The 462,192-nt window shown below is 42.4% G+C and overlaps 7 protein-coding genes and 3 long non-coding RNA genes across 21 annotated transcripts in view; 6 read left to right on the forward strand and 4 right to left on the reverse strand.

Moving 5' to 3' along the window:
- Positions 1-23,452, forward strand: part of PREPL (prolyl endopeptidase like) — a 26,139-nt gene extending 2,687 nt beyond the window's left edge. For 2 of the 4 annotated variants that reach the window (XM_082217527.1, XM_082217528.1), the window contains exons 4-15: positions 386-514; positions 1,900-1,969; positions 3,838-4,041; positions 4,939-5,059; positions 7,555-7,771; positions 10,140-10,325; positions 13,114-13,317; positions 14,189-14,364; positions 16,662-16,878; positions 18,138-18,287; positions 19,830-19,965; positions 21,051-22,144. In XM_082217527.1, the coding sequence (XP_082073653.1) occupies positions 386-514; positions 1,900-1,969; positions 3,838-4,041; positions 4,939-5,059; positions 7,555-7,771; positions 10,140-10,325; positions 13,114-13,317; positions 14,189-14,364; positions 16,662-16,878; positions 18,138-18,287; positions 19,830-19,965; positions 21,051-21,229 (1,989 nt within the window). In that variant the 3' untranslated portion in view covers positions 21,230-22,144. Of the gene's footprint in view, positions 1-385; positions 515-1,899; positions 1,970-3,837; positions 4,042-4,938; positions 5,060-7,554; positions 7,772-10,139; positions 10,326-13,113; positions 13,318-14,188; positions 14,365-16,661; positions 16,879-18,137; positions 18,288-19,829; positions 19,966-21,050; positions 22,145-23,114 lie in introns of those variants that run through there. The other 2 variants (XM_082217529.1, XR_014218169.1) reach the window with 2 other exon arrangements.
- Positions 23,408-44,818, reverse strand: SLC3A1 (solute carrier family 3 member 1). Its single transcript, XM_082217574.1, has 10 exons — positions 44,216-44,818; positions 39,460-39,639; positions 38,727-38,881; positions 34,900-35,025; positions 33,785-33,904; positions 32,488-32,612; positions 29,563-29,761; positions 27,382-27,528; positions 26,395-26,511; positions 23,408-25,219 (listed from the first exon to the last, which is right to left on the reverse strand). Exons 1-10 carry the CDS (start codon positions 44,640-44,642, stop codon positions 24,779-24,781), a joined length of 2,037 nt encoding a protein of 678 aa, XP_082073700.1. The 5' UTR covers positions 44,643-44,818; the 3' UTR covers positions 23,408-24,778.
- Positions 44,819-55,386: 10,568 nt separating this feature from the next.
- On the reverse strand, positions 55,387-98,872 carry PPM1B (protein phosphatase, Mg2+/Mn2+ dependent 1B). Of its 5 annotated transcripts, none has more exons than XM_082217753.1 (7): positions 98,528-98,867; positions 82,729-82,865; positions 78,522-79,390; positions 77,742-77,859; positions 65,695-65,806; positions 64,967-65,024; positions 55,387-57,252 (listed from the first exon to the last, which is right to left on the reverse strand). In XM_082217753.1, the coding sequence occupies exons 3-7, from the start codon at positions 79,365-79,367 to the stop codon at positions 57,223-57,225; spliced, it is 1,164 nt and encodes a 387-aa protein (XP_082073879.1). In that variant the 5' UTR covers positions 79,368-79,390; positions 82,729-82,865; positions 98,528-98,867; the 3' UTR covers positions 55,387-57,222. The 5 variants fall into 5 exon arrangements, with proteins under 5 accessions (XP_082073879.1, XP_082073876.1, XP_082073877.1 ...); XM_082217750.1 differs by lacking the exon at positions 55,387-57,252 and adding an exon at positions 57,895-58,922 and having other exon boundaries at positions 98,528-98,871; XM_082217751.1 differs by lacking the exons at positions 55,387-57,252; positions 98,528-98,867 and adding exons at positions 57,895-58,922; positions 98,225-98,357.
- A 439-nt stretch (positions 98,873-99,311) lies between these two features.
- Positions 99,312-105,587, forward strand: LOC309529758. 2 transcript variants are annotated; one of them, XR_014218421.1, is made up of 4 exons: positions 99,312-99,989; positions 100,491-100,629; positions 102,169-102,389; positions 103,456-105,587. It is a non-coding gene; the product is annotated as an uncharacterized lncRNA (long non-coding RNA). The 2 variants fall into 2 exon arrangements; XR_014218422.1 differs by having other exon boundaries at positions 99,312-99,687.
- A 79,635-nt stretch (positions 105,588-185,222) lies between these two features.
- Positions 185,223-302,588, forward strand: LRPPRC (leucine rich pentatricopeptide repeat containing). Its single transcript, XM_082217295.1, has 38 exons — positions 185,223-185,395; positions 197,109-197,311; positions 201,480-201,602; positions 202,809-202,930; positions 203,029-203,087; positions 204,237-204,323; positions 205,270-205,396; positions 207,444-207,588; positions 209,421-209,578; positions 210,807-210,912; positions 211,005-211,112; positions 220,555-220,673; positions 221,782-221,875; positions 225,223-225,292; positions 229,613-229,640; positions 232,139-232,196; positions 233,361-233,467; positions 233,680-233,757; positions 234,079-234,132; positions 234,843-234,956; positions 237,299-237,429; positions 239,958-240,043; positions 241,570-241,777; positions 253,313-253,437; positions 254,290-254,396; positions 263,904-263,972; positions 266,949-267,039; positions 273,893-274,035; positions 274,169-274,295; positions 277,153-277,279; positions 281,268-281,356; positions 285,650-285,854; positions 288,252-288,391; positions 288,943-289,058; positions 293,049-293,123; positions 295,737-295,821; positions 300,194-300,336; positions 301,459-302,588. The coding sequence occupies exons 1-38, from the start codon at positions 185,259-185,261 to the stop codon at positions 301,528-301,530; spliced, it is 4,236 nt and encodes a 1,411-aa protein (XP_082073421.1). The 5' UTR covers positions 185,223-185,258; the 3' UTR covers positions 301,531-302,588.
- Positions 302,589-317,240: 14,652 nt separating this feature from the next.
- PLEKHH2 (pleckstrin homology, MyTH4 and FERM domain containing H2) lies at positions 317,241-458,114 on the reverse strand. Of its 3 annotated transcripts, XM_082217292.1 has the most exons (30): positions 457,980-458,114; positions 453,375-453,504; positions 431,995-432,057; positions 428,186-428,335; positions 427,358-427,441; positions 426,301-426,382; positions 423,438-423,620; positions 420,329-421,302; positions 418,359-418,434; positions 417,766-417,860; positions 416,962-417,106; positions 416,438-416,574; positions 415,252-415,362; positions 412,625-412,711; positions 406,478-406,636; positions 405,581-405,661; positions 405,042-405,221; positions 404,016-404,124; positions 402,031-402,143; positions 400,793-400,972; positions 400,359-400,456; positions 399,615-399,792; positions 399,138-399,293; positions 398,262-398,359; positions 396,878-397,019; positions 395,429-395,574; positions 394,710-394,839; positions 393,677-393,763; positions 390,954-391,091; positions 386,836-390,051 (listed from the first exon to the last, which is right to left on the reverse strand). In XM_082217292.1, the coding sequence occupies exons 2-30, from the start codon at positions 453,495-453,497 to the stop codon at positions 389,866-389,868; spliced, it is 4,491 nt and encodes a 1,496-aa protein (XP_082073418.1). In that variant the 5' UTR covers positions 453,498-453,504; positions 457,980-458,114; the 3' UTR covers positions 386,836-389,865. The 3 variants fall into 3 exon arrangements, 2 of the variants coding, with proteins under 2 accessions (XP_082073418.1, XP_082073419.1); XR_014218166.1 differs by lacking the exons at positions 386,836-390,051; positions 390,954-391,091 and adding an exon at positions 317,241-317,258 and having other exon boundaries at positions 393,468-393,763; XM_082217293.1 differs by lacking the exons at positions 431,995-432,057; positions 453,375-453,504; positions 457,980-458,114 and having other exon boundaries at positions 426,301-426,378; positions 428,186-428,203.
- Positions 325,930-386,122, reverse strand: DYNC2LI1 (dynein cytoplasmic 2 light intermediate chain 1). The gene is made up of 24 exons (XM_082218064.1): positions 385,918-386,122; positions 383,753-383,870; positions 382,305-382,339; positions 380,158-380,227; positions 377,996-378,084; positions 375,766-375,952; positions 374,109-374,177; positions 371,903-371,980; positions 371,056-371,132; positions 369,776-369,846; positions 369,192-369,289; positions 368,208-368,300; positions 341,394-341,504; positions 338,506-338,662; positions 337,873-338,111; positions 335,846-335,978; positions 334,384-334,653; positions 332,497-332,659; positions 332,295-332,390; positions 331,380-331,576; positions 331,102-331,178; positions 329,806-330,073; positions 329,227-329,354; positions 325,930-326,229 (listed from the first exon to the last, which is right to left on the reverse strand). Exons 1-24 carry the CDS (start codon positions 385,929-385,931, stop codon positions 326,089-326,091), a joined length of 2,979 nt encoding a protein of 992 aa, XP_082074190.1. The 5' UTR covers positions 385,932-386,122; the 3' UTR covers positions 325,930-326,088.
- On the forward strand, positions 341,515-344,545 carry LOC309529738. The gene is made up of 2 exons (XR_014218395.1): positions 341,515-343,318; positions 343,730-344,545. It is a non-coding gene; the product is annotated as an uncharacterized lncRNA (long non-coding RNA).
- Positions 345,359-363,439, forward strand: ABCG5 (ATP binding cassette subfamily G member 5). Its single transcript, XM_082217590.1, has 13 exons — positions 345,359-346,202; positions 346,664-346,785; positions 349,632-349,768; positions 349,908-350,006; positions 351,477-351,609; positions 354,689-354,828; positions 355,352-355,481; positions 356,368-356,584; positions 356,695-356,900; positions 358,046-358,184; positions 359,472-359,657; positions 360,802-360,914; positions 362,935-363,439. The coding sequence occupies exons 1-13, from the start codon at positions 346,096-346,098 to the stop codon at positions 363,129-363,131; spliced, it is 1,926 nt and encodes a 641-aa protein (XP_082073716.1). The 5' UTR covers positions 345,359-346,095; the 3' UTR covers positions 363,132-363,439.
- Positions 458,115-458,700: 586 nt separating the features above from the next.
- Positions 458,701-460,824, forward strand: LOC309527835. Of its 2 annotated transcripts, none has more exons than XR_014217391.1 (2): positions 458,701-458,955; positions 460,726-460,824. It is a non-coding gene; the product is annotated as an uncharacterized lncRNA (long non-coding RNA). The 2 variants fall into 2 exon arrangements; XR_014217392.1 differs by having other exon boundaries at positions 458,701-458,894.
- Positions 460,825-462,192: the final 1,368 nt, after the last annotated feature.

Here is a 462,192-nt window from a genome sequence, read left to right on the forward strand (position 1 = left end):
CATGATCCTGACAAAGATCACATCTCCAAAGCTGCTACTTGCAGCTTGCAAGGGAAACCATCAATAGCAGCAATGAAGACTTTGGAGAGTCAGTGCTTTGGGGAGTGTGACAGAAAGAGAAATAACCCCCACTCCCAGCCCGTATGATCTCAAGGCTTATTGAGTATCCCCAAGATTGAAAAAAATTAATTATGTTCACATGGTTAACATGCTTAGTGTGCTCCTGACTTAACCCCCCCCCCCCCCGCCGGTCATTTGGTATATGAAATAGTATTGGCCAATTTGCTGCAAGGCCAAGTTTGTTGAGCATAGTTCTACAATGCATGACAGAGAATGCAGTTCCTACTTAATAGAACTTGGCTTTTTGTGGCTTGTTTTGTACCAGGATCTTCTAGAATCAGAGCAGGAGAACTGGAGAGCTTGTTCAGCAAAATATATGGCTATGACAAAGAGGATCAAACGAAGATTAGAAGCTCATTATGACAAGTATTCATCCAGTCTGAGTAGCCCAGTGGTAAGAAAATACATGGGGGGAGCACTCCACAAGCAGGGAGCTGCTGCAGAAAAGGCACATTCTCATGTTCCCACCTTCCGGACCTCTAACGGAGAAGCCACACGAAGAAGAGACTTAAATGATGATTGCAGGGTCTGGGCGGTTTATATGGGTGGAGGCAGTCCATGAGGTACTGGGGTCCTAAGCCATTTAAGCATTCTTAACTGGGCCTGGAAATTAACTGGCAACCAGTGCAGTTGGACCAGATTGGCAATATAGGCTCAAACCGTCTAGCTCCAGTGAGCAATCTGGCTTCTGCACCAGCTGAAGTTTATGAACTTTCTTCAGAGGCAGCCCCACATACAACACACTGCCTTATTACCAGAGCATAAATGACAGAATCTATCCTTGTCCTGATAGAGGCACAGCTGGGACAGCCCCATGACATGTTGAGACAGCCCCATGGTCCTGAGCTCCTGAGCCAGTCACTTCAGCATGGATGTTGAAGTCCCCCAATGCCAGCACTCAGGGAGATTGCTAGGCAGTGAGGTGGGCACTAAACCAGCAGAATCTATCTCCATTGCTCAATACCAGGAACACAACACCCCCCACAACAGGATAAAGAGAGAAAATGTCTATAGATCACAGCGACTCCCCCTCCCTGACCATCAAATCTGCCCTGATGCTGCCCTGAGTACTCAGGTGGGCACAGCTGAGATCAATTCCATCCTGCTCACCCCACCCCCACCCCAGGTCGCAGTGATACAGACCAGATTGACCTCCTCATCCATAATCAGATCACGGAGAGGGAGGTCTTATTCAGAGCTGACCTGGCATTCAGCAACAGCAGCCGCAGACCCAAGGGCTGGCTGATATGACAACCGGAATTCTCCAGGCTGAAGGAGGGGCTGGCACATGGCTCAGTCACTAACAGCCTGTGCTTTGTGCCCCTTATCCAACCTACTCCACCTCCCACACCATACTTTCCCATACCCTGAACCATTGTGATTTGCCCCAGCTCCTCTCATCCCTGACACATCTCCCCCCCCCCCGCAATAAAAAGAAACAACAATAACAACCACCACCACCCCACACAAATTTTAAAAAATTAAAACCTTCCAGCAGTCTGGGTTGGAGGAGAGAATGACCCTGCCCATGGCCAAATATCTGGGGATGCACCAGTATCCCAATTGTTTCTGTGAGTAATTAGAAATTAGGATAATTACATTAATAAACCTTATTTGCTGATGCTGATTGTTTCATATTCTTTTTGTGTTCCATAAACTTCAGAAGAGTTCAGTTTGTTATGCAGAAGCTTCAGAAAAATATTTGGACTCCTAATGTGAGATGGTGACCTAATTCTGCAGATTTTGTCTTAGATTCATGTCTGTCTTGATTTTAAACAGATTAGGTTTGGAGAGTATGTTTACTTTGAAGAAAATGGCTGTATATTTCGTTCAAAGCTGGGAGAAATAGGTATGAGTCCCTCTTGTTGTTGCCCAGGGTGGTTTCTTTTTACTGTTTTCAGTGTTTGAGAGCCAGTGTGATGTAGTGGTTAAGAGCGGTAGTCACATAATCTGGTGAACCGGGTTCGCGTCTCCGCTCCTCCACATGCAGCTGCTGGGTGACCTTGGGCCAGTCACACTTCTTTGAAGTCTCTCAGCCCCACTCACCTCACAGAGTGTTTGTTGTGGGGGAGGAAGGGAAAGGAGAATGTTAGCCTCTTTGCGACTCCTGAAGGGGAGTGAAAGGCAGGATATCTAATCCAAACTCCTCCTCCTCCTCCTCCTCCTCCTCCTCCTCTTCTTCTTCTTCTTCTTCTTCTTCTGTTTCCATGCACAGTTTTAGCAACAACAAAAATGGCAGTCAAACCACATTACAACAAAGGGTGATTTAGCAAGAGGACATGTTTTGTGTCCCTACCAGAGGTGCTGGTGGTGAAGTCTCTTAAGGCTATTGGACCTGGGGAATTTCAGCATCCATTCTATGACTTTCTGGTCTGAAGTAGTTTGTGAGTGCATGGTCTCCCTAACTACCACTGGCTCTCCACCCTTGGTGGCTGGTGGATCCGGAAGATTTTCTGAGGGAGTTTCCTATTGCTTTGCCAAGGCTTCTGCTAAGGCTCTAATCAAAGCCTGAGATAGGGGAATGACTCCAAGCTATCAATATAATTGTTCCCAAATATCCTTGATTCAATTGTAGAGTCAAATTAGCGCCCTGATACAGTTTTGTATTGGCTTCAGTCCTTCCTGATAGGATAGACCCAGTAGGTGCTGGGAGACTTCTGTTCTACCTCATGACCATTGGCATATGAAGTGCCCAGAGCATCTATTCTGTCTTCTGTGCTCTTCAATATCTACTTGAAATCAGTAGGCTGGCAGTTGTTCATATCTAAGAGCCATATGTTGGGCTTTGCTTCATAATCTGTGACACAGTACATTTGAAACAACCTAATTTTAGGGGCAAAAATATGACGATAAGGCCAGATGTAAAGTAATAAAGCTTTACATTTTGTCAAGCTTTTCTTTTGTCAAAATTATTGGGTGGAATCCAGAGAGCCCCTCCTACAAGGTATTTCTCCTTATGTAAGAGGGATCGCCTATTTCTAACAATTTTCCCCAGTCTGACTGCAACCATTCAGATTGCATCCCACACCATTCCAGAGAGTCCTCTGTGCTTAAAAAGCCAGCCCACCCCATTCCAAAGGAATTTCCGCTGCAGAAGATCATCCAGAGTGGAAAGCTTTTGGGGTGGGCGGGCTTCTTGCTAGTTATGGAATCTTTATCACCTGGACAGTACAAATATTGCCATTAGAATTACCGTATTTTTTGCACCATAACACTCACTTTTTTCCTCCTAGAAAGTAAGGGGAAATGTCTGTGCGTGTTATGGAGGGAATGCCTATGGGTGGCATGCCTACGGATTTTCCTCCTCTAAAAACTACGTGCGTGTTATGGTCGGGTGCGTGCTATAGAGCGAAAAATACGGTAGTTAAGACAGCATTATCAAGCAAAAAACAAAAGAAGTAGCACAGTCTTATTCATTCAGCTGTGACAGTCCGTGTAATCCTATACATGTCTGCTCTGAAGTAAATCTCTTTTAATTCAGTGGCACTCAGGTAAGTGGGATTTAGAGCTGCATTCTAATTCCGTTTGAAGAACTGGGACATAGATTTGTCATACCTAATTTGTTCCATGACTATCTTGAGCTGGATCAACGTGCATGTATACATTGCTACTTAATAGGAAAACACTGCATTTATAAAAATCACAAAAAGTACACAGAAACAATAGCTGTTCTTTGTACTAGGTTTACAGTATTGCTTTTTCTTTCTTACATTGTAGATGAAGGAAACAATGAAATATTGCTTGGTACAGAAGCACTACCATTTCATAATTCCCTTATCCAGCGCATCCGAATTTGCCCAGATCACAGATATATGGCTGCTGCAATTAAAAGTGCACATTCTGAAGAATCTGCGTGTATTGTTGTGAAATTAGACACATTACCAAAAGTGGAATGTATCATCCCAAATGTCTTTAGCTTTGGTAAGCTGTTAGCATAAACCTTTTTCTTTCGTAATGTGATATATCTCAGATGGAAGACCAGGCTTCTATTATTGAATCTTCGCAACATTCAGGTTTATCAGATGTTGCCCATGCATTTGTAATTTGTCTAAATAGATCCCTGTTTCAGCCTCCAAATAAAATAAAAGTTAATGGTGGCGTTTGTGTTGCTGGGAAAGAAATTTGTGTCACTTATAATGAGTGATGTCACAGGCACTGCCCAATAGGTACTTGCAAACAGGAGTAAGTTGGCTTGACAGGACAGGGTGGCAGTGAGGTGGGAGCTGCATAGATGCACTGGCAGGAGGGCCAGATTAGGGCTGTGTGGGTGTATCGCAGAGCCAATTTCACTGCTGCTCTATCCCACCTTCAGACCATTCCAATAAGTGGCATTGACGTTGCTGTCAGGAGGGAGGAGTTGCAGCACTTCACCAACTGCTTTTGCTCACAGCTGCATCCTCAAAGCTGTTGTGTTTATGCTAGCTGTGAGGAAACTTTAATATTCACCACGATAAAATATTTTGCATCAGGTGCAGGGGGGAAAGGAGCAGGAAAATTAAATTGAAGAAAGATGACTAAATCTAACTCAACAATGAAAAACTGTTACATGCTTCTTGTGTAAGAGAAGGAAAGGTTCAAGCCTGCACTGGTTATCTGTCGTTCTTCACATTAAATTCAAGCTTCTGGTCAGTGACTGAGATCCAAAGGGTCACACACAGACTACTGTGCGTGCTTGGAAGGTTTTTTATTTTCACATTTTCAACTTAGCATAAATAAACACAATGGATTTCTCAAATTCCAAAACTAAAATCCTGGTTCCTTCCATAATTGCAAAAACACTAATTTGACTTTCCTTCTCTCCCCCCCTCCATCCCCCAGAATGGGCTACACATGAGATTCTCTTCTATACCACCCAGAAGAACCTACAGTGTCATCATGTGTATTTATGTGATTTTAATAAAAAACATTCTGAGCTTGTTTATACAGAACATGATGCAAGGTAACTGAATATATTGAACAGTTTTCTCTCGTGTGTGATCCATTTTGTATGTAATGGGAAACTGTGGTTTGCTTTAGCCAGGATCAAAACACTACTGTCTTTTTTTAATAATGTTTTTATTCATTTTCCACAAAAGAGAAAAACAAACAAACAAACAATTTTTTATACAATCAATTCACATTTTATCACACATTCCTCTCTTTTTTTGACTTCCCTCAGCTCCTCTGCCGATCTTCCGTTTACGTCAATATTATTAACGCATTTCTTAACTTAGTATTGCCTTTAGATATCTCCTTCCCTCCTCTGATTTTCTTTTTAACAATATTCCTCTGTTTTTCACAGAGTCTCTTGAAAACCGACAAACGTTATCTGTTCATCACATATGCCTTTCAGATAATCTGTAAATCTTCCCCAGTCCTCGATGAACTTTTGGTCTCGTTGATACCGAATCTTCCCTGTTAGTTTGTCCAGTTCTGCATAATCAGTCTCCATTCTTCCACCGTCGGTAACTCTTCCTGTTTCCATTTTTGGGCCAGAAGTATTCTCGCTGCTGTAACTGCGTATTGAAAAAGTTTACAGTCTTTCTTACTTATCTCATTTCCCACCAATCCCAGTAAGAAGGCCTCAAAACACTACTGTCAGTATGCAGTGGGAGGTCTGAAGGAGGAGCACATGGACCCAAAAATCATTTCTAGCTTAATATTAGGGGTGTGCACTGACCACAGGATTTAGTTTGGACCCTGATTCCGCTCTTTTGGAAAACGGCCTGCCTTGGTCAAAAGAGCTTTGAATGCTGTCTGATGTGGCTCAACATCTGAGTTCAGGGCGGGGAGAGATTTCATTCCCTCCCCCTTGCTCTTGGGAAATCAAAATGTATATAAGTGGGGCAGCAGATCTTTGCCCTTTCTGTGTAATTGGTTATAAAGTATTTGAAGAGTCTTATCATATGTCCTCTCATTCTTCTCCAGACAAAACATAGCCAGTTCCTTCTTATTTGCTCACAGGGCAAATAAATATAGGCTTGGATCCAGCCAGGTTACAGCTCAAGCAAAAGGCCTTTTTGCTTATACAATGGAGGTCTGATGTTGGTTGCTTCCCTACCTTCAGCTGCAGCTCTCCCACTCCCCATACTGTATTAGGTACAATTCCCAAGCATCCCTCAATCCTCAGAAGCAGCTCTTCATGAGGCAGCTGCAAGGGAATTGGGGAAGTCCTGTTTCATTCATAGAATTCTTCTCATTTCTTAGAATGCAAACCATATTGATTTGGCGCACTTATCTGTGTGCTGAAAGTATACACCAAGAGCAGGTTTTGATCAAATACTTGTGGTTTTTTTAAAAAAAGCAGAAATATTTCTTTTTCCTAACAAAAAGGAAGTAAAGATCAGCTTGTAACTTTCTTGGAAGAGTTACAGTTCCGTTGACAAAGAGGCTAATTTGCTGGGTTTTATGCATAAAGGGTCCACAACTTTCTAAGTCCTGTCCTGCATTAGTTTGGCTGTGCCCTGATTTTTAGTCCTTTGGAAAGAAAGCAGAATTTTTTTTTGAATAACCTCTTGTTCTAATATTTCTGTCTTGAATCTTTTCTTTACCTTTCCTTCCATGAAGCTGACAATCTCTGCCTTTTCAGAAAGTGGTAAAATAGATTGTGGAGCCTAAATTCTACAAATTACTGTACATGAGGTAATGGTTTAAAAGGAAACACAGACCTGTAAAAATGGAACATAAAAATGTGAGAATTGCAGACTAAAAGAGAACATTAAACTCCAGAGTTACGTAAGGAATAAAACGAATGCACTCAGAGATAAATAGGTATTGGGTTGGATCCATTCTTATTTGGATTTAGTTCCCACTAAAATCAGTGGGCTTAATTCATGACGATTTGTCCCATTGATTTCCTTGCCACCTAAGTCTTTATCCAACCCAGTATACTTTTCATGTATTGTTAGATATGGATGTGGCTTGCAAAGTTCCTCAGTGAAGGTAATATACAGTGATTCAATATTTTGAAAGATTTCGTATTTTGGAGTAGATGCCAAGCTATGGTACTCGCTATACACATCCAAAAATGTGATGATGTTGTAGTCACGACAGGGAAAGGACCGGAGCCAAAGGTCCCAGGTTCAGTCCAAAGCATCTCCAGTCAAAAGCTGCATTACCCAGGGGGTAATCAGTCAACGGCTGCATGCCAAAAGTGTGCAGCCCTTAAGCCAATGAGATGGAGCCAGAGCAAAAAGTGGGCGAGGCAGACTGCTGGGGGAGGGACAGAGGACTCCTGCCAGAGATCTGAACTGATTGTTTGCCAAGAGGCAAATATAGCCCCACTGTGGCCTAGATCAGCAAATAGGAATCTGCTTTACTGAGTCAGACTTTATCCCTAGTCTCATGTTATTGTAAATGGCAATGGATAGCATCCCCCCCCTTTTTTTTGGAAACTCCTGTTATCCAAATATCTCTACTGGTGATGTTTGCTAATAGTTTGTTGTTTTCTTGCAGATATTTTGTGGATCTCTACCGCACAAAAGACAAACGCTTTCTGACTATAAACAGTAACAGCAAGAATGCCTCTGAAGTGTGGTTGGTTGATTGCCACCACCCTTTTAAGTCTCCTGTTCTTGTGCAACAACGAACAGAAGGAGTCATTTACCACGTTGAACACAGAAACAATGAGTTGTACATTCTTACTACATATGGAGACCCAGTGGGATACAAGGTATATAGGCAGCAGCGGAGCTAGCTTCTCCAGCACCCGGAGAAGCACACATGCTGTGCACTTGGGGGCGGGGGCTAGCTGCCTGCGGGGGCGGGGCGAGCATCCCAGGGGGGCAGCGGGGCGATGTCACCCCCCCTCAGGGATGACACCTGGGGTGGACCGCACCCACCGCATCGCGCTTCCTCCGCCAATGGGTATAAGATGCTGATATGCAAGTAAGCGTTTAGGTTGCTTCAAACATCTAGTAGCAAGAGATCCAAACTATTCAATATCTCCCCCCCAAAAAAAAAAAAATAATTAAGTACTTTTTAAAAGTCCATACAGTGGTACCTCGGGTTAAGTACTTAATTCATTCTGGAGGTCTGTTCTTAACCTGAAACTGTTCTTAACCTGAAGCACCACTTTAGCTAATGGGGCCTCCCGCTGCCGGGGTGCCGCCGCCGCACAATTTCTGTTCTCATCCTGAAGCAAAGTTCTTAACCCGAGGTACTATTTCTGGGTTAGCGGAGTCTGTAACCTGAAGCGTCTGTAACCCGAGGTACCACTGTATATGGCTTTCAGGTGCATGGGCCTGGTCCCTAACATGTATCCTCCTTTCCCCCACCCAGCTTACATGCACTAAAAAAGGGGGACCAAAAAAAAAAAAAATCATTCAGAGGAGACTTCCAGCCACTGGAATGAAATATACACTTTAAACTGAATGAGCCCAACTGGACTTCTGGATTTTGTAGTGTTGAGTTCCAGACACCTTCATTATTATAAAGATAGGGTGAAGTAAGGATAATGAGATGGTAGATTCCCTTACCGTGTTGGATGGCTTTAAAAGAGGATTGGGCAAATTCATGTAGGATAAGACTGTCAGTGGCTACTAGCTGTGATAACTGCATATGAATGCCAGCTGCCGGGAAGCACAAGTGGGGAGAGTACTCCTGCGCTCATGTCCTGCTTCTCAATTTCTCGACGCGACGGCATCTGGTTGGCACTGTGAGGACAGGATGCTGGACTAGATAGTGCTTTTGTCTGCTCCAACAGCCCTCCCCTTATCTCCTTCATTACTTGGAAATGTAATAGAGAAAGCAAGCAAGCAAGGGGTGCAATGTTTGATCAGTTACATTAATCAATCTTTGGATTGACTTAAAAATGCTTTCTATACATTTTGAAGAACAGTGTAAATTAGATGCTTTCAGTACAATGTGCACTTAGGATGTGCGTGTTTCAAAAACACAAGCTCTGAAAAAAATGTAATCATAATGCATTTTCCCACCAGTGCCTGCACCAGTTTTCAATTTATTTTGAAGTTTTATTGTGGTTTTAATTGTTTTTAGTTATTTAGAAACTGATCGTTCTGCCCCCACCCCATAACTCTTGACAGCAGAGCAGTCACTTAGCACACTGAGGCAAATATGAACAAGGTTATATCCTTCATGTCAAGCAATGCTTCATCATTCAGTAGACCTTCCACTTTACTTATTTTATTTAGTCCTTTAAAAACTGGTTGGTTGAATTTTAAATGCAGCAAATGGATATCCCTTCTCCAGCAAAACTACACAATCCCATTCATTCCTTGAATAGCACCCTCACGGTAGGTTGGTGCTAGTTTAAGACCTATGAAATAATTCTATATTTTTGTTATTATGTATTTGAGAAAGATGGCTCTGAAATTCCATTGAAGGAGCTTCTGCTACTATTTCCTATTCTGTTTCATAAAAAGCAGAAGAGTTTTCGACCTCCAGGGTTAGTATAGATCTATCACAGTTTCCATTATTAAATTCACTTTCATAGTATACATTGTTCTAGAAATGCAATTCTGCCCATTTCCACTCCTTAGCTCTGGTGCCCTCGTGGACTCCATTTCATCTTTTTATTGTCCTTCCTGCTGAGATATGTGGAAGCTTATAGGAAACACTGTAAAATAGTTGAAAAGAAATATAAAGTATTGCTCAGCTGGGCGCTTTCGTGATTTATGGCTGGTATTTGAGGAGAAACTGAAAATGTGTTACTTGGTTGGTTATTCCTTCTTTTGTTGCATTACCCTCAAATGATCAAAATTTAACATCCATATGCAGTATACTGTATATACATGACCTCCTGCTACAGAGGACAGTGGGAAAGAGATTATAGGTTTACCATTTCATCTGAAGACGAGAAGGAACATACTTGTTCAGATGCCATGAAGCAACTAAGCACTACCTCTCAGGAATATCCAGACCTGTCAGGGGTAACATTACACTAAGCTGCTAACGTGTCACCTATTGCTACTGTAAGGATATTAGAAGCTGGGGAAAAGATCAGCTCTCTGAAAATGTTTGAATATTGCATAATTTCCATTTTTTACATGTAGGTGTTTGGACTCTTCTTTGTTTTGTAGCTAATGAAAGCTCCAGTTGACTCATGTGGTTTGGAGAACTGGCTGTCCATTTACACAGTGAAAGAAAATACCAGATTAATTGACTTAGAGGTGTTCAAAGACTACTGTGTTGCATTTCTGAAGTTCTGCGGTCATCTGTATTTAGATATTTTTTCCTTTGTGTCAAACTCAGTTCGCAACGTTAAGGTAAATGTTTTGATTTATATACCCACCCACACATTTTTAAGCTTAGTATTTTATTGCTCAAGATTAATTTATAAATTAAGGGCAAGTTGTAGTTTGAACTTGGTTTATCCAGATGCCTCCAAGGATACACAAAAACCTATGATATAATCAAGGTAACATAAATAGTGGTACACAAGGTTGTTGTTTTAAGCCGGAACTCTCTGGAACTGAATTCTGGCACCTCTCAAGTGGGCGCCATTGCCATTATAAGAGAACATGGGAGGTGTTCATGGTGAGTTCTGGCACCTCTTTTTCTTGAAAAATAGCACTGGTTGTGCGTTTCATATAGCCTTATAGTGCTGACTGCAAGGGTGATGGATTATAGTGTGGAAAACTGAGTATTTTGGAAAGTATCATTTTAGATAATAGTAGATCTAGAAACAACAACAAAACATTGTGACTGCAGTTGTATAACCACTTACCTGGAACTAAACCTCATTGAACTCAATGGAACTTACTTCTGACTTTCTAAGGATTCTGAGGGAATGGTTATCAGCATTATGGAATTACCTTTTGTTCCTGTAGCTCTTGCATTGCAGATTTTTATGCTGTGAGCATATAGGATAACAACTACATTGTGCTGCCATTAGCCTTGGTTAAGTGGTTGCTTATAGTATCAGCTTGTTAGGCGGTGGCCCAAAAGTCCTGAGCCCCTGCCCCCACTTTTAAAGTGTTTTTTACTTTGTTTGTAGGGCTGCTACCCAGTTCTGGTTCAATGATGGAATAAAGTCCAATTGACTAATGAACAAGATGATCATTTTAAAAGCTTTATTTTAGAAGTTGTTTTTATGATGAAATGGAGGAAGTTGTGCTGTTGATTGTAAAAACCATCATTTGCTCCCCCAGATTTGTCTCTGTGGGACAGTTTTGGAGCTAGCAAAATGTAATACTGAGATCCAGCGCCAAGGGCCTTCTGGCGGTTCCCCCACTGCAAGAAGCGAAATTACAGGGAACCAGGCAGAGGGCCTTCTTGGTAGTGGCGCCCGCCCTGTGGAACGCCCTCCCATTAGATGTCAAATAAATAAACAACTATATGACATTTAGAAGACATCTGAAGGCAGCCCTGTTTAGGGAAGTTTTTAATGACTAATGTTTTAAGTTACAGATAGGTAGCCGTGTTGGTCTGCCATAGTCAAAATAAAAAAATTCCTTCCAGTAGCACCTTAAAGACCAACTAAGTTAGTTCTTGGTATGAGCTTTCGTGTGCATGCACACTTCTTCAGATACACACTGTTTTAATATATTGCTAATCTTTTGCTGGAAGCCGCCCATAGTGGCTGGGGAAACCTACCCAGATGAGCGGGTTAGAAATAAATTATTAGTAGTATTAGTATTAGTATTAATAGCACAGCTATTTCCTAAATGCTTATTTTCAAAGCAAAACAATATTACAAAATATTGGGTGGTTTTGTAGCATAAATGAAAAATCATTAGTGGTTTATCTTACATACATAAAACACAAAGTGAATCCTTATACCTGAACCTTTATTTATTTCCATAGTAAATTGCTGCATACAGTCTTGACGTAACCTATATAAATAACCCTTTTAATTAACCAAAAAGCCTCATTTGTCTAAGATTATTAGATAAAATTGACCATATTTCCTTCCTTAAAGCATAACTTTGTCAATCCAGGCTTTCTTTTGAACTTTATAAATCAAAGGACAAAAGCTATGTCTCTTAAAAACCTTAGACTAACTCCTGCCTTAAAACTGAGTTATCTGAAAATATTTCAAAATTTCACTTAGCATACTTGCAATAAAAGGGTAAACTTACACACTCCCCAACCATTCTCCTAATTGTAGCATTCAAGTTAAATATAGTACCCATTTTGTAGGATTTTCTAGACTTTTTAGAATGATCCTCTTCAGGTTTTAATCAATTACACGGAGTGCGGTTTTTCTGTGTAAAGCTTTTTGACTCTGACTGCCACAATTCCCAAAGCCTTTATCAACCTACTAACCAGAACTCCTTAAAAGAAAGTAAGCAGTGGGTAAGAGACCCTGCTGCTCTCAGAGAATGAATCCTGATTCTTTTCATTTCTAGGAGTGTTAAGTCTTAAAACATAATAGCCCTGAGTTTCTGAGTGTAGCTGTGCCAAAAAAAATGATTTTGTTCTTCACAGTGGCTAGCGCTGGGAATAGAGTCAGAGGCAAGGATTCTAAGTGGCTGAGCTCTGCAAAGCCGATGCATGGCCTCAGTGCAATAACTGACGTTGACTTGGCTGCATTTCAAGTTGGATAGAGTGAGAGAGCAGACAGAGGGGGGGAGAAGAAAGATTTTCAAAACTTCCTAATAATACAGGGGTGTCAGGGGTCGGTAAGACAAACATCCCTAAAACAGATACATAAGCATCACAATGGCTGTGTTTTCTTAATGCCAATATTATCGTTTTTAAAGGTGACTTGATTGCTTTGCTTGCTCCCTTTGTTTCAAAACAACGTAATATTCTGTTTTCCTCTTGCATTATTGTTGAACCTCATTAAGCAGCTTTTAAGGAAGGGGGAAAGTTAGCTAAATTGTTGCCTTCATTGTCATACTGTTTCTTTTGACTTTTTTCCCTCTTAATTTACGGAGAGGAAGAGAGAGGGGGGAAAGCAACTCCTGGCAAACACATATGCCAAAGTTAATTAAGCTTGAAGTTTGAATCCTTTCATCAGAGGGGAAGCCTGGGATTCAGTTATGTAGAGAAAATCTCAAAGACTGGGGAGGGGGATATTACTAACTGACTGTGGTTTTTTACTCCCAGCTACCTGCCTGGGCCTGTTCATTTGAATTGGATCCTCATCCTGAGTACACCGCCAGCACTTTCTATTTTTGGCTCCTCTCCCCTGTTCAACCTCCAGTACGTTTTGCATATTCATTGATGAAAAACAGCCTTATTGAGCACACTGAGCAAGAGGTGCCAGTTACAGTGAATTGTCACACTGTACGATTAGAAGCTAAAAGCAAGGTAAGACTTTCTGTTCTCTTCCTGCCCTTTTTAAAGCAGCAACTGGAAGGAAAATAGAAATTGACACCATATAATGGCCTCTAGATGTGCATATTCACTAGACCTATGTTTATTTTCAGCCCTGCAGAAAGAGATTCGGGAAGTTTAAATTTGCTTTTTTCTGTTTTTACTTTTTGAGAATATTGAAGGTGATGGTGTTATTTCTTTAGGCAAGAGAGAATGTCATGGCACACAAGACTTACTGAGTTGTCTCTTATCACATTAATACTTGGTTTATCCTGCTGGAAGAGAAGGACAGCTTGACATCACCTGCTCCTACTACAAATAAAAACAACCAGAAACAAGTAACATGTGCAACAGGGAAAAAAATGTTCACGAAAAAATCCCCTCCCACAAATTTTTTTCCTTTATGAAATGCAAAGGAGAGTAAAATAACCTGACTTTGCGTTATGTGTGTTTCAGTCACACAGGGGGAAATTCATCTCAAACTTACAAGCTTTAAGATAAATATATATGTATATAGAAATGTTAAGTTCATAACAAAAGCTTTGCTGCTGCACTAAGTGCTAAGCTGCTCAGGTCATAATGCAGATGGGTATCATTAGAGGGTGCAGGAGGAGCCAGTTGCTTTCATGGTTTATAGATTTCTCAGGTGTTGCATTTAAATGAGTTTTTATGCTCCACATTGGTAAACGAACCCAGGGGCAGGCTAATCTCCGTTTCATTTGTCAAGAGTGCTTTTGCGCAAAGTGCCAAGGAATTACTGTAATAAGAAAAACATGTTTAAAATATGTAATTGAAGCTTTTGTACCTGTGTATTCCTTGTGAACTTTGAAACATCCTTTAATGCAAAATACTCCCTCATTTTCAGGATGAAACTTGCGTGCCAATTACAGTTTTTCATAAAGCCAATTCTAAAGAGCTGCGCAGGATGCCACTTCTGGTTCATGTATATGGAGCTTATGGCATAGATTTGAACATGAGCTTTAAAGCAGAAAATTTAATGCTAATCAAGGATGGGTGGATATTAGCATACTGTCATGTTAGGTAAGATCTATACACTAAAAGCCACTGTCTTGTGGCTTCTGTTGCTTGTGAAAATGTGATTGATATATTCTCAGTGCTTGAAATTTTCCTTTTGACTGTAAAGTTTCCCATTCCCATTCCTTTTGACTGTAAAGTTTCCCATTCCATTTGCAAACAATTTCCTCCTAAATTTATGTTACCTACTGTTTGCTGATAATTTCTTAAAATTTCTGTTGCTTAGATGAATTCAGTTAAATTCAAGGGATGGAAATGCAACTGTTTCAGTTCTTTGGCTTAGTGCAAACTGACTGGATTTTTGAAAGCCTTTTAGAGATCTTTCATACTATTCCTGTGGTAGCTTCCACTATATAAGGCTTTTCTTTCACCATGTCATATAAAATTATATTCTGATATTGCGTTAGCCTTGTGGTGATTTACATTCACCTAAAAACAAATAATGAAGGATTTATTTGCCGACAAAAGAAGTCACCTTAATTTTAAAAAAACCTATCCCATTAACTATTTTTTCTGTCTTTTTTGTGGCAGCATATAAAGGACTTTCAGCTGTTCCACATAGTTCTAAATAACCGATAACAGCAGCTGAAAATACCCAAAAGAAAATAGTTTCTCTCTCTCCCTCTCTCTCTCTCTGTGATTTTGTAAAACAACAAAATAAACAATAAAATGTAGTTAGGCAAATCATTACTGGGGTTTTTTGTGACATCACAGTAAATACATAGCATATCTCAAGATGCCAGGTCCTTAATTCAGTTTTGATGGAATTGACAAATATAACACATAAATATATAAAAAGTAAGATTTCTCCCCCTTGTTGTAACACAACATAGAAGTAAGCCCAGTTTGTTTCAGTGGAATTTAATTCCCTATATATGTTCTTGGGATTGTGGCCTTGGACTGCCCTTGGTTTCAATAGGTCAAAAAAAGATAAATCATTTGGAAATTTATTCTGTGGCAGCCTTTTTAAAAGCAGTAGAATTTGTGCAGTAGCAAAAGAAAAAGAAAAGACCCCAATGTTACTCAGAAGTGGGCACTAGTCATGCTTCTTCTTTTTGTACTTCTGCTATGATATGGGACTAGTGGGTCTCAGTCTGTGTGCTCTGTGAGTCCAAACAACCCCTGGAGATCACCGATCTGAAATTACAGCAGAAGTGCAAATGACTCCCATATCTGCTTCCCCTCCTTCCACATAATGTTTAAGCAGGCTTTAACCTTATTTCCATATCCGAAAGCTGCTCTGGGTGGTAGGTCTTACCTGTAAATTTATAAATGCTGTTTGTTTGTATTGTTTCAAGAATGTGAGCAACTTTATACCTCTTTCCTAATTAGCGAACCTGACTAAGGTATTGAAAAATATGTGCTGAGTTTTAAAATACAGTAGCTTAGGCAAAAAATAATAATACAATCACTGTAAAATGATACTTTGCTTTCAGAACAGTTTTAAGAATTTCACATTGCCTTGAAGTGAATGAATGAATAAATAACTTTTCTTCAGAATACTAAATGTAATGGGTTGGGTCCAGCTGAGCTCTCCCTTGAATGGAAGTCCTTGCATTTCCAAAGAAGCTTTAAGCAAAGGCTTGTAGGGACAAAAGAGGGAGGGACAGCGCTTGCCAATTTAGGTTGACCAGGTGTCTTACTTTACAGAGGACAGACTTCTGTTTGAAAATCTGCCCATTCCAAGTTCAGTTTAATGTTTAAAAAATAGGAAGGGAGAACGGTTAGCTCCTAGACAACAGACTGAGGAGACACATAGGTCACAGACTCCCCAACACTGCTGAGATTATTTGTATTTCTGCTTAAATTGTTGTAATCATTTCTGAGTTTGCATACATAAATATTAGCATATGCACATTTTGTGCAAATCAGTGCCCTCTTTCACCCTCTCTTTCGCTAGGCACTTCCCATTTTTAAGTGATGCGTAAATAAGCACCCTATGCTGGTTTCCACCTGCAGCCCTCTGCCCCACCTCCCATTTTCTTCCAGGGGTTCCCCGGTCCTCTGAAGCAGGTTTTCAGGGCATGGAAGAGGAAGAAAGGACCTGCAAAAATTGCCTTGTCCCCTTTCATATGCAAAAGTTGACCGCACTCACGCCCGGATCTGTGAATCTAGCTGTTTTATCACTTCTTTAGCTGTAAATATTTGACAAAAACATGTGAAAGCTTTAAAAAGACATCAAAGTACATGTATTGGCCCATTTATGACACAGGAAGGCTTCCATATATATTAGAAAATGATGGTTGTCTTTTAAGAGATGTGTAACATTTCTCAGTAGTTTCCATTGTTGTTTTATTTGTCAGAGGTGGAGGAGAGTTAGGCCTGAGATGGCATAAAGATGGCAGTACGACAAAGAAGCACAATGGTATTCAAGACCTCCAGGCCTGTATAAAGTTCTTACATGAACTGGGATATTCTCAGCCAGCGCTTACAGCACTGATGAGTGTGAGTGCTGGAGGAGTTCTTGCAGGAGCTCTCTACAATAATGATCCTCACCTTATCAGAGCTATGGTTTTACAGGTGAGATTGCTCCTACTACATTTCATTCCACTCAAGCGCAAAGGTTTTTGCAGGCCTCCTACCCCTGCTTAAAGATCAGAGTGAAGGGGACTTAAAAGGGAAGTGAGAAAAGATTTGCAATAGCTTTTACAAGTCTCCCTCTGTTCCCTTTTAAGTCTCCAGCCTCACTCTGATCTAAAAGTGGAGGTGGGGGTCCTCTCAGAGGCTTTTGCAAGCCTTCCCATCCCCCGTTTAAGATGGCAGCAAAAAGGAATTTCCCCATCTCTGGCTTAGAGGGTCTGCACCGGGTGTTGGACCAGAGAGACAGACTTATTATTACGTATTTTTTAAATTTATATACTGCCTTATACCTGCAGGTCTCAGGGCGGTTCACAGGAGAAAATCATGATATAAAAACACAAAATACATAATCAAAATAAAAAGAAGAACAACCCAATAACACACACACACACACACACCAATAACCACCTTGTTGTCCAGTGGCATCCCTAGCCCAGGGAGCCTCTGGCGTGGTGTTGGAGAACTTCAGTTGCCACTGAGCCGCCTTGGACTTCATGGCGTTGCCTCAAAGGGTCATCAGCCCAACATGTTTGGCAGGACACACTGTTGGTGTAGTTTTCACTCCCAAGTGGTATGAGAAATGGACCACAGATTGGGGCGGGGTTGGGGGTGCAATGCACACCCTTGACATGGTCAAATCATTACATGGTGAAGTTTGAACTAGTTGTAGCAATTTCCCCCTGTAACGTTGGTGGGTCCGTTCCAGATGTTTTCCCTTCCGAGACTGATGGCACCTGTGGGGTTGCTGAATACTCTGGGGATCTTGCAGCAAAGGTAGTTGATGATCTCATGGAATGAAGGCCTGGTTTTGCTATGGATAACAACATCAACATCAACAACAATATATTTATATGCCACCCATCTGACTGGGTTGCCCCAGCCACGTTGGGTGGTTTCCAACAATTATATCAAGATGGAACAGGCATTGTCGTTATTTAAACGGGCTTACAAGGATCTCTCCAAAGTGGGTGAATGGGCAGATGAAATTCAGTAAGCAAATGAAAAATATTTCTCCTCAGATGTGTTAACCATTAATATGCATGAAGAGTCTACTACTAATTTCTTACAACCACCTAATTAGAGGACCTGGTTAGGTACACTGGGAAATATCATCAGGCTTACATATTATATCTGATTTTTTAATTTTATATTGTTAGTTTTCTGAAGTTGTGTGGGGAAAACATTCATTTTATTCACAGGCCCCATTCCTGGATGTTTTAAATACAATGTTGGACCCTCATCTTCCCCTAACTATTGAAGAACAAGAAGAATGGGGTAATCCTTTGGTTGATGAGACTTGCAAGGAGTATATCCAAAGCTACTGTCCCTATCAGAATATTAGGCCACAGGTACCAGTTCATCTATTCTTAATACCTGTACTACAAAGTGCATTTCAAGCAGCTGGGGGGGAAATGAATTTCAAAAGCAGTTTTTACAGTTCAGATAGGTTTTTTTTTAGGAATGGTTGTGATCCAAGCCAAGTTAAGCACTTTCAATAGGACCGTACCAAGAAAGTGCTTTAGGCTGCAGATCTGTGCACGCTTACCAAGGAGCCCTATCAAAAGCAATTACCGTATTTTTCGCCCTATAGGATGCACTTTTTCCCCTCCAAAAATGAAGGGGAAATGTGTGTGCGCCCTATGGGGCGAATGCAGGCTTTCGCTGAAGCCTGGAGAGCGAGAGCGAGAGCGGTAGGTGCGCACCGACCCCTCTCGCTCTCCAGGCTTTGCGGACCTCTCGGCAAGCAGCAGGAACGCTCCCGCTGCTTGGGGAGAGTTGCCTGCATCCCGAAGCCTGTGCGCGCTGATCTCAGCGCATCCAGGCTTCGCGGATCTCTCCTCAAGCAGCGGGAACGCTCCCGCTGCTTGGGGAGAGTTGCCGGCATCCCGAAGCCTGTGCACGCTGATCTCAGCGCGTCCAGGCTTCGCGGATCTCTCAAGCAGCGGGAACGCTCCCGCTGCTTGGGGAGAGTTGCCGGCATCCCGAAGCCTGCGCGCGCTGATCTCAGCGCGTCCAGGCTTCGCGGATCTCTCCTCAAGCAGCGGGAGCCACCGCTGGGCTCCCACGGCTTGCAGAGAGCTGCCTGTTTGGGGGCTGGGGTCGGGGGAAGCTCGGGCTGCCCCAGCCCCGCGCCTGGGGGGGAAATAATTTTTTTCCCTTTATTTCCCCCCAAAAAAACTAGGTGCGTCTTATGGGACTGTGCGTCCTATAGGGCGAAAAATACGGTAAACTAACTGCTTAGTAACATAGCTAGAATTGCCCTGTAACTCTTCATACTTACAAACATACATAATTTTATCCGTATGACACCTTTCCACAGTTCAAACCATGCTCAAGGCAGCATACAACATGAAAAAATGCACAAGTCATGTGCAACCCCTAGCAGAAAGTCAGTTCACAGGCAAGCCCAAATTATCCAGGCTCCTTTGCAACGTAACGAGGCATGGAAATGTTATTGCCAAGATCAGATATAAGCCTAAGCAGAGTGAAAGCAAGATTAGGAGAGAAAAATGCACCACGTTGCATCCTTAACATAACACATCTCTCAGTTGTGTTGAAAGAGAGGAGGATGAATTGCAGCAGCGATGGGCTGGCAAGATTTTCCTCTGAGTTTCTTTCCAGTCTCAGTCATACAAGATGTTTACAGGGGAGTTTTAACAGAAAGCAAGTGCAGTGCTTTACTAAGTCACAGATAAAATCTTTTCATAATTGTCAAATATGACTGGCATGAGTGGTTTCTTCAACTATATAATCAAATCTGTGAAATGCTTCTCTCCTGCTGACATTGCAGAGCGACTTCCACCCAGTTAAAAATTAATTGCTGCACAGTAACTCCATCCTGCTAACTCAGACATTTCCTCTCCTCCCCAACCCCCCTCCCTTTGCTCTAGAATTATCCTTCTGCTTTCATCACAGCCTCTGAAAATGATCAACGCATACCTCTGGCTGGGTTATTAAGATACATCTGTAAACTGAGAAAAGCTGTACAAGCTTTCCATGCCCAAGACAACTGCGCAAAAGTGAAAGGTAAAATTAGAAATCTGTGGTTAGCTGAATCATTACATGAGAAATTGTTGCAATGGAAGGACTGTTGCCCCGATCCAACAGTAACATGCATATGTACAAATATTTTTGTCCAAGCTGAATTCTTGCAATCTCTGAGCAAGAGCTATGCAAACACAACCTTAAATAAGAGCTCTGCGGTTGCATCAACCTTTTCTTCAAGGGACGGGGATGTGGGTCTAGATTCGGTGTTCAGCTTCCTTCCCTACCCCTCCATTCCAAACAGATTATTGGTACCACTGAAAGATCCAATTCGGGTCAGATCAGATTCTTTTCCTGATCCTTTTTTGCGCTTGCTGTTGCTTGCACATACATTGCAAAGCAACTGAAGCAAGAACTACTTTAGGACTCTTGTGTGACCCAGCTCAAGGCTTCAGTAAACAGAGAAGGGTGATGGCCGGATCTTAAGTCACAGTCATGGTGGTTGAGGGGCTGGGTCATGAGGGCTGAAATGCTTAGTAGAGATTACATGGACAAACGGGAGTTTCTGCTATGTGGACGTCTACCATCATCAGATGGGCAAGATGATGAGGACACACTTTTTACAGAGAAGCAGATTAAATCAGACCAGCACACCTTTTGACCAGAAGCGTGATAAATCTCCCAAGTCCTTGTTGAATGTACATATGGGGAGTGGTAATGTTGGTGAGAGGACAGAAGTGCCTGGCGTGCTCTGGTCCATGGGGTCACGAAGAGTCTGACACGCCTAAACAACAACAACAATGTTGGTGTAAATGCATTATTTGCATTAAAGTGCATCACATGGAATGGCTATTATGTTAATTGTCCTGGCAAAACCAGCATCTGGGTCACTTTTTTATGGGATGAATGACCAAAATGTGTTTATATTATGAAAATGCTTTGGAGCGACCAGGTACAGGATACCTTCAAAATATCCCATCCCCATCAGCCATTAAACATAACGGGTTGTGACAAAATACTGAATTTACTTTCATCACCAGCAGAGTATATACTTGTTTCTACAAGAAAAACACAGCTTCTCCCCGACTCTTGTCTCATCCTTTGTTGGCCTTTTCTGCTTGTTTCAGGACTTCAGATGCCTAATATTCTCTTAGATGTTCAGCCAGGAGGCAGTCATTGTGCTCCATCTTGGGATGATTCTTTAAATCAGGTATCCTCACTGTGCTCTTTTTTGCAATCAACAAGAGAAACAGCACAGATCAGTGTTATACACTGTGGAGATAATTGCTCTCATGTTGTGAGATAAAAACCGAACCTTCAAGGGTCATGAACGTTTGAGGAATAATATGTATGCATGTACAGTGTTTATGATTCCCAAATAACCATCTCCAATCTGCACACCACCACTTATCTACCTAGTACCATCTCTCCTGTGATATCTACACACAGGGCCAGCCTTACCATTAGACAGAATGAAGCAACTGCTTCAGGTGGCATATGTTGTGGGGACAGCAAAAGCACCCCCAGCAGTTCCTCCTGAGCCTGCCAGCTATTCCCCTTTGTTGCCATATGGCCTCTCCTGCAGTCCCTAAACTGGCCAGCTACCTTGGGTGCATGGGGGATGCTATCCTATCATCAATGTGGAAGTGAAATTCAGTTGTCGGTCCAGGTGGTAAGGGGACGTCCTGTTGCAATTCATCTCAGGCAGCAAAATATATTCGACTGGCCATGTCTACATGCATCACCTCTCATTCCTCTCCCTGGTGACTTACTCGGGGAAAAACACCCTGGAGGGGGTTTAGCATGTATCCTGGAAGGTTAAAGGGAAGACTGAGCAAAACAGTTGAAGTGGGTGAAAGTGTTTGGTGGCTGTCCATTTTAAGATGAATGCCCCAAAGTCACCTTGAATGGGCAGGAGGAGCTGTTATGTGAATTGGTCAGTACAAACTGATCTTGAGCCCAGTACCTACCTAGACCAGATGTTAACAGAGCATTTGCTTGTGTATGACATGAACGCTTCTCGTGCTTTATTTAGTGTAGACATATTTTAATTGTTCTGCTTTCTGCTTGAGTGTTTCATAAATAATACTTTTCTCCATAATAAATAAGAGGTCCCTTGTTGGGAAAAAGAGACTCTGCACCTCTTTTTCCACAAATGGGGACGCCTTCTATTCACGATGCACCAACTTTGGATATCACCCAGCAAGAAAAAAATGCTATATCTATTAAAAAAAAGTAATTGGTCATCATCCAACCAGAGGACTCCTACAGATGGCATTCTTCTTGAGAAGCTCAATTCACGAGCCAGATTGTCTTCACTAGCATCTAGTATCTGTTTTGGGGGACTGGGGTGGGCAGAGGCCTGGATTCAACCATTACCCTTCCACCCCAAAAGCTGATGGGTACTGTTGAAAACAGGCTAACTGCACTGTGCAAGGATTGAGCTTCTTAAATCATATACTGCAAATTCAGCAAGGAAGGTCTTCCACTTTCATTCCCCCAACACTGGTAGCCGTACTCATATGGGCTTCTTGCTATGTATATCAGGAACATGCTATACATACCCATGTATATGTATGTTTTTGCTAATTTTTTATTAATTTAGCTCTTTTGTACCTCTGCAAGCAATTCTTGGGAGCCTTTTTTTGCTGAAAACAATTAGTTAGAGCAAAACACGAAGGAATTTCAGCGTACAAAAAAGCAACGTGCACAAAAATAATTCTTTGTTGCTTTCCCCCTGCACAGCTGAATTCAGCTTGTCTACTTAGCATAGAGTGCGTACACATGAGCAAGACACTTTCTTCATCCACTGGCTACAGTGGGAAGAAGCAAAGCAATTTCGAAAGCATTTTTGTGACACCGGCTTCAGACTTGCCGCTGCTGTTCTAGTCACAAGCTGTGCTATACCTGACAGTAATGCTCAATTCACAGGAAGCTTTTCTGATCTCAGTGAAAAGCCCATTACAACAGCTGCCATTTTATAAAGAGAATTGAGCAGGAAGAACTCTGATTACTGTACAGACTGCAGGAGAATCCACATTATTATACCCAATGTTACAGGAGCACGAATTGCACTGGGAGGGAAGCAGCAATAGAGTGGGGAAAGAGGGAGTTATACTTCTCTGAAATGTGCAAAGTGCTATGAAGTGTCTGCTGGTTTTTTCACAGTGAAATGTTTTTCATTGTTTTAGGCTTCGACACAACTAGCATTTTTGTACAAGGAGCTTGGACTTGACAAACGGCAGTAACTCTGCAAAGCTGGAATTTTTCTCCCAAATCCTAAGGCCAACGGAAATAGTTTTGATGGAATAAGAAACTATTTAAACTAATTTTCTATTTAAAACGGGAATGGGAAATTATTTAAAATAATCTATAGGGTTATTTTAGAATTGGCTAAAGTATTCCAGAGTAATTTTTCATGAATTTGTAATTACTGTACATATTTTTTCTTAAAAACTGAAAACCCTGTATACCTCCAAATGTCTTTTTTTTTTTACAAAATAAAAAGTATGTTTACTTGAATTAATTTTATCACACCTTCCACAAGGTCGTTCACAATAATTTCTCTCTCTCTTACATCATAGTTGTTGGCTTATGTTACAGATGTATGGTGTATTACTATTGCTACAAGTTTGTTGTGACCTCTGGCTAGAAGAAATAAACATATGAGCTGAACAATAAAAAAAAGAAAAATTGCAAATCATGGAAAACAAAATCATGGAAACCAAAAACAAAACAGTAAAAATAATAACTAAAATATTGTACAGGCCAAAAATCAGTAAAGAGGGCAAGCTTACCTCCCTAGGCAAGGTATTCTACAATCTGGGAGTTTCCAGGCTGGTTCAAACAGAACGAAGCTATTCTTAATGACATGTAGACTGTAAGCTCATACACCCTTGTGTGGGAATAAGCCTCAGCGGGACTTAACTTGTAAATAGACTAGGATTGCACTGTGCAGTTGGTGAAGGACTAGAGTGATATGTTCTGTTCTCCTGTCTCCTGTCAGAAGTTTGGCGAAGTTTCCAGATTGTTTTCAAGGGCCGACCTATGTAGTGCTTGTAACAGAATGGTTCAACCATTACAGATGCATTCCTTTTCATTATACTAGAAGATAATCCCAAATTCTGCATTTATCTCTGCTGCCATGAAGGTAGGAGATGAAGTTTAGCCTATGCATGTGGCAGGCACTTAGTTGGAAGAGACCTGGGAACTAATTCTAGTCCAGCCGCTGCTCAGTGCATGAAATTATTTCTGATAAGAGATATTGCAAGTAAGTGGAGACAGTGATGCCCCAAAATGACCTGCTACTGTTTTGTTGTTGTTTTTTGTTTCTACTTTTGCTTTAGTCATTTTTATTGGCTTTTTAAAGTCTAAGTATAGAACCTAGGATAGAAAAATAAAAAACCAAGAAACACTATACAACTGTCAAGAAAACAGAGCATGGATAGTACAATACAATCCAATACAAATAAAAAGGTCATTTTGAGAGTTCCAAATATCAAGGGAGGCCTCCGAGTGTCGCTGGAAGTGGTATGTATTAATGTATATAATGTAATTTCACCAAAAAGCATGAAAAGCATCATGTTTAGCTGTACCCTGTGGCGCTCGAAATTGACAAGTGATCTTTTCAGATATAGCAGCGTTCCAAACATTTTTGTGCCAAAGTGCAAGGTTCCAAATTCTGTAAAGTTTTCCATTTTTGGACAGCTGGCAAACAAGTAACAAGTAATTGAAAACACACGCACATACACACCCAAAAGCTATCTAAACACAGCATTCAAATTTGGTCCTTCAAAGCTGCTGCCCCTTTTGTAAAGAAATTACAACTCATAGATTTGGAACAAACCATTGCCACTTAGCAATACGCATAGAGTAAATTGAAGGCGCTTGAATAGCATGCCTTTTCTGCAACAAAACACTTCTCTTTGAAAGCTTCCATCTGGTGGACGGGTTGGCTTGTCCAGTATTCCAAAATGAGTCCTTCTCCCTTTTCAGTTGCGACTGCTTTGGTATTTACTACTCTGCCACTGTTGACAACATTCGTGCTTAGCTTTACAGTAGCTTCGGAGGGAATACCAGGAACCGAACCCTGCAGATCTGTTACGGTCTGCTGTCCAAAATTTAGGACCGCCATAAACACTTGATCTAACCCATCCAGTTCCCTCACATATGCAAAGATGTCGCGATCATTCCAAACATAACACATCCATCCTCTAAAAATGGGAAGCTCGTTGGCACGAATGGAACTGAGCTCTCGGTACAAGCTGAGTGTAGAATTCTGTTGACTCTCTTGCTCCTGTAATGCAATGGTTGCATCCTTTAGTCAATTCTCAGATGCTGAAAGTAAAATAATTTCTCATTGCATCCCTGCCTGTGACCTCGGCTGCTCCTACTCTACCACCCTCAGTCAGCCAAAGGTCTACTGCCCCCTTCAATGACTTTTCTCCTTGCCACCCCTATGCATGGAACTGCCTCTCTGCCCATGGTGCCATCTCAACTGCTGCCTTCTCTCTCGGCTTTTGTCAACCTCTCCCTACTCTGTTGTTTCCCCATTATCTGGTTTAGACTGAAACCTCCTTGAGAGCATATGTTACCTCTATAAGACGCCATGTGCATTCTGGGCCTATGCGCAGCGTTATGCACAAGCCTCAGCTGATTGATCCGGGGGGGGGGCAATTTTAAGTGCTGTGCATAATTTTAATAGTTAAAGTAGCCATTTACTTTTTAGCCCTTTTTTGTCGTCTCAAATGGGCTCTCGAGTTAAACATACCATCATTCATTTTTTTCAGGCTGTTGAGTGTGTTACTGTAATATGGAAGGGAGGATAAAATATTTCCTTACCGCAATGAGTGGCTGCTTTATTAAATTGTAAGATACTTTACTCTTTCTGATAGGGCAATAAAGCATCTATATTGAGGTATCAGCAATAGGCAAATGTTAGAATAAATCAACTTACAGTGCAATCCTATACATGTCCACCTGGAAGCAAGCCCTAGTTAGTTCAATGGAGCTTACTCCTAGGTAAATAGGTATAGAATTGCTATACACCAATGCCATCTTAACCTCAGAAGTAATTCCCACTGAATTCAGTGATGCTTGCTTCTAGGTAAGTGGAAATCTGGATTGCAGCCTTACTTCCAGACAAGTGTATTTCAGATTGCAGCCTAAAATGATTTAATTGTCTGCCAGTCCTAGGTAAGTGTAATGCATAAGCACACACTGATTTCCCATACAATTTGTTTCAGGCTTAATAGCTACTCCTTCCCATCAACTCTGAAGGTGGAAAGATGGTCACTGCTCTGGGAATCATCCCGAGTTTTACTTCTGTGCATGTGAGGGGGCCTCATTCAAACTGGGGCTGGGTTGTCACACTTACATTTTTAGGTATCTTGATAATACTGGCCCTGCTAAAGAAAATAATTTGTAATTTATTTGAACAAGAGAGAAGAGTGCTTCAGTCATCATACTTACCTTCACGTTTATATTTGGATAGTCGGGATTTACAGGTATCCAGGTTGAGTTGCCTTCACTAAAACCAGCATTAAGAGTATCATCCCACTGCATGGGTGATTTTTCTGGAAAGGTTGCCTTGAAAAAACCAAGGAGACATTATTCACTGCTAATACGGGGTCACACGCAAGTCAATTTCACATAAGGGGGGGGGGATGCCTGTACTTCAGGTGTGGTCTGACCGAGGCAGAATAGAATGGTACTATGACTTCCCTTGATCTGGACACTATACTTCTGTTGATGCAGCCTAGAATAGCATTAGCCTTTTCTTTTGCTGCTGCATCACACTGCTGGTTCATGTTAAGCTGTTGTCTACTAACACTCCTAGATCCTTTTCACATGTACTGCTGGCAAGCCAGGTGTCCCCCAACTTATACTGGTGCAGCTGGTTATTTCTGCCTAAGTACAGAACCTGACATTTGTCCCTCTTTAAAAAAAAAAATTTTCCCCTAGTTCTCCAATCTGTTAAGGACATCCTGAATCCCGATTCTGTCTTCGGAGGAATTAACTACCCCTCCCAGTTTGGTGTCATCTGCAAATTTGATGAGCATCTCCTCAATTCATAACATCCAAGTCATTTCTAAAGACTCTGAACAACAACGGGCCCAGGACAGAACCCTGGGGACCCCAGTTGTCATTTTTTTCAAGGATGATGAGGAACGATTAATGAGCACTCTTGGGCTTGATGTTCTTGGACTTCAACTTGCATCAGCCCCAAACAGCATCGCCAGTGGTTAGGGATGGTGGCAGTCATAGTTCGACAACATCTGGAAGGCCACCCGCCCTGTTTTAGGAGAAACAAGAACAACACAAGCATTGGGGAAGGGGGAATTAACAGCACTGGGAAAGTCAAGACGGCTTGATCATCAACGAAGGGTGAAACAGCATCAGCATCCTCAGTAACATGGTTATTGCATGGGGGTGGAATTCAAGAATTTCCAAACTCACGTTTTCTGATGTGGTATCTTCCATTCCAATTTCTTCACCGTAATAGGTTGTAGGTGTTCCAGGAAGAGTTAAAAGAAGCATGTTGATGACATTTATGTATTCCTTCCCAATCCGAGAGGAAATTCGAGCACTGTTGGGGTTTCCAGCCTAACAGGAAAGTATATTGTTTTATCAGACTCCAAAGGCACCATTTCTATAAAAGCCATGTAGATAAAGGATGGGATATCTTTCTCCACCCACAAGCCACAGTCCCTGATGGGAAACCTGGGAGCTGTAGGCCATTGGTGGGTGACTTTAAAAGAGGAACAGACAAATTCACAGAGGGCAAGGTTATCAATGGCTACTACCCACAATGAAAATATTCCTTTGAATACCAGTTGCTAGGAATCAAAAGTTGAGGAGAATGCTGTTGCACACAAGTTATGCTTGTGGGCTACCCATGGACATCTGACCAGTGTGAGAATAGAACGCTGGACTAGATAGCGTATCCTGTGAGTGTCCAGGAAAAACCAGGACATCCCATTTTTTTCTCACGAGAGAATGGCAGACAATTCTAGTTTGCGCGGTTTCCCGCAGGAAACAAAGAGCTTTTCAGGGCTGCAATCTCATGCGGCACCCCAAAATGTATGTTTTTGGGCACTGTACCCCCAATACACTTTTTCAGGGGGGAATTATGGTGTAAGATCATGGTGCCCAGAATGGTCGCCGTTCTCTCACAAGAGAAAATGGGAATATGATGTCCCAGTTTTCGCCTTCAAGGTGTGTGTGGGGGGGTACATATGAGCTAGGCCTTTGGCTTGATCCCACAGGACTCTTCTAGTGTTACTGTGTCTGGAGACAAAAAATGAGTGGTACATTGAATGTGTCTTAGCTTTGTATAGTAGGACACATGGCAGCCAGGCAAGAGGAGCAGGAACAGCAAGGGGAGTGGCCTGGGAAGGGGGTGTGGCCTAGAGAGAATTCTGCAACCTGGAAGTCTGCATTTGACCCAGGTCCTGAGGTTTCCCAACCCTGGTTTGAACCATATCTTGTTATAGCAGTATGAAATTAATGACTTTGAACTAGTGAAGTCTGCCTTTCCCATGAGCATTGCCTTTCTTTTTTAATGTCCTGTACTATGGAGTACTTGGTTAAACTATAGCCCTCCATGGAAATATATTTTATTGTATATATTGACTGAGTGCTTACATGTTTTTTAATCACAGCACAATATTCACAATAAAGCTGGTTTAATATTGCTTTCCACATCTGCTTTCCAGCAGAGCAGAGGGAATAAATTGTTCCAAGGCCCCTAAATACAAAGCAATGGTGAAGTCTAATTATCAAAGCCAAATAAACCGTGTGTGACAAAATATTAAATTTAGACAGCAGGGTACCTGATTTTTTCTCCAAAGGTACAAAATGGAGCACAAACATACAAGCGCAATGTCATCATTTTGATCATTTGAAAAGTTTTCAGTATCCTGCTGTACTAGGGGAAATTGTCATGTTGATTTAATTTATTGGACCCCAGTCCAGGAAGCCATGGGACTGACGCCTTATTCTCAGAAGGGTTTTTGAGGGGTTTTTTTTTTGCTAAACCTCACACTCTCACCGTTGTATAACCAAAGCCAATCCAAGACACTTTTCATCCTGAGACAAAGGACAAGATGGCAGCCCCACCCTTTGATATACAGAAGCCAACTGGACTGGCAGCTGACAGCAAAGCATTCTTTACCACACCTGAGGGCTGCAGGGTACCTTGGAGGATGCAGAACAAGCAACATGGGACAGACAGAAATGCCCTCCAACTTATTGCCACTGCTCCCTGCCCCCTCCACACCACTATCTGCCAGCTCAGACAGCTGCCTCACTCTGCCAAATGGTAGGGCCAGCCCAGTGGACATGGCATACCACCTATGACATGCGGCGAAGGGGTTAAAAGCAGCCATCTTTAGGAAGCCTGCAGCTCACTGGATGTTCTTAACTATTTCTGGGCCTTACTCTGCCTCACAAAATATTTGTGGACATATAAAGGGATAACCACCCTATCTATAGTGCTGCGATAAATTTAAAGGCAAGAGAGGATGCAAATATGATTAAATAAGTAAAATGAGCAATTATTTGGCCACCTGCAAATGTCATAAAATGTTGTGTGCCAAGCTGGGAGACGATCATAAGTCTTTGTCACCAGAAGCTTACCGCCCAGTTCGGCCATTTGCCTTCCGGCATATTCTTCATCCACAAAGACACAATTTCAAAAATGCCATTTCCTGATATTTCTTGCATGTTCATGAGGTAGAAGTTGAAAGGGAAATCTGCTTCTTGAATGAAAGGTGTCCCATAATACATCATGGTTCTCTCAACGTCATCATGGTCATTTGCCTCCGTGCCCATAAATCTTGAAAAGAAGACAACATCTGTTTCGTTTTCTTGCTCGTGGTTTTCAGAAGTGGCATTCATTTGATATAACAAAACGGAAAATGGAAAACCTGCCACAGGACTTGATAATAGAACAATGAGCTCTGATTCTCTTTGAATCCCAATAATGATTTACATTTTACATTGCAAAGTTCTTACAAGGCACTGTAAAAATTACTGGACTGAATCCAGACTCAGCATGAAGAGAGTTATGCTTGTGGTATGTTCCCACAGGTAGAAGGAGAGGGGGGGTTCCCTTGAAAAGCAGTTTTAGGGAGTTGGTGGACCATCCATAACAGTTTAAAAACTGTTTACCTTTTTGTTTTTACCATAACGGTACAGGAGATGGCCCAAGGGACTGCAGGGGGGAGGGGTGATCAGGAAAAATTGCCTTCCCACTGCCCTTCCTCCAGCAGGAACCTCTGCTGGACTGGAGTCCCTCTAGTGGTATAGCTAGATCATTTAAGATTCTGGACTTGTTGGTCTTATGGGAGCTCCTTTCCTCAGATAGCAGTGTGTGTTATTTCACTTACTTCTAAACATGGTAAGCCAACTGCATTTGAGGGGGCGCTGTTGTGGGGCCATAGATGTCTGCCCCAAGTCCTGACCTGATGGTAACATTGTTGGGATCTAGTGAATCACATCCAGCGCTTTCCCCCAGGGGTCACTCAAGGGTACGCAGTACCTGTACACCTCCTTTTTTGGGTTAAAAAGTGTGACACTGTAACAACTTCATGATGAGTTCCGGTACCCATTTTCCTAGGGGGGAAAGCACTGACATCTATCTCAAAATGACTCTTAAGGCATCTCCTCTGTCTGTGGTGAAATTCAGTTCTCCCATATCTGAATTTTTCTGTGCTGAAAAATGTTCAGCCCCCATCCAGAGTAATTTATAGTGCTAGGTTCCATTTAGAAGAGCAAATAATTGGAAGGGGATTCTGGTCAATAAATGGATGGAACTCTGTAATTTCACTTGGGCCGCTGAAATCTTGGCCAAAATAATAGGCCTCTCAACAGCTGGAAGGGTTAAGTACACTGAACATAAAAATGTTCTAGTTCCACAGGAGTCAGACACCAAGTACAGCTGGTGCCAAAACACAACATTCCCATTCTAGGGACATCTTTTAGGCTTTTAGGATGTCCAACAGGTCAACCACAATCAACAGGTCGACCCCCTGTTGCCCCTGTTGTTAGAAGTCGATTGCAGTCGATAGTGGGCTCATTTTTGTCTGTGGGGGGGAATGAGCATTCGGCCCCACCCCCTCCCTTTTCCCTTTATCTGCACACGATTTCAAGAACGGAAGATGGAGTTTCCAATGTTGCAGGCCCCCTAAAAAAAAGCCTCCCCCCAAAAAGCTCAGCAACTTTGAGCTGCACCCCTAAAAAAGGTTGACAATTTAGATTTTCCTCCCTAAAAAAAACTCAAGAACTCTGACCTGCCCCCCACCATGGGTAAATCACTTTCAGTTTTTTATTCTGTGAGTAGATCACAGTCTCTTGGGAGTTGGACGTCCCTGTTTTAGGCTAATGCGATACTTATGATTATCAAGTCCAATGATGAAGGACCAGTTGCAACTGGACACTGAACTGTAATGATAAATCATTAAAACATGTGATTGCACACTTACTTGAATATACATTGACAGTACAACTGGCTGATCTTTCACCTATATCAGGTTTTGGCTAACCTTTGGCCCACCAGATGTTGTCACACTCTCCCTTGGGCTCCATCCTCCTCCCTGTTGAGTTCCGCAAAGGCAGCACTGAGACCAGGACCCCATCCGAACTGCACATTTAAAGCAGTATCATATCTCTTTCAACTGTCATGGCTTCTCCCAAAGAATCCTGGGGGCTGTAGTTTGTTAAGGGTGCAAGGTTTTGTTAGAAGACTCCTATTCCCCTCACAGACCTAAAGTTCCCCATGGTTTAACAGTCAACCCCTCTTTCCAGGGAACTCTGGGAACTGTAACTCACCGAGGGAAATACAGGACTCCTAACGACACTCAGCACCCTAAACAGAATTCACATCCCAGGATTCTTTGGGGGGAAGCCATGGCTGTTTAAAGTGGTGAGTGCGGAGGGGGCCCAAAGAGGAGGAAGCTGGGCAGCCAGCGCCACCCGCTGGACTGGATGTAAGAACGCAGGTAGGTGGGGGCTGGCTGAGAGCAGACTGGGTTTGGAGGGACAGTGCCCCATTTGCCCTAAAAGGCCAGACTTGACTGGCAGGCCATGACGTAACTAATAGGGCCTCCCCTGAAAATTGTAGTCATGGGTAGGCAAACTAAGGCCCAGGGGCCAGATCCGGCCCAATCGCCTTCTAAATCCAGCCCGTGGACAGTATAGGTATCAGTGTGTTTTTACATGAGTAGAATCTGTACTTTTATTTAAAATGCATCTCTGGATTATTTGTGGGGCATAGGAATTTGTTCATTATTTTTTTTTCAAAATACAGTCCGGCCCCCCACAAGGTCTGAGGGACAGTGGACCGGCCTCCTGCTGAAAAAGTTTGCTGACCCCTGATCTTAGTGGATTGTCAGGTCTATTTGAGAGAAGGCATTCTTGCAGATAGTTCCAGTGAGTTCCTGGGATGGGATGGGGACATTCACTCTTACCTGCTAACGTTTTCAGACTGCTTCCTAGGAAAAAGGGGCGACTTTTACCATCACATGAAAAGGATAAGAAATGAAGACGTTGTGTTATTGTTACCTGTATCTTCCAGGCTCACTGCTGAACTTATCCATGGTGTGCCGAAAACTGCGGACAATATCGTGCATGCCAACCTGGGTGGTGGTGTAGTCGTGATACAGCTCAGAATAGGCTGTGATAGTGTCCTTGAAGAGCAATAGGATATTTGTCATTACTCCTTTTCCTAACTTTCTAGGCCCTTCCAGAGAGAGACATCTGAGACCATGGCTGCAATCCAGAATGTTCCTCTCAGAAGATGTCCTTTATAATACCACCACACTTCTTCCCCCTCCCTCCCTCAAGTTATAAAAGAACTTCAGTGTGGGTGCTTCTTACTTTTTAAAAAAAGAAGAAAAAACCTAGAATGTTGAAATGGATAGATCAGCCTATTTCTGGCCTGCACCATTTTCACCACCACTCGCTCCTAAATCCATTCCGTTTAATTTCTGTATTAATTTGCAAATTTGTAATAAAAAAAAATCCTTGTGGAAACGAATCTTTCCTTTTAAATACACATTTAGATTTTGTATTCTGTTTAAAAATGCATTTCTAAATGTATTATCTCCCAATACATTTTAACATTTAATATAAGAGCTGCATCAGAACATTCAGGAAGTCCAAAGACCAATGGATGACCAAGTTCTGATCCACACGTTGGCCCAGGAAGTGCTGACCAGGTCAGTTCCTACTGCAATTCACAATATTTAAAACTACCTTTTATTTTGGTACATTTATATCCCACCTTTCTTCTATCATGGAACCACAGGTGCCATATATATATATGGTTTATAGGAGGTCATGAATGTCTAGCTAGAATTGAGTCCTATAACTTTCCAAAAGTCTTGGAGGCAATGCCCAAGAACATCTGAAGCTAAATAATACCACTGGTCCAGCTCTTCCAGTCCCAGCTGCAGCCTTCCAAGGTCTCTGGCAGAGGCCATATGGACATAGGAAGAGCCTTGCTGGATCTGAGAAAAGGTCCATCTAGTTCAGTGGCAAACAGGTGCCTCTAGGAAGCCATAAGAAGGATGTGAACCCAACAGCTGACACCCCCCCCCCCGTTTGTCCACAACACATGGTGTTCAGAGCATAGCTGTCAACTTTTCCCTTTTCTTGCGAGGAATCCTATTCGGAATAAGGGAATTTCCCCTTTAAAAAGGGAAAAGTTGACAGCTATGGTTCAGAGGTACATTGCCTCTGAGAATATAAACTGCCTCTGAGCTTATTCAGCTAGGACAGCTCACTAACAAAATGTAAGGAACCCTTATTGGTCCGAAGTGTGTACTCCTGTAAGAGGACAAAGGAGAAAAATTGCTACCGGATTTTGGGATTTATTGACTTGAGGCTCATCTCTCAGATGCGTTGCTTCCAGCAGAAATTTGACCGTACTAATGCTAAATCCATCGACGCCTTTGCCGAGCCAAAATCTGATAACCTCCTAAATGGATAGAAGAGGCAGAATTGTTTTGTGTTATGTCAGGAATCACAGCAAATACATTTCATGTATTTTGAGTTTCGTAAAAGAAATGTAGATTGGCTTAAAGTTCTGTCAACAAGAGGTGTGGAGAACCTTTGGCCCTGCAGATGTTACAGAGCTACAGCTTCCATCTTCCCTGGCCTTTAGCCACACTTCCTGGAGCTTGTGGGATCTACAACAGGGGCTCCCAAAGTGTGGTCTGCAGACCATTCGTGGTTCACAAGGTTCACTCAGGTGGTCCATGGAGTGTCTGTACAAGTACAGGGAGGGAGGGGCCGCTTGGAGAGAGTTGCAGTGGAAAGTATTGACCTTTCTGCTTCTTCTCCATGCTAATTCTTCACTACAAATCTCCCACTCCTGGAGCTGTTTTTTCATAGAAGCAGCTTCTTAGCTTTTAAGACATGGCTGCACGCCACATGTACTTTAGCCCTTATTATGGGCGCTCAATAGAGGAAGTTTACTACCTTATGATAATCATGTGTGATTATAGAAGTTGCAGTCTTATGATGAGATTTTCTGCATGGAACAGGGGAGTGGACTGACCTAAAACAGACATAGATCTGGACAGAAGGAGTTTGATTCAGAGAAGTTGAAATCAGGACAGGAAGTTAGTCATGACTAACCGTGATTCCAATGGGAGCTAAGTGCAACTAGCACCCTCTGGATTGTACTCAAGGTCAGTTTGGAAACAACAGAGTGATTTTGAAATAAAGGACTTGAGAGCACTTCCATAGTGTTTCAGTATAATTATTCAACCTAGAGCCCTTCAAAAATTGTTAGAAAAGCTGGCTATTAAAAAATAATAATAAAGCAATGATAGCAACAGGATTTTTAAACATGCTTATTATTCCCCATTATATTATATATTAGCAAAACAGGTAGCATCAACAAATCATATTGTGTGATTCAAAGACCATGTACATGCCATCATGATCAGAATGCAATTGATTACTTACATGAATTTCTTCTTCAACATCTGGGTTACGGAAATTTAAATCCGGCTGCTCTTTTCCAAACTGGTGGAAGTAACACTGGTTTCTCACTTCGTCGTACTGCCAACTGGAGTTCCCCAACACACTCACCTGATTGCATAAGAACACAATATCTTTTTAAAAATCAGACTATTTAGAATCATTGTTGTTATAATTAAGGATGCGCATTGAAGTCAGCCGAGGCCCAAATCTCAAATCAGGCCTAACTGGTGGGATCTGGGCGTCGTTCAAGGAAAGTAAAGATAGCCCTGGATAGCTACTGCCATCCAGGGTTGCCAGAGATTCAGCACCCCTGCCTCTCTCGCTCCATTCTACAGTGTTATTGTGGTACTAGCTGCAGCTCGGCACTCCCTGTGACCCTCAAACCGCCTCTGCTCTCCTCTCTTCTTCTTCTGTATGTTAAAAATATGTGCCGGAAGTGTGTGAGCCACTGTGAGTGCCATTCATGGAAGAAAGGTGGCATACAGGCATTTCAATAAATAATGCATGCAAATAATCAAATTAATAATAATAATAAAATAATAAAATTTTATTTCTATCCAGCCCACCCCAGCTGAAGCCGGGCTCAGAGTGGCCAACAACAATAAAGGCAGCACAGTTCACATAAAATAACAATCTATCAATTGAAATGCATTCTAAAATCAATTTAAAAACAAATCATTGGGAAATAGTGTTTTTTTTTGGGGGGGGGAGTCAAGAACTCAGAATGGGGCTGCCACCTTGTCTTATGCGCGACATTTTCTGGTTTGCACCTTTATCATAAAAGTTGACAATTACCGTATTTTTCGCCCTATAGGACACACCGGCCCATAGGACGCACCTAGATTTTGAGGGGGGAAATAAAGGGGAAAAAATTATTTCCCCCTCCCCCAGGCACGGGGCCCCAGAACAGGACCCAGAGCGATGCAGAAGCCCTCCGCCAGCCTTCTAACCAAGTCGGGGGACAGCGGGAAAGGCGCGCTGCACCTTCCCGCTGTCCCCTGAGTTTGTGGGTCTGGCGGTGGGGCTCTCCTGAAGCCTGGAGAGCGAGAGGGGTCGGTGCGCACCAACCCCTCTCGCTCTCCAGGCTTCAGCGAAAGCCTGCATTCGGCCCATAGGACGCACCCAGATTTCCCCTTCATTTTTGGAGGGGGAAAAGTGTGTCCTATAGGGCGAAAAATACGGTAAATAGTTGCCTAAAGGGGCAGCGTCCAAAATGGGCAACAGGAAAACACAGTGGTCTGGTCTAATTTCATTTATATATAAGCCAATGAAATAAAAAAACCAAATGTGCAAAACAGTTGGGTCATAGCTCAGTTGAAGAGCACCTGCTCTTCATGTCGAAGGCTCCAGCTTCAATCCCTAGCATCTCCTGAGGGGGCTGGGAGAGATCCTTGTTTGAAGTGCTAGAGCCCCACTGCCAGTCAGTGTAGACCAGTGTAGACCAATACAGATGGGGGTTGCAGTCCAGCAATGTCTGGAAGCAGGCATGTTGCCTATACTCCGACTCAGACAAAGCAGCTTCCTAGGTTGGTTGGTTGGTTGAATTTAATTTTTGTTTTCTAATTTCTAAATTTATTTTGACAAAGTAATCATCATAAATAAATAAGGGTAAAAATGTGCACCGCACCACCGAGACCATGCCATTGCAACTATCCAACCTCCTAAAATTTCAACACTTTGTACGATGGTTTGACCCTTTTCCATTTTAACAGTACAAATTCTACAAACACCCTTCATATCTCCTCAAAATAATTTCTCCTGCATATTCCCCATCTTACCCTAATGGCACATGTTAATTTATCATTAATAGCTATATCCCACACCTCTTTATACCATTCTTCCATTTTATATTCTGCTTGCCCCTTCCACTTCCTAGGTATAATAATGTGTGCAGCTGTCAATAAATTTGTGAGCAAGTCCTTCATCGCCTGCGAACCTTCTACCCCACCATAAATTGATAATAATGCTACCTCTGGACTTTTGGTCAGCTTTAAACCGGAGATTTCTGTTATCTCCTTAAACACCCTTCCCCGCCCCTCAAATGTAAGTATTTACACCTCCTGGCATCCCCTCCAACATAACACCAAATATTCCTTGTTAGCTTCCTATGTTTGTAAAGCTCATTTTACAAAGTGCAAACACACTACAGGGCAAAATGTTTAAAATAAAATTACTTCTCAATACAGATTTGTTTGCCGAAATTGCAATTTGTGCTCTGGCCTGAAACACATAGAAGGGCATGTTACAGCAAAACAGGGCAGTGCTTTCTGAAACTGTCCTCTGCAGCCGTTTCCCAAACTGCTCCAGCCTCAGATTAAAATGTGGGAAATGAGAGCAGAGTTTTCATCCTAGTGAAACCAGTGTCTGACATCTTTGCATTACAGAAACAGAAAAGAGTGATCTAACAATGAGCTGGTTTGTTTGATTCTGATGTCATGTTTGGCAGGGGGAAGAGACAGCTGTGATGAGGAGGCTCCAAGGCTGGCGTGCCCACTGGAACAAGGGGTATGTCACAACGAACTAGCCATGCGAAATGTGCCGCTTCCTGCCAACAGGTTTCTACAGAGAGCAGCCGAAAGTAAGCCAGAAAAGCAGACTTGAAAATGAATTAAGATCAAACGAAGCAGAAAACAAGCAACAGCAGCTAATGGTTCAACAACCAAATCACTTACGTGACACATGTGTGCTTGGGAGGGCAAAATATCTCATAAGAAGCTGAATTTCACATCTCTTGTTTGTTTGGAAATGCTTGCAGTTTAATAACATCACAACGCTTACAATGCTATTACTGATTAACAGGTTGATCCTAAATGTCTTTAGTCAGAATTCACTCCCTTTGACTTATTCCCGAGTAAGTGCACACAGGACTAAACTCTTAATTGATAGAGCATTCTATTGGAGTCAGTGGACTTTTGTTCCCAGCCAATGTTTTCGGGAACAAAGTATTCTGTAATCATGTGATTTCACAATTCAAGTTTTTTTTTTTTGTGTGTGTGTGTGTTCTCATTTTGAACTGAAGTTGCTATTACAGTAACAGTGCTTAGCAAATTATAGCAGTCCTAATAATAGCAGTCCTAATGAAATCAGGCTACATAAGAGGAGATGACCTGCTACAGCCAGACATACAGTGGTACCTCTGGTTACATACGCTTCAGGTTACATACGCTTCAGGTTACAGACTCTGCTAACCCAGAAATAGTGCTTCAGGTTAAGAACTTTGCTTCAGGATGAGAACAGAAATCGTGCTCCGGCAGCATGGCAGCAGCAGGAGGCCCCATTAGCTAAAGTGGTGCTTCAGGTTAAGAACAGTTTCAGGTTAAGTACGGACCTCCGGAATGAATTAAGTACTTAACCCGAGGTACCACTGTACCTTAAATGTGAATGGCATTTACTGGGAAAGCTGAGCTGCCGTGATCAAAGCAGAGGTTGTTTGCAAGAGCAAGGAGGCTGTCTATCATTGAGAGAGAAAGGGAGACCAATACTATTTCATAAGGGGAGCCCGCTAGATCAGGCAAGGGCCCATCCAATCTAGCATCCTCTTTCCCCAGGGGCCACCCAGATGCTGCAATCAGGCCCTGAGCGCGAGAGCACCCTCTCCTCTTGCGGTTTCTAACAACTGGTATTCAGAAGCATATCGCCTCTCATCGTTATACCTTATAACGGGTGGAGAACCTCGGGCTCAGGAACCAAATACAGCTCACCAGGCCTCTCTGTTTGGTCACTGTTTGAACCACATGGTGTGAGGCTTATGCCTACATTGCTGCATGCTTTGTTTGTTTATTTTTGTGCTACCGGAGTTCTGTACTCACCCAGTTATTTGGTGGTTTGGTGGTCCCATTGGTATACGTGCAGTTATGCCAGATGTAATAATCTGCGTATTTCTCAGTCCGATTGCGACTAAGCTGAAACCAGTTGTGCTTGTCACTTGTGTGGTTAGGTATTAGATCCATTATCACTTTCAAACCTTGCGCAAGAGGATGCAAAAAACAGCCTGTCAAACGGCACACACCTGCATTGTTCCTAGAAGAGAACTAAGTATTTGGCTTTGATTGAACAGGTGCACAATAGCAGATGGGGGATAATCTTGCTTGTTTACTGTAAAGGCTTATTGCAAAGATTACTGAGCTGAACCATGTGAAGCGCTGGGACCAAGTTGGGGGAAATTGTTACCAAAAATTGCTAAAAGGGCTTGTGAAGATCCTGTCCCGAAGACCAATGGAGTTAATTAGCATCTAATAAAAACTACTAAGCATTTCACAAAACCAAGTAAAATATAGCTTGGATCCAGTAAACTACAGAATGGATCTTCCTCGCTCCCTGTTGGATGAGCAGCAACAGAGATCATTCCAGATGCAACTTAATGGCTAATTCTGTTATCAATAAGTTAGCTAACCAAGTGGGATGTATCATCATTCATTCATTCATTCATTCATTCATTCCATTTCATTTCTATACGGTTTTATAATTTTAAGGGGGGGGGAATCAAAGCACATAAAAACAGCAAATGAAACAATCCAGAATAAAACACAGAGCAAAGCCAACCTTTATCATGTATCGCTGCCACCAGGTTTTCAAAATCCTTCATGGTTCCAAACATTGGATCTATGTCTCGAAAGTCTTCTATGCCATATCCCAAATCTTGTAAGCCAGACTTGTAAACAGATGTGATCCAGATTGTTTTTACATTTAGATACTGGATGTGATCCAGCTTTTCTTGGATACCTAGGTAGGGAAAATAAAGGGGAAGGAACAAACTGCTGTAACAACCAGTGGGGTTAGCTGGTTCAAATTATTGATGGTTTGCAAAGTTCACTCCTTCTGCATCTTACAGGATAGTTATGAGGACCAAATGAGTTGTGGAGGGACGGGGACACTTACACTGCCTCAAGCTCCTTGAATAAAAGGTGGGTTAATAACTAACAACAACCAATGCTGTACTGCAGAACATTGCTCCTGCCTTGTGTTTGAACCAGCCAACCTGTTAGGACCTCTTCCAGGATATTCCATTCCATCCATCTGATTTTGGCCAGTTCCCCCACTCCTTTAGCAAGCAGCTCCCTATGTTCAGTACCATCCCATTCTGGAAGATCTCCCAGACCTCTGAAGCAGCTTTGGGAGACCACAGAGAGCAGTGATGGAAAGGAGGAGGCAGGAAAGTCTGCTTAAGTAAACTTCCTTCTATTCTTGGTTCGCATGATCCAGAATCCAATATCAATAACATAGGGTAAGGTTTGGAACTGCTGTTGTTCCTAACTTGTTCAAGTGTTATAACACATGAGAGATACTTCTAGGAAGCCTCTCCTTAGTCTTGGAGTGGGCCATCTTAGGGTATGGTCTGAAGGCAAGTGAGGTCACCACTTTGTTGAAGCTAAGCAGGTCTGGCTCTGGATAGTGTCTGGATGGGTGACCACCAGGGAACCCCTTGTAGACCACTGGGGTTCCATGGTGGAAGGAAGGCAGGATGTTGCAAGCAAATAAATAAAATCCAGTGTTTGGATTGCCAGTCCCAGAGACAGAAGGAGCAAGATGGATTAGCATCACCAGTAGCCTTGGCAGCAGGCTTTTTGGGGAAGATGAGGCGGTGTGGAATGTCCTCCCATTCAGAATTAACTAAACACTGACCAAGGGGGTCCAAGTCTCCATGGCAGAATAATTAATTCCTAAGAAGCTTTGGTGTTGTCTGAGAATAGCTACAGTATCCCTTTTTTTTTCTTCATTAGGAATGTAGGGTATTTAAAAGCAACAACCCCCAAACCACCCTTCTAGATCTTTTAATTTCATGAAACATTAACTGGAAAGATTTCTAAGACACAAGACTACAATAGTACCTCTAGTTACGAACTTGAACTCGTTTTGGAGGTCTGTTCTTAACCTGAAACTGTTCTTAACCTGAGGTACCACTTTAGCTAATGGGGCCTCTTGCTGCCGCTGCACCGCCGGCACACGATTTCCGTTCTCATCCTGAGGCAAAGTTCTCAACTTGAGGTAACTCTTCCAGGTTAGTGGTGTTTGTAACCTGAAGCGTTTGTAACCTGAGGCGTTTGTAAGTCGAGGTACCACTGTATAAGAATAATTTCAGGGCCAAAGTACAACTTTCTGTTTTCCGTTAGCCTTCACTATGACTGTTATTCTTCTTCCAGTTCCCAAACCTCTCTTTATCTTCACCTTAATCAGGGCTGCTACACATTCTTCAGATACAAACAGTTGCCTAGTAGCTTTGGGGTCATCTGACATTGCATTCCAGAAAAGGACAAGCAGTGAGCTGTAGCTCTTACATTATATTTCTTACTAAATATTTTTGAGTGTTTATTCAAAATATGCATCTCCCACTTTTGCAAAATGCAGCCAACAGTAGCAAGGCTAATGCCGCTAGCCAGAAACAGAACGTCCCATAATGATCTATTTATCTTTCAAATACAGTAGTACCTCAGGTTACAGATGCTTCAGGTTACAGACTCCTCTAACCCATAAATAGTACCTTAGGTTAAGAACTTTGTTTCAGGATGAGAACAGAAAACGTGCTTCAGTGGCGCGGCAGCAGCAGGAGGCCCCATTAGCTAAAGTGGTGCTTCAGGTTAAGAACAGTTTCAGGTTAAGAACGGACCTCCGGAATGAGTACTTAACCCGAGGTACCACTGTAAACCAGTTTTGATTTAACACCAAAATGAACAGAAGGGAGGTGTCAAGAAAAGGCACAACCCTCATTAGCTACTTGGGCTTCTTACACACCAAAGCACATTTAAAGCACCTTCCCCACACAAATAATCCTGGGAACTGTAGTTTACCTATGGCAGAACTACAATTCCCAAAACCAGTTCCCAGGATTCTTGGGAGCGGGGAGATGTGCTTTAATGTATGGTATGAACACCACACAGCCCTTGCCTCTGAAAGTGGAGGACCCTGGAAGTCTACTTGCAATTCATGCCCTCAGTAAAAAGGCAGGGCTATACAGGGCTGGAGGAGACTCTTGAGAGTCCCATGGACTGCAAGAAGGTCAAACCTATCCATTCTTAAGGAAATCAGCCCTGAGGGCTCACTGGAAGGACAGATCCTGAAGCTGAGGCTCCAATACTTTGGCCACCACATGAGAAGAGAAGACTCCCTGGAAAAGACCCTGATGTTGGGAAAGATGGAGGGCACAAGGAGAAGGGGACGACAGAGGACAAGATGGTTGGACAGTTTTCTCAACGCTACCAGCATGAATTGACCAAACTGCGGGAGGCAGTGGAAGACAGGAGTGTCTGGCGTGCTCTGGTCCATGGGGTCATGAAGAGTCAGACACGACTAAACAACAACATACAGAGGAAGCCTTAAGGCAGCCCTTCGTACCTTGGTCTTTGGGGTTTGGAGGATTAATATTATGTATCTTGGGGGAAATGAATAAGCATTACCAGCCCCCAAACATCATCACAAGCTGGGCTTTCCCCAGGAGGCTTATCTAGCCATAGCTCAGTGGCAGAAAACATTGCTTTTTGGGCAAAAGGTCCCAGTTTCAATCCAGGATATCTTCCCAATTGGAGGACTTGCACTGCAGAGCCACTGCCTGTCTGATATGGAGCTAGATGGACTAACTGACCAGTTAGTCCATCTAGCTTCATATCAGACAGGCGGGCAGGCAGTGGCTATACAGTGGTACCTCAGGTTACATACGCTTCAGGTTACAGACTCCACTAACCCAGAAATAGTGCTTCAGGTTAAGAACTTTGCTTCAGGATGAGAACAGAAATCGTGCTCCGACGATGTGGCAGCAGCAGGAGGCCCCATTAGCTAAAGTGGTGCTTCAGGTTAAGAACAGTTTCAGGTTAAGTATGGACCTCCGGAACGAATTAAGTACTTAACCCGAGGTACCACTGTATTTTTAAGAGGTGCACTGATGGTCTCTAGCAGCATTGTGAGGAGAGAGGTGAGAGAGAAAAAGTTGCCTTCAAAATTACAAACGCTTTCATCCCTTATTCCCTAAATATTATTTTTTACACCTGTGCACCTATGCTTTTTAAACTCACCTGTCCTCCCTTTACTCAGGGGCATTTCCCAGCCAGCACTGGCTATATGAAGAACCTCAAGGGCTTGCGTTGGGGTTGGGGGTTGGGTATGTGTTTGTGTGGATAAATAAATCCTGCAACACGAATGCAGGAAAATCCACAGTGAAGGATGCTCGCTGCAGTGGACCAAACCCATTTCTGCCAGGCTTCCCCGATTTAGAGGACAAATCTATTTTGCACACTCAGCTTTTCCTCTCCTCCTGTCATGGCACCCCAGGTAACGTGGTCTGTCTGTATGTCTTACCTACTTGCTTTCCCAGCAGAAACCGTGCTAGCACACCTAGCGCTCTGCTCACAAGGTGCGTGTTAATTTTCCTGCAAACCTTCCCCCTCCCCAAGCTAGACTGCCCCCTTCAGGTGTGGTGGGGGATGCAGCCCCACTGCCAACAGTCTCATCTCTTGCCACTTCACAATTAAAGCACTCACAACCATTTCAACAGCCACGGTTTCCCTCAAAGAATACTGGGAACTGTGGTTTTTTTGAGGGTGCTGGGAATGGTAGCACAGCCAGGAATCCTGTAACAACTCTCAGCACCCTTAACGACAGTTCTCAGGGTACTTTGCAAGAAACCATGACTGTTAAAGTGGCGTAAGAATGCTTTTAAAAGGTCTGGTGTGAAAGTGACTTAATGTTGAAGTTATGATTGAACATTCCACCTGATTTCCTTTCCTGCAAGGTCCCTTATTTTATAACTTCCTTGTCTCATAGATTGGGACATATGTCCACAATTTTAGGCAATAAAGCTTCAAGATACATTTTATTTTTTTAAAAAAAATATTCTGGGTCAGGAAAACTCATTCTCCATTACTTCGACTAGAACAGAAAAGGCTAAGATATAGAACACTGTAAACAACTAAAAACTTTGGCAGGATTTGAGTAATGCCTGTAATGTACTAAAAACTAAGGTAAAAACAGATTACTGGGGGGGGGGAAACAGAGAAATGATGTGATGCAGTAGGAAATGTTTGATCATGGAAACCATGGGGGGGGGGGAGTCTGAGAATTCAGAGAATCCTAAATGAGGATGATTAGGATTAATGTTTTAATTCAAATGTAGAATGTAAAACTGAATAAAAAAGATTTGTTTAAAAAAAAAAGGAAGGAAAAGGCTAAGATATATTCTTACAGCCTGTGAGACCACCATCTTGCCGACTCAGCTGTGAGTCCAGGTAGTGACTGTCTGGGAACCATGGTGGAAGAAAGGCAGGATAGAAATGCAAGGAAACAAAAGATAAAATAAGTCCGACACACCTACCTTTGAGATCGCCATTCCCATCGCTGTCAGTGTCCTTAAACGACCGAGGGTAAATTTGGTAGATGGGGCTGGCTTGCCACCAGCCAAGGCATTTTGGGGACAGGGCAATAATGGCAATTGTAGCTGCCACAAGCACAAGCGAGGATGCAATGATCAACCAGAAGAGTATTTCTCTGGTAATTTTATAGCGTGCTTGAGATGAGAACTGGAGGAGCACTTCTTTGGGCATCCCCGCGTAAGGCCTCACTGGTAACTTTTCCGCCGTTTCAGACTCTGTGAAAAGAGTACATGTTTTTGGCAACCCATCTTGGCTTGTGGCATCGGCCTCTTTTTCCTCCAGCTCCTCGCTTTGAACAAACCCGTTGTTCTCGATGCCTTCATTCTGGCCCAGCTCGAGAGAGATGGTCCGGTCTTCTTTGCCAACCATTTCTCCTCAGTCCGTTCTCACCCCTCTGAGAAGACTCGGTGCAGTTGGAAGAAGGTGGGGCAGGTGGCGGGGGGGGGTAGAAGAGAGGAAAAACCTTTGGTCGGTGAAACGAGGAAGCGTCATTAATCCCTGGTTTAAAAATAAACCTGAGAGACCAGTCCAAAGTCTGACCCAGATTAAGAGAGCATTAAAGGCTTCCACTCCTCGGCATGAAGACTTTTCTTCGCGACGGGGCAAAATGTTGCAAGAGAACATTTGTTCTCCAGCTCGTGCCAACCAGACTTCAAAAGAAAATAGCTTAGCGTTTCAGGAATGGAGGTACTTGAAGGCGGCCACTTCTGGGCAAGGCTGGTGTGCATTTAACACTTGCATGCCAGGCAGCCGTTCCACAACAAGCAAGGCCTCTGCCCGTTGAGTCACCATGCTGGAAAACGCTGCATCTGTTGAATGCCTGCTGTTGTTCGCTGGGTGGGAGAAGAAATTCATTGCCCAGAACTCAGGAATGTGGGCAAACCATAATTTCTCTCTCTCGTTCACTCAAAACTAACCACTCTCGCCAGAGTGGTGCATGCTCTGGTTATCTCCTGCTTGGACTACTGCAATGCGCTTTGTGTGGGGCTACCTTTGAAGGTGACCCGGAAACTACAACTAATGCGGCAGCTAGACTGGTGACTGGGAGCAGCTGCTGGGACCATGTAACACCGGTCCTGAAATAACTGAATTGGCTCCCAGTACGTTTCTGAGCACAATTCAGAGTGTTGGTGCTGACCTTTAAAGCCCTAAACGTTCTCGGCCCAGTATACCTGAAAGAGCGTTTCCACCCCTATCTTTCAGCCCGGACACTGAGGTCCAGCGCCGAGGGCCTTCTGGCAGTTCCCTCACTGCAAGAAGTGAGGTTGCAGGGAGCCAGGCAGAGTGCCTTCTTGGTTAGTGGCGCCTGCCTTGTGGAATGCCCTCCCAGCAGATGTCAAGGACATAAAGAACTATCTGACTTTTAGAAGACATCTGAAAGCAGCCCTGTTTAAGAAAGTTTTTAATGTTTGATGTTACATCACATTTTTAATATTCTGTTGGGAGCCGCCCAGAGTGGCTGTGGAAACCCAGACAGATGGGCGGAGTATAAATGAATAATCATCATCATCATCATCATCATCATCATCATCATCATCTTCCTTACATTGCTTTCTACATCGTATTTATTCTTGTCAGGGTCACAGCCACATTCCAGTTCCCTAAGTTTGTAACTTTAAAAAATTAAGTTTTTAGCCCTTTTTGTTTGGGGGGTTATAAGGAAAGTAATGCAGGCAGTATTTGGCTCAAACCAAGCAGGAGGGAAGAATGCTCTTGTGCTTTTGAGTTTTCCACAGGCATTGGGTTGTCCACTCTGTGAACAGGGTGCTGGACCAGTTAGGCCACAAGACGATCCAGCAGGTTCTCTTTTTTTTGGAATATTTTTTATTAGAAATTTCAACATAGCAATTTATCAACAATACATCATCCTCAATTTTTCCCTCCCCCCAAAAGAAAAACCCACCCTTCCACCCCACTTCCAGACTTCCCTCAGCTCCTCTCTCTGGTTTTTCAGCACATGTTATTCTCTGCATATCATAAAATTGTAAAGCTCCTTAATTTATCTATATATATATTACCAATAAGGGACGCGGGTGGCGCTGTGGGTTAAACCACTGAGCCTAGGACTTGCCGATCAGAAGGTCGGCAGTTCGAATCCCCGTGACAAGGTGAGCTCCCGTTGCTCGATCCCTGCTCCTGCCAACTAGCAGTTCGAAAGCACCTCAAAGTGCAAGTAGATAAATAGGTACCGCTCCGGCGGGAAGGTAAACGGCATTTCCGTGTGCTGCTCTGGTTCGCCAGAAGCAGCTTAGTCATGCTGGCCACATGACCCAGAAGCTGTACGCCGGCTCCCTTGGCCAATAAAGCGAGATGAGCGCCGCAACCCCAGAGTTGGTCACGACTGGACCTAATGGTCAGGGGCCTTTACCTATATTACCAATAAGAAGTTTGTGTATGTTTATTCAAAACCTGCCAAGGAGTCCAGTTCATTTTGTTGTTTCTTTAAGTACTTTGTAAAAGGCTCCCATTCTTCTTTAAAGTCACAGTTGTCCTTATCACGTAGTTTGTGTGTCAATTTTGCCAATTCCGCATAGTCCATCAGTTTCTCTTGCCACAGTTCTTTGGTCGGGATTTCCTCATTCTTCCATCCTTGGTTCAGCGGGTTCTTCTTGTAGCCTTATGTTCTTAGACATGTGAGTTTGGCAGCAGGGTGAGGAGGCCAGGGCACCCAAACTCTGCCTCTCCCTTCCTTGTTCTACAGAAAACTCAAGCCCTCAATAAATTAAGCCAGCAAACCGCAAAAACAATTGTGCAGATAGAATGCCAGCAGCAGTGGGGAGGGGGTGGCTTTCCACTTGAGTTTTGCACTGTCTGTCACATGTACAAAATGCGACCTACCAGTTGGGTAGAAGTTGTGGTTGTGCCCAAGGCGCAAAGAGTTCCTGGCTCTCCAGGAACAAGTTCGTTCCCACAAGCAGGACCCAGGCACAAGAGCACTCTCCCCTCCTGCTTCATCTGGGCAAAATTCTGCATGCATAACGTTCCTTATACAAAGCTAAAAATCAAAATAAAATCTCCCCGCAAGGAGTAAAGTAGCACATCAAGGAGATGGCTACAGTGAAAGCAAGCTCTCTGCTATACTAATTTATCACATGTAAGGGGTTTTTTATATGCAGAAGTGTGTTCTTTTTTTCCTTTTTCTCAAGTGCAGAATTGTTCCGAGGTTCTATTGTGCTTATTACTCAGACCGTGCAAAGGTTGTTTATGCCCTGAATGTTTTGATGGATCAGATCTTTTTCTGAATAGCAAACACGTTCCCCTGCCAATAAATGGCTGCTCACATTTGCCTGCTGCCTCCCTTTCCCCGATAACTATTCAGTGCAACTGCTACTAGAGGGGTGGCTGAATCTTGCCCTGAGGGGAGGGGAGAAGCAGCAGTAACGGCTCTTTTCTAAACAAACAGGATGTATTTTCCATTATTTCATAACAGAGTTGTTTAACAAACACAGGGAACTCTGGGAATTGCGGCTGTGAATAGAATAGGGGTCTCCTAACAACATTCAAGGGACACGGGTGGAGCTGTGGTCTAAACCACAGAGCATAGTGCTTGCCAATCAGAAGGTTGGCGGTTCGAATCCCCACCACGGGGTGAGCTCCTGTTGCTTGGTCCCTGCTCCTGCCAACCTAGCAGTTCAAAAGCATGTCAAAGTGCAAGTAGATAAATAGGTACCACTCCAGCAGGAAGGTAAACGGTGTTTCTGTGGGCTGCTGTTTCACCACAAGCGGCTTAGTCATGCAGGCCACATGACCCGGAAGCTGTCTGCAGACAAACGTCAGCTCCCTCTGCCTCTAGAGCGAGATGAGCGCACAACCCCAGAGTCGTCTGCAACTGGACCTAACGGTCAGGGGTACCTTTACCTTTAATAACGTTCAGCACCCTGGGGGCGGGGGAACTACAGTTCCCAGAATCCGGGGGGAGGTGTCACAGCTGTTTAAAGCGGTATGGTGTGAATGTGGCCCAAATAATGTCACGCTTCAGTGGTAGAGAATATGCTTTCTAGGCAGTTCAACCCTTGTTATTGCCAGCTAACAGGATTGCCAGCAGGCGAGGGGAAAGATGCACCTGACAGACTGTCCATCACAGTGGACCACGTTCGGGTAGATAAGCAAAAACAGCCTGACCTAGACTAAGACAGCTCCCTGCTTAGTTTGGTGAGAAAGTTAAGTAAATCTCTCCCTGTGAAATGAACGGAATTCAAGATACTGAACTTTGGCTGGATTATGATGCCAAAAGAATACCCCTAAGTGCTTTGTAAATGATTAAACTTTTCATCCAAAATGGGCTGGTTAATCAGAACCACTAATCTCCCTTCTGCATCCCTAGTGGTGAGCACCTCTATCTTCTCCAACATCCCTGCCATTATTCTTTCCTCTGACATGGTTAAATTACATCAGAGACTTTTCACTCTGCCTCACAAACCTCCTGCTATCAGAGACCGGCCTTTCAGCTGCAGCTGCATCAGCATTAATTGAATCAACTGATAGCATAACAATTCAGTCAGTAGTTAGTGAAACACGCAGGTGAGAGACAGGCATTCCTTAGCCCCATGCCTGTCTACACAACACCAAAGGCTTACAGTCAAATATTTGGCAGGTTTCAGGGTTCCTCATCTCAGAATGGTCAAATCTTTTGAGTTCAGTTTCTCAATCTTTTTTCAGTCTTGTGTGCAGTTCTCCACATTTCCACATCAGTTTGTAGCAATTGTGAACACAGGGTACTGTAAGGTGCTGAGTGATTTTTAATCCTCTCTTTACTGATTCTTCTATACAGCTTTATTTTTATTTATTCACTTCCTCTCTCTGTTTTGCTCTCTTAATGCTCTCCACTTCTTTCTAGTCATTTCTGCCCATCCCCTCCTGTCACTTCCAATCTGCCCCATTCGCCTTGTACCATCCAGAGCAACAGGTTCTCAAAACATCCAAAGCAGTTGGATGTTGGGACGATTCGGGACAGGCAAAAGCTTGCGTCTCTTCTTGCAGCACATAGTTAACCTGCGGAACTCGCTGCCACAGGAAGCAGTGATGGCCACCAACTTGGATGAATTTAAAAGACAAGTTCATGAAGATTAAGGCAACCAGCAGCTACCAGCTATGCTCTACCTCCACTGGCAGAGACATTACACCTCTGAACACCAGTTTTCTGGGGATCACAAGTGGGCAGAGTTCAGCTGCACTCATGTCCTGCTTGCAGGCTGACCACAGGTGTCTGGTTGGCTGCTGTGAGAACAAGATACTGGATTAAATGAACCATTGACCTGATCCAGAAGGGTTCTTATGTTCTTCAAATTCAGGAGCAGCTCCTGCTGCTGCTCTTCTTCACAGACATGCCATTGACCACCTGAGCGAAGCTCCTGGACCACAATTTGGGAAATTCTGGCATAGAGAGCACACTGGGAGACAGGAACTTTATTGCCTTAGACAAGAACTGACCCAGGAAAAGCTTCTGATATAACTAAGCTCAGTGCCTATTTAGCAGATGTTGCTTGTCCGTCAGGGCAAGGTGACGCAATTTGCTTCAGGCGACAGATCTGTCCCCTTCCCTGCCGTTGTGCTGTTGCTGGAGCCACGGGGCGAAAGCAGCATTGGAGCACTTTGCCTACAAGGGCAAAACATCTCAGGATGGCCCTGCTCTCTAGTGATTAAACCATGTCTAGGTTTGTGTGTTTAAAGAAGCAACAATTTAAATATATATAGCAATGTTGTAAAGGTAAAGGGACCCCTGACTGTCAGGTCCAGTCGTGACCAACTCTGGGGTTGCGGCGCTCATCTCGCTTTATTGGCCGAGGGAGCCGGCGTACAGCTTCCGGGTCATGTGGCCAGCATGACTAAGCCGCTTCTGGTGAACCAGAGCAGCGCATGGGAACACCGTTTACCTTCCCGTCAGAGCAGTACCTATTTATCTACTTGCACTTTGATGTGCTTTTGAACTGCTAGGTTGGCAGGAGCAGGGACTGAGCAACAGGAGCTCACCCCGTCACGGGGATTCGAACCGCTGACCTTCTGATCGGCAAGTCCTAGGCTCTGTGCTTTAACCCACAGCACCACCCACATCCCTCTTGTAACCAGTGTTAATTCAGATTGTCACTCATTTATCTCTAAATCTCACAGGCATCCGAACAGCTCAAGCAAGTGATGCCTTGAATAGTAACAGTCACCTGTGTTTACAAGACGGTCTAGCATAGGCTCAGCAGATGCACTTGGGTTTCCAGGTACTACTTATGCATTTGGTTATTATACCTTCTCAGGAAAGGGAAGTTGTCATTAGTTCCTGTTCTGCAGACCATGCTGGGTTGTCACAGAACATAGCTCAGTTGGTAGAGCAGGAGACTCTCAATCTCAGGGCCATGGGTTCAAGCCCCACATTGGGCAAAATGTTCCTGCATTGCAGGGGGTTGGATTAGATCACCCTGGTGGTCCTGTCCAACTCTACAAATTCTGATTCTATGAACTCTGTGTTCTACGTTTTCCTTGCAAAGTAATTGGGAATCTACCCTGCCTTCTTCAAGTTGGGTAGGAAGTCTCTATGCTGACACTAATTATGATAGCTCTTGCAGAGATTTGTACCAGTTATAGAAACTTTCATAATTTGGACAGGTATCTCCTATTCCCCATTACCCTGGCCAAAAGTCAAATATTTGTTAATTTCTTTGACATCTGATGGGATGGCGTTCCACCAGACAGGCACAACTACTGAGAAGGCACATCTGACATAAGGCGGAAAATGTACTCTGCTGAGCACTCTGGTACGTCCGAGGTTATCTGTGAGAAACTGTTCGAGACATCCAATCTGGAATGTTAGGTGAAAGTCCTCTGATCCAGCTCTTAAATATCTATGCAGATGCATGCGTCTCTCAGCTGCATATCCCTGCATTGCAGGGGGTTGGACTAGATGATCCTCAGGAACCCTTCCAACTCAACAATTTTTATTTGTGCACAGGTAGGCTCATGTGATTCCCTTATGCCATGATGCTTCATCTTTTCCAAATCCATCTTGTGATGTCAAGGTGTTGGGGATTCCAGAGGGTGATGCCAAACCACACAATGTCAACATTACCACCTGTTTGCAGACCAGTGTCTCCAAACACCCCTCCTACTGTTTTCAGTAGTCCCGGTCTGGTAGCTGCTCCATGACCGAGGGGATTACCCAACTGGTGACTTCCCATCCCGTATGCAGTGAACACAAATTGCCCCTTCCTTGTATCCAAGGCACTGCAGGAAACCATCTGAGCTGTGCAAAACTGCTCTGGAGAACCAAGTGGTCTGCAATGTTGTGTGCGTCTTCCTCAGAAACTATGAATCTATTTTGAAATTAATGATTGGGAGTACAGACTTAAGACACAGGAGAACTTGCTTCTCTCCAGTAAGAGAACAGAGACAGGAAACTCCAGGCTCTATCGAGATACCACATACTGTGGATTGGACCAGAGGGTGCACATGCAGGGCTCACCCGCAAACATCCCTGGGTGTGTGGTCACCTCTTCAGAGCTCCTGAAGGTGGTGTCAAAGCTCCTTCTGTTCTGGTGATTAGAAACCTCTCTGCAATCAAGAAGCCTGGTGAAGCAAGGCTCCCTTCTGCCGGGTTTCTAAGCACATCCAACAGAGCACACATAGAAAGCCCTTTCAGACAGCAACCCATGCACCTGGGGGTGTTGGGAGGTGAGCTTGCAAAGGCACAAGCATACTCCAGTGCCACCTGCTCTCTATGGCAGAATGACATTATCCAGAGTCTTCTTGCTCTCTATTCAGATTAATTCAGAAAAAATAATAATTTATTTTCTAGTGTTTGGAAGGCAACTAGCAATTGCAGGACAGATTCCATGACAGAAAATTGGTTCAACAACTACAAGATGTTTTGTGAAAGGCTCTTAAAATCTGAGCATAGAGCATCAACAGATCATAATGAAGTTGACTGTCAACTTCCAATGAACACTTCAAGACTTCCCTTGCCAAAGTCATGCCAATTTTCATCATTCTTCTGTGCAATAATTCTCTGCTTAAGTGAGACTATAGTTACATTACGGTCTGGAATTTTAAAGGGATGCCCCTAGATTTCTTTTTAACTAAAACACAATATTGATTCCTCAGTATGTTTGACTTGAATAGGACTTTGCTGCAGCCACCCAACTTCAAAACTGCTTTATGTGATTGATCGATGACATTTGTTATTTGGTAGCTTTGGAGATAACATTTCACCGTATAAGGAATATGACTGGATCATCATCCATGGCAGAACAAAATAAAGAATCTTGTTTAAGTGGACTGTGTCATGTTACTTTTCAGAAGAACTGTGAACCTTCAGTGAGTTTGAATGGCATCAATGATTTTTATAGGCTACCATGCTGTTTGATGTAGTGCCACATTTGCCAAGGTGAAAACAATGTGAGAAACCCAAGTAGCCAGAAGGTCTGTTCCTTATTTCAGCAATGTGTACCTTGCATAAAACTCATATTGTTGGGAAATACAAGGACCTTGGGTTACACTGTTGTGCTGAACAAATGATGGGCAACTATTCCTTTCTGCTGGAACTCATTTGATAAAATTCAAATCATTTAAAAATCAACACCATTGAATAAAAACCAAATAGGAACAATTACAAGTAACGTTTATGCTTCTGAACAGACATGCACCAGTTCCACAAATTTACAGACACCCCAGGCATCAAAGAGAAACATTACAGCTTCATTAAATGGGGGAGGCTACAGGATTTGGTAAATGAATAGAATTTTAAATCAACTAAATAGATTAAATGTTCTGGTGGTGCTTACAGACCATAAAAAGCAGAAGATAGGCAAGCATTTGCAAAAAAACACAAGTAAAACAGTGCTAGCACCAGAGGAGACCACGTTAATGAGGATGGAGGAGTTTTCTAATAGGCCAAAATGAAACACATGTTCAGACAAAGCAACAAGACACAACCTTTTTCTTAACTGGGCCATTTCTCATCCCTTTGTATAAATGCAACTTCCATATATTGTAGAGCGAGTTCGGATGAAATGTAAAGCTGTCCAATCTTTAACCTTTCTTTTTATATGTTAGATACATACCACCATTTCTTCTTAAGATTTCAAGATGAAATTTATGACGGCTGTGTGGATTTAAAATAATAATAATAATAATAATAATAATAATAATAATAATCCAAAGCAAAAGCTAATCAAGAGATTTAGAGCAACTCTACCGATCCAGATTTTTTTCCTAATAGTACTCTCTTTTGACATCCTAAGCAAACGAAGCCACCTGAACAGAGATGGAGCAGCTCAAGTCAGCAAGTGCTTCACAGTGGAGGCTTCACTTCAGCCAGCAGTGCAATGGCTGCCTAAGATCCAAGCCGCTTGGCTAACTGTTTCATTGGGCAATTCAAACCACAGACAGCAGCTCATTGCATGAATCTTAAAACATTTTCAACAAGCTAATGCAAATGAAATGGAATGGTGTGCACTGGTGCTATTTAAAAAGAGAGAAAGAGAGAGCCCACCTGATTCAGTGTGAGCTGCTGTACACAAACGCAAAGCACCATCCACAAAATTTGAATTGCAAGGTGTCATCACACAGTTTCAAGCTTGTGATAGTTACACCTTTGATTACAACAGAAACAAGTTCTAGCATTCCAAGGCTGTTTCCTCTTTGCAAAGCGGTAGACCTTACTTCCGAGTAAAATGTGCAGGATTAGGCTGCATACCAAACTACTTTTCACTTTTATTCTTGATCAATGGAGCTCGTTACGCTCCAAGTCTCTGCACCGTTACTGGCAATTTAAAACCAAACACAGCAAGCAGAGGTGATAGCAGGCAGGAAGAGAAAAGGATTGATTTGGACATAAGCCAAGACTTAGCTTAAGATCATGTTTCAGCGGAACTGATGGTCTGCCAATGAAGCAAACATATCCGTAGTGTGGTTGGCAGAAAGCTGCTCTCTGGATGCATATTAGTTGTGTGAAAAAACCCAGCTTTACTCTTCAATATGGAACAATGACTAAGAAATATTCAGGTGTTTTGATGCAACCCCCTTTACATCATCTTATTGGAAAAAGAAAAGAGAGTGGCGGAGCAACTAAGCTATAACTTAACTGGGGCTATGATATGGTGCTTCAAGGAAACAATTATCCATTATAAAATGCATTAGGATTTATCCTCATGTTTTAAGCTGACAGCCCACCAAACAATTTGTACAGGTAAAACAATTTAGGCTGCAATGCGTGTCTCTTGACTTTTCCCCAAACTTGGCCTACAAGATTTTGACAGTGAATTTTAGTTTATATTTGGCATGGTTATCTTGGTGAACAGACCAATCCTAGCAACATCCTTTTAAGTCTATTAGATATAAATATCAGCAATACACAAGTGAACATTTTCCAGGTTCAGAAGAATGTGATTATATTAAACCTTTAGTGTTTACTGTGGAGTGAACAAAAAGGCGTATTCTCAGGTAAGGACATATAACAGTAAAAGCTATGAAAAAGAGTGAGGATCAACGGTCTGTGTAGCATCCTTCCGCTAAGGTTTAAGAACAGGCTGGCTTTAGCATCCATCAAAATAGCTTAGACCACACAAATAGGCACTTGCCTTCTGATGTTGATGTAAATGGATCCAGCTCAGTTAGCAGAACACCTGTCAATAGCATTTCCTATGCAAAGGATCACACGCTGCACATAATGGCAATAATTCAGATTTCTTTTCCCTTCCTGTACCTTAGGAAATCATTCTTCCTAAAGTTACGACCGTCTGAAAGTAAAACTTACACTTTGCTTGAGTAACACCAAACATTTTGCATAATGTTCAGTAATATTTTTGCAAATACCACAGGCTCACTTCCACCAACATGTTATCAAGCACTATCACCTCAGCTTGTTTCACTTGCAGTTCAATTCATTTCTAACCTCCTGGACCAAATTTCAAGCAGTGATGATTCTCAAGAACTAGGTCCTTATACAGAGTTGTGCATTATTGATACGCAATTGTTCTTTGGAACCAAATATCACAGTAAAAGCCAGAGTTCTTATGCTCTTATAGGTCATACACCAGCATGCTGATCATACACCCCAAAAAAGACAGTATTTACAATCACAGAAGCAAGTAATTCTTTCGTCACTAATTCCTTTCCCACAAAACTGCGCTTCTCACTGTTTTAGCAATCCTTTATTGAAGATAACAAGTTGGTTATGTTCACTGTATTGTATGAAACATCACAATATCATACTGGGAAGGTACTATCAGTACAGGATTGGACCAGAGCAGACAGTCTGAACAGTAAACCATTTTGCATTCTTCATTCCCTAGCTTTTAAACAACCCAAAAAAAAAACCCCAGTAGGGACAAATACCTGTTAACATCATCATTTAGAACACTTTAACTTACAAGGCTAAAATCTAATGAATAAATAAAATATATTGTGGCAATAATCCTCTAGCCCCTCCCAACCGCCCCCCTCCCCCCCAAAATCAGATACACGAAGAACCAAATGATCGGGAAAACTGGCTATAGGCACCAGGTTACAAGAGTGTACATGGATCTACACTCGAGTGTGTGTATGAGGGGGAAGCTACAGAAAAATACCATGAATTTCACACAAAACCAGTTGATGACTGTCGTTAGCTTAAACTACACACAAGGGCAACTACATCCTCGTTGAAACACAGTTTTAAACAAATAGGAAAATGTTTACAAGGCATCCACAGCATGTAAATCATGTACAAATGGATACATTCAATGTTTCCCCTCCCCAATAGCTTTTATTTATTTATTTTTTAGATAAATACTTTACTCTTCTCCACTTTCAGCATTAACTGGACTCAATACATGCACAACTCAAAAAGAATTAAGAAAAAAAAATAAGGTTATTGCAAAAATAGAATTAAACTAAGAATCTTCAAGTACCTTACATGACGGCCACTCTGTACCATGCCCATTGCTTATAAAATGAAAGGTCACTGAACCCATGAAAATATCTCTAATATTTTCTTAGATTTAAAATAGATAATTTTAGCTGTATTTATAGTAATCTCAAAGTGATAATTTGAACTTTGTAAATAATGCAAACAATTAAAAATTATACCCATATTACTCGACCTCTTTTAACAGCTGATAAGAAATCAAAGGGGGGGACTATAGAAAACCACATTTAGAACAAAATCACAATTTACATTATAATAAAGGCAAATATTCAGCATTAAAAAAAAAAACCTGCAGCAATGAGTGAGATGTCAAAGCAAATTACAACTAACCATAAATTAAGTTGTTTGGTTTAAAAATATTTATTCTAGCAAGAGTTTATGGATGTGTTATACACATGCGCAAAATTCTTATTGGTTTTAGATGCCTAAAATCTTCTTATATTATTGCCAAATACACTTTATCTTAAGCAAGCAGTAGGCAACATATCACAATTTGGACACTGTAGGGAAAAACCTAACAGTCTGGTAATACAGGTAAAACTGGAAAATTTAAAATAAAAAAAAAATACACATCCTATAGCATATTGCCCAACTGAAATGACTTTCCAAGCCCAGAGCTGCAAAAGCCTTCCATCTTGGTAAGGTGAAGTAAGTAAGTGTCTCATTACAATTATTTGCACTCAATTGTGCATTTATTGTAAGTTTTGTTAAAACATAGTGTGTCTTCAGAGTACAACTACAATCCCATGGTACTTTATGTACATTTAGTGATGTGCTCCCAGCATTATTCCTTCCTTGGTTTTTAGGGCTCAGGCTCCATAAAGATGTAACCAATGCGCCCAAGGCTGGTAAAAATACTGTAGTACAGGCAATGCTAAGAGTGGCAATATCAGAAAACACAAATATGAACAAATGATGGAAAATCCTAATAATTTCTTTCTGCCCATTTCACAAAATGTTGGAAATCCACCAGAATTTTTCCTTTGTATTGAAGAAAACTGATTAAAAGTTTTTCCCCCATTTTTCAGATTCAAAAGCATTTTTAGCAGATCTGTAAGGCTACCACGGATCTTCTAGATCGCCAGCACCCTACAGGAAAAGAAGAAGGAAACTGTTAGTGTTCTACTGGCCTAAAAATCCGCACTGTCCTGAATTGCAACAAGGAATAAACATACAAGGAGGAGCTGGGACTTCTGGTTCCACAGTCTTACCAGACCATCATGCCCTCAGGCGGTTCAATCACTCTCCCTCCTCCGCTAGCCCAGGAACATAATGGCAATAAAAGAAGAAACTGCCAGGAATACGAACCATTTGAAATTGTGACCAAGCAAATTAGCCTACGCATTTGCTAGACAGTCAGTATAATTTTTTGGAAGTATGATAGCAACACCTCAAAGCAAGCCTTTCCATACACGTGAGCGAGCACAGCAATGGTCCTAACCCAAAGAACCCATAACCCAATATACATTTTTGTAGGTGTCAACACTATCATTTTTACATTCCAATGTGTAAACAAGTCAGTTATCCAATGGCAGAAAACTTAATAAAAGTAGCAGATATTATTTGCCCAGGAGTATCACTTCTGAAATAAAATTTGTTCAGCGAGTTAAAACTTAATACAAATAAAGATCACTCTCATATGTTAACAAATTAGATATTATACATTCTGCTCTGTTTGGTGACAACTTGAACTACCCCAAACTGCTTAAATAAAGTCAATATGCATTCAGATTATTCCACACATATTTTATTTGGTCGTAGACAATAATAACTCATGTACTAAACACTAATGGTCAATACATTTTATCCATTGGATACATAGGTGCTATAAGTGCATCCTGAATACAATTTCAGAAAATCAGGTACAGATGATATAGTCCAAATTACAGCCTGACATAACACCGTATATTTTAATATAATGACTAACTTAACATGCCTTAAAACTTAAAGGGCTAATATTCCTTTGACATAAGAAGATCTATTCACAATACAAACATGCAATATCTACATCACCGTAATAAGTAAAAGAAAGTGAGTTATAATTAACACACTGTAAATGCTGGATTAAGGTGACAATTTTAGGCTCTACCAATTTAATGAAAACCACAGAAGTTATAGCTTTCACTTGAATGCATTTACAATATGACATTCTTCTTAGACTATCAAATTCCAGCCCAATGCCATGAGACTAAAATCCGCAGAAACCTCTTGACCAATGTACAAGAATTTTGCTGCTCTGCTTCCTGCCATGCATGCAGAAGACAAGCAGTAACAATGCCTATGCAAGCAGCAGTTCTCGGGAAGAACTCTCCAACACACAAAACACACAGAGAGAAGAATACCTTTTATGCATTTAGCATGTACAAATAAATTTAAGAGGAAAGCTAACTGTCTAAGATGTAACAAATAGCAAGAGACCAAGACATTATAATCGCTAAACCATCAACTGTGTGAAAAAAATGAAGGTATTACAACTTTTTAGCACCCTGTTCATCGCCCATCTCAGAATCTTCTTGAGCACTCTGCTCACTTTCTGCTTTGGTGTCTGTCTCTTGGTCACTGGATCCATCAGAGGAATCTGAAGTAGAGGCTGTAGCCGATTCATCAAAGCCTTCTTCTCCCTGCATTCTAGCTAGCCTGTAACTAATCAGCACGTCCTCCAGAAGGTGGCGGTAGTTCCCCCTATGAGTAATTCTCACTTGTCTGAGAGCTTCCACCAACTTTCCCTGTGTTCCACCTTCTGCGGCTTCGCCAGGGTCCTTATTTAAGATTCAAGACCCCAGAATCAGTGGTTAAACTAGGATATTTCTAAATTTATTAATACATTAGACAAGCTATGAAGAATCTCTAGAGTTCTATGGTCTAGAAGTAAACTTTCAGCCAGTCTTAATGAGCCTTGGAGAGAACACTTATAGAAGTTAAGTGTCCTAAATGCTTATGGTTAAAGGAAGTTTATTAATTGTGAAAAAGCAATGTGGAACCAGATCTTCCTATTCTGCCATTTCATGGGCATTTTGTTCACTCAAGACAGTTGCAGATGGCTGGATAGCATATATGAATTTCGACCTTTAAATGTAAATTATATACCACTGGTGCTTTGAAACACAGCAAAAACAAAATAAAAAACTGTGAACAGCTTAAGTAAAATGAGTTCCTACTTATCTTGTTTAGGAAAGAGATACTTTAGGTGTAATTGAGTAAGTCACATGAAGTTGCCAATGGAAAACCTCTTGCCAATTGGGTGCACTCATGGGAAGACTGTAACACTTCTTTCAGAGTGAAGTACAAGCTAACTCTCCACAAAAGTACAAATCTATCGAGATATGTAGATGGCATTGTGAAAAGAACTTCGTTTTAATTTACAAATTCTTCAAAATATATCCCCAGAGTTCAAGAACCAAAAGGCACTTTAATTATAAGTCTTCTGAATGTTATGACTTTAAGATTTAGTATTCTTAGAACACTAAAACTAGATTCAGGGCTGGCAAAAAGTGGTACTTTACACAGATTTTTCAATTCACTGCCACTGGATTTGTTGGCAACCTTAAACTTAGGTCCTTTTAAGATGGAGTTGAGAACCATCAGTGGCTACTAATCGTGATGGCTATATGATGCCTCCAGTATCCGGGGAGGCATGTATTTAAATATTAGTTGCTAGGCAACAACTGCAAGAAAGGGCTACTACCATCCTTTGGCCTGGATCCAGCATGGCTCTTAATGCTCATTATGTTTGATTACCTGTGCCTAGTAATATAAAGGATCTTTGATGAGACATACAGCTCTGGGATTGTCAACATAGCACCCGCGGGCACAGATGTGCTCACCAAGACCCTCACTGGCACCTGCTGGCATCCCCACACTGATTACAGTGCTTATAGGGCTTAAAGGCTGCTTTCAATTGTAGACAACAGAATACTTCTTTCAAGCAAAGCTTTTGCATGGGGGACCTTTGGAGGGTGGCACAGCTAGGGAAGGAAGGCTTAACTCTCTCTGCCTAGCTGTGACACCCCTTCACAAACACAATTAAGCTTTAAACAAGCCTCCTACAGGAACAAATGAAATGTTTTTTCCAAGCCTAACTGCAATGGGGGAGGAGTAACTGGGAGGGAGACAGCTAGCCCTTCTCTCCACAGTTGTGACCTAAAAAATTGCCCCAAGGGGGGAATCCTTCTACTTAAAGCCTGAGGGGGGGGGGAGTGGGGAGGGGGTTGCGATGAGTGTGTGGTACCCACAATAGTTTCTATAGTTTCCAAATGTGCCCATTGGCTCAAGAAGGTTGGAGGTCCCTGTTATAGCTGAAAGTAGCAAAATATGCCTCTCAAAGCAGGCAAAGTGTCCTTCCCCAGACACGTACGTCACAAGGGCTTAGCAGTAAACCCTCTGGCTTTATCAACAAGGAATCATGCCCAATTCAAAATCACTGCTATTGCAAATTGGCCCATTCCAAAGAAATGGTACCTAATTCAGAGGCTTTTTCTTAGGCCTTTTCATTGGGCCTAAGTATTGATCCTCATACTTAGCTAAGGTATCCTCATACCTTAGCTAAGCCAAACACACTATACAAACTGATTAAGAACAAATGAGAGGCAATAGCAGCAGTGCTGTGTGTTTAAGCACAGAACTACCATTATTGTGCAGACACAGTGGCAACCCATTCTGAAAACAAAAAAGGGGTGTGTGACACTACCAAGTAGAGAACCTTCCTCTACCAACAGCTAACCTCCCAGATGTCCATCTACAGAAGCTCTTTTCTGCCAGCCAAGCACTTTTACCATCCCTCTTGCTGTGCCCCATCTCCCATTTGCACCTCAAACTCACATTCTCATTATGACCACAAGCAACTCAAAACGTGTAGGATCATCACAGGAAGGTGACTGCATCTTGGAATACAAGAAGCTGAATATACTGTTCTGTTTCAGGAAACTTCAGTGTACTACATTCATTCTTTTTGATGAGGTTTCTGCTGGTTGTGCACAGAACAAACCAAAATTAAAGGGGAGGGACCTTAGCTGAGTCGTAAAGCACATGCTCAGCATGCAATGGTCCCGTCTCCAGGGAGGGCTCGGAAATACCAGTCTGAACATTCTAACAACTATTCCTTTGATGGTTCTTTCAGAAACTGGAGCTACCCAATTAGGTAAAGGTAAAGGGACCCCTGACCATTAGGTCCAGTCGTGGCCGGCATACAGCTTCCGGGTCATATGGCCAGCATGACTAAGCCGCTTCTGGCAAACCAGAGCAGCGCACGGAAATGCCGTTTGCCTTCCCGCCGGAGCGATGCTTATTTATCTACTTGCACTGGCGTGCTTTCGAACTGCTAGGTTGGCAGGAGCAGGGACCGAGCAATGGGAGCTCACCCCGTCGCGGGGATTCGAACCGCCGACCTTCTGATCGGCAAGTCCTAGGCTCTGTGGTTTAACCCACAGTGCCACCTGCGTCCCTTGCTACCCAATTAGGAAAATATAAAATGTCAGCCATTGATACCACCTCCTCACATGAATCATGAGTCCCAAATACCTCGAGACTGAGGGTTGTAGCCAACTAAGTTTTACTCAGACATCCTTTAATTCCAATGACTCTACCAAGTTCATCACATTCCATTAATTGAAATGGGCCTACTCTGAGTTTGACTAACACTAGATACAACCCTAAGCTGCTCCGGACTTGGATGACATGAAGAACTATTATGCATTAATTTTGCATCCAAAGTGCTCCCAGTTTTCTAATGGTAAATTCTAATACAAAACTAAATTCAGCAAGTTACCCAATATTCATATGAAATTAGGAGAAAAAAATAGAACGCAAAAAAAGCAAACCTATGAAAAATATGTTTCCAGGAAGGAAAACAGATTTTCTCAGATCTGGATATACACCATTAGGACAGATAACCAGATATGTCAAATGTATTGTAAGTAGTTTGAGAACTGGCCTTGATAGATTTCTTTTTTTTTTTTTTACAGTGAAGTAGTATTCACAGAGTGCACATATATTAATGTGAATTGATACTATTTCTCATTCTGCAGTCAGACTATGATCTTGTCATGTTTTCTTTATTATGGCTATAAATGCCAGATATTTCTGAGTGTTGTGGGCCAATTCAGCCACATAAATAAACTTTCAATTCTGAAGTAAGTGGGGCATCTGTTAACATTGCATTAATTGCAACACAAGGAAGCCTCCACACATTATGTCACAGAATTAAGCAAAGAAAATAAATACTAGGCCTGTAAAAACCCACAGAGCAGGTGAGATTTCTAAGCCTTTATCAGAAATTGGAAACCTTGGATTTTAAATCTACTGCTTCTTGTATTTTTACTGTTGCTACGATAATTGCTTTTGTTTCTGATGTTTTTGATCTGTTTTATATTTGTTTTATGGTTCTCTTTTGTAGGCTATCTTGAAAATATGGATTAATAAAATTATGTTGTTGTTGTTTTTTTAAAAAGTGAAACCTTGCACTCTTTCCCAGTTTCTATCTCACTTGTTCTACATTCACCATGACCCTATTCCAAACCACCAAATCTGAGAATTCAGCATAACACTGAAAAGCTCAATTAAGGTTCCTAAAATCAGAGCAAGAAGCAGCTGGATGGGCCCATAACTCTGTGCAGAACAGTCTACATTAGTGGGAGAAACTACTGTACTTGCTTCATAACTCTGAAAAAGCACATTCTTTGACTGCAAAAGGAACTAAGTTCAATTAGCACCATCTCCAGATTCGGCTGAGACTTTCCCGCAACTGCAACCCTGGTAGACAATGGTGAGCTAGATGGAACAATGGTGTGACTCAGTATAAATCAGTTTCATTTGCTTTGGGAAACACAGAAAACACACCTCCTATGCTATTATGAGAGTACAAAAAAAAGAAGTTCTGATCTACTCTATCCCTGAAGGCGAAATGTCAATGAATACATTATTAGTGCACAATAATGTATTCATGTGGATCAATGTGATAACACACTGTTTAATAACTGAAGGAAATAAAAATGGGAAAACCTCACCAACAGCATTTCAAGACCAAGGCTGAGAACAGAAAATCTACCATATTTTTCGCTCTATAAGACGCACCAGACCACAAGACGCACCTTGTTTTTGGAGGAGGAAAACAAGAAAAAAATAATATTCTGAATCTCAGAAGCCAGAACAGCAAGAGGGATCGCTGCGCAGTGAAAGCAGCAATCCCTCTTGCTGTTCTGGCTTCTGGGATAGCTGTGCAGCCTGCATTCACTCCATAAGACGCACACACATTTCCCCTTACTTTTTAGGAGGGAAAAAGTGAGTCTTATAGAGCAAAAAATACGGTAATTCAATTGCAATTTATGGGACTTTCTTCCAAGTGAATTTATTAAAAAATTACGTTAAAAATGCCTATTTCAACAAACTAGAGATTGTGTACTTTTAGCACATTTTAATTAAGCTGTTCACGTTAGCACACATTTCTACAAGCCAATTTTTGAGAAACACACCTTTTACTATGCATTGTCTAGGTTATTCTGTATTCTTCTCTGTAGTTCTTACAGGCATTTACAATTCACATTTCCATATGAAAGTTTAGCTAACTAAGCACAACACCTATGCCAAAACTAAAACAGAACACAGCATACCAAATTCACTCTTTGGGGCCTAGATTACTTTGTTGGGAGCTCTGAATACTCATGGCTCAAAGCTTAAGCTATTTTACATTACATAGTAAAGTTAGCTTACTGAAATAGCACAGCGTTATTAAATGTAGGTGGAGTCAGGAAATAAGAAACTTGTGATTCCTTGCAAGCCTATACACCTTGCCAAGCATGTCTCTGACAGGGAAATCTAGATATGCTAAGAAAGCCTGGGAAAGTATTTTGAAACCTGTATACTAGTAGTGAAATTAAGATTCCTAGTTTGCCAATTCTAAGTAGAAAACAAAAGAGTCCAATTGGCTTTCATAGAAAACAGTTGGATCACTGGGAGAAAACTAATTAAGTATTCAAACCATAGCATCAGGTCTTACCTAAATTATCTCACTGTACTATTCCCACAGAAACCAGTGTTTCATATGACTTAATCATAAATAGCCCCTCTCTTACTGTGTGCATAAAGGCAGAGGGCCTTTATTGTGGTGGCACCTCAATTTTGGAACACCTTCCCCCAAGGAGGTTTGATTGGTGCTGACACTACAATCTCTCAGTACCAGGGTGATATATAATAATAATTTTATTATTTACACCCTGCCCATCTGGCTGGGTTTCCCCAGCCACATATTTGTATATACATTTTACATTTATTTTATGACCTCTACTTAATAGTTCCTATTTGTGTGTTTTTTCATGGCTTGAACAAATGAGTTATTATTATTAATAATATTATTATACACTATCTTGGAATCTACTAGTTGAAGGGTGGTTTAGGAATTTAAAATAAATAAATGTATCCACTTGATCACCCTATTGCCTTTCTACTAGGCAAGATGGCACAACCAATTAAATTGTACCTAACAGGAAGACCAGTTGCATATTTGGTAAAGGCCTAACAAATGAAGAAGTCTCAACATTAGGTGTCACACATTTATGTCTGTCTCTCACCTATTTACTGTAAGCATATAGTATTAAAGAAATGCTTATATTGGTGACCCTACATTCTGGTATAGAGCAATAGCAGCAGTTTGCTTCTTCAGAACAAGACATCCCAGGAGGATCCATTAACCCTTTAAATTCAATGGTGGCATGGAACAATGCACTTGCAAACACACAGTTATAACATCCCCCACTGAAATATTATAATTTACTTGCATCAATAAATGCTATCAATCAAATGTAGAACTTACCCCATCATTCTCTCTGTGTGGGTTCAGCCTGTTATAAACAGCTTCAATAATATTTCGCCTAGACAAAGGTAAAATTCTAAGTTATGTTTTGAGCAGGTTTTCACATACAAAAGTAAACAATCTGCTCTATTAGTTAAGATGGCTAAACAGCGGGAATCTATTGTCCTCCTGCTCTGCTTATAGACTTCCCAATTGGTGGCCAGAAATTCTGCCAACGGCACTGTTTCATGAGCTGTTGTGTCAATGTGCAAAACACTGGCTACATGGAAGACATTCAACAATTTGCCTTCCCCACATGCCATTCTGAAAGACAGCTCCAAAGCACTTTTGCTGAAGTGGCTCTTAGGTTTACAGTGTGGTCTTGGGCACACTCTTCCTCCTCAAGCCTACCTACCACACACAGCGTTAAGCTAAAATGCATCTCTGCCATGTCTTAAAGAAAGGGTGGGATAAAAATACAACTGAAACTGTTGGCTTCTGCAAGTAGTTAAAAAAAGATGCAGCAATAACTAAATTAGTCACAAAGAAAGATTAAAATACATGCATGTGTCAACAAGCCCAGCCCAGCTTTCCTCCATTCAGATGTGTGGGAGTGATGATTGAATTACACTTTTATGAAATGAATAGCATGTAGAAGACAGGCTGAACAATTTAGCAATATAGGATGTGAGCCTGTATACACCGTTTCAAAGCCATAATTAAGAGTTTCAATGACATTCTGCACTTACTTGCCAGCTAGACCACCTCCTGGTGGTAAGTTTGGAATATTCTCTGCAGACAAAATGCGCATTACATGAGCAAGATCCGGCATTCCTTCTTCGCCCGACTTCTCCATAATTTCTAGTTAAAAGAAAATGCTCAAATTATTACAACCAAGAGGAGACACAGAAAACCCTACACGTGATACTCAATGCAAATATCTCAGACCTGGTACAAATACACGTGCACATCAAGAACTTGAGCTATTTTTGTATATAAAAATGTTACCTGCATGAAGGTGTAGCAAAATAATACACTCAATAAAGTGTTTCGCAACATGTAGCAATTGTTTTCCATATATTTAAAAAAAGGGATGGACAACTTGTTATTTTAGTATCAGTCTGAAAGGTTGGCTGTGTTCCAAACCAAAGAGATTACAGCAAAACCTCAATGCATTAGCCTATACTGTGGGATTATATGTGTACATTCCTTACTTTTGGGCATCAGTCACACATGCCCTTCGAAAGCAAGCATTACAAAATGACCACTAACAAAGGGTATGTGTGTGGAGAGGAGATGCTGAGCACCTAGTATATGGAAGGCAATAGTTCTGTGTTCATGCCCACTTAGAAAATTGAGGGAGTAGTGCACAATCCAACACTGATTAGGTTGGAGAACAGAATCCATAGGAATATTCCTGTTTTACTGCTCATATTAGAGGGAGAAAAAAATTACCAAGGTCAGCATAATTCTCCAACTTAGAAATGCCTGACTACACAGCTAAAGTGATCTCAAGTAGACATTTTCGGGCTTCTCAAATCTCATTCCCGATCTGGAGAATTCAACTTTATAGTATTTTGTACATGGCTGCAATGCAGTCATGGTCTCTCCCAAATAATGGCAGATGTACGCACAGGCACATACAAACACTTCTGCAAGGTGTTCTATTTGCTATGGAAACTCTTGTGTGTAAAATCTCATTTGCACAGTTATTATGATCCTGACATATTTTTAAATTATACAGTTATCTCAATAGGAAACTGCATATTGGACTAGCAGTGCAACTTCTAAGAAGCATGTAGAACAAGACGCTCTGAAGCTTCACAGCTAGATCTTCTCTCACACCGATTCCATGTCTGGAGTTTTAAAATTTCATCTGTCCCGAGCAAGATTGCCTATCTAGTTTATCTAGTAATATTTTTCCGGTTTTCATTACCATTTAGAGAACTGCATTTTCCTTTCATTCTTCTACCTTTTTCCTTCAACCTTCTTTCAGAATTGCTTATTTATTTTGACATCCAGCTCTCTGGCTCCATTCTTCCACTCTAACTTCCTTTTATCATCACTGTCACTATGATGCTTCCCTACATTCCAACAATACCTTTCTATCCTCAATGAAAAATATCAGCTAATATATTAAAGGATTCTATTCTTCAATGAAAACTGACAGAAGGTTCAATCAACAGCCTGGTGGCTTTAGGTGGGAAATATATTCAACAGAAGACAATGTTGTATAAGCAGTTTTCAACTGGCTTTTTCCGGCTCCACCTTCACCCCCCCCCCCGTTGCTTCATCATATTAAAGTCCCCCAATAAAATATAGCCATTACCCTTGTAGTTACTCTAGAGCTTACTTGGACTCCCATGATCAAGCTATGCTCAACTATAGAAGTATTAGTGCAAGAATTCTTATTATTTGCCTTCACATTTCAACCACATCCAGTTCAAAATCCAGAAAGATCAAATAATAGCAGTTAATGTGCTGATTTATAGAATAAGGAAATAAAACAAAAGAAAGAAAGCTGCAAATCAAGAGTGGGTCAGTTAGACATTCTTCCACAACAAAAGGAAGTACACATGATTGCTGACTATTATTTATAAAAGTGCATTTAAGCTGAAGGTATTTTCTCTTCACTGTATCTTTACACTATAGATACTCTTTTCATCTCTTTTCAACTGGTTGACTATATTCACCTAAATGTACACAAAACTATGGAAAGAATAATTTTGTTGTTTTCAAAGGTGATGTGTAAGTTCCAAAAACACCCCTCAAACATTCCCCCCCAACTTGGTAACATGTGACTTCTTGATTAAACCTGAAAGGTTAATTTAAACACCCAATGCAAATAAAAAAATCTAAGTTACTCTATGAAGCTTTCTAACACATTCCCTTGTTACATGAAGTCAAGAAATCATATTGCCCCAAAGGATTTTCTGCAATCCTGTTCTGTGAAAATTTATGCAAAACTACAATCTCTACATCTCTTGGACCACAGTTCCAATTCAAGCTACTTAATCAAGGAAACAATAGACATTTGTCAATGGCCAGAGTATTTATTGGAATTAGGCAAAATCTGAAGTGAAAGAAAAAAGTAAGGGAAAAATAAGTCTGCTCTTCTGCATTCTCTTCTGTTTTCTTTATATTCTTCTATCTTGAAATAAAAGTCCTTCAATACTCTAACTCTCATTTCTTGTCAAGTATGTGTCACTTAAAGTTGTTACAGTTCATCCAACGTACAGGACATTGAATGACTTGGGCAATTCCTGTAGAGAAAAAATCAAAAGCAGCACACATAGGGTTGAAAAAATATGGGTAACTTATTATGTTGAATATTTTGGCTTAACACTATACATGAGCTATCCTGTATATGAAACTGCCTGTGGTAATAAAGATCCCCCCCCCTTTTAATCGGTTTGATGCATCATGATCTATGGTACATTTTGAACATATTACATCTTAGAAGTGCTCAGCCTAGTGGCCAGACAAAGGTAATTATTCCACTGAAGGAAATAATGCATTTTATTGCAATTACCAAACAGAAGTTCTTCCTGAAAAACGTAACAAGCTAGGCTTTTAAACTTCCGAAGTTTTGCGGCACATGGGCCCGGTTATGGAGCAGAGTACAGAAATGATACTAAAAATCTCCTTACTTTGTGCACCAATGGAATGGATCCCACTAGACTGGGGACAAGAATTTAATTCTTTAGCAAGCTTCCCAATAGTACGAGCACTTCATGAAAGGGCCCTTCACAAAGTCCCACTTGCAACAAGTTTTGTAGTATAAAATGTAATGCTACAAATCCCCACAATGTGGGACCAAGCAAGCACTGATTGTAGCAAATGTATTTAGACATGTAAATGCCACAAACATTTGAGCCCATTAAGTTTCTTGGTTGTTAGGAAAAGCACCTATAAAGCTCAGAAGCATGGCCTAACAACCACTACCTTTGGAAAAGAGTTAAGTAGGGGAATGTGCTGTCAGGTGGATTCTTGCACAAGTTTACAGAACTACTTGCTCACTTCAGGCCATTCAACCAACTTTACCACAAATGAAGTAAGGTTAACTTAAATATGAATACTTTTAATCAATAGAGAAGTGCTCAGCCATCCTCTTATAAGTATACTAGAGAAGCCAAGCTTCCACCACCACTCTTTAAGGAAACTAGTGTCCTGTAAGCAGGAGTAGAAAAACTAGCACAATAGCTTCCATGAGTTGCCTTTACTGTTTTGCAAATTTAGTAGCAATTATTTTTCCCTCTAACTACACTTTCATATTTTGAGTTCTGTCCTCTGAGGATGCAACTTTCAAGAAGAATGTAAGTTACCAAACAAATACAGTGGTGCCTCGCAAGACGAAATTAATTCGTTCCGCAAGTTTTTTCTTCTTGCGAGTTTTTTGTCTTGCGATGCACGGTTTCCCATAGGAATGCATTGAAAATCAATTAATGCGTTCCTAGGGAAACCGCCTTCAGACCAGGTCCGGGGACAGTCTGTCCCCCGACCTCTTCTGAAGGCTGGGGGGGGGGACAAGGGCTTTTCTTCCCACCCCCAGCCTTCAGAAGGCTGTTCTGAAGGCTGGGGGTGGGAAGAAAAGCCCTTGTCCCCACCTCCCGCCCCGCAAGCTCCGGGGACAGGAGGGCTTTGCTGCCGCCCGCCAGCATTTTAAAAGCCCCCGCTGTCCCGGGGCGATTTTAAAATGCTGGTGGGTGGCAGCGAAAGCTTCGCTGCCGCCCGCCAGCATTTTAAGATCGCCCGGGACAGCAGAGAAGTCTCCGCTGCCCCGGGAAGGCAGGCAGGGGGGAGCAAAGACTTTTGCCCCCCGCCGGCCTTCAGAAGAGGTCCAGGAAAGTCTCCCCCCCCGCCTGCCTTCAAAAGCCGTCGGGAACAGCGGAGAAAGGCGCTGCCTTTCTCCGCTCTCCCGGGAAGGCAGGCAGGGGGGAGCAAAGACTTTCGCCCCCCGCCTTCAAAAGCCGTCTGGGACAGCGGAGAAAGACGCTGCCTTTCTCCGCTCTCCCGGGAAGGCAGGCAGGGGGGAGCAAAGACTTTCGCCCCCCGCCGGCCTTCAGAAGAGGTCCAGGACCTCTTCTGAAGGCCGGCGGGGGGCGAAAGTCTTTGCTCCCCCTGCCTACGTTCAAAAGCAGTCCGCGATAGCGGGAAGCGCTTCCCTGCTATGCCGGACTGCTTTTAAAATGCTGGCGGTGGGGAGCAAAGCCTTTCGGCCCCCGCCGGCCTTCCTGGACCTCTTCTGAAGGCCGGAGGGGGGGAAAGGCTTTGCTCCCCACCACCAGCATTTAAAAGAAGTCCCCAGAGATTTCCCTATGGGCTTTCGTCTTGCGAAGCAAGCCCATAGGGAAATTCGTCTTGCGAAGCGCCTCCAAAACAGAAAACCCTTTCGTCTTGCGGGTTTTCCGTCTTGTGAGGCATTCGTCTTGCGGGGTACCACTGTATTTAAAGATAAAGAACTTCCAAATTTAGTATTAATTGGAAACTGCTGGTCTATGACGGTAATAAACTGATGATTTTATTAACTGAATTTTGTACAATTTAGTTATAAACAATTTAATGCCAGTTCTATATGCATGCCTTTCAGGTTCAAAATACTTATTTTACAAAAGGTGGAAACTCACCCAATTCAGAAAGTGATAGATACATTGAAATGTAAGATTCCCCCTGAATTCCTGATTATGATTTACATTACTTTCTTTGTCCAATAAGACAAAATGCATGAAACTCAACTTACCTTTATACTTAGCTCTCAGATTTTCCCCTTACACACAAACCATTCTGGCTAAGCCTCTCAAATAAACTTCTCTATACCACAATAATCTTAACTTCAGTGTACCTGCTAATAACAGAGTTTATATTGGGAATAAATAGATGATATGTTTGGCAGGTTGTTGTGAAAGTTTTCATTCTTCTCAAGATTAAAGAACCACACTGAAACATCAAGGAGGTTTTTGTGGAAATCTAGTCACTATATAGCCACTGTGCAACTAATTTTCATTTCGCATGCCATTTGTAAACATATTCCATTGCAGAGGTTGTTCTTGGGAACTTAAAGGTAAAGGGACCCCTGACCATTAGGTCCAGTCGTGGCCGACTCTGGGGTTGCAGCGCTCATCTCGCTTTATTGACCGAGGCAGCTGGCATACAGCTTCCAGGTCATGTGGCCAGCATGACTAAGCTGCTTCTGGTGAACCAGAGCAGCGCACTGCAAGTCTTGGGAACTTACAGGCCTGAACTTATTTAGTTGCCCTACCCCTAACTCCCCTGCGGCCAACCAGATCTCCATGAGATACCCACAAGCAGAATATGAGCAGTGACAGCCTCTCCACTTGTAATTCCCAGCAAATGGGGCTGTGAGGCATGATCCCTCCAACAGTGAAGATAGAACATAGCATTATACCCCATGAGTCCTATCTCACTCCAGCAACTACTATGAAGAACTGGAGAATGGCCTCTGTCTGAGTGGAACAATCTAGGGGTAAGCCTAGGAACAACCACATACAGTAGCACTTGCAAGAGGGGGGACATAGGATGCAGCATGGGATGGGATCCTCTCCATGATGCTATCTTTTTCCCCCAAATGGAAAATCATCTAGCCTGAATGCACAATTTCCCAATCTGCCAGACTTCCTCCTTCCTTGCTTTCATATATGCAATAACAAAATAACTTAACTTTCTTCCCCATTTTACTGCCCATTCACTCAGTCTGGAGAATCCCTTGGAATCCTGTCATAATCTTTCTGTATTAGTGTCTCTGAACAATTTTTACTATCATCGGCAAACCTGGTTGCCTCTCTGCTCACACCTAATTCTAGATCATTTCTGAACAAGTTAAAAAGCACAAGTCCCAGTACTGACCCTTAGGGGACTCCACTTTCTTCATTTGGGAAGCTGTCCAAGTAGGTCTAAGGTAGCTTCCTGCTACCTAACCAAATCCTGATCCACAAGAGGACCACTCCTCTTATTCAATAACTGCTAAATTTACTTAGAGTACCTTGCTGGAAGCTTTTTGAAAGTCCAAGTACACTATGTGAAGTGCTTGTAGACACTCATATGATTCTGAAAGATTACTGAGGCAGGGCTTGCCCTTGCAATAGCCATGCTGGCTCTGCTTCAACAAGACTTGTTCTTCTATATGCTTTCCTTTATATTTAACAATACTTTCCACCAATTTCCCCAGAAGAGCCATTAAGCTGTCACACATTGTTTACATGCAAGTTCTGTTGGTGGCCCTACCCTTGACATCTATGCACTGATAATATGTAACTATACAGAAGAAACCAATGACTAGAGACTTTCAGATTCCCCTGTGTAGACATCCACACTCAGTGAATGGATCTGGGGTGTGGTCAGACTTGGGAACCTTCTGGACATGGGGGTAGGACACTTCTACAAATCTAACATATCAAACAATTAACATGTATTATTTGTGCTTCCCCTGCCGACCAGGATTGTAAGGAAGGGATTGCTGGGCAGGTGCAAACCATAGTTCTCCAGGCTGAATGCAACAGTACAAGCCTCATTCCTATAGTACCAAACATGTCACGGTTCTGCATGTGAACTGACCTAGATGAGACACACAATCTTATTTTCTCAACAACATGCAAAGGTGCAAAACCAGGTAAGCTTATATAGGACTTTGTGACACAGTGGTCGATAAACAATATAAATTATGCTAGACAATCAGGTACATTTGGGTAGCCATGGGGCCCTCCAAGTGATGTTGGACTCAATTCCCTTCAGTTCCAGCCTGCAAGTCTCACCCCGAGAAGGACAAACCAGCCAACCCACTTTAAAAAAAAAATGAAGATAGCACCCAGATTAACATTCTCCAAGAACCAAAACCAAGTAGACAGATGAAGTAGGTGGCTGACTATGCTGAACATTTAATAAACTTGGTATATTCAGCAAAAAGTGCTTAACATTGAGACAAAATACTGCAAGGCGTGTGCACATGGTGGAACCTTTGTGTGGGCAAAACTGATCCCATCATGAGTCACACTGAGCCACATGAGTGAGAAACCTGAACCAAATGTCAGTGGTTTGTAAAGATGACTTGTTAATTTGAGCAAGCTAAAACTAAGGGTAACCCCAGGAAGTTATGTCTATTATTCTGACTCTATTTTAAACGGAGAATATATTTATCCATGTTTTATGTCTGTGCTAATAGGATTCTACTGTATTTGCAATGACCTATGTCTACAAGCAACAGATATTTATTGGAATTGGATTGGGAGGGACCACAGATTGTGTACCCACATCTGCTGCTGACAAGCCTATCCACCACCATCAAGACAACTCCACCATGCTTCTGGCTAGCCCACTCTCCTATTCACTAGCCATGCTTCCTTTTCTGATGTCAAAGTGGCAGCAACTCAAGTACACTCTGGCATGCCCACCCCAAATATGTTTGAGGAGGGGTGGGACTGTAGCTCAGTGCTACATCATCTGCTCTGCCTGTAGAAGATCCAGTTTCAATCCCTGGCATTTCTGGATGTAGCCAAGAAAGAGTCTTGTCTGAAACTCTGGGAGAGTCAGTCTGTGTAGGCAATACTGAGCTAAAACAGTGGCCTCACCTAGTATAAGGCAGCTCTCTATGTCTTGAAGGGGCCTTTCACCTGCACTGCTGCTGCTTTCCATAACGGTGGCAAATACTGTTTAAAGTAACTTTAAACATTTATAGTTACTTTTAAACAGTATTTGGCACTACTGCAGCAAAGCAGCAGTGTAGGACCCCTTCTTCTGAGCACTGAGATCAGAGGTGGTTTCAGGGCAACACAATCAGTTCCCCAGAGCAGAAAGTGCAGCCAGTAAGCACTTGCCCAGCTACGGGAAGGTGGTGTGGGAGTCCTGAGGGGGTCCTATAGTTTCCTTCCCAAAGCCTAGTTAACACTTACCCAGCTTTGGAGAAATGGGAAGGCCCTAGGACCCCACTGGAGCCCTCATGCCCCCTTTCCAAAGCCCAGGATGGCAAGAGAGTTGAGAGGGGGCACCTAATTTTGGTCTAGCTCAAGGCACCATAGTACCAAAGTCTGTCCCTGCTGAGATTCCCAGGACTGTAAGCTGGAGAGAAGGAGACCACAGTGGGAAGTGGGCAGCTAAATTTCACGTTGACCTAATCTTAGGCTGTGAATTTTCCAGCTGAATTAGTCTATATATTTTTCCAATGCCATTTCCATTTCTGATTCAGACAAGACTCAAGGTACCCTGGTAATGGTATAAACACATACTTCTACAGTTCAAGAACTGCACAAAGTTAAGCAACTTGGGCATATTAAGTAACACCCATCCAGATAATAATTTTCCATTCCATTCCACCCAAACGCTATGCCGTATTTTCTACAGCATTATGACCAGACTGTATAATAAATCAACTAACTGCTCGATTACCTGCAAGTGTCCCTAAAAACTAATGTTTTTAAACAATAACTTATCTGAATGTAGTACTTTTTAGTACTTGAAAAAGCTCATCCATGCACTGTTCTAAGAACTATCATAGACAATATTAATACTAAATAAAAGATTTCATTTAACCCTTGGAATAGGTACTGTCATGAAGACATATTTCATCATCCAGTTGATCATTATTCACCCCATTCCAACTCACAAAACTCTTTCACCACACTGTTAAGGACAACAAACACATTTAATTTTGTACCCAGTCAGGATCTGCAAGGAAGCTTGAGAAGCTAATAAAAAACAGTTTACAGCCAACCATTAGCTCAGACAATGCCAAGTATTGTATCCAGGGGAACTTCTAGGAGTTAAATGAAGAGATTCCAAGAAAATGTTTGATAAGCAGGTCAATTCTGCAAGCTTACTGGATGATGCTTTCAAGATACATCCTTTAACAGTACATTGCAATAGTTAAATCAAGGAAGCAAACAGAAAAAAACTGAAAGCCCCATACACAGATGACCCAAACAATTTTGTTGATTGTTCAAATAAGACAGTGGCCCTTTGAATTCAATGTTGCATCTGCCTCTTCAGTAGGTGCTTTATAACATGAAGTGTGGAGCGTAGCCAAGTACCCTAAACCAGTTCCCCCCATTATCAATACAGACAGGAACCAAGCCATCTAACTAGGGATCCCTTCAGCCTATCCTGGTCAATGAAACCTTCATGGTCAATAAGGGTGAAGATATCTAATGGCTAGGGGGAGGGAACATTAATGCCCGCTCATAATACAAGATTGAAGGTTTATGTAAAAAGAAATCATACATATTTACAATACTCTATACGAGGTGCAGACTTTAGCTTCACATGGTGCATTTTTCACTGTTTGGTCACAGAGTTTTAACCTTTCTGCTACTGAGTACAAGCAAGGTGTGCAGACCTGAGTTATCAAACATGGTTACGTGAGCAGAAACATATACTTGGTTGAAGATGCTGTCAACACATCTCCACATCTTACTCCATTATCAGAGGTGATGCGGACAACTTTTCTGATCATTATTTCCATGGAAATTTTTTTGTTTCATAAGTTCATTACTGCAAATACAGTATTAGGCAAGATTGGCAATTTCAAAACTGTAACTATCATTTTTTAGGTCCTCATGCTTTGCAAGTATGCCTAATTCTTTGGTTTTCAGTTTAAACGGTTTTCAGTAGCTTTTGGCCATATCCAATGCTGCTGTTTCACTAGAACAGCACTTTCACTTGTGCAGAAGAACTTTTGACTCTTTCCTGTCCCCTACAACTCCCCACACCGCCTCAAAATCTGCTCCAGAGGATTGGATGACCCTCCGGAGCAGATTTAGAGAGTGTTCCACTGCACAAGTGCAACTCCACAAGCAGAGCACTGGATAACACCCTTCCCCCACCTTAAATTACTACAACACGAGGGAAGTATATCTTATTGTACTTTAAATTTTTACAATTACAGTATTCCAATAAGGAATTATATGTAATATAATGTTTAAACTACATTAAGTGTGTTTTAATTTCTTGAATATTTCAGGTAAAATACTTCTGCTGTTTTGAGGCAAAATATAGTATGGGGTATTGTAAAGCTTTGTTTATTTAATACAAGTAAAATAAATATGCTAAATTATATCCTATTCTAGGGCATCAGAATAGTTTTCCAAAGCAAACTGGCAATTCTCTGATGCAAATGGCCATATCCAAATTAGCCTAATTTGCCTAGGAATATCTTCCAATTCAAACCTTTCCAGAAAGCTTAGTTATGAGTCACATTTATCAGCCACTCTGGTTTAAATGGAGAGCCTACAAAACTTCACAAAACAGAACTGAGGGGGAAAAGTTGGTTATTGATTTTGTGGGTCAGGAAGCAAAAGTAGAGCAGCATCAAATTAATATGAGTAGGTGGAACTAGAATGGTTAAATTTACACCGCTATTCCTTTCAAAGTTTCCAAAAAATGTATAAATGCAATATTCAAAAGTCCATTATGCAAAATAGTAGTTTCTATTCTCAAGGTCTGAATGTTATCCTTCCATTTCTCCCAAAATATATGAAAGTAAAAGATACTGAGGTCTTTGAAAAGCAATACCAGCTTCCCTCAGAACATTTAATACTGGCAGTTATATGAGAGGTGGGAAGCCTGTGACCTTCCAGATGTTCCTGGACTAAAATTCTCTAGATCCATGACATCACCTGGGGCTGATAGGAGTTCCAGTACAGCATCACCTGAAAGGGCACAGGTGGTGCACCCCTGACTTATACCCAAGCCCCTAACCTCCTTTTCCCTTGAAGATACTTCATTCCTTGCACCCTCTTCTATGAACAGGATGTCACCTTCATAAGGAACACTTCAAAAGGAGGTGGGGTAGGGGGAAGTGGCTTACATCTGAAGTAATTTATACTGAAAATAGCCTGTACTCAAGTAAAATTGGTACCATATACTATCACAAAAATATACCATCAAACTAAGGTTTCTGGCTATTTCTCATCTCCCAATTAAACTTCAGGTTGATTTAAAAACATTTAGGCACACAGATATTTCATAATTCAATTCACTATGTTCCTGAGTAAAATCTCAAGTTTGTAAACACACACCAAATATGCACCAGGACTTTGAGTATATTTTAACCTTCCAGGCAGCTATTCTTATGTAGAGAGAGCTTACAAAATATGAATGGTGGTGTTGCCAGTTCAGCATATCAAGCCACATACACCAATCCAAATTATCCCGTAGCTGAAAAATATAAGCCACTTTGTCTGCTCTGTAAAACAATTTGCTATGCTTAGTAAGAGATTATGTTTTAATCAAAGATGAGCTAACATTCCTAACTTTACAATGTGAGTGGCACCCAATGGGTTGGTCCAAGAGCAACGGGACTTTCCCTCCCTCTTTCTGGCAGCCTCCTCCCCCTGTTCACCCTAAAAATCTGCTTGAGGATTGGAGGACTCTCTGAAGAAGATGGGGGGGGGGGAGGTGCAGAAGTGGGAAGAGAAGAAGTCCCAATGCATCTGCTGGCACGATCGGAGAAATTGTACCATGCTTTAAAACATTAACACCTTGCACTACTAATAATTGGCCAGCGGGCAGATTTGCAAGAGAATGCATATTCTTCAAATAAGAGACTGAATTTTGGAGCTGAACTATCTGTACAAGCCCAGACAAAAATACCAGCAATTACACTGGGCTACTCTCCGGATTCCTGGGGTTCAGATGTACATTTATGACCAAAAATTCTCTTTAGCTGTACTAGTGCTATACTCCAGCGAAATTTTGACGAAAGCTCTTTAGTTGCTCCTGTGAGCTTGGGTGTGTGTTTGTGTGCGTCACCAACTAAAGGAAGCTTCTAATTCAGAATGCAATTTCTTACCTTCCACCCGTGATTCCAAGTGCTTATCCAATTCTGCATCTCTTTTCACTGCATCATCTGAGACCTTAGGAGCATTTGAAAAGCAAACTAGAACAATACTCATGTTATCACGACTTCCCTATATTTTGGGAGGAAAAAAATAGTACAAATTTGAGATTTAGCTTCTCTTTCACAACTTCAGACCACCTGATTATTCAGTGTAAATTTTAAAAAATCTTAAATACTACTGGTTTGACATACATTTCTTAACTCAGATTTTGTTTAAGTAACTATATGTTCCTAAACATATGTTTCTCATGTGACCTATTGTGGTTAAGAATGTATTTTACTTTATTCCTTGATATCTATTTCCACCTTAATTTGCACAACCATTAGTAGAAAAGAAATGCTGCACCATTCATTGACATTCCTTTTAATATATTGATAATCAAAGTTCATTTAAAAACATTTCAGGATACTCAAGGAAAAAACTGCTCAATTCTGGCAATCCAAGCCTTCTGCATTCACCTCCTGAATACTGAGAAACACTGTCAAAAATAATCATTTTCAAATGTACTAAGCTGCACTACTGAAGTTGGATTTTATCAATCCTCCTTCAAAATCATAAATCCAATACCTGGGTGATCTCTTAACAAGCTTGCAATTGCATGAATTTGCACTGACTCATTCTTTACTGGGAAACTATCCTTTCAATGCTATTTTACTAGAGTAAGTTTTCTGATTTTGCAAAGAAAGAAGAACTTTATTCAATTATTCGGAGAGAAAGAGTAAGTTGCATACCTTGTGTAAACAAGTATCCACTACCCAATTGCACACTTTTTCCAGATCATCCGATACTTCAAGCCTAGACTTAACAAATTCACAGAGCTCCTCATTGCTCATTACATCCCAGATTCCATCACAAGCCAAGACAATAAACTCATCTTCTTCTGCTCTTACAATTTCATAAACCTCAGGTTCCGGAGAAACAAGTTGTTCTGTAGGACCTTTGCCATCCACACATTTGTAGTCATAGTCCCCCAGAGCACGAGAAACTGCTAACGAGCCATTAACACGCTGGATCATGACACTCCCTCCTGCATTCTGGATTCGCTCTTTCTCCCTTGGATTGCAAGGCTTGTGATCCTGTGTCGAGAAGCAGACTTGTCCATTCCTATAGAGAACAGCACGAGAGTCTCCACAGTTGATAAAGTAAATGTGCTCAGGTGAAATCATAACTCCCACTGCTGTTGAGCCACTCCTGTCCATGCCATTTCTGAGGTCTGAAAAATTGCGCATGTACTCATCAATTTTCAAAAAGCCAGTTCTGATTCCACTCTTTACATTTTCCACTGAAGGTTCAAGAGCAGAGCCGGGCTGTTCTGTTCCCCTGAAGTCTTCATTGTTAGTGATGTGTTCTAATAAGTGGTTTGAGCAGTAATTTGCCACACGAGATCCTGCATGACCATCATAAACAGCAAAAAAGGACCAGTCCTCTAAACCATGAGGAATTCCTACAACAGCTGTGTGAGCATCTTCCATTTCCACTCTCCATCCTTGCATACTGCTGAGGCCATAGCGCAGCCCATTTCCTGCCCCATGAGCATTATGCTTCTCAGTTTTTGGTTTATCCAAAAATGCACCCATGTTTACCTAATTTGCAAAGAAATCTGCAAAACAAAATGTGACCATCAATACAAGTAGTATCAACTAGAAATCATGCAAAGAATTGTTTGAATCATTCAACACAACCTGACCATGGCTGCCAAAACTATGGTGAACAATAGATTGGCATGGCAGACAGAAAGACGACTAATATCTGGTGTTTATTGTCCCTATCCTTTCCTTTTAAGTATTATGAAAGCAATCTACTCATGCAGACCTCTAGGAACTGTAGCATCAGACTATAGGTGGGAAAGTAACGAACATAAAAGCTCCTCCATATAAAAAAAAACATCTTGCACACAGAGAACTAATGTCTGCAACCCTGTACCACAACATACTGGTTTCCATGTGTAAGGGGAGGGTGCTTTATTTGCTTCTTTAAACAGAAATTAGCAAACATGCTTACTTCTCAGTTACAGCCAGTATAAAGTTGTACAGTTAAGTGTTACTCCACTGGACTCTTATGAATGCACAGATTGTCTCATGGCTTCCTTCCCTGAATCAAAATTGTATGTCGTTTGCCAATTAAATGCACCCATTATATAGCTGGATTACAGAAATTTATTGATTACGATGGTGCTATGCCATTCTAAACCAGAGCTTCCATGACCTATACTAGCATACAGGTGTTTGATTAATTCCTTTGTATTGAAATGTTAACACAAAGAAAAAAAGAAATAAAATAAAATAAAAGGTCTTCCAACATAAACACAGAATCTTATGTTCCCCGCAACCAGGCCAAGCTACAATTTAAAAAGCAGCTTTTGCTTCATGTACATCTACAGGTATACAATGAATGTTGACACATCTATATATATATATTTTAATATTTCTTTTTTGCTTTTCTGTTATATCTCACCAAGAACACATACTATGTTACAGTCATGCACAAAATGTTAAGAAAGACAATTGAAAAAATATAAAACATGAACAAGTAGTAGTGATACTAATAATAATAACAACTACATTCTTTCAAGTTATTTAAATCCTATATATCTTTACTTTTAATTCCCTTCCACTCTTTCCATGGTTTCCTATCTGATCTTTTAACTGCATTTTCTTACTCTTCTAAATTATTTCCAAAATTTTACATAATCTCATGTTGTAACATATACTGCTGTTTTTTCAACCTGTTATGATAATTTTCTTGTTATAAAACTTTTCCATATAATCTGTATGTAATATCCAATCCTCTTTCAGTCTCTTATCTTTATTTATTAATCTGTTTGTCATACTGGCTAATTTTATATATTCTAGTATTTTGAGATGTCATTCTTCTCTTGATGGGACAATATCTGTTCTACATTTTTGTTCAATTAGAATTTGGGCAGCTGTTGTTACATCCATCCATAAGTTAATTGTTTTTTTGGGGATTTCTGTCATTATTATTCCCCAAAGAAAAGCTGGGTTCTTGGGAAACATTCTTTTAAACATTTGCTTGAGTACACTATCTCCCTACACAACCACCATAAGTGATAAAATGGTATGTTGAAACATCTATTTTACCTTAACACAACATAAAGTAGGTAGCATTTGCTACATTCTATGAACCAGTGATGCAGAGGAATAATAGCACAATTTCAAAAGGGTCCTCATAACAACACACCACACGACTAATATATTAAAAATCAAGCAGCTTTAGAACAAAATCTTCTGAAAAGGATCACTACCGTTCAGCATTAAAATACACTTCAGAAAGCTTCACAAATATTTTAGTTGTGCTTCATTTATATACGTAGGATTGCTTATGTGCAAAATGTAAGCATTTCAGTTCAGAACACATATATGAGATAAACTATTACTTTCATTTATGAACAGGTAACTGTGAGCTAGTACCAACAGGTCATTTCACATGTAATCTGGTTTGTTGTTTGGGGAATGAGCCTTATGCCAACAAGCTACCCTTACTACATGGTCTTCTTTCCTTTTGTTTTTTAGGCAAACCAATTTACCATTCTACCTGAACCAGCAAAAATTTCCCTTGCCCTCCAAACTAAGGACTGCCACCCTGCTTTGGAGGTCAAAGGCAAATCACAACTTTTCAGTTCAGATACAATGGCAAACAATGCTTTAAGAGGGGCAAGTCTGAGGTTTCATTAATTATTCTGAATAATGGAGAGAGAACTTTGCCAACTATCTTATTCAGCAAGTTGAGTATCAATAAAACTTTAGGGAAGTAATCGCAATTCGAAAGGCTACCACAATCAAGTTGTATTTTGCAACTTGTTATCTCAATTCTACTGGGCTACAGTGTATGTGGAATGAGTCTTCCCAACAGTTCTGGCCACATACCATGAAGCATATGACCAATAGTGGCACCCACACTGGAGGTCACTGGATTATGAGAGCACAAACAATTTAACAATGTAGCATGGATCTAGATACAGTGGTGCCTCACAAGTTTTGGAAAAGCTTCAAAAATCACCAAAGTCTTTAAAAACCTCAAAAAAGGCTACCACACCGCGTTCTATGAGTTGCTCCTCGAAGTCAAGTCACAACTGTATTAACAGTGCTAAGAAAAAAGGAAACAAACTTGCAAGACGTTTCCATCTTGCGAAGCAAGCCCATAGGGAAAATCGTCTTGCGAAGCAGCTCAAAAAACAAAAATCCCTTTAGTCTAGCGAGTTTTTTGTCTTGCGAGGCATTCGTCTTGCGAGGGACCACTGTAATCGTTTGAGAAGAGACTCCTGGATCAGGCTACTGGCCCAACTAGCCTAGAATCCTGTTATCACAGAGGCAAACGAAATGCCTCTGCAATCAGGACTTTTAGTGCAACAGCACTCTACACACCTGAGAATCCCAGTAACTGGTATCTAGAGGCATACTGCCTCTGACAGTGTAGGCAGAGCATAGCTATAGACATTTGGATATACAGATGTCTGCAAGTACACTTTTATTTTATTTCTTTCCAACATTTCTGATAATCTAAAATCCAGGAATTGCTTGTTGCCTGGAACTGCCAACTTTAGCTCTAGGAAACAGGATTTGTAGTGCACAGGAATAAGGCATGAAAAACTCTCTAAAGCAGTGCTGGGCAACTTCATAATGAATATATGCATGTAAGAGAATATACTTAAATGTGTCACAAGCCAGCTAACGGTGCCCTATATTTGATTGCAGAAATTGTAAGCTGCTACTACTAAAGGCATACCACTAGCTGACCTCCATTTAACAGCCTGAAAATGAAGGATCACAGATATAATGGATATTTAAAGGGAAATGGATTTTTTTATCAGGTATCTATTCTAAACAAATAAATGCTATTAATTAATATGGTTCCAACATGTAGAGAGACCAATTATGTGTTTCATTGCACTGCGTCTACAGTAAAAACAGTATTTACCTGTCAACTGCAGCTCTGCCAATTTTTGCACAGATCTAAAACCTTAGGGTTTACATTCCTTCAGCCAACAGGAACTGATTAAGCTTGAAAGGCTTCAGATAATGCAGGATGCAACATTTATTTTAACTCGGAATTTCCTAAGAGAAAAAGTAGTAGTAATTAGTACCTCTAGATTATACAACGAAACTAGGAAACTAAGAATGTAGTAAAATACCCTTATGTCACTCTTCTTATAGTACATGCTTCAGAAACACATACGAAACCAGGAATTGTTTATCCATTTATACTGTGCTTAACATAACGCCAGTGGCGTAGCGTGGGTTCTCAGCACCCGGGGCAAGGCAAGTAATTTGCACCCCCTAACCCGTGGATTTTAGCACTCGAGTCTCTTCCGCCCCCCCAGATGTTGCGCCAGGTGCAGCAGGCCCCCCTGCACCCCCCACGCTACGCCACTGCTCCCACCACAAGTCTTCAGGACAGCCTTCCGAAGGCTGGTGCGGGGAGAAGGTATTTCCGCCCCACCGCCATGCTTCGGAGGATGTCCGAGGACAGTGGGGTTCCTGCTTCCTCGAGGAGGGCCGGCCAAACGCGCCCCCCCAAATGTTGCGCCCGGTGCGGCCGGCACCCCTGGCACCCCCCACGCTACGCCACTGCATAACGCTGAGATTTAGAAAAGTCTGTCAAACAGTCAGAACTCTATTTGCTCTATAAAGTGATATTTACAGGGTTGCTTTACTCTACAATAAAGCCTGAAAATTTACTTCATTGACTAGTTCAAGCATTTTGGCACCAGACTTATGGAAACAAAGCATTTAGCCTGTTGAGAAGACCCCATTCCTAATAATCTGAACCCTGTTTAGACAAGACTGCTAGATTGGAACTAGTTTTGAGGGTTGAGGATAGCCTTTTCTTTTAATCCTGTTAATAAATAAGTACAAAACAAACTTGACAAGACAAACTTGAAAAACAGTTCAGAGTAGCCGGCTATGGATTCCCAGAGGCTGTAGAGTCGCCAGCCATGGAAGTTCAGAAATCAAGTCTCTGGCCCATAAAACATGAGAATTACTAAGACAGTTTATCTAGTCCAACACTATGGGCTCCTGGCAACACATATTCAGGCTTCTGCCACTATACAATTATAGTGAGGAGAAATATGTTACTCCTGTCTTTGCTGAACCACTGGAACTACTACTATTTCTACAACTGTTTTATGAACAGTTAGACCAGTGATTGTAAAGGCTAACATGGTATTTTTTTGCAACATTATGCAACTACCTCTGGGGTTCTAAAAGATATTTCTATATAATCTGAGCACTTTCCATAAATGTGCACTTGCTGGTTTTTAATAGAAAACACATGAAGTTAATGGTTATTTGTGCTTAAATTTATGTGGGTACAAGAAATTACGTTTTATAATCCTGCATCTTTACCAGTGTATGAAGCCCATATCAAACTAAAATATTCACCTCTTATTAATAACAGAGAAAGTGAAGGAACACCAACTAAATGGTTTCAACACTTATATTATGTAGCACTGATTTTAAAATATGGATATATTCAGGAATTGTCAGAAGCTGTAGATTTAGACAATATGAATCATTGTATCATCAATAACAATTCGACACAGTGGTCCCTGGCCATGAACATACACAGGAGAGACTTAAAAGAACCAATTTTAAAGAGTTAATTATTGCAACTTCAGCAAAATATTAGAAGCTGACTTTTGTTGAAGGAAAGCCCCTATAAGCAGTTTAAATGCTATCTTGTTCTTCACTGCCTATCGCCTATTTATAATCCTTAAGATCTTAGCTGATCTGGATTTGGCATCAACAGGGATTCTATATTTGTTTTGAACCCATCCAATGAATTGGAGATACTAGTAAAATATACTGCACAATGTCAAGTATGACTGGATACATTATGTGAGGGAAAGTCTTGGAGTTAATAATGTGTAGCTTTCCCATGCACTGTCATTCATAAAAAATGAAGACTTGCCCAACATAGCGTTCTAATAATATTTTGGACTGTAGCTTTCATTTACAAAAAATGTTGGGGGAGTATCTGCTTCTGTATCCATTTCCTCACATGACTCTCCACCCCCTATCACAACTGCCACAATGTAACACAGTTTTCCTCATATGGGAAAACACAATGCTGCACTTGGGCAGGCTTTTTGCATGCTCTTTTCCTGACCTTAATGTTAAAAGAGAAGACAATGACTATAGCAGCTGCAGGATTCTTTCTTCTGGTAGGATCAGGAATCTGCTCCCTCTTGAGTTTACCTTGTACCCACACAGGGACAAGATACAACAATGAAGTACCCCAATGGCCAAGGGGTGGAACAGAAGTATATCAGCACCACCATCTGATTTTGGAAGGATCAGAACAGCCACAAGACCATGTGTTCAGTTCTAATCCTGAGAAGTAGTCCAAAAGGATACTGTGGTTAATGGTACTGAAAACAAACAGGTGTCCAAAAAACTAATAGTGTCATACTCCCCTACCCACACATACCCCTTCCCTTGGCAACCAAGGTGGACCTTGTCCCAAAACTAGGTCTGAATCTTACTGCAAAGGGTCCAAATAATCAGTATAATCCAAGCACTGGTTTGAGTTGTCCAACTACTACTTTACTGAACAACGGGATGCTTAAGTGTCCATGATTAACACTCCTAGATTAAGGAATCATAGAATCAGAGTTGGAAGGGTCCCAATGGTCATCTAGTCCAACTCCTTACAATGCAGGAATGCAGTGAATCTCAGCTACAGGAATCGCAGATAAAGCATACATAACAGATGGCCATCCAACTGCTGTTTAAAAACCTCCAAGGAAGGGGAGTCCACCATCTCTCGTGGGAGTCTGTTCCATCACTGAACAGCTCTTACTGTGGCTTCACCACTGCCTTCTTTAGAACTCCATCCCTCAAGAAGACATTAGTTATCTCCAATGATGTTCTTGAAGTCCTTCCCTGGTACCTACCAAAGCTACTGAGAGAACATCCCCTTCCAACTGCCCCTTTGGTGGTAAGGTTACTTACTCTTTTCTCCCTTGCAAAGTACATACAGCTGAAGGAGGAAGCTGGAAGAGTAACCCTATTTCAGGTTTATGTTCTTCAAGGTTCAGATTATTTCTACAGGATCAGAGATCCCTTGGAAAAGTGAAGTTTGAGGTGGCACTAATTGGGAGAAACAACTGGCCAGAAGGAGTCACTCACCTAAATGTGCTCAACTAAATGTGCTCACAGCACTCACCTAAATGTACTCACAGATAAACAGGTTGATGGCCCCTGCTCTGAATGCTGGTGGATTATATTCTTGCCCATCAGCCATACTGGCTGGGGATGATGGAAGTTGAAGTAAAACATCTAGAAGACCAGGGGTTCTCCAAATAATCTTTCCTCATAACTATTAAACTTAATAGCTATGCCCATCAATTGGCATACTGGAACAATCAGCACTCAAAAGGACTTAATTTATAAGTGCAGGTGTTTCTTCCCTCCTCAGGATAGGTCCTGATTCTACAAGCCCCAGACCCCCAACCCATATTCTATGTGTATCCTAACCTCACCTGAAGTTTAAGGATTTATCTACTGAGAAACTGCCAGAGACAACTATCTTTCACACAGATTGGTAGCTAGGATCTGATGGCATGCGTATTTGTGGTATGACAAGAAACGTGTACATAAAGGATTTGAAAACCACATCATAAGGTCTCTGATTGAAGTGTGGGAAAGATATAAAAACTTGTTGGAACAAAAAACTCCATATTGGTTATCGCTGTTGGAGGCGATGAGTGTGAAGAAAGTTAATATGACTGGGGGATGGATGACATATGAGAAGCTAATAAGTAAAAGAGAAGATAAATGGAAAATGAGACCATTTGAAGAAGTTACGGAATATGTTAATGATTGGTTGCATTTTTTTCAAATTAATGAAATGTTTAAAAAAGATTTGAATCAAAGGGGTTTTGCCGACAAAGAATCAAAATTCCAGACAGAAATATTGAATAATGATTTTAAAATTCTAGCAAAAATGTATAAGATACTGTTAGAATGGTGTACAAAGGATGAAGAGGTAAAATCAGTTATGATTGATTGGGCCAAAGACTTAGGACATAATATACAAATGGAAGATTGGGAAAAATTATGGAAAGAAGGTTTAAGATTCACTGCATGTACAACTATAAAAGAAAATGTGATGAAAATGATGTATCAATGGTATGTAACTCCAGTAAAATTAGCAAAAATCTATAAGACAAGTAATAAATGTTGGAAATGTAAAGAAAAAGAAGGTACATTTTATCATATGTGGTGGGAATATAAGAAAGTAAAAAGCTTTTGGGAAATGATTTATAATGAATTGAAGAAAATGTTGAAATATACATTTGTTAAGAAACCAGAAGCATTTTTATTAGGCATTACAGGTAACGAGATAAAGAAGAAAGAAAAGAAGTTATTTTTATATATAGTGACAGCAGCAAGAATACTGATGGCCCAGAAATGGAAACAGGAGGAGCCACCTACGTTAGAAGAATGGAGAACAAAAATGATAGACTATGCAGAACTGGACAGAATGACAGGAAGGATCCGAAACCGACAAGATCAAAGATTCACAGAAGATTGGAAAAAAATTATTGAATATTTGCAAAAATTAAGTGATAATCAGATTACGTTTGTAAGTTTAATGAAGCATTGTGATGGGAAATAAGTATTAAAATGGGATGAAGTTCACAGTAATAATATAAATAATAAAATAGAAATATGTTTAAAGTTAAAAAATGAAGGATTCGCAGACAAGTTGAGGGAAGTCGAAAAAAGAGAAATAAGATGCAACTAAGATGTATGGAGTGTATAATTTTATTCTGTATTTGAAAACTTATATATTAAGGAGATAAGAGTTATTCATCCTCTACCCCTACAAACTCTACCTTTGGTTCTTTGTTCTGTCATCTTCAACTCTAGCTACAGTGTAGCTCCTGGTATATGCACCCAGATTTTGGGAGGGAGGGGGATCTGTGAAGAATCTGAGACAAGAAGTTTAACGCTAGCTGCGCTCTTCCTCTTGCAACTATCATCCTCAACTATTTGTTGCCTGAGCAGGTCCTTTATGATTAGCATCTTTTCATCAAAGATGTCCATTCTCCACATTCCGTTTCCCTCCTCTTGCACCTTGCACAATTGCAGCTCTAGGCCTGCAGAGTGATTTAGCCATATGTCATGGCATCTTGAAAGGAGAGCTCTGACAACGAGAACCATGTCAGGTTTTAAACAAACTGAATAGCAGCACTGTCAAGGTTATCTCATTAAAATTTTACTTCAAGCATTGTTTCTCTTTAGGAATAGTGATTACAGGTGTAATCACACCTAAAGTAAGGTGCTGCTGAAATGGTTTCAGTTTTATCTTCTCTGCTGAAGAAACATGTGAAATAGTAAGACTTCAATCTATTCATAACTCAGAATTTTTCCACTAAAATTTGTTGTTGTACGTGCATATCACCTCTGCTAACACTAGGCCAAGTAACAGTGACAGGCCAAAAGACATGCAGTAAAGCTTCATGACTGACTGAGGGCTTGAACCCATCATCCAGATACCACTGATACCACTATGCTTCCATAATACTGTGATTTGCTATTTAGAGCCAAATGTGCGCTTTTTCATTTAAAAAAACAACTACAATTCTTTAGGAATCCCCCTCATATGCAAATGGTGCCATTTTGGCTATATAAGGTCCAGCACAAGGAGAACTGAGTTGGCTATTAGAAAGGCAAAATATTTTATAATGGAAATTCAACTAGTGATTAATATAACACCACCAAAACAGTTCCTTTTAAATTTCATGAAATTATTTAATATGACGTTCCACAACAGCTTATAATTTAGGCCTAGTGCTCAATAATATAGCCCAGAGAAGGGATACAGTGGTCTAAGGCAAGAAGTTTTCAATAGACAGATAAGGAAAAGTAAGTCAGAAAATTTGGAGAAATTGTAAGTGTTCAGTGAACTCCTCTTTACCCCCCACTTTTTATTTTTTACTGCTGCTGTTCAATCCTTGTTCGCTACTGTTTAGTACAGAAGGTCCAACTTCAAACCGACAGTGCTAGAAAACTGTCCATGTGTTGAAATGACCGTTCACCTAACAAGCAATCTTTGTAAAGTTCTTATCTGGGGTGGGGGTGGAATTTGAACCAAGTACTCTACTTATGCACTGAAGTTAGCCAAAAGCACCCCTCCTAGATTCAACTGCTAAGAAAACAGTTCAACCTAGGACTAGCACCTAGTTACAGTACTATGCAAATCCTCCCAGTATTTTGTTAGAGAGAAGTGGCTGAGCCACATATGCATTCAGAACAGTTTTAGTTGCAAAGTCTACTGGAATATGATGGGAAATTAGTCTGATGTTAAATGAAAATAATATGGTAGGGAGAGATCTGCAAAGTTATCTTTTTATCAGAGAATCTGAGTTCTGTTGGTGGGAAGAAGAGCAAGTGATACAGTGGGAACACCACATGGACCCAATCAAAAGACTCAAAACATACAAGGTTACTGACTACCCACTTCTGTGATTATGTTAAATACAAAGTCAGAGCCAGGAGGATGCATGTGTTCTGTATTTTATTTTTGTTCTTCATTCAGATACTGTAAATATAAATCTATTACTTAATTATTCCTTTTAGTGATGGTGTTTCAATATGCAATAAGGGTTTATCCTTTGAGTTTTTGTTGTTGTTTGGCGCCAAGCAGAGAGATTTGATTTCTAAGAGACTTTAGATCCCCTCATTCTAGCACAAACTCAAGTAGTGGGTTTTGATTTAAGTTTTTAAGAAAAAAGGGTGGGATGAAAAAAATTCACTTCACAGGTCTAGTAACATGTGACCTCAACATATCTAACATTTTACTTACAGGTTGACCTGGTAGCGTGCAAATCCTTTCCTACCATACCCTTCACTTAGAAATACAGCATCTTTCAAAAGATCACCAGTCTATCTGCTTCCCCTCCCCCAGCCAGTCAGTCTTCTGTGGCTCAGTCCTCACTGGGCCCTTTTGAGGTTTTTCTTCTTTCAATTTTTTTTCTAGAGTTCTGGTGCAGGAGGTTATATTTCTTTTAATTCCCCCAAGCCTGCTGATCTCTCCTGTTGTGCATGGATGGTGTTATTTTGGCTAAATAAGACCTACCTGCAATTATGCAGGTCTGAAGTGTTGACGTTAAAAAATAAGTTATAATTGTCATTTCAATATTAAAATAGTGATTTTGACTTAATAGTATATACAATAAAATGAGCTCTATTGTACTCAGAAGCAACCACAAGCCTACTTTTTTCAAGTGCCTCCAAAGCCCCTGCACATGTTCTTCGGATGCTTCGGAGCACGTTTATAAACCTGACTGTTTCCAGCATAAGCTGTCCCAGATCCATGCATTAAATATACACTGACTTTTTTTTATTTAAGTACACCCAAGTGTTTATTAATACACATTTATTAACACACTACTGCCGTAAGCTACATATTTAATTTGTATTTTTTAACCTGCATTATGAACTTTCATAAAACCTCTTTAAATAGACAGCAGCATTATCAGAAACAGGATCACAATAAAATGATGCATTGTCATCTACATTGGGTAAATGATAAAGTAGCCCAAAGACTGTATACAGTGGTGCCTCGCAAGACGAAAAGAATCCGTTCTGTGATTCTCTTCGTCTAGCGGTTTTTTCGTCTTGCGAAGCAAGCCCATTGACGGATTAGCGGATTAGCGCTATTAGCGGCTTATCTGCTGATCGGATCAGCTGATAAGTGGCTTAGCGGCTTAGAAAAAGGGGGGAAGGAAAAAAAAACAGCAGGAACTCGCAAGACATTGTCGTCTTGCGAAGCAAGCCCATAGGAAATTCATCTTGCGAAGCACCTCCAAAACGGAAAACTCTTTCATCTAGCGAGTTTTCCGTCTTGCGAGGCATTCGTCTTGCGGGGCACCACTGTACAGGATGATGCCTATAGCAGGCAAAGGGCCAGTCAGGAAACATGCAGTATTTTATGTAAATGTCACTACATGACAGTATGCAGTATAATTGGAAGTAGTCAACTTCTCAATTTCCAAACATATTAGGAACCTAACAGCTGTTCTAGTTCTCACCTAGTCTCTGTGTGCCAAAAAATTCCCTTCTCTTCAACTGACAGTACAGACCTGACGTCAGGACATACGTTTTGGGGAAGTTCATTGACTGTGGACAAACGTTTTTGACAGATAGTTAAAAGAAGAGAAACATATTGACTCCATTGTTCCCTTTCGCATTTAAAAGGAACAAAATATCCGAAAAAGGAAAACTTTGTTGCTAGATCTGCTTTTAATAATAATAAAAAAGATGGATACAAATAGAAATTGTTTCCCCTAGAGGGAGCTTGTGAAACTGTTATTAAAGTCGAACTGGGGAGCTTTGCAGCTGTAAAGATTAAAGATCGTGGGACCAGACTTCGACCTTGAACAAGAATGTGCTCAGAGGCTCTGGTGCTTGCCTTTTGCAAGACAATTGCTTTATTGGAACAGTTACATGAGAAGATGGATTTGATGACTGTTGCGATCGGAAATTTTGGACAGGCAATGGGTACCTATATAGAACCCACTCAGGAATTAATCCAGGAATGTGCTTTGACAGATGAGATGAGGGAGGAGGTTGTTGGTGGACCTTGGGTGGCAGAGATGGAGGGAGCTGTGGCCCAGCAGGAACATGAGTTGGTGGTTTTGACGAATGAACCTGGAAAAAGCCAGATTTGGAGAGATGGAGTTCTGTTTGGCTTGGAGATGGGGGGCTGGATGGACCCCCCTATGCAGGGATGTTTTGACCTTTCAGGTCTGGCTTTGGGCCGGGGGGAGTTCGGAGTTGTGGGGGCCCTTAACTTTGGAGGGACCTTGAAACATGCCTTTAAATACCACATGGATTTCAGTGTTGACTATGGAAAGGGGGCTGACTTGTCGAGAAGGGACAAAAATATTGTCAAGCTGGAGTCTCCCCGAGTGAAAGGAGCAGAAGACAAAGTAAAGTACGGGTATAAACATGAAGACCACCTGCGGAAGGGACATGGAAAAGACTTAAGAGCCTGGGATATAAGGTTACCAGGTTGATGGACTAGATGGATAGGATAGAAAGGACTGACAAAACCCGAGACCAGGAAGAAGAGACGATGGATGAAGATTGGAAGAAAGTTTTAAAAAATTATTTAGAAAAGTATTGTAAAATTAATGAGTATTAGAAAAATGTTGGAATGAAAATATTTGGCTTTAGCAGGAATGTTAAAAAGAATTACGTATGTAAGAATATGTTATGGTTAAAAGAATTTGGTATAAATAAGATTTAAGTTTTAAGTTTTAGGGTTTTTTATGGTAAGATAAGGTTAAAATAGATTAAGGTAATTTAATGACAGAATATTGTGAAAGATGCAAAGGATTTGCTGAGATAATTAATAACTAGAATACAAAAAAGGGAGGTGTGAGGAGGTTGATGAAATAAGTTAATGAAAGTTAAGGATTTGGGAATATTGGATTTGTTTTTAAATTTTTTGTTTATTTTTGGCGTTTTGATTTTGATGCATTGTGCGTTTTGTTTTTTGTTTTTGACTTTGGTTTTTATTGATTTGTAATTGTTACTTTTATCTACTTTTTCTTTCTTTTTCTCTTTCTCTTATTTTTTCCTTCTTCTTTCTTTGTAACTTTAAAATTCTCAATAAATATCGTTTTTTTTAAAAGAGTATATCTTGTATGTTTTCAGTTGTGCCAAATTCTTCACAAAATCCTTTGTTTTGCTCTTTATTAATATTATTCTCCTTCTTTAGACTCAATCATTTTAACCTCTTAGGTCACATATAAATCCTAGCTGCTATAGATTTTTATGTTCAGACTCCACATTCTATCATAGGTTAGAAGGCTGAGAAGAGTGCTAAAATAGTAGTACTTCTGCCATATTAGAAAATACCACAACTGACTCTTTATCGCGCAATCTAGAATGAAGCGGAACCACTGGTGAGAGGTAAAAGACAAAGAGCCTGCAGAAGATTTCAACAAGAGGCAATCTTTAAAGAGAAGATTGGATTCCTTCCCCCGCTGCCGCCTTTAACTAGCTAGCTGTGAATTAAATGTCACCCTGTTACCAGACATTGGAAAACAACCTACCAGCATGGTAGGGCCAGTTAGACTAAGGTGTAGAAGATCCAGGTTCAAATTTCCAATCAGCCATAAAGCTCAATGGGGGACCAGCCACCTTTTCTTAGCTTAGCTTAGGCTACCTCACTGGGTTGCTGCAAGGATAAAATGGAGATGGGAAGAGCCATGTATATCAGCTTGAGCTCCTTGCTGGAAAGGTGGGGTATAAATATATTACACAAAGATCAGCAGAAAAATCATTCCACCACAAACACACATTTAGAGAACTAAAGTGTATAAATTTCCAAAAGATTTGGAAAGGCAGACTACGTATCAGCCCACTATTCCATGCAACTCAATTAATTTAACCGTTCTTCCACGCCAAGTTTCATATACAGTTCTCCGAAATATTGTTCAAATACAGAATATGGCCTGGTTAACACACACTGCTAAATCATAGCTTGTTACGAGATCTGCAGCCACAGTCTGTTGCTGGCTTATGGCTTGCTTTAACTATAGCCTATTATGTTATGCATGAACCTAACATCCTTCTTTAACCATGGCCACCCCAACCTACAAAGGCATGAGGCAATAGCAGGCAGAAAACAAATCAGACTTTGGAGAATTAGGTTTGTTTGACAATTTGTGGTTAACTAGTGGTTTGTTAAACAAATCATGGCTAAGTATTATGTGCAAGCTAGGTCTATGGCTATAAATACATAGAATTTTATTATTGCTGCCATCTCATATTTCAAGTCAAATCCTGTGCATACCATGTTGCTCCCTAATATGTGGCCAAATTTCAATGTGTGGCCAAGTGTCTCAGTATCTGAAAATGCTTCTTAATATTCAGGCTAAAACTTTATGAATATGAGAAGAACAGGCTTTTACTTTTTACCTACCTTCCCAACTGTCCAATTCCTATTAATATATTTAGCATACATTTTATTCAAAGTTCACCTCTACTCTCCAACTACTACACATAGTGTTCTCATTTACCATTTATTGTATCATGGTTGCAACTACATGGTAAACTGAATTTGTTTAGCATCTGGCCAAGCTGCAATGCAAGCATTATTAACACATGGAAAGCAGGATAACAGAACCACAAAGCACTTTCCTCGCCATGAGGATAGATATCACGCTGCAAGTGGTCAACTGAAATCACCAAAGGACCACAGAATCTGTCATATTTCTGGCCTACTTTATATATAAGCTACTTATGCAAATATACCGGTATTTACTAGTCCACTAAAAATTTCAACTGGTACATTTACTAGGTATTGTATGTCATGCATTCTTACACAACTTATGAAACACTGGAAGGTATTTCTATTATTTATAATCCAAAGCATATTGTGCTTTATAGAATATTGTAAGCAAGGCACACCAAGGAGCTTGCAATCTCAATTTCAACCATAAAAAACCAGGCAAAGTCTGCATAGATTAAAAAAGGATGACTGAACAATGGGCCATCTACTTTCAGTAGCTTTCAATGAATAATATTAATCAACACTGAATTAAAACTGATACTTAGCCTTTAGGCTCTGAGAAATTGGCAGTGCTTTTAAAGGATACAGATGAAGTATAAAATTTATTAAACGTGGAGCTAAAAATAACTTCACCCTTAACATTGGTCACTAAGTAAAGAAGGTTTGAAGTGGTTGGGAGGAGAGAAAATGTATGTTAGGGTTCAAAGCCGAGGGATGGAAGGGGTTGGAAGGAACCAAGCTTCTGAGCCATTTCAATTTTCCCTCTGCTTAAAAGATAAAACATTCATAAGCGCTAAAATGGACAAGATGGTACTTAGGCTTTGGCAAAACTCCACAGCAATTGACTTCCACTGCCACATTCTTCTTGTCCACATCCATGCATCCATATAATATTCACACATATTATCAAGATGGTTCATGGATTCAAAAGAGTTGGAAGGGACCCTGAGGATCATCTAGTCCAACCCAAATATGCAGCAACCATGGCATTATCAGCACTCCAGTGGAACCTCGGGTTATGTACCGTCCTCCTTACGAATGCTTCTGGTAACGAGCTCCATTAATAAAAGTGTGCCTCATGTTAAGAACAGTTTCGGCTTAAGAACGGACCTCCAGAACGAATTAAGTTTGTAACCGGAGGTACCACCGTACACTCTAACCCACTGAGCTATCCAGGCTGAGGTGTAAAAAGCACAAGCTCAGCTGAACACAGACATGTATCCTAGGCCCTCAGTTTTAAAGTCTGTGTAAGACCTAAGTTTTCAGGATTTCCTAGGTAAGAACCAGCACTAGGATAACTCAGGCCTAAACATAAAGCTACAGATCCCCAGTTACCTGCTTGCTTAGGGCACATCAACTTCACCACAAAAATGGACAATTGTTAGAATTTTCTTCTCACTTCCATTGCAATGATCTCTCCCCCCCCCCCCCGGCCAGGTGGAAAAAGCTATGCAGCTTAGTCTGCCTATATTTCTCAACTTTCCATTATGGAAGGAGTACACAGAATAGAAAAGAATAGAACAAAAAACAACAGTGCTACCATGATTGTGTAGAACAGCCTCTCCTATCCATTTACGGCTAGAAATCTATAGTAGTAGTAACAGGCAACTGAGGGAAGGGGGCGTACACAGCTGGCAGCAAGGGGAAGGATTAGGCAGGCTTGGTAAATAACTTTGCCTAAGCCTGTTACCCTTACCCAATTTCAGCTGAAGGTGAATACTGGAATAGCAGCAGATACCCCAGCAGTGTTAACCCATGGGCCTGTTTCCTGCAGCCCATGACCACAGAGACAAACCACAAAGGAGGGAGCCATACAATCTACAAAGTGGGAGATGTTGGCAAGTGACTGTTTTTAAAACCCTGGGGAGGTAGCTGATAAACCATAATTTAGCAAAAGCCACCAGACATGAGCAGCGATTTGAGCCTGGCTTTCCATGGCTAAGCTGAACACTCTTAATCAAAATGTCTGAAAACATTAAAGCCAAGTTGTTTAATTAAAAACTAGTCTTCACCTATTTAGCAACCTTTCCCAAATATTCCTGTTCCACGGAAAATTGCACTTCCTGTCTTTCCAAATGCATATTTCCATATAGTGACCTGTTAACTGCTAACACATATTTCCCATACCGTTATCTGATCAATAAAAGAGCAGTCTATTACTACTACTACTACTACTACTACTACTACTGCAGTTTATTATCCACTTTAAGACTAGGTTGATCAGGTGTGTCAAGCAAAAATTGCCTCCACGCAACCAGGCGCATCCTCTACTGATGATATATTCGGCCCTGCACAGTCTTAAAAAACATAAGCAGTGGAACATAAAGCTCAACATGGCAAAGTGGATCATGGCTATTCTCTTAAAACAAACTTGTCTGGTCAGCTGTGGTGAGTTACACAGCCATTCCTTCATGTACCAAATAGTGCATGATGTTAGAACCTAGTCCTAACCCTTAGGGAGCCAGTAGAGTAGGAAATTAGCAACTAAAGGATCACTGAGGTCAAATCCGAGTGGTACAAGAGGGCCCCCTCCACTGTTCACTCAAGAAGGAAAACTGATGTGTTGAATGACAGTCAATGTGTTAATGGGTTGAGCTAGCAGTATGCCAGTGGAAGGGGAAGCTGGTCCTCTACCTTGCTCAAAGTAGGCATCCAGTAAAGAGCAAAAGAGTGCTTAACAGCTGTGCATGCACCCAAGTTCTGAGTAGAAGCCACGGCACATGTGACTGTCTAAAAGTGTTTGCTACCTGTCATAATCTAATTGTAGGTCAAGCCACAAAGAAGTGAGAAGAATAGCCATTGATGGTTTTACATATGGCCAGATACCCAAAACAACCCTACACCAAGAGTTTAAAAAGGTCCAACAGGCAAATGCACTCAGTTCATCAATTTCTTACCCACTCTTCACCCAGGTTATGTTATCCTGTGGGGGCAGGATTCTAGTCATCCAGCACTGGACCTACATTCACAATGATATGAAGGATGTTTGCACAAAAACCTAAGTGTTTTGGCTTACTCCCTAGTTTGTTCTACAAGAGCTTCCATTAAGATGGCTCCATGTACGAAATGCACCTCTCTATACAGAGCAAATAAACAGAGTCACAGGGCATATTCCTGACCTAATATCTTAACATTCATACAACTAATGTAGGCCTGCAATACTTGATGCCTCCATCCTCTACTGCTAAAAAAAGGCATACAAGTGAGATGATAATTCCCCAGCCCCCAAAGAGCCCACAGTCTCAGGGCATTTTAAATTTACTCCAGTCCTTTACTAATCTTGTAGGTTTGGTTTACATTCTTTAAACTAAGCAATTCTCATAGCCGAGCATAATTTAAATCCAATTCCTAATTTTCAATCCACCACACTAGTTTTTCAACCCTGACCCAAATCCAAAATCCTGCACCTTTCACTTGACCTAGCTTCAAATAAGCGGAACATGATGTAAGCCTACAGACTGCCTTCCTTAAAACATATTTATACTATGTTTTCACTTTTAACACATAAGTAACTATTATTTATATGAAAATAGTGAAGACTAAATCAGCCAGCAAATTTCATAAGCCGAGTCAGAACTTTAACCCCAGGTCAGTCACCTACAGGCACAAGTATCCCCCACTGATACGTCCCATTGCTACATCTGACATGGTCAGGATCGAAACTATAACCAGCGTATGTCACTGGTAACCCAAAAAGCCAGGTCCTTTCCACAAAAGAAAAGGTTAGCCTCATACTGTGCAGAAAGCACATTAACACGAAAAACTGCCCACTTCAGCTAATCTTAACGGTCTGCAGCAAGTCCAAAACTTTCAGGCGTTCGGACATGGGTGCTTACAACCTTTTAAAAAAAAAAAAATTAAAGCAGGCTGAAGGAGGAGTGAATTCTAAAAAAAACCCACAGCAGTGTGTTTTGTGATCGTGGCCGGGAACTAAATAACGGGGCCTTAAACAGACAGTGATTTTTGGGAGGGTAGGATGGGGAGATCGCCGTCAATGCAGGCCTCTCTGCTTCCCGGGGTTAACTCAGACAATGGCGAGAAGACCGTCGTCGTCGTCGTCCCACCTCTCCCTCCCCAGTCGGCATCCCAACCTCTCCCCTATCAAGCTCAGGCCTCTCTCCTTTTTCAACAGCCCGACTCCACGCCCAATCCCAAATTGAACATCCTACACCGAGGCCCGAAGCAGAAGCGGCAGCAGCTCCTCCCTCCCCTCCCACTCAGCCCGATCTGCCATGAGACGCGAGACGAATAGGTTTCTCTCCCCCCCCCCGCGCTGCCGCCCGCCCAGCCACCCGTTTCCATCCCGCCACCCCGACCAACGACCGCCGGATCTCCTCCTCGCTCCCCTTCTCTTCGCCCCGCTCCCTCCTCTTACCCGGAGTATTACAACGCAGCCACAAATCCAGCCATTGCTCCTCGGCCGCCTCGCCTCGCCCCTCCCGCTCCGAACTACGCAGTACGCAGAAGCCCCCGCCGATGCCGCCCGTAACGCCAGCGCAGGCCTAACCCCCGAGTGAAGGCCCGAACCCAAGCCGCCCTCTTCCCGCCCTCCTCCCGCAGCCAACCCGCGCTCGAGGCCTGCTGCCTGACGAGGCCCCGTCCTCCTCCTCGCCGCCAGCCTCTCCCCTCCCTTCCCCTCCCCCGCTTTCCCTCAGGCGGAACCGGCCTGGGCCTGTACCTGGCGCCGCAAGCTCGCCGCTCGGTTAGAAGCCCCCCAGTTGCCCGCGCGCGCAGGCGGCCTCCGTCTCTCCCGACTAGGGTTGAGGTTAGGCCACAGCTCGAGGAGCAGCAGCAGAAGCCGTCTCTCCCGCCTCCGCCTCCTCTTCACGCAACGGCCTCTCCCTTCGCGGTCGTCCGCTGTGGCAGTCCGAGCGAAGCCAGCAGCACGGACATGTTGGGAGCCCCCGTCCCAGCGGCCGCTAATGGGCCGTCCCTCCCCGCCGCGCAACGTCAGAATGCACCGGGCGGGGGGAGGGGAAGAGCGCCCCCTCCCTTCACACAAGAGCCTCAAAGTGGATTCGGTCCTGCCGGCACGCACACGCAAAAGAGAAGGGTGAGAAGCCCTCTGCCATTGGCCGCAGAGGCCGTCATTCAATGCGCAGCCCTCGGCTCGCATCCCCATTGGGTATCCTGCCTGTCAGGTTCTCGCTTCTTGGTTGTCCATTGGTTCGCTCGCTTGCCACTTACTCGCCAGCTTATTTCCACAAATGCCCGTTGGGTGTACGCCTCTGTCTCAGCTTTGTACCAATTGGCTGCTGTCGTTGCCAATCAAGTCTGCCAAGCTCGCCGTCCTCACCTATGCGCAATATTTTTTTTAAAAAAACATAGGCTATGCAGTATGGAATGTCACTGGTCGAAGTAAGTGCCAATTAACTTCTTCTCCCGCCCCTCCCCACTCCTTTCTCTTACCAAACGCTAACTTCCTCCTATTTCCCCCCCACCTCCATTGTTCCCCTCTTACTATTGGCTGCGAATGTTGCCTATCTTCGGCAGCTTCCGCGTCCTTCATAATAAGCTTCTCAAATAGCCAAGGACGCAGGCGTGAATCCCTGCACATCGATTGGGGGGAGGAGGGCGGGGTATGAGAACGAAGGCGGTGTTTGAAAAGCAACCGAGCAAGTAGCCCTTCCCTATTCCACCCCCCCAAGGCCACAATAGACCCTCTACGCTGTGATTGGCTGAGCGCTGGAGCGGCCTTCTCTCCAGTACTTACCAGGAACGGGAAGGACGGCGGAGGATGGGGGGGGGGGGAGAGAAAGAACAGAGAGAAAAATGCCCGTATGTTCTGTCGTATTACATCATCGCTAACCAATAGGAAAGGTTTAAAAAGGCCTTTAGGTAAGAACGCGCTAAGGCCGTACAAAGGCTGAGGAGAAGCCGAGCTGGTCTGTACTTGAGGCGCCTTCGAAGGCACGCAGATTCACAGTGCAACTTTACACATACATAACCCCTGGGAGGTTGTAACTGCAGCCCCTTCACAAGGAGGCTTACTGCTCCCTAGGAAGTGACAGGACTTCAGCCTTCAACTGGGCCAGATGCTTTAGCATCTCTACAAGAGCCGTTCGTCCCAAGGCATTTTGGCACCTGAGGCAAAGCAAACTGCAAATGGCGCCCCCCTCCTCTCCTCTGGGGAAGAAGGGGTGAGTGCAGATCTACATCAGGAACAAGAGAGGAAGAAAGCTATATGTTGGGGTCCACTGGGCCCATTGATCCTGCCGTCCAAGGCCACCGCCTGACCTTGCCTCATAGGCGGGTCGGCCCTGATCTAGGATTGTCATAGGATTCCTCTTTTTTGGAAGATGAGCTTTTTTTAAAAAAGGAAATTACAAAAATTGTTGAGCTGGAAAACACGATTTTTTAATTGGCTTGCCTTAGATCCAGGAGAAAGCACCACATTTTGGAAATTCCCCACGGACGGAAAATCCAGATGTATGGCAGCCCTACCTGATCTCCATTCAGAAGTGACTCCTGGTATATGCAGCCAATCCCTTAAGAATGGCCATGTAGGTTGGCAGCCTTGCCAAACCTTTATTAGGCATTACAAATATAGGCCATCATAAAATGTCCATATATAACATTTTAGAATATATACAAATAAACAGCCATGTAAAAATATGTAATAACGAGGATTTTCATTTCAGTTTCTTCCCGCCATTCACCATTCTGAAGAGATGCTATTGATAAAAACTCAGCCACCCTTGCAGTTACTTCCAGGTTCATGTCAGACAGATACAAATCTGATATTTTCATTGTGCCTTGGTGTTAGACTACCCAGAAAAGGTGATAGCACATGTTTTGTATAGCTGGTTGTATAATGGACAGTAAAAAAGAATATGTTCTACTGTGTCCAGTACATTCAGAAAACATCCACAATGCCTATCGTTTCTGGGGATGTTTAAATATCTGCCCTTGACCAAAGCTGAGGGGGAAACATTCAGTTGGGCTAACGTAAAGGCCCTGCATTAGACTGGAATTATTAATTTTGAAATATAAGTGACCCTGTTGGATTTAAACCATAAAACTTGGGGGAGCAAATTTTATTTATAGCTGACTGGATGTTTTGTTTTTCAGTGTCCCTTAATATGATTTGAGGGACACTGAAAAACAAAACATCGAGTTTTGTATGATTTGAATATTATGATAAATATATTTCTCACTTGAATTATGCAAGAATTCCAAGTCAATGCCAATAGATCTGATTTTGCTATGTAAGAGTTGCAACCATCGGGATTTATAAGAGTCCAGATTTGAAGGTTGGCAACGGAAGTGGCAATGCAATCGGTATTTTTTAGTGCTTGCCCACACCCAGTATTCTATCATGTGTATACCTAGTTCTACACACATCATCTCATACTTGATTGAACTTGGGAGCCCCAGGATATGTCTCAAGAAACTTGAGTATCTTATCTAAATCACTATTACCGTATATGCTTGTATCCATATTGGGATCCTAAAAGGTAACTGGGACGACACTTTAGCTTTAAAAATTTGAATAGCAGCTGCTATAAATTGGTTACCTTCCTGAAAATAAAAACGAGCTACTGCTGAGGAGGTACACTTTGCCTGTTTTATAGCACTTGTGCGATGGTTTGACCAACTCGAGTTGCTCTGGAATAAAATTTGTCGAGTGCCAGCTCGACATCTGAAGAAATCAGTCTCACACCATGATGGGTTGAAGAAATATGGCTGCTCTGGCTCCGGCTCTCCTAGAGCTACTGCAGCACAGCCTTTATTGTGTGAAGTCAGAAAGATACAAAATACAAGCAAAGCAATTTGTTCTCAGCCAGCAGATAAGGACCATCGCACTAGACCATGCGAGCATCAGGCCATGCTAGTTGACCAATCATTTGGGACGGCACGAGCTATTCACGCGCTGTTCATGCTCCAAGGATACTTCTAGCTATAAAATCACCCTGCAGTAATAAGAACTTTGCTCATGCTCTCATGTACAAGCAATCATTTTCCCACAAAAATTCCAAGATATCTGGATCTTTACTTGTTGGATTTCTTGTCCTCTTGTTTTCCATTTCTCTAATTTCCAGGAATTAGAGAAGACCAGATTTTTTATCTTCTCATAATTCATTGAGAGTTTATTGGTTTCACAATAGGAAACCAGGGAGAGTAAAAGACATTTCAGTCCTATCCTCGTCAGTGATAATAATACCACATCATCCACATACAGTAACAGTGGGGCAGGGTTTTGATTGATTTGGGGGGCATGTGATTCTATTTTTTGAATGTGCTCTGGAAGATCTGATAAAAATAAATTAAAAATAAAAAGGGCAATAATACACCCTTGTTTTACACCTTTCATATTAGGTATGTCGGAAGAGAAGTGAACTTTGGCACTGGGTTTGATTGGGCAAATGTTAAAGGAATATAATTTCTGTATTAAGATTAACAAGCGTGGATTGATTCCTAACTCTACAAGCTTCTTCCACAATATCACAAAATCAACTGAATCAAAGGCACCACGAAAATCAACGAAAGCTTCAAAAATATTGGATTGGTTTTGAACTCTATATTTTTCAACCAAATGTGTAAGTATGAGACAATGGTCTAAGATGGTCTAAGAGACAATGGTCTAAGAGACAATGGCAGCCTTTGGAAAAACCAATTTGTTCTCTTCCTGGTAAGTTTAGATTTTTCATCCAGGTAAGTAATTTAAGTAAAAGGTGCTTAGCATAGAATTCCCCTATCACTGACAGTAGACTTATTGGTCTGTTGTTCTTTGGTTCACTCAGATCACCTTTTTTGAAGATTGGAATACTTCCTGATCTAAGTCATATTTCAGGGATGATTCCATATTTACCAGTAAGAGTAAATAGTTGAGCTAGGGGTTTCTGCCCACGAATCTATAAATGTCTTAAATAATTATATTGGTAAACCATCCGGCCCTGGCAACTTGCCCAGTTTTAGTTTTAAACTATTAATTATCTCTCTAATTTCCTCCTCTTTCACCCTTGGCCACTCCTTTAGTTTATCTAGCTTGTTATTTTTGGTCTCATTTTCATTCAATTTACTATGTAGATCATTAAATATAGAAATGAAATACTGAGACCATTTAGATTCTGCAATTGATGGGACATTTGATTGGTCGCCAGCTTTCAGACCTCCATACACTAGCGACCAAAACACTTTGTTATCAGTGTGCTGGAGCACACTTTTGTCAGATTCATGACATGAATTTGGCCTTAGTTGGCAAATAACACATCTGGTACAAAGGAAGAAGGGTGGAAGGAGAAAGGTACCAATAGTAGAGGAGGTATAATCTGTGACATTATTATGCCAAGCCCCAAACCCTATGCATGGAGCTCCCCCTCCACTGAAGTATGTAAATCCTACTGAGTTAAAAAAAGGAATAAAAGTAAGTGTGCAGAACTATCCCCAGCATCACAACACGGTGTCTTTAGGCTACTGTCAGGGACTTAGAACCCTGCCAGGTCCCATCAACGATGCCTTTTTTTAAAAAAAAATGTTGCTATTCTTTTTTACTAAATTTGTTGTGATTATTAAAAATTATGGGCAGTGTTAAGTTGTGGGTGAACATATCAGATGACACAGCGATTCTTCAGACAGCTCTTGTTTATTCACAGGCCAGAACAGAACAGAACAGAACTGAACTGAAGGGTTCAGCCAACCTGCTTATATAGAGCTCAACTACAAAGCAACAGTAACAACTTTCTGTAACTATCCAATCACTGAACGTCACTTTCAATTCCTTATTTGCATATGTGGACCTGAGTGAAAACTATCTATTCTCCCTGCTGGCCCAGGATGAGAACTTCAGTACATAACAGGCAGGATTCACCTAACCAGCGCCATCAGTGGAAGTCATTGCTCAGGGTTTTCTCCCTTCTTCCCCACATGCCCCTGCACCCCCTGAAACTGGCTCGGGGTGGTAGGTCAGGAGAACCCACGAAACAGCACTGAGGGAAGGAGATGTATGTTGCTCCTATCTGGCAAGGTGCATGCTTGCACAGACAGAATAATTGGAAGAGTGTGGTGTTGATTCCCACTCTAAAATTCTAGACTCACAGCAGGTCTGGGGATGCCACCCTTTTTATTTCACATATTACCGTAGGGCAACTCCCATCATTCCTGACCTTTAGTCAGTGGTTGATGGGAGACTAACAACATATGGACAGCTGCACGTTCCCCACTGCTGCTGTAGTGACATAACATCAGGGGCATTGTGGGAAATATCTATAGTTGCTCCCCCAGCCCAGTTGCCATGCGTTTGCTGTCCTTCTGCCCACCACAACTAGATAATCTCACCAGCAATGGGGGCCTTCTTATGTCAGTGGGGCATCAACAAAAGGGATCCCCACTAGATGGCAATTTGTAGAGGCTCTCCTCAAACCTGGAGCCAGCCCTGGTCTTAAACTTTGTCTTGCTGCATTCCCAAATTGTATTTATGTAGCTTTCCTTTACCAAGTTGTCTAGGGAAAGACGGGATGAAATAAATAGCCCTGTGGCATAGCCTGATGGTACACGATTGCAGACTCCTCGTGAAAGAAAGCAGATTTGGGTCTAGCCAGTGCCTAAACTGGAGACACCTGGGAATCCAATATGGCTTTGGTAATGGAAGGCAGGATATAAATATACCAAATAAATAAATAACCTTTTTCAAAAAACAACCATAGAGCCTTGAAGCTGATGCTGAGCACTGATAGAGGAGAAGAACCATTTACGCCACCTTGGAGAAAAATTGGGATGTAAATGCAACAAAATGGTACAAGACTAAAGTTTTGGCACCGCTTTATACATTGGTTTCATAGTGGTGATTATTAAACGATTGAAAAAATACAGAGTCAACACATTTTACTATCAGAGGACAAAAAAATCCCTGGAAAATAGTCTTTCGGTGGGCAAAAACAAGAGGAAGAGCCCAGCCGAGAACATTGTGCTGTAAAACTACTGCATTTACTGCTTCTATTAGTGAAGCGAGCATGGAATCCACTTGACACATGCAAGAAAGACACGTGTGCATCAGCTGAACATTTCCAGAGCTCAAAAACCAAAGGTAAAAGGTGAGATAATAATGTGAAAGTGTTGTCAGCTCCAGTATCTTTCTGCAGTTACTGATGTTATTTTGTCAAGATGTATTTCACAGATCATTGACTTGAGCACAAAGCAGACGCAATCTGTAATCCAGGAGGAGATCTATCAGCTACTATCACTGCAAAGATAAATCTCCCCCCCCCCCAGTAACAAAAGAACAACAAGAAAACAGAAAGAATGGGGACTGAGGAAAAGCTGGTTGGAAAACATCTAATAATGTTTGTAAGCAAATCATTGAACATATTGTTCTTTTTTACTGAAATTCAAATGCATGATGTTACTAAGCTTTATATGTATGTAGCAATTTTAAGAGGTAGTCTAACTGCATTAATTGGCCAGCTTGAACATTGTACGAATTGCAGATGAATGTGCATATAATTTGAAACACACAGATTCTCTTAATCCAAATTCCAGAAAAGCATCTTTCCGAGTAGAGGCAAAAGAGCCTCCTATCCAAACTTTCCTCTGTGTTCAGTAGCCAGAGTTCAATATATACCATCCATTGTCAAATACGACTGTGTTAATTAGCCACATGGAATGGTTTATGTATGCATGCTGCGCCATCTGTGTATATACTGCCTTTCAGAGTATAAAATGCAGTATGTGTAAATGGTTGGAGGTGGCTGGGGTTTCTGTTGCTTTTAGAACTAGACAGCAGTACTTTAAATGTATGATGTGTATGAAGGACCACACTTGTTCTCCTGATGGACCTCGACATGTGTTCACATGTAAAAAATGTGATTTGCACTAATAGCAATAAGATGGGGCTTTGTTTCTTGTGCCCCCTGTCTGGGGTACAATAATCTATTCAGCTTTGCTCTTATCTTTTTACCCGCCTAAGCCAGTCATTCTGAGAGAGGTTAAAATGGCTCAAACAGTTTTTGGGATCATATAGAGAACAATATTCTAATGGACCCTTCATGTACACAGCCTTAGTATAAAATTATTTCAATGTGTGCTATCATTTTTGCTTGTATTCACCAGTACACATGGGGCCCAATGTTGTGGAACTCCCTTCTGGTTGAGATCATGCAAGTCTGCCGGCAAACATTTGGCACCTACTGAATACTTTTTTAAAAATTCCAATAGACATTTAAACTGAATTCTGATTTTATAGTTTTAACCGGTTTTGGTTTTTATTGGACTGTGTTTCGGTTTTTATTGGACTGTGTTCCTTGGAAGAAAGCTGAAATATCTATATGTAACAGATTCAACTATGTTGCATTTATTTTATTTCCTTTGTTGTTTAACTGCTTGTTGTATTTCTCTTTATGCCCGCTGTCCTGGAAATTCAGTTGAAAGGTGATTCAAAAATATTTATAATAAATATACAAATAAATACCAGTGCAGTGAGTGTAGCCTGGAGAAGGACCAGCCAAATGAACAGAGAAGGTCAGGGAGTGCTGCTTTGTCAAGGGAAAAGGCTATTGCTATAATGAGTAGTGCTCATAGTAACACTGGATATTAACTTAATAGCTGCACTGCTATTCAGAGTGCCTCTTAAAGTCAGCATCAGGGTCTGCTCCCCTCCCCTACTGCCATAGAACACACACAGAGAGAGGGGAATATTTTAAAACTGTAAACCGCCTTGGGCACCTTGTCAGAAAGGTGGCATATAAATGCAATAAGCAAGCACACTAATGCAATAGAACTATTTGTAGGAGATTTTCAAAATGGACTGGGCATTTCATTAATCCATAGAGAGTTGCAATGCTATTGTACGAACATAGGAAGCAGCATTAGCCAAAGTTGGACCACTGGTCCATCTGGTTTGATATTGTCTACAATGCCTAGCTGTTGGTTTACAACAGGGGTCAGCAACCTAAGGCCCATGGGCCATAAGCAGCCCACAAGGGTCGTTTAACTGGCTCACGAGCCGCCCCCAAACCAAGCCGCCTGCTCAATGAGTCCCCGCGCACTGCGCTAAAGTGGCCCAGCGCAGCACGGGGACTTGCTTCTGCAGCACCGGAAATTGCATTTGTGCATGTGCAGATGCCGAAAATTGCGTCTGCGCAGATGCCGGAAATTGCGGGCACTCACACACACACACAGTCCGGCCCACAGAGGAATCTCTGCTAGAGTGAACCAGCCCAGGCGAGGTAAACCTTGCCAACCCCTGGTTTACAAAATTTCAAACATGTGTCTTCCCCAGCCAGGGATTGAACCTGGTTCTTTCTGTACTCTCTACAATGGCGGCTACAGCTCTTTCTTCATTGGATTCAGTGGGCAACCAAGCCATCATAATTTTATGAGTTTGGGATGCAGTAGGCTATGTGCTTGAGTCCCTTTCAAATTCCTGGATCCAGCACTGATTCAATTCCTGGAATAGCCAGGCTACCTTCCTGACCCATATTTAGAGGGCCATTACTTCACCAGGAAGGTGGCTCTTGTGCCAGACAGCAAATGGGTGGGGCCCCCTTCCTCTACTCGCTGGTAGTTAAAAAGACAAAGATCAGAGTGGAGAGTTGAATTATATGAGCTAGCCTTTCTCAACCTGTGGGTCCCCAGATGTTGAACTACAACTCCCATCACACCTAGCTAGCAAGGCCAGAGCTCAGGGGTGATGGGAGTTGTAGTCCAACAACATCTGGGGACCCACAGCTTGAGAACCACTGGACACTAGGAGCAAGGCTACAGGCTGGGCAGCTGGAAGACAGAAGCATGTTTGATTTCTGCTGGAATCCAAGGCTGTGCCTATGGGAGAAGCAAGACCCCATTGGGATGTTAATGCTGTGAAGCCCTCCATCATAGTCTCAGGTTGTAAAAAGGTAAAGGGACCCCTGACCATTAGGTCCAGTTGTGACCGACTCTGGGGTTGCGGCGCTCATCACGCTTTATTGGCCGAAGGAGCCGGCATACATCTTCCGGGTCATGTGACCAGCATGACTAAGCCGCTTCTGGTGAACCAGAGCAGCGCATGGAAACGCTGTTTATCTTCCCGCCGGAGCGCTACCTATTTATCTACTTGCATTGGCGTGCTTTCGAACTGCAAAGTTGGCAGGAGCTGGGACCGAGCAACGGGAGCTCACTCCATCGTGGGATCCGAACCGCCAACCTTCTGATCGGCAAGCCCTAGGCTCTGTGGTTTAACCCACAGCGCCACCCGCGTCCCAGTCTCAGGTTGTATATATGTGTAAATAAACCATCATATATCACAAAGGCACCACAGTCTCCACCATCCCTCATTCCAAAGGAAGTGAACCCTGGGTCAGTGCCTATTGGAATACTGGAGATTGGGGTGGCTTGCAACAATACATATGGAAAGGTTGCAGAGTTCTTGGTTCTGAGAGAAGAGTATTCTCAAGTGTGCGATTCAGCAGTAATTATTTAAATTGCTTTCCTGCCTCTCTTTAAAATGAACAACAACAACCCAGCAGCTCTTCTTTGAAAACTCACCCTGTGCTATCTAGTTATTTTGTTGAGCCTTGTTTTTAAAAAACATTTTTTTGGGGGGGTAGATTCCTTTCCCCACATCACTGGTGTTTTTTTTTAAATCTGTTCCTTCTCCCCACTCCCAAGATGTACCAGTACATCAGGATCTGATGGAAGGAGTTCTGTGTCAACCTTCCAGCTAATCAATGACCTACTTTATTATTACATCCCAAGCTCAGGCTGACAGAGAGGCTTTTTGCATTGAATGAACTTCTGATCAATAACTGGCATGAAGGACACAACAGGGCACAGTGCAATGGAACAGAGAATAGCTTTTACTATGTCATTTCATAACACCTCCCCTTGGTGGTCCAGTCTATTTTGGGTCCAACAGGAAGTCATAATTCAAATTACTTTTTGAAGTACAGCGTGCAGATTGTGGAAATATACTGAGCGGTGAACCAAAAAATAAAACCCATTTCAGATAAATATTAGCACATGACAAAAGATGGGAGGGTAGCCTTTTCTTAGTTTTCTCCTCAATTAGTTCTTACCATTTGGAATATAACAGAGGTATGACTGACAACCGTTGGCCACGAGATGGTAACCTCCTGGTTGGATTACCCCAATGCAATCTACATGGTGCTGCCCTTGAGGTTAATCATAGAATCATAGAGTTGGAAGAGATCACAAGGGCCATCGAGTCCAACCCCCTGCTAAGCAGGAAACACCATCAGAGCACTCCTGACGTATGGTTGTCAAGCCTCTGCTTAAAGACCTCCAAAGCAGGAGACTCCACCACACTCCTTGGCAGCAAATTCCACTGTCGAACAGCTCTTACTGTCAGGAAGTTCTTCCTAATGTTTAGGTGGAATCTTCTTTCTTGTAGTTTGGATCCATTGCTCCGTGTCCGCTTCTCTGGAGCAGCAGAAAACAACCTTTCTCCCTCCTCTATATGACATCCTTTTATATATTTGAACATGGCTATCATATCACCCCTTAACCTCCTCTTCTCCAGGCTAAACATGCCCAGCTCCCTTAGCCGTTCCTCATAAGGCATCATTTCCAGGCCTTTGACCATTTTGGTTGCCCTCCTCTGGACACGTTCCAGTTTGTCAGTGTCCTTCTTGAACTGTGGTGCCCAGAACTGGACACAGTACTCCAGGTGAGGTCTGACCAGAGCAGAATACAGTGGCACTATTACTTCCCTTGATCTAGATGCTATACTCCTATGGATGCAGCCCAGAATTGCATTGGCTTTTTTAGCTGCCGCGTCACACTGTTGGCTCATGTCAAGTTTGTGGTCAACCAAGACTCCTAGATCCTTTTCACATGTACTGCTCTCAAGCCAGGTGTCCCCCATCTTGTATTTGTGCCTCTCATTTTTTTTGCCCAAGTGCAATACTTTACATTTCTCCCTGTTAAAATTCATCTTGTTTGTTGTCTGGAAGCTGAAGCTGGTGCAAAATGTGGCAGCTTGACTGCTCACTAGAGCTCATAGACTCATAGAATGGTAGCGTTTGGAAGGGACCCTGAGGGTCATCTAGTCCAACCCCCAGCAACGCAGGAATTCTGCCCTCAGCCAGATATTAGTAACCAAGCAAACCCCTGTGTTGCAAAGAGTAACGTCAGCAATGTCTAGGCAACATGATGACCATATACATACGCAATAGAGACAATCTTTGTAGAATTCCTTCAAACCATAACAAGTACAAAATGAAATCTTTAGTCTCAAAGTCTCTGAAAACCTTTAAATGAAGCAAGGTACCAGACTTTGTATGATGAAAGACAAGCTGTGAAGCTTTGTGTATTCAGCAAATATGATGTCCAACACTGAACAGTGATTCCGGATATTGACTACTGTTTCGTAGAATTCTTTGACAGCGTGGTGGGAGGATATAGAATAGCCTCATAAACCCATCTTATTTTGAATGAATGTATGTAAATGAAAATATCAAATGCTGTGGAACAGTGCTCATCTAATAATGTAGTCACTGCTCAGATATTGCCATCGCATTACACGACTGCTGGAAGAGTTGCATGGGCTGCCAGTTAGCCTCTGGGCTAGGTCCAAGGTGCTTGTTCTGTTGAAATAAAGCCCCATACAGCTTGGGACCAGGATACATAAAAGATCATCTCACCCCTTATCAGGGTGGATTTGATTTAAATCAAATCAATTTAAATCACTAGTCAGTAAGACTTGATTTAAATTTATTTATTTACAGAAAGACATTCCTGCTGGTATAATCTTAATATTTACAACCAGATGAAGGTTTCATTTTTGGAATAATAAATTTTCAGAGCAGTTTTTACAGTTATATCAAACATTACTGATTTGGTTATACTATTTAGAAATACATAGACAGATATTTATGAAATTATTGTGAGGTTTAACAAGTTAACTTTATATTTGGGCAACTTTTCTGCTGTACTTTATTGGAAAGAGAAAAATCATCATTTCCTTAATATCAATTTAAACAATTTATTTAACTAAAACAATAACATTATAGCTTATGTATCCATGTTTGTTAACTGATGTGGTTAAACTTTTTTTTTTTAACTTAGACTGAGTTTCAGCACATGAAAAACTTTATTTCCTGATGAACAGCCTTTGGACTATAATGTAACTTAAATAGAAAACTATATTTAGAAAGATTTTTCCTCCAAAAGCATTTTATTTTAACAATCCAATTTAAATAAAAAAAAATCAATTTAAATTAAAAAACCGATTTTTTTTTATCATTGATTTTTATCCTTGCCCCTTATATACCCAGTCAATCACTTCTCCTGCATGAGAGGACCGCCTGCAAATACCATCTTATGATAAGTAATCCATTCCTCACAATGTAGGAATTGGGACTTTTAGTGTTGTGGCATCTATTCTTAGGAGTTCTTTCCTGTTAAATATTAGCCCGCATCTCTGCCATCATTTTGGTGCCTACTGAAGACTTTCCTTTTTCCTCTCTTTTAAGCAGAGATCTTCTCCAGTTCGTACCTGCTTTGAATTGCCATTAGATATTTTAATTGTTTTCTGTCTTGTGTGCTTGTCACCCGGGGCTCCCTTTGGGACGAGAGGTGGGATAATAATAAGAATAACAATAAGAACAACAACAATAATAATAATGCCTGCCATAATAGTACTAGTGTTGAGGCTTGCTCTCCTGCCCTTGTTCTACTACTGTCATTTCTTAAGAATTCATTGAAGGAATAGAAATTCACATAGCATAATCTGACCCATGTCTAACTTGAAAGAAAGTCTCACTAAGGTCAGCCCCAGCATCTTAAAAAGTAGAGACATCACCTTGCCAACAAAGGTCTGTATAATAAAAGCTATGGTTTTCCCAGTAGTGATGTATGGAAGTGAGAGCTGGACCATCAAGAAGGCTGATCGCCGAATAATTGATGCTTTTGAATTATGGTGCTGGAGGAGACTCTTGAGAGTCCCATGGACTGCAAGAAGATCAAACCCATCCATTCTTAAGGAAATCAGCCCTGAGTGCTCACTGGAAGGACAGATCGTGAAGCTGAGGCTCCAATACTTTGGCCACCTCATGAGAAGCGAAGACTCCCTGGAAAAGACCCTGATGTTGGGAAAGATGGAGGGCACAAGGAGAAGGGGATGACAGAGGACGAGATGGTTGGACAGTGTTCTCAAAGCTACCAGCATGAGTTTGATCAAACTGCAGGAGGCAGTGGAAGACAGGAGTGCCTGGTGTGCTCTGGTCCATGGGGTCACGAAGAGTCGGACATGACTAAATGACTAAACAACAACAAGGTCAGCCCCACTGAATGCAGTAGTACCTATTTCTCAGTAAATGCTAATAGGGTTGGGTTGTTAACAGTTGGTTGAAGCTCAGAGTACTTCCATGCTAACTTTCTGACTCTTTGAATAAAGAGCCTGACCACGCCATAAGGGATTGCGTAAAGAATACTGTCAGATTGTACTGGACCATTGTCTGGAGAAGAGAGTGTCTTACAAATGCACTAGATTCTAAAGATTCTAAAATAGCAAGTGAGCTGGTCTCTCCTGCCCGAGTCCCCAGGCTGTTGATATTGAGAGATGAGGAGGAATGTTTCAGGAATTTGATTATTAATACTCAGATTAATGTGGAAATCAGATGGAAGGGACCGATGAGGGGGGAAGCCTGAGAAAGTGAGCTGTTAAAAGTCTTCACAGTTATAGAGCTCAGGGTCTTGGGCAGTACAAGAGAATTGATTGGGAGATTGATTGATTGATTGACTGAATTTGTATCCCCCCCTTCCTCCCAAAGAGACCCAAGGCAGTGAACATACCCACAGCAAAATAACTTTTTGCAAAAGCATTTTTAAAACAGTTTAAAACATCTAAAACAGTTTGAAACATCTAAATTCAGGTAGCCAACCGTGTTGGTCTGATGCAGTTGAAATAAAAATAAAAAATTGTCCAGTAGCACCTTATGGACCAACTAAGTTTGTTCTAGTATAAGTTTTCATGGTATCTGAAGAAGTGTGCATCCACACGAAAGCTTATACCAGAACAAACTTGGTCTATAAGGTGCTACTGGACCATTTATTTATTTATTTATTTATTTATTTATTTATTTATTTATTAAAATACCTAAAACAGTTTAAAACATTCTCCCATCTGGTAATATAGGTTGGAGCCTATAATCTTCTGAATCGCAGTTGCTCTTCATTCCTTTAGTCTTCCTTTAGATTCTGCATATTTGGTGTTTTTTCCCTCCTGGACCGAGGGGCCGTTCTTGTGATGTCCTGGCAGAATCTCTCTCTTCAGTGTAACTGGAGAATAGGATTGCTCTCATAGGATTGCAGGTGATGCATTCGCTGATATCGACATGCTACAACACAGCCCAGAGAATGTATCGAAAGAACTACCGGCATTCGCTCTGAGCTCATGCAAGCAAGTACAATAACAGTTTAAATATGGGGTGGAGAGGAGAGAACAGCCCTGTCACATCCTACATTTTAAATTTCCAAACATTGCAACAACTCCACCTTTTATTGCTGCTTTTTGGCCTTGAAGGCCCTCAAAGTTGCTTATGAGAACACCATCATAATAGTAATTTATGAAATATCATAGAAGGCTTTCTTATTTTTTGGTATTTATTTATTAAAATTATATCCAGACCTTCTTCCCAGATGTGCCCAGGACATCTAAAAGCAATTCCTTGCCTCGAGAGGGGTACCATTAAGTGTGTGTACAGTGGTACCTCGGGTTACAGATGCTTCAGGTTACAGGCGCTTCAGGTTACAGACTCCGCTAACCCAGAAATAGTACCTCGGGTTAAGAACTTTGCTTCAGGATGAGAACAGAAATTGCGTGGCGGCAGCAGCAGGAGGCCCCATTAGCTAAAGTGGTACCTCAGGTTAAGGACAGTTTCAGGTTAAGAACGCACCTTCAGAACGAATTAAGTTCTTAACCCGAGGTACCACTGTATATGCAAATGGGCTGGGGAGGGGGCAAACTGGGTCTTTGACCCGGGTAAAATAAAGCCTACTTTCGCCCCTGGAGGAAGGTAGGTGCTAAAAAGACAACAGAGATAATGGCTGTCTAATGTTCAATGGGGGTGGGGGAGTGGAATTCAAAAGATCAAGTGACATATTAGACATTATATGATAAGCACAGAACAAGATTCCTGTTTACACTGTTAGAGCTGTTTCTAAGTTTAAGAACATAATAAGAGCTTACTGGATCAGGCCAGTGGTCCATCTAGTTCAGAATCCTGTCCTCACAGTGGCCGACCAGAGGCTTGTGGGAAATCCACAATCTGAACCCAGTTACAAGACCACTCTCCACTGCTGTGCTTTCCAGCAACTAGCGTACTGAGGCAGTTGGGGGGGGGAGGGGAATAGCAGTATTGTCTAGTATTGATAGCCACTGATATAAGGTTTTGTTAAGATATACATCCTGCTATCACACTGAGATGAATATGTTGCCTATAGAACTTAATAGCTTGCTATTGCATCTTACAACATTCAACATAAATGTGTCCGGTCAGCTGCCACTGACTGTACTGGCGAACCATCTACTACTATAAGTGCTTTGCTTTAAGCTTAATGGTAGATGCTTTCTGGTCACTCCATTCATTATACCAGCGTAGCACAATGGTTCGTGTTATGTATTCAGTCGTCTGCGTTTGCCTGAGCTAGAGTCTGGACTAAGGATTCTGATTCGATACATGATCTCCGGTCACAGAACATTTCAGGATTTGGGCCTCTGCCATTGGCCCTTAAACTCTGAGTTATGATTCGCAGCTTGGGAGTTTAGACAGCCAATCACGTTGAGAGTGAGAGTGGTTCAGGCCTTCAGAAATGTAAATAAGGAGTTGCTTTGCCCCTGTTGTCGAGTTCTGTTAGTTCAATAAAGGTTATTGTGGTTATCCTTTTTCTTGCTTCGTGGGAACCCACCTACACTTCAGTCAGAGTGCTGGACCTGGGAGAGCAGGGTTCGAATCCCCACTCAGCCACGAAGTACACTAGGTGACCTTGGGCCAGTCACCATCTCTTAGCCTGATCTACCTTACAGGGCGTGTTGTGAGGATGAAATGGGGAAGAGGAGAACCATGTAAACTACCTTGAGATCCTTCGAAGATAAAGGTGGTGTATAAATGCAGTAAATAAACAAACAAATTCATATGTTCAGATGATTCTGCATTTTATTTGAATATTTTACTTGCACTCGGTAAAATGCTGGGCTTCCATTCCCTCTGTTCTCCAGTGCAATTTTATAATGTGATGATTTATAAATAATAAACATGAACTTCACTTGATTAAAAAAAGGCCATTTAAAATATTCTTTTCAAAAGAAAACACAGAAACAACATCCTTAGTTCCATATGAGGAGTCTGTGTCCTCAACTCCAAAGTAAGCTGTTTGTTTTTCAAAGCAATCTGGAGACAACAAAGTTTACTCCTCACAAAGTTACAGTTGCCAGCACCATCAACAAGCTACAGCTCCCATGATTCTTTGAGGGAAGCCATGGACTATAAGCGTATGGGATGGAGATGAGCTTGGTTTTTGTTTTATTTAAATAGTACCAGAACGTAACCAAGTTCACACTCCTTCCATGCAATAATAATAATAATAATAATAATAATAATAAATTTTTATTTATATCCCGCCCTCCCCAGCCAAAGCCGGGCTCAGGGCGGCTAACAACACTAAAAAAGTGCAACAATATAAAAACATCATAAGAATTAATTAAAATCAAAATTAATGGCAACCATAAACTAAAATATTGTAAAGATTGCTGAAGGAGGGAGTCAGGCTGTGCCCTAACCAAAGGCCTGGTGGAACAGCTCTGTCTTGCAGGCCCTGCGGAAAGATGTCAAGTCCTGCAGGGCCCTTGTCTCTTGTGACAGAGCGTTCCACCAGGTTGGAGCCGCAGCCGAAAAAGCCCTGGCTCTAGTTGAGGCCAGCCTAACCTCTCTGTGGCCTGGGACCTTCAAGATGTTTTTATTAGAGGACCGTAAGTTCCTCTGTGGGGCATACCAGGAGAGGCGGTCCCGTAGATACGAGGGTCCTAGGCCGTATAGGGCTTTAAAGGTTAAAACCAGCACCTTAAACCTGATCCTGTACTCCACTGGGAGCCAGTGCAGCTGGTATAGCACCGGATGAATGTGATCCCGTAGCGAAGACCCCGTAAGGAGTCTCGCTGCGGCATTCTGCACCCGCTGGAGTTTCTGGGTCAGTCTCAAGGGCAGCCCCACGTAGAGCGAGTTACAATAATCCAGTCTGGAGGTGACCGTCGCGTGGATCACAGTGGCTAGGTCAGGGCGAGAGAGGTAAGGGGCCAACTGCTTAGCTTGGCGGAGATGAAAAAATGCCGCCTTTGTTATAGCTGCAATCTGCGCCTCCATAGAGAGGGAGGTATCGAAGATTACACCCAAACTCTTAACGGACGGTGCTGGCACTAATTGCACCCCCGCAAGAGATGGGAGTTGCCCCCTCAATCCCATATCGTCCCGTCCCAGCCAGAGGACCTCTGTCTTCGAAGGATTTAACTTCAACCGGCTCCCACGTAACCATCCAGCCACAGCTTCCAAGCATCTGATCAGTGTGTCTGGGGCCGAGTCAGGATGGCCATCCATCAACAGATAGAGTTGGGTGTCATCGGCATACTGATGGCAGCCCAGCCCAAAACTCCGGACAAGCTGGGCGAGGGGGCGCATAAAGATGTTAAAAAGCATCGGGGAGAGAATCGCACCCTGAGGCACTCCACACACCAAGGAGTGGCGGGATGACAGTTCCCCCCCAAGCGCCACCCTCTGTCCCCGACCAGAGAGAAACGAGCGCAGCCATTGAAGGACTGCGCCCTGGATCCCCACGTCGGCGAGGCGGTGGTCCAAAAGTTCGTGATCGACCATGTCGAAAGCTGCTGACAGATCTAGAAGAATCAGCAGCCCCGACCCGCCTCGATCCAGCTGTCTACGGAGATCATCTGTTAGGGCGACCAGAGCCGTCTCGGTCCCATGACCAGCGCGGAAGCCGGACTGGAATGGATCCAGAGCCGATGTTTCATCCAGAAACCTACCAAGCTGTTCAGCAACCGCTCTCTCAATCACCTTGCCCAGGAATGGAAGATTCGAAACTGGGCGGTAATTGGATAGATCTAAGGGATCTAATGATGTTTTCTTTAAGAGTGGACGCACCACTGCCTCCTTCAGTTCCCCTGGGAATGTCCCGGTGCCAAGGGACAAATTGATGATATCCCCCAGGGGGGCCCGCACCTCGTCTGGACATGCTCTAATCAGCCAAGACGGGCACGGGTCGAGAGGACAAGTGGTGGGCTTTCCAGCTCGGAGGAGTCTGTCCACATCGGCTGGGGATATCCGGTCAAAGTGGTCCAATACTGGACCCGAGGACAGTCGAGGGGCCTCCAGTTCTTTTATTGTATCCAAATTGGCAGGGAGGTCATGGCGGAGCGACAGGACCTTCTCCGCAAAAAAGCTCGCAAATGCCTCACAGCTATGTGTCGAATTGTTATTTAAATTTGGCTGTCCTTCGAGGGACGTTAAAGACCGAATTATACTAAATAATTGTGCCGGGCGAGAGCTAGCGGATGCAATGGAGGCCGAGAAGTAGGACTTCTTGGCGGCCTTCACTGCCATCTCGTAGGTTTTCATAAAAACCCTATAAGATGTTCTTGAGGCTCCGTCACGAGCACCCCGCCATACTCGCTCTAGCCGTCTGAGGTCCCGCTTCATTTTCCGGAGCTCCTCAGTAAACCAGGGAGCCCGGTTTCTGCGGGGTCGCAGAGGGCGCTTAGGTGCGATCTCATTGATGGCTGCCAGGAGCTGGGTATTCCAGCCCTCAACAAGCTCAGTCAATGAGTCGCCAGGGGGAGAAAGGTCCCGCAAGGCTTGACGGAATCTATCAGGGTCCATCAGCCTCCGCGGGCGAGCCCAAATCGGCTCACCACCCAAGCAGGGTGGGGGTGGAACATCAATCCTGGCTTTCAGAGCATAGTGATCCGACCATGGCACCTTCATCGAAGGAGACAGGATCACATCTATACCGACGCCAAAGATCAGATCCAGCGTGTGGCCTGCTTGATGTGTGGGGCCCGAAACAAACTGGGAGAGCCCTAGTGTCGCCATGGAAGACACCAGGTCCAGAGCCTGTGAGGAGGGAGTGGCATCGGCATGGATGTTGAAGTCCCCCAATACCAATAGGTTAGGGAACTCCAAGGCCCAGCCGGCCACCGCCTCCAGCAGGCCTGACAGGGTGGCTGCTGGTGCGCTAGGTGGCCGGTACACCAGCCAGACAGCCAAGCTCGCCTCGGAGCCCCACACTAGGCCAACACATTCAATGCCGGGGATCGATGGCGGTGGTAGAGCCCTGAAAGAACAGTCTTCCCGGATTAATAATGCCACCCCTCCCCCCCGGCCCACAGTCCGTGACTGGTGGAGGACGGAGAAACCCGGGGGCGCCATCTCTCGTAAGGTAACAGTTACCCCTTCGCGCACCCAGGTCTCCGTCACACAAGCCAGGTCGACCCCCTGCGAGATGATGAAATCTCGCAGGGTGGCGGTTTTGTTGCCTATAGACCTGGCATTGCACAACACCAGTGACGGAGGTGAGTAATCCTTTCTCACCCTACCCTCGTCTCTCGGGATGGGGCGCAGATTGGAAGGGGTACAAGCATATCCGTATCTCGATCCCCTTCGCCACTCCTGGTTCCTCCCTCAAACTTTCTGCATCGCAGTTGCATAAGGTGGGGAAGGGAATGTTCTTGTTAGACCATTGAGAGTCCAAAACCCATCACCATAAAGTCCTATTTATCACAGAGGTTCAACTTACCTTTAATGGCCGTAGCAGCTGAACTGATCTTTGCGGATCTTAACTTGCTCGATGAGGCACCTGCATTCCCAGCTCCAAAATAAGCTGTTTGTTTCTTTCCAAACAATCTGGAGCCAACAGAGTTGATAGCACATGTCCAAAATAAGAAGGCCTTTTAACTGCATTGTCCTGCTGAGATTAGACAATCTGTATAATTCTGTCATGTTGGGTAACATTCTCCCCTCTTTGTTCACATATATTGGCTTGTCTAGTGAGCATTTTCATTTAGTTTTACGCCACTGATTTCAAGAGAAGCAGAACAGTCTACGTGTTTAGAAGAAAGGAAAACAAACACCCAACTGGAAAGCCCCAGGTAAATGACACACGTGACTTTTAACCCTGGCAGATTATTTTGCAAATTCCGATTTCAAAGGAATAATCAAGGATGGATCGACTACGAAACTGCTGAAGCTTAAGGGGGCCCCAAAGCGAATTTAGCCCACATTGCTTCAAAATTTTGGGTCTAGTGGCCCCAATTTGAGTTGCACAACTGAAATTGATTCATTCTTTTGTTGCACACATTTCAAGAATACCAAAGCTTGAGAGTCAACAGCACAGAGTGTTGTGCTATTAAAGCGCAATTTTAGAACCATTTTAAAAATCAATGAAACCGTAACAGAACAGACCGAGCAGCAGTAGGACACACCTAAAATCACACTTCCAACTAAAGGACCTGTCAGAACAAGAATGTGCCCAGAAGGGGACATACACTACAGTTCCCAAAATTCTTTTGGAGAAGATTTAAGCTCCAAATATCTTAATAATAATAATAATAATAATAATAATAATAATAATAATAATTTATTATTTATACCCCGCCCATCTGGCTGAGTTTCCCCAGCCACTCTGGGTGGCTCCCAATCAAGTGTTAAAAACAGTACAGCGTTAAATATTTAAAACTTCCCTGAACAGGGCTGCCTTCAGATGTCTTTTAAATATAGGAAAGCTGCTTATTTAATTCACATCTGAAGGGAGGGTGTTCCACAGGGTGGGCGCCACTACTGAGAAGGCCCTCAGTCTGGTTCCCTGTAACCTCACTTCTCACAATGAGGGAACCGCCAGAAGGCCCTTGGTGCTGGACCTCAGTGTCCGGGCTGAACGATGGGGGTGGAGACGCTCCTTCAGGTATACAGGACTGAGGCCGTTTAGGGCTTTAAAGGTCAGCACCAACACTTTGAATTGTGCTTGGAAACGTACTGGGAGCCAATGCAGATCTCTCAGGACCGGTGTTATGTGGTCCCGGCAGCCACTCCCAGTCATCAGTCTAGCTGCCGCATTCTGGATTAATTGCAGTTTCTGGATCACCTTTAAAGGTAGCCCCATGTAGAGCGCGTTGCAGTAGTCCAAGCAGGAGATAACTAGAGCATGCACCACTCTGGCGAGACAGTCCGCGGGCAGGTAGGGTCTTAGCCTGTGTACCAGGTGGAGCTGGTAGACAGCTGCCCTGGACACAGAATTAACCTGTCTTTCCCTACAGACCCTCTTAGAATCATAGAGTTGGAATAGACCACAAGGGCCATCGAGTCCAACCCCCTGCCAAGCAGGAAACACCATCAGAGCACTCCTGACATATGGTTGTCAAGCTTCTGCTTAAAGCCCTCCAAAGGAGGAGACTCCACCACACTTCTTGGCAGCAAATTCCACTGTTGAACAGCTCTTACTGTCAGGAAGTTCTTCCTAGTGTTTAGGTGGAATCTTCTTTCTTGTAGTTTGGATCCATTGCTCCGTGTCCGCTTCTCTGGAGCAGCAAAAAACAACCTTTCTCCCTCCTCTATATGATATCCTTTTATATATTTGAACATGGCTATCATATCACCCCTTAACCTCCTCTTCTCCAGGCTAAACATGCCCAGCTCCCTTAGCCATTCCTCATAAGGCATTGTTTCCAGGCCTTTGACCATTTTGGTTGCCCTCCTCTGGACACGTTCTAGTTTGTCAGTGTCCTTCTTGTACTGTGGTGCCCAGAACTGGACACAGTACTCCAGGTGAGGTCTGACCAGAGCAGTGGCACTATTACTTCCCTTGATCTAGATGCTATACTCCTATTGATGCAGCCCAGAATTGCATTGGCTTTTTTAGCTGCCGCGTCACACTGTTGGCTCATGTCAAGTTTGTGGTCAACCAAGACTCCTAGATCCTTTTCACATGTACTGCTCTCAAGCCAGGTGTCACCCATCTTGTATTTGTGCCTCTCATTTTTTTTGCCCAAGTGCAATACTTTACATTTCTCCCTGTTAAAATTCATCTTGTTTGTTTTGGCCCAGTTCTCTAATCTGTCAAGGTCGTTTTGAAGTGTGATCATGTCCTCTGGGGTGTTAACCACCCCTCCCAGTTTGGTGTCATCTGCAAATTTGATCAGGATGCCCTTGAGTCCATCATCCAAGTCGTTGATAAAGATGTTGAATAAGACTGGGCCCAAGACAGAACCCTGTGGTACCCCACTAGTCACTCTTCTCCAGGATGAAGAGGAACCATTGATGAGCACCCTTTGGGTTCGGTCAGTCAGCCAGTTACAAATCCACTGAGTGGTAGCATAGTCAAGACCGCATTTTACCAGCTTCTTTACAAGAATATCTTGGGGCACCTTGTCGAATGCCTTGCTGAAATCAAGGTAGGCTACATCCACTGTGTTCCCTTCATCTACCAGGCTTGTAATTCTGTCAAAAAACGAGATCAGGTTAGTCTGACATGACTTATTTTTCAGAAATCCATGCTGACTATTGGTGATCACAGCATTCCTTTCTAGGTGCTCACAGCCTTTTTGCTTAATGATCTGCTCCAGAATCTTCCCTGGTATTGATGTCAGACTGACTGGGCGGTAATTATTTGGGTCCTCTCTTTTCCCCTTTTTGAAAATAGGGACAACATTTGCCCTCCTCCAGTCTGCCGGGACTTCGCCTGTTCTCCAGGAATTCTCAAACATGACTGCCAGTGGTTCTGAGATCACATCTGCCAGTTCTTTTAATACTCTTGGATGCAGTTCATCAGGCCCTGGAGACTTGAATACATCTAAACTAGCCAAGTATTCTTGTACTATCTCCTTAGTTATTCTGGGCTGTGCTTCCTCTGCTGAATCATTTGCTCCAAATTCTTCAGGTCGGGCATTGTTTTCTTTATCGGAGAAGACTGAGGCAAAGAAGGCATTGAGGAGTTCAGCCCTTTCTGTGTCCCCTGTTTGCATTTCACCATCTTCTCCTCTGAGTGACCCCACTGTTTCTTTGTTCTTCCTTTTGCTACGGACATACCCATAAAAGCCTTTTTTGTTGCCTTTAACCTCTCTAGCAAGCCTGAGTTCATTCTGTGCTTTAGCTTTTCTGACTTTGTGTCTACATGTGCTGGCTATTTGTTTGAATTCCTCTTTGGTAGTTTCCCCCCTTTTCCATTTTTTGTACACATCCTTTTTTAATCTTAACTCAGTTAAAAGTTCTTTAGATAGCCACCCTGGCTTCTTTAGGCACCTTCCATGTTTCCGTCTCATTGGTATTGCCTGAAGTTGTGCTTTTACTATCTCCCTCTTAACAAACTCCCAGCCATCATGAACTCCCTTTCCTTTTAGTATTACTGTCCATGGGATTTCACCCAGCACTTCCCTAAGTTTTATGAAGTCGGCTTTCTTAAAGTCAAGAAATTGAGTCCTAGTATGCTTGGCTGCTCCTTTCCGCTGTATAGTAAACTTCAGAAGAGCATGATCTAATGATCCTTCCACTTCTACCCCACTAACCAGGTCATCAACATTGGTTAGGCCAGATCTAAAATGGCTGTTCCTCTTGTTGCTTCTCCCACTTTCTGGACAATGAAGTTGTCTGCAAGGCCAGTGAGGAATCTGTTTGACCTTATGCTCTTGGCTGAGTTTGACATCCAACAAATATCCGGGTAATTGAAGTCCCCCATTACTACTATCTCCCTTCCTTTTGCATGCTTGGCCATCTGTTCCAGGAAGGCATCATCTATGTCCTCCGTTTAGCTTGGGGATCTATAGTAAACTCCCACAATGAGGTCTCTGTTATTCTTCTCTCCCTTAATTTTGACCCAAATGCTCTCACTTTGGCTTTGAGGTTCTAAATCTTGGATCTCTTCACAGGTATACCCATAAAAGGTATACCATAACACCTCTTGGGTGTTAAGATCAGCATAGGGACCCCTCTTTGTAGTTCCACTACCCTCAAAAGTCTGAGAAGTGGGCAAGGGAGGGCATTCTTTGTGGCAGCCCCTAGGTTGTGGAATTCCCTCCCCAGAGCAGTGCGTCTGACACCTTCATTATACAGCTTTCGTCATATGCTGAAGATGCACCTCTTTGTCCTGGTCTTTGATACCTGAGATATGTTCTCAGGACTTACTCTCTTTCTGTGGTTTGTTCTTACTGCTTCTAATGTTAAATTTTAGGTGGTTGTATAACCTGTCAAGGGACCTGCTGGTGAAGGACAGGTCGTCATCGTCATCTTTAAATGTAAGTTAGCACTGATTCGTCCAATATAGGGACGAATATTTGTGAATGGCGCGTGTAGGTGTGGATTGATCAGAGTTTGTGGGTGAGGGATGGCTGTGCAGATAAATATGTTTGCATGAATGGCTCTCTTCCCACCCACATATGACTTTGGCTCAACCCACCTATTGGCATGCAGCCAGTACAGTGGTACCTCTGGTTACAGACGCTTCAGGTTACAGAGTCTGCTAACACAGAAATAGTACCTCGGGTTAAGAACTTTGCTTCAGGATGAGAACAGAAATCGTGCGGTGGCAGCAGGAGGCCCCATTAGCTAAAGTGGTGCTTCAGGTTAAGAACAGTTTCAGGTTAAGAACAGATCTCCAGAACAAATTATGTTCTTAACCAGAGGTACCACTGTAGTTACCCATGAAGGAATGTTACTTTTGGACCGAGAAAGGTTCCCCACTACTGATTTAGGGCTTTAGAGCTGCTGGTGAACTGTAATGTTTCTACCTCTCAGCTGGGGAATAAATGTTTGAATTCTTCCTGCATGAAGGGCTTCCTGCGCATACGGAGATAGAGCATGCCAGGGTGAAGGTTCTTGCTTTGTGTTTCTAATACGAAAGTTTTGAACATATTGAATTGTAGAGTAGGAAGGAATCCCAGAGGTCATCTCCCTCAATGGAGGAATCTCAGCTAAAGCATCCATGACAGATGGCCATCCAACCTCTGCTTAGAAACCTCCAAGGAAGGAGAGTCCACAACCTCCTGAGGGAGACCCTTCCACTGCCGAACAGCTCTTACTGTCAGAAAGTTCTTCCTGATGTTTAAGCAGAATCTCCTTTCTTGTAACTTGAAGCCATTGGTTTGAGTCCTACCCTCCGGAGCAGGAGAAAACAAGCTTTCTCAAACTACCAAGTGACAACTCTTTAGAGGACTATCATATCTCCTCACAGTCCCCTCTTTTCCAGGTTAAACATACTCAACTCCCTCAATTGTTCCTCATAAAGCTTGGTTTCCAGACGCTTGATCATCTTGGTTACCCTCCTCTGCACACGTTCCAGCTTGCCAACATCCTTCTTATACTGTGGTGCCCAGAATTGGACACAGTACTCCAGGTATGGTCTGAGAGAGAACCCTGTCTGAAATCCTGAAGGGTCTCGGCCAGTTAGTGCAACCAATACTGAGTTTGATGGACCAATGGTCTTGCTTGGCGTGAGGCAGATTCCTATGTTCTTATGACCTTATCCTTAGACTGGGGGTGGGAATAATACCAGGAGACAGGTCCAGCATAGTTTCCAGGAGAAACATTTTCCATCCTCCCAACTTTTGACGTCTACCAGAGAACATTGCTTGGTTAATCAACCTTTGTTTACATCTTCTGATCTAGCCATCTGCTACACTTCAGCTGTTGTGAGCTGCTGCCAAGCCTTCTTCTGAGTAGACTTGCATCAATCAGATTCCTTCTAATGCTGCAGCTGAATGCATTCTGCAGAAGGTTAAAGCATTGCTCCCACTCTTCATTCTCTCCCATGAACTCAGAAAGAGAAAGGCTGTCATTTCGATTCAGAATGGCATTCCTGCATTATATCCCTGTATATCGGTCCCAAGTTCACACATTTGTGCCACAGTGCATTCCTCCTCCTTGCCATGCTGAATTCTTTATAATCACATTGCACATGTGAACACGAGAGAATGCTTCTGTGCCATCATGTATCTTCTGGCACCCATTACAAAGCAGTGCAAACTAGGCATATTCTGTTTAGGTCTCTGACACTGCACACCCTGTTGGGTTGTTTCTCCTCATCTTCTTTCAATATCAAATGGAGATTATTAAAACAAAGGAAAGGAAAGCATTCTGCCAGTAAACAGAGGGAGAGGGGGAAACAGGTGTGCAACAAGGGTGCCTTAAAGGTAAAGGGACCCCTGGCCATTAGGTCCAGTCGTGACCGACTCTGGGGTTGCGGTGCTCATCTCGCTTTATTGGCCAAGGGAGCCGGGGTTTGTCCGCAGACAGCTTCCAGGTCATGTGGCCAGCATGATTTTGCCGCTTCTGGCGAACCAGAGCAGCACACAGAAACGCCGTTTACCTTCCCACCGGAGCGGTACCTATTTATCTACTTCCACTTTGATGTGCTTTCGAACTGCTAGGTTGGCAGGAGCAGGGACTGAGCAACGGGAGCTCACCCCGTCGCAGGGATTTGAACCGCCGACCTTCTGATTGGCAAGTCCTAGGCTCTGTGGTTTAACCCACAGCGCCACCCACGTCCCCAAGGGTGCCTTGGAAGTGAGCAAAAATGTTTTTAAAATATGCCATTCATTTAAAAGGAAAGATTATATAGCAAATGAGAGGTATACAAAAGGAGAGTTGGAAAGGCACATACTTTATCTGATAACACAAAGGAAATACAGTACCCTGCTACATGTGCTGTATGTGCAGAGCACCAGCGAGACTGAATATAGCAGCCAGCCCAGAGATCTTAATATCTGCACCACCAAGAGAGCAGCACTAGGTGGAGAAAGTGGCTGGGAAGGGCAGACTTTGTGCTTGCAGGATCTTCATTGGTTACCCCTGCCTCTGGAACCCCCAGATCCACCAATCACAGTCAAGTGCAAAAGATGTACACTTTGAATCAATAAGGCCTGGAATTTAGGTCAGTCCCACACCACACGCTTAAAGCACATGGCTCCCCCCAAAGATTTTTGGAAACTGAAGTTTACTCTCCACAGTTGCCAGTACCCTTAACAAATGACAGATCCTTTAGGGGAAGCCACATGTGTATCTATTAAATGTATGGTGTGGAGGTGACCATGTTGTCATTTTGGAGTACCAGAACTGAATGGAGCTCATACTCCTTCCAAATGAAAATATGCTCCTGATTCCTCCTCCAAACTTTCTTCATTTCATTATCATAACTGGGGGGTGATGAGGGGAATTTGCTGTTGCTCTTGTTAGATGGTTGAGAGTCAGAAATCCCAAGTCACCAACAGATCCCAGTCAACCTTTTGCCTGCCTGCCATACGGCACCACCTAGGTCAGGGGTCAGCAACCTTTTCCAGCAGGGGGCCGGTCCACCGTCCCTCAGACCATGTGGTGGGCCAGACTATATTTTTTGGGGGGAAGTGAACGAATTCCTATGCCCCACAAATAACCCAGAGATGCATATTAAATAAAAACACACATTCTACTCATGTGAAAAAATACTGATTCCCGCACCGTCCATGGGCCAGATTGAGAAGGCGATTGGGCCACATCCGGCCCCCGGGCCTTAGTTTGCCTACCCCTGACCTAGATAGTGGAAGGGAAATGAACTAGCTCAGAGGAATCAGGTGATCTGGGGAGCCCTGTTGGTCTTATTTAAGAACTGCCTTAGTTTTGGCTCCCAGTCTGAGCTAATGGTTAACTGAGCCGCTTGCATATCTTGTGCCATGTTGCCTGCTTTTGGACCTGGCCTGGAATCTGAATGTCAGCCTGTCTTGAATCGCATTGCTTACCTCTGGCCCTCCAGACTCTTTGCTGCTTTTAGATTTGATCTGTCGCTGTCCTGGATTATACTCTTTGCCTCTGAAACCCCCACCAGGCCCCAATAATATCCCGAAGAAGCACATTTCTGTACAATGCCCATGTATCCATTATTGAACTGACCAGTGTTCCTCTCCTAGAAATAAACTTTACAAACATTTGGAGCTTATAAATAGAACAGGGCTGATAATGTGGCAAATCCTTTGCCACCCGTAACTTTTGCACATGTTGTGCTGTTGTGCCGCACACCAGAGCACTTGGGTGTGATCCTCGCTCCCTTGCAACTTCTTCCCAGCAGAGAGGAGTGTGCTCCAAATTTGCACTCCCATGAGATGAATGCGGTGGTGCAGGGAGAGAGGTTTCAGAATGGAAAAATCCACGGGGTAGTTCTGGGCCAAGAATCCCCGACTGACAAAACACCATAGCCGAGGCCAACTGTTCCTGTATCATTGTCTTCTAGAACAGGAAAGTAAAAACAACAAATTCCAAGAGAGGCATAATTTGAGACCGGTCCAAACTTTTAATCCCAGCTATTTTTCAGCGAGCGCTCCCTGACTGTAAGGCTTCCCTGGCAGCACATCCACACGCAAACATTTCCTTTAGAAGTCTCCATCTAGACATAAAAGAGGCATTTTGCCAAAAAGGGAGGTGTGGGGGAGGAAGAAGAAGAAGTTGAAAGTCACTGGCCAAATTAACATTGTGTGATCTTAGCTTTCAAATGACCCCTTCGCTGTATAAACAAGATTATGTAACTGTTCTGATGGAATGTGCAGCAGTTCGGCAGCAGTGCCATCTTGAGGTCGGTAATAAGAGCTTTGCAGAAGAATTCACAACAGAGCACATTCTCATGCTCTTTAGAAATCAGCCATCTAAGCAGAATTTTTAAGAGATGCAGCCCAGTCCTGTGCATGTTTCCTCTGAAGTCATTACACGCTCCCATGTAAACCCTGATCAGATTTTCAGAGCCTTTCCAGGCATCTGTTTTATAGTGCAATCAATGGTCAGCTCTGGCTCATACGCTGCAAAGGGGTTCAGATGCTTCCCTTTGATGTATTACATTTCCTTGAGATTCGAAATTCTGTGCTTTGTCACAGGGCAAACATTTTTTCTCTTCTCCCAGCAAGCAAAGCTATTCACGACAGAGTCTTCTATGGAATTTGGTTGTGTGAACACTGTAGGTCCCTATTGGACAGTGCCTGTGTTGTCACAACTTCGGATGATCACAGACTCTCCCCTGTGCCAAATTATAATGTTCTGTGAGCTTATGTCGTTTCTGTCAGGAAACTAGTTTTTTTATAAAAAAATTCCAACAATAGAAATATTAAGCTCTAGCCTGCTATGCCCCTCCCTCCATTCTAATAACATGGGATGGGTTGTAATACCACCAACAGTCCTGCAGAATGGTCTCACCACCAGCATCAGAAACGTGTTTGCTACTGACTACAACAATCACAAGCTTACTCAAGCAATTTATCCCCGAGCTGCAGAACTGCCCATCCCATAGCAATCTCAGAATACTGTATCTATTTGGGATGCTTCTTCTTCTTCTGTTTTGTAGTGAGGCAGAACTCAGTCTGGGTTCAGGCCAGACACAGGGTCGTCTGAGGCAAAATAAGGGGTCATGCTGTACGCTGTGACTACAGAGCACCAATGTTGCTTCAGCAGGGACCAGAGTCTTAGCCCTAGATAGTAGCAGCAACAGCAGACGCAAAGATCACTAGTGTCGAAGCAATTATTCTTCAACATCAACTTCGTTGGATTGGTCATGTTATGTGGATGCCTAATTATCGTCTTCCAAAGCAACTACTCTATTCCAAACTTTAAAATGGTAAGCGTAATGTTGGCGGTCAACAAAAGAGGTTCAAAGACTTTCTCAAGGCAAATCTTTAAAAATGTAGAATAAACACCGACAACTGGGAAACACTGGCCTGCGAGCGCTCCAACTAGAGAACAGCCTTTGCCAAAGGCGTCATGGGCTTTGAAAATGCTTGAACTCAGGACGAAAGGGAGAAACGCGCTAAGAGGAAGGCACGCTTGGCAAACCCTCACCATGATCAACTCCCACCTGGAAATCTATGTCACTGTGGAAGGACGTGTGGATTCAGAATTGGCCTCCACAGTCACTTACGGACTCACTGTTAAAACCATGTTTATGGAAGACAATCTTACTTCACTATGAGTGATTGCCAAAGAAGAAGAAGAAGAAGCAATGACTACATTCTAATTGCCACATTGGAATGTGCTGCTTTGATTAAAGGGGCCCATCTCTCTTCCAGTAGTCTCATGCTGCGGTGGAACAGGAGAGCATCTCGTATCACTGGGTCTTCAGTGGAGTCTGCTGAGCCCAAGGACAGAAGTGCCACATTGTATGATTGGAGGATGACTGGCCCACTATCCTTCTTTTCACCATCTAGGTTTCAAAGTACCTTACAATTATAAAAAAATAAAAATACATTGTGCAAAGTTTAAACTAGACATTTGAAACCTCAGAAATTTAAGCAAAGAACACCAGAGAAGCATTTATGACGCAAAGGCCTGCTGAAATAACATGGCTTTAACCAGGCACCTAGAACTCAGCAGGGATGGTGCCTACCTGATTTCTAGTGGGAGAAAGTTCCACAGAATTGGGCCCACAACACTGAAGACATGAGTCATGCTTCTGGTCCATGGGGGACCACTGATAGCACTCTCCCAATTGATCTCGGTGATTGACTTGGAACATACAGGGTACGGTTAAGTTATGCTGGGCCTCAGTTATTCAGGGCTTTGACACTGGGCCTTGAACCTGGGTCCAGCAGCAGATGGGAAGCCAGTGCAGTTCTTCTAACACTGGTGCCATGTGTTGGTGGTAATCAGTTCCTTACACAAGTCCAGCTGCAGCATTCTGCAATAGCTGCAGCTTCCAAGGGCAGCCCCACATGCAGCAGTAATCTAGCCTTGAAGTTACCAACATGTGTGCCACTTTGGTCGGGTTATCCCTATCCAGAAAAAAGCCACAGCCAAAGGCCCTCCTAATCAGATGCTACCTGTAGCTCAAGTGACAATGGTAGTTCAAGGAGTACCTCCAAACCAGTGTTTGGACTACGGGTCCTGCTAGCTATGGATGATGGGAGTTGTAGCCCAAAAACAGCTGAACACCCAAGTTTGGGAAACACTGCTCCAAACTATGTGCCTGCTCCTTCAAAGAGAGTACAACTCCACCCAGGGCAGGCAATGGTCTATCACCTAAATTCAAGAACCACTCAAAGCAGCGCTCCTGGAGCTCCCCTTGCGTGCCTTCTACTTTGGGTTTGAAGTTCTTGTCTCCAGCTGCTGAAGAGGAATCTGACTGCTGGTCCCTGACCCTCCTCACCTGTTGGGAGGAAAGGAGAAAGAGAAGGTTGTCTGTCAAATGCTCCATCCTTCAGCCTGGCGATTGTTCAAGACAATCCAGGCTCTCAGTTTTGTCTGGCCTTAAATATGACCATGGTCCAGCCTGCCAAGATAGGTTGAAGAACCTGTGGCCCTCCAGATGTTGTTGGACTACAGTTCCCATCATCCATGACCACTGGCTAGGTCTGAGGAGATCCGGAGTCCAACAGTATATGGAGGACTACATGTCTTCCAGCTCTGGCTTGGACCTAGTCCAAAGGCCTCAAAGCCTTTCAACCTAGCCAAGAACAGGGCAGCATATGGCTACCAATGTCACTCAATCCTTTTGAGAGGATTTCCTTCCGTTCTTTGAAGTGGTATAGAGCAAGAGCGTCCCAACGTGGGCCTGGGCGATAAAAACCAATTGAGAAAGTGTGTCATCCTTTGGTCTCGGACATCTTCGCTGCCAATTGGATTAAGCCCAGGGAGATAAAGGATGTGATACTTTTGATAACTGGCAGCTCTGTGTTTGGAACCAAGTTGCTCACCTAGCAACTAATCATTCACCTGTATCAAGACCCTTCAGGCTAAGAAAAACCTCCTTCACTTTGCCTTCAAACACCAGACAGATAAGTGGTTACATCACAGTAGGTGATGTAGAGGAGAGGGAAAGGTGACAGAGGACAGTTCAATTACGGTGATAAAGCGATGAGCTGCAATTATGGGAGAGTCAGATTCAAAGTGAGGTTTAAAGAGAGGGTCAAACAGAAACATAGGATTTATCCAGAAATGTGTCCCAGTATATAATAAATCTGACCGCAGGTGCAATTTGATGGCTGCTACTTGTCAGATCAGCCTCTCTTCCTATACAGAAGATGCTAAGAAGTGCTTCTGGCTTCTGGCACTCACGCTCTGAGGAATGAAATCTATAGAGGCATTTGGGTTGCCGCCTCTTTTTTTCATTTTACGGAAGCTACATTGCAAGCTACAATCAACATGAGCATCCTTTCTATGAATATGCAGTGCTACAAAAGGATTTAAAGCCAAGGGTGGGGATCCCTGTGGCCCTCCAGATGTTGTTGGACTCCCCAACTCCCATCGTTCCTGGCCATTAGGCATGCTGGCTAGGGCTGATGGAAGCTGGAGTGCCACAGCTTTTTTGCATTCCTGCCTTAGGATCTGAAATTGTAAGCATGTTCCTTTTCTTTGTAAAACTAAGTGTCTTCACTGCAGATGGAACAGTATGAGCTTTGAATGGGACCTTGTGGTTGCAGGTTGCTGGAGCGGCCTTGGAGCCTGTTGCTGGAAAGCAAAAGAAACGTTTTCTGCTTAAAATATTTCTCTCCCTGAAAGGCTTCCAACCCGAGGCCCCATATGCGCCATACCATTAAAGCGCTGCTCTCCTCAAGGGATTAGGGTTCCCAGAGTTACTTGGGAAGAGTGACCGGTTGTTAAATCTCGCTGGGAACTGCAGCTCTGGAAGGGGAATAAGGGTCTCCCCACAACTCTCTGCACCCTTAACTAACTATGGTTTCCCAGGGTTCTTTGGGGGATGACGACACAAGGACTGTTCCACAATAGTGGAAATTACAAGAAACTCCTACTATTGCGGAATGGCAGGCAAAGATGATGGATTTCTCTGAGTTGGCCAGACTGACCTGCAGGATCCGAGACGATCAGAAATTTCAGAAAAATTGGAGTAAATTTATTGTATATTTAAATGATAGTCGTAAAAATTTAAAGACACTAGCAGGATTGAAGTAAATCCTACAATGTAGATAAATTGTAAAGAGTCAGAATGCGCGAGTGGATTTGATAGGGGATACCAGCTGGAGGGAAGGTGGGAAGTCGTTAAGCTCAGCGGAGCAAAAAAGGTTTATATGTTGATCAATGTGTTGTTTGAAAAAGTGTGTAAGGAAAAACAATAAAAATTTATTGGCAAAACAGTACGATAGCACTTTGAATGTATATTGCAGATGGGACCTGAGTCGGTATAATCCATCAGTATGATCCATTAGGGTGAATGGGCGCCTCGTTCTGCCCTCAGCCAGCCCCCACATGATTTCCTTCTTGCTTATCACCAATCAGAGGATTGGGTCCACCTCCACCTTCTGTTGGTCTCCTGCTTTCCACCCTACCCCAAATGGGTACTAGCCACCACTGGTGAATATTGGACAATATCGGTTAGCTCAGCTGGTTAGAGCATGGTGCTGATAACGCCAAGATTGCAGGTTTGATCCACCTATGGGACAGCTGCATATTCCTGTATTGCAGGGGTTTGGGCTCGATGACCTTCAGGGTCCCTTCCAACGCTACAGTTCTATGATTCTGTTATCATATTAATCTTCAGGTAATTTGCAAGCCTTGGTAGACAGCAATAGTATGAGTGAGGCTAACAGTTTTCAAGCAGTGTGGATAAAAAAAAAAGTCAAATGAAAGCTTAAACTCTGAACTAGAAAAATAACCACAATACACCTGAGTCTTATTAATGTCCATCACATCTGGATTAAAATTTCACAAGAACTCTGTTGTGAAAATAAAACAAGAGTGTTGTTAATTCCCCACCCTGTTTCTTTGTTTTGTTTGCTTGCTTGCTTAAAGTGGGTTGTAGCCATGGAATTTGTCCTATTAGTGCAAGGATTTCTGCAGCAGAACGTTACCCCTCTGCTTTTCCTGTAAGAGGCAAGCTAAATAGCAGCTATGTCATCTTTCCAACATGAACTATCAACCATGTCTTAGGATTTGTCAACCGTTTCTAGATAAACAACATTTTGACGTTGAAATAGGATGTACAACTAAGAGCAGTCATTGACCACAACAAGAAAGACATCATTTTTTTCATCTTTGAACATCTCCCCGTCATAACATGGAAGACGGAAACACTTTAGAGCAGGATCCGCTTGAAGATTGGGGCTGACCAGGTAATAGAATGGCAAAACATATCGCTACAGAACAGATCACAATCCTGGCAGACAGAAGTGGGGTGGGAAGTGGAATGCCTGCTGGAACTGAAGACCCTGCAGTGGTCCGTCTCCATGCTTGGCCAAGGACTGCAGTCCTGGGAAAGGTGGACAAAACTTCACACTGATGGCTGGTTTTGACTCCTCAAAAATGTTTACTTCCCTGGCACTTCCAACCCAGAGGTAGCTGTGTTGTACCCCCTTGATTTTCTTCTTTCTCCCTCAAAAGGTGTGTTGTCAGTTCCCAATGTACTTGAGACTTCACCTGCCTGATTGAAAATATGTTTCTGGCAGCTTGATAGTACTTCCAATACTACATTGGCAGGGGGTTGGACTAGATAAGCCTTTGGGTTCCTTCCATGCCTACGATTCTATGATTTCTCCATTTGCATTTTTATACTTTACTGAAGAACCAGAAAGTGGCAAACAATGTTCTTAGAACTCATTCTGATGTGTCTTTGCTGGCGTAGGTGTTCTTGCAGTTGCTCAAATGCTGGTCAGAGTGAACAACAAATGTTTTCTACTGCTGGGTCAGGGGGGATGTCAGGAGGTCAGCAATAACTCACAGGGTGTCAGGGAAGTTCACACTCTTTATTCAAAGAAACAAACAGCTCAGGAGGTCAGGCCTAGTGAGCACAGCAACTCTTCCCAGTAGATCTTACCTCAATGAGGCAGTTGTGAGAACTGAAAGTCCCCATTTTCCCATGGCTCTCTAAGTCTCCTCTTCCTCTGGGCCCTTCCCAAGCAATCTGAGATTGCTCTGACTTGTCTGTTTTTGCTTCCCCCTCTTCACACCTCTTCTGGTTGTGGGAGAGAAGTGGGGAGGGGAGCTGGTTGCAGCAAGAGGGGGAGACACCCTAGCTTCTTCAGCAGCTGGATTCATCCCAGTTTCTTCCCCCCCTCCTTTCCAGCCTCCGCTTCTGCCTCTGCTTCTGGACTGCTTTCTGCCACAGACTCTTCCTGCTCACTAAACCCTGTTGCCTCTTCAGCTTATGACACCACCTCATCCCAGCCTGCTCCCTCTTCTCCCTCTGACCACTCACTGTCGTCCCACCACCAACCCCCTGGCTCTGAGCCTTCTTCCCTTTGGGGTTCCCTTGGGAATTCCCAGCTGGTGTCTCCCACCACTCCTCTGGTTCCAGCTAGCCCGTGACATGATGTAGGTTTCTCTGATGACAGCGGTGGGGAACCTCTCGTCCATGGGGCAAATGCAGATCTTCAGGTAGCTCTATCCAGCGCTTGGGATCCTCCCCAGCTCTGCATCTTCCACAGTTGCTTTTGCCAGGCTGGAATGTATCATTGAATAAAGTCTCTGGCTTACTTGGGACTCAGCTACATTAGTAAAGAAAAAGCATTTGATATGCATTATGGTACTGTATACCAGATGGCACTACGGAGTCCCATCATTCACCAACTTGATTTCCCACTTTGAGGTTTACAATGTGTTTTCCTGAAATGCTTTTTTGATGTGTCTAGATCCAGTCTTGGATGGAAAGTTCCATGCAATGGCATGTAGAAACCTTTCCCATGGCTAGAATAAAAGAAGAGGAGGAGGAGGAGGAGTTTGGATTTGATATCTCGCTTTATCACTACCCTAAGGAGTTTCAAAGCGGCTAACATTCTCCTTTCCCTTCCTCCCCCACAACAAACACTCTGAGAGGTGAGTGGGGCTGAGAGACTTCAGAGAAGTGTGACTAGCCCAAGGTCACCCAGCAGCTGCATGTGGAGGAGCAGGGACTCAAACCCGGTTCCCCAGATTATGAGTCTACCGCTCTTAACCACTACACCACATTGGCTAGCCGACTGTGAAAAGAGTAAGAGTGGCATTTGTCTCTCTGTCCACTTTGGGTTCTGACGCTACCCATCACTGCTGTGTGTTCCCTAGAATGATGCTTACCAGGGAATGTGGTCCTCAGCTTGGAAAAGATTCCCCACTTCTCATGTTGTGGTTAGTGATTGCATAGGAGGAAAAGCCAGCAACATTGGAGCAGCCACACAAGAAACACTAAACACACAGATCAACACATCTCTAAAGGGGTCTCAGTAATGTCAGATGGATCGGACGTAATTCAAAGACTACTGGCTAGCAAAACTTGTGTGCTTTCTCCTAAGTTTACATCTTTCACTTAGCCCTTATAGCTATTTCTGAAATGAGTATTACCTTTTTTGGGGGGGGGTTGGCCCTTTCCCAGATGCTTTCCCCTCCTGGGGCCATTTGGAGGGCTCTGCTGGGCACTCACTTGCTACGGGACACCCTAAACCTCTTCCCTCAATGTTCTGGTCTCAGTTTTCTTTAACTTACGGAGGTATATAAAGGGGAAAACTTTGGAGCAATTTCTCAGAAAGCAGTAAATCTGCTCCCACCTTCCAGCCTTCTGGCCAATTAGTGCGAAGTTACAAGGAACGGCTGACAAGCTATGAAACGACTAGGGTGATTGACAACTGCCTGGGATGATTGACATGAATTTGGCACTTTTTAAATTAAATTAAAATTGAATTTTAGACATATTATTAGATAACTCGTATTTCATTTTGTCCGTAGCCACCCACCCACCCCCAGGCTTCACATTGACTAGGCACCTCCAGCTGTACCAATCAGCCCCAACTCCTAACTTTTACAATTGATGGTTTATAGATCATACATGGTTGAAGTACCAATAAATAGAGAGAAGGGGATTCTGCACCTGGCAAGCTGAAATGCATCCGCTGATGGAACAACTGCATAGCGCGACATTGAATTCCTCCCTCAGGGTGGGAACCTGCGGCTTTCCAGGTATTGCTAGACTATTAGATGCAGGTAGGTAGCAGTGTTGGTCTGACACAGTTGAAATAAATATATTTTTTTAAACAAATTGTGCAGTAGCACCTTAGGTGCTGCTAGACTAATGTTATCATTATCATTAAGATGCCCCTTTAATTTCAAGGAGGTGGGAACCAAGGCTGCTCAGAAACAAATGAAAGCCAACAGCAAAATGACAAGTTTAAGACCAATTATAAAAATACAGAGACCTGTAATTAAAATACATGGGGAAACAACTACATTGAAACATCAGTAATTGAACTATGTAATAAACAAGCCCATGAAAACAGTGCAACATGTGCAATGCAGTTAAAACATCAGTCAGAGCAGGGGGTTCCAGTAAGGCAATCAGAGAAATCAGTGTGTCTTCAGCAGCCAACAGAATGCCAATACTGATGGGACTCTTGTATTTTAGCAGGGAGAGCATTTCACAACACTGGTGCCACTAGTAAAAAAAGCCAATTCGCTTGTCACCACAAGATGATAATCATCAGATCATGGCAAAAGTAAGCAGGATTCCACTCCCATCATTGTTGATCATTGACCACGCTGAGTGGACCGGCGGGAGATGGAGTCCACTGGCAGACCACCATAGGCTTTGCACCACAGTTCTAGACTTAGCTCGAGTAACCTATACATTCTCTACATACCCCGTGTGTGTGTGTGTGTGTATCTCCCTTTTACCTGTTCTTCATTCCCACCCCCACCACTGCATTGGCTTCTCCCCAAAGGCATGATTGTCCCCATCGCATTCCCAGCTAGCTCCATCCATAAACGTGTCCCACCAGCCCAGCAGGCTCCGGTATAGAGACATCTGCTGTTGAAAGTACTTCCACGTCCTGCCCTGCTCGACTTTGCCTTGCAAATTCCTCATCCAAACACTTGACCTGGCCTAACCCTCTTCAGCAAGTGAGAGACCGATGAGATCTCAGCCGCAGGTGATGAAGCTAAGCAAATGAAAAAACGATAACAAAACCCAACCGGCATGATTGACGTATCAGTGAGGCGAGTACAATAAACTTGTGGAGAGCTCTGTGTATGCATTCTATTTCCTATTATCCTATCTGAAGATAAGAAAAATAAGCTTAGTCCCGAGGCCAAGGCAGGAATAGGATGAGGGCTGTGTGTACGCACTACTTGATGACCATAATCAAAAAGTATATTATACAAAGGCAGGTTACTGCAATAGAAAGGATTTGGATGCTTGTAAGATCTTCCCTCCAGGCAAGGCTGAAGCACAAACCTTCCTGGATCTCGCTGCTGCTGCTGCTGCTGGCAGTTATCTTTCTTTTCCTTCAGAGGCTTGGTGCTTCTTGCTAAGCTCTCTTCTGACCCCATACAGCCCTGTTTTCTGGTCCTCACTGTCGGGTTCAACTGAGACTCTATAAGTATTTTGCTTGGCAAAAAAGAGAGAAAGAAATGAGCAAGTCATTGAGTGCATCTTCAGATAAAAGAAGTAGTCAGCTGTGAGCACACTCTGGGATATTTGCTTTAGGAAGTAGTCAGTGGAAAGGGGAGATTTCACGGAAATTGGAAGGGGGTGTGTGAGCTCAGGATTATATAAGAGGGGGCTGAGAACAGGTTAAGAACAGTTTCAGGTTAGGTACAGACCTCCGGAACGAATTAAGTACTCGACCTGAGGTACCACTGTATTCATATGATGGATTACCTAGGAGCAAGGGACATACCTTTTAGAAAGCAACACTACAATTAAAGCTGCGGTCTCCAAATGATGATCCAGGATCCTTCCATCCCCAAGGCATGACCTCAAGGCATTTGGTACAGTAAGCTTGCTGAAGCGAAGCAGTTCTGGATCCCATGAACACCTAAACAGGGAGGCCACCTTGCAACCCTGTGCAAATTGCCTTGAGTTGCATTATGGGAGAGCAACAGAATATAAAGGAAATAACTGTCCCCAGGCTGACTTCAAGATTTGATGGTGCTAGCTCCCTGGCCTGGCCTTCTCCTCTTCTGCCTACGCTCTGGAAACACAGGTCTTAAGTAGCCCCAGGGAAGATGTGGATGAGGCTGCCCAATAGTTATTTCAGGCCACTGATGGTCCCTATGGGAAATTATGGTTATAGGGTCCCTGGCCTGGGCATCCCATATTACTGCAATGTGCTTTGTGTGGGGCTGCCATGAAAGTTCTGCAGCTTGCGTAGAATGCAGAGGTTACGTTGTTAAGTGGAGCTTCCTACTGTGAGCATGTGAACACCAAGGCTGAAAGAAATGCACTGGCTGCCAATTTGCTGGTAAGTCAAGTTTCAGGTTTGGTTGCTGACTTGTTGTTGTTTAGTCGTTTAGTCATGTCCGACTCCTCGTGACCCCATGGACTAGAGCACGCCAGGCACTTCTGTCTTCCACTGCCTCCTGCAGTTTGGTCAAACTCATGCTGGTAGCTTCGAGAACACTGTCCAACCATCTCGTCCTCTGTCATCCCCTTCTCCTTGTGCCCTCCATCTTTCCCAACATCAGGGTCTTTTCCAGGGAGTCTTCGCTTCTCATGAGGTGGCCAAAGTATTGGAGCCTCAGCTTCACAATTTGTCCTTCCAGTGAGCACTCAGGGCTGATTTCCTTCAGAATGGATAGGTTTGATCTTCTTGCAGTCCATGGGACTCTCCAGTCTCTCCTCCAGCACCATAATTCAAAAGCATCAATTCTTTGGCGATCAGCTTTCTTTATGGTCCAGCTCTCACTTCCATACATTGCTGACTTATAAAACCCTAAACAACTAAAGGGAACAGACTGTACTCATTGGAGGGCATCTGCCAGAGCTAGGTGGACCAATGGTCTGACTAGTTATAAAGAAGCTTCCTATTTGTTTGCTTGTTTAGGTCTTTTTTTTTTTTTAACACCCACCCACCCAAAATGGCTCCCAGTGGCATATATACAATCAGTTAAAGCGATACAGTTCTTGACCACAGGCTTACAACCTAAAAAACATGACACACAAGGGGAAAGGGAGAGCCTGCCGGATCAAGCCAACAGCCCATCCAGACCAGCATCCTGTTCTCACAGTGGCTAACCTGGTGCATTGTGGGAAACCCACAAGCAGGACATACTCCTGTTTTTCCCCCAGCAACTGGTATTCAGAAGTGTTACTGCTTTCCATTGCGGAGGCAAAGCCTAGCCATCGTGGCAAGTAAACACCTATAGCCTCCATGAATTTGTCCAGTCATCTGTAAAAGCCATTCTCAACTGTCCTGGTTTTCTGTCCCTGCTGCCCCAAAACCACCAGTCAGCATTCTATAGCCACTGAGCATGTTCAGCCCTCCTTAACAACTGGGGTTTTTCTAAGAGTGTGTGTGTGTGTGTGTGTGTGTGTGTGTGTGTGTGTGTGTGTGTGTGTGTAATCCTACACACCTGCCTCCCTTCTGTCCAAGGGTGGTGATATTGTAGCTACATAAGGATAGGCACTTTGAGAATGAATTCAGCTATTAGAAAATAGGGTGTCCATCGCGATTGAACATTCCAGGAACACCTGTCTGAAGCCTTCTCAATTTTACTCCCTTGGTAGTAATTTAACCAATTGGCTTCTTTTTCCTTTGCTGAGGGAGATGAAGTCATTTGGAAAGCAATTAAGCGGCTTTTCTGAATGCCTCAGTTTTCCTGCAGCAAGCAACACAGTATACGGTTGTTTTACATTCCCTACGAAACTGGGACGGGATGGAAAATGTGAAATTCATTTAGTATCGTTATCTCAGTTGTGGTAAAATATCGTATTCGGTCAGATTCCCAGGCATACCTTTGTAAGTACCGAGAAGTGACTTGCTCCCCATGCAGCCAATCACCACGGCAGGGACACCTAAAATCTGGAATACACATCATTCTATAAAAGCAAAATGGTCCAACCTCAACTCTTTGTTACTAAATTCGTGCATATGCTTTTCAGACTTGGGAGGCTACTGAGCAGGAAAGTTGATATTGGACAAATCCCTGATTAGACCCTTTGTCATGTTAACTCTCCCCACTGTGCCAGAATTGATTACTCGCATTTGGAGAAAGTCTATTTGAATGGTAAGTCACTTAGCCATATTCTCATTTTCACACATCGTTCAGCATCCTACTGTCTCCCTGCCCATTCTTCCCTCCCTCCTCGCAACAGCGTGCGCAGCATGTTCCCGCCATTGTTCAGCATAGTTTAGAGTGGCGTTAAGAGGAGAACGCCAAGGTAAACAGTTGGAAATAGCTGCACCCGAATCGGTTAGCATAACCCGGGTGGACACACAGCTGCGGCACTTGTGCCTCCTGTGCAGCAAGTGAAAGGGGGAGGGGGAGAGAGAGAGAGAGAGAGAGAGAGAGAGAGAGAGAGAGGCATTAGCAGCACTTCAATCAAAGAAATGAACTAATTGCTACAAACAAGGTTAGGGCCCGAGCCTGAGCACCTTTTTCTGAAAGTGAAAAAGGGTACTTAGCACCTTGCAGCATATAGCTCTTAATGAGGTTTAAATATCCCTCCCTCACAATAATAAGCAAACAAACACACTTCACCATGCTCATTAAAAGGGCAAAACTGAACACCAAATGAGAACACTAAAACCAGATTCAAAATATTTATTCTTAAGATTGTGCTGTTTTGATTTGGTATTCAAACCAGCAAAGTCTTTTATTTCAGCTGTCTAGGCTCTAGAACACGGTTGCCCCAAACTTGGGCGTTCAGCTGTTTTTGGACTACAACTCCCATGATCCCTAGCTAGCAGAACCAATGGACAGGGATGATGGGAATTGTAGAACAAAAACAGCCAAACACCCAAGTTTGGGGAACCCTGCTCTAGAACCCTGTATTTTAACCTTGGGCATCCAGATGTTGTTGGGCTACAGCTTTCATCATCCCAAACTATTGGCTAAGCTGTCTGTGGATGGTGGGAGCTGTGGTCCAACAATACCTGGGGACACAAGAACGCCGCCTGCTCCCAAAGCAACACATATATAGCATCTTCTCAGGAACTACTGTCACCTGTGGTAAGCAATATAATTGCAGCCTCCCATGAACTGCTCACCTTGGCTCCATCTTGTTGACACCCATCTGTCTCAGGAGACAATGGAGTGCACCTCCAGGGGTGAAGTCAGATTGTTGTATTAGCAGCACCAAAGTGACCTCCCCTGGGAGCAAGCCTGGGCAATGTGTATGTGTTAGGATTCTTGCCCCGTGTTTGCAGTCATGGGATTGTTTTAGCACATGACGGTGTGTGTTTTCATTCCACATAGTGGGAAGTGATGGAGACAGGATGTTTTGTATTAGTGTGTTCTGTGATGTAGGACGTTTGTTCCTTTGTTCTCTCTCTTTGCTGTCTGGAGGTTCTGGGCTACCCAGATGACAAGACTCCCCTCTTGGCCTCGCTGATGTGGTTCAAAGGAAAGCTTGGTTGCAGGAGTTGCTAGAAGGAGGTGTACAAGTCGCCATCTAACCGCCTTGGGGACTCCACTCCAAATTTGTGTAGCGTTTACTACTTAGCATTTTCATCTCCCGGAGGCAGAAGAGGTTTAGGATCAGAGTATTCTTTCTCTTAGTCAGGCTACCTTCCCGGGATGACGAGCCTCCTCTGTCCCTTACTTCTCTCTACAGCATGGAGGGCTGCAAAACTACAGCCTCCTTGGAAATACATTCCCACTCTGGGAGCCAGTTCCATAGTTCAACTATGCGTTGCATGAAGAAGTGTTTTCCTTTATCTGTCTCCAGTCTTCCAGCCTTCAGCTTCATTGGATTTCCACGAGTTCTAGTCTTATGAGAGAAGGAGAGGCACTTTTCTTTGTCCACTTTCTCTGTGCCTTGTGCAATTTTATAAACTTATACCAGTCCACTTCTTACAGAAGGATGGAAGCATTTGGCCTCCCTGCCCACACTAGGCCTTGTTTACCAGAAAACCCAGTGGACAAGGCTGTGACAAGATAAACTCCAGCCTATTTCATCCAACCAGGCCTTCTGTGCATTGAGATTTTGAAGATCTACGAAAACTAGAATTTCCTTCCAGCAGGCTCATTCTTGTTCCCACCATGGTCAACTGCAAGTTTTCGACTGGCTTTGTCTGGGCTGTCCTTTTTTTACTTCTTGACAATCAGTGTTTTCAGTTGAAAGTGACATTGCCTTTCCCTCGTCTCCAAGTAAAGCATCAGCACGTATCATTTACATGCAGAGAGAGGAAGCAAAGCTGCTGTCAACTGCTCCTAGTCCCTGCCAAAAACAGATGTTGGGTGTTACTGCTGATGTGCTGTCTTCTTCAGCACGACGTCCACGTCCCACAATCTGTGTTTAAAAGGAGCTGGGGTGAAAAGATGGTTGGGGACATGAGCTTGAATGCATGGCATATGACAGGGAGCAATTTGAATGCAGAATAAAACTGAGGTGAGAGTTCTAAATGTCAGGTTGCCTAAATCACCCATATAATGGGTGAAACGATGATATTCTACATGGAGGAAACTGGTGATTGGTTCATTGGGGCTGAAATCCTCTGCACAGTTTCCTTGGAGCCAGTCCCTCTGAACAGAGTGGAACTTACTTCCAAGTCAACCTTGACTGCGTTTTCACCCTTGAAACATATACTGAGGAAGTCAAAAGAGACTGCTCATTCCCACTTCCTCTTTAAATTTTATGTGCTTTTTAAGGCTCAGATTAATTCTACTGGAACTTGACCTTTACCCAGAACCCTTGAAAAAGTAAATTGTGTGTGCACATGCTTGCTCTGTGTGGTAGTGAACTAAACTGAGAAAGGGAGGACAGAAATGACCAAAGCTAGCAGCTCCCACGGCATTCAATCAACAATCTAAATGCACGGGCTTAAAAGCGGTGAGTGACCCTGGTGTAACTCAACACTCAAATAAATCACACCACCACCACAAAGGGAGACTGTCACTCAGATAACAGAGCATAAGGCACAAGCTATATCTCCTGGCCCCATGCCATGCACACTTAAATCTCACAAGGTCATACACTGGCAGTGGGGAAAGAACCCTCTGCACAAAACAGCTTGGCATCACAAAACACATGGGAACCTGAGCACATTGCTAACACCTCTGTGCCTCGAATCCTAACAGATACCTCTCCTTGAAAGTTAGAAGGGACTCTTGGGGCCATCTAGCTCAACCCCCTGCAATGCAGTTTTTCCGTATGTTCGGTGACTTTATAAACTAGATCTGGTCCCACAGGTGAAGAAACAAGTTTTTGCAGGTGTTTCCCCATAACACAACTATTTGAATGAACTCTGAAAAATTCCCAGGGACTGCCTATTGCACCGTCCTGTTCAAGTTATAAGCCTTAATGCACCTAAAACACTGTGTTTGAATGCATTGGATTTAAAATGCTGCAAAGAGGATGTTTACCTTAGGCAAGAGATTCCATGCTGGCAAAAGCATCAGCAGGGCCAGCCCAAGGATTGGTGGACCGCAAAATGGTGCCTCATTCCTTGCCAGAGAAGTAAGGGTGCAGGAAGATCTACAACAGGAATAAGGCGGCAGGGAGGAACATCATCATTGCGATCGGCTCATCTTGCTTCACGGATGGGCCTGATGAACTGGGGTGTTAGGGGCTGTTAGGGGAGGGAGAGTACCTCTGGTGGGGACACATCATGCCCCTTCTGGGGTAGTTTGTCTATCTTTGGTCCCCACCCTACACTTAGCCCTCACCTGTGACTCCAAGAAACTGCCAGCATGCAACAGAGGCCACACCTGGGAAACGGCTTCGACCAGCTGGCTAAGCCAGGTATGGGTAGCCAATGGGTCTTAAACCCTCAGTGAGTTAAGGACTTCCCCCACATGCAAAGACAGGCTCCGGTGGATTGAGCAGACAAGACCAATAGAGGGTCCAATGGCCAAGAAGGTGGTTTCTGCACGTGCTGTAGAGGGAAATGAGAGGCGGATGGGGCTCGTCAACCTGGGAAGGTGGCCCATCCAGGAGAAGCGAAAACTCTGATCTTCAACCTCCACTGCCTTGCGCCTATACTCATTCATGAGAAAGGCTTTGGGAGTAAACTCTGATGAATAATCCGTATCCCCTGTCTTACAGGATATCTTCGGGGGAAGTAAGGCTGAGGAGTAAACCCTATGCAAATCCAGAGCGTAGTCCCTAAGACAGTTGGATAGCGCCTTGTACGCCTCCTTCCCACAACTCCTGCAGCCAAGTTGGAGAGCCACTTCAGAGGAGGGGAGGTTGTGGGCTTCATGCTCCCATCACACGTGCGGTGGCTGGAGCCCAGCCCCTGCGTGATTGGGGGAATCCCCGGCTGCATCACCCCTTGGCCAGGCTCTGGGGGCATGGCCTGCCCTATTTAACGCAGGTGCGGCCGGGGACCTCCCTCTTTTCCCGCCTACCAGTTGTTGGAAGCACCATCACCTGCCCCACATATTGAAGGGTAGTCCGATAAAGGATTCCGGGGGGCGTGGCCCTGTCCAAAGCCTATGGAGGTAAGGGCCTAAGGCACGCCCCCGAGCAGTGACCCCGGGGGAGTTCCTAGTTGATGTGCATCAGCAGGACTCCGCCTACTGGTGGTTAACCTTTCCCGGACTTCAAGCGGACAGGCTGAAGCAAGATATAGTTGGTTAGGACCAATGCCTAAGCCAATACCGCTCATTACCTGTAACCAATAAAGTTGTGGCCTTATTTAGTCCATTAACCTTAATAATTGTGTCATGTGTCTTTATTTCCACTTGGGGGGGCGGGAACTCGCCACGCAACCAAATGTATTGCTCTGCTTTCCTCTGTGATTCCTTCATATCAGCGAAACCAAGGATTGCCATCTGGGCAGAACAGACTTGCATTCTGGACAGTTCACTGCGGTGCTGCAAATGCAGCAAAAACCTGACAAGCTCATCGTCAAGGAGCTGCAGAGCTCTCACAGAAGGAAACTGAAACATGAGAAGGCAGTGTGTGTGTTTTGTTGGGGATGGCTAGTAACAGCAGCATTGCATAGTAGCTCTGGCAATGATGAACAAGCTTAGAATCTCCCTCTGGGACCAGCAAGGGGAAAGTTTACTGAACTCCATAAAGGACTAAATAAAGTTCAATGCTTTTTCTTTTCTTTTTTGCAATGTGCTACTTTGGTGATTTGTAACATTTATCTTATTGTACCCAGTGTTTTAGGGACGCGGGTGGCACTGTGGATTAAACCACAGAGCCTAGGACTTCCCGATCAGAAGGTCGGCGGTTCGAATCCCCGCAACGGGGTGAGCTCCCATTGCTCCCCTGCTCCTGCCAACCTAGCAGTTAGAAAGCACGTCAAAGTGCAAGTAGATAAATAGGTACTGCTCTGGCGGGAAGGTAAACGGCGTTTCCGTGTGCTGCTCTGGTTCGCCAGAAGTGGCTTAGTCATGCTGGCCACATGACCCAGAAGCTGTACGCCGGCTCCCTTGGCCAGTAAAGCGAGATGAGCGCCACAACCCCAGAGTCGGTCACGACTGGACCTAATGGTCAGGGGTCCCTTTACCTTTTACCCAGTGTTTTAAGACTGTTTTGCAGTAAAGCTTTAAAACTAATTCTGCTGCTGGAGAGACTTCACATCTACCAAAGGTCCATGAAGTTATGTTGTAAGTAGATCCTTTTAGAGAGTATGGTTTATTTCTAGGTCCTTCTGTAGAAACATTTTGTCTTGTAGTGAATAGCTTCCCATTGGTTAAGAAATCCAAATCATGAAGTTCAACATTTGAACATTTCTACCCTCTTCAAGCTTTGGGAAAATAGCCACAAAATAAAGGAGGCAGGTAGGGACCTTGAGGGAGAAATCCCATCTAGAATTAGCAATCCTATCAGAGCAGGAGCAATGAACCCCTTTAACACTGACAGCATGAATCAGTTACTTTTTTATAGAAAGAAATTGAATAGTAAAGACTTAATACATGCACAGCCCAAAATAATTAATGCTCAGGTCTGATTGCCAATTAAAAAATGCATGGCATTTCACATTAAATCATTGAGTATAATTAAGTCATCATTTGAACACAGCCATAATTTTTCTGCATGGTGTTATATATAGCTCTGTAGACTATATTGCTCCCAATGAATCATAGTGCCTGTTTGTAAATATTGGGGAAGTGTGCCTAAAAGTGAATATATTGAGGAAAAGAAAATACAAAAATTCATTATGTGAGGAGAAACTGCTTGAAAAAATGTGTATTATTATTATTATTATTATTAATACCACAGCCATGTGGCTGGGTTTCAGCTCCCAGCAGAATAGTAAAAACACAATAAAACATTTAAAACTTCCCTAAACAGTGCTGCCTTCAGATATCTTCTAAAAGTCAGATAGTTGCTTATTTCCTTGACATCGGAAGGGACGGTGTTCCACAGGGAGGGTGCCACTGCCAAGAAGGCCCTGTGCCTGGTTTAAAAAACTGTATATAAAAATATGCTTATTAGGAGGAATTAAATTAAACGAAACTAAAATGAAGAATTTTAATGCGACTTTTAAAAATGCAAATCACTGCAAAAAAAAATATTAATGTGACGAACCAAATTTAAGATTGGAAAAATGAAAAAATGAGGGAACTCAAATTGGTAGATTCTTCCATCCCTACCTGGGAGTAAGCCCCACTGAATTCAGTAGGGTTCATTTCTGAATAAATAGGGTTAGAACTGTGCTGCAATACATTAATAGCCTTATAAAACCATTTTTACAAGGTCACTTAAACAAACAAACTAAAATCAGGCGCTCCAAGCAAGTCTCACTCAATTAAATAAAAGGCGGGTTTATCTCACCTCCAGAATTCAAAGGCATTCCTGAACAGGAAGATCATCACAAGTCTGCTGAGTGCCAGATCTCAGTCAGCTACATAAGTCTTCCTTGAAAGAGACATGGCCAGAAGTGGGAAGGCCCTTGATCTGATTGCCACTGGGGTTGCCTCCGACAGTGGAGACATGCAGAGTACAGACTGCGTAAGAGCCGGTGGTGAATACACGAGATAAAGCACTTTCAGATACATCAAAACCCAGGTTGTTAGGGCACAGGTGGGAAACCTATTTGTCTGGTGGCTACATTCTATTGTGGGGTACATGCTACTGGTGGCTGGGCCAAAGCCAACAGTGGATGTGGCCAGAGCCAAATGTAGGAAAGACCATCCCCTTTTCTCTCTGGCTGTGTATACACCATGCCTTTAAAGCATATCTGAAGCACAATTGTTCCCTCAAAGAATACTGGGCCCTGTAGTTTATCCCTCACAGAGTTACAATTCCCAGCAACTGTTAACAAGCTGTAAGTGGGATAACCAGCCTTATATAACCAGCCTGCTTAAGTGTAATTAATGCAGGAAGGGGTTAAGATCATAGAGTAAGCTGTCCTGCCAGGCTTAGCTCACCTTGGGAGGTACTAGGTAAGTCTAGAGCAAAATATATATATAGGAGACTTAGTCTGGTCAGAATCGAGTATATACTTCCAGAGTTACTGCTAAAAGCATTACTTCTGGCAAATTAGCCACCATAGCTGCTAGAGGGCTGTGAATATTTATGTCCCAGGCTTTGTAGACTTGTCTATCCATGTACTATCAGAAACCAAAGGGACACATTGGTTGCCAGATGTGAAATATATTGGCATTATTTTCAGCTCTCCTACCCCACTGTTACGCTGACTGTCAGTGGCTGCCCCTGGTCTCAGAGGCAGAGGTCTTTCACATTACCTGTTCCTTTTAACTGGAGTTGCCAAGGAAGAAGAAGAAGAAATTATTATTTATACCCTGCCCATCTGGCTGGGTTTCCCCAGCCACTCAGTAGTCCATCAGACATTAAAAGCTTCCCTAAACAGGGCTGCCTTCAGATGTCTTCTAAAAGTCTGGTAGTTCTTGTTCTCTTTGACATCTGGTGGGAGGGTTTCCACAGGGTGGGTGCCACTACCGAGAAGGCCCTCTGCCTGGTTCCCTGTAACCTCACTTATCGCAGCGAGGGAACCACCAGAAGGCCCTCGGCGCTGGACCTCAATGTCCGGGCTGGATGATGGGGGTGGAGATGCTCCTTCAGGTATACAGGACCAAGGCCGTTTAGGGCTTTAAAGGTCAGCACCAACACTTTGAATTGTGCTCAGAATCAAGCCTACTGCACTCTGCACATGCTCTATGGCTAGTGTCACAAATCTGCATGTTTAGGCAGCTGCCAAGACCCCACATCTTGAGAGGGTGCACTTGTGGTGACCCCTAACTAGCTGCTACACCTTTGCGTGACTAGCAGCTGCCTCTCTGTCTACACAAACACACCTCTGTTTCTCTGTATAACAAACTGGTGGCTGGAAAACTAAAAATAAGCACACCTGCAGTAGGTAAAATTGAAAAATATAAAGAGTATTGACATGCAGTTATAAATCTCGCTTCCTACCTAGTCAGCAGGGGGACTGAAAACCTGATACAAGTGCATTTAAAACTGCATTTCTGTCTTTTACATATGCTCACACCAAGAGTGGTGAGAGACTCAAAAGTGCTTTGAAGTGACACTTGTGAAATCCGCCTTGGGTTCTGCATACAGCGGTGTTACTTGGCAACTCACAGGCCTCTCTGAATGATGCAAACTTGAACACTTGTAACCAGTGCAACCTTGATCCCAAATCTGAGCTGGAACACCACATTTACAGCCGGCCCTATAATGGTATCAAAGGATAAGGAAATGATGGCGCATTAATCAGAAATGTGTTGACTTCTGTAATTTGGAGGGCAAGTCTGCCATCCAGTGGCGGAAAAAAACTAGCAAGGGCAATGGGGAGACTTGGCCGTCTAATCTTTCCTTGTTATTTGACGGCGGCATTACCCCTATGAATGTGCCCTTGAACTTTCATATCTCATCTTCTGCATTATTAGATTATGTATTTGAAATACTTGCACTTGTCACCTGTTCTTGTTTCTTATCCTATTGCATTGCGAACAACAGCATAGTACTGGCTAAGAACATAGGAGGCTGCCTTATGCTGAGTGAGACCATTGCCCCATATCAGTATTGTCTAACACTGACTGGTAGCAGCACTCGAGGGTTTCAGGCAGGGGACGCCCTCAGCCATCCCTGGAGGGGATGAATCTGGGATTGAATCTAGGACTCCAGGCATGCAAGGAGTCCTGACAGTAAGAGCTGTTCGACAGTGGAATTTGCTGCCAAGGAGTGTGGTGGAGTCTCCTTCTTTGGAGGTCTTTAAGCAGAGGCTTGACAACCATATGTCAGGAGTGCTCTGGTGGTGTTTCCTGCTTGGCAGGGGGTTGGACTCGATGGCCCTTGTGGTCTCTTACAACTCTATGATTCTATGATTCTATGATTTAATGCTGGTGAGCAACAGCCCTTCCCTGAAGTAGTCTGTAAGTATAAGCAGTAAATAAACATTCGCTCAATGTTGAAAATCAGTATTGTTGTTGCTGTTTTGATCCCATCTTTTCTGTAAGGAGCTCAAAGTGGTGTACATGGTTCTCTTCCTCCTCATTTAGTCCCTGTGAAATAGGGTTGGCTGGGAGGCCCTATGGATAGGATAGCTCAGTAGGCAGAGCATGACACTCGTAATCTCAGGGTCGTGGGTCCGAGCCCCATGTTGGGCAAAAAAACCCCTACATTGCAGGGGGTTAGACGAAATTAGCCTTGTGGTCCCTTCCAACGCTACAATTCTATAATTCTATGATGGGCCCAAGACCACCACATAAGTTTCGTGGCTGAGAGGAAGAATATAGTTTTTAGTGGAAGACGAATTGCAGATGAATGGAAACAGTGGTGCATGCGATAGATTCAGGCTGGTAATAAACCGGTAATAAACACATCCCAAACTGACATGAATGGTAAAATAAAAGAAGGACTTGTCTAAGCCTATTAAGTTCATCTCGTTTTGACTGCAGAAGGCAAAGGGCGGTGGTGGTGATTGTTTCAATGCAGGAGCAATTTGTCTTTCAAAGCCTGTAAAATAGATATACCTCTGTTTTTACCACCTCTGTGGCAATAACACAAAGCTGTCTTGATTTTGGTATGTGAAAAGATTCTCCCCAGAATGTGGGCACCCCTCGCCTCACCCCCCCTAAAAACCCCAGCAACCAGGACTTCAGCTTTTTGTTTGTGATGGTTCCTAAACCACTCCTGGGAGTGGAACATAATTCGAGGCTTCAGGTTGTATGCAACACAACTTTCTTTACCAACCCCCACCCCCTTCCTGGAATAATAGGCTACAAGGACAACTACAGTAAATGAAATACTAGCTGCCATTCTTGGCAGAGGAGCTCAAACTCCAAGTGGATTGAGGTTTTGTGTATACGTCTCTCAGCAGTTGCCTCCTTCTGAGTTCGGTCTTTTCAATGAGCCTGAATTCCGTGGCCATGCTAGAGTTTCAGAGCAATTGGCAAAACTACTTGCAGCAAACATAATTCCAAAGACAGCTACAGCGGGATGGCTCTTTGAAGAGGAGATCTCCTGTAGGCAGTCGGTTTGCAGGCTGTAGTGTACAGGGCTGGGGGAACCTGTAAATACGTTATTCACCGCTTGTCCTCTTGCGGCTGTTAATTACTAGAGTAATTGAAAGGACACTTTTAAAAAAGAAGACGAGAGGAGAAGATTCGTTTGTATGAGATAATAGCAGAGATGTAACAGATACGGCCTGCCAAGAGCAATTTCCTAAGCAATCTGGCCCCTAGGGAAATATTTCTGAAATAAACCAATAACCAAATCTAATCAGAGGGCTTCACTCGGCTTGCTAAGCAGGTGAGCTGATGCCTATCAGTTGCATCTTTCAAAAACAATATGTTTGGTTTCTTTAAAAAGTCTCAACACAATCTCGCAGTTTGCATTGATGAACAGCTTGTCAGGAGCTGCTAGGACTATACGAAGACGGAGCAGAGCCTGCCGGGGGGCTGTTTGCCAATGGGCCCCTTTAAATTGGACCTGGCATCCTTTTCTTTCCACCCCCACCTAGTCTAGCCTTGGCCAAATGGGAACAAAAACCTTCTCTTCGTCTGGTCTCATTGCTCAGGCCTAGAGCAAAGTTGGGGAACCTTTTTCAGTCTGAGGGCTGCCATTTTCTTCTGGGTAAGCTTGTGGGAGCCACACGCACAGACACCAACTCTATGGGCCCTGGTCCCTTCACACACACACACTGATAATACTTTCTACAAGCTGGTGTCTGCCTCCCTCCCTCCCTTGGGCAGCCACCCCCACCCCCAGCCAGATGCCACTCCCTTTCCCCAGCTTGCCTCCTGGCTTGTGGCACTATTTCTGAATGCATCTGAGCTGGGGCAGCTGGGGAGAGGCAGGCAGGAAGGCTGGTTGGAGAGGTAAGCAGGTGAGTGGGCAGTGGGTGGGGGCAGGAGATGATCGGATGGCCACATTTATGTTGGAAAACACCCTGGGGTGCCCCTTCTGCAGCCCCCGAACTCTCAGCGTCCTCTGGTATGCGCAGCTCTGGAAAAGGCATTTCCCTTCTTCTCCAGTGCGCTTCAGTGACATATATCAAATGATATATGCACACTAATCTTCTAGCATAACACAGCAAGAAGCGTGAGACATCTATGTATTTAGTTACATACTATGTAAATAAATAAAGGAATTTAAGGAATTCCTTATAAAGGAATTCCTGAATAAAGGAATCATGGCGTCCTCTCTCTCCAGCTCTGAGAGAAGAACAGGAACAAGTAAAAGCAAAAGTACAGCAAAAGTACAGTACAATAATCGGGGCGCTGGTGGCACTGTGCATTAAACCACAGAGCCTAGGGCTTGCCAATCAGAAGGTCGGCTGTTCGAATCCCCGTGATGTGGTGAGCTCCCGTTGCTCTGTCCATGCTCCTGCCAACCTAGCAGTTCGAAAGCACGTCAAAGTGCAAGTAGATAAATAGGTACCACTCCAGCGGGAAGGTAAACGGCGTTTCCGTGCGCTGCTCTGGTTTGCCAGAAGCGGCTTAGTCATGCTGGCCACATGACCCTTGGTCAGTAAAGCAAGATGAGCACCACAACCCCAGAGTCATCCGTGACTGGACCTATCGGTCAGAGGTCCCTTTACCTTTACTGTACAACAGTACATACAGTGGAAGAGATAAGATCTTCCGTTCCCACACTCTTCCCAGACAGGCATGTGATTTACACCAATCTCTTCTGCAGCATCGGAGGCATGAAATACTCACAATTTAGCCCCTGGGTCTAAGCTTCCTCAGCTTGAGTTGTGGGAGAAGCAATTGGAGCCTGATGCGCAATAGAGGCATTATAGAAGTATTGCTCTGTTGAGCAGACATGGGCAAAACACCAGGCTCCTAGTATTTATATCATGCCTAGCCAACCAGAGACTTCAGATTGTCCTGATGTCACAACATGACCCTGTTGCTTGGGTGGCTTTAAAGGGCTCTGATCATGTATGGTCGCAGGTGAAACCCTAGTCTTAGACCCTGAGGTTTCTCAAGAACAGATGTGGAACTTGCTACTGTTTACCAACCTACTGGCTCTCTCAAAAAGGGGGCCAGTGTCTGACTTAAATACGTGGATTTTATACCGGGATCAGGCCAGTAAGTACAAAGGTACTGCCACATAGATACACTAATTTCTGAATAAGGCTAGACCAACAAGCCTGATCACATCAACAGAAGTCAGTGGATGGAAGCTAATAGGGTTAAGATAACAGAGAATCTGGTTCACATCAGCGATCCAAACGTAAAAGGCTCTGTAGATTTTTACCACCAATTCCCTGAGCTACTCATATCTTCCTAGAACAATCAGTTCAAGGGGGTCCAAGTTTTTAAATTGTAGCTTGTTTTTTATTTATCTTAACTAAGGGTACCAGACATCCCCATTTCCTGGGGACAGTCCCCGGATATACAAATCAGTCCCCATACAAAATCCATTGAAGTTGAAAAGTGTCCCCGGATTCATTGGAAAAAAAATCTGGTAACCTTAATCTTAACACAATTTGTCCAGGCAATAAGAGTAGCCTTCTTCTGGCTGTGAAATGTTTTCTTTAAAAAAAAAAACAGCTTTAAAAAACTGGATTTGTGCACAGAATTCTTTAGGAGCAATTCACCTTTTCCTAATCAAATCCTCCAAGGTGTTAATTTCATTCACTGCTCATTCTGCTTTGATTAAAGAACGCAGCCCAAGCCCTCCATCACCCTTTTGCTGAATGGCACCACAAAGCAAGATAAACAAACAATAGGAACATAGGACGAACATAGGAACTGCCTTGTGCTGAGTTAGACCACTGGTCTACCTCTCTGATGGTGAGAGCTGTCTGACGGTGGAACGGTCTCCCTCAGGAAGCTGTGGACTCACCTTCATTTGGATGGCCATCTGTCGTGGATGCTTCAGCTGAGATTCCTGCATTGCAGGGGGTTGGACTAGATGACCCTTGGGGTCCCTTCCAATTCGACGATTCTGTGATTCTATGATCTAGGCAGTAGTAATGTCTACACTGACTGGCACTGGCTCTCTGGGGTCGAAGGCAGGCAGTTTACCCCAGCCCTAACAAATGACACCTTGCTGAATGAAGACTCAGCCGAGCATCCCTTAGAGGCTGAGTTTCCGATAATTATTTCTGCTGACATGGTACAGCTGTTGCCGAGTTCGTTTTCCTCTTCTCCCCCCCCCTCCTTCGCAGCAGATTCAATTCTCTTTCTTTCCAGCCTCCCCCCTCCCCTCTGGTCACAGAAGGCTTTTGCGGGAACAGGAAGGCATGGCTTGTTTGAGCCGTGATGTAATATCAGATGACAGGTGGGTTTCAGGGAACTCTCTGGGGCCCTGGCCTCTTTAGAGGTTTTCCCACTCTAAACTCAATTACACTGGAGTTTCATGCTCCAAAGCAAGCTCTGGTCCTTCTCTTCTTCTTCTTGTTATTTATTTATTTTTATTTTTATTTTATTTTTTTAAAAAAACCTATTTCGACAAAGTAAATAATTCATGGTGATGATATGGGTCTACCATTTAATATTCATCGAAGTACATATGTTTGGAAATTGGAAGCAGAATTTAGTCCATTTCCATACTTATACCGACAGAGTTTTCAGAAGGGAGCTGTGGCAAGTTCTAGTTCAGCTGAGATGGTGTCTTAGCATAGCACAGTGAAGGCCACCCAGGTAGACCCAGGGCAATCTGATGGTGATTTTACTGGGAATCTGCAAGGCAGTTAGGTAGACTCTGTATTTAATGGTCTTATCAGGGTGGCCCCATACATGCTAATGCATATTCTTTCAGTCGCTTCAAAATGTGACAAACCAGCTCCGCAGAATTTGGAGGTGCTCGTTCCATAGAGTGGTAAGATAAAGGTAAAGGGACCCCTGATCATTAGGTCCAGTCATGACCGACTCTGGGGTTTCGGCGCTCATCTCGCTTTATTGGCCAAGGGAGCTGGTATACAGCTTCCAGGTCATGTGGCCAGCAATGACTAAGCCACTTCTGGCGAACCAGAGCAGCGCACGGAAATGCTGTTTACCTTCCCGTCGGAGTGGTACATATTTATCTACTTGCACTTTGATGTGCTTTCAAACTGCTAGGTGGGGAGGAGTAGGGACTGAGCAACAGGAGCTCACCCCGTCACCGGGATTTGAACCACTGACCTTCTGATCAGCAAGTCCTAGGCTCTGTGGTTTAACTCACAGCGCCACCCGCATCCATAGAGTGGTACATCTGCCCAAAGGTCCTACCAAGAAACCGTGTCTTACCAGAAATGGTTTCAGGTGGGAAGCAGACATTTTAACTGCCGTTTCCAGTGCTTTTTTTCTATATATATAAAAATACGTTTAGGGGTACTCTCATTTTGACTCAAGAAAATCACCATTTTATAGTTCAAACCAGGAAAAATAAATACAGTAAATGGACAAAAGTACAAAGATTCACAACATGTTCAGGGGTATGCGTACCCCTGCGTCCCCTCAGAAAAAAGCACTGGCCATTTCCAGACATTTGAAAGAAAAGGTGAACTTCAGTAATTGTTTCTTGTGAGCCTCTGAAAAAACAAATACCTAAACACAGAAAACTATACCCAGACAGGCCCTGCCCGATTTTACACCCTCTTAGACGAGAAGGACTATAAAAGGCTTCCTTTACAGCCACAGGGGTGAACCTTTGGCCCTCCAGATGTTGCTGAACTACAGCTCCCATCAGCCCTAGCAAGCATGGTCCATGGCCAGGAATGATGGGAGATGCAGTTCAATAACATCCAGAGGGTTGGAGGTTCCCTGCCCCTTCTTTACAGGTTGGGGCCTTTCTGAGCTGCATGGGACTCGGCTACATTAGTACCTACAGGACCGCCTCTCCTCCAAACAAAAACATCTTGGAGGTCCCACAGGGAGGTTAGGCTGGCCTCAACCAGAGCCAGGGCTTTTCCGGCTGTGGCCCCGATCTGGTGGAACGCTCTGTCACAACAGACTAGGGCCCTGCAGGACTTGACGTCTTTCCGCAGGGCCTGCAAGACAGAGCTGTTCCACCAGGCCTTTGGCCAAGGCACAGTCTCACCGCCTCCTTTGGTAATCCTCACAGAACTCTAGCCCAATGGTTGCCATGAATTTGATTTTGAATTGATTTTAAAATAAATTGATTTTAGAATGTTGTGTTACTTTTATTGTTGTTAGCCGCTCTGAGCCCGGCTTCAGCTGGGGAGGGCAGGATATAAATAAAATTTTATTATTATTATTTATTAAAGAAAAAGGGTTTTATATGCGTTATAGCACTGTGACACCAGGTGACACTGTGGAGTCCCGTCTTTCGTCAACGTAATTTCCCTTTATAAAGTTTACAACGTGTTTGAATGCACGCTTCTTTGATGGGCCCAGATCCAGCCATGGTCTTCGTGATTCTGGTGCCCTTCTGCATCTTCTATTGGCTTTGAATCGTGTTTGTTCATTGGCACTGACTTTACCCTTGGATCCGACAGCTGGTTTGCTCCCTGACTCCCTGGCTCATCTTGGGTTGCATCCTGTGGCTCACCCCTGACAGCTCGCTCTGCTGTTCTCCCACTTTCACGTAGAGGGTAACACCCAAATCGGGTGGTCTCATTTCACAGTGATTTGAATGCAGGAATTCGCTTGCCATGGCTATTGAGCCCCCCAGAGATCTTCCTAACATGTGAATCCACTTCTGACTTCACTAGGCATAGTAATGTGTGAACTGAAACATAATGAGTTTGGGAATGATTTGCTTGACAATTCCACAACCATCTCATGGAATAATTTGATCCTTAGGGAAAAAATTACAACAATCTAAATGATATCCTGCTACTCTCAGCTTTTCCAAAACACTAAAGGTAAAGGGACCCCTGATCATTAGGTCCAGTCATGACCGACTCTGGGGTTGTGGCGCTCCTCTCGCTTTATTGGCCGAGGGAGCTGGTGTACAGCCACTTCTGGTGAACCAGAGCAGCGCACGGAAACACCGTTTACCTTCCCGCCGGAGCGGTACCTATTTACTTGCACTTTGACGTGCTTTCGAACTGCTAGGTTGGCAGGGGCAGGGATCAAGCAACGGGAGCTCACCCCGTTGCAGGGATTCGAACCGCCAACCTTCTGATCGGCAGGTCCTAGGCTCTGTGGCTTAACCCACAGCGCCACCCGCGTCCCTCCAAAACACTAGGAAAATAAAATAAATACAAGTGTCTCTCTTGTTGAAGAGAGGGGAGAGCTAATGAAATATCATGTTCTGCTCTGGCTTGGGGAAGCAGTTAGCAGTACTTCTTCCCATCAGGTCAAGGCAGGACCCTGGACAGCGCCCCATGGACCCTTCGGGCTGAGCTATGGTAGATGTTATCTCAGCAAAGGACCAGAATCATCTGAAAGCTCCAGACGGCTGGCTGGCAGAGGTTCCCTTTCAAGTTGCCCCACCCCCTGGGAGAGCCATCTCCAATACTTAAAGGGTCTATAGCCAAATCTTTTTGGCTTGCATGCATCTGCATGGCTGTGAAGTAGGAGGGTTCTACTTTTCCCCAGAGCAGAGTCATCCCTGGAGTCCGAGGGGGATAGGAGCGCCACATCCTCAGGCTGGTAGGGTTGTAGAAGTGGATGCCAAAAGCTCCCCTCCCCCAACAGAGTTTGCTTTGGTTGGGCCGTGTTGGGACCAAATGCACATGTATGCCATAAAACACTTCTCCCAAATTATTTAGCCTAACTACTCATTTTTTTATTTATTTGCTTGCTTCTCTTGCTGTTTCCATACAGTGGGTTGGTGCGATCAGGGACTGGAGCTGCAGTTTTGTTCCAATTGTCTTTTCCACACGCTGATCGTTCCTGTAATGTGAACATTTAAAAAAGGCTTGTTTGCCCCATCCGTCTCCTTCTCTTCCTCCCAAAAGCTCACGTGCACGGATGTTTGAAGGGGAAACTTCTCCTTTTGTCCCTCGGAGTTCCATTTCAGATCACTGAAAGATGAATGAACCTGATGAAAAAAGAGTTAACATAATGATGTAGTCTTTTATCTGACTGAATGTTTATGCATGGTGGTATGGCTGATGGCACCCTGTTTAATAATGCAGCAGCCAAGTTCCTAAGGGGACAGGGCTTGATTTGAAAACAGAATATGGTGCACTCTAAATTCTCTTCCCCGAGGAACGCTGACTAACTGATAAGTGCCATGAGCTAGCGTGGGGACTGATTCTGTCAAATCAAGCTCAAATGGAAAGCACAATGTAGAATCTTCTCAAGCCTTCATGAGGTAATGCGAGCAGACACTTGTGACATTAGACAGTACATCAGCTCGGAAATGCTGTAAAAGTTCACTGTCTTACTACAAGGTGGTCTTTAGACGACAGGATAAGGAAATCAGTGCAAATTTGTTAATGTAACAACTTGGAAAAGCATGCTAAAAATGTCACTCTGCTGGGATATGTGATAAAACCTATAGGGATGTGACTGCCATTTGTGTGCCCTTGTGAAGCCTTTGGAAGAGTGTTATCTCAAGAACATACACATACAAGGCTTGGGCAAGAAAGACACGTCCTTATTTTAAAATTGACTCACTCTCATGGCACAATCTCAGCCAGGCCTAAGCCGGCAGTTAAGCTTCCAGTATTAGCTTTTGAGAGCTTTTCAGGAACACAATTTGTTTAATTTATTAGTACAGTGGTACCTCGGGTTACATACACTTCAGGTTACATACGCTTCAGGTTACAGACTCCGCTAACCCAGAAATAGTACCTCGGGTTAAGAACTCTGCTTCAGGATGAGAACAGAAATTGTGCTCCGGCGGCAGCAGGAGGCCCCATTAGCTAAAGTGGTGCTTCAGGTTAATAACAGTTTCAGGTTAAGTACGGACCTCCAGAACGAATTAAGTACTTAACCCGAGGTATCACTGTACATATTTCACTGCCAGCAGAGGGGAGGGGGGAAGAACTTGTCTTCTTTCTGCTTTTATTCTTTGACTCGGGTGCCAAAATGAGCCAGCATGGATCGAAACATTCTGCACTTGCCCCCGTACCTGAAGTTAAACATGCCTTATCCCAGATAGAACGTGTTTGCACTCTTGGGGGAAAGAGAACATTAGAAAGCTATAAACGGAACCTGCACAAGCGACGCTGACACAAAACCCCACACATACATGAAGTAAAATAGAAACATCACCTCCCGACCCCACCCACCATAGCCCCCTCCACCTCTTCCCCCCTTTTCTTCCTAATGTAACCCTAATGTCTCAACAAATGAAACTGACCTATGGAAAATGCAACTTGGAAAAAGATATACAGTGGTACCTTGGGTTACACACGCTTCAGGTTACAGACGCTTCAGGTTACAGACTCCACTAACCCAGAAATAGTACCTCGGGTTAAGAACTTTGCTTCAGAATGAGAACAGAAATTGTGCTCTGGCGGCACAGCAGCAGCGGGAGGCCCCATTAGCTAAAGTGCTGCTTCAGGTTAAGAACAGTTTCAGATTAAGAACGGACCTCTGGAACAAATTAAGTACTTAACCCGAGGTACCACTGTATTGCGCATACCTTTGTAAACCAATAAAACATTAATAAAAATATCAACGGGGGGGGATGGAAAACTGACTTGAATGGTTATGGTAAAATATGCAGGAATTGAAGATATTTAAAATGAACCATGGAAAGAGAAGAAGGGAAGTAATTGGATATCAATAAGTTTGCAAAATATTTATTTTGAATTGTAAAAAATTGTAAAAATAATAAAATTAAGACTAGCGATTGTCAAAAAAAGAAAGGGGGGAAAAAGAAAATGAAAAAGAAAGCTATAAAGTTTGCAGGGCATCAGTTGAAGAAGGAGCAAAAAGGGTTTTCTTGTGTCTGTGTGTTTCCTTGTGGCTGATTAGCTGTTTTCCCTGTGTAAAGGTCAGAGGGGGCAGGGTTTCTGTTGAGGCAGGGGATTAGCTGTGGGAGGAGCTTATCAGAGTTTGCAGGGCATCAGTTGAAGAAGGAGCAAAAAGGGTTTTCTTGTGTCTGTGTGTTTCCTTGTGGCTGATTAGCTGTTTTCCCTGTGTAAAGGTCAGAGGGGGCAGGGTTTCTGTTGAGGCAGGGGATTAGCTGTGGGAGGAGCTTATCAGAGTTTGCAGGGCATCAGTTGAAGAAGGAGCAAAAAGGGTTTTCTTGTGTCTGTGTGTTTCCTTGTGGCTGATTAGCTGTTTTCCCTGTGTAAAGGTCAGAGGGGGCAGTGTTTCTGTTGAGGCAGGGGATTAGCTGTGGGAGGAGCTTATCAGAGTTTGCAGGGCATCAGTTGAAGAAGGAGCAAAAAGGGTTTTCTTGTGTCTGTGTGTTTCCTTGTGGCTGATTAGCTGTTTTCCCTGTGTAAAGGTCAGAGGGGGCAGGGTTTCTGTTGAGGCAGGGGATTAGCTGTGGGAGGAGCTTATCAGAGTTTGCAGGGCATCAGTTGAAGAAGGAGCAAAAAGGGTTTTCTTGTGTCTGTGTGTTTCCTAGCGGCACGCGCAGTTAGATCCATCTTTTAGATTTAGGGGAGCTAGTCTCAAACGTTTGTTGGGGAGATCTAGGTGTTTTTTGTGTGTGTGGGAAGTTATTTGTCCTGTCTTCAAGCTTTTTATGATGGAGGACCTCTGTAGCCAACCCCAACGACACGATCTCAAGATGGAAGGGGAGGGAACAGCTGCAGTCGCCTGCGATTCCTGCGCAATGTTTGCCATCTTGCCAAAGGTTGCAGGCAGCTTTACCTGCAGCAATTGCATGTTGATTGCCCTCTTAAAAGACAAAGTCCAGCAACTGGAGGAACGTGTAGCTACGCTCCAAAGAATTAGAGAGCTGGAGCTCTTCTTGGAAGCAACAGAGCACACCGTCTCCACCAAGGAGGAGACAGGGGACTCCCCTGAGAAGGAGTCTAGTTCACCAACACAGGTGCCAGATATATGGAGAAACGTGACTCAAAGAAGTAGGAGGCCCAGGGTTCACTCTGATTGCTTAGAAATACACAATCGCTTTGAGGTCCTCTCCCCTAGCATGGAAGACGAAGAGCAGACTCCATTTGAGGATCTCTCCCTCATTACAGTCGATCAGGTATATGAAGACGAGCAGCAAAGTCAGTCCTCAGGGAATGTGCAGGCGACCTTGGAACGGACAGCTCACGGAAGAACCCCGACCAAACCCAAGAGGAGGCGTGTAGTGGTGATAGGGGATTCCCTACTGAGGGGAACAGAAGCAGTGATCTGTGGGCCTGACAAGATGTCTCGGGAAGTGTGCTGTCTCCCCGGGGCTAAGATCCAAGATGTAACTGAACGACTGCAAGGAATCATAAAACCCACTGACAAATACCCCTTCCTCTTGGTTCATGTGGGAACCAATGACACTGCAAGCAATAGCCTCCAGAAGATCAAAAGAGACTATGAGGCTCTCGGCAGGAAATTGAAGCAACTAAATGCACAAATTGTCATCTCATCTGTCCTCCCAGTTGAACGACGTGGCCCAGGGAGAGAGGGGAAAATAGTGGAAGTGAACAGCTGGCTTCGCAAATGGTGTAAACAGGAACGGTTTGGATTCTTAGATCACGGACTGCAGTTTCTTGAAGATGGACTTCTGGCAAGTGATGGGCTGCACCTCACAACGGTTGGGAGAAATGTTTTTGCCAAAAATCTCAGAAACCTCATCAGGAGGGCTTTAAACTGACTAATGTGGGGGAGGGAGACAGTGCTCCTGAAGGTAGGAGTCTATCAATTAATGAAGATGATCATCCAAATGTCATAGACCAAATGGAGCAAACAGCACGCGGACCTAGTGGTGGGAGGAAAAAATCCTTAAATAAGAGACACGGGGGAATGATTAATGGACTTCAATGTCTGTACACTAATGCACAAAGCATGGGAAATAAACAAGATGAGCTTGAGCTCTTGGTACAGCAAACTAAATATGACATAATAGGCATCACTGAAACCTGGTGGGATAAGTCCCACGATTGGAATGTAATAATGGGGGGATACAATCTATTTCAGAGAAACAGACCAGACAAGAAAGGAGGAGGAGTGGCGTTATATGTCAGGGATGTGTATACCTGTGAAGAGATCCAAGATTTAGATCCTCAAAGCCAAAGTGAGAGCATTTGGGTCAAAATTAAGGGAGAGAAGAATAACAGAGACCTCATTGTGGGAGTTTACTATAGATCCCCAAGCCAAACGGAGGACATAGATGATGCCTTCCTGGAACAGATGGCCAAGCATGCAAAAGGAAGGGAGATAGTAGTAATGGGGGACTTCAATTACCCGGACATTTGTTGGACGTCAAACTCAGCCAAGAGCTTAAGGTCAAACAGATTCCTCACTGGCCTTGCAGACAACTTCGTTGTCCAGAAAGTGGGAGAAGCAACAAGAGGAACAGCCATTTTAGATCTGGTCCTAACCAATGTTGATGACCTGGTTAGTGGGGTAGAAGTGGAAGGATCATTAGGCGCGAGTGATCATGCTCTTCTGAAGTTTACTATACAGCGGAAAGGAGCAGCCAAGCATACTAGGACTCAATTTCTTGACTTTAAGAAAGCCGACTTCATAAAACTTAGGGAAGTGCTGGGTGAGATCCCATGGACAACAATACTAAAAGGAAAGGGAGTTCATGATGGCTGGGAGTTTGTTAAGAGGGAGATAGTAAAAGCACAACGTCAGGCAATACCAATGAGACGGAAACATGGAAGGTGCCTAAAGAAGCCAGGGTGGCTATCTAAAGAACTTTTAACCGAATTAAGATTAAAAAAGGATGTGTACAAAAAATGGAAAAGGGGGGAAACCACCAAAGAGGAATTCAAACAAATAGCCAGCACGTGTAGACACAAAGTCAGAAAAGCTAAAGCACAGAATGAACTCAGGCTTGCTAGAGAGGTTAAAAGCAACAAAAAAGGCTTTTATGGGTATGTTCGTAGCAAAAGGAAGAACAAAGAAACAATGGGGTCACTCAGAGGAGAAGATGGTGAAATGCAAACAGGGGACACAGAAAGGGCTGAACTCCTCAATGCCTTCTTTGCCTCAGTCTTCTCCGATAAAGAAAACAATGCCCGACCTGAAGAATTTGGAGCAAATGATTCAGCAAAGGAAACACAGCCCAGAATAACTAAGGAGATAGTACAAGAATATTTGGCTAGTTTAGATGTATTCAAGTCTCCAGGGCCAGATGAACTGCATCCAAGAGTATTAAAAGAACTGGCAGATGTGATCTCAGAACCACTGGCAGTCATCTTTGAGAATTCCTGGAGAACAGGCGAAGTCCCGGCAGACTGGAGGAGGGCAAATGTGGTCCCTATTTTCAAAAAGGGGAAAAGAGAGGACCCAAATAATTACCGCCCAGTCAGTCTGACATCAATAGCAGGGAAGATTCTGGAGCAGATCATTAAGCAAACAGTCTGTGAGCACCTAGAAAGGAATGCTGTGATCACCAATAGTCAGCATGGATTTCTGAAAAATAAGTCATGTCAGACTAACCTGATCTCGTTTTTTGACAGAATTACAAGCCTGGTAGATGAAGGGAACGCAGTGGATGTAGCCTACCTTGATTTCAGCAAGGCATTTGACAAGGTGCCCCATGATATTCTTGTAAAGAAGCTGGTAAAATGCGGTCTTGACTATGCTACCACTCAGTGGATTTGTAACTGGCTGACTGACCGAACCCAAAGGGTGCTCATCAATGGTTCCTCTTCATCCTGGAGAAGAGTGACTAGTGGGGTGCCACAGGGTTCTGTCTTGGGCCCGGTCTTATTCAACATCTTTATCAACGACTTGGATGATGGACTCAAGGGCATCCTGATCAAATTTGCAGATGACACCAAACTGGGAGGGGTGGCTAACACCCCAGAGGACAGGATCACACTTCAAAACGACCTTGACAGATTAGAGAACTGGGCAAAAATAAACAAGATGAATTTTAACAGGGAGAAATGTAAAGTATTGCACTTGGGCAAAAAAAATGAGAGGCACAAATACAAGATGGGTGACACCTGGCTTGAGAGCAGTACATGTGAAAAGGATCTAGGAGTCTTGGTTGACCACAAACTTGACATGAGCCAACAGTGTGACGCGGCAGCTAAAAAAGCCAATGCAATTCTGGGCTGCATCAATAGGAGTATAGCATCTAGATCAAGGGAAGTAATAGTGCCACTGTATTCTGCTCTGGTCAGACCACACCTGGAGTACTGTGTCCAGTTCTGGGCACCACAATTCAAGAAGGACACTGACAAACTGGAACGTGTCCAGAGGAGGGCAACCAAAATGGTCAAAGGCCTGGAAACGATGCCTTATGAGGAACGGCTAAGGGAGCTGGGCATGTTTAGCCTGGAGAAGAGGAGGTTGAGGGGTGATATGATAGCCATGTTCAAATATATAAAAGGATGTCACATGGAGGAGGGAGAAAGGTTGTTTTCTGCTGCTCCGGAGAAGCGGACACGGAGCAATGGATCCAAACTACAAGAAAGAAGATTCCACCTAAACATTAGGAAGAACTTCCTGACAGTGAGAGCTGTTCGACAGTGGAATTTGCTGCCAAGGAGTGTGGTGGAGTCTCCTACTTTGGAGGTCTTTAAGCAGAGGCTTGACAACCATATGTCAGGAGTGCTCTGATGGTGTTTCCTGCTTGGCAGGGGGTTGGACTCGATGGCCCTTGTGGTCTCTTCCAACTCTATGATTCTATGATTCTATGATTCTATGATTCTAAACAGCAACTAGCCATAGCGCTAGAATTCATGGACAGCCAACAAATCTGAGTGTTGGAAGAATCATGACAGATACAATGGTACCTCTAGTTACGTACTTAATTCATTCCGAAGGTCCATTCTTAACCTGAAACTGTTCTTCATCTGAAGCACCACTTTAGCTAATGAGGCCTCCTCCTCCTGCTGCTGCTGCTGCTGCGCCGCCGACGCTTCAGGTTACAGACTCCGCTAACCCAGAAATACTACCTCGGGTTAAGAACTTTGCTTCAGGATGAGAACAGAAATTGCGTGCTGGCGATGCAGCAGCAGTGGGAGGCCCCATTAGCTAAAGTGGTGCTTCAGGTTAAGAACAGTTTCAGGTAAGAACGGACCTCCAGAACGAATTAAGTTCTTAACCGGAGGTACCACTGTAAAGGAAATACTTCTTCATGCAGTGAGTCGTCCAACTATGGAACTCGCTCCCACAGAATGCAATGATGGCCTCCAAAAGGGATGGCTAAAAAAAGGATTAGACAAATTCAGGGGGGTGAGGGTTATCCGTGGTTCCCAGCCATGATGGCATTAAGCCTCTGAACACCAGTTTCTGGAATCACAGGTGAACAGAGTGCTGCTGCATTCACGTCCCGCTTCCCACAGACATCTGGTGGGCCACTGTAAGAGCAGGATGTTAGACTAGCTGAGTCATAGGTCTGATTCAGCTGATTCTTCTTGTGTTCTTACAGGGTCTTAAGAAAGGGATACATTGAAAACCTGCAAGCAGGACTTGAACACAATAATATTCCCCCCTCCTGTGGCTTCCAGCAACGGGTATTCAGAAGCATACATGCTTCTGTCTGTGGAGGCAGGGCCTAGCTGCCAGGGCAAGAAGCCATTGAGAGCCTTAGCCTCCATGAATTTGTCCAATTGTCTTTTATAGCCATCCGTGTTGGTTGCTATCACCGCCTTCCAGAGTAAGTTCCATGCTTCAACTGTCATGGACAGGTTGGACGCAGAGGAATGGTGGGAGGAACCAGGTGAGGAACCCACAAAGAACTGACAAAAATGGCGCCTGCCGCCTGAACAGGACTTTTGGATCAGCGTGTGATGATTTACTGCAAACAAAAGACTGGAGAGCCTTACAAAGTTCACACAGAAACATAATAATGCTTGCTTCTAACTCGCCTGTGGAAACAACTCAGAGGTTATTAAGAAGAAAAACGATAACAAGAAGAAGATTGGAAGATGGGACTTGTGAACATCAAAAGCAGCAGAAATATGAGATGATTGGACCCTTACTGAACTTGAAACATGGGAATCCCCAACAAAAATTTAAAATTTGGCAAAATATTTGGACTTTATGATATGTATTGGTACAACTTGGAATAACTAATGTGATATGATTGGATTGTTGAATGGAAAACTTAATAAAAAAATATTTTTAAAAAAGAAAGAAAGAAGACTCAGGGATTAGGATTGGTGGTGGGAGAATGATGAGTGGTCAAAGGAAGTAGAGAGAGAAGACGGGGGGTGTTGGAAGCTGAATAGGTAACAGGGATTAGTGAGCAGGAAGAGGCTGTGACAGAGAGCAGTTCAGAATCAGAGGCAGAAGCGGAAGCTGGAGAGGAGTTAGGCAGAGATGAGTCCAGGCTGGTGAAGAGGCATGGGTGTCTCCCCCTCCTGCTGTGACAAGCTCCCCTCTCCTATGGTCTCCCAGAACCAGGAGAGGCATGAAAAGGGCAGAGGAGAAGTTAGCTTCATGCAGGCACAGTGCTTGGGGAAAACCCTGGAGAGGAGGGGGCTTAGGCAGCTGTGGGGAGGCAGGGGTCTTCAGTTGTGGCAACTGCTTCATGGAGGCAAGATCATCTGAAGATGACTTGCTGTGCTCACTAGGTCTGGCACTCCTATGCAGATCCTGTTATTAACTTCAGCTTGCTCAGTGTGATTTACTGCTGCTCGCTGCTGTCATCAACTATGCAACTTCACTGGATGTCCCTGAGTTCTACCATTCCTTTGGACGTAATTGCATTACAGTGACCATTTATCTAGTCTCTATGTGCTGCTTCAAGTTATGCTGTGCCGTTTATAAGACAAGGTTACTGTGGCTAAGCACATTTGTGGTATGAGCATGTACCAAAGACCTTTTGCGGTGGTACAATGCTATCTTAGCATTTTCTACGATATCTTCAAAATAATCTTCTCTTTGTTTCATTTGCCTTCTTGAACTCTTTGGTGTTGATCAGAAATGAAAAACCTTTTCCACCCGAGGGCCACATTCCTTTCTAAACAATTTTCTAAGGGCCAGCGGAGGGTGGAACTATTAAAGCCAATTATACCTTTGCAAAGTTGGCTAGATTCTACACATGGTCACTCTATCTATACAATCAAGAGGCATGATCAGAGTTCATAGACACAGTCCAGCCAAGGTTGGGGTGTGAGTCGGGCCAGTACAGGTGTGGCCTGGGGAGCCTTCCAAGGGCGAGACATAGATGCCTGGAGGGCTGCCTTTGACCCCCAGGCTAGAGACTTACCCACACCTTTTTAAAAATGACAATCATCTGATTTTTACTGCTGTAGCCCAATACTTCAATCGATAAGTGGCCAATGGAGGAAAACCAAACAGATGCTTTGGGCATTTACCTTATTTTCAATCACACATGAAGCAGAAATATGTTAGAATCCATATTTCTATAGAATCTTTTGTATAAGAAGGAAAGCATGGTTGTAACATATGCCCAGTTGTAAGCAGGTTCATTGTTCCTCTTGAAGTTAATTGCTTTTGAGTAATGTGCAACTGGGTGCTGATGTATACGAAGGTCAATGCTAGCGTAAAAAATCTCAAGGTAAACATGACATTTAAAGCAGGTAACTCAGATTCACAGCTCTCATGAAAAACAAGGCACCACGCTTCCAGGGAGCTACTAAAGGTGATACAAAACATCCCATTACTTTTTCTCAGAGCTTTCAATAGACAGAGAGATGTGTGGAAACTCACAATTTTGTAACAGGACAGTGATATCACTGGTATTTCACTTGTTATTCCAGTGTCACTGTTCCTTGTGAAACAGATCGTGGTGCGAACAGGCTTCAAAAATGTGTCCAGTTAGGAAACAGTGACCCTGTAGACAATAAAATAATATGGGTTAAATTTATAAGCAAGTGCAATTGCAGACCATAGATTGAGTGGCGGAGCTTCATGCTTCAGCACTGGGGGGCGGAGAGCAGGCGGGGGCGGGGCTAGCACACATCCTGGGGGCGTGGCATGTCGCCCACAGGGGTGTGGCGGTGTCCTCGGGGACTGGCGCCCAGCGCAGGCAGGGGGCAGCCGCAATGGCACCCCACCGGGATCGTGCTGCCAGGGGCAGTGCGCTCCCCCCGCACCTTTCTTCCTCCGCCAGTGCATTCAACTACTATACATTTTGAGATGTTGTTTGTCTGCTCACTGTATATTTGGACTCCTTTCAAGAAATTGTAACCTTTTGCATGATGGTTGCTGAGATAAAGGTTTTGTCTATGTTTGAATAAAACTGGGCATAATTTTGAATCAAGATGGCAGACTGGACCTTTCAAAACTGCACTGATCTTTAGGGGTGGTGGTTTAGAATTGCCAAGCAACACCAGGCATGAGGCTGCTAGTTTAAAATGTTTTTCATTTTCATTGTTCAAGATATACTGAATTTAGTACAGGGAGCAGGAGAAGCATTTCAAAGAATAAGACCTACTGAAGTAGTTTCCTCTGTTTGATTGCTAGCAGCTCTTCGCAGCCGCATTCCTCTGTGTTCCTCAACAACTGTATGTAAACACAACTTTGCAGAGAGTCTGCCTGCCTCCTCCCACTCAGCCGCCCTACACCTGAGGGGAAGGTGGGGGGCAGACCGTTTGGGGCAGCACAGAGCCTGTGGGCGTCCAAGCCACCACGTCACTCCCAGGAGAGACCTGTGGCTTGGGCACGCTGCATGCCCCGTGGTGAGTGCCGCTCAGCATTTTGTCACCCCCTCAGTGGTGACACCCGGGGCGATCCACCCCCCCTTCCTCTACCCCTGCCGGAAAGCTGTCTGTAGACAAACACCAGCTCCCTCAGCCTGAAAGCAAGATGAGTGCCGCAACCTCATAGTCACCTTTGACTGGACTTAACCGTCCAAAGGTCCTTTACCCTTTACCTTTTACCTAGGTGTGCAGAACTAGTTGTATGGATCTTTAGCTCCAGGCCTTACTGTTTTGCTTTCAGATACTGAGAACTCTGTGAGGGTATCATATTATTTAGAGATTAATGGCTGCAGATGGTTCTCTTTGCAATGTTCTTACAATCAAGAAATCCCCGTTCCTTCTTACAGAAATATCCAAGAGCCACGCACCAAGCTTCTCTCCTAAACAACTGTCTGAAGATAATAGGGAGATGAAGGCACCTACTTTACATTTCTATAGCTCTCCTCATTTGAGACACTGCAGGCACTTTACAAACAATAACATGTTTAGCTTCACAAAGCAGTGGTGAAGTAGGCATTATCCATAGTTTCTATGCAGAAAAACTGGGGCAAGGAGAATGTTTGTTGTTGTATATAAACCCCCATTATTTTGAAGTGCCTCCATTTTTCTGCGCTCACCTTGGTTCCCCTGGAAAAAAATTGCACAACACATCCAAATTTGCATCTGTATATCTGTTTACTATACTGTGGCAACATATTTGCACTGCTCTTTTCTCTTTCTTTCTTTCTTTTTTGGAAACTGCACCACTGCAACAGCTTTCTCGGTTTTTTAGTATATTTAAAACTGTGGTGCTGTTGACTCGGTTTTTTAGTATATTTAAAATTGTGATGAAGCATCCAACATTGCCACTATGGCATGTTTGATGCTATTTTACTTTATGATTTTTAGATACTGGTGCTTTTTTTAAAAAAAAAAGTTTACTACTGTAAGTTGGAAAATATTGTGTTTTGAAAGGTGGCAAATAAATAAATGAAATTGGCACTAGCTGCAGCTTTTTCCTTCAAAATAAATTGCCATTTGTATTTATGAATAGATGGAGTTTGGTTCAGGTCACATTTTAATGCAAACCTATTGAACACACACTTCCCAAAACAATCTGAAAACCGAAGTGCAGCTGTCCTTCAAAATTCACACTTCCCTGAATTTTGCAATGCAATTCTCGAACCAAATCATGTGAACCAAATCATCTTGAACCAAATATTACATAGGAAAGAATTGTTATGTGCTGGGGTGCCAGTGTTTTCTGGTTGCAATGCATCCATGATTCTTAGAATTACCGGTAGTCAAAGTTAGGATTAAACTTTGCCAAACACGGAAATTCCTGATTTAGTTTATGCTGAGGAGCCAAACTAGCCTGGGAGGGCTAGCTGAGTGGAAGCCATTAAGGAACAAAACAAAGATTTATGCATTGCCAGTGGTTGGAATAGATGAAGGAATCCTCAGGGTCCCTTCCAACTCTACAATTCTATGATTCTATGACTTTTACTCACCTTATTTCTAAACTAAAAAGCCTCAAATGCTGTAACCTTTCCTCATAGGAGAGTTGCTCAGGCGTCTTTGGTGAGGCACATTGTCAAAAGCTTTATGAAAGTCCAAGGACTTTATGTCTACTGGATCACTTCTATCTATATGTCGACATGCAGAGGGGTGTAAGGCCAGCTGGCTAGCCCCAGCTGGGCCTTCTCCTTCCAGCCGTCTCGCTGCGAAGCCCCATCGGCCTCTGCTCCGATGTAAATCAGCAACCCAGGCTTCAAAGCCAGGGCACACTATCAGCAGATTGAACTGAGCACACAGAATAGGCACGAGGCTTGTGAACGCATACTACAACTACAGATTTATTAATCATAAATCAGGACAAAGAAACGTGTTGTCTCTCTCTTCGTCTTCTCAGAGAGACAGGGAAAAGCAAAAGCAATACACACAACGGAAGTTCCCAGCAAGCTGTGCTGGAATGTAAACAGACATGTGACACACAACAGTTCCACACGTCTGCTCCTTAAGGTGGAATGGAAATTCTCAACACTATATGCTTGTTTATACTGTCAAAGAACTCTTAAAAGAATTCTCATAGGTTTGTGAGACAGGGCTGCCCTTGCCAAAGCCATACTGGCTCTGCTTCAACAAGGCTTATTCTTCTATATGTTCAGTTATTTAACTTTAGCAACACTTTCCAACAGTTTTCCCAGCACAGTTATTAACTTAACCAGCCAGTAATTTCCTAGATCCCCTTTTAAAAATTGATGTTACCTTGGTTACTTTCCATTCCTTGGGTATACAGGCTGATCTGAGGGATAAGTTACATATTCTAGTTCGAAGGTCAGCAATTTCTTGTTTGAGTACTTTGAGAACTCTCAGGTGATTACCAAGTAGACCCTGTGATTTGTCAGTTTTTATTTTGTCTATTAGGACTAAAACTTCATCTCTCATCCCCACTATCTGCCACGGCTCCTCACATTCTCTTCCTACAAATGTCAGTTCAGGCATTATAGGTTTGCCATATTTTGAAGACTCTCATTTTACATACCCATGAAAAAGAGGACATGTCCGGGAAAAGGAGGACATATGGCAACTGGAAATGAGATCTGCCTTATACGCTCTGTGAAGCTTGCAAGCAGGACAGGACTGCAATAGCACTTTCCCCATTTGTAGATTGTATACTTTTAGACGGTAAGCCTGAGTGGCAAGGACCATCTTGGTTGCTTTATTATTATTATTGATTTGTAAGCTGTCTTGGAGCCATTTTGGCTGATGCATGTGTATTTTTGGGGGGTGGTGCTGTAAATAAAATAATAATATACCTCCCCCCACAATATATGGCTGAATGAATGTGCCCATGTGATTACAAGCATATTTATTTTATAATGCAAGAGGTGGGTGCAAATCGGGATTATTTTTAAAAATACAACACAAAAACCAAGGCATAAAAAATGGGAGCATTCAAAATGATCTCACCTTTTTTATTTTTCTAGCCATTGATTTGTGTGAAAATAAAACATTTTAGCATGGCTAAAGTGTTGTTAAAAATCCTCCGGAAGAGAATAGCCTCTAAGTGATTCGTTTCTTTTATTCAAGCGAAACATACTCACACAGAGTATAATATTGAAAAAAGCACTCTTCCACACTAATTGTAAATGCATGTGATTTGCAAGTATAAAAAGCTGGCACTCTCCCTGCAGCTGCACTGAGCTGCCTGCCCTTTTGGCAAAGATGCCACTCATAGAAACCTCACAAGCTTGGTTGCAATTTGCCCCCTAGGTTTGCTCTCCGCTGGGGGGGATTGTGTGTGTGTGTGTGTGTGTGTGTGTGTGTGTGTGTGTGTAAAGTACTATTACGCTTGCAAATGAGCCTTGAAAATAAAAATAAAGCAAGACTTGGGAACCATCACACAGGAAACTCAATATTATTTTGCAAGCCTACTTAGATGAAGGTTCTGAATGAACCTGTGTGTGTGTGTGTGTGTGTGTGTGTGTGTGTGTGTGTGTAAACAGACTGAGATCTATTAAAACCCACACAACAGGCAGCAGCAACGGCCCAATAACTTCTGACTGCAAGATTCATGCCTCTATAAGATGCTCGGTGAGAAAATATGAAAACTCCAGCTTTTATAAACCTATTATTGTCGTGCTGTGAACTTTGAGATACCCAGTTCCTAGATCTTCAGCAAATGCATAATTTTAGTTTCTCATGTAGATCTCCCCTCACCCCTTTCTCCCTGGCAGGGGGTGGTGCCATTTTGTGGTTCATCTTGGGTGCCAAAATGTCTTGCGCCAGCCCTGAATGAACACCACAGAAAATGCTCCAGATTAGAAGCTGGATGCAGCACAGAACTGAATGCATAGCAACATATCCTCCAACATTTCTCCAATGGAAATAGGAGTGTCCTATTCAACAACTACAACAACAACAACATTATTTACACCCCACCATCTGACAGGGTTGCCCCAACCACTTTGGGCGGCTTCCAACATATCTAAAAACATAATAAAACATTAAACATTTTTAAAAACTATAAAGGGTTGCCTTCAGATGTTTTCTAAAAGGTTGTTACTTATGCAACCCCCAAGCAAAGGAGATAACTCCATACCCTCCAACACATCTCCGATGAAAAGAGGGGTGTCCTAGGGGAAAGCGGGACATCCCTATTCCATTCCAAATAAGAAACCGGAATGGCTTCTGTAAAGCTGGGTCTGTCCCTGGAAAACAGGGATACTTGGAGGGTCTGTACTAGCAAGCATTCTCATGCAATTCCCAGCACACAGGCAATTCCCATGCAAAAACCTGCTCCAATTACATGTATTCCCCTAGCAGAGGTCTGGCTGTCCACGTCTACCCGAGCTGGTTCTCGGGTAAAATATTTATGTCATCAAAATACTTTAACCCGATGGCAGCCTTACTAATTATCTGCCAGCATATGTTAAAGGGCAAAGCTTATTATGAGATATTGCCCATTGTGTTACATGTTTGGCCACGGAAATATATTATGAATAAAAACAAAATGAGAGGGGCGGCCTAGTGTGCTTATGCCCTCTTGATTGGCAATTGTTTAGATTTGATTGCAATGCATTATATGACGCGCCATTACTAGCCGAACCTCTCCCAGGCTTTCCGCTGCTGTTTTATTTAGCTATACCAACTACACTGCCTACAGCAACTCTGGGCAATGATTCCCCCAGTGGCATGCATGACCTGCCCCCTTCTGCTGCAAAGATACATTATGGCTGGATTTGCCCGGAGAGTTTGGAAAGATCTAAGGTCTTTGGAGACTAAAAATGTGTTTTTTCTTTGTTTTAGCTGACAGGATGAGCCTCTGGCATTCTAAAGTGCAAGTCATTAGCGTCCACAAGGGTGATGTTAATATGTCTGTATTTCAATCTCAGGACATTTTCCAGTTGCTTCTGCCACAACAATCTCTGCCATCTCAGTGCTTCTCAAGCCCCCTGTGAATTGAAGGAAGCTTTGCCATGCCAGCAGGAATCAAGGTAGACTTCAGCTCGAGACCGGTTGCTATCAGATTCGCTCTTCGCAGCGGTTGGCACCAAGTGCTGAAAAGCATTGTCGTTCGGGGCTAGAGGAAGAAGGGCAGGTGGGTGGGAGAGGTTCAGTGTTTAATAATGAATAATTGTCTCACTGTAGTAGACGGAAAGGGAAAGATGGGGGCGAATTTGGAGGAAATGTAGCGTCGTGCTGAGTAAGGGTTTCTACGGCGCTAGGGCTGAGTGACAAGGCCACACACGCAAACACCCATTCACAGGCAGCAAACACCGTGAAGAGAGGGGCATTTCGGGCATGAAATCATTGAAAGCTTGGGTGCTGGGGACCAGGTTGAGATGATGGAATGTGCGCCAGAAATGCACTGAATTTGCTTCCACACTGCTTGCTGTTGAAACTACCTACATCCTGTTACAAAGGTTGCACGTCACCCCCAATCTCTGCCGAGTGGTAGTGAGATTTCAGGCTGTGCCAGGTGCTCAGCCAGGTGCCCAGTCGTGTTTCTTTTGGGAGTCAAGACGCAGTGGAGACTGCCATGTCGTTTTAAGAAATATGGTTTATTCCACACATATTCACACTGGAAGCTTTCAGTGGAGGGAGGGCGGAGTTTACAGTATCCGCCATCTCAAGAGATGATGTTCTCCACAGCAACGCACAGGGCCGGATTTAGTTTTGATGAGGCCCTAAGCTACTGAAGGTAATGGGGCCCTTTATATGTCCAGCTGTCCACTGTCAACAACAAATTGTCGCTGTTTTGTGTGTTGAATCTATGCTATATGGTAATTTATGGACCTAATAGGTATCTAAAGCCATTTGCACATAACGAAATATGTGTTTTATCAATGTAACTGTTGAACTGAAATACAATTAAGAAGTATATCAATAATGAAATACAATTAAGAAGAAGTATATTAATAGTGATAGTGATAGTTTAGGGAGCAGGCTAGCAGGTGGAGCCCATTACTTACATCATAGGAGTGTAAGAGATAAAAAAATTGTTGAGAAAGCTTATTTGTTATAGAAGAGACACTGAAGGATGTGCATCAAACAAAATCGACTGAAAAATGGAGTCTGTTAATTATCAGAATGTAAATTCCAAGACAATGTCCAATTCTATTATTTTCAGTCACCCAATTTGACATTCCGCTTCAAATTTAATCTTAACCAAGGACTCTTAATACGAGCAACACTATGTAATCCATAACTGACATTCTGCATATGGGCACAGGGTATTATGAAATTATATTCCAAGCTTAGATAGATAGAGGACATATTTTATTTCTTTTGTAATGATTTTATTGCAATAAAAAGAAAAGCAACAATGATGCTTCTGAAAACACCTGGCTTATGGTGTAATTTGCAATCTTGCAGAACTTCTAACGTCTGACCTTTTAATTGCTGCTTCCTCCCTCTTTATAAAAGTACAGTGGTACCTCAGGTTAAGAAGTTAATTCGTTCCAGAGGTCCATTCTTAACCTGAAACTGCTCTTAACCTGAAGCACCACTTTAGTTAATGGGGCCTGCTGCTGCTGCTGTGCCACTGCTGCGCAATTTCTGTTCTCATCCTGAGGCAAAGTTCTTAACCCGATGTACTAATTCTGGGTTAGCGGAGTCTGTAACCTGAAGCATCTGTAACCCGAGGTACCACTGTAATGATGCAGACAAGGTAAATAAGCGCAGCAAGAGAGACGGAAGTCAGAGCTGGGGTTAGGGAGCAAGCAGGGAATGGAATGGAAGGAGTCCAGATTGCAGCCTCAGGGACCAGAGGACAGGCCTCCTAATTGATGCAAGGGATGGAGCCTGTCAAGGAAAAGAAATGCCCTGTGGGAAATGCAGTAAGGCAAGGATGTCAGAAAAAGGGAGGAGAGGGCAGAATCAAAGGCTGGGTCTTTCGCCCCTCGTGCAACAGCTGAGCATAGGATGTTCAGCATGTTTGGTCAACTGCGGCTTGCTTTAACCGGAAAGCATGTCACGGAGAGTCCCCCGTCCCCTCTCAGCCTCCATGCAGGCTATTCCCTGCAGTTTCCAGCTCAGACTCAAAGCCCGTTCCCATGACTGAGTGTAATGTAATCTAATCAGGAAGGTGGGTGGGGGGGAGAGAAGTCATGGATGTTAAATCAAGCAAACCTAAACAGAAAAAAAGGAGAAAGGGGTGGGGAGAAACCATCTACGTCTTGGCACGCTTGCCCAACCTTTTGATTCATCATCCTGAAAATGAAATGAAAAAGACCCCCAGATTCTTAATCCTTAGTATGGTGCCATCTAAATTATTCAGAAAAGAGAGCTGGGGGGTGGGGAAGGTATCACTAATGGTTTCAGCCTGTGCATCCATGCCAGACAGACATGAAGAGCGGAGAGGGTGGAGCAGCCAGAAGACGTAAAAAGGATGGTGACACCCATCCCAGAGGACCATGTGGAGAACCTCTCCCAGGGATGCCTGCAGTCCTTTGCCCAAGAGAGTTTGCTGGGTTATTTGTTAACTCTAGCCAAGACTGTTGAAGGGAAATGATTGGGCAAGTTTGAGTTTATATGACCCAATAGACAGTGAGTGTAACAGGCACGGAAAGCTGCCGCTGTCATCAATCCTGATCCTTCGCCGTCACCATGGCTGGCTGCATTCAGACCAATTCATATCCATTTTAGCAATTTGGTCCTCCTAATTGCGCCTCTTATGTATATGATTTGTCTTACTTTGCCAGCCATTTGGCAGCTGGGCCTTTTAATTCTTGCCCTCTGTTTTATTCAGGGAGATGTTCCCGGCAGCATCTTTCTCAGTCTTATGCGCCAGGGCAAGACCTTTTATTGAATCCTATGCTTTGGTAAGGGACGCGGGTGGCGCTGTGGGTAAAAGCCTCAGCGCCTAGGACTTGCCGATCGAAAGGTCGGCGGTTCGAATCCCCGCGGGGGGGTGCGCTCCCGTTGTTCGGTCCCAGCGCCTGCCAACCTAGCAGTTCGAAAGCACCCCAGGGTGCAAGTAGATAAATAGGTACCGCTTTATAGCGTGAAGGTAAACGGTGTTTCCGTGTGCTGCGCTGGTGCAGGCTCGCCAGAGCAGCGATGTCACGCTGGCCACGTGACCCGGAAGTGTCTCCGGACAGCGCTGGCCCCTGGCCTCTTGAGTGAGATGGGCGCACAACCCCAGAGTCTGTCAAGACTGGCCCGTACGGGCAGGGGTACCTTTATGCTTTGGTAAACAACTTGCCTCTTAATGGTGGCACTCGTCTTATTAATATGTTGCAGGATAAGCATTTTATGAACAGGCATACCTTGTTTTACAGTGGTACCTCAGGTTACATACGCTTCAGGTTACAGACTCTGCTGACCCAGAAATAGTACCTCGGGTTAAGAACTTTGCTTCAGGATGAGAACAGAAATTGTGCTCTGGCGGCGCGGCGGCAGCAGGAGGCCCCATTAGCTAAAGTGGTGCTTCAGGTTAAGAACAGTTTCAGGTTAAGAACGGACCTCCGGAATGAATTAAGTACTTAACTCGAGGTGTGGGACGTAGGTGGCGCTGTGGGTGGGACGTGGGTGGCGATGTGGGTTAAACCACAGAGCCTAGGACTTGCTAATCAGAAGGTCGGCGGTTCGAATCCCCACGACAGGGTGAGCTCCTGTTGCTCGGTCCCAGCTCCTGCCCACCTAGCAGTTCGAAAGCACGTCAAAGTGCAAGTAGATAAATAGGTCCTGCTCCGGCAGGAAGGTAAACGGCGTTTCCGTGTGCTGCTCTGGTTTGCCAGAAGTGACTTAGTCCTGCTGGCCACATGACCCGGAAGCTGTACGCCAGCTCCCTTGGCCAATAAAGCAAGATGAGCACCGCAACCCCAGAGTCGGTCACGACTGGACCTAATGGTCAGGGGTCCCTTTACCTTACCACTGTATTGTACTTTGCATTATTACACATCACAGATATTGCTCCTTGTGAAGATGCGGGTTCAGCTGCAAGGAAATGGCATGAATTTAGAAAAATCTAAATCATATTTGGATTTATATTTACAACATTCATATTTAAAATGTCTGCTACATTGCTGCTGAATACTTAGCCATGGAGATAATTTAATTGCGTATAAAAAACACCACCACCACGTGGTACTCTGGGGAAACGATCAGGCATTAGACAACAATATTTCCTCTTAATTGTCAGTGTCAACACTGAAATACCCTTGAGATAATATTAGATCCCAGTGGAAACTCAAGTTAAAAAATAAATAAATCACTGATTACAAATAATTACGTTTTATTTTGAGACATGGTGACTAACACATTTTAATAGATACTGTGCTAGTCTTACGTATCATGTTCATTTTTAATCAGATCTTAAGTGGCACTCCAGTCTAATGCTTCAGAGCATTCAAAGAGTGCAATCAATATCCCACTGAAATCAGTAGCAATTCTCCCATTAATTTTAATGGAACTCTATTACACTCAATTTATTTGCTTTTATTTATTTATTTATTTGTTCACTTACTCCGTTTCTAGACAACTCATCAGTCAAGTTCTCTGGACAGTTTATAAAGATAAGGAGATTAAAAAAAAATTATTAGACTTTGTCGAGATCTGCTGCCTTTTGACGCACACTCAGCAGTCACCTAGCAGCAACCATTTCCCTCAAGCTTCCTGAACAGTTTCTACCCCAGCTGTTCACTGTAGGAACTGTAACTTTTAAACACTGGTGCCTGAGCATGCTTTCCCCTCCTCCCTCCCCATCCCTCTTTCTTTGTATTCCAGGGGTTGTTTTTTTTTTTTTTTTTTTTGAGACTGTAAGCTTAAGGCAAGGATTGTTGTACTACTCTTGTAAGCCACTCTTGGGTGCCTTAGGGACGTGGGTGGCGCTGTGGGGTAAACCACAGAGCCTACGACTTCCTGATCAGGAGGTCGGCGGTTTGAATCCCCGCGATGGGGTGAGCTCCCGTTGCTCAGTCCCAGCTCCTGCCAACCTAGCAGTTCGAAAGCACGTCAAAGTGCAAGTAGATAAATAGGTACCGCTCCAGCGGGAAGGTAAATGGCGTTTCCGTGCGCTGCTCTGGTTCGCCAGAAGCGGCTTAGTCATGCTGGCCACATGACCCGGAAGCTGTACGCTGGCTCCCTCGGCCAATAAAGCGAGATGAGCGCCACAACCCCAGAGTCGGCCACGACTGGTCAGGGGTCCCTTTACCTTTACCTTACCTTGGGTGCCATATTGACTAAGAAGCAGAGTAGAAAAGCTTAAAATATATAAACAGAGTAAGTAGATAATGAGGTTTGTAGGGTTATCAAACAGCATTGGAACAATCTGGTAATACTTTTTTTTTCAATCAAGAAAGTGGTGGTGATTATTGTTACTTCCAATACAAGTCATTCTCATGTCTTCAATAATAAAACAACTAATCTAAATTTTTCCAAAGCATATCAATGTTCAGCCTATAATAGAGTATTTACATCTCCCCACCCCAACCTCTGGAGGATCTCATTCCTTTCTATGACTTCAGTGATCCCGTGCATATATTGCATTTTGTTCCAGCTACAACAAATTCACCTATTTCTCACCACACTTAAAGCAAAGTGTGTGCTCTCTTTTGCTGCTCCACACGAACAGGGCAGGGTTGCAACTAAGCTTCTGTACCCCCACACAAGACAGCACAGTGCTTATGCACTTAACTGCTAAGCTAAGCAGACATGATGTAAACAGCCAATGTGGTACAGTGCAGTGCTCAGAGCAGGGATTAGCAATGAGATGCCCCATAGACCACAACTTCCATCGTCCTTAAGACGCAGCCTACCTTGGCTGAGGATGGCGTGAGCTATAATCCAATAACATCTGAAGGACACCATGTTGACTCTGGCTTAAAGTATCACATTAGGTGCAGGCAGCCGGAATTGAGGAATTACAGAGAGAAACAGGAATAGAGGTAACAAAGAAGGTGAAATACTTAGGGATATGGGTAACGCCAAAAAATATAGATCTTTTTAAAAATAACTACGAAACAGTATGGAAAGGAGTCAAGAAAGACATAGAAACGTGGGGTAGGTTAAGACTGTCATTTTGGGGCAGAATAGCTACAATCAAAATGTCGGTATTCCCAAGAGTTCTGTTTCTCTTCCAAAACATTCCGATTATTAAAGGTAATAAGATATTCAAAATCTGGCACAGAGACATCTCCAGATTCATATGGCAGGGGAAGAAGCCGAGAGTAAAGTTCAAAATTTTAACAGATACGAAAGAAAGGGGAGGCTTCGCCCTCCCTGATCTCAAGATATATTACGAGGCATCTTGTCTATGCTGGATAAAGACATGGATAAAACTAGAAGATGGGGAAGTGCTAGACTTAGAAGGCCATGACAATAGATTTGGGTGGCACGCTTACCTATGGCACGAGCGGAAGAAGAGCCACAAAGGATTTGGGAATCATATATTTAGGGGCCCCCTGTTGGAGGTCTGGGAAAGATACAAGGAGTTGTTAGAACCCAGAACACCCCAATGGCTATCTCCATTAGAGGTAATGGCCATCAAAAAGGTTAACATGGGTACTAATTGGGTAACGTATGAACAACTGCTTATGAAGGAGGAAGGAAAATGGAAAATGAGGCCCTATGACCAGGTTAAATCTCAAGTACACGATTGGCTACACTATCACCAAATAAATGATATGTTCAGGAAAGACGCAAAAGAGAAAGGCTACGCCGATAAAAGTTCTAGGTTTCAAACTGAGATTTTAGGGAGCAATACAAAAATATTATCAAAAATGTATAAGTATCTATTGGATTGGAACTTAGCTGACGAAGAGGATAAGGCGGTAATGATCCATTGGGCCAAAGACCTTGGCCGTAACATCTATTTTGAAGAGTGGGAAAAACTCTGGAAACAACACCTAAAATTTACGGCCTGTGTGTTACTTAAGGAGAACTTAATGAAAATGTTTTATCGCTGGTATCTGACCCCGGTTAAGTTAGCCAAAATGTATGGATCCTGCAATAAATGCTGGAAATGTAAGGTAAGGGAGGGTACCTTCTACCACCTGTGGTGGGAATGCCCAAAGGTTACAGAATTCTGGGAAAGTATATATGATGAGATGAAAAAAATGCTAAGATATACCTTTAAGAAAAGACCAGAGGCGTTCTTGCTAGGTATGGTAGGAAAGGAAATTAAGAAGAAAGATTACAAACTGTTTCAATATGCAACAACAGCAGCAAGGGTCCTAATAGCAAAAAATTGGAAGCAGGAGAGTATTCCAACAATGGAGGAATGGAGAAGTAAATTATTAGAATATGTGGAGATGGACAGGATGACATGTAAAATCAGATATACAAAAGATCAGAGGTTTGTTGAAAATTGGGAAAGTTTTACGAAATATCTGGAAAGCTTAATCGATGAACAGACAACACTAGTAGGCTTCCTAGGAGCTCTGTAAGAGGTAAAGGGTAAAGCTAAAAGAAAATGGATAGATGAGAATGACTTATGGCTTTACAAACTTGGAAATGCGGATTTGTTGATTTAATGTTATTTTGGACGATTCGTGGAACGACTGAAGGAAGTCAACTTATTTTCTTTAAGTGAATGGATATGAGTTTGGATAAAGTTTGTTATGTATTGTAACTTTTGAAAAACCAATAAAAATTATGCATAAAAAAAAAAAAATAAAGTATCACATTAGGACTGGGGAGACCCGGGTTCAAGCCCCATTCTGCCATGCTCACTGGGGTGTCCTTGAGCTAGTCACTATCTTTTACCTTACCTAGGGCTGCCATACATCTGGAACTTCCCAGACGCACATGGGATTTGCCCGTCGGAAATAGCATCTGGGCAGAAATTTCAAAAATCAGTAATAATGTCCGGGAAAACCTGGGTGACAGGCTCAGCAACTTTGCCTGCCCTCCGCAAACAACTTTCCAAAAATTGCTCAACAACCTTTGTGCCTGGATTTTCACTTTTCGAAATGTGGCAACCCTACCGTAACCAACTTTGAAGGGCTGTTAGACTAAAACTATGCATGCCACATCCAGTTTGGAGGAAAGGTGAGATAAATATATGCAACAAACAAACAAACGCATGCTTGATGTTTTTTATTATGTTTTTAGATATGCTGTAAGCCACCCAGAATCGGGACGCGGGTGGCACTGTGGGTTAAACCGCAGAGCCTAGGACTTGCCGATCAGAAGGTCGGCGGTTCGAATCCCCGCAACGGGGTGAGTTCTCATTGCTTGGTCCCTGCTCCTGCCAATCTAGCAGTTCGAAAGCACATCAAAGTACAAGTAGATAAATAGGTACCGCTCCGGCGGGAAGGTAAACAGCGTTTCTGTGCGTTGCTCTGGCTCGCTATAAGCAGCTTAGTCATGCTGGCCACATGACCCGGAAGCTGTCTGTGGACAAACGCTGGCTCCCTCGGCCAGTAAAGCGAGATGAGCGCTGCAACCCCAGAGTCGGTCACGACTGGACCTAATGGTCAGGGGTCCCTTTACCTTTAAGCCACCCAGAGTGGCTGGGGAAACCCAGCCAGATGAGCGGGCTATAAATAATAAGTAGGTGGAGAAAGAGGCGCAGTAGCGGAAAGGACTAGTACAATTTTCTTCTGTTGGATTTTAGATTGTAAGCTCCCTGCGGCCAGAGATCTGTCCTTTTGTAGCCTGTAAAGCGTTGTGCACTTATGGGGCTAAATAAAAAAGGAAGTAGCCATATGAAAGCTGCCCATCCACCAAGGGTGAAATAACTTACAGTTTCATAAACCGAAACCATCCCTTAAATGCCATCTTCATTATTTTCTTTAGTTGAAAATTATCAGATGTGGGCATATGCAGTATTCCCTGCTGCAGTAACAAACACACACAAATTCAAGACCACACAGAATTGTGAAAGATTCAGGTTTAATCAAGTATATTTAATGTTGAGTTCAGCAGGCCCACTGCCCCTGAATAAAAGAATTTCGTCCCAAAAGGCAAACTGCATGCCACCTTTTTATGAAAACAGGAAGGAAAAGCCATTTGAAGAAAGCTGTTTACTGGTTGAAACTAAATCTTTTCCATTTAAGTTTGATACAGTGAAGACTGTGCAGAGCTGCAAGTCTGTCCCATCAATGAACAGGAGGACAAAAATGAAAACTTTTCTTCCAGGCCTGTCACTTTATGTATCTTTCAGGCCCATTCTGATCCCCAGATACCAGCTGAAGGACCAAACGTATCAGCCTTCATCATGGATGGTCGGGATTTGAGTTGCCATTCCCTTACAGTAATGATTTCATGTACGGCCACCAATTAGTAAAGGTAAAGGTACCCCTGCCCGTACGGGCCAGTCTTGACAGACTCTAGGGTTGTGCGCTCATCTCACTCTATAGGCCGGGAGCCAGCGCTGTCTGCAGACACTTCCGGGTCACGTGGCCAGCGTGACAAGCTGCATCTGGCGAGCCAGCGCAGCACACAGAACGCCGTTTACCTTCCAGCTGGTAAGCGGTCCCTATTTATCTACTTGCACCCGAGGGTGCTTTCGAACTGCTAGGTTGGCAGGCGCTGGGACCGAGTGACGGGAGCGCACCCCGCCACGGGGATTCGAACCACCGACCTTTCGATCGGCAAGTCCTAGGCGCTGAGGCTTTAACCCACAGCGCCACCCGCGTCCACCAATTAGGATGGTTTTAAAAGAAGATGGGAGAAATTCGTGGATGATAAGGCTATCAACGGCTGCATGCTGCAGTTGCTATGTTCTGCTTCCACTGTTGGGAGTAGTAAGCCTCTTAATACCAGTTGCTGGGAATCAAAGGGTGGGGGTAGCACTGTTGTGCTCATGCCAGGCTTGTGGGCTTCCCATAGGCATCTGGTTGGCCACTGTGAGAGTAGTATGCTGGACTAGATGGGTCCCCAGCATGAATAAGCAGGTTCTTCTATAGTATCTGAAGACTGAATATGCTTCCTGAAGAATCCTCTCAAGAAGCAGATTTTGAAAGGAAGCCTCTTCCTTTACAAAACACACAGAGCAATGCAATGCGTGTATGAAATATACATGGTGACTTGTTACCTTTTCCCGAGTGTTGTTGGGGAAGCACCACAGGCAGCCTTTCTCAACCTGTCGGCCCCCAGATGTTGTTGAACTACAACTTCCATCATCCCTAGCTAGCAAGGCCAGAGCTCAGGGATGATGGGAGTTGTAGTCCAACAACACCTGGGGACCCACAGGTTGAGAACCGCTGGATTAGGGGCTGGTGTCACGCTTTGCATACAGAAGATCCCAGGTTCAATCCTTGGCATTTCCAGTTAAAAAGATCTGGTAGTGAGTAAGGGACGCGGGTGGCGCTGTGGTCTAAACCACTGAGCCTCTTGGGCTTGCCGATCAGAAGGTCGGTGGTTCAAATCCCTGCGATGGAGTGAACTCCCGTTGCTCTGTCCCAGCTCCTGCCAACTGAGCAGTTCGAAAGCACACCAGTGCAAGTAGATAAATAGCTCCGGCTCCAGCAGGAAGGTAAACGGCGTTTCCATGCACTGCTCTGATTTTGGTGTTCTGTTGCACCAGAAGCGGCTTAGTCATGCTGGCCACATGACCCGGAAAATCTGTCTGTGGACAAACGCCGTCTCCCTCAGCCTGTAAAGCGAGATGAGCGCCGCAATCCCAGTCGTCTGTGACTGGACTTAATTATCAGGGGTCCTTTACCTTTACCTTTTTAGTGAGTGATTGGTAGGCCTGGGCGATACATCAATATATCACCCAGGTCCGGTATGAGGAGCAGACCATGATATCAGCTTCACTCAGCGGTATATCGCTGGTGAAACCGCCACCGCTCCTGAGTCTCTCTGCTAGCGACTTTCTCCAGCAAGCATTGCTAGCAGAAGGACTCAGGAGCAGTGGCAGTTTCACCAAGACTGTGCAGAGGGAGAGAAAAGCTGCATAAGTGAGGTGGCAATACAACTTGTTCCTCCTTCTGCATCTTTAAACTGCTTGGCTGAGGAGTTTGTGGTTGCCGTTCCCCTCAGCCAATCAGTTAAAGGATCCCCCAGCCTGGTACCGGCTCCCGCAAGGGAAGCACTGGGGATGGCTCAGCTGGGGATCAGGAGCCCTCCTGCCCTCCTGCTGAGCCATACAATCAAGCTGCAATGTCCCAGCCTACTAGGCGCTGGGGTAAAACTGCCTCAGCTCCCACGGTGAGAGCCACGGCAATTTCACTCAGCGCCTTGCAGGCTTAGGCCAATGCAGTTTGTTTTTTCAACATCGCTGCATATAGCCAGATTGCAATGTTTGGCTGATGATATACCGCAATGTTGAAAAGCTGATATCGCCCATCCCTAGTGATCGGAAACACTTCTTGCACAAGACCCTGGAGATGTGCTGCCAGTCAGAGTGGACAATTCTAGCCTAGATGGGCAAAGAATCTGACCTGGTAGAAGGCAGCATGCCAGGTTCTTTAAAGGTTAACAAACGTACTGTGCTAAACGATATTGGGACTCCAAACTCACTGGTCATGCCATGAGATATCTGTTAATTTTAAAGGTGCAACAACATTATTTGTTGTGTGCATCTCCAAGTTTCTGAACATCTGGAATAAATGCACTTTTTTATAAAGAAGCGGACCCACATTAAATTTGATGCTACTTACTTCCACCATCGGGAATGTGTGGTGGCTCCCCATTTGCGGAATGTTCTCCCTAGCGTTGCTCTTCTGGCACCTTTGTTACATAACTTTAAGGTGCCGGACAAAAACATTTCTTTTCTCCCAGGCCTTTGGCTGATTAAACAATCTATGGCCTTTTAAACTGGTGCGTGTGTGTTCGTTACTATGTTTTTTGTGTGTTTTCCTATTGTAAGTCGCCCTGTGATCCTCAGATGAAGGGCGGTTTAGGAATTTAATAAAATAAAAGTAAGAGTACCTAGGACAGCAGCATTCAGCTGCAATCCAATGCACCCTTACCTGGGAGCAAGTCCCATAGAACTAAGTGGCGCTAGCTTTTGAGTAGCAAAGGAATGCACTGTCAGCGGTACATAAAGCTGGAAAAGGACTACGTTCACTGCCCACCAAAGAACGTCCCAGGGATCTCCTACGACCCTTTCTGCTACTATGCGCAAAACTTTTCTCCGTTCCGCGCAGTCGGGAAGGGCGCATGCTCCAGCAGAAGTCGAGGGATCCTCTCACGTGACTTTAGCCCCTCTGACGCAAAGGGGGAAGCGAACAGCGAGGCCAACCAATGCTTTTCCCGAAGTTAAGAAAAATGCCGCTCAGTTTTGCGAGTCGCCTTTCAATTCTCCTTTTGCCGCCTATACCGACAAACCGCTCGCGGGAGCCCCGCCGTTCCGTGTGAGAAGCCAGGGCCTTCATTCTTAGAAATCAAAGCCGATAACAAGTCATTTCGATATATCGAAACTCCGGGTTACACTTCTGACTGGCCCGAGGCTGCCTCCCGGGCTCACCTTCCAGCTCCAGTTGAAACAGATACGGACCGTACCATTTTTTTGAAGGGGGGGGGAGAATACCTTTTTATCTCCCACAACGCCTCAAAGCGGAGGAAAACCCTTTTAAAGAGCGGCGGGGAAAACACAATCCCGCCTTCTGAGTAACGTCGAGACAGATTATACCTCCCTTCAGAAGAGCCGGAAGCAGCGCCGCCGTCTCCACGCGCGCCCCGCCCTCTCCTCGCGCCGTGGTTCCGCCCGTCCTCCGTCACGTGCTCCCCCTTGACCGGTGCGTGCGTGAGGAGGAAGATCATGGCTGGGCTCCTCAGGTCGGCCTCGCGGCTCCGCGCGCTCCTCCTGCCCCTGAGAGGGGGCCGCGCCTTGGGGGCCACGGTCTGCTCCCGGGCGCCGCTGCCCTCCGCACAGGCCGCAGCCTCCCGCGGCAGCAGGTGAGGGGGGTTCCGGCCTGGCGGGCGAGAGTCAGTCGGGGCGGCGGGGAAGGTCACGGGGGTCCCTCTGGGCTTCTCAGTCGCTGGGGGAGGCGCCTTGTGGGCACGTTTACTCGGGAGTAAATCCCGCGGAGAGCCGGCCGGGTGTTGGCAGGCCCGGGAATGGGGGGCTCCCACGCTGCTCTCGGGACCGGCGTTCAAATCCCTGCAGAGCTGGGCGTCCGAAGTGCTGTCGGCCTGACCTCTTTCACGAGAACAAAATAGGGCTGGGGGAGTGGGGCCCGAATTCCGTAACCATCGCATTGAGCTTTCCTCGGGAGTGCACGTGTGAACGCAGTTGCACTCGGCGGGGTTTACTTCCGGGCACAAGGTGTCAAGATGTGATTTTTTTTAAAGGCTTTTGCTGCAAACCCCTTTGCGCGGCTGCTCAGAAAAGCAAAGTGCTGTTGAGGCCGGCGAGGCTTAGGCTTGTATGCCCACTCCTCAAAGCACGTGTGTAGCGTTACTAGCTACAGTGGCTATGCTTTGCCTCTAAAGGTCAGAGGCAGTAATGCTTCCGGATGCCAGGTTGCTGCAGACCGCAAGATGGGAGAGGACTCTTGTGCTGGGGTCTTGCCAGAGGCGCCTGGTTGGCCATTGGCCCGACCGATGTAGTCGCTTGTGAGTTGTTGGGAATTGCAACTTTGTGAGGGGTCAACTGCAGCGTCCAGAATTGTTTGAGGAAAAGAATGTGCTTCAAATGTACTTTAAAGGTATAGTTTGTACACAGTCTCGTTCCCAGGTAAGTGTGTATAAGACTGTGGCAGAATCATCCACCTGGGATGTTTGCCTTCGGGCTACAAGTGCAGAGATTACAGGTTTGAAAGCTCGCCTCTATTAACATCTCCTTGCATGTGGAAAATTAGCTTGTTGAGGAGGAAGGTTCAGACAAGCTTTTTTTTCCTTCCTGCCATGTTGTTTTAAGACAACACATGGGCTCTTTCTTAAAATGGCTTAAAGCATTAAAACCAAAGTAAAGTAAAACCAAACGGTGGTACATTTTTTAATTATTGGCAAAACATACCAGCAAGTACACCAGAAAATCACTTACCTGAATGTAAGTTGTGATTGCAAGCCTTGAAAAAATGCAAAAAAGTTCACTCACTTTGATGGGTAGAGCATCCTCAAATCTAAAAGCCTTGTTCCTAGTATTCAGTGTTTTAAACAGCCAAAGCAAAGGCTTGCAGAGGGACTGGTTTCCTGATCTGAGCTGGTATGTTGTTGTTTAGTCGTGTCTGACTTTTCGTGACCCCATGGACCAGAGCACGCCAGGCACTTCTGTCTTCCACTGCCTCCCGCAGTTTGGTCAAACTCATATTGGTAGCTTTCAGCTGGTATAGTGAGATAATTATTATTTATATTTTGGTTGGGCCTGGGAACAAATGTAACCAATACAGTCCCTGCTTGAATTGGTTTAGGAAGGTGTGTTGTATGGAAGCATTCAAACATACTGCCCTGTAGCTGTAGCCTGAAGTAGATGTAGTCTCTGTCTGAAAAGCCCCAACTTTTCTGCTGAATGTTTAAACCAGCTCTTAGGTCTGGATCTGTAAATAGCCCTATGATCCTAGGATGAAGGCTAGCATATAAAATCAGTCAGTCTATCTCTCTTCAGGGCTTGCATTTATGAGCAAGCCCTGAAGAGATTCAGATCTTGGGGCTGGCATAGCCCCCACCCCCTATGTTCTATGGAATCCCACAAGCCTCTGGAGCAGATACAGGGAAATTATTTAGTTGAATACCGCCCTATACTTGCTGAGAGGCATAGCAGCAAGTCCACAGTAAATATGTATGGAAGCACACATAGCTTCATGACTTTGATCACTAAAAGTTAAGAGGCTGGTTTGTGAACACTTGCAATTCTTAAGTACTTGATGTGCTGTGTGCTACCTGACACTTTTGAAACCTACTGTATTTACAAGTGATGTGAAAGTTATTTCTGTCATGTTACATCTATCCTGGCTCAGTCCCACATGCAAGTTATCACCAGAAGCACAGAAAAGTTGTTGAAATCTAGAACTGTATTATAAGTTAAAGCTGTAATAAATCAGTAAGCTGCCACTGAATTTCTTGAGTGGCTTGTGGTGTTTCTCCCCTTTTTCTTGTTAACAATTTCCTTCCTTGGTATAACCTTTGGGGCTTTCTACACTGTTTTCAGGTAATATAATCTGAAATTTGATACAGACCTAGGATGGGGCATATTTGTAGCCCAGCAACATCTGCAAGGCCAGTTTCCATCATCCCTGACCATTGGCCGTGCCGGCTGGGGCTGATGGAGTCCAACAACATGTGGAAGATAACAGGTTCCCCACTCCTCACTAATTGTGAACGATGGCTGCAATCCTGAGCATACCTCCTAGAGAGTAAGCCCTTACGTAGGCTTCCTCTTTGTGGAAACATACTTAGGATTGCACTGCAGCATTTTGCTTTAAGTTTTGTTCTTGAGATCAACATGGAATAGTTATGGTAAATAATCTTACATACAATTTGGCTTACGGTTTAAGTTGCGACAGGTGGGTTTTTTAAACAGATTGGCCTGTGATTTGGATGTTCACATAGTCACGTGCATGTCTGACACAGGTTGAGAAAACAGTGACAGGCTTGCTTCAGCATAACAAAAGTGAATCCTACTGAGAGAACAAACCATTACAAACATTACAAAAGTAGCTTGTGAGGTGGTGATACTAAACACTGCCTATGCTAATTTGCTCTTCAAATGTTATAGAGTTGATTTGAACGTTACGAAACCTTTCCACAATATGAAGTGATCCTGCGCACCTGCAAACAGCCACTTCAATAAGTATGTGCCATCAGAGTTGACATGTCTTTCGGATATATTTTTATGTCTATTAAACTGGGGTACTGCAACTTCTGAGTGAGGAACCTGTAATACTGGTCTGATAAAAAAGAAGGACTCTCAGAGCAATGCAAACCCACCCGGAAACCTAGGTCCCCACTGTGGAAGGACGTGTGGATCCAGAATTGGCCTCCACAGTCACTTACGGACTCACTGTTAAGACCATTTTCATGGAAGACAATCTTACTTGGCCAGAGAAGAAGAAAGAAGGTGGAAGGTTGCAGCCCTCTCAGCCTCCCGCCAGCCTTTGCCTGTGGAGTGACATGAGCATCACTCAGCTAGCATGGAGCTCCCCATTCTACCTGCTAAATGGATATGGGTTGAAATTAGCCAGTCCAGGATCTAGTGGGTCCTGAGCTGACCCTACTGCTGTCACATTGGGCCAATCTCTGTGCCAGCTCTCCCCTTCCACCCTGGCTGCAAATAAGTAAAAGTGGGGCCCTGGTGACAGCTGGCAATTACATGCTACTTCTATGCAGCAATGACTTTTTAAAAGAGTTGCTTAAATCTCCTTTATATAACTTCCTCTCCCCCAAAAAAGTATTCATTATTTTAAAAGAGATCCTGCTTTGTCTTCTAAAACAGCTCAAAGCAGCAGTATAAATAATAAAAGAATAAAGATCATCCTTGCAGATAAGTCCCCAGAACTCATGAACCTGCTTGAGGCACATTGATGGTCCAAAAGAAGAAGAGAGCCAACTTTTCTATTTAAAAAAAATCACTACTTGGTTGCCTGAAACTTAATGTTCTTGAGATAGGTGCTAGGGAGAATGGCTGTTTAATTAAAGTTCAGTAATAGTACTTGGGGGAAAATGTCCTATGGTTCAGATAATGTATGATAATGAAATGTCATGAAAACAAAAAGCACCTGTGCAGATCTAAGCATCAGAATAGTTAGACTATAGCTAGACTATTCTGTCTACGCAAAGGCGCTCAAAACATTGCATTAATAAGCAAGGAATAGTTGGGCTTCCCTAAATAAAGGTAAAGGTTGGTGGCAGCTGTCAATATTCTCTGCCTTGCTAGTAGTAGATTGTGAACAGACGGAGTGAAAGAAAAGAGCAGGTTCACAACAAGCGTTAAAGCTAACTGAAGAGGAACCCAGGAAAATGCCTTTAAGAAAAGTTATTTCTGTCGGTTGCACAAAACAAGCGTGCAGCATATAAGGGCCGTGGTTCAGTAGTGTTAAGATTTTCCCTACCACAACTATGGAGGTGCACAAACTATTAGCAATTCAGATTGGAGTTCACAGACATGAGGTCATGGGCATTTGCTACTGGCATTCCATTTACTTTGGGCTTTTAGACTTGCCTGCTGTTAAAAAAATTGCAGCATGCAGTGTTTACATAATTTCTGTCTGAAAAGCAAAGATTTTGCTTGCAGAAGTCGCCATACTCATTTTTATCAGCAAGCTGTGTCTCCATTGCACTACACAGTTGTCTCAAACTGCTACCTTTTAAGGTTACTATGGTGCAGCACCTCTCAAGTTCAATAGACACCTAGGACCCAGAACACTCAGTTTTGAGTGATGTTCTTTTTAAACTCCTGTTTGTAAAAGTTTGAATTCAGTCATTGTAGTTGATCAAATACAAATGAGATTACGAATATGTGGCTCCCTGGATCCTCCAACAGCCACTTCAGTCTCTCAGTTCAGTGAATGGGTTTAGAACTAATTACAGCTTTTTGGGGGGAGGAATGCTTTCTTGTTGCTTGGATTAAGACCCCTTTAGGATATACCACTAGCATCAAATTTTCGCATACAGTGGTACCTCGGGTTAAGTATTTAATTTGTTCCGGAGGTCCGTTCTTAACCTGAAACTGTTCTTAACCTGAAGCACCGCTTTAGCTAATGGGGTCTCCTGCTGTTGCCACGCCGCTGGAGCACGATTTCTGTTCTCATCCTGAAGCAAAGTTCTTAACCCGAGGTACTGTTTCTGGGTTAGCGGAGTCTGTAACCTGAAGCATCTGTAACCCGAGGTACCACTGTAATTTGTTGATAGCAAGAAAGCTAGAACTTGCTCTTTGGAAATTGAAGGTTCCATTATGACAATTGAACCAAAGTCACATTTCCAGAGGCCTTAAGCTGTACTGCTGGTAATGTAACAGGCTCTGTAGACTGAGTTAGGTTTGAAACCATTCTGCATTGACCTTTTCAGAACTTTGATTAAGATGCTAGATTAACTTGTGTTTTCACTTCGTCTGTTAGACGTTGCATATCAAAGGATTTAAAATAGAACAGTGTAATGCTTCATGTTTTTTCTTAAATTCATTTTCAGATAGCTCTGGTTATAATGTACCTTTTTGATACCAACGTTTGTAGGATTCTTTGCCCCAAAGTGCTGACCACTTTGTCTGATGGTAGTGCTGCTGTTGAGACCCTCCTTAGCTAAGGTTGTAACCCAGTAGTGAATCCCAACCCACCAGTTGAAGACTTGTGCTCTAGGCTATTGTTCTAGATTTTGGTATCACTTGAAACTCAAGAGCTTGTACTAAAGCAAGTTGTCTCTAGAGCTATTACTGCTTCAACCTATTTTCAGTTAGCAGGAATTATCCTGGCTGAATGTCTTTTGCTTGAACTTCTGTTGGGGAGGCACAGAGGAAATTTGATTTCTGTCTTTAGCACACACATTAGTTTGGTTATCACACTTTAACATTTTGAGTTTTAAGTTCCAACCTTGATGCTGCTGTAGGCATATGAATAAGCTTAAAAAGAACATGTCACATTTTGTTGTATATAAACAGTGTTCTCTTTAAATATAAACTTGTTTGTTTTTGTTGCGTAAAGCAACATGCTGCAAACTTTTTACCACCACATTTCTCTGTTCAGCTAAACCAGTCTTCTTCAGCTTAGTCCTCTCTATATGTTCTGCACTACAGCTTCCATCAGCACAGCCATGTTGGCTTGGTCTAAGTGGGACATAATCCAAAATATCTGCAGGACACCCAGTTGGGGAAGGTTGGGCTAAGTCAGGTGGGGGCGACGGATGTTGGATTTCCAGGTGATGCTGAACCACAGTCCCCTTAAGTCCCAACAAGCATAGCTGGTGACAAGGAATGATGGGAGTTGTAGTTCAGCAACATCTATAGAGCTTGGGTTATTAACACCTGGCATAAGCTGTAGAGAATCTGTCCTCGGAGCAGCAAGGACACAAAGTACAAAAGATGGGACTTTTAATTATGACTGTGCAAGGACTTCAAAATCTACTCTTTGGCACCCTGTGCAGCCCTGGGTCCACCCACCCCACTCCAGATCTGTCCCCCAAACATGGGTTTTAAAAGTGTATTTTAACATACAGATAACGGGTTAAAGAAGTTCAGGAGAGTGCACTAGCACTACACAAGATTGGATCTTTCCGCTTAACAGCTGGTAAATGGGAGAATCCAATCCTGTATGGTGGTGCTTCACAAGTGGTTTTCCTTTGAGGCAGGAAGGAGAGGTGCAGTGCTGGGTCTTCTTTTGCCCCGGAAGATGCAGCCGCCGGTCAAGTAGGTCCCAGCCTTTTCACTTATTGTTTCCACCCTTCCGGCCTCATGCCCTGCCTCCTTACTGTAATGGATTGTTCTGGGCCGTTGCAACTCAACTCGCATCTAGGCCATTGCAACTCAACTCGCATCTGTCTGTAGCTGTGCATACCCAACTCATTCTAGTCCCTCTGAATGTGCCTGATTTGACTCTCAGCTGAATCCAATGCATAGTTGTAATATTCACTGAACGTAACATAGATCTATTATTCCGGATCTCTGTTCCTGAGTAAATAATATTTATTAAAATCATTTATTAAAATCACAGTGATAGGTATGGAAGACTGCTACCCTGAAGTGACTGGAGGAAGAGCTGAATAAACGTATAAAATGAAATGAATGTCCAAGCAAGTGATGTAAGTTAACTTACATCCTGTAAAATATCAATTTTTATCCTGAGCGGTCCTAGCAGTAAATTCTGAATAATTATCTCCTTTCCCCCTTTCTAATCAGTTTGACCAGTGATACCTGTCAATTATTAAATATATTATTATTTATTAGTAGCCATTCCAGGGATAAAAGCAGCTTACACTAACAGTTCCTTTTTAAAAAACAACAACCTAAAAATGCGAAACCTCAGGAGCACAGCACAAAACAAACAACAAACAAAAATAGAGCTGTCCGTTCTGCCTAGATTATACCTACCGCCCACTAATGCATCTTTCTTGATGGTAAAATTTCCTTACCGCCCACCAGTGCTCGATGGAAGGAGGATTCAGCTTGTGCCATAGAACCCCCTACCGCCCACCTAGACCCCTGAAACGCCCACTAGTGGGCAATAGGGACCAGGTTGACAACCCCTGGCCTAGATAGAAGAGATGCATTTTTCCTATAGTGAAGGATGGGATCCATGGATGAATAATTCCTGCATTGCAGGGGGTTGGACTTGCTGACCCTTCTGGTCCCTTCCAACTCTACGATTCTATGGTTGGTCCTCCCACTTGCTCCACTGGGCAGGACCAATCAGATTTGAATGTGACCAACGGAGTGGGAGAGCAGCCCCTCTCTATCAGTTCCTTTACCTTCCTGCTTGTGGAGAAAGCCCAGAAAGCAGAGAAGCTATGCACCTTGGTAGAGGTGGCAGCCTTCATATAACTGCCTTAGCAGTTTTTACTTCTCACAGAGATGGCACAAAGCAAGTTCTGATGGCCATCTATCATGGATGGTATTATTTGCCTATTAGTGAGGCATCTCCAAGATATATGTACAAGGAGGTATTATCTCTGTGGTACATGGGGCCCAAATTCTGGGATATGTAGATAGTATCCGAACCACCATCTTTTCCAGAATTTTTTTTGCAAAGGGCTATTGCATATTTATTTGGGAAGCATTTTTCATAACATTGGGATTGACTGCTGTGAAGTCCCTTCTCATCTAAATTCTCATATCTTTATAAGTACTCTTGAGCTGGGCCTCCTTGCATTATCTTACTGGAACTTGTATTAATTAACTGTGTTTATATACTGCCGAATAACAAAGTGGTTTACACAAAATACACTTAAAATGACAATAAATATATTAAAATACCCCTATGAACCGTAAAACAATGTAAAACTGTGTAACTCCAAAAGCAGACAATAAAATCAGTAAGTTAAGCTACACTAGCAATACTGTACAGTAACTAAATTTTAAAATGAAAAATCTGAAAGAATAAAAATTGTATCCTGCCCAAAACAGAAGGGGCAGCCCCTTTCCTCTGGGTCCCCCACCTTCCAAAATCTGTTCCAGAGCATTGGAGGTCCCTCCAGAGCAGAAGGGAAGGCAGTCTGAGATACTGCAAAAAGGGGAATCGGCAAAAATTGCCTCTTCTCCTCTCTTCCAGTGGTGGTGTTCTCCATTAGATCAGAGACTCTTCTGTGAATGGAAGGACACAATTGGATTTAACTCTAAGACTTTAAATTTTTAAAAGTTTAAAAAGCCTGTGAAATAAGGACACCCAGCGCTGAAAAGACCACAACAAAGTTGCCTGTTGAGCCACTTTTTGGAGAGTGTTGCGTGGCTATTCCCTCCCCCCCCCACAGGTGGAATAAATGAAGACAACGGACACAGCGTTTTAGGTTAATGGGCGAAAATGGCCACAACTTTATTGATTACAGGAAATGAAGGGTATTGGCTTTAGGCATTGGCCCCTAACCGACTATCCGGTCTGACCGGAAAGGGTTAAACACCAACAGGGGGAGCCACCCGAGATGCGTATCCCTAGGCGCTCCCCGAGGGGTTACCGCTCGGGGGCGCGCTTTAGGCCCTAGCCTCCGTAGGTTTCGGACGAGGCGTCGCCCCTCGGAGTCCTTTAACGAACTACCCTTCAAGCATTGGGGGAGGTGATGGCGTTCCTCCCCCCCAACCTCATCTGCATGACAATACCCCGGCCAATGCCTACCGCCACCGAGCCGCAAGCCGGCTCGCCGCCAATACCCTCAGACCTGTAACCAATCCCTAACACCTTGAAAAATATCAGCCAACCAAATATCATTTCCCGCATCAGATAGATGCACGCCATCCCAGCGATAAAGCATTTCCTTGTCAAACCGTATGCATGGGTACTGAATGACCCGACCACCCCATGCGGCCACTCTACGTGCCACCGTGCGCTCCACAATCCTTCAACCCCCCCTCCTCCTGACGATCGGAAGGGGCATTACAAAGTTGATGTATCACTACCAAAAACGCTCTGTTTCCAGTAGCCACCCTCTCTATCTTACCTAGAGAAGCCATTCTGAATAGGAACTCGAGGTTCAGATAGCTTCATGTAGGAAATGATGATACTTCAGGTACTCTGACCTAGTGATGTTAAAATCTCAAGAATAATCTTTTGGAGAATATTCTCGAGAATATTCTCGATTAATGAGAATACAGTGGTACCTCGGGTTACATACGCTTCAGACTCTGCTAACCCAGAAATAGTACCTCGGGTTAAGAACTTTGCTTCAGGATGAGAACAGAAATCGTGCGGTGGTGGTGTGGCAGCAGCGGGGGGCTCCATTAGCTAAAGTGATGCTTCCGGTTAAGAACAGTTTCAGGTTAAGAACGGACCTCCGGAATGAATTAAGTACGTAACCAGAGGTACCACTGTATTAGAGAAATTTCATTTAAAATAGGAGAACATTTTAATGCATTGAAAATGATATAATTTTAATGCATTGAAAATGGTATAATTAGTTAATATACATGTTTGTTCATGGGTAAACTTGTTCAGATGGCAACCAAAAACTGTACAAGCACTTTTATTCAATGGGGCAATGCAGTGAATTCACATTCTTTGATTTTTTTTTGCACCAAACTTGAAATTGAAAATTCAGCGTGAATGACTCACCTTAATCACGGAGCCTGCCACTAACCATATATTTACCATCAACTTTGAATTCTAATTATGTTGTGTATGCATGAAATGTAGCTTTTAAAGTAAAAGGAATATTAAAAAAAAACCCTCAGGTCTGCTACATGAGTACGTTCTTTAATAAGCATATCTACATGGTACAGCATTTTCGGTGCAACACTAATAAAATCAAGATAAAGTTTAAAATAAATGCTACACATGTAAGCTTTCCTGCTCTGTCCACAGTAAGCCTATTCCTAGGTACTTTTAAGTGTGTAAAGCATTAAAGCTACTTTCTGTAAAAAAAAAAATATATCACACTGTATGGCCAAGGGTATAGAATTGCTAAGAATAAGGTCACACCAAAATAGGGGAAAAAGCTATTACAGATAGTTGAAATACATACGAATTCAAATGTTCATCAAATTAAATGAATCATATTTTTAAAACAACCCCCCCAAAAAAAAACACCACCCCAAACATTTTCTGTAGCTCACATTTCAGAACTGACACTGGTGAATGACACAATGCCCAGTTATGTAGCTGGATCAAAACAATCATTATTCATTACTTACACTGGCAATATCACAGCTTGACTTCTTATTTACTAGATTTTTTAAATGTGGGTTGTAAAACTGGTTCTTACATTAGAATTTGCAGTTTAGAGAATATTCTCTGGAGAATTTTCTAGCACAGAATGGATGCATTTTCACGTAATGCTAAACCATGGATGAATACAACACAGGAATGCCTTAGGCTCATTCAGACATTCCTGTGTTGTATTTATCCATGGTTTAGAGTTGCATGCTCCACACTCTTCACGCACAGTTGCGAAGAGGTCTTTAGCAGAGTTAGTTTTAAATTTACACAGTTTCAGCTTAAAGTTACATTCAGCCAAGAGATTCCAATTTGAAACAATCTGCTGAGTTTAATAAGCCAACTTTGAACCATTGGTTATGGACTTGCTTTGTTAAATTAGTCAGACTCTTAAAAATAAAAACCTGCTAAAGCTGTGCTCCCAGGTATGAAGAAGGATGGAATAGTGGAGAGCCTGCAGCCCTCTGCTCAAGCATGTCTTATGTAGCACTGAACCATGCTTTAGCATTACGTATAAATGCAAACTGGGAGCCCCCAGTTTACATTTCTCCATAGCTGTCTTCAGCGGCTAGGGTAGATTTTAGATCAGGGGTGGAAAGCCTCAGGCCTGGAGGCTAAATACCCCCTCCAAGTCTTTCCGTCTGGTACTTGGGACTCTCCCCAGACCACATCCCTCACCAGCCTTTTTACACACCGTTTAGTGTTTTGTGCCTGGCTGAAATGCTTGCTTGATCTCTGATAATGGCTTGCTTGCCTGAATGGAAGACAGAGGGTCTGTGTGTAGCCCTACTCTACAAGGGTAAAAGTGACATTCATTGCTCTATTCACTTTTACCTCTGGCCCCACCCACCCCTAACACGTGGCCCTCAGAGGATTGCCAAGAAGGGACTGTGGTCCTCAGACTAAAAAATGTTGCCCATTTCTGCTTTAGATAGTTTAAAACAAGTTGGTAGGTCCTGGTGAAAAGGTGACAGTACATTATATTTCAGGCCCCCATTTTTCTTCTGTCCTCCTTACTACAATCTCTTTAGCACCAGCTGTCATAGCTTCCACTTATTACTTTGCAGCTCTTTTCTGTGTGCGTGTGTATACATATGTATGTATGTACAGGCAGAGTACAATAGCGTTTTTTGCAGTTGAGTGCTGCTTTGCAAGTTTTAATTCCATGTGGTAAGGGTTGAACTAGTTGACCCTTGGGTCCCTTCCAATTCTATTATTCTCTGGCCAGCTTTCTTCTTTCAGTGCTTTCCAAACAGAGAACTCTTAGCTCTTGTTTCCTACCCCTAAAACTCTTGAGGTTTGCTTCAACTCTGAATGCTCAGCAAATGTAAGACACAAGTATAGCTGTTACCTGCCCTCAAAGCGGGATTTGTTTTGTTTTGTAGGCATCTGATCTACCAAGCAAGGCTCTTTACAGTTGCAACTAAAGAGAAGGGAGAAGTTCAAGAGCAACCCCCTACAGCTATTCAAAGCAAGCAGACACAACATTTTGATTGGGCATTGAATAAACTGGATGAATCTATCAGAAGAACTGGGCGCATTACTAAAAACCTTCTATTAAGAATCTTTCATGATGTGTGCAGAACAGGTAAAGTGTTACTATTTTGCTTAACGTTATATTTACCTAACATCAAGTTTTTGCTTAACAGCATGGTTTTGCCTTATGTTTTGTTAAAATCTTTGGCAATTATTAATACATACTGTTTTTAAAATGCTTCGAAAATAGTTGTAGCATTTTTTATTTACATTATTTCTAGCAGTTTGGTGGCTGCAATAATAAACTGAGCTCCGTTTACTCGGGTTACAGATGTAATTTGTGAAAATTGAATAGTTGTAGGGCACAAACATTTTAACAGTGTTCCTGTTTTAACTAGCATTGGCAGTAAGGACTAAATTTCATGTGACATGCTTATATAAGAGTGCTTAACCTGGATGCTTTTATTTTGGAAAAAAGCAGCCACAGGTCTCCAGTCTGAAATGTGCTCCTGATCTGGATTGGGGGCCCCTCGCTGGCTTTCTGCTTGCTCTTCTCCAAAATAAAAGCAGGTGGCTTATGCACATTTGTATAAACGTGGAGAAAGGCTCCATTGCTCAGTGGCAGAGCACATGCTTTGCAAGCAAAGATTCCTCCCTAAAATTTTGGAGAGCTGCTGCTGGTTGTTACTGACAGTCATGAGGCTGGTGTACCCACGGGTCTGGTTTGGTATAAGTCAAGCTCGCTCCCTGCCCTCATGAAGCCCTATTATAATCCTTCTCTTGTGCCTTAGCAGGGTCCATTTAATGACAAGCTCATCCTGCATTTTAAGCATTAGCATCCAGTGGATCAGCATATTCCCTGCAGAAGCAGGAACAAAGAGCCAGTAACAGGCCAGTAAGATGGCTACAGTTGAATAGCCTCAGCTGTAATGGAATTGCAGTGCCCTCTGAATGGCAGTAGCACATGATGCACGGAGATACCCTGCTCTCCATGAATATAGGGTTGCACCATTGCTTATCATTCACTTTGCTTATACTGGCCTCAGACCAACTCCATAGCAGGTGTGGTTGAAGTTTGCTGTGCCACCATACTCCCATTGCTGTCACTTAACGAGAGGGAGGGGGCAGGGCAGCAATGGGGTTGAGGCTGCACGGCTGCTCCAGTGGGAGCCCCAGATTGGTTCTGCCCATCCACGTACCCAGCCCCAATCTTCCCACTTCACTGTTCCATAAGCTGCAGTGAAGTTGCTGGAGGGTGGCAGAGTCGCACCACCCCAACAGATTTCCTGCTCTTAAAACACAGGCAACAATTTCCACGTAAAGACCTGCAGGCTTAAGTGGGGCTGCGCAGGCTGTGCATAACAAAAGGTGTCTCCAGTCACGGTGTGGCCTGTGGTGGTGGTGGTGGTACAGATGCACGTGTGACAGCTGCACAAATGGATGGCCATTTCAGTGCATAGATCTCCCTTGAGCAGGTCAAGCAACTCTTGGAGTGTACATTGCTCGTTTTCTTAGCTCTTTTAAGACATAAACAGAGTGGAAAAAGAAAAATTAACAGGGTCAATATAAGTGGATATTAGCGACATGGATCCAACCAAGTTTCTAAACCATAGCAGAATTTCTGTTTCTGTACCCAAAGTGTACATAGCTGTGGCTTGTTCATCAGGGCATCTGCAGCTCACCATTCCTGGAGGTTGAAAAGCCAACTGTATGGGATTACATTTCTACAGTGTGAGTTGAAATAATGGGCATAAAAGGTGGGCTGGCTTGCGGTTTTGCAGTGTCACATCTTGCTAAGAAGCAGCAATATCAGTGTCCTTTTGAAAGGGGGATAACCCTTTCCTTTCTCCTTGCCTCTAGGATCACTCTGTATTTTACTTTTTTAACATGGGAATAATCCCTACATAGGAAAAGACATATACAGTATTTTAAGTGCAGCATGATTTTCCACAGACTGAGCAGCTTGTGCTGGTATCTGTTGCCCTAGCCACTGCTGCTTAAAGATGTTCAGGTGTGACACAGGAGTCTGTTTCTTAATCTGGCAAACCTTATTTTGGTTGAGATTTCATCTGCATGTTACAGAGCTTAATAAAACCACCATTACATTTTGGAGACATTTTTCCTGTAGTGCTAACCCTAATTGTAATCATCCATCCACTTATTTGGTTGCCACAACTCCAGATGTGTTGATGGACCATTTGGTGACTGGTTTTTGCCCCAAATTATCTATGAATTGCAGAGAACTCAGAAGGGGGGGACATAAGCTCTTCCTAGGCTTTTCCTAATAGCGGAATTGGCAAGAGCATTGGTTAAGAGCAGGCTTCCTCAAACTCGGCCCTCCAGATGTTTTCAGACTACAGTTCCCATCGTCTCTGACCACTGGTCCTGCTAGCTAGGGATCATGGGAGTTGTAGGCCAAAAAACGTCTGGAGGGCTGAGTTTGAGGAAGCCTGGGTAAGAGTCTTCTCTCACACTTTATTCCTTGGTTTGGCAAATCTCTTCTCTTATCTCATGCTTTGGAAAACAAAAGAGTCTTCATTGCTGTTCCTCTTTTCCCATCTTCTATCTAGTGTGAGACAAGAGAGAAATTTCTTTGCAAGGATTGGGTGGCCAGTGGCAACTAGAAATGATGGCTAATAGCTAAGCAAGGCGAAAAGTTATATACTGCTTTGCATCAGATGTTATGGAGCCCAATTTTATTCTTGCACATGTATTCAGTCAGCAGATAGTAGTGAGCTACTCTTTTGAGGTTACAGGCTGATTAGGCAGTATGTATAGAAAGTTTATTATATCCTAACTTAAAGCTTTCATTGGGGAAAACTTTTTAGAAATTCCTGAGCAGTTCCCTGTAAAAGTGGGATCAGTAGCTTGTTTCTTTCTAAACTGAAATAAAGAACATGAGTGTTATTTCAGCTTGGCAAAGTTGTTCAGCTTACATGAAAGGAGCACTGATCCACCCCACCCCACGCTGTGCTCCCAGTGAAGAGCAGAAGCTCAGTATATATATTCTGCATAAACAGAGATCAACTTAAATCATTAATTTATGTGATTATTGTCATGTCTGCACTGCTTATTGCATCACTTCATTCTGGCAGTTATGTTGCTTAAAACACATTTTTTTGGTCACCTTCTCTTCTGTTCTCAAAGCTGATGCATAATTTGGCTTTATTTGGGATGCTATCTGAGCATTTTTAGAAGAACTTTTTCAAAAAATAATTCCTGAGAAATGTGACACTGTGCACTCATGTGTTACTAAATCCTTCATAAATATGCTACAAATGTATTGAGTTGTTCCAGGAACGAGTGTGTGCATATACACATTGGCACTTGCATACTACAAACTATAGGCAAAACAGGCTCAGCTGCATATATATGGCACTAGAGCACATTTTATGTACATATGCAGTGGCCACACTATCAGAATTTTGAAGTTAAGCTGACTTTCTGCCTCCACATATTTGTACTGCAGGACATAGCTGCTCCATTTAAAGTATACCATCTGGGACGCTTACTGTAAGTCAAACTCTTCAACAATAGTTTGAGACACGTCAGGAAAAGATGATGGGTAACACCCTACATTAGTCATAACCCTTTGAAATTAATGGACATGGCTAACTTAGGTACATTAATTTTGGAGGGTCTATTCTGAGTAAAACTTGGATACAACCCAATGCCTCTAGTTTTACTATCCTAGAAAATATATAAAAAAATAAAAAAATAAAACAATTGTCCAGTAGCACCTTAAGAGACCCTAAGTTTGTTCTTGGTATAAGCTTTCATGTGCTGGTATCTGAAGAAGTGTGCATGCACGTGAAAGCTTATACCAAGAACAAACTTAGTTGGTCTCTAAGGTGCTACTGGACACACACACAGAGAGACACACACACACACACATATATTTCGGTTGCATCAGACCAACACAGCTACCACCTGTATCCTAGAAAATGTTACAAAATGTATGCATGTTCAAATACTTTCCCAGGTGGTATGTCTAAGCAGCAGTTCTAAATTAAATTAAACTAGGAAGCGAGCCCCATTGAACACTGTGGGGCTTATGTCTGAGTAGATACACATAGGATTGAGTTCTTAATTCCCCCATGTTGCAAATCTTGGCCTGCATCTCCTTTTCTGTTGTCAGATGTCACAGAACAGTGTGGATATGCGTTTCTAAACTTTTCAAAGCTATGTGTAGTCCCCCCCCCCTTTTAATAGATTTTATTGCCTTCTAGGTTACGTAGTGATTGTTCATGTTGTGTTTCATGTATCTTGTTCTAATTTAGGATACCCAAGTAGTAACCAGGCCCTACTGTTGTTGAGAACCTGTGGTTCATTATTGCCTGAGCATCATCCAGCTGAAAGAACAGAACTTGCCCATACCATATGGACCCAGTTGAAAGGACTAGGTATTCTTTTTCTTAATTAAGTCAAATGAATGTTATTTTAGCATGTGCTTTATTTTTTTTCTGGTGTAAAAATTAATGGAATTAAAATACTGTTAGATACTAAATGTGTAGCTGACATTCTTTAAATACTTGCAGATACAACTCTTGGAAATCTGTTTTTAGATTCCAAGAGCTATACTGACATCTAGAGGTGTTAATATTAAAACCAAGTTTTGTTTTTGTGCAATGAAGTCAGGTAATTTGTTGCTTAACATTTTAGAGAGAGAGAGAGACTTTAGTTTAATATTGCTACTTTTTGCATTGCTAAACAATTATCCAGAATTCTGTTCAATATCCCAATTGCTCCCGCTGGTAATAGTTCTTAGAGCTTTGGTTTGTGAGTAGATATTAAATAGTGGTTGTGTTTAATACCAGACTTGGCTTAAACATAATGTCAAACAGTAGTTGTATGCTACCTGAACAATATTTAGGCTTACACAGGCCTTCCTGGATTTCCTCTCTTAAGACATGTAGCTGCAAAGCATAGTCACAAATGGGAGTATAGAAGGAGGGTTGAGAATATTATGTCTGAACTGACCTTAATAATATCCATACTTCCTCAGTGTAATGAACAGGCTGTAGACTTAAGATGCGCTGTGTTGCAAACATGTGTTTAATGTTTGTTTCAGGCGTTGCATTACAAAGGTACACTGTTTAGTGGACTTAGAAATATACCTTCACGCACTTTCAGAAGTTGTGCGTTATTATCTATGGTGGCGCTGTGGGCTAAAGCCTCAACGCCTAGGGCTTGCCGATCGAAAGGTCGGCGGTTCGAATCCCCGCGGTGGGGTGCGCTCCCGCTGTTCGGTCCCAGCGCCTGCCCACCTAGCAGTTCGAAAGCACCCCCGGGTGCAAGTAGATAAATAGGTACCGCTTACCAGCGGGAAGGTAAACGGCGTTCCGTGTGCGGCTCTGGCTCGCGAGAGCAGCGATGTCACGCTGGCCACGTGACCCGGAAGTGTCCCCGGACAGCGCTGGCCCCCGGCCAATAAATGTGAGATGGGCGCACAAACCCCACAGTCTGTCAAGACTGGCCCGTTCGGGCAGGGGTACCTTTACCTTTACCTTTAAATTTGTTGCTATGATAGTATTTGCATTGAATTATTTTATCGTATTGAACTTCTTAATGTACTGAATTTTAATTTTTCTTTATAATCTCTTGTCAAGGTGTTGTGTATGATGTAAGCCATTACAATGCTTTGCTAAAGGTCTACCTTCAGAATGGGCACACATTCTCTCCAACTGAATTCTTAACAAAAATGGAAGAAGCTAATGTTCAGCCCAATCGAGTATGTACTTCTTTCGTAAAGGCATTTTTTTGGCCAACTTTTAACTCGACCACCACTCATTAAATAGCAAGTCTTATTTTCGTCATCTTCTTTTGCAGGTTACTTACCAGCGGCTGATTGCTGCCTATTGCAGCAAGGGTGATATTGATGGTGCTAGGTAAGGGTTTGCATAAATGGACCTAAATATTTTAAAGCCAAAATGCATCTTACAGCATAATCCTTTACACGTTTACCCAGAAGTCTCATTGAGTTCAGTGCATTTACTTCTAGATAAGTAATGTATAGCAGGGGCAAGGAACCACTGGCTTTTAGGCATTATTAACCAGGGAGGGGCACAAGGTCTCCTCATTTTATCTGCCTGGCCATTTTGTCCAAGCTCTGCCCACCTGCCAATCATCTGACACCTGATATGATGTCAGTGTGGACAAGTAAAAAGGCAACTGGGCTAGAGAGGCTTTTGAAGGGCTGACCATCAGCTCACTCTTGGGACTTCAAAGCCCCATATCACCTGATGTCCTAGTGACATTAGGTGATTGAGAAGCGAGCAGTCCTGCTTTCCTGTAAGATTTGGGCCACGGGGAGTAAGGAAGGCAAAGATTTGGCTAGATCCAGTTCTCTACCCCTGGTGTATACGATTTCAGTGTTTATATTTTTAAACATGAATTAAAATTTAACAAAATTTAACAAACAAATTTCACTGATTGATTAATGAAAGTACATTAAAAATATAAAAGGGATAACCTTATCAAAAGAAACAATACTTGGCTATGGTTATTTTCAAACAACCCAGCTGAATATTGTGACTTCTGAAACTGGCTTATTGAAACTAACCATAGTTAATGTTGACCACAGTTTTGGTTCTGAACAATGGCTAATATGCAACATTATTCATGTGAATGCAGCCGTTGTATGCAAGTGAAGAATTGGAATTTGTATAACTTGAAAGGAACAAGGTACAAAAAAGAATACCTAGCTAGTGGAGAAAGCATGGATGTGTTTTTATGCTGCACAGTACTAATTTAATCAGGAATTTCCTTTTTAGGTTAAAAGAGGAATATATAACAGAAGATAGGGTTAGGAGCAATGAGCATACACTGTTTTTCCAGAATATGGTTTAAAATATTGGATTAATTGTCTCTTTGTATTTAAAATGGTAATCTCAAGGTCTTAGCTAACTCAGTATTACAAGACTTAAATGATATCTTATTTTGTTTTACTTCAGCATATAGTCTTCAGTATAAAGTACATTTGTTTTACTTGCATTTTCCAAAGAAAAACATAGCTGACTTAGTTCTTCATCTTGCAGCAAGATTCTTGGTTTTATGAAAAGCAAGGAGCTCCCAATCACAGAGTCTGTATTCAGCGCACTTGTGACTGGCCATGCGAGATCCGGGTAATTTATAGCTCTTACTCTTTTCCTGCTTAAATTGCTATTTTGTCTGAGTTAAGTGAATGCATTTTCTAATTTTTTAATTGTTACAAATAGTTACACCCTTCATATCAGCCCCAGTTACCTGACAGAGATCTTAGTTGTGCATAATGATGTGTTCAGGGATCTCTTGAATATAAAAAGCCGCCCCCCAACCAGGTGACTGTTTGCATGGGGCAGTTTCAAAATTTGTAACCTTGACTGGTTTTCTGATGCATATGCTTAAGGGCCAAACTACATGTAAAAAACGATCTTAAGTGTATCTCATTAAATTGCATGAAAATTTTTAGACTTGCACATAGCAGCTGAAAGGGGGTGGAGGTGGCAGGTACAGCCTGTTTGGTCCCACTTGCTCCCTTCCTTCATACAAGCAATGAAACAAGGCAGGAAGCCACAACTCACTGTAGTTTCCTGTTTTGTACAGACTGGGAAATTGTGCAGGATTTGGAAGCCATATGCACTATTGCTTCCTATTTTGCCTTTTTAAAGAAACCAATAGCCATAGCTTCCCAGTTTAGACATAGCAGGAAGCTCTGGTTAACTGCAGATTACCGGTTTTGCCACTTGAAGAAGGGGAGTAGAGAACCGGTAGCAATGGGGTTGTATTATTAAGCCAAGATTTGATTGTGCTGATGTAGCCATGCAGGTGAGCCAGCCTTGATGACTTTCCCCCTTCCATTGATGATCCTTATTGGGACTTGCCAGAGATGGCAGATGCTCTATCTGTTCCTGTCCTATATTTCATTCATTCCTTTTCCCACAGCTGTTTAATTGAATAAAGAGCTCATTGTTGATAAATTGTGACACCCCCCCATAAGCTCAAGTCTTAATACCAACCACAACCAGTTTATAACATTGTATTTGCCACTATATTAAATATATATATATATATATTTTAAACACTTCACAGGGATATGGAGAATGCTGAAAATATCCTTTCTGTGATGAGAGATGCTGGCATTGAACCTGGTCCAGACACTTACGTTGCACTATTGAATGCATACGCTGAGAAAGGTGACATGAGCAAAATTGAAGAGGTAATACACACCGTTTGCAAAGCTGCAGCTCTGTCCAGAAAAGATTTTATAATAGCCATCACTTTTCATTCATGCCTTTTCCCAAATGGCTTGTAGCTAATTCTATAGGAAGTGTAATACAGTGGTACCTCAGGTTACATACACTTCAGGTTACAGACTCCGCTAACCCAGAAATAGTCCCTCGGGTTAAGAACTTTGCTTCAGGATGAGAACAGAAATTGTGCAGCGGCGGCAGCAGGAGGCCCCATTAGCTAAAATGGTGCTTCAGGTTAAGAACAGTTTCAGGTTAAGAATGGACCTCCGGAACGAATTAAGTACTTAACCTGAGGTACCACTGTATGTTGAAATTGTGCAACAACTAGTATTCTTTGGTAAGCAGAAAAGGTAGTGGCTTACTCAAAGCTGCCTATTCAATTTCTGTGTTTGCATACACTGAGTAATGCTGTTAATTGTCCCCTATGTAAATAGCCCCGCTTGGTAATTACAAGAAATCAAGAATATAGTATGTTTGGTGAAGCACATCTTTTGAAGACAACAGGCATTTTCAGTTGAACGAATTTTATGTGATGGACCAGTTTGTTGTTACTTTTTCTGCTTTTGTATTTTTCTGCTGCTTGTGATTTTACATTTGCTGCCCACATCTGTTTTCTATGTGAGTTAGTGATATATATTTTTACAAAATATTTTTTTAAAAGAAAATCGAAAGAGTTCTACAACTGACACACTTGGGCATTTCATTACACCACCTTTTAGTAACCACACTCTACCGGCAGTGGAATCCCAAAAACTGTGGAGATCTACCTATACATAATACTTTGGTGTGTCTGTCTTTTGACACCTGTGGATCATCTAAGATATCCAAACATTAATTGAGATCAGTGTTGGAAAAAGACAGTTGTGCTGAAGATGTGAGTTGGATTGTAGTTATCATGGGATAAAAAGTGTTGTTTATTAGCCAGGGCTTCAATGCAGTTAAACTGAACACCTTGACAGTTTAAACCTCTCTCTCTCCACCTGCAATGGATTTAATGATGACTACAATGCTTTCAATCTAAAAGGTCTTAAGTTTAGCAGAACTGTGCATTCTGCTGTTTTCCTTAAACCATAAAAATCAATACTCTTTACTACAAGGTCGTATATTTCAGAACTAACGCTGATACTTCTGAAATGGCTTTTTCTCTAGAGTGGTCCCTTAACATTCAAAGACACAATTGTGTCATGCGTAACACGGCACTCAGTTTCATTTGGCTGATTAATGCCTGGAACCTCCTGAATTTGGAAAACCAGTCTTGTGTTTTGAACGAATGCAATGCTACTGGAGCATACTTGCACATTGAAAAGGCAGTTCCAGCACAATATTTTGCTCCCATTGAATGGTTTTTGGAATCATTTTGCAGATATTGGCACAGTACAGTGGTACCTCAGGATGCAAACGGGATCTGTTCCGGAGCCTCGTTCACATCCCGAAGCGAACGTAACCCATGTCTGCACATCTGCGTGTGCACCGGTCATGTTTTGGCGCTTCTGCGCATGCGCGTGACATCATTTTGATGGTATGCACGCGCGGCGAAACCCGGAAGTAACGTGCTCCGTTACTTCCAGGTCGCCGCAGAGCGCAACCCGAAAATGCCTAACCCAAAGAATATTCATCCCGAGGTATGACTGTATATTCTCAACTATCCCATGAAGTAGATCCATCCTTGATCTTTTGGGCATTGTGTTATGACTGAACACCTTAACGTACAACACACCCACAGAAGTCAGTCTAGATGCCCTCTTTGTGGAAGCGCCATAGGTCAGTGGCACAGAGCATTTGCTTCACATGCAAAAAGTCCCAGACTCAGTGCCCGCCATCTCCACTGAGCCACTGCTAGGCATTGTAGACAGTACTGAGCTAAGTACAAGACAGCTTCCTGTGTTCTTTCCATGTAGATGCAAAGTGTTACATTGTGGCAATAAAACTGATGATAATAAAAAAGATTAATACAGATCAATATTTATATCTATATTTAGTTTCCTATTACATTGTTTCTCCTTGCTATTGCAGATCCTGGGCAACATTGAAAAAACTGATGCCTACCTTTTGGACAAGGACTTAATGGACATCATTTTTACTCTTGCCAAGGCTGGACATCCTCAGCATGTACAAAACATTTTGGAGAAGATGAGACATGATAGGGGATACATTCCAGGTAATATTTTTGAAAGATGCCAACAAATCTGATTTGCTTAGTGGCACTAGCCTTTACTCTTCAAAAAAGGAAATTAATGAAAATGCATGGTTATTCCTTACTTAGTTAACCAGTGCATCCATTTGGGTAGCTCAGGGTAGTAGCTGTGGAAGAGAGATATACATAAAATGTCTCTCTCAAATAGAATTGTAAAATGATACATAGTATTTTTATAATCATGTCTAATTGGTGGTTATTCTGACTTGACTTTACACAGTCTTGGTGATATTAATCTATACTTAGCTCAGTTGATTAGAGCATTGTACTTCTTTACGAATTGGTAGTTCTCAGTATGGCACATGAGCAGAAATAGTTAAAGATTACATGGGTATAGCTACTGACTTGGCTACAAGCATCCTTACTCATTGAGCAGTGAAAGCCAATAGAAGCACTGAGTGATAAATTTGTAGATCTGTAGAGTAGTTATTCTTTGGAACTTTAGTTAATTTCAGTGGCTTTTATACATGGCTTCTTCTGAGTTGCATTGAAATATATCCGCAATGCTTGGTAAGTAGTACACTGTAATTTATCAATACATTGTTAAGCACAGCTATTGGCCATAATGCCTTTATAACTGGACTATAATGTTTGCTTTGCTTATGATGGATGGCCATCCTGACTCGGCCCCAGACACACTGACCAGATGTTTGGAAGCTGTGGCTGGATGGTTACGTGGGAGCCGGTTGAAGCTAAATCCTTCGAAGACAGAGGTCCTGTGGCTGGGACGGGGCGATATGGGATTGGGGGGGCAACTCCCATCTCTTGCGGGGGCGCAATTAGTGCCAGCACCGTCCGTTAAGAGTTTGGGTGTAATCTTCGACACCTCCCTTTCCATGGAGGCGCAGATTGCAGCTATAACAAAGGCGGCATTTTTCCATCTCCGCCAAGCTAAGCAGTTGGCTCCTTACCTCTCTCGCCCTGACCTAGCCACTGTGATCCACGCGACGGTCACCTCCAGACTGGATTATTGTAACTCGCTCTACGTGGGGCTGCCCTTGAGACTGACCCAGAAACTCCAGCGGGTGCAGAATGCTGCAGCGAGACTCCTTACGAGGTCTTCGCTGCGAGATCACATTCACCCAGTGCTATACCAGCTGCACTGGCTCCCGGTGGAGTACAGGATCAGGTTTAAGGTGCTGGTTTTAACCTTTTAACCTTTAAAGCCCTATATGGCCTAGGACCCTCGTACCTACGGGACCGCCTCTCCTGGTATGCCCCACAGAGAAACCTACGGTCTTCAAATAAAAACATCTTGAAGGTCCCAGGCCACAGAGAAGTTAGGCTGGCCTCAACTAGAGCCAGGGCTTTTTCGGCTGTGGCTCCGATCTGGTGGAACACTCTGTCACAAGAGACCAGGGCCCTGCGGGACTTGACATCCTTCCGCAGGGCCTGCAAGACAGAGCTGTTCCACCAGGCCTTTGGCCAGGGCACAGCCTGACTCCCTCCCTCGGCAATCTTCGCAGAGCTCTGGCCCAATGGTTGCTAGTGGCTTGAATTAATTAATTTTTATAATGAATGATTTTAGAATGTTGTTTATGTTGTACCTTTGTACTGTTTTATTGTTGTTAGCCGCCCTGAGCCCGGCTTCGGCTGGGGAGGGCGGGATATAAATAAAATTTATTATTATTATTATTATTATTATGCTATCATTTTCCATATAATGTGTAAATTGAGTGCTTAAAAATAAATGGTGTACTACTTCTGCACATTAATGTATTGGTCCTGCCCCCGACTCTTCCTAATCGTATTTGGTTTCTCTCCCCCCCCCCCCCGTGCTGTACTTAACTACCTAGATGCAATGAATCTCTGTCTGAGTTTACTAACACACGGCTTAGAAGATACAGCTTTTCAAGTACTGAAGACATTCCCTTCAGGGTTGTCAGATGCCCAGAACGAAGGCAGCATAGACCGTGGCAACTTCTTCTTACGGCATTGCGCAAATTTGAACATGGTAAGTGAAGTCCTACGAAGGACCCTTAAAGCAGGGGAGGGAGACCCTTTGACATATTGCTGGACTCCAGCTCTTGTAACACCTGACCTTTGGCCCTGCTGTTCGGGACTGATGGGAGTTGGAGTCCATCAGCTTCTGGGGGTTTACATTTTCACCACCCCTGCTTTAAATCAATATTTTTTTCTTAAGCCAACTGTTCACTCGCAAAGTCTGCTCCTCTCCCTTTTTCAAAGCTGTATTCTTTTCCTCATATGCCTCTCCCCATTCCACCCTATGAATCCTACTCTGATATCCACATCTTTAGCTTTCCCTTGTCTTCATACATAGCCTTTGTTCCATTTTGTATTCCTGTTCAAGTTCCCCCTCTGGAATTGGTCAGTTCCTCCTTGCAAGTAAGCCCGCCCCTCCCAATAATAATAATAATAATAATAATTTATTATTTATACCCCGCCCATCTGGCTGGGCTTCCCCAGCCACTCTGGGCGGCTTCCAAAAGAATATTAAAATACTGTGATACATCAAACATTAAAAGCTTCCCTAAACAGGGCAGCCTTCAGATGTCTTTTAAAAGTCTGGTAGTTGTTGTTCTCTTTGACATCTGGTGGGAGGGCGTTCCACAGGGAGGGCGCCACTACCGAGAAGGCCCTCTGCGCTATTGATCACTGGCTTCCTTGTGTTTCCTTTGCCACCCTTATTATGCCTTGCTTCCTCGCTTCTGGCATGCAGTTACATGAGCGACTCTGCTGCTCTTATCGCTGCTGGGTTACTATGTGTTGGATGCATGGATTAATTCATAAACATAAGAACTTAAGAAGATCAGACTGAAGGCCTATCTAGTCCAGCATCTTGTCTCCCATGGTGACCAACCAGGTGCCCAAGGGAAGCCCACAAACCGTATGTGAACGCAGTAGTGTGTAGGCCTTCCCAGTCAAAGCCAGCACTCTCTTTGTTTCTCAAGAATATTTGAAGTACAGTGGGCCCTTTAGTTACATACTGCTTTGGATACGTAACTTTTGGGTTACGAATGCAGCAAACCTGGAAGTGTATACTTCCGGTTTTCGCCGCGTGTGCTGAAGCAGCACCTCTGCCTATGGACTTTTCGGGTTGCGGGCGGACCCCTGGAACGAATTTAATTCGTATCCGGAGGGTCCACTGTACTCATTCACTTAATTGTGCTGAATATTGCCAGTTGAACAGTGAAATGCTTAAACCTTCCATTTCCTTACAGCCAGTGGCTAAACTGAAACAGTTCTGCAGTGACATGAAAGAACACGGCATTCACACTGCTCCCCTGCAGATGACTCTGTTGTGTGCGTTGGAGTTAAAGAAAACTGGTACTTTTTCTTATTGCTTGCCTCAGTTAATTTTTTTTTACTACTTAACCCTGTTACAACCCCATTTATTGACTCTTTGACTTTCTTTTCAGCTTTGGCTATTGATCTAATGAAGGCCATCAAAGAAGAAGGCGAACCCATCAGACCTCACTATTTTTGGCCATTGCTGGTTCACCACCAGAAAGAGAAAAATGTTCAAGGTTAGCATTTTAAAAATCAAACCTTAGCTTACTGTGCATGTGAACTTGTAACACGCAGCCCTGTAGCCCAAATGGGTTTGTGCACGAGAAACAGAATAATGTTGCAGTACAGGCAGCCCTGCTAAGGCACTATTGTCCTATTGGTGTGGTGATGTACATTGCAACAGTTTCTTTGTCATTACTTTTTCCAGCCTTTTTTTGTTTGTTTTGTTATGCCACTGGTAACCTTCTTAAATTTAGAACTCTTCAAGGAGTTGTGATTGTTTTAGCTTGACTGTAGCAAAAGTATTTGGTTTGTTACTATTTCCTTAGCTGTTTCTCTCTTAATATATCTTCTGCTCACCAAAATCTAAGGAAGCTTTTAAAAGTCGGGCTACATTGTGGAACCCTTGTTTTAAAGATAGAAAAATGATTTATATTTTTTTTGGACAAGCTTTGCTCATTCCTATGCAGTGATAAGTTAAATGTGAGCTTAGTTACAATAATGAAAGCACAAAAACCTCCATTGTTGAATGATCATGACCTGACAGCACACTGATTGAAGGACTGAAATGTTCAATCTTTGGGATTCTTAAGTAGGTTTAAGCATTTAGCACACACTTTCCCCTGTTACACATGGGGATGTCTATAGGATATGAATAAGAATTGAACAAATATTAAATTTTAAAGTACAATATCTAATTCTTTGGTTTGCATTATTGGTAATTCAGAAAGAGTGGTCTGATAAAAAGATGCTTTTAACAGAAGTACTTTCCCCTTGGGGAAATTAAAAACTGTCTTTTTCATCTTATCTCACAGTATAATGTGCTTTAGAATGAGATGCAGAGTTGTTAGTGTGACATTGGGTGACAAACAAAATGCACAAACAAAAAAAAAGTGCTTTTAGCAGGCAGTTTGTATTGCAATTTTATTTTAAATATACAGTCGCATCCCAGTTTAGAAGAAATGCTGTAACAAGTATTCCCTAATTGTTTCTGGCTATAAAAGTGTGTCAAGCCTTTTAGAAAAACCTTTATAAAACAATATTCTGTTCTTGTTAACTCTTTAGGTCCCTGAAGGCACTTAAAAGTACTGGGCAAATTGTTCTCCAGCATATCATTTGAATCCCAGCATGTTGCAAATACATTGTAAAAACTCAGAGTTTCAGCATAGGCTTAAGTTCTCTTTTATCCACAAATAAATGGGTGAAAAGCTATGCACACATGTGGCCATATTCATCCGGTAAAATTTTATTGCACAATTTGCTCTGCTTTTATGCAGTGGTCAGAAGGTGTAACAGTTGATGGTTACGGCAAATGGGAAGTGAGGTTTGTGACATCAAATGATACTGAATCTTCACTTCAGAAGTCTAGCAATGCCACAAACCCCTAAGAAGCATCAGTTTAAAAACAGCAGCAAGGAGAAATGTGTAGGTGTCTTTGGCCACATAAAGGGAAATCTTTTCTAAGTTTGTACTTCAGCACTTCAAGAAGTTCTGGCTGCATGTACCAAGAGCATTCTCTGTTCTTGTAGCCATCCACTCTTCCTTTACATTGTGCTATCTTCAGCATGAAGTTATCAGTGTGAATGCTCTTTTCTTCAAACAGGTTCAATGCATATTCTTTCTTGCATATTGCTATGTTCATGATGCAGTTTTAACTGTAAGAGATCACAGGAATTGGAAGAATCAAATTGAAAACTGATGCATCTGGGGAGAAGAGCACAATATAAATAAATGTTATCTCACAAAGAGGGAAAAAGTAGTGCTGCATTAAAATTTCACTTGGTGGTATCTAGTAAGTGGGCAGCCTTTCAGTGTATTATGTAAACAAAATGTTATTTGAGAGGCTAGTTTTTGGTAGTTCAGTATGCAGTTCTATTTTGGATTTCAAGGATGAAGCAGATAATATTTATTGTGGTGAACTCCCTTAAAAACTCTTAACAGCAGTGACATGTGTTTAATCTACAGACTTCCCTAGAATTTTCTGCCGTTTTTGTTTTTACATGAATACCGTAGAAGCGTGGTGTTGAGAGAGCTTGCCAAAACAACGCTCCACATAGCTTTGTACCCTATCGCAGATAGAAACTAGTTGCTAATAGTTTGGAAAGTTCTCCATTCTTAGCTGTTTGTTTTCAGCTTCTAAGACATCTTCAATTTCAGCAAGATCCTGAACTTTGATTACCAAGGTAATCAAGTTCTTGCACATGAATGTTTCCTTTGTACCAACGGATTCAGATGAATTGAGAGACTTACACCTTTTGAGGCTTTGTGCTGAAATACCTACTCAGCCATAAACTTACTGAACCAGTTTGCATTAACTGCAAAAGGATGATTGGTCTTACCTGAAGTGTAGATTTGATAGGTTCTGGGGACTATCTCTCTGATCTTCTCTGTAAAGAAGTAGAAATGAAGTACAGTTGAAGGCAGAAACACTTAGGTGACAGAGAGAGTTGGGAGAAAATGACCAGATCTGTCAGACAGGAGGGGAAAAAACTGAAGGGGACGGCACCTGCCTCCCAGAGTTCTTTTCTCTCCTGCCTCTTATCACATGACGAGGGTCATAACCCAACCCATTCGGGTCCTCAGTAACCATAACAAATCCATAGTTCAGCTGTCCTTGTGCACATTGCCTTCCTCCCTGATTTCCTTGTCTGGACGACTATAGTTTGTCATTACATCTGAATTGGCAAGCTGTGGTTTGAACTTCTCTGTACTAGAATTGGAAACCACAGTTTGATGTGAGTTGCCTATTCCGGTTTGCAGGGAAAGTAAAGAATCATAATTGGAAGGAGGAGGGGAAGCTCAGAAACCATGTGCATGGCATCTCCTTGGCCCTGTTACTAGACCTCATTCCTAGATTTTGAGCTGTCAACCTGATATAAATAATGACAGTGTGCTATGAAGCTGTTGTGAGGACAGAAAGGTCAAAGATGATAAGCATATGCAAATTAAGGTAGTGATTAAACCATTTACATTATTGTTAATCGCATCTCCTCAAAGAGAATTGCACAGAAAAATCAGTCACATGTTGTGCCATGAGTTTCTCCCACATTTCAGGGAAGCTTATGCAGAATAAATTTCTGGCGGGCATGCTTCTTTGGTCTGTTACATTTGTGCATTGCATTTCTTGGGAAGTCTGTATGCACATACTGGTTATGCAAAATGGTTGGTGTGTTTGTAACGGACATGCTTTCTATAGTAGATTGCTACATCCCACAAGGTAAGAAGCTTCTTTCTTTCCAGTCAGTCAAGTAAATCCAGAAACCAGTTATGGACATCATTTGTAAACGTTTGCAAATTTATTAAAGACATGAGGGATGTGAAGTTCCCAAGCAATCATCTCTACCAGTGGTATAAATTCCGGACATCTCTGAAGGTGTGACACCCCTTTCTCTAGTGGCACTAATGGCATAAGGGATATTCCTAAACTTTTTGGACCCACTGACAGATACTGCTACATCCTCATTCCAAAATATCCCCCCTCCCCCAGCAGCATTCCTTCATTATATAACAACACATGTTCAAACACATGTGAGCATATAAGTAGATGCATTCAGTCTCTCTGTTTTCTGATCAATGTTGACACAGATTTGACTAAGACCGTGCTAGAGCTATCCTGGCTTATGCATGATGCTAAGAGTGTGTGTGTGTGAGTGTGTGTGCGCGTGCGCTTTTTAATCTTAAGATATTTACAGTTCATTGCAGTCACTGTTGCATTTGAAGTGGATTGCCTGTTCTACACATTTAGCCTGTGTTCTGCAGTTGGAAAGCTAGGAAAGCAGGGTTTGGGCTAAGACAAAACCTTCCTCTTTATATGCTAGTTGGTTACTCTTGGTAAATGGGAGAGCAATAAAAAAAAAATGAAATAGTTTGCCTGTATCTTTGGGGGGTACAGACCACACTGCTACCTTATTCTGCTGCTTAGGTTGACAAAGCTCATATTATGTAGAATGAAGTGGTAGAATATCAGGTTGTACTGTGTTTTGAATGTCTCTACCCCCTACAAAGAAGATGAGCTCATCAGAGAGGAAGAATTTTGTGTAGTATTTCTCCTGATATACTAGTTTATTATATTCAGGCATCTTCTATCTGGGGATACATTCAAAACTGTCACCTGACTTCTTCACCTGCAGTATGCTGCTAAAGAGGCAGTACTATCTATATTGGATAAACTAACCTAGATATAACCAGTAAACAGCAAGTATGTTTACTAATTTAAATTTGCACTGGCCATCTGCCTTTTAATTGATTAATGCGTTTATTAAATTTTAATGCATTTTCATAAAGCAAAGCCTCAATATGTGTGTGTTTTGTGATATTAACTCAGTTCGCACATGCTGGTAAGCCATGATTTACGGCAGCATACAGTAACAAGCTACCATAAGGCTTGCGTTAGAAGGAGGACTTTGGCAGAATTCGTTTTCACTCTTCATAAAAGCTAGGCTGTCTTTGCATACAAACCAGAGATTGTAGTTTAAACAAGCCAGATTTATAACCCATAGTTTGAACCGCTTTGTGGTCTTTCTACAAGCAAGTGGTATATAAAGTTTATGAAATAATAAATAAATAATAAATAAGTTTGTTTGTGGGGAAAGTAACTAGGGGTTGTTTTAAGCCCCAACCTGTGATGCATACAGAATGCTGCCAAAGTTCTCTGGAACAGCTGGAAGAGAGCAAAAGCCCCAAGGGCTCATAGCAGCTCTTTTCTACTTGTGCTTAAACAATAAACTATGGTTTAGTGTTACGTGTGAATGCAGCCACTCAGTGAATGATAAGGTAGCAAAATGTAGTATGCCCTTTACTCTCAGACTCCTGGTTTAAACCAGCCCCGTCGGTTAATCAGATAGTTCAGTAGTGTGCACTGGTTTAAAGCCCTGAGCCTTAAAAATAGGCAAGTGCAAATGGATGGCCAAAGTGTTAAAAGAGAAAACTATCCCTGCAAGCATATATTTAGAACAAGTAATTCCACTATGTGTGCACATTTTGATAGGCACTCCCATCTTCCTTGGATACTTTATCCAATATCCCCTTAAAACGCCTCTCCCCATATCAAATATTAATAGTATCCTAAATTCTAATCCTCATTACAACACTTGCATCTGCTCAAAAATAAAGCCAGCAAAGATAGAGTCGTAACAGATGTGAATTTGGGGTATGAAAGGCCATAAGCATTTTTTGCTTGATTGCGTAGAGATTTGAACCCACATCTCCTGGCTATTATGGGCCTAATTTATTGTAGCAGTTATTTTAAAAGCAAACAGATGTTACGGATAATGTGCATCTAAACACTTTTCTCAAAGTATAGAAGTGCTGATGAAATGCAGTTTCAGCTGAGTTTTCGTTACCGTTTTTTGACATCTTATAAATATAAAGCATAAGCTTGCTGTCAGATTTTGAAATGTATTGAGCAAAATTATATTGTAATTAATTCTTTCTGGATACATTTGCCGGTTCTTGGCCAAAATCAGTCCGCCTTCTGTTTTAAGGCAAACTTGAGCAAATGATGTGACTTTAATTTAGTGTGACTTGTTGGCATGTATTTTTAAGTGCTCAAAGGGAATTCACATTTGATTATTTGCACCGTAGTGCACTGCATAAAATATTCATGGAAGTGTCACTTTTCCATAGGTGGCACTCCAGGGCAAAGACAGGGACTTCAGGAAACTTTAGAATTTTTTATAGTAACAAATATGTGAGGCAACTTGGAAAAAGGAGGAAAAAAAGCATATGCTACTTGAATCTGGTATCCTGCAGCATCTGACAAATCATTTTTATGCTTACAAAAATTCCAGTACCTGTATAGGTTTTGACATGAATTCCGGAGTTGGTTAGCTAGACATGATGTAATAAAATGCTGCATTATGTTTTAAAAGGCAAGAACTTAGCCATAGTGTCTTTGTGGTAACCTTTAAATGCCAGATGCAAGGCTTTTACGTTTCCTTTTTAATAGTTAAATTAGTTAAATGGATTAACCAGGGGTTGGTTTTACAAAAAACAACACCACCCCAACTATGCATTCTAAATGCATGCCAATAAATGTGAAACTTTTCATAGAATCATAGAATCATAGAGTTGGAAGAGACCACAAGGGCCATCGAGTCCAACCCCCTGCCAAGCAGGAAACACCATCAGAGCACTCCTGACATATGGTTGTCAAGCCTCTGCTTAAAGACCTCCAAAGTAGGAGACTCCACCACACTCCTTGGCAGCAAATTCCACTGTCGAACAGCTCTTACTGTCAGGAAGTTCTTCCTAATGTTTAGGTGGAATCTTCTTTCTTGTAGTTTGGATCCATTGCTCCGTGTCCGCTTCTCCGGAGCAGCAGAAAACAACCTTTCTCCCTCCTCTATGTGACATCCTTTTATATATTTCAACATGGCTATCATATCACCCCTTAACCTCCTCTTCTCCAGGCTAAACATGCCCAGCTCCCTTAGCCGTTCCTCATAAGGCATCGTTTCCAGGCCTTTGACCATTTTGGTTGCCCTCCTCTGGACACGTTCCAGTTTGTCAGTGTCCTTCTTGAATTGTGGTGCCCAGAACTGGACACAGTACTCCTGGTGTGGTCTGACCAGAGCAGAATACAGTGGCACTATTACTTCCCTTTTGCTGAATGTGTTCCTGTTACTACTTCTCTTTCTTCAGATCCATTTTGAAAACCCAACTTTTCCATAAGGTTGTTGTCTTAACACAGGGGTCAGCAACCTTTTTCAGCCTTCGGCCGGTCCACTGTCCCTCAGACCTTGTGGGGGGCCGGACTATATTTTGAAGGGGGGGGGAATGAACAAATTCCTATGCCCCACAAATAACACAGAGATGCATTTTAAATAAAAGCACACATTCTACTCATGTAAAAACACACTGATTCCCGGATCATCCGTTGGCTGGATTGAGAAGGCGATTGGGCCACATCCAGCCCCCGGGCCGTAGGTTGCCTACCCCTGTCTTAACACCTAAATCCTTGTTCCCCACTGTAACCAAGTTTAAATTTGCTAACTTTTTCTTCCTTGCTACAGTGTGTTGGGAAGGGAGATATGGCCAGAACAGTGTCCCCTTCTGTTTGCCCACCCTTCCCAGTTTAGGCCATTCTGCTGCCATCAAGTGGAAGAGTTATTTTCCCCAGCTGCCTTTCACCAAACAGCCTTAACACGCCCCCCTCACGTCTCCCCGAGAACAACTTAAAATGTCGTGCTTAGGTGATGTATAAATGGAGTTCACAGGTTTTTTAATGAAGCAAAGATAGAAGTTTATGAAAAAGTCAAAAGAGTTAGTTCTTTGGGAAATGACGTTACCTAGGCTGGTTTTATGTTACTTTCCCTATGCTACCAGTGGAGCAAAAATTCAGTGAAAAATAAGTAGGTTTACAAATACAATAAAGCAGGGCTGCCTAACAGGTCCATTGCGACCTACTGGTTGATTGCAGGATGTCCCTGGTAGTTCCTGGCTGATCTCTGAACCCCCAGCAAAATGCACCGCCCCCCAAAAAATGCTCATAAACTTTGACTCCCTAAAAAAGCTCAATACTGTGAGTAGAGTAGATCGCAGACTCTTGGAAGTTGGACGCCCCTGCAATAAAGCAATCTCTCCTCTAGACAATTCCCAGATTTTAAAACTGAAAACTGCCCTAGTGTGTGCTTGTATACAGCAATCCACTTTGAATCTCTAAGATTCTGGCAGATAACAGTCTGGAGCTGTGTGACTCACACGCCCTGAAATCAACAAGGTTCAAGGCAGTTTGGGGATTTTAAATCTCCACTTCAGGCAGGCAGGCTGCATGTGATCCTTCTTACCTTCAATGGTTTCCTATCTTCTGACTTGATCCTGGACCGATCAGGGTTAGCTAGCCGATTCCTTAATCCACAAGCAAACGTACATGCACTGCATTCATATTTGTAGCTAATCGTGGTGATCACACAATATTGTTCCCCTTCCCTCCAGCAACAGTGTCTAATAACAGGATCATTTCACATACAGACACACACACACACACACAGACACCACTCCCTTTCTCTACCCAAGTGCATTCCTCTATCACTCTCACAGACAACTCCCACCCAAACCTTTTCTCATCACAAACATACGTATTCAGGAAAGCCAACAGCTCCTTATAGCTAGTGGACAAGAAAAAACCCTGTGAACACCTGTATCGCTCAGTCAGTAGAGCATGAGACTCTTAATCTCAGGGTTGTGGGTTTGAGCCCCATATTGGGGAAAATATTCTTGTACTGCAGGGGTTGCCAACTCCCAAGAGACTGCGATCTACTCACAGAGTTAAAAGCTGACAGTGATCTACCCCATTTTGGGGAGTTCAGGTCAAGGTTGTTGAGCTTTTTTTAGGGAGGAGGAAAGCCCTGCTTTTTTGGGTTCAGGTCAAAGTTTTTTAGGGGAGCCAAAGTTGTTAAGCTTCTTTGTGGGGAGCCTGTGATTTACCACAGAAGTCCAGTGATCTACCGCTACATTTGTTGGATGTACCTGGCTTAGATGATTCCCATGGTCTCTTCCATCCCTACAGTTCTGTGATTCTAACAGGGCAATGCTCATTGATCCATCACACCCCTGCGGACATTCAGAAACACCCCTTCAATGGGTCAAAGCAGGCCGCCACAGCCAGCTGCTCATTGCAGGTGGGCCACAAATGGTTGAGTAAACAGGGTGATAAAAACCCATTCAGTGGGGGTGAAGCAAGTGCCCACTATCAGCCCCTTGTGATCAGTGGACGTCAAGCAGCTGAGCAAATGGGTTGATGCTGCTCCTTCCCACCCCTAGAAAAGCCCCTTGAATTGGAACAGTGTTAGTGCCTGCTACCAGCAGCAGCAAAGGTGAGGGGGGAAGCCATTCCTACTGCTTTTCTCCCTGAAACACCCTTCCAAGATGTACTTGCCTGCTCAAAAGGTCTGAAACCAGTATTGTGATCTGAACTTCATGCTGGTTTCAGATGATGAATTGAAATATCTCCCAGCTCTAGCCCTAATAGCTTTTGGTTTCCGAACCTTGACTACCAGATTGGAAGTTGGTTGTAGGCTTATTTGCTTATGGTAAAGATGCATATGAATGTAGCTGATTTCACAGCAGAACCTGATTCCCGAGGACAAGACAGAGCAGCAACTGGAACAAAACAAAACACAAAGTCTCGTTTCTGTAGAGCCATTTCCAATCATTTTATTTTTTCTGACAATGCATGGAGATTTATAGTTTTAGGGTTGAATCCAGTGCAGTGTTAACACTTCTGTTTGCATAAATGGACATCCTCTCCCTCTATCTACCCCCAAATCTGCTCTGGAGAGTCCTATAATCCTCCAGGGCAGATGTAGGGGCATGTGAGGGGCTGTAGGTGGAGAGGTTGCATTGGAGAAGCGGAACTCTGATCTGTTCACACATGGACATATTGAATATGGCCCAAAGTTTCTAGGTAGCTGAAATTCAGCATCTGGTTCAGCATCTGTTTTCCCTCCCGCCCTTTAGGTACAATTGAAGTCCTCAAAGCAATGCATGAAATGCAGGTAGAGCCTGATATAGAAACATATTCCAACTACGTTTTGACAAATTTTGATGATATCAGCTCTGTGCGCCATCTGCTGCAGGTGAGTTAAGTAGTTGGCTTATTACTTTATATCCCAGTGATGTTAACTTACCAGGTTTCATTTTACTTTTGTGGTGATCCGATGCTGTAATAGCCCTAGAAGCATGCCTCCTAAATAAACCTTTTAAACCTTATATTTAATGCATTTTCCATATTTTTCCAGAAAGCTGCTTTGAGGCATTAAGGGGAGGGGGGAGGGCTCGTTTTTACACCAGTATAATTTTAAGCCATTCATTTAAATCACATTTCTAATTTTTAAATCTTTATGCATCTCAAATGGTTGCTGTAATAACTAAAAGCTATTGGCTTGCAACTAAATACACATTTTATTGTCTTAGACAATATCCAACTAACTCTGTCAGCACCAGGATTTATGCTAGTACAGTGGAACTCCCTGTCCTCTGCCTGTACACACCCCATGCCCTCTCCAGATCTGCTCCAGAAGGTTGAGGGAAACCTAGAACAGATTTAAGGGTACACAGAGTGAGGAGATTCTGTTGTGCAAGCGTAATACATAGATATCTCAGAAATATTTGCAACCTTCTATTAGGAAGGCCGGGGACGCGGGTGGCGCTGTGGTCTAAACCTCTGAGCCTCTTGGATTTGCCAATCAGAAGGTTGGCGGTTCGAATCCCCGCAACGGGGTGAGCTTCTTTTGCTCGGTCCCAGCTCCTTCCAACTTAGCAGTTCGAAAGTATGCCAAAAAAAGTGCAAGTAGATTAATAGGTACCGCTCTGGTGGGAAGGGAAATGGTGTTTCCATGTGCTGCTCTGGTTTCGGTGTTCCATTGTGCCAGAAGCGGATTAGTCATGCTGGCCACATGACCTAGAAAAACTGTCTGTGGACAAATGCCGGCTCTCTCAGCCTGTAAAGTGAGATGAGCACCACAACCCCAGAGTTGTTTGTGACTGGACTTAACTGTCAGGGGTCCTTTCCCTTTCCCTTTTTATTAGGAAGGCCAGTGCCAACCTTCCATTCAGAAGAGGACGGGGCTTGTCTAAGGCTGATTGCTGAATTCATACCAAATTTTAAATTTTATGCTGGGGGTCTTAACCACTGCTCTCCCAATTGTTACTGCATTTCGTCTCTGAATTATATTCTTTCCATAGGAAGCAAACTGTCCTATTGATAGTAAATCACTCTCTGCAGCAGAAATCAGATACACAGCAGCCACTGGGAGACTGGAGGATGTTTTAGCTTTATGTAAGTATCCTTGATGTTGTAATTATTATTTGTACAGCTGTTGACTGTTGAAGCTAGACATAAGAATGAAAAACTTATTTTTTATTTTTTAAAAAAAGTCACCTTGGTAGTATAAATAAAATTTACTTCACCAGTTCCCTAGACTTGGAGTTCTAGTGTAGCTTGCCTCTTTATAAATACAGGATTCATGATAAAAACAGGCACAAAATAAATCCATAAATTCGCATTTAACTTTATTCTATGAAATCCACAATCTCAAGCAGTAGGGCATTGGTTTCCAAACTTCTTTTAGCCTGAGGGTTGTGTTCAGTCTTGGCCAACCTCCTGGGGGTTGCATGCAAGCAGTGGTGTAGCCACCCCACACTCTCCCATCTATAGGGTGCAGTAGCAGCGGATGACAGGCTGGGGTTGCAGTAGCATTCTCATTGTTGCTGAGTATTAGAACAGAGCAGTGGAAGAGCAAGGCTGCAGTGGGTTTGGTGCCGGCAGGACTGCTGGATGGGCTCTGCCCCTGCAGCTCCCCTCCCCCTTCCTTCTTGGTATGCAGCAGTGACTGGACAACCAGAGGTCAGGTTTGCCTGACCCCACAGTTCGCTGCTGACAGAGTGGAGACACAGCCCTCCTCAGCTGGGGGTGTGTGTGTGCTATTTTCCCCTCCCTGTTCATTAGTCGCTCTGATTATCATTGGAGCAGACAATATGCATTGCCAGGTGCCAGGCTAGGTGAGGTGGTTCCAATTTCTCCAGCAATGCTCACCAACAAATGATCAGTGATCTCACCTCTTCCCTCATGTGGCTATCTATTGATGGGATGGGGAAACAAAGAATGATGGTTTTTAAGCACTTGTCCTAGGTAACCAGAGACGCCAAAGCTCACAATAGTGCTCATAAGTGAGATTCTGATACGCTGCACAACTTCCAAGTGTGGAGCATGATGATCTTGGGATCGCTGTCCATCTCCTTTACTTTCCTTATGTGTATTTATCAATGTTTTTCTTCCTCCACCCCACTTAAACTGCTAAACTGCTACAACATCCAAAGAGTCATCAGTGCATACTTGTCTTTAGTAGCTTCAAGACTCATAATGGTCCTGAAATGCTGCTTTGTACATTGAACCATTGAATCTGTAAACTTTTTATCAGGGGGGCGGTCCACTGTCCCTCAGACCTTGGGGGGTGGACTATATTTTGGAGGGGGGGTGAACAAATTCCTATGCCCCACAAATAACCCAGAGATGCATTTTAAATAAAAGGACACATTCTACTCATGTAAAAACATGCTGATTCCCGGACCGACTGCGGGCCGGATTGAGAAGGTGATTTGGCCGCATCCTGCTCCCGGGCCTTAGTTTGCCTACCCATGCTGTATACTGATAATCTTACCAGAAAGGGTTTAATGTTAATAGATCAAATTAAAGCTTCCTTTTGTGGTGCAGCTGGTTAAGGGGAAGGCAACTTGTTAAAGCGGACTGCTACCAAGGGCTATTGATTGCAGCTTCCAGGTTTCTATAATGCTTCTTACTTTGCCAAAGCTTTATTAGGCATTACAAATATAGGCCATCATAGAACACACACACACACACACAAATATACAAATAAACAGGATTTTCATTGGAGTCAAAGTTCTATAATGCACAGATTCCCAAAACTGGCAAGATGAAAACAATGAAGCATCAGTTAAGGAGTCTGGGCGCATTAGACAATGTGCACAAGGGTGCCTGTTCTCCCTTTCTCAACTGCCCCATTCCACTTCATTGTCATCTATTTTTCATTTTTTTCCTCAGACTTGTTTGTTGCTAAGGAAACCAGCTTGCCGGCTGTCAGCGGCGGCGGCAGCAGCAGTTGCGCATACAGAGCTGCACCGTGTTGTTGTTTTTTGAAACGAACAAAAACTTTTTAAACACAAGATTGCTTTCTCATTTATTTATTTCTATATTTAAATAACAAAAAAGATGAGTGATCACAACAAAGAAGCAGGGAAGCTCTTCAGTGTAAGGCCCAGTTGGTCTAGGGCAGAGCTTTCCAAACTTTTCATGCTGGTGATACACTTTTTAGACATGTATCATTTCACAACATGGTGATTCAGTTTTACGAGCAAACCAGAGGTTAAAGTAACCCATTTCCAGCTCTGGGAGGAGCATGGGGAGCATTTGCGTGACACACCTACACACTGCAGCCGACACACTAACATGTCGCGGCGCACAGTTTGGAAAGCTCTGGTCTAGGGACTGAATTTGGATTCTCCTGCCCTGCGCTGCTTGTCTGGAAGCTGGCATGGAAGAAGCAATGCGTTCTGCTGGAGTGCATGCATTTGAAAGACAGATGGGCACTCATGTTTCAACTACTAGAAATTCTGCATAGCTGTTGATTTTTAGAGCTGTTCAATGTCCATGTTCTTCCTCCGTCAGCTGTATGCTGTCCCAACTCCCCTCCACACATACCAGCTTGGGTGTTTCATTCCTGGCTTGAATTAAGCCAACTCCTCCTACCCCTAGTGCAGGGGTCTGCAACCCGCGGCTCCGGAGCCACATGTGGCTCTTTTACATCTTTGCTGCAGCTCCGGGGCAGATACTAGCGAGGGGAGGAGGCGCATTGTGCGCCCCAACACTCCTCACTGTGGCGTGCGCTGTACTGGCTGTGACATCGCATGGGGGCGGTGCGTGCATTAGTCACGCACCGTCCCAACGTCACCTTCCCGCCCGCTGTCAGATCGTGGCTCCGGAGATATATTTGTTTTAAATGTCGCAATGGTTTTGCGGCTCCCAGTTGTTGTTTTTTCTTCGGAAACGGGTCCAAGTGGCTCTTTTTGTCTTAAAGGTTGCAGACCCCTGCCCTAGTGCTGCATAGAAGTCTATGTTGTCACACATAGCCGGGGCTTATGAAATTTAGCTTCCCAGATACATTACTGAGAGCTAATGAGTGTTGTGGATTCCTTTTGATATTACTGTTTTATCTTTTATAAACCGCTTTGATGTTTTTTTTAAATACATGTAAATTGTATGAGATAAATGTATTTCGCTGGGTGGGGAATGATTCAACAGGGACTGCTGCTCTAAGTTAGTATGCACAGAGATGAGCATGCAGTAACTGCATTCCCTAATAATTGACCAACACTCCAAAAAGCACTGTAATTCCAGGGTATTGTATATCTTTCTCTCTCTAGCCAGTAAAGAAAGACCTCTCTGTGTTTAAAACTTGAAATTATTGGAAGATCATGCATTGATGTGCCAAGATGATCTTACTAAACAGATTCTCTTTAAATAAATGTCTTTTGATACCGATGGCTTAATCAATCCTTTTTGGAGAAGCAAGGGTCAACGCATTCTAAGGATTTTCATTTATTCTGCAGTGTCTTCTCCAAATACGCCACCCATAGATCAAGTGCAATTCAGAGGCAGTCTAGTCTTTGGATTCAGAAGGTAAGAGTTTATGAAGCTTTCACTGCCACCTTTGTACCTTAGATGCTCTTGGTCCTTAATCCCAGGATGGTATTTTGGGCACTTACTTTAAGAAAAAGGGGGTGAGGAATGAAAGCATATTTTTGCCCATAAGCTAAAAAGCCAGTTAGGAGCTGGATAGGAGTATATATGTGGCTGTAAGAATCAGTGCAGGCCTATCATCTCTCTTAAGGTTTAAAGAGCCAGAATGAACCCTACTTGCCACTCTTATGAGTGACATGGGTGGGAAACTTTCAACCTATGCAATCACTGGCTATAGCATAAATATTTTTGGTTCTGTGAATCGAAAGCTTAATTAGTGATTATGTAATTGTAATAATTATCATTTATATAGGCCATTCAGTTTTCAGAGAGTTTGGTGCAAGTTGTTGCCATAATAATGACATCAACCCTGAAAGTAGATGGGTATGATAATCTCAGATGAAGCACCGAGGCTGTGCTTGCCTAAGGGTACCCAGTGAAATGGCGGAATTCAGTATAGCGCTAATAATCTCTTTTCTCCCCCTCTGTGCTGTTCAGGGGTTTCTCCCGGTCCTCCAGGGAGGATTTAAGGGAGTAAAGGAGAGGAAGCCCCATTGCCCTAGTGGGGGTCATTGCTGTGCTTCTTGCAGTTGTTTTTTTTTTAATATGTTGTTCTGTGTTTTTAGTGGTTCTCATTTTAATATATAAGCTACCTTGAGGGAAGCTGCCCATCAGGGAAAAGGCGGGGTATAAATAAATTGTTGATGTTGCTGCTGCTGCTGTTGTTGACGACGACAAGAAGGCATGGTATAAATAAATTGTTGTTGCTCAGTTTTTACTTAATCCATCCTCCAAGTAGGTATTATGTTATTTTGACAAAGCCTAGCTTCATGATTCACAGTCATGTGTTGTCAGGCTATGTTGTTGGACTGTTGCTATATCAGAGCGCAAGTTATTCCACATGCTAAACAGCAACACCCTAAATTGTCTTCTCATCATGCTAGTTCAGTATGTAAAAGAAGATTTTTGAAAATAATGGGAAGCAATTATTGACTATAGCATTAGAAATGCATTTTGTGCTATTTGGTTTGTTCATTTCTGAAATTTCTTTCTCTGGCCAAAGTTAGCAGATTTAGATATTATGGTACCTTTTATAGGGTAACTCCATCTGTTTTCAGGGCCTAAAAATGTGTTCACTATGATTGGTGAAGTATTTGGCCAATACTTGAAATCCTGATCAGACCAGTTGTGCCTTTCTGTGGTCCTTGAGGTATTATTGGAACTATAGTTTGAATCATCCCAGACTGCTGGACAGGCTGTAGCTGATGGAAGTTGGAGTTCAGCAACATCTGAAATGCCCTACCTCTCCTTGAGATCAAAATGCTTTAGGTTATACCCCCCTCCTCTGTCATATCTATACCTATTATGTTTTCAGATCATAATGCATAAAACAATCCTGTTTGGAATCTGTATTGAATAAAGGAGTTAGGGTGGGACAGGAAGAAAAAGGGGGAAATTCTGAAAAGCCACCATAGCACAATATTTCCTGAAACCCCCTTTCTGACGGAGAGAAATCAGCTGTTTTGTTGAACAATGCCTTTGAAATGTTAAAGAAGCACAGCAACCATAGACTGCTTTAGGTTTTTAAAATAGGTCCATTAAAATTTCAGACCTTGTGTACGTGTTACAGTGACATAGGGCTTTTTCGAGACACCTCCCCATTCCAAGAATAATCTTGGAAGAGTTTTGAGAGATGTTTCGTAAATTCAGAACGTCACAACTCAGAGGGATAAACATTGGAGAAGTGACAAGTACAGCTAGCCATGCACATATGAAAGTGTCTGCTTCCTTGGGTGCTTGCATAACTCTTTACCTCTGGCAGTTCAGAGTGTATTCCAGTGCTCATTGGCCACCATCACACCACCAGAGTGCAGTACCCAAGCCATATGCTTGTTTTTCTTGAAAGAGAACCTCCATCCTAGCCTCTTTATGTGTTTCCCAGAGAACAACAGGGCATTTCTGCTACTGAAATCCTGTTTCGTTCACCCTCCAAGGAGGCGGGAGATGAAGAGGCAAACAGTGCAAGTACTAGTCTTCTGGCCAGTTGCTCATGAAGTAAAGCAGCATAACCCACAAGGAAAGGGAACTTTGGGTAGGATGGCTGTAACTTTCAAAGTAAAATATTAGTAAAACCTCTGTTAGCATAAGCCATGATTTGCCATTCTGGTTTGCTGACCAGTTTGCTATTAATTCAGGCATTACGTCTAGCTATAGTCGAGTGTAGTTAATTATGGTTTGGTGAGCGTACTCACCCTTTGAAAGGCAAATGTTGGTGACAGTTCATGGTTGTCAGACTCCCGCCTCAAAACACACCGGCAGCAACTCTTACTTGAAAGTATGTGGTGGTTTTTGGAGCTTCTGTCATTAATGAGTATCAGTCAATATATTGTGTATATAGTGTCACACGTGCTCTATAGTTGTAATTCCTTCAACAGCCCTGTCAGTATTATTATCCCCATATTGCAGATGGGGGAACTCAAGTTGCAAGAGAGGGGTTTGCCTCTAAGGCCACATGGCAGAGACCAGAGTTGAACGGGGAAGTTCCTGGTCATAGCTGAGTCTCATTGATGGCCACTAGGTTGGATGGTCCGAAAGGGTCAGGCAGATTCATGGAGACCAGGTCTAGTAGCATCTGAACATAAGAATAATCCTGCTGTTGTTCGATGTGTTTGTTAACTGGAATTAAAAATAAATAAAAGTATTAAATAAAGGAAAAAAGAATAGTCCTGCTGAACCAGACTAAAGATCTATCTCATCAAGTATTATGTTCATACAGTAGCCAACCAAATGCCTTTTGGGAAGCCCATCTGAAACCAATACAACATTTTTATGTTTTGAGTATATCTCTTGATATTAATGGCTGGATATTGTCAGCAGAATGAGGTGTGGAGGCAGGACTCTTCCTGTTATGCCTTGTTTGAGAACTTCAGGTGTCTGGCTGATCAGTGTTGGAAACCGAACATTCAACTACAAAGATTTTGTTCGGTCAACAAGGCAATTCTTACACTGATAAAGACATTCCAACTGGTGAATGCAAGTCATAATTTTAACCTACCCATTTCCAAGAACAGCTAGAATCCGTCTGCATTTGCTTCCAGTGCACTGTCCCTAATCCAGGGCAGTGTCTTTAATCTGTAGCTGTGGAGCAGCAATTTCACACCATGCAGTAAATATTACAGTGTCATTCTGGTTATTTAAACTGGGAACATCTTCCTCCATTTTTCAGATTCAGTGTATGTCCTGCTGGAATTTCTTGTTCAGAAAGTTTAGGATGCCAAACAATTAAGGTTTTAAAATCAGCAGTCTTTAGCAAATTAAATATGTATCCTTGCATACCTCTTTTCTGCTTGTGAGGGAGCATCTCATATATTGTGAAGTCTTGTCTCTTCTCTTCTCAAGGACTGTGTTTCATGAGATACTGTGACAGGTAGTATTTCACAAAACTGCCAATAATGTTTTTTTTTTAAAAAAAGCAGATAAAAATGAAATTATGCAATCCTCTTTCAACCTGGCAGTCTGAAGAGGAGATATATGTTACAGTATCTCACTACTGTATTTTGGAGAGTATGAAGTGAAAGTAATTGTTGATATTAAATAATACATGTGTATGACTTATTTAATTTGAAAATGCTGCCTGAATTTAGATATGCAGATAGGTTACAACCCTGAACCTTTAACAGTGGGGACATTTGAAAACTGATTAATGCATTTACATTTAATGTGTGATAATGAGTTGAATGGTTAATAACACATTAACAGATTAATCATGCAGATTAATAAGTGCTTTCAGCATTACTTTTAAGGAAATGGACTAAGTGTGTTGGAAAGTACGTTTTTCATGTCACCAGCAAACTATTCATGTACAAGCTCCAAATTACTGTTGTGGTTAACCCTCTCAAAAATCATCTGAAGTAGATACCAGAAGGTCTGAGGAACCTTAATTTTCTGCTGAATGGACATTTACACTTGCATTGATGTTTTTGTTTCCAGGCTCCCCCATGTAAATACGAGCACGAAACTGGTTGAAACACATTGAAGCAAAGGATCCTAACATAGCCCTCCTTTTCTGTGGCAATTTATATACTGCGTGAACTCATTTTTCAAAAATAAACCTGACAAAATGTGTAAATCATTATTTTTAATACCCTTCACCCAAACAAATCTACATGTGCTTAGCTATACGATTTTCTCTTAAAGAAAGGGCTAAATTAAACAAATATTTCTGACCTTCGATTAATTATCCTCTGCTGCCCTCTACAGGTCCTTTGATGTAAATCTCTGGAGCAAGGTAAGACAGTGAAACTGGAAATAAACTGAAATAAAGTAGAGCTGCTTTAAAATGCTTTGGGTACAGAATATTATGGAAGTATAAGTAACAGGAAGTTGCATGCTCACAGTCTGGACAGTAACTTATTTGGAGAGTGTTGTATCTTGTCCGGTGCATTTTAAATTTAGGGCACGATTCAACCAAAGCTAATTCTGTTTGAACTCAGTGGGGAGATTTAAGCACGTGCTTGACTCCAAACCACCTTCACTTCCCCATATCTAATTGGATTTAAGACATACTTGGCTTTGGATGAAGTTTGTTGATAAAAATACTTGGTGGACAGAAACCTGGACAGTGGTAACTTGGCCAGGGACCTTCTGCTCAAAGAGGGTTGCATGCGAAGATCCCCAGTTGGGCTCTCTGCCCAAGTAACTTCTTGCGATTTTAATAATTATGTGCGAAAGAGGTGAGAATTGGGGTGGGGAAGAAGACTGAACCCATCAGGTCCTGTATACCTGAAGGAGCGTCTCCATCCCCATCATTCAGCCCGGACACTGAGATCCAGCGCCGAGGGCCTTCTGGCGGTTCCCTCTTTGCGAGAAGCCAAGTTACAGGGAACCAGACAGAGGGCCTTCTCGGTAGTTGCGCCCACCCTGTGGAATACCCTCCCTTCAGATGTGAAGGAAATAAGTAGCTATCCTATCTTTAAAAGACATCTGAAGGCAGCCCTGTTCAGGGAAGTTTTTAATATTTAACGCTGTATTGTTTTTAATACTTGATTGGGAGCCGCCCAGAGTGGCTGGGGGGACTCAGCCAGATGGGCGGAGTATAAATAATAAATTATTATTATTATTATTATTATTATTATTATTATTATTATTATTATTAGTTAGGCTTGAGGGGAAAACCCAAAGCGCTTTATATCTCTGTACGTCACCAGTTTAAAATTCAGAGAATAAGCAGTATGGAAGTGAACCAAACAATTGAGGAAGTCATTTACAAACTAACCAAGGCTCCTTCTTGCATAACATTTTCCTACACCCTGTTAAAGTTGGTGAGGAACCTGTGGCTCCTTGATGTTCCCTGGACTACGGTTCCCATCAAGCCTAGCCAGCAGTAATTGTGGTCTGGCAGCTTCTAGAAGGCCGCAAGTTTCCTGAAAGATAATGAAGTGATAGGAAGATTGCACTAAAATGAGTTTTTGGATCGATGCTTAACTACCATGTTTCAGCAAAACACTACACGGGGCACAGCATAGCTTAGTTGTTTTTCTTCTATTTATTGCTCTTGGATGTAGAAGTAGGGGCTTGTTTTCCAAAACAGCCTTTTCTTCCCGTCTTCTTCATCTTGACAATCTACATCTTTCTGTTTAAATTTGAAATGCCACCTGGGTTTTCTTGCCCGTATGAAGTTTTGCAAATCAGGCTGCTAGTACAGCTCCAGATGTGGTGTTTGCTGAGGCAAAGTTTATACTAAGCTCGGAAGTGGGTCAGAGCTACAGAAAGAATGTTGCGCTCTCTGGTGTCCTTTGTGCTGGCAGAAGGCTTTTATCTAGGAGATTTCCATTGGGGAGGGGGGCTTTTACTAATTTAACCTCTGTTCCCATGTACCTCCAAAATCTGCTCCTGTGGGCAGGGGGAGGGACACACCCTTCAGGAGAACGTGGGAGGTGTTTTTAGGAAGCTAATTAATATTGGGGAAGAAACACAATTCATTCATGCCAAACTGTCAAATAAGTTAGCCGTAGGAAAATCAAATCCAAGTCTGAATGTAGTGACCACCTTCGGTTTTGCGTTCCAAGTGTGCCATGCAACCCTATTCCTGCTTACTTGGAGGTCAGTTTTACTGTTTTCAACTGGGCTTACTTTACTTCCCTGTAAATGTGTTTAAGATTGCAGACTTAGGGTTGTATCGATTGTTGGTCTTACTCAGAGTAGACCCAGTTGAATTGACTGGCCATGCCCAACTTAGATCCCTTAATTTCAGTGGGTTTACTCTTGAGTAAAGCTTAGCTGGCTATAACCCTTAATATATATTTTTTGCTTTGTTTAAAGAAGTGGACTGCTTTACTGGTGTGTTGTCGGCATTAAGTACTATCTAAAATGCAGATTTTTATTCTTATTTACAAATATGTAAAAATGAAGTAACGTTACACTGTTGAGAAACTATAAAGACTCTTAATTTTAACACCTGAAAGTGACAGTGCTTAATGATTGCTTTAAGGAGTACTTCCTATTGTGGGTTAAGGCACTAGGAACAGAATCATTGAAAGACTTTCTTTCCCCCCCTACTTCCAATATACATTTTGGTGTGCAGCATACATGCTGTTGGTGTTGATTTTAAATACCATATTTACACACACAAAAAGCCTTCCTTTTTAAAGAGTGAATTGCTATGATGTGGCATAGAATAATAGCTTAGTGGAGAGATGCTTTATTATTTGCAGAATTCAATTTCAGATACTATTTGCCCTTGCTTCTTCTTCTCGGCTGCAATGTACGATTATTGTGTCTTACCAGATAACAGAACTCTTGTACAAGGATGGACGTTATTGCCAGACGCCTCCGGGACCAACTGGTAGAGTTTCAATTTCTATGATTGTAACTTATCCACAAATCCGTTCTTCTGTGTAATGATGGGCTTGAGGGATTACAACCATAAACACTGATTACTTCTTTTTGAAAGTGAAATTTGGAAAACATGTTGGGTAAAATCTTTATCCAGATGATCACAGTATATTTTATGGAATCCGTGAGATTTTTTTGGAAGGGGGGGTGTTTCCCCCTTTTCTTTCTTTAATTAAAATGTTCTCCATTCATAGAGTTGCACATGTGTTAAATAAAACAGAAAGGCTTGCAACACTGATAACATAATCAGATCCCTTAAATAAACGCTTTACAACTACAACCAAGTTTTTCTGTATTTCAGAAAGCTATTAAAACAAAACAAAACATAAAACTATTAAAATAACATTTTAATTGCTTTCTGTCATATCAGAGAGCAAAATGCCACTTAGTATCTTGAATAAAGTGATTTAAGACCTGCTGAACACTCTTAATAAATAATAAAAAGAATGCAGTACATGTCACTAGTAGATGTCTTATCAAAAGCTCATTAGTTCTTCCTGATGCTCCTATACATTTTATGCTTGAGTGCCAAAGAAAATTAGTGCTGTTCACTATGTAGCATCTTTTGTTAATCTTGATTTTCATTGGCTAATAAGTAGCTCTCCACAGGATTATTGGATCTGGTTGTTAAAAATCATTTAATACTCCTTATTGTATTCGTGTTCGCTTGCTAGGCTGCAGAAAGCATGGTAAATAATGTGAAATATACAGTGCTGTGTACGCGATGCTTTAGGAAGCTCTTTATTTCCTTTTGAATAAATGACAAAATATTTATGGCAACTATTTTGGGGTAGTGGGCAGGAGAGTGGTGGAGAGGCCCTGGGCAGTACTGCTTCTGTCACACAGCAGTGAGAAAAAATAGATTGAAGATAGATTCTGTACTGAAAAGCTGTCACCGGGTTTGAAAATAATTAATATTCCTTTCACTCACCAGTTAGATATGTGCTCCCAAACCACATAATCTCTATGCCTCAGTGATCATTGTTGCCATTTCAGAGCCTCTCATCAGGGTGACATCTCACACCAAAATGATTTCTTATAAATTAATCTTGATAACATGACAGTGTCAGTAATTTTAGTGGAATGCTTTCTCTTGTGTTCCTCCCCCCTGCAGAAGCTGTTGGCTATTTTCTTTATAGCTTGATTGACAGCATGAGTGACTCAGAGGTACAGGCCAAGGAGGAGCGGTTGAGACAATACTTCCATCAGCTGAAGAAGATGGTACCATTTCATTTTTTGCTACATAATGCCTGTCCTGGCCTGACATGTATCTATTAGATTTGAAATTGCAGCTTTTAAGTACAACCAGACCACTTCTCAATGACATGCGAGTGCTGGAGACTTAAATTATGTCTGAAATTTGTCTAACAGAAATTATCTCAGTTTGGTTGTGTTTTTAAAACTCGTGTAATTTTCTCCACCTCTCGGTACAGAATATAGTAATCCCTCCCAACATCTTTAGAGGTATTCGCAACCTACTGGACAGCTGCCACGTTCCTGAATTAATTAAGGTCTGTAGTGGTAAATTAAATGTTGTCTTTCAATATAAAACATGTGTCTGTACTCCCCATGGATCTGTTTAGAGAGAAACAACATTCAAAAGGAACCGTTTCTGGTTTTTAAAATAGCATATTGATCTTCTCCTTTATATTTAATTTGGAAGCATTTGTGCTTTGGGCAGAGAATTTTAAAGCTCTAACTATGAGGATAAATGGGGACAGAGAGACTCTTTTCTATGGCTTAACGGCATGCTTCGCTGAAATGGGATCTTGTTCAATTCTATTCATCATATATTTCATACATTTTCTTACACTATATATATTATCTTCTAGGATGTAATTCCTTTGACTGATAAAGACGCATTGTTGCCCGGAGAATTATCAAAAGTAAGTAGACTGGCTATCTAGGTTTATTTGTTAGTAATCAAATAATTTTTGTATACAAAAAGGATTTTTTCTTCCAAGGTATCTATTCTCTTGCGCAGCTGACGTTTCAGCCTTTTCCTGGAATTAGCTTCAGTGTTAATAACAGTAGAGGCATAATATGTCTGTTAGTTCGACTATGTCGTCTGCGTATTTGGCCTTCCCAGAAACAGGCTTGAACACCAGAGGCAGTTGCCGTGACTCACTTTCCCCATCTAGAAAAGAGAGCAGCTCACAGGGACGGTTATGAGCCTATGTTTTGGCCACTTTGGGCAGGGAAGGGCAAGTTGCAAAAATTTTCCTGGCCTCACTTGCATGTGAAGTCCTTGCACACCAGGGTGGGGCACATGGATGGGGCATCTGCACTCGATGGTGAAACCTTTTTCTTTTTTCTTTAAGGTTCTGGGCAATGCATGTCCTAGGAATAATCATAAACATTTGCCTTAACTGTTCTGTGGTAAAAGCACTTAAAGCTCAACGCAATTGCACATGTTCATGCTGAGTGAGGGAAGACGCACCACAGCAAATTTGGTGTTAAGTTGTCCTTCTCTATCTAGTGTAGGCAGACTGAAAATATAAAGGAATTGCTTGCACATGTCGTAATGTTTTCTCTCTTAATTCAAGTGGTTTTCAGGGATGTTTTATTTAGTAAACATCTTACTCTCTTGCCATAGTTCCCTGCACTTCAGGTGCCTGAATTGGAGGAGAAACTGAAACAACTGAAAGCTGAGAACCAGCCTATTGGAGATGTTTTAAAGCAGCTTATATTTGCCTTGTGTGCGGAAGAGGTAACTTTTGAAAGAGTTGTGTGTTGAATTTGCAGCATTCAGTGTTACGTTTGAATAAACAACAGTGACTCATATCTATAGAACACCCATCAATGTACGTGGCAGTGAACCAGAATGGCTGGGGCAACCTGGCCAGATGTGCGGGGTACAAGTAATAAAGTAGTAGTAGTAGTAGTAGTAGTACAGTAGTGCCTCGCAAGACGAAAAGAATCCGTTCCGCGAGTCTCTTCGTCTTGCGGTTTTTTCGTCTTGCAAAGCAAGCCCATTAGCGGATTAGCGCTATTAGCGGCTTAGTGGATCAGCTGTTAAGCGGCTTAGCGGATCAGCTGTTAAGCGGCTTAGCGGATCAGCTGATAAGTGGCTTAGCGGATCAGCTGATAAGCGGCTTAGCGGATCAGCTGTTAAGAGGCTTAGCGGCTTAGGATCAGCTGATAAACGGCTTAGCGGCTTGGGGAAAGGGGGGGGAGGAAAAAAACCCCCGCAGGAACTCGCAAAACATTTTCGTCTTGCAAAGCAAGCCCATAGGAAATTCGTTTTGCGAAGCACCTCCAAAACGGAAAACCCTTTCGTCTAGCGGGTTTTCCGTCTTGCGAGGCATTCGTCTTGCGGGGCACCACTGTAGTAGTAGTAGTAGTAGTAGTAGTAGTAGTAGTAGTATACAGAGTAATCCTAGTGAAAGAACAAGGAGGAGCCTTGTGGCATCTTAACATTTAAGACATATGTTTCATAGACAAGAGCCCACTTCATGACATGCATTTGATGAAGGTGGATCTAGTCCACAAAAGCGTAAGACATGTTGTTATTGAGGATGATGAAGTTATTTATTATTACCCGCCTTTCACCGGTATTCCGCAGGGTGGGGATTCAGCAATTTTAAATTTAACATTAAGAACGGTTAATACAAACTGCAGTCACGAAAATAGGGGCAGTGGTCCTGAAAACACATATCTCAGGTGTCTTAAGGTCAGAAAATGCCACAATCTAGGAGCTGCCACAGAGATTGCCCTCTCACTACCACCTCCTCAGTTTCTGACATTGGTTTGTCTTTAAGGTGTTGTAAGACCCTTTCCTGCTAAGATGACCACCCCTCTGGAAATGGTTACTAAGTAAAAGACAAATCCTAGCTCCAAGGAGTTTGAAATCTTAAGTGAAGGCAGTGGGATGTAAAGTGGGAGGGAGACAGAGAGAGGCAAGTAAAGATAACCAGAGATGAATGGTTGCAAATGTAATTGCATGTACTTAGGCTTCATTTCAGGTGGGGGTTTAGTGCTGGTAAGCAAGGGAGAATAATGTTTCAAGGGTTCTGATTTTGGCCCTTGTAAATCATATCAAAGTACAAAAAAGCAATTAAAGAAAAAAAATAAAAAGTCAACTCATTTCAGTTACCTCTTGAATGGCATGTTTTGGGATTACTCTGGTCTGTTAATGGTAATCTGCAAAGTGAATGATAGTAACAGCTGTGATAGGTTTATCATACATGCCAAATGTCCTTTCAAGCCATGGCTCTGGTCTCTTACATCTAGATTGTCAAGCAACTGATACATGCAATAGTCATTTGCAAGTCAAATATTACAAGGTGGTTAATGCGGGGATTGAAATTCCATTTTCCTGCTGGAGAAAAGCTTTCTGAGATAAAGAGGCTCTTGCCTTCATCAGCAGGCATCCAGCTGTAGTTCATATTTTGTGTAGGTCTGCAATTTGCTGTGTATTCCAAGACTCTGGTCCAATTGCTTGTTTGTGTGCCTGTGCCATAATGCCCATTATTGTACAGCAAACTGGAATATGGTTAACCTTATAGCTTGCATTCTATAATGGCAGAAATTTAGGCCGTGAAGAGGTTTCGCTTCATTTTGTTACTCTATATAAGAAGAGTGACGGCGGAAGCTTTTGGCATGACCTCTGTTCATAAGCATATGTTCAAGATGTATTAATAGGAATAGCCAAGCAGCTTCCTTAGAAAGGATATGGGAATGCTTATTTGGTTTTAAAAGTTGGACACTTCGTTCCTGCTTTTGCCCACGGTTAAAATAAAACTTCCAACTGAACACGAATGCTAACATATATTCAAGGAAGAAATCATAATAGTAATTATGTGCCTACCTAAGATGTCCACTAAAGCATATAAACCGCTCCTCTAACAAAAGGTTTCGATTGGACAAGTTCAGGTCACTTGCTAAAATAACTGTAATTTTTGCAGATGTAAAGCACGTGAGCTTTTAACAAGCAGCACGTAGGCTATGCATACATAGATAAATGTAGTTTCGCAGCAAAGTCCTGGAATGCAAAATGTCATGCGGACTTTTCTCTTTTAGTTCATATCTTTCCCTTAATGCTCCTCCTAGAATATGCAGAAAGCCCTTGAAGTGAAAGCCAAATACGAAGCGGACATGTCTGTTGGTGGCTATGCAGCCTTAATACATTTGTGCTGTCGACATGATAATGCAGAGGAGGCAATGAACCTTAAAGAAGAACTGTAAGTACACCGGCCCTGAAAGATGTCAAAGAGATTTATGCTGATACACAGACCTTATTGAATTAAGTAGGTTGAATATTTTAAAAAAAACGAAACAAAAAAAAACCAGCCCAACCCTCATACATTTTTAATTAGCTTTTCCCCTGATAAAAATATTTTGCTGAAATTCGAGATTGGTTGTAACAAGTTGTCAAGATTATATAATCACTCTGAACACACATGTTTATTAGTGGTGCTCTATGTTGTATTTTAATAAATCAGTTTATGATAAGGTCTTAGCAGCTACCTTGGCATTCAGATTTGGTTTCTGAGCTGGGTAACGTAGCTGCAGTATAGCGGGTTACAGCGCTTGTAAGTGACATTATGCTTCTAATACCTGTCTGCAAACATTTCCTTTTAAAGTCTCTGTTTCCAGAGATAATATCTTGGTTGTGAAAATTAGCTCCCAGCTAAGACCTGTAATGCCTGGTTTGTCAGCAAAGTACTTTGCAGATCCCCATTTTTCCCCCCTCCTCTTGTCTTTTAGTTTTATTTCTTTAATTTTATTGTTAAGGTAAATTTGAAAACAACACACACACACACACACACACACACACACACACATTTAGGAGCTTCTTTCTGCTCTTTTGGCATGATGTTGGACCAGTGCAGATATACAGTTGATGAGAGTTTAGCAACTGACAGTGAGCTGCAGGAAAGTCAGTCATTTTCCCAATTGCCAGTCATGTGTGATTTTTTCTCTCTCAACTTCTATATTTCTATTTCACACATATACGTGTGGGTTCTGCAGGTTCAGTGGGTTCTCCTGTTGCTAAAATGAACGTACATTCCTAAACTTTATTTGAAAACTCAGTTTTAAACAGGTTCCAAAACCCTGCTTACGTTGCACATGAGTAGAGGTGACATATATAGATATATTGTGTGTGTGTGTAATTTTGTAACTCTATATTTGTTAACTCTACTTATTTATTTCATCTGAAGGAAGGCCTCAGATGCAAATAAGACTTTTTAGCTTCTGTGAAACAACTTCTTTATATTAGCAAGTTGCATAAGTCAGGTGTTTCCTCGATAGCTCTGTGTTCTTGAACAAATTCTGGGCCATGTTTCAAAATAAGGGATCCTCTATTCATTCAATATGCTCATAGATGATCTTGTGGAGTGCATTTGTTCAGGCTACCTTCAGCTCACTGGATTATCTACAAATGAATGCCTTAGACAGTCCATACAGGTCCAGTGTTCTCATATGGATTCACATTCAAGAACCGGTCCAGATCTCCTACCAAGAAGGAACTGGCCCTTCAATTTATTTAAGATGATCTATTTGGCAGCCCTTGAAAATGTGCTATCGTACGTAGTTAGCATTCTGTTTATTATAAAAAGACATCTGCTGCTACAGAAACAGCCCTTAATCCTTTTGTTACCATAATTATGACTAAGGTAATGAGTTATAAAGATGCACAGAGTAGTTGAATAGGTATGTTGCATTATGCCAAAAGCAAGTTGATTCCAATAAGTAATTTTCTTTGGAGAAACCTAGTTTCTTCCTTGGTGGTATAATGAACTCAGTTGGGTTCGGCTGCTCCTACTGATTGAGCAGTAGAGGAAGCCAAACCTAGCTGAATCCACCACGTAGAAATATCTTTCAGATAAGAGCAATGGTCCCTTTCCATAATTCCTTGTGAACTGAGGAAGTTGTGGTCTGTTTGATGATGATGATGATGATGATGATGATATCAGTATTAAATGGTAGCCTTGGAATAAATTTCAAGACTGGTTGACATTGGTTTGGATTTGGACAATCAGCTCAGTCCTTTCAGGCTTACTTCTGGGTAAATGCCCATAGGATTATAGCCTAAATGGTGTACCCTTAGTTTCCATTTTCATCAATGGGATTTACCTTCACTCATGACTAACTTATCCCATACATGTGGGACCAACATGCAAGTACGATTTTGTTATTATATTTTGTACACCACCATGATTTTTTTCTTGTGAGATGGAAGTTTATGAAAATTTATATATATAATAAAATAAAGAGTTGCTTAATCTGAATCGAATGTATTATTTTTTGTTGATGGTAACACCCCCTAGATTTATTTTCTTCATGTTTTTGTTTACCTATTTGATTGAGACCCAGAAATCCTGCAAAACATTTTAAATGAATAAATGAGAGAATAAATAAGTCTTTGGATGTTTTTGGAGCTCTGCTCATGAAAGGGGAACTCCTGATTTTCTCAGATACCCTCTTCCCATTGCAGGCTCCCACACCACATTCCAGGCCTTCCACTCATGTAACCGTGGTTCCAACCCAATGTCTTCAAAAAGCAGTGCATCCTTTCATAGCGCCAATGCCTCCATGATATATCAGAAATAAATTTACTTCCTAATTGCACACTGAATTACTCAGGAGTAAGACCCATTGCACACAGTGGGGTTGATTTCTAAGTAAACATCTACATGATTGCGCTGTGAGATTATTATATTCTGGCACAAATGGAGTTGATGCAGTTTTTTTTTATATACCCCAGTTCTCGTAAAGATTCATCTATTGCTCTTGATGCGGGCAAGTGCTTAGCCTTGGTGAAAGTTTTGAGCAAATATGGCAGAGTAGAAGGTAAGTGCTCTTTCTTTCAGCGTATATTTTTGCTATATAATGAAGGTATCTTGCCACCAGAATAAAAATATGAGTTGATATTAATGGTATATCATGTCCTGCAAAGTGCTTGAACATTTTGCATACAAATTTGCATGTGAATTCAACCAGAGATACTTGGACAGTGCAGGCCATTAGTTTTAATGGATTGGCAAGCTTGTCATTTACATTTGCACAGCTCAGTGCTTTTTGCATTTCTGCAGCTAGTTTTTATTAGCATTGCTGTTTGGATTGAGTTTGAAGATCATGACTTATGGCACAAATTGCGTATGTGCCTAGACTAATGGCTTTGTTTTTGCTTAAGAAGGTCTGAAGTCTTAGCATAAAGCCTATAAACATAACCTCCTTGTAAAGGGTCTAAGCACTTCAGGAAAAAACGCCACCCTCTAACTTTTTAATAAATGTATTATAATATTAAGATCTTAAATTTGCCTTTTATATATTATTAATGTAACATTTTATAACCAAGAACTGAAGAATATTGTTAAATTAATCAGATCTTTAATTGTAAATGTATTTAATGCATTTGGGTGTAAACGGTATGTATTTAGTAATCGATAAAGTTTATAAACTAGGCTATCACCACCATTAATTAGAGGCTGGAAAAAACAGTCTGTTTCTGACTAACCAACTATAATTGGCATTTGTTCTATTAAACAGAAAATTTATTTCCAATTCCTTTAATTGAAAGGGTGTCATAATAGATTTGGATTGTTTGTTAGAGTGAGATTTCACCCCAAAACATGTTAAAACCAGATTGTGGCTACCTGTGCAATTAAAAGGTGGCATTGTGTTGATTTTCTGAAGCACACAGCGCTCTGCATGCAGCAGGCAGTTTCAAAAGACGAGCCCTGCTTTTATGTAAAGTGGTCAAAACATTTTGCCTGTGCAATAATTAAGAACATTACCAAAAAAAATGCACTTATTCCATATACCAAAATGTTTGTTTCTGCCTTCTTAATGAAGCTTAATGAACCTAATGTTTTAACATGCACTCTCTTAGAAAGCTTTCATTGGCTCTCCTTGGCTAATTAGTATCGACACAGCAAACAGGCCCTATCGGTATCAGACCATTAGTCTGGCTGTATATACAGTGTAAACACATCTTTATTATCTGGCCTCGTGACAAGCCATCTGCTGAAGAAACAATGGTGTGATTTAGCAGATGTTAGCACTGAACGATAAAAGCATCCATTTAGTAGGATCTTGTTGCTATAGGGCAGACTCTACAGGGTTACGTAGTGCAGAGTGGGCACACAGTTCCTATCTGTAATTTGTAGTCAAAGTTGCAGCAAAATGATAAAACCATGCTATTGTGGATTCATAATTGTAGTCTCGTTTAGAAATGCAAGTAGTAATTAACTTGAAATTGGCATTATACACCAGAATTTACATTCCTGCTGGTTTTTTGAAATGCTGTTTTAATAGCAGTTTGTTTTCTCTGTACATGAAATTACCTAAGGGTCTTTTGTGGTGGTTCATTGTAGATGCTATTAACATTTTAAAGGAGATGAAAGAGAAGGATGTCCCTATTCAATCTATATCAGCTACATCCTTTTTCCACATTATTAATGGCGCTGCCATGCGTCATGACGTTGAAGTGGTGAATCGGCTACTCGAGACCATTGTGTCCCTGGGTCTAGCAAAGCCTACTGGAAACCTGTGTTCTCCCCTCGTTGGTGTCCACCTTGAAAAGTAAGTTGGTTGCAGTCTGGATCTAACTAAAGAAACAATTGTACTTTGGCTTTTATGCTCACAATTAAAAGTTGCTCTGATCCACTGGAAGTGGTCCACTCTTGTCCTCTGGATGGGGATGTATCAGACAGCTGGTTGTTTTTTTGGGGGGTGGGTGTAGTTGGTCATCGAGCAACCGGTCTGCTTTGTGGTATCATGGACCATGGTTCCTGTCATACACTCCTAATATGCTGTATTTGGAGCACAGTTCCTAGTACCGTATGTTCCGGCGTACAAGACGACTTTTTATCCCTGGAAAATCACCCCCAAAATCGGGGGTCGTCTTATACACCGGGTATATGCATTGGGAAGGAGGAGGGGGAGCTGGTGAGCAGAGGCGCCCCTTCTGCCGTCGCTCCTCCTCCCTCCCCACAGAAGGGGACGCAGAAAGTCCTTCCGAGCGCAGTGCTCGCCCACCTGCCTGCCAAACGCCTCGCCTCGGGCTGCTGCAGTGGCAGAGGCAGCAGAGGGGTGCGCTCTCTGCTCCTGGCGGCGCTCAAACTCTATAACTCTAAAACTCTAAAATTGAACAGCAAAAGTTGGGGATCTAATTATACGCCCAGTTGCCTAATACGCCGGAATCTATCGTACTCTCTAACACCTTTTCCTGTCCTTCCTTAGTTCTGAACCTGATTATTTTATTGTCAGAAACAAATGTATTTATACTTTGGCGTGTGTGTATTTCAAGAGTAGGGCAAAAGCTTAATGGGCAAATGCAATTTGTTCTCTTCTGGGACAAGTCCGGCAAAATTGGAACACATTTCCAGAATTGAGCAGAAGCAGGCAGACTTAAATCAGTTACCTTCCTAAATCAGCCTCCCCCATTTTGCTGCTTTCCAGGTGTTGCTAATTACAGCACCCTCATCCCTGACAGTTGGCCATGCTGGTTGGTACTCATGGGAGTTGGGAGTCAAAGAGCAGAAAGCTGCTCAAGAATCTGTTGGGCATCAGCAGTGATTGCCAGGTGTTAGGCGCCTCTAGTCAGGTTGCTTTCTAGACTGCATCTAGGAATGAAGCTCTCTGAGCCCATAACAGATCTTCTCATGGAATAATCCAGGAGCTAGTGGCAGTGCAGTGTAGTGCAATGCAGAGAGCCTGTGCTGGTATAGCCTCAGCCTGTATGTAGCAGCTGAATGCACATTAATTTCAGGTTTGTGGGCACTCCAGTATCCCTGCCCTTTATGGTGCAGTCCTGCGCCTTGTCTACTCAGCAACAAGCTCTTGAGTTGGACTTATTCCCCGTAAACTTGTGTAGAATTGCATCCTTAGGATCCCAGTGATGTCTAGAATCAGGTGGACCACAAAACAAATGTTGTTAAGTCACTCCCAAAAAACCGAAACCCAACACCAAGAACTTTTGGCTTAAACTTGGTAGCATTCTTAATTAGGAGTACAACTAGGATTCTTGCAGATTTCAGGAAATGGTTAGTCCCTGTCTAAATTTAATTCAGGAGTTAAATGGTGTAAATTGAATCCTGAGTGCGGTGAGTTGGTTTCACTTGCTCTCATGCTAGGTATTTCTCTCCAATATACTGTAAGGATCAAAAGGGAACCAAATAACATATTAGCAGTAAAAACCGAGGTGTCAGAGGGCCCTGCTTTGTATGTGATATTTTATGCAGCATGGGAGACAGTTCGGTTGCAGCAGCTCCCATGTTACTAGTCTAATGTGAAAAGGAGGGCTTGGCTATAAGACACACTTAGGTATATCGGCGGGGTAAGATTTTGTCCTTTTTATGGGTTTAATGGATAAGAAACCATTCAAACCATGCTCAAGGCAGCTTGCAACATGAAAAAATACATAACTGTAACATAATAAAAGTCATAAACAAGAAATAAAACATCAATTAATACACAACCAAACTGAACAATTTCCACATAAATCACAAGATCTAAAACAAAGATACAAGAAGCTAGGAAAACCAGAGACTGAGAGGAGATATGATAGACACCTTCAAATATCTAAAGGGCTGACATATGGAAGAGGGAGCAAGCTTGATTTCTCCGGCTCTGGAGGGTGGGACTCAAACAAATCGATTCAATTTCCAAGAAAGGAGATTCCGATTAAACATCAGGAAGAACTTTCTGGCAGTAAGAGCTCTTAGACCATGGGTAGGCAAACTAAGGCCCGGGGGCCAGATCCAGCCCATTCGCCTTCTAAATCCGGCCCGCAGACAGTCCGGAAATCAGCGTGTTTTTATGTGAGTAGAATGTGTGCTTTTATTTAAAATGCATCTCTGGGTTATTTGTGTGGGGCATAAGAATTCGTTCTTTTTCTTTTTTCCCCAAAACATACTCTGGTCCCCCATAAAGGCCTCAGGGACAGTGGACCGGCCCCCTGCTGAAAAAGTTTGCTGACCCTGTGGAGCAGACTCTGTGGGGCCATTGTGGACTCTCCTTCATTGGAGGTTTTTAAGCAGAGGCTGGATGGCCATCTGTCATGGATGCTTTAGTTGATGACCCTCAGGGTTCCTTCCAGCTTTACAATTCCATTATTTTAACCAACAACAGCCACAACCTGATTGCTCGCCCAGTCTTGGAAATCTTGCCATTTGCTATGCTGAAGGTTGTGCTCACCTTGCTCATCAAAAGAAAGTTGGGGCGTGTAACTTGTTGGATCAATGTCTTAGCTTGCATTTAGCACTACCATTCACCTTCTGTGGCTTTTAATCCTTGCCTTGCCTACGATTGTGATTATTAAAATTTGTATATCACCCTTTATCTGAAGATCTCAAGGCAGTTCACAGCATAAAAATGCAAGATAAAAGCACAGAATACATAATAAAAACAAAAACACAACAATACCTATTTCAGCATTAAAGATTTGGGCCTAAACCAAAGTCCAAGTTTGAGTTCTTAATCCAGTGAGAGTCAGAGCAGTTTTCTTGGCAATTGTCCATTTAAATGTATGTTTAGTTTATCAGCACTATGGTCACTTATCCCAATAGGCTTGATAGCACTTACATCTCAACTCAGGTTCTTTGTGCTCCTCAAGATTACATCCAGGTTTGCTGGATCTCTGGTCGGTTCGATGACCAATTGTTCTAGGATATAGTCCTAAATGGTATATTGACCTTTTTACGTCTTTGTCCAGACCAGCAAATATGTAGCTGGTTTGTGTGAAGGTGCTTTAAGTTACCCATTACAACATTTCCTATTGTAGAGGCTTCCTTGATTTTATTCTTCTCCTCAAGATCTCTTGAGAATTTTCATCAAGTGGACAGTAGCACATCCCCAGCATAAAATTACTCTTGGGCCCTGGTATCGCCACCCAAAACAATTCTGTGGAAGTGTCAAATAGTATAGTGCTCTGCAAGAAGTAGTGGTCTCCCCTTGCCAAAATAGAATGTTTCAATTTTGCTGTATTTTGTGTGTGATTGTGCCACTGTTTTTTAAAACTTCTGCTTATACTTTTTGTCTGCCTCAGACTATGTTCCTAGCAATGCTAGCTTGGAAGTTAATGCAATGTTAGTCAGTGGGACCCTTTAGTGGAATGTAATTTGAATGGGATGCCTAAAGTAGTCCAACAGGATCTAAGAGCAAACGCAATTTAGATGGAGTTTGGAGATTTGATCCCTTGAAGGCAATAGAATTAAATACTCCAGGTATTTTGTGGGTTGCTTGGAGAATTGGTTGGATGATAGTCCTCTGCTGTCACTAGTTTCCTCAGCAATAATATGGACAACAATTTTGAAGAGCTCTTCTGGCAAGTCTATGACTAGAAAATATAAATTGCAGTTTGTTAACATATTGAAATAGGATTTCGTTTTTAAATACTCTCAGGGTGCCATAGATTGCTTTACAAGCTAACAATTCCCAGTTATGCTGGTCATTTTTTTATATTAGAAAGTTGCCACAAATATTCTACACCTGATCTTTGTGTGGTGAATGTATGGCCAAATGTGGTTAGAGCATCAGATTTGTCACATTCTTGCCTGCAGTCTTAGATCTTGCCACAAGGGGGTGGAAATGGATGACAGTCATTTACTCCCAGGGGAAAAAAATGAAAACCGTACTAGGATGAAGTTGCAGTGGGGAGTAAGCCTGTCTCGCAGTCATGTTATGAGCAGGCCTCACCCCCACCAGCAAGAACCATATGGGAAAATAAGGTCTCTCTCACACACCCCTGGTTCCTGTGGTATACATTCTCTCCCAATTTTTTCCTCTTTAACATGGCATTTTGATAGTCATGTATATTACACATGCCAATTTTTGGTTCTCAAAATGGGGTAGAGCTGTGGAGATTGGGGGAGACTCAGCGGCTCCCACAGATTTCTGTGGGACAAACAAAACACACTATCATGGTTCACTTGCAGCTAAACTTTGCTTTATTACAAGTAGGAGAATATCTATTGGTTTTATTTTTACATGCGCTTTGTCTGTCAAGCCCATAAAACGCAACAATGACATTTATAACTATTTCTAAAACGTTATACACGGCAGAAAATGTTAGAAACTCTACAGAACTCTTGACCACCCATATTATGGGTATATACATAGAGAGAAATGCTCTTTTCATATTGATGTCACTAATCCATAGATGACTTTCCTCAGGGGCTTCATATAGATGCAAAACAGCATGGGTGACAATATGAAACCCTGCAAAACCTCATAGGCTGAGAGTCAGGGATGAAGAGAGAGAGAGAATCTGGGTGTCCCCAGAACACAGGCTTGCTTGATTATATTCTTTTTTTCTTCTTTCTATTTTTGTAAGTTGCCCTGAGGGTTTTGGAAACTGCAGGTAGCTTATCCCCAGTTACCCAGGACCAAGGAGGGCAACTGGAGATTTTGGATCCTCCAGGATCTCCACAATATAATATCACATTTGTCATAATGAAAAGCATTTTGCTTGTCTTTTCATAATGGCTCTTTATAGAATTGCTGTTGTTCTTCAGATTGGAAGTAGTACTATTTACTCAACATTAACTTTTTAGACATTTCAAGTATTATTCTTTCAGCATACTGCTAATAGCATGCCTTTCATTGTTGGGCTTGAGGCCATTTTATCTCATCATTCGGAATCTAAACCTTTGTGCAACAACTTCTCCTTCGATACTTGGACTTCAAAAAGTGTTGTATGGGAGTTTTGATTGTTACAGACTTAAAAAAAAACACCACCCAGTTATTACTTATAATAAGGTGTTATGTGGCTGAATACAATAAAAGGTGGAAAGAGTTATTATGGGCACATTTTCCTTGCATTTAAGCTCTCCTCGTTGGATCAGACCTACTGAAACAAAATCATTATTTGGTAGAAAAACAGGGCACTATCAAACATTCCCATTTCTAATTTAAAGTGCCAAATATGGTGTTTTCAGAGAATTATTCCATTAGAAACATTTCATGAAAACCTTGTATAAGAATACACTCCGCCCCCCCCCCTTTCTAATGTGTGATTCTTTTTCTGATAGAGAGAGGAAGAACCTTTGGCCCTCAATATGCTATTGGACTAAATCTCCCATCATTCCTCAACCATTGCCCCTTCTGGCTTTGGCTAATGGAAGTTCAACAACATCTGGAGGGCCACAGTTTATAGGTTTGCTTGTTTTGTTTCTAGTATAAATTCCCGCCCCTCCTAAATCCTAACTAATTGAGGATCATGTAGTAAGTTGTATGCTCAGTAGCAAATCAGATTTGACTACATGGTAATGTCGCTGAGAGATAACAGAATCAGATTTAGCTACAAGATGGTGTCACTGAGGGCAAACTCAAGACACACTGAGAGCAAGGACAGTGCTTCCTGGATCAGTCACACGAGTGATCCCAGCCAGTCGGTGATCATATAAAGCAGAGTTTCCCAAACTTGGGTCTCCAGCTGTTTTTGGGAATATGATTCCCATCATCCCTGACCTAGGGATGATGGGAGTTGTAGTCCAAAACAGCTGGAGACCCAAGTTTGGGAAACACTGATACAAACAGTGCTTTTTTTTCCAGAGTGTACTGAAGGGTACACAGTACTGGCACCTCTTTTTGTTGTTAAAAAGTGTGGCACTTACTGTAAGAACTTCATGGTGAGTATCGGCGCCTATTTTTATAGAAAAAAAGCACTGGATATAAAAATGAGATGAAAAGCACATCGGGTTTGGCTACATGATAATGTTTGGAGGGCAAATGAAACCAGCTGAGAAAGATAACAGAAGATAGCAACGTGAATGCATAGGTGAATTTTTTTACAGTCATTGCCCAAAACGTCATTGGAAGACATGGCCTGAAGCACAGTGAAGAATTTGAGTTCAGCCATTTAAGAAATCTTTTTCTGAGGCACAAAATGAGAAAAGCCTCCTCACTGACAAAAAGTTAAACTTGCTTGTAGTTCAGACAAGTGAAAACAACTGATTTAACCGGGTGAAGTTTGACTTAGAAATGGAATTTAAGTTCTCAATGGGTTACTGATTAAATCACAACTCCTGCTGTCCATTGAAGAGACTTATGGATTCATATACACTGCAATCCATGGACGCAAAATTTTAGCAGTCCCTTTTCTAAGACGTGTTGTGTCTCTGTAGCCCTTGTCTAAGTTTAAATATAGCTATTCATTAAAAATTATGGCAAGTTGTTTTATTAATTTGTTGATTTCTCCTATCAGTCTGTTAAAAATTGCTGCTTTTTCTGAATGCCCTCCCCCAGCAGCTTTTTTGCATCTTTATTTCAAACGTCCACATCATTTCTAGATTGTTTTCTTCCTCTTTAAAACACACTTTTTTTTTTGAGTGAAGCAAAGGTTTGTCTCTCTTACTCCATTATTGCAATTAGAAATTTTGCATCATCAGTGCCAAAGGACAGAAATGGTTCATTTGCCCCTAGGAGAACAGGACAGTGATAAGATGATTTTTTTTGTCAAGGATCATTGGGTCGTAATTAAGTTACATTCATTGCTATTGCTTTTTGAAGGATGATTGGTAAATGACAGGCTTCATGTGTTTAGTACGGACAGTGTTCACCAGAGGTTTTTCCCCCCTCTCTCTCTCCCTCTGTCAGAAAATCCTGTTGAGCCTGATAATGTAAATGTGGCATTTTATTCTGAACAAAAGAGCAGGGAAATGAGCTATCTTGTCTAATCATTCAGTTGTTTAACACCGACTTCCAGTTTAGACTCAATTGGCTGGAAAGCACTTGACATGTGAAGTTAGTGCTGTTCGGAACGCATGTTTGAGTAAATTTTAAAGTAAGTGACAGCTAAATTGTACCTAGGGAAATTACAAAGCCTTCAACACAGTTAATTTTTTGGGGAGGATTAGTTGTAATTGCAACACCAGTCTCCTTGAAAATTCCTCGTTATAGCTGATGAACGGAAAGGGGGGGGGGGCATTTAGCTCTTTCAAGAGCCCCGTTCTCTTAACAGAATATTTTTTTAAGCTGATTGTACCTTACTGAATTGATTTCCTTCCACACTAACATATGCTTCAGATTTGCAGAGGGGTTTGTTTTTGAGGCATTCTCTGTGGTTTTCTTTCCCAGAGTCCCTTTTTTCCCTCTTTCTCCCTCCCCTTTTTTATTTCTTCCTCTCTAGCGATTTCAGGTTTGAGAGCTTTTCAATCAGTAAACCCCTTAGGTAAATTGCCACTTCACTAACACTTTATGCAGAACACTGAAGCACTTCATTCCAATTAAAATCAATATTTAGAGTATTTTTTTTTTTATCAAGCAGGCTTCTAGGTTTGGAAAAGTTGTTTATAGCAAGTAAAGAAGGTAAGGTTGAGAAAGTGGTACCCTTTAAGCAAGAAGATTTGTTGTATTTTTTTACCTTTTCTTGCCCTTCAGGGCCACACATAATTTATTGTTCAATCAGTTTGAGATCTGAGCTAGTTTTGTGAGCAATCACATATTGGCTCCTTGCAAGATTGGAATAGTTACCTTGTGCCTTACTCTTATTTGAAGCAAAATGTTTTGGTCTGCTATCCTAAGCACACATACCTGGGCATAAGACCCATTTAGCAGTATGAGATTTATTCCTGTGTATGCCTGCATAGGATTGGACCAGGGTTTATCAACCTATCTAAGCCTGTGGACACATTTTGATTTTTGAGTGAGTGCCTTAGGTACTACCACTCTGGTTATTTCTCGCCCTCTTCCCCCACACCACCCCAAGATGGAAGAAAATAAGCACGTTACATACTTTGCTTTGTCAAAGGATCCAGGTAAAATTAGGATCCAGTAGAATTAAGCTGATCCTTGAAAAGTTCATAAAGGGAAAGAGGAAATGGGAAAGACGGTCACCCTTCCAACTTCCTCCTTCAGCTCTTATCTACGTTAAAGGCAGTGCATGTTGGGAAAGACCACTGTGTCCACAGGCACTTCTGGATAAAATTCCTTCTACATCACAGAAATCCAAATTAAGTTGTGTTTTGCTGTGTCAAGACTGTCATGACATCATGTGAGTGTTGAGATTAATACACGTCTCAACACTGTTTGACAGTGGAATTTGCTGCCAAGGAGTGTGGTGGAGTCTCCTTCTTTGGAGGTCTTTAAGCAGAGGCTTGACAACCATATGTCAAGAGTTCTCTGATGGTGTTTCCTGCTTGGCAGGGGGTTGGACTCGATGGCCCTTGTGGTCTCTTCCAACTCTATGATTCTATGATTCTACGTGATTGCAGCTGACATGCAAGTTAGAATGGAATGGGATAGTATTTCCTTTTTAATACGATTTCACTATTCCATTTACATAGAACAGCAAAGTGCCATGTGTTCTAAAGCCCACATTGAACAGCAAGATGAGTATAGATGAAATAGCTCAATTGTCTGGTGAATTGCTCAATTTTGTTTTTGAATTTATTAGCTGCTTGCTCTAATTCTGTGTCTTTAAAGTAAATGTAATCTGATAATAGTTCACATCAAACAGAACCTTAAAGATAGCTTTTTAGATCAGATATACAGTGATACCTCGGTTTTTTAACGTAATCCATTCTGGAACACCATTCGAGTTCCGAAACGTTCAAAAACTCAATACTGAAGCCATGTGGCATGTTCAACTTCCAAGGCTTGTTCGGAAACCGAAGCATTTACTTCCAAGTTTACACGTTCAAAAACCGAAACGTTCATCAACAGAGAAGTTCAAAAACCGAGGTACCACTGTTTCTGTGCTTCAAACGTTAAATTAGCTACCTTCATTTGATAGGCCAAAGGTAGTCTATTGGGAAGTGTTCCTTTGCAAGCTTTCTGGAAGGAATCTCCTGCATATCACACATTTGGGTGGAGCTTTGAACAAGGCAACCTCTTGGTAGATTTCCTGACCTGTAAGATCCTGTCTAATTTATATGCAATAGCTGCATTCTATAGGTATGCTGCAAACAAATGTGATTGGCCCATGCAGTTTTGCTTGTCCACAGGGGCACCACCAATTCTGTCAGTTTTCCCACAGCCCTGGTTGAAGCCCCTGGTGTTGCATGAGGTCCTTTTGGTGGGTCCCCTCATCAGGAGCGGTTGTAGTCAGAAGGGTGGCATCAACGCCTCACAAGCACACATGGTAGTTTTGATCCACACCCTTGAATTTACTTTGCATTATGTAAAATTAATTGGCTTCTTATACTTGGATGATATGGAACTAGCTTTTTGCAGTCTCTTGAAACCAGACATCAGAAGCCGTGGTAGTACAGTTGTACCTCGGGTTACAGACGCTTCAGGTTACAGACGCTTCAGGTTACAGACTCCGCTAACCCAGAAATAGTACCTCGGGTTAAGAACTTTGCTTCAGGATGAGAACAGAAATCAAGCGGTGGCAGCAGGAGGCCCTATTAGCTAAAGTGGTGCTTCAGGTTAAGAACAGCTTCAGGTTAAGAACAGACCTCCAGAACGAATTAAGTACTTAACCCGAGGTACCACTGTATTGTAGCGTTCGCATAACACTAGGTGAAACATTGAGTTTATGATTGGCAAAACATTTACAAATGCTTAGACATACATTCATGGCTACTTGTACGTTAACCCCTGCTCATTTCCAGGACTCATTATTTTACGCAAGCAGGCTAAATACCTTCAGAAATATATATCTGGAGCATGAACACTATTAATGTGTCTGTTTGATTGGCATTCTAATTTATTCATTCATTTATTGATACCTTTGACCTAAACAGTCAATTTCGGGCTGTGGGAATGCAGCTGAAGCAGTACCATTGCTCTTTTCAGAGTCACTGTCAGAAGCTGAGCATAAACATTGAGAACTTGAATGTATAAATTTGATTGCACCCTAGGTGGAATTATTGGGAGTTCTCAAGCTGTTTCTATGGGTGTTAACTGAACTTGCAACCAGAGCAGAAGAAAACACTGATTATATAAAGCTTTATACCCATCTGTGGTAGCTACCATAGTATTTCTTTTGTATGACAGTAATCTAGCCGGCATCATCCACTTGCAGTTTTGAAATTAACCTGTAATTTAGTCTTCACCCCAAATGACAATAATTCAAATGACTCTGTGGGGTGCCAGAAGATGCGCTGTAAACAGGGCTCAGTAAAGGGGTTAAGGTAGCGATCCATCAAGCGCCGCTCAATTTTTTTACAGTTTCGAATGGAATGCAGTAAAATCGCTTCTAAATTTGTATTGAATTTCATAATATTTTTCAGAATTAGAATACCTTCTGAAAATAGTTGTGGAATGGACTTTTCTTTTTTTAAGAAAATCACATAATTTGTTGTATTGGTTATGTGATGGCATAACACAATATAACGTAAGTTCAAAATGCTAAAATAAGCTTTTTCTGAAGAAACTGAATTGTGCTTCTAATATACTTTTTAATTTTCAGTATCGTCAAAACTCACTGCGCATAGTATATAATCAAAATGTTTTATAAACAGCTTTCTTAAACACATGGGCTAGACCAATGTTGTTGTTGTTGAATGAGAGGGGCTCATTAGCAGAGTTCATTAAAAAAAATACACCCAGCTTCTGTGGGCCCCGTTACCATTCAGATTAGATCTTTCTTCATATTTGCTTCAAAGAACTTCCCGTATAATAAAGTAGGGCCATCTAGATATGAGAACTCATATGTGACCGTTCTTTTGATCCGTCAGTTAATGAAAATTGGATTATAATAATTTTGACAAAAGTCAAAATAAGTCTCTTTTGAGGTTCCTGGTGAAGTGTTAGGAAATGAATTGGATGCATTTTATCTCCTTGATCCTTTTTTGGACGATAGGTGACTGTTTCTGAGGTTTGGTGTATACGTTGTTCTTTTTCTTCCATCTAAAATCCCTGCGGGATTTGACATCTTTCCGCAGAGCCTGCAAGACGGAGCTGTTCCACCAGGCCTTTGGCCAAGGCACAGCCTGACCCCCTCCTTTGGTAATCCTCACAGAACTCTAGCCCAATGGTTGCCATGAATTTGATTCTGAATTGATTTTAGAATGTATTTCAGTTAATTGTGATTTTATGTAAACTGTGCTATTTTTACTGTTGTTAGCCGCTCTGAGTCCAGCTTTGGCTGGGGAGGGCGGGATATTATTATTATTATTATTATTATTATTATTATTATTATTAACATGTTTTGGATTTTCTTTTAAGGGATGACATAGAAGCAGCCATGGAAGCTGTGTTTGACTGCTATAGGAAGTATGGCAGCTTTCCTAGACTTCACGATGTCCTGAGCAGATTAATACAGAAAGGAAACACCGAACTGTTGCAGAAAGGTTGGTTGCTGCTATTATGGATTGGGATTTCCTTCTGTTCTTGCCCTGCATTACGGTAGGGGGACACCTTAACCCAACCAGTTTTAGCCATTTATTACTGAGGGTCACAGCAGTAATGTTTGGAATCACATGTTCAAACCATGTCCTGTGATCAAGAAGAATTATTTAAAAGTTTTCGGGGGCACCAGAGATACCAATAATATCTCGAGGACCTCACAAAATAAACTTAAATCCATTGATTCCAATAGGTCTACTCAGTATGATTTATCGTATTTTTTGCTCTATAAGACTCACTTTTTCCCTTCTAAAAAGTAAGGGGAAATGTGTGTGCGTCTTATGGAGTGAATGCAGGCTGCGCAGCGATCCCAGAAGCCAGAACAGCAAGAGGGATTGCTGCTTTCACTGCGCAGCGATTCCTCTTGCTCTTCTGGCTTCTGAGATTCGGAATATTTTTTTTCTTGTTTTCCTCCTCCAAAAACTAGGCGCGTCTTGTGGTCTGGTGCGTCTTATAGAGCGAAAAATACGGTAAATTAGAAAGAATGAGTGACGATGGCCAAACTCTGTTCAGTTCTGTCCTTGAAGAATATTTAGCTTCACAATTCATGAATTTCCCCCTATAAATCTTCCTCAGAAAAAGACCAGTCTTTCTGATATGGTAAAAATCAAACTCATCTAGCAAGTGGTATTCAGGTGCATGGATGGAGAGGTGAACATGTCATTAGATCATCTAGCTATAAGTGATGACATGATGCTATGGCATGGGTGTCCAATGACTCAGCCATTTGCCTTGTGACATGTTCCTTTTGACTCTAAACAGGTAACCTAATCTGCTTTTTATGAATGTTCCTATAGCAATGGATTTCATAAGCCAAGAGAGAGGTGAAATGATGATGCTCTATGATCTCTTCTTTGCCTTCCTGAATACTGGCAAATATAAAGAAGCCAAGAAGATCATTGAGGTGAGACTATAACGACAGTACTCTAATCATACAACTATTTAGAGTTTTAATTAGAATTATATATTTAAAGTTTTTAACCTTTAATTAGTCTTGTTCTGATTAATGTTAATAGAACCCAATCCTAGTAATGAAAGATGGGGGGGGGGGGGAGTGGAGGAGTCAGTGGAAGACCAGGCTTCCTTTCCCCCCATTGTGTATAATTACAGTTAGAAGCGAGGCGGCCTGGCTGTATATTGGAATTGTTTCCTTACTTCGTCAAATTCACTATTAAATATCCAAATGATATTTGCATATTAAATCTCGGATTGTGGAACAATTAAATTAAACCTGCATTCCTGGGTGTAAAGTTGCTAATCCTCTTTCCCAACAAATTCTTTGTTCTTTAAAGCACTGGAATTTAATTTGCTGCAGACCATGCTCAGATTTATTTGTAATGCTTGTCTACCAGTTAATCAGCCAAACAAGTGCTGTCTGCTACTGTTTGGCATTTAATTTAGCATTTTTTTTTCCTCCCACTATGGTAAGCAGCTTATAGAAAGTGGTAGGTGACAAACTTGGTCTATTTAGGATTAGTATATTTTATCTAGGCTTGATTGAAATTTTGCTTACTGAAATTGATAAGTCAAAAGGGCAGCCTCAGAGCCTTCCCAGATTGTGATTATTTTCCTCTAACACAGTTGCATTTCTCCCCCCCCCCCTCCCAAACTCCATATTAGTTGACCAGTTTACATTAGTGAGAGGAAAAGAGAGAAGTTAATCTTTTTGCAAAGATGAGGCTAAGCTTTTCAAATGTAAAGGGAAAGAACCCAAAGGTCCTTTTAGTAAATCACAAGGTGACTTATTAATAATTGCTTAAATTAAAAAGTGAAAGAAAATACTGAATGGTATTCACAGCTTTGCCTGAATTATTGTTTCAGTGGTAATTTTGAGTAAACTACCTGATCTGATTGGGTGAATTTTGGTTCTGAATCACCAACAGCTTTATCGAAAAGGTTAAAACAATAAAATAAAGGGAGGGAATTAGAGATGTGAAGGCCTAGAAAAACAAAAACAAAAATGTGGCAAGAGAAAAAGTCCTTATACATCGAACTTTTCTTCAACCTCCCCTAAATACTTAAATCTACCATCACCCCTATGCTGGTGTCTAAACAAGTAGACTCTGGCCCTGCAGTCTATTTGCACTTTTTGTCTAAGAAAACCCCCAAAACTTTAAACAAATTGTCAGTTCCTTTCATTTCTCTTTTTCCTAAATAACCACTCACTTAACTTTGTGTTTCACTTAGGGATTAGCAAATATAATGTCAACAGACGACAGCCTAAAACATTAATTTCAGAAACTTTCCCTCTTGCTAGTCTATCAGAAGAGAAAGTAGACATCTGGCATTCTTGCTTGTCCTTTTTATGTTGGATTAAGATCTCTTAGTTTTGCATAATCTTGATGGAGCCTCATCTAAGCTTTTTTAATATGCTTCATTCACTTTTCAGCTCTTTAATTTTGCTTGTTCTCCTGTGCCAAAGACCAATCTGTAGCAATTACAGAATCTTGGGCTATAATTTGTTGAGAAGGGATAGATAGGCAGCAAGTTAAGGGTTTACGTATATGCGTAGTGACAATTTGTGTTTTAAAACACAGGCTACCTCTTGGTATGAGTGTTTATTTACAAGTTTCATCCAAGAGGAATAGTATTCCCTGGTCCAAAGACCTGGTGTAGATGTTCCTTGCAAACAATAGCCAGCACAGATTGGGATCCAGCCTTTTGAACCTGTTCCCAGCATTGGCCAGTGGATATGCAACCATAGTTAGTTTGTGTTAACATAGTTTGCACTTGAGTACTTAATATGAAACTTAGGTTAATGCTAGACTCATAGACTTCCTATTATTTGGACTGAAGTTGTCTGTATATGAATAAAGTACATGTTCTGCTACTTGAAGTGGTTTGAAAGTACAGAGATATTGTTATGTTTGGAGGGGGGGAAGTGCACCTTTAAATAGGTTTATTAGGAAGTTATTATTATTATTATATATTGAATTTATATACCGCCCTATACCCAGAGTTCTTAGGGCGGTTCACCACCCTGATAGTTTGAGAGAGCAGAATACAAATGCATTTGTAAATAAATGCAAATTAAAAACAATCCTTATGCATATTGTATTCTTGGAGGCATAGTTTGGTTAGAATCGAGTATACACTTTCAGAGTTACCACTAAATACATTACTTCTAGCCACCATTGCCACTAGAGGGCCGTGAAAATTTGTGTCCCAGGCTCTTTAGACTCGTCTCCCCATGTAATAATCTGAAACCAAAGGGGCACATTGGTTGCTAGATGTAAATTTCCCCCCAGCTCTTCTACTCCACTAAAAGTGCATCAGAAATAGCTTAAAGGTAAATTAAAACCACAGCATAAAACCCCCAAAGAGTACAAATCAGTGGCAGGTGTTTTTAAAGTTCCCTTATCCAGCCTGCCCTTCTGCAACAAACCTTCCCGAAGAGCTATGTTGTAAGCCATGCCTATCGATGAAACCACGGGTATCTCCTCCCCTTCACATCACAAGGCCTAGGCTGACACATATGGAGAGAAGCATCCCTTCAAATATTTGGGACTTAAGTTGATCAGGGCTTTGAAAGTCAACAAGCACCTTCCATTGGGTCTAGCAGCACAGATGTTATCATATGAGTTACATTTGCTTCCTAATTTGTGAAACTGGATATTCCAGAATATCACAGCCTGATATAATGCAGTGAATATCCCTGTTTCAAACTGTGTCTCTGTTAGACTGTTTAATCTGACAATGTGAAGATGATACCTGTTTGTGAAAAAAAATCTTTATTGCTGCTGACAGCAGCTCATTCTTGTGAATAACCCAGCCGCACGTGAAAGCTGTTACTAGTGTGCTTTGTGTTAAAAAGTTCAATATGTGATATTTCACTCATGTTTTAATGTTTCCACATCCTTTATGCCATTTTTCCTACTGTTGTTGTTGCACCAGCTTTTGGTACAATATTATGCTCCCCAAAGAATCTGTTCAGTGTAAGACTATTGACAGGACTCAAATGTTCAAGTGATTCTTGAGATACTTGAGAGTAAAAGCAGATGATGGCACTCAGACCTGACAAGAGAGCTATTTAGGGTTGATTATATACATATAATGTTTAGTGAAATTAAAGCAGTACAGTGATTTCAGCACAACATTGGACATGCATTACAATACCAACCGATTTCAAGATACCATTGGTTTTGTATGTTTTTAATCTACTGTAAAAATATTTCTGGGTCCTGAGATTGAGAGATTACAGCACCCTTTCATCCAAATTGCTTTTTCTGCGTATCTGTATAAAATCAACATGAAACTCAATTTTGTAGTGGAGATAAAACTATTGTAGCAAGATGTTCCTTTATTTGTAAAGTATGATTTCATTTTAATATAGATGTTCCAAAGAAATTTAGCTTCCTAGATTATTTATGTGACCTATTGAGCATGGGAGATGGCTGGAACAAATTATTTTGCATGGTGTGTGCGAGAGAGATGTTGGTATATGCTGCCTTTGAATATAGTTTGGAAGCTACAGCTGGTAGTTCGGAGGACAGATACAACACCAATCCTGGCACCGGTTGGCTATCGATTCACAGTGCTGGTTTTGACCTATAAAGCCTTATGCACCCAGGACTCTGATACCTCAAGGACACCACGTAAATCAACCCAGACCCATTTAAGACACTTCTCTTTGTGCCCCCTCTGAAGGAAGTACAGATGGTGGCAACATGACAGCAGGCCTTCTCAGTGGTGGCTCCCTGTTTGTGGGATGCTCTCCCCAAGGAGGCACACCTAACGCCACTGTTTGAACCAGGCGATGCCATTTATATTCATCCAGGTTCTTGGACCTTAATCTTTTTAGTGTGGTAGAGGGAGTTCAATCTGCCCTTTTATACATGTCATCGGTGAGAATTTTAGGTTTCTTTTCCTTTGTTTTTAATGTTTGTTTCTGTAAGACACCTTTGTTTAAAAGTGACTAATGAATAGATTAATGATACACAATGCATATGCTGGGAAAACAGTATGTAGTGTAAATAATAATAGATTAGTATTAAGGTTCTTCTTATGTCCTTTTGTAAAACCTCTCACCTTCCCCTCCTCTGCATAATTGGGAAGAGGAATTTCTGTTCCGCTTCTGATAAACCGCAGTTTATCATGCCATTTTGGATCTGGAACAATGGTCAATCTTAACTGTTGTTAAAATGCCAACTTTGGTAACTATGATTTGAAGTTGGCTTGTTTTGTCACAGACCACTAGTTAATGTTAACTTCAGTTTGTTGATCCAGATGGCACTACAAGGTGCAGATAAGCAAAACTTTCTGAACTCTTCCTCCAGGCTGCTTGGGGAGAAGAGGGATAAGGGACGGTGCACTAAGCTTCCCTAAACAGGGCTGCCTTCAGATGTCTTCTAAAAGTCTGGTAGTTGTTCTTCTCTTTCACATCTGGTGGGAGGGCGTTCCACAGGGTAGGTGCCACTACCCAGAAGGCCCTCTGCCTGGTTCCCTGTAACTTTGCTTCTTGCAGTGCGGGAACCACCAGAAGGCCCTCAGCGCTGGACTTCAGTGTCCAGGCAGAACAATGGGGGTGGAGATGCTCCTTCAGGTATACTGGACCAAGGCCGCTTGTTGTTGTAAGGCAAGCTGGTGATGGAGAAATAGAGTTCTGTCTGCTTCCTCTGACATGCCCTTGATTTCTATGATGGACATGCAGGAAGGGTCTCATCCTTCTGTGCTGGCTGTGGAAGAAGTGGCTTTCTTCTGAGGCTTGCACAAAAACCAAGCAAGCAGCAGCAGCAGATCCCCCCTCCCCAATACACACACACACACACACACACACAAATATGTACATAGTCAATCCATACAATATGATGTGGTGGTGTACACAGTGTGTGCAATAGAATATAACACGCCAATAAAATGACTGGCAGATTTAAAAATGGGGAAAGTTCCATAGGCCTGGCTATATCAAAAGGTCTTAAGGTGACACCTGGGAACCAGAACGAAGGGTGCCAGATCACTATATCCATCCTGTGGCAGCCCTCAGGCTCACCTGGAGGGACACTGATACACTCACTCGCTTGGAGTTCCTGGTTGCCATGCAGTGTGAATATGGCCAGTATGATGCGACCTCTGATCCGGCCCATTTCCTTCACTATCTGAATAATTCCGCAGAGTGGTGCAGGAGAAGAAAGAAGGCTGTATCAGAGAAATGAGTAGGACAGACAGACACCCCATCGGAATATGAAGAATAAGACATTAAAAGTGCAAGGTGTATGTGAATAGATTAATGGCCCACAATATCTTCATCTTAGAAAAGTTCAGAGTGTGTTAGTAACTGGCTATCCTAGCCTTTCATAAACAAGTCCTTGTTTACTTTAAAGTTATAGCAGAGGAAGAAAGTAGACATAACAGCATGGAATATTTCAATGTTAGTACAATCTTCATAGCCATAGCTGGAAAGTCAAGGCTTTGGGCTGCCCAAATGGTATATGCCCTGAGATGGAAAGAAGAAACTGTTCCAATGAAAGATGATTGGTAACTAAAACTGAGGGAATAAGCAGAGATGGCAAAACTCACTGGAAGAATAAGAGATCAGGATGAGAGACTTCTTTTTTTAACAGAATGGGGAAAATTTGTTGAATATATGAAGACAAATTGTAAACAATTAAAAACATTAGCAGGATTGACCTAAACATGAGCAGTAAGAATAATTAAAAGGGAACATAAAGGATAAATTTGTAAATAGGTTTGAATTGGTTATGCAGTAAGAATATGATATAGACTAAGGAACTGCAAGAGGGGGAGGGAAGTCGAAGTAAATGTAGGTTGAATTTGTTTAGATTTAATTTTTGTTGTTAAAACATTGTAAAATGCAAAAATGATTATTACTATTTTTTTAAAAGGATGTTCAAGGCTGTTTTTTTTACTCGTGTGAGACAACTGCGCATTGGAGCCAGAGCTGTAGCTCCCATAACTGTGTTTTATTAATACTGCTGCTGCTACTACCACCACAACTATTTATTAACTTACAAATCTCCTTTTACTTAAATGTCTTAAGGAAGTTTACAGCCATGTCATAAAAACAGATAAAATCGTTTTAAAGAAACAGCAAGGCTGAAAATAGGTTTAAAAACAATACAAAATGAACACCTATAGCAGAGACCTTTTTTAGCCAGCTGGCAAGGCTTGTTGAAACAAAAGTGACCTCAATTGTTCTCAGAAAATACTGATAGTAGGTGTCTGCCGTATCTCGGCAGGAATGCTGGTTCCACAGAATAGGCTCTCAGAAGGCTTTTTTGCTGTAATGCTTTTATGGCAGGATGATTTAAACAAACTTGTTTTTATTGTTGCTTTTATTTGGGGGGTGTCAGTGGTTGTTGTAATTTTTTTGCCAATTTCAATCAGCATCTCACCTGCCCTCCCAGCTCCCACCCCCTAGTTGCACCTCTACTGCACAGCATTGCACACCTTCTGGGTGGCTTCTGGAGCGGTTTTTCAGAGGGCACAGGAAATCTATGGTGCCCACACCATTCTCTGATTCCAGGCCTTTGGGCGGTGAAAGAATATTTAGTTAAGCTTCACGTGAAGACATTAAAATAGTTATTTTGCGCACGCACCAACAGCCGCAAACAAACAACAGTAGAAAAGCAATTTGGGCTGCTGTCCAAATACATAATTATCCATAGGGAGAAGTCAAAACAATAGAGCAGTAAAGATTACATTGTAAAGCAGAATACTGTTTTAAGCCTCATATGGTATTGAAAACAAAACATTTTAGAAAACTGAATGGAGAATGGATAAAAAGCTGTCTTTTCCAGAAGGAAGGCATGTAACAATCAGTGGTGTGTTGTTGCTGCCAAACTTAATGTTTTCACTTTGAGTGATCTGTAAGTAAAAGAAAATAAAAGCCACAAGTTATTGAAGATTTTTTTGTAGGTTACAGCATAGGTTCTCCCTTTTTCTTTTCTTTTTACAATGTAGTGCATTACAGCTGTCTCAATTTCAGACCAGGCACAATGCTGAAAATTCAGTAAGATGGTTAGAGATAAGCCACAAATATGGACTATCGTGCAAGCCCTAGAGATTTAGTTAATCTGACCTAGATGTTCTTTTGATGATTGAGAACCTACTATATGTGAAAACACTTCTCAATTTCAAAATGAAACACAAGAATATCCACTGTATAACTCAGCTGTCCTTGTAGTGATGGGCACAGCAATCATTTCTTAACAGAGGAGGATTTGCTATATAAAGTTTTCAGCTTTTAAAGCCATTTAGATCATTGGCATTTGGAGCAGCAATGATATTGAAAGTTGGAAGTGAATGCCGCATTTGAGTTTTGCTATGTCACAAAGAGGATTATCTAGAGATCCAAGTAACATACTTCTTCTCTTTTAATTTCCATGGGCATGTTGTATAAGATCTTAATTCTTTAGTTCTCACTGATTCCCCACCCCCACCCCCAGTCTTGTGAAATTGTTTAAGAGATCATCAGATGGGAGGGGAGGCATAAGAGGTGTATTTAAAACCAGCAAGCCCTTCCTCTGTATGCATTCACTTGCCAATATCATGTGTGCTATGAAATTATACACAAGTGGTTTCTGTTTATCGTTTGCTTGATGGTCATATATCCATATGACATAAAATAATGATTTGATAGTCCTATGCTAAAAAGATAGAAGGGGGGGTGGAGAACCCTGGCATCTTAGAGCAGGGTTTTTCCAGGTGGACATTATGGTTGCCAGATCACATTCAGTCTTGGTGGTTGTGGGGAGGACATCAGAGGTAGCACCCAGCATTGTCATCCTGTTAACTTTCTTTAAGAAGTTCAGTGCTGTGCCATTGGGCTCCCTTTGTGTAGTAATTTATCAGATTCAAAGCATCAATAGTGCTACGGCATTGGGTACTGGGAGAGGTAGAGTGCTTGAGAAGGAAAGGAAGGAAGGAAGGGAGAGATGAAGCACCAAGTTTCTAAAATGCCACTGGCAGTTTTGCTACTTCCACAAACTTTGCCAGGTTGCTTTCAGCAAGTTTCTGATAATTTCTATCCCAGTCATGACGTTGGAGCTTGCTTTGGACTTTCCATGAATCAATATTGGTTTAGAACTTTTGGCAGGATGTACCACTCTGCAATGTTGCAATACAGATGAAGTTAGAGAACAGCTACCGTTGGCTGCAGAATGTTCCCACTATTCATTGGAAAAGGCCAGAATGTGGGACTATGCTTGGGGACAGGAGGGGGGCAGGCAGGAATTTTGCTTTTTGACTATGTTTATATAATCTTTTTTTTAAAAAAAATATGCAGACAACTTTAGCGTCGCTGATAGAATCAATAAAGGGTTTGATATACAGAAGAAAAGTCCAGAGTGCACAAGAGGAGCTGTTAGCCAATGGAGTAGCAAATAAATGTTCTTGTTGAAGTGCCCTGTAGCTGAGAACAGGTTGCTTGTAAACTCTGAAAACTATTTGGTTGTGGACAATTGTGAAGGCTGTTCCACAGAGACAAAAGTTGATTTAGTGTTTTCTTTGGAAATTTTTGCTACCTAACTTGCATTGTTGAAGTGTTCTTAACAACCACATTTGCAGGCCAGAAGTAGGAATTAGTGGAGGGGGAGATGGAAGAATTAAACAGACCAGGATGAGGAAACATTCCTTCTAGTTAGGTTGGGAATAAATACCATTTTACCAAGATAGCAAAAGAAATAACCCTGGCTATTGAACTGCTGTTGTCAGAACATAGAGAGTTTATCTGCTATAGAAAAGCAACAGACCACCTTAGAATACATAGAATTGCCACAGTCTAGGTTGGTCTCTGTAGAGTTGAGTTAACAACACAGTTCTTTGAATTGCTGTAATTACTATTGGGGAGCCTGATTTTTTCCAGAAATAAGTAAATAGAATGGCAAAAGAATTATGTTTATTTAAAAAAAAATAGCATCCCTCCTTTATGCTGTAATTGACATTTAAGGCAGCCAAACTAAAGTATCATAGAAACATCAGTATAATAAAAAAACACTGCATATAAAACCAAAGAGCACGTGATTATACTTAAATATTAACTTAAGTTGCAGTTAGCAGCTGACAGACCAGCCCAAGACACAACTTGTCCCACGCAAAGCAAATATAACAAATCAATTTAGTCACTAAGACATAGTACTCAAAAAGATTCAGACTTAAACAATTCAGCTTTATTTATATTTGTATCCCAGAAGTCATTTTGCTTTTAAACACATTGAAAAATACGGAACTTTTCTTATAATATTTTAGTTAAAACAGCATGGCTATATTTAGTACCACTACTGTTTTTGAAAGTGTTAAACCTCATATTCAACTGTTGTAGCATGAAAATGTATCTAGTGGGCAAGTTCACCACTTGAGTAATCTTACGTTATAACTGCATATTAATCCTCCGCATTTAAGGAATTATTCCAAGTCAGCAAGTGCTTAGTTACTCTGATATCTTGTTTTGCAGACACCTGGTTTAAGAGCTCGACCAACCAGACTGCAGTGGTTTGCAGAGAAGTGTATTGGAAATAATCAGGTTTGTGTATTGTGAAAATTTTATTTTTATTACTAATTTAAGGCAATAATTTTGCATCATTTCTATTGTAACCATCCAAATCCAAGAGAAAAAGACTTAATTAGTTTGTGTGTACATGCACCTCCCACTATCAGAATGCTCTTTATTGAAAATTTCAGTTATCCAAACACATATCGTTATACCCAAACCTTGCTACACAAATGGCTGATTCAGATATCCAAACAGCCCACCTCCTTACATATTTGTGTTTTGCTGGTCAGCAGCAGCCATTTGGGTCAGAAGGCACAGAGCATTGATGGGCAAACTTGGCCCTCCAGCTCTTTTTGGGACTACAGTTCCCATCATCCCTCACCACTGGTCCTGTTAGCTAGGGATGATGGGAGTTGTAGTCCCAAAACAGCCAGAGGGCCAAGTTTGCCCATCACTGGCATAGAGGAAGGGAGAGAGATCTGACAAATCAGGGAGCAGGAGAGATCAGGCAAAGGGAGGGAGAATGGACAAATCATGGATTAGAAATTTCCCATAGGAAATAATGGAAACCATTGGCTTGTTGTGCAAACACTCACCATCAAGCAATTTACTGCGAGCTCACTGTGTTTGCAAAGCAGGACCTGCATGTACTAACTACCTTTTTGTAGGGCCTCCAGTTGACAACCGTCTACAGCTATAGGGTAGGATAGTCACCCGTCTTGTCTTTCCCATTCCTGATATTATATTCAGGGTTCTATCATTTTACTTGCCAACTTGTTAGCAGTAGAGCTCCTCCTCCCTCTCAGGCCTTTGCTATAGAACTTCAAGCACAGGCCCAGCTGCTACTACCTTGTCCTGTAAAAGTCTACTGAGAAAAAGAAAGAAACATTCTCCTTTTCCCTACAGAGAAGTTGGGAGAATGAGCTTTTGCAAGAAGAGAAAACACTCCTCCATTCCTCCTCCAAGATCTTTGTAGGAGAGAGGAAAGACGGCTTCCCCATCCCGCTGGGCTTCTGCTGTTTTACCTTTTCTGCAAAGCCCCACAAAAGGGCAGATGTCTTTTCCTTTCCTCAGTTTCTCCATGAGGCACAAGACTTGGAGAAGGAAAGGATTAGTGGTGATGACAAACAATAGCTTGGCTAGTGAGCGAATGTTGACACGGTGAAGAAAAACAGTATGAACCTGTTTTTACCTACAAGGTATTGGCAGACTAAACAAGTACAGTGGTGCCTCGCAAGACGAAATTAATTCGTTCCGCGAGTTTTTTTGTCTAGCGATTTTTTCGTCTTGCGAAGCACGGTGTCGGAAAAGTTTTGGAAAAGCTTCAAAAATCACCAAAAACCTCAAAAAAGGCTACCACACCGCGTTCTATGAGTTGCTCCTCGAAGTCAAGTTGCAACTGTATTAATGGTGTTAAGAAAAAGGAAACAAACTTGCAAAAAACGCAAGACGTTTGCGAAGCAACTCAAAAACCTCAAAACCCTTTCGTCTAGCGAGTTTTTCGTATTTCAAGGCATTCGTCTTGCGGGGCACCGCTGTACAGTGGTACTTCTGGTTGCGAACAGAATCCGTTCCGGAGCCCTGTTCGCAACATAAGCAGAGCACAACCCGCGTCTGCAGGTCACAATTTGCCACTTCTGCACATGCACGTGACATCATTTTGCACGTCTGCACATGCGCGAGCTGCAAAACCTGGAAGTAACCCTTTTCGGTACTTCCGGGTCGCCCCAGGGCATATCCTGAAAAAACGTAACATGAAGCGGACGTAACAAGAGGTACGACTGTATGCAAAACCGTTTGGAAATTACTTAGATCAGTTGTGTACTATTACAGACGCAAAGCTGATGCCCAGCTAACTTCAGTTCATTTTGAACTGATGATTTTTACAGTCATACCTCGAGTTCAAGTAGCTTCGGGATGAGTATTTTTGGGTTGCGCGCTGCAGCGACCCGGAAGTAACGGAGCGCGTTACTTCCGGGTTTTGCCACTTGCGCATGCGCAGACAGTCAAAATGACGTCACGTGCTCGGAAGCGGCGAATCGTGACCTGCAGATGCAGGTTGCGTTTGCTTCGGGATGCGAACGGGGCTCCAAAACAGATCCCATTCGCATCCAGAGGTACCACTGTATTGGCAAATACACTGGTCGAGAATATAGAAGGTTGTATACAGTGTTAATTATACTCACCCATTGACATTAATGAACTTAAGACTCGTAGAATCATAGAATTGCAGAGTTGGAAGCGACCCTGAGGGTCATCGAGTCCAATCCCCTGCAATGCAGGGACGTAACTAAATCATACATAATTTCAATAATGTTCATTCATTTCACTGGGCATACTTTTGAGAATAATAATAATAATAATTTTTTTTTAAAAAATATTTGTACCCCAGCCGGAGCCTGACTCAGAGTGGCTAATGTTGGCAGAGTGATTACTATATGAGATACACTGCTATTATAGGGAAGTGTCAGGAACTGATTAACACATGCAATATATACGTATAAGATATTAAATAAGAAGATGCATAAGGCCCATCTAGTCTAGCCTCCTGTTCTCACAGAGGCCAACTGGATGGTTATCCGAAGCCCACAAGCAGGATTTAAGTGTGACAGTGTTCTCCCAACTTGTGATTCTCAACTACTGGTATTCAGGGCTATGCTGCTTCTTGCAATGGAGGTAAAACTTAGCCATTGTGGCTAGTAGTCACTGATAGCCTTATTCTCTTTTTGTTGCTGTGCATTGTCGTCGCAATTTATACGTTGCGAAAATCATTGCTAAAATGTTAGCTCATGCACAGAAAATTCCATCACACATCATATAGTCACATTCTTCTACTCCCCTTTTTCCTATTTGCTGATTCTACATTCTCTACCTATTCATTACCCCATCATAACTTTTTTACAACTTGATACATATGCAATAAATGTCTAATAAACCAAGCAGTTCTTTATGTCATGTATAGATGTTATAAATGTGGTGTGTGTTTGTAATATTTTCTCGTTTAAGGTTGAAGCCCTGGAAAGCATGGTAGAACTGACTCAAAAGCTTTTTGAATGTGATAGAGACGAGATGTATTACTACCTGTTAAAATTATGCAGTAAGTAAAATGGACAGTCTCTATTTTGGTTCTTATAAGTGAGGAAAATTCTCGTGTATGTTTCACGTTAGACTTACCAATGTTCAGAATAGAATTGTTTATGCAGCCACAAAAAAACCCCAATTGAGATATTAACGTTATTGAGAAATTAATAGTGTTGTAAGCAACTAATACTATGCACTTTACTTGTATGTCTAAGGATGTGGTGGTATTGGTAGGAGGGGTTACAAAGGGCAGCAACTGTAGTTTTAATGTGAGGCCCAAAGAATTGGAATCATGAGGCACAAAGCTCATTAATGGTTCCTCATCATTCTGGGGAAATGTGGCAAGTGGGGTGCCGCAGGGTTCTGTCCTGGGTCTGTTGTGGTTCAGCAGCTTTATAAATGACTTGGACGAAGGAATTGAAGGGATGGTCAACTAATTGGCAAATGACTCCAAACTGGGGGGGGGGGGGTTCGCTCAGAAGACAGAATTGGGATTCAAGAAGTCCTTAACAGATTGGAAAACTGGGCCCAAACTAACAAAAGGAATTTCAGTAGGGACATATGTATGGTTCTGTACTTTGGCAGGAAGAACCAGCTGCACGAAACACGCAGCAAAGTAAAAGCAAAGAAATATAAGTGTGGTGAAAGTTCCTAAATAATTGGTATAGAAACATGAGAATGGCTTGTAAGAGCCATGCTGTCTGAGCTTGGGGCAACCAGCTCACACCTCACACATTGTGCTCCTTAGGTAGACTAAGTAAAACAATAGGCTTGATTCCCTTCCTCCGAAGGTGTGGGAAAGTAACATAGCTAGGGGGCATCTAGTCTAAACGGCTGCAATGCAGGAATCTAAACTAGATCACAGATGACAGATTTGCTACCAGCCGAGGTTGCTTATTGGGTTTACTGCAGGGTAGCCAGTATGGTGCACTCTAGATGTTTTGGATTGCAACTTTCAGCAGCAGCAAGCATGCCCAGTGGAGATAAGTAGAATTAGAGCTTGCTTAGGAGGAAACAAGACCTTTGGACACAACCATTTGGTCAAGGTGCAATCATGGCCTCTCTCACATTCCATCCTTGTTCTCCTTTTTAACCTAGTAGGTGGGCTGGTCACCGCCATTTTCAAGTGTACTATCTTTTAGCTGCCAAGCTGTCTGGGCTTTATTGCAGCTTGTTAAAGATTTCTTCTCCCTGCTTCTGCCATTTTTGTTGGGCGAAAGATTTGGTATGGCATTTGTCCATTTAGTTCAGTGCCCTGCCCATGGGTGAAATGTTGTTCATTGTACTTCAGCTGCATTCCAATTTACCAGTTAAGTTTCTTTCTTCCAGTTTTAGAGTGTTAACTCGAATAGGGAAACATTCTGCAGTTGGCTTACTTTGGTTGAACGATAATTGAAGGTTTTTGTAAACCACCTATTTGCTTCTGCATAGGTGGTATTTATCTCTTGAGGAGTTCTTTAAAGAAAGTTACCATTTCCCATCATTGTGTAGTACTAAACCATGTCTCAGAAATTCAAGAATCCTCTGTGTAATTTCTCCCCTTGCTTTGAAGAGCTGTCTTGTTTTGCTGTCTACAAAAGAATTTGAAAAGATGTTCCTCTTTGCTACATACATAATTGCTTTCAATAGAAGATAGCCAAATACACTCGCAGCCTCCCAAGGAATATCTTGAAAGCCTTTCAAAATCTTACCAGTACGTGGGCAACTTGTTAAGCATTCGAGGACAATTGAAAATTGAGAGCCACATAGCAATGGGTGACTGCAGATCCGATTGACGGAAAGGGAATTTTGCAGGCATGCCATACCTCTGAAACATTTTGTCTCATCCTCTTTTAATAGGATCAGGTTTTATATGGCCTGGGATCCAAAGGACTGCTTACGTAATGCTGTGCATTGATAAAGGCTTTGGACTTTATATATCTTGAATTGGAACCTCACATACCATATGGCACACAGTTTTTGAAACTGAGAAGTCATTTAAAAGCAGTTTGATAGGACATTTTGGAGTGGTTGTCTGCTTTTCAAAGAAAATAGCTAAACATCATGTTGCAGGGTCCTTTATGCATCAATTTGTGCAATCAAGCCCTGGTATGAGTAGAATTGGATACACTACATGTCCCTGCAATTCTTTTTTTTTTAATGATATTTATTGAAAGTTTAAAATTACAGAGAATAAAAAAGAGAGGAGAGGAAGAAGGAAAAGAAAAAAAAGAAAAAATAATAATCAGAAAAACAAGGAATTAAGCAATACAAGTCAATAAAAAGAAAAAAAGAAAAATACACAATACACAATACATCAAAACCAACAACAAAAAAGGAAAACAAAAATTTAAAAACAAATCCAATGTTCCCAAATCTTTATCTTTCATTAACTTGTTTCATCGACCTCCTCACACCTCCCTTTTTTGTATTCTATTTATTAATTATCTCAGCAAATCCTTTCCATCTTTCACTATATTCTATCATTAAATTACCTTAATTTATTTTAACCTTATCTTACCTTAAAAAGCCCTAGAGCTTAAAATTTAAAACTTATTTATACATAATTCCTTATAGTATTTCTACTAAAGCCAAATAGTTTCATTCCAGCATTTTTCTAACACTCGTTAATTTTACAATAATTCTCTAAATGAATTTTTAAACTTTCTTCCAATCTTCATCCATCGTCTCTTCTTCCTGGTCTCGGGTTTTGTCAGTCCTTTCTATCCCTTCCATCTAGTTCATTAACCTGGTGACCCTCTATCCGAGGCTCTTAAGTCTTTTCCATGTCCCTTCTGCAGGTCTTCTTCATGCTTATACCTGCACTTTACTTTGTCTTCTGCTGATCTTATTCTTAATTTCCTTCCTTTCTCACTGAGGAGTAGATCTCGGGGAGACTCCAACTTGACAATGTCTTTATCCCTTCTCGACAGGTCAGCCCATTCTCCATAGTCAGCACTGAAATCCAAAAGATATTTGAAGGCATGTTTCAAAGTCCCTCCAAAGTTAAGGGCCCCCACAACTCCAAGCTCCCCCTGGCCCACAACCAGATCCCAAAAGTCAGAACATCCCTGCATAGGGGGATCCATCCAGCTTCCCATCTCCAAACCAAACAGTACTCCATCTCTCCCAATCTGACTTTCTCCAGGTTCAGTCGTCAGAAACAACAACTTATTTTCCTGCAAGGCTGCGGCTCTCTCCATTTCTATTACTTGAGGTTCAGCAACAACCTCCTCCTTTGTCTTCTGCACAACTTGCCCTGTCAAAGCAAATTCCTGAGATGGTTCCTGAGTAGTTTCTATGTAGGTATTCACCGTTTGTCCAAAATTGCTAACTGCAACAGTCATCAAATCCATCTTTTCATGTAGCTGTTCCAGTAAAGCGCTTGTCTTGCAAAGAGCAAGCACTAAAACGTCTTCTAGGCACATTCTTGCTCAAGGTCATTGTCTGGTTCCCATGATCTTTAATCTCTGTAGCTGTAAAATTCCCCAGATCGACTCCGGCAACAGTATCACAAGCTCCCTCTAGAGGAAACAATTTCTGTTTGTATCCGTCTTTTTGAAAGCAGCTCCAGCAACAAAATTACTTTCGTTTTCCAGATATTTCCAGACATTGGAATCAATATGTTTCTCTTTTTTAACTATCTGTCAAAAAACATTTTATTCACAGTCAATGAACTTCCCCAAAGCGTCTGTCTCTGACACCACGTTCCCAGGTTCAAGGCGGTGGAAATTTCTCTTTCTTTACTCTCTCTCCTGCAGGTTTAAACAGTCTAAGATTTCCCCCCTCTTCTCCTGCTTCCAGGGGGGGTTTGGTGTTTTTAGCTGATGAAAATTTAGTCCTTTACAAATGACTTTCCAGACTTTAGCTTGCAATGTCTTTGCTTCAATCTATTTACAAAAGCGAAAGGTGGACTTCCTGTTTTGACCTTCCCGCTTCGGTGCCAAATTAATTCAACTTTTAAAACTCCAATTCTTCACTTTACTCATGGGTAGTTACTTTTAAATCCAATTGTCCACAGGAAAAAGTCAGCGCTCTCCGGCAACAGCTGTGCGGCTTCACTCCGTGAAAGTAGCAATCAGTTCGAAGCACTGCGCTGCTCACCACACTTCACTCCGGAGCCCCAAAATGGGTTTCCCCGCGAGTAGTGGAGGCGCTCTTGGTGCCCGCCGAATCCCACGTTCCCAGGCTTCCTCCGCCTGGGATTTTTAAGGGGTCCCCGCCTTCGCCGCGGCGGCAAGACCCGATTCTCACGGAGTGGGTTCCTCTCGGTCAGAGGAACTCCGCCATTACTGATGGCGCTAACCCGGAAGTCCCCCTGCAATTCTCCTCTATTCAGACATCTGTAATATTTGCCTAGGAATTTGTTTCATGTTAGTAGCAACCAATACAGGTCAGTTGGGCTAGTTTAACCATAACTGTAATTTTCTATGGCATCTGTTGACTGCTTGCTTGCTTAATCGTTTGCGTTTTTTTTAAAAAAGACTTTCAAACCTCAATATGAAGTGAGTTTGCAAGCTGTCGTTTGAAGGTTAACACTAACCATAGTTTTCCAGTTCAGGAATGGCAAACTGTGGTTAGCCAAAGTTAGGAAGGTGAAGGAAGGGCTCCATGAAAGAGGAAAACAGGTTATGAAATTCAGTAACTGTAACTCTGTAAAGTGCCACAAGATTCTCCATTATTTTTGCTGCAGCAGCCCAAGATAACCACCTCTATGGAACTGTGTTTTTTGGAAACAGATGGATTTTTGCTTTACTGCAGCTCAGCAGTGTGATGTTACAACACCTTCTTGTCTCTTTATAAGATAAGGAAACATGGTTTTTTCCATCTACCTTGGCAGATTATTCACCTCTTTTGCTTGCAAAAAGAACATTCAGAAGAGAAGTGGCCAAGATATTTGCTGTATGCTTTATTTCATTCTTGCATTTCATTTCCTCAGCAGCTTTTTTTTTTAATCTTCCTTATTGTTTTACAAATACTGGTTCACCATAATAAAGCAACTGGGTTTCCAAACATAATCTTCCTTTAGTAGGAGGGAGTCCTCCTCCTTTCCCAACAAGCAGCCTGTCTCTCTTCAATGGGGAGAGGAGAAATCTAAGATACAAATTTTATCAAACACTGTTGTGCAAAATCTGTAGACAGCAAGAAAAGACACAACCAATTCAATCTACTTAAATAAAGAGAAAACAGCTTTGTCCGCTGTAAGAGCAAAAACAGAACCATAGTCTTAACCCACGTCTAACCATCTTTCAAAACTGTTGCATGCAATACAGCTCCTGAGGTTCCATTGCTATTTCTGTATATTATTACAACGGTAACTAAATTCAGTTTTCCATCAGTTTACAAATGTAGGCACGTAGTTCAGCACAAAAAAAGGAATTATTATAAACCTGTAATCCGTCATTGATTGCAAGGCAAGTGATGAACAGAGGTTATTTTAACTCTCTAATATATGAAGGGTTTTTTGCAAGGAGTTGGGGGATGTACTGTGTTCACTGTGTGTTCCCATATTCAGGCACCTTGGAATATGGGAAATGGTGATGAGCCAGGGATTTGGATCAGCATGTTGCCTATATCCTGATGACCCCCATTGCTGTCTCTCTTCCAACTTGTAATCCTGGAGAGGTTGTGAAAGTCCTGAACTGCTTGGCATCCTTATTGTAGTAGATAGGGATGGGGGAGTGGAAACATACCGTATTTTTCCGTGCATAAGACTAGGTCTTATACTCCAAATTAGGTTTAAACGGGCTCATCTTATACACAGGTAGTGCTGAAGGCTGTTTTCTTAATTTGGAGTCCCCCAAAATAGGGGGCGTCTTCTACATGGGGGCATCTTATACACGGGAAAATACAGTAATCCATACAAGGCAGAAATATTGCTGGTTGAGGATTTTGATGGTGTGGGAGTACATATGCAGCCTGCTCTCAGTGGGGTTGCACTCCCCTTAAGGGATCAAGTTTGAAGCTTATTGTTTACAGAATGTGACCAGTAATTGGCTAAGGCATTGAATGGACCCGACTATATCTGACCCCTGCCCGTTATGCAGAGAGTCTGGTAAGGGTAAACCCCCAGAAGGGGGAGCCCCGTCCATTCAGACCAACTTGAGCTCCCCCAGGTGTTCCCGACGGGGTCGTGTCATGGTCCTAGCCCTGCCCTGGGCTTCGGACAAGATGCACACCCCCGGATTCCTTTAACGGAATACCCTTACGCTTGGAGGGGCAGGTAATGGCCACACCTCCCCTCTCCTATCAAAAGGTCAAACAATGCCTAACCGCAACCCTAACAAAGTTGTGACGACTGCTACGAGGTAGGCGAAAACCAAATGGCCCGTTCCAGTTTTGCCAAGTGGAAAAATTCCTACCAGGCCCCTCAACAGCGACCAACTGAGGTCCATAGCATGAAAACCTGCAAAAAAGGGAGGGAGGGCGGGAGCTTGAAGAGGCGAGCCACGAGGAAGCCCTCCGGCTTGCTCCTCCACTTAAATGGTCCCAGCCATGCCCCCACCAGCCAGCTGATTGGCTGGCTGAGTGCTGACGCAGTCGGGATCCCCCAGGGCAACGCGGGACTTCGTCCCCCGCCCCTGGGGAAGAGTAGGTGGCCACGCGGTCCACTGCAACTCCTCCCCGCGATGAAGATTTCTAACTAAAAGGAAATTAGGACTACACTGGCAGGAGAATTATTCCTATGATGTGTAATATTCTGTTTGGCTCTAATTATAAATAACTTGGAAAAAGAATGCTCAAACACCCACTCCAGATTAAGTAACAAAGGAAGTTGGTTATATATGGGAAAGTAAACTTCATGTGAAGACATGCATGAAACAGCTTGCAGTAAAAAATGACAGTGCCACATTTAGGTTTCCTCTGTTCTTTCACTTTTCCCCCTTCAGAGGTAAACAACGATTGGCAAAGGGCTGACGCTGTTTGGACTAAAATGCAAGAAGAAAACAGTATTCCCCGTGAAAGAACTTTGAGGCTGCTAGCAGATATTCTTAAGGCTAATAATCAGGAAGTTCCATTTGATGTACCTGAGGTAAATTAGGTTAATTGTTTTATGTGGTGAAATACTGGCTTTAAAATCTTTCATGTTGGTTTGTGAATGATATGGCAGAGGGAGATTGTATGTATGAAGATAAGTAACTTTTAAAAATGGTTTTCTTTTAAAGACTTGGTTTGATCGGGCTACTGATGAGGCTGTTGATTCTGTCAGTTCTCCCTCTTTGATGACTGCTGAACAGGCGACAGATAATGAAAAAGAAATATTCATATTCTGCAAAAAGGGCAAACCTGAAGGTAAATTAATTTGGACTCTTTCTTAAACTATTGTTGAAAAGAATGTGCTAACTCGTTCAATACAAGGCACAAAGCACTCCTGTATTCCCAAAATCACGGTGCTCTATAGCTAACATTCTGCTTCATGAAATTGTACTGTAGAATCTTGGTGCCAAAATATTAGCAGTCTTGTATTTCTTTCCATGCTGAATATATAGGCTCCCAGTATGTAACTGCTTATGATACTATCTTTCGTACTGTTGTAAGGAATAATTTAACATCTGGATGTGAGGTGATTACACTCTGTAGTAGGAAGGATATCGTTGATTTAGAATTTATCATCATATTCCGTTATATTAAATTTGGACTTAATCAAGATTAGAAGGCATCTTTCCCACTACAGAAAGTAACTGTCTCCCTTTTGTGTTAAATTAGCCTGAAAAGAAAAGTAGTGTTGTAACAGCTGTTGTAAATAAAGCTGTGCTTGCCTCTCCCACACTGATCCAATTCGGACCCTGATGCCATCCAAGGCTGACCCAGATCCAGGCCCCAACTTTAATTGAGGGCCATGCATTGCCTATAATTTGAAACCCTGATTAAATACACAGCCGAGGGCAGCTTTATGGCTGCCACCATCTCTTTTGACAGCCCCAGGTGGATCTGAGAGTGCTTCAACCCTCTTAGACTGAATCTTGGGTCAGCTCGATTTGGCCCATGACTTAGGCAGAGCCAGTTCATGTGAATGTTTAGCTCTACATGGAAATCTCTGGTTTCCTACTCCCTCTTTCCTCAGCAGAGACCCACCAATAAAAAGGTACGAGGGCATGGCTCTGTCATCCTCATTTTACCCCTGAAGTGATGGCTTCAAAGTGACCTGCAGCAGCCAGGAACTACTCACCACCACTATAGATATATACCGTCAAACATTGGCCTAGAGCTGCCAGATATTCTTAACCCACGTCGTGCATCTTGTCTTCCCTTAAGCCAAGATGGAATCCAATGGTTTTAGTGTTCTTCCTTAGGAAGCCACTCAGAACAATGAATTAGTTGAAATCAGGAGAAAATGATATTCCAGCTTTGGTGGAGTGGACACTAAATTATACCAAAGCCCTGGGTTTAACTATGCTGCTGCGGTTTAGAATTAAATAGTTTTCCTGTGGAGGACATGAAGGTTTGGAAGACATAATGCTAGCCAATCTAATACAGTCATACCTCAGCTCTCGAACACCTTGAGAGTCGCATGTTCCAGTTTTCAAATGTTGTTTTGGAAGCTGAACATCCGATGGGGCTTCCGGGGCTTCTGATTGGCTGTCAGGAGCTTCCTGCAGCCAATCAGAAGCTGTACTTTGGTTTCTGAACGTTTCAGAAGTCGAACGGACTTCCGGAATGGATTCTGTTTGACTTCCAAGGTACGACTGTCTATCCTCAGTTTAGATCACAAGCTGTGGTTGTAGCAGCACATCCAGTTGTGCAGTTACATAATTTTTGCCTCTTCACTTATCTTGGGGAAGGAGGGCTCCCTTTGGAGAGCAACGTGGATTGCGTCTCTTACTTCATAAGGATGTGAGCCAATGCTACTGTTTTGGGAGCCCTCCTGCCCATTCTGATAGTGGTGCCTGGACTTCTGTCCCGAAGTCTTGCCCTGATGACATTGGCGTCATCCAATACACTATCAGCACCTAAGAGCACAGCCTTTAGCTTTAGCACCATAATTGTGGTGGTCAACACAACAGAAATTGTATAAATAGCAAACTGAACAGGAAGTGTTAAAAATTTACCCGTTTCTTTTTTAAAAAAAGGTTTGGATATCTTTTCTCAACACAATGTTGGTGATGCATCTTGCATTATTGAAATAAAGTGCATGATTAGGTACTAGATATATACAGTAGAACTTGCATAACATATAATATACAGTCAGGATGTGTGTTGTTTTATTCTTTGCTTTGTTTGGTACATAAATTTCCAAATACCAGCTGAACTCCGCTACATATAAAACCTAAAGTTTATTTGATTTTACATACTGTAGTGTATTTAAAATATTAAAAACCAACACTGCTTTTAAGGGAAATAAATAAGCACAGTGTCCCTCCCCCCCCATGTATGACATTAATTTTTAAAGAGTATATTAAGCAACAAATTACTGTTTCAACAGGATGTTTACACCTCCATAATCTTGTTCAGAAAAGTAAATGACTGAAAAGTGTGGTTACCTTCCCCCCCTTTTTTTTGGTAACGTCTTTTCACTAACTTGACAGTTATTGTGAATGTGTGAAATAAAACTGTTAATCAGTCAAATAAATGCAGTTTTAGTTTACTTGTTAAATATCAGTATATTTGTAAATTGTATGTTTTTATGTAAATCTTGTCGTAGCCAAATAATTTGATCTCCCTGTACTGAAAACACTGCCAATATTTGCTGAATGCTGCTATGATACAGTATCAAACATTGCAACTCCTTTCCACAGAGTTGGGGGATGCGTTAAAATAATATGAATTACATCTTTGAACCAAGGTAGCCTAGTAGCAGCTCGTCAATGAACTTGAAAATGGCAATTCTGAAGGTGGCTGAGGATAACTTGTTTGCAATTAGTGGCAGTAGTTTTTCTTCTTCTTCTTTTACTTGAATTTAGGTTGCTAAAAGTTCAGAAAGATTTTGTATTTTAAAGAAACAATTACAAGAAAGAATTTCAACCCAGAAACCAGACAGTTTCTTAAATAAAGCTTCGGACTCTTAAGATATATATGAAGAAAAAAGGAATAGATTTGTTTCAGATGCTATATTTTTCTTTCTTTTCCAAAAAGAGAGATATAAATGCTGTTCTGTGGCACTTCAGTATAAGTTGACACATCAGTTGTTTTGTTTTAATTTTCTTTGCAGTGGCATACAAAATTTTACAGGAAGCACAAGAGCAGGGTAGTGCGCTTCCAGCCTTTGCATACGCCTTACTTATAAGAGCATTGCTGAGCAAGGGTTATCTTGAAGAAGCCATCAATGTAAAAAACATGTAAGGATTTTTTTTTCTATATTCTTGTATATCTGTGCACTTGTAACCTTGCATAAAAACCAGTCCAATCTTTGCTTTCAGGTGAAATTTCTGTTTTCCTAATAGAAAAATGGGCTTACTTGAAAGTAGCAAAATGCATATTTCCAATATGTTGCATGTCATAAGTTATAAAAAGGGGGGGGGGAGCTTGGCATTTTAGCATTGGGTCATTTTGTAGCTAATGATGCATCACAGCCCAGTCACACACTTTGTACACTTAACAATTTAACAAATGCACACATTATCCAAGCACCATTCACCTTTAATGGCTGGGTGAAGTCCCAAGACCAGACGCAGAAGGCTACAGGCATGGCTTTTTATCGAATGCACTGACAGAATCATACAAGTATGAAGTGCCATTTAGTGAATTGGGCAGTTCAGCTTTGTGCATGAAATTTCGCTTCCATGTCGCATGTGCCAGTCGGTCACTATTCAACTGAATTACACCTTATAGGAATACAGTTCTTTCACAGTGGAAATATGTGACAAAACGGGCCATACCTAAAGGCCTTGCTTTGTAATTATATTTATGTGTGAACTTTTAACGTATATAAATGTTTGATTTAAAAGCTGTTTGTGATGCATTCTGGGATAAGTCAACATTTCACCACAGAAATCTTATCTTAAGATAGCTTTAAAAAATAAACATAGCGGTCATTCTTCTGCCTAGCATCACTATATATTTTATAAGTTTCTCAAAGTTGTAGTGTAACTTTTTTGTTGTTGTTATTTAGTCGAAGTATTGGAGCCTCAGCTTCAGGATCTGTCCTTCCAGTGAGCACTCAGGGCTGATTTCCTTCAGAATGGATAGGTTTGATCTTCTTGCAGTCCATGGGACAAAACTCCATGGACAAAAACAACAGGCATATAAATGTGTAACTTTAGGCAGTGCTATTTTTGTAGGAAAAGAGGTGCCAGAACTCACCATGAACACCTCCCTCTTTCTCTTAGAATGGCAATGGCGCTTACCTGAGAGGTGCTGGAACTGAGTTCCGCTGAGATCCGGCTGAAAAAAAAGCCCTGCGTAAGAAAATATGTAGCTGCCCTATACCAAGTCAGACCATTGGTCCAGCAAGATCTGTTTCATCTAGGTGTGCCATATTTTGAACAGCAAAAAAAAAGAGGATGCCATGACGACTCTCATTTTAAATACCCCTACTATATGTAGGCTATAGAAGAAAAAAACCCTGACTTTAGGTATTATCTTAGGGGCAAAAAGGAAGATGTCAAAAGCAGCCAAACAAAAAACTTTGGTCATAATCCAACAGGGCTGCAAAATCACAGAAGGCCTTTTCTTTCTGCATGTGCAGATATGGCCACAAATGCCAAAAGTTGTGGGTTGTAGATTTTGAGCATGTTGAGAGAGTTGCGCTCGACTTTTTTCCTAGCAACAACCTAAGCCAACTTTGGAAACAAGATACGTTCAAAAATATTTTTATATTTTTAAAAAGTCAAAACTGAGTTCAAAGAGTTCCCGGGTCTTTATTGATAATTAGATTGGCTAATTTCAAATAACCACAAAAGACTCTAAGGTGTGCAACAAAATATAGAACAGCTTTATCTTAAATAAGTTAAATATAAAAAAGCAAAATATATATATATAAAAATTAGCACCCAAATTGATTAGCGCTAGCTGGCCAAAAACAACATCAACATCAACCTATCATATGCAAAAGTATACATTAACAGAAAAGCAATTATGTAAAAAGCACAATGAATAAAAATGGAAGATCTCGTTGCAGGTGTGCTGGAGAATGGAGTGGGGGCAGAGCACAAACCAAAAGCTCATGCATGTAATTCAAACCCATAATAGCATTACAACTGAACCAGGATAGTGTAGGGACACTAACTGAGAAATAAATGCTTGAAGAAGCACCCAGCCTTTTTTCTTAACAAAAATGATTAAAAAGGCAGAGTTAAAGGAACGCTGAGCTTTCTTTGCCATGGCGTCATTTAAGACCCAAGTACATAGTGTGTATCAGAACAAAGGATATTCAGGATCACGTGCCTAATTAGTTAATAAGGATTATTCTTTAGGGTTGTTGAATATCAATAGATAATACAATAAGCATTTATTGATTGGCATATCTCTCTCTCCCATAGAAACGTCATAAAAATTCACACCTTCCCAACACATCAGTAGAGGTTGGAACTTCCCCTGGGAATTAAAGTGGTCAAATAAATCAAAACAAAATGCTTCTTCCAGGTGCTGTTTTCTTAAGCCTGCTATACATAAAGCACTGCTGTTGTTAAATAAATTCTGTGGCAACAGGTAGTCTAGAAGAGAAGCTAAAATATTTTATATTGAAAGGAGAAATCCAAGTTGAGGTCATTTTGGAGTTGCTTTGCCTTGTTTCCAGTGGAGCTGGAATAAGAAGTCCGAACTCATTTTTGTGTACGCATTTTAAGTAAAGGGGTAGGTTTGTCTTAAAAAATTTAAAAAATCCATAATATCTAACAGCAGAATGGGAAATAACTAAATGAAAGTGCTTTAAGAAAATTTTCAGATGCTTTTGGTCAGTCCCCAGGCCTACTTTTAGAATTCTGATGAATTTTAGGTATGGGTCTAAAATAGAAATCTAGTAGTATTGGAATGAGGGATTAGTTCTGTAATAGTGGCTAACATCTATTTAATCACACTAAAGATTGGAAGATTGGAGAAAGTAAATCCTTTGTTATATGTAATTTACAGTCTCATGCATGAATTGTTGACTTAAGGGCTTTGACAGATGGGACAAAGAGGGGGCGGGGAGGAGGGGGAGAAGCGGAACTGAGCAATAGGTGCTTAGCCAGAGATTAAGGGGATTGGTTGGGAGAGTAAGAAAATCCTGAGCCCAGTGACTGCATCTGAAGGCCCCAGAGGCTGAAAGTGACTGAGAGGATAGTTATATTGTGAACTCAATGCAGGATTTTCTTGGGATTGATGAGAATAATTTAGCAATGACCCTGCTTACCTCCCAATCCGCTCAGCTCATAAGTTCAAGTAGGTAGGCTGCTCAGTTGTTTGCCACAAGATGATCATGGTGGTTTAGCCTGATTGTTGATATGGCAAATGGCAGCCCTACATACACTCCGGCCAGCGGAGATGTTCTAACCTAGAAAATGAACCGTGTAAAGTTATCCTGAGATATTAAGGAAAGTCTGAATTTCATTAGTGATGCTGAGGGCATTTCAAGGCACGCACTCGAAAAATAGAAAAGGATTTTCTGGTTCGTCACTCAGTGTATGTTTCTCGAAAGGCTTTAACCAATATTGTTAAAGCCAAGTTCTTGTTGACGCTTCAGACCCGGGGATGCTTTCCCTCCGCCTTTCCCCTCTTCTTGCTTTCTAAAGGATGCAGAACTGATGAATTATGAAATTTAGTTTTAAGGCAGCAAAAGCAATACGTTGAGGGTTTTTTTATTATTATAAAAAACCTGTATGCATCTAGATGACAGAAATTTGAAAATTAAATCAACCAAATGATATGGTGTTGGTTCATAATATCGCTTTAGTTTATATTTAAAATATACAGTGCTGAAAATAAATGTTTCGTTTTTTTATTGCAGAAAGAATAGTTTTACATTTTATAATTATGGTGACTGTTTTAAAAAGAAGAGGGGGGGAAGTATCCCGCTTAGGATACAGCAGAACAATGCTGGGCATGCAGTTATTTTCGTCATCTAATATGTCAGCATTCAAGAATCTGAACCGATTGTTTAAAAAAAATCTTGTACTTTGTTTCTTTTGTTGCTCATTTCCAACTTTGTCATCTGTCAGAATGCACAAAAAAATTATCCTTCTATAACCATTGACAGGATAACACAAAAGCTGTCTCCAGGTCGATATTTTGCGGCAATATTTTTAACATACGAACAGTAGTTTTTATAATTTCACCTTGGTGCTCAACCATTTATTATCGTATCAGAAGCATGTCAGTAATTCCTTTCTAAATGTCTGCTTCTTTTAGCGCTGAGACCCACATCAAGGGCTTCGTGCTGAACGATGCTGCCAGCAGCCTCCTCATCATAACGCAAGTTAGGCGGGATTATTTGAAAGGTATGTCACAATGCTTGACCTTTACGTCACATTAATGCCTCTGCAGATTTTTCTTGTAACGCCCTTCGAATACTTGGATAAAGGAGTCCATTTAGCAAATTACCTGCTTATCAAGCGCCTTTTGTGGTAGCTGAGAGACGTAAATTACTGTACATGCATTTATAATACAGCTTGAATATGAATGTACTTGTCATTTGACCACTTAGTCCAGTTTCCGTTCCATTTAACACAAGATGGGTTTTCTTAAGATGAATCACAGCTCTTCAGACATGCAAAATTTGTGCTCCAGAACGAGAGAAAGTACAGGCTTTCAAGTGCGTTAAAATTCACAGCACAAGTCATTTTGCTTGGAAATTAACATACTTTAGAGCATCTGAAACAATTCCCAGCAGTTTCTTCCCGCACATTGTGTTGGTAGTGCAAGATATCAAGTGAGTTAAATTGAGTGTTAAATGTGCATGGTTGTGCACTAAATGATTATAATATTGATTTTTTAAAAACCTTAATCTAATACTTTTTAATAGTTTGCAATACCAACAGTAAAGAAACCTACATTGTGCTTCTGTGCTCCTTTTAAGCTTAGATTGTACGGAAACACCAGTGTTGGTCGTGCAAAATAAATGCCTGAAAATTCAATGATGGACCATTTTATTGTTGCAACCCTCTTCCACACATGTTGTTTGTCTTCAACTTGGAGGTGCTGCAAAGAAGTGAAAGTGATGTTTTTACCAGTACAAAGCCACTGAAGTTCAGGTTTAGAAGACTGAAGCTTATGCAGATTTAGGAAGTTAACATTCAATTTTACATAGCAAGATTTGGAACTGTTTGGAATAACTGCTGATTGCTAAGTGTTTCATTGCTTATGTGGATATTTATTAAAAGTATAACATGTCATTTTAATATGAGGACTATTCACCAAAGGTTCAGCATCATTACCTCTCTTGTTAGTGAGCGCATTACACTGTACATAGTAATATGTTCTCTATATAAAACACAAAGAGTCAAAATTGTACCAAGACTCTGTCTTAAAGCTGCTTGCTTTGCTTCCTGTTTTTCCTGTTTTGCCTTCCAGATTTAGATTCATTTTGAGGGCCAGGAGTAGTAAGTCAAGCTCATATTGGGAGGTTCTGCTAAAATTCTTATGTAAACTTAAAATCTGTCCTTTTATGACTTAATTCCAGTAATTAAAAGAAGCCGAACAAGTGTGCTGGAGATTCAGCATTTTCACATGCTACTGAACAGTCATATTTGTTTGCAAATTCCCTTTCGTTTCATGTCTCTCCCTCTCTGCCCGACAGCTCATTTTGAATTGATCATCACACCATCTGACTTCAATGCCTTCCCCTTCCTCATTCTCTTATTGCTGACAGCATCCTTCATTTTTCACTTGCCCAGGCGTTGTAGCCTTACATTGTATTTGACTTCTTTCCTTTTTGCCCACTAGAGTCAGCAGAAACTAGGAACATCATCATATATTTTTTTGCTGTATATGTGTATATTTTGCTTTTTTAAAATATATTTGAAAGCTAGAAGCTTCTTGTTTTAAACAGGGCTCCATGCCCTTTTCCCAAAGCAACCACCAAGACCTCACATGCCAGAGAAGTTATCCTGATCATAGAGCAGCTTCAGAGGTGGATGTCAGGGACAGCTCCTCAGTCCCACACGCCGTAAGAATCTGAGTTTTTTTTAGTATTTCTGCTTCATTTTTGCTCCATCCCTAATAGCAGCCACTATAAAGGACATCATGCCACAGAGACTTCAGCTCCTGCACCAAGCTTTGAACTTGCTGGCTGAGTCATCTTGTGTTCCTTTGCCTTTATCTGTCCCGATTCTCTCCTGAATCCTGCCTACTACCTGTACATTAGCACTTGGCTTTCCCACTGCTCCAGCAACACACAAACACATGTCCTGGTTTGCTCCTGGCAGTATCCTCTGACATGTGGAACATGAGAAGCTCCTGCCATAACCGCATGTCTTTGAGTTCATCTTCTAGGCCTCCTCTATACTGGTCATGCAAAATTCCCTTTCTCTCTTTTATTGACCTAGAATCCTGAATAGTGAAGCAGCTGGTTGAATCTCTTGTATACATCCATGTAGGAAATAGCTCCCAAAATGCACCTTACTGTGTCTTGGTAGGCCTCAGTTCAAGCTTGCCACTTGAAATTACAAGTGCCCCCGTTTGTGAAAAAATATACTTTCAGATGGGTACACTAGCCTGTTGCTTGAAACAAAACGCTAAAGGAAGACCATGCTCTTGAATAAGTTTACTTGAACATAGGCGACCCACTTTCATCTCGAAGTGGAAAACTGAAACACCTACCTGTATGTAATCCTTTAGAATAATCTATATGCACAAACTAGTGATTGTAAATATAGCTGCTCATTTTCAAGAAGCAAGTTTATTCATATATGAATATCTTAAAGCAGTCTCATGTATGTATTCTTAAAAGAAATCCTCCTGTTAGAATCATAGAATCATAGAGTTGGAAGAGACCACAAGGGCCATCGAGTCCAACCCCCTGCCAAGCAGGAAACACCATCAGAGTACTCCTGTTCATGCTTGCCAATTCGTATTTCTTTACTAGCTTTTAAAATACATTTCTCAACTTCAGTTGCATGGCGTTTTATGGTGGACACTTCCAGTGCTTTACAAATTATACACTCTTATGCATGCTGGCTTTTAGCCAGGTCTTAGTTAAGTTGGAGGGGGGTGGGTGGATGGATAGATGGATGGATGGATGCTAGAAGCTTGGTTTTCATTTTCAATTATTTACAAGCAGCTTGTAAACCCAGATTTGAGGAATCTGACCAAGGATGCTCATGACTTTAAAACCATCAGTGCACAAGCCAAGATTTTCAGGGAATAGATTTTGATTAAGGACTTGTTCATCAAGACATAGTAGGCAAAAGAGCAGACAGTAGGAGCAGGAAGACATCTGCCATTTAAAGTTACTAAGCTGCAAAAACACATGAATTGGGATTCCTATTCATTGGGCATTTTGATAGCCACTTGTGATGTTGCACAGCCACAACCGTATCATCTCTAGCCCCCAAAACTGAAATGTGTGCCCCAACAAATGACAAGCAATGTAAAAAAATGTTCAAAGGTTAGGACGATTATTACCTGCAAATATAGAACTCTTCTATGAGAGTATTAAAAGTAAAGCAAAGAGCAGGAAAGCAAACCATTCTCATGGTATCTACACCAACTGTTAAAAAGACACGGTAATATTCAGGTGGAGATTGTCCCAGGTTTCTCCTACAGAAGTGTTCTGGACAAGAAAGGATACTTCCCTGAGACAAAGGTCAGACTCCACGTTCTAATAGTCAGCAAGACCAGACCCAAACATAATTGCACACCCTTAACCACACACACTAATTCAAACGTGCACACACTAACCTGTTTTTCATAGAAACTGACATGTATTTAATTAGGAATAAAGTTTCACTTCCCATTTTCTCTGTAGATTTTTGCCCCCCCCCCCGCTTGTTTGTATCTTTAAAAAGGTCTCCCATAGGCCAAAAGCAAACAGTGCCAATGCACAGCTGAACTCCAAGCCCTCCCTTACAGAATTTCAAAATGCATGTGTGCAGTTTCAAAATGTGTCAACACTTTTGGTATGTTTGCAAGATATACAAGTCTTACATCTGCTGAAATTTTTCTCCCCTCTTCTTTGATCTACTTTCAGCAGATATTGCAGATGAAGTATCTACAATTGTATTGTTTGCAAAATATCAAAGCCCTTTTCCCTCTCAGCTGTTCCCACTGAACAGCTGGTGGTTGGGAGGGGACCTAGAAAGTCAGGTGAAATATGGCTCAGGGGCCCAGAGGTTATCCCACCCCTGATTTATACCATGGCTATATGCTGGGTTTAAAAGCTGGGTTTAAAAGGAAGAGGTCTACGGCATTGCTGCAGAAAATGCATGCCTTTACCCATGCCATCCTAGCCAGTTGTACTGACAGAGCTGTGCCCCTCCAGATTGAGTGTAACCCTCACTTGTAGGCAGTTGACCAATTTTTCAGACATGGGAACTACTTGCCCGCAGGGCCTCCATCTTGCTTAGCAGAACATCACCAATATGAGGCTTCCATGGCAAATGCACAACAGCAAAGGTGATTGCTTTCTTAAGTTGTCACACAAAATAACCCAACTGAATTCAAGTTTAGGGAGATTTTATGCTCTTTTCCCTATTGTTGATTAAATATATAAATATGGCATATAATAGGCCAAGGCCCAAGTTTCCATTCTGAATGAAGACTTTTCTTTTTTTACTATTCCATATTCTGAACAGATGCGATATCTACTCTCAAGGCACTCGTTGAAAGTGGCAAGGTGCCCATTCCGGTGGCAATTACTCGACTTGTTCAGGCTTTCGCTAAGAAGGGAGATGTGGAGAGTATAGCCACAGTTGAGAAGATGATGGCAGACCTCAGTGGCTCTCTTAAATTGTCACGTATGCTTTACATCAATAACACAGCGTTGGCTCACATCAAGAAGTAAGTAACTCTGCAGTGATTATTGTTTCTGTTTTACAAGCCAAGAAAAGGGGCAATATGGTGACCTTGGTTGCCTTGCATATCAATAATCTTTCCCTTCGTAACAGTTAAATGGATGCTAGAATTGGCTGCCATTGAAATTTCTTATCCTGGAAACAATGGAGGCTGGAGTCCATTTAATAAATTGCAGAAGCTGGCAGGTTATTACTGGATAAGTGAACTTTGAGTAGGCTAATGATGTCAAACATGCGCTTATCAAATTCTGCCTCCCTAAACGGAGCCTCGACTTAGGCTGGTGTCTGAAGTCTCTTCTTACTGTTCTAATTCGCAGCACGATGCACACTTCCACAAAGCCAATAGAAGGTTTTCACTTTGCACCAATAAACTTTAAATGTGCTTTTAAATTTGCTTTGCACCCCTAAAATTGAGCAGAATGCATGTGTGATTTTTCAGAGTTATAAAGGTATGTGCTGTACATGCAGATTCTTACTGGCTTTGAAAGAAATTCAGGTGCTTAATTTTCTAATGAAGGCTTTAGAAACGTTTTAGACAACCTTTTCAAACCTCCTTTTAAAAGAATATGCGCAAGGTTTTGAAACATTAAAAGGTGCATTCCAGTTATGAGCTCTCCCTGCCCTTTAACTGCCCGAAAATATCAGCAATACAGTTTTTCTGTGTGCTTTTTGGTTAAAATAGTGAGATGGCATTTTGTTTATTTTTCGTTTTGGTATGTACGGAAGGGCATTTCCATAACATTCACTGAGCACATTTTAACATGCCTCTCAAAATATATCTTTTACCGATATTCTCTGTAGAGATTCTGCCCTGTTTTCTGGTTTTTCCTTTCGTACCAGTCTTAAACAGTAGACTTGGTTGTTTTTTCTCCAATTTTGCAGAGTTATATTATGTCGCAGGTATCCGTGTCTGAGGCAGGTAGGTCCGGTGAAAATACCCATGCCAAAGAGCCACAGGATAATTTTAAATAGTGTGATAAAAGCAGATAGAATTGCAAGCCACCTGCACAGGCCAATTTCCAAATCCAGGCATACTCTTTTCAGACATTGATCAGCCAGAGGGAATTCAGTTCTGCAAGCCCTTAGACTGCCCAAAGCTACATGCTGTGCTCAAACTTCATTATGAGTGATTCAGACCGTATCTTATTAGGGGGACTTTTACAAGAGCATACACAGGTTTCTCTCATCAGTCTTCCATGAGAAATGAAGTACAAGGGAACTGCCATGTGGAAGAACAAAATACCGTATTTTTCGCTCTATAAGATGCACAAGACCACAAGACGCCCCTAGTTTTTGGAGGAGGAAAACAAGGGGAAAAATATTCTGAATCTCAGAAGCCAGAACAGCAAGAGGGATCGCTGCACAGCGAAAGCAGCAATCCCTCTTGCTGTTCTGGCTTCTGGGATAGCTGCGCAGCCTGCATTCACTCCATAAGACGCCCACACATTTCCCCTTACTTTTTAGGAGGGAAAAAGTGAGTCTTATAGAGCAAAAAATACAGTAATGTCTGTAGAACTCTACTCTTTTGCGTAGCAAGCACAATGTTGCCAGCATACTTAACTGCTTGTTCAGATTCCATTTTTATCAACAAGTTTGGCCATGTTTTTGCTAACTCCTAGGGAGAAAATCCTGCCCTATTAGGCATTCAGCTACTTCTTCAGACTGGAAATTGGCTCTGAACTCATTACAAACCTGTAGCAGCTGCCAGTACCTGAAGCACAGATCCTTGATCAAATGTATCTCTCCATGAAAATTGTCTTGCAACCAGGCTCCAGAGTGTTTAGAACTTTTTTCTCAAAAGCACAATAAACTGTTCTATTTATTTCTTACACATCGCTATCTCATGCTGCATTATCCTTCAAAGAGAAAAGTGTGTAGACAAAGCTGTTAAATGTATCACATTTAATTTCGTTGTGTTTGAATCCAAAAAGACAGCTATGAAAAATTCAGGAAAATATTTAATTTAATATTTTTTTAAAAATACTCTTTGGTTGCTTTGGCATTAATTATTAAGAGGTTGTCCCTGGATGTTTTATTTTTGCCCTTTTATTATTTCAGAAGTAACTAACCAGCAGTCATCTTTGTTCCGTTAAAAAAAGCAGCATTTATGGCAGAGTTATTCAGCCATAGAACAGGTCAGAGTTCATTCTCGAAAGAAACAGAGTTAGTGCCAACTTTACGCATTCAGCCATAAATTTGTTTCACTTTGTGTTGTGACAATATCTGCATGAATGGAGTCATGGGTACTTTTAACATCGCTACTCTGTGTAATATTAATGTAGTAATAAAATAAAACATTCATGCACCTGCTTTATTGGGTTAGGAGCTCTTACATTAGAAACTAAACCAGTGCAACTTTTTTTTTTACCCCCTTCTCTTCCAGCAATAACCCTGATGTTGCTGTGGAATACATTGAGACCATGTTTACCTCTGGAGCACTGCTTGCTGACTCTCCAAGTACAAGCATCTCATTTGTATATAGAAAGTTGTTGGAAGACAAACTGGAGCCAGCTTTGGAAAAATGTAAGTTAGCCTGGCAAAAGGAGTCCATAGGAATCACTAGGCCAAAAATTTTTTGACTAGCCTGTCTGCCTGCACATTCCTTATGTTTGCTTCCATCTGGTGTTCCTCTGCTGACACTAATCTCTTTGATCCATTGGAAACATCCATCAGTGGAAAAGGAGAAGTCTCTTTCTTCTTTCCTGCAGCTCCCACTGCTTCAAAACATCCGCCAAACCTCTGAGGTAGATTGTAGGAAGAGGAGGGATTTCTGAAAATAGCCTCCCTCCCCATTCTGCTGTTTCCATTGGGTCAAATAGCCTTCTGTCAGTGCAGAGATACTGACCGGATGCAACTTTTAAAAGTTAGAGAGAGCCAGAACTTCCCTATTTGGACGGTTAGGGACCAAACAAATGGCTGTTTCCAAGCCTCTGGGTCAATGGCATTGTGTGTTTCTGCCTTGCTTTTGCAAAAACGTCACTAAATAGCTCTCAGTTTTACTTAAAACAGGCTGTAGCAATATATTTTGTTAAAGCCGGAATTAATCACTTACATGTTTCTTTTGATTTTTGCAGTTAGTGCCATGGCTGAACGGTTGGCCCATCAGTTTGGAATATATCGGCCTGTGACAGACCTTTTCCTTCAGTATATAAATGCGGGAAGAGCAGACGATGCCAGGCATCTTCTAGAGGTAATAACATATCAGGAGAGGGGATAGTAGTGCTGTGACCGCATCAAAAGAAAAGCAAGAAATAAACACAAAGGTGTCATGCACAGGATGTGGCAAAGATACTTTTTAATTTGTCACATAATTGCTGATTTCATGTATTAAGAGTTTTGTTTTGTTTTGCTGTGGATTGGAAGCAATAATTTTATTCTTGTCTAATCCGAAATGCCTTGAAACAAGGGAATGAGGATTTAAGCGAATGGTAATCTGTATCCATGTTTTGTACTGAACAGTGTGTCGGTTTTATTAGCAGTCTGTCCTTGCAGGGCAACATTCTCTTTCCTTTTTCACAAACATGCCTCTGTAATGGTGCAGCTGCCCTGGTAGAAGTGTGTACCCTTCCGCTTCTGCCTGCTGAAGGAAGCAGCTCCCCATTTTGCTTTTTTTGGGGGGGGGGGATAGCTTAAATGCCAAGACCGTCGAAGAAACCAAAGCTGCATTTTTTGTGATAAATTTTAATTGCAATAAACCAAAAGCTTGGCTGAAAAGCAGGTCACAAATAGTAAGAAAGGTAAACACTTATTATCTCCACTGACAACTATTTTCAAACTGATAGTGGGCATTTATTTTTATTTACACACACACATCCAGTAGTAGCATCTTCTTTAAAGCAGTCAAATCTCTCTCTGGGAGCCTCTAAATGTTTTAGAAGCTGTGTTTGCTTTCCGTTTGGTTATGTGTCACTGGCATGTTAACTGACAAATGCACGTCTCTAGTGGTCCGTGGTCTGTCTGCCTCATTCTTTTAAAAATTGGCAATCTTCGGGGAGCGAGACGACAGCGTTCGTACCACTTTAGCAGTGCTAAATAGGAAGCAGAGAAATATGCAGAATGAACCATGGGTGATAAGAGCTGCCATTGGCAGTGTACACAAACAGGCTCCAGCCGGGAGTCTTTCCCAGCAGGTGGCAGTCAAACAGTCACAATGATCCTGCAGATTGCTGCTTTTGTGTAGACTCCCTGTGTCAAATTGAGGCTTGTTACCAATTTCTGATAGTAAATACTGCTACATTCACTTACGTTCTTGCATAGCTGCTAAGTACTTTAAAGGGTAAACGGAAAGAAAAACCCTCTCTTTAGTCATCAGGAGGTTTTGTAGCATCTGGGGCGGGGTGTGTGTGAAATTGGTAGTGGTGAAATTTGATCCTTGCCTACTGCTTATATAATTAAGCAAACCATAAATGCAATGCTTGGGGTGTCTTTTTTTGCGATCGAAGAGATGCATCCGTTTTAAACGTGCACTGTAATCTCATGGTAAACCCCAGTTTACTTAGCTTACTAGTGATGCTTATAATAACTGTGTTACTTTATTTCTGTTCCTGTGAAGAATCTTGTTGGGTTTCAACAGCTCTAAATATAAGATTTCCTTTTAAAAGAATGTAGGCGGTGACCATTTTGTGTGGGTATTCCACTTCCGGACCCCGGGCATGTCAGTGGAGCGCATTGAAGAGTTCCCTGGCTCATTTTGCCCCTGTCCTGCCTTCTTCTCATGTGTTGATGATCACGCATCAGTTTGTCACGTGTATATAAAATGTCACAGGATCCATTCCTGTTATCTGTAGGTTTGAAGACAAGAAGTTGCAACACACATTTGTTACAAAACAACATGGGGTGGTTGGTTGGTTTTTGCATTTGAGGTAAAGGTGATCTTGTTAGATTTCAGATGTAAAGGAAAAGTTATTTCTTAATGTGTTTAAATATGGTACCCTGTTGGTGCAATGAACCTCCATAAGCTTGGATGATTCCCATTAGCTTTAAAGTGACCACCTTACGTTGATTGGGGGAAAGAGAAATGTTTAGTGAATAGGAACTGTACCAAAAGGCTTCACTTCCATGGAATCTACCCAAGTGACATTCATGGTCTTAACACTGGGAGGTCTTCAAGGGTGACCACGGTTGGGAAGCCGGCAAGCAAGACATTAACCCCAAAGCATCCACCTGTTCATGTTCCCCAGCAACTGGTATTCAGAAGCAGACTGCCAGCATCATTTAATAGCACCATCCATGAATTATCTTAGCACCCCTCTGAAGCCATCAGTTCGCCACCACGACATCTTGTAGTAGTGAATTTGTTCCTGCAGAAATAAACTGTGACAAAGTACTTGCTTTTAGTTGGGTGGGTTTGTGGGTGTTTCAGTGTCTGAAATGAGGATATGGGTATAGTGCATCTTTGCTCCCTGCATTGAATGTCTGAAGAGGGATAGACTGCAATTACCGGATGAAATACAAGGGAATCTCCGCATAGAGTGCATTGCTGCGATGGAACACTTTGCACATCAGCTGATGCACGGGGACAACCCAGATACCGGTCCCCTGTTGCCATTATGGCATCAAGTGATTGATAGGTGGGTGGTCCCACCAGCACCTGTCAACATTGGCCTGTGGGGGTGGAGGAGATAAACATCTGCCACACTGGGACAGAAAGGTTCTCAGTCCACTTAAAAACCTCTCCTGAGTGCTACAAGTGAAGTCTGAGAGGCTGCACTACGTACCACTCAAATCCCCAGTTCCACATTTCTGTTGTTCGTGTCCAAAATCAGATAATATCTACAGTTATGGCTTATACTCTTTTGAGTGCAAAAAAAAGGCCAGTGTTTCTTGCCTTCTTTTTATAGATTGCTATTTGCTCTGCCATATGCTCCATGTATGACAAACTGTTCCTTTGAAAACATACATTTTGCTACCACACTGCATATTTCTTCAGACTCTCTCTCTGTCTCTCTCTCTCTGTCTCTCTCTCTCTGTCTCTCTCTCTCTCTCTCTCTCTCTCTCTCTCTCTGTGTGTGTGTGTGTGTGTGTGTAGTTGTAGTTGTCCCTCATAGAACAGTTGTTTATTTTGAGTTTTGGCAATTCTTTGAAAAGCAGGATAGAATAAAGGATGTTCTGGGATTTCTGCTTGGTTTCCTTTTGCCATTCATCGGAAGAGTGATAAACTTTATTTGGATCTATGAGAATTTGACAAGGAAGCATTAAATGCTTTGTGTGTTCTTAGTGGGGTTTTGAATTAGTTCTTCTTCACGGATGTCTCCGGTATCTGCTTATAAAGTAATTCAGTGTGTTCCTGTGTATACATTCTCTGCAAAGCAGAGTAGGCTGATACTTGGAGGTTTTCGCATTGACAGAGTGTCTTAAGCTCTTTCTTAGGGGTGGGAAACAGTATGCATTTTTCACACATGCAAGGATGACATCTGTGAGCATAAACTAAAATATTGTCTGACATACTTGATTTTTTTTAATCAAGGTTTTATTTTATTTTTTTAAAGAAACTCTATAGTTTCCAACATGGGATAGACACTTGACTTGTCAGGTCTGTCACAGAAACTTTTTTTGAGGTTAACTTTTGTCTCTTGAGCACTGGCTGTCTGTTGCAGAGAAAGCCTTTTATAAAATAGAGAGATTGAAATCAGTCCTTTTGTATGCATAAGTGTAGGTAATTATACTTTAAAGAGAACTTGCTTTGTACATTTTAATTTTTATAAAGAAACGAGCAGTTATCTCCCTGACACCTTATTAAATGTATAATTAACCTTATGATCCCTAGCTCACTTGTGAATGCTTGGCAGAATAATTGGAGAGGAATAGTGTGTCCCCCCCCCCTTTTTTTCCCTTTCTTTCTTTCTTTCACAGTCCTAAATCTCTTTTCTGTGGGATGTTAAAGCATTTGTTCATTTTCTCCCTCCTTTTTGAGCAAGCCTAATGCTTATTGTGCCAAGGACAGAAAAAGAAAGGGAGGAATTGCCTTGGCACCCCATTTGTTTTCCTTTCTGCAGGTTTTTAATAAGTGGTCGACTATTAAGGCCTTTGGTAATAATAATATAGTGCTGGTTATTGTGAACCTTTCTAATTGGAAGTTTTCACCTTCAGTAGTTTTATTTATCAAGAGCCTACGGTTGCTTTTGCTCATTTAATTCTCTCTGTGTCTCTCTTTCCCCCTCCCCTACTTCTTCCTTTCAAGAGATGCAGTGCAATAGGCGAACAAAAAAAGATTCTGGTGGCTTTCCTTGCAAAGACAACCCAGCAACCAGGACAGGTATGTCAGCTCTCTCTCTCTCTCCCCCCCCCCCACCCCCATATTTCTCTAGCATCTTCACTAGTCAAAGCTCTCTGTCAAGGGTGTTGCCAAAGAACCTGACTCTGCGCCTTCACAGTCATCAACTCTGAAAAGGGGGACAAGATCTCCTCCTCTTGTGTATCTAGGGAAATTGGTTGATGGTGACACTCCCAAGTTGTCCAGTTAATTGTGAGGTCTACAGCCTTGCCACTTAATCTTTAAGTGAAAGCCAAGGGTCTCTAAATTCCAACAAGAGGACATAATTAAACCACATATTCCCATTGGGCAAAGAATGGCTATCCTGATGGGTTCATCAGAACCTAAGAAGAGCCAGCAGGATCAGGCCCACCTACATACTATTCTCATAGGGAGTGAAAAGAGGAAAAGCTTTTTTTTAAAAAATGAATTCTTTAAAATGAGAAAGGGAGGGGAGTTCTTTTCAACAGTGCATTTTTGTTATTTATAAGAACCGCATTTTGGAAAACGGTGCATGAAATATTTATTTGGCAAGTGGTATTCTGCTTAAGTGCCAGTAATTGCCCTGTTCCAAAAATGCGCGTGAAACTTGAAAACTACATAGTTGCTTCTTCTGCAGCAGAATTCGCATGCCAAGCTTCTAAGGACACAATCCACTGAGAACTTGCTTTCCGTAAGCTCCATTAAAAGAGTAGAAGCTACACTAACCACAGTACTTCTCTCTAGTGGGTTCTGTTGCTATAGAGCAAACAACAGAGTAGGAGATCAATAAAACAGAATACAAAAAACAGGTCATTGTGAGACAACTTAATATCTTTCTTCCACTGCATTAATATCGCATGGCACATCATAGGATAGCAGTCACAAAACAGACATGAGAACATAAGAATGGCTTTATTGGCTTTATTGGCTATTAGCCCAAACTGCTGGTTTGGGCTAATAGCCATTCGACTCCAGCATCTTGTTCTCACATCAGCCAACCAGATGCCCACGAGAAGCCTGCAATCAGGACCCTGACCATGCCTCTGACCATGAAGGCAGAGCATAGCCATCAGGTTAGTTAATGGCTTTTTCTTCCATGAATTTGTCTAATCCTCTTTCAAAGCCATCCAAGTTGCCGGCCATCACTGCCTCCTGTGCAAATGAATTTCATAGTTTAACTTATGCATTGCATGAAGAAGTAGGGGTTTTTGTCTGTCCTGAACTCAACATTCTGCTTCACTGGATTTCCATGAGTTCTGAGGTTATGGTGGGGAGACTTTTCTCAATCCAATTTCTCCATACTAAATAGAATTTATAACTCTTCTCTCATGTCACCTCTTACTCACTATTTATCTAAAGTGCTCCAAATGTTATGACCTTTCGTCATAACAGGAGTTGCTCCACTCCCTTGATCATTTTGGTCCATCACCACCAATTCCCATGAGTATATACTTTTTAATTCAGACCCCTCCCTCAAAAAAAAAAACCAGTGTACATCACTTTACACAGCTTTGGAATTGCAGTTGTAATTTTACTGCCCATTCACTCAGTTTGGAGAAGTCCTTTCGGGCGTCTACACAGTCTCTGTTTTAACAATCCTGAATAATTTGGTATCGTCAGCAAACTTGCCTACATCCCTGTTCACCCCTAACTCTAGATCATTTATGAACAAATTAAAAAGCACAGTCCTTGGGGCACGCCACCTGCTATGTCCCTCCATCAAGAATACTTCCTATTTGCTCCTGCTCCCTGCTTCTTGTTACATAACCAGTTCCTGATCCACAAGAGGCTCTCCCTTCTTATCTCATGACTGCTAAGCTTACTCAGGAGTCTTTGGTGAAGTACCAAGTCCAAGTGCACTAGATCAGCTCTAGATGTTTGTTGACAGTCCCCAAATGAACTCTTAATGAGACAGAACTTCACCCTGCAAAAGCCATGCTGATTCTGCTTCAGCAAGGCTTGTGTGCTTGGTTATTATATCTCAAACAATGCTTTCCACCAGCTTTCCTGTAATTTCCAGGATCCCTTTCTAAAAATTGGTGCCACTTTCCAGCCCTTGGGTACAGAGACCGGTTTTAGGGACAAGTTACAATTTTTTTTTGTTAGAAGATAAGAAATTTCACATTTCAGTTCTTTGGAGAACTCTTAGGCGGATACAATTTGGGACCAGCAATTTGTTGGTTTTATCTCTTGATTCCTCAATTCCTGACTCCCCTCTTGAAAACGTTGGTTCGGGTGCTGAGATTTGCCCTGCATTCTCCACTGTGAAGACATGTGTAAAGGATTTGCTCAGCTTCCCTGCAATCTACTTATCCTCCAAGGATCCAACCATCTCTCTAGCCAGTATTTAAATAATTTTCTTGTTGATTTATTTCTGCCGTCATGAAGGCACTGGATTAGGTAACATCCCTTGTCCTGTGACAAGGCAGGAACAAAGGATTCTGGGAAGTTTTTCTTTCCTGCCTTCTTGAGAGCAGTCAACCTTTTATCTCCTGAAAATCTTGCCAGACACATCCCTCTGGGTCGTGACCATAGCATATTCCTTTCCCTTAGTCCTTGATTCTTATGAACAAGCTCTTTCTCCTTTGATATTATATAACAAAAGTCTGCTTCTGTGCCTCTCATTTTTTCTAGGTTCAGAAAATCAAGACATTGTTGGATCTAGTTCCTGACTTCACCGATAGGAAGATGGTTTGCTCTTACCTTATGAAATGCCATGGTAAGATGCCACGTGTTTTATTTCAGACCGTTTGCCAACACATATAAATAATAATAATAATATTTTATTTATACCCCGGCCAGAGCCGGGCTCAGGGCAGCTAACACCAATAAAATTACAATAAAACATAATGGGGGGGAACAACCCCAGTTTATTAAAATACAGCTTACAATACAATTTAAAATGCAGCCTCATTTTGATAGTAGCCCATAAATCAAAATCATAAGGGGAGGGAAACATAAGGGTCAGACTGAGTCCAAACCACAGGCCAGGTGGAACAGCTCTGTCTTGCAGGCCCTGTGGAAAGATGTCAAGTCCCGCAGGGCCCTAGTCTCTTGTGACAGAGCGTTCCACCAAGTCGGGGCCAGTACTGAAAAGGCCCTGGCCCTAGTTGAGACCAATCTAACCACCTTGCGGCTTGGGACCTCCAAAGTGTTGTTATTTGTGGACCTTGAGGTCCTCCACAGGGCATACCAGGAGAGGCGGTCCCGTAGGTATGAGGAATTTAAAATTTGAGCATTTGGAACTTAATAGTCAAAGCTGGAGGTCTTCAGAAAGTAGATGTTTTAAGGATTGTTCAGGGCACAAATTGTTCTATGAGAGCTAGGACTCCTAGCCAATGACAAACTACATAAAAGTGGTACTGGTGAAGTTTACCTAGTAGCTGATGATGTGGAGCAAACAAAGAAAACAACATTTTAACAAACCTGTAAGGAAGGCACAGCTCAATGGTAGCTCATAGGTCAGCACTGTGTATATATAAATGCCATGTCTGCTTGGCAACCCAATTGGTCCTGTACAGCGGGGATACTTAAATGCTTCTTTTTTATCAGTTGGTTAAAAAAAAGCCAACATGCTCAAATTCACCCAGTGCAACATGGTTTCCTTATGGGGAAAGCCACATGGGAGCCCAGTTGACATTTCACCTTGGTAAGGAGGCAAAGAGCAAACCTTGTTGAAATCTTTATATCATTTTAACAATTTCATTTCTTTTTCTCCCTAATTCAGATTTCTGTACAGGAGACGGGGTGGGGGGTGGGGGGGTGGTCACTGGATTGGATCCAGGCTGAGTTTCTTGAACTTGGGTCCCATTGAAATCAATCAGACAAATTTGCAACTTCTCATTGGTTTTCATGGGAAATAATTTAGTCTGGATCCAGCCAATGAGGTGTATGCCAAACAGAAGCATTATTAAAGTGCACGAGTTGATACTTTGGTTGCAATTTTACTAAGGTATATGGAAGATGGAGATGCAGTGGTACCTCAGGTTACATATGCTTCAGGTTACAGACACTTCAGGTTACAGATCCCGCTAATCCAGAAATAGTGCTTCAGGTTAAGAACTTTGCTTCAGGATGAGAACACAAATCGTGCTCCAGCAGCGTGGCGGCAGCTGGAGGCCCCATTAGCTAAAGTGGTGCTTCAGGTTAACAACAGTTTCAGGTTAAGTATGGACCCCCAGAACGAATTAAGTACTTAACCTGAGGTACCACTGTATTAGACTCTAGAACCAGAAGGATGCATACTTTATTTTCCAAAGCTAGTTGAATTTGTGGGGGTTTTGTTCTGCCTTCTCATCAGGTATATAAAACCCTGAGACTGTGTCCAAGGCTTGTAAGGGAAAAAAGAAAGAAAAACCCAAATTGTTAGTCTTCCAAGAATAAAGAAATACTATGAAAACGTCTCAGTTGTGCGGTCCATTAAACATAATCTCACTGTTACATCTTCCTTTTATTGTTTTTTCATACAATAGATACTTCTATTTTAAAGAAATGGGAAGTTAACAATTTCTATTATACCTTCATTAAACCATCACTTTGCGCAGGTTCTGAAGCCTCCCACAGTTGGAAAGCGACTCATCCACTTGCAGCTGTGAGTGGGAAGCTTTTCCTTGACAAATGGAGGGGTCTGAAACATGCATCTCTACAGATTATAAGCTTTTTATTTTTCCCCATGTATAGCATTAAGTAACTCTTATTAGGAAGGCAGGTACCAGAAAGGTAAATGAAATGAAAATCAGTACAGCAAAAAGGCCTGCTTAGTGGCTCTGTCACTCAAGCAAGCAGGAGAGCAGGGTTTTTTGCTGTCACAGGTCTCTACTGGGGGGGGTAGCAATTGGCCACCCTAATTCGCATGCTCTGTTTAGGAATAAATCTCAGGTTCAGTCCCCTTCCATGTCCAGTTAGGGCTGAGCAAGATTCCTGTCTGAGCCCCTGAAGGGCCACTGGCAGTGAGAGTGGGGAATATTGAGCTAGATGGACAAGAGTCTGAGTCCGTGTAATTCCACTTCCCATGTTAACAGATGATGATGATGATGATTTATTTATACCTCGACCATCTGGCTGGGAAACTCCCAACAGAATATTAAAAGCACAATGAAACGTCAAACATTAAAAACTTCCCCAAACAGGGTTGCCTTCAGATGTCTTCTTAAAATCAGATAGTTGTTTATTTCCTTGACATCTGATGGGAGGGCGTTCCACAGGGAAGGTGCCACCACCGAGAAGGCCCTCTGCCTGGTTCACATGTAAAGCAAATCCCGGCTCAGTGATTCATAGACTAGCATTAGCGAAGTGGCCGTCTTGTGTGCTCCCCTCTCCTGGGTGGTTAGGAAGAGGACATTGGCAGAGTTTGGTTTCCTTTTTGCAGAATCCTGACCACTACATTCAAAACCAGGAGTTGCAGTTTAAAACAAACGCTTGGTAAGTTTTGTAACAAACCAGCATCACACCGTGGGTTACAAAGCTGGCTTGTGAGATCAACCTTTGGTTTGAATGTAATGGCACATCAGGATTCTGCAAAAAAATAAAATAAATGAAACTAAACTCTACCAAAGCCCTCTTCCCAACTGTGCAGGAGGAAGAGAGATGCATGCAAGATGGACAATTCACTAAGGCTAGTCCATGGGTTATGCCTACGCTATGATTTGTGTTACATGTGAACACAGTTCTGTTAACAAAGGAAATTGGGTTACACTGAATTGGTATAATGCTTGTATTCTGTAAAATTGAACAAGGTTCTGCCAAAGTCCTACCAGCTTGGGGGGGGGGGTAGCATTGGGGAAGGTGCAACCCACATGCTTCACTCAAGCTCATGGGTAGGCAAACTAAGGCTCGGGGGATGGATCCAGCCCAATCACCACCTAAATCCGGCCCACAGATGATCCGGGAATCAGCGTGTTTTTACATGATTAGAATGTGCACTTTTATTTAAAATGCATCTCTGGGTTATTTGTGGGGCATAGGAATTCGTTCATATTTTTTTCCCCAAAATATAGTCCGGCCCCCCACAAGGTCTGAGGGACAGTGGACCGGCCCCCTGCTGAAAAAGTTTGCCGACCCCTGTGTCAAGCTTGTCCACATACGACAGTTTAACGGCCAGTCAAAAGAATTTTGAGATCTTCCCAGAGCATATGTGTCACCTTCAGGATTATTTCCTTCTCCTTGTTTAAGTAGCTTGCAAGTCTGTGGCCTTCCGCTCAGGCTGTCAGTAGGTTATTACTATTTCTAATGTAATCAGTTAAGGTAGTGAGCATACTTCAAAGCAAAACTGAAAGTGATGAGGGTATCCTCAAAGACGGAGGTAGTTAATAAAGTGCAAGAATTTAAATTTAATGATCAAAAGCTGCTGCTCATGACCCAAAGGGACACTCAGTCTTTAGCATTTTTCCCTCGCTGAATTAAGGAATGTGGAGCTCTCACTCGTTGATTAATGCCACAGACCTAGGAATGGCTTCATGAAGGAATAAATTCAGGACCCCTCAGGACTGTGGGAAATACAGGTTTAAAGGGTGTATTGACACTGATCTCAAATGAGCTTTGCTTTGTCTGTTTCATTTGAGACTCCTGAAGGGGAGTGAAAGGCGGGATATCAAATCCAAACTCTTCTTCTTCTTCTTCATTTGCGCCAGACTCTTACTATTCAAATGAACACTAAGAAAGCTGCATGCGGAAAAGTAAACTGTTACCTTAGAATGTTAATTGGAAGAGGAAACTACCACTCCCCCCCCCTCAAACTTGGTACAGGGAGTTGACTTATCTCTGAGGCCTTCTTTGCAGCGGGAGCTGCAAGAGTCCTCAGACTTGCCGTCACTGCTTGTCATCCCCAGAAATTCATCAAGGGGCAAATTTACTCTGCAGTTGGGAAGCTTTTATTCATTTTATCACAGTAATTCATGGATTAAAGCCAGCATTTCTCTCTACTTCAGGTCTACTTGGTTGGAAATTATTGCAGAGCAACACATTTGAGTCTTTATGAATTGAGTGGAACTAGAAATTTCTGGCATAATGCATTCTGGTTGATTGGTAAACTGTTTCATCTCCTGTAATGGCTTCTTCTGTATATATCTTTTTTTTTCCTCTCCCCTCCTTAGCATTAGATGAGGATGTGGCTTCAGCAAAAGCTCTGTATGATGAAATGAAAGCTGAGAAATTGCACCCAGATGAGCTATTTCTGAAACGTTTGGCAGTTCTCCTTAAGAATGCAGGAGAGCCTGTTCCGTTCACTGAACCTCCAGTGAGTGTTTACTGATTTTTCAAAGAAATACCTCTGGAAGTGTGTGTGTGTGTGTGTGTGTGTGTGTGTGTGTGTTGCTAATAAAACAAGTGGCATGCTTAATTACTCTGGGATTAAGGCTTCACAGAAAACCCTCAGAGGAGTCTACAAATGAAGTGCTGTATATATTGTGGCATTGTATTAATCTGGCGTTAGACTTGACTGGTGGGAGAAGGAAGCCTTCTGGGGCTATTGTGTTTAAAGTATAAGATCATTACTGGGCATTCATGTTGAGGTGTGAGTTTATCAAGCATCCTTGGAGTGTTTTATCTCTGGCATTTAAACTTTAAATGATTTCCGCATGCTTTAGTTCTGAACGGGTTTAGGTGTTAGCTAATTGCTAGTTTTTAAACATGAACATTCCCCCTCCCTCCAAATAGCATTTGTAAGGATGAAAATGTAAAACATAGGAACTAATTTTCTCAGGCAGGTTGACTTTATCTTTCGTAATTTTGCCAACAAAAAACACAAACCTTGGCCCCTCTGTAAATCTGCTTAATTGAGGGGAACAAATGCATTAAAACTGTGGAAAGAACTTCTTCAGTATGTTACTTTAGAAGGAGAATCTACAAAAGCCAAGTAGCAATGAGTTCATGTAAGTTGCAATTTGTAGCGGTTTGTGGTTAGAGCTAGGTTATCTAGATTCTACAAGACATGTTTGGGAGGTTCATAATATTCTGCGGCAGAAAAAAAATACAAACTTTTCGTGCCTAAGGGGGCTCATTTATGGTCTATGACAGCGCTGACTGGGACTGATGCAAGTTACAGTTCAAAATATTTATAGAGGGCACCTGGTTGGCAAAGGCTGCTCATATTTACAAGGGAATTTATATGGAAGGTATATATTACTGTTGTTGAAGTTTAAGTTAGTCTTCCTCAAGTTGTGTGGACTCAAGTTCTTCCTAAGCCATAACAGAATATTGGTCTTTGCCTTTTCATTTTTATTTTCCTTGATCAGTGTTAGGAAAACAGATGTAGAACAGTTAGATATTCGCGGGTTGGGTTGATGCACAATTGCTTAGCACATACACTAAAATACTAGTTTGTCTCCTAACTTTCTTTTCTTCTTCTGATCTGCTGTAGGAGAGCTTCCAGTTCTACGCAGAAAAACTTAGGACAGAACGACAGGGACATTCTTCATCAGATGAAGATTAACCTTTTAATGCTTCTGTTTCTGCTAGTAATATTGTGACTGTGAAATACTGTTTTTAAATGTATTATTGTCAGGGGGGAAATAAAATTGAAAATCGGATTCTTCACTGTATAATTGTATAAAATCATCTGACATTAAGCAGTTTCATTTTTTCCCCCTGAAGCAATTTTATATAGTTTGCTGGACCTGCTAAAATGACTGTAAAAGATTGTTGCTTCATGCAGGGCCTTGTGTGATCAGTGTACACATTTGCCATCGCGCCCTGCATACCGACACATACAGCCCCCAAAACAGTTTTAGGTATGCGGTATGGTGACCTGAATTTTGCAGAATAAATTCATGTGAAGTGTATTTGTATGCACTGTTTGCTTCGAAAATTCAGAAATTATTGAACAAAAGCAGGGGCTTGATTAAAAGGGGAATGAAGAGCACAGAGATTTGGTGTGAGTGATCGCTGTGGGCCTCAAAGCGGCAAACGGCAGTAGACATGGGTCAGGGTGTGTATATCCCCAGAAACGTTCTGATCCTGGAAAATCCAGGATGTTTTCTGGAGTTCAGGTTTTCCAAGCTTTTCACAGCAGCCATTAGGGATGAAATGAACACTGATATCCTGCCAAGTTCAGCATCAGCAATCAGGTTTCACGCTTCTCTTGGCTCCTACGGCGGTGCACAATTCACACAGCCCCAGACCACGTGGGTGTGTTGACAGTCAAAGCCTTCAGGCTTTGCAGAAAGCCTTAATTGAGATGTATATTTTTCTGTGAAAACATCAGTCTCTTAGCATATGATTGCTTTTCAGAAAGCCCATAATCTTCATAGCCACTGCACCACTGTACATCGAAGCTCTGCGTAGGTTTTATTTTACTTGTAAATACTGCATAGAAATTGGGGGAATAGCAGGAGATAATGGATAATTTGGTTTCAGCCAATTGATATTTGCTCTTCTCTTTGTCAGATTTTTGGACAATAGACAATATATTTGAGCGATCGATATTAAGTTTGTTTGCGGTTAATTATACCCATCTTATGCAAACAAATAAACTTGCAAATGTTCCAGTTTTCTTTGTGTATAAAACATACTTCATTTTTTTCCTACGTGTTTTTCCCCTTTCACAATGGAGAAGTAAGGAAAAAGACACTTTCAGGAGCAAACATTCTAAAGGTTTCTTCACTTGGCTGCCTCTTTCTAGTTCTTTCTCCAGCACTTTTGGTGTTCAGTAGCCACTGTGGGTAGGGTACACTGCAGAGAGGTGCAGGCTGATTTTGTTGCAGGCACTTTCAAATCTTTTTAGTAAGCTAAATATATCAATCTCAGGGTCATAGGTTTGAGCCCCACATTGGGCAAAAGATTCCTGCATTTCAGGGGGTTGGACTAGATCAGGGTTTCCCAAACTTGGGTCTCCAGCTGTTTTTGGACTACAATTCCCATCATCCAGTGGTCCTGCTAGCTAGGGATTGTGGGAGTTGTAGTCCAAAAACAGCTGGAGACCCAAGTTCGAGAAACCTTGAACCTTGTGGTCCTTTCTAACTATGATTCTGTGACTAAATGTAGCCATTCTCCTCTTTAAAGTGTGGTTTAGAGCTGTGGAATACAAAGCTAGACTTGGAAGAGTTTAATGAAGCTGCTTTAACTACAGTCGCTGGCAGCATAGATAAGGAGTGGCAAACATTTTCCAGCTTGAGGGCCACATTCTGTTTTTGGCAACCTCCCAGGGGCCATATGCAAGTGATGGGCAGAAGTGGGCAGAGCAATGAATATGAATGTTACTTTTGTACAGTGGCCTAGTTTCTACACACACCCCTTCCTTCTCCATCCAGGCAAAAGCACTGAAGCCTATGAAGCAAGGCTTAGTACAGGATGTGGCCAGGGCAAGGGGGGTGCATTTGGCTCCCAGACCTGTAATTTCCTACCCCTGATATAGATAGCACTCTGCTAGACAGACCCAGTGGTGTGACTCAGTATAGAGCTAAAGCATAAAGACATGTTACATAACCTACTGAGAAGACTCTGGTGTAATAAACTAGCAGTAACCAATCTATGGGCCCTATCCTTTCCATCAGGCCCTGCTGGCTAGGGTTGAGGGACACTGAAGTCCAGAAACATCTAAAGGGCACTAAGTTGGCTATCCCCATAGCAAGGCGCATCCTTTAGGCACATTTCAATGCAATGTATTTGCTCCTTTTGTTGGTTGTCCCCTATTGAACTTCATTTCAGAGTTGTGAGGTGCACAGTTCACATGCCAGCCAATTCTGCTGCCCAGTCTACCTTCAGCTACCCTCCCTAAACACATTACCATATCCAAGAAAGAACGTCGTTCTTGCTTGCAATAATAAAAATAAAAAATATGCCACCCATCTGGGGTTGCCCCAGCCACTCTTGGCGGCTTCCAACAAAAAATAGTAAAAGCAACACAAATCACACACAGAAAACTTCCCTGAACAGGGCTTTCTTTCATCAGATGTCTTTAAAAAAATCACATGGTTGTCATATCTGTCCGAGATCATCTGAGAGGGTGTTCCACAGGGCAGATGTGACTTCGAAAAAGGCCCCTCTGCCTGGTTCACTGTAACCCCACTTCTTGCACTGAGGGAACCATCAGAAGGCCCTCAGAGCTGGATCTCAGTATTCAGTCTAGACAATGGGGGTGAAGACTCTCCTTCAGGTATACAGGGCCAAAGTTATTTAGGACTTTAAAGGTCAGCACCAACACTTTGAATTGTGCTTGGATACATACTGGGAGCCAATATAATTCATTTAGAACCAGTGTTATATGGTCCCAGCAGCCAGGCACCAGTCTAGCTGCTCTCGCTACCTCTGCATTCTCAGAGCAGACGCCAGGACATACATATTCCTTGAACTAAGAAAGCTGAGTTCTGTGCTTGAGGAAAAGACCGGCCCTAACAACACGGGTGAAAGAGAAGGAGGTGCCTTCAAATCAAGGGAGGCTTTTGGCCATGGGAGGATCAGATTAAACCATCTCTGGAATGTTAGCTTGCTAAGTAATTCCTTCTCATAACACCAGGGGCAGCCAATGTAGTACCCTCCCAAAGTTAAAATAAAAAAAATCCTTCCAGTAGCACCTTAAAGACCAACTAAGTTAGTTCTTGGTATAAGCTTTCGTGTGCATACACACTTCTTCAGATACACTGAAACAGAAGAAGAAGAAGAAGAAGAGTTTGGATTTGATATCCCGCCTTTCACTCCCTTTAAGGAGTCTCAAAGCGGCTAACATTCTCCTTTCCCTTCCTCCCCACAACAAACACTCTGTGAGGTGAGTGGGGCTGAGAGACTTCAAAGAAGTGTGACTGGCCCAAGGTCACCCAGCAGCTGCATGTGGAGGAGCGGAGACACGAACCCGGTTCCCCAGATTACGTGACTACCGCTCTTAACCACTACACCACAGTTGCCAGATCCTTCTATATAGTGAGAAGGTGGGGAGGGGTGTTACTCAGAAGGGTGGTGGGAATGGGAGATAGGCAGATAGCTGAGAGAGCCTGTTGACGACTCTTAATGACTGCAATAGGTCTTACAGGAAAAGGCAAGGGGTGAGAAGGTGAAAAATGGCTTAGTCATGTATATTGAGATAAGAATCCAATGTCTTTGTTCAGACCAGGTCTCTCCATGGTTTTAAGTTTGGTAATGAGTTGCAATTCAGCCACTTCTCTTTCCAGTCTATTTCTGAAATTCCTTTGTAGTAAAACAGCTACTTTGAGATCTTGTATAGAATGTCCTGGGAGATTGAAATGTTCTCCTACTGGTTTCTCTGTTTTGTGATTCTTGGTGTCAGATTTATGTCCGTTTATTCTTTGGCGTAAGGTTTGGCCTGTTTGTCCAATATAGAGAGCTGAAGGACACTGTTGGCATTTGATGGCATACACAATGTTAGACAATGAGCAATTAAATAGTCCTGAGATGGTATGTGTGATGTTGTTGGGGCCAGTAATGGTGTTGTCCGGGTGTATGTGGCAGCAAAGTTGGCATCTGGGTTTATTGCAGGCTCTGGTGCCAGTGTCCGTGTTAAGTCTGGTTGTAGTATTATTGTGGGTTAGGAGTTGTTTAAGATTGGGTGGCTGTCTGTAGGCAATGAAAGGTCTTCCTCCCAGAGCTTGAGAAAGAGAACTGTCATTGTCCAGGAGAGGTTGTAGATCTCTGATGATGCGTTGTACTGTTTTAACTTGGGAGCTGTATGTGATGACTAGAGGTGTTCTGTTATTTTCTTATTTGGGTCTGTCTTGCAGCAAGTTCTCTCTGGGTATCAGTCTGGCTCTGTTGATCTGTTGTCTAACTTCATCTGCTGGGTATTTTAGTTCTGAAAAGGTTTGCTGTAGATCTCTTAGGTGAGAGTCTCTGTCTGTAGAATTGGAACAGATGCGGCTGTAACGTAGTGCCTGGCTATATACAATGGACTGTTTGGTATGTTTGGGATGGTAGCTAGAGGCATGTAGATATGTTTGTCGGTCAGTTGGTTTACGGTATAAGGTGGTGTCTATGCGCCCATCCTGTATTTTTAAAGTAGTGTCCCAAAGTTGTCTACCATCCATGGCCATAGGCAATGCTTGATAGGATTGATGGAAGATGGGAGTTCAACAACATCTGGAGTTGGACCACACTGGCTGTCTCTGCCACAGACAGGCTCAATAGTATCCTTAGACTCTTTCTCCACCCTTCATAGGATATGTTCAAAGCAAGGTGCACCAATGCTAGAACCCAAGTCAGCCTGTTGAATTGGTTTATTCAAGGTATCCCTATTTCTGTGGTGAGATATGCTTGCACCGAGTGAAAAGAGCTGCTTTGTAATGCTCTGCTTACCATTTGCCCTCAGTGCTTGTGTAGACTTAAGACAAATATATTTGTGGCTGAAGGAAAAAACAACACAATCTGGCTCTGTGCTTGAGTGCCCTATCTCCAACGAAGTCTTTATCTCACTTTGAAACCACAGGCATTTCTCATTTCCTAAACTACGACTTGGGAAATACATTTCAGTATAATAGCACCATAATTGAACTATGTCACGTTGGAAATCCTTTCTGTAAGGCCACAGCTCTTATTTTTAAAGGTCATCTGGTAGCTCTATTCCATTCAGGGAACTGTCTTGCAGAAACTGAAGTGCATTTAAACTGCAAATTCACAAGAGAAGTCTTGTATGCTGGGAAGCCAAAAGGCAGTACTTTAAGCACTCAAGAATCTGCACACCACCTCTAGGAGACAAAAAAATAGAATGGCAAAGTCCTGACCTGCTTATTCAGAGAAGGGCAAGCAACCCCCCTCTTCAGTCCTTTCAATATATATATTTAATATAAAAACCACCACTGGTAAAATGCATGCATGATACAAAGAATGAAAAAGTCTTCTATTACACTCAGGGTCATCTAATGAAATTAATTGACAGTAGATTGAGCATCCTAGGAATGGCCATTTAAAAGCTGCAGCCTTTCAAGAAAACTAACCCTTGTTACAATATCCTATCACTTCAAAAGATGCTAAGGTGGTTGTGAATTTGCACCTTCAGCCCCTTTGGGTTCAACTGTGAGAGCTCTCAAATGGAGCTAATGGCTTCCTCCTTTCATTTGAAATGTGTCACTGCGGGCAATTCTCTACTGTTAAGAAATGTGATCTGCTCACTCCAAATCAACATTGCAGGAGGGAAGGTTTTCCTGCCATCAGCATTTGTGCCAGTTCTCCTTTCGCACATTGTACATGACAGCTTTGCAATGGTGTCTGCCTTGGAAAACACAATAGAGCTTTTTAAGCACAAAGAGTAGACAGCGCCACAAACATTTAAAGAGGTTAAAAGTTCCTTGCCTAATCGGCAGCCGGTTTGACTGATATATATGCCTTCCTAAAAAGATGGATGATTGACAGCAAACTTGCTCCCTGGCAGGTCAGCATTTCAGGGAAACCAGTTACGTTTACTTAATTTAATATATATTGTATGCCACCACTTATCTGTTGGATTTATGTTGGTTTAGATTAGAATCACATAAAGCACAATACCTGCATAGTGCAGTTGGCTAGAGCGTGGTGCTGATAACGGCAAGGTTGCAGGTTCAATCCCCTCAGTTGCATATTCGGGTTGGACTAGATCATGGGTAGGCAAACTAAGGCCCAGGGGCTGGATCCAGCCCAACTGCCTTCTAAATCCGGCCTGCGCATGATACAGGAATCTGTGTGTTTTTACATCAGTATAATGTGTCCTTTTATTTAAAATGCATCTCTGAGTTATTTGTGGGGCATAGGAATTCATTTCCCCCAAAAAAATATAGTCCGCCCCCCCCCAAGTTCTGAGGGACAGTGGACCAGCCCCCTGCTGAAAACGTTTGCTGACCCCTGGACTAGATGATCCTCAGGGTCCCTTCACACTCTATGATTCTATGAAAACCAATAAAATGCAGCCACTAACAGTATAGCAAAACAGCACAAAGCAAGGTGGAAAAAGAAGTTTAAAGGATGCCAAAGAAGGCACCAGTTGAACCTCCCTGGAGAAGTAGTATGGAACATCAACCCTTCCTGTTCACCAATTACCTCACTGATTATGGGGGCATCCCAAGAAGGGAATTGGGAGATGATCTCAGGACTCATGCAGTTTTGTAAAAGAGAAGGAACTTCTTTAGGTACTTAGGTTTCAAGGATTTTGTATGTAAGCACTAATACCTTTAAATAAGGCTCCAAAACAGACCAGCAATCTGGAAGAAATGCGTGTTTTGCAGAGCAAAAATAGTCGAAGGGGTGCTTCCATTATAACTCCTTTACTTAAAAACAACAACAAAACCACATGTGTGCTGCACTCTGTAAATGGGGGGTTTTCAACATGGCAGCTGCTGGAACAGAAGCACCTACCAAAGCTTGCCCATGAGAGGACAAAAGATTATTGCAACAAGAAGTGGGTGTTCAGAGCCTCCCACTTTCCCCACCTACTGTTCACGCTCAGCAGTTCTCTGCAGCAGTGGCATAGTGTGGGTTCTCAGCACCCGGGGCAAGGCAAGTAATTTGCGCCCCCTAACCTGTGGATTTTAGCACTCGAGTCTCTTCCGCGCCCCCCCCCAGATGTTGTGCCAGGTGCGGCAGGCCCCCCCTGCACCCCCCACGCTACGCCACTGCTCCCACCACAAGTCTTCAGGACAGCCATCCGAAGGCTGGCGCGGGGAGAAGGTCTCTCCGCCCCACCGCCAGCCTTCGGAGCAGCCTTCCGAAGGCTTGCGGCAGGAGGAGGTCTCTCCGCCCCACCGCCAGGCTTCGGAGGAGCCTTCCGAAGGCTGGCGGTGGGGCGGAGAGACCTCCTCCTGCCGCCAGGCTTCGGAGCAGCCTTCCGCTTAATTCCCAGCAAGCAATTAGCAGGCTCGCTCCACCTCCTCCTCCTCCCGGCTTTGCTGCTGCTGCTGCGCGGCTCTTTTCCGACAGCGCACTGCGCCTTGGAGAGGTTCCCGCTTCCTCGAGGGGGGCCGGCCAAACGCACCCCCCAAAATGTTGCGCCCGGTGCGGCCGGCACCCCTGGCAACCCCACGCTACGCCACTGTTCTGCAGACCTCTGCGCTAATTCAAAGCAAGCCAGCTTCCTCTTTAATTGGACACCTTTGTCTCCTTTCTCAGTGCAATCCAGAGCAGAGGAAACAGCTGCAGTTGATATGGTTGGGGAAAGATGAAATGTAGGTGTTTTCAAGAGAGGTAGTGGAGGGCAGGGAAGCCTTTGGGGGGTGTCATGTGACCCAGAGCAAGTGCCACTATGGCACAAAAGCAGGGGGTTTTACATGGTCCTGCCTCACTCCCCAAACTGCCATAAAATTAGTTTCTGTGAACTGCACTGATTGCAGGAGCCACTATGGCAACAAAGATCCACAGTGGCTGGATCTGTGATTTCACAGGTCAGCCTATGGAGACATTCCTGATCTGCAATTGGGTGGCTTGGGGAAAATCCTGTGCAAAAATCATGCCAACCCTAGAGCAGCCACATATTTCTATCTGACCTTTACTTTCTTCCTTTTCCATGCCCTGAAGCAGCCATTTTGTGCCGGTGCTCACAGTTCACAGTATCAAGGCTTCATTCACTTGGCTATCTTCCAATGTGATATACAGTGGTACCTCAGGTTACATACGCTTCAGGTTACATATGCTTCAGGTTACAGACTCCGCTAACGCAGAAATATTACCTCAGGTTGAGAACTTTGCTTCAGGATGAGAACAGAAATCATGCAGCAGCGGTGCAGTGGCAGCAGGAGGCCCCATTAGCTAAAGTGGTACCTCAGGTTAAGAACAGTTTCAAGTTAAGAGCGGACCTCCAGAACAAATTAAGTTCTTAACCCGAGGTGCCACTGTATGCATTCATCCACCAACAATCCCCTACTGTGTTAGCATAGCACAAGAAGGGGGGGGGCAGCCTCTATGCAAAAGAATAAATGGAAACAAATCTGACAACAGGAATATCAGATCTAAATGCCGGGGGGGGGCATTTAAACCTTCCAGGACACTCTGTAGTGACCTTGCAGTGGTTGTCCCAGAGCAATGGAACTTGAAAGGGAGACTGAAATGGGAAATCTCTGAATTGCAATATACCCAAAGGTTCGATCCAATCAGTTGTGTTAAGGAACTTACCAATGCCAGGATAGCTGTTATCAGTATTTTTGTGTGTGTGAACTTGTTGTTGTTAAGTCATTTAGTCGTGTCTGACTCTTCGTGACCCTATGGACCAGAACATGCCAGGCACTCCTGTCTTCCACTGCCTCCCGCAGTTTCGTGAAATTTATGCTGGTAGCTTTGAGAACACTGTCCAAACATCTCGTCCTCTGTCGTCCCCTTCTCCTTGTGCCCTCCATCTTTCCCAACATCAGGGTCTTTTCCGGGGAGTCTTCTCTTCTCATGAGGTGGCCAAAGTATTGGAGTCTCAGCTTCAGCATCTGTTCTTCCAGTGAGCACTCAGGGCTGATTTCCTTAAGAATGGAGAGGTTTGATCTTCTTGCAGTCCATGGGACTCTCAAGAGTCTCCTCCAGCACCATAATTCAGAAGCATCAATTCTTCGGCGATCAGCCTTCTTTATGGTCCAGCTCTCACTTCCATACATCACTACTGGGAAAACCATGGCTTTAACTATACGGACCTTTGTTGGCAAGGTGTGTGTGAACTACCACTGTTAATTAAATAATTCACACTCCCTGTACTTTTCTGCATTGCATCACCCTCTGACCTCACTGTTTATCACCCGTCCCTCCCCCAAAAATCCTCTGTGACTCAAGACAAAACTCCATGCATCTGAAATGGACTGTAGTTCACAAATAAATGAAGAGATGAAGGTAAGTATTTGTGGGCATACACAAGGTAACACCCCCCAAAAAAGTCCTCATCTAATTGGAAAATGCTCAGTGTTTACATTTAGATGCCCTTTTAAACAATACAATATTTTAAGGATGTAAACAACTATTAAGACACACAAATCCTGCCTTTTCTTTTCCCCATCTACCTGTCTAAGGTGTTTGTGGTATGAAAATCACCCAGAAGGCAGTACGGAGTGTGCCAAGGAATGCAGGGTTTTTTGTGGTTTTTTTGTCCTAGTAAGAATATCTTTTCTAAGCAGCACCTTCAGGGAAGTGTCTGTTGTACCACTAACTGCAGGGGGCAGAAAAATTATGGTAATTTATAGCTTTGCTATTGTTACTCGTGCACATGAGTGTGTTCAGTGGAAATTTATCAGGCTCCTGGCATTGAACATATTACAAAGCAGCTATAATGTACTTTTTATTATATGGAAGTGCTGATGAGTTCTCCATGAAATGCACAAAGCTAAATATTCATACCCTCTTCTTTATTCTTTCTTTTAAAAAGACCACATCAGAGATAATGCACACCCCAAACAGTTGATTGTAACCGGTGGAAGGAGGGGGGGACGACGAGAGAAATGAATTGCTTTTTTGAATAAAGATAATACTTAGCCAAACTATCGCTGTAAATGATTACTAGCAGTGAAGGCTTTGTTCATTTAGAAAGGAGTGAAACTGTTAGACTGTTAGACTGAGAAAGCCGCGACCATTGAAGGAAGAACAAAATGAATGTTGTGCCAGCGTTGAGTTGGCTTCTTATCATACCAAAATGGTTTCAAATGCCATTACAGACTAAGTTCGGCAAAACACCGGCATGTGTGGGGATTTTTTTTAGGAATCTAAAGACCAGTTACCTTAGTTTTGTATTCTACTTGTCAGCAAAGAAAATTAGTCTTTCCTTCTTCTTTTTTTGCTTATCTTTGTGGTAAATTATTCCCTAAGCAGCTAGCTTGCCTTTGCCTTTTGAAGCTCATCATATCTGGGATCTGATTATTGTTTTGTTGACAAAAGAAGAAGCAGGAAAAGAAAAAGAAGACAGACGGTTAGTGGTGGTAATTTGGGAAGTTGACTGAAATTTGGATATGTTTTCACTGCGTTTTCTGGGCTCTAAGGTTACTAGTTGCATGGAACATCTAACTTGGCTCTTAGTTGTACTGAGGTTTTGACATGTGTGCTCGCTCTTCAATTAAACTTTTTACCTTTCTGTGTTGTATTTCTTGTACACTGCTTAGAAACCATAGTAGTTAAGCAGTATATAAATGAAAATAAATAAATATTATTGAAAAAATATAGAACATTCCTTTTTGAAGGAACCCTGAGATATTGTCAGTGGAGAGTTCAGAGAATTAACTAGGTGACAACTGTTTTTTTCATATGCCCCATTGCACATAAGGTGTGTTGCGTGTTGTGTGTGCATACCATGGAAGCTCAGTCAAGTGGTTAAGACCATCACAAAAAAACAGCTGTTTAGCAGAGCTCTCTTTACTAGCCCAACACCAAAACTAGGGCTGCCATATGTCCTGATTTTCCAGGACATGTCCTGGAATTTCACCTCTGAAAATGGCGTCCTGGATTATTTTTTCAGAAATTGTGCAGATGTCCTTGAAAACTGCCATCAGGGGTTAAATCATGCCCAAAATGCCAAACTCAAAAAAGCTCAACAACTCTGTCCTGATTTTCACTTTTGGAGATATGGCAACCCTACCAAACACACTCTTTATACACAAACTATTTACAGATGTTACAAGTAGCCTCTGTTGGGATACTGCCAGGGAGACAAAGGCCATCATGCCTCCACGTTGATTCTGGATGATCCATCAACCTCCCGTAGAACAGCAGTATCAGTCAATTAGCGACACAAGCCTCAGAAACAGCTGTCCCACATTCCAAGGACTTGTGCACGCCCTTTGCAGAGTTCGCACAACGAAAGATGCACTCAGGAGAGCATTATTTACAACTTTATTCAGCGTTGGTCAGAACAAAGTAAAACATGACTGCCTGCGTGTCCAGGCAGAGAGAGAAAACGAAAGCTATATACAAAAGAGAAACTTCCTGTGAGCCGGAAGTACGCAGACTGTGACTCAAACAACAGCCTGCTCCCTTTTTAAGGTTGAACAGAAATATGCTAACAGCCTCCACTCTCTGAGCCCAGAGAGGGTTCTTTGCTTAAAACATCCTTGCTGTGCCAAAGTGCACAATTCAAGTATTGAGTTCAGTTGCTTGAAAAGTCCTGCAACTCTTCACAAAGTCCTCAGTCTTGCATAGTCTTCCAACTCCTCATCACAAAGTGCTCCACACTCTCTGCTCTATCCCACCCTGAATGCTGTAACCTGAGCCCCTAATATACCCAGCATTACACACCAGTTCTGCCCAGCAGCACCAATAAGATAGCCATAAGATGCCTACAGCAACATTGTGGAGAATGGGTTACATGCTGACTCATGGAAAATTAACCCATTTTTCACTTTCATTAACATTGTGGTATTCCATAGAGAGAACTGTGCGCCTCTACAAAGGAAGGTTTCAAAATTTTGGCTCTTTTTAATTTCCAAAAACAAAGGTATATAAGGAGGAGATGTGAAAGGGGAGTGATAAAATTACATCTGTTTTGTAGAAGGTCAATAAGACAAGGTCTTCCCTTCCACTTTCCTAAAATTGGAGCCCAGGGTCATCCACTGCAGCTTTATTATGGAGGATTCTGGAAAGTAAAAGGAAGTACTTCTTCACAGAATGTATAGATAAATGATGGGATTCAGTACTAGCTACTCATGAACAATAGCTGGAGAGAGCTATTGTGTTCATGTCTTGCTTTCAAACTTCCCATTGGCATCTGGTTGGCCACTTATGGGCACAGGATGTAAGACTTGATGGACCTTTGGTCGAATCCAGCAGGGCTTTTCTGATCAAAGTCCAGTTAGTCTGATTTTCCTTGCAATGCTGAAACTATAACGTGGCCAGAAATAACCCACCCCACTTATTTATGCTAGCCCCTTTATTGATTTGTTTGTTTTATTTGTTACTTTCATACCCTACCTTTCCTTATAAAATATCAAAGGAACGCAATCAATATTGTTGCCCTAAACAGCCTCAGCCAGGTGTACCCAAAGGAGCAATCTCCACACCCATCACTCAGCCCAGACACTGAGGTCCTCCTCTGAGGGCCTTCTAGTGGTTCCCTCACAGGAAGAAGTTACAGGGAACCAGGCAGAGGGCCTTCTTAGCAGTGGTGGCATCACTGTGGAACGCCCTCCCATCACATGCCAAGAAGATAAAGAACGGCACAACTTTTAGAAGACACCCAAAGATGGCCATGTACTGGGAAGTTTTTTAAGTTTGATGTTTTACTATGTTGTTATATGTACTGTAAGCCACCCAGAGTGGCTGGGGAAACCCAGCCAGATGGGCAGGGTATAATAAACAAACAAACAAACAAACAAACAAACAAATAATCTTCTTGTTGTTGTGTAAAAGACTCCTGCTTTACAGGGAGTAGGATTAAAGGACCCTTGTGGTCCCTTCCAACTCTGTGTCCTAAACCTCAGCATACCCTGAAATAATTCCTGATAGGACACACAATCCCAAGGGCAACACTAGAGAGTAGTCACATAGTCCAAATGGTCAAATACCAGTTCAGGTCCAAGACAATAAGCAAGGTTCAACATCAGTCTGTAAGGTCAGGTTCCCACCTCTGCAGAAGATCCAGGGTTGGAACACCTGGGGCTAGTCCTGAAATCACGCCGGTCCAGCAGCATTCCCAAAGCAGTCAAGCTGTGGTCCATCAATGGAGAAAGTTGAGCAGATTCTGTTTCCCTTGTATCCTTCTCAATCTTGCTTGATGCACTTGAGTTTGCTCCAGCTGAGCAGCTGTGCCTCTCCACTTGACAAAGCGTATGATCCTCACCTGCCCTGAGCCTAATCCAGCTGAGTGACCACAACCTCCTCCCAGACCTAACAAGTCTCATCATCTTCACCTGGTCCACTAGTGAGCTGGGCTGTGTTCCCTTGCCTGCCTCAGTCTCCTGAAGGACACTTCCCACTGTTCCTGATGCCTCAGAGCCCGCAATATCCATGGAACCAGGGGCTCCTCTGGTTCTGGAGATGTCTCCTTCTCCTGGTTCCTGTGTACAGTCTGCTACCCCTTTGATGTCTTTCGATGTCCCATGAGTATCTCCAAATCCCCAGTCTCCCTACCCCCAACTTCAGCTTGTCCCTGAGCTACATCTTCCACTGTGAAAAGATATGAAAAAAAATTAATTTGGCTTCTCTGCAATCTCCTTGTCCTCCTTTAGCACACCTTTGTCTCCCTTGTCACACAAAGGTCCATCTCCCTTCCTAGGTCGGCTCCTAATACCAATATATTTAAATATTTTGTTGTCGTTGGTCTTAATTTTTTTAGGATCAGTGCTCCTTGAATTCTCCTCCTTCTCTTTCACATCCTTTACTGTGTGCTTATTGTATCGAATCACAGAAGATTTTATACATCTGTTCTTTTCTTGTGGGTTGACTTGCATTGTTGAAGCTCTGGTTGGCTAATGTGGAGATGGGTTTTGCCTTATGGCTGAAGCGAGACTTTTTACCGATTTTAACGCTTGTGAAATTGTTCATAGCTGAGAAATGCTAAATGCACCGCAAGTATTAAAGTTCTGAACACGAAGGTGAATATAGCCATTCTTGGCAATTCTATCTTACTTAAAATTCATTAAATATTTTCTGCAAATAAGCCTGCTTAAGCAATGAAATCTGAATATGCATCCTGTACACTTGAAGGCGTTTCCATAGATCACCTTTTCTTATTGGTTGACTATAATGCTTGGAATCGCGTTCCTCTGATTGAATATTTATGCCGATTCTCTGCACTCAGCTGCCAACAAACTCATTTGCTAGAATATTTATGGAAAAGCAAACAGAAGAGAAGGGATGAGAGGAAATCGACTTTCATTCAAGCAAAATACTTACGTAAAAAAAATGTTTAAGGTAGTCATCCAGTATTAATTAAGGAAGGAAGGAAATGGTTTCCAAGTTAGATGAGGCAAAAACCAATATAACGAATGTGTTTTTGTAACGTTGAGTCAATCTTCCAGGCGCACACATCCATACAGACCCCTTTCCTCCTGAAACCTATTAAAGCTCACTTTCCTGTCAAGAGTAGGAACAAGAAATTCGACATGTACTCTAAAGAAGTGCAAGTCAAATCACTTCAAGCTGAGCCGCAGTTTGTAGTAAATATGTAAGATCTGAATTTAGTGGGGAGTCAAAAAAGGATAAATAGCTTTTCAGTATTGCCAAGAGCACTCGACATTAAAATACCAAGCTCAGCTGCCATTTCAAAACACAGACACCCCAATGCTCCAAAAGTTATGCTGCATTGTAAGCAAGGGATATATATTTTCGTCGGCTGCCTTGCAGTCAGCTGTAAACCACTGAAAGGGTTAAGGAGCTTTTTTTCTGGGGGGTGGGGTGGAATACACCTCAACCCACTGCTTTAAACGTTGTCTCCTTAATTAATGGTTGCTAACTCGGTATGAACTGTTGTTGTTCATCTTTGGCTCACAGGTATATTTTCTTTTTAAAAAGCCACATGTCAGAGAAACGCACGCACATTATTGCTTCTCGCCCACCATGCAACCATAAGAGTCAGCATGGATGGAACTGTAGCAGGAGCCTCAGCTCCAGGACAAAGAGGCTGAGAGGCAACTTTTAGTCGCTTTGACGTGCCACCCCAAGCAGTGGGTGGTCCATTACAGTGGTGCCCCGCAAGACGAATGCCTCGCAAGACAGAAAACCCGCTAGACGAAAGGGTTTTCCGTTTTTGAGCTGCTTCGCAAGACAGATTTCCCTGTGGGCTTGCTTCGCAAGATGAAAACATCTTGTGAGTGTTCCGGGTTTTTTTCACTCCCCCCCCTTTTTCTAAGCCGCTAAGCCGCTAATAGCCTTTTAGCCGCTAAGCCGCTAAGCCTTTAATAGCCACTAATCCGCTAAACCGCTAATAGCGCTAATCCGCTAAGCTGCTAATAGGGTTGCTTCGCAAGACGAAAAAACTGCTAGACAAAGAGACTCGCGGAACGGATTATTTTCGTCTTGCGAGGCACCACTGTAGCTTTCTTAAAAGCAACAACAAAAAGCTGTCTTTATGCAGGAGAGAGTTCTTTTTAGACCCTTCCCCCCCCATAAATGCAGCTTTTTAAAGGGGGGGAACCTATCGTAAACTGCACCAGGCCTCAAAGTCCCCTTGCCAGTGGAGGAGAGCAAAGGGAGCGCTGTGCTAACAACTTCAGTCTGACCTGAGCTACTCCCCACCTGCCTGCCTGCCTTCTTACTTAAAATCAGCCCCAAGGGTGGTCCTGCCTATTAGCTTGCTCCTCCTCCTGGCATGCTCTGGTCCATGGGGTCACGAAGAGTCGGACACGACTAAACAACAACAACCTCCATCTCAGTGTTGCCTTTGTAGAATTCAGCAGCCAGAAAGATGGGTACAAAACCAGAATTTGTTGCCCTCTGTCCTACCAGTTCCAATGGACACCAGCCACCACTACTAGCAGAGACCTTCTGCTTCACAATATGTGCTCTGTTACCTTTTCTGTCACTGTATGGTACTTATGTGTGGTTTTCAGGGCTGGCAGGAGGAAGGTGGCCATCGCAAGTGCCAGATAGGGATGGACCCAGTTCTGATTTTCCCCTGTTTCCTTTTTTTTTTTTATCCAATCATCGATACAGTTTCCCACATTTCTATATCAGTTTGAGAATTCTTTTCTTCATGTCCTCTTGAATTTTTTTCAGTGTCTTAGTGCCAAACTGATATACAGATTTGTGTGCGCAGTTTTGCCCAATATACAGAGTTTTGCAAAGCAATCCTCCACAATATAATGCACGTTGGTTATTTTCACCAAACTGTGCAGTTTTTTGCACACTTTAGCAGAGTATATGCATTCTTGCACACATTCTTTGGCTGAAGAACTGCATTGCAAAATTCAGAGAAGAGCAACTTTGGAAGGCTGGCTGTGATTTGGTTCACAATTGGTTTCAGCAAGTGCAGCTTAGATCATTTGAATGTGAGCTGAATTGCATTTGCCCCCCATCCCTATTGGCAGGGGAGCAGCGGTAGCAGGGTCTCCTCTAAAGTAAGGTTACCAGATTTTTTTCAATGAATCCGGGGACACTTTTCAACTTCAATGGATTTTGTATGGGGACTGATTTGTAAATCCTGGGAAACGGGGACGTCTGGTAACCTTACTCTAAAGCCCCCACTCGTTTCTCTCTGTTGGAAGACAGAGCAGATGTTTCCACGTGGCCTGTCCTTTACACCCTAAGCTAGCCTCGTTCTCTCAGGTACAGGGGTGGGGCTTAACTGTTCTGTCACCTATTTTGAAGATTCAGCTTCTATATATGGAAACAGGGAGCAGGGAGCATATTTCTTATTTTCACAATATTTCCACAGTTACTTTTTCTATGGTTCATCTCAGTATTACTAATATTTTGCACTCTCCTCAGGGAGAACTGCCCAACCCCCCTAAATCTGGCACTGCTGATGTCTCAGCTGCCTTGGGGCATGGAGATGTTTTATGAGATACCACTGATTCACCTAATCAGGTCCTTACAAATGATCTGGCCACCACATGGACACGGCTTTTTGGTGCCAATCATCCTGCATACATCTCTTAGGAAACAGCCTCCATGCTCAAGCCAAATCATTAGGGTTATTTTGGAAAGCCCTAATGAATTTGAATGTAAGGCTGTGTCTGGTTGTACTCCACCAAATATAATAGAAAATATCAAATTTCTATGTGCCAGCAAAACATGGGAAATAGGTATTACCATCTTTATTTCCAGACATCAAAAGCTAGAATTTAAGGTAGGGGTACTAAAAACTGTGTTTTAGTGCTTTGTGTAGTACCACAAGCTACAAATAGGGAGGGCTTTACATAAATTTATATATTTTCCCCGCACACATCTTCATGCCTGTTGATGGGACCATAAAGTCAACAGGATCAAAACTTCCAAACAAGAGTTTGTGTGATTATTTTTTTTTATGATTAAGTTCAAGTTGTTCTGATGTTTATGGAGAATGACGGCCCAGAGAGAGAGAGAAAAGAGAGAGAGAGAGGAAAGTATTCTAGACACACAGAATGAAGAAACTGTCAATGTTCTATAATCCACAAGTAATCTTGCCCTTGGAGGAGATTGTGTTTTTACTTGCTCAGATAAATATATAGTGAAGTTCATGCATCTTGAAATAGAAACATGAGCTGACTTTCGGAACACAGGCCAAAGAAGCCATTAAGTGGAAGCAAACACAAAGCGCTCTCTCTTGTTCGGCTGTATATTCTTGCCTGAATATTCTATACAAAGAAATGCAGAAAATGGAACGCATAAGCATTCTGTCCAAATACTTCCCCCCACATTTTGCAGCTCACTATCCTGGTATGAAGAGTTATTGTATGTGCCCCCATTTTACTCACATGTAATTAAAACTGGAATATTTAGCAGTTGCTGCTTGTTGTCTTGCTTTGGAAATACAATATTCTTAACCTGAAGCACCACTTTAGCTAATGGGGCTTCCCACTGCGGCAGCGCTGCCGCAGCACGATTTCTGTTCTCATCCTGAAGCAAAGTTCTTAACCCGAGGTACTATTTCTGGGTTAGCGGAGTCTGTAACCTGAAGCGTATGTAACCTGAAGCGTATGTAACCCTCTATCTTGACTGGTTATTGTTGGAAGTAGAATGGTGAAGTTGATGGAGCTTTTATGCTGTTAAATAGCATGGCATAAATGTATTTGCTTATACTAAGGGGGGGGGAGAGAAATTTAGCTGAAGGACCAGGGGAAAATATAGGTGCGAGTGAACACAACAATAGAGATGGTTGTTGTTCAGTCGTGTCCGACTCTTCGTGACCCCATGGACCAGAGCACGCCAGGCACTCCTGTCTTCTACTGCCTCTCGCAGTTTGGTCAAACTCATGCTGGTAGCTTCGAGAACACTGTCCAACCATCTCGTCCTCTGTTGTCCCCTTCTCCTTGTGCCCTCCATCTTTCCCAACATCAGGGTCTTTTCCAGGGAGTCTTCTCTTCTCATGAGGTGGCCAAAGTATTGGAGTCTCAGCTTCACGATCTGTCCTTCCAGTGAGCACTCAGGGCTGATTTCCTTCAAAATGGAGAGGTTTGATCTTCTTGCAGTCCATGGGACTCTCAAGAGTCTCCTCCAGCACCATAATTCAAAAGCATCAATTCTTTGGCAATCAGCCTTCTTTATGGTCCAGCTCTCACTTCCATACATCACTACTGGGAAAACCATGGCTTTAACATTGAGATGGTAGAAAGTATTTATTGCTTCAGAGATGCAAAAGTTAAGGCTGGAGCATTAGCTTACAATTTCCATGCTTTGGGGCAGAGAAATGAATTTGTAAGCACCTTAAGCTAAAACAAATAAATGTAACCTAGAAATTATATACATCATTATTTTCCTTTTCTTACAAAGTTCAGCTTAAATGAGTCTCCCACTCTTCTCCCAACCAAGCACTCACTAGATGCATGCCTAGTTAGCCTCAACATTATTTCAGCACCAGTTAACCCTCACATCTTCAGTAGAACTTTTCCCCTCCAGTTTCCCTCAAAATGTAATATGCCATTTTAGCCTGGGGAACCACATCCATGGGGAGAATGTCCATCCTTTTCATCTCTACCAGGTACACTAAGCCCCACTGGAAACAGTGCAGTTTCTTCTGAGTCATCATGTACAGGATTGTGCTGTTCGTTCCGTGTTTGTGGTATATTACTTTTTACAGTCTGCACACAGATTGGGATGCTGTTGCATGTATCCGATTCCTGATCTGTACGCTAGCAATCCATCGGTCTTTCTGTGCACATAAGGACAGAGTGGGAGATAATACGAGACCTGACACATGTTTTTAATGGAACGGCGCGCGCATGGTCGCCTCCTGTGAGGAGTTCTCAGCTCTAAAGTACCAGAAAGCTGTTGTAGCTCTGCTCTCCCCGAGTCCTATTGTATGTACGTCTCTCCTCTTGTCATAACACCACCTCTGAAACATTCACACAGCTTAGTCCCTTTTGCAGAACATTTAGAGGGTGGAATTTTGAAACGTTAAAAAGACTGTTTAAGCAATGTCAGCTGCCTGACTCGTTTCACAAAAGGAAAGACGCTCTCAAGGAGGAAGTAAATGATAATGTCATATCCTGATATCTTTTGCCCCTTGAATTCTGAGTGGTCCCATATGGCTTTTGCATTCCCCCCCCTTTTGTTTCTCTCCCTTCACACGTGTCCCCCTTTGAAAAAAGGGGGTTGAGCCTCACACTGCATTCACAACAGAGAGTCAGCCTTGAATTTAGTCCTTAAAATGTCTGTGTGTGTGTGTGTGTGTGTGTGTGCGCGCGCATGTTTTAAGAAAGAATGCGAGAGAAAGAACCAAGTTGCCAATGTACAGTCTCCATACTACAGTGAACTAGAAAAGAGATCCTAATCACAACAGAACATTATGCAGAAGCATAAATCATTTTTTAAAGTGTCTTAAATATAATAAAAAGAATAATTAAGAATCAAATGGCCCACTATCTTGACAGTTTAATGATGCCATGAAAGACGGAGAAAGTCTGGTTTTACTACTTTCTCTTTAAAAAGAAAAAAATCAAAATCGTTGAAGTTTACTTCCGTTCACACTTTTCATGCACACACACAAACACACTTGTGCTTGTCTGCTGCAGAAGGCCTTTGGTATGTGCTGCTGTGTATGCGTGTGCCACCGAGAATTGCAGAGTTGGAAAGGACGCCAAAGGACATCTAGTCTAACCCCCTGCAATGCAGGAATCTCAACCTCCTCTTCAGTCCCTTACTTCAGCCATTGCCCATTCACTGGAGGGATGACTCCTAAGCTGGGTGCTGTGATTTCCAATTTGGCTTGAGACCTGGTGGTTCTCAATGAAACATTGCCTAGAAGAAATATGGGTACCCTCATCAGAAACACACACAATAAAAGGATTTCATCTCTCTGTCCTTCTAAGCCTACTACTAAAAAAAAAAATCTGGTTAGGACCCTCGTACCTACGGGACCGCCTCTCCTGGTATGTCCCACAGAGAAACCTACGGTCAGCAAATAATAACATCCTCAAGGTCCCAGGCCTCAGAGAGGTTAGGCTGGCCTCAACTAGAGCCAGGGCCTTCTCGGCTGCGGCTCCAAACTGGTGGAATGCTCTGTCACAAGAGACTAGGGCCCTGCGGGACCTGACATCTTTCCGCAGGGCCTGCAAGACAGAGTTGTTCCGCCAGGCCTTTGGTCAGGGCGCAGCCTGACCCCCTCCTCTGGCAACCTGCACAAAATCTTGCTTAATCGGTTGCCATCAATTTGATTTTAACTAATTTTATAATGAAATATTTTTAGAATGTATGATTATTTGATTGTTTATTTGATTGTTGTTAGCCGCCCTGAGCCCGGCTTCGGCTGGGGAGGGCGGGATATAAATAAAATTTATTATTATTATTATTATTATTATTATTATTATTATTATTATTTCAAACTAACAAACCAAAACATTTCCACCTCTGCTTATCTGAATGGTTTTAACCGAGGTATAAACTTTTCTCCATTCCCCCCCCCCAAAGGCGCTAAATGTCCGAAGCATTTGCTTCCTTCACTGAAACGAAGAGGGCAAACTCTGTGGACAACCTCCATGTACACTATGAAAATCCCATGCCTGATAGTAGGTCACTTTGCCGTTTAAAATGCTAGGGCTACTTTAGAAAATGGAATATAATACCACTCCTTGCCACATGGTTCCGAATATTTGACCTGCTCTTGTTACCCTCGTTGTCTGAGGTGAGGTGGCCAATCACTGGTGATAAGGTCCTCTCTGTTGAGCATCCTCCCCAGGGAAACTCAGTTGGCTCATTTTCTTCTAACCTGTAGGTGCTAGGAATACTGTTTAATGATCTCCGCCAACAATTTCTAGACCACCTACGTATTCCAACATGGAAACCAGAGACAGAGGTTATACGCTTCTTATTACAGGGGAGAGACCAGGAGCTCACCAAGACAGTAGATAAGTTCCACTATTTGATTTTCTGTCGCCAAAGTACGCTACAGGATCTTGCCCTTACTGGAGATCCACAGAGATGAAATAGATTGCTCGGCTCTTCTTCCCTTTGGCAAATGATTGTGCTGTTGAAATGGCAAAGAGATCGCTCTGGCCTATTTATTCTGAATGTTTGTATGTGATGCCAATAAAGATTTGATGATGGTGATGATGATGATGATGATGATGATGAATACTGTTTACTACTTGTAAATTTTTAAGGTTGAAAGATGGGAATTTTTTTTTATAAACTTATATATACACACACACATATATACAGTGGTACCTCGGGTTACATACGCTTCAGGTTACATACGCTTCAGGTTACAGACTCTGCTAACCCAGAAATAGTGCTTCAGGTTAAGAACTTTGCTTAAGGTTGAGAACAGAAATCGTGCTCCGGTGGCGCGGCGGCAGTGGGAGGCCCCATTAGCTAAAGTGGTGCTTCAGGTTAAGAACAGTCTCAGGTTAAGTACAGACCTCCGGAACGAATTAACCCGAGGTACTAGTGTGTGTGTGTGTGTGTGTGTGTGTGTGTGTGTGTGTATAGTCTGCAACCATTAGCGTAAGGTCTGTCAACACTACTCTAATATGATTTTCAGCCTGTTGGGGCAGCAAGCATTCTTCATCTGGTTCTGTCCTCTGAGGCCCACCTCTGCATCCGCTGCATGTAGTGGTGACATGAGGACAGGCCTTCTCAGTGGTGGCTCCCTAGTTGTGGAATGCTTTCCCCAGGAAGGCACCCTAGCACCATCACTGTGTGTCTTTGGGCATTAAGTGAAAACATTTTTATTCACTCAGGCCTTCGGATCTTAATTTCCTGCTTATCTTTCAGTGAAGTTGTGTCGGATTTCCTCTTTCTTGCTTTTATGTCTGTTTTCAATCCTTGTGTTTGTAAATCACTTGGAGTTCGTTTTTGAAGTGGGAGGGGGGAATGGACAAATAAATATAAGGATAAATAATTGAGAATAATAGTAAGACATAGCTCACCTGGTTCTAAACACGTGTGCACTGACACAAGATTTGTGATTGGACTTTAGCAAATATAAATTGGTTTAAACCAACCCTTTTCTAAAAATTATTTTGTGCTATGAATTCTATTATTAGGAAACCAAATGGACAGTCCCTTCCACTGCCCCCAATCTCTTATCTGAATCAAGTGGTGCACCCAGCCATCAAGATGGCACTCGGATCAGCACCCCGGTCCAGATGTGCACCTGCATCTGTCCTGTGCCTGAGATCCTTTCTCCCTGAGCACATCCATCTTGCTGCATAAGGACCCAGGTGATTTTCTGGTGCTGTGGATTGCCCTTAGCACCACGACCGCAGAACCGAAATGTAATGTTTTGGTGTGTGTTTTTTTAAAAAAACCCTACAGCAGAGAATATTGCTTGTTTCTGGATCTTTTCAAAAACAGAATAGACTACAATTATTTTTAACAATGGGCTTTCTGTGTTGTCAACAATGTGATATTTGTGTGCGTTAACAGTAAGCAAACAACATAATATATCAATGCTTTCTAAAAAGACATATCAATTGTAAGGGCTGAGTTGCTTTTTTAAAATAAAAGAAAAAGACTCAATATATGGGGCACGTCCCAGTTTCTCCTATAGCACCTGGTGATGTACTTTTGAAAAGTTTTGGGTTAAAGCATGACTTTAATGCAAGGTTAGGGCTTATCCAGTCTGCTCCCAGTTTTCCAGCAGAATTTGAGTGATGGTCTAATAGAAAAACACTGTGGTAAAGTACTTATTGATGGTGGGCAGAGAGTGGGTTGAGGAGAATCCTTTTTATAGCATGATATCCCATCCCTTACTAAGAAGAAGAAGAAGAAGAAGAAGAAGAAGAAGAAGAGGAGGAGGAGGAGGAGGAGGAGGAGGAGGAGGAGTTTGGATTTGATATCCCACTTTATCACCACCCTAAGGAGTCTCAAAGCGGCTTAACAATCTCCTTTTCCCTTCCTCCCCCACAACAAACACCCTGTGAGGTGAGTGGGGCTGAGAGACTTCAAAGAAGTGTGATTGGTGCAAGGTCACCCAGCAGCTGCATGTGGAGGAGCGGGGAAGCGAACCCGGTTCCCCAGATTGCAAGACTACTGCTCTTAACCACTACACCACACTGGCTCTCAAGGATGCAGTCCTGTACCCACTTACCTAGGAGTAAGCCCCACTGAACTCAGTAGGACCTACTTCTGAGTAGACACGTCTACAACTGTGCTGTGAATTGCTCAAAATAATTATATCGTAAATACATTAAAGCAGGCTTTGCATATTGTGCCCTGAGACATTTTGGGCTGCCCATCAGCTTCAGCCAGCACAAAACACGTCGAGGGCACCAGGTTGCTGAAACCTATATTAAAACGATAGATTGGCAAAGCCTGCGTTAAAAACAACAACAAAAAGCTGGGTTCCAAAAGGCAACAGAAATTCAGTTTACACCCTGAGGTTCTCTTCAAATAAAAAATAATCTCCTATGTAACAAAGCATTCTTGGTTGCACTGTAGCTCTTCCTAGAAAGGGTCTGCTCAATTCTCCACGTTATCCAAAAGAAATACAAATAAGGATTATTGATTAGATCTTATATTGGCATCCTTTGACACAATTGATTTATATAGGGCAGGTGTGACTAGGCCTCTAAGCCTCCAGAGCTTGATTTCAACGCACATCAGCCCAAAGGCATCATGGAAGGATGGGAACCGTTGTCTAATATCTGGAGGTGTCAGAGTTTAAAAGTGAGAGATGTATTTCTTTGTGACTTATTGAGAAGCATTTAGAATAGCACCCCGTTTTCTGAAAAAATGCTTCCATATGTAAATCACACAGATCTTACCAGTGACACAACTATCTATGTCATCTAGTCCTGAAGACTTGACTTAACAACCGGCTTCCTTCAACCCCCTGCTACAAGAAGAATGTGGCAGGGACATAAATTCAGCATTTTAACCCGTTGTATTTTGCTGCCATCTGGTGGCTTATCCAAATCACTGCACTGCTGAGACCAATTAAGGCAAAAAATAATAATCTTTGCAGCGTTTAAATAAACACAAACAATGGTTTGTGGACCATTTTAAGTGTTGCCTTTATTGCAAGAGTTAGATCTGGCATTTAATATGGACCCGTGTGAACGCTCTCTCTTCTGCTTTGACTCCTGCCACCATGATCAATGATGTCATGTTATTATTGCCAGTCCTGGTTTGATTTCTGCTTGATGAACCGGAGAGATAAGTAGTATAAAACCAAGAAGGTGGTGGAAATACTGACCAAGATGAGATAAATTGCGTAGTGGGGCTGGAGGTCTAAATCCAGAGACTGGAGTACCTGTAAGTCAATCAAATTCCAATTAAATCAATCAGTTTGAATTCCAGTTAAATAAATTGTAATTGTTTACTCATAAGTGGGTCTCAATCAATTAATTAAATAAATATCTAAATGTGCATGCAAGTGAAACAGTAGATCTGAAGATGAAACCATTATTTGTTCTGAGAGGCGTATGTCTGTATTACAGCTCAATGATAGAGCATCTGCTTTGCATATAGAAGATCTCAGGTGCAGTCTCCAGATTTGTCCCTGGTCGAAAATCTTGCAGAGCTTCTATGAGGCAGCATAGACAATACTGAGCTAGATGGATCAATGGTCTGAGTTGGTATAAGTTGGTATAAACACCTTTGCTCTTTGGTACTTGTAGAACTCAGCAGGGAGGAGGATGTGGAGAAAAGTAGAATTAGTTGCCTTTGCTCTGGCGCCATCCACTGTTGGCCTCCTGCCTTACGCCCTACCAGTCTCAATAGGCTCCAATCACTACTGAATTAAATGCTGCCCTGTCCTGTTTTAAATTTTCTTCCATATACATTCCAGGAAAGAAGCAAACCCGTTCTCCTTTTGACATTGCTCTTGTTTCTCTTTGTGTCCATGCTTTGCGGAAGCTATCTATAAAGTTCAGATAAGAGGCTCTTCAGTTACGACTGTCTGTCACTGCAAAAACTGTGACAACTCTCTTGATGAGTGCATGAGCATCATTTGAGAGGTGGTGCGGTGCAATTTCTAAACACTGTTTTCCAGAAAATTCACAGCTGAGGTGTGTAGAAGGGAATTATTGCTTCTTTAACAAAAACAACCATCCTTCCAAATTTCCCCCATCATCCCTCGTTTGACAATCGAAGCCACAACAAAACACAAGCAGGCACAGGAGGTTAAAGAAAAATAGTTAGAGGTTCCAAGTTGAAAGTTACCCCCACCCCAGCTGCCAGCCATGATTGAAGAGTCTCGGTTGTGTGAATGGGGCTTGCTAGGAATATATATTGTATTCTTTACACTCAGAAATGGAAAGATGAAGAAGTTCCCACCAAAGAAGAATGGATAACCAAACTGATGGACTATGTTGAATCAGCAACGTTAACAGCTAAAATAAGAGAACTTAGTGATGATTGTTTTGTTGAAGAATGGAAGCCTTTATCAGATAGTTTAAAGAAATATTATAGCTTACACACAAACATATATACATATACAGTGGTACCTTGGTTTTCAAATATAATTCGTTCTGGAAGACTGTTTGAGTTCTGAAACATTCGAAAACTGAAAACTCAACAGCCGAAAACTAGGCCTCGGGATCTTACACTCAGCGGAAGCCGTGAAACATGTTCGACTTCCGAGGCGTGTTCAAAAACCGAAGCATTTACTTCCAGGTTTATGACGTTTGAAAACCAAAATGTTTGTCAATGGAGACATTTGAAAACCGAGGTACCACTGTGGTTGTTGTTTAGTCGTTTAGTCGTGTCCGACTCTTCGTGCCCCATGGACCAGAGAACGCCAGGCACTCCTATCTTCCACTGCCTCCCACAGTTTGGTACCACTATACATATTGTGAATTGAGGGGAGGTGCCATGACCTTCCACCCCCCCTCCAAAAAAAATCCCCTCCTGCAAAACTCCTGTGCAGCTGAATTGACTGTTCTCAGCACCGATCAGATGATGCTCAGTGAGAGTGTGCGTCTTCAAAGGGGCACGACCAGAGCCAATCAGCTGGTGGGTGCTGGCAGCACTTTTTCAAAAGCGCTACGGGTTGGATGCTGAGAAGGAGCAGAAACGGACCTCGAAGGAGCTTCTTCTCAGCAACCAGAGCCAGCTTCTTTGGGGAAACACTGTCAGTGTCCAGCAGCTGATGGGTGCTGAGAGGCAGTTGTTTTGCAGTCCTCTTGAAAAGGAGTGGAGCTCCTTTAGAACTGCATTCTTGCCACCAAGCTATAATCAGGGGGACTTGCGCCCAGGTGCATCTGTTTAGAATTGTAGGGTGTTGCAGAAAGATGAGTGCCCCCAAGTGCTCAGTAAGACTAATTGCCTTTCGTTAGACAATTCTATACTGGCTTATCGACAGAGGCCTCTCAGTGTTTCATAGTTCAAAATCAATAAAACAATCGGCATTAATAATTGTATTGATTGGATAAAATTGGTATTGTTATAATGAGGCTGCTATTGGAACGATATTGGAAAATCAATAAAAATATTATAAAATAAAATAAATATAAAAGGTACAAATCCAGAGTTGTGTGTGTGTGTGTGTGTGTGTGTGTGTGTACAGCAAGTCTACAACCTGCACTGGGGTTATGTTCCAGGGGTCAGACCTAAAGCCAAAATCGTGTACAGTAAGCCTGCAACTTATGCTCATTTTTTCTTATGTGATTGCAACCTTACGTGGTCAGTAAATAAATAAATAATCTGGAAAATTGTGGGGGAAATCAAAATACGCAATGGGGAAAAAATGTCAGACGGTGGCAGAAGGGTGGGAAACAAGAGTTGGCAATCCCATCAGCCATTGCACTCACCCTGGGAGAGTAATTGGGCGCTGTCAGAGAGTTGGAGAGTGAGACAGGGACTGACAAGAGCACGGAGGGCAAGCAAAGTGGTCTGAGAGCAAGGGGAAGGTGATCTGTGCAAATGGAGGTGGTCTGGGAATGAGAGGAGCAGTTTGGTTTTTTTAGGAGGCCCTCCTGGCTTTATGCGTTTTTGCTTTGGGGCACAGTTCCCAGAACTGAACCCTTGTGCAAGTAGGAGACTTACCGTATAGTCAGAACCCATTGAGTTCAATGTCAGATGGGATTGCCAAAGTCATTTTTCCTGGAACTGCATCCCCTTTCCACCCTTTTAATTTTTTCTTTTCTTTTTTTGCAACATGCATGAAGCTGAATGTGCACAAGTTAAATGCATGTAAGTTGTGGGTGTGGGTGTGTGCAACACTAACCCAAAATTGTGGTTAACACGTGCACACAATATTTGAATAGCTATATTCATGAGAAATGTTACCTAGAAAGAAGTGACTTACTAGTTTTCCAGGAACTGGATAGGTGATATTGCCAAAAGTCATCGGGTAAGTGCGTCCTCTAAATTGAACTTGCATTACTCCTTCAAAACTCCACCTGACGAAAGATACTTTGGAAATCCAAGTTGGAACTGGAAAAAGAGGGAAGCAAAGGGAGCCTAATTCAACACAGATCGTGGACCCAAAGAAACAAGAACTTTGCCCGAAATTGCACAAGAGCGTGGTGCCCAAAATGGCTGCCGTGCTCTCGCAGAAAAAACAGGATGTCCCGTTTTTTTCGGTGCAGTTGATGGGTATGCTAGCATGTGACCCCCAGAAAGTTGTCCAGAAGGGAATAATAATAATTTATTACTTGTACCCCATCCATCTTTTGCCCCGGTCACTCTGGGTGGCTGCCAACAGAATATAAAAGACAATGGAACACCAGAAAGCTTCCTGATACAGGCCTGCCTTCAGATATCTACGGAAAGACGTATAAATGCTTAAATGGTTTTCCACCCGTGAAATATGGCATTCCATTGCTTTGTCTGCTTCTGTGCATGTAGCTTTCTGCTTGTCGGGTCCCTGGTGTTTCCAGCTTACCTGTCCATAGGTTTTCCAAGCTTATGAAGAAGCCTCCGCTCATCAAAAACATTGTGTACAGAATATTGGCAACGAAGGCTGAGATATGAAATGTTGGCAGCATTGCAGACATCCACATCGCCATGGTCCGGGCGCAGAAAGTGACTAGCATAAGCAGCAGCAGCATAAGGAAGAAACATTCCGGTTCCGGACGGAGGTTTGCTAGCCAGTAGATAGGAACCCCATAAACTATCATTAGGAAGAACTGTTCTGGAAGTTCTCCTAAAACCTGTTTGAGAAAGGAAACACCATTGACCTTGAGGGGAACGCCCACCAATTTATTCCATATCTGAGGCCAAAAAAAATAAATAAATGTGACATAAATGGGCTATTGTTTCTCTAACTTTCTAATGCTGGATTTTGATGGGACAGTGGAGGGGGAACACATGGAAGAGAGGTCCTGGCATTTTACTTTTTTCAGATCAGGAGAACTGCCATCATCTGCCAGGGTAGTGCCAGGATAATGGGTGGATTTTCTATGTGGCAAGTGTAAGAGCTGGTCAAGAGACTTCTGTTGTTTCCTTCTTCTTTTTTTGGAACAGATCAGCAAAGGAGAAATTAGAGACAGAGGAAAAAAATTAAGTGAGGGATAGGTACTTCTTTTCTTTGCTGAGGTTCCTGCTTGCACCTTAAAAGGTAACACACAGGGCTTTTTTCAGCCAGAACTTGCCGGAACACCTCGCAGGTGGGTGCCATTGCCATTATAAGAGAACAAGGGAGGTGTTCATGGTGAGTTCCGGCACCTCTTTTTCTAGAAAAACAGCACTGGTAACACATATATTGCAAGACTGTTTAAAAGCTGCATTTCAGCTGGCTAAAGATCATTTGTTAAAGCTCGAGGTGTTTTACAATGTGAATTGATTCTATATGCACCTTTTTCTGTGACTGTCCCCTGATCCTAATTAATTGAGTATTATCCTACATACTGCTGCTCTTTCAAGCGGTGGGGGCAGGAGGGGGTTGCATTTATGTATTTAGTTATATGGATCAGCACAGCTGATTGCATTTTGGGACTCTTCTTTGGGACACTAACAAAACATTAACAAAACAAAACAAAACAAAACAAAACAGAACCCTGTCCTTACAGCACAACATCAACCCATCACTGGCTTTCATTGTACAATTAATCATCATCTTTCCTAGAGTTAATAGTTCAGTGCTTCTCAAATGGTGGTCCATGGCTCCCTATGTCCCAGAAGCATTTCCAAGAGATGAGAGGGGATTGGAAGCCATCTTGCTACAACGGAAGCCAATTACCTTGGCGGAGAAATATGGGCTAACAGGATACAGCCCATCTTCAAAATCCTGATACAGTACAGCTTTTTCAGAATGGCCTGTAGCAGAAAGCAGAAATAAACCATTGTGTTTCTTGTTAGAATGGCAGGGTGCCATTTTTATTTTTATTTTTTTAACATTGCTATTGCTTTCTGAATTTTTAAAACCTCTTAAAAACTTCTTTTTCAAACGTCTTTAAAAAAAATTTAAAACCTAAAAAAACCCAACTCATCTAAAACTCTTAACGCTGTAAAACTTACATTTTGTTACAGTTTCAACAACCACAAGGTAAGGAATCAGAGCTCCTAGCATAAACAGAAGTCCCGATACATCCGGAATAGACAGACTTTTCTCATGACCATAATATAGGAATCCCATTAACAATGACATTAGAAGAGCCTCAAATCCACGGATCAGCAACGCTGAGAGATCTCGGAAATCATTGGAGATCTGGCGGCTACAAAAAGAAATAACACTATCAACTCTGAGCCTAAATTATCTCCTCACTTCAGGATGGAGAACATATCTATGGCTACCACAATGAATGATGCCCACCTTAGGTGCCTTGGGGAGGCCTCTGCTGCCTGACAGCATGATTAATAGGTTAGGTTTGTGCTTTTGGACCTAAATAGACTCCACCTGTATTTCTAGCTACTGCAACCAACCAGATCCCTGTGATCATGGCCCTAGGACACAAGGTGAGGACCATTCATCCATATCCATAACTGACAATGCCATCAGTCTTGGAGGAAGTGTACATTAACCATGTTAGATGGTCATGTCTGATACTGATATAGTGCAGGAATTAAATAGGTAAGGGCCTTCTCTGCAGTGGCTCCCCATCTATGGAATGCTCTCCCCAGGGAAGTTCGCATGGTGCCTTCATTATACACCTTTAGGCGCCAGGCAAAAGTGTTCCTTTTTAACCAGGCCTTTGGTTGATCTTATTGACACCCAACACCCTTTTAGAATGTGGCTTTTTGGGGGGTGGCTATTGGGTTATTGCCTTTGATTTGATTTTATATGTTGTGGTCTTGTTGTGAACCGCCCTGAGACCTCCGGGTATAGGGCAGTGTTTAAGTTGAATTAATAATAATAATAATAATAATAATAATAATAATAATAATAATCCAGTCTGATATTTGCAATCTTACTGGGGCTTGAAACAACATTACCTTAGCAAAACAGTGAACTGCTGTAACCATCCTGGCAACTGATCGGACGAATGAGAGTTCACAGTAATTTTCTCCTCCAAAATGAACATAGTAGAGCTGTCAAAAATGGACGGAAATGGGAGATGGGATTATTCCGAAACCAATTTCTTTATATACTGCCTTGATATACTGCCATCAAAGCTTTTACGGCTCTTGTTTTTACCATTGTGCAGAAACAGTGACCATGTTGTCTCTTGGTTTGCTTTTCCATAAGCGGTCATCCACGTTTTTAATGTTTTCATGAAACATGGCAGCAAGTGAGCGAGCCCTTTGCCTGCTTTCCATCTCCTTTTCTTCACTCTGCCTCTCGATGCTGATCAAATCAACTGTAAGATAGGATCCTGAGTAAGATCATATAACCCACACATGCTGTTCAGCGTTTTCAGTTTCGTATCTGAATTTACACTTATCTTTTCAGAGGTAATTGAATCCTATCGTCCAATTCTGCTTAAATTCCCTGCCTGTCAATTTGGGATTGTACTTCATGCGTCTAATGAAGTGCCCACTGATAATGGCATCCCTGATAGGTGACCATCCAGAAACACTAAGATCCTGCTGGATCAAGCCAGTGGTCCATCAAATCCTCTTCTCACAGTTGCCACCCAGATATCTATGGGAAGCCTGCAAGTGGGACCTGAGCTCAAGAGCTTTCTCTGCTCCTGTGATTTCCAACACCTGGTATTCGGAAGCTTACTCCCTTCTGCTGTGGAGACTGATGCAGATAATTCATCCAGCTTCTCTACAATCTCCTCGTCCTCCTTTAGCATACATTAGACTGCCTTGTCATCCAAGGGTCTAACAGCCTCCCTAGCTGCTCCCCTGCTACTAATAATGTATTTAAAGAACTTATTGTTTGTCTTTACTCTTTTAGTAAACTCTGACAAAGGAGAGGCTGCCAGCTTCTCTTGTAGTCTGTTCCACCCTTGAAGAGGCCATCATGAAATTCTTGGTAAAGTTTAGTCCAGTGGTAGCCAATGTAGTTCATTAGCTGATGCTATAGACTACAGCTCCCATCAGCCTCAGCCAATATATGACAAGTAAGGATGATGGGGATTGGAATCCACAACTTCTTCAAGGCACTATGTAGTCTACTAGTAGTTTACTCTAATCCTTCTTTAAGATGTGGTATTTGTTTTCTCTATAACTAAACAAGCAGATTATTGGGCTAGAGCACCACTGTTAACTCTAATTCAAGTTTCTCTAAAACAGGCATAAGCAAACCTTGGCCCTCCAGATGGGACTATCCCCATCATCTATCCCCATCATCCCTGGGACTACAATTCCCATCATCCCTGACCACTGGTCCTGTTAGCTAGGGATGATGGGAATTGTAGTCCCAAACATCTGGAGGGCTGGAATTTGCCTATGCCTGCTCTAAGAGAGTGATTGTTGCATCACATAACTGCCTCCCTTTTATCCAACTTGTCCTTCTGTCTCTATCTATCTCTGTCTTCCAAACTGGTCTGGTGTCAAACTTCAGGGGGTCTTTTGTATGATGCCAGCTATGGGCCTCCACCTTCCCAGCCCTCTGCCCCCCAACCAGGGCAGGCCAAATCCTGCTTGTGGTGGCACAGGGGAACTGTAAGTCTATAGATCTACCTGGATTATAGATATTGGAAAACAAGTTGTAGAGGTGGGTTTTTTTTGGTGGGGGAAGGTAACTTAAAATGGCAGGTGAACACAGCAGATGAGAACTGAGCTTGGCTTCCATTCAAATGGTACAGCCACCTGCCACTGAAAAGCATCTTGCGGGGGCCAGTTGAGAGAGAGGGCAGTGAATACCAGCACAACTGCTTTGGGACACTGAGGGCCTTTCTTCTGGGGTCCTTGGCCAATACCCGATCTGGCCTATTGCCGGCACCAGGGCTTCTCCCAAATCAAACTTTGGTGTTGTTTTTCTGCCTTTCCCATTGCCACTTCCAAAGGTTGAGGGGAGAGTTTTCTAGGCATTAGCTCCTAATCAGACGACATAATCTGATCATCGCTGGCTATCTGCAAACCTTCAGTTTAAACAAATCATAACTCTCCCAGAAGCACTTATTATACCAACCGTAGAAATCTGCAGGATTGCTGTATGTTGGACAAGGATATCCCATTTGTGTGAAGTATTGGACCATGTCTTGGGCGGCACCAGAGTAGACTGTGAGTCCAGATGTCATCAAGAGAACCAAATCGAAAAGCTGGAAGATATCCGATCTTGGCTGGTGAACTGACAGAAGAACTAATCTATTTCCTCTTGCTAGCCTAGACAGCAGTATTACTAGGTTGTGGGCGGTAAAGCTGTCCAGTCCAGCTGTGGGATCATTGAGTATCAAGATGCCTGCCAAAGAGGAAGGAAAGTTAATTCTGTATCTGATTAGGTTGGTAGCTTTCACCTTCATCCTAAATATGTTCTTACATAGCTTGGTGGCCTTGAAGAGGGAAGCTTGCTCTCTTCTGCGCAAACATAATTTAAACCTAAGAAAATGGTCGTAGCTGTAAAGCATTATTTTCTGGTGGTGCTATGCACCCTGATCCCACATTCAGCCAGGGCATGGGCGCATACCTCCTAGGCCAAATGGCGGAGGAAGAGGAGTGCGGGGGGAGTGCACCACCACCACCAGCACGATCCCGGTGGGGTGCCATCACTGCCACGCCCCCTGCCCGTGCTGGTCACCACGCCCCCGCAGGCAGTGCGCCCTGCCCCCAGGACGTGCACCAGCCCTGCCCCCACCTGCTCTCCATCCCCTGGTGCTGGAGCATGAAGCTCCACCACTGCCTAGGCCCTCACCCCACTGGAAGTTAAACAAATACACTCCTTTCAGTTGCCTGGATAAAACATTGGTGAACAGATATTTCTGGCCACAAACAACTTTATGATGTGCCCACCTGAAAATCAAAGACCATTTGTAGAGCTACTCATATTTCCCTTGCCCCTGCAGGTATCTGAAAATGCAGAGTAACAAAGACACGGTAAAATGTACTTCACCATGTGGCCAGATGCTACAGACAACCTTATGTGAGTCATACACTTGAAAGCTAAGAAAGAACATTGTGGGGTAGGTAAAGGTCAAGGTCAAGGTCAAGGTAAACCCCTGCCCGTACGGGCCAGTCGTGACTGACTCTGGGGTTGCATGCCCATCTTGCTTAAGAGGCCGGGGGCCAGCGCTGTCCAGAGACACTTCCGGGTCACGTGGCCAGTGTGACGAAGCTGCTCTGGCGAGCCAGCACCAGCGCAGCACACGGAAACGCCGTTTACCTTCCCGCTATAAAGCGGTACCTATTTATCTACTTGCACTTAAGGGTGCTTTCGAACTGCTAGGTGGGCAGGAGCTGGCACCGAATGACGGGAGCTCACCTCGCCGTGGGGATTCGAACCACCGACCATACGATCGGCAAGTCCTAGGCGCTGAGGTTTTACCCACAGCGCCACCCATATTCACCCACGGCTATGTCAGCACCCTCCTTTATTCAGCACCCAAACCACAGCTCTGGGAAGGAAGCACAGCAGAGATGCTTTTGGACATTCTTACCAGGATTCCATAACAGTTGGACCCCAATGCTCACTCGTCTTCTCTCCCCGCCAGAAACACCACGGATGTATTCATTCCCTACTATTGTGTCCGCACATTGCCGCAATCTCAGTTCTGCTATAACGTCTTCTACCTGAAGAATGAATGAGAGGACAGTGTTCATAGCAGTACTGTGGAATGCCATTTGCAAATAAACATCATAGAGCAGGCACCCTCAAACTTGGCCCTCCAGATGTTTTGGGACTACAACTCCCATCATCCCTAGCTAACAGGGTCAGGGATGATGGGAATTGTAGTCCCAAAACACCTGGAGGGCCGAGTTTAGGGGTGCCTGTTATAGAAGGATCTTGTCCATGAAACGGGCATTGCTGTACATAGACAGGGCTATTTTTCTAACAAAAGTGGTGCTGGAACTCACTATGAACGCCTCCCTTGTTCTTTTATAATGGTTACAGTGCCCATCTGAGAGGTGCCGGAACTTAGTTCCAGTTGAAAAAAAGCCCTGGCTGTAGAATACAATGCTATACTCAGGAGTGGCTTGCCGAGAAAGGGTATGGTGGTTGACACAGAGCAAATGCACCGTGATAACTAAATCCAGCATTCCTACCAGTGTGTTTGCACTGCACTGACTTTTCCACTACCTTGCCTCTCCCTTCCAGTAAGCAAGAGCGACCCACCTCCTGGGAAGCTAGCATAGTAGCTAGCAATCACCTAGCGAGCTGCTTCTGGTTTATATAAAGTTCTGTGCTGAAACACTGTTTTAATTTCGGAAAGATGCCTCCTGAATACTATCTCCATCATGTCCTGCTTACAGAGTTCTCAGAAGGATCTGCTTGTCCACCCTGGGAAACAGGAAACTGAACTAGATGGGCTTTTAGTCTGATCCAGCAGTGCTCTCCTTCTGCTTGTAATTTGGGGCAGTATTGGACTGATTAGTTGCACTAGCACAAGGGTGCAATGGGATTTCCTGTCTGCTCTCCTGTATGTGTCCTGCAGAGTCCCCAAATCTTCTGGAGAAGGTTGGAGGGAACTCCAGAACAGATTGGGGGGCACAGGAGAGAATGCTATGTTGCACGAAGATAAATCCTTGCACTAACAGAGTGTTCACCTTGACACTACAGTGTATGTAGCCCTTTGTTTCCAGGTAATTGAGAAGCAATAACTGCGGTGCTGAAGGACTGTAGTGTGGAAGCAAGCTTGGAGTTTTTGTTACGATATTGAAGCAATGCAGCCGCGAGCTGCTGGTAGCTTGAAAGCAAAACATAATGGGAATGTTGGGACTGTCCGTGGGAAACAGAGGGACAGTGCGAAGCACCGGAATTAGCTCAGAGTGTAATATGAGCTGTACAGGAAGTACTGCATGTGTTTGTTCTCTCTCGACTACTGGAGTTTGAAGAGAGCAGTCATGCTTTCTGTAACACTGCAAAGACAGAAATAAAGGCATGTAAATACATTTCTGTCTATCTCTTTCCCCTGCCGGGGGGGGGGGCAGGAAAGAGAGGTGTGTTCTTCTCACGCTGAGAAGGATCGCCTATTGCGACCTCTGCCTGGATCTTGCTGGGGAATGCAGACAGGGAGGTCAACAGGAGATCAAGCCGGGTGCCTGGGAGAGTTGCCAGTTTCTCCTGATAAAGGCTTGATTCCCGACAGTTTTTGCCTCAGGCACCAACATTGCTAGGGCCGATCCTGCCCTCTACCCCACACAGTCAGTAGCCATTTGCATTTTAAAGAATCGACTTTTCTATCAATGCATTTCTTTTCCCATCTATGCCTCTCCAGAGTTGGACAAGCACTTGGCATGACAATGTGCCAATTCATATTTTACCATCAAAGAGCACAAAACAAAGTAAAATTGCAAGCCATCCACAAAGAGGAGATATTAGGTAAAACATGCTCTATCACTGATTGAAGAAAAGAAGATGAATAATCACATTCAGATTAGCTTTTCTTTATCCAAACAACTCATACAGCCACTTAGCTAATGTTATTAAATACATTCTTGACAACTTAATTTTCATTCTAATTACCCTTTTTTCTCTTTGTGAATCTGAAAACATCTTGGGGAGACGCAATTTTGCAATGAACAATAGTGTTTCTCTGACTGTCAGGTTGGGTAGCAGTCTGTCGTCTCGCCGTACGTGGGCAATGCATTTCTTTGCCAGCTGGCGAGTGCAGGGTTTTCCATTTATCAAGATTTCACCTGACGTAATTTTGCCTCCGTGGTCCCTGCAGGTAATCACGTCAAACAAAGACGTCTTTCCGCAAGCTGCAAATATAACAGGTCCAGATGTTAAGTAGCTACGGGAGAAGAGTTGCTTCAGGTTCTTCACCCCAAAGCATATATGAATCTAGGGGATTTACTAGATGTAACCAGACAGCCATGTGAATTTCACCCACATTTTCTGATCTGTTCAAATCTAAATTATTTGTACAGAAGGTAGTTAGACTGGCGACAGCTGAATCTTACTTTGACAGTGGTAATGGGAAGTGTTTTCCACTGAACTTGAAGACCCCAGGCTGCCTTAAAGGGCTGTCTGTCCTCCATCTGAGGTAGCTGCCTCACTCTGCTCGATAGTAGGGTCACCCTTGTTTTATTGTCTTAGAAAATATAGCAAACAAATGCTGAGACTGAGCAGATTAAAAAGGGATTTAATTCTTACCAGAGCTCTCTATGAGAGCCAGCATCCGCCCACTTTTGACTTTAAAACTCATATTTTGTATAGCTGCCACATGGGAATCGGAGTCTAGGCCGCACTTCCAAGGAATTTTCAGCTCCGCTAGTTTCTCATACCAGGGGATCTGTGAGGCCATATTAACCTATGAAAGATGAATGGTGTTTTTGTTAAGTAGAAATGCCTGACATTTGATGGTGATGATTTGTCAATTGCTCTAGAAGGCTTTATCAGCTAAAAAGTAGAGTAATAATGCTTCAAATAAAATAAGGGGGAATTCACTGTAATTTCTAACAAGTCTAGAGCTGTGGAGGTCTATTGGACAGTATTTTAATCTATCAATATCTAAATTCAAATCCCAGTTCAGTGCTTTTCCAGGTGAAATTTCAGGTGTGATGTTCAGGACTGCAGCCACAGAAATATCCATCATGCTAAATGCTTAACCTTAATTTTATTAAAAAGCAAGGATGCACTCTTATCTAGCTGTAAGTTCTATTGAATGCAATAAGACTTACTTCTGATGCTCAAGATTGCAGTGTAAGTCTCTAGCTCTTTGTGGAGATATAATACAATTGTTAAAAGGTAAAGGTAAAGGGACCCCTGACCATTAGGTCCAGTCGCGACCGACTCTGGGGTTGCGGCGCTCATCTTGCTTTATTGGCTAAGGGAGCCGGCGTACAGCTTCCGGGTCATGTGGCCAGCATGACTAAGCCGCTTCTGGCAAACCAGAGCAGCGCACGGAAACGCCGTTTACCTTCCCGGCGGAGCTGTACCTATTTATCTACTTGCACTTTAACGTGCTTTCGAACTGCTAGGTTGCCAGGAGCAGGGACCAAGCAACGGGAGCTTACCCCATCACGGGGATTCGAACCGCCGACCTTCTGATCAGCAAGTCCTGGGCTCTGTGGTTTAACCCACAGCGCCACCCGTGTCCCTAATACAATTGTTACTAAGAAATAAACCTGCTTCTACCTTCCAACATGTTTGCAAGAGCACTGGCAGATATTAATCCCTGCCTTTTGAAAAACACAATCCGTTCATTTAGTAGTGTAATGTGTTTCAGCTTAGGCTAAAAGGGCTTTTTAAGGTCCTTTTCAGTCCTGTAGCTTTATGATCTCAAGATTGGATTCTGCAGAAACAGAGACTGCTAAAATCATCAGGCCAGTTTCTTTCTCCAGTAAGCTGCCTAGTCAGATCTGTTAAGTATATGCTTTGTAGTGTAGAGTAATGAGTAATGAACATAACCAATACCAATATGTTAAAATATATATAATTAATACCAATTTGTTAAAAGACATAAGAGAAATGCATTCAAGCACACTGAAAAGTCTTTAGGTTGTGTTGAACTAAATTCTACTCTTAGCAGATCCATTGAAGTTAATGGGCCTATGTTTTAGCATTACTGGATCTGCTCTAAGCATGACTATCTTTGACTGCAGACTTACTGGGGAATAAGTTCTGTTTAATTTAATTCAGTGGAGATTGATACTTCTGAGCAGACACATATTGACTGTTAAGAGATCTAAGAGAAATATATTGAGTTCATATCACGGACCACGATTGGTTATAGATGAAGAAATCTGGCAATTTCAGTTTCTTTCCATTTCTTATTTTTCCAGTCTTAAATTTGGTTTGCCCTATTCCTGCAAACATTTAAAAAATGTGAATTATAAAAGTCTTCATGAAAATTTGTATGAATTTTCATGGACATTTATCCACAAACACATATTGTTCTGCAATTTTGCCTAGTATAGGGATTTTTGTAAGCAGTTTCCCCTGTAATAAATATATTCCTAGATGCATTCAATCTTGAATGTGTTCACGTCTACTAAAATATGCATTATTATTTTTTAACATATTCTTTGGCTGGAGAACTGCATTACAAAATTCAGAGAAATGTGTATTTTGAAGGAGATCCATAGTTTGGTCTGCATATTTCTTTGGTAAGTGCAGGCTTGGTAAAGGTAAAAGTAAAGGGACCCCTGACCATTAGGTGAAGTCGTGACCGACTCTGGGGTTGCGGCGCTCATCTCGCTTTATTGGCCGAGGGAGCTGGCGTACAGCTTCCGGGTCATGTGGCCAGCATGACTGAGCCGCTTCTGGCGAACCAGAGCAGCGCACGGAAATGCCGTTTACCTTCCTACCGGAGTGGTACCTATTTATCTACTTGCACTTTTTGATGTGCTTTCGAACTGCTAGGTTGGCAGGAGCAGGGACCGAGCAACGGGAGCTCACCTAGTCGTGGGGATTCGAACCGCCGACCTTCTGATCGGCAAGTCCTAGGCTCTGTGGTTTAACCCACAGCGCCACCAGCGTCCCATGCAGGCTTGGTAGTTTTGCATTAAAATTAAAACCCTACCCTTGACATTTTAATCTCCCATTAACCCAGCATTCCCTTCCTATCGAAGTAGAACCATTTATACCCTGAAATAGGGATGGAGGAGAAATTCATTTCAGTCCACATTTAAAGGTGTAGTCATCAAATCCACACTTTTTGAAACAATACGAAAACTGAAGAACAGCCATTCTTCAAAATTCACACTTAACTGAATTTTGTGTTTTAGTTCTCCAACAGTATTTACAAAATGTATAATTTAGGGGGAAAGTGTACATAAAAATGAAATATATTAATGAAGATTACATTAACAAATGCATTATATTAGGGAAATTGCTTGCAAAAATGTGTGCATTTGTCAAAACTGTGTACAAAAAAATGTGTTTATAGTGGGAATTCAAACCAAAATGCAAATGAATTTTCATTAGGATTTTTAAAAAATCGTAAATTGCTTTTTAAAATTTCAGCTCGAATATTTTAAGCAGATGATTACCAAGCATTCTACCTCACTCTATGAATTTAAATAAATTCCCCACTTTACCTGGTAGTTGAGGTCTCTGACCTCTAGAACATTTGATTTGCCACTGTATGTGAAATAGAGGCTGTTATCATCTTCCGAGCAAAAAATTCTGTCTTGAAATCTCTTATTTACCTGTATAGAAATCATAACCAAGATATTATTTGCATAAAGCTTCCAATTATTTTAAAAACAAAGAAGGGAAGAACAGTAAGTGTACATTCGTCAGCTAAAGCCGTGTCTCGTGTAACAAACCAAGATGTTATAGCAGCTACACCAGTGTTTGGGGATTTTGATCCATTTGGGGATATGATCCACAAATTCATGTTTGTCTTTGGCTCTTTAATATGTACCCATGGTGTGTTCAGGGATACATTTGCTTTCCACTCTTTACAATGAATTCCCAATGTGCCTTAAGAAGCTGCACAGCTATGGTTGTACCATTTAAATCATGACTGGCTTAGCATGAAACTGGCAACCCCAGTTGAGATATTTTCCAGTCTGCTCGTGTATTGGAATTATTCTTTACTGTTATATTGCTGGTTGTTTGGCTCCTTTGGAAGGAACTGCAGGATAGAAATATAATAAACAAATTAAAACAATAACATATCCTACAGGTCATTCACCACTATTCTATTCACTAATTGAATTTTTAATCTTTCAATTCAAGTATGACTTTTTAGTACATTGTATTTCTGAATTTTATTCCGTTTATGAGTCAGATTTTTGTTTTAAAAACTAAAACCACTTCCACTCTGCCACCCCTCCAAGTTCAGGTAGGTAGCCGTGTTGGTCTGACGCAGTCGAAATAAATTAAAAAATTAACAAATTGTCCAGTAGCACATTAGAGACCAACTAAGTTTGTTCGGGGTATAAGCTTTCGCGTGCATGCACACTTCTTCCCCTCCAAGTGTCAACCTTAAATTTCACTCACTTTCTCGGTCTCCTCTTCCCCCAGGGCAGGTTCCCGTTGAAAGTTTTCCATCCTTTTGTTCTCCACAGCAGTAACTTTTGCTCACCTCCTTTTCAACCGATTGTGTGTTTTCTCCTCTCACTCCAAGAAGGTAACCCAGAGTAACCTAAAACACCTGGACCACACCTACTTCTGAAATACTGTGCTTACTACTGTGCTATAGTAAGGGTAAAGGTTCATCAGATAATAATTATGGTTTGCCTATCACCTGCTACAGAAACATATTTTTTTTATTATACATTGAAAAACTACAGAGGTTTCTCCTTTCGGCTAAGCACCTGTTTGGAGCCAGGGATTGGATGACCTGCAAAGGAAGGCCCCACCTTTCATGTTCCTAATTTGTCATTTAAAAACATGACTGGAGGCATCTATTGTAGTAGTCCTGAAATTCATAAATTTGGCACCTTGCAAGGTACATTATGTTCCCAATAAAAGTGTTACTTTGCCTCCTTGGCAAAGCTCCCAGGAGCTGGTGGGGAAGAGACTGCGCCTGTGCAATTGTTGTTGAATTATATGGCGCCAGTTGGAAAATGCCAGGACACTCAGGTTTTGTGAGCCAGTGTGGTGTAGTGGTTAGGAGCGGTGGACTCGTAATCTGGTGAACCGGGTTCGCTTCCCCTCTCCTCCACATGCAGCTGCTGGGTGACCTTGAGCCAGTCACACTTCTTTGAAGTCTCTCAGCCTCACTCACCTCACATAGTGTTTGTTGTGGGGCAGGGAGGGAAAGGAGAATGTTAGCCGCTATGAGACTCCTTTGGGTACTGATAAAGCAGGATATCAAATCCAAACTCTTCTCTTCTTCATGCATGATGGATGGCGAGGGAGCAGCTGCAGTGACCTGCAACACCTGTGCCATGTTTGTCCTCCTGTCTGAGAACATGCAAAACTTCACCTACAACAAATGCAAACTGCTTGCCTTGCTGGAAGAGAAGGTACGGCAATGTGAGGCCCCTCTACCAATTTGTGGCAACATGAGGCCTGGAAACGATGCCTTATGAGGAACGGTTAAGGGAGCTGGGCATGTTTAGCCTGGAGAAGAGGAGGTTAAGGGGTGATATGATAGCCATGTTCAAATATATAAAAGGATGTCACATAGAGGAGGGAGAAAGGTTGTTTTCTGCTGCTCCAGAGAAGCGGACACGGAGCAATGGATCCAAACTACAAGAAAGAAGATTCCACTTAAACATTAGGAAGAACTTCCTGACAGTAAGAGCTGTTTGACAGTGGAATTTGCTGCCAAGGAGTGTGGTGGAGTCTCCTTCTTTGGAGGTCTTTAAGCAGAGGCTTGACAACCATATGTCAGGAGTGCTCTGATGGTGTTTCCTGCTTGGCAGGGGGTTGGACTCGATGGCCCTTGTGGTCTCTTCCAATTCTATGATTCTATGAGGAAATTCTCACTAGACCAGAGTGGATTGTCCTGGAACAGAGATGCAGGCAGGATGCCCCTAGGGAGGGAAGAAGATCACCCAATGCAGGAGATGAACCCCTGAGGAACGTTACACAAGATAGCAGGACTGTCAGGAGCCATGCTGTGTCTCTGGAGCTGCAAAATCAATTCCACGCCCTCACCTCGGACACCGATCCTTGGTCAGAAGAACAAGAACAGCAGCTGCGGACCTCAGAACACACCAAGATGGCAGTGGAAGGCACAGTGCACAGAACAATTCCTGCCACTCCCCAGGAAAGGAAGAGATGTCTAGTGGTGGCAGGTGTCTCACTTCAGAGACAGCAGTGTATGAAGGAATGTCTCATGCTTTCATTTGTCTCTATACTGATGCACAGAGTATGGGAAAAAGAAAGAACAATTTGGGTGCTTAAAAAGGGATGATAAATATGGCCTAACAGGCATTACTAAGACCAGGTGAGATGAGACTTATGAATGTAATGTAGAAATTGAGGGGTATAACCTGTTCAAAAAGAACAGACCAAACAGAAAGGGAGGAGGAGTAGCATTATATGTAAAGGATGTGTACATTTGTGAAGCGATCCATGACTTGGAGCATAGAAGGCAGATTGAGAGTATATGGGTATACATTGTAGGAGAGGGGAAATGACCTTCTTGCTATAGACTTCTAAGCCAGACTGAGAACTTGCATGATGCCCTCATACAGCAGATTACCAAACATTCAAGAAGGAGAGAGATAGTAGTAATAAGAGATTTCAACTACCCTGATATGTGTTGGACTTAACCTCTGCCGAGAATGTAAGGCCCAACAAATTCCTCCATTGCCTTGCTGACAAATTCATTTCCCAGGAGGTAGAAGAAGCAAGAAGTGGCTCATTACTCTTGGACCTGGTCTTCACCAAAAGGGAAGAACTGATCAACATAGTGAAAGCACAGAGAACCTTGGGAGGAGATGATCATATTCTCTTGGGTTTCATTATACAAAGGCAAGGGGAAATTGAGTGTAGTCAGACATTCATTCTGGACTTTAAGAAGGCTGATTGCAAAGAGCTAAAGGAACTACTGGTTGAGACGCCATGGCCAGAAATACTCAAAGGCAGTCAGAGATGGGTGGGAGTTTCTTAAATGTGAAATATTCCAACAAGAAACAAAATAAAAAGAAACTGGTATGGCTGCATAATATTACAGATGATATGAGATGTAAGAGTGGCATGTATAAGAAATGGAAGAAAGGAGAAATCACAAAGGAAAAGTAGCCAACAGTTTCAAGGAGAAGGTCAGGCAGGCTGAAGCTGAGAATGAGCTCAGGCTTGCAAGAGAAGTTAAAAACAATTTTTGTTTGTTTGGCTATGTGTGAAGCAAGAGGTAAAAAACAAGCAAGTATGAGGTTCCTTGAGTGGAGATGGAGAAATGCTACTGGGTGACAGAAAAAGGCGGAACAGCTCAACACCAACTTTGCCTCTGTCTTTACCCAAAAGGAAAGCTGTGCCCAACCTGGTGATAACAGAATACACTGGTACCTCTGGTTAAGAACTTAATTCATTCTGGAGGTCCACTCTTAACCTGAAACTGTACTTAACTTGCGGTACCACTTTAGCTAATGGGACCTCCTGCCATGTGATTTCTGTTCTCATCCTGAAGCAAAATTCTTAACCCGAGGTACTATTTCTGGGTTAGTGGCGTCTGTAACCGGAAGCGTATGTAACCTGAAGCGTCTGTCACCACTGTAAATGATGCAAGGAGGGAGCTGCAGCCCAAGATAGGAAGAGGTGGTAAGGGAACACCTAGCTCCTTTAAATGAATTCAAATCTCCAGAGCCTGATGAGCTGCACCCAAGGGTACTAAAAGATCTCGTGGGTGCAATCCCAGAGTCTCTAATCCTTGAGAATTCCTGGAGAACAGGTGAGGTCCCTGCAGACTGGAAAGAAGCACATAGAAAAGTATGCTGTGCTTATTAAGACCTGGCATCGGTTTCTCAAAAGCAAGGTGGGGGTGTTGTTCAAGGTGCCTTTATGACTGCCAAATTACTGGCTCCAAGTAAACCAAGCGCTGAACCACAGGAACACACCTTACAGGCAACACAGAATAGCCTAAAACGCACTTGTTTCTGAAATACTGTGCTATAGTAAGGGTAAAGGTTCATCAGATAATAATTATGGTTGACCTATCATCTGCTACAGAACCATACATGTTTATTATACAATGAGAAGCAACAGAGCAGAGTCACAGAAAGTGAGAAGCTGCTTGTTATGAACGTTTACAGGGAAGTTGCTTTTTAATTTGTTTTTAACTGGCTTACCAGTGACGGAGAGATCATTAGGAAAATCCTGCCGGTTATTTGGGTCTGCATGACGGAGATGGCAAAGAATAACCCAGGCTCACAGGATGAAGGCAGGCAGATGACTTCGATATCGCACGACAGTCTCAGTATCCTGAATGTTTCTTATGCAGTCAGGTAAGTAAATGGCAAGACCGATTAAGAAATTTGGTTTTTGTGTATTCCAGTATGAACTTTATCTGAACTATACCTCCCAGTATAACATGTAGATCGGAATGTTCCAGCACAGTTCTTGGTTCAACATTGCAGAAACCTTTTCGACACATGTCTCTCTTGAAAGCATGCAATTGAATGAATAATGATAATATTGCTTGTTGGCCGAAAGCTCCCAAAGTGATATACAGGGAAATTTAATTGCATTTCTTTTTCACCTCTTCCAACTCCACCTATTAAATCTTGGAAGAGCATTTTTCATGCAAGTTGCAAAACAAAGCATAAAGGGTTATGGAAGTTTCTGTCCACATAACATTTCATTTTTAGAATGAAAACGATATCCTTTGATTGTTTTCAAAACACTACTGTATTTTAATTCTTTCCAAAGTCATTTCACATGAGTTTCTCTCCCTTTTCCCTCAAAGGGAACACGTGGGACCCTGGTGGGATATTCGATCATACCGTAAGAAGTGGAACAGGCAGATTCTTAAAGATGTGTCATTTCATACGGAAAGTGGTCAGATCATGGGCATCTTGGGAAATTCTGGTGAGTAGTATATACACCTGCATTTTAACTAAACACAAATATTTCTACATTAACTACAGCAAACACTTTAAAATTTACTTAACCATCCCTCCTCCCAAGAAACTCTGGGAACTGCAGCACTGTGAGGGGAATTGGGGTCTCCTAACAACTCTCAGCACCTTTAAAAAACTACAGTTCCCAGGATTCTTTGGGAGAAGCCGTGACTGTTTAAAGCGGCATGATGCTGCTTTAAATGTATAGTGCATACTGTCCTGAGCTGATTGGAGGAGGGGCACGATAAAAATGCACTAGGCACATTCATATGACGACAACTTATGTAAGGGACTGAACTCAGTGTCCAGCTCCTTGAATGCTACCTTTAAGGTCGCTAATCCTCTGTCTGGTCTGGTCAATTTCAAATACAAACAGGGTATCACATACCAGTGGCACAGTTGCACTTTGGGGGTTGGGACCATTCATCTTGTAAGTTTGCAAATTATCTATGTTAATGGAGGGAGAACCTACCCAAATCTATAAATTTAGTTAGATCATGTAATATATTTTAGGATAGATAATTTGGTATTGTTTTCAGAGATTTCCCTTGATAATCTCTTGAAACTTTCCACTGACTTGCACAGCTGTCTTCCCCTCCCTCTGGCTTCTCCAGCCACTCACTCATCTGTAACAACAACAACATCTATCTATCATCTATCTATCTATCTATCTATCTATCTATCTATCTATCTATCTATATCTATCTATCTATCTATCTATCTATCTATCTCTATCATCTATCTATCTATCTATCTATCTATCTATCTATCTATCTATCTATCTATCTATCATCTATCTATCTATCTATCTATCTCTATCTATCATCTATCTATCTATCTATCATCTATCTATCTATCTATCTATCTATCTATCTATCTATCTATCTATCATCTATCTATCTACAGTGGTGCCTCGCAAGACGAAAAGAATCCGTTCTGTGATTCTCTTCATCTAGCAGCTTTTTCGTCTTGCGAAGCAAACCCGTTGACAGATTAGCGGATTAGAGCTATTAGCGCTATTAGCAGCTTTTAGCGGCTTATCTGCTGATCGGATCAGCTGATAAGTGGCTTAGCGGCTTAGAAAAAGGGGGGGAAGCAGCAGGAACTCACAAGACATTGTCGTCTTGCGAAGCAAACCCATAGGAAATTCGTTTTGCGAAGCACCTCCAAAACGGAAAACTCTTTTGTCTAGCAAGCTTTCCGTCTTGCGAGGCATTCGTCTTGCGGGGCACCACTGTATCTCTATCATCTATCTATCATCTATTATCTATCTATCTATCATCTATCTATCTATCTATCTATCTATCTATCTATCTATCTATCATCTATCATCTATCTATCATCTAGCTATCATTTATACCCTGCTCATCTGGCTGCGTTTCCCCAGCCACTCAGGGCAGCTCCCAACAGGATGTTAAAAACACAATGAAGCATCAAACATTAAAAACTTCCATAAACAGGGCTGCCTTCAGATGTCTTCTAAAAGTCAGATAGTTGTGTATTTCCTTGACATCTGATGGGAGGGTGTTCCACTACCAAGAAAGTAGAGAACGAGATTTTGCTCTAGAAAACCTGAATGATCAGGCATTCCTAAAATACGTTTATGAAATCTCGTTACGTACCATTGGTACTATATTTTGAGAATTTTTTCTTTAAGATCTGCATAAATCAGTCTTGATGAGTGTTTAGCCCATATCCAATGGCACAAGTTGTTTTAGGATATCTGGTATACTCCTGTGCCAACTTCACTTACTACCATATTTAATAGAAGTCAGGTTAATACAAATTTAGCTGTAGCAATGCAAGTGCCTGGCTATTTTTCTACAATGCGGGTGGAAAGACTTCAGGCTTACAGGCGCTCCTTTGCTTCTTACTAGAACCCACAACCAGAAACTAGTGCTAAATACATAATATATAGAATTAAAGAATTATGAGCACAGTTATTTGTTTTAAGTACAGTGGTACCTTGGGTTATGAACTTAATTCATTCTGGAGGTCCATTCTTAACCCAAAACCATTCTTAACCTGAAGTGCGCTTTTGCTAACGGGGCCTCCTGCTGCCACCGCTGCACAATTTCCGTTCTAATCCTGGGGCAAAGTTCTCAACCAGAGGTACTACTTCCAGGTTAGCAGAGTTTGTAACCCAAAGCATTTGTAACCCAAGGTACCATTGTACTGGAACTGAACAGAGCTCATAGTCCTTCTGGGCAAAAATCTGGTTTCTGTGCTTCAGGTGTATAACCTAGGGCAGGAGATGTTGTTTTGTTGCTGCTGCTGTTAAATAATTGGGAGCCATAAAGCCTTGTCCATCAATGGGAAATCACCTTGAGATCTACCACTGGACCCAGATCCACCTTCAGCCCACGCTTGTGGGGAACTTCATGCCCAGGGGCTGAAAGTCATCTTCTGTGTCTCTTAGTTCCAGCCTGTCATCCCCAGCTCACATGGGGTTCTGCCCTTCCTGTTCCTTCTTGCTGCTTACCAAACCCAAGGACCAACCCACAACCTACATCCTTCCCTAAATTTGGCCTTTTGCCTCTGCCCACTAGTACCCAGGCCCACTCCCCCTTGCCTGGCAGCCTCGCCCTCTGATGGGCCATCACAGGCCTTTGTCTCCTGCTAATGGTCTATCCAGCTAGATCTGCTGAGCTGGCTTTGGCTTGTTAGCATAACTAAATCCAGGGGCATTCCAGGTTTGGCAAAGTTTAACCAAACCTTGATTAATTCAAACTTTTGCTAGATCCAGGAATTATGGGCTAGTTTCCCCCCCCCCCCCCGAACAATACTTATATTGAATTTTCCAATTTGCATTAGGATCGGGGAAAACAACTCTGTTGGATGCCATTGCTGGAAGGCTGAGCCATAAGACAAACTTTTCTGGGCAAGTTTATGTCAATGGACAGGAGCTGAAGCCAAAGCAGTTTCAGGACTGCTTTTCCTATGTTCTCCAGGTTGGTTTGTATTTGCATTTCTATAGGAGTCTCGGTCTTTCCCAGCCTTATCTGGGATTGTTCTGCCTGCAACACAGGAACTCTACTCAGTTGTCATCCCCACATGGCTAAATTGACAGCATTTTCCCTTCTCTTTCAGAATGATACCTTGTTAGGCTACCTCACCATAGAAGAGTCTTTGACTTATACTGCCTTGCTAGCACTCCAGGAGCACTCCAGCAACTTTATAAAAAAGAAGGTCTGTACTGCAGTATAATGTTATGAAAAGTTAGCAGACTGAAGACAAGACTGTGATCCTCTCACCAGTGGCGTAGCGTGGGGGGTGCAGGGGGGGCCGGCCGCACCAGGCGCAACATCTGGGGGTTAGGGTTAGGGGGCGCAAATCCATGGGTTAGGGGGCGCAAATCCATGCTACGCCACTGCCTCTCACAGTTAAGCTCAGGGGTGCCAACTTGAACAAAATAAATGATAATATCCCACATAACTGATCACATGACACAGCACACACACACACACACACACATACCCCATTTGAGTGGCAATACCCATCAACTTGAGGGGGGGCTGCTCCCTCAAATATTTTATTTAGGGGGCCGAAGTGACCTCAGCCCCTAGGAGTTGGCTCCTATGGTTAGGCTGTTTCAATCCTTTCCATCAAAAGGCATAGTGGAACTGCTTCCCCACTAAAAACCCCCAAAAAACCTACTGTTCACAAGATATCATAGTGTTTTAGAGATATAGAGGTCCTTGGAGGTAAACTAATTCAACTTCCAGATCAGTGCAAGTTCTGTGATTCTGGATCTGCAACCATAACACTCCCGAAAGGCCATCCAGCCCCCAGTGAAGGAGGGCCTGCTGTTGGACCCAGAAACGTTACACGGTGTCAGAAGTGGAGAATGAGGAGTATGCTGCATGAACTGGCAGAGGTTTTCTGGCTGTAAGGCTACAAGTAAGAAACTGTAAGAGAAAGCAATAAGGCTTATCCAACAACATCTGAAGGACCAGAGGTTTCGAGGTTGGTGGTTCGAATCCCCGCGACGGGGTGAGCTCCTGTTGCTGTGTTCCAGCTCCTGCCCACCTAGGAGTTCAAAAGCACATCAAAGTGCAAGTAGATAAATAGGTACTGCGCCGGTGGGAAGGTAAACGGCGTTTCCGTGTGCTGCTCTGGTTCATATTTTGGTTGTGAAGAATGATTATAATAATGCTTAGCATTTGTATGGTGCTTGAGATTGCTTAAAGCAGAATGGCTTAGCTGAACATTTAAAGCACTTAACAGACATTCTCTTGGTAATCTTTTTAGTGCATCTGAAAGATAATTCAGTATTGTTATAGCCCCCTGTTTACAATGGTGGGGCTAAAGGACAGAAAACATGACCTACCTGGGCCACCTAGTGAATTGCTGGAGGGATTCAACTTGGGCCTTCTTGACTCATAACTTGCTTTAAAATTATGTCCCTGAAATCTGGACCATCTGAATGTGAATTCAAATAATAGCTTAGTGAATTAGCTACATGGAGTTGTACAATGGTATATTTCTATTTCGAAGACTAGCCGGGAAGCTTATTTTGTGATCATTCTGAATTAGGACTTGCATTTTGTACAGCATATATATATAAATATATATATATAGTGCTCAAAGGATGCTTGAGCTGCTGGGTAGACAATCTGAGACCCCAGGTTCTTCCTGAATTGTCTCTGTATTTTGCAGGTTGATGCTGTTATGGCTGAGCTGAGTCTCAGTCATGTTGCATGCAGCGTAATTGGAAACCGCACACTTTGGGGAATTTCTGATGGCGAACGGCGCCGCGTTTCAATCGCAGCACAGCTATTACAAGATCCCAGTGAGTATGGTGCCTAGTGTTTGAGAACAAAACAAACACTCTGTCCTTTTCGATTAACTGTCACTTGGTACATCCATCTACCTCCCATGTCTCCCCAACCCTTTTTTCACAATAGAACTTTTCATCTGTCACAGGGGCGCAATCTAACAAGGGTAGTTAACAAAGAGCGCAACATGTCCTCCCCTACTTGGCTGATGGGATTTGTGATTTAGAAATCCCCAGGTTAGGTGAATTTGTTACAGCAACCCAATCCCTCTAAATAGCATGGGAAGCCTGCCTTAGTGGATATAAGAAACTGTTTTATGGCCCAGTGACAGAGTTGAATTTAGGGGAGCCTGACCGGTGCTGGGCAGTGAGCTGACAAGGTGCCACAAATTACAAAGAAGAGGTGGGGGCATCAAATTTAGGGGTACCACTGAAATTTTAAAGCCCAACATCCGCCACTGGCAGTGATCCTGTCGATAGCCCTTCAGAGTCTCAGGTTGGGTCTTAGATCAGCAACCAGAGATCTTTTCCCCAAATATTCCCTTTGCACAGTGTTTTGTACAAGCTCACAATGCTCTAACATGGCTAATTCCCACATTGTACTGCTAATTAATGATCATATGGATATTCTGGATGGGTACCTTCCCAAAGCAGGGTTGCTGATGGATAGTCGGTACTTGTGTGTTACGGCCCTCGAGGTGAAGCAACTGAGATCAGGATAGGGTGGGTGGGTGTTCTGATTTACAAAGGACTGTCCTCTATAGGAACGGCAGTCTGTCCTCTATCCGGAGAGGGGGTGTTGTAGCCCTTCCTGGTTTAAAGTCAAAGAATGGAAAGAGGGAAAGAGCAGGAGCGGCCTTGAAGTCGACGGTCAACATCTAGCACTTGGAAGGCAAACTGAACAGGGACTATCTCACTATGGTGAGATAGAATCAGAGACTCATAGAGTTGGAAGGGACCCTGTGGATCATCTAGTCCAACCCCGGGGAATGCAGGAATGGGCAGCTGGGGATTGAACCTGCAATCTTGGTGTTATCGTTATTCTGGTTCCACTATAATTATTATAGCATTTGTTTTTAAGTTTTATATCTATACAAATGGAGCTGGATAGCTCAGCTGGTTAGAGTAGTGTTTCCTGACCTTTTTCTGACCATGGCCCTCTCCCAATCTTGTTTCCTTCCTGTGCCCCCCATGGGCGTAGCCAAGGGGGGCAGCTGCCCCCCAATAAGTAATAAATCAATACAAATCTGAGGTTCTGCCCCCCCTTTCAAAAATCCTGGCTATGCCCATGCCCCCCACCCCTATTTAAATGTTTTGTTTGTAAACAGAACATGTTTTATTTATATTTTTTAATAATTTATACAAAATAAAATGATAGGAACACAATGAAATATTGTTGAAGCAGAAAAACATAGAATCATAGACACATAAAGCTGGAAGGGACCTCAAAGGTCATCTTTCTAGTGCAACCCCCTGCAGTGTAGGAAACTCAGCTAAAGCATCTATGACAGATGGCCATCCAACCTCTGGCTAGAAACCTACATCTTCCATGTTCGGTGGTACCTTGGGTTACAGACGCTTCAGGTTACAGAGTCCGCTAACCCGGATGTAGTACCTCGAGTTAAGAACTTCAGGATGAGAACAGAAATTGTGCGGCGGTGGCGCTGTGGCAGCAGGAGGCCCCATTAGCTAAAGTGGTACCTCAGGTTAAGAACAGTTTCAGGTTAAGAACAGACCTCCAGAACGAATTAAGTTCTGAACCCGAGGTACCACTGTATTATAAAATGTAAACAACACTTATTTGATCCCAGTTATTTGGCACAGAAGGGGAAACCTACAGGTACAGTCAAAAAGATACACAGGGAGTTCTGTATATAGGGGATAATTTTGAAAGGCAAGTGGTCCTCCTCACTGACCTGGTGCAAAAAGATCTGAAGGAGCCCTGGCTGCCTAGATAAAAGACGATAGCCCCACACACCCTTACCTGGGAGTAAGGCCCACTGAAGTCAGTGCAGCTTTCCTCTGAGTAGACACTTAGTTATTTACTAGATGCAAGTCAGCAACACCAGACAACATTGCTCGGCTAGGCGCCGGAGTGGATTTCACCCCACACCTTGCAGAGCCGGCCTGACGCTACCAACGGGCCCTGCGCCCCTCAGCAACATCCGAAGGCTCTGATCCGCTGGGCGCTGGGTTGGATTGCACCCTGCGCCTTGCAGAGTCAGGCCCAGGCTGCCACCAGGCGCAGCACTGGCAGCAGCAAGAAGCAGCTCTGGCTCTCCCAGCCCTACCCATTGCCACCCCACCACCACGCTTACCTGAACTGGGGGTTCTGGATTGTGGGCGCTGATGGTCAAAATGGGAGCCTCAGCAATCACCGTCTTCCGCCGGAAACAAACCAGGACTGCTCCAGGAAAACGCAAGTGGCAAAAGAGGAGTGCTAGGTCCTGGTGGGCCACCCCCTTACCCACTTGTGATTGGCCAAGTGGATAGCCAGCCAGTCAGGACTAAAAAAGAAAGATATTTTCCCCTTCACTTCTCACTTTCCTTTGTGGCCACCTAGCCTCATGCTGTGCCCCCCCCCTTTATGCAATTTTCACCTGTGGCCCCCTTGGGACATCTTGGGGCCATATGGGCCCCAGTTGGGAAACACTGGGTTAGAGCACGGTGCTGATGACGCCAATGTTGCAGGTTCAATCCTTGTATGGGACAGCTGCATATTCCTGATCCTTAGGGTCCCTTCCAACTCTATGATTCTATTAAATGTTATATCTATATATGTCCTCTTTTTGATGGTGCGTTTCCTCTTTTTCAAAAAAAGCAAAGTGTAAGTTGGCCTAGAAATGGATTCAGATGAAAAAGTGTTGGAATAATAGGCTGTCCATAATGGCCAGTCCCAATTAGATCTCTAGCAGCCTTTTTTTAAAAACCAACTTAAGTGTCTGGGGCTGTTTGCAAAGGCATAACAAAGTATTGCGGTAATCTAGCCAGCAGCATTATCAGGCTAACACAGAACTGGTAACCACACTGCTGCATGTCGCTGCAGTAACACGCCGTTACGTGAGGTTTCAAGAGCTGTTCCTGTTGTTTTCAGAGGTCATCTTGCTAGATGAACCCACCACAGGTCTGGACTGCATGACGGCCAATCAGATTGTATTGCTACTATCAAAGCTTGCTCATAAAGGCAGAATAGTGATTATTACAATACACCAGCCACGATCAGAACTTTTCCAGGTAAAGAATACTTGTGTTAAACCACGTTCTAATCATGGATGTGCTTTGTAAAGGAACAACAACAGGTTTGGTCTCAAGCATTAAATGTTATTGCTGAACCTTCAACAGATTGCATTCACATAGGTTGGGGAAAACAGATGGTAAACAGTGGATTTCACTTTGGGAGAAACCTTTCAAATCAGTATCAACCCAGATTAAGGAGGCATCCTTAAAGCTTATTCAAAAATGGTATCTTACATTTTTGTTATCAGAACGGTAGTTCTGCTATAAGGTTCTGCAACTCTCCAACATTTTGACTTCACCCCTGAATGCGCACTCTTCCAATGTCCTGAGACAGACAGATGCCAACAATATGAGGCTATAGAGGGACTTCATTGACTCAAGGAATGTACCACACAGATGTGTAGAGCTTTTCCTCATCACATAAATATTAAAACTGTACACTTCCTTTGTCATTAGGTATTCTCTAGTTTTTTATATCTTAGCAACATTTGCACATTAATGCTTGTTTGTTCCCCCCAAGGTATTTGATAAAATCTGCATCATGAGTTCTGGAGAACTAATTTTCTGTGGAGATTCATCAGACATGATCACCTTTTTTACCAACTGTGGCTACACATGCCCTGAACATTCCAGCCCTTTTGATTTTTACGGTAAGAGCTTCTCAATTAGGTTCACAAACACAGATCCTTCCAGTTCCCTGGCAAAAATATATATCTATGCAAGTATATTTTTGTTCAGTCTCATGGAGTTCAATGCAACTTACCTCCTTGAAGTCCCATTAGTTGGAAACTAACTTTATGCAAGATCGCAGGCCTTCAAAGAGCAGAGTGCTATTAGTTACTGTTTTCAATTCAAAGATCTATAGTGAACAAGATAAATTGGGGGTTGGGAAAAAGCATGCAATTTGTTTTTATTCTGCTGTGTTACTAGAATGTTTTCTTTGCATAGGATTATGTCCAAAAGCACGAAGCAAATCAACCTCATATGATAGGGTTGCCATATTTAAAAAAGTGAAAATCTGGGCACAAAAGTTGTTGAGCATTTTCTCTTTGGGGGGGGGGGGCGTCTTGCAAAATCTAAAAAACAAACAAAAAACCCTGACGTGGGCTGCCATATGTCCTGCACAGAATTGTTTACAAGGGCTAAATACCGGCTATGTCCAGAAAATTCCAGATGTAAGACAGCCCTATCATATGGATGAATATAAGGTGTATATTAAATCTGGCTTAGAGGTGTGAAAGCAAAGGCGCCTTTTAAACTTACCTGTTGTTTGTCTTCTGATGTGTTTGCTGATATTATTGTTATTGAATGAATATTTAATAACAGGAACTACTACTGCAATAATTATAATAATAGCCATCACTGCTGCCGCCGCCACACAACACAAGCGCCAGCTCATCTTCCTCCCCGAGCTCAGGGCTGGTGGGGGAAATAGGGACATTCTGGGATTGCTTTCATAATTCTGGGACTCTCCCTGGGAAATTGGGACACTTGGAGGCTAGGGACTAATTCAATTTTGTCGGGTAAATTTTGCAGTGGATCTCACATCAGTAGACTGTCGAAGCAAAGAGCGGGAACTGGAGACTTACAGCAGAGTTCAAACCATCTGCTCCGCCTATAAAAATTCAGAAATCTTTCGCAGAACTCTGGAGGCAATTGAAGAAGCAAAATGCAAGGTGAAAGAGCTGCCACCAATACCCTTTAAATGCAAAAAGCCCCCCAATGTGTTCTTCAAACTATGGATTCTGCTCAGGTGAGAGAGCACAGCTCAGGAGCAATGAACGCAAGGCCTCCTATTTCTGGTGTCCTTCACGGCAAGAATGATCTTGGCCTGCAATTGCAGTAATTATTCTTCACTTTCAGGAGGACAACAAGGAATTTATCCAGAGATAAGATTGGAATGCTGATGCGGCTCTTCCAAAACATGTTCTTCAGTCTCTTTCTTATATTCTTCCTTCTGAGACTGTCCAGTGATGCTCTTAAAGGAGCAGTTCAGGATCGCGTAGGACTCATTTACCAGTGTGTAAGCGCTCCACCACACTCAGGAATACTCAATGCTCTGTCGTTATGTAAGTTTCTCTACAGCATCAGTAATGGTTGCAGAGAGAAAGGGTGTTCTGAAACAATACATTGACTACATGATGGGTTTAGTTTGGAAACCTTTTTATGCATGTTGGAGCACAGACAATATGCCACTGCAACATGAGGCTGGAGTGCATCAATAACCCTTTGGAAATAAATAGTATTAATCATTATCACACCTATGCCGTGCTTTAGAATTGTCAAATTCACACACATTATCTCAGCAATCTGCAGAATAGCTCTCTGAGATAAATCAGTATTAGGGCCAATCTGATAAATGTGTGAATCAACTAGATGACATGGTACATGAATGGATGTATTTAATGCTGCAAGGTTATGGGAGAGATTATTAGTATCGCATGGGGCAGGTATGAACCTTTTCCCTTGACTATGGTCTCAAAGAAAATTGCACCCTATATAAAGCTACTATTTCTTGGTACCAAAGATAGCTTGGGGGAGGGGCAAAATTCCTTCCCCCTCTGCAACAAGGCTGTTATTTTTAAGGGGGGGGGGTCTCACATGTTAAATGCAGCCACGCATTTTACACATAGTCTAGTCCGAATGTAAATTCTCCTAAAATGTGTAGAAATACCTTATGTATTTATTATTCTCTGGTATAGAGTTGTTTGTTTCCCTTTCAGTTCCTGCACTGAAGGCTGTTGGAGACCGAGAAAGTCAAGACTGTTTATATCAGAAATGGCAAACGTTGCTTGCCTACATACTGTATTTATATTTATTTAAAAGCACTGCTTAATATACATTGTGACAAAGAACACAATCCACCCTAGGACGTTCTCTTTTGAAATGAATGGGAGCTGCCCCAATGCAATACAGTGGAACCTCGGGTTATGTACCATCCTCCTTACGAATGCTTCGGGTTACGAGCTCCGCTAACCCGGAAGTAGATGCCCCTTGTTGCGAACTTTGCCCCAGGATGTGACCAGAAGTTGTGCACTGGCGGTGTGGCAGCAGCGGGAGGCACCACTACCGAAAGCGCGCCTCATGTTAAGAACAGTTTCGGGTTACAAACGTATTAATTTTGTAACCAGAGGTACCACTGTATAGATGGCAGACGTTGCTGCAAGACGACCACTTTGATTCTCTGGTATAGAGTTGTTTGTTTCCCTTTCAGTTCCTGCACTGCGGGCTGTCGGAGACCAAGAAAGCCAAGATGGTTTATATCAGAAGTGGCAAATGTTGCTTGCCTACATACTGCATTTCCTGCCTTTTAGCATCATCAGCATGGCACTATTTAGTACTGTTATCTATTGGTAGGTGCAATGGCAGTTGGTACGCCGGGTGAATCTTTCTGCACTGAAGTTACCTGTTGAATAGAGGATTCATTCTGTATGGCTCTGGTTTCTCAGATATCTAGAAGGCAAGAGTAAAGATCATGGAGATGGAAAGGACCTCAACTCCTGCAGGAAACACATTACTTCAGCATCCCTGATAGATGCCCATCTGGCTTCTAGCTCCTGCCAACCTAGCAGTTCGAAAGCATGCCAGTGCAAGTAGATAAATAGGTACCGCTATGGCGAGAAGGTAAACGGCATTCCATGTGCTCTGGCACTCATCACGGTCCTCCGTGTGCCAGTAGCGGTTTAATCATGCTGGTCACATGACCCGGAAAACTGGCTGTGGACAAACGCCCTTGGCCTGAAAGCGAGATGAGCACCGCAACCCCATAGTCGCATTTGACTGGACTTAACTGTCCAGAGGTCCTTTACCTTTTTTACTCTACCATCTGCCAAGTATTTAGTCTAAATCCTTTTGCTTTGAACCCATTGGTCTATGGCAGGTCTTCAGATATTTTAAGATGGAGATTGTATCACCTCTAAATTGCTGTTTTCCCAGACTAAACTTTCCCAAGGCTTAAAACAACTAAGTCCTGTACAGAGTAGACTCACTGAAACAAATGGCCCTAAGTCAGACATGGCCGTTAATTTAAATGGACTACTTTGAGTCAGACAAACATTTCATCCTTTCCCCCAAGGCTTGGTGGGTTTGATTGTACGTCGCTTAGGGTCAGGTCAGGCGGGAGAAAATATGGCTCTTAGCTGCTCAACTCTCAGCCCATTGCTGGGAAGAATGAACCAATCTGTACATATTCAGCATAATGGCACTCCTTTTTGGAGGGTACAAATTTGGATGGACAGGTGGAGGGATCGCTATTTTAAATGTATAGCCATATGGAAAGGGTCCCCCCACCATGTGAAAATGTGGCACATCAAGGAGAAGGCTTCTACCCAAGCTGCCTCTTGATATTCTTTTCCCCACAGCTGTGGCTTGTGAAGAATGATAGAATCATAGAGTTGGAAGGGACCATGAGGGTCATCTAGTCCAACTCCCTGCAGTGCATGAATCTTTTGCCCAATGTGGGGCTTGAACCCACAATCCTGAGTCTCATGTCAAACTTGACCTTCCCAGAGCCACCATTTCATTTCTGCTCAGTTCAGTCACGGCCAATTTATTTATCTATTTCTGAGCAGAAAGATGGACTATTAAACATATTGCTGCTGCTGCTGCTTCTTTCTTAAAACACCCATTTTTCTTTGCAGGTCTATGGGATTTTACCCAGCGGCTTCTAGCTTTGGATATTTCTTTGCTGCCCTCGTAGTACCTTATATAGTAGGTGAACTGATTACGCTTACCCTTCTTGGCATCATTCAAAATCCCAATGTGGTCAGTGGAGTAGCAATGCTACTTAACATGGGAGGTGCCCTAGCTGGAACTGGACTTGTAAGGTAAGGGAAAGAGTTATTTGCAAATATATAGATACAGTTACACTATATTGTTGAAACAGTGATCTGCGTTTATGATGATTAAAATTGTTACTGGAAAATGATGGGAAATGAGAGCATTTGGCTCAACAAGATAACCCGTATAGTTAGCATCCACCTGTCTTGAGAGACAATGGAGTTAGCCTCCAGGGGAGCAGTCAAACCTCTGTGTTGGCAGCTTCTAAGTGATCTCTCCGGGGCACAGGCCTGTACAGTGTATATGGAAGTCCTGGGCTGCCCCCTCTTGTCCTCGCTGATGTGGTCCAAAGGAAATCAGAGCAATGCTTGGCTATATGAGTTGCCAGAAGGAAGCGGACAGGATAGCATCCAACTGTTTTAGGACTCTATTCCAGATTTGTGTAGGGTTTACTCCTTAGCCGTTTCTTCTCCTAAAGATGTCCTGCAAGGCAGCAGAGGTTTTGGTTCAGAGATTTTCCCAGGTTACCTTCCCAGGTTGATGAGCCCCATCTGCCTCTCACTTCCCTCTACACCACATGCAGAAACTGCATTCTTGACCACTGGACCCACTATTGGTCTTGTTCGCTCAATCTGCCAGAGCCTGTCTTCACAGGCAGGGGAAGTCCCTAACTCACCGAGCGTTTGAGACCCAACGGCTACTCTCCCCTAGTTTAGCTGGCCAGCTGAAGCTGTTCCCAAGGTGTGGCTGTTCTTGCATGCTGACAGCTTCTAGAAACTACAGGCAAGAGCTGAGTGCAGGGGACCAAAGGCAGACAGACTATCCCAGAAGGAACACGATGATGTCACCCACCAGAAGTACTGCCCCTCCCCTAACACCCCCACCCCTTTTATGTATGTTGCTGTTTAGTCGTTTAGTCGTGTCCGACTCTTCGTGACTCCATGGACCAGAGCACGCCAGGCACTCCTGTCTTCCACTGCCTCCCGCAGTTTGGTCAAACTCATGCTGGTAGTTTCGACAACACTGTCCAATAAGCTTCATAAAAACGTAACAAAAGTCCATGTAATCCACCATGGTTTCCGCCTCCGTTGTTGATATACGTGAGGCTTATAAATGTTTAATATATGCTGTGCCGCGAGATGGGAAACAAGATTACATAATTTGGGCATGACTTTTGTTTTGTTTCTGAAGGAATTTGGAGGAAATGCCAACTCCGATTAACATTCTAAGCTACTTTACGTTCCACAAGTACACCAGTGAGATTCTTGTTGTGAATGAGTTTTCTGAATTAAAATTTACATGTGGTAAGTACTAAAAAGAAAACACAACACCTCCAATTCTATTTATATGTTTTATTCATAAGATTTATATCCTGCCCTTCATCAGAAATTATCTCAGACTGAATTGCAACTATTAAAAAAAAAATCCAGCGACCCACAATAGACCAACAACATGCAGTGGAAGTTATCCAAAGTAATCCATACATCTATCCCATAAAACAAGCTCAGCTGGATCTGTCCAAATGCTCAATTAGTCCAGGATACTGTTTTCACAGTGGCTGACGATGAACAGCCATAGCTAGTGAACAAGCCAGAGGTGGGAAAAGCCAATTTTTGCCACTGAGGTTATCTGGGCTTCCAGTAACAGAGGAGAAACCAGAAAATCTATTTACCCTGATCCAGCAAGGGAGATGAAGATGAAGATTAAATTTATTACTGGCCAGGGCAGGAAACAACTATTTAAAATTCAGAATTAAAACAGATAAGAGTCACAGGAGCAGTGTGAGTCCCAAAAACACATATATCAGGTGTCAAAGGCCAGGGGAAAGAGGTGTGTTGCATTTGCAGAAAACTGTATACTGTAGTGAAGAAGCCAAGTGCACATCTGCCAACACACCATGTTTTCAACTAGTCAACACCAGGCACAAGTGCTGGGAACTCAAATTGTTCTCAAAGTGCTGCAAAAGGCTTGAACAAATCAGCTACCCAAAATCTAGTTTGTTCTCAGGCAGGAGTCAGAAACAGGGGGCAGAAACCTGTTGGCTACTGCAACTGTGCTTTATTTTTGTTTCTTGGGCTAAAGAAAGTAACTCCATTCGGAACATGTGATATATAAAATGTAGGAAAAGCAAATGTGGGAGAAACTAAGACAATGGCCTGGTTTGGCAGCAAGGTAAGCCAAACTATGGTTTAGTAAGCCTATGTGAATGTTCAACCTCCTGGAGAGAAGCTCACTCACAGCCACTGTGAGTACAGCTCCACTGCCCTGAGCCAGGCCAAAGTTTGGCCTAGCATGCTGCTCCAGCAGGGATTCCTGGTTAAACTTTCTCCACACTAACCATGAGCTATAGCCAAGTTACTATTGAGAACCAGCTGATCCTGAAAGGACTGGTGTGCTTCCTGGAAGTCTAGAGCTTTCCATATGGACATCTCAGCAGAGACCCTGAAGAAGCGCTTTCAGCTACTTGGGCCAGTGGGACAAATCACCTTGAGAAGGGATGGGATGGATTTAATAATAATAATAATAATAATAATAATAATAATAATAATAATTTATTATTTATACCCCGCCCATCTGGCTGGGCCTCCCCAGCCACTCTGGGCGGCTTCCATAAAAACCAAAAATACAATAAAATATCACACGTTAAAAACTTCCCTGAACAGGGCTGCCTTAAGATGTCTCCTGAATGTCAGGTAGTTGTTTATCGCTTTGACATCTGCTGGAAGGGCGTTCCACAGGGCGGGCGCCACTACCGAGAAGGCCCTCTGCCTGGTTCCCTGTAGCTTTGCTTCTCGCAATGAGGGAACCGCCAGAAGGCCCTCGGCGCTGGACCTCAGCGTCCGGGCTGGATGATGGGGGTGGAGACACTCCTTCAGGTATACTGGACCGAGGCCGTTTAGGGCTTTAAAGGTCAGCACCAACACTTTGAATTGTGCTCGGAAACGTACTGGGAGCCAATGCAGGTCTTTCAAGACCGGTGTTATATGGTCTCGGCGGCCGCTCCCAGTCACCAGTCTAGCTGCCGCATTCTGGATTAGTTGTAGTTTCCGAGTCACCTTCAAAGGCAGCCCCACGTAGAGTGCATTGCAGTAGTCCAAGCGGGAGATAACCAGAGCATGCACCCTCTGGCGAGGCAGTCCGCAGGCAGATAGGGTCTCAGCCTACGTACCAGATGGAGCTGGTAAACAGCCGCCCTGGACATAAATCTTGCCATAGCTGTAGCCACTGGTCCCTAACCAAGTGGTCAAGCTTTCTGAGAATGTAAACGTCTCCTTTTAGAATCTTCAAACCAACACTGTAATCTGAAAACCTTTCTTTTGGTAGGTCACTTCAACGATTCCACTGCGGCTGGGGCTCCCTGTCCATTCTCCCAAGGGGCTCAGGTCATTGAAATGATGTTTCCCGGTGGAGCATCCCGATTCGCATCGGACTTTTTAATATTATATGCCTTTGTCCCAGCAGCCATAATTCTAGCAATTATCAGTTTTAAAATAAGAGATCAAATTATTGCCAGGAAATAGACGTGACACTAAATGGTCTATATGCTATTTCACTCTTGCAGTGTGTGAAAGTACAGCGTGAACCATGAAATCTAAACCATTCCCCATTATTTACTTTTAGTTCTTTGGTGCTAATATTATGATAAACAAAAGCAGCTAATCCAGCTGTATCTCTTGCAAATTCAACTGCCAGGGCTGCATGAACCGCACCCTCTTAAAGAAAAGCAACAGTCATATATTGCCTCTTAGGTATTCAGGAGGATTTAGTTTTTCCACCCCAAACCCAGTTCTGTCTGAACAGCTGACTGGTGCAGTTATTTCTGTCCCCACCCCCCCTTGTCAGACTGATTAAATAATTGTGTTTGAGCAAATTATTTCAGGTGGGGGGGGGGATTCTTTTGTATAACGTCTTTATTTTAAAAATGACCAACTGCATTCGTTTGTGGTAATGTTTAAAAGGTTCAAAATAGCAATTTACAAGTGTCATACAAAAATAGAAATTTCCTTTGCATTTTCCTGTTTAAGATCATATAGTTTTGCTGAATACTTCAATTCAAACAAGCAAACAAAAAATTCATAAAGAATTTGTGATGGTTAAAAACTATAGTCCAACAGCCCAAACCTTCCAATAGTTTAAGTAGAAATGCAACTTTTATCATATTATGCTGGCAAAAGACAGAAAATTGTGTCTTAACTGGAGGGGGGGGGGAAATCTCACAATCTCACACTGACTTTAATACGCTGCAGCAAAGGTGAAACTGAGGATCAGGGCATCGACCTGCTGTTAAGATTAATGTTCAGAATGTCCTTTGAACTTTTCACAAACCAGTTATCTGGTGTCAAATGACACAGAATGTGTTTGCTTTTCTTCTTCAAACGTTTTGCAACATCTGAGTCATCTCTTACTGAGTTTAACTAAGAGAAGTGATTCTGGCACAATCTACTATACTGATCATAAACAACAATGACCACAATTATTATTAAGTATTTATGATGGGGGTTTTTACACATTTTACAAGTGTACAAAACATAATGACTCAAATGTATGAAATGCAGCTTCAAATCTGGTTGAGACATACTTCTCAGTCAAGAATCAAACTCCATTTCTTTCCAGGTTTTAGAGGCATTTCTTTTGTACTGTTCTAGTTCCTAAAATGGAAAGATATATTGAAACAGTTTTTAATGTTTAGTTTTTTGTAAGTTAGTTTTGAGTTTCATTTTTGGAAAAAAAAGCTTCTAATAAATGTAATAAATATATAAGCAACTGCATGTTCAATTTTAATGTGAGAACATTAAGTATTATTCTGCAATATATTGCAAATTTTGGATCTCATCCAGTCTCTGCTATCATTACTATCATCACTGCATATAAATCAGTATGCATAAAAATAAAATGAAAGACATAAAAGATGGCATTTTAGAAACAGTGTATGCAAGATAAGCCCAAACTCCCAGCGGGGTCTAAACTGCATGGAATGTATCAGCGGTATCTATATATCTTAATTATGAATGAGTTGTAAAAGAAATCCAGATTGTGGCACACAGCGAATTAGCCATGATTAAAGCAGCTCTCATGTATGCCTTTCATAACACTAAACAAATGGCAGTTTATCTTTTTATGTCATACTGTATATGCCATTCTAGTACTGAGATCCACTGCGAAATTACTGAAGTCCATTATTCTAATTGCACCCGTATCATTTTACTTTTCATTATCTACTACTTGTGGTTTAAAAGAGCAATTATCCAGCTGCCACTAAACTAAGAAATGATGTTCATTTGCTCCCTCAAGTGCAGCCTAGGGGTGCAGATCTCCCAAGTGACCAGCAACACAAGTGTTTGCTAAGTGGGAGCTCTATCTTCAAATGCATGTAGCTAAGAACACCATATATTCCAGGGGACAAACCAACCAGTCTTTGCTTCCATATGTTGCTTGGGATCTTCCAAAGGCATCTGACTGAAACCTACTAGAAACTGGACCCCTAGATTATGAGCGCAGTCTAGAGTATCCCCTAGGCCGCAGAGATGCTTTGCATGCTGCCGCAAGTATCTTTCCTATAGGCGTAGCAGTATGCATCACTCTTTAAGGGTTGGAGAAAGTGTTGGGACTCAGTTTTTCCTGTCCAAAGTGGATTTGGCAGAGCTGAGGACTCTTGCAGTGCTAACAGGAGCACTAGCACAGATGTCGAGGTGGGTTTTTCTTCTGCACAACACCATTTGGCTCACGTATCCAGAAATCTCCACAAGTCTTCTTTCGCGGTTGATTTGCCCTTGCTGAATTAGGACACAACATTTTCTTCGTGTGAATGGATAGCAGGAAGGTACTTACCACCACCACATACAAAAACCACATACTTTATGTTTCTGGCAAATCAGACTTCTATTTCTTTTATAATTTTGGAAAACGTTTTGATTAGTGTGGGTCGCGTTGTATGGCATCAGAATAAAAAGTGAAAATTGTTGTCACAATCATGGCCTTTTCATCGCACCTAACTTCATTTTTAGTTACCTTACATCAGCATCCGTATCCTTTTTATAATTTTGCACAACTTGGCAGAAGCCTCATTTTTTATTGGGATGGCTAGCTGACAGAAGTGTCTTTAGAAGTAGTGAATGCTTGATATTTTATATGGTTCTGAATTGTTCTTATAAGTTGTAAGCTGCCGTGGCATAGTATATTTTAAAAGAAGTGCCATATGGATTTATTAAATAAACATAATTTCTGAATTGCATTGTGCTCATTTCTAATTCTTCTTGTGCATCTGACTAGTAGTTCCAGTCATTCAATCCATATATTCATTGGTTCATTCACACCTTGCAATTGTAATGATGTTTCGTCCTACTTAATTGTTAACTTATCAATACATTGTTGTTACAGTCGTGTGCCTTCATCTTTTTTGTGGCTGTTACATAGGACTGGGCCCTTGTATGCGATTTCCCACGCTGCTATCAGCTGCACAGAGACAGAGATTTTAGTTGCATCTGGAGTGATGAGGGGGTGATCCTGATGCATCCAACATCACGATTTTACCTGTATCAGGAGTACTGCGGGGAAGGACAGGTTAATGCTTCTTTACAGTATTCAGTTGTGCTGGGGGTGCTGGAAGGGGGCTAGGTTAATTGCTGCTTAAGTTGCTCAGGTTTTTTAAATTTCAAAAGCACTATTAAATGGCCTTTAAGCATCTGAACAACTATCACTGTACAGTGAGCAAACTGTTAGGCCAGAGCAAATCACGAGAAGGACAGAGAAGCATCCTGATCGGGGCCTTTGGTATATTATAGCAATGATGTATTTCTAATGTCTAGATGAAATAGGCTATATGGCTGATGCAGATCACTGCCAGAAAAAGAGAGAGGTCCAAATAAGCACTAATGGATCAATGGATGCCCGGCAGGGGGTGCGGTAGGGGAAACGGGACCGTTTCTTTTATGTGCTGTTGTTAAGAAAGCTTGCTAAGAAATGAGAGTCTGGTTACTGTTTGCAGGTGTGTGGTCCCTAATGTCAGTAGCACTATGAGAAGTATATTAAACTCTACAGATAGACATTCTGAGTCCAAAGAGCAACACAAAATGATCAGGAAGAAATGCACAAAAGTCTACTTTTCAATTGGAATAAAAAGCTACCATGCATGAATACCTTCAAGAAACAGAAATACAAAGCATTATGTTTGACGCTATAACTTTAACATAAATGCTCCTCTCTATATAAATGCTTTATGTATGGAACAAAGGAGTACAAAAAGGAAGGAAAAAAAGATTAGCTTTCTGAAGCATTTAATACTTACTTCTTGAGATAAGGGCCATTTCACTCTCAATTTTCATATAATTATGGGAAATCCTAATGCATTTAAAAACTGAATGTAGCCAGGGAATTGTTTTCTTACAGATATATACAGGGTTATCTCGCAGCTTTTAAGATCAAATGAAATACAAAAATCCCAAAATGTTTTCATAAAGGGCAGTTCAAATGTTATAATAATCTTATAATAACTGAACTCCAAGATGGAAATTTTAGGGAAATAACTGCAGATAATTTTCTTTTTACAGAAACTTGTCTATTACCATTTTTTCTCCATAATAGTACCAACAACAAAAGCTACAGCAACTTCCAATGGCATCAATACAGATTAAAATCTTTATAAAATAAAAGAGCACTGAAACTAGGAAACACCTGGGAAAATATTAATTTTCAATATGATTTAATCAACTTTTACTAGTAGCCTATTTTACTTAATAAAAATACCATCCATAATCATAGCCTTAGTATGAATGTAAAGCAAAAAATGTATGTTGCAAGCAATTAAACTGAACATTCTATTTTGGGTGACACATTAAAATCAATTCAATGGAATGTCTGAGGACTACATTAGTCATTAATTATATACTACTTGTAATCTGCAAGAAATAATTTCAACTGAGATTTATTTTGCACCATGACTTAAAATGGAAATACTTGCTGAGGTAACTCTAAAGTAATGCCCTGGAATAAACCTGTCAGCCTAAACAAATTTTCCAATACTGGAAGTAGTCTAGAGTTTGTCTATTTTACTGTAGATTATACTATACTATAAAACTGTGAAATCAACTTGATAATTACTGGCTCAGGTTTGTAGGCATGGTCACTGACATGTTCAACTAAACTTGAGTAACCTTAGCTGGAGTGTTATGAAACTTCCAGAGAAAATATGGGGTTACTTTAGTTTAAGAACTATGCTGTGGCATTTTGCAAAGCTACCTTTCACCTTTAGAAAATGCAACTTGGAAAACTGCCCTGGGGGTAAACCCTGGAGGTAACACTCAAAGTTCTTCCACGTCTGCAACTGCCGTCAGTGTGGCTTACTTTGCTATAGAAGCAGATTGCTTAAAAAAATTATCTGAATTATTTATAGAATAACCTTCAATAATATCAGCTAAGGCCGAGAGATGATGATGTGTCCAAGGCCACCTGAGCAAACTTTATGGTTAAAATGAGACTTGCAGCTATAAATGAATGTTCAAAGGTACATACGTCTGGGCAGATCTACAGTGCCTGAGAAATACCCGTGAGATTTTTTTTTATTGCGCGACATGAACGACTGCTGTAGCATGGTGACATACCTGGTTCTTCTGAGCACGCATAGCATCGACTTCATATTCACCATACTGTGGATCTTGAGCTGGATCCTTTACTTCTTTGAAAACTCCGACATTCTGAAACAAGGGCAGGTGAAAGAGTAAAATGCAGCCTCGTTCTTTCCCCCAGGTGTGTCTTGAAATATCCCTAGGGCTTGCATCTCTGCCATAAATACGTTTAAGGCATCAACCTGTACGAGCTGCAGAGGCTGGTTCGTATAGCTCCCTCTTCTATATGTGTAATGAAGGACCAGTTGCATGACTGCAACCAAGCTGGGATGGCATGGATGTGCTACATATATACACTGTTTTTCCTTATGGGGGCTAAACACACCTTGCAAAATACTCAACCCTCTGTGCGAAGAAGCTAGTTCATGTAACAGGCACTTCCACGTGATCCTGGCTACACTGTGAACCCCTCCAGCAGGTCCACATGTTTCGAAGACAACTGTATGAAACAGCCTAGTTCCCATCAGTTCACAAACGTTGTATCAGCTTGCATTTATTTCGCCACGAAAAGAACCTACAAAGATCACGTGAAGTGACTTTGTGTCTATGTTTCTGTGACAGTGTCCCAGTTCAGATGTAACAGTTCAGGTGTAACAAACCATGATTTATTTCAGTGAGAATGAGCATTGCGCCCAGGCACTCAGTCCTCTTTTATGCCACAGCTGAACACTTGGGTGTGGGGGTTAAGCCACAGGTTCCTCTAACATCTAAACTGGGAACCCCTGGCTCAAGGTTTAAATCTTGATCAATGAATTAGGAAATGAAAACAGCTGTGCACAAAAAGCAAAGCCAGCACCAAGCTTAAAGTTTCAATTCTTCCATAACTAGAAGTCCCAATGAAATTACTTTACTTCTGCATAATCTGGCTTGGTCACAACAGTGCAGCCACAAGAATTAACAAGTATTGTGAAAAGAAATAAGGTTGATAAGAACATCAAAGAACAAAAAAGGTATACACACCTTTGGTGGAAATGCCTTCTCAAACACCTTTTTCCAGAGATCCATAGGTGTCTGTGCATGCAGCTTTCCAATATCACTATTGGAAGCAGGAGGAGGACCTAGTTATTATAAAAATTGTAACAATGGTCACTCCATCATTCAAATGGCAAACAAGCTGCTTGTCTGAATGTATTCCCCTCAATAATTTAACAAACGGATGAAAAGAAAGTACAAAATTGTCCTACATGGAGGTTGTTATACAAATATGTAAGAAACAGGTTCCTGAAGATAAGCACTAAGCTTTCAGCACAGAAGCTGTTATACTAGGGCTGCAATCCTTTGTGTACTTTACACACTTTCCTGGGAGTAAGTCCCACTGACTTTAGCAGGGCTTACTTTTCAATAAATATGTATAGCGTTGTTGTTAAACATTGCTGTACCTTCTTAAAACTTTCTGATCGTTTTTCTTAAGTAATCATCATACACAAATACATTTTGTAGACGTTTCAGAATCCATTGTTCATTTTTGTCCACTTCAGCCTTGTATTCTCTTAACTGTAAAAGCTATATGAACAATAAATAGACTGGATAAGAAAACCACCCACCTATTTGACTAAGAGAGTCCATTCCTGCTGGGATAAAGAGTGGCTTGTTCTGATCCACTGACATGGATTTGCTTAAAAAACATGAACGGAACAAAATGAATATAGATCAGTTAGCAGAATTTACCAAAACTGACAAAAAGCACACTCCAAGAAAGCACACTTCTGTTTTTGTTTCTTTTCTTTTTTGTTTAGAAAATTAGTACCACCCCCCCCCCCCCCGTTACAACTGCGTCCCATTCAAATCAATAGAACTGATGGACTGCAAAAGTTTAATTTCTGCTGATGGAAGCTTTGGTGGATCCATTTTCCCTCCTAGCTTTTTCTATAAAGCTCCAATTTTTATTTCTCTCTCGGCAGCAGTCCTTCTGACAAATGGGATTGAAAGGGAGCTCCCTTCACCCACCCTTGCAGGCATGGAGGTCCAAATTCAGATTAGGACTGGAGGAGGGGGAAATGTGCTAAATTCGCCAGTGCCAAAGAAGAAGAGTTTGGATTTGATATCCCGCTTTATCACTCCCCTTCAGGAGTCTCAAAGCGGCTAACAATCTCCTTTCCCTTTCTCCCCCACAACAAACACTCTGTGAGGTGAGTAGGGCTGAGAAACTTCAGAGAAGTGTGACTGGCCCAAGGTCACCCAGCAGCTGCATGTGGAGGAGTCTGGACCCACCGCTCACCTGATGTTTTTGAAAGAAATACTGTGTACTCAAGGACAAACCACGTAATCAACATTCTGTGTAGTTTGGGCCTGAGTTCACTCTATGAGCAGATTTCCAACATTTCAGCGGGGCCTTTTCAAGCCCTGTCATCTGAGATCCGTTACCTGGAGATGCTATGAACTAAACTGAGGGACTTGGACATGCAAGTTCTATCACTGAGCTATTGGTGTGTCCTTCACATAAAAATTGGCCTCTTTCCCACAATGCTAATTTTGCCCAGGATTCTCAAACCCAAAGTGCAAAAAACATCCCTAAGACCTTGGGTGGCTAACCTGTGGTGTCTCCAGATGCCGCTGGGCTAGATCTAGAACTTCAGTCATTCCTGAACATTGGCCATGCTGGGAGGCCACAAGTTAGCCACCCACCTAGACCAACAAGTCCATTTGAAAGCATTTTCCTGAAACTGTTTCATCAGCCTTTATATAGATCTACGAGCAAGAATCCTGTATGAAACAGAAAAGCTGACAGATTTTTCCCCCTTTTCCTTTTTTTACAAATTGCCAGTATCCAGCCAATAGAAGGTTTTGGGAGAGCTTGCCAATAGTAGGAAATTGTTTAGCTTACCTCCTATCAAAGCCAAATGCTAAATGGTTAATGAGAGTACGTGTTTTCAGGAGCAGAGCTTCAGATTTGCTTGTGAACTGTGAACAAAGCATAAAACTTGTGTTATGCTCCTCCTAGTAAACATAGGAAAATACTACTCCCAAGTCACTCAGAATTCATCATAGGACTGTTATGTTTAAGATTTAGCTGTTTCAGTGTCCTGAAACAGCTACCACTTAATGCCCCCTAATAATAATAATAATAATAATAATAATAATAATAATAATAATAAAAACTATTGCACAACACTAATACATGGTTACTGAAAACACACAATTAAAACACACAATATAACAATCCCAACATTAACATATAAATGTCCATAAATAAAATATGCAGTAAAACAAAATTAAACAACAGCAATTAAAACAGGAGACTCAGGTCAAGAGATTAAAGGAATGGCTGTGTGTCGTCAAAAGCCAGCAGAATGCCAATACAGATGAGGCTTCTCATATCTCAGTAGGGAGTGCATTCCATAATACCAGTGCTACTAGTGAATAAGATCACCTCTGTGCCATCACAAGCCAACAATCATCAGGTCATAGAATCATAGAGTTGGAATAGACCACAAGGGCCATCGAGTCCAACCCCCTGCCAAGCAGGAATCACCATCAGAGCACTCCTGACATATGGTTGTCAAGCCTCTGCTTGGTCAGACTTGGTCATGGTAAGACTAACCCACACATTGGCTTATTTTATTTTATTTTAATTTTTGTTTGTTTTGTTTGTTTGGGAAATGAATACGAGTTGAAAGGGCTTGACTTTGGCCAGGTTGTGTCCATGAAATACAATACAATAATATACATACCACTAAAGATGCTCCATAATAATGAGAAACAAAGCGAAGCGTCTTGTATATTATTTTTTTCATCTCCGAATCAAATTCCTTTAAAAAAGAGGGGGGTTGGGGTGGGAAAATATCTAATGAATAATTTTAAAGTTTTTCACAATGCGACATAACATTGCATGTAACACTAAGTCAACAGTTGCCAACAAGTGAATGTGTGGGCTTCCACAGAGGAGACTTTGACCACTTTGCTCATTACAGGTTATTCTGTTATTGTGCTATGCTGAGCTAAACCATGGTTTGGTTGACAGTATTGTTTAAACCCAGGCTTGTGGCTCAGCTCACTCAGGCACAGCACAAGGTGTAGGCCATAGGATAAACCTTGGTTACAGCTTGAGGCTTGTCCGAAGAGAGCTAAAGCACAAGCTGAGTTTGGATGACCTGCTAAGCTAAACAATAGCTTAGATGAGCACAGCAAGAGGATGACCAGGGAAGATCAAAGCACTTCAATATTATATACATATATTTCCCAATGACACACATTTTTGCTTTGCCTCACAAGGGCTTATTTATTCTACTTTAGAGGAATGCAGCTTAACAATCTTGGGAAAATGTCATTTACACCCCATTCAAAAACAACCAATAACATTGGCTGCTTAATAAAGGAAGCAAACAAAGAAACCTAGGCTTGCGCTACAAGGAATTATGCATCAATGACAGGTGACTTGCCTAGAATGCACTATGCTGCCACCTAGGGGACCAAGGATGAATGTTTCCCCAAACATATGTCCTGCATGCAGGTGCTCAAACACTGCAGGAAAGATAAGGCTGCAGATTGGTGTTGTGGTTATAAAAACAAAAAGGATGAGAAATGAATTAAAAGCAGACTCTGAAAGAACCAGCTTTGCCATATCTGATGATAAATCATCAGCACTTGTGAAGAGACAGGCACAGCGAAGTGTTTTCTACTGATCAAGTGTGCACACGTTGATCCAGTTGAGGGAGGAGTATGAGAGAAAAAGGACACGAGGACAGTCCTAAGTTAAGATCAAGCAAGGTAGGGGCCAGATTAAAGGGTACCACACATCACATCTTCTTGGGAAGTCCCTGCTGCATCAGGGAAATGGTCCATCTATTCTAGCATCCTGTTCTCAGAGCGGCCAATCAGATGCCTATGGAAAGCCTGAAAGCTCTCTCCCCACCAGTGATTCCCAGGAACTGGGATTCAAGGGCATCCTGCCTCTGGCAATGGAGGTAGAGTATAGCCATTGTGGCTAATATCCATGGACAGCTGCCTTTAATGGTCAATTCAGTTCTGGGGAGAGGAGGTCATCTCAGACACATTTATACTTCCAGTTAATGGGTAAGTGATGGAACTCCTATTTGGGGACTTCCCTGGCTTTTTTTCTGGCCCACGTAGGACCAGTCTGGATAGTTGGCCTTGGTGAAGATTTGACGTTTTCATCCCCAAAATGTTTTTGATTTGAGTTCCTACTGAAATGAGACTGCATTTTAATGTTGTACTAAATCTTGTTTTTAAGTTGTATTTTAATCAATTGTTTTTACCTGGTGTTAGCCTCCCTGAGCCCAGTCTTGGCTGGGGAGGGCAGGGTATAAATAATTTTTTAAAAATTATTATTATTATTACATTTGCTGGGGAGGCAATCTTAAGATTCAGCTAAAAATGAATACTGTCTGTCAGAAACACCACCGCTGCATATGAACAGGCTGTTCGTCTTCAAAGATAACTACAAAATACCCTAAAGGGCATGTGCTAAAGGAGAGAATGGGGCCTGAAGGTCAACATAAAAAAAGGGGAAATATACAGGAACACAGGGAGTTGCTTTGTACCGAGTCAGACCCATTGTCTAACTCTATTCCACCTGGCAGAGGCACGTGAGTGTTTCTCAGCCCTACCAAGGGATGCTAGGAATTGTTGGTCTATTTCACAGCTGGTATATTGCTAGTATATGTCATTCATATTTTGTCTTATTTTCTTCATTATTATAAATATTTTATTATCGTTTCTGGAGGATGAATGACACAGACGGCAATTGCATATGGCTGTAATTGCCATTTTGTTCATATTACTTTTCTGATTTTGGAGGGAGGGAGGGAGGGAGAGAGAGAGAGAGAGAGAGAGAGAGAGAGAGAATATCAATAAAAAAGTGTCCTAGGCTACCACAATACAACAGAGGGGGAGAATTGTAACACAGTTATTACTTACATGAAACATATCATATTTGCTCCCGATTATAACTAGTGGAATTGGAAACGGATCAATCAGTTCACGGTCCTGTTAAGAAAGTGGCAATACTTATATAACGTTTCTTACAATCCCTTTTTTCAGATAAGAACATGCTGAGATGGCTTCAAAATAGTTCATACATGGGCTTCATTGCTGCATAATCTTTTGGAATAAGGAGAATTTTAAGTATGTACAGCCATTAATTTATTATGGAAGTAACTGCAAGTAACTCACCAATGCCTTAAGTAGGAAGAATTCAAATGCCTTTCAACCTAACTCAGTCCAGCCTGTGAAGGTGCCTCACCCCTATTTAGATGGGTACACCAAACCCCAATGTGACAAGAGCACATTGCCTTTACAAATGGCTCTTCCTTATGGAAAGAGGCAAGCCTAGGGAATGAAACCCTGAGGTTTCAGCTACTTACATATGCTTAAGCTAAAGACAAGCAGAGCAGCTAGGATTTGCTTCACCAGAGGCAGGAAGAAATCTTCTTTCTTGTTCTCCTCCAATATAAGCTCAACTGAGATGCACATGAAAATTCTGCATCTATAGAAGCTGCAATGAATGAAACTTGAGCAGGGGTCTTGGAACGGGTTTCTTCTTGTTGGGTGGTCATCCGTCATGTATGATCTAGTTGAAATTCCTGCATTGCAAGGGGCTGGACTAGATGACTTTCAGGGTCCCTTCCAACTCTATAATTCTATGATTCACTAATTCTCACATGCACATAGCAGCTTCAGAAAAGACAAAGGTGGGAGGTGGGCTGTGACTCCTTCCATTCAGGAGTGTGAGTTGGCACCAGTGTGAGAGGTGAAGCAAGGGAGAAAAATATGCCTGTTTTTTTCAAGATGAACTGGGCTACTGGAAGTCATAAAGGAAGCAAATTTAAGTCTATTGGGTCTTTTATTCATGTTCATTTATTGCTCACATTAATAGCTACTTTATAGTATTATTTTTACATCCTTGAATTGTGCACTATAGAATATATATATATACGTTGTTTAGACACCGCATACACACAACATTTGTACAAGATGAATGCATGATGCCAGGCACCTTTTCAATTGCATCTTCGGCAATCTATTTTACTTTCTTCAAGAGAGCACATTAGCAATTGAATTTCAAGGGCTTATGTTAACATCCCTGAAATTTTATAATTTAATTAGTTGTCACATTATCAAAAGGCACTGAGTCTGTGATAGACACTTGAATAAATGCAAAGTATAGAGTCGTGCTGAAGGCTGTTATAACTACACCCTTTCCTCAAATCTGTAGCTTCAGTGAGTTGCTTTGCCAGATAACTTCTGTACATTCTAGTTTTCACCTTCATTTCAAAAGGAGATTATAAAATCAATATCAAACTGCGTCTGTAAAACTGTTTCTTTTGATTGTTGTAACATGCCATAACAATCACATTAGATGTCTAACAAGAATATATAAGAAACCTTCTTTCCTTGTTTCTGCCCCTACTGAATTTTCATTAAATTGCTATAATTTTCCACTGAACAAGTTCTTCTACATCAAATGGATTTTCAGTCATGCATAAAAATCTAAAGGAATTGTTTATGATTCTCAAAGCGATTATCTTTAACTGTGTATGAGCCTGTGACATCTGGAGAAAATACTAGTTCTTACTGGATGATCCTTTGGCAAATTGTTCCATATTCTCTGTTTAATTTCAGTAGCTGCTTTAGGATTTGTTTGTCCCAGTTTTGTTATAACTCTGTCTACATGCTTCCTAGTGGCTTGTAAAAGGCTCTCCATCATTGGCCACAGTTCATTTGGCTTTGAAAGATCCAGGACAAGAACGATAGCAAATGTCCTACAAAAAGAACAGAAAGACAGCCTAACATTTTTAAAGGCACCTAATATATTCTTTACACAAGTATCTCATACAATGGCATCTAAACAGCAGTTTAGAGGAGCAAAAAACAAACATTCCAACCCACACAACCTAAGCAAATTACATTAAATATGGAAACAATGTTTGCCCCGAAAATGATTTGTACTCTACTATAAATTCTTTGTCATGATATTTTATTAGCTGAATTTATAAGCCTGGTTACTATGGGGTGAGTGAACTGTTTGGGAGAATTAGATGGAGCAGCATTGCTAGAGCTAAGGAGTTATGAACTTGACAAGTAACAAGGAAACAAGCACTGATGCTTGCTTGTTTCAACAAATCATAGTTTAAACTAACCAGTTATTTGCAGTTCACACAGTTAAGCCCTGGGCTCCTTGAGGAGTAAGAGTAGGATATAAACTGAATGGACAAATTAATAAATATACAACAACAAACTGTGGTTAGTTCAAAAATAAAACTGTGTTGGGGTGGAGAAGCATGCACACCTGACACTTGCTCCCGATTGTTGATGTAGTGCTACACCATGGGTTAGTGGCACATCTAAAAAAGGCAAATATCCAAGGTGACACTTTTAGTTAAGAGATGAACAAAGCTGTCTCAACCAGCCTCTTAAAAAATTTAAGAAACAGGGAAAATAGCAGCTCTAGCCTGCATGAAACTTTGAACTGCAGACCAAAGCATCTGGCTAGCCTGAGTCCATCATTTCAAATTCTTTAGCCCCAAAAGTGGTCTGCTTCTCCCCACACCAACATCCTAATGTTGATTTTAATTGCAATTCATCTGCAGCAGCTGTAAAAAAACAAAACCAGGTAACTATCTTACCCATCCACATGAAAATTACTTTGATTTTTCACAGCTATGCACAGAGAAAGCAATTTAATATCTTCCGTCAAGTGTAACTACACTGAGAAGAGAGAACCAGGGCCTTTTCCACAATAGTATATAGCCTTTTCCCAGTAAATGCCCCGTTGAGAGCAGAAGAAAACCAACCAGTACATTGACTTCTGTTGAGAGGCAACACAAAATTTATTGGTTAGGTGGTTTGTTTGGGTTGAAAGGAAAGCTAGTTTTAAATCTACATTAAACAATTATGTGTAATGGCTGCTGGTCTTCAGCCAGTCCCTATCTGTCCCTTGTATCTCAAGCATTATTGGAAACCTAAAATGTCGCTCTAGGATATTTGCAAGAATAGATGCAAGTGTAATGAATAAAGCTTACAGCTGCTGGGAGAGAAGGTAGTCTCCTACAACAGTAATATTTTCTATATCTTCTCGTAGCTGGTGTTTTGAGAAAACGTCTTTCTCTTTTTCCTTAAATGGAGCGACTTTCTGAGGCAGGTATCTTTCTTTTAATAAACCATCTTTATTTTTTTCCAAAATGTTATTGCTACATTTATACCCCAACTTTCTTCCAAAGAGTTTAAGGTGGCAAATATGGTTCCCCCATCTTAGCTATCCTCAGAACCATCATGTAGGGTAGGTAAGGCAGAGAAATAGAAACTGGCTCCAGGTCCCCTGGTGAGCTTCATAGTTGAATGGGGATTTAAACCCTGGTTTTCCAGGTCCCAGCTCAGAATTCTACCCATCACACCACACTACAGAATGTAGTTCTATAGATAGTAGAGGGTATAAATTTCAAAAAGCAACTGGAAGCACAATCCTATACATGTCAACTCAGAAGTAAGTTCCATTCAGTTCACTTCCAGTAAGTGGGCACAGATCTCCAGCCACAATGAATGAGAAAGTAGTGAAACTGAAAAACTGACTCAGATGAAGGTATGACTGACTACTGTTCACCAGTGGAAGCTGTATTGACTATACGCCATGTATACAATTCCAGGTCCCACACGTGCAGGATAAAAATCTAGAGGCCACAAATGACTATGAGAAAGAGCAATAAATGTTTCTAAATGAATAAAGTTGAAGTTCAATGGAAGACCTGAGCTGTTATAGAAAGATAGTGGAGATTAATTATGAAATTACCAAGTTCTTGGTTCATTACCTTATGTTAGCTGTAGTTATTGGTATGGGAATCAAGTCCAACAATGAAGTTCCACCACCTAGTTCCCAAAAATTAGCAATGTCTTTGGGCTGGGGAAAAAAGTTTTTTTGCATTAATCATTTGCACAAGATTTTGATGCATAACATACATTGCAATACGCATCTTGTATGATTGATCTGACATCAGACAGAAACCCAGAAGAAGGTTGGGTTGTCTTATCAGGAGTTTAGAAGAATGCCAGCAGTGAATTTTGCTGACAAGGTGTTGGAAACAAGATTTACACATGAAACTTGAAAAGATCTTCTAAGAGACACTTCACACTTAGTCACAGATAGGGAACCTTTTTCCGCCTAGGAGCTACATTACCTTCTGAGAAATCTTTGGGGACCAGTTGTGGACAGGAACAGAGGCAAAAGTAGGCAGAGCAATGAATATAAAGTTTACCTTTGTACAGCAGACCTGTTTCTGAATGCATTCACCTGCCCCCATGCTCTGTTTGGGCAAGCAGGGATCATTATGAGAGTTCAAGGATACATTCCAGTCCAGCAAAAACACCATACAGTGGTACCTTGATTTAAGAACAGTCCGGTTTAAGAACAATTCGGTTTATGAACTCTGCAAAACTGGAAATAGTGTCCCAGTTTGATAACTTTACTTCAGTCTAAGAATGGAATGTGAAAGGTGGAAGGGCACTGGTGGTGGGAGGCCTCATTAGGGAAAGCGCACCTCGGTTTAAGAACGGTTTTGGTTTAAGAACTGACTTCCAGAACAGATTAAGTTTGTAAACCGAGGTACCACTGTAGACGGATGTGAAGCAAGTTCAGGGAAAGGCTTGAGGAAAGAGGGTGTGGGGTGGGGAGAATCCCACAGGCCAGACAGAGAAGCCAGGAGGGCTACATTTGGCCCTGGGAGGTTCCACACCCTGATTTATGTGGTAGTCTTTATACAGTAGTGTTCACGGAACAAAAAAAAGGAAATACATGTAATCACCACTAATCCCCAAACACCCTTTACATGGGTTGTAGGGAGAGATAAGAAAGCCAAAACTAGCCACAACTCTCTGGTGTATGTTTTGTTTGCATCTCCCCTTGCTGCAGCCCACATAAAGAGCTCTGCTTATGGGTAGTGAAATAAAAAGGAACAATCAGAAAGTATTTCTGTATGCAGTAACAGCAGCCAGAACTCTTTTGGTCCAGAAATGGAAACAAGAAGAAATGCCTGCGATTGAAGAATGGAGATCGAAATTAATGGATTACGCGGAACTGGACAGATTGACAGGGAGGATTCGCAACCGACGAGACCAAAGATTCACTGAGGACTGGAGTAAATTTACAGAATATATTAAAAATATTTGTGATAATGATATAACGTTTGTCAGTTTTCAAGAAGCTCTGTAAGAAGGTTTGGTAGAAATATTGTTTAAGCAACATGGTAAGATAAGACATATATAGTGCAATATAAATTAAGGAATGTGAAGATTTGTGATAATTACGGAAAATTATCAGACATGTTGATGGAAGTCTAAAAGAAAAAAAAGATGTGTGATCAGTTTTTGATGTTTAATGATGTTATAAATTTGTTTTTATTGGAAAATTAATAAAAATCATTTTAAAAAAAGAGCTCTGCTTATGCGCTTGAAGTCAGTGCCAGGAACAGAAAAGGAGGAGAGAGACAATCTGCAGAAATGTCATCGATTTTTCCCTGAGCTGATGATGCTCATTTGACAGCAAAAAGAAATCAAGCCTTTATTTTATTTTAGTATTGGCCAAGCCCTGTGGAATAGCCTGCTAACAGAGATTCAGTAGGCACCTTTTGTTTCAACTTCTAATGACTGCAGAAAACATTCCTATTTCACTAGGTTTATAAAGGCAATTAAGAATACATCTTCCCATAATATTTAGCTGATTTTTATATTTTTCTTTGGTTTTTATTGCATGGTTTTATGTATGATTGTTGCAAAATGCTCTGTTTTTATGAATAGATATTTTTATAAATAAATAAGTTTGAAAAATGCACATATTTCTCCACTATCAAGGCCACTGCAAATTAGAGTGCTGTCTGGAATGTGGTTGCATAAATGTCAGGGGCAGGCTTGATGAGGTACATAGCACTACTGATGAACCAAAAGGGGATTATATAATCTAGTTTGTCAGCATACTTACTGTATTGTGCCCTTTTGCTCTTCTTCCAAATGTATACTCCAAAGCTAATGTTGGTTTTGGAATTTCATCTCTGGAAAAATTAAGATATCACACAAACACACACACACAGAGAGAGAGAGAGAGAGAGAGAGAGAGAGAAATTAACCTTCTTCTTAATAAAATTAAATTTGCCCTATTATCAAAACAGTATTTTCACAGACAACAGGGGGAAACAAAACAGGGAAACAGTTTATTTGAGTGAGTTTGCATGGGATGGCAAAACTCAGTGAATCATTTCTGAGAACTGAGATGTAAAAACTAGAACACGGCAATATACAATAAAGATATGACCCAAGACAAAACGGTTAATTGTCTATATTTTTGCACAACTGTTTTATCTGGGTACAGTACTCCAAGATTGGGAAATCTTGATTAGAGTATTAAATACAGAGCTGAGCAGAAATTTATTTGCTTGCAAATAAGAGAGATGCTGGAAATTAAAGGCTGCAATCCTATACTTACTTACCTGGCTGGGAGGAACAGAGCAGTATTTCCTCCCCATCCCCACCCCCTCAAATCTACAATGCTGGAATAAATTAGAATGTGGTGGGTTCTTTTCTGCTGCTCTCCATCAATGGGGGGCTATGATGCCATGGGGGGGCCTCCGCTGAACCTGCTGAAATGTGGGGCAGTGTACATTTCTGTTGGAAATGTTCCTGCTGGCTGTAGGCATTACAAGGCCCCAAAGTGGGGTGTTGTGGGGCAAAGCAGGGCTGGTGACAAACCCAGAGCCAGCCTAATTCCTGAGGAGGAACCCAATCTGGAACCCTCTGGTGTGCTAGTCTGAAGGTGCTGCAGGAATCTCCAAGCCCAGCAGGAGCTGGTTGCAGATGAGGCTGGGAGTCCACTGCTCCATCCCATCCGCCCTTGCTTAGGATTGTACTCCAAGTCTCATTGAAAGAGGGTCGGCATGCATAAGATTGCATCGTAAAGATACAAGGTATATGCTAATACTTTATATTTTAAAAAGCACACCAACTTCCTAGCATACAACGTGTCATGCTATGCCATGCCTCATTAGTTCACCTCCAGTGACTGAAACTTTGCATTATTAAATTATTATCACAAGATTTTAGGGAGAAGAAGATATCACAAGATTTTAGAGAGAGGAATTCCACACCATAAATGCCTCTCTGTGTGGAAAGTGGTTTTTGTTGTTGTTACCTATCTAAATTGTTACAAATATTGAGAAAAGTAATTCTGTGAAGCATAAAAGATCATAGCCAGCCTTATGAAGTGGTGAAGAAACTGCTATGCATGGTGGATTCCAGAGGGGTTACCATTTTCCTGTCTCCCATTCTGTGTCATTAGAAAATATGAGGTGCAGAGCAGGTGGGAAAGGAGGAGAGAATTTTGAGTAATAGCCAACTAAGCCATACTCAGAGTAGGCCCATTAAGATCAATGGACTTAAATGCATTCATTTCCATGGGTCAGCTGTGAGTATAATCACCCTTTAAAGTGTTTAGGACTATAGGCCCAAACCAGCATGATGAGTTGTGCTCTGAAATGACACTGGATCACGGATGTGATGCGCCACTCTAGTCAATATGTAGTGGAGGCCACAGCAGAGGCCTATGTTGTGGGTAGAGCCATGGAGCCACCCTCTCAACATTGTTGTCACTGCAACCTACCTGTATGTGACTGGGCGTGGCAGCAGTGTGGCTGAGGTTGTGTGGGAACAAAAGTGGAAGTAGTGGATCTCATCTGCTGGGCAACTACATGGGCCTGACCTCACCACCACTGTGCCCTGTCCAAGTGAGCTGCAGCAACACCAAGGTCATAAGGGTGGCTTTGTCTTACCAAATGCACCGCTAGCCTCCTAGAGTCATCCAAAAGGGGCCATGTAGAATAGCAAGTTCAATACATTTCATCACCTGCCTGAGGCAGCCACCTCACTTTACCTAATGATAGGGCTGCCCCTGAGAGCAATGTTACAGTGTTAGTAAGAATAAATCGTAAGTGTTTTTAGACAAGTGCTCTGAGGAACATATTTCCACTGTTTGAAGGCACACTGTTAAGGTATGTTCCAACAATGAAACTGTTGATGTTATTTAGAATTTTGAGTACCCAGAAAATATGAGATACTTCTCAAAACTTAAACACATACCTGTCAAGGCACCTCAGTATAATAGTAGTCTTTCCCTAGAAATTAAAAACAACAAAGAATACTATTGTAATGTCATTAAAGCATAAATATTATATCATTCTACATGCTGTAATGCATTCTCCTAATCATTTCTAATAAAATATCTGAAAATTACAAATGTAGGCAATTATATGTCATCTTATTACAGGAAAGTTAGCTGCCAACTTTCTATCAGAGTGTATCTACACTGCTATTATTATTAGCATTATCAGAAATGATTGGAAATGACAAATTTAGTAATGGCAACAAGAAACTTAAAAATACAGGCATCACAGTAGCAATCAGTTTAGCCATTTGTATCCGCCACTGGTAATTGTAAATAACAGGTTGATCAAATGATCGCCTGCTACTGGAATTGCTTAAGTAATGGAATGGAAATAAAATGAATGCATGAAATATACATAACAATATATAATTTCTTCATGCTTTAAGAAATCAGGTGCTGGGTAAAGTAGCTTACTTTGAAAATTATTTTTAAAATTAATGTTTACATTTTCTACAAATAAATTAAGCAACAACTTAAGTCTTTCACTATTTAATTTTATAATGTGGGTTACAAACATTTTTACCATTCCCGTCCTGGATAAACATACTTAACTACTATTTTCTTTTGAATCAGTGGCACTTAAAAGTATTGTTGTTGTTGTTTAGTCGTGTCCAGCTCTTCGTGACCCATGGACCAGAGCACACCAGGCACTCCTGTCTTCCACTGCCTCCTGCAGCTTGGTCAAACTCATGTTCGTAGCTTCGAGAACACTGTCCAACCATCTTGTCCTCTCTTGTCCCCTTCTCCTTGCGCCCTCCATCTTTCCCAACATCAGGGTCTTTTCCTGGGAGTCTTCTCTTCTCACGAGGTGGCCAAAGTACTGGAGTCTCAGCTTCAGGATCTGTCCTTCCAGTGAGCACTCAGGGCTGATTTCCTTCAGTATGGATAGGTTTGATCTTCTTGCAGTCCATGGAACTCTCAAGAGTCTCCTTCAGCACCATAATTCAAAAGCATAAATTCTTTGGCGGTCAGCCTTCTTTATGGTCCAGCTCTCACTTCCATACATCACTACTGGGAAAACCATAGCTTTAACTAGATGGACCTTTGTTGGCAAGCTTATGTCTCTGCTTTTTAAGATGCTGTCTAGGTTTGTCATTGCTTTTCTCCCAAGAAGCAGGCATCTTTTAATTTCGTTACTGCTGTCACCATCAGCAGTGATCATGGAGCCCAAGAAAGTAAAATCTAGAACTGCACTGTAAATTAGACAAATTGCAAGTGGACACCATCTACCCATATTTTGGTACGTACAGCTTTGCAAGGTAGGAAATATTTCTTGTTGCTATAACAGAATTTCAGTTAGTATGCAAACAAAATTTATTTAATTTATATCTATACTAATGTGAAATGAAACACTGATTGTTACCCCATTTTTATTTCCTATAAAGAATAGTGATCTTTCCCAACATTCCAGACCATCTGTGCTGTCTTCATGGTTTTCTCTTTTTTCAACTTCCGCTTTAGCAATATCCCACAAGGTGTCACTAGCAAAGGAAAAATAAAATAAAAAGTCCTCATGTAAAACAACCTTCCAGTGAAGATGCTCTGCTCCCACACCACACACTCTACTCCATTTCTCCCTCACTGAAACTAATTGTGCCTTGTGATTATAAGTCACAGGAAGCCTATCAGGTACAGTGGGCAAGCTACTAAATTCCAGATTCTGTACTTACATGAGCTTCTTAGTACCAATATTCCCGTCCCCCCACCCCATCTGCTATAAGCATACATATTTGTCTGGATGCTTTACTCCTGCTTATTTGCACCCTACATTTAATGCAGTATCATATCATTTTAAACAGTTATGACTTATGCCTAAGAATCCTGGGGACTGAAGTTTATTAGCCGTGCTGAGATTTGTTAGGAGACCCTCATTCTCCTCACTGAGCTACAATTCTCAGAGTGGTTTAACAATCAATCCCTCTTCCCAGGAAATTTTGTAGCACTCTCAACAAATCACAGCACCCTGAACAAGCTACATTTATTTTATGACAGGGCAGGGAACCTCTACCCCAGGTATAGGCAAACTCGGCCCTCCAGATGTTTTGGGACTACACTCCCATGATCCCTAGCTAACAGGGCCAGTGGTCAGGGATGATGGGAATTGTAGTCCCAAAACATCTGGAGGGCCGAGTTTACCTATGCCTGCTCTACCCTGTGAGCCAACCTGTACCCCCCGCCCCAGGCCATTCTGTCTGGTCCTCAGGATACTCCATGTGCCATGTCCCTTATTAGCTTCCCTCTGTGCTCTTGGGTACTTTTTGCCTAACTCGGAAGTTTCCTTGAACTGTGATGGTGCTTCTTGTTTAACTGGACTGAGCGACTGGGAGGGAGGGATATATAAACCTCTGGATTTTGTGCAGTGGCCAACATTTTTTTCTTTATAAGAAACAAACTTACAATTAACTCACTGTTGAGCTGCACCCACCATTGAGAGTTTTTTGTAGAGATGGGGAGATGGGCAGGGAACTGTAGCTTGTTCAGGGTGTTAAAGGTAAAGGGACCATTAGGTCCAGTCGTGGCCGACTCTGGGGTTGCGGAGCTCGTTTCACTTTATTGGCCGAGGGAGCCGGCATACAGCTTCCGGGTCATGTGGCCAGCATGACTAAGCCGCTTCTGGCGAACCAGAGCAGCGCATGGAAACGCCGTTTACCTTCCCGCTGGAGTGGTACCTATTTATCTACTTGCACTTTGACGTGCTTTTGAACTGCTAAGTTGGCAGGAGCTGAGACTGAGCAATGGGAGCTCACTCCGTCGCAGGGATTCGAACCGCCGACCTTCTGATCGGCAAGTTCTAGGTTCTGTGGTCCACAGGAGACCCCTAATTTCCCCCCACAGAGCTACAATTCTTGGGAGTTCCTGGGGAAGAGGGAATGATTGTTCAATGGGAACTGTAGCTCTGGTCCACAGGAGCCAGCTCTTAGAGGCTGGCGACCCTTTGGCTCTCCGTCCCAATAAAATATTTGAGCACCCCCACCCCACGTCCATGGACGTTCAAATGGGGATTGTGCATTGTGTACTGTGATTGCTAATAATAATAATAATACTGCATATTATTATTATTATTATTATTATTATTATTATTATTATTATTATTATTTATACCCCGCCCATCTGGCTGGGTTTCCCCAGTCACTCTGGGCAGCCTCCAGCAAAATATTAAAATACAATAATTCAGTATTATAACTCATAATAACTTATGTGGGGCAGGGCTCACCTGGGCCCTCCCAATATTTTTTTCAAGTTTGCCCCCCCCCCGCGCGCTCTGGTAGGTCTCCCAGACAAACTACACTTCCCAGGTCTCTTTTGGGGCGCCCGTTTAAAGCGGAATAACAGCGCTTTGAAAGACATGGTGCGGATGTCGAGATGCCCCCGTCCTCCGGGAAAGCTGCAGGCGGCCTGAAGAAGCCGGAGCCCGGGACACTGGGAGACGGCGAGCCCTGCCCTGTCCTCCTGAGGGAAAGCGGCCTGCAGGCCCACCAGAGCAGCAGAGGTGGAGACAAGCCCTCCCCACACCGCCCCGCTCTTTACCTGGCCCCGGGCATCGCTGCCCCGCTATCCCCGGAACGACGCGGCGGTGCTTAGGCCTCGGTGGACTCCGGTCGCCATAGAAACAGCGCCTTGCCCAGCGGCCTAGCGGCAAGGAGCATCATGGGAGTTGTAGTTCTTCAGGAGCAGGAACGCGCGGCGCTCCTGCTTTCCGCTTGGTCCGCTTCCGAGGGTTTTTTCTTTCTTTCCCCGCACTCTGCGAAACGGCTTCTTGCAAGGTCGATAGGGCGTTGTGCGTGTGCGAAAAAGTAATGTGTGTGTAGAAACTAGGTAGTGTGAAAACGATTTTTCTTTTTTAGCTGCAGATTAGAATTGCAGTTTATTTTACGGGGAAGTTGCTCTTTAAATTTCGCCCACTTGCCGCACTCTGCTGATAGTTTCCCCTCTGCTTTTGTGTGGCTTTTCGCTACCCGAGTTAAAATGTTTAATTAGGGTAAGTGGTCATCGGAGAGGTGGCAGTCACCCCCGGAGGCTTGTCGGATCTGCTTTTTAGCCTTCAGTGCGTTGTTTCTGGTGGCTTTTGTATGATTTTATGCTTAGGCTGCTGCCGTCATTTTTTAAGCGAGTCGCTGACGGCAGTGTACACGTGTGTGTGTGTGTCCGTATACACGTATGCACAAATGGTATACCAGCTTTTCCGAGACTGTGTAAAGCCTGTTGAACGCAATGAATAGACACGTATAGGTTTGTGCAATTAGAATTGACTCAGTTGCTTGCTGCTGCTTCCATGGGGCTCTTTTAATGTGACTGTTGTTGGAATATTTCTCTCTCACACAAATACACACACGTGTGGACTGCAACAGCAGGGAGGGCAGCATTTAAGAACAATCCATCCTCAAACGGACTATAAAGTACGATGTCTTTTCAGATTAATTGAATTCTGCAATCATAAAATACAGATTTCCTTGACAATGCCTTTATTTGTTAGGTGGTTTACATTCATATAAAAAATACCTTACGCAATAAAAGCTAAATATCCACAAAATAAATACAAATACTCTTACACATAAATTAATGTTTTATAATTATTTTTTCGCTTTCAGTACCTGTTCTGTTCCAATATGTCTTTACTACACGTAATTCAACAAACCGCAGTTATTTTTCAGCAATTCATTATTTGTGCATCACATAAATTGGAACCCATAGCATTTAAACTTCTCTACATAAATGGTTCTCCTGTATCCATCACTGATAGAGATCTCTCAATCTAGCTCTAGCTACATGAGAAAAAAATGTATGTGAGACTAGCTGTACAAGAATGTTGGCAGAGATGCATGTGTGTCCTACTGAAATCAACGCAGTAGACGGGCACAAGCAGATTGATCACGCCAATGTGCATCCAGTTGACGCTACTGATATCCAGCACATGGTATGCACACAGAAGCCAGCTTATGTGTGCAGATCTCCTTCGCTGGATCAGAGTGATTGAGGTCATGTATGATACAACAATTTCCTCCAAAAACTTAAAACTGAACCATAAGGGGGTTGCTACTAACATACACTGAGAGAAGCAACAAACATGATGACCAATGTAGAATTTTATATGTATGATTAAAAACCATGAATATACATAGCTATTTTAAAATTAAATATAACATGGTTTCTGACGTGTCATTTTCATTTTCCAGATTTAAAAAAATGACACATGGGTCTGTCACTGGTGGCAGGCTACGTCTGAAAAGGCTCTGACCTTTCTACCACTTTTAGCAACTTCACTAGCACCTCGTAGTTTGCAGTTACTAAATAAAACTTTCAGTTTATTTCAGAGGTTGAAGAGCCTGCAGATGCGGAGGCATACCTATTTTAACCTCAACCCTTCCATAAAAATATAGAATGGTTAGCTGTAAAATTATTTATTGTTTTGTACAAGTATAGTAACTGGATATTTTTAAATGGGGGTGGGGCTAAGAAATGTGAGTGCCATCTCTGCCCGCCCCCTAGCTTAAATTGCTTATAACAAACAAGTGAGAAAGTGAACAGGGAGGTTAACGGTACAAACTTATGCATAACTATTCCCAAGTTGTGTGTATTAGATGGCAGGCTGGATCTGCAATTACAGGGGAGTTGTAGACTATGCACAGAGGTACATTAGTTAGGCCTGGCCCTTTTTTAGTTGGCTGAAGCTTTGTTGTTGTTGTTGTTGTTGTTGTTGTTGTTGTTGTTGTTGTTAGTACCTATTACATTGCCTGATCCTGTCCATATTGTAAAGGATGTGTAAAACATTCTTTTAAGAAAATACCTCATCCACGACCCTTTAAAAAGATGTCCTTCAGCTCATTTAAAGGCAGAGACTTCATATAAACATTTAATAAAAAGTTCATATTCACATATGTCACTAATTCTAGTTATCAAAGGAAATTATAAATACTGCCTGAATGATAGATCTGTAGATTACTCTGACCATATACACCAGTGATTTAAAGCACCAATTACTCTTTTCTTTTCTTTGCCAAGTACTACAAACTGACCAGACAGCTGTGTCTTTTGTTTAAACAACAGTATTGCTCATACACAGCTAAATAAAAGGTTGAGTTCACGCACATATACCCATCACTTGAGTGCAGCATCAAATGATAATCTGCATGTGTACAATAATGCTAATACTCTGCATCAGCTCAAACACAACTCATATTCTACAGTGACTACAAGTATTGTACATAAATAAATCAAAGGTTGCTTTGATTCCAATTTAAACTTCCAATTTAAGAGACTAGATTTACAGTACAGTTGTACCTTGGATCCCGAACGCCTTGTTACTCAGACGTTTTGGCTCCCAAACGCTGCAAACCCAAAAGTGAGTATTCTGGTTTGTGAATGTTCTTTGGAACCCAAATGACTGATGAGGCTTCCTTGGCTTCCGAATGAAGCTCCTGTAGCCAATCAGAAGCCACACTCTGGTTTCTGAACGTTTAGGAAGTCAAATGGACTTCCAGAATGGATTCCGTTTGACTTCCAAGGTACGACTGTACAAGATAAGGAGAGCTGATGGAAAAGGTAAAGAAGGGAGATCTATCTGAAAATAGAGACTAGATATCAGGCTTTTTAAACACTAAGCAAATTTTCAAGTTGAGCAGTGTCACTTAGACCCAATTCACATGTAAAAGCACATTACTACATACCTCAGCATTTGATTACTTATCATTCAATGACTTTCAGCTGGAGTGTGAAATCTACTGTTCCTTACATATAATAGAGATGAAAGTTAATTTTTTAAAAAAAATAATGTCAAAGAATTGCCCTCACACTAGACAGTCTGAATTATCCTTTGTTCTCTTGGTACATTCTGGCCCCAAAGCACATCATTCAGATTTAACATGCTACCACTCTCCTCCTTGAAATTGGTATTTGTTAGCAGAACTCCTGCAATTGCAGTTTTAAGAGCAAATGTCATTAAAAAAAGAAATACCTTTCACAAATCTAATGGCTATGGAATGTCTTTTCGGAATGCTTTGACTGGAACAATATTAGCCCCAAACATTAGCTGTTGTCATCTGATACGTTATCCTTCCAAAATTGACACACAGCTTATTAGAAGTTTGCTTTAGATGTTTTCCTTCCAGGAACAAGTTAAGAAAACCAAAAAGGACCACAAAGAAGAAAGGAGAAAGGGCATGGCATGTATGAAACTATTGGTATTCAAAGCATTGCACTTATCACTACTAATTATTAACCAGGTTCACAGTGTTTCTTCTGCCTATCCAGGCAGACGAATATAAAGAACATGCATGTGTCCATATGTGTGGTTTTCCTAATACTTTGGGTGCCTCTGGAGTAATTTAGAAAAAGTAGGTCACACACGGGAGCAGAATTGGCTCATGGTAAGCACCACTAGTATTTCATCCAACTTCAATCAGACTTTCCTTTTCCAAGGTAGTACCCAAAATACATAAACATTCAGCCAGTATGCATTTTCACAGGCACATGATCTTTTCATAACAAGGTAGGTCCTTTGGTTGGTCTGTTCTTCAACATAAATGGATGACACCCTATGTCTTTAGTTTTCTGTCTTTCTGCCTGTGGAGACAGTGTCGCTGGAGCAGAAAGATGGTGAGCAGCTCCCTTTTGCTGATGGAAATCGTTAATATAGCTAGCAATCAGTAGCGTAATCTCAAGAATCTAAAAAAATTGAAATAGCAAAAATTAGAGATGTAGAAGACCATCTGCACATCTAAAATGTTTGCAACTCTAAGCAAACGGGGCTATAACCTACAGCATATTGAGAGGCTGAACTTAAGTGGTATTTCCAAACTAACGATATGAATGTCAAGAGTGAGAAATGTTAGGTAGGAAGCTGTACAAATATAAGATGGGGAACACCTGGCTTATTAGTAGTACACGTGAAAAGGATCTAGGGGTCTTCGTGGACCACAAGTTTAACATAAGTCAACAGCGTGATGCAGCAGCACCAAAAAGAAAAGCTAATGCTATTCTAGGTTGCATCAACAGAAGTATAGTGTCCAGATCAAGGGAACTAACAGTACCACTCCATTCTGCCTTGGTCAGACCACATCTGGAACACTATGTTTAGTTCTGGAGCCACAATTTAAGAAGGATATTGACAAGCAGGAGTGTGTGCACAGAAGGGCAACCAAGATGATCAAGGATCTGGAAACTAAGCCTTATGAGAAACTATTGAAAGAGCTGGGTATGTTTAGCCTGAAAAAGAGGGTACTGAGAGGAGATAGATAGCTACCTTCAAGCTTGTTTTCTCCTGCTCTGGGGGGTAGGACTCGAACCAATGGCTTCAAGTTACAAGAAAGGAGATTCTGACTAATTATCAGGAAGAATTTTCTGACAGCAAGAGCTGTTCAACAGTGAAATGGACTCCCTCAGGAGGTTGCGGACTCTCCTTCATTGGAGGTTTTTAAGCAGAGGTTAAAAAACCATCTGTCATGGATGTTTTAGTTGAGATTCCTGCATTGCAGGGGGTTGGACTAGATGACCCTTGGGGTACCTTCCAACTCTGCAATTCTATGACTCTATATACAAGATAACAAAGGACCAGTTAACATACCAACCTTTGGTTTGGCCATAGCAAACAACAACTTTTCAGTTTGCTTTTCTTGTGTGTGCACATTGTTGACCACCAGCATAAAGTCATCTTGATAGCCTCCAAATGTCATTAGGTTCTTATATAAATATGTCACTATTAACCTCTTGAAAAATAGAAGAAAAAACAAAGTTTCATGCAAGCAGGAAAAAGAGCAAAAACAGATTTTTATAGTTTAAATATAATTTCTTCATTACAAAATCTGATGAAACTATGCTAATTAATAAATAATAATAATAATAATAATAATAATAAATTTTATTTACATCCTGCCCTCCCCAGCCGAAGCCGGGCTCAGGGCGGCCAACAACAATAAAACAGCATAAAAGTGTAGCATAAACAACACTCTAAAATCATTCATTATAAAATTAATTAATTAATAATTATAAATGTCTTTTTAAAAGATTCTAGTGGATGGCACCATATGTAGGCATATGGAGAATTAAACGTGATACATTTCTACTCAGAAGAAAGTCTGGTTGTGTTCAGTGTGCTTACGGTTAGCTACGTTTGCAAGAATTGCAGCCGACATCTTTCCATTACATGACCAACACCATATATGCCCCAATAAGCTATTTTGTGGCAGGCTCACTGCATACTGTGGCTACACATGCCCATCAAGACCTTTCTTGGTCCTCACCATTCCTTGGTACTCCTTCTGCATTGCCATTTTAAGCCCGAAAGAAGCAATAGCCAACAAGAGGCTTCTTTCAAGCCTCACTGTAGTGGGGGGAGTTTTTTGGGGGGTGGGGTGGGGGTCACAACTGCAAAGGGAAGGCTCAGCTGCCCTCTCTTCAACTGCGACACACACCCTGCTGAAAAAGACTTTCTGCTGCAATCAGGCTTGAAAAAAGCCTTGTACTGGAGGCAACAGAATGTGTTGTATTTTGTTTCCAAACCTAATTGCAACAGGGGATGGGTTTTTTTGCGCGTTGGTGGTGGTGGTCACAGTTGGCGAGGGGAGAGCTAACCCCGCCCTCTTCCCAGCTGTGGGCCTGAATTATAACAAATAAAGGCTTGACATATCTCTCTTTGCATGTCATGAGTCTATCTCATATATTAGTTTCACCATTTAAGTTGAATTACTGAAATACATGAACTTTTCCACGATATTCTAATTTTCCGAGTTTCACCTGTAGGTTGGCAACCCATGTCCTACATCATATTTATTTATTTAAATCTGGTACCTACCCTTCACTGCAAAGTCCCAGGTAGGGTGCATATAATCAATAAAACATACAAAACAATATTAAAATATCACTTTAAAGCAGAATTAAAACACAAAAGATGACGACAGTGAAGAAGGTGGAGCGGGGGGGGGGGGCAACGACAATCTGATCTAAAATAATTTATGTGCTCCCAAAAGCCTGGATGAAGAGTAGATCTTTACTAAGCAGCAAATAAAGTACCATCAAAGCGCCAGACGCACCTCCTAAGAGGGTCAGTTCCATATCTGGGAGGTAGAGAAAGCATTCCCATCTGTCACCATTCCTTGCACATCAAAGGGTGGCAGTACCGCAAGCAGGGCCTCCCCTGCTGATCTTAAATTTTGGGCAAGTGTACATGGGAGAAGATGCTCCATCAGATATTGAAATGATACGGGCTTTGCACAGTAACATATACCTGAAACTGAGCTTGGAAACAAACTGATAACCAGTGCATGCCTTGGAGGGCAGGTGTAATAGATGTTCTGCTAATACTGCTGTTTAGCACTCGGCCCACTGAACTGTGCACCAGTCGTAGCTTCTGTGCAGCTTTCAAAGGCAGCCCTATGTAGAACACCACACGAAGGTTACCAGCACATGGCTCATTAGCCCAACTATTTCTATGCAGAATATTTATCTTCATACAGACATGTGTATGGGGACGCAGGTGCCGCTGTGATCTAAACCACTGAGCCTAGGGCTTGCCGATTGGAAGGTTGGCAGTTTGAATCCCCGCGACAGGATGAGCTCCCGTTGCTCGGTCCCAACTCCTGCCAACCTAGCAGTTCGAAAGCATGTCAAAGAGCAAGTAGATAAATAGGTACCACTCTGGTGGGAAGGTAAACGGCGTTTCCATGAACTGCTCTGGTTTTGCCAGAAGCGGCTTAGTCATGCTGGCCACATGACCCGGAAAAACTGTCTGCAGACAAACGGCGGCTCCTTGGCCAGTAAAGCGAAATGAGCGCTGAAACCCCAGAGTCGTTCGTGATTGGACTTAACTGTCAGGGGTCCTTTACCTTTTTTTTAGACATGTATATATTAATGCATGCTTGTGTGTGTTCGTGTACATGTAGTAATACTGGGAAAATAAAAACAAACGCAGAGACAGACTAAAATTAGCACATATTTTCTTCTAATGGCAGCCCCTCTCATAGGGTGCAGTTTTAAAGGAACCCTTCCTTTCAGAATACTTTTTGGGGTAAATGCCATTGTACGGACACAAAAGTTCCCACACATAAACGGAACACTGCATATGGCACTTAAGAGAATAATTTCACATTAGTGCTTATTAAAATGCAAACCTTTAAGCAATTCCTTTAATGGTTAGCTGCTTAGTCTGTTAGTTCAGATTCTAAGTGCATGGGACATATTAATCCATTGCACAAGTTTGTTAAAGATTAATGGAGAGAGAATGCATTGGTTAACATGGCTCACAGATTTTGTATTACCCCTTTCTTTACCCAACATTTCAACTATCTTCCCTTACCATAGAGCTGTATTCAAGAATATTTATGCCATCTTCATAAACAGCAAGCCATACCAAAGAACTCTCCAGTGTTGATATTATCAGAGGCTAGAAAGAAGATATTCTGAAATTAGCTACAATTACGAAACTGAATAAAAGTGAACTAATTGAAGCACTGCTTTAAATTTGTGAGGTAGAGGATAGTCAGATACGAGAAAAAGAGAAGCGACTGAAGGCAAGCTACAGAAGTATTTTTGCATTTCTGAGGTGACAGAGAAAAACGGTATTATTATATAGTTCCATTTCTGTGTGAACATTACACTTGTTAACACTGAATTGCATTTAAAAGCATAGGTCCCAATAACCAATCCTATCCACATCCCTCCATTTGAAGAACTATACATATATTCCTACTCTATGCTTCCTAATGAATTCCTGAGCCATAAGAGGACCTCTCCTCTTATTCCATGACTGCTAAGTTCATGCAGGAGCCTTTGCTGAGGTACTTTATCAAAAGCTTTTTGAAAGTCCAAGTACACCCTGGAAACCACATAGCCTTGTCCTCCATGAATTCGTTTTTGTTTTACCTCCACTGTCAGAGGCAGCATAGCTCTGAATACTGGTTTCTGGGAATTGCAGGTGGATGGACTTCTGTTGTGCTCATCTGGTTGGCCACTGATCCAGCAGGTTTGTCTTATATGGGAGTGGGACAAATCTAGAAAGCCTCATGCACCAACCTCTCTGCTACTTACAAGTTTAACTCAGGGTAGACTCATTAAAATTAAAGAATGTGGGTCAATTAGGTGCATGGGTCTCCTTATGCATACAGGACTGCAGTCATGCTGCAATCCTGCCCACTAGGGTGGGGAACTAGTGCCCCCCCATGGACTACAACTCCCATCATGCCTAGCCACTGGCAATGCTGACTGTGACTGATGGGAATTGGAGTCCAAAGAGATCAGGAGGACCCAGGTATACACACTTATCTGTGTGGCTCTGCCTGCATAATTGATGAAAGAAAGAAAGAAAGAAAGAAAGAGAAGAAAAGTCTTACTTTTGCTGCAAATAATTTGGCACCAAAGAAAGGCCACTTTCGAGCAACAGCAAGGTAAATGCGCACACAATCTGCAGCACTGTGACCACGGAGAGCCATCCATTTTGTTGAGAGTCGCTGACAAAGCTGTCTATTGACATTAAGCATAAGGATGTTTAAGTCATAAGTAGCAGGGAGAGGGAGAAGCAAAACAGCATTTCAAATCAAAATGCAACATGTGATAATCAAGTATTCTGATCTCTCTTTGCTATCTCAGTCTACAAATTAAAATTGGCCTCTTAAGAAATGGAATAATAAAATGGGCCACCTGAAAATAGTGGCCCTTTCTCTCTCTTCCCAAAGCCCAGGCCTACTCTAAGTCTGCTGGTGGAGTTTTAAATTTCAGTAAAATTTGCACTTTTGTTTGGGCAAGGAATGGTGTAATGGCAGGAGATCATTTCTAAATAACTGGAGAATAGGGATATGTGGCCGGGAAAATGATTACAGGTCACAAGGCTAGGGCAGTTAATCCGAGAATATGTTTTGGCAGACAATAGCATCATTTCTTTTGAAGGTATTTATACTGCCCATCATTCAGAGATCTGAGGTTTTGCAATGAGTAAGACAATAAATCTAATTAAATAACAACACTAAAAAATGAAAAAGACTAAAAACTGCACTTTCCCCATTCAGTTTGTTTAAATGGGGGGGGGGGGGGAGTAAAGACGTTAGCAGCATACCTCAATTGCTCTTCTAAACATCCATCCCTATATCTTTTGGGGTAAAACTTTTCCACAACTTGCTTTAAAGTTTGATTAGATTTTGACTGGGAAGTGATTTGCCCCGTTGGAGTTGAGAAAGGTCGTTCAAAGTCCCCAATCTCCACCTAGTAGATATGCAAAGAAATAGGTAAGATTGTTTTTACATACATGTTTCTGCACTTCAATGTTATTTCAGTACCTACAGTCTACAGTGGTACCTCGGGTTACATACGCTTCAGGTTACATACGCTTCAGGTTACAGACTCCGCTAACCCAGAAATAGTGCTTCAGGTTAATAACTTTGCTTCAGGATGAGAACAGAAATCGTGCTCCAGCGGTGCGGTGGCAGCAGGAGGCCCCATTAGCTAAAGTGGTGCTTCAGGTTAAGAACAGATTCAGGTTAAGTACGGACCTCCGGAACGAATTAAGTACTTAACCCGAGGTACCACTGTAATATGTAATTCTCAAGTATCTGCCAATTATATTACATTTATTGAATAAATAACATTATGAGCTGTGATAACAAGAATCTATGAGCTATTTCATATTTAATAGCTGAACTGTGAATATTAATGGGGCACACACGCAGAAAAAAATTTCATGGAAGAGTCTAACACAGTCTTCACCAACCTAGTACCCTCCAACTTTTTTGGACTACAATTCCCACCATCCCCTGCTAGCAAAGGATCCAGGTATTCCTTCAACCCCCCCCCCCATCCTGAATTGAAGATTAAATCCAGTTTGTGCCCTGTCGTATGAGTTGGTTGATAGACAACTTGTGACAACCCCATGGTTGCCATGGAGGGCATGAAATCCAAAGCTAGACCAGTCAAAGCAACCTTGGTCTGAAGCCACTCAGACACACCACCCTGGTGTTCTCCAACACTATGTTCAATATTACCTCCAACATCTTGGTCAGGGAGACCATTAGGCAACAGAGTAAACCAACAGCACCCACCATCTGTCCAGCTGGCCCAACAACAGTTAAAAGGCCCACTCCAAGACGAAAAGGGTTTTCTGGCAAACTGAATGCATGTCATATGGACCACAGGGACAGCCAACCTTGGTTGGTGCTCCACTGAGTACCTGGAGGTGGGCAGAGGCCAGCCAAATCTACTTCTCCCAATTCACGCCCCCACTCCCAGTCTTGGTTATACTAGGCAAGTGAGCTTTGTTGGACTTTGACTGGGCAGACTTGGATTCTAATACAATTCAGTCAGGAAATTCACTGGGTGACCTTGGGCCTGTCACACAATTTTGGCCTATCTCACAGGGTTGTTGTGAATTTAAAAAACAGAATAATTCCATGTATGCTGTCCTAACATACAAAATGTGATTGTTAGATTTATCTACTATTTCATATTACAAAAGAAATTTGTGGAGGGTACTTTTAAATCACAAATCTGGCCAACCACAAATGATCCTTACCTGTGCCATAAGTGCTGCCAGTTCTAGTGCCAGATCTTTGTTTACAGGGAAAAGCCCATTTACAATTTGATCATTTGTCTGATACATCAACAGCAGCTTTTCCCTTTCTGTCTCCCCACGTATTTGAACTGAAAAATACAGCCTGCAAAAAGAAAGAGTGACAAACTACAAATTGAACAAATTGAAACTACAAACTACAATTGAAAATTACACGAGTATACCCAAGTAACTAAATGAAAAGGTACTAGTATTACAGATGCAACATAATACTCATTCCGCATGTGTGAGAACTCAATCATTTAGTGTAGCAGCACCTGTACCTTGGAACTCCCTGCCTATTGATATCAAGCAGGCGCCTTCACTGTACTCTTTTTCACACCTGCTTAAAAACATTCTTGTTTAGACAAGCCTACCCAGATGTTTGGGACGCAGGTGGCGCAGTGGTCTAAACCACTGAGCCTTGGGCATGCCGATCAAAAGGTTGGTGGTTTGAATCTCCGCGACGGGGTGAGCTCCTGTTGCTCTGTCCCAGCTCCTGCCAACCTAGCAGTTCGAAAGCACGCCAAAAAAGTGCAAGTAGATTAATAGGTACTGCTCCCGCAGGAAGGTAAACGGCGTTTCCGTGCTCTGCTCTGGTGTCGGTGTTCTGTTGTGCCAGAAGCGGCTTAGTCATGCTGGCCACATGACCTGGAAAAACTGTCCACAGACAAATGCCGGCTCCCTTGGCCTGTAAAGCGAGATGAGCGCCGCAACCCCGAGACATCTGCGACTGGTCTTAACTGTCAGTGGTCTTAACCCCTTATCTTTTACCCAGATGCTTGAAAGTGGAGGTAATTTTAATCTGTTTTAGTATTTTAATTTTTGTATGTTTTAAAGTATGGTGATTTTTTTCTTCAATTTTATTATTTTCTCTTTTTGCAAACTGCTTTAAGAGGGTTTTTTTTAAATTAAGCAGTGTATAATTTTTATGAAATAAATAAAATTCACCATCAGTTCTAGTAAGGACTTGAAATTGTGCTCTTCAACGGTCAGATAATGTGAAAGCTAATGATGCTCTGTATAAATACCTGGAGGAATAATTACTAGCTTTAAACAGACTTCATTTCTGTAGGCCAATGAAATTAGCATCCTCTTTAATGCTAAATTGACAATAACCCTGCTGAAACATCTGTACCTTGATAGGAATTGGCCCATTATCATCTGGATAGCCACAAGTTCCCCATTCCTGGATCATGGGCTTAACTTCTTATTAAACTATTAATTCACATGATGACTTCCTGAGCTCTGGAACTGAATTCAGTTATGAGAGCTCATCTGTGGCTGCAAATAGACTATAAATATATCTAAGAGCAATGACCCCTAGGAACATGTTTGTATTACATACCTGTTTTTATAAGTCAGTCTCACTGTTCTTGTGCCTTCACATTTCCCAGGCTGCTGCTCTTTAGATGCCTGCTCCCATCGAGAAATAATGTCACAAATCTACAAGGAAAACCACAAGGCAGAACACAGTTATGGCAAAATATACCCAAACAGAATTTGTACACTTTAGTTAGTATTGATTTTACAGCAATAATCACCAAAAGACTTAAGTTGTAATTCTATGCAAACTTTTCTGGTGGTGAACCCCATTTAACTTAGTGGGATATGAGTAAAAACACACAGGTCCCTAGAAAGCCTAGGGACATCTGACCTGGAGCGATCACTGAAATTAATGTGACTTATGACCATTTTGTTACCATGATAATGGAAAACATTGTGCATGACAAGTATGCCATACTTGTCTGCTGTAGGGCTTACCCCATAAATTTGTGTTAAATATTTGTGGAAAATATTGACATCATCAGAGTGTCCTCTGTGTGGATAGTGGTGTAGAACTTTCCCCACTTCCTGTTTAGCAATACACCACAAACCCATATGGGAAACTGTTATAACACCATTCCCATGTATCACAGAGTCACCAAAAATATTCCCATAAATCCTTTTCAAGTTCCCCCTGTCTTCCCACAGCTATCTTTAATGAGCTTTCTAAAACTACCATTTGTGCTTAAAACAATCAAGCATTTGTTTGCTTCCCCCCGGTCAATGTGCTTTCTAAAACTACCATTTGTGCTTAAAACAATCAAGCATTTGTTTGCTTCCCCCCCCCCCCCCGGTCAATGTGCGCTAAGGAAAATGAAACACACTTAAATAAGGAAAACGTTTTCTTTTGCAACTCAAAGGTAATTTTGACTGTGAGCTCATTAAAGGGATTGTTTACCTTGATGTTTCCTTGAAGACAGTGTTCTACATCTTTGCCAGAAGGATCATCAGTAAACAAAGCAAAACCCGACTGGGCTGGTTTTCTCATTCCTGTGTCTTGATTGAGTGTGTTTAGAAATTCTTCCACTGTGGTAGAAGCATCAAAGCCAACAACCTACACAAAACAAGTGAAACATAAAAGTGAAATGAGTTCTCACAAAGCTTAGATTTTGAAGCAGCAAGTACCGTGGTGAAAATCTTGGTACATACAGAGGGCTGTATCCAAAGATGCTCTTCCATTTACAGAACGTATCCTGTGGAAGGTTAAGTTTCAGATCCAAACCATACATTTTTTTTAAGAAAAGCACAAACTATTTATCCAATGGATAAAAAAATATCAATCTGTTTGTTGACGAGGAAGAAAGTAGAGCCACAGCATCTTTAAATATTTCTGACAGCATAACCAATACTCCATCATTTTACGGTTCACGCCTACCTGGTATATGCCATTCATGAAATGCACTGGAATACTAAAAGGTAAGGAATGATGGTAGGGATTTCTTAGAAGTGTAGAAAGAATTTCCATTCTTGATGGTCTGGCTTCCCTGTCACCATTCTGTTGTGTCCTTTCTACACATCGTTGACAGTAAATTGCGTATTTTCCAAATTCAGTTCTGTGAACACAAAACAAGGCTTTGTAACAAACTGAAAACAGCAGGGATTTCAACAGATTATTTTAACATATAATGGTTAAACAATATGTTCAAGAATGTTTTTAACAAGTCATATGGAAATCTATTCTGCTTCTTTCTTCCGATCCCCTACTAAGAATGGTTATATGAGTCGGACAGGGATCCAAACGTAAAACGTAGGATGATGTTGTGAATATGCACACCAACAACTGAGTTTTTGAGTGAGATCATATTATAATGTCTTTTCATATTTTCCTGGTCTTCTTTAACATAGCTGTGAGGGATCAGGTAAAATGCACGTGTGTCTACTAACTTTTATTCCAATAAAAGTCTACTAACTTTTATTCCAATATCACAGTTTCCAAAGTTGAAAAACTTGAAAAACAGAACGATAGTGTAATGCCGATGACCCCATTTCAATATTCAGTGGAGTTACCAACATCTGTAGTCACAATAGTGCTGCATTTCTATGGCCATTAAATTATACTTGTTCATAACAGAAGGCAATCATTTAGCATTTGATGGTCTGATTTTCCTGTAAGGTATACCTGGAATCTGCATTCTTCTTCAAGTGAAGTTTGATGAGCCAAAGGAATGGGTGCTGTGGAAGGAAGAGTCCAATGCAGAGTGCTAAAAGCTGCCAGGCCTGGGCAAGGAGAAAGATCAGCATCATAATCTGAAGTTTCTTTCAGAATCAAACAGCCTCCAAGCACAAGGAGGTTTATGAACACAGTGGACATTGAACAACCAGGAACGTAGGCCAAAGAAGATGCCCCATTTTTGAACTCACTCGTCTCTCTTATTCTGCTGCCCATTTTGCATTCCATGCCCTTCCCCTTCCTTTCCTGCCACCTGCCTTATACAAAGACTACCCATATTGTAATCTTCTGGATCGTCCTCCACCTCCACATTGTAACCAAGAAGTTTTGGTACAAACTCATCAAAGTCAATCCCTCAGGACAGGTGTAAAAGTGTTCAGTACCTGCACTGGTCCCATCTGATTTGGGGGCTGCCGCCTTCTTGTCTGCTTAACCAACTGGCAACAGATTTCATTTTGAAGCTCTGGATGTGTGAGACAGACTTGTAAAGCACTTTGGGCCAAAGATACATGGTAGTCAATGGCAGGAGAGTCCACTGCAGCATTTATAAACAACTGACAAGTCTGCAACAGAGAACAGGAAAAAAATAATTTTCATTTTGCATTTTTAATTTAATTAAATCTAATTTGGGGGGGTTGCATATAAACTTAAACTGAATTACAAGGGTATAAAAAACCAATTTAAACTTGAAAGAACTTTGTCTTCATTGACAATGGGTGGCTGATGTACAGATATAGTAATTTGGAGAACGGCAATCAGTTCTATGGAACCAACTGCTAGCTGGCTCCTCCCTTCCCAGAATTATCAGAATGTATGAAGCCGCCTTGTACCAGATTAGACTATTTGTTCGCTTAACCCAGTGCTGTCTACTCTGAGTGACTATGGCCTTCTATGGTCTTAGGCAAAGGTCTTGTACATGACCTGCTGTCTGATCTTTTAAGAGGCAATGCTAGGGACTGAATTTAGGACCTTCTGCATGCAAAGCATATGCTCTGCTTTACCACTGAGCCATGCTCTCTCCCATAAATGTTTCCTTCACAAACCACCTCCCCAGTTCTATTGTGTAATTTATTTATATAACATCATGAAAGAGCTGTATTATGAATTTGTATATTTCCCTCTTCCTCACTCTCAGCCATTATTTGAAACTGTAGACTGTCTTTGGCACTTTGGAAGCAAGGTGGTTCATAAGTGTAGGAAGTGAGTCAAACAAACAAACACACATACACTGCTACGAGAGAGTACTTCCTTCATAATTCTGGAGCACCTTCCCTATAGAAAACTATCAAAGCCAATGTCTGGGCACATTTAGGCATTTCTGCAAGGCTGGTTTTTGAAAGTCACTATTCAAATTCACAGTCCTATGTGTGTTTACTCAGAAGTAAGTTTACTCAGAAGCGATGCTGCTTCTAATCAGGCTTACTCCCTATTAAATGTTTTTAGGTGTTTAGCTTTATAATGCCTCATTTACCTAGAGGTCCCATTGAACTCATGGGACTTACTGTCTGAGCAGTCATGAAAAAGGCTGAACTATAATATGCATTCTATACCATTTCAAATAAAATATACTAAAAGAATAAAATTATTCCAAACCACAGAAAAAGTTACTTTTTTTTTTTACCTTAAATAATTTTAAAGCTTCTGTTTGCAATGCTTCAGATGGGAGGGTTGTAAGAGGAGAAGTAATCCCATCTTTGCTGTGACAAAGTGCAGGGTGCCTCCAGATCTGGGAAGCTGGGACACAAAAAGAGACAGTCTTCTATTTAAAGTAATAACATTATTATTTAGAACTAGTCTTTTGCAGTTTCTTAAGAGAGACCTAACATGAAGTTGACAAGCTGATGGGTTCGGTCAGTCAACCAGCTACAAATCCACCTAACTGTTACGCCATTCACCCCACATTTTACTAGGTTCCTCGCAAGAATATCATAGGGGGCTTTGTCAAAAGCTTTACTGAAATCAAGATATATTACAAGGCCTGCTGGGCCACATTCAACCTCCAGGACTGAGGTTCCCCAACTCTGCTCTACAAAAAAGTTAAGACATACATACAAATTTAAAGGAGTGCCTGACTAACCCATCTTTGAGAAGAGATGGAGAGGCCTGGCTCATGAGCTCATCCAAGGGCATGGCCCGTGGTATGGTTACTTGAGACAGGGCCTTCTCTGTGGCAGCACCCAACTATGGAATTCCTTTGCTGGGAAAATGCAATTGTCCCCCAGTGCAGTTAAGTTTCAGTTCTCTACTACAAACATATTTGTCTGCCTATGCTTTTGAAACATGTACTGGGTCTTAACAGTATTATTGTCCAGCTGTATATTATTATAGCTATGCTGTTTAAAAATGTATTAAAATTATAATGTACAAGTGACATACTATTTATTGTTTTGTTCACCACCCTGGGCTCCATTGAGAGGAAGGGAGTTATATAAACAAAACCATTCATCATCATCATCATCTTGGAAAAAGGAAACATTTCACATAAGGCAAGATGTGTGTGTACAAATATTTGTACAAATAGTCCAGCATAATACCACATATGCTTTCACTAAATCTACATTTCCCCCTGTGCTCTTTCCTCAAAGCATTATGCAACCATTTTAAAAACACTATTTGAAAAAAGTAGCAACAATGCTTCCTAAATGTTATTTTATTTTTGAATGGGCAAACCCCCAAATGATGTACTTGATGATTTGAAATCCTACGTAGGAGGCTTCAATGTGTACTGTTTCAAACTTCTAGGGGGCAGAAATATCACTGTATTTTTGTAAAATGTTAATAGGCCCCTGCTACACCACACCTGTCTAGTAAAATCACAGTGCTACTGACAGTGTCAAGAGTTTAAAGCTTTGATGGCTTAATTGAGACAAAGATTTTCTATCAAGTCTAACTATGACAGGTACGTTGAAGAGATATTTTTAATAAAATCAAATAGGTATATGTGCAAATCAAATGAAACAAGTTGAAAACATTCTACATATACCAGGTTTTCAGTTTGAAGAACTGGTCCATTGCACCTGATTTCCCCTTAACCAGGGCTGGGGAACTTATTTTAGGGGGGATTCATGCTGGCAGTGGCTGAGGCCACCCCTTTTCTCTCTAACTGCTACCCATTTTCTCCCTCCCCCCTTCTTTGTCCAGCAGGTTGCTAGGGAAAAGACAGACTTTTTGGAGAGGGTTTGTTACCCCATCTCCTCCATTTTCAGCGTTCCTCCCCTCCTGCTCTTCTCTCCCTCTGGGCTCCCCCATTTGCGTGAAATTAGGCTGAGAGCCACAGGTTGCCCAACTCGTAGAATCATAGAATTGTAGAGTTGGAAGGGATCCTGAGGATTGTCTAGTCTACTCCCTGCAATGCAGGAATATGCAGCTGCCCCATACAGGATTTGAACATGCAACCTCATGCAACAGACAAGGACTGCTGGGGCAGCCTCTTCTACTTGGGAGAAAAAGTCCTATGTGAACTTTTTGAAAAATACAAGGTGGCATTGTATTTCCAATTTTTAAAAATGTCTGGAATAATAGCTTATTTTCTTATTTGCCAAGTTTGGAACAACTATACAGTCATATAATATAAGAACTAATTTCCAATAAAGGAAATTGACTTACTGGGTTCACCTTCGATATTTAACAACTTGCAGACAAGCTGTTCAAACTCTGTCCCAACGTTTATATTTGTGCTTCCAGCAGCAACTGTCAAGTGATAGAGCCAAGTGTCCTAGAAAATAAAAAAATTATAAATTAGTTTTAGCTTTTATTTATTAATTAACTAGAACAACCTGGCATAAGCAAAAACCACACCATTGTAGATCAATCTACTCCCAAACATAAGTTTGGGTGGTATTCAACAAAGTTTTACTGAGAAGAGGCCCACTGAAATTAATGCAGTAGGTTTACTCTGAGTATAATTTAGTAGAATACCACATTTTGTACTTAAAAAAAACATTCTACATCCCAGCGTAATCAAAATATTACTAAAATTCTCCAATTTGCTTTGCTTCCAGCATACACACCCACATGATGAATACCATAAAGCTGTATAGAAATCTACAGACCATACAATAAATACTTAAATTGAAAGATGTTAATATTCCACACACACCCTCAGCTTCTGAGGATAAAGGGGAACTAAAGAAGCCTGAGGCTCACTTCAGCTCCTTCTTGCAACACTCAATTATGGTTTAGCATTACGTCTGAATCAGCACAGTGCCGCTTACTTTTCCCTTTGATATACATTATTCTATGTTCACCATTGGGACGCGGGTGGCGCTGTGGGTTAAACCACAGAGCCTAGGACTTGCCGATCAGAAGGTCGGCGGTTCGAATCCCCATGACGGGGTGAGCTCCCATTGCTCGGTCCCTGCTCCTGCCAACCAAAGTGCAAGTAGATAAATAGGTACCGCTCTGACTGGAAGGTAAACGGCGTTTCCGTGCGCTGCTCTTGTTTGCCAGAAGCGACTTAGTCATGCTGGCCACGTGACCCGGAAGCTGTACGCCGGCTCCCTCGGCCAATAAAGCGAGATGAGCGCCGCAATCCCAGAGTCGGCCACGACTGGACCTAATGGTCAGGGGTCCCTTTACCTTTATGTTCACTATTAAAAATTGACTACAGACATATTATAAACCATTTTCTACCTTCTCATGCTTGGATCCTATAAGGAGGTAAGTGGGACCTTGTTCTTTAGGGTGGATGACGATTGTATAGTGTGTTGATAATAGGCTACGGCCACTGGCCTCATAATCTTCATCTGAATCACAGGACCGGTCAACTTCTTCAACTTTAGCCTCCCAAAGTTTTATCTGGCCTAAAGGAAACTAGAAGCAAAGACATTAGGTAAGGTAAATGAGAAAAGCATACTGGTAGAAAAACTGACAAACATCATACTAGGTTGTGTGTGTATATGTGAATGTAGGGGATACACCCAGTTATCACTCTTGTTGCCACTGTCCTAGCAATAATATACACACATTTCCTACCTACGAATGTTTCCTTCATCTAGAATTGCAGGTTCAAGTTTTGTTTTCCGATAATAAATGCTGAATTTGTGAAATTACCACTTTGTACCTACTCACACAGTCTCAAGAGAACTAAGAAATGACCTAGGACTTCCGACCTTGAAGTCACAAGTAAGTAGAAATGAATTCTAATACCTTAATAGGTTAAAAAGACATACCTTGTCTTCTTGGCTGCGGAAATAATACAAAGTTTTCCCAACCAGCATACACCACACTCTCTTGGAATATCCATGTTTCACCTGCAAGTGAATAAATTGAAGAATGCCTAGTATGTACTGAGTATGAACCTATGATTCCTTTACTTTATTTTAAATACACAAGGGATCGTTTTCAATGATAGAAATGTTGGAATGGTTTCTCCAAAAAGCAAATACCAGATTCAGACGATTGCAGTGGAGATAAAATGATTAAATTTCCCCTTCATGCCTGCTCTGATCACAACTGCCAGTTCCTCAAGCTTATATTGTTTGTATTTTTAAAAAGTTGAACGCAAAGAGGCATTTCATGTCACATCTAGTTTGCCCCTGGGAATTCTCAGAAAAAGCCCAGGAGTATGGTGAGCTTTTCCAGGGAAGAACAAAAACCCAGCCTTGAGAAGAATGCTCCCAGCTGTCCTTGCCCAAGCAAACTTTAACTTCAAGTTAACAGGTTGTGCAAAAATATTTTAATTTCCTTTGGCTTCCAATTCAATGAACTGGGCAAGGAGGCAGGAAATTGGAAGCCCCATGTACCTTTGCAGGAAATAACACTTCTGAGCATGCTCAGGAGTTTCCAAGTATAAGAATAAATCAACAAAGCCTTTACTGTCCCCAACAAGCCCTCCCCACCATCAGCTTTCCGCCCCTTGCAAAAGTAAGGTTGTTTGGAGGGTACTGACCAGCAGTGGCTAACCCATTGTACTCAAATTTAGAAAAGATTTGGGCTGTGAATTGGGGAGTTGCTATATTCTCAAACTCCTATTTCTGAAATTCACCTTCATCTCTTAATTCTATCTGCTAAGAATTTGCTAATTTACAAAAGCAAAGCTGATAGTACTGGAGAATAAGGATTTCTACCTTGGTAAGCAAGCCTTTCATGGCAGGTTTGACATCTGGTTGAATGAAAAGTGGACTTGCAGCCTGTACTTTAAGAACATTCTGCAGTACTTTGATCCATTCTTCTAAAATGTTTGGGGAATCTGCAGTCAAGTAATAGGTTCGTTTTTCAGTAGTCAGCTGCAAAGTGATGGAAGAAATAACCTTGAACTGTGGTAATACAAATCATCCTAACCACATTCTACTGGTACCTACATTTAAACATTAAGTATTGTCAGGGAACTGACATCGGAGGAAAGGGAAGTGGTAAGGCTCCCAGAGACTGGGAGAGAGTCAACAGCCAAAGCAGGGACCAGCAGGGGGAGCGCGGGGTCTCTGGAGGAGGATCTCAGTAATGCTGAGAGAGACGCAGCAGCCCAGGCAGGAAGCAGCAGGGGAGAGAAAGGGGTGAGAGACACTTCGAGCGAAAATAGCGGGGAGGTGTCAGAAGCAACTGCAGGGAGACCCATACTCCGCCGGAAGCTGCCACGTCGTGAGTCCAGGAGACGCGTTTCCGTTAAGGAACTTCTTTGCTGGAAGCGCTTCCGCAGACAGCCACTGTCAGACTCTACTAGTGACTAGAGCAGACATGTCTGAGGAGCTCTGTCACACACAGAGGTTTGTGGGGTCGCACAAACTCTGAAGGGGCACAATTTTAAGCACAAGCAGCTAACCATCCCCTGACAGCAGTCTGACAGTCTCTGTACGCTGCCTGTGCAGGAGAAAGCATCATGAGCAACCCAGTCGGAACCGGAGACGCAGGGGTTGGAGCTGGTCCAAGCTTGGAAGAAAGGTATCAAGCTCTGGAGGTCCAACTTGCGCTGCAGACGGCGAGGCTCGAGGAGAGAAGGGCTCAGGATGCTGACAAAAAGGGGAGAACCACTCAGTTCCCCAGAAAGGTACCAGGATTGGTGCAGAAGTTTGGGGGGGACCCCAAGGATTACCATGCCTTTAGGACCGAGATGCAATATGCTCTGAATGTGCAGTTTGATGAGTTCCCTGATGAGGAATCGCGAGTTGCGTTCGTAATTGGGCATCTTGAGAAGGGGGCGCGGGACTGGGTTCGACCCCTGATGGCAACGCACAACGATATCCTAAAGGACACTATGAAATTCTTTCGTGCAATGGATATCATGTTTTCCAGCGATATTGAGGAAGGGGCGGTACGCAGACAGCTAATGGCTTGCAAGCAGGGAAGCAGATCTGTCCGTGAGTACTGGACTGAATTTACCATGCTGATTCACAGATTGGGGTGGGATTTATCGGCGGCACCCATTCAGATGCTATTTGAAGAAGGTCTTTCTTCAGCTGTGAAAGACGAGCTGGCCAGGAGCCCCAGGGCGGGGTCTATGGATCAGCTGACCAAATCTGCGCTGACCATTGGAGCGCGCCAGGAGGCAAGAGCCTTGGAGAGGCGGGAAGGGAGAGGGGAACGTTGGAAGGAGTTACGCATTCCAGACATTCCTGAGCCAGCTTTCCCGCCGGCAGAGCCGATGGAAATCGGAACAGCCCGCGCGCGCGCAGTTTCAAAGCCCAGTGAGGGGGCGAAGAAGGAGGGAAAGGGAGCCCGGAAATGCTATCTCTGCCAACAGCCAGGCCACTTTGCCAGAGTCTGCCCCCAGAGGAAGGAATGGCAAGGGATGGTGGGAGCTGTTGAGGGGGAAGAGCAGGGAGAAACGGAGCAGGTAAAAGCCAACGCCTGGTTGCCAGCAGGGCACTGCAGCCAGGCCAAAGAGCAGTGAAAGTGCCCCTTCCCCAAGTGCCAGTGCCAGAAGCTCCTCGACCTGCTCTAGTGATTGAAGTGTCGCTAGAGCTGCAAAATGGACACCCCCTAAAAATAAAGGCGCTGTTGGACTCAGGCAGCTCCTGCAATTTCATGAGCAAGGAGTTTGCTGCTGAGCACCAGATACAGACTATCCCTTTAAGCAACCCCCTGCAGGTGACCACGATTGATGGCAGGGAACTGTTGGGAGGAGGCGTCAGCTTGCAGACCGTCCCAATGATAATGAGGGTGGCAAGGCACACAGAACTGATAGCGTTTAATGTGGCCACCTTGGGAGGCGCTCCCATTATTTTGGGAATGAGCTGGCTAGCCCTACATGATCCGCTGGTGGGCTGGCATCAAAGAGTGGTTTCCTTCGGTTCCGCACACTGCTTAGAACACTGCAGGGCGGAAAAGGGGTCAGCAGGGGCCCAAGCCACCCTAGCAGGGACGGAAGTGATGGAGAAGGGGAAGGTGCCACCACAGTATGCTGATCTCAGCGACGTGTTCAGCGAGAAGGAAGCGGACCAACTACCCCCGCATAGGCCCTTTGATTGCCAGATCAATTTACTCCCTGGAGCACAGCTTCCTGTAGGCAAGTTGTATGCCATGTCAGACAGGGAGATGCAGGAGTTGCGAGCGTTCATTGACAAGAACCTGAAGAGAGGCTTCATCAGAGAGTCCAAGGCAGCGGGGGGTAGCCCAGTGTTTTTTGTGGATAAAAAAAACACGGACAAGCCGAGGCTGGTATGTGACTTTCGGGCCCTAAATGCAGTGACAGAGCCGGCGGCTTTTCCTATGCCCAGGATTGATGATATTTTGACCAGGGTGCGAAAAGGAAAGATTTTTACAAAGCTGGACCTAAGGGGGGCGTACAACCTGATACGTATAAGGAAAGGGGATGAATGGAAGACCACCATGTTCACCCCTTTGGGGGCATTTGAATACCTCGTTATGCCTTTTGGATTACAAACAGGCTCCGCGTGTTTTCAAGCCTTTATGAACCATGTACTGGGGCCTTTGCTCTACAAGAATTGCGTGGCCTTCTTAGATGACGTGTTGGTGTATTCGGAGAATGAGGAGCAACATGTGAGAGACGTCAGAGAAGTGTTGAGCAGGCTGCAAGCCAACAGACTGTGGGTGAAACTGGAAAAGTGTCAGTTTCATACCAAGGAGGTGGAATTCCTGGGGTACCGCTTGTCAGACAAGGGGTTGGCCATGGACCCCGGCAAGGTTCAAGCGGTGCTGGAATGGAAAACACCCAAGACCAAGAAGGATGTGCAGAGGTTCCTAGGGTTTGGAAACTTTTATCGTAAGTTCATCCGAAACTTCGCCCACCTGACGGCGCCCATCACGGACTGTCTCAGCAGCAAAAAGAAGTTTGTTTGGACGGGGGAGGCGGAGCGAGCGTTTGAGGAACTGAAAAGGGCCTTCGCCTCTGACGAACAACTTCTACATGTGGATTTACAAAAAAGCTGAGGGTCGAAACAGACGCTTCTGACAGAGCCATAGGGGCGGTGCTTCTTCTGCAGCCGGGGAAGGAGGGGTCAGAGTGGCGACCGTGTGCCTTCTTTTCGCGAAAGCTGAACAAATCTGAGAGAAACTACACGGTGCACGACCGGGAACTTCTTGCTATTTATGAGGCCTTCCGGAGATGGAGGCACCTACTAATTGGTGCACAACAGAAGGTGCAAGTGTGCACGGACCATAAGAATCTAGAGTATTGGAGAACTGCGCGAGTGCTCAACCAAAGGCAGTTGAGATGGGCCCAGGAGTTCTCCAAATTTAACTTTGAGATTTGTTACGTACCAGGCCCGGAGAACGTTAGGGCGGACGCTCTCTCACGCAAACCTGAATATTTGGAGGGGGAGGGTGCACCCGAAGAGACCCATGTTATTCCCGAGGACCGCTGGGTGTGTGGGGCGGCTTTGGTGGGGCAAAGGGAACTGGTAGAGGGAACGGTGCAGGATGAATACGCCCAGGACAAACTCAGGGGTCTCAGGAGGGAGGGAGACAAACCCGGGGGTTTTGAGGAGAGAAACGGGGCGTTGTATTACAAGGGAGCGTTATACATACCTGAAGGGGAATTGAGGGAAAAGGTACTCAAGCAACTGCACGATAGCCCCACAGCAGGGCATTTTGGGCAACACAAAACCATGTGGCTGGTTACCAGGGAATTCTGGTGGCCCAAGGTCAGGGAAGATGTGCGTGAATATGTGAGAGGGTGTGACCGATGTCAACGAGCCAAGGGGGAGAGGCGGGCACCGGCCGGTTTATTAGAACCACTACCCACGCCGGAAAGACCATGGGAGGCAGTGGCAATAGATTTCATGACTGATCTGCCCAGGTCCAAAGGGAAGACAGCCATTATGGTTGTGGTAGACCTGTTAACCAAGATGGCCCACTTTATAGCCTGCTCACATGCGGTCACCGCAGAAGAAACCGCTAGATTGTTTGTGGAAAATGTGTTTAGGTTGCATGGTGCCCCCTTGAGGGTGGTTTCGGACCGAGGGAAACAATTTACTTCCAGGTTCTGGAGGAAGCTCATGAGCTTATTGCATGTAGAGGTGAATTTTTCCACTGCCCGTCATCCAGAAACCAATGGGCAGGCGGAAAGAGCTAATGGTGTCCTCCAGCAATATTTGAGGTGTTATGTGAATGACAGAGAGAATGATTGGGTGGAGAAGCTGGCGTTGGCAGAATTTGCCTATAACAATGCAGAGAACGTGTCCACGGGGATGAGCCCTTTTTTGGCCAATCACGGGTGTCATCCCCGAGCCTTCCCAGGGGGGGAGGGGGAGAACTGGAGCGTTCCTGCCGCAGAACAGTTCGTTGAAGAAATGGAAGCGATCCATCGCCAGCTCCAACTTAATTTAAACAGGGCGAAGGAGGAATATAAGAGGCAGGCAGACAAAACCAGAAGGGAAGGGGAAAGCATTAGGGTGGGGGACCAGGTGTGGCTGTCCACCCAAGGGTTACCATTTAAAGGAGGTTGTAAGAAGTTAAGACCCAAAAGACTGGGCCCATTTGAAGTCACGCAACAGGTCAACCCAGTGGCTTTCAGACTCCGGTTACCGAACCACATGAAGTTGCACCCAGTGTTCCACAGATCATTGCTGTCACCGTATATAGGGGACAGAGAGGGGAGGGTCAATAGGGGACCAGCTATGGAGGAAAAAGAACACAGCTACCATGTAGCGGAGATTCTCGATTCTAGGTGGAGGGGAGAGCAAGTAGAGTATTTGGTAATGTGGGAAGGGGAGCCGGAGTCGGAAAACACCTGGGTCAGGGCAGAGGATGTAGATGACGAGGTTTTGATTGAAACTTTTCATCAGAGATTCCCTAGAAAACCCCAGCCAGTGGCGAGGTTCCGGAGGGAATACTTCGCCACCACCGACGACGAAGAAGAGTTGGAGGGGTTCGCTGATTCCGAGGTGGAGGAGGATTCAGCGAGTCGGAACGAAGACCGATGGAGGGAATTGTTCGAGACGTCTGAAGATGAAGAGGATTCTTTTAGGGGTTTCAGCTCCTCACCGCCCAGAGGAGAAAGTAGGGGCGGGGGAGAGGGGGGCCCTGGAGGGGAGGTGGATGTCAGGGAACTGACATCGGAGGAAAGGGAAGTGGTAAGGCTCCCAGAGACTGGGAGAGAGTCAACAGCCAAAGCAGGGACCAGCAGGGGGAGCGCGGGGTCTCTGGAGGAGGATCTCAGTAATGCTGAGAGAGACGCAGCAGCCCAGGCAGGAAGCAGCAGGGGAGAGAAAGGGGTGAGAGACACTTCGAGCGAAAATAGCGGGGAGGTGTCAGAAGCAACTGCAGGGAGACCCATACTCCGCCGGAAGCTGCCACGTCGTGAGTCCAGGAGACGCGTTTCCGTTAAGGAACTTCTTTGCTGGAAGCGCTTCCGCAGACAGCCACTGTCAGACTCTACTAGTGACTAGAGCAGACATGTCTGAGGAGCTCTGTCACACACAGAGGTTTGTGGGGTCGCACAAACTCTGAAGGGGCACAATTTTAAGCACAAGCAGCTAACCATCCCCTGACAAGTATGTAATAAATAGAGTTTGAAGTTAACCTAGTTATAGAAAATCCAGTAATTAAAAACCTCCTGCAAAAACAGTAAATCTGGATTTAATGAGGAAGAGTGAATGGGGTGGTATTCTGATGAGGATGACATTATGTAGAAGCTGCAAAAAAACTTCTATGCATGAGCAGCACCTAGTCAATAAACGGCTGAGTGGAAGTGCTCTGAGTTCTACTGAAAATTCATTGTGCAAGACTAGTAAAATGTCACTAAGAAGGGGTTTGTCCCTCTGCCTGTGTGGTCAGAGAAGGCCAAATTCTTTCATTATAGAACGTTAATGAAGTACCTGAACTGTTTGCTTTCCATCACCTCTTACAATACGGCTGGATGCATTTAGTTCAATCTGACCTTGGGGTTTACGTATTACATCACTCTGTAGGAGAAAAAAAAATGAGAAAAATGAGACTGATGATTTCCCCCTCTTTCAATTGATCTGATGGGATGAAAGGACTGCTAGGGATAGAAGAAACATCAAAAGGACTAGCTTCCCTCTTTGTTCACTGAAAGCATGGCCTTCTTGTCTACTTCAATGCCTCCTCACCAAAAAGTTTTCCTCCAGCAAAGGGCTAAGAAGACAAGCTGTGAAGCCACGTACTGTATATCTCCCAATGGCACAGCCAGAGCCTGGCTGAGAACTCATTGTGGCATCAGCTACAAATGCTGTTGCCCTGGAAATTTTCAGAAATGTCAGCATCTTATGTTATCTTAATTCTTGTTGTGGCTCATCTAGAAGATCCTCCAGCCACAAGATGTTCTATTGAAAATAGAATCAAGCTGAATCTAGAAACCACACATGAAACTCTAATAGATAATGCATTCGAATTATGAATATGCTTTAGCTCCAGATCCAACTTGTGTTCTGTGAGGTCTCAAATTGAGCATCCCCATCCTTTGGATGCAGAGGGTGGGATACTAATCTAGCCACAGGACAATTTATGTCTGGGAACTTTCAGCTGCTCCACGACGAGTTATCTAAAACATAACATTTATTAGCATATACCACCAAATGCATGTTGTGCAGTGGAATGCTCCACTCTGATGTGACCACATTCTGTAATGAAGAATCTGCTCTGGATTTAGCTGTTGGGTCAGGAAGAACAGATACACCTCTAGATGTGTGTGTGAGTCTGATGACTTATTCCTCCTTAAATCCAGAGAGAAACTATGTCTAGCCCTTGTCTGCTGAAGAGAACAGTAGCTATTGGAACTTGGGTCATATTATTATTATTGAAACAGTCTAATTCCATCTAAGGATTTTGGGGTGGACAGAATTCCTCCCCAGAAGATGTGCCTAACAGACATGCCCTAGGCAAGGTAAAGTGACTGACAAATTTACTAAACATACAAATAAATAATGTGCCTATCTAATTATTATTATTATTTATTATTATTATTTCAATCTATATACCACCCTTCATCCGAAGAACATTTCATAAGAAAAATGCAAAATGAGAAGACAAAATGCATAATAAAACACGAACAAGAACAATGCAATAACCCCCCCTTCTACACATTTAAATGGCCGTAAATTGTTTCATCAACCAAAGATCTAGTTATAGAGAAACATTTTTGCATGGTGCCTAAAGAGATGTAATGAAGGCCCAAACAGACAGAATCAAATTTCTTGACAAGTTCTGATGCAACAGTTGTACACTGGAATCTCCTTTTGAAATTCTCTTTTCGAGGAGAACAGAAACTTTCAGGTCATCAGGGAAAGGCCATAGCTCAGAAACGTCTGGTCAGTAGGGGAAGGGGCATGCATAGCTTTGGGCAAAACGGCCCCATGTTTGTTCTCTGGTGTCATTGAGTAGGGCCAAAACCTTGGAGACGGCAGATCTTGTGCAAAGAGGAGACTGGAAGCTTTTGCCCTGTTCTTTGCAACTTTGGACAAACTGTGGTTTACTGAAACCAAATTCAAATATTGACTTATGAAGCTGGCTTGTTTCAAGAGAACATAGGTTAACCACAGTTTAGGGTTTGGAAGTAGCAAGAAAGTAGAGGGAATAGGAAGCACATGAATGAAAGAATCACCTAGGTTCGTTCCCATAAAGATAACCATAGTCTAGTGGTTTTCAACCAGTGCACCATGGCTTCTGTCCCTCTTTCCTCTCCTTCCTCCTCTGATGCCTTCTTGCGTATCTGCCTCCCAAAGGCTTGAACTGCTGTTTGTTGCAGCAGCCATGGCTACAAGCTCAGCAGGTGAATGATGCTCCGGGGCTGGTCAGGGGGTGCTGGTTGCCAGGAGCTGAGGTGGCCTCGGAGTAAGCAAATGAGCAAGGGAGTCCAGCCAACTACTCTGCTAGCCCTTGCTGTTGGGAAAGGACAGACAAGTCCCAGGTCCCTGTAGGGCAGTGTAAGGTGGCACCTCTCTTTGGGGTGGGGGGCAGCTCAGAGACCAGGGGAGGCAGCAGCGGCTGCCCAGAGGACTCTCAAGGAAAAGAGGCTGAGGAAATACTCCGCAAGGGAAGGTGTTCGAAAAAGGGTGAGACACTGCCAGCTCTGCAGGCAAGGGGTGACATAACTGGGCTCCAACAGGAGCAATGACAATAGTGGCATATGAGCTGTCCCCAGGAAGGCTGTGGCTATGGCCAGGCTCCTAATGGACCCTGGGGCTTTTGGAAGCACACACTAAAACGGAGGATGTGGTGGACTTCTGTGTCCTTCCCAACACGGCTAAAGCAGGCTTACTTAGATCAGATGGGTAACACAAGGGGAAGTCTCCAAATTTAAACTTGCTGCAACATGTTCATCTTTCCCTCCCTTTTGAAGAGAGATCTCCAGTGATCAACTGACATTGCCATTCTGTCATAAGGTCTGCAACCAACCAACAGATGCCCAATGGTAGGCTGATTTGCAGAAATTGATGCATTCAAACTCATACTATAAGCAAAATACAATAAAGAACTTGCTTACCGGAGATTTGTAGTACAGCAATTCACCTCCTTTGAGTACAAACCACCGTCGTTTCCAAGTCTTTACTTTACCACCCATTTTTAACAAATAGCCTGATTTTTCCAATGGCTCCTATAATTTAAAAGGTATTTTTTAATGTGTTGAAGGGTAATTATGATTTATTTTTCCCCCTTAGCTATACAGCTGTAATGCAGAAGTGTAAAACTTGATTGATCTGCAAGTCTTACTGGTGTGAGTTAATAAGCCAAATGCATGGAAAAGCTTCATTGTGCATAAGAAATAACCCATCAACACACAGAGCCAGTGTGGTGTAGTGGTTAAGAGCGGTAGTCACGTAATCTGGGTAACCGGGTTCGCGTCTCCGCTCCTCCACATGCAGCTGCTGGGTGACCTTGGGCCAGTCACACTTCTGTGAAGTCTCTCAGCCCCACTCACCCCACAGTGTGTTTGTTGTGGGGGAGGAAGGGAAAGGAGATTGTTAGCCGCTTTGAGACTCCTGAAGGGGAGTGAAAGGCGGGATATCAAATCCAAACTCTTCTTCTTCTTCTGGTAATATAGCCTGCTAGCATAAGCACTGCCACATCTTCTCTCTACTCTTTGCCACTCATCTCCTAATCTATCAGTTTCATCCTCCTCCCGCTTCTCCTCTTGATGACTCTTTATAACTTGTAAAAACTAAATTGTAAGTGCTTATCTTTTGCTTCAGAAAGTTAAATTTGAATTAAACACATATAACCCACATACATATGTTTTAACTGGAAAATGCATGTATTTCCAGGTCCTCATTGTGCACACATCTCTACCAAATCTCTAATTTGTGTTTTGTTTCCATTCCTCCCACATCTTACATCTTACATCAGACTCCTAGGCATTTTGCAATCCTACAGATGTATTCTTTTGTCTCACAAACATCTGTGGGTGGGTGGGGGAAATCTCGAAAGTCCAGGAATTTTAAAATGGGCATAAATTGTCAGTGTACTGCCGTTTTCAATTGTTTTTTGATTGCTCCTCTGTCCACTCTCTTTCTCTAAGTAGCCTATTATGTACACGTATAATGAGAGATTACGCAGGTTAAACCTCAGAGAAAATCGTAGGAAGAAAGTATTAAGAAGTGTGGCTATCACTTGTGCAGATATAGCCAAAGGAACCAAGGGCCCTGGAATAAAAGAGGCTGTACATTACTCACATTTTTCCCATTATCACTAGATGATGAGCAGGTTTTAGGCAATTTCTGTTCAGGTTCTGAATAATCTGTATCTGTTGAGTAGGCATCAGGAGGAATAGCATAGTCACCTTCTGAGGTCATTGAAGACAGAGACACCCCTGGATGCAAAGCAGATAATAATAATATATTTCCTGCTTGTCAAGGGTTGAACCAACAACCAAACAATCCTTGTTAGCCTGGAAGATGCAAACTATTAGAGCTTAATCAGTGTCAAATGTGAGTTGTACGAACATTACTGTTACTGTAACAGTTTTCCCTTTAGAAAGGTTGGAGATGTTTCAGAAACAGGAAAACTTCTTTAGTTCCCAGCTCTCTAAAAAAAAACAGGAACTGCAATAGTCATAGTCTATAATGCTTCTCTGGCTTACCACATCCAAGCTCTTGTTTGTCCTTTCCATAAATGCACTGACTTGGGAGATATCAGGAGAACCCCTAGAACACTTATACTGATTCAAAAGTATTGTGTTCATATGCCTTATGCCCACCTCGTTTCATAGCTCGTGGACTCCCTGGGCCACTTCTGCTTCGAGAGTCTGATTCAGATGTCCGAGAACTGGATCGGGAACTGTCTTCTTCTTCAGACCCAGAAGAGTCATCTAAGAAAGGGTTGTTGCTGATTTGTGTTGCTTTCTAATAATGAATATAAAATTAATGAAAGTAAAATCAAATTCAAATCAAATTCAATTTACAAAGGAAATTCAGAAGGTTGTGGAATCAAGTACAAAGGAGAAATGGGGCCCCAATTCCAAATTATTAAGGTATGCTGTAGAAGCAACCCAATACATTTTTGTGGTATGGGAATGTTTGGTGGGTTAGCTCTTTGTCTCTCCTCTTATGCTTCTACCTTCATGTACCAGAAGATAAAAGCCCTGCCCACAGCTAAGTGGAATATTGGAGATTGTTATCCAACATTTGGTCCTTCGCATTCACTTTCTTTCCATCAGTATTTCTGGCTCTACTGTATTTTAAATGTTACTGTTATGTTCAGGTTTCACATCTGGTGCATGAAATAATAATATGCCACCAGAAGGCTCCACCTCTTAAATATTTTGCCATTTTCATTTAACAATTTAACACTCATCATATTCTAAAAGATTACTAGAAAATTACTAGTCAATCATCGTACCCTGGGATTCTAACTGTAGGATCCCCACTACAACAATTCCAAAGCAGTACCAATAACTTTTCAAGCACTTTTTTTTTTGCTCTGAAATGTATGAGATGTCATGTTTCTGAAATAGACCGCAAGAGTTCATCCCCTAAATACAACTTTTAAATCAAAATCTTACCCCTTTAAGAGTGGTATAGACTGGTGTAGTCATATTCTTGTATATTAGCGATGTGTAAAGTCCTGATGAGGAATATGAAGCTGAAGAGGTGGAACCTGAAATAAAAAATAATACACACACACACACACATTCTGAAAACGCTGGATTACTTAGGGCAATTTTTCATTGAATAAAGTAATAGCCGAATAATCAGATGTACAGATACAGATGTACAAGTTCTAAGAAGGTAAAAGAACATGTGGACAAAATGCATTCTATGAAATTTATACATTTTTGATATGTTAATATTTTTAAATAGAACGAAGAAAAGGAGATAATTATAGCAAATTTTAAAAGCTAGTAAAAAGTAATGTAAATGGTCATGAATACAAGAAGCATGCTTGATCAGATATATAACTTAATATATATAATTAAAGAAGCAAAACATTTTCCAAAGACTGATTTGTACTCTTTTGAGACCTTTTATTTCTACAAATAGGCAAGCAAAGGATTTTTATCCTGTTTACTCTGAGGTAAGTCTCACTGAGTTGAAAAATATGTACCTGTTAAATAAATTTAAGATTTCAATCCTCAAACAGCTTTGTCACACTTACTTTTATTGAAAAAGTCCATGTTGAAGGCCTCAGAAAAGCGTAAGCCTGACTTGGCTACAGCATAAATTCTGCTTTCCTGATATACAAACAGAGGTTTTTAGAATACATTTTATTAAGTCTTTCAATAACTTTAGGCTGTGTTCACATTACATCTATGACCCACTGCAACTAAATTCAAATGGGAGCAGAATTAAGTTTCTTTTCAATGTTAGGAAACATTTTAACAGCTGATGTCAAAAATTGATAATCTGTTATTTGCATATTTCTGCTCTAGTTCTCTATTTTTTGCAGCTATTCCTTATAAAATGTATTTCTTTCAGACATTGCTGCATTTTTTTTATTAGCAGCATATTATGATTTTGATGGTTCAGGCAGTGGCTCGGCTTTTTACATACAGTTTCATAGTTATATAGATATTTCTTTTCCTGATAGTGTTTGTATGGTTTTGTCATGGCCTTTGGCTAGTACAACAAAGCTTATTTTGATTATCAGCAACATGATTTGTTCTTTACTGAAATATTGGTTGTTTGATACCCAATTTCTTCATATGGTAATATTTTAATGTTGTTTAATAATTACGATAAAAAAATTCCTTCCAGTAGCACCTTAAAGACCAACTAAGTTAGTTCTTGGTATGAGCTTTCGTGTGCATGCACACTTCTTCAGATAAAAGCTCATACCAAGAACTAACTTAGTTGGTCTTTAAGGTGCTACTGGAAGGAATTTTTTTATTTTGACTATGGCAGACCAACACGGCTACCTATCTGTTAATAATTACGGTTAAGCTTTAGGATGGTATCTAACTGATTTGTTCAAACTATGTAAAGATTTCCATTTACCCAAGGGAGCTTTCCCACCTCTCCTCTCTCCATATGTGTCCGATGCTGTCCCCACATCTTGGTCTGGAGGGCTGGAGAAACCCCCAGAATGGCACATGGGGGAGAAAGGTCCACTGAGCAAGCAGAAATCCTTGCACAGATAGAATAAATTGGATACTGCCCATAAGCTCTCTTTAGTAGTCATTTATGTGTTTTCCACTATATATTGCTATCAAAATTCAATTAACCTATAATTTCCTAAGCACTTTTTATAGTTCCTGAAGTCAACAGGATGCTTGCTTGTTTAAGTAAATGTGCTTAGGACAGAAGCTAAATGTGTTTAGAACAGTTGAGATTTTTTCAGAGAAATGCATACTTTTAAGATCACCTTCCACCAAACTGCATACATTAGTAACAACTACCTGTACTAATCTTTCCCTCAACTCTCCCTATTGCTTTCCCTATGTAAGTCACAGCAGACAGCAATATTCTAAGTATTAAAAAGTAACTGAAAGGTAAACACAGGAAATTATAAACTGTGCATGTCAGTGGCAGTACTAGATGAGATGGAAAACACTAACTTCCCACTCCCAGCACAACTGCCTGGATTCAAACTTTCCACCCCCAGCCCTTGATTAAATAATAATAAGTAGTAAGTTAAAGTTAAAGTGGAAAATCTAGTAAAGGCTCTTCAATCAACTCATTTTATAGTGCTGTCATATTTAACTTAATGTCTTCCTGTTCTACTCCATCCGCCCTCTCTCTTGTCCTGGTTAAATTATATAACCTGTTACGAAAAAGAATGGAAATTATAAAGGGTTTTAAAATACTTTATTGTTAGTCCCACTGATGTTGATGACAAATTCCATGAACTTGTATTGATCCTAGTCAAGCTTCTAATCTGTTCTCACATATTCTGATGTATAAACCAAGATTTATTTATTTATTGCACTGAAAAATTAACACTTGTAACTATTTCATATGTGGACAATTCTGACTGGAGAGATGACATGTGCTTTCAATGAATCAACATATGCCCACGTTGAATGTTGATAGCAATATTTAGAGGATATTCCCCCTCCCCCCCAAAAAATGGGAATGTGAACCATATCTGGTTAAATTAACAAGCTGGAATATTATGATTTCATTTACCCAAGAGGGGAATCGATGCAGAGGAGGAGTAGGTGGCTTGCTGCTTGTAGTTTTCCTTGCATCATTAGAGTCCAAGGTTTCTGCACACTGAGTCTCACAGGAGTCATAGGTAAACAATTCCTCATTACAACTAATCTCCATCTTCTCCAGAACTTCTGTACTTTCCCCATCCACTTGATCTATGTCTGTTTCCTGAGGCTTAAAAGGACGTATCATGCTTATAGCATTTCTGTTTCTGCCAAACATTTTGTCCGAACATAGAGGAGGCTGGCTGAAATGTTTTTTTGCCAATGCTGCACTTAAAGTAAAGATGCTAGGAGTCCTCAGTTTTGGAGGCGGCAGATTAGATGGAGAATCAAGTTGTCTGCCAGACACAGCGCCTGCTGCCAGCATCAGTGCTGGATGCTTAGGAGCTAGAGCTGGCGTTAGAATTGGACTTGGAGTATTTGCCTCACTGGAAGAGGATGAATAATCTAGCCTGTGGGACTGAAACCTCTTATTCAGTTCATCTGAAAAGCTATCATGATCCTTCTTTTCGCTGAAGGATTCCAAGTTGCTCTTTCCAACTAGATGGTTCTGGTTTTTCCATGGAGACCCTTGTTGCCAAGAATATAGTTTTTTGCATATGTTTCCCTGAGCTTGGAAGCTCTCTTCTTCCAAAAAAGAACTGCTGTCATCTGATGCTGTCAAATACATTTCACTTCCAATTCTGCTATAGCCTGTGCCTTCTTCAGATGTGTGACTTGAAACAGTGGATACGCACCTAGATTTTGATCTTCCTTTGCCTCCTTCTTCCTCATCAGAGCTCCAGTCACTTACTGTAATGCAGGAGTTCTTTGATACATTGCTATCTAGGTCTTTTGACTTTACTGCTTGCCTTTGTTCTGGCATACAAGAGCTATGTTGTAGAGGTTTCAGAACTCTATTACTCCCATACATTTGGCCAAGAAGAGATGTTTCCTGGACTTCTTTCTCTGGAAAAACAGTAACAACGGCATGTTTGGAAAAACTACTTTTAGTGAAGGCACCAGGTTGTAATTTATAACCAATATGTTCATCAGTTGAAATGCACTTTTGTTTTCAATCAAGATAATTGTGATATGCAGCTTACTGTACAGTTCCGTGTATAAGACGCCCCCATGTATAAGACGCCCCCTATTTTGGGGGACTCCAAATTAAGAAAACAAACCTTTTTTGGGGGGGGAAGCCTAGTCTTATACACGGGAGAATACGGTATGCAAGTAGTATACAATATTATGTGAAACATTGGTAGCTTCATTCTAAGAAGATATGGTTAGATCTACAAATAAATGGACCAAATCCCTGTAGACTGAGATGCTGGTTTTAATACCCCACTAGCTTTGTCAAAATGACAACTTCCTGTAAATAGAAAACTAATATAGAAAATATGGAGAAGGGCAAGGCTAGAACCTTATTCCCAGAGGAGATGGGTTTAAATTTTGTACATGGATTTAATTTTGTACGTGGAGAAGAATTCAAAAATGGCTCTCACCTGCAGGTTGAAAATGTAGAGCACAGCAAGTAATTCAAAAGTGAGCCCAAAGAAAGGTCTGTCTGGGGTTTTGCAACTAGCCTAAGTACTTTTTTTGGTCATACAGAGTTTCCTTATAGAATCTGAAGGAGGGGATGATAACAATGAAAAGGCAGAGAAATATACCTCCTCTGACCACTCTACTAGTTTCTCCAGTTGTCTGCTGTGACTCTTCTGCACTGCAGCCCTACTATCCAGTCCTTGAACTGCTGTTGTGTACGTCAGCCTAAGTACACTTTCCTCAAGTAAGAAACCAACTAAAATAAACAGCTTTCACTTCCAAGTATACAGGATCAGAAGGAAAGTGTAACAGAAACTATTCTTAACCTACAACCTAAGCTACAAACAGGTCAGAGTACTTCTGCATAAGCTAAGCGACATTTCAAACCTAAAACATTTGCGGCAACATCATTGCACTTGACAAATCCAGAGTAGCACTCCTGCAATGTAAGTGCCAGATGAGTTCATCCTATCCTAAGCTTTCAGTTGCTGTTATTATATAGTTTTGTGATCAGTATGTTAACACATTTGAAAAACAAGAAGGCTATTCCTACTCAAATGCAAGGACCCCAGGTTAACTAGTTTGTAGATAAGACTGAAACTGTTCTAATGTTCACATTTAAATTTATGATAAAACGAACACTGTTGGTCAAGACGGAAAATTAAAATATGCAGCCCTTGTAAAAGATTATATGACATATTACAACGAACAGAACACGGTGACTAAGCTTAAAATTATGAAGTTTATTAAAAATAAATTTCTGTGTCAGTTTCTTCCTCAACTTAAATTATCTTTTCAAAAGTTTAACGCTCGTAAGACCGGTGGGCATTCCAGCCAGGCAAAACACTCTCGAGTCACAAAGCAGGGCCAGTTGTATGTGTGGCCTGGGAAGAGTTCTAAGGGCCACATAGAGAGGCATGGAGGGCTGCATTTGGCTCCAGGACTGAGTTTCCCAATCCCTGTATCAATTCACGGGAAACACCTAGATGTAGTTTTTAAAAGGGTGGTATTTCTGGCCAAAGTTGGTCAACAGACTTGCTTGTTATGATGCAGGTTGATATCCAGGATCGCCAACCCAGCCAACCCATGCCCCCAGCAGAGGCCCCAGACTCTGAGCTTCTTTTAAAAAGAAGTCTCTAGCCCTCCTAGAAATAAAGTTCCACTGGTAGAGTGGTGCCTTGCAAGACGAAAAGAATCCGTTCCGCGAGTCTCTTCGTCTTGCGGTTTTTTCGTCTTGCGAAGCAAGCCCATTAGCGGCTTAGCGCTATTAGCGGCTTAGCGGATCAGCTGATAAGCAGCTTAGCGGCTTGGGGAAAAGGGGTGGGAGGAAAAAGAACCCCGCAGGAACTCGCAAGACATTTTCGTCTTGCGAAGCAAGCCCATAGGAAATTCGTTTTGCAAAGCACCTCCAAAACGGAAAACCCTTTCGTCTAGCGGGTTTTCCGTCTTGCGAGGCATTCATTTTGCGGGGCACCACCGTATCAATGTAAATTATTTCCAAGTAAATCTGTTTAGGATTGAATTACTGGTCACTTCGAAAATTATGCCCCAAATACCTAGACTGCTATTGCCTTCACTTAGTTCAGCTTGCTTTGAAGAGGAGCTGCTTGTGTAGTCAGGCTTCGGAACTTGCTGAGGACTTCTGGCTCGGTTCAAGAAGCATCCGAAAGTCAAACTGCTCAGTCGTTGGCCTTCTCCAGGCTTTTGTGCTGAAGGAACAGATTTCTTCCCCTGAAGTTCTGTGCAGCAATAATTCAAATATCAAGATTCAATATATTCTGCTGTTATATACTAAAAGATTTCTTATTTATCTTGAATGCTGTAAGAATTTTTATATTAGCACCCATGTTTACCTGAAATTCTTTCTTTGGTATTTCTATCGACTAAAGTGTGGAAAGAAAAAAATCCATAATACAGTGGTACCTCTAGTTACAAATTTAATTAGTTCCGGAGGTCTGTTCTTAACCTGAAGCTGTTCTTAACTAGAGGAGTGCTTTTGCTAATGGGGCCCCTTGCTGCTGCTGCGCCGGCGGCACACGATTTCCGTTCTCATCCTGGGGCAAAGTTCTCAACTCGAGGTAACTCTTCCAGGTTAGCAGAGTTTGTAACTCGAGGTACCACTGTATGAGCAAAATTTATGGCAGAAGTGGGAAGTGGTGAACAGCTATCATTTATGAGGAATATTTTTTGTTCTTGCTAACCGAGAACAGGAATCTGATTCTCCACACATACAATGAAATTAGTTCTTGGCTCCTGTACCAAGACAACAACACTGGGCTTGTATTAGCCCCCCTTCTGTCAAAAGGCCTTCTGCAATTTAGCAGTAAATAACATTGACCCCTCCTGAGGAGGAACCAAAGCTCAGTGCTAGAGCTTTGAATGCAAAAGGTCCAGATTCAATCCCTGGTATCTCTAATTGAAAGAAACAGGTAGTAGGTGATCAGAGATCTGCTACCAATGAGAGTAGAAAGACTAGACTAATGGGACAAATCTGGTATAAAAACTACAAGACCCAGTATAGTGGACGCTCGGGTTGCGAACGTGATCTGTGTGGGAAGCACGTTCGCAACCCGCAGTGCCATGTCTGCGCGGGTCATGATTCAGTGCTTCTGTGCATGCGCAAAGCATGATTTAGCACTTCTGCGCATGCACAAGCGCCGAAACCTGGAAGTAACCTGTTCCGGTACTTCTGTGTTCGGCACGATGCACAACCTGAAATCGTGCAACCCGAAGCGTCTGTAACCCGAGGTATGACTGTATATAAAAATGGGGTTGCATTTCTCTCTCTCTCTAAATAAAATAAACTGCATCAGTGTAGCTACAGAAACACAAAAAGAAATAATATAAATCTGAAGATGGCACATCAGTAAACTCAGTCTTCCTTAAAAAAAAAAAACAGTCTGTTTTTTCAATTGTCCTTGGAGAGAGTGATAACATTCAACTCCTGAAAAGATACCCTGGTTCTTCTTGTACTTTTCTGGCCCATAAGGGTTCATTTTTCTAAGCAGCTGTGTTTGCACTGATGAATTCTTTAGCCAAGATGAACCATAAAATATTTCACTCAAAGACTGTACATGCACTTGTAGGGAAAAGACTGTTTTTCATCAAGGCAAAAAAGCAATTCATCAAGACAAAAACAACTGCACAGAAAAAATAACCTTTATTGGCCAGAAAAGCACAAGAACCAGGATATCTCTTCATGAGTTTAATGTTATCACACTCTTCATGAACAACTGAGAAAACAGACTGAATTAAAAAAAGACTAAACAGTTGAAACAGATTTTTGTCTACTGATGTGCTATCTTCAGATTTATATTATTTGGTTTTGTGTTTCTGTATCTTCATTGATGTAGTTAAATAAAGATATATAGATTATTGTGGCTGTGTCTCATGATCATCCAAGCAACTCATCCACATCTGAAAATTCCAACATTACAATATGTACATATAACAATTTTCTAGATACTTCCTATGCAGAGGGTTAGAATATAAGCAGAGAAACAACATCTGAACGAATCTTAAGTCTAGGTTTTAGAAAATGGCACAAACAAGTGATCTAATTCCACTGTGGCATCTACCTAAAAATGAAATCTGCAATGGATAAATATTGCAAAGGAAGCTAGGGGGTCCCAACTTCATATTTTCCTATTGCGGGCATGGGAAATATATGTACCAGGTGATTCTCACCAGTAATGTTGCATGGGTTGCCAGCACCCAGGGCAGAGCAGGTATTGCGCCCCCTAGTGTGCTGAAGTGAGTGGGAGTGTCTCTACTGAAGCTCAGGGCAACGGGCAGAGGAAGCTGGCTGTGGGCAGGATGGAGGTGCTGGCCATCGCCCAGCCATCAAGGCACCTCCATGCGGCACTGCTGCTGTTGCCAGATGGAGCCACAGAGAAGTGGTGGGACATGCATGCGCACCTCCTCGGGCTGGGGCGCCACCACCACCGTGTGTCTGGCCATCCACCCGTCTCCCCTGCCATGGACAGGGTGCTTGCAGCCAGCCTGGCACTGCCTAGCTGTGAGTCGAGGCGGCCCACTTGTAGCTCGTACCAGTGCAGCAGACCTGGGCTCAAATGGGAGAAAAAAGTGAGCAAGAATTCCAAGGATCCAGTGTGTGAGTTGCGCATGGACACGTTTCTTCCCCTCTCTCTGCGCGTGCGGAAGGGCTGATTTTGTGAGCGGGGAAAAATATTTCAATAAAGGGGCCCACAACAGTAGCCAAGGCTCAGGGTTGGGGAAGCATCCCTCATCCAACTTCCACCCATAAAAATTCTGTGCCCGGGGCACAAACATTAGCATGGAATACAACCTGTTATAAATACTTGCATACTCAATGTAAAGGCATGCTGGCTAATGTTCTAATAATGAAACACAGTACATAACACTTAAAGCTGTTTTCAGATAATTTTCCACATCTACCTTGCAATTTAGTCTGCAATATCCTCATCTCTTCAGTTTGGTTTTGATTTAACATGCGAAGGTTCTGATTTTCCACTTCTAGCTGAAAGCATATAGACATAAGCTCCTTTTCATGAGTAGAAACACTGAAAAACATTGCATCCAGAGAAAAGCCATTTCCCCCTATCTTATATATATTAATAGTTCAAAATACTGCTTCAAGTAGGTAATATTCAAACCATACTTGTGTATCTTTGCCACATCTGAAAACAATATAATTTAAATGTTTATTAGAATCACAGTTGTTGATCTCAATGCTTATTTAGTGAAGGAATAGCTCAGTTGGTAGAACATGAGACTCTTAATCTCAGGGTTGTAGGTTGGAACCCCACTTTGGGCAAAGGACTCTTATATTGAAGGTTGGACTAGATGGCCCTTGTGATCCCTTCCAACTCTACAATTCTATGATTCTGTGATTTCAGTTTCTAGGTTCCTATTTCTTCAATTTGAAAAATTCTACATGTAATGGCTGCCATAAATCTTAAGACGAAAAAGGCACTAAAACCAACCCATTCTCTTCATCATCAACCACCTTAAATCAAAAGTATTTTCTTATTTCTAATGCACAGAAAGGGGGAATCCTAATTATCTTTAAATTCCCTCTCTCTGATACTTTGGAGAAAAACAGTTACAGTACTGCATCTGGGATAGCACATCCTCTTTTCAAGCTGCCTATGTCCCACAGATGACTAACATATGTGCAAATGACCAGAAGGACCAGTAAATACTTTTACATATCAGTAAAACTAGTGGACTTATTTGGAAAGCTGCTAATAACTCACTTTTTCATTTTTACTAGTGAGTAGATAAGTTGGGAAATGGCAGTTGTATGCTAATGGAACATGAATTAGTCCACTAAGATTTTCAACTGTGCATAGTTTTGAGTTGCCATTTTGTTGGCAGAGGATCAGTGAATGTCGTAATGAAAAAAACTTTAACCATATAATGCCTGCTACATTTTCAAGAATTTTCAAGTGTTTGCTGCTCATCTTTGATACATTTTTCTCACAGCACTCACCTCATGGAGCTTGACAGTCACCCATTCTTTTATCTTGGCAGCTTTTTCTTCTATAATTTTTGCCTCTTGTATTCTTATTTGCTTCTGAAAAAAATGACAGACCCAGCTCTTTTGCAACTTGCATTCTTGACCCCAAGAAACGTATCTGATGTTTACGAAAACAGCCGGCAACTCTCATCCCCTTACAAAAAGCCACTCTTGTAGAAACAACAAAAATCAATACCTCCACTAAAAATCCAGATCCTCAACCATAAAAGTGACCCCAGTCTCTCCTCCAGCTAATGAGAAAGCATCAATTGCCCTTGTACAAGACATCAGTACATCAACACTATGGCAGATGCTGCTGTGCTGGGGCTAGATTGGATCTCAGTGCTATTATGGCAACACATAAATATATATATGTTGGCAGCCTCAAGTCTGATCTTCTGCGAAGCTGCTTTATGAAGTTCTAAGAATTCCACCCCGCCCCTCAAAAAAGGAACAGTTGCTCCAGAAATCAAAGTAATATAGTGTTTCAAGAAAGCAGAAAGTTTGTCCCCAATACAATTTGTAAATACACAATTTTAAGGGCCCAAACAACTAGAAAAGGTCCCATTCGAAACGCCTTCTCAGATGCATGCCATGCAATATAGTCATCCACATTTACATTTCTGATCAAAATTTAAGATATGAATAGATATTTTTACAGAATCTGATTACTGTTTCCAAAAAGGCTTTCAGTGGAAGAAAATCTAGAAGGTATGGATTCTTTTCCCTACTTTGGTTCTTATCTGTTATACAACAAATTATAAATGTAGGTAACTGAGGGACAGCCGTATCATTTCCAACCTGTTCTGCAAGCTGTTCTTCCAAATTATGTATAATGTCATCTTTCTCCTGCACCAGTGTCTCCAGATCTTGACATCTCTTATATAGTCTTGTCTCTGACTCACTGGTTTGGACATTAGCAGCTTTTAGTTTCTCCTCCATAATTTGCACCTAAAAGTTAGAACATAACACTATATATGAAAACTGTTTACACCACAGAAATAAAAATAAAAAGAGAACCATGTATGCCACCTCGAGCTGCTGGAGGAAGGAGGGTAATTTTGGTAATTCCCCCTTTCCTTTGCAGCCCCCAGGTCTATTTCCCACACAGTTCTGGAGGCTACTCTTTCCTTCTGGGACAACTTTTTGGGTGGACACCACGGATTGCAGGAGGAATAAGCAGAAATCACCTCCCACTACTTCCATCAGCAGGACAGTTCTGTGAGTAGAGTACCTCCCAAGAATAGTCTGGATCACCAGTATATACGACGATGAATGAACACCAGTGTTTTATAATTACAAGTTTAGCAGGGATTATTTAAGGCATGCAATTTATTTTGAACTCATAGAGAAAATGTTTTAACTATTCCTGAAAAAATAGAAAGCAGATTATTTTTAAGACAGAAATTTGTTAAAACTGTTTTCTGAGTCAAATTGTCTAGTCCACCAATATTGTTGCCTGATGGCTCAAGCCATTTGTGAGCTGAGACTAGCATCTGCCATTGCACTGTGCTTAACCAACTACGAAATCCAATAGAGCTGCTTTAGCTGCATGCACATTCCCTCTGCAAAACACCAGCATGTATACTCAGAAAGTGATGGCCCCTTGCTAGGATTCCCTGGTTAGGGAACAGTGAACCATCGCACGTGCTGACAATCTCATCACTCACTGTTACTACATGAGTTAACCTTCGTTTCCAGAATTTGTTTACTTTGCGAAATGGGATTAGATCTACTTTGCTTCTCTACTATTTACTGTAAATGGCATTTCTCCAGTGGTTTTCATAGAGATTCCTTACAATAAAATTGTACAGCCACCTTCTGCTATTTTATTTAATTTTGTTCTGTTTAATATACTCAGCCTAGTAAGGGAACCACGGTTCTTCTTGGCCCATTTCCTCAAACATAAATTCCAACATTTTGAATCAGGGTCCTGTAAGAACCAGTGCAAAAAGTGGAGGAACTCCCATGAATAATCAGAACAGCTGGATTATAAGAACGTTATGAGTCTGCTGGATAAGGCCAATTTGTTCTAGCACTCTGTTCTCACAATAACCATCCCCTGTTTTTCACAAACATGACAGTACTGTTCACAGAATGCTGCAGCCAGGGCATAAAGGTTGAAGTCTTCTGCTAGTATTGCATGCATTCTGCCTCTGAACAGGGGCATTCCACTTAGTTACCCTAGTTTGTTTGTTTGCTGCTATGCTACTTTTCATCAATTCAGCTAACATCAAACCCATCAATGCAGCTAACAAAATAAAAAGTTACCATACATTCAAAAGGCAATATAAAACTACATAAAAAAGTAACAGAAGAGAGTAATAGAACAGATTACAGCAATATTCAAAACATCTTCAAAAGCTAAACATCTTCAAAAGTTTAGTTAATGGCCATTGAGAGATCTATTCTCAGTGAATCTGTCTAATCCCCCTTTAAAGTCATCTAATCCAGTAGCCATCACTACATGCTGTGGCAGCAAATTCCATAAGTTAATGATGCATTGTGTGAAAAACGAATTTCTTTTGTTTGTCATGAATCTACTGAGAATGGATTCACTGGATGACCACAAGTTCTGGTACTGTGAGAGAGGAAGGAAATTATTTCTGTCTACTTTCTCCAAAACCTTTAAATAATTCCACAAACGTCTATCAAGTGTCCCCTTAATTGTTCTAAAACTAAAAATTGAAACAGTCCCAAATATTGCACAGACTGTGCTCTATTCCATGGATCATTTTGACTTTTTGAAAATATTTTGTATTTTTGCAACATCTGAGATGGAGTGACCAAACCGATACAACAGACAAGATCCCCAGCATAGATACACATGGATAGTTTATGAAGGTCCTGCTTCTGTAACATGTCTAATATTAATTGCATAAACTATTATATTATGTTTTTGGCTAAATATTTAACAGTGCCCTGGTAACCGTTGCATGGATAATTCAATCAAAGCATTATTTGTGAGATCTTCTCAAATAATAGGTGGGGTGGGGGGAATTACTTAAAAGTAAATTCCATGAAACAAATGAAAGCAGTCCCGCATTTTTTCCCTTTCTTGCAAAGAGATGGGGGAAATTGCAGAAAAGGAAGGGGTGAGAGTTTCGCTGGGCAAAAACATTTGCATGCCCCTCTAACCAGTTCTGCTCAAGACTATTTTGAACTTTCCCCTGACTACTTTATACCATGTGTGGGCATGAATGTTTATAAAAGACAGAATGCAGAAGAGAAGCTAAATGCAAACTACCCATTTATTGAGTTAAAAAGTTTTAGGGCCAACATTGTAATAATTTGTCAACAAAGACATTTACAGGCACAGAGCATGTCTATTTTAAACAAGAACAATAAATAAATTTAAGCCCTAAAACACCCTTTTCTCCTTTTGTATAAACATAGCTTATATTAGAGCATGTGGTCAAGTGTTGGAAAAGCTGAATATGCCTAACAACTCTGCTAAAGATAAAAGTCAAGGCTCAGTTATCTATAAATTGCTAGCATATTTGCAGAGGCACTCAGGCTAAGCCATGAAGGCATTACAAGGCAGGCATACCAAGAGGGATTCATGCTGCTCACAGTTGATATTATCTTCCTATTTAAATTCAGCCTCGTCAGGGAAATAAATCTGGAACGATCCTAGCAGTTTCTAATTAAATCTGAAGAACCAAAGCTTCTGTCCATAGCAAATTTGTAATCTCACAAGTTTATGGAACTGTCTCCACTCCTACCTAGGATTTCTTCACACTAGATGCATTTTCTATATAAATATCATGTTCATGTAGGAAATTGTTGTTTTGCAGTTTGTAAACACAAAGGGCTCTATTTCCAATCAGAGCTTTCTGAGGTATTCCTATGGTAAAATACAAATGTATGTCCAAGGCCAACAGCACTGGGGGAAAATATGGCAAGCAACTTCATAAAAATGGTGACAAGAAGCAGCCTCCTTTCTTCTATTTGCTTCTGGAAACGTCACAAACATACACAAGTGCTTTAGTCCCAATAGAAACAACCAGGCTTCACCGTGGAAAATCTCTGGCATTCATCTGTAACAATCCTGGTTTATGGGAAGAGCCATAGCTCAGTAGCCCAGCTACTGGAGGACCCAGGTTCAATCCATGACATCTCCCAGAAGGGCTAGGAGTGGCTCTCTGCCTGAAACCCTGGAGAGCTGCTGCCAGTCAGTGTTGGCCTGCAGGAACTCCTGAAATAGGGCTGGCACAGGATTCGTTGGATTCTCAACTGGCCCTGTTGCGTCAACCTGGGAGCTGGCATAGCAAAAATGCTTTCCCCCCTGCCCCTATTTTTCCACCCTGGCAGGCATGAGTGGGGGGGGGGCAGTGGAGGTACTTATACTGATCTAATAAGCCCAGCCAAGGATTTTGATTGCCCATTAAAACTTGACTGAATAATGGGTTAAAATATGATTTTAAAATATAAATACAGGTGGTGACCATTTTGCACTCATCCAATTGATGTGTCACCACCAATGAATGAGTCGTTTTCAGCCCCAGAAGGGGACAGAACGGGGGGTGGGTTGCCTGTAAAATAAATTTACATTAGGTTAAATTCAGAACATTGTTGCTACTGTACATAATTCTGCAATATGAACATACCTGCTGAAAAGCTTTTTCTGCTTGTCGATCTGCATCAATTACTTGCTTTTCAAGTTGCTGCATCTGTAAAGAGACATTTTAGTAGTAATAAAAATGAGATGCATGCTCCCTTGGTTGCTATCAATGGAAGTATTCTTCTTCGTCATAATATATAGCCCTTTTTCCAAGGAATCAAAGAGATTCATATACATTAACTTGAGGGTCCATACAACAGTCTTATATTGCCATATTGCAGTTGAAGGTGGGTGGACCTAATTGTTAACAGCCTACCTTAGACCACCCAGAGAGTTCATGACTGAGGATCAAATCTATCACTTGGAAGGTTATCAAGGTTTAAAAAATTTAATAGCAACTCCAGGGAAGGTGATTCTCATAAAGCCTAGCATGTGGGGAGGGGAGGTTTAACCCTCCCTAGCTGGGATCCTGAAGAAAATCACCCTCCACACACAGCACTATGACTCTTAGCCTTGGGGGTGAGAAGAACTCCGATTAGGGTCAGTAAAAGCTCCCCACCCCCGGCTAATGGGAGCATTGCAATGTCACGACAGGATTGATGGACAAAACGTCCCATCCCTATGCACTGTGGTATTGATAAAAATCAGAGGGCTCTGCATCTACTTTAAAAAAAAAAATCCAATGAGCTTCTGAATTGCATCTTTTACTATCACCTGTAGTTTAGCCTTGACCTAAGCTAAGATTTGAATGAGGTATTTCTTCGTTCGTAGCTTGTATCACATAACCCACTATAAATGAGACTAAAGGTAACTCCAAAAAGAACTGAAGTAAAAAGCAAGTGTTGTATGTTAAACTGAACAGGGTAATTCTATGCATATCTACATGGGAGTCATAATGAATTCAATGAGGCTTACTTCTTAATAGACATAAATATGATTGGGCTGTTAATGACATTAAAGCCAGCATATCAAATGATAAGCAAATGGCATGCATGAAACTCAGTGTTGATCTTTTGTATTTGAACCTGTTTTAAGGGAAGTATTTGGACAGTAGCTATTCCAGTTTATCCAACAGCATTCAGACATTATATCTGCAAGTGCTTGCCACAGTTTAATGAGCCAAAGTGGGCCACAGGATCTTGTGTTCCCTTCATACTAGAATTTCCACCAGTACTTTTCCCATGGGTCACCTGATCATTCCTAAACATGTGGTCCTAAATCCCAGTTCAGAAACCAGCAAAAATTTAGCCATCTAATCCAGTGCATGTTTGTGACTATGATCAGCAAAAATATACCCCGCTAAATTCATGTCTGGGGCTTAAGATGGAGAAAAGAATAAAAGTGAAATCAGCCCCAAGTTGAATTGTTAATGGAGCATGCACTTAGAAAATAGTTCTCAGCTAGTTAATAAATTAATGCCAATACCAAATTGTAGCTCCTTGTAAAGTTGACTGTGTCAAAAAAGTATGTTAAGTAGTTTTGCATGAGTTCACAGTATGGATAAATTGGACAGCTTTCTGGCAGCATCTAAGCTTTGATCTTGTAGCTTGGATATTTACTTGAACACTCTCAGATTCATGCAGTGCACAAGGTGCTCTAACTGTATGCTCAAAAACAGATATTTTAGCTGTCAGCATAGAAACTGGCTAATGTTTCAAGTTGGGTATTTTTTTTCTGACAAAACTACCAGGAAGAGGAATTGTTGAAAGTTCTAAGAAGGATGTTCAGGTGTTTTATTACAGACTGTCCTTAACTACTGCCACCCAATGTAATAACAACATTTTAAAATTGGGTGGAGAACCACCAGTCCACAGGTTGATTCTGGCTCATAGTCCATTCCTGTCTGGCCTCATGGCTTCTGCTTCTTGGCCTCATTCCTCACTATTTCCATGCTGGGAGCACGGAAGCCTCTTTCTCCCCACCTCGCATAGAAGCCAAACGAGCTGCTGGAATAGGTACAGAAATATCTGTCCCTCCTCTAGTACCCCTGGAGTGGTGTGAGGAGGAGGAAGATAAGGCTCTCTTTCTCTACCTAGAATGGAAGCTGAAAAGAGAGAGAGAGAGAGAGAGAGAGAGAGAGAGAGAGAGAGAGAGGTGGCAAAGATAGTGAAATGCATGGTCCACTGATTTTCTGCTTCAGCTCCAGCCAATGCCAGTATGTTGCCCTTGAGAGATTACCCTGAGGGAACATCCTTTACATTAAGAAAGGTTCCCTACCTGCTTTAAGGCTTAAATCCACATGGCTTGCTCAGCTCACTTTCTCTTGGGCTGGTGGCCACAGAAAAAACTTCTACTGGCTATTATTCCTTGATGATTATTTGTGAATTTTTATTTATTTCAGTTTCTCATTTTGCTTTCTCGTTTTATTTCTAAGTGCACTTTTCCTCTTCATCCTATTCTTCACTTACACAAGTCTCTTGCAATGATCTTGTCCTGATGTTTCTCTACTTCTAAACTATCTACTTTTTTCTTAACCCTCTCTCAATCTTTAAAAAGCAACTCTTACTCCTTTTAATCTTCCTTCTCTATTGTAAATTTTTACCTCTCTAATTCAGTTTGGAGATCTACCATTTGGGCAGGAATCAACTTAATAGCTGTGCTAGCAGGAGCCAGAACAAGTCCCAATAGCACAATGGGACTCCCTCCCTCCTTCCCCCACACCCTCCTCAAATCAGCCTGGGGGGTCAGGAGAACTCTTACTGTACAGAGAGAGGGGGAGCTAATTTCACCAGACAAGCAGAAACACTTCTGCTGATGCAGCAATCTCCTTAGGTCTACTTTGAATTCTGCCCTTTGTCACTTGTTTGCAAAACATTTTAAGGATAAAATTGCTTGCCTCCACCGAGATCTTAACTCCACAGTTATAGCAGATGGATCTCATGGGTGTCCAGAACACAGTCTAGTCTTGTTGTGTTGAATGAGTTTCAGTTAGTAATGCTCAAGGATGTGGCCAAGGTGCTTGTATCAGTCAGGGCAAATACTTGCGCTCTGGACTCTTGGCTGATAAAAACTAGTAAAGAGGGGATGGAAGTGATTAATTCCTCCTTGCAAGACAGGGTGGTCCTTGCTTGCTTTAAGGAGGCAGTGGTAAAATCACTCCTCAAGAAAATGCTCCCTGGATTCAGAAAATCTAAGTAACTACCGGCCAGTTTCTAATCTCCTTTTCTTGGGCAAGGTTATTGAGCAGGTGATCTCAGACCAGATTCAGGTGCTCTTGGAGGAAACTGATTTTCTAGAGCCATTTCAATCACGTTTTAGGCCCGGTTTTGACACAGAAACTGCTTTGGTCGCCCTATATGATGACCTGTGTTGGGAGAGAGATGAGAGAAATGTGTCCCTGTTAATTCTCCTCAACCTCTCAGTGGCTTTCAATACCAACAATCAAGGTGTCCATCTGGGGTGGCTGTCAGAGAAGAGTTGGTGGCACTGCTTTGTGGTAGTTCTGGTTTCCAGAGATTGTAGCTTGGGGAGTGTTCTTCAGCCCTGCAGAACCTTCAATGTGGGATTCTTCAGGGTTCAATTTTATTCCCTATGCTGTTTAACGTCTACATTAAACCTTTGTGTGGGGTTATCTGGAGTTTTGGAGTACATTGTCAATGATATGCTGATGACACACAGCTCTGTTTCTTTTTTACAGCTGCAGGTGAGGCAGTGGATATGCTAGATTATTGTCTTATCTTGGTAATCGATTGGATGCAAACTGAAGCTCAATCCATATAAAATGGAGGCACTGTTAGTGGGCGGTTCCATAAACTCGATGGCTGGGAGATTTAGGAGTGGGTACACAGCTTGGACTTACTTCTGGATCTTTTGCTGCCACTTGAGGCTCAGGTGGCCTCCACAGTGCGGAGTGCCTTTCACCGGTTCCTGTTGGTGGCCCAATTGTGCCCCTGTCTGGACAGGCACAGCCTAACTACTGTTGTCTATGCTCTGGTAACCTCTAGGTTCGATTACTATAATGCGTCATACATAGGGCTGTCTCTGAAGATAGTTTGGAAACTTCAGCTAGTGCAGAATTCGGCAGCCAGGTTGCTCACCGGCGCAAGATGGTTTGAGCATATTACACCGATCCTGGCTCAATTGTACTGGCTGCCAATCAGTATCTGAGGCCAATTAAAGTGTCCCTTTTGACCTATAAAGCCTTAAACAGCTCAGGACCACAATACATCAAGGACTACCTCTCTCCATAGGAACCTACCCAGATCCTAAGATCATCCTCTGAGACCCTTTGTTGTGTGCCTCCTCCACAAGAGGTCTGGAGCATGGCAACACAAGAACGGGCCTTTTCTGCAGTCCCCATTTGTGGGGAGGTTTGGCTAGTGCCTTCACCATACACCTTTAGGCGCCAGGCAAAAATGTTCCTCTTCAACCAGGCCTTTGGCTGACTGATATCCAATGCCCAAACTCGGAACTATGGTTACATATATATATCATACTTAGTAAAACCATCATTAAAGACACAAAAATGAGTCAGATTTTTTAACATACAACTAAACTCAGGAACCCCTTCATGGATCACTGCCTTGCCGTGGCGAAGGGGCTTGAAGAACTCAGAGAAGCTATGAACTACGCCGAGCAGGGCACCCAAGATGAACAGGTCATAGTGGAGAGTTTTGACCAAACGTGATCCACCTGGAGTAGGAATCGGCAAGCCACTCCAGTATCCCTGCCAAGAAAACTCCATGGACAAAGACAACAGGCATATAAAAGTTATGACACTGGAAGATGAGCCCCTCAGGTCGGAAGGTGTCCAACATGCTACTGGGGAAGAGCGGAGGACAAGTACAAGTAGATCCAGAGCTGATGAAGCGGCTGGGCCAAAGCCGAAAGGACGCTCAGTTGTGGATATGCATGGAAGCGAAAGGAAAGTCCAATGCTGTAAAGAAAAATATTGCATAGGAACCTGGAATGTAAGAACCATGAACCTGGGTAAGTTGGATGTGGTCAAAAATGAGATGGCAAGAATAAATATTGACATCCTGGGCATCAGTGAGCTAAAATGGACGGGAATGGGCGAATTCAGTTCGGATGACTACCATATCTACTACTGTGGGCAAGAAACCCGTAAGAGAAATGGAGTGGCCCTCATAGTCAACAAAAGAGTGGCGAAAGCTGTACTGGGATGCAGTCTCAAAAATGATAGAATGATCTCGATACGAATCCAAGGCAGACCTTTTAACATCACAGTAATCCAAGTTTATGCACCAACTACTGGTGCTGAAGAAACTGAAATTGACCAGTTCTATGAAGACTTACAAAACCTTATCGAAGTGACACCAAAGAAGGATGTTCTGCTCATTATAGGGGATTGGAATGCTAAAGTAGGGAATCAAGAGATAAAAGGAACAACTGGCAAGTTTGGCCTTGGAGATCAAAACGAAGCAGGGCAAAGGCTAATAGAGTTCTGTCAAGAGAACAAGCTGGTCATCACAAACACGCTTTTCCAACAACACAAGAGACGACTCTACACATGGACATCCCCAGATGGGCAACATCGAAATCAGATTGATTATATTCTCTGCAGCCAAAGATGGAGAAGCTCTATACAGTCAGCAAAAACAAGACCTGGAGCTGACTGTGGCTCAGATCATCAGCTCCTTATAGCAAAAGTTTTGACCAAACGTGATCCACCTGGAGTAGGAAGAAAGTAGGAAAAACCACTGGACAGGTAAGATACAATCTAAACCAAATCCCTTATGAATACACAGTGGAAGTGAGGAACAGGTTTAAGGATTTAGATTTGCTGGACAGAGTGCCTGAAGAACTATGGATGGAGGCTCGCAACATTATACAGGAGGCAGCAACTAAAACCATCCCAATGAAAAAGAAATGCAAGAAAGCAAAGTGGCTGTCCAACGAGGCCTTACAAATAGCGGGGGAGAGAAGGCAAGCAAAATGCGAGGGAGATAGTGAAAGATACAGGAAATTGAATGCAGATTTCCAAAGAACAGCAAGGAGAGACAAGAAGGCCTTCTTAAACGAGCAATGCAAAGAAATAGAGGAAAGCAACAGAATGGGAAGAACCAGAGATCTGTTCAAGAAAATTGGAAATATGAAAGGAACATTTTGTACAAAGATTACCATAATAAAGGATAAAAGTGGTAAAGATCTAACTGAAGCAGAAGACATCAAGAAGAGGTGGCAAGAATACACAGAGGAATTATACCAGAAAGATATGGATGTCTCGTACACCCCAGGTAGTGTGGTTGCTGACCTTGAGCCAGACATCCTGGAGAGTGAAGTCAAAGGGGCCTTAGAAAGCACTGCAAATAACAAGGCCAGTGGAAGTGATGGTATTCCAGCTGAACTGTTTAAAATTTTAAAAGATGATGCTGTTAAGGTGCTACACTCAATATGCCAGCAAGTTTGGAAAACTCAGCAGTGGCCAGAGGATTGGAGAAGATCAGTCTACATTCCAATCCCAAAGAAAGGCAGTGCCAAAGAATGCTCCAACTACCGCACAATTTCACTCATTTCACATGCTAGCAAGGTTATGCTTAAAATTCTACAAGGAAGGCTCAAGCAGTATGTGGACCGAGAACTCCCAGAAGTGCAAGCTGGATTTAGAAGAGGCAGAGGAACCAGAGACCAAATTGCAAACATGCGCTGGATTATGGAGAAAGCTAGAGAGTTCCAGAAAGACATCTACTTCTGCTTCATTGACTATGCAAAAGCCTTTGACTGTGTTGACCACAGCAAACTATGGCAAGTTCTTAAAGAAATGGGAGTGCCTGATCACCTCATCTGTCTCCTGTGAAATCTCTATGTGGGACAAGAAGCTACAGTTAGAACTGGATATGGAACAACTGATTGGTTCCAAATTGGGAAAGGAGTACGGCAAGGCTGTATATTGTCTCCCTGCTTATTTAACTTATATGCAGAATTCATCATGCGAAAGGCTGGGCTGGATGAATCCCAAGCCGGAATTAAGATTGCCGGAAGAAATATCAACAACCTCAGATATGCAGATGACACAACCTTGATGGCAGAAAGTGAAGAGGAATTAAAGAACCTTTTAATGAGGGTGAAAGAGGAGAGCGCAAAATATGGTCTGAAGCTCAACATCAAAAAAACGAAGATCATGGCCACTGGGCCCATCACCTCCTGGCAAATAGATGGGGAAGAAATGGAGGCAGTGAGAGATTTTACTTTCTTGGGCTCCATGATCAGTGCAGATGGTGACAGCAGTCACGAAATTAAAAGACGCCTGCTCCTTGGGAGAAAGGCGATGGCAAGCCTAGACAACATCTTAAAAAGCAGAGACATCACCTTGCCAACAAAGGTCCGTATAGTAAAAGCCATGGTTTTCCCAGTAGTGATGTATGGAAGTGAGAGCTGGACCATAAAGAAGGCTGATCGCCGAAGAATTGATGCTTTTGAATTATGGTGCTGGAGGAGACTCTTGAGAGTCCCATGGACTGCAAGAAGATCAAACCTCTCCATTCTGAAGGAAATCAGCCCTGAGTGCTCACTGGAAGGACAGATCGTGAAGCTGAGGCTCCAATACTTTGGCCACCTCATGAGAAGAGAGGACTCCCTGGAAAAGACCCTGTTGTTGGGAAAGATGGAGGGCACAAGGAGAAGGGGACGACAGAGAATGAGATGGTTGGATGGTGTTCTTGAAGCCACTAGCATGAGTTTGATCAAACTGCGGGAGGCAGTGGAGGACAGAAGTGCCTGGCGTGCTCTGGTCCATGGGGTCACGAAGAGTCGGACACGACTAAACGACTAAACAACAACAACAAACTCAGGAAATTACTACTCTACATCTGACACTAATCAAACAATTCTCTGTGAGTTATTTTTGTTCCAACAATGAACAGAGAAAAGCCACATGTGAATAAATATCTAATGCCTTAAGGAAAAATAGTTCAAAAGCAAAGGCGATCAGCTTCCCTGCAGTCTCTTCCGTAGAACACTCTATACTATTTCACAGAGTTCAGCTGAAAGTCTTTAGACTTTATTTAGAAGCATTTTTGTTTCTACTTATCCCACAAACTGTATCATATTTTATTCTATGTTTATGACTTACATTCAATCAGATCTTCAAATATTTGCTATCAATTTTCTCCAAATAAAGAACAGTTTTCATTAAACAAAAAAAGGTAGATATATATATAAGCCTGGTAATATCAGTAAGTACAGTTGGGTGACTCTACTAGGTAAGCAAGATTGCAATACTTTAATAGGCGATGGTCAGTCTAGGGTCTTGAGATCAATTTTCTCTTTTTCAATATTTACATGGCAAATTTCTATTTCGATATACATTAAATAATGGGAAATGTTGTCAGAATTGGCTCCTGCCAAATTACTAAGGGTTGAATTGTAAGAGCTGGTTAAGAAATGCCAAGACTGGGAAGAATTAAGAGATAAGGCAACTGTAGGTAGTCCCTACAAATACAGTGGTACCTCGGTTTTCAAACGAAATCCATTCCGGAAGACCGTTCGAGTTCTGAAACGTTTTGAAAACTGAAAACTCAAAATAGAAGCCTCAAAACAGAAATCTCAATATGGAAAACTCAGTATGAAAGCTGCGTTTCCGGTTCGACTTCCGAGGTGCGCTCGAAAACCGAAGCATTTACTTCCAGGCTTACGATGTTCGAGTTCTGAAACATTTATTAAGAGAGACGTTCAAAAACCAAGGTACCACTGTATATTACTTCAGCTAGAGTACAAATCACATATTTATCATTATTGTTCATTTTCATGGAAGGCAGTCAAGAAAGCTTATAAACATGGATTTCACAGGAAGACACAAAACTCCAAATGTACACTGGGATTCTAAGGGAGCTACAGTTCACAGCTTATGTGGCTCTGAATTGATAAGTAAAGATGTATGGGCCTTAATATGGCCGCTAGACAAACACAATGGCCAACATATAATGTCAGGACAGTTGCTGGTATAGTTACATATCTCCTCTGCTGCACTGGGATGTACCACAGCGTCTACAAAGTCTGAAGCAAATTCCTTTCATATTAATCAAAGCGAAAAGCAAAGCAAAGCAGACTCTATATCCATCTCTTTGCCTGACCGCATGAGTGTGTCCCCTTGAGATAGGGAGTGAAGGAATGAAAAGCCTCATTCCCCCTTTGCCCTTCTCCACAGCTTCCTTGACAAGTTATTGTGCACACAGGAATTTGGCAGGAAAGGTTCAGTTAAGGACAGGTGTCAGGGTTTGTGCTGAAGCTTCAAGGTTTTAGCATTCTTCCCAGGTTCTCCAGAGGAAGTTCCAACAGCGCCTGACCTTTACTAGGTACTCTACCCTTAGCTTCTTCTTGCCAGTTTGTATAAAGTACAGTTGTACCTTGGATCTCGAGCACCTTGGCTCCCGAACAAATCGGCTCCCGAACAATCGAAACACAGAAGCGAGTGTTCTGGTTTTCGAAAGCTGAATGTCTGGCGTGGCTTCTGATTGGCTGCAGGAGCTTCCGGCAGCCAATCAGAAGCCACACTTTGGTTTCCGAACAATTTGGAAGTCGATCAGACTTCCGGAACAGGTTCCGTTCAACTTCCAAGGTATGACTGTACCTCTGCCATTGAGAAAGTGAACATTGGGATACATCAGGTGTTTTTACCAGCATCAGCAGTTACTCTCTCCTGCCAAGCATGACCACACTCATACCTAAACAGTGTCTTCATAAGGTCAACCAAGTTTGCTGACAGATTGGGTTATCACAAATTAGTACAAAAGCTTAGGCAATTAGAAGACCTGCAGTTTTACAGTTCTTCAGTTTTGATACACAGACCAGTGAAATGGAAAAACCAAAAGAGAGAGAAAAGATAAAAGCTTTCTTACTGAGAAAACTTCTGCTTTATACTACACTGTGCTCTCCGACAGCACTGCCATTTTCCATTGTGCATTATTCCCTTACTCCCCAAAGACTGATATCTTTTTTCATCCACTCAGATTCCAACAGAGTATTTAAATTACATGATCTCCAGAAGACGTCCTGTGTGGGGCTGTTCAATATAATATTTACTTTTTGCTTAAGAGTGAAATTGGCACAAATTTCCTCCAACAGCCAATGCTGTCATTCTACAATATGCAGCTGCTCTGTCAGGATCTTAGTCTCAGATCTGTGCCAGTACCTACTGTACATATTTATGTATTCCTTTATTTTTTGCCAATTAACCCAGCAAAAGCACTGAAAATTCACTGGAATGATTCTATTTCTCAGAATGAGCCATTTTAATTACCATCATATATCAAATTCCAGCCGTTTTGATCCAGCAGAAAACACCAGACACTCCAGTTAATGTCACAATACAGTGTTATTTCTCTTTGCCAAGATCCTTTAAAATAACATTGCACTCCAAAATTGATTCTACAAACACGTCACTACAGGGTTCCATGTTTATTCTGTAACAATAATTTTCAGATCAAGTTTACTTTAAAAGAATTTGTGCTTTCTAACAGCTGGGCTTAAAACTCTGCAGTCATGAAAGTCAAGAGATGCTATTTCTCCTTCTGTCATTAGCTGCATCAACAAAAATTCTGCAGGCCATCTAGTTCCAAAACAACAAATATGCCCCACTCTACTGTGTATTTGAATTATTCCTTAATATAGTCTATACCAGTAAATGAAGAGACAACCAGTTTTTAAACACTTCATCTACATTAATGAAAATGTGATATTATTTGTTCCTGTCATGCTTCTAGTGAGTGATAAAGGTAGGAGCCTTTTCACACAATAGCCTCCTCCTTACCCCAATATTATTAAATTAAACGAATATTTAACATTTACTGCATTATACAAATATAGTAATAAACTATAATGACATTAATCATTTTGGCCATTAGTCATTTTTATTAATTAGCATCTTTTTATTAATATGTAGATGGCTTCTTCAGTGTTTGCTGATGTTTGGAAGGAAAAAAATTGATTAGCAACTTTCTTTGTTCATATTGTTCCCAAATGGGTCAGTGCCCATGGATGTTAACTAGATGGTTGCTGGTTCGAGCAGTGGGTTGGCCCCTTTCAACTCTACGATTTTTTGATTATGATTTTACAAAACTCCGTTTTTATAAAACCTCTCTACCTGGTTACTCAAAGGAATTTCTCTTTACAGGCAACCAGATTAATGGCTATGTATAGAAGCCCATGCTAAACCATGCAAGGGACTTTGCAGGGAATCTAAGGTGAATGAAGGCCCCATGGCCTCTTGTATCAAGTTATAAAAGTTATCAGGCTATCTCAAGTCTTTAAATAGTCAAATGAGGTAGAATTATTCAGCTGCTTTACTCCACTTGCCAGGCACAGGATGCTACTTCAGCTATTGTTGTGCAAGCAGAGGTTTTATACTGAAATAGCTAACACAACATAAGTCTCCAAGTTATTTAAGTTTCTGAACAATGTGCATTAAAGATGCAAAATGGATTGCCAAAAAGCAGAGGCAAACATGCCAAAGTTCAACTCTTCAAGCTAATTATTAAGCAAACATTTTTCTCCAAATTTAGTCATAAGACTCTCCTATAGCTAGCAATAATATATTACAAATATTTCCAGCCTCCCTCCCTCTCTTCTCCACTTACCAAACACTTTTCCTTTACCAGTTCTGGGTTTTGTTTTGTTTTGTTTTTATAAGGTATAAGGATAGAAATGCCAAATTACCCCCTCACCATTTCCTGTTTTTACAACCATCCTTCAGTAAACAACTATTATTGAACACATACTAAAACCACAAAAGGAGCTAAATATATATTTTTAAACATGCATAAATGGCACTTCTGTCATACTTCATACCAAATACACTCTTCCCAAATGCCATGCTGTCCCCAGGGGGGAAAGGTCATAGAAATGCTAGGTAAGAGAAGTTGGAAAAGAAATTATGAAGAGTTCTTTTAAAGGTGGGAGGAAAGTTGAGACAGTCTCTTTATAATAGTACTCATGTCCATTATTTAGAACACAGGTTTCTTGAAGGCAGGGGCTTGCCTTTTCTGTTTATTTATTTAAATATGTTTTCCATTGCATTTTTTTGACATATACAAGTCCACAAGCTGTATGTTGCTAATGCATGCTGCTTCCAGTGAGCTGGAGATGGCTTACAAATATTGTCTCATAAACTAGCAAAGACCTAAAACAATTCATCAGTTAGATAACAAATACTGTTAATACAGAATGGAATTCAGAAAAAAGAAAAGAAAATACACTGCCCAACCAATGTACGTTCACATTATAAGCAGATTTAAAACAAAGCCGATTTAAATATCACGTGTGAAAATTATCTTCATCTCTGACGGTAGTCCTAGAAATAATTGTTTCTAAAGGCCATTCCCAGAACAGCTTTAGAGTACATATGTACTTATTCCCAGCTGTCTTCTCTTTTAACCATCCTGGCACAAAGAAGAACCCCAGAAGGAAAAAGTCTATCTACACAATTCATTTCTGATACAACCAGATTACAAAATCACCTTGTTCTGAGATTATACAAACAGAAACTATTGCTCCTGCTTAGAACAGGTCTGTTGTCACACGATTTTAGCATGGGGCAGGCTGCAGAGGGGTTCAAACAGATTTAACCCTTTCTGCTGATGTTTCCTGCTTAAAATTGAAAACATTGCTACAGTTACCATCTTCCCAGTATACCTATGCAGTACTAAACTGCAGAGGTGTGCATGGGGAAGGACAGCAGGTGCAAATTTTTGTCCCCAATTTTCATCTCTAGTAGGAAAGGTAAAGGTAAAGGGACCCCTGACCATTAGGTCCAGTCGTGGCCGACTCTGTGGTTGCGGCGCTCATCTCGCTTTATTGGCCGAGGGAGCCGGCGTACAGCTTCCAGGTCATGTGGCCAGCATGACTAATCCGCTTCTGGCGAACCAGAGCAGTGCACGGAAACGCCGTTTACCTTCCCGCCAGAGCGGTACCTATTTATCTACTTGCACTTTGATGTGCTTTCAAACTGCTAGGTTGGCAGGAGCAGGGACCGAGCAACGGGAGCTCACCCCGTCACGGGGATTCGAACTGCCGACCTTCTGATCGGCAAGTCCTAGGCTCTGTGGTTTAACCCACAGCGCCACCCGCGTCCCTAGTAGGAAAAGAGACCAAATAAATGTTCTATGAGGACATTCCCTGCTTTCCTCTGTACTATTGTGCTATGAAGATACTTTTTCTTTTCCGATTGGTTGGAAATGGAAAGAGGAGTCTTCACAGCTCTTGGTCTGGGGGAATCAGGAAGATATTGCAGATTTTTTTACTTATTATGTCAAACAAAATGTACCCCTTCCCCCAGATTCTCCCAAGAACCACCATCAAATAATTTAATTAACTGTTTTTCTTTTTTGGGTATATTTAAATATATTGCTGATAATCTCAAAAGTTGAGTACTTGAACTCAAGGAAACAAAATTTGACTGATTTTATATAACAGTATTTTTATCCTACTTTGGAAAGTCCAAAATAAGCTTTTAAGAGTAAACCTGAAAGAACAGATTTAAACCAGCATTTGGTGAAGCTCAATTCATTGCTCAATCCATTGCTTACAAGGGGGAACTGATCCCATGGAATGGTCCTGGTTCCTCAGGACCTTTGGGCCAGTACTTCAACATCCAAGAACTATGGACTCAGAAGTGTCAGCAACAATGGCATGACCCTGTTTATGCAATGAAATGTTAGCTTTGAGTTATTTAATAGAAACTGCCATACCATTCTTCTTTGAACTCCAAAAAGGGGATAAGGGGAATGGTGGTTAAGCATATATGGATGTATGCAAGAAAACTGTAAGACTAAGAGGCAGAAAGGATCTTTCCCCTGGGGCAAATGTAAGTGAGTTTAACCTGATGAAAACAGATTTTTATTTTTTTTTAAATCCTAATTTCTCAAAAAGACTGAACTGGCAGTGACATATATAAAATTCATATTCCTATTCAGGAAACATATTGGGGTCATGATGGAGAGTTCAATGAAAATGGCAGTGTGCAGTATCAATGAATTAAGCAAACTTCATGCTAGGAAAATAAAACAGTCAAGGTTAGGATCAGGACTTATGTTTTACATACTGTACCAATTTGTTTAGTGTACAACTGAACTTCCCTTCCGCACCCCACTTTAATTAATCTTGTTTTGACATTCAAATGGAGAACGTGGAGTGGGTGTAAATTCCTAGATCCACCCTTAGACACATTCCCAAGGATGTCACGGCTAAAATGGCCGCTGTTTCTTTAATGCGAATAAAGCTGGGTCAGCATGACTCAGCGGTCTGCACCAAGTTGTATATATAAGTGGGAAATGTTAGTTTGGGGCTGTTGGCTGGTGTTTGGGTTGGTTGGTGCTGGTGTGTATAGGTATTCAGTCGTGTTTTGCACAAAGACTTTTAATAAAACTCTGCAAGGATATTCCCGTGGACTCTTTTTGTGCCGACAAGGAGGCTGAGAAGATAAAGGGAGGTCAGAACCCTTTCCTTCTTTTTTTGCTTTTTACAAACACTGACAGGTTATGGGCCCAGTGTTTCTGAGCATGTGCAGAGTGAAAAACGACTAACAGCATTTCAGCAAGGAGCTGGTGAGTCCTGGTGGTGTACGGAGACAAGTGGCTGTGCGTTGGAGCAGTTGGTGGCAAGCTGTAACTATCTGCAGCGACGCTGGAGCGGCTAGGATCTGAGGATCAGGAAAGCACTCAGCGTCGGCTACTGGAACAGTTTGAACTGCTAGAGGACCACAGTAGGCGACTCACAGAGCGGCTACACCAGTTGCAGAGCCAGGCAGGACCTGAGGGTCAACAGAGGCAGCAGCTAGAAGCCGGTGAGTGCCAGCCAGGACCATCCAGTTGGACTGTAAAGCGAGAGTCAGGAGAGATTGCTGGAGGCCCTACAGAAGGGGCTCAGCAAGCACCAGCAGAGATGGCAGATTTACAGTCTTCCCAAGTTGTAAATATTGGGGGAGGCATCCCTTTTGAACTTCTCTCAGAGAGCAAATGGCTGAGTTGGTCAATTAAAATGCAGCAGTTGTTAAGGAGAGATGGACTATGGGACTGTGTTGAAACTGAGGTTTTGAGACGGGACTCTGCTGAGAAAAAACGTCTAGATGAAAGGGCCCGTGCCCAAATTATGCTGTGTTTGAGCAACTCTCAGTTACTGCATGTAGCAAATGCCAGCACAGCGTTTGAGTGCTGGAATTTATTAAGGGCAATGCATGTCAGAGAAACTGCTGGAACTATAATTTCTCTGACCAGAAGGCTGTTCAGGACTGTTATGAAAGAAGGTGAGAGTTTGGCAACTCATCTTCAAACGCTGAAATCTCTGTTTCTTCAACTACAACAGAGAGGTAAGCATTATGATGAGACTGACCAAACCTACATTATCCTTTCAAGTTTGCCTGAAAGCTGGTTGCCTGTGATTAACAGCATGGAGAGTATGCGTCCCCGAGATCTGACCCTTGAGTATGTGGTTGGCAGATTGACCGAAGAAGCAGAAAGAAGGTCAGATAGACAGGCTGAACTCCAAGAACGGAGGAGTTGCAGCCAAGGGGGCCAGCAGCAGAATCTGCCAATGGAGCAACGCCAAGGTTTGGACTTGGCCATGGCGGTGAGGAGGTGCTATAGATGCAACCAACCCGGGCATCTCAAGCGTCAATGCAGGGCAAGACTTCCAGGAGACGACATGGAGCAGAGACAGCAATCGACACAGAAACGTAAGCAGAAGGGGTTCTCTTCAGGGAAGCAGAACACGCGTTCTGCTCAGCTTGTGTCTGTATTTTCTCGGGAGGAGAGAAAGATACCTCGAGGAACATGGTTGCTGGACTCTGGCAGCAGCAGGATTATCTGCAACAGTCGGGAGGACTTTAAGACCCTGGGGAAGCCAGCTGATGGAAAAGACTCAATCTATCTTGCTGATGGTCGTAGAAGCAAGATTGAAGGCCAGGGAACATGTTTCCTGCAGTGCTTGAACACTACTCTACCAGAGACTCTGTTTGTCAGCAGTTTGGACTATTGTTTACTGTCTGTAAGCTGTTTGATTAAAGCAGGGTATAGTGTTAAGTTCACGCAGGATGGCTGTCTGATAAAGAATGGAACTCAGGTATGTGGCCATGCAAAGTTGGAAAATGGGTTATATGTAATGCAGGACAAGCCAGTTAAAGCAGCCCAGGTGGTTCAGGATAATTTGCCAGTTCATAAGGGGTGTGTACATCAACTGCACAGAAAACTGGGTCACGCCAATTTCCGTGTGCTTTCAGAAATGCAAAAGGTGTGCAAGAACCTAAAAGTAAATAGCTGTAACTGTTTCCTAGATTGCAATGTATGTAAAATGGCCAAATCTAAGAGGAAGCCTGTGGCTTCTAAAAGCGACAGAGTATCTAAAGAGGTTTTAGAACTTGTCCATTGTGACGTGATAGGCCCTTTTCCACAGAAGACTGAAGGGGGCGCCAGATATGCTTTTCTGGTAATAGATGACAAATCACGTTTTAGTTGGCTGTTTTTGTTAAAGCAGAAGTCTGAGTGTTTCCCCACATTCAGAGAATGGGTTGCCCAAGCTGAAAAGCTCTTCGCTCGGCCTGTTGTGCAGCTGCAAACAGATAGGGGCGGAGAATTTCTGAACAAACAATTTGGGACATGGTTGCGACGTAAGGGGATCACCCATCGTTTGACTAACCCTTATAGCCCTGCTGAAAATGGTCTGTGTGAAAGACGTGGGGCTGTGATACAGTCAGTAAAGGACTGCCTGCTAGTGGATGCAGGATTGGGCCACAACCATAGGCTGTGGGGCGAGGCTTTTCTGACCGCGAATTTTTTGATTAATAGAACCTGGTCTAGCTCTATAAAAGATATTCCATATCGTGTGTTGTTTGGGAAAGAACCAGAGTGGACAATGCTCCATAATTGGGGTTCTTGGGCACATGTAAACATTCCCAAAGCTCAGCGTCAGAAAGGGGGCGCTAGAGCGCAGAAACTGCGGTTTGTGGGATATCAGTCCTATGGCAAAGGGTGGCGTTTCAATTTACGCCCAGGACGAGTGGTTCTGTCACGAAGTGCAGACTTCGCTGACCAGGACAGATGGACTGTGATCCATGCCAACCCTGATTGCCTACTGCCCCTGCAAGTAAGAGAAGAGGCTTCTTCTCAGCCATTGGCAACACAGGAGCAGGATGAGGAGGAGGCACAGATTTCCCCAAAAGATGTGGCAATAGATAATACTTCTCCAGAGGAAGAGGAAGAAGAGCCAGAGATAAGGGGGGAAGAAGAAGTAGTTGTGCCTAGACGCTCCCAGCGTTCAAACAAGGGTGTACCTCCTCAGCGTTTGACCCTAGGAGGAGTGAGAGTATGCAATGTGAGTTGTGTGGAACCACAAAGTTATAATGAAGTCTTAGACTTACCCCGTGGAGAACGTGCTTTGTGGGAACAAGCTATGAAAGAAGAAATGGACTCTTTTAAACGTAACAAAGTGTTTGAGGTCATAATGCCGCCACCTGGTGGCAGAGTGGTGTCATGCAAGTGGGTTTACAAAAGAAAGACCCTTGCATCTGGGGAACCACGTTTTCGAGCCAGATTAGTAGCCAGAGGGTTCACTCAGATTAAAGGGGAGAGTTATGATGAAGTGTTTTCTCCCACGGTAAAGAGTGAAACTTTTCGTTTAATGCTTTCCATTGCTGCTGTAAGACAACTAGCAGTGCACCATTTTGATGTTGATGCTGCATATCTGCATGCAAATTTAGACCATGAAGTGTTAATGAGACAACCCCCTGGGTTTGAAGAGGAGAATGGTGCAGTCTGGCGTTTGAGAAAGGCTGTTTATGGTCTCAAACAAAGTGGAAGGTGTTGGAACCAGTGTTTAAATGAAGCCCTTGTAAAACTTGGTTTTAAAAGGAGTGTGGCTGATCCATGCCTGTACACCAAGGGGACAGGCAACAAATATCTAATGCTCTTAGTCTTTGTTGATGATTTGCTTGTGGCAGGGAGTTCCACAGATGAGATCCAGAAGCTCACAAGTCAACTAGAAAAGAGGTTTAAGCTTAAAGCCTTAGGGCCTGTAAGCAATTACTTGGGAGTAGAAGTAAGGCAGGAAGCTGATGGAAGCTTCCTATTGAGTCAGAAAGAGAAAATTCTTCATTTAATAGAGCAGTTTGGCATGGAAAACTGCAAGCCAGTTCAGACTCCCATGACACCAGATTTCCCAAAGACACTGTGTGATGATGAATTTGATCAGCCTGAGTTGTATCACTCAAAAATAGGATCACTGTTGTATTTAAGCCAGTGGTCAAGGCCAGACATTGCATGTGCTACAAATGTTCTGAGCCAACGTGTATCTAAACCCAGTACTGCCGATTGGCGTGCTTTGAAAAGGCTTATCAGATATCTAAAGGGGACATTAAATGTATGTTTAAAGATATCTAGTACACAAGATGAAAAACTAGAAGTATTTGTTGATGCGGACTGGGGAAGCTGTGTAGCTACTAGAAAATCTACAAGTGGAATGGTTATGATGTTTGCCAATTCCATAATTGGATGGAGGTCAAAGAAACAAGGATTTGTTGCAACCTCATCCTGTGAGGCAGAATATGGGAGCCTATCGCTAGCATGCAATGAAATCATGTGGTTTATACAGATACTAAAAGATCTAGATTGTAAAGTAGATTTGCCTATCCAAGTGTATGAAGATAGCCAATCGTGCATTGCATTAGCGGGCTCGGAAATAATGAAATCCGCATCCAAACATATTGCTATCCGTCATGCGAATGTGAGAGATTATGTACAGAATGGGGTAATCAAACTGGAGTACTGTCAGTCACAAGTTAATATTGCTGATTTGTTTACCAAGCCTTTGCCAGCAACATCCCATAATGAATTGATGACAAAACTGGGTTTATGTATATAATGTATGTATGCATTGTTTCTGTTGGGGTTTTTCGCATTTAAGAAACAGAAGGGGTGTCACGGCTAAAATGGCCGCTGTTTCTTTAATGCGAATAAAGCTGGGTCAGCATGACTCAGCGGTCTGCACCAAGTTGTATATATAAGTGGGAAATGTTAGTTTGGGGCTGTTGGCTGGTGTTTGGGTTGGTTGGTGCTGGTGTGTATAGGTATTCAGTCGTGTTTTGCACAAAGACTTTTAATAAAACTCTGCAAGGATATTCCCGTGGACTCTTTTTGTGACGACAAGGAGGCTGAGAAGATAAAGGGAGGTCAGAACCCTTTCCTTCTTTTTTTGCTTTTTACAAACACTGACAGGCTGCATGTTGGCAACCCGTAGAATAGCTTCCCATTCTTTCATGAGTGTGTTTAAGGGTTATGTGTGAAATGCATATACACTGAAGTTCCAGAGACAGATTTAAAAATGCTCTGTTACCTGTTCTTAGTTTCACACATTGCACCCACCTCCTTCATTTCTTTTCTGTGTTCTCTCTTGGGTGGCCTCTCTGGAGTTGAACTCCAAAAAGGAATTTGGCACATTGCCTGTTCCACTGGACTACAATCTGGCCTAATCCTATAGTAGTATTTAACCTCATCATGCCCCAACCCTTCGTTTTCCTTGATCCCTTAGCACTTGATAACAGTCTATAGTGAATGAACTGGGTCAGATTTCACCAATGTCATATATGCCCTAGCTCCTGATAGAGGAAAGAAGTGACAACACTGTCACTTTGGTACTTTGTGTATTAGGTGAACTGTGACAAAAACATGTGTTGTAGAAAAGGGAAAGGAAATGTATTTTCCATTGTAAAATGCCAACTGCACTCAGCTTACAGAAAAACACTCCTGACATTTCCCTGAGAAGGGTGTTTTCCCTTTATTTATTTTGCAATACTTTGCAGATTCAGAAAACTCAACAGTAATAAAATAAATTCCACTTGAGCTCTACAGACAGCATAAGTATGTTACAGTAGAGGTACTTTCTACACCATTCTTTGAATTCCTATGAAGACCTCTCCCACTTGCAGCAACAGCAACTTCTGCTTAGATCTTCAACAAATTCTCTTTCTTTGCATATAACTTTTTATAAAGCACACCCTGACTAGGCATAAGGGGGGGGGGGGATTCAGTTTCCACTACTGAAGGTCTGTATTCCCTTGTCTGCTTCCTACTCCCACATTCTCTCCCATAAATGCTGCAAGGTCATGCTGTTAATCATCCAATGTGTGCTGACTTCAGAAAGAAACAAAAGACTGAACCTGCCGAGTGAGAATTTCTTTAAGGATTATTTTAAAAGGCAACATTGTATAGATACCACATTTGTCTCATGTTTAATAGTTGGGTTTTTGAGGAAATTCTTACCAACTATTTCTCATCTGTGCTTGTGCTGACAAGACATTAAATCAACCTGTAACCTTCTAGATATTGCTGGACTACAACTCCCAACATCCCTAACTACTGACCATGCAGGCTGTAGCTGGGAGGGGGCCACAGGTTCGGCACCCCTCTATTAAATTTCTCTCAGTGATAAGTTTTGCCTTCAGACATAGATACTGCAGCTTATGTTGTTTGTTTTGCTTGATAGGTCAGGGGAGTAGATTCATTCAGGCACATCCTTTACACCTTGGAGACACAAGTCTTTGTCTGTTTGAATCATACAGTATTGTGGTCTGCCAGCAAAAAAGGATGGGAAATATTCTCCCTATAGCTTTCTTAAACCAACATGTTTAGTCTGTATGAGAAATGGAAGGGACTCATGAGCTTTCTCTGCACCCCTGGTATAAAGAGGCCTTTCTTATTTCAAATATTATTTCAGTTATTTATATGAAATTAATTACATTTTCAGCACTTTGCTGATTTTGCATTGCTCACTGTTCTCCCCTATATTCCCTGCCAACTGGAACAGCAGCAGACCACCCTTGCAGTCCAAATGGCTATATAAAAACCTATCTGTGAAACAGGAAATACTATACAAATCAAATACCTGTATCCTTAATAGCTAAATGTTTGCAAACTTATTTTAGCTTCAGAACACACACACACACACACACACACACACTTACAATGAACTGTTATTGTCCATGACAAGAAAAAATGCTCAACTGTCTACTGTCAGATGCAGCTCTACTTGTACGAAAAATGTAAGCATGATGAGTCATGTCAGAATATGATTGTGTGTTCAAATGAATATATTCTTAAAAGAACTGTAATGTGGAAAGACAGCATTCACATTCAGATACATACACACGCTAATGGTCATTGGAAAGTGTACCAGTTCCTCATTCAGCAACTGATATGCATGTAGGATTCTAATTTCACACCTGAATCTTCTTAGTTTGATTGAGACTGTACACCAACATAATCCTGCTTCCTATATAGAACAGTATTTCTTCTTAAAAAACCACATATATTTTCTTTAGGAATAAATATATTAATAAGAGGACACTTGAATAAAAGTCTAATGATTACCACAGCCAGATAAACCTGATCACACAATAAATATCTATTAAGCTATTTGGAACATGATTTAATTATAGATTCTTTAAAAACAATAACTTTTATTATATTAAGACGGTTTAAGACCTACCTTGTCTGCTAACAACTCTCTAATTTTGCTTGCTTGGAGGCGAAATTTCATCAGCTGGGATTCTAGAGCTATGCATCTTTCTTTCCAGTTTATAGTTCCCTCAAACTCTAGCAGCTCTGCCATATTTATGCTGTGAAGGGGGGAAACAAGCTATTTAATATTCCATATAATTGTTTCTTCATTCTTATACACATATAGAAGGTGTTCCTAAATATCATAAAACACAGCATAGTAAACATGTTTACTCTGTGGTAAGTTCTACCAAGTTCAATGTTTGCTCTCCAGTAGCGCATCCTGCACATGCGAGCGTGGCGAAACCCGGAAAAATTCTTCCGGGTTTGCCGTGCACGTATCCCGAAGGATACGTAACGGGAGGTGAACGTAAGTAGAGGTACCACTGTACTGCATCAGGCCTAGCAAAAGTTTGGAACATAAGCTCTACTTTCCACCTTTCACGTGCCTGTAACCAGGGGCACTGCTAGGAACTAAATAACACAACAGACCCTTAACACATATTTGCATATGCTAGTCATAATAACAATAATTTTATTATTTATATCCCGCTCATCTGGCTGGGTTGCCCCATCCACTCTGGGCGGCTTCCAGCACATATAAAAACATAATAAAACATCAAACATTTAAAAACCTTCTGAAACAGGACTGTACAGTAATTTATATGTAAAGATGAAAGTTTAAGTCTTCAATCCAATTAAGATGGTGGGGACTGTGGGTCTTACTTGAATTGCACTTTACAGCACACCCAGAAATCTTGCAAGCATAGATGTCAACACCTAGGGGCTGAGGTCCTTTCAGCCCCCCATAAAATATTTGAGGGGGGCAGGGCCCCACAAAATTGATGGGCATTGGCATTCAAATGGTGTGCGTGCTGCATCATGTGATCGATTCTGTGGGGCAGGTCTGATTACCTGACACCCTCTCCCCCATATTTTATTCAAGTTGGCACCCCTGCTTGCAAGCAAAGTAAAATATTAATTATTATTTTTTTAATAAATGGGGATGCAGGAGGTTTGAGGCCTGGTACAAAGGACCTGGGATTTGGGTCCCCTCCTAACAGCACTTCTGCTGTAAGAGTACTTCATTTCAACATTTGCCAATGCAATTTGGATGAATCATCTCCTCTTTCCTCTTTTAACTTTCCCTTCTGAGTTTTTGTTTGTTTTAATTTCATTTGTATTGTTTTCTTTTTAAAATTGAGTTCTAAAGATCTCAAGGATAATTACCAAAAACAATCGGTACCACTTACCAACAAATAGTATCAAGAATGTTTTTGGCTTTTCAGAGCTTCTACATAGGTGGAAACTGAAGTTTGTGGAAATAAAGCAGGCATAAGCAAACTTGCCCCCCCCCAGATGTTTTCGACTACAACTCCCATCATCCCTGACCACTGGTTCTGTTAGCTAGGGATGATGGGAGTTGTAGTCCCAAAACATCTAGATGGTCGAGTTTGCCTATGCCTGGAATAAACTTTCTGCAGATGTCCCAGTGAATATATGAACATGACAAACAGGGTAGAATTTTTCAGTGTTCAAGCATTTAACTGAGATATAAATATGATGTCACTCATATAAAGCTTGAAATTGACCCTATTATTGTGAGGGTTTTGTTAGTTATAATTCCAGCAAATTATTTGCTTTGCATTTTCCAAAAAGCAAAGGATTATGGAAATATTTGCTGGCACAATATATGCTGCTTACAATTGCACTGAATGATCTTATTTATGAGTCAATGACTTCCCGTCTCTTGTTCAATTCCTCAAGGGAAAATAAATGAGTTCATCACTTTGGCTGGGCTAAGTGTTCTGATTCAGCATTGTGAACCTACACACATTTTCCCTCCTTTTCTTTTTTAAAGTAAATAGTTTTTATAAACCAACAGTGCAGTCCTATATATGCTTACATTACATTATGTAGGGCTTACTCCCTTGTACAGGATTCTAAGTTTAAGTTCCTTAAACATTAGGTTACAAGTTACGGCATGATACAATAATTCTGACAAATCTGTTTCAGCTAAGTTCTTTATATATACTGCAAGAATATATATATAAGAATTAAATATTTTATTTCTGCTTGAATATATAGGGATGGTTTAGCTGTCATGATATTGATATGGGAATTCATTTTCATATTTTACATTAAACCATGTGGCATTATGCAGTGGGCTAATATTTTGCAAAAACATGCATTAACTGATCATATAAGGCATCAGAATGCAAAGGAAGCAGATCCAGACTTGAAGATCCACCAACCTGAAACAGGAATGGAACTGTCAGTAACTCTATAAATGAAAGTTTATAGCCAGAAGGGAGTGACAATTTGTTCCTATTTAAATTGCAGGAAAAGCATCCAATTACTTCAGTGAGGTCAGGGTTTTTTCCAAAATACTCTCCCAACACACAATGTAAACAAACAGAAAATAGAAGAACTTTTCATTATAGTAGGTCATTTCCCCCCATTTAGCAAGAAACACATCCTTTTCACATGAGGGGATATTAAAATGTGATTTAAAACACACCTCTTTAAAATGAAGTGTTGCATTTCTAGCATTCCACACAGAAAACTGGAAGTATAAGTTTTAATTTGCTACCTGCAAGCTATCTGAAACCATAAGGTAGTGATATGAAATGCAGATGATTGCTCAGTGGTGTAACACTGTGGCATTGAAGTTCATGGCAAGGATTTGTCCATGCAGAAACTTAAGATGCCACTAGCTAACACTTTTCTTATTGCTGACTCTTGAGTACCCTGTCATATACGGTACATGGAAATATATAATGGAAAGATAACCAAGTGGTGATTACCTAGTGGTGACTACTGCAGGCACTTAAATGCACTGTTTTGTTTTCATATACTAGACTTGATGTCGTGGGGCATCCCTGATTGACCCTGGTCGATCGTGTGATCCTGAGAGATCCCCCCCCCCAAAAAAAATCTGGATTTTGGTAAAGCAGTCTGTGATGTTTTATAAACTTTATATACTACCCAACAGAGACTCAATGAAAAGGGTATGCCATATCATTCCTTGCACTGGGCTCCTTTAAATTTCCCTGCAATTGCAGCTTTCCCCTTATCATAAAGCAAGAGATCATTGACCATGTTCCCAGCTCAAGTACAGTTCAGAGTTCTGGGAGTTTGGCCAGCATGAGGAGCAGAAGAATCTCGGGGGTGGGTTTTCAGGGTGAAGGCTCTGTACACTGCAGATGGTGATGTTAAGGGCTTTCTGTGCTACTTTAGTCTCTGTTCTCTTCCCGCACAGGAGATTTAGTCCTAAAAATATTTACACACTGCTATTCATTAAAGAGAAAATCAGAGCCATGCACAACAATTGTACATAAACCATATAAGAAAGTTAAAATCAGAAATCAGACGATTGTGGAAAAAACAAGGTTCAAAGCTATGAAACCCGCAAAACAGTATGCTTAACAGGGCACAAATCAGGGCCAGGAAACAACCTGTTTTATCCATCAGGACTTGGTTCTGGGATAGACAAACAATTAAATAAACAGACCACCGAGCACGTACAGAGTGCCTTTCCCCTGGCCAGGGATGCCAACTTGAATAAAATATTGAGGGGCCAGGTATGACCCACCCTGCATATTCAGTCACATGCACATTCAATCACATTCAATTCACACACACACCATTTGAAAGGCAATGCCCATCCACTGGGGGGGGACCCTTAAAATATTTTAGGTGGGCACCAAAAAGACCTTGGCCCCTAGGAGATGGCTCCTATGCCCCTAACCACAAGTAGTCCTCATGCTACCATAATGTGGGTGGGCATCACAGGAGGCAGACTGTGCGCCCTTTGGGGCAGACCTGAGCCCCTGAGCCTCTGACTGTGTTTCCCACCTTTACCTCCAGCATCCTTTAATGCACATCTGGCAGGATTGCAGGGGCTTTTGAAGCAGCTGGGCATGCAGGCAGCCCGATTTATCCCAGACATCCAGCTCCCCATCAGCAGTCTGGAATGGGAGGCTAGAACTTGACTGCCCCAGCTCTCCCCACTCCCCCCAGATGTGGGGCAGAGCTGCTTGTTCTGACGACCAGAGGCGAAGGCACTCTTTGCGCGCTCAGAGGCGCTGCTTTGGGCGCCCAGCCATTAATGTCTGAGGTGCCCACCCAGTGGTGTAGCGTGGGGGGTGCAGGGGGGGCCGGCCGCAACATCTGGGTGTTAGGGTTAGGGGGCGCAAATCCACGGGTTAGGGGGTGCAAATCCACGGGTTAGGGGGCGCAAATTACTTGCCTTGCCCCGGGGTGCTGACAACCCACGCTACGCCACTGTGCCCACCTGATGCCCCACCACGGATAGACCAGACAGTGATTCAGAGGCAGAGAGAAAGAGAGGAAAGTTCATCCAGCAGCAGCAGCAGCGAGGGAATTTTTATATATATAAAAAGCTTGGGAGTTCCCGCAGCTTCTCTGTTGGGCCAAGGGAAGAGCAGAGAGAAGGCGAAAGTTTGAGGGAAGAGGGAGGGAAGAGGCATGACTTCCCCCTCTCCGTCTAAAAGTCTCTCGACTTCCCCCGAAGAGGGGAAAAGGGAGGCTTCCCACCCCACCCCCAAAAAAACCACAACTTAAGCCAAACCTGAGGAGGACGGGCGGCCTCCGCCTCCTCAACGAAGTCTCTCAGGCGCCCCTCACAAGCAGCGCCGCCGCCGCCGCCTCGCTTCCCAAGGCTCCCTCCGCGCCTGTCCCACCAGCACCATCCCCGCGGTCCGTGGGGGGCCGGCAGGCGGCAAGGGGCCTGGGCTGAGCGGCAGCCGCGCCGGCCATTCAGCGGGCGGGGAAGGCGGGGCTTGGGAGCGCTCGGCAGCCTCTCCGCAGCGGCCCGAGGTGGCGGTTTCTTGGGGCCGAGGGGGCAAGGAGTTGGGCAGGGACCACCACGACGTGGGGGGGGGGGGAGAGCGAGCGGAGCGGGGCTGAGGGAAGAACGCCGTGTATCTGCGGGACTCGCCCACGAGAGGCCGAGGGCGGGACACCTCAGTGGGCCTGCCTGTCTGCCTGCCTCCCCCGCTTTACTTGCGCGAAAGGGCTTGCCGACGCGCCGCTCTGCGCCACGCGCGCAGCCCGAGCCTGAGGAGAAATTAGGCCCTTCCTTATATAGCCCCTTCCCCGTAGAAATGAAAATCGTGTGTCGTTTCTTTACCAGAATAAAAAATAATCTCGAGAATGGTGGGAAGGGACCCGGAGGGTCATCAAGTCCAACGCGCTGCAAATGCGGGAGTCTTTTGCCCCACATGGGGCTCGAACCGACGACCCTGAGGTTTTAAGAGTCTCAAGCCCACACCAAGCTCCCACGTCATAAGCTGAAAGGATAAATCCGAGGCAAATCGAAAGGCGGTGAAGTTTTTTGTTGTCCCTGATCGTGCAACAGGGAACCGGCGACATCAAATCAATAAGAGCTACCGGTAATTAAAACCAGCTCCAGCGGATGAGGAAATGGCATTTTGAAACAACAACAACAACAGAGTCTTCCTCTGTAACTGGAAAGTTGTTGAAGGTGATCTAAGCATTCCCAATACATAGGAATGGTTGCACCACCAAAAAAAGCCTCTTCTCTGGTCAGCACCTGCTTTCTCACAGATGGTAGTATCATAGAATTGTAGATTTGGAAGCGACCATGAGGGTCATCTAAGTCCAACCCGCTGCAACGCATCCAACATGGACCTCAAACCCATGACCCTGAGATCAAGAGTCATGCTCTACCAACTGAGTTATATGTTTCAATGGAGGGACTCGGATGAAAATCATAAGTTTTCCAATATACAAAGTAAGTGTGTGTGTGTATATATATATATATATATATATATATATATATATAAACAGGCATGTCCAACTCCCAAGCGGCCTTGGTCCAGTATACCTGAAGGAGTGTCTCCACCCCCATCGTTCTGGCTGGACACAGGAGGTCCAGCGCAGAGGGCCTTCTGGCGGTTCCCTCGCTGCAAGAAGCCAAGTTACAGGGAACCAGGCAGAGGGCCTTCTCAGTAGTGGCACCCTCCCTGTGGAACGCCCCCCCCACCAGATGTCAAAGAGAAAAACAACTACCAGACTTTTAGAAGACATCTGAAGACAGCCCTGTTTAGGGAAGCTTTTAATGTTTAATAGATTATTGTATTTTAATATTATGTTGGTAGCCGCCCAGAGTGGCTAGGGAAACCCAGCCAGATGGGCGGGGCATAAATAATAAATTATTATTATAAGAGACTGCGATCTACTCCCACTTTAAAAAAAACCTAGCAGTGATCTATCCATTCTTTTTTGGGGCAGGGACATCAATCAGAATCATACAATCGACCAGGATCAACCAGGCACAGACCGTGATCGACCAGTAGATTGCAATCGACTGGTTGGACATGCCTGATATATAAGACTCTTCCTAGTGTTATGAGTTTGGCGAAGTAGGCTGTATGCCAAGACCTTTCTAGCCCCTGAATCTAGCAAGTGTTAAAATAAAAGCCAGCCTATCTTCTTGATGAGGCAATTGCCTGAGTGATGGACCATTATTAAGAGAACTAAGGAAAGGGGTTCTGTGCAAGATAGAAATGGGTACCACCCACCCACCCTGCAACAGTTAATTAGAATGAAAAGTCAGAGTTGAGTGGCAGTGAAGCAAAAAAGCAGCAGGCGAGAGAAACGGGCAGAGCAACATTTGTCTTCTGTTTGAATCCAAGGCTGTGGTTATGGGAGAAATGAGACCTTTTTGCTATGAACCCCTCAATTGTAAGCCCAGGTTATAAACCATATATCACAAAAGCACCACAGTCTCCATTGTGCCTTATTCCCAAAGGAAACACGAATCCTGGCTAAGTGTCTGAAACCCCTGGGATCTCACACCACTCGGAGATTGGGTGCCATGTAACACTCTGTACAGAATTACAGAAACTACAAATAGTGAATTGTTGTTTGTTGTCCACATGACATTGTCTTTAACAAAATGTCATTCCATATTTTGCACACACACACCCCATTACCGTAAATCACAATTTATCATTTCTGCAGTGGGAGCGTTGCTTACTGGTTTATTTATTTATTTTTGGTTGAAACAGTAAATCCAGATATGCAACAGCATTTTGATGAGGTTGAAACTGTGTGGACACTGCACAAAACACTTTACGCAAGAGCAGCAGCACTCAGTTCACTCTAAACTACCGTGTGAAACTCCCCGATAATGGAAATGGAAATAAAGAGTCATGGGTGGTGTAACTACAGCCAAAATTTTCCCCATTTGTGTGCAGGCATTCTTTCCTTTTCATGCAACACTGCCATTTTTATCTTGCTCATAATAAATCCTACAGACTGAAGTGTGCTGCTTTCTTTTTGCTTGCCAGTTCCCCAGAGTGTTGAAGACTTGAGGCCAAGAGCATAAAGAGATTTATCAATCAAACAGTTGAGAAAGGAACTTCTCAATAAAGTAGTTTCTCATTTAAGGACATTTTTATGTGATGTGTTTCTGAGTGTATTTCCCTGTTATTTTTTCCTAGGACCTTTTCTGGTTTCACTCTGGTCAGTGCCCAGCACTATATTCTCCCAATGCAAGCATTGTGCTACTCTCTGTGCCAAGTCACAGCTACAATAGGACTACAGTAATAATAATAATAATAATAATAATGTACTCAAGGGTCAGCTGCTTAAGCACTGTTGTTGCAGTAGTGGTTTCCTGGCACAATATCGTGCCTGCCACAAATTTGACTAAGGGTCAAATAGCCAGGACTTGGAGATATGTTGTACACCTCATAACACACACACACACACACACAAACACACTAACTATAGGGGATTCATTTGTCCTTCAAATACTCAAGTAGATAGTGAGATGTTCTGCGGTAGAAAACAATGCTCCCGCTTCTCTGCCTCAAGCTTAAAGACATTTACCTCCAGCATTTGGCTGTACAATAGCTTTTAAAGACTTTTTATGGGCAGTATGTTTCTTTACCCATGCTGTTTCTACTTTCCATTGCTTTATATAACCACAAAGATAAGATAGATAGAAAAACCCCTGGTTATCATTAATAGTTTTAATAAATAACAAAATAGAACATTCATTGATCCCACCAGCACCACTAGGATCTCTTATCCTGTTTCCTAATACAGATCCTGAAGCTGAGGCTCCAATACTTTGGCCACCTCATGAGAAGAGAAGACTCCCTGGAAAAGACCCTGATGTTGGGAAAGATGGAGGGCGCAAGGAGAAGGGGACGACAGAGGCTGAGATGGTTGGACAGTGCTCTTGAAGCTACAAACATGAGTTTGACTAAACTGTGGGAAGCAGTGGAAGACAGGAGTGCCTGGAGTGCTCTGGTCCATGGGGTCACAAACAACAAAAACAACATCTCTCTCCACAAAAGTCTGTGTATGGAGCCCACATATAAGAGAATTTGCCCTTCTGCTGTCTATGAAAGGTTGCTTTTTGGGTACACTGCCAGCATAGATGTACTCTTCACACTGGATATGGAGAATGCTCCTTCCAGTATTGGAACAGCCTTTTTGCTGCTATTAATGCACTCACACTGCCTTTCTGTCAAATCCTATAGTACGGGGATATAATTTAACAAGACATTTACATACAAAACCCGCAGAATACTCTCCAGTACTAAGTAAAAGTACTGGATCAGAATTCTACTGATCAGAATTGGGCCACCGCCAAGCAAGACCAGACCATATGAATCAACCAAACCCGTGCTGTGTACAGCACCAACACTTACACCTCAAATGTGCCTTTCAAAAAGGCAGTAAGAGATCCAATGTGCTCCGAGTATAATTTTTGTTCTACTAAATGCATTTTTAGATCTAAGGAA

Source organism: Podarcis vaucheri, assembly GCF_965113315.1.
Source record: "Podarcis vaucheri genome assembly, chromosome: 3".
In the NCBI taxonomy this organism is placed as follows: domain Eukaryota; kingdom Metazoa; phylum Chordata; class Lepidosauria; order Squamata; family Lacertidae; genus Podarcis; species Podarcis vaucheri.

Coding starts and splice junctions, on each gene's coding strand:
- PLEKHH2 (XM_082217292.1), bottom strand. CDS start 453,497: ATGGCAGAGCTGCTAGAGTTTGAGGGAACTATAAACTGGAAAGAAAGA. Junction 418,435..420,328: donor TGCATCGATTCCCCTCTTGG/GTAAATGAAATC, acceptor TTTGTATATCAG/GAAAGCAGAATTTATGCTGT. Junction 400,973..402,030: donor AAGCTTTAAAATTATTTAAG/GTAAAAAAAAAA, acceptor TCTCTGTTGCAG/ACTTGTCAGTTGTTTATAAA.
- ABCG5 (XM_082217590.1), top strand. CDS start 346,096: ATGACGGAGATGGCAAAGAATAACCCAGGCTCACAGGATGAAGGCAGG. Junction 350,007..351,476: donor GCAACTTTATAAAAAAGAAG/GTCTGTACTGCA, acceptor TGTATTTTGCAG/GTTGATGCTGTTATGGCTGA. Junction 351,610..354,688: donor ACAGCTATTACAAGATCCCA/GTGAGTATGGTG, acceptor TGTTGTTTTCAG/AGGTCATCTTGCTAGATGAA.
- SLC3A1 (XM_082217574.1), bottom strand. CDS start 44,642: ATGGTTGGCAAAGAAGACCGGACCATCTCTCTCGAGCTGGGCCAGAAT. Junction 38,882..39,459: donor GGCAGCGATACATGATAAAG/GTTGGCTTTGCT, acceptor CTCTTGCGCAAG/GTTTGAAAGTGATAATGGAT. Junction 33,905..34,899: donor ATGTTGAAGAAGAAATTCAT/GTAAGTAATCAA, acceptor CTATCCATTTAG/GAGGTTATCAGATTTTGGCT.
- DYNC2LI1 (XM_082218064.1), bottom strand. Junction 371,133..371,902: donor ATTATGGAGCATCTTTAGTG/GTATGTATATTA, acceptor CTTTGTTCACAG/TTCACAAGCAAATCTGAAGC. Junction 338,112..338,505: donor GGCTCTCATAGAGAGCTCTG/GTAAGAATTAAA, acceptor TTATATTTGCAG/CTTGCGGAAAGACGTCTTTG.
- LRPPRC (XM_082217295.1), top strand. CDS start 185,259: ATGGCTGGGCTCCTCAGGTCGGCCTCGCGGCTCCGCGCGCTCCTCCTG. Junction 185,396..197,108: donor GCAGCCTCCCGCGGCAGCAG/GTGAGGGGGGTT, acceptor TTTGTTTTGTAG/GCATCTGATCTACCAAGCAA. Junction 210,913..211,004: donor GTTGGAGTTAAAGAAAACTG/GTACTTTTTCTT, acceptor CTTTCTTTTCAG/CTTTGGCTATTGATCTAATG.
- PPM1B (XM_082217752.1), bottom strand. CDS start 79,367: ATGGGTGCATTTTTGGATAAACCAAAAACTGAGAAGCATAATGCTCAT. Junction 65,807..77,741: donor CTTGGAATCACGGGTGGAAG/GTAAGAAATTGC, acceptor TCTTTTAACTAG/AAATTATGGAGAAGTCGGGC. Junction 65,025..65,694: donor GGAGGTGGTCTAGCTGGCAA/GTAAGTGCAGAA, acceptor ACCTTTGTCTAG/GCGAAATATTATTGAAGCTG.